At 39.7% G+C, this 576,716-nt stretch overlaps 2 protein-coding genes across 2 annotated transcripts in view; one reads left to right on the forward strand and one right to left on the reverse strand.

Moving 5' to 3' along the window:
* FOCAD (focadhesin) overlaps nucleotides 1-9,921 on the reverse strand; it is a 294,818-nt gene extending 284,897 nt beyond the window's left edge. The window contains exon 1 of the mRNA XM_040238382.1: nucleotides 9,866-9,921. The gene's annotated coding sequence lies outside the window, so the exon portion shown is untranslated. The remainder of the gene's footprint in view (nucleotides 1-9,865) is intronic.
* Nucleotides 9,922-73,814: 63,893 nt separating this feature from the next.
* On the forward strand, nucleotides 73,815-358,080 carry MLLT3 (MLLT3 super elongation complex subunit). The gene is made up of 11 exons (XM_040238388.1): nucleotides 73,815-74,118; nucleotides 75,526-75,706; nucleotides 230,299-230,381; nucleotides 241,616-241,759; nucleotides 283,289-283,996; nucleotides 333,968-334,037; nucleotides 335,833-335,962; nucleotides 339,088-339,187; nucleotides 344,490-344,561; nucleotides 345,710-345,781; nucleotides 353,751-358,080. Exons 1-11 carry the CDS (start codon nucleotides 74,107-74,109, stop codon nucleotides 353,880-353,882), a joined length of 1,704 nt encoding a protein of 567 aa, XP_040094322.1. The 5' UTR covers nucleotides 73,815-74,106; the 3' UTR covers nucleotides 353,883-358,080.
* The last annotated feature ends 218,636 nt before the right edge of the window (nucleotides 358,081-576,716 follow it).

Below are 576,716 nucleotides of genomic sequence, written 5' to 3' on the forward strand. Positions count from 1 at the left end.
CTGAGCATTTGGCCTTAACGTTTGGCACTTCTTGGCAATACCCCAAAGTGTGCCACATGTGCTTCAAATTCTAGCCACCTCCCAATTCAAAAGTATAAGACTCCAAAAGGCTTTAAATTGGCATCTTTTTATTTATTTTTTAAGTGAAGGATAATTGCTTTACAGAATTTTGTTGTTTTCCGTCAAACCTCAACATGAATCAGCCATAGGTATACATATGTCCACTCCCTTTTGAACTTCCCTCCTATCTCCCTCCCCAGCCCACCCTCTATGTTGATACAGAGCCCCTGTTTGAGTTTCCTGAGACGTACAGCAAATTCCCATTGTAAAGCCAGCCTCTTTTGTGCAAAGTCATTCATTGATTGCTCTAAAAGGTAAGCTAAGGAATATGTAGATAAAGTATTGATTAGTAATGTGAAATAGTTACAAAGAGTTTTAATAATATATAGATAGGCTTATGGCAGAGTAAAAAAAACTGAGAGAAACCTTTATACACATTCATGAACACAACCAAGTTTAAACTAAAGATATAAAGACAAGACTAAGGGAAAAAAGTGAATATGCAAAAATGTTAAGTTCATTTCTAGTTAACAAGTTGATGACTGATTACATACTATTCCTCTTCTGATATTTGCTACATTTAACTTTCCCCTCCTACAATGGGCATACATTAGTTTTGTACATTAATACAAATTATCACTTCTCTTCAAATAAAAAATCAATATTTTTAGTCTCAATTTTAAAAAAAAGTAGTAATCTTACTTATTCACTTGGAACCATGGTCTTTTATCACTGTCTAAAGAGGCAGTTTCACCACAGCACACACCAAGATAAAAAGCCTCACTTGATCCAATTACACCACTTATTAAGAGCTATTTAATGAGAAAGTCACACCTTGGAGTTATTAGATGCTATAATGGTCCTGCAGTGTTCCAAACAACTAAGCTAACGGAATTACCTTTGATTCTAAACCATTTGCCAGGAGATTAATCCATCTGGTCCCTGAAAAAAATTAAGTGTTCCTCCAGTGTGTTCAACTTCCTCCAATCTCGTTTTAATCAAGGATGTCGGCCTCTGTTGTCAGGTATTTTTTAATAGATTTACTGAAGTATAATGGATATACAAAGAAATCACATATTTAACGTGTGCAATTTGATGACTCCGGACATGTGCAAACACCTGTGATCCATCACCACAATCAAGGTAGCAGACATAAGCAACACCTTCCAAAGCTCCCTTGTGTCCTTTTCTTTTTCATTTTTTGGGGTACACAATATTGTACTTTAACAACTGGCATCAGGCTGTACAGCAGATCTTCAAAACTTATTTATCTAGCATAACTGAAACTTTATAAAGGATAGCTATTTTTAATTTCTTAAATTACAGTACAAAGAGTTTGATTTTTCCTTTAATTTTCCCAAAATGCAGATAGCATATAATACCTATAAAAATTGTTGTCATCAATAGATACATTTTCAGGAGGTCTTTACATGTTTTGGCATCTGCCAAAGAATCAAGAAATGTCTTTCTGACATAGTGACATTTGGAAAAAGACCTAGAGGAAACAATGAGCATTCCAGACAAAAGGAATGCTACGGGCAACAACCCTGAGACGGAAGCAGCTGCTGCTGCTGCTTCTGCTGCTGCTGCTGCTGCTAAGTCGCTTCAGTGGTGTCCAACTCTGTGCGACCCCATAGACGGCAGCCCACCAGGCTCCTCCGTCCCTGGGATTCTCCAGGCAAGAACACTGGAGTGGGATGCCATTTCCTTCTCCAGTGCATGAAAGTGAAAAGTGAAAGTGAAGTCGCTCAGTCATGTCCGACTCTTCGCGACCCCATGGACTGTGCCTACCAGGCTCCTCCACCCATGGGATTTTCCAGGCAAGAGCACTGGAGTGGGGAGATGGAAGCATGTGTGGCAAATTCAGGGAAGACCAAGGACACCAGTATGGTTGATGCAAATGTGCAAGCTGGGAAGTGAGAAATGACAGAGTGGAGCAGGAGCCAGATGACAGAAGCCCCTACAGATACTGTGGGCTCTGGATGTTTCTGAGTGGGATAGATAGCCCTAGAGGCTTTGGGGCAGGGAGATGGCACACTTGACTGTCATCTTTAAAAGGTCATCTGACTCCTCTAGAGAACAGACCATAAGTGAGCAAGGATAAAAAAGGGAGACCAGTTAGGAGGTTATGGCAATAATCCAGGAAAGAAACCATATTGCCATGGACAAAAAGAAGAGCAGTGGAGACGGTAAGAAGAGGTCAGACTTCACACTTATTTTGACAGAATTTGCTAAGGGATTGGATGTGGAATGTAAGAACAGTGAAAGATGACTCCAAGATTTCTGGTTCAGACAAGTGGAAGAAAGACGCAGTCACACAGTGAGATGCTGAAGACTGGAAGAGTCATTTGTTCATTTTTGGCCACATGGCATCTAAGATCTAGTTCCCCTACCTGGGATCAAATCCATGCCCCCTGCATCGGAAGCATGGAGCCCCAACCATTGGACTGCCTGGGACATTCCATTCCTTTTTGAAACAGGGCAACAATGCACAAGTATCCTCAATCCATGGAGTGCAAAAAGAGAAGGGGGCAACAGAGGATGAAGTGGTGTGATGGCATCACCGACTTAATGGACATGAGTCTGAGCAAGCTCTGGGAGTTGGTGATGGACAGAGACAGCACTGATGTGCTGCAGTCCATGGGGTCGCAAAGAGTTGGACACGACTTAGCAACTGAACAACAAATGTCTGGAAGGAGAGGCTACAGGACAAAAGGGTGTAGAGTGAAGAGAATACAAGCTTCATCTTTTTCTCAACTTTATTTGAAGCCAATCTTCACTATAATACAATTAATGTTCAATTTTGTATGCTTAGTTCTAGCTTCCGTGGTGGCTCAGAAGGTAAAGAATTCGCCTGCAATGCAAGAAACCTGGGTTGGATCCCTGGGTTGGGAAGATCCCCTGGAGAAGGGAATGGCAACCCACTTCAGGATTCTTGCCCGGAGAATCTCCATAGACAGAGGAGCCTGGCAGGCTACAGTCTGTAGGGTCACAAAGAGTTGGACACGACTGAGCGACTAAGCACACAGCACAGCCTTAGACTGAATTTGCATTTGATTCACACCCAATTCCAACGCTGCTGTCAGCACTTGCCCCACTTTCCAAGCTCCATAAGGACTCAGTGGCCACCCTAACTGTTCTACACAGCTTAAAATCTCATAAACTGAAAAGAGAGAGAACGGAAGGAGGGGAAACAGGTAAATTAGTAGGTGGGTGGGTAGATAATCCTTACTATCCTGTTCCCCCAGCCTTCATCATCCATTCCATTTCATATCTCCTTCCAAGCATTCTGTTAAATGTTCCATACATTCCACAGGCACTGTGAACAGGAACAAATTTAGGATTCAGGGAGGGAAAAAGGGGTCAACTGGTTGTGAAGTGATACTGTAAACAGAAACGTGAAGAAAAGTCCAAAGTATTTATTTATTTAAAAAAAAAAAACCTTTAAAGATATGAAGTCACTCTGTGAATATTCAATTGATTTGTGAAAGCACCACTGTCAAAGTTGTTGTGACAATATGGTAGGAGATCAAGGGAAAACAGACTAGTTAGAAGGCTATCATGCTGTCACTTCAATCATGTCCAACTGAAGTGGACAAAGTTGGAAACCCAACTTTATGACCCCATGGACTGTAGTCTGCCAGGCTTCTCTGTCCACGGCATCCTCCGGGCAAGAATACTGGAGTGGCTTGCCATGCCCTCCTCCAGGGGATCTTCCTGACACACGTATCAAACCCACGTCTCCTGTGTCTCCTACACTGCCAGTAGATTCTTGACCACTGAGCCACCGGGGAAGCCCTTAGAAAGCTATGGTAGATCACAAAAAAATGGCTCCAGATTCTTCCCAACTTGGTATGCGCATTTCTTTACAAAGTGACTCTGTTGCTCCTAAGTAGGCGACTTCTCCATCCCCTTGGCTTTGGGCTGTCTTTGTGACCACTTTGAGCAACAGTGGGAGAAGTAAAGTGGGAATTCTTAGTCTACCTCTCAGAAGGCCATGTAGCTTCCTCTTGCTCTCTTGGCTCTATTAGACCAAACATGGGACAGGTTACTGGACCAGATGTAGCAGAGATAAGCCATTCCAGCTGATGCCTCCAAACCTACGGTTGCCATTTGCTACTTGAGTGAACCCACCAGCAAAAAGAGCTCCCCCCACACCTGGCCACCCCAAGCCTAATCCAAATTGCCAACCCCAGAATCATAAACTAATAAAAGATTGTTGCTTTAAGCCACCAAATTCTGACAGTGAGTAGTAATAAGTAACTGATACAGAGACTATCACAACATCAAGAATATACACAATGGATGCTTAGACTAGGGTGGGAGCAGTGGATGGTGAAAAGTACTCAGATTCTAGCCATATTTTGAAGGGACAGACAATAGGCTTTCCTAGTAGTTTACAAGTAGATTGTGAGAAAGAGAAGAATCAGAGCTGACATCCAAGTTTCTGGCCCAAGTAATGGAAAAGATAAAATTTCCATGATCTGAGATGAGGAAGACCACAGGTGATGTAGGTGTAAGAAGAAAATCAGGAGCTGTATTTGAGATTTCTATTTAGTCATCCAAGTAGAAATGCTAAGTAGGCATCTAGATACACGGGGTCTAGAGTTCCAAAGAAGAGGTGTACAGAACTTCCCTGTGGTCTGATGGTTAAAAATCCACCTGCCAATGCAGGAGACACAGGTTCGATCCCTAGTCTGGGAAGATTCCACATTCTGTGTAGCAATTAAGCCCGAAGACCACAACCACTGAAGCCCATATGCCTGGAGCCTGTGCTCCGCAACACAAGGAGCCACTGCAATGAAAAGCCTGCACACTGCAATTACAGAGTAGCCCCTACTCGCTGCAACTAGAGAAAGCCTGCACACAGACCCAGAACATTCAAAAATAGAATTTTAAAAATATCAAGTGTCAATTTGTAAAATCCCATCTATGTAAATCATTTTAAAAGAATCATATATATACATATATATATATATGTATACACACACACATATACATATATAAATTGGGAATTAATAGTTATTGCATGTGAGCATGCATGCTCAGTCACTTCAGTCATGTCCGACCCTATGAACTGTAGCCCACCAGGCTCCTCTGTCCATAGGATTCTCCAGGCAAGAATACTGGAATGGGTTACCATGCCCTCCTCCAGGGGATCTACCCAACCCAGGGATCAAACCTGAGTCTTCAGCATCTCCTGCATTGCAGGTGGATTCTTTACTGCTAGGCCATGGGGAGAAGCCTAATAGGGTATTATTAGTATGTAAAGACTGAATGGGGGACAGGGCATATTTTTCAAAAGAAAACAAATGAAAAAAAAGACAATAATATGGTTAAAGGACTGTGAGGACTGAGCCGAGGAGCTCTCCTATTTGAGAGGTGAGGGCAATAAGAAAGAACCAATAAAGGAGTTGAAAAGGCACAGAGGGGCAGGAGGAAAACCAGGAATTGTAGCATCTTTGATAATAAAGGAAGAGAATGTTTCAAGAAGCAGAAAGTGATCAACTATGGGACTAAGTGACAGGAAATGGTAACTATGTGACAGGATACAGGGGGTGGCTCATGCTATGGTACAAATCATTTTACAGTTTCTAAATGTATCAAATCAACCTGCTGTACCTTAAACTTACACAATGTTATGTGTCAATCATATGTCAATAAAGTTGGGGGCGAAATGATGATCAGTCATGTAAAAGATGTGAATTAAAAACAGACCTTTGGACATAGCACAATAAAAGTCATTAGTGACTGAGGAAAGCAATTTTTTTTTATAGTAGTATTCACTCATTTGAAAAGACCCTGATGCTGGGAAAGATTGAAGGCAGGAGGAGAAGGGAACGACAGAGGACGAGATGGTTGGATGGCATCACCGACTCAATGGACATGAGTTTGAGTAAACTCCAGGAGTTGGTGATAGGGAGGCCTGGCGTGCTGCAGTCCATGGGGTCACAAAGAGTCGGACACGACTGATTGAACTGAACTGAGGGAGAAACTCAGATGAAAGTGAGTTTAATAAAGAATGGGGGGAAGTAATTGGACACATGAGTGTAAGTCTTGCCATAAAGGAAAACAGTGTGGTGGCATAAGGAGGAAATGGGGTCAAGAAAGAGTAATTATTTTAAGGTAGGAGAAGGAACAGCATATTTAGACACTGAAGGGAACAATCCAATAATGAAGGAAAATGTGATCTTGCAGGAGAGAGATGCTGGAGCCAAATCTTGGAGTAGGAGAAAGGAACCTTCATGCAGGGGTGCAGAGTTCTCCTTAGACACACAACCTTATTCCCCAAGACTCTCAGTCCCAAAATAACTGGAGGGAAATCAGAGGTAAATGCAGGTACGCCCACCTCTCACACCCATGGCAACTGTCATTAGTATCAAGGCATTTTTCATACCTCCCAGACTAGAGTCAACCTAAAAATGCTCAACATAACCTTCCAGGCATTCCAATAAAATGAGAGTTGTCACATGTGATGAAAAGTGCAGCTGACTCTTGAACAGCCGGGGGGTTAGGGGTGCTGACCCTCCTTGCAGTGAAAAACTCACACATGACTCTGCAGTGGGTCCTCCCTAGCTACAGTTCTGCATCCACGGATCCAACCAACCAGAAAACCTTCTGACAGAACTATAGCTCAACATTCACAATTACAACATTTGTGGAACACACTTACCAGCCAAATTAGCAGTTACTTATCTGACCCCAAAGATTAGAGGATATACTCTAATACGCTGGAAAGAACTGAATTCTTCAGTTTAGAAGGTTGAATGAAACACTGGTTCACAGTAAGTGAAATTATGGATTTTAAAATAAATAATAACAAACTATCTATGCAATTTGAATTCTCAGCTTCCTTGGGTCTTAAGAAATATTTTCCCTTCATGAACAATGGAAAATGTTACAGTATTTAATGTCACAGCTTTTGAAATATTTTCAAAATATATAAAACTAAAGTAACTCAGGCTGAATGGAATCCAATATAAATTAACAAAAATTTTAAATCCTAAATGCAGTATTATTACTTCCAATGTGGCTTAGAATAGGTTAAAAAAATTATGAGGCCAGAAGTACTTGGGAGACCCAACTTATAAAAACAATATTCAATCTATTGTTTGAAAAGTGGATGAGGTCTTCTGCATTGCTTGAAAACTCTGTTTCAAATAATTGAAATGGGAAAAAAGTGACAAGTATCCCTTGTTCTATTAGCTTAGCAAATTTGTATCCTATCCTGTGGAAACAGTACACACAACTTCCATCCAATTTATCACTAATTGTGAATCTAAGATTTACATTATACTTATAAAACTATACCATATTTTATATTATTCATCTTTAGATTTTTAAGAAATATAATACTTACAGATTTCACATTTCCTAAAGAAATATCTATTGCCAATTTGATCAAAGTTTAAATTATCACCCTAGGTTTCTTTTTTGAGATAACTGAGCTCATTGTTATAAACCAAGAAATATTAAGACCAGGTTTTGCCACAGATCCAAAAATAATCCTGACACTACTATTTCCTTACATTTCTTCCAAATATAATTTCATTTTTTCACTGTTTTTCTCCCCAAATTTTAATTTTTTTTCCTTCACACAGATATTTTAATATATAATCTGAATCCCTGAGTCTCCCCAAATTTTAAACCAGAAGACTCCACTTGGATTTTTTTCCTCAGCTCCTGCATTTCTCCCCAGTCTTCCCATCTTGATCTGCTCCATTTCTAGAACTAGGAAATTTTTTTAAAGTTCTGTTTTTTTAAATTTTCCCAACCCCTAGTAGTGATATAGGGGTTTAATTTAATTCACTTAATGGTTTGTGAATAACAGTCAAAAAGTATCACAAGGCTATGAATGTGTGTGTTAAGTCACTTTAGTCCCTGTCCAACTCTTTGTGACACTATGGACCATAGCCCGCCAGCCTCGTTTGTCCATGGGATTCTCCAGGCAAGAACACTGGAGTGGGCTGCCGTGTCCTTCTCCAAGGCTATGAATATTATGTCTCAAAAAAACTATTCTAGAAATTTTACACCTGCAGGAAGACCAGATGGATTACTTAGTAAGTACCATCAATAAATCAACAAACCAAAAACTATTTGTTACATCTCTATGAGCATCTTTACTCTCAAACTGATGATGTGCTTACCTTTTGGTTATTAATTCTCAACTGTAAAGCAGCAATCAATTAAAATCCAATAAATTTTAGGTGGATAAAATAAATGTTAACATAGACAGGATATTGAAAGACATTAACCAGGTGATGATAACTACCAAATATTAACCAAGTAAGCAAATAACCAAGGCAGTTTTAGTTACCACTAAGCTACTAAAGCAAGTAAAAATTCTTTGAAAATTGCATTCTTATCCAATGTTTTTATATCATACTTTTAAATGTAACATTTAAAATCTCCTGATGATTACATTTTAAAATTTAGATGAGTCATAGTGCTTTGAGTGCAGGAATTATATGTGAATCAAAATTGTAAACATGCACTTGCTTGCTAGTCAAAAAGTCAATTGGACAGATTCAGGAAGAGTAAAACATATGATTTTAAAATATATCCAGGGTTTTGTAAATGGTCACTTCTCAAATATTAACACAGTTCAGTAAACGTGCAATCTGCCCATCCTGTCCTTGAATATCTCAACATTACTAAATATTTCTAACCCCATCCCCTCACTTTTCAAATAGGTGCCTGAGACCTAGGTCTTTAGTGATACTTAGCAGGACTATGCCTCAGAGCTATAACGGTCTGAGGCTTACAGGAGGTAAAAGTAAGGAAAACTGAATGAGGTCCCAGAAGAGCTATATAGCTTATGATACAGGATCATAAGCTTCTGTGCCTAAATCTAGAACCTAAAATTGAATCATCAAATCTAGACGATAAAACTGGCTGATAAACTGGAAGAAAAAGACAGGAAATGACTGTTTTACTTTATGGCATAAGACCCTGACCACCCTAACCCACTGAAAAAGTGCTGAACAGGTGAATGACTGATTGCAATGATACTTGATAGCATGACTTCATTGATTTCAGAAGCTTCAAATTCAGAAACTAAATTAAAGATATCATGCTGAAACTAAAACTGATAGAGAGTAAGGGGCAACACAACGGGCAAGTCTCTGTAAATCTCTGCATAGCTGTTGCTGACATTTCGAAACATACGTTCATACGTGTATGTGATATATATACAGAGATACAGAAACATACTACTTCTTCAAGTAATTCCTGCAAGTGAGGACAGAGCCAGGAGATCTGAAAACAGGCCCTGCTCACCCACAAGCCCTTGCATTAAAGTAGACAGGATCTGAGTGAGTCACCGGGAATTAGGAGGAGACAGTCACTCCAGGACAAGGAGGGGAGGGCTAGAGTCCCCTGTGCTGCCTTGAGACTAGGGAAAAGTGGGATGACTGCAACCTGATGCAGGAAGGTATGCAAGGACCGCGCCGACCTGTTTCCAAATCAGGATCCCGCTGAGCCCCACCGCAGTCACCAGAGCCGGCCCCACCCAGGCATCCGGGAGCTCTCTAACGACGAAGGCCTACTCCTTCGGGAATTCAGAACCCCAGCAGGACAGGACGAGGGCAATCGACAAGACCTGTCCCCTTCCCGGCCACCCAAACCACGACGCGGCCCTGCCACCACATGCTCTATTACCCCATCTCCCACTAAAGCTCCAGGCCCACAGGGCCTCAGCCTCCCTCCCAGCAAGCTGAGTCAGGCCATAGGCGAGTGCCATCGGGCGACCTCTGTGCAGGAGGCAGAGGCCCGCAGCCCGCTGCCTAACACCCGCAAAGCTTACCTCCCTTCTGCCACAAGCTCAGCCCCACGCCGGCTGCCTGACGTGGCCCGCCCCGCCGTCTCGAACGCCTGGGGGCGGTGACTATGGGGAGACAGCCAATGGCCTGCAGACCTCAAGGGCTTGCCCCGCCTTCTCCAACTTCGACCCGCCCGCCCCTGCTTAGGCGCACGCGCGTTCAAAGCCAAGGCCGCGCACTGCGGCTGGAAGGCGGCGTGGGCGGCCAAGCGCTCAGCAGCAGTCCCTGAGCTGGAAGGGTGGTGCGCGCAAGTGCTGGCTGTGGGACTGCGCCGCAGTGGGGAGTTAGCCTAGGGAGAGGCGGATTAAAGGAACCCGCCTGGACACCACTGCAGCGTGTCCGGATGGTCCTATTGGCAGCCTGCCCCTATGCAGCTTTTGGTGGTGCAAAAGCAGCTTCTTGGTATTGGGAGATTTTGTTGCCCGGGGGAGGGGGCAAAAAACAGTATTGATAACTGTAGGATTCAAAATTTTTAATGCAGACAGCAGACTTGCGGTTTCGTTTTTGGTAGTCGCTGCTTGGTTATCTTTACTTCACTTGGCCAGCACAGAACATTGAGGTTCTTGGTGCTAGTCTGGTATATCCACCTGTTGAGTAGTCGTACACGTCATCCTGTTGATTTAATCTGGAGAAAACTGGCGTCAGTAATTGTTACTTTTATTTTTTTTATTTTTGCCTAATACCTATTGACTGTCTACCCGTGCATGAACAGGCATTTTCATAAGAAGACTGTAAGGCACCTGGCACAATGGAACAGAAACTAAAAGAAGGAGCAGGAGAAAAATGAAAAGGTTATGACAAAATGGAATTCTGATTGTGGGTGACAAAAGTGGGAGTTATATACAAGATGGAATAGTTAAGACAAGTTGCGCCTCAGAACCTGCCTTATCCAACAGTTTCTAAACCCTGGCTCACCTTTACAAGAATTTGGAGAGCCTGTATTTTTAAATACCACTGCCTGGGCCCCTTTTCTAGAAAGTCTGCTTTAATAGCTCTGCTGAGGAGCCTTGGCATTGGTATTTTTCTAAGATCCAAAGTTTTTGTAATGTGCTGACAAGAAGCTCTACTCTTTTATAAGAAGGATTTGGTTTTCTACTTCAGAAAAGTATATACCACCAACCGTCTTCCATTCTCTCACTAATCTATTATACATTCATTCTGTAAGAATGTATCTAAATTAATTTTGAAACTACTTATATATTCAGTCTCTGTATGTAACCCTTTGAGAGAAAGGAGCATTATAAGGTTTATAATTGCTTTTATTACTTTATAGACTTTGATGATATTCCCCTTCAATCTTAATAATTCCAAATAGTGATACATCAACTCTTCTTTTAGGACTAGTTTAATTATTTTTAAAAATTCTTCCTCTGTTCCCTTAATTCTTGAGATACATTAGTCAATATTACAGTTGAACATTTAATTATGTAAACAGCACCTTTAAATGTATGTCAACTCATTTAATCCAACTGTATGAAGCAGGTACTATTATGACCCACATTTCATAAATAAGGAAACTTAGGCACAAGGAGTAAACATCTTAATCAAGAGGCAAAATTTGAATCCAGGCACTCTGGCTCTCAATAAGTAAATGTACTGCCTCTGTTACATAAAGATTTGCTTTAGGTGTGTGGGAGGAAATGCCCATTTAAAGAATGATAATGAGTCTGTGGTTTTTCACTTTTGACACTTCCCCTGGATTCTAGGCAAGACTGAAGGACTTTGGCTGTTAAACCAAGAACCCAGAATTGACTTGACAACTTGTGACAGATCTTGGGCTAGACTGGAAGCCCAAGGGCTCACCCTCTTCTGGGATATACTCACCCTGCCTCTGGGTTTGACTCCTTCCATACATGACTGTAGTTCAGCAAGGATTGTTCTGTCTTTTAATTTATTTAATTTATTGCTATACCTGGCACTGTGCTAGACATGAGAGATACCAAGATGAAATACACAGTCCAGAGACACAAGGAGCCAGCTCATCCTGGAGATTCATTTGGACAAGATGAGAGGTGTAGACTTTTAGAACCAGAAAGGATGTTAGAAGTTGCCTGTCTATGACAAGTTTTCACTGACAAGTGCGGAAATGAAGAATAAGTAAATAAATGACAGTGTATCAAGTTTTCATAAAAATAAATTTATTCAGTGTAAAGGACTGTTCTTTTTGAGATTGTGTTTTGATTTTTTTTCTCATAAAAATGTTCTCTCATAATAATTAGTAGGTTAAGTTGTTGAGAATTTTGTTTACTTGAACGACCTTGAAGTCCTGTCTTGATTCTCAAAAATTTTTGACGTTTTACTGATTTAGTTTGACTATCAGCTGATGGCGAGGGAAATTGAATAAGATTGCAGAGGGACAAAATGCAGTTCTCTTTCTACTGCATGCCCACTGGAATACCCCATTTCAGGAGCAGGGTTAGAAATGTTTAAAAATAGTCACGTCAATAACAAATTTAAGAAGAAATTAAGGTCAAGGTTAGACAACAAAGATTAGAACTGATTCTGATAGGCCAGCTGGTTGTTAGCCAGGAAGAGCAGTCTTCAGTCTGCTTAATTAATCAGATTATCTTGGTTTCCTTCTGAGCTGAAAGCAAAGAATGGGGCCTAAGGGAATACAGCTACTCTATGAAGTGACATTTTGATTGGGGTAAGACCTAGGAAAGATCAGCTTGACTGAGAGGGAACACGCATGTCTGATATAGATATGTGGAGTCTATATTCCCCAAGAGTCAGCCTGGGGAGAATTTTTGAGAATCAACAGGGAGAGAGTGGACCCCTTCGAGTACCATGGGAGGAGAATCAATTTCATTCATGCAACCTGCAGAGGGTGATCTAGACCTAATACCAGAAGCCCCAGCACAGATGGAAATTTCAATTGAAGGATTAAAACAGACTTCAAATCTGTATATTATTTTCTGGATAGGCTTAGATTATATATACAAATGAACTCTCTGCTTTTTAAATATTCAAGACAAACCACCATCTTGCAAAAGTAAGCAAGCAGACAGCGTTTCTCTGTTAAACTCCTTGTATTATGACCCCTGAAGTGCTGATACGTAAGCAGTTAGTTCTCTATTGTACCAGACCCTTTAGATAAGTATCCTTTTTGAAGTCAGTATGGAAGGGCCTATTGACTTTAGCAACAACAAAAAAAGAAAGAGAGTAAGAAAAATCTGTCCACTCCCAAATCATTAACTCAACTGAAAAGAATATGCTAACAAAAAAAGACACTGTAGTCTGAATCCTGTACTGTAAGAGAAGGTCATGTCCCCCACAGCATCAGGAGAGACACATAGCCTTGAACTCAGGTCCAAGCATGCTGGGCTAGTGCAACACGCCCACGCATCCATCAGCAGGCAGGGAAATGGGAGGAGAAATTCAGAACTGAGTCACAGGGCTCCACTGTTGACACATAACAGAAAGTAGTCTTATTAGATTTAGTTAGATGTGAGGAGATGGCTTCAGTGGTTCCGCATTTCTTTTAGAGTAGAAGCCAAAGTCCCACAAAGGTCAACGAACTATACATGGTTTGCCTCCCTAAATGATGCACGTCCATCCCCAACACATACACACACACACACACACACACATACACACACGCACACACACACACACCCTGTTAATCTTTGCCTTCTACACTCACTCCAACCCACTCCACTCCAGTCACCCTGCCCCCTTGCTGCTACAGGATCTTGGCACTTACCCTCTCATATTTTCATGACTCATTCCATTGAATCATTCAAACCTTTGCTAAGAGGTTGGTTACCTTTTGGATAAGGACTCCTCTCTTAGTCAAGGTCTCAGCAGGAAACAGATGGCACAATCAAATTAGGAAAATGGAGTAGCATTTAATAGAGGGCCCATAAACAGAGGTGTGGGCATGGAATAAAGAGATCACAAGGGAGACTCAGAAACATTCAGGCCCCCAAAATCACCTCTGAGCCTAAATTAGGGCCAGAAGAAGGAGTAGCTACTAAACACGGAGAAGGCTGTGTACATAGGAGACTACCTGACAGGAGCTGGGACCTTTGATCAAGGAACACAGCCAGTCCACAGTGACCAAGCAGGGAGAGGGCTCAGGAGTTACTACCGTGACCATCATCATTCTCCTCTCTTTCTGATTTCTGAAGCCAGGGAAGCCAGTGTTGCAGTTCTTATGAGCCCATCTCCTGTGGTACAGGAAAGGGGCAAAAAGAAGGTATCTCAGGACTTCCCTGGTGATCCATGCTTCCTCTGCAGGGGGCAAGGGGTCAATCCCTGGTCAGGGAACTAAAATCCCACATGCTGCATGCAAAACAAGAAGAAGCTATCTTGCACATTTACCTTGATCACCTGCAGTTCAGTTCAGTACAGTCACTCAGTCGTGTCCGACTCTTTGCAACCCCATGAACTGCAGCATGCCAGGTCTCCCCGTCCATCACCAACTCCCGGAGTCCACCCAAACCCATGTCCATGGAGTCGGTAATGCCATCCAACCATCTCATCCTCTGTCGTCCCCTTCTCCTCCTGCCCTCAATCTTTCCCAGCATCAGGGTCTTTTCCAATGAGTCAGCTTTTCACATCAGGTGGCCAAAGTATTGGAGTTTCAGCTTCAGCATCAGTCCTTCCAATGAATATTCAGGACTGATCACCTTTAGGATGGACTGATTGGATCTCCTTGCAGTCTAAGGGCCTCTCAAGAGTCTTCTCCAACACCACAGTTCAAAAGCATCAATTCTTCGGCACTCAGCTTTCTTCACAGTCCAACTCTCACATCCATACATGACCACTGGAAAAACCGTAGCCTTTACTAGACGGACCTTTGTTGACAAAGTAATGTCTCTGCTTTTCAATATGTTGTCTAGGCTGGTCATAACTTTCCTTCCAAGGAGTAAGCATCTTTTAATTTCATGGCTGCAGTCACCATCTGCAGTGATTTTGGAGCCCCCCAAAATAAAATCAGCCACTGTTTCCACTGTTTCCCCATCTATTTGCCATGAAGTGATGGGATCAGATGCCATGATCTATCATAGTTTTCTGAATGTTGAGCTTTAAGCCAACTTTTTCACTCTCCACTTTCACTTTCATCAAGAGGCTCTTTAGTTCTTCTTCACTTTCTGCCATAAGGGTGGTATCATCTGCATGTCTGAGGTTATTGATATTCTCCTGGCAATCTTGATTCCAGTTTGTGCTTCCTCCAGCCCAGTATTTCTCATAATGTACTCTGCATATAAGTTAAATAAGCAGGGTGACAATATACAGCCTTGATGTACTCCTTTTCCTATTTGATCACCTACAACACTTAGCATTTGCTGTATTAACAAACTACCTTAGAACTCAGCAGCTTGAAATCAGGAGTGTTTAGATTGCAAAGCAATCATGTCTAGTCATGGTAAGAGTGGAAAAGGCTCGAGAAGGAAGGGGACAAGCACCATGGAAAGCTGTTGCACAATAACCATGGTCAGGCAGTTGGCCGTTCAGTGCCTGGTCTAGTACCAGGGGCTTTAAGCCCATCTCTAGCCCCTTCCATGCAGAAACCAGCAGGGTGATGTCATTCTGAAGTCACCTACACAGAGTATGCCAAGCCCAAAACAGGCACAACCATGGCGATCTGCAAGCTCAAACTTGCAGGGATGTACTACAGGATTTGGCGACCAAGAATGTAGGATCTGCCATACCTCAGCGTTGAAAAAATGGGCCCTTTCCAGGGCCTCCCGGGAAGTCACCGAAAGGGCTGTTATGCCCTGCAAAATTGTTAAATCTGTGTAGATAATATCAAACAGCAGTTTGCATAAGGCTGCTGAAAGGTAGATGTATTATTATTTTGCAAAGCAATTGCATAACTTAATCCTGGAGCATTTTGTCACAGTAAGGTGCTGGGAATTTTTTGTTTTTAACAAAGGAAAAGAAGTAGGCCTTTAAAAAGGGGGTACAAGCAAATGGTGCTGATAAAAAGACTGTCTACAAAACACACACACAAACACACACACACACCCAGAAACACGTATTCATTTTCGGGTTACCTAGACAATTCTTCTGATACAGGCTGGCTCTTGCTGGTTCCCCCTGAGTCTGCTTACATGTCTACGGTCATGTCAAGTCAACTGGAAGCTTGGCTGGTCTAGAATAGCCTCATTCACATGTCTGGTGGCTTGCTCAATGTCAGCTGGAGCAATAGGGATGAAGTGGCCATATATCTGTATTAACTGTAACCAATTTCTTTTCTTATTTGTGTGGCACCATCAGATCCTTGCTACTAATAATATCAAGATACATTATTTTGATGGAATTCCCATGTGAAAGCAATACCAGAGCTTCTCTAATGGCTCTGTGATAAAGAATCCGCCTGCCGATGAAGAAGACACAGGTTCGATCCCTGAACCAGGAGGATCCCACATGCCTCAGAGCAACTATGCCTGCGTGCCACAACTATTGAGCTTGTGTTCCAGATCCCCGGGGGCCACAACTACTGAAGCTCAAGCACCCTAGAATCCTGGCTCCACAACAAAAGAAGCTACCAGAATGGGAAGCCCATGCAGCACTGGACAGTAGCCGTCGCTCACTGCAACCAGAGAAAAGCCCTCGCAGCAACAAAGACCCAGCACAGCCAAAAATAAATAAGTAAATAAAATTATTTTTTTTTTAAAGGGGCTAGAACAGGATTGATCAAAACCAATGTTAGTCTCTCAGTCGCGTCCAACTCTTTTGCAACCCCATTGACTGTAGCCCTCCAGGCTCCTCTGTCCATGGGATTTTCCAGGCAAGAATACTGGAGTGCGTTGCCATTTCCTTCAAACCCAGAGATCAACAAATTTTTTCTATAATGAACCCAGAAAGTAAATATTCTAGGTTTATGAACCGAGGCAAAATTGAGTACATTATAGAAAAAGTTAACTAAAAAGAGAGAAAGAAAAGGCAAATTTCCATAAAATTTTTATTGACGAAATTCAAAGTGCAATAATTGAGTACAATCATTTATAATTCAGGTCTACTAATAAGAAGAATGGAATTCTTTGTTAGAAGATAATAGTTCATTTAATAGGGATTCAAAGTTAGTATTCTCTGTTAATCAAAGTCAATTCCAAATATTCATCTGTTAATGTTGATTTATAATGAGATTTTATCTATTTCATCTTTGAAAGTATCCTTTACATAGATCGATATGGCAAAATACTGATATCAGCCTATGGGCATATAATTTTAATTGAGCATATTTATCACTTGGAAGTAATTTACAGAATTCTATTAGGTTCTTCTCTTGATATTTGCCAATTACCATGCCATGATATTGCAGATTAATCACTTCCAATTAAAGGCTAGGTGGAAGATACTCATTTGGAAAGTTAAATGGATTTTGAAATATGGAAATTTCCTTTCCACATGCATTGAGATCCAAAAATGCTGTTGGAACTGTAGCTTGAGCTTAGAAAATATATCTACTGCAAATTTTTGTGGGAATGAAGATCTTGCTTCTTTTTAAAACTTTGACAGCACAGGAAGTGTATCAAACAGCTTGACATTACTTGTGATTCAAAGAACATCAGTTATTCTTAAAATGACTTTCTCACAGCGTTACATTTACATATAAGCACTGTTTACTTTGTAATTTTATATTGAGAAATATGACCAAGTCTTCAGCAAAAGAGAATTTTCAAAACCAGTGTTCAATAAAACTGATTGAGGGAAGTTCTCATTTCAAAAAAATCAGTCTCAGGCCTGAGCTCCGAAATTGCAATAAAACTAAACTATGGCTAAGCCATCGACTGCTGTGTGGTAGAGCAAGGCAAAAATATTCAGTCTCTATTTTTGACAAAAGTCCACAGAACTGATAGTTGTTAAATCCACCAGAGTAAATGAAGTTTAACGTGGAGGCTACTGGTTCAAAAGCACAAGAAATTGAAAAACTTTGTGCCAATGACCCACGGATGAATAATACAGTGATTAACCACAAGCTTTATAAATTTGTTCAAATAAGTCTTCTCCACATGTATTTTTATCACCATCAGCTGGAACTTATCTCAGCAGATTCCACTTAGGGTTGTACTGAGTTAAATTTTTCTCAATTTCTTTGAAAATATCCTCACCTTTAGTTGTTCCAATGCAGACAGTTTATAGAGACTGATTCTTCAGTTGCTTCAAACTCAGCATTGACTCCTTGAATAAACAATGTATTGAACAGTATTAGTAACATCTGTCAGCTCATCAAGAGCTGAGGAAAACCTGTGGGTATCATTGACTTTGATTTTTAATTAACTATTGATGCTGCTCCCTGTGTCCTCAACTCTTCAAGTAACTGTTTTCAATGAAAAGCTCCTGGTCTTAAGTTTATTTTCTCCAGAAATATTTCTTTAGCTGCTGCCATTAAACATGACTTAATTAACTCACTATCAGTAAACAGCTTTCCTGGCTCAGCTAACAAAATGAGCCACTCAGAAATTTACTTTCATTGAAACTTTTTCATTTTTATTTTTGTGAAAAAATCTTGCTGTGATGAGATGTTGTGTTTTAAATTTTCGTATTTTTCTGATCACTGTTTTCTTGTGAGTTGGGACTGTTGTATTGAATCTGGGAATGTCAATATTGTAATCTTTTCACACAGGTATAATGTCACTGCACAATAAACACGTACTTTGTCATTTATTTTGAAAATAAAACAATCCATATCCATTGTGCCTTTAAAAGTATGACCTAAAATGTGAGTGATATCACCAAAATGGTGCATTAGGAGACCTCAGCCTTAACAGTTAGACAGCTATCCCAGGAAAGGCAGCTCTGGGAGCACTCTTGGGTCCACTTAAGAAACTCCAGCAACAGAGAATCCCCTGGTGGTCCAGTGACTAGCGGACTTCCCCAGTGGCTCAGCAGTGAAGAATCTACCTGCAATGTAGGATCCGCAGAAGACACGGGTTCCATCTCTGGGTCAGGAAGATCCCTTGGAGGAGGGCATGCAATCCACAGCAGAATTCTTGCCTGGAGAATCCCATGGACAGAGAAGCCTGGCAGGCTACAGTCCATGGGGTTGCAAAGAGCTGGACACGACTGAAGCAACTTAACACGCCTGCCTGCACCAGTGATTAGGACTCTGTGCTTTCACTGCTGTGGGCCCAGGTTTAATCCCTGGAGGGGGAACTAAGATCCTACAAGCTGCACAGTACAGCCAAAAAAAAAAAAAAGACAAACTTCAGTAATGCAGTGGAACAAAAACCTGAGAACAGCTACAGGAAAAAGAGGGAAGAGAGCTTAACTGTGCATGATTACCCCAACCCCTAAGCCAGCATGGCTGAGCGCCAAGAGGAACCTTCCCAACTAGAAAGAATTTCCTTCCCATGAAAGGAAGAACAAGGTGAATAACTAGCTCTGCCAGCCTTTTGGGACATTGCACAAACCCACTTCTGACTCACCCAACTCAGACCTGAAAAGATGAGACATATAGAGATGGCTAGAAACAAGGAAGAGAAGCAAGGGCTCCCAGTAGCTGCCATGCACTTAGAACAATTACAGTTCCAAGTGACCAGCTTTGGATTTTGCCACTGAAGGAACCAATGGCCCAAATAGTCACTAAGGAGCCCTGAAGATGTCATCGGCTTTCACCCCACAGATACTCATGTTCACTGACTGACACCAGCCACCTGAGTCCCTCCCTGCTCCCTCTCCCACCCTTCACCCTAACAGAGCTGGGGGGTTTCACTAGCAACCAGCCCAGGCCTTTGCAGCTGTGCAAATGCAACACATCAGCCTAGACCCGTGAGTTGAACCTCATCACTATATATACATATACTATGCTTCTCTGGTGGCTCAGTGGGTAAAGAAACTGCCTTCAATGCAGGAGACCTGGGTTCAATTCCTGGGTCAGGAAGAGCCCCTGGAGCAGGAAATAGCAACCCACTCCAGTATTCTTGCCTAGGAAATCCCATAGACAGAGAAGCCTGGCGGGCTACAATCCATGGAGTCACAACAATCAGACACAATTCAGTCCATTTAACCACTTAGTCCACTAAACCATCACTACCATACATACACTCAGGGTTAGCCCTTCTAAGTGTGCACTTGCACGCCATTGGCCTGATGCCTGTCACTGGACTCCACTGTAGAATGTACACCCAGGCGGAGAACAGCCACAGAAGAGCACATCAATGACCAGGGCCCATGCAGCTGCTTTTGGGACCAGACTGGGCCTTGTCTTCTGTCACTGGCCTGTGCCATTGCTCTCACCTGCAACTAAGCCCCTCCAGCTAGGCATCTGCTTGCCCCTGGCTCAGCCGCTGTGACTGTCCTTCACTGCCATGCACCCACGGAAGGCCCAGCAGCCATGGTAGTGCACAACAACAGCCAGGGCCCCAGAGCTGCCAATGAGTCCGAAATTGACCCCAGCCCTTGCTGACTGCCCTGACCCCCATCACTACATTTTTACCTGCAACTGACCCTCGCCACTATGTAGATACCTACAGCTGGCCCTCTGTAGTCAGCACTGACTCTGGTCACAATCACTGCCTGCCCTAGTGGGCAGAAATAAATATATTAAAACTAACGGGATGGAGCAAAAGCATTTCTAAGAGGGATGTTTGTAGCAATAAACTGGAAAAAGAAGAACAAACTAAACTTTAGCAGAAGGAAAAAGGAAAGTAGAGACCAGAAAAAACAGTATAAAAAGTTAATAAAACCAAAAAAATTTTTTAAGATAAACAAAGTTGAAAAATCTTTGGCTAGACAAGAAAAATTAAGAGTTAAATAAATAAAACAAGAACTCAAAGAAGAGACACGGTAACTGATACCACAGAAATACAAAGATCATAAGAGACTGCTATGAACAATTATACACCAACAAATTGGATAATTCTAAGAAATAGAAAAAATCCTAGAAAGAAACCCACTGTCTGCTGAATCATGAAGATAATCTGAATAGACCAGAGAGTAAAGAGACTGAATCAGTAATCAAAAACCTCCCAACAAAAAGCCTGGGACCAGCTGACTTTACTAGTAAATTCTCCCAAACATTTAAAGAAAAATTAGTGCCAATTTTCTCAAACTTTTCCAAAAAAATTAAAAAGGAAGGAACACTAATAAGCACTCTTTATGAGTCCAGTATTATCCTGATAGCAAAACCAGATAAGTAAGAATACTATTAATACCAGAAAACTACAGACCAATATCCTTAATGAATATAGATGTAAAAATTCTCAACAAAATATTAGCAAACCACATAAAAAGATTTTACACCACAATCTATCAATCAGGATTTATCCTTGAGATGTAAGGATAGTTCAACTTATACAAGTCAATAAATGTGAATTCACCACATTAATGGAAAGAAGATAAAAATCATATGATCAGCCCAATAGATGTAGGAAAAAGAAGTGACAAAATACAACAAACTCTCATGATAATAAATGCTCAACACTATAACAACCTAGAAAGGTGGGATGGGGAGGGAGGTGGGCGGGAGATTCAAGAGGGAGGGGCCATATACACACCTATGGCTGCTTCATGTTGGTGTATGGCAGAAACCAACACAATATTGTAAAGCAATTATCCTTCAATTAAAAATAAATAATTTTTAAAAATGCTCAGCAAATCAGGTATGCAAGAAACATACCTCAACATCATGAACAGAGGAACGTGGTGGAATACAGCCCATGGGGCCACAAAGAGTCAGACACGACTGAGTGACTGAGCAGAGCACAGCACACGGCAAACCTGCAGATAGCATTACGGCAAAACATTAAAAGCTTTCCCTCTATAATCGGGGCTAAGTCAGGGATGCGCACTCTCACTTGTATTCAGCATCGTACTGGAAGTCCTAGCCAGAGCAATCAGGCAATTAAAGGAAATAAAAGGCATCCAACTCAAAAAGGAAGATGCAAAATTCTGAGGGTTTTTGCAAATAATATGATGTGTAGAAAATCTTAATGACTCCACCAAAAAAATGGTTAGAACTAATCAATGAATTCAGTAAAACTGCACAATACAAAATCAATATACAGAATCAGCTGTGCTTCTAAAAACAAGAGCCAAAAGAGAAACAAGGAAAACAACCCCATTCACAATAACATCAAAAACAATAAGGTATTTAGGAATAAATTTAACCAAAAAAGTGAAAGATCTGTACTGAAAACTATAAGACTCTGATGAAAGAATTTGAAAAAGACCCAAACAAATGGAAAGATATGCCATACTCATGGATCAGAAGAATTAATATTGTTGAAATGTCCATACTCTTCAAAGCCATCTTTATTCAATGAAATCCCTATCAAAATTTCAATTGCCTTTTTCAAGGAAGTAGAAAAAAATTTTACTATTTGTAGGGAACCACCAAAGATCCCATATATCCAAAGCAATCCTGAGAAAAGAGAACAAAGCTGGAGACATCAGTTTCTGATGTCAAACTGTTTGGCAAAGCTATAGTAATCAAAAGAGAAACATACTGGGAGAAAAAATGAGCACATAGACCAATGCAACAGAATGAAGTGCCCAGGCATAAATGTTTGAATATATAGTCAACTAATATCTGACAAGGGAACCAAGAAAATTTAGTGGGGAAAGGATATTTCTTCAATAACTCAGTTCAGTTCAGTTCAGTTCAGTTGCTCAGTACTGTCCGACTCTTTGCGACCCATGGACTGCAGCACGCCAGGCCCCCCTGTCCATCACCAACTCCCAGAGTTTACTCAGACTCATGTCTATTGAGTTGGTGATGCCATCCAACCATCTCATCCTCTGTCGTCCCCTTCTCCTCCTGCCTTCAATCTTTCCCAGCATCAGGGTCTTTTCCAATGAGTCAGCTCTTCGCATCAGGTGGCCAAAGTATTGGAGTTTCAGCTTCAGCATCAGTCCTTCCAACGAATATTCAGGACTGACCACATTTAGGATGGACTGGTTGGACTCCTTGCAGTCCAAAGACCTCTCAAGGGTCTTCTCCAACACCACAGTTCAAAAGCATCAATTCTTCAGCACTCAGCTTTCTTTATAGTCCAACTCTCACATCCATACATGACTACTGGAAAAACCATAACCTTAACTAGACGGACCTTAGTTGGCAAAGTAATGTCTCTGCTTTTGAATATACTATCTAGGTTGGTCACAACTTTCCTTTCAAGGAGTCTTTTAATTTCATGGCTGCAGTCACCATCTGCAATGATTTTGGAGCCCCCAGAAATAAAGTCTGCCACTGTTTCCCCATCTGTTTGCCATGAAGTGATGGGGCCAGATGCTATGATCTTAGTTTTCTGAATGTTGAGCTTTAAGCCAACTTTTTCACTCTCCTCTTTCACTTTCATCAAGCTTCAATAAATAATGCTAGGGAAACTGGATAACTACATGCATAAGAATAAAATTGGACCCCTATCTTATATCACTTAAAAGAATTTACTCAAAATGGATTAAAAACTTAAAGATAAGAAATGAAATTGTAAAACTTCAAGAAGAAACCATACAAGAAAATCTCCTCAGCATTGGTCTTGGCAATGATTTTTTAGATATGATACCAGAAACACAGCAACAAAAGCAAAAATTAACAAGTGGAATTACATCAAACTGAAAATCTTCTGCAGAGCAGAAAAGGAAAAGGCAACATATGGAATGGGAAAATACATTTGAAAATCTGATAAGGGGTTAAGATTCAAATTATGTAAAGGACTCACATAACTCAATAGCAAAACAAATGGCTATCATCAAAAAGACAAGTGATAAGTATTAGTGAGGGTGTGGGAAAAAGGGGAACATTTGTGCAATTGTTGGTAGGAATGCAAATGGTACAGGCACTATGGAAAATAGAATGGATGATGCTCAAAAAATTCAAAATCGAGCCACCGAATGATCCAGAAATCCCGCTTCTGGGTATGTATACACAGAAATTGAAAACAGAGTCTTGAAGAGATACCTGCTGCCCAAGTTCATTGCAACACTATTTTCAATAGCCAAGATATGGAAACAATCTAAGTTTCTGTCAAGAATGAATGGATAAAGAAGTTGTGTATGTGTAAACACAATGGAATATTACTTAACCATGAGAAAGCAGGAAATCCTGAGAACATGCATGAATTTTGAGGGAATTATGTTAAGTGAAAGAAACCAGACAGAGAAAGACCAATACTGTATGATCTCACTTTTATGTGGGCTCTAAACAGAAGGCAACCACCAATTTAGATGGTTACTGGGAACTGGGTGGGGGGAGAAGGAGGGATTGGGAAATACTGATTAGAGGGCACAAATTTCCAGTTATAAAATGAATTGGTTCTAGAAAACTAATATACAAGATGGTTATTCTAGCTAATAATATTATATAACTGAAAGTTGCTAAGAGAGTGTCTTAGTCTCACCAAAAAAAGAAATAGTAATTATTAATATTTAATGTGACAGATATTAGCTATCTCTGGTCTAATCATTTTATAATATATAAATGTATCATATAAATGCATTGTAAACCTTAAACTTACACAGTGTTATATGTCAATCATATATGTCAATCAATAAAGTTGGGGGGGAAAAGCATGACATAGAAAGCTTAATTTTCTTAAGTTGGAATTTATTAAAGAGAAGTACATTATTTTATATTCATCTTCAGGTTAAATGCAGTATGATTGAATCATACCCTCTCTTTTAGCCTTTTATTAAACTGGTACCTGGGGCTTCTCTGGTGGTCAGTGGTCAAGAATCTGCCTGCAATGAGGGAGGCCTGGCTTCAATCCCTGGGTTGGAAAGATTCCCTGGAGAAGGGGATGGCAACCCACTCTGGTATTCTTGTCTGGAGAATTCTATGGACAGAGGAGCCTGGCGGGCTACAGTCCATGGGGTTCCAAAGAGTTGGACACAACTGAGCAACTAACACACACATACACACAAACAGATACCTCTTGGGTGGGGGTAGCTTTTTTCCCCTTTATTTTGGCTTTGCTGTGTCTTTGTTGCTATGTAGGGGCTTCTCTTGTTGCAGAGCATAGTTGCCCCGAAGTATGTCAGGGATCTTAGTTCCCTGACCAGGGATCAAACCCATGTCCCCTGCATTAGAAGGAGGCTTCTTAACCATTAGACCACCAGATAAGTCCTTTACTTTTCTTACTTTGACATGATGGATCTGTACTGGTATTTTTTAAAGTAAAAATTACCCTTAGCTTGCAGGCTCTACAAAAACAGGTGACGGTCTAGATTTGACCTCCACATTGTATATTGATACTTAGCGTATCCCAAGCGCATTATGGCTATTGTGTTCCCCTTTGCCAGAAACTTGTCCAGACTCCATTATAGCAAGGTGTGGTCATGTGATTCAATTCTATCTTATGAGACATACAGAACTATAAGATTTCTAGAGGATTATCTTTAACCAGAAAAAGAGGCCATTACAAGGAAGAAGTCATTTGCCCTCGTTCCTGACTTTTGAATTGATTTTTGTGGAGAATGCATACAAAAGTAGCAATTGGTTCTTTTTCTGCTTTTTAGCTATGGTTGTTCCCATCCCACCCCATCCCACCCCGGATTCTGACATAACTCCTCACCTAAGTGCTTATTTAACTCCAGAGAACTCCCTAGCCTCCTTGGGCCATGTGAGGATAAGAAGATAAGTCTGAAGCCTGGAAATGGCCTTACCCTCTCCCAACAATGCTGATCTCTTGCATTTCAGCTTCCAGAACAGTGAAAAATTAAATTTCTGTTATTTAACTTGCAGGAGATTTGGATTGACATATAAACATTTTTGATACTATGGCTATGATAAGTAACTGATGAGAACCTACTGTATAGCACAACGACCTCTATTCAGTGCTCTGTGGTGAACTAAATGGGAAGGGAATCCAAAATAGAGGGGATATATGTCAACACAGAGCTGATTAACTTTGCGGGACAGCAGAAACCAACACAACATTGTAAAGGAACTATGCTCCAATAAAAATTAATAAAAAATAAATAAAAGTCACCTAGTCTGAGATATTTTGTCATAACAGCCCAAACAGACTAAAATTGAAAGAGGGAAAAAAATGTAGTGTGTGTTGACTTCTTCAGTTGTAAATACTCTATTTTTGATTTCAAACAATGTAAGTAATGGCAGTGAACATGTAGTTAGGAAGAGTTGTGCTCACAGGAACCCATACAAGCTGGGTGTTGGACTCGTAGTGAGCACTATGGTTCAGATGCCTGTTCCTTGGATCAGTTTTGAGGGGAAGGGATGACACTTGAGGCCCATCACACCTTGAAGAGTTACTGTACTGGCGAGCAATGCAAGCAGTTCTTTGCCTCTTTTTACCCTTGTAGGAAGCACAGCTGTTCTCTCCAGCATCTGTTTGATACCACATTTTCTCTCTTTTCTCTGTTTTTTGTTTTCTTTTAATCTCTCCTATTTTTAATTTTTATTACCTGCTAATGCACTGATCTACTTTTGTGAGAGAATGGTGCCTCCTTGGCAAGAATGGCCAATAGCTGGTAACCAGTCAGCATACACTGAAGTTCAGAGGCTTGCTCTCCTCTGTGCACATTGAGGTGCTCAGAAAAAGTTGCATCCACCTGAGAGAAAAGATGTCCCGGGCTGCCTCCAAATTTGGAGACTGTTGGGGACCAGCGTGAGGAACTCCGCCCATGGCAAAGGTCATGAGGAAGGAGGCTTGGCATACGCAAAGGCGTGATCAAGCCTCAGGAAACCCCCTGTTCCTGAGCATCTACCCCCAAACCAGAGTCTGTTTTATGCTCTCGCCTACACCTCTGACTTTACGGGGGGCTCTCCCCCATAACTGTTTCTCTTGGAGAAGGAGTAAACGTGCAGCTCCAAGGCAATAAAAATTCCTGGGCGTGACAAGAGTGTTTCAGCTTATGGACTCCTCTGAAGGTTATCTAGGCCACCTGTATAGGTTCGTCTGGCCACTTGTGATTGTTTACAGCCTCCCAATCTGAGAGGCATGAGATGTTTTAGACTTACAAAAGGCAAATTCTTTTGGGGAGTTAGAAATTATCAGTATAGTGGGTTGGTTAGGAATTATATGGGTGAAGGGTTTTTCATTTGTTGTGTCAATGATTGCTGCTAATTCCCTGCTCTGGGTGGGACAAGGATGTCTCAGGTCAAACCTCTCTGCTGACAGACTAGCTTGTGTGACAGGATTATCCATACTCCTGCCACATGATTGTTTACTACCTCTTAACCACAAACAGCACAGAGAGTTTTGGAGTATTTTGAGAGTCTTAATTAGCATAGGGCTTATCCTTAGGCACCTAGGAATATATTAATCAATGTATTTGGAATATAGAAAAGGAAATATAGTAGTTTTTAAGGTTAGCAATACTAGACTTTTGAGTTAATGGATTTTCTCTTTTGTAATAGATCACTGTGTCCTTGTTATGTAAAAATGTAACTTTATCGCTATCTTAAGACTAAATAGATCTTAAAGGGAGCATTGATGAAAGGATTTTCATTTGTTGGCTGATGTTTGCTGCTAAATCTCCATATTCTCTGCCTGTATAATGAATATAACTAACATATAGGAGAAATAAGTATTAACCTTTAAACATATAGGAGAAATAAGTATTAACCTTTAAGATTAATCCTGTTAACCTTGGGTTAAATAAATTCCTTTCTTGATTGTAACTCACTACACCCTCACCCTATAGGAATGCAACTTTATCTGGAGGGTGGTGCCTGGTTTAAGAAAAAACACCCTTGGAAGAAATAAGGTTTTTGGTTATCAGAAAGAAAGGATCATAGAATGTCAGCAGGTCTCACTCATGGCCAGAAGATGATGTAATATCCCTAAGACCCCCGCGTGACTCTGTATTCATCCCTATGTGTAACAAAAGGTATATAAGCAAACCCAAAAATCAAGAAATCGGATCAGTTTCCGGAAAGACTGATTCCACCATGTCGCTTCTTTCTTGTTCCCGTTTCTCTGGCTGAATTCAGCCTCTTTTCTCCACTAATTCTCCTACTACACTATCCGTTTCTAATCTCTTTATATATCTGTAATTAAATATGTATTTTTCCAAAGATGCCGACGCCGTCCCCCCGCCTTCGAATCACCCTGGATCCACTGGGGCTGGACCCCGGCAGGAGACAGTCCTATAGCCTGTGGATTTCAGAAGACTGGTACTAGATAAGAGGGTCTTGCATACAAAGAAGTGTAGATTTGCTTTCACCAGTATCAACATATACATTCCATTCTTAAGGACTTTTTCTTCTTTAAGGCTTTTACTCCTTGAAATTGGTCACTAAGAGTGCAGATGTGTAGCTTTTCTGTATCTATGTAATTTTATTCACATGAATATTTCTTGATGACTATTGAGTTCTAATTAGCATGGTAAATTTGTAAGATTATAGGTATCCATGATATAATACATCATATATTATATCCATGATATAGTGATTTCATTGCCCTATGACAGAAGATTAGGAAGGTAATAAAAAAATGTCTGAGAATATATCTGTCTAACGAGAGCAGTCCTATACATGATCAGAGTCTCTTGTACGGTTAGTATTTACTAGTTGTAATTTCTAAAGTTTTTAATAATTATTATATTTCTCTGGTGTCAAATTTGTTAACTGTTAAAGAGATATGACCCAGTTAATGCCAAAAGATAATACCAAAAGGAATTAAAAAACCAAGCAATCATTCAAAGTGCTTAGCACAGGCAGAATGGTTGTGTTTAAATTTTGCAATCAGAGGAATTGGGTGCCAATCCCACACGTTAACCTAGGTGACCTTGGGCAAATTACTTTTAACTCTCCAAGCATCATTTTGCTTATCTATAAAATGGGGATAATACTAATATTTACCTCCTGAGGTTGCTTAAGTATTAAATGAGCTCGTTTATATAAAACTCTTAGCCAGTTTCTGAATTTCTCTTATCCATCCATTCCTTCAATGAATATGAGTACGTACCATGTAGCAGGCCTTGAGATCATAATAAGATCTCAGTGAATATTAGTTCTCACTTTGTGTTTAATAAATACCTGTACCAAAAAGATGCATAAGAAACTCATGCTACTGTCACAGGTCTTTCAAGATTTTTAAATGACTTATAGTTTAATTTTTTCATGCTTCTCCAATTCTACACAATTCCTCAAAGATCAACCATTTCATTTGCAAATATCCCAGAAGAGCTGACTTCCTGGGTGTGTGACCTCACACTCAGAAAGTCCCCAGATATTGGTTTAGTGTTCTGCTATTGCTTTCTAGAAGTTATGGATAACTTTTCAATGAAGGCCCTACATTTTCTTTTTCCCTTTCTTTCATTAGCTGTTGCAAGTTATGTAGCCTGTCCTGCCCAGAATGTAATGCTTCCGGGTCCTAGAATCCAGATTTCATTTAGAACAACCAGGTATTCTCCAGCTACTTCTCAGGCTTCTGTTCCCTCACTATTTTGGTCTGTGCTGCCTTGATTATAAGGAACAGAATCCCCTCAATAAAAGGAAAGATAAATGTAAGGAATTAGTTATCAAATTTGAATCCCATGGACAAAGGAGCCTGGCAGGCTGCAGTCTATAAGGCGGCAAAGAGTTGGACGTGGCTGAGAGACTAACACTTCACTTTCTGGTGCCAGCCCCACCCTCGCATAGTCCTGAGACCGAGTGTCCCCTTGAATTTCATACCCAAGATCTCACTTGCCTCATCCTCATCTGTCCCTGCTGTGGTCCTTGGGGGAGCACATGGCCCAAGAAGAAAACACCAAGGAACAAAATATCCAAGAGCAGGGAAATGAAAAGTCTCTCTTCCTCCCTCCAGGCCCCACTAGGACCTGCCATGGGCTGAATCCAAATGGAAGTCAGAGGGCAAGGAATTTCTTTTAATGAAGACCACAGAGGTCAGGCCAGCTGAGTGGCTCTGAGAAAGTAAACTACCCAGCACACGTTGGTAACAGGACAGACAGACAGACAATAATAAAGCTTTTCTAGTGTCATCACCACTACGTATGCTATGTGCTTTAGTTCAGCCCAGAAACACTAAATTACTTTTCAGCTTTGCTACTTCATTTCTATTAAGTTGAGAAAAGAAAGGGTTTTTAAGGTTTGTCCAGATGCATCAGGATTCAACATCCTGACAAGGCTAACACTTGGTATAGGGCAACTCATATGTGGAAGGTGACCTCCTCGGAGACACTCATTTAACTAGCTCCTGACAGCTACAATTATGACTAATGGATCTATTCAGTGACCATCATGCCCTGCATCCACACCAGTTAAGATTTTTACGACCTTTATAGCCCAGAATGTAATACTGATTTCTCTCTTTTTCCTCCCCATATATATATATATTTAATATAGATGTTGCTCTATATCAGAACATAAAAAATAAAAATATGAGAACAATAGTTAGCTGTTCGTAATTGCTTATCACTGGGAGTATTTTCTTGTACAGCATAATAACACTGAAAGATAATGCAACTTTGTTTATATCAATACACATTTATAGAATGTTTCCTCTTGATTTACATTTCCATCTGAGTAGAATGGAATGTCCTAATAGGATGTCCTTCAACTTGCTTCTCTTTTTGTATCTAGTTGTCAAAATGAAGTCATTAAAAATCAGATAATTCTTGGGTCATTTTTCCCCTTTATGATGAAATAAGTATTCAGTAATGAGCCCTCAAAGAAAGGAAAACTAAGAGAACTTTGTTATTACAATTTAATACCTCATTCTAAAAATACTAAAAAGAGATGCAAATAAAAATGGATTTCTTCACTATTATATTAAACAAGAAAATGCATTTATATACAGGAAACTATGCAACTAAATCACATTTCACTAAGAAATTATTAGAAATACTTGGCTTTCCAGGGAAGAGTAACAGGTAAAAAAAGTGCATGCCTTCTTCCCTGTCTAAATGCAGTTAAACTTTTTCTAGTGACATTTATAAACAACTGAAAAAAATAATGAATAATTTGGCTCCGTTGCTGTTATCTACATCAGAATGATCTTTGTAAATACAATGGAGAAAGAACCCCTTCTCTATTAGGAAAATGAATAGTCTGGTTTTTATTTTGGTTTGATGTTTTGTTTTTGTTTTGAAGGGGGTTTCTGATTTCTTTATTCTTCGTAAATCCAAGGTTTTCCACACATAATCTTGCCATAGGCCAACCCTGAAGCTTCCCTTATCAAAAGAGTAACCATGTACAAAAGATCTTCAGCTATCAGTTCTAAATCACCTAAAACGTAATCGGAATTTCTGTAGTGGTTTCCTTGGTGATTCTTTTTTGTCTCCTCAGGGATGTTCCTGGACCCCAGGCTAACATTATAGAATTAGAATGAAAGATTCCATTGTCAGAGATGTAGCCAAAAGGATGGGATTGATTTTGGATAAGGTTAAAACACAGAAGTTGAGACATTTATTGAATATTTTTTCCTTTACAGTTTAAATTCTCAATTATAAATTATATAGCACATATATCATCTCTTTCTTCTGGATTAATACATCTGTAGACTTTCCTTTAAGAGCTTGTCAACCAGTTATACCAGACAATTTCAATCTCGAATGAGTGAATGATTTTTAACTTTTCGTAAAGTGTATAGCCTAAGATGACTTATCAGAATATTTTGAGTGGTGTGAAAGATTAAATTTTTAATTAATTAAGATGATAATATGAGACATAACACAACATATACATTTCACACAAGCATGTTTTCAATAACTATACAGGATAAACAAAGTAACAAAAGCTAGTTAGTGGTAGATTAAGTTGATTCACATGTAATCACTAGCAGCTTCAGAAAACAATGCTGGAAGCAACTACCAAATTTTCCTAAATATAAAGTGACCTCAAATTTAAATCAGTCCCTTATTTTCCTAATAAGAAGATGCAAAAATAGTGAGGTATTGGGTTTGTTTTGCCCTATGAGAATATGTAATATTTTAGAAACTTTGAAGACATAGTAAAAAATCATTTAATAATTTACATATGCATGTATACTTACTTGGGCTTCCTCGGTGACGCAGCAGTAAAGAATCCACCTGCAGTGCACGAGCTGCAAGAGACACGGATTCGATCCCTGGGTGGGAAGATTTCCCCCAGAGGAGAACATGACAATCCACTCCAGTATTCTTGCCTGGAGAGTCCCATGGGCAGAGGAGCTTGGCAGGCTACAGTCCATAGGGTTGCAAAGAATGGGACACGACTGAAGTGACTTAGCACCACACACCCACCCAAGAAACGTAGGTTCAATCTCTGGGTTGGGAAGTTCCCTTGGAGTAGGAAATGGCAAGCTACCCCAGTATTCTTGCCTGGAAAATTCCATGAACAGAGGAGTCCATGGGACTGTAAAGAGTCTGACATGACTCTGAGCATGCACATATACAAATTTACAATACCACATTACCTAGTATTATTTTCAGATGTTTTCCTACTTATATACATTCATTAAACAATTTTATTCAAACTTTCCCTGGGCATAACCATAATCAGTATTTTTGTTACCAAGAGAGCCACATTTTAAACCATCATAATTTTCTAGCACACCATCTTCACTTCCATCTAAGTTGCTTAAGACTAAGCATTTATTGAATCTGTATGTGAGCCATAACTGGAAATTTTATTCTAAGTCACCAGTTCAGTTCAGTCACTCAGTCGTGTCTGATTCTTTGAGACACCATGAATTGCAGCAGGCCAGGCCTCCCTGTCCATCACCATCTCCCGGAGTTTACTCAAACTCATGTCCATTGAGTCAGTGATGCCATCCAGCCATCTCATCCTCGGTCGTCCCCTTCTCCTCCTGCCCCCAATCCCTTCCAGCATCAGAGTCTTTTCCAATGAGTCAACTCTTCACATGAGGTGGCCAAAGTACTGGAGTTTCAGCTTCAGCATCATTCCTTCCAAAGAACACCCAGGGCTGATCTCCTCTAGAATGGACTGGTTGGATCTCCTTGCAGTCCAAGGGACTCTCAAGAGTCTTCTCCAACACCACAGTGCAAAAGCATCAATTCTTCGGCGCTCAGCCTTCTTCACAGTCCAACTCTCGCATCCATACATGACCACAGGAAAAACGGTAGCCTTGACTAGACGGGCCTTTGTTGGCAAAGTAATGTCTCTGCTTTTGAATATGCTATCTAGGTTGGTCATAACTTTTCTTCCAAGGACTAAGGGTCTTTTAACTTCATGGGTGCAGTCACCATCTGCAGTGATTTTGGAGTCCCAAAAAATAAAGTCTGACACTGTTTCCACTGTTTCCCCATCTATTTGCCATGAAGTGATGGGACCAGATGCCATGATCTTCGTTTTCTAAATGTTGAGCTTTAAGCCAAATTTTTCCACTCTCCTCTTTCACTTTCCTCAAGAGGATTTTTAGTTCCTCTTCACTTTCTGCCATAAGGGTGGTGTCATGCATATCTGAGGTTATTGAGAGTTCTCCCGGCAATCTTGATCCCAGCTTGTGCTTCTTCCAGCCCAGCGTTTCTCATGATGTACTCTGCATAGAAGTTAAATAATCAGGGTGACAATATACAGCCTTGACGTACTCCTTTTCCTATTTGGAACCAGTCTGTTGTTCCATGTCCAGTTCTAACTGTTGCTTCCTGACCTGCATATAGGTTTCTCAAGAGGCAGGTCAGGTGGTCTGGTATTTCCATCTCTTTCAAAATTTTCCACAGTTTATTGTGGTCCACACAGTCAAAGGCTTTGACATAGTCAATAAAGCAGAAATAGATGTTTTTCTGGAACTCCTTTGCTTTTTTGATGATCCAACAGATGTTGGCAATTTGATCTCTGGCTCCTCTGCCTTTTCTAAATCTAGCTTGAACATCTGGAATTTCACGGTTCACGTATTGCTGAAGCCTGGCTTGGAGAATTTTGAGTGTTACTTTACTAGCATGTGAGATGAGTGCAATTGTGCAGTAGTTTGAGCATTCTTTGGCATTGCCTTTCTTTGGGATTGGAATGAAAACTGACCTTTTCCAGTCCTGTGGCCACTGGTGAGTTTTCCAAATTTGCTGGCATATTGAGTGCAGCACTTTCACAGCATCATCTTTCAGGATTTGAAATAGCTCAACTGGAATTTAATCACCTCCACTAGCTTTGTTCATAGTGATGCTTCCTAAGGCCCACTTGACTTCACATTCCAGGATGTCTGGCTCTAGGTGAGTGATCATACCATCATGATTATCTGGGCCATGAAGATCTTTTTTGTACAGTTCTTCTGTGTATTCTTGCCCCCTCTTCTTAATATCTTCTGCTTCTGTTAGGTCCATACCATTTCTGTTCTTTATTGAGCCCATCTTTGCATGAAATTTTCCCTTGGTATCTCTAATTTTCTTGACAGAATGTGGTCCACTGGAGAAGGGAATGGCAAACCACTTCAGTATTCTTGCCTTGAGAACCCCATGAACAGTATAAAAAGGCAAAATTAATGGACACTGAAAGAGGAACTCCCCAGGTCAGTAGGTACCCAATATGCTCCTGGAGATCAGTGGAGAAATAACTCCAGAAAGAATGAAGAGATGGAGCCAAAGCAAAAACAATACCCAGTTGTGGATGTGACTGGTGATAGAAGCAAGGTCCGAAGGTGTAAAGAGCAATATTGCATAGGAACCTGGAATGTTAGGTCCATGAATCAAGGCAAATTGGAAGTGGTCAAACAGGTGATGGCAAGAGTGAATGTCAACATTCTAAGAATCAGCGAACTAAAATGGACTGGAATGGGTGAATTTAACTCAGATGACCATTATATCTACTACTACAGGCAGGAATCCCTCAGAAGAAATGGAATAGCCATCATGGTCAACAAAAGAGTCTGAAATGCAGTACTTGGATGCAATCTCAAAAACGACAGAATGATCTCTGTTCGTTTCCAAGGCAAACCATTCAATATTACAGTAATCCAAGTCTATGCCCCAACCAGTAATGCTGAAGAAGCTGAAGTTGAATGGTTATATGAAGACCTACAAGACCTTTTAGAACTAACACCCCCCAAAAGATGTCCTTTTCATTATAGGGGACTGGAAAGCAAAAGTAGGAAGTCAAGAAACACCTGGAATAACAGGCAAATTTGGCCTTGGAATACGGAATGAAGCAGGGCAAAGGCTAATAGAATTTTGCCAAGAGAATGCACTGGTCATAGCAAACACCCTTTTCCAACAACACAAGACAAGACTCTACACATGGATATCACCAGATGGTCAACACCGAAATCAGATTGATTATATTCTTTGCAGCCAAAGATGGAGAAGCTCTATACAGTCAGAAAAACAAGACCGGGAGCTGACTGTGGCTCAAATCATAAGCTCCTTATTGCCAAATTCAGACTTAAATTGAAGAAAGTAGGGAAAACCACTAGACCATTCAGGTATGACCTAAATCAAATCTCTTATGATTATACAGTGGAAGTGAGAAATAGATTTAAGGGACTAGATCTGATCGATAGAGTGCCTGATGAACTACGGACTGAGGTTCATGACATTGTATAGGAGACAGGGATCAAGACCATCCCCATGGAAAAGAAATGCAAAAAAGCAAAATGGCTGTCTGGGGAGGCCTTACAAATAGCTGTGAAAAAAAGAGAAGCAAAAAGCAAAGGAGAAAAGGAAAGATATATCCATCTGAATGCAGAATTTCAAAGACTAGCAAGAAGAGATAAGAAAGCCTTCCTCAGCGATCAATGCAAAGAAATAGAGGAAAACAACAGAATGGGAAAGACTAGAGATTCTAAGTCATAAGTACCTATTTACACAATGGAGTATTACTCAGCCATTAAAAAGAATACATTTGAATCAGTTCTAATGAGGTGGATAAAACTGGAGCCGATTATACAGAATGAAGTAAGCCAGAAAGAAAAACACCAATACAGTATACTAACACATATATATGGAATTTAGAAAGATGGTAATGATAACCCTGTATGTGAGACAGCAAAAGAGACACAGATGTATAGAACAGACTTTTGGATTCTGTGGGAGAGGGCGAGGGTGGGATGATTTGGGAGAATGGCATTGAAACATGTATACTATCATGTAAGAAACAAATCACCAGTCTAGGTTCCATGCAAGATACAGGATGCTTGGGGCTGGTGCACTGGGATGACCCAGAGAGATGATATGGGGAGGGTGGTGAGAAGGGGGTTCAGGATTGGGAACTCACGTAACCCGTGGTAGATTCATGTCAATGTATGGCAAAACCAATACAGTATTGTAAAGTAAAAAAATAAAATAAAAAATAAAAAAATTTAAAAAAGGAAGATTAAGACAGTTATTTTCATTCATACTATATGTACTATTCATGATATTCACCAAGTAACCATTTAATAGAATGCTTAATAGTATGGGTAAATAAACAACCAGAGAGTGTTAGAGTACTTTTAAGTACAACAGCAATAACAAAAACCAGAAGTCTTCTGATCTCTCCTCCTCACCCCTGACTCCAGATTTCTAGTGGCCACTACTTTCAAGCCAGTTAGGGTTTTTTTTGTTTGTTTGTTTTTTCTCTCAGTATTCACCTTCCTATTTTCAAGTGGGTTATTCAAGTATTTCTTGATTTTTTCAAAAAAGTTTTAGATAATATCTATTGACTTCCTACTTTGAAAGATGAGGGTTTAATCTCTCCTATATTAAACTATGTCTCCCTCTGCAAACTCTCTCTCTCTCCATCTTTTTAATGTAGTATCACAATTTGGAGTTAAGTCAATACTCAGTGTTTACATTATGATGCCTGTGTTAAGAGTGACAACTGAACCACCTTGTGTGCTATAATAACATTTCCATTATTGTATGATATTTTTGTTTTTCTTTCCTCTCACACCAGGAATAATGACTATGGTAAACCTGGTTAAATTTCTTGGTCTGTTCTTTAAAATCTATATATAAAATATATTTAAAATATGTAAAATATAAAAAATGATATATTATATATAAAATATAATATATATTTTATATAAGACACACACATATATATTTATTTATTTGTCTTTGGCTGTGCTGGGTCTTCATTGCTGAGAGGCTTTTCTCTAGTTTTGGCGAGCATGGGGCTACTCTCTAGCTGCGGTGTATGGGTTTCTCACTGTGGTGACTTCTCTTGTTCTGGAGCGTGGGCTCTAGAGCGTTTGGGCTCTAGTTATCATAGGTGGGCTTAGTTGTTGCAGCTCCCGGACTCTAGAGCACAGGTTCAGTAGTTGTGGCGTACTGATTCAGTTGCTCCATGGCACATAGGAGTTTCCCCCATTAGGGATCCAACGAACCAGTGTCTCCTGTATTAGAAGGAGGATTCTTTCCCACTGAGTCACCAGGGAAGGCCTGCTCTATTTTTTTCTTTTTAAGTTTATTCCATTACTTAAACATCCAAAACTGTCATTTACTGAGGTCGCTTCAAGCCAATGGATCTTCAAAAATATAACTTTATAATTCAAATAACATGATTGAGAAATTATGTAATATGAGAAACTTTAGAGATGGTTGGATGGCATCACTGACTCAATAGACATGAGCCTGAGTAAACTCTGGGAGTTGGTGATGGACAGGGAGGCCTGGCATGCTAAAGTTCATGGGGTCACAAAGAGTCGGACACGACTGAGTGACTGAACTGAACTGAACGTAATACAGGGAGATCCATTATAATCCATGTGAGATTTGGGTGAAAATTTTCATCTTATTGGGAAATATATTCTATTTTGAAACAATATATTTTATTATATTCTAGATAATGAGAGCCTAAAACCTGGGAAAAGCAAATAAAGAAATTCTTTTCCTTCAAGAACAACTTTGTATTCTTTTCTCCTACTTTGATTTGTGTTTTCACACTTTTTGCCAACATACTCGCTCATTTCTTCCTTTTACTTTCATATTTATGGAGTCAATTAATTGTGTGAACATAGCATAAGCATAAACACACTTAATCTGCTCCTGACATAACACAGATCACATATAGAAGGAAGTGACTGTACTGTATCACTACTCATAATTCTCTAATTAGATAAAGAGGTGACTTAGAGTTGATTCTATCTTGAAAAAGATACAGAATTGGGCTTTATTGACTGGAGCCAACGTAAATCAATCCAATATTAATCATAACCTCCCATATAGAAATGTAAGTTAGGAGGTGTTTTAATTTTTCGCTATCATACTCTGTCATCATGATCATTCTCTTTTGTAAGATTAGGAAGTGGTCTTCTCTGGTGGTACAGTGGTAGAGATGCTGTACTTCTATGGCAGGCAACACAGGTTTGATCTCTGGTTGGGAAAGTTCCACATTCCTTGAGGTGCTGCCAAAGAAAAAAGGTTTTTTTTTTTTTTTTTTTAAAAAGAGGGACTTCTTGGCGAGTAAAAAAAGTAAAAAAAAAAATAAAAATAAAAAAATAAAAAGAGGGACTTCACTGGTGATCCAACAGTTAAGACTTTGCTTTCCAGTGCAGGGAGTGCAGGTTTGATCCCTGGTTGGGGAGCCGAGATCCCACATGCCTTGTAGCCAAAAAACTAAAACATAAAGCAGAAGCAATAATGGCATCTGGTCCGATCTCTTCATGGGAAATAGACGGGAAACAGTGGAAACAGTGTCAGACTTTAATTTTTGGGGGGCTCCAAAATCACTGCAGATGGTGACTGCAGCAATGAAATTAAAAGACGCTTACTCCTTGGAAGAAAAGTTATGACCAACCTAGAGAGCCTATACAAAAGCAGAGACATTACTTTGCTGACTAAGGTCCGTCTAGTCAAGGCTGTGGTTTTTCTTGTGGTCATGTATGGATGTGAGAGTTGGACCATAAAGAAGGCTGAGCGCCGAAGAATTGATGCTTTTGAACTGTGGTGTTGGAGAAGGCTCTTGAGAGTCCCTTGGACTGCAAGGAGATCCAACCAGTCCATTCTGAAGGAGATCAGTCCTGGGATTTCTTTGGAAGGAATGATGCTAAAGCTACTTTGGCCACCTCATGCGAAGAGTTGACTCATTGGAAAAGACTCTGATGCTGGGAGGGATTGGGGTCAGGAGGAGAAGGGGACGACCGAGGATGAGATGGCTGGATGGGGAGGCCTGGCATGCTGCAATTCATGGGGTCGCATAGAGTTGCACACAACTGAGCGACTGAACTGAACTGAACTGAACTGAATACTATAACAGATTCAATAAGGACTTTAAAAATGGTCCACATCAAAAAAGAAATCTTTTTAAAAAAAGAAAGAAAAATCAAATTTGCAAACCAGAAGAAAAAAAACTAGGAGAACTATGTAATTATCCCAGGCTCTTGGACCTCTTGGGAATCATTCTTAGTCTTAATAAAACTTCAAGTGTAGTTTTTCTTTTTTTCTTTAACAGTCTCTAAGCCAGTAACTCTAGGTCTATAAAACCTTTAACTATCACAATACTTAACAAATCTAGCAGAACACCTTATCCTGAAGTACTTTTGGGGCTTATGACTTTCCTTTTCTAATTCAGTCTACTAACATTGTCACCAGTTTATTTATAAAACAGAATGCCAATTTTATAATTTATCTGCTTTAAAACTGTAGTTTTTATTATGCATAATATTGTATAAAATCTTCTTACATTGTTATTGTTAACAGTAGCTTTATTGAGGTAGATTTGACATGCAGCAAACTGTATATTTAAAGTGTGCAATTTAATAAGCTTTGGCATAGGTATGTTCTCTTGAACCCATCACCAGAATTAAGGTGTTACCCTAGAGTTTGAAGTTGAGATGATTTCATCTTTACAGGATTTGTCTCTTACTGCTTTTATTGCTTTTATGATTCCTGAATGTATTATGAACTCTTCAGAAAGACAGAGGATGTCTTACTCATCTTTGGAACAATCACATGCTTAATAAAAACATGGGCTCAAAAAGAATAGCTATTTTTACTAATTGAGGCCTAATCTTGTGAGTCTTGAAAGAGAACTAGCTCTAATTGAAATATATTACCCATAAGCTCCTTTAATAAAGAAGATATTTCTATGGCCATGCACATGGGCTTCGTGCTAAGTAGCTTCAGTTATGTCTGACTCCTTGAGACCCTATGGACTCTAGCCCGCTAGGATCCTCTGCCCATGGGGTTCTCCAGACAAGAATACTAGAGTGGGTTGCCATCCTTCCTCCAGGGGATCTTCCCAACCCAGGGATTAAACCAGCAGCTCTTATGTCTCCTGCATAGTCAGGTAGGTTCTTTACCACGAGTGCCACCCGGGAAGCCCTTCCATGGTCAGGCTAGATGTCACATCACTGTCTCTATTATATAGCAAATAGATGAATTTAATGCTATAAATTCTTCTCTTATGAAGACTTTCAGGAAAAAGCATACTTATGCAGTACTTCAATTACATTGGAAAAAACATACTTATGCAGTACTTCAATTACATTTTCTGCAGAATCTTGAAGAGGAAAACAAGACTTATTATCTTATTTCATTAATAATAATAAAAACAGCAATAAAGAAATTTTTACTTCACTGTTTCAAAAGTGCTTTGAAATTTACTTTCTCACCTGTTCTCATTAAGACAAAATAACAATACAAAATAGGTTACTGGGAAATGTTTTAAAAGACCATCCATTTATGACATTAATGAAAATTTGAAAGGTATTTAATCCTTACATGTTTATTTTCTAGTATGAGAGTGAGGGGGAAATACCATAGGATGTATATTTTGCAAGGATATTTGATATAACTTTTATCATAAAAAGTGTTTTAGGAAAATGGAAAATATAGAAGCTTCAAAGGAAAATATTTTCAGAAAATCTTGATACCTGAAGCAGCCTCGGGTTTGAGGTTACACATTGGTCTTCTCAAACCACAATTTTAAAAGCTTTCTCATAACATTATTCAAGCACCAACTAAATTATAAGTCCTTTGGAAATAGAACCTTTCCTAGAATAGTTTCTGATACATAGCATTTAATATATGTTTATTAAGTGATAAAAGGCAGACGATGGATAGATGGTCCCTTGTGCCAAAAAGGTTGGGAACCACTGGCTTAAACAATAGAGATTTGTTTCCTCACAGTTCTCAAGGCTAGAGGTCTAGGATCAAGGTGCTGTCCGGCCTGGTTTCTCCTGAGGCTTCTCTCTTAATTTGAGCATGATCTTTGCCCTACGCATGCACATCCCTGATGTCCTTTTGTGGGTGTGTCTAAATTTCTTCTTTCTATAAGTTAATCACCTCTTTAAAGGCCCTAACTTCAAATACAGTCACCCTCTGAAGTACTGGGGGTAAGACTTGCAACATATTAATTTTGAGGGACAAAATTTAGCCCCCATAAAAATCACATACACTTAAGGGTGGAGTTAGTCATTATAGCATGTAAATTACTTATAATCTGGCCCTTTAAACTTTCCAATTTCATCCCTTGCTATTTCTCTGCCACTTTATAGTCCAGAGATTCCAGATTGGACACAGTTTCCCCAAACACCCCATTTGTCTGGTTCCTCTGTTTCACCCACTCCTTTTGACTAGACTGCCACCACTCCCATCCTTGTCCCTGGTAAACTTTCTCCTTCAGACCTTATGCTGAGAATTTTCTGACATTCCCAAATCCATCTATTAGCAAGTGATTTATTATGTTATTGTGTTGGTCTGGTGGAATTTCACTACATTTTCCAGTGTAAAGATAGAACTCAGAGCATATCCTTTTTGCTCTGTATTAGTGAACCTATAGACAAAAGAAGCAATCACAAAATATAAACTCTTGCCCAGGACCTAGGAAAAGAGGACATTCAGCACAGGAAAAGTAAAGGACTGCCCCTCTCAGCACTCCAGGCAGGGTGAGGGTGAAACCCTGAGTGGACCTGGTCCCTGCACACCTTGCCTCCTGGCAGAAACTGGGTTTAGCTTTGTCCATTCAAGAGAAGTCCATTTCTCCAGCACAAGAGAATTTATTTTTCTAACTTTGAATACATCAGGGATGATCACAGTCATCTTGTGAGGCATCTCTTCCCTTCCCTCATCTCACAGACAGTGTCATTGAGTGATGACTTCCTCCTCTCCTTGTGATGCTGTCTAAAGCCCTGTTCCCTTCCCCGAGGAGGCAGTCAGATGGCACTTGCTCCAGGGATGAGTGCCAGGGACTGCAGACCCAGAAGGAGACCTTCATGGAATACCCCCACCAGTGTGACTCGATTCCCATGCTTCTCTGCCTCTAGACACCAGCTATACTGCTTTCTTCTTTAGAGGCATATAAAACAAAAGTTTTTTAAGTATCTTTCTGGAGATAAATCATACATGCAAAGCTAATTTACACTTAATTCTTCCTCATTTTTACACGTAAGAGAGCATATTATACACTCTATAGCTTGCTTTTTCTGAACAATATTAGACGGTGGAGCTCATTCATATCACATAGAGGGTGTCTTCATAGGGATGTATCATCATGTAACCCTGCTATATTGCAATATAGGGATGTATCCTCATGTAACCCTCTCCTGAAGAACTCTTTAGGCATTACAAATAATGCTGTAATGAGTAATCTATTCCATACATTGTTATATACATGAGTGAAGAAAGCCTGAGATAAATTCCAGAAGAAGACCTGTTGGGTTAAATTGTTAATTCTGTGAGACAGTGCCTGATTTACATTCAATTTATGTACATCATATACAATTTATGTACATCTCATACATCAACCAATGATGTATGAGAGCAAAAAATCCAGTCTAACCTTTAGATCTTTGCTACTATGATAATTTAGAAGTAACCTCCCAGTTTGTTTTAATTTGTATTTCTGTTTCTGTAAGCAAGATTAAGCATCTTTTTATATGTTTATGGATCACTTGTATTTTCTTTTATAAGAAGAGTCCATTGGTCTTTTCTGGGCTTCCCTGGGGGCTCAAAGGTTAAAGTGTCTGCCTGCAATGTGGGAGACCTGGGTTTGATCCCTGGGTTGGGAAGATCCCCTGGAGGAGGAAATGGCACCCCACTCCAGTATTCTTGCCTGGAGCATCCCATGGTTGGAGGAGCCTGGTGGGCTACAGTCCATGGGGTCGCAAAGAGTCAGACATGACTGAGCGACTTCACTTATTGGTCTTTTCATTGATTTATAAAAGCTCTCTCTATATTAGAAATTTTTACACCTGCTGGTGGTATAAGTAGCAAATACTTTTCCCAGTTTGTCATTTGTCTTTTGATATTTTTGTTTATTGTCTTACAAAATCTTATTTTTATTTTTATGTGGTTATTTATTAATCTTATCTTTTATGGCTTGAGTGTTGTGACATATGTAGAAATTACTTTCCCACTCACGTGTTTTTTTTAAAAGGGAATTTTCAATGATTTCTTCTAGTTCCCTTGCAGTTTCATTTTTTACATGTAAGTATTTGACCCAACTGGGATTTGTTTTAATGAAAGTTATGAGGTACAGACCCAAATTTATTTTTCCTTATTTTTTCTAGATGTCTATCAGTAGGCTAAACATAAATCATCTTTCCCATTGATTAGAAATGCTGCTTTTATAATTACTAAATTCTATTTCTCAATGTTCTCATTTGATCCATTGATTCTTTTCAACATATAAAAGGATGAGACTATCCCATATTCAAGGACTGATGTTGAAATTCCAGTACTTTGGCCACCTGATGTGAAGAGCTGACTCATTTGAAAAGACCCTGGTGGTGGGAAAGATTGTGGGCAGGAGGAGAAGGGGGCTACAGAAGATGAGATGGCTGGATGGCATCACCGACTCAATGGACACGAGTTTGGGTAAACTCCAGGAGTTGGTGATGGACAGGGAGGCCTGGTGTGCTGCGGTTTGTAGGGTCGCAGAGTCAGACACAACTGAGTGACTGAACTGAACTGATCCCACATTCTACACTTTTCCTACATTTTCTTCGATACTGTTGCTTGTTTCTTTTAAAAATAAATTTTAGAATCAGATTAGCTAAGATAAAGTCCTCTTTATATTTTTACTGAACTGATCTCTGCTGGATTCTGAGTGATCCTATTCAAGAACATGGTATGTCTCTGCATCTGTCTAGGGTTTTGAGGGGGCTTCAGCTGCAGTTTAAACGTTTTTTTTTTCAAGTAGATTTTGCACATTTCTTGTTATTTTCAACATGTTTCTCTTTTTGTGTTTTTTTACATAAGATCTTTTTGTCCAATATATCTTTTAATTAGCTAGTTGATATATGTAAATAAACTTGCTGTTCATTTCAGAATGATAATTTCGTACTCAGCCGGCTTAGTGAACTGTCTTATCATCTATAGTAGCTTTTCAAATGCCTCGAGGATTTTAAGAATGCAACAGCAACACTGAGGAATAATTATAATTTTCCTCCTCCCTTTCCATTTTTTATATTTCTCAATTCTGTCACCTTTCTAGCTGTGATGGCTTCCATATACAGGAATGTTGAATAGCAGTGACAGTACATATTCTCATCTAGCTCCTGATTTTAATGGGATGTCTTCAGCTGTTTCCCATTAATATGATTCCAGGTTTGGGGATTAAATAGGTACATTTCATTAAATTAAGGAATTATCCATCCATTACTATCTTAATGAGAGTTTTTTTAAAAAACAAGTATTTATGTTATACTTTATAAAATACCACTCTATGGAGATGCTATGATTTTCATGTTATGATCTATTAATATAATCAGTATATTAACAATTTTCCAATATTAAACATCTTGCATTATTGGAATTAACTCTTCATAATAATGTAGTATTCTAATGAGTTTCTAGGGTTTATATATATATATATAGAGAGAGAGAAAGAGAATGAGAGATTAAATATAGTCAGTATGTCATTTTTTCTATCCTTGTCTTCTTATGGTATTGATATAATCCTCTCTTAAAAAAATTTTGTGAGATTTGTTTCCTACGTTCTACAAGGTTTTATATAACAATAGAGATGTTTTTTCTTCAAGAATTTGGCAGAATTCCCTTGTGCAAACATCTCAGCCTTGTTATTTGCAAGGGGCTAGGAACAGCTGATAATTTTTGCAAGTATTTTTTTCTATTCATGGTAATTTGCATAGATTTTAAAAATCTTTTCTAGGCTTAGATTTAGTAAATTATATTTTCCTATGAAGTTATTCATTTCATCCAGATTATTAAATATATTCCCCTGGCAGACTGTTACATTAATGGCCCCACTGAATCTGCCTTCTGGTATCCATGAATTTGGTTAGGTGGTTGATTTGGAGTTGATTTTTGAGACACAGTTTTGTTAACTACTTCACACCAGGGCTTGCCTCTTGGAATACTGCCTCTAGCATGTGAGAAAACTCGGTGAGTCTTCTTAAGGAGCAAAGACATCATAGAAAGTGTGTGTGTGTGTGTGTGTCCGTGCACACACACACTCAGTCATGTCCGAGTCTTTGTGGCCCCATGACTGTAGCCCACTAGACTCTTCTGTGCACAGAATTTTCCAGGCAAAAATACTGCAGTGGGTGGACATCCCCTCCTCCAGGGAACATTCTCGATTCAGGGATTGAACCCATGTTTCTTTTGCCTCCTGCACTGGCAGACATATTCTTTACCACTGAGCCATTTGGGAATCCCATAGAAGGAGAGGTCCCAACATCCCAGCTTTCGCAGGTGCTCCGAGCTCCCTGCTGATTCTCAAAATGCTGCTGCATGGGTGAGCCCAGTCATAACTAGAAACCAAAAATCCGCTAGCAAACCCACAGAATGTGATAAACAGTCATTATTTTAAACCGCTAAATTTTGGGGTGGTATGTTATGCAGCCATAGATAACTGGAATACCTCCATAATTTTAAAAACCTGATGTACTCTGATTGCCCACTGTGTAAGGGTTTCCCTGGTGGTTCAGATAGTAAGGGACCTGCCTGAAATGCCAGAGACCAGGTTCAGGAAGATCCCCTGGTTTAGGAAGATCCCCTGGAGAACGGAAAGGCACCGACTCTAGTATTCTTGCCTGGAAAATTGCACGGACAGAGGAGCCTGGAGGGCTAGAGTCCATGGGATTGCGAAGAGTTGGACAGGACTAAGAGACTAACACCACTTAAATTTAAATAAGTAATGTAGTCATTACTTATTTAAATGTAACGACTATATAATGTAATCATTACTGGCCCAACCCCTGGACACACCACAACCATCACCCCATATTAGAGAGCAGCTTGCCCCCCTCTCAGGGAGCAAGCAAGCAAGGGAACCTGTTGTTTGTTCTTGCTCCCCTCCTGCTGCAGCAGGGACCCCAGTAAAGCCTTGCCTGAATTACTCTTCCAGCCTCTGATCAATTTATATTGATTAAGGAGGCCAAGAACCCTGGTCGGTAACAAAGATGGGCTGGACTCGGTAGGTAAGTGAGGTGTGTTTAGGACATTTTCAGCTTGGGATGGGTGTGTCAGGAGGGAGCCCCATGTAAATCCAGGAAGATCTGCAGTGAGCCATCGGATCCTGAGAATAATAGGGTAAACACTGTTTTCTTTTGATTATTTTGATAACCCAAGCTATGGGGCAGTTTGGGGAATCTGGAATCCATAGTTGCTGCTTTCACATTCTTTGGGGGGAAAAAGTGGAGAATCTGAGTGATTTAGTTTAGTACTTTGCTTTCTGTTTATTTTCCTATTTGAACAATTCCTAAAAGTATTAAAAACTATTGGCACAAAGATTCAAGACTAAAAATATTTCAGAATACAAGTCTACAGATATTGATTCTAGCACTTTTCTAATTATTATGCCATGTTCTGGCCTCTATTTTATTCTTATAGGTGAAGTATAAATAGCAGGAAAATGTTTTACTTTGGAAACACAATAAATAGGTCAAGAATGGAATAAACTCTCATGGGACAGTAGATATTTTCTAGAATATTCACACTTCATGTTCACTGTCTCCTGCAGCCAACAGTTTAATCTACCATTCTTCCTTAGAGTTACAGCACTGAGTTCCTTATCTCTGCAGCTGAGTCTGGAAATGTAAAGTGAGATCTGGCCTGGAGGAATGGATTTGGGAATCATCATGTGATAATCAAAAACACAGGATTAGATGAGATAATCCAGAAACATGTGCTCTAGTAAGAGAATATAAATAAACCAAGGATGAGTATCTGGATAAAATCAGTTAGAAGGGTAGTTGGAAGAAAAAAGTCTAAAACAGAAAATGAAAAGAAATAGCAAGAATGAAAAGAAAACCATAAGAAAAATGTGTTCTTGGGACTTCCCTGGCATTCCAGTGGTTAAGACCCTGCGCTTCCAGTGTAGGGGGTGTGGGTTCAAGCCCTGGTTGGGGAACTGAGATTCCACATGCTGCTTGGTATGGCGAAAGAGAGAGAGAGAAAAAATAAAAGAAAAAGAAAAATGTGCTCTTGAAACACAGGGAGGCAAGAATCTCGAGATTGTTAACATCAAAATCTCCAGAGAGGAAATTAAAGATTTGACCAGAACAGTGTCATTGGATGTAGGGTCTATTATGTGCCAAGTAGGATATCCCCCGCTTCATCTGGCCACAAATCTGCTTCCCTATCCCCAGGGTCAGGCACGCGACTTGGACTGTGCCCATCACAGTAGCTCATCACAAGTTCAATAGTAAACATATGACCTACTGGGCCAATCTGAACCTTTGCCTGGGGTCTCACTATCTGGCACTGAATCTGTCTACATTGCAGGAGACCTGGGTTCCATCCCTGGGTCAGGAAAATCCCTTGGAGAAGGGAATGGCAACCCACTCCAATATTCTTGCCTGGAGAATTCCAGGGACAGAGGAGCCTGGTGGCCTCCTTTCATCCATGGGGTCACAAAGAGTTGGAAACAACTATGCACTTTATACTTTACTATCTGGTACCAGTGAGGAAGGCACTCTTTTTTCTCCTGGATAATAAAAATATTAGAATGAAGTAAAAATACAGAGATATGTAGAGATGAGATATGGGCAACATGAAAGACTCATCTGTGTTTCATTCAATGGATCCAGTCATCCCTGATGCCAGACCTGTCTCATTCTCCTGAAACTTAATTCTCGTAATTCTATGAGCTTCCTCAATGTCCTTCTAATAACTTCAGGTGCTTCCCTCTGTTTTTTTAGTAACAAAAGAATTAAGATTAATAGGTAGAAGTCAGATTGTAATTGGTTTAAAAATGAATCATATAAAATAGCTCAGAAAAACCATAATAAGAAATGGACAGGAACGATATAAATAAAACTACAAAATTTTACTGAAGAACATAAAAGAAGACTTGAATAAATGGAAAGTCCTACCATGTTCCTGGGTAACAAAGACTATTATAAAGGTGTCAGTTCTTCCAAAATTAATTTATAGGTTTAATGTAACTCTAATCAAAATCCAAATAGGATATCTTTTGGAGCTTGAAATGGTGATTTTAAAGTTGATTAGCTAGAAAAAATAGAGATGAGCCAAGAAATTTTGGAAAAAGACAACTGATGAAGTGAACAGTGAACACCTACTGGGTGCCCTATATGATTTAAAGAATTCAATGGGGTGCCTCTGTAATTGTCTTTCCTGTTCAAAGTCATCTTTCTCTCTGGACACAGTCGATTGGTTTGTAGATATTCTCTCTCTTCCTTAAAGCAACTTTAATGAATTTTTGTTACTTGTAACAACAACAAAAAGGCTTATTACAAGGACTTTACCCATGATATATTAAAAATGTATTAAAACAGTACTTAAGGATTTCTCTGGCAATTCAGTGGTTAAGACTCTGTGCTTCTATTGCAGAGGGGCATGGGTTTAATCCCTGGTTGGGGAACTAAGTTCAACATGCCACAGGGTACAGTCAAAAAACCCTCAAAAAGCAAAATCAAACAATGCCAAAATAGTACGTAACACAGGGTACTACTAGCATAAATGTCTATAAGCATATTTTTTGAACAGAAGAAATCAGTTCAATCACTCATTCGTGTCCAGCTCTGCAGCCCCATGGACTGCAGCACAGCAGGCTTCCCTGTCCATCACCAACTCCCAAAGCTTGCACAAACTCATGTCCATCCAGTTGGTGATGCCATCCAACCATCTCATCCTTTGTCGTCCCCTTCTCTTCCTGCCTTCAATCTTTCCCAGTGTCAAGGTCTTTTCAAATGAGTCAGTTCTTTGAATCAGGAGGCCAAAATAATGGAGTTTCAGCTTCAGCATCAGTTCAGTTCAGTTGAGTTCAGTCGCTCAGTTGTGTCCGACTCTTTGTGACTCCATTGACTGCAGCACACCAGGCCACCCTGTCCATCACCAACTCCTGAAGTTTACTCAAACTCATGTCCATTGAGTCGTTGATGCCATCCAACCATCTCATCCTCTGTCGTTCCCTTCTTCTCCTGCCTTCAATCTTTCTCAGCATCAGGGTCTTTTCAAATGAGTCAGCTGTTCACATCAGGTGGTCAAAGTATTGGAGTTTCAGCTTCAACAACAATCCTTCCAGTGAACATTCAGGATGGATCACCTTTAGGATGGACTTGTTGTATCTCCTCGCAGTCCAGAGGACTCTCAAGAGTCCTCTCCAACATCACAGTTCAAAAGCATCAATTCTTTGGTGTTCAGCTTTCTTTATAGTCCAGCTCTCACATCCATACATGACTACTGGAAAAAGCCTTGACTAGACGGACATTTGATGGCAAAGTAGTGTCTCTGGTTTTTAATATGCTGTCTAGGTTGGTTACAACTTTCATTCCAGGAGTAAGCATCTTTTAATTTCATGGCTGCAATCACCATCTGCAGTGATTTGAAGCCCCCAAAAATCAAGTCTGCCACTGACTTCACTGTACCCCATCTATTTGCCATGAAGTGATGGGGCTGGATGCCATGATCTTAGTTTTCTGAATGTTGAGCTTTAAGCCAACTTTTTCACTCTCCTCTTTCATTTTCATCAAGAGGCTCATTAGTTTTTCTTCACTTTCTGCCATAAGGGTGGTGTCATCTGCATATCTGAGGTTATTGATATTTCTCCCAGCAATCGTGATTCCAGCTTATGTTTCTTCCAGCCCAGCATTTCTCATGATGTACTCTGCATAGAAGTTAAATAAGCAGGGTGACAATATATAGCCTTGACGTACTCCTTTTCCTATTTGGAACCAGTCTGTTGTTACATGTCAGTTCTAACTGTTGCTTCCTGACCTGCATACAGATTTCTCAGGAGGCAGGTCAGGTGGTCTGGTATTCCCAACTCTTTCAGAATTTCTCACAGTTTATTGTGATCCACACAGTCAAAAGTCTTTGACATAGTAAATAAAGCAGAAGTAGATGTTCTTCTGGAATTCTCTTGCTTTTTTGATGATCCAACAGATGTTGGCAATTTGATCTCTGGCTCCTCTGCCTTTTCTAAATCCAGCTTGAACATCCGGAAGTTCATGGTTCACGTGTTGTTGAAGCCTGGCTTGGAGAATTTTCAGCATTACTTTACTAGCATGTGAGATGAGTACAATTGTGCAGTAGTTTGAACATTCTTTGGCATTGCCTTTTTTGGGATTGGAATGAAAACTGACCTTTTCCAGTCCTGTGGCCACAGCTGAGTTTTCCAAATTTGCTGACAATTGAGTGCAGCACTTTCACAGCATCATCTTTCAGGATTTGAAATAGCTCAACTGGAATTCCATCACCTCCACTAGCTTTGTTCATAGTGATACTTTCTAAGGCCCACTTGACTTCACATTCCAGGATGTCTGGCTTTAGGTGAGTGATCACACCACTGTGATTATCTGGGCCGTGAAGATCTTTTTTGTACAGTTCTGTGTATTCTTGCCCCCTCTTCTTAATATCTTCTGCTTCTGTTAGGTCCATACCATTTCTGTCCTTTATTGAGCCCATCTTTGCATGAAATGTTCCCTTGGTATCTCTAATTTCTTCAAGAGATCTCTAGTCTTTCCCATTCTATTGTTTCCCTCTATTTCTTTGCACTGATCACTGAGGAAGGCTTTCTTATCTCTCCTTGCTATTTTTTGGAACTCTGCATTCAAATGGGTATATCTTTCCTTTTCTCCTTTGCTTTTGGCTTCTCTTCTTTTCACAGCTATTTGTAAGGCCTCCTCAGACAGCCATTTTGCTTTTTTGCATTTCTTTTACTGGGGATGGTCTTGATTCCTGTCTCCTGTACAATGTCATGAACTTCGGTCCATAGATCATCAGGCACTCTATCAGATCCAGTCCCTTAAATCTATTTCTCACTTCCACCGTATAATCATAGGAATTTGATTTAGGTCATACCTGAATGGTCTAGTGGTTTTCCCTACTTTCTCCAGTTTAAGTCTGAATTTGGCAATAAGGAGTTCATGATCTGAGCTACAGTCAGCTTCCAGTCTTGATTCTGCTGACTGTATAGAGCTTCTCTATATTTAGCTGCAAAGAATATAATCAATCTGATTTTGGTGTTGACCATTTGGTGATGTCCATGTGTAGAGTCTTCTCTTGTGTTGTTGGAAGAGGGTGTTTGCTATGACCAGCAAGTTCTCTTGGCAAAACTCTATTAGCCTTTGCCCTGCTTCATTCTGTACTCCAAGACCAACTTTCTTTATAGTCCAACTCTCACATCCATACATGACTACTGGAAAAACCATTGCTTTGATTAGATGGACATTTGTTGGCAATGTAATGTCTCTGCTTTTTAATATGCTGTCTAGCTTGGTCATAGTTTTTCTTCCAAGGAGCAAACGTCTCTTAATTTCATGGGTGCAGTCACCATCTATAGTGATTTTGGAGCCCCCCAAAATAAAGCCTGTCACTGTTTCCATTATTTCCCCATCTATTTGCCACAGGACCAGATGCCATGATCTTACTTTTATGAATGTTGAGTTTTAAGCCAACTTTTTCACTCTCCTCTTTCCCTTTCATCAGGAGGTCCTTTAGTTCCTCTTCACTTTCTGCCATTAGGGTGGTGTCATCTGCATATCTGAGGTTATTGATATTTCTCCCAGCAATCTTGATTCCAGCTTGGGCTTCATCCAGCCCAGCATTTCACATGAGGTACTCTGCATAATTTAGATAAGCAAGGTGACAATATACAGTCTTGACGTACTCCTTTCCCTTTTTGGAACCAGTCTGTTATTCCATATCCAGTTCTAACTGTTGTTTCCTGACCTGCATACATATTTCTCAGGAGGCAGGTCAGGTGGTCTGGTATTCCTAGTTTTTTAGAATTTTCCACAGTTTGTCATGAGCCACACAGTTAAAGGCTTTGGCATAGTCAATAAAGCAGAAGTAGATATTTTTTCTGGAACTCTTTGCTTTTTTCTATGATCCATATTTCTTGAACAGAATAAATAGCCACCAATAAATACTATTACTTATAAAAATGATGTAAATAATAAAGTTATCACTTTATAATGGGCAAAAGAGAAACTATTCTATAAATTAGCTAGATATGGAAGTTAAATTGTCAGCTTACAAAATAAAATAAATTCCAGATGTTAAATGTAAAAAGTGTTAAATATAAAGTAAACAAATAGAGAAATATTAAAGCACGTACCTGAAATATAACTCATGTGTGCCAAAGTCTGGTTTGAAAGCTAAAAGAATGTTTCAGTTCAGTTCAGTTCAGTCGCTCAGTCATGTCCGACTCTTTGCAACCCCATCAATCACAGCACGCCAGGCCTCCCTGTCCCTCACCATCTCCCAGAGTTCATTCAAACTCACGTCCATCGAGTCAGTGATGCCATCCAGCCATCTCATCCTCGGTTGTCCCCTTCTCCTCCTGCCCCCAATCCCTCCCAGCATCAGAGTCTTTTCCAATGAGTCAATACTTCGCATGAGGTGGCCAAAGTACTGGAGTTTCAGCTTCAGCATCATTCCTTCCAAAGAATACCCAGGGTTGATCTCCTTCAGAATGGACTGGTTGGATCTCCCTGCAGTCCAAGGGACTCTCAAGAGTCTTCTCCAACACCACAGTTCAAAAGCATCAATTCTTCGGCGCTTAGCTTTCTTCACAGTCCAACTCTCACATCCATACATGACCACAGGAAAAATCATAGCGTTGACTAGACAGACCTTTGTTGGCAAAGTAATGTCTCTGCTTTTCAATATGCTATCTAGGTTGGTCATAACTTTCCTTCCAGAACTAAGTGTCTTTTAATTTCATGGCTGCAGTCACCATCTGGGGTGATTTTGGAGTCCCCAAAAATAAAGTCTGACACTGTTTCCACTGTTTCCCCATCTATTTGCCATGAAGTGATGGGACCAGATGCCATGATCTTCGTTTTCTAAATGTTGAGCTTTAAGAAGCCAACTTTTTCCACTCTCCTCTTTCACTTTCCTCAAGAGGCTTTTTAGTTCCTCTTCACTTTCTGCCATAAGGGTGATGTCATCTGCATATCTGAAGTTATTGAGAGTTCTCCTGGCAATCTTGATTCCAGCTTGTGCTTCTTCCAGCCCAGCATTTCTCATGATGTACTCTGCATATAAGTTAAATAAGCAGGGTGACAATATACAGCCTTGATGTACTCCTTTTCCTATTTGGAACCAGTCTGTTGTTCCATGTCCAGTTCTAACTGTTGCTTCCTGACCTGCATATAGGTTTCTCAAGAGGCAGGTCAGGTGGTCTGGTATTTCCATCTCTTTCAGAATTTTCCAGTTTATTGTGATCCATACAATCAAAGTCTTTGGCATAGTTAATAAAGCAGAAATAGATATTTTAGGGAACTATTTAAAATATTTGCTTGTCCTAGAGATGAATGAGGAATTGTCTAAGCATAAAATCAATGGGCTAAATCACAAAGGAATCAAAAACAAAGGTTTGACTACATGAAAAAATTGAAAGAAACCATCAAAAACTGAGAAGTAAATTACAAAGGAAAAATATCTGACAAAAATGATTAGCAGTTTAAATCAGGAAAACACTGAAACTTCAATGGAAAAAGGTACAACAACAAATGTGTAGACAAATCTCAGACACAGAAACATAAATGACCAATATTATGTGAAATTATTCGCAGTTAGTAGTTACAAAGTAAAATATCAGCAACATATACTTTTATTTTACTGAAAAACAAAAACTCTAAAATTTATAAAAGTTATGGCTGATGAGGTTGTTTCAAAATAAGCATAGTCATACCATTTTATTGACAGCCTAAGTTGATTATAAGGTATTTTTGGAGGAAAATAATTGGCATCATATCAATAATTTTATAAAGGGTCTATGGTCCTTTTCCCAAATTTTCTTTCTAGGAACCTAAACTAGTGTAATTGTTAAAAGCACAAATTGTAGCTCCTGTCCTCAAAGCATAAATATGTGTGAAAACGTAACACTGACAACCAGAGGAAAAGGGCATGGAGGAAGTGGGGATAGCATTAAGTCCCTGGCTCTAGTCCTGGAGTTTCCTAGGATAGCCTGGGTTCCTTGGGACTCTTCCAATGAGTCCTTCCCTCACTTTCCTCAGTTCCTGTCCCTTGCACAAGAAGACTATTAACTAACAGCCACTCTGGCCTGAAATGCCTATCATTTCTTTCTGCTAGATTAATATACCATATAATTTTTGGTAAGAGGTACACAACTTAGTGGGAGCTTCCCCAGTGGCTCAGCATAAAGAATCCACCTGCAGTGCAGGAGCTGTATGAGAGGTGGGTTTGATCCCTGAGTCAGAAAGATGCCCTGAAGGAGGGCATGGCAACCCTCTCCAGTACTCTTGCCTGGAGAATCCCATGGACAGAGGAGCCTGGTGGGCTACAGTCCACGGGGTCGCACAGAGTTGGACACGACTGAAGCGACTTGTCAGGCACACAACTTAGTGACTGAACAAAACAACTAATCGCCTGGAGTTGGTTCCAGTCCAGGCTTAATTAATTTAGAATCAAAATGGATCCAATACTGGTACCTTCCAGGGTGTCTACTGAAACACAATATTAGATTGCTAAAATCCTTCATGGATAAGAATCATTGGTGAGGTTTTTAACAAAGACAAAGCAGTGTTTACTAGACCAAGTAGAAGAGAAATAAAAATGAGAAGACATTGACTGTACTTAGTCATAATTAATGAGATAAAATTAGTTCATGTGGTGCTGAGTGTGATTTCATATCACTGAACAAAACAGTGAAATTCAACATCCTGAGGGGATGCTATTGAATCTTTTCCTTTCTTGATGGATCAAAGTCTTTGACACAGTGGACCATTCCTTTCTTGTCTTTTTCCTCAGCCTTTACAATTCCATACACTCTGATACGTCTCATTTTTCACCTTTTCCCCTGGCTTTAAATAACAGTTGGATTAGCTCAGATAGAGAATAGAATGATGTACAAAAGACAAAAAATACTTAAACAGATAATTCTCATGTAATATTTTATGTATATGGTCCATGAATAATAGGGTAGCCCAATGATTTAGAGAACTCATGATCTGTTTAAGTTACATCTGTTTGGTACTAACATGCATAGGGCTGAAGTTACTTCATTACCATACCTGTATTCAAGTCCATAGAAGATGGGAACTATGCTTCTTTCCTATAAAGGACATGACTTAGAAATTGTGAACACTGTTTCTGATAAATCCCACAGGTCAGAACCCAGGCATGTGACCACAATTAGCTACAATAGCAGGCTGGGAAATATAAATCTCTATTGAGGAGCCTGGTACCTAGCTAAACCTTTATCTTATAGAAAAATAGCACTCTCTAAACCCTTTATATATACACTCATGTTTACTAAATATATTTCTTTAGCCCAGATTTCTCTTCTGAAATTCAGAACTATTTATTCAACCATTTACTGAGCATTATTTATTCAACAAAAATTTAACTGAGCAGCTGTGTTACCAGTCACAGGAAAATAGTCTTCTTCCATTTAGAGGTTAGCCAGAACTACACCGTGTTCAAAATCGGCCTTGTCGTATTACCCAAATCCTCATCTTTGCTACTTCAGTCATCTTTGCCATCATCCAGCCAGCTGCCCAAGTCAGAAATGAGGGTACCTCTTCCTTACATTCTTGGTCTAACTCACCCAGTCATCAGGCATAATCAAATTTACCACCTAAATATATTTTCATTCAAGCCACTTTTTTCCATACCTCTTAACTCTGTGTCTAAAGCTCAGTCCCTCTGTCTCTACCTCTATCTCTATCTCATATCTTTTATTTCTTTTTTTTTCCTCTCTTTTAAAGTGAGGTATAACATAGCTGTAGTAACATATTTAAAGCATATTAATACACATGTAAACCTTAATGAATTTTACATATGCACACACCCACCATCCAGATCTAGATACCCTTCAAAGTTCTCTGTGACCTTTCCCTGTCAAACATTATTTCTTTTAGTTAGGTAATTGTACTAGCCTTTCCAGTGATTGAGTGTATTGCAATTAACTCACTGATCATCTTTCAATTTTTTTTCTCTGTCTCTCTGTCTCTGTTTCTGTCTCCTTCTCTCTCTATATATATATATATATATTTTTTTTTTTTTTTCTTTGCTTCTGGGACTTCACTTCACCCCTCTTCTCCCTTCTCCCTTTTCTCCTGGCTAATCCTGCTGTGTTTCAGATGCAAGTTTAGACATCCCTTTTTGTCAAGAAGCCCTGTTATTAATAGTTGCTGGTATGAGGCTTTGTTTAGTTTTGTTATGGTTATCTTAGCTTGGGAAAAAGGAGAAAGAAAATTCCTGTTGAACATGATTTGATTTGGAATATACTGTTTTGGGTAAGTGAATTAGAGATAATATTTTACTGGTCAGCAAGACCTGGTCACAAAAATATTTTCATTCCTAACATTAAATATTGCTACTGTAAGTTAGCTATCACAGCAAATCAGTAATATTTAAGCCCTAGTTTCTCTGAGTGTGTCTCAGGATTAAGTAACCAATTGAAAAGTAAGTTCATATTTATTTTTAGTTATCTAATTTTAAAATAAATTACATATAGTCAAGTGCATACATCTTAGAGCAGTATACAGTTTATGAATTTTGACAATTGTGAATACCTGGGGAACTAACATCTCAATTTTGATGTAGAATTTTTCCATTATTCCAGATAGTTCCTCTGTGACTTTTTAATCAATCCCTCCATGAGGCAGTTGCTATTCTGATTTCTGTCACAGTCCATTAGTTTCACAGGTTCTTGAATGTCAAAGAAATAGAATCATGTAGTACACACTCTTAAATGTTTGGCTACTTTTGCTCAAACTGTGATTTTGAGATTCATCCATGTTGCTGCATATATGAGTGGTTTATCCGGTTTTCTTACCAGTTTTCCAGTATAGTGTATATACAACTTGTTTATCCATTTTTAATCAACTCTCTTGTTGTTTGAGTTATAGAACCATTATAAACATTCCCTGATAAGTCTTTTTGTAAATATATGTTTCAAATTTAATTGAAAACCTAGAAGTTGTACGGCTGGATCATAGAAGAGGTATATTTTTATCTTTGTTGGAAACTACTAAACAGTTTCCCAAAGTGTTGGTACCATTTTACACTCTAACTAGAAATGTATTCAAGTTCTAGTTACTCCACATCCACACCAAAATCTGATGTTGTTTTTCTTTTTAACTTTTGCCATTTTAGATGTATGAAATGGTATCTCATTGCACTTTTAATTTGCATCGTTCTGAAGACTAAGGATGTTAAGCACCTTTTCTATGTTTCTGTTCTGGAATTCTTAGGATGTGGTCTTCAATCTCATTCTTATAAAATGGTTGCCAGAGTTCACTCTGAGTTGTAGGCAAAAGAAAGAACAAAGGATCCAGGTCCTGAAGTCCTGAATCAGTTGAGTCCTTCCCAGAAGACTACTTACATCTCATTAGTCAGAATCATGTCACAGGGTCACTCTAATTTGCAAGGAAGGCTGGGAAATGTAGTTTTAAAAGTTGGTGTTCTGGGTGTCTATTGCTATGCAACAAACCAACTCAAAACTTACTGGATTAAAAAGAAAACACATGCTTTTCTCACAAATATGCCATTTAAGCAAAACTCAACAGAAATGTCCTGTCTCTCTTCTACTTGGCATCAACACTTAACAGCAGTTGTTGCTGGCTTCCAGCCAAGCAGACTCACACAGTTGGAACTGTGGTTAGCATACCTACACATGACCTTTTCATGTGGGTGCTTGGCTTCCCACACCATAATGGCTGAGCCCCAAGGGTAAGGGTCCCAAGAGAGACTGAGATGGAAACCATATTGCCTTTTATGACTTAGGCTTGGAAGTCACACGGCGTCACTTGTGCTATACTCTATTCATCGTGGCAAATACAAAAGACCGCCCAGGTTAAACAGGAGGGGAGATAGATTTTACCTCTAAATGTAGGGGTGGCAGGTTCTGGAAGAGAATGTAGGATCAAAATATTGGTGTGGCCACTTGGGAAAAATACAATCTGTTACAGCCCAACCAAACTGGGGTTCTCTTAACAGGAAACATGTGGTAAATAGATATTGGGTAAGCAAAGTCAGTTTCTATCATGTTCTTTACACATCACATTATAGGGTTTTTTTTTTTTTTTTTTTTTCCACTAGCCTATATTCTCCGTGAGGGAGTAGCCAGATTTGTCTATCTTGCCAATTATTGGTTCTTTGTGGCCTAAGAAGGAAATGTATTCAGGAAATATTTGTTAATGAATAAGTGTTAAACCAAATAAAAATATAGAGATTATCTGTTTTAGAAAATAAACTGTGAGGCATACATTAGGAAAGGATAAAATGTTTGACATTTTAAAAGTTAATAACATACAAAAACTGAAATAAACATATATGCTAAGGATTAAAACAAATTTTCTCCTTCCAACTTTTAAAATAGATCACAAAGCAAAATGTTACCTTCTCAATTAGAAATCTGTGCATGTGGAAAGAAGTATTTCTTAAAAAAAGATAAAGCATGCTTCAGGGAGGTGATAAGAACTTCTAGTCAGTCACCATGATTTTCGTTTATGTTTTTTCCAATTGATTTAGAATACCCAACCATTGACCACTATTTGCTACCGCTGGGGATGGGTTAGAAACTGCAACCTCCCTAACCCTTCCTCAGTCAGTATTGAGGTCAAGAACTTGTTCCTTTACTAAACTTTCTCTTCTTCATCCTTAAATACACTGTTAGTTCAAGTGGCTTAAAATATTTTCTGACTTATTTTCTTTGATATGTTTAAATCTTTTTATCACTTTTATATTCCCTTTCCAGGAGATTGTCAAAGTTCTTTTTAAATTTTTTCTGGTCCATTTAATAACTAGGTTACCATTAACTGTGTTTTTGCATGGCACATTCCTTAGGACACTGTTTGACAAACATTCTCCTACTGCAATCTTTTTAACATGCAAATCTAATCATATTAGTCCTCTGCTCGGATCATTTCAGCGGCATCCTACCAGCACAGAAAAATTTAAATTTCTTAGCACGCCACACAAAGCTCTTCAGGAGTGGGCTGCTCACCTCCCACTGCTGTTCTTCCCTCTGACTACTGAGAACACCGTGCTCTCTCCTGCCTGCGCCTCTTCACCCCACCGCTGCCTAGTGTCTCTCCAGGCTGAGGGAAGAATATCTGCTCAGTGTTTCCTTCAATTCCCTGCGCCTCCCTTCCCTTACCCACCCTCCCCACCAACCCTCCGCAACCTGCCAATCCCTGGGAAAACCCTCCACCCTTCAGAATGCCCCTGCCGATACAGGAGACGCAGGTTCAGTCCCTGGGTCGGGGAAGACCCCGTGGAGGAGGGAATGGCAACCAGTCCAGTGTTCTTGCCGGGAGAATTCCACGAGCAGAGCAGCCTGGCAGGCTGCAGTCCGTGGGGTCTCAAAGGGTCAGACACGACTGGGCAACTGAACACACACAGGCAGGCTGCAATGGTCAGGTCTGCTCTCCAGCTGCAAGCAACTGATGCAAATTAACTTCAGCACATTCTGGAGTGTTTACTGGGAGATTAGGTGAGCTGAAGGTGCATTTTTCCAGTAGACCCATCATGTAACAGCCAAGCTTTCATGTCTGCTTTAGTTTGGCCCATTTCTATGCATGGTGTTTCCACATTCATTAGGGTTGCTGCTGCTGCGGCTAAGTCGCTTCAGTCGTGTCCAACTCTGTGCGACCCCATAGACGGCAGCCCACAGGCTCCCCAGTCCCTGGAATTCTCCAGGCAAGAATACTGGAGTGGGTTGCCATTATTAGGGTTATCACTGCATTATTGCGAGGGACACAACACATTAGTAGCATGGAGTCTGGAGTCACATTGCCAAGGTTTGAATTTTAGAGTGACCACTTATCCTGGTTTTCCCAGGATCAAAGAGTTTAATGAGGATGCAGGCTTGTCAATGGACATTCTGGGCAAACCAGACAGTGATCACCCCAGTGGGTCACAACTAGCTGTGTGAACAAACTATTCTCTTAGGACCTCAGATTGCTCAGGCCTAGAATGGGGGTACTAATAATATCCTAACATTATGGAAGTATTAGGTCAAAAAGCTAACATTTGTAAAGTGCTTATAAGAGGTTTAGGCATATGTAAGTATTTTTTACATTAAAAAATTAAGAAAGACATAGTTTTCCTCTGGGCAAGAGCTCAGTGTTCACACGTGGATTGTATTTTCTGCCGTTATTTTGGGGATTCACAACAGTGAGTTTCTTATTTCTCTATGTATTTACATACACACATAGAAACATTCTGACTAATCACGTTTTTATGGTCTGATTTTCACACACAACAATTCATTCTCAAAAACATTTTCTTAATAATGTTGAATGATAAAATGGTGCTATGTAATGTGAATAAGAAGGACCACTGATTGTGAAGAACCTCCTCCAAACCCCTGACCCTCTTTCCTTTCTCTTTCTTGCTATTTTGAACAAAGCACCATTATAATAATTACCGTATTGTATTAGAATTGTTCGAGTCTATTACCGCGGGAGAGAGGATATCCAAGGGGTAGGGTGAGCACAGAGGGAGAGCCTGCACTGCAGCTGACAGCAGGGAGGGAAAGGACAGCATGGGCCAGGAGCTGTTAACACCAGAAATGAGAGACCCCAGGATTGGCAGACCCCACCCGTCAGTTTAGCAACTATCATCGGAGGTCTCAAAGAGTCAGACCCAACTGAAGGGACAGCACACAGGCAGAGCATTCAAAATTACATATGAGGCCCACATCTCATTTTTATTGGACAGCATAGTTTCAGATACGGGTCAGAAAACTATTTTGGTAAAGGGCCAGACAGAAACGATTTAAGGCTTTGTGGTCCATGTAGTCACTGTCACAACCACTCCATTCTGCCCTTGTAGCACAAAAGCAGACATAGATAACATATACGAAAAGCGGTATGTTTCAAATAAAACTTTACTTATGGACGCTGAGATTTGAATCTCAGTTTTCACATGTCATGAAATATTCTTTAACACTTCTGTTTGACTATTTAAAAATATAATTTTTTTTTTAGGCTTAAAAGGCTTGAAGCCTGATCAGTCCTGCTAGACATAGCTTGCCCACCATAGATTAACCACATCTGTTCTAAATCAATAGTGGGATGCTAGGGATAAGATTATCTTCACTAACACAGGAAAGGTCTGAAGGACTAGGCCAGTTGAACAAATGAGTGAAATGCAGAAAGCAGTACTGTAGGTAACCAGAGGAGGACAACCTAGTCTAATGAGGCAGCCTACATTCAATGGCAACTGAGTTCCCATTCAAATAAGTGAGCCTTGGATGACCAGATGTTCTGACTTTTTTTCCCCAGGAGAAGCAGGGGATTGAAATTTTATGTAAAAATTTCCAATTACTAATTGCTTTTCCCCTCCCCACTTCTGATATAATTCTCCAATCACGATTTTATTTTTTGAGAAAATATATGCTTTCCTGAAAAATGGATTTTAAGTGACTAGTAGATGATAATTATCATGATTCAAACAAGATCTAATTTTTATTTTAGTTTTACTGTGATTGTTTCACAGAATGAATACTTAGAAAACTGTGTTCACTGAAAGAAAAAAAAAACATGAAAATGTACTTGGGTTCAAAAAAAATACTGCTTTCCCCTTGGTTTAACAATTGTCTGGGGGCCATCTTTATTTCTAGTTTAAACGAATTTTATACTATTAGTAATCAAAAGTTATTCTGAAATTTTTTTCTATTACTACAATAGAATAAGATGTCTCAAGTTTGTTATTTTTGGAAAGTCTGCCAATTGGAGGCAACTTCTTAATGTCAAAGAACTTTATTTTTTGAGAAATGTTCAGTTCAGTCTAGTCGCTCAGTTGTGTCTGACTCTTTGTGACCCTATGGACTGCAGCATGCCAGGCCTACCTGTCCATCACCAACTCTTGGAGTTTAGTCAGACTCATGTCCCTTGAGTCTGTGATGCCATCCAACTATCTCATCCTCTATCATTCCCTTCTCCGCCCACCTTCAATCTTTCCCACCATCAGGGTCTTTTCCAATGAGGCAGTTCTTCGCATCAGGTGGCCAAAGTATTGGAGTTTCAGCATCAGCATCAGTTCTTCCAATGAATATTCAGGACTGATCACCTTTAAGATAGACTGGTTGGATCTCCTTGCAGTCCAAGGGACTCTCAAGAGTCTTCTCCAACACCACAGTTCAAAAGCATCAATTCTTTGGCACTCAGCTTTCTTTATGGTCCAACTCTCACATCCATATATGACTACTGGAAAAACCATAGCTTTGACTATACAGAACTTTGTTGGCAAAGTAATGTCTCTGCTTTTTGATATGCTATCTAGGTTTCTCAAAGCTTTTCTTCCAACGAGTAAAAGTTTTTTAATTTCATGGCTGCAGTCAGCATCTGCAGTGATTTTGGAGCCCCCCAAAATAAAACCTGTCAGTTTCCATTGTATCCTCATCTGTTTGCCATGAAGTGATGGGGCCGGATGCCATGATCTTAGTTTTCTGAATGTTGAGCTTTAAGCCAACTTTTTCACTCTCCTCTTCCACTTTCATCAAGAGGCTCTTTAGTTCTTCATTTTCTGCCATAAGTGTGTTGTCATCTGCATATCTGAGGTTTTTGATATTTCTCCCGGCAATCTTGATTCTAGGTTGTGCTTCATCTAGTCCAGTGTTTCTCATGATGTACTCTGCATATGAGTTAAATAAGCAGGGTGACAACATACAGCCTTGATGTACTCCTTTTCCTATTTGGAACCAGTCTGTTGCTCCATGTCCGGTTCTAACTGTTGGTTCTCGACCTGCATACAGATTTCTCAAGAGGCACGTCAGGTGGTCTGGTATTCCCATCTCTTGAAGAACTTTCCACAGTGTGTTGTGATCCACACAGTCAAAGGCTTTGGCGTAGTCAATAAAGCAGAAGTAGATGTTTTTCTGGAACTCTCTTGCTTTTTCAATGATCTAACGGATGATCAATGGATCTGTACTTGGCTCAGAATTACTTATGCCCCCAGTTTTGCCAAGTGGGCTTGCTTATACCCAAGAATTAAACCACTCTATCTTTGACATTCAGTTCAGTTCAGTCGCTCAGTCGTGTCTGACTCTTTGCGACCCCATGAATTGCAGCACGCCAGGCCTCCCTGTCCATCACCAACTCCCGGAGTTCACTCAGACTCATGTCACATCCATTGAGTCCTTTGACATTAGGGAGCAGTTTAGCCAACTAACATTTAGGTCAAAGAAAAAAAATCTGCTAAGATTTATTTAATTCTGCTTTATAGAATTTTCCATGTATATTTACATGAGTTCAGTGACGTCTTGACTCCGAACATGTAAAATGAAACAACAAAACCTTTGCAATTACCTTCAGACCTGCTTTTTCAAGGTGTCAACCCATGAAACACTAAGTACCTTTTGAATACGACCAATTTTATCAAATACTAGAGTAGCAAGGGAAAGAGTGCAGTTAAAAATGCTGCTATAATAAAACCAGGACCAAGACGTTTTAATTTATTCCAGTAGTAAAAATGAAGTTTGGTGTACGTCAGCCTTGATGGCATTTTTTCATAAAGACAGAATCCTGTATAGGGATTCTGGAGAAGATTTGCTTCTCCATCCCCAAGCTTTTTCAAATTTGAACTGTGCCCATGGTATGTTATTCATACTGTTTCTTATTTTTTAACAAGTTGATTTAGTCCAGGAAATATATCATCTTGAAGAATTAAAAAATTAAATACTTGTAAATTTTTCAACATTGCCTTTTGGCAGATTTTCTTATTTATTTGCTTGTTTCCAAGTATTTCTATCCTGTACCTTCTCTTTTTTCTCCTCTCTCCTTTAACCAACATTACTCCACCAAATTGCCTTCCTGATTAAATTCTGTTTTAAAATTATGTATTTATTTATTTTTGGTTGCACTGGGTCTTCGTTGCTGCATGGGCTGTTTCCAGTTGCAGTGTGCAGGCTTCTCACTGCTGTGGCCTCTCTTGTTGCAGAGCAAGGACTCTAGAGCACTTGGCCTTAAGTAGTTGTGGTACTCAGATTTAGTTCCCTGGGGCATGTGGGATCTTCTGGGACCAGGGATTAAACATGTGTCCCTGTATTGCCAGGTGTATTCTTAACCACTGGATGATCAGGGAAGCCCTTTCCGATTGAATTCTATTCTAAAACTGCAAACCTTAATTCTGCATGTGCTTTGTGTATAATAGGGAAAGTAAAGGTGTAAGTCGCTCAATTGTGTCTGACTCTTTGCTACCTCATGGACTACAGCTCGCCAGGCTTCTCTGCCCACGGAATTCTCCACGCAGGAATACTGGAGTGGGTAGTCATTCCCTTCTCCAGGGGAATCTTCTCCATCCAGGGACTGAACACCAGGTTTCCTGAATTACAGGCAGGTTCTTTGATGTCTGAGCCACCAGAAAAGCCTTTGCATATAAGACATATACAACAAATATCTGTTTAAAAGAAGCTGTTAGGGAAACATTTTTCTAATAGAGCCCATCAACAGTTTTACAGATTGGTGGATCTAGGAGCAGAAGCAATATCCACTTGTATGGTGACTGTCACTTATAATAGGGGCTTCCCAGGTGGCGCTAGTGGTAAAGAACCCCCCTGCCAATGCAGAAGACATTAAGAGCCATGGGTTCCATCCTTGGGTTGGGAAGATCCCCTGGAGGAGGGCATGGCAACCCACTCCAGTATTCTTGCCTGGAGAATCCGATGGATAGAGGAGCCTGGCAGGCTACACAGTCTGTAGGATGGCAAAGAATCAGCATGACTGAAGCGACCTAGCCCACATCACGCACTTTTAATACAGATTAGAGGAGTCATAATTTCTTCCCAAGATAAAACAACAAAAATCAAAACCTTGGGTCTCTGACAGTGAAAACATTTGTATGAAGCTGGTGAGTCAAGGAAAACAAAGTGATCTGAGATATTTTGTACCGTGGCCTGGAAACTTTACATCGTTTACCTGCTAAGTGCAAATGATCTCAGCCTTCAAGCCCTATGGAAGTTTTTGACTTGTAGGCCAATGTGTTGATCTTTAATCAAAATGTCTGGGGTATGGCAGGATCAGTACACAGCTGTATGCATTTGTATAAGATAATTAAAAGTCTTAACTGAAGGAAAAGTTAAGAGGTATGACATCTCTGAAGGACAATCTTGTGCCTTTTGTCTACAGAGAAACCACAGTTTGGATAAGACCCACAGAATAACAACTATTTAATTGAGAAATTATATGGACTATATTATATGCAGTCATAGCTACTATATTGGGGTTACCAAATCAAAGTCAAAATCCATCTCTAAAATCTTTACCCTCAGAGTAAATAAATTTTTTTACAGTAAATTTATCTTATTTATAATACCCATACATTTTGTTTTGTGGTTTAGCTTGTTTTTTTGTTTTTTGTTTTTTCCCTTAAAGTGATTTGGATTTATCTTGTTTATGTGTCTTTTATTTGGAGTCTGATTTTTTTTTTTCTCCACTTATTTCTCTTGATGACCTTCTTTGCTCCTGACTGACATTTTGAGGAAAGAGTGGTGTCTTTGTGTACCCTACTCTCTCTGAAGTTTGGAATGGAAACATAAAGGTCTCTACCTTGCTTCTATTTTGTCTAATCTTACCCATTCCTCTCTCTGGTACATGGTTAACAATGACAACAAAAAAATCCTCACTCGGATCCTGGCCGTAAGAATGAGAGCCTGAAGAGTAATTTATTAATCTGCTATTTGTTCAAAACTGCTGTCTAGTCTTTAGACACTGCATAGCCTGTAAATGGATCAAGAGACGGTCCTATTCCTGATTCTGAGAAGTGCAAACCTGACAGGTGTCAGAGGTAGGTGACCTTTAAAGAAAATATTAACAGAGAACAAAAGTATTAGATGGTTTCTAAATGAGCCAAGGCTACTCACCCAGCTGCCCTTGAGCAATAAAAAAGGAAAGTCAGGGCATTATACACCGGGTCAGTGATAAAAGCCATGAAAAAAAAAAATCTTTCTAAGTTAGACAATGCTGATATTGGCAGTCCTTGAATGCTATTAAACACACACACACTTCTTTTAGAGAAATGCTTAATGGTGCACAATTAAGCGATCTGTAGAACTGAATGACCTTTAAATTGCTGTAATCTCATGAAGGAAACCTTTCACATACAGCATCTACTTTTGAAAGAACCTTCACACGAAAATATTGCCACTAATTCGGTAGGGCATGCCAGACTCATGTCCTGCATCTTGCTCCCTTTTGGAACCTTTCATTACTGGAGAAAAGCGAAGATCACCAAAGATGCTTACCTTAAACATGTTAGTCAACCAAAAGCCATCACACTTTTATAATTCAAAAACAAATTTGGTAGTGAGCACAAAAGAAAGATTATGAAGGATCGAGTGCCTGCCCCCACCAAATCTGATCTTCTATCTTTTCTTTCAAACAAAATCCTTTTGATTACAATATTTTCTCTCTATTTCCCCTACTTTTGTTCATTTTTTTTTTTTAAGGAAACAAAAGACACGCTATTGAAAACCCTTATACTGAAATCAGAAATTAGTTTTGAATTTTGAGGATCATTTTTCCCCTAAAACTTATACTTTAAGAAAAAAAAAACCTACAGAAAATGTAGTGCAATGATCACTTCATTTGTGTTCTCTCTTGTTCTCAATTTATAATTGTGTATAACAGTGGATTTATTATTTTCATTAATCTACTTGAGATTAAGTTATAAGTTAGACGTCAGAATACTTTCCTAAACACTTCGGCACATAGTTCCTAAGAACTAGGAGAGTCTTCTGTATAACCACAAAGTCATTAGCACATCCACTTAATTAACCTGATACCATATGTGTGTGTGTGTGTTAGTAGTTCAGTCGTGTCCAACTCTTTGCAACCTCAGGGACTGTAGCCTGCCAGGCTCCTCTGTCCATGGGGATTCTCCAGGTAACAGTACTGGAGTGGGTTGCCATTCTCTTCTCCATGGGATCTTCCCAACCTAGGGATTGAACCCAGGTATTCTGCATTGTAGGCAGATTCTTTACCATCTGAGCTAACAGGGAGGCCCTGCTACAATATATATATATAGTACATATTCAAATTTCCCCAGTCGTTTCAGGAATTTCCTTAAACTGTTTTTTTTTTGCTTATATGTTTGCTTTTGGATCTAGAATCTAGTTAACTATCAGGTATTGTACTTAGTTGTCACGTTTCTTTCGTTGCCTTTAGTCTGAAACATTTCCTCACTTTTTAAGGAGAGACGTCAGCTATGATATTGATTTCTGAAGACTCCAGGCCAGTTATCTTGTAAAATATCCCACATGACCTGGATTTGTCTGATTTCTTCCTCACACATGCAAACATTTTTGACAGGAATATGACATAGGTGATGCTGTATGCTTTTTATTAATCATATCAAGAGGGACATGTCAGATCATCTTACCATTGGTTATGGTCACTTGGTTAAGTGATCTCCACCAGATTTTTCCATTGTAAAGACTCTATTCTTCTTTTATAATTAATATGCAATCTGTGGAATGATGCAATGAGGCATGGTATCATTGTGAATAATACGTTCTCCAAAAATCTTTCACTCTTTATTTTCAACATATATTGATGAGTTTTGACTAAGTCTATTACTGCATTGGTTGCTGCAAAATAATGATCTTTCAAAGTCTATCATTCCTTTTACATACATTAATTAGCTAGTATTTTTCTATGAGGAGATATTTTTCTTTTTATCTGCTTGCTAGTTTTCTCAAAGTATCATTACAGACCCATAGATTCTTTTTTGAGACTCAAATTGTCCCAAATGGACCGATTGTAGGCTTAAAAATGAAATTTTGATTTGGAAGTACACTCGGTACCTGTTTGTGACCTTAGTAAATAATTTCAACCATGTTTTCTTTCTTCCTTTTTCTTTGTAAGGATTATTGCCAATGTCATGGCTAAATCTTTCTTTCTTATAGAGATATAAGTGAATAACAAAGATTTATTGTTAAGTGCTTAATAACATCTTTTATTATTTGTAACAACTTATCAACTCTAAGGCAACAATTATAAATGACTTAAAATAAATGATGGTGTTAAAGGTATCCTATACTTGTAGCCTGATTTTTCAAAGGACCAAGAACAGTGGCTGACCTTCAATGGACAGCCAATAAAAGTTAATTGAATGCATTGAATTAATAATAAAATCAAAATGTCAAAGTCATGAAGCAGAAGCCAAAAGATTGAAATAATATATATTAAGGGTATAATTGTATAGAAATAAGTAAAGTCCTTTTTTATTCCTCAGTCACTTTTAACTCCTTGTTGAAACTTGAAATTTCCACCACATTGCTACCACTACAGTTCAGAAGATAGTCCTTCCCAGAGAAAGACAAATATTGTATGTTATCACTTACATGTGGAATCAAAAGAATAGAATGAATGAATATAACAAAAGCAGACTCAACTATAGAAAACAAACTAGCAGTTACCAGTAAGGAGAGGAGTGGGGAAGGGGCAATACAGGGGTAGGAGATTAAAGAGCAAAGACTACTATACGTAAAATAAATAAGATACAAGAATATATTGCATGGTATAGAAAATATAGCTAATATTTTATAATAACTTTAAATGCAGTTTAACCTATAAAAACATTGAACACTATGTTGTACACCTGAAACCAATATAATATTGTAAATAAATGATCTTTTATTTTTTTAAAAAAAGATCATCCTTCCCTATCTTTCCCTTATTTGATTTCATGAAGAATACATACTAGAACTATATAAATAATAATAGTCCCTAGGAGTTCTTTTGATTCACCACACTGGTAAATGAGTAGCGTTTCTTTGCTATCGATTTCTGTTGCTTCTCAGACCAACAAGGCATAAAATAAAATAAAATAGACTTATTTTGCCAAATAAGTCTATCTCTGGGATAACAAGTTGCTTATAAAAATTAGGAAGTGGGGTCCAAAAGAGGTCTTTGGACTTTGGACAAAGCGCTAAAGATAGGAAATATGGACTTCTCTATGAGAAAACTATGAATGGAAACTGACAAATAGAGGCAGTCTTGCATGTTTTGTACAATTAAAAAAAAATGACTCTAACATAAATTTACATTAACAAAAACCTCACACACATAAATTGTGTCACTGTAGATTACCTACAAAGTGGATAATATGCTCATGGATTATTCAGAGCTGACTGTAAATAGTTTAACTCAACCAGGATACTTGATCCTACCAGAAAGTAGTAAATCACTCACTTCTCAGAGGCTTAATATTATTTTCAAACCACTCTCAAGTCATTTAATACAAGGAAGGGAGTAATTTCTTCTTCCTAAATTTCTTTTGCACTTTTGATTGAAGTTTTACCTGCTGACATTAGTTCATAGGCCCAATATTTTTCCATTTTATCAACTAAGGCCAAATACAGTTTATGATTTTAGGTTGCTTTAACAACTCCATTCCTATTGTAATATATGAATGGGAGAGGTGAAATCATATATGAAAACAGAATTTGCACTGAAAATCAAGGAGGTTAAATCATTCTTTAAAGAAAGATAGGAAATTGTGCAGTGGCCTTTGAAAAGATGCCAGAGATACGTACAGTAAAATGGTCTGCTTTTTAGATAGCTTGTTTTATAGCAAGCAGATTCAATTTAACAAGTATTTTACCTATAAATATTCCACTGGGATCCTTGTATATATTAGGAAGACATTTTCAATCACACTATCAACTGCCCTCCAATATTTATCTTGTTTCATTTGTTGGTCTTATATAACATCTTTGATTAATTTTCAGGCCTTGAGGTGCTATTTATTAAATTAGGGACACAGCCCACTAAATTAATAAATTATTATTGCGGAGGCACTCTTGTATTCTGAATGTATAAGTACATTGCTTAAATTACTCTCAGGGAATAATTTACACATGAAGAGGCTCTGGTGGCTAAAATGGCTTTGTGTGTTTCTTATCTCGGGACTAGGTGCTTAAGTGGGTATCAAAGCAATTGTTTTTTCAAAGTGGTAATGATTTGTACTATTCAGGGGTTCCCAATACACTATTCTAGAATTGTGAATTAAATGTAATGTTAAAAAATAACATTTTGACCAAAATTTTCCATAAAAAATGGAGATTGTTTTAAATGAGAAAATATGCTCATGATCTTGAAAGGCTTTGTAAGCTTTCTTTGACTGTGAGTTTTTTTTTTCCTTAAAAGAGCTGCAATAAGGTGAACATAGAAAACACTTCAGATCAAAGAAAAAGAAATCAACTTGGCTGCTGTTGCAAAAAAGATGCTATTCCCCTTCTACCTTATTGAAAGGTGGAATAAGAACAATGCTCCTGGGATTCTAATCTTGTTTCACTCTTTTTCCTATCCTTGGGATGTTTCAGTCAAATTTGCTTGCTTATGTGTGACACATGTCTCTATCCCAAATTTAGGCATTATAAAATTTAAAACAGAGATAAGGTTTTGATAAAGTATCTCCCTTGGGTCATAGACTCTGAGAGAGCAGGAATCTTGTCATTCTTATATTCTTAGAGCCTAGCTCTGTGCCTGGCACATGAAATAGGAGAAATATCATTTTGGTGAATGAAAATACGGGTGAAGTATATAGAAAAAGTACACTATTATGGAAAAAATCCCTAATTATTCTGAATCTAATATTTGCAAGATGTTTGGTTGTGTGTATCTCATCATCTATTTTTACCCCATGCATTATTCTTCCCCCACCCCCCCCCCCAATAGAGGCAGCAAAGAATGAGCAGGGGTTAATTTTAATTGATCTAATTATTGGAGTTTATATATCAATAATCTTTCACAAGTAAGTAAAATTGTATTAAAAAGCAACACCCTAATTACTCTTTAAAGGAGTTATGTGGTGCTAGAACATCCAAACTGGCCTCAGCTTCTAAACGAAACAAATCAATTACAAATAAAAGGACTGGAACCAGAAGATGATGCACAGTAGTAGCCACGATGGTAGCAGTGATCAGTAGTGAAGATCCATCCTGGACATATTCCTCTTGTATTCTCCATCAAGTATTGATGATGTCAATTGCTTTTCTTTTCTGCTCCTCAAAAACTAACTCTATGGTGGTTTACACTCTGCCAAGCACTGCAGTATGAATTTTGGTAAGATAACTGTTTTTTGGATAAATAAATGGTTTTATCCCTCATCAGTTCCGTTTAATTTTTTTTTTTTTGGGGGGGTGGTATTTAGAACTGAAAAAATTGGTTGAAAAACTTATTTGCAAAATACTTTCTATAATTACATTGTCAAGTACCCAAAGGGTTGTTTCACATTTGTACCTCACTTGAAGTGCAAAGAGCTTCAGATACGCTGAATACAAAATTAACCTGTTAATTCTGTTTAGAATCCTTTTAATTAATAGAGTTTCTAGAATAGGCTATAAGTAATATATTGGCATAAATTGAAAGACTGGCATAAATTCCTTTGCCCAAAAGTAGAATCTGGAGTATTCAGGGTTGTATTTTCTTTTCCCCCATCCTGAGTTTTTTGTTGTTGCAAAGAGGTCACATAAGGACGTCCGTGGAAGGGCTCCGTGCGCCATCTACTGACGGAATCTATATTTCCAGGGTCCGGAGAAAGAAAGAATTACCCTTAAGGTTTTTAAAGCATTCTTTGAGAAAGGAGAAATAATGGTAAAAGATCCTCTCTGACTCTATGGCTTAGATGATTCCTGGAATAAATCTGAATTCGGCAAGCACGTAATTCAGAAAGGAGACATCAGTCCCTCAGCGCAGTATGAATCATAGACTCCCAAGACAGCCCTGATGGCTTTGGAAGAAGTTAGCCAAACCCTGAAGTCAACTCAAGCGAAGAATGGATCATTATTTTTCACCCGTGTGCTAAGCTAGACTCGCTGCCTAATGGCTGTGCTTTATAGGAAATGGCTTTATTAATGGCACACCCAGATAGCCATCAGTTTTCTATCTTATTATTCCAAAGGACTTCGTTCCAATTTGATTATTTTATTTAAAACTTTAACAATGCATAGCAAGTAGGTCCATCCTTCACTTAGATCCTAACACAGTTTGTTTGGGTGCCTGTCAACTTAGTTCTTATATACAAAAACAGACACAACCACACATATGCCTGCAAGATGACATGCATCAATGTACACGTGGGTCAGTTGAGAATCTAAATTCTTGGACTTGGATTAAAATGTTTCTATCCGCAACCGTTCTCTCCATTATTTTATTTTACTAGGTCCAGTAAAAGGGTGGGAGGAATTGGGATGCACCGGTAAAAGCTTTCTTGGTTGTAAGTGGGAGAGAGCAGAGTATCAGTTTTAGGGGTTCAAACCACTCAAGTTGGAGGCTTGCAGTGGAAATTAAAATTGGCCCAAAGCGGTCCGATCTAATTCTGGTTATCTTCATGTGAGCAGCTGGAAGGACTGACAAATTAACATCGAGGATCCCTGATGTCCCAGCTAACTCCTTTCCTCTATATCGCTCTCTTTAATCCAAGGGCCCAGACAACTTGCTTTCGCGGTTTTAAGAAAGAAAAAAATGAAAAGAAGAAAGCAATATAGTTGAGCCAAAAACATAAAAGAGAGGCAAGTAAAGAGAGAAGACAGGGAGAAGAGAATGAAACCAGGGGAAAGATTCAGAAAGAAGTTGGGAGGTAGGAAAAAGGGGAGAAAAGAAAGAAGATAAAGGGAGCAAAAAAAGGAATGAGAGCTAGGAAGATGCAAGGATCCTTCTATAACGAACCAAAGTTACACCCATCTTTCACTTTCAAATCAATCGTCTAGATCTTATCCGTTTCCTTTGTAAAGGTTGTCTGTGTTGCTAAAGGAAGCTAGTCAGTCCTCCTACCCCGCCCCACGCGTGTCTGCACTATTCTACCTCGGCCACCGAGACCAAGTAAAATCCGAGTGGTAAACCTTTGTAGAAGCGCGACTCTGGGAACACTCCTGCGCCTGGTTATCACCCGGGAGCCTAACAGGATTAATACCCAGAGATGGATTACGTTGGCTGTCACCAATACGCCTAAAGATTATAATCCAATTTATGCACATTACAGTCAGTATTAACTTTATCTGCTATTTTAAGACTCCCAGTTGCTCCCCGCGTCCTTAGAGGACAATTTTTCACGTTCTGATGCAACCCGGCAGGCTGTCAGGAGTGGGAACCTCCCCCAAAACACAACTCCCCGCCTGGTCCCGGAAGGTCTGAGCTCAGCACCCCCAGGTATCTCGCAGTTCACCTGGGCACCGCTTTGTGGTGCCTCCCAGTTGTGGATTACCAACGTGGGAGGCGTTCCCTGGGAAATAGCCTTCTTATTTCTTGCTCTTGTTCATTTCATTTTAAAATTTTCGGTAGCGGTAGCAGAAGGGCGGGGCGAGTGGATGGGAAAGGGGGCCAGGGAATCATTGCCGGTTATAAAACTGAGTGATGGCTTTTAGATGCTGTTTGAAAGGGTGGCATTTCTCTCGCTCTGTCTTTAAATAAGTTTGTTTGGGTGTGAGTTCTTGCCTTTTCAGCACAAAACCGTAAAAAAGACGTGGTGGAAAGTAAAAGAAATCCCCTCCCTTCCCAGAGCGTGCTAACTAACGCCAAAGACTTAATTTAACACCCTTTCTCCGGCGGCTGGGGGCTCTAAGCAGTGGCTACATTCCAGCAGTTTTAATCCGTTTTTTATTGTAGGGAGAGAGCAGTTTACACAGAGACTGGGATGGCTCCCCAGCTGGCCGCTCTCCCCAGTCCAGCGCCCCCTCCCCGCCCCCCTCCCCACCCCCCAGCAGGAACCTGTTACTTTAAGCAAGGCGTTCCAGTGTGGCGGTGCTGGCGGCCCGGGTTTCGGAAGGTGGCCGGTGATTGGCTCCTTCGAGCTCCCCCTGGCTCGCTCGCTCGGCCTCCCCGCGCGCTCCGCCCCGCCCGCGCGCCCTCCCTCCGCCCCGTGAGGCTCGGAGCCCCGGTGTCAGGCGCCACGGCGCATGCTCCGGAATCTCATCCTCTGGCCCTGGAGCTGCTGCTGCTGCTGCTGCTGCTTTTGCTTTTGGGGCTGAGTTTAATAAGCGAGCGAGCTAGCGAGCAAGCGATCGCGGGGGGAAAAAGGCAGAGAATGTCCGCCATCTACCCTCCGCTCCTGGTCGCGCTCTCATTCATAGCAGCCTCTTCATGAATTACAGCTGAGGGGGGCGGGGGAGGGGGGGTACCACACAACACCCCAGCAAACCTCCGGGCCCCCAGGCATGGCTAGCTCGGTAAGTACCTGCAAAAATAATAATAAAAGACCCCCCCCCGCCCCCGCCCCTTTCCTCCCTCGCCCTGCGCCGCCACCGCAGCCCAGACAGCGCCAGCGCTCAGCGGTTCCAATTAGAGAAAGGTTGGTACGGCTTGCAGGGAGCTGCTGCCTCTCTCTCAGTCTCCGTTCCCCTCCCTCTCACCCCCCTCCCCGGCGCGCGCGCACACACACACACACTCACACACTCACACACACTCGCCCCTCCACCCCCCGCGCCTCCCTCCCTCCTCGCCTCTTTGCAATCGCAAGAAGCGCACTCCCGCTCACACGCGCGCACTCACACACACACACACACACACACACACACACACGGTGGAAGGAGGCGAATAATAACTCAGCCATATTTCAGCCGCCGCCGCCGCCGGGAGCCGCGGGCACAGTCGGGAGACGCGGCGAGCAGCCTCGCCGGCCGCTACGATGGTGCGTTCTCCGCGGCGCGCGAGTGTGAGCCGGAGTGAGCGGGCTGACAGCCGCGGGGCCGCACGCAACTTTGCCCCCGCGCCGGGCTGTGCGCAGTTGGGGCTCCGCGGCTGTGCACCCGCCGCCCTGCCTTTCTGAATTTCATTTTTTGGGGGAGGTGGGAGGTACTTTGGGGCCACTTTGGCTCTTGGAAGTGTGTTGCGGGGGCTTTCTTAGGCTGGCCTCGCCGATCGCGTGGGGCTTTTCGCTGGGGGGTGCGGGGTGCATTAAGTTATGGACGCCTCGGCGTGTTTTCCTGCGGGCGTGTGTGTGTGTGACGACGTCTCATTTTTGTTGTGCACAAACCCCGTGGTAAGAACATGGGAGTTTGTGCCCATCGGCAGAGGCTGCTCGTAGTTTCCATTCCGCCTGGCACAGCGCTCCACACGCACGCACACACACACGTACACAAAGACTTCCTCGGCGTGTGTCTGTCGCCGCAGCACTTTCGGGGTGGGGGCTTGCGAGAACCCCCTTCGGGTGTCCCAGCTACCTCCCCTCCCACGCCGGGCAGCCGCCCGGGCATCGCCTCCTAATTGTCTCTAATTTGTTTCCGATGCATTCGTTGTCGTGCTTGTAGTGGCTGAGTGTGCTGGCTCCTCTTAACCCTCCTCCCCGCCCCGACCACCGGACCCCCTTCCCGATCGGGGGTAACATTCCGTTACAATCCCGGCCTGTATGGATGCGGGCCCGGGGGTGCCGGGGGACGGGCAGGCCGGGTAGGCTGCATTTGGGGGGTGTGGGGTGTGCGCGCCCACGCGCGTGAAACGTGGATGCAGAGGGCACTGCCGTTTCCTTTTATGTGCGTTTCAAGAAGGAGGAAAAAAAAAATGTCAGGCGCAATGTTCAGTGTCGAACGGTCGCCTTCCTGTTGTTCACGGCTGTCTCTCCTCCCCCCTGCCCGCAGTGTGCCGTGCAGGTGAAGCTGGAGCTGGGGCACCGCGCCCAGGTGAGGAAAAAACCCACCGTGGAGGGCTTCACCCACGACTGGATGGTGTTCGTGCGCGGCCCGGAGCACAGTAACATACAGCACTTTGTGGAGAAAGTCGTCTTCCACTTGCACGAAAGCTTTCCTAGGCCAAAAAGAGGTAGGGCTCGAATACAAAAGGAGCTTGATAAAAAATGTCTTTGCTGGCGGTGGAAACAATCGCTTGGTCCAGGCGGTCCCCCTGCCCCTCTCCCCGCCCCCCGCGTCGCGCTCGCCGGCGTAGCTCGGGACCGGGGTGCGCGGCGCCGCGCTGGCCAGGTCCCCGCTCCCGCCCGCGCGCGCGCCACTTCGGCTCCTTGAAAGTCACCGCAGAGAAAGGACCGTCAGGTGTCGAGTGTTTATTCATCCCAAGCCAGCTCTCACCGGTCCTCTGGGGTTAGCCGCGGGTTCTGCGGGGAAACTGCAATTAGTTGCTGGGTTTGGAGGCGTGGGGAGTGGGGCTGGAGGGAATAAACAGCTTGCGCTTTTTTTTTTTTCAACCTAGAGAAATTGAGATTTACCTGTGTTGTTAGCAGAGGATGCATGGGATGTAGTTATTGTTCCGTCTTGAGAAGTCACCTGTCTTTAGGACCCTCTCTGCCTTCCTCCTTGTGTGAGGCGTTATGTGCCAGCTGTCACAGACTTTTCTTTTTTGTGGGTTATCCATCCCGACCTCCCACCGTCAGGATTTTATGTTCAGTTGGGAGTGGGGGTAGCGGGGCGCCTTAGCCCCCCAATGGCACTTGATTGCTCATTCGATTTTGAGCCACGTTCATAAGTGTTTGCCCGATGTGATCTGCAGGGGAGAGGGTCCCAGCCAGAGGTCGAAGCTAAGTTTCAGAGAAATGGCTTGTCTTACCTTCTTCAGTCTTCCCTCTCCTTGGTTTTTAGCAGCCTTGGTGTCTGGTTTGCATAATTCTGCTCAGCCTCTGAGGTCTCAAAACATTTTCCATAAAGGACAGTTTTGGAGAAAAGGAACGGAGTGTTATTTTACAAGACATTTAAAGAGGGTTTGAGAAATCCCAATTTCTGGTCCCTTCAGCCTCTGGAAAGCTACCGTCTTGTTGTTTTAGTTGGATTAGTGGAGGTAACAGCACAGGTACAGTAAGGTGCTTTGTTTGTGATCAGGTTTATTTATCTAAGTGGACACAATGGTTAGCAGTTATCTTCCATTTGATCCGTAATCTTTATTGGCATCTAGAACTCCTGCAGTTTCTTAGCTTAACATCATAATAAATCCATTCTGCTTAGGGCTACGGTGGAAATTATTGAACATTCAAGGGCTTGAATAAAGAAAGGAGAAATGTTGTGTGCCTTAGAGGTGGCAGAGGTTTGTGTTGACGCTTGTTTTTGTTTCCAGGGCTCCTGTAATGGGTCTTAGGATTGTATGTTTTGCCTGTAATGGTTTGTTTTATAGCTGCTCTTGAAGACTCGAACAGTTGAATTTGATGGGCTTTGCTGGTTGGTTAATAAATGAATCCGGCTTCTCACAGAGGGGTAGGGATATGCATGGCCTATTGGAAATAACATTTAGATTTTGTTAGCACTTTGTATCAGAAGATAGCCAGAGATAGTATACTTAATTTTTCTTCTGAACTGTGATGAAGATGAGTATTGTCAAGTTTCTGTCCCTCTGTGAGGTTGAGTCTGATGCTTCTTGGGATCTTGTTTTTCACTTTCCATCTGTCCATAGAGCCAGAGCAGAGGAGTTTAAACAAAAGAAACCACCTTCTAAGATCCTTGGTTGGTACACGCTGTTAGGACTACTTGGCTCTCTGTTTACTTCCAGGTGAAACACCCTTAACAACAACAAAGCAATATTTATCGTATTAGGAAAACTAAGCCAGTTGGCTGAAGATGTAGCTCTTAAGATAACTTTGTTTAGACTCCTTAACAATCCACAAATTGGCATTATGAAATTAGAGGTGATCAACCTCTCCACATTTCACCACTGTTTCTCTGCTTCAGTGGGTGTGTGTGGTGATGTCTCCTTTTATTTCCCATACTTAATGATTTTCTGTCCGCCTGAGGGGACATGAGAGTGCTGCCTGCATAGCCCACACCTGGGAGTTTTGTTGCTAGGTGTGGTAAGTGGTTTGGTAACACCAAGGTCTTCTCAGACCTCTCTAGTGAGAGATGTCTGCTTGTTGGTAGGGTTCTTCAATTTTTATTCTCAATTGTGGAGTTTCTTGATGTAGTCTATAAGCCATTGTTTCAAAATGTTTATTTTTGGAATTTTATTTGTATGTGTGCTTCCCATGATGTGACAAGTCCTGGGAAAAATGCCAGCTTACATAGCCCAGGAGAGACCTTGTCATACTGTAATTACACATGATTCAGATTGCAAGAGAAGTTTCTCTGTTCATTGGGAATAGTTAGTTGTAAATTCAAGTAACACCAAACATGCCACTTAATCCTGGGGACTTATTTTTTGGCTTATGAGGTCTTTTGAAATGATAAGAATAAATCCAGAATAAGAATGCCAGGCAGTTCTAAGTCTACTTCTGTACCTTTTAAAGTGTTATATTGTTAATATTATAGATCTATAAATAAGGGGATTGAAAATGGAAGAAACTGCAAATGTCTTTGTGAGAAATCTGAATTACAAGAAGTGCATGCTGTAAACTGTAAATGGCTATTAATAATACCAGTTTAAGTCACTTTCAAAATGTATGGTAGTTGATAAACAGAAGTGGACTTAGATCTGAGAATGAACTGCTCAAGCCATTAAGATGGATGAGTTCTTAGTTTCACAAATCTTAGGTTTGGAAAAGCAAATTGATTTTCATGTTGATTTCCTTTATTCTATAGTAATATTATGGGAACTTATAGGGGAAAAAAATTACAGTAAATTCAACTTGCTGCCCATTGAGAATTACGTATGCCATTTCAAAACTGAACTAATTGGACTTGAATTGATAAGGTTTTACTCTGTCCTAAAGACAGTTTCATTTAAAACTACTAGCACAAAATCCTAGAAAGGAGATTTTGATGAAATAGTGCAGCCTGGAATATCCATTAGCCATTACAGAATAGGCATGTCAAACTATAATGCATTTTAAAACTATCTGCTTGCAAAAAAGACTATATCTTATTTATTACTATCACAGATTTATAATAGTCTGATATGACTGAAATGAATAGTCACATTCAAAACATTTCATTTAAAATATTAATGTTTTCATTTTCAGTATGATGTGAATTTGAGTGAACTTTCTTTTCAATTACTGCCATCCTTACTATTGCAATCTGTTCCATTGACATTTACGATATGAAATCTGTTGCTTATTATTTTATGTAAGCTAATTTGGCCACTGGTATGATTTGATAGCTTATTATTTGCAGCCTTAGTCCTTTGAGTGGGCAGATAAAGCGCAGTAAATCTGTACTTGTAACTTTCCTTTAAGTGTTTGAGCCCAGTTTTACTGTGTAGTTCTGATTTGTGTTAGTCTTCCGAAATAGTTTGAATAACTTTTTATCAGGGTATCTAAAATTTAAGGGCTTACTAGTTGAAAATATTGTGTGCACCTGGTGCATTTTGTCTCCTGAGATATTTAAAAGGTTTATAGAAGAAAAAAAAAAAAGGTGAGTGACTATACTGATACAGTCAGTGAGTGTTACGAGATTTGTGTAGCATTCTGTACGGAATTAAGATGACCAGTGAGAACAGTTTTACAGCTTGACATTTTGAAGCAACACAAAGTATAATTTACCAAAGCGCACTTAAAAAGCTGGATTGCTAGAGGAAATCTCATGTGCTGTTAGTAAGAATGTAAATTGGGCATGGACATTTTGGAGGACATTTGGCAAAATCTATTAAGATTTTAAATGTTTCTGCACATCGACCCAGCAATTTTACTTCTAGGAATTTTCCAACAGATATGGCTTCACAACTCCACAGAGTTACAGCATTTTTTTGGACTGTATTTTGATAGCAAACATTTGGAAGCGATCTATAGAAGGGACCTCAGTGGGGTACAGTTAGATCTTGGTGATCTATTTTAAAAAGAGGCTAAATCTATTTGTAGATGCAGGAAGATCTTCAAGAGATGTTAGGTGAAATAAGGTAATCAATGTAATCCCATTTTAAAAATGTGCTTATACAGATAAAAAGTATATGTATGTTTGTGGGTAAAATAAATTCTGGATGAATGAACGTCAAACTCTTACTAATAGTTTTCTTAAGTGGATGCTATGGTACTGGTGGTGATGAGAGGTTTTTTTTGGTAATGTTTGATTTTTTTTAAAGATAAATGTTAATTCTTTACATTTAAAGCCTTCAAATGAGCACCCATTACTTTTTAAGACAAAACAATGAAGGTAAAGGCCCAGTGTATGCTACTGCCTTTTGGCCATGGATTACCATGTAGTTCTCTAAAAGTGCTCTTGAACTTTCTTGGCTAGGTGTTGTTGACCAGTGGTGAGGAGGAATTAGATTTAGGAATTTTAATGTAAATTGTATGCATTAATATTGCCTGTATTTGGAATTAACCAGAAATAGTTTAAACAAATTACTTACTAATGTAAGAATAACAATCATTAGCCCATTAGGTGAGTGTATAGATACTATTTTAATGAAAAATTATCTTCTAAAACAAAAAGAAAAGTGAGAAGAGTAGCATCATTTTATTTGTGTTTGTATGCAGTCTCTTTAATGTTTTGCTTAATAGAAGACAACTGGATCTGCTTATGTCTTCTGTATTTGGTCTGTTGTGTTACCAGTCATCATGTAGCTTTTGGAAAACTCTGCTGTACACTTAATGAGAGAACAAGGGTGAAATGGCAAATAACGTCTTAGAGTTGTTATAAAAATAGTTTTAATTTTGCCACTTCCTGGGAAAGGTTATGGGCACCCTGGGATCCGCAGACTTATACTCAGTGAACCTCTGATATAAAATAATCACAATACTACCTGACACAGATAAACAGCTCTGTTAAGATGTGGAAGGTGATTTTCTTTATAACCACTATTATTGTTGCTAATAAAAATACTTATTTAGTGGAAAGAGAAAGGGTAAATTTTCCAAGGTATTTGCACGGTTAAATTCCAGTGTAACAATTATCTAACACTTTTTTTTTCTGCAAAGGAAAATCCAAATTTGGTTTTACTGGCTATATTTTATAGTTAACATTTCTGTCCGTTTTACGAAGCAGAAGCCTTTTATATCTATTATTTTGGGTAACCCTCTGTAGAAGTACCTTTGGGAGGTAGACAGAGCTGGGAGATCAGTCAGTTTTATCATTTTTCTTTAAAGATTTTTTTGTTCCTTCTCTTGGCTCTTTGAAGTTTCCTTCTAATGGTCTTCCATGGACCAACCTGAGCCCTTTGGGTCTTTTCCTGATCATCTAACACAGTAATACCCAGTACTTAACACAGCTTTCACAGTTCTAAGATGTGGAACATTTTTGGTGTCTTTTTTTTTTTTAATCTCTTAGTGACTTAAGTCTTCAAAAGAGAACTTGGAAAAGTTTAGATACTTGGAAACGGGGGAAATGTTAAACACAAATATAGCAGTTATGTAATTAAGCAAGGACTCAATATATTACTGGACAATATATTTGGACTCAACTTACTGGACTTTAATCTTTATTGGCTAGATTTCAGGATATTTTTGATCTCTAAAACAATGTTTCACACGGTCCCAATAGAAATAATACAGAATTTTGTAGTTTTTTTCCCCTCTGCTTTTGTGTTTTTACTCCTCAACGAAGCTACTAATATGTAGGAGAGATTCTCTTGTCTCAGTGACACAAGTTTATATTCTTTTAAAACATTTTGTGTGTCTGGCCAGAATCTCTTTACTTCATTCTCTTCCTCATAACAGATATTTTAATCCATTAATCTTGTTTTCTCTTATATTTTGTGGTTCTCATTATTTTGTAGTGCTATATTTGCTTTTGGGAATGTGATTTATCTGAAAAGAGTTGTTGGGTAAATAAATTCCCAGAGATGATATGACAGGTAATTGATAAGTTTTTGTTATGTTATCATAGAAACTGAGACATTACAGTGCACAATTTTACAGTTTAGCTTTCATGAAGAATGCATATATTATTTTTTATATACAAATTAAAATTTTCTAATTTATACATATATGTTCACTGTAGAAAAATCAAACCATAGAAGTATCAAGAAAGGAGTTACCTGAAAATTCTTCATAGATAACCATAATTAATATTTTGGTAGGCATCTTTTTATAATTATGTTTATATGTGTATACAGACAAAAATTAACTTTAAATTATAATTTATTCAGCAAGTGGTTTCTGGAGCTCTTATCATGTGCATAGAGTATTTCTAGAAGTTGGGGATAAATGAGGATTGAGAAGTGAGAAGTTGGGGACAGATGAGCATTCCTGCCCTCATGGTATGTGGTGGGATATCATTTTAAAGCTGAATTTGATGGTATCACATTAAATATAGATTTATTTATTTGAAAATTTATATTGTTCTCATTTCTAATTTGTTATAAATAATGCTCTGATGAAGATCCTTGACATTCATTTTTATGGTTTTTCCAATAATTTCCTTATGTATATAGATTTTACATTTTGACATTCATTACCAAACTTCCCTTCAAAAAGATTGTACCAGTTTTTACTTCCTTAGGAGTTGGGAGACTGCCCGTTTCCCCACATGGCTGCCAGTACTGGAGATTAAAAGGTTTTTTTAAATCTTTGCCAATCTGCTGCATGAACTGATACCTCATTTTTATTTGCATTTATTTGGTTAGTAATGCCACATATCTTTGTGTATACATATTTACCATTTGCTGTTGGTGATAATGCTTGTTTTGAACCCTTTTTGTATTCTCAGAAAAGGGAGGTATAGGAAAATACAAAGGAAAGAATAATATAATAAACATTCACATCCCTTTACTGAGAATGAACATATATTTACATTTTATCATATTTTTCTAACTTTTTATTTTATATTGGAGTATAGTTGATTAACAATGTTGTGATAGTTTCCGGTATATAGCAAAGTGATTCAGTTTTACATATATGTATATCTCTTCTTTACTGAATTCTTTTCGCACTTAGGTCTTTATATAATAGTGAGTAGAGTTCTCTGTGCTATATAGTAGGTCCTTTTTGGCTCATTTTTCTTATTTGATTCCTTGTTTGATTTGAGGGAATTAAGTATTATAGATATGGCTCAAGTTTTTAAATGATTCCCCATCTTTTTTTCCAAGTCTTCAATTTCTTCCCCATCTATTTATGTACATTTGCACATTTATACTGCTACAGGTGATAGTATATTGTCTTAAAATCTTCATGAAGTGTTTCATAATGGGTGAATCATTTTTTTCAATTGAGATATAATTCATATACCATAAAATTCACCTTTTTTAAAGTGGAAAATTTAGTGTTTTTAGTATATTTATAAGATTGTGCAAAAACTATTTAATTCAATGAGTAAATCATTTTGTGTCTTGCTCCCCCCACCTCTGTTGGCCTCAGCACATCTTGAACCTTTCCCCATTTTATCTTGAGAGACCCAATTCATTCCCTTTAATTTTTTCTGCTTAGTATTTTGTTTAGGAGTATGTTCTCTATTAACTTTTCTGTTCTATTAAGCAATATATGGGTCATTTTCTGTTCTGAGCAGTGAATATCTTTGTACTTGTTACCTTGTACAAATGAGCAAGATTTGGATATAGGTCTAGGATACCAGCTGTGGGTGTTTCCATTTGCAATAGACATTGTCAGATTGCTCCACAAAGTAGTTGTGACAGTTTATATTCTGTCAGGGAACGAGTATCATTTTCTCTACATCTTTGCCAACATTGAATATTTAAAAATTTCTCATTTTTATTATTAGTTGCAGTAGTGTCTTTTTGTTTTCAATTGCATTTCTCTGTTTCTGATGGGAGTAAGCATTTTCTATCTGCTTACTGACCATTTACATTCCCTCTTTTGGAAACAGAGGGAGATTGCCTATATTGATTTCTTTTTATATCCTCTGTCTTAAAAAAAAAAAGATTTGCCTTATCTGTGGGGTGTTAATTCTTTGTTATTTGTGTGGAAAACATCTTGTCCCATTTTTGTGTCTGCTTCTTGGTAGCCTAATGTATGGTATCTTTTTGCATACATAAGTTTTTAATTTTGTCAAATTGATTTTTATTTTGTTTTCCTGTCTGGTTTTGGGGTTTTGTGGAAGAATATAATTTGTGGGCATGATAATGTGCTTAACCAACAGGCTTTGTACATGCAGGATGCAGGGAAAGGACTGGGGGAGATGTAAATAACAGAAAGAGGAGGTCCCTGCCTTCAATGTGCTTGTGTCTTTTAGAGTTGGCAAGCACTCTTGAGAGTCTTCATCTTTGTTTACCCTCTCATTTTACTTTTAATCAGAAGCCTAGAAATGTGAAGTGATCTTGCATGTAGACACAATGAGTCACAAGTGTGCTGGTGCAAAGATAACTAGTAATAAATGGTGGTGAATGTTTACTTATAAAACACTGAGTAATTATTCACTTATATTAGCAGACAAATGTTCAGCCATAACTGCTTTTGTAGACATGATCTAGGACTTAATTAAGTGGTGGTAACCATGGTAGATGCCGTTTAAAATAAAGAGGTTCTCTATAGCCACTTTTGGGTAAAATCAAATTCATTTTATGGATTAATTTAAGGTTTTCCTTTGAAATTAAATCATTAGGAAAAATTGCTTCTGAATGGTAGGTATTCCCTGATATTTTCCACCCCCACCACCTCCATGGTAAGATTCCAGCTCCGTGAAGGATATAGAACATTGTTTTAAGAAATAAAACCTAATCCTTTTAATTTAAGTGTGTCAAGTTTGTAGTAATCAAGGCCCAAAGAGTCTAGCATCTGGGTGTGATTTAGTTGGTATGTCAGTAGTTAACAGTTACCTTTTTTGGATAAAGTCAATGCATCGTTTTTTAGGAAAGAAAATTATGGCTTATACTGAGCTTAATTCTGAGGTCCATTTATTTGAAATAATGTTCATAAGTGATTATAAAGATGATCAGTTGAATGTAATTAGTTATGACCCATGTTAGAAGATTGATATTTTCAGAGCAAATACATTTTAATATATTTAATTTTGCCAAATATGAATGTTTTTCTTTGTTCATTTCCAGCAGAAATCATTAGTTATTTTCCCATCAATACTAGGCCAAATGCTATGTATAAGTATTGATTTTTAAGAGCAAAATATACATGAACAATTTCCTAAAATATTAATACAATAATAGTGGCCTAGACAGTGGAGAGATTTACTTTCTTTTACTGTTTCTGGATATAAATTTAATCTGCATGATGCCTTTAATGTTTGCAGATAGGTTTTGTAGTCTTCTTCCCTTCCTCCCAGGGTAGTATTGGGGAAGATTAAGATCAGATGATTCCATGTGTCTGTTTATTTTGATAAGCATTTATAACATTTGGAATGTTTAAAAACAAAGTTCATTTACATAGAACCATGAAAAAAAAAAAAAAAAAAACAAACGAAGGTTCATTGTAGACTTTGTGTCATCCATACCTTCTACCCGAAGTACTCCATTGATATGAGCTGCTGAATAATGAAAGCTTCCTTTGTGTTGAAGAAATATTCTTCTATTTTGCGAAATGTTTTTCTTCACTTGGGTTCTTTCCTTGTTCCTATAATATAAGCAGCTGTTTTGTACTGACTTTTATGGAAAAACAGAGTTCAGGCCACTGGGATTTGGTTGCTCTTATTAGTAGTGGGATATGTGTGTGTGTGTTGCTCAGTTGTGCCTGACTTTTCGCGACCCCATGGACTGTGCCCTGCCAGGCTTCTCTGTCTATGGAATTTTCCAGGCAAGAACAGTGGCGTGGGTTGTCATTTCCTACTGCAGGGGGATCTTCCCAGCCTAGGGATTGAAACTGTATCTTCTGTGTCTCCTGCGTTGGCAGGCAGATTATTTGCCACTGAGCCACCTGGGAAGCCCTTTGGTAGGATAAGTTATGTAAAATCTTGACATAGCTCCAGATTGTCTAATCAGAGATGCTCGTTTTATGACTTTTCCTACTTATGCCCAGAAGGAGTACAGGGAAGTGGGGAGCTACCTTCTTCACCACAGGGAACACAAAGCATGCATTACATGTTTCCGCTAGTCCAGTGCTCATTTCTCCTTGTTGTATCTGTTGTTTCGTTTGTGCTGCCTTACAGTTACACATCCAAGGAGCTGGGACCAATATTATCACTATGGTTAGTACTTATACCTTTAATCAATGTAGTCTAGACGCGGGCAACAGTTTAACATCAAAGCGGTTATCGCAAGTCAGGAAGAGTTAGAATCCTGTTAAGCGTCCCCTCCTCTAAGTGGTAAATTATTACTCAGTCTTCTGAAACTTATTTCCTCTGTACCTCTAATAACTGACTTCTTGTAAACAGAACCACCACTTGAATTTAGCAAAAAACATTGTGTTGGCCCAGAATCACATTTTCTAGAATTGTTTTAGCTTAGTAGTTATAGGCAAAAGTGAATTTTTCTCCTTTTCTCTCTTTTCTTTCTTACCTACTTCAAGTGCTTATTTAAAAACTGGACACAAATTTGAGCAACTTGGCCAGGTCCGTCTTTTTTTTTTTTTTTTTTTTATTACTTAATCCGTGAAATAGAACTAGCCTTTTAGCTTAAAAATAGGAGTCAGATGTATTCCAGTAACTGGTAGGAGCAGTATTTAGCAATGCAGCAGAAAAGACTCTGGCTGGGGGAAGTAAAAGGGATGTGTTTGGACTGAGAAAACTCTGTGGGCTTTTCCAGCTCTAAAATATTATTTTTCCTTGGCTTTTAAAAAAGGATACATTCTGAGTATGTCATTGATTTACCTTGTATTTTTTTATGATGATGATATACCTACCACTTATTACATTTCAGCTGTATATTGGTTATCATGCTAGACCATAGACATGTATTGATGTGTTTAATTTCTCACTTTTCATAAGTGTAGCAGTTTGGAGAATGACTAAAAAGAAAAAAAAGACCAAATGTTGACATGAACTTCAGTATATTGGAATATTACACTACTTAAATGGTATGTGAACAGTGGAATGGGTAAAAGACTTGTTGAATATCAGGGAAGTAGACAATAATGTGGATAATTCACCAAGTAGGTGGTTAAGTTTTGGTTATGAAGTTACTTTCTGACTATATTGGTGCCATTTATACCTACTATCAACTACTTGTAGGTTGGAGCAGTTCAGGAACTCATGAGACTGTTTATTTGAAACTTCTCCCTCTAATATGGCTCTTGACCAGGTCATTAGATCTTTGGGTTTTTTCATGAAAGCTGACTGATAATTAAAAAAAAAAAATTTTTATATAACATAAGCCAGACCTTGAAATTTTGTCACTTGTTTTGCTTTTCGAAAGTATCATGTTTCAGGTAACTATTTATATATCTATTATCAATTGAGTAATAAGTGGGGGCTTGGACTTATATTATCAGGTGAACAGGTTAGTAGAAAGTATGTCAGATCTTTGATCACTCAACATATTTGCAGGACTTTCTGTTTAAGAATGCAGATGCTTAATTGAAGTTGCCTTGAAAAGCAAGTACCCTTTCAGTCTTCACTTGCAACATGCTGCATAACTTTTAGGTTAAAGAAAAATAATTCTAGTTATCACTCCAGCTTGTTAATGGGAATTGTTGAGTGACCGACTAGAGCCAAGAATTTAATTATACACCCGTGGAGGATTCATGTCAATGTATGGCAAAACCAATACAGAATTGTAAAGTAAAATAAAAAATAAATAAATAAAAGAAAAGGAAAAAAAATACACAAATGCAGATATTTTAAAGAGAGTAGCAAATGAATGAGAATTTTCTTACTTGTAAAGGCTACAAAAATTTCCAGTGGCATGTAGTTAATGCTACTTGGTTTAGTATCTTTCTGTGGAGTCTTTTTTTTTTTTGGATTTATCATGATCATTGATTTTAGTATGATTGTTTATTTTTCTTTATGAACTAAAAATTTATGGCGAATGGCCAGAATTGTTCATCTTTATCCACATTTGGAGAATTGTATGACAGATAAAAATACATCAGTGAAAAGATGGGAAGAAAATACTTCACACAGTGTTAGTGAAAGTTATCTCTGAGAGGTGGGATATCAGGAAATTCTTGTCACCAGTAAAAGTTGTTGGATTTTTCAAGTTTTCTTGAATGATACATACTACTTATGTGAAAGTTAAACTAGATACTTAAATGTACATAAGGATATGTTTACAATAAGCTTTTTAGTTTTTTTAAAAAGTAATCTCACTTGAAGCATTAACAGAAATGCCTTCCCCAAAGAACATTTTCATATTTTGTTATTTGAATTTTAAACACCTTGTCATTCTGAGTGTTTTCTTTTAATATTACTATGAATATATGTATAAATGTTTCATAAGTTGATTGTAACCTTTAAAGAGACACATGTAAATCATATTCTTACCTTTCTTAACAATTAATTACGTTAAGGTATAAAACTAATAAATTAACTAGATATATAAGTACTTGATATATTTATAAATTTTTCTTTGTAACAGACAACTGTGTTTATTATTTCAGTAGAACATACACTTTTGGAGTACTTAGGAATGTTTTGAGAAGTTTGACCTTTTTTAACCTGTAGAATTTTGATAAATATAACTTTATTGATTAATATGTTCATCTTGATGTATAGTGGTAGAAAAATTTCCAGAGTCTACATCTGACTTTAAAATTGTCTGCAAATGAAAGAACTGTCATTATGCTTAGATATATGGTGGTGTGTTAGGAATAAATGGGATCTATAGTTGGAAATTCTTATTTGTGAGTCCCTCGGAGGAGGGCATGGCAACCCACTCCAGTATCCATGCCTGGAGAATCCCATGGACAGAGAGCCTGGCAGGCTACAGTTCATAGGGTCACACAGAGTTGGACACGACGAAGTAACTTAGCATGCGTGCATGTATATAATTTGGAAGTTAAACATTAAATTATGAGAAATAAAAGGTACAAAAACAACTGCCAAAACTAAGGCAAAAGTAGTGTTTGGGGCAGGGAAATAAGTAGTCCTTTTTGGATGGAGAATTGATGCATAATTGCATAAACACAAACAGTATTTAGCATTAAAAGGTGTTTCAATACTGTTCAATATATAGGCTTAAACAATAACTAGAAGTTAAAAGAAAATAAAATATAATTTCATGTTTTATAGATAATGCAGATAGATTGATATGAATATTCCTAAATAAAGGAATTTCTGCAGAATGAGGGAGTTGATTTTAGTTGTCTTAAAAGATCTCTTAGCAGTCTTGGTTTATCTGATTAAGTCCACAATATTATGATTAATGGGAAAACATCTCTGCGTTTTTAACATTAAAAAATCACTATTACAAGTATATTATACTCAAATGCATAGCAAAACTGTATGTCAAATAAAAACAAAACTGTTTTCCCTTTAGGGTTAGATGCATTTATAAAAATCATAAATTATATTCAGTAGGTAGCCAGATTAATTCTACCTTAGAATGTAAAATATAAAAATTGATGTTGGTGATTTGAGTGTTTCTTTATTAGCTCCTTGAATAAGATTGCCACTTTAAGTTCTATGGGGTAGCATTTGGAATAACAGTATATTTCACAGAGCTTTAATTTAGTTCTGCTGATAAATTTTTATTTAACTATTCCTGGTCTTTTTGAGAGAATCCTAAATGGGATTCAGAGCGGCCTGGATTCCTTTCTTCAAGATTAAGGTGTGTATGAAAATGAGGAAAATCCACTCTTTGGCACCGTGATTACCATGTTTGCTTCCTATTGTTCTAATTAAATTAATTTATGTAGATGTCTTAATTGCAGATATAGAAAATAAAGTGCCTGTTTTGAAACTGTTTTGAAAACTTTAAAAGAACACTTAGGGGACCAGACTGAAGACTTGAAAGTTTCAGCAGTACGAAGACTTGGTTTGAATATTGCAGACTGTAAGAAGAGCTTCCCAATTTGGCATAAATTAAATAAATATACTCATAGAATTTTATTATAGGACAGACAAAGCTGTGATCGACCAAGAAAATGTGTGACTGGCTCTTATTTGGAGCATATAGAGTGGGAGCAGGTTTTGCAGTGAAAGGGAGACTAAAGGACAAGGTGTTCTCTACTTGTAAAGACCTCAGAGTTTTCTTTATGTTATTGTAGAAAGACATTATTTTTGCTTTGGCGTGCTTAAAACTAAAGGGCAAATGATCCAAAAGAATAATCTTGAAACTCAATAGCAAGAAAACTACTTGACATTGTGGGCCGGAGGCCAGCAAACGTGTTGCTTTCATTGAATGCGTGGGAAATGGGGCAGGCCTGGAATTTAAAGAGACAGGGTGCAGTACCCTAGAAAAGAAAAGCCCTCCTGTATGATTTGCTTACTTGGAGGAAAAAAATAGACTTAAAGTTTCCTCTAAAGGATCTTTATTGGATCAACTCTTGAAGGCATTGAAAGACACTGAGTGAATTTTTCCTAATGCCACCTCCATCTCCCTACTCATCTTCTCTTGTCTGAAATTGGTGCACAGTAAAACTGTTTGTAACAGAGGAGAAGCTGCTTTACAAATAAAAGTACTTTGTAGCCTGTTCAAATGGAGTATAATGTAATTCTCTGAAATTGAGCACTTATTAGTTTGTTTACCTAGTTGTTTAAAAGGAGGGGCGTGGGATAAGGAAGGGGGATGCCATAGGAACCTCTGCTTTAGAAATTGGTGTTTTTTTTCTGTGTCTGAGTTTTTCTCCCCCATCCACTCATGAATCCCCCTTCTCCCCCTCCCCCACCTTCCACAATCCCTCAATAAAATAGTATTTAAAAGACTTGAATAACTAGTCCTATGTACCCGCTTCTTGCTGGAGGCAATAATGTCGTACTATTTTCAATGGGTGGTCTTGAATCTCCATGGGAGATTTTTACAGGCAGTGGGCTCCAAGACCCACTAAATGTATTATATTGAACATAACTGGTTAAATTCCCAAGCCATAGAGAATATACAGAGGTAGTTTTACACTATTGAAGTCCCATCGTTAATTACTGGCAAACCAATTTATTTGAATTTTATTGGAAGAATTTATGGCTTAAATCCCTAAAAATGACACATATTAACTCAAGTGTTTGAGTTCTACTTTTTAAAACAAGTAAGACATTTGTATATATGTCAATTCAGTAATACTCATTTGTGTGTATATTTTAGTTCATAGGTGTCTTTTATTTTGTTTTAGTTCTCCTTTAGGAAACCAACACCTAGTGGTCATTTCCAAATGTTTATTAATTGAAGCCTTATTTCTCCTTATGGAGATAGTGTAAAATGATAGGATCTGTTATAATCAGAAAGGGTATCAGGTATTTTTATAAGCATTACCTCTTAGCTGTGGCAAGTAGCATAAATGTATTCTACCCTTGGGCCAAACCTTTGTAGAAACACACAGGATTGGAATGATACATTAAACACTGGATTAAAATTGCTTCTTAGAAAAAAATTCTTTTTACTTAAATGTGAATAAAACAATACATGTACTTATGCTCTGTAAATATGGAAATGGGGAATGTTGCACTCATGCCTATTCCTACATAATTTAGTTTAAAATTACTTTGGAATATCTAGTGTAAGTTTGTCATTAGTGATAACGTAACTTTATTGGGTTATTGATTTGATTACTTTGTTTTCCTTATTCACATTCTCCACAAAATTAATTTATGGAGAATATTGAATTTCTATTTAAAATAAATATAAGTCCTGATTAGTTTGAAGTCTGACCTATTTTTCCATAGGCTGAGTAGAGAATTTAGGAGTAGGCATCTCAGATATATTGATAAATAAATGAATGATGATATATGATGAGAGAGCGTTTTTGTTCGTTTTAAACAATGTCAGTAGTTTTAGGTGGAAAATTGTAATTTTTAAAGAATTTGTTTCTTTTACAAAAATTAGTGTACATTTGCTTCAGGTCATATGAAAATGGTATGAATTCTGTAGTTTTCTTCACTGATAGACTCAAAGCTCTGTGGCTCAGCAGCTTACAGCAATGACTAAATGTTTGCCTTTTCTTTTTTAGCTCAGTACTAGTCCTTGAATAGCTAAAAAGTTTTCCAGTAGTTTTTACAAGTGGGTTTAAAGAAGTGATAGCCATCTGAAGTTTATGTTGTGTAGCCAGTATTTAAAAGTTATTAAGGTTGTCTACACACAAAAAAGAAACAGGTCTTCTGGCTATATATGTGAATAAAAGTTAAAGGTTGGTGAAAATTAGCTTGTCAAGTAAAATTACTGACTGAGGAATAATTTTCTTTTCATTATCCAGTCCCCTGGCTGAAAATGAAATAGAAACGATCTGGTTACTAAAGACCAGCGCTGTATTGGATCACTTCCTTGAGCTTTTGCTATGATCGTTAAAGGCAAAGTTAGACAGCTGCTGTAGATTTTGCCTGTGGTCTCACAAAAGAAATTGTTTAACCCTGTTGGTTTCAGACGCTATCATTTCTACTTTGCAGATAGGTTTTCTTTCTTCAATATGAGTGATACTTGTGTTAGATATGAATCTCTGTGATTATAATTTGAACTTCTAATTTATGGGAAGGCAGTATAGCAGAAAATGAGTAATTTTAGCACTCTACTACAATAGTTTCATGTCTTGAATATGACTGAGCTCAACATTTTTGCTTATATTCAGACAGATTAAAAAACTTCAGCTTTTACCTTTCAAAGTTAGACTTTGCATTTGTATCTGAAGACCTTTAGGGAATTCTAAAAATTGTGAAAGTTGAGTGTGACTTATAATATATTATAACTGGATGTTTAAATACCCTTTTTGGGGCCCAAAATTCAGAGAAAATACTAAGTCCTCGACTTTAATATCTCGTTTTGGATAAGTGTAAAATTAGAACAATGCCATCTACTCCTGAAATTGATGTCATAATGTTGAAAATCCCAATGATGTTGGGTTCCTTTTGTATAATGTGTTTGCATTATTGCTAGAGGTTTAAAGGGCAGGGAAATACTTTATTGTTCAGGCTAAAGAGGGCAAGATTTGGAAACCTACCGCTATGTGATTAAATCAGTGTGTTTGCCCTGAGGCTTGAGCCATTCAATCTGAATTCATAGTTTAAAATTTTGGATTTCTCTTCTGTTTGAAAAATAATACTTCTTGAAAATGTTAAGACTGCTCTTGCTTGCTCACATGAAAACTATTGAGGCAAGTGATCAGGGTTAAGAATTTCTTGCAATTAAGACTGCAGGTACATTTCAATGTTTTAAAGAGAAAGTTCACAGCCATTTTACATAAAATTTTACTGGGCTTTTCATTAATCTAAAATAACTGGTCTATAAGTACTTTATCAGTGAAAACTGCTCAGCATGTAAAACGAGGAGTAGAAGAGCACAAAGGCTTCCTGCAAATTAAGGGCACAATGAGTACTAACGGACTTTCCAGCCATCTCCAGCTGTGAGATTATTATAGTTTTTGCAAACCCTTTTCTCTCAAAACTAAATCAAGAATGGTAGAGACCTGATAAAAAAGAAGTGTAGAAAAGCCTAACTAATCCTTAGATGAGTTACTTCAAACGTGCCAAAATAGAATAAAATCAGTTAATAGCATGGATTAAAGGTTACTTTTAATGCATTTTTATCATTCATGTTGAGAATTTTATTGTATGTTAATGCACTTGGCCTAGGTTAAAAAAAAATCCAGAGGGGAAAAAACATAATTAAATGTGAGAGATTACATAATCATATCGTTATGAGGAAATTTAGTACCAATGTTAGGTGCCAGATTTGACCTGTGAGATAAAAGCTATGTACTTGAGATCAGAGCTGTAAACAGGTGGCTCTAATTTTGAGTGGTAAGTTTTCCAGTTATAATGAGGGAGGCTCATCTATGTACTACTAAGAGTTGATTTATTATGTAGATTTAAAAAACAACATGGCTTTCTATCTTTGGAAAAATATCTACAAGTGGTTCCCTGGATAAGGTCGTGGAAGGGTGCTGAAATCCAATCTGTATTAATATTTTTAAAGTGTTTGGTTTTTTTCAGGTAGGGAAGAGAAATAAGAGGCAGGTTTGGGGCACGAAGGTAGTTTTTACTATTTATGCAGTGTCTGAAATTATCTCTCTTCATATTACAAGGATACTATCATTTATACTTCTGATTCAGAATCATGCTTGCCAGCTACTTAATCTGTGAAATACTTTTTCCACCTAACTGGCATATGATAGAGCTGCCAAAAATATTGGGTTAAAGGAAAACTGATTTGGCATGCTGCTGTTGGTAGGAAGAATTAAAAAAAAAAAGTGATGTCTTTTTGGGTGCATATTGTATAGGTATAGATAGAAGCATGTATGTATGTGTGTTTCTATCAACCTTGATAAAGTTTTATTATATGAACCTGGGTAGTGGGAGATTTTATAATCATATCATTATTTGTCACTCTTCTAAGATGCCCAATTAGAAGTTTCTCTAATGGAACTTAGCATTTATTTCCTTGTAATAGACATGTATATTGATTTTGCTGTGGCTTAATAGGAAATAGGCTGACTGGCACTCTGAGCACATGCGTGTGCTACGTATATTAGGTATTTGTATGTGCCATCCCATTTAACTACAAGTAGTGATTTTTCATAAGTCATGTGGTAATAAAGTCCTGTTAATAGGCAAAATGTACAGTCACCCATAAATTTCCTCTACGTGATATTCTGACCAGATTCAACCTTATACAAAGAACTCCTAGCTTGAATGCATTTTGCAACGTTGCACAAATACTGTGATATACAGTTATTTATGTGCTTAAGAAGCTGAACTTTCGTTCAAGCCCAGTCTGTTCCCATGGAATATGTTATTCTAGTGAATCAGAAAATTTCTTTGAAAGCAAAGTAATTCTTAATTTTTGGTGGCTTGAAAATGGGGATATGCCCCTATGCATGAGGGGGAAAAAGTCTAGTTGGCTCCCATCGCTGAAAAATAATTCAGAGTACTTGGCCATCTTACGTTCCTTTGCAGGGAAGAAACTACACCACAATGCTGCTGAATTATTTTACTTCTGTAGTTATGTCTTTGTGTGTTTATAGGAGTGGGAACATTTTATCTTCTCTGTTTCTGTTGAGGTTGTTTCTCTGCAGTGCCCCAAGAAAAGTCCTGGAGACTAGCTTTGAAGCCCTGTGGACAAGCTGGATATCAAAGAACCAGAGGAATTCGGCAGTAATTGTTTTATGGCTGGCCAGAAATCAGACCTATTTGTATAGGTAGCACACAAAATAGCTGTGATTTGACAATTTGGTGCTATTTATACCTGCCATAAAAAGAGAAAAGAAAAAGTTAAAGGGGTATTTTGGAAACAGGAACTAAGCTGTAAATGCAAATTGCTTCACCATTTTCTCAAAGGAACAAAAAAGGAAAGGGTTTAGGAAGTTTTTACTGAAGCTACGTTATTGAGGAACTGTCTGCTTTTAGGACGTTTAATATTGTACTCGCACTGAAACTATATTTCTTTCTGTTGGCAGTTTTTTTTTTTTTCACCCCATTCCCATCTGATTAAAGTTATTTTTGTGGAGCAAAAGAAACTCTCTAGAGGAGGGACAGTGAAAATCTCAGAGCTTTCCATTCTCTCTTAACAGACCTTTACTATTTCATTTTACTATTGTTATTTAGCTCGGGTTAAGTGCCATTTGCCGCTGCTACAGCGAATTTTTTCTTTCCAAATAAAAATTATATTTTCAACAAGCAGTCATAGGTTGTTTACTGTAGTAGTGGGTGAGGAGGACTTGCCAGGTAAATTTTCCTGGCTTTTAGGAAACATGCAGGAAAACTTTTGAATGGCTGTTCTTAATCTGTCAGCTCATAGAAGTCTTTTTGAATACACTGGGACTCTCACCTCGAGTATGTGCCAAGCTCAAGGTGGGCAGTGTATCATGATGTGACTGTAAGTCAGTGAACAGCCCAAAGCGAAGTTTGTTTTACCAGAATGTCATTCAGACCTTTTGAGCTTGTCAAATGCTTCATTGTTTTGCCTTGAAACCTCCCAGTCCCGAGAGCAGTCTGAGTCTGGGGGCAACTGTGCAAAGAAAAAGCAAACATGCCTGTGATTGACTACAGTTTTTTTTTTTTTTTTTTTTAAGAAACCCTAGAAATGTCTTAGAGACCCATGGGGCTTTGTTACAATTTAAAACCGTTTTACCACTGGAGCCATTTAGGGCTGTCAAATTGAGAGTGTATTAATTTGCTTTTAATTTTCTTCATCGGATCCTGATCCTCCAATAATAAGGAGAATGGTCTTTGTCAAGTGTACCTTAATTTCTGGGGGAAGGCCCTGTAGTTTTGATTGGACAAAGAGAGTTCACGGAGGGTAGGGAAAAAGTGTGGGAACCCATAGAGATAAATCTGGTATTGGGACAGTCAGGTTTGTTTTTACTTGAATGAAGAGTTACAATTTAGTAATCTGTGTGAAGGATCAGGAGCATCTGAATAAAGATTTAAAATGGGAATTTTCTAAAAGGTTTCTAAAATTAAGGTTTTCTAAAAATCTTGATTGGATTTCAAGATGGATTCCCCTATGGAAGTAGGTGAAACCACTCTATAGAGAAGAAACAGTCTGGGTTGCTGGTACTCCTCAGGAATATGAAAACTCAGGTAGGGAAAGATAAGGACATAGGGAGTTACCGATCACCTTTATGGGTTGAGGATGTACTGTGAGGTTAGGGCTGGCTAGTGAAGAGCTGTGTTTCTAAAGTAGTCATCATTTATTCAGCCAACTCTGACTACCTACTATGTGACAGGAACTTCTTCAAACATTGAAGATAACAATAGGAACTGAAACAGTTCTCATCTACTCAGGGTACTTAGTCTGGCATCAGGCATGATCCGCCCTACCCACTGCTGACTCCTGCCAAAAAAAAAAAAGAATGCTTTTATGAAGTTACAAAAAGCAAAGCTGTGGAAACAAAATTTTGAGAGATTAGTTCTACTAATCAGAGATATCAGAATTTGAATTAAGCTAAAAAAATTGCAAATGAAAAGTCTAATAAAAATTACATGGATTAAAAAATTATCCAGTATCTCTCACATGATTGGTGTTTCTGTGTGATGTCTTCATTTTCCGAACTCTGGGTTAGCATGGTAGAATATAGGGTTATATAGCTGAACAGGAGTAGGAAGGCAATTTATAGTTACTGAAGTTTTAATTCTGTACCCTGTTATTCACATTTTACAGATGTGGGTCCAAGACTCAATATTAATAAGCTGTTCAAGGTCTGTATGGCTTGAATACAGTGTGACATTGTGTCCTGTTGGCTGGGGATAGTCCCAGTTTTTGCCTGTTGTCATGTGTCACTCTTAGAACTGGAGCTTTTTCAATAATTTGTTGTTGTTAAGTCGCTCAGTCGTGGTCGACTCTGTGATCCCATGGACTGTAGCATTCCAGACTTCCCCATCCTTCGCTGTCTCCCAGAGTTTGCTCAAACTCATGTCCATCTTGTTGGTGATACAGTCCAACCATCTCACCCTCTGTCATCCCATTGTCCTCCTGCCTTCAGTCTTTCTCAGCATCAGGGTCTTTTCCATCGGCTCTTCACATGAGTTGGCCAGAGAATTAGAGAGCTTCAGCATCAGTCCTTCCAGTGAATATTCAGGGCTGATTTCCTTTAGGATTGACAGGTTTGGTCTCCTTGCTGTCCAAGGGACTCTCAAGAGTCTTCTCCAGTACCACAGTTCAAAAAGCATCAATTCTTCGGCACTTAGCCTTCTATATAGGCTGTATGATTACTCTGTTTTTGAGTGGCGTTAAACTAAGATTTTTGGTAAAGCTTCTGCCTGCAGTGCGGGAGACCCAGGTTCGATTCCTGGGTCGGGAAGATCCCCTGGAGAAGGAAATGGCAATCCACTCCAGCACTCTTGCCTGGAAAATCCCATGGATGGAGGAGCCTGATAGTCTACAGTCTACGGGGTCGCAAAGAGTCGGACACAACTGAATGGCTTCACTTCACTTCACTTCAAACTAAGATTTAAACTCCAAATCTCAGGCTCACCACTGTTACACCCTGTTTCTTCTGTGGTTCTAGGACATGACTCTAATTCCATGGTTGGTCTGATGAGAAGGATGCTGAGACAGATCTGGCTCAGGGCAGTACTCAGTACTTGGTTGGCGGTGCTTATCATGGGTGAAGGGGAAAAACATAGTAGCTTTCATGCTTCCTTCCTTCCTCTCTCCTTCTTTCTAAACATCCTGTTACCAAAATGTTTTAGAATGTGATTTAATTTTCCCTCAGAAATTTCAAAGGAAATTTAGGCATTAAAGGAACTTCAAGTCTTGGGAACATATCTGTAAATATCAGTCATCATTGCATGGTACTAATCAAGAAAATTCTGGTGACTTGTGTCTTCTGGATAAATGGAAATTTGTGGCATCTCTTGATCACTGAACATGCTGCTTTTTCCTTTAATTTTTGTTCCTTTCCCCCATATAATCAGAAGCTTAGAGCAGCAGAAGAGTGCTTGAAGAAAGTAACTCTAATTTGGAAAAGAAAATAGGAAACTGATGTTCTGATTTGCACAGATGGGTCAGCTTTTCCACCAGCTTTGCCGGATGAATACTGAGAATGTCACCTTTATTGGGTCCCATGCGGGCTGCCATCTATGGGGTCGCACAGAGTCGGACACGACTGAAGCGACTTAGCAGCAGCAGCAGCAGCAGCAGAAGGCTCAGCACTTAAGCAGGGTGAAGTTTTAGATGTGTACTATCTATCAGGTAGGTTAGCTTAAACCTAAATAGATTGATTTTACTAATAATTAGTTCTGGTAATTAAAGAACTTTTGTGTCGCTTCTTTTACACGCTGTGACACTTCATCAGTAGACAGTGTGATCTGAGCTGTACCTCGCTGAGGCTGTAGTCTTCTTCACTTGAAGGAGGACTCGTGTCAGCTTTCTGTTAGCCTTTGAATCACATAGGGGGGTAGAAGCAAAATAAAGCCATTTCCAAAAACTTCTGGGATAGGTCAGGTTAGGGTGGGATGGAAATGCCCTGAGTTGCTCTCATCCTACTTCTGGGCCACATCTGAAATTCTGCGCAGTTATATGACTTCGCTGCCCTTGAAAAGCTCAGAAGCTTGTGGGGAGAAGTGTAGGTCGACTTGTAAGCAGAAACTGCGATACATTTCAGTGTAAGTTAAGAATTATAGTTGATGTCAGAATAGAGTTTTGTGGGCGCACAAATGGGCAAGTTGAGATTGAAGATGAGCACAGAGGTTTCCATTTATGTAACACATGTTTCAACCTGAGTCTCTTTTCATCTTTTGTACCATTTTTGGTTTATAAAGCATTTTATGTTTTTTTTGCATTGTTTTTTTTTTCCCCGCAGTGACAGTTTATGACCCAGCTTGAACAATACAATGAAATTCTTCTTTACCTCTAGCTGTTGTGGAGCCAAAGATAGGTCTGGGCTGAGACTGGACTTCATGGCATGAATTTTGGTTTGTAGGTTGTGGCTGTTATTGTTCCAACAGATAGCTGTAACTTAAAAGTTATTTAGAAAGAAGTAAAGCAAATGTTGCTGAGACAAAAGGGGGCCTGGCTGATTTATAAATGGTGCTAAAGCAGGTGTCTCAGCTTAAAGGGCTGTTTGGAATGAAATTGTTTTAGAGAAAAAATACTAGTAAACCTCTGTGGGATCGTAGGATTGGAGACTGAAGTCCTGGCGGATCCTTACCTGTTGCAATCACCCTACTCGCCCTCTTCCCTGCCTCCCCATTTCTGTTTCCCTTTACTGGAAATTCAAAAGATGAAATAGATTTCAGAAAATGAAAAGTACAGTGATACTAATTGCAAGACACTACAACTTTCCTGTCATACTGGTCAAGGGCAGTGTAGGAGCATTGCTCTGCAACCATACTGTGTTCCTAAGAAGTATGGAAGAGTCTGGTCAGAGGCATTGAAAGGGTGTGCGTGCGTGAAGGAAAAGGAGGGCTAAACCTGGTGGTTCAAAGTAATAGCTTTACTTTGCATGGTTCAAAGTAATAGCTTCCTTCACCTCTTCAAGAGTGTTTGAAGGCAAATTTGTTGCAAAAGATAGCTTATCTGAACTTTTATTGTGGTATCTGTACAAATCACTTGAGGGACAGGTAGGATCTATTTCTGCTCTTAGACTGGTAGTTCATTAAGGATAGGATTTTTTTCTTTTTTTTAATCACTGTATCACTCACACTTTTGCACATGGGAAGTGTTGAATAAACATTTTATAGTAAGATACTTTTGTAAAGTACTTAATATATAAAAGGACTTTAGTAGTAATAGCTGGTATTTAACACATACTGCTGCTGCTGCTGCTGCTGCTGCTAAGTCGCTTCAGTCGTGTCCGACTCCGTGCGACCCCATAGATGGCAGCCCACCAGGCTCCCCCGTCCCTGGGATTCTCCAGGCAAGAACACTGGAGTGGGTTGCCATTTCCTTCTCCAATGTATGAAAGTGAAAAGTGAAAGTGAAGTCACTCAGTCATGTCTGACTCTTAGCGACCCCATGGACTGCAGCCTACCAGGCTTCTCCGTCCATGGGATTTTCCAGGCAAGAGTACTGGAGTAGCCTAAAAGAATTACCTCATTAGTCTAATGGTACCCTATGAATTGGAACATTACTAGTACTACCCTCATGATAAATGAGTTAATCCAGGTTGTAGGATTCAAGATCAGTATCCAAATGTCAGTAGTATTTCGATACACTTGCTGAATATTCAAAGAATGAAATAAACAATTCTGTTTATGATAGCATCAAAAGAATGAAATACTTAAGAATACATTTAACAAAAGAAGCATAAAACTTATACTTTGAAACTATAAAACAGTTTTGAAAGAAATTGAATATATAAGTGAAAAATAACCCATGTTCATCAATTGAGAGTCCAGAACTAAACCTATGTGTCTCAGATTAACAAGGGTGCCAAGACCATTCAATAGGGAAAGAATAATCTTTTTGATATATGGTGCTGGGCAAACTGGATATCCACATGCAAAATAATGAAGTTGTATCCTTACCTTATACTATACATAAAACTTAGTTCAAAATGGATCAAAAATATGAGCTATAACTATAAAACTCTTAGAAGAATGCATAGGAATTAATCTTTGTCAAGGAATAGCCTTGAGTTTGGCAGGGAATGCATTCTTAAATATGATACCAAAAGTATAAGCAACAAAAGAAAAACTAGATAAATTGGATTTTATAAAAATTAAGAGTTTTTCTATTTCAATGGACACTTTCAAGAACATGAAAAGACTGCCCATGGAATGAGAGAAGATGTTTTCAAATTGTCTATATGATAATGGCTTGTATTTAGAATACATACCCAGCTCAGTAATATGACAACCCAGTTAAAAATGGGCAAAGAATCTGAATAGACATTTCTTCAAAGAAGAAGAATAAATGGCCAATAAGCATGTGAAAATATTCTCAGTGTTATTAATTAACAAGGAAATACAAATCAAAAGCACATTGAGATACCATTTTCTATCTCCTGGGATGGGTATTATAAAAAATCAGTAACAAGTACTGGTGAGGATGTGGAGAAATCAGAACCCTTCACACACGGCTGCAGGAAAGGTGAAATGATGCACCTGCTTTGGAAAACAGCCTGGCAGTTCCTCAAAGAGTTAAACATAGAGTTACTATATGACCCAACAGTTTGACCCCTTGGCATCTGCTTAAGAGAAATGAAAACATATGTCCACACAAAATCTTGCATGTCAGTTTTTGTAGCGGCGTTACTCACGGTAGCCAAAAGCTGGAAGCAGCCCACATGCCCGTGAAATAAGGAATGGATAAGTAATCTGTGGTAAATTAATACGATGGGAATATTATTCGGCCATATACAAGAATGAAATACTGATGCACGCTACAACATGGATGTGTGTGTACTTGGTTGCTCAGTCATGTCCGACTCTCCGTGACCCCATGGACGGTAGCCCACCAGGCTCCTCTGTCCATGGGATTCTCCAGGCAAGAATACTGGAGTGGGTTGCCATGCCCTCCTCCAGGGGATCTTCCCAATCCAGGGATCAAACCCAGGTCTCCTGTGTTGCAGGCAGATTTGTTATCGTCTGAGCCACTAGGGAAGTCCACAATGTGGATAAACCTTGAGAACATTGTGCTAATTGAAAAAAAAAGTCACAATCCACATATTGTATAATTCTATTTCTATTAAAGGCTTAGAATTGGAAAATCTATAAAGGCAGATAGAAGATTAGTGGTTGCTTTGGGCTGGGGACTTTGAGGGGAAAGAGAAGATGACAGCTGAAGAATACAGGATTTCTTTTTTTGAAATAATGAGAATATCGTGGAATTGTAATGGTTGTACATATCTGAATATACTAAAACCATTGAATTGCATGTTTAAAAAGGTGACTATATAGTGTGTGAATTCTATCTCAATAAGCCTATTATTTTATTAGTAAAAATGCTGACACAAGCAATATCTTTAGTTATACATTGAAATGAAAGTTGCTCAGTTATGTCTGATACAGTCCCTGGAATTCTCCAGGCCAGAATACTGGAGTGGGTAGCCTTTCCTTTCTCCAGAGGATCTTCCCAATCCAGAGATCGAACCCCAGTCTCCCACATTACAGGCAGATTCTTTACCAGCTGAGTGAGCCACAAGGGAAACCCAAGAATACTGAAGTGTGTAGCCTCTCCCTTCTCCAGTGGATCCTTTGACCCAGGAATCGAACCGAGATCTCCTGCATTGCAGGCAGATTCTTTACCAACTAAGCTATCAGTGAAAGTGAAGTCGCTCAGTCGTGTCCGACACTTTGTGACCCCATGGACTGTAGCCTACCAGGCTCCTCTGCCTATGGGATTTTCCAGGCAATAGTACTGGAGTGGATTGCCACTTCCTTCTCCGGGGGATCATCCCGACCCAGGAATCGAACCCGGGTCTCCCACATTGTAGACAGACGCTTTACCATCTGAGCCACCAGGGAAGTCCAAGCTATCAGGGAAGCCCTTATTAGAGAAACAAATCTTGATGGGATATCTTTTCTCTTGATAGGCACATGTCATCATTTCAGGGTTGTTGGTTGCCCCAGGATGGTTTATTAAAAGAGCTTTGCTTCCTGGGTTGAACAAGACCTAATTAAAAGTGTATATCTGGCTGCTTTGGTGATTTTACTCTAAGTTACTTTATATGTATGTTTGCTTTGTTTCCATTCATAAAAAATTCAAGTTCTTAGTTGATAGGAAATGGTAACAAGTGTTCACTTACCATGTGTAGAGATACTTTTCTGTGTGATTTTTAATGTGTTATCCAGTACATCTCACAATAATTCTACAAAGTAAATATAGTAATTCTGGGTTTAATGATGGGGAAACTGAGGCACAGGATTTAGATAACTTACTTAAAATCAAATAATAGGAAAGTGACAGAATATGGTACTAGGTAGCAGCAATGTGTTGTATTATTCTGGGCCAGGCTTATTTTACCTTATACGATAGATGTTTCTGGCAGTGTGTGTTTAAAATAACTTTTTGTAAGTGAAACCATATTTTTAGTGTGCTAAAGGAGCCTATTATTTTAAATGAAACCTGCAAATAAATCAGTTCTTTTTTATCAGTCTTGACAATTGTGACATCTTAAATCAGGGCACTCCTATACATTTGATTGAGTGCAGTAATTTCTCTGGTAATTCTATTGATTTGGGGTAGGTTTAAAGCTTTATTAGTTTCATTCTGCAAACTTTTATTGAGGACCTATTTTTTGTAGTAAAGAAAAAGTGCTGTAAGAAAGTCCAAAAGAGGCAATTCCCGATTTAGAATTAGCTGGTGATAAAAGCTTATAAAATACTTTTCCCTGAAACCTGTCCTTAATTTAAGCTTGTAAATTATATTGCCGTTCATGCCTATATTTTGGTACATATGCTGCAGCTGCACTATCTAAAACAATAGCCACTAGACATGTGTGTCTATTTAAATGTAAATTAATTAGTATTAAATAAAATGCAAAATTCTGTTCCTTAATCACTAGCCACATTCTAAATGTTTGATAGTTGTGTGTAGCCAGTGGCTGCCATATTGGGCAGAACAGGACTAGAGAAATGGTAACATCCACTCTTTTTACAGGAATTAAGGTGGCCCATGTGCTTCTGTGGGGAAGGAAAAGTGGAGGAAAAGGATCTGATGGGACTTTTTATTTAAAAGTATACATTACACTTTCTTTTTTCGACAGGATGAAAGCATATAAATAAGTTTTATGTAACATGGGAGCCTTCATAAGGAAATGAAGAGCCAAAGAAACAGAGCTGTGTACTTTTATGCAAGGTTTAATAAAGGGTGCCTAGAAAATCCCATGGATGGAGGAGCCTGGTGGGCTGCAGTCCACGGGGTCACTAAGAGTCCGACACGACTGTGCGACTTCACTTTGACTTTTCACTTTCATGCATTGGAGAAGGAAATGGCAACCCACTCCAGTGTTCTTGCCTGGAGAATCCCAGGGACGGGGGAGCCTGGTGGGCTACCGTCTGTGGGGTCGCAGAGAGTCGGACACGACTGTCGTGACTTAGCAGCAGCATGCTGCTTTTTAAATGGAATTTTGTGTTATTAAAAAGTTCCCCCTGTATGCTCCTAAGAATTTAGTAAGCTATTCATGGCTTTGGTCATATATACTTTTTTAACATTTAATGAGGATGAAAAGAAAACATATGTTGAGAGAATAATGGCTTAAATGTTCATATGCCACTATTCATTAACATACAACCATATCATATTTGGTTGTGTGTGTATCACTTAAAAGTGAGTTGCAGTCACCATACTTGAGTCTTTAATACTTAGTGCACACATCCCCTAAGACCCAGAATGTTATCCTGGGTAACAATATTATCATCATCACTCAAGAAATAAATGATAAATTTGTTCGTAATACCATATAATGCCAGGCCTACTTAAACATCCAGTTGTCTCCTAAATTTCTCATTTCCCAAATCAGGGTGCCATCAAGTTTTATGCAAATCTGTAGTTTTGAGCATCCCTATAACTTTAATTTTTTACCATCATGAAATTATAGCCTCCTCAACTTTATTTTGAAAAATTTGAAACCTACAATAAGGTTGAAAAGTAGTAAGTACAAGGAATGTCCACATTCATCAATTATTAATGCTTTTCTTCATGTACTTTATCTCTTTGTTTATATTTATTCCTTTCAGTCATTTGAAATTAAATTACAGATATCATGGCCTCTTAACCCTAAGTCCTTAACAGTGTATCTCCTAAGAACAATAATTTTCTCCAGTGAACCACAAAGCCATTGATCACATGTAAGACATCAGGAGGCACTTAGTGTTGATTATCCCAGTATTAGTGATACAGAGCTTTATCACTTGGTGGAAGTGGCAGAAGGTATTGAAAAGATACATTTTTCCTCTTATAATTACAAAGTGGCCATGTGATGATACTTTCTTTCTTTCCCATGTCCTATTATACAACCCAGGAATGGAACCAGAGTCTCCTTCATTGCAGGCAGATTCTTTACCAACTAAGCTATGAGGGAAGCCCAGGTTACACATTAGTCTTGGTGTAATGTTTTAGCATCTACTGATGATCCTTTGTGGTGAGCATGGTTAGCTTTTTCACTGGGATTGCATATTGGTTATTTTCTTAGTTTTGTGGTACTTATGTTTAAGAGCATAAGGATTTATCCCGTCACCCATTTTTATCCATGCTATATAGTTTTTGAAACAGTTTTTATCTTGGCAGATGCTTTCTGTCTGACTATATGGTTTAGAGAAATATGTGATAATATAAAGTTTTCTGTGTACTCTAATTTCTCCAATAATTTTTAAATGTTGAGATCTGATGAAGGTGAGTCTAGGGGGAAGAGACTAATTCTAGTCTGTGGTCATTTTAATTTACAGTCTTGAAGCCCTTGTTTCTTGCTTTTAAATATGCTGTGGCTTCTGAAGAGTTATGCTGTTTCAGAACAAATCTGTGCCTCTGTAGATTTAGCTACAGTTTAGGAAAATTTTGTGAGCTCTTATTAAGTTCTGGGCATGGATATCAAGAATGCCATCATACTCTTAACAGCTTTGGAAGCAAGTGTTGGAATGTAACTATGTAAACTTTTTTTCCCCCCTTTTTCCTTCTCTTTCACTGCTTCTTTGGTTTTATCACCAGGGATGGGTGTGAAAGCAACTTGTCTGAAAGTTTGTTGCCCTTAGGGAGTGACTTAAAATTCCCAAGATAGTTTTAGAGCTGATTCTTGATCTTGGAATGATGGAACAGACCTCTTGGTAATCCTCTTCCTGAAGTGAACATGGATTCTAAGAGGGATCTGAAGAGTCCTGAGTGTAATGGTTTTCTTGTTGTTTGTTTGTCTTTCATTTTCTTTTGCTGATGAGCTTTATTAAGGGAATTTTCAAACTTTCTGAAGTAATGTTTATTTTAAATGAAAAAAATATATATAGCTAGCAATAGTGTTATTGTCTGAATTGTGTCCTTCCTCCTGCCATATTTTTACATTGAAGGTACAACCCCTACACCTCAGAATATAACTACTTGAAGACAGAGCCCTTACAGAGGTAATTAAGATTAAATGAGGTCATTAGGATGGATTCCAATCCAGTATCCTGTCCTTCTAGAAGAGGAGACTCGGAAACAGGCCTAAAGAGAAAAGACCCCATGAAGACACAGAGAAAAGATGGCCATCTACTAGCCAAAGAGGAGGAGAAATCAGTGCGGCTGATACCCTGATCTTGGATTTTTGGCCTTCAGAAATGTGGCAGAATGAGTCTGTTATTTAAGTCATCTTGTCTGTGATATTCTGGTATGGCAGCCTGTGCAGACTAATACCATATGATCCAGCAATTAGTGCTGTATATTAATGCATATATATTCCATTTAATTTATCAAAAATTATTTGTGTATTAAAATGAAATGTATAATTATTCTGGTTTGTATCTAAAGCTACTTACAAAGCAGGGTAGGGGCAGTATAGGTTAGAAATAACCAAAGGCTAAAGTGAAGATGGATTGTGAGCTTTAAAATCCAGTTTCTCATCTTCCAGTTGGCGTTACTGAGATATGTGATTAGAATAGCTAAAATGTCCATCTGTGAACTCACCCTGTTTTCTCTCTGATACAGGTCTTCATTGGTTTCACTCGGGAGTAGAAATATGGTAATAGGATTGGTAGCTCACCAGTTTCCATTCATTCTGTTTCTGTAGTATCTCTTTAAAAAATACTCTTCCTTTCTGTTCTATTGGAGAAGTCATTTTCCTGCTCTCAGCTTAATCTTCCTTAGAAACTGTCCTTCACATTTAATATACATCCAGTCAGTCACTTCCTTGCTTAAACACCTATGTCTTAAAAACCTTTTTCTGTGAACAATTTTACAGGGCAAGATACTCCTCAGAGGCTGAGTCCACTGTTTGGACATCGGTTAATTTTCAGATGATTCTTTGTTCCCCAGGCCTTTCAGAACTTCATTCCTTTGTGTAAGTAAATTGTGCCCCTTAATTTGGAATGCCCTTGGTGCCTCACCTGGAGTCAGTTTCCTTTTTATAGCCTTCAGTACTCTCAGGTTGTTTTAAAATGTCTGTGTATAAGTTTGTCCTGTGGGCCAGGGTGAGTCCTTTTGTGGCAGCATCTGCTGGACACACTTGTCAGGTCACCACCTACACTGGAATCATCTTAAAATGTTGCTTCCTGGACACTCTCCCAGTCACGTTGACTTGACTTAGAACCTTTTCGAGTGCAGTCTGGGAGCTGCATTTTAAGCAAGCTCCTTGGTGATTCTGAATTGGAGCGCCTGCACTGTGGAGTAGGGGACCACTTCACTCATCTTCAGAGCCCTGCCCTGGTAAGTTAGGAAAAAAAACTCAATAAATTAGGAAGAACAATACACCAGATTTGAGAAAGAGGCCCAACAAGTTGAAAAGTGCCACTACAGTCACTAAAGTGCCAACATTATTTGAAAGTAATATGGATTTATGAACCCCTTGAAACTCAAGTCTTTGAATGTTGATATTATTTTGTGTTTCACTATAATAGATATATTTTGGGTGTGGGGGTGGTGATGGTTAATGTAATTAAATGTCTCCTGTATTCTTCTTCATCTTTTTTAGTGTCAGGATAGCAAAAAAGTGTAGGGACTGTCCTTACTTAGCACTAATGTAAAAGGGGATTTGAAATTCCTAGGACATAACTGTCATTTTTGCTATCCTGCCTTCTTGGGTGTTTAGAAGTTTGAAGGGAGTTTTTGTTGCCCATTGAAATGGATGTAGCAGCTGTGGAGGCTTATTAGGTTAGGATGCTTGGTGAAAAGAAAGGGAGACAGAGATTTGCCAGCTTCTAACAACTGGCATAGATGACTCTGCAAACAGGCTGTTCATTACCTGCGGGATGTCTTGTGCTGGCAGATAACTTGCAATATAGAGGGCTGCCTAGAAATCATCGGTTAACACCATGGTCTGAAATATTAGTGCTATTAATATTACAGAGGGAATTTGAGGGATACAAAGCTTATGAGGACAATCTACAAATTCTTTTTTAAAAAAGATTTCCCAATATACTCTAAAATTACACGATGGCTTTTTTCTTTGTGTCTTATAATTTAAACATTATCGTAGTATTGCAAAATGGAAAGAGTAGGGGGCTTCTTTGTCTTGGAGATGGAGTTCTGGGTTTGAATTCTGGCTTCACTGTGTGCTCAAAGCTATGTACTGAGAAAGCTTCCCTAATCTCCAAGAGACTGCTTTCTTTTATGTAGAATGAGGATAGGCAGATCCGCTTTCTCCACTTCACTCAGAATAGTGATAATAGGATCGAGTAAAAAAGAAATTGTGTATAAGAATGTGTTGTAAATGGTAAAATGCGAATAAATCATTGATGTCAAGAAATTTATTTCTATTTGCCATTACCAAAAGAATATTTGGAGTAAATAGTCTGATTTATAGTTGATTATAGCTTAGTGTTTTGGCCATGAAAGAAAATCATTTTAATCTATTTTGTGTCTTACTGGTTTTTTAAATAAGTTTTCTTTGTAGATACAAACCTATTGGGAAATAATTTTTCCCCAGTTGCTTATCTATTGCAAATGTGCAGTAATTACCAACTTTTACTGTTGAGATTAAAAGATAGTAAGTAAATTTTCAACTATAAATAAAAGAGTCAACTTTTGTTTAAAATATTTAAGAGAAATTAGTATATTATTACTGGAAACTTCAAAATCATGGCTTTTATTTTATACTTGACGTTTTATTGAAGAAGCATCTGGCTACTACCTAGAAAGTTTGGAGAAAATTAATTAATCAGATTTACTACTCAGGAAAGAATCATGCTTTTGGTTTAAAAACAGATTGGAGGTTTCATTTCAAACTTAAAAATCTAAATAAAGGATGTAGAATATCGATAAGGAGAGAATATTATGCTAGCAATAGTTTTTATTCTTACATTTTTGCTTTTTTTTTTTTCTGTTCCGCACCCCCATCTCTTAAAAAAGGGGCAACTGTTTCTTTTCCTGTCCTCACCAGTAAGGCCCACTGCTTCACTACTTTTTCTCCCTTCCTTCCTCTCCTTCCTTGGAAGGAAAGAAGTAAAAAACAAAACCCAAAACTCTTTGAGGCTTATTAGGGGCTTTAAAAATGAGTTTGATTTGTGACCTGTCATAGTTTGAATAATTTGCTTCCATGGTATTTTGCTTATCTCAGCTTCCCAGCTGCCTGCCCAGCTTCTGCCTCTTTTCTTTCTTGGCAGGGTAGTTTAGCTTATTTTGAAGGAGTAAAACCAGTTGTCTCCCCCCACCTCACCCTACCACCCCTCACCCTGCTTCCAGTGATTTTCCTGGGGGATTGAGGTCAAACAACTCAATTCCTATTCTGACCCCCCTTTTTTCATCACTGAGTAACCTTGACTTCCTGATCATGGCAGAATACCCATCCATATTATATTTATTCTTTTTGAAAGAATTCGTCAGCTTCCAGTGAGGAAAAGATAAGGATGCAGGTCTCTTAACAAGTCAGTCCAGTAAGAGTGAGGCTACCCATTGATGATTCTTAATAAGTGTCCTCTCCTGTCTCCCACTGTGTATCTGTCCCTTTAACATTTCTCTCTTGAATGTATTAAGAAAATCATTGTTTAGTCGCTAAGTCGTGTCCAACTCTTTTGAGACCCCATGGACTGTAGCCTGCCAGGCTTCTCTGTCCATGGGATATACCAGGTAAGAATACTGAAGTGAGTTGCCATTTCCTCGTCCAGGGGATCTTTCTGACCCAGGGCTTGAACCCAAGTCTCCTGAGTTGGCAGGTGGATTCTTTACCACTGAGCTACCAGGGAAACCCAAGAAGAGTCTGTATGTTAGTGTTGGATGGGGCCCAAGCTTCTTCATCTCTTGCAGGCTGCCCAGGTGATCCCACTCTAGAAGTGAAAGTTGCTCAGTTGTGTCCAACTCTTTGCGACACCATGGACTGTATAGTCCATGGAATTCTCCAGGCCAGAATACTGGAGTGGGTAGCCGTGCCCTCCTCGAGAGGATCTTCCCAACCCAGGGATTGAACCCAGGTCTCCCACATTGTAGGCAGATTCTTTACCAGCTGAGCCACCAGGGGAGCTCTAAGGTACCTGTAGGATCACACTTTGGAAAACATACATTTAAAATAGTGAATAGAATGTGTTGCAGACACCTCAACAAAGAAAATATACAGATGGCAAATAAGCATATGAAATGAGTCTCCAACGTCATGTATTATTAGAACATTTCAAATTAAAACAACATGAAACACTACTTCACACCTATTAGAATGGCTAAGATCTAAAACTCTGACAACACCAAATGCGAACAAGGATGTGGAGCAATAGGAACTCTTATCAATTGCTGGTATAAAATGTTACAGACACTTTGAAAGTCAATTTGGAAATTTCTTACAAAGCTAAATGTACTCTTAACATGTGTTATGGACTGAATGTTTGAATCCCCTTCAGGTTTGTATATCAAAACCTCAATGTGACTGCATTTGGAGGTAGAACCTTTATGGAGGTAATTAAGGTTAAATTAAGCAAGAGAGTTCCAGAAAAACATCTGTTTCTGCTTTATTGACTATGCCAAAGCCTTTGACTCTGTGGATCACAATAAACTGTGGAAAATTCTGAAAGAGATGGGAATACCGGACCACCTGACCTGCCTCTTGAGAAATCTGTATGCAGGTCAGGAAGCAACAGTTAGAACTGGACATGGAACAACAGACTGGTTCCAAATATGAGAAGGAGTACGTCAAGGCTGTATATTGTCACCCTGCTTATTTAACTTCTATGCAGAATACATCATGAGAAACGCTGGACTGGAAGAAACACAAGCTGGAATCAAGATTGCTGGGAGAAATCTCAATAACCTCAGATATGCAGATGACACCACCCTTATGGCAGAAAGTGAAGAGGAACTAAAAAGCCTCTTGATGAAAGTGAAAGAGGAGAGTGAAAAAGTTGGCTAAGCTCAACATTCAGAAAACTATGATCAGAGCATCTGGTCCCATCACTTCATGGGAAATAGATAGGGAAACAGTGGAAACAGTGTCAGACTTTATTTTTTCTGGCTCCAAAATCACTGCAGATGGTGATTGCAGCCATGAAATTAAAAGACGCTTACTCCTTGGAAGGAAAGTTATGACCAACCTAGATAGCATATTGAAAAGCAAGAGACATTACTTTGCCGACTAAGGTCCGTCTAGTCAAGGCTATGGTTTTTCCTGTGGTCATGTATGGATGTGAGAGTTGGACTGTGAAGAAAGCTGAGCACCAAAGAATTGATGCTTCTGAACTGTGGTGTTGGAGAAGACTCTTGAGAGTCCCATGGACTGCAAGGAGATCCAATCAGTCCATTCTAAAGGAGATCAGTCCTGGGTATTCATTGGAAGGACTGATGCTAAAGCTGAAACTCAAATACTTTGGCCACCTCATGCGAAGAGTTGACTCATTGGAAAAGACCCTGATGCTGGGAGGGATTGGGATCAGGAGGAGAAGGGGACGACAGAGGATGAGATGGCTGGATGGCATCACCAACTTGATGGACATGAGTTTGAATGAACTCCGGGAGTTGGTGATGGACAGGGAGGCCTGGTGTGCTGCAGTTCATGGGGTCACAAAGAGTTGGACACAACTGAGCGACTGAACTGAACTGAACTGAAGGTTAAATGAGATAGTAAGTGTGAGACCCTGATCTGATGGCATTAGTATCCTTATAAGGAGAGATTAGAGCTCTCCTCCCCAACCTTCCACACCTCGGTCATATGAGGATATAGTAGCTATCTACCAGCCAGGAAGAGAGCTCTCAGTAGAAATTTAATGAGCTGGCACCTTGATCTTGGACATTTTAGCCTCCATAACTGTGAGAAGTAAATCTCCATTGTTTAAGTCACCCAGTCCATAGTATTTTGTTATGGCAGCCCAAGCAGACTAATAATACAGCAATACACTATACCCTTCAGCAATTGTGTTCCTAAGTTTTTACTCAGATGAGTTGAAAACTTAGGTCCACACAGAAAAACCTACATATGGATGTTTATAACAGCCTTTATTCATAATTGCCCCAAATTGGAAGCAGCCAAGATATTCTTCAATAGGTGAATGGGTAAACAAACGGGTCCATTCATACATTGAAATGTTATTCAGTAATAAAACAAATGAACTATCAAGCCACAAAAAAATATGGAAGAATCTTGAATGCATATTACTAAGTGAAAGAAGTCAGTCTGAAGAGCTTACATATTGTTTCTTTCCAACTCTGTGACCTTCTGGAAAAGGCAGAGCTTTGGAGGCAGTGAAAAGATCAGTGGTTGCCAGGGGTTCTGTGGGGAGGGAGGGGATGATGAATAAGTGGAACAGGGAATTTTTAGGACAGTAAATGGTTCTGTATGATACTGTAATGGTGGATACAAAACATTAGGCATTTGTCAAAACCAATTGAATTATCACACACAGAGTGACCACTAACATAAACGATAACCTTTAGTTTTGGTGCAGTTTGTAGCAACGAATGTCTCACACCAGTGCAAGATATTTAAAATAGGAATGTAGTGGGGTGAAGTGAGATGGAATAAGGGAATATACGGGAACTCTGTATTTTCTGCTCATTTTAAAATTATAAACCTAAAACTGCTCTAAAATGAACAGTTAATATTATAGAGGACTGAAATTAAGGTAATTAAAAACATTCAAAAAATTTTCTTCACCAATTGAGTATCAGATAAAAGACTCTGTTCTGTTGCTTTAAAAGTGAGAGGAAAACAAAAGAGAAAAATTGAGGTATCTTCCAACTGGAAGGGATTGACTGTCTTTCACCAGCTCATCGGCATTTGTCAAAAGCGTTTCTGTTGTTGTTTATCATTTAGAGAAAGAACCAAAGGTGATAGTATTTCTCTTACCAAACTGAAGGGTTAGATCTGTGAAGAAATGTTGGATGTGAAATGTTTTCCTGGTACTTGATAGAATTGTGTAGTATTTCCCAGTCTTTGAGTGGGTAGTAGATCAGGTTAAGGAGTTTCATGGACTGAGTATCTCTTAGCCAGGGCTCTAAGAGCTTGTTCATTTTAATCAGTGGTCCTTGTTCCTGAACCTTGGTTTGAGACTTGCCTGTTAGAATAGAGCCAACCACCCCAAGAGTTAAAGGTGAATTGCATAGCCTCTTTTTGTTGAAAAATAATTTTTTTTTCTCCAAGAGAATTTTTAGTGTGAGTTAGAGGAGAATTCTTCAGGCTGCTCTTTTAATCATTAAAGTGGCCTCTTAGAACTCTTGATTTGATGAACCGATAAAAATGTTTTGTAATTAGCAGATCAAAGCTCTACTGTGGCTGCTGTTTACATTGTGAGTATGTAAATGGAACTTCTAAAGGGAATGAAAAGAATTTGTTTAACACCTCTTTAATTTTGTTTATGTAATTCTTTTGCTTAAAAATCTCCCCCACTACCACTTCACGTTGATACTGCTAAGGTAAACATTAACTTCTCCGTCTCACTTTAATATCAAAGAACTTGAGAAACAGCAGCGTCTGAATTGTCGAGGTTTACAACATTTAAGTCAGGGATTGAGTTCAACCATCCTCTGAAATGAAACATCATCTTGAAAGGTTTGTCCATCAACCCTAAGTCATAAATGAATTTATTGATAACTTGAATTTAAAAAGCACCAAAAAGTATTGGGTGTTGTCTCTGATAATCTTGAATTGAAATTTGGCACTGTCCTCTCCTGTGAATAAACAAATGCAGCGTAGCATAGCTTGTTTGGAATAGAGTGTATATTTAAAAATAAAGTCTGGTGACAGAAGCTTTTCTCTTTAGGTGGTTAGGCAGGCTGGCCCTGTGTTAGTTGTTGTGAAAGTGAAAATGAAGTCACCCTGGCGCGTCCGACTCTTTGCGACTCTACGGACTGTAACCTGTTCGGTTCCTCTGTCCATGGGATTTTCCAGGCAAGAGTACTGGAGTGGGGTGCCGTTAGCTGTTGTAGGTCTAGTCTAATCCCTCAAACAAGAGGGTGGGGTACTGTCTCTTTCAGCACTCTGATATGATATGATTAGAATGCTATGTCTGATATGGAAGCTAATTTAAATAAAAATGAGCATTGACGCTTTATTTCCGGGTGCTACCTGGGCATGTTTGGGGAGGGGTTGCAAAAGGGAAACATTGGTAAGGCTCGCCTGTGTGAAAGGAAAACTACAGTTGACCCATGAACAATATGGGGATTAGTCCACAAATACTTTATAGTTGGTTCCTCAGCATCATGGGTTCAGCCAACCACAGATTGTGATATTGAAAAAATATCTGTCATAAATCGGGCACACAGTTCAAATCTGCATCATTCAGGGGTCAGCTGGTACAAGGTATTTCAAGTCATTCCATCCATGATTGCATTTGATTGAAACCTTGGTCTCCTCTCGGACTTATTATATACTGTGTTTCTGGATAAAACTGCTGAAACTAAGTGGATTAAAAAGCTGTCCTCAGAGAGCCTAAGAACTTATCTTAAAAGTTTGTAGCTTACCAGTGGTGGGTCCCAATCTGAATTTATTCAGGACTGAAAAGAGTGCCAGTGTGTCTGTGGAACGGTATTTGTCAAGAGATTGGTTTAATAAGACTTTTTTTTTTTTTTTCCCAGTTCAACATGAAAAAAATAAATCTTACTAACTCAAGGCAAGGTGTTAGATGTAACTCTTGTCTCTGTCTAGTTATGCAATGGATTTACTTTGGTTAACTTCCATCAATGGAGAGAAGAGATGTGACCTTTCTGTTTGTTTTAAGGACTTACTAAATGTTCACAGGGAAGAACGAGAGCGAAGAAGGAGGTGGGTGGCATTGTGTGCCCGTCCATGACTGAGATGGGTAGTCTCTTTCTATTGTGAGACTGTGGTCGCTAAGCCAGAGCACTTGGGTCTCACTAAGGTGACAACAAGCAAGGGCTTGCTTTTTTGGGGCCTCATTAGTATGACTGAGGCCCGCTTTGCTCCCTATTTACCTCACACAAGTCTGGTGAGATTTAATTAGTTGTACTTAGAGAAAGCTGCCTGGGGCCTGCTTGTAAGGTGGATCCACCTGATACCTGCTCCTTGCCTGAAGAAAATAAAGCCACTGGCCTGTCCTTCTCCCTCCCTACGTGTCCCACACTGACCTCTATAGGTCAGCAGGCAGGAGGTCCGCTTCACACTTATGGTATTACCGTGTCCTGCCTGGTCTTCCCTCTGTGTCCCTAGCTTGATTTTGGTCTTAGTCTTAGGTAAAAAGGGTTAGAAGACAGAGCTCTTTCACTCTAACCACAAGTCTACATTTCCTCATACCTTTCATACTTTGCTATTTTGTGGAATATTAACTTTGTGTACCCCCATAATGGCTCTTACCAGCTTCCTGCTAAATTAAAAAAAAAAAAAAAAAGATTTATATATGTTAATGCATAGGTCAGAATTCTTGTGAGTAAATTACTAGGATACCTAGAAGTTTAATTTGGAGTGATTTTTTTTTGTTTTTCAGTTTTTAAAAATTTCATTTGTATTAAAAATTTTTTTTTGTATTTTCCTTTTTTGGAGAGATGCTTTTTAAGTCTCGTCATGGCTCTTTATAAAAGCATGTTTCCCTTGTTTCTTTGTGATGCCGATTTGATGTATCCTTATTCTTAACCCTGTTTTCAAAAACTGTTAAATGTTTTACAACCCTTAAGGTAGCACTGTCCAGTAGAAATAGAAGACAAGCCATGGTTGTAATTTTAAGTTTTCTAGTTATCATATTAAAAAAAATAGAAACAAGTAAAGTTAATTTTAACAATGTAATATGTTTAAGAACCAGAGATCAAATTACCAACATCTGTTGGATCATCAAAAAAGCAAGAGAGTTCCAGAAAAAAAATCTACTTCTGCTTTATTGACTACGCCAAAGCCTTTGACTGTGTGGATCACAACAACTGTGGAAAAATCTGAAAGAGATGGGAATACCAGACCACCTGAGCTACCTCCTGAGAAATTTATATGTAGGTCAAGAAGCAACAGTTAGAACTGGACATGGAACAACAGACTGGTTCCAAATCAGGAAAGGAGTATGTCAAGGCTGTATATTGTCACCCTGCTTATTTAACATATATGCAGAGTACATCATGTGAAATGATGAGCTGGATGAAGCACAAGCTGGAATCAAGATTGCCAGGAGAAATATCAATAATCTCAGATATGCAGATGACACCACCCTTATGGCAGAAAGTGAAGAAGAACTAAAAAGCCTCTTGATGAAAGTGAAAGAGGAGAGTAGAAAAGTTGGCTTAAAACTCAACTTTCAGGAAACTAAGATCATGGCATCTGGTCCCATCACTTCATGGCAAATAGATGGGGAAACAGTGGAAACAGTGTCAGACTTCCTTTTCTTGGGCTCCAAAATCACTGCAGATGGTGATTGCAGCCATGAAATTAAAAGACACTTGCTCCTTTGAAGAAAAGCTATGACCAACCTAGACAAGCATATTAAAAGCAGAGACATTACTTTGCCAACAAAGGTCCGTCTAGTCAAAGCTATGGTTTTTCAATAGTTATGTATGGATGTGAGAACTGGACCATAAAGAAAGCTGAGCCCTGAAGAATTGATGCTTTTGAACTGTGGTGTTGAAAAAGACTCTTGAGAGTCCCTTGGACAGCAAGGAGATCCAACCAGTCAATCCTATAGGAAATCAGTCCTGAATATTCATTGGAAGAACTGATGCTGAAGCTGAAGCTCCAATACTTTGGCCACCTGATGTGAAGAACTGACTCATTGGAAAAGACCCTGATGCTGGGACGGATTGAAGGCAGGAGGGGAAGGGGACAGCAGAGGATGAGATGGTTGGATGGCATCACCAACTTGATGGACACGAGTTTGAGCAAGCTCCGGGAGTTGGTGATGGACAGGGAAGCCTGGTGTGCTGCAGTCCATGGGGTCGCAAAGAGTCAGACATGACTGAGTGTCTAAACTGAACTGAATATATCCAAAATGTTATCATTCAATATGTAATCAATATAAACAATCACTAAGGTGTTTTACGTTTTTTCGTACTGAGTCTTCAAAGTCTGGCTTGTGTTTAGATTTCGTAAAATATGCAGTTGAAAAGGTAGATTCTTGATACTGGGGGGTCCAATGGCTGAGATTCCATACTCCCAGTGCAGGGGGTTCAGGTTTGATTCCTGATTGGGGAACTAGGTTGCACATTCCACAACTAAAGATCCCGCATATTGTAACTAAGACACAGCACTGCCAAATAAATAAGTAAATACTTTTTTTTTAAAAAGCAGATTCATATACTTGAATTGTTCCAAATATTTTCAAATTTTCTGGTTATTGATCAGTTATATTTAAAAAATTTAATTAAGAAGTAAAATAAAAATGCAGTTCCTCCTTTGTACTTAGTCACAATGCTAATGGCCACATGTGGCTGGTGGCTGCTGTATTGATTGCCATTTTCTTCTCCAGGGGATCTTCCTGACCCAAGGATTGAACCCGGGTCTCCCACATTGTAGACAGACGCTTAACCATCTGAGCCACCATTAAGTTGCCATTGAATAGCATAATTTTCTTTATCTGTCATTCTCTCTTTGATAGGTTTCCCATTTTCAGGTAATGAATCAGATTGTTAATCAATCACCTCTTTTTCATTATGCTCTTATAATATTCAGAACACATACTGAGGGAAGGAGTGATTTACCTAGATTTATTTTTAATCCATTTAGCAGTTCTTAAATTCCTACTTAGTGAAGATCAGTGCCAGCGTCTGGGGTAGAATCCAGATCTTCCAGAGTGCTGTCCGTCTCTTCCCTTGTGCTAAATTCTACTCATTCCCCTTGCTATGGAGCATTTCCTTTCACAGGTGATAAGAAGTTAAAAGGAATCCATTTCTGTTTAGTGGCATTGACCTGTTGAAACCTGTTGAAATCATACACTCCAACCGGTTCAGCAGGGAGGGGTTTAGTATAGGATATTAGGTCCTTCTTGAATCTTGGAGGAGCTGGAAGAGCAGGCTCTGGGTTGAATTTCTAAGAAAGACTCTCAGAATAACATTGTAAGACTGGCTAGCCAGGGAAACTGCCACCTGGGCTGTAATAAAAAAGCTGAGCAGGCAAGGAGCCTCCCATATTACAGTAGCTGCAGTCAGGACCTCATAAGCTAAGCTGGCAAAATGGTGTGGGTGTTGGCCGTTGGCTTTGCAACTGGGGTCTGAACACCAGGACCTCAGCCCTGCCTGATAGTGCTCCCTCTTCCTTTCAGATCTGTCTCGCTGTGTATGGCAGAAGCTCTGGCAGTGTGGTCTTCTCTTCTATGTTGTGCAATCCAGGGGCTAGAATAAGGTGAATGAACAAGTGTGTAGTAGTTGCCCAAGTGGTTATTAACTTATTGATACAGAAGTCAAAGATGGACCAATGGAAGTCTCCACTGAACCTGGGGCTATTTGTCTTGCAGAGATAATTTCACTGAGTAAAACTGAAGTGTAGTTAATTTACAATGTTGTGTTAGTTTCAAGTGTACAGCAAAATGATTCAGTTGCATACACACACACACACACACACATATACTTTTTCAGATTCTTTTCCATTATAGGTTATTTTAAGATATTGAGTTATATATGTATTTTTTTCTTGAGATCATTTCTCCATGTCCATAACTTCTGGAGTTATGGATAAGTGGTAATAGTCCTGGACCAAACTTGATTATTCTGTAATTTGAAAATCTGGGAGTTCGATTCTACATAAATATATCAGTGTCATCTAAATATTTATGTTAGTATTCTATCTTACTTTGTGATGTTTTTTGTGTGTCTGAACATTCAAGATCTTTAAAATATGAAAGAGGAGAGGGTACATAGAAATTTTTGCCCTACTATTGTTCTAACTGGGATTATTAGATATATCAAATATGGGGATAAATCACTATAAGGAGCAGAATGTAATTTTGGAACAGACAAGTAGAAAGAGTTATGTTTCCATGGGATTATTGTGGGTCAAGATAATAGACATTGGGCCATGTTACAGAATTAATCCTGGTTGAAAATACCATACCTTATACTATAGCAACTTCTCACAGAACACTTGTTGTTCAAAATGTGTATAAATCAAATAATTTGAAAATTCAGACACTGGAATTAGGTTCAGTTATACCCAATTTATCATTCTTTTATTGCGTCTCTGGGCTCCCCTGATAGCTCAGTTGGTAAAGAATCTGCCTGCAATGCAGGAGGCCCCGGTTCAATTCCTGGGTCAGGAAAATCTGCTGGAGAAGGGATAGGCTACCCACTCCAGTATTCTTGGGCTTCCTTTGTGGCTCAGCTGGTAAAGAAGGCGCCTGTAACGCCAGAGACCTGCGTTTGATCCCTGGGTTGGGAAGATCCCCTGGAAAAGGGAAAGGCTACCCACTCCAGTATTCTGGCCTGGAGAATTCCATGGGCTATACAGTCTATGAGGTCACAAAGAGTTGGACGCAACTTTCACTTTCACTTACTGCATCTCTAAATATTGAGTGTATCTCATTGTGACTAGTATAAGCAGTGGGTCTCTATATGAGATCTCCAGCAGCAGATCACCTGGGAACTTGTTAGAAGTGCAAATTCTTGGGCTTCACCTCAAACCTGTTGAATCTTAGACCCTGGGGGTGGTGCTCAGCACAGGGAAATCTGTGTTTTAACAAACGCTCCAGGTGATTTTGATTTTCACTTTAAGAACACAGACATTAAATGAATCCATATTCTTTAAAGGGATTGCCAGTCACCAGTTCTTCCTACCCATCAGTTCTCTCTAAATAAAAAAGTAAAAGGCAAAAAATTTTGTCCTTTGGCCTCTGTATCTTAGTTTTCTCTCCTGTGAAATGAGAAAACATATAGTTCGATGTTTTGGGGGAGGATTAAACGAGATAGATGATTGATATCGTGCATAGAATAGTTCAATAAATACTACTATGATTATTGCTACTATAGCTCATTTTTCAAAAATACTTTGGATGTAGCAACTTGATTCTGGAGGAGGGCATGGCAGTCCATTCCTATATTCTTGCCTGGAGAATCCCCATGGATGGAGGAGCCTGGCAGGCTGCAGTCTATGGGGTCTCATGGAGTCGGACACGACTGAGTGACTAAGCACAGCACAGCAACTTGATTCCGGGTTACCAAGGGGACGCAGGATGGAAATATACCTAACCTGCTTGGTTTAGCCCTCTTAAATTGTATCAGAGTGTATAATTTATATTTCAGTTAGCACAGCTTATTGCAACTTTGTATCCAGTTTAAAAATTTTAAGTTATTTGAATTTCTTCTAGCTTCTTTTCTAGGCCTTTTTCTGTTTCCATTTTAGTGGTGTTATGTGTATCGTATTTCTGTAGTTTTTAAAAAATCCTTTTTGACTCTGACCTAGTTTTCAAACTTGTGGGCAACATGAAAAGATCAACAGGAGAACAAACCAAAAGCTTTCTTTAGACAGCAGCCTGGAGGTACTTCTTTTTGTATGTAAGTGTATACTTTTTAAAAAGAGAGATGGTATCTATTCATGGAGAAAACACTTTGAGCAGGAAGAGGTTTTCTTATTTTAATTTTCTTTCAGATAATAAAGAAGTAGGTCAGAAATTTTCTTTGTTTCTGAAGCCAGCAAGTTGAATGAGAAATCTAGAAGTTGTAAGCTCACCTGAGTTCATAAGACTTAAATAAAACATTCCTTTACAAAGTTAAATGGCACTGTATGAAAATACGTCTTTGTTGGTTAAGGGGTGATGTGTATGTGTGTATGAGTGGCGGTCCTGGTTTTGTTTGTGCAACTGAGCGTGTTTCTGTACTACAAAGGCATGTAGTTCTATTTTCAGTGAGTAGTTTTCCTCGCAGCTTCTTTGTATGTAATACAGTCTAGCAATTGTGTAGTTAGTTTACAAAGTCTCTGTATGACTCATCTTCAGGCTATGGCTTTTTCAAGTTACACTTAAAGGTCAGAGTCTGTTTAGTCCTTAACCCTGCCTTTTCTAACTGGGAAGTGAGAGTCGAAAGAATTAAAAAGTATGGAATTTGTTGAGTCTGGATTTAGACCAGTAGGTTTTTTTGGGGAAGGGGTTGTTCTTTGAAGGAGAACAGTCTGTATTGTGAGGAATTCCCAGAATTGTCAACTAATTTGAGACTTAATCTTTTTTTTTTTTTTAAGTGTTGTTCATTAAAGCAGGCCTTTGGATTTAAATTTTTATTTAAATATTTAATTTCTGTATCACATTGACAAAAACAACAAACTAAGAAAGAGATTCAGAATTCCTTTTGCCCTCATGTCATAAATATGCATACATCTAAATCTGATTTGTTGTCATAGACATTCCAGAAATCTTAAACAAAAGTAGTTTGAAGTAATTAGCTTGAAATATTGTTAAAACAGTAATAGATGTAGGAGAGATCCTTTTTATATGTTTGTTTGAAAATGCAGTGGTTAGCCTTATTAATGTTACTCTAATTTATATTAAGCATTAGGTTAACAAAATACAAAATTTAAAAAGCAAAATACTCTGAGTGTGAGTACTCTGTAGCTTTTTTTATGACTACCAAGCTAATAAGGCAGAATTAGCTAGTAAGGAAGAAAATTAAGATTCTATGACTTGATTCTTTGGAATTCTGACTGTTGTCACTGTATAAACAAATAAAACAATCTCTGGCTGCTCACAGAGTTTTTGTCCCTTGGACAGATATAATGTCCTGGCATTTTTCATATTCTATTATTAAAGCCAAGGTCTAGAATTTTAAGTGGGAAGTTGGCTCTGAAATAATCAAATGCCAAACAAAGCTCATCTGAAAGTCCAATAAAGTAAAATTATAGTATTGCAAAATAAGAGAGTTACTGAACTAAATCCCCACAATTTGCGGATCTTTGCTATAAAGATGTTATTGTGTTATGAGAGGGGAGGGGCGGTAGTTTGGGCCAGCTGGGGGTATTACTTTGATCCACAAACGGGGAGCTGAGGTTCATTTTCCCCTTGGGGTTACTGAGGAGGAAGAATGCTGGCTGGTATCGGCCACAGTGCTTTATGTGGGGATGAAGCCTTTACTGAGCGTCTGCTCAGTGTTTAGAGCCAAGCCCTGCGTTAGGCGCTTTACATATAAATAGGTATTGTTATCGCTGCTAATAGGGACCTAAAGTGAGATTGGTAGTGGCTAAATGATGACATGCCTAGGGTCATGGAGCTTGTAAACTGTGAAGCTGGGATTTGAAATTGTCTCCCTACTCCAAATCTCTTTCTGAAACTGGGTGTTCTGAATACCAAGGACGCCACTGGTGTTTCCCATGGCACCAATCTGCTAAAGTTTTATTATAGGTTGTTATCATCAGCTTGTGTATCTTTCATAAGATCCAAGTTTTAAATAGGTTGTAGGAAATCTACTCTATAATCTTCCTAACATCTTTAAACTTTGAAAAGCCTTAAGGTATCTTGGTAACCATTTTGTTTGGGTGTTAATTTGGGAGCATAGATGCTTGCTTTGCAGGGTGGACTTATGACTTGCATTGAGTGAGTGAGCCTATTTTTCAAGGATCATCATTGTGTTTTGATGCATGCGATATCCAGCTCCTGGGGACTTTGGGGATCTAAAAGACAGTTTTTGCTTATTAGCGGTTATTTTGAGCAAGTTACCTGGCTTTCTTGAGGTTCACTTTTAGTAAAATGGGAATGACATTGGTTTCTTTAGAAGGGGTGGTGAGTAACACAGCGCTAGGCGCATAAACATTCCATAAATGCTAGCTGCTGTGATTGACCATTACATATAAATACCATATAAATAGGTCTTGCTGATACCACTAATAGGGACCAAAAGTGAGAGCAGAAGTGACTAAATGATGACATGCCTAGGGTCATAGAGCTTATAAACTGCGAAGCTGGGATTTGAAACTGTCTCTTTACTGCAAATCTCTCTCTGTAACTGGGTGTTCTGAACACTGAGGGCATCCCTGAGTTTGTGTGCATCCTCAGTCGTGTCTGACTCTTTGCCACACCAGGGACTGCAGCCTGCCAGGCTCCTCTATCCATGGAATTTTCCAGGCAAGAATACTGGAGTGGGTTGCCATTTCCTACGCCAGAGGATCTTCCTGACCCAGGGGTCGAACCTACATCTCCTGCGTCTGCTACATTGCAGACAGATTCTTTATCAGTGAGCTACCAGATATTGGAGTTTTATTATAGGTAGTAAGTGTCAGCTTGTGAATTAGTTTATGAAACTTTTAATTCTTCTTGATATATTCCTTTTACACTCACTTTCTTCCCTTGGTCTTGAGGATGGACAGAAGGAATGTAAATGCTAACAGGGTCCAGTTCTGGGTTATTTACTTTGGGAATTTTTTGAAGTAGATTAATTTCTCTCTATCCACCTGGGACTTTCCTCTCCTATTTTTCTCTCAGACATCCTGAAGACAAAGATGTGATCACATTCTTGGTTGGAATCCCTGCTCCCAACTCCACTCTGTTTAAACTCTCTGAATCTCAGTTTCTTCATTTCTGAAAAGGATGTAATACTCGAACTTCCTCTCAGGGTTATTATGAGGATTAGGTGAAAGTACAGTCAAGTTATTTGTACCTAGCAAGGGCTCAATCAACTTTAGCTGAAAAGGAAAAATAAGCCTTCTTAAAAGATGATATTGCCCTTCAGGAAAAGGAATTAATTTGTTTTACTTTCTGTTGGGATATTTTTGTCAGATTCTTTTCATTCTGTACTTGTTACATCCTTGCTTGAAACTTTTTTTATGTGGATTTCTGGGTGTGTGTGCCTCAGGGCACAATGGTTTTCTCTTAAATTTGAATCTTGCTACAACCTGGTTTACCGTGACAGGAGTGGCTTCTAAAGGCATCTAGATAAGAGCATCATTCTTCACCAGAAATATTTTAGCAATCATCATCAAGCTAACAGTAAATATTTACTTTCTGAACACAAAAGTGATATTTTTGTCGAAAAGCTCATAGAAGAAAATAAAATAATCCTGAATCTCTCCACTGAGGGGTCGTTAGTATTAGTGTTTGACCATGTGTATATACATACTTTCATGCCCCACTCTCTTGCTTTTTATTTTGGAAATTTAAAGATTTTCAGAAAAGCAGAGTAGTATAATAACAGTATTCACTGTTTGTGTATATGTGTATGTGTGTGTTGCTCAGTGATGTCTGACTCTTACGACTCCATAGACTGTAGCTTCCTAGGCTCCTCTGTCCATGGGATCTTCCAGGCAAGAATCCTGGAGTGGGTTGCCATTCCCTTCTGCAGGGGATTTTCCCGGCCCAGAGATCAAACCTGAGTCTCCCGCGTCTCCTGCATTGGAAGGTGGATTCTTTACCACTGAGCCACCTGGGAAGCCTAATTAATCTCAACAGTTGTTAATTCACAGACAGTCTAGTGTTACCAGTACCATCACCCAGCGTCTTTCCCTCCCTCTCTCTAAATGGATTTATTTTGAGTTCGGTCCTAGACATCTCATCATTTAACCCATAAATATCTCAGTGACATATACTTTTAAAATGTGATCTGTCATGGTTTCTACTCTCCCTCCATCCCGCGTACCTCTTATACTTTAGAGTATATTCAGGTAGCTATTTCTGGTCACTGTATTTAATTTTTTGTAGCTTAGTGATTCTGGTAGTTGATTTTTCTCATTAATTTGCAATTGTTGAGTAGTTTTGGAACCAGGATTCCAAGTCAACATCTTATTTGTCTCTGAAGGCAGCTCTGGGTGGAGAATGGAGGTAGGAGATTTTCCTGGGTGTGTAGTCTATAAGATGTGACAGATAAAAACTGACAAACAGGTACATGTTTAAGTATAGACACTGGCCTGGAAGGATACATATCAAATGGTTGGCAGGGGTTGGAAGGAGGAGAGAGTGGACCTGTTTTTACTGTAGATGTCTAGGTAATGTTTGAATTGGTTAGAAGCATATACTGTTCAGGCAATTAAAATAAAAAGATATGTTGTGATAGATACAAGAGACATATAAAAATAGAGTGGGAAAGTGATTAGCTCCATGGAGAGCAGAGGCCAAGGCATATTTTTTGAAAGATTTTTCTCCTCCCTGAGTAGGAGGGGGAAGTGCAGAGAAAGGGAGAAAGCTTTTCATGCAGGAGAGACTAGAATGTGCCCAAGACTGATGGAGCCCCTTGTTTTGTTTGGAGTTTCAGTAGCTCTTGGAGCACTGCAGCTTTTCCTTCCTGGAGAGTGGAGAGGTAACTTGCAATCGTATTTTCTTGGGGGACTTGGAACATATTTGCTTAAATATACTTCAAATATATTCAGTATTCTTGAAAAGGTGCCGTAATTGGTGAGTAGACATGATTAGAAGTGAACAGTTAAACTGGACTGTGCTTAGCTTTGTTTCAGTAGGAATATTGGAGAAGGCAATGGCAACCCACTCCAGTATTCTTGCCTGGCAAATCTCATGGATGGAGGAGCCTGGTGGGCTGCAGTCCATGGGGTTGCGAAGAGTCAGACACGCCTGAAGCGACTTAGCAGCAGCAGCAGCAGAAGCATAACGTTAAGTTGAAGGTTACATTGTAGTACGTATTAGATTGGGAGGGTGGCAGGGTGGTCTTTAGGGCACTTGTCCCATAAAGAAAGGGAACAGTTAAGTTCTTGGGTCAACTGGGGCACTTTGGAAGCTTTCCCTTTTGGGCTATGAATTGGTAAGTAAATTCTCAGGTCTTCTGCCCCACCAAGGGCACAGTTGCCTAACAACTCACAGTGGTTTTTTTGTTTTTAAACTCATCTCTCCCAGCTCCTCAGCCCTAGTTTTTTTTTTTTTTTTTTTAAGTGTAGCTGATAACTCAACAGAACCTAAACTTGACCATTGTGCAATTTGACCAACAGCACACTTTCTGATGTGAAAAGCACCCAATACGAAGAGCCGACTCGTTGGAAAAGACCCTGATGCTGGGAAGGATTGAAGGCCAAAGGATAAGAGGGTTACAAAATGGTTAGACAGCATCACCGACTCAACAGACATGAATTTGAGCAAACTCTGGGAGATAGTGAGGGACAGGGAAGCCTTGGATGCTGCAGTCCATGGGGTCGCAAAGAGTCAGGCAGGACTTAGTGACCGAACAACAGCAATAACACTTGCAGGAGATAATCTTGTGAGTTGGAAACACTGTCAAGGGGGCGTCCTTTTATTTTTCGAATTGATGAAAGAAAGTTACATACCCAGAAAAAAACACATGGTCAGTCAATACCACTGAGATTTTACCTAATTTATGTGGAATAAAGCACTTAGTTATTTGATTCTCTGTTCATGTCAATATTGTAGTGATATCACTTCTGGAAGTTTCCAGAGTGTTTTCATTCTTTAACCATAGATAAATGGTAGGTATGTGAGCTGAGTTGAGTGTAGAAAGCAGTCATATGAAGTGCCTACACGTACTGTGTGGTATTTCTTCCCCTTCCTACAAAACATTTGCCTTTTGGAAGAATGGATGGCTCAAGGGATTAGTGATGGGGAAGTGGAGGCTTTCACATTGGTTCAGATTTGACCTTGGTCAGTGATGCTTGAAAATCAGCACTATTTAATAGGCATTAAGAGAGTCCACTTTTTGATCCACTTCCAGTGGATAAATATCCATAGTTCTTTAATGCCATAGTTGCGGAACTAATTGGCAGAATTAAATGATTTAAGAACTTTACTCCCCTTTTGCCCTCAGAAAATAGTTGGTCTTTGTTTAAATCAGAATCTTGGAGACGGCATGAGTCATTTCTGAGTCCTGAAGGCTGTGGTTCGCTTTGCAGCTCTTACTGTATTTGGAAGCTTATATGCTCTAACATTGCTCTTAGTAGGGAGGTTTGGAGTGGGGGAGTGGGCTGTTTTTCCTTTCAGTTTGCAGTTTTCCCAAAATTGGGGCTCATCCTAACTTGGACCCACTTAAAAAAAATACTGGAGTCATTCATCATCCGAGACCCTTTCTTCTTTTCTCCATGATTAAATAAAGGGGGTGTCTCCTTATTTTCCCTCTCCTGGAAGAATTTCAATGCACAAAACTTTCCCTAACACCCTCCTTTTGATGGATACTCTGAAATTTTGCTTTGTGACTCCAGTGAAGTTAGTAGTATTTTAAGTTTTAAGCTCACTAACTGCCAGTCATGATCACTCTGTATTTATAGAGCTTCCAGGGAAGGGTGAGCAGTCCGTGATAATTACCTGCTAATTTGTTTGCTGAAAGATGGGCCCATATATTTAGAATGATGACAGATCAGAATATTTGGCTGAGTGTATCAGTCAGTGTCTCATTTATCAAAACAGGAAAACACCAACATGCAACTAAAAAAAAAATGCGCATTGTGTTTCCTTGTTCAGTGAATTTCTGTCCTCACTAGATTTACTTATTTGAGAAGTCACCATTTTTTTTGTTTTGTTATATCCTAAACTGGGTAACAAAGAACTTCAGGCTGTTTTTTCTTTTCCTTCTTTTGTAGGTTCTGTTTGTCATTCCTGCAACTCAGGAAATGCAATTTTGGACACTAACATCTTTACCCCATAAAGAAGGTCAAGTACAGAAATCTATAGGCCTGACTACCCTTTGTTCTCTCTGTCTGTAGCCAAGAGGTGTAGACAAGGCCTTCACTAAAGGGAAAAGTGAACAAAACAATGAGCTTTCTAATCCAGCCAAGAAGCTTTAGGTTGTGGGAGGAGTTAGAAGGGCCACTGGGAAGGCAGAAAAGCCATGGTTATTCTTGAGTAGGTAGAGATGTTGCATATTCTGGATGTCCCTGTGGACATTTATGGGCTGTTTCTCTCCTCCACACTGAAACAATCCAGAAATGTATTTAGAACCGCTTATCTGAATAAACTGTCAACCAAGAGAAAAGAAAAGGAAAAGGCAGTCTTCAACTATGCGCTGCCCCACCTCAGTAGGGACCTGGTTTGGGGACAGCAAGATTAGATAGTGAATGGTTAAAAGGTGTTCTCCATTGTAGTTCACCTCTGTATAGAAAGTGATCTTTTTTTTTAAAAAAGTGTAAGAATATTCAGAGATGAGCAGATCGAATTCCAGGTAAACCCATTAATGCCTTTACCCAGTGATGTGTTACTGATTTTCCCAGGACTGTACGTGTAATCTGTATGATGTAAAGGTATTTCAACTTGGAGGTGATCATAGCAGAAGAGATATGGTTCCTCCCTTGAATCCTGCCTAGTTTGCCTCTTGGGAATGTTCCCCAGCCTGCCGGACAGTTCTGATAGGCTGTCATGCTCCTCTGTCCCAGGTCTCTGGATCCCTCCGGGTGTCTCAAGCCAGCTGTGGTTTGGTGGCGGTGGGATGCAGTGTTGCTGGAAGGTGGTGTTGGATTGGGTGCAGTATGAGTAAAATGAAGACAAAATGCCAGGAATGCTTCTGTGACCCAGGGTTTTTTGCTATTCCACAACTCTCAATAGTTATGACTCAAAGCCAGGCCTTCCCTGGAGGTCCTACTGCATCACCTGCTCCATCACATCAAGCGATTCAGTTCAGTTCAGTCGCTCAGTCGTGTCCGACTCTTTGCGACCCCATGAATCGCAGCACGCCAGGCCTCCCTGTCCATCACCAACTCCCAGAGTTCACCCAAACTCATGTTCATCGAGTCGGTGATGCCATCCAGCCATAGGGAAACGCTTTCACAAACCCAGTGCCTGCAAGTGGAAAGAGGGGCAGGGCTGCAAGGCTGTTCTTCTTAAGAGTAGTGTCTTCCTTAGGAAATGCAAATTATACCCCTATATATACACTCCTTAAATGCACATTCTATGTAAAATCATATGTGTATCCATGAGAGGTGAGCCCACCACCTCTAAGAATATTCAGCCCTTTTTTGTTGTCACTCTTCACTTGCATTTTCTTTTGTTACATTTCTGGATCTGTTTAACGAAATTGTCTCTGAAATTGTCTTTGTTGGTGCTAAGAGTCAGCTGGTGCTAAACAGTTGGTTAGCTGTTTATATTTATGATAGTTTCTTAAATCCTGTTAGTGTCAGATCAGATTTTAAATCCCTTTGCTCACTACTTTAGAGATAGAAAGAGATGCATTTTGCTTTTGGAAGTTTAAATTATTTTTAAGCTTTTATTTTGTAAATAATAGTGGCGGAGGGGGAGGCTAGTGGCAGGAATGGAAGCAGGGACAGCAAGTTTTAACCACATTTTAAATTGCTTAATTTCATTTGCCAGGCTGTATTTTTGCTGTTGTTTCTGTGTCGTTGCTGAGTGGGGAATTACATGGATTGTGAAACTGGTTTTATTCTGGAAATGACAGAGTATAATAAACGACATAGGCTTTTTACCAGCACAACTCTCTGCCCTGCATTGTAAATATTGACATGTGTGGCTTTGTCTATTTCCTCAGTAATAAATGTGATTAAATAAAGCACAAAAGTGTTACCTATAAAATATTTGTAGAAAGAGAATATGGAAATTCTTGTGTCTGAGGTTACTGTTATGCTCTCCCTGTCTCCCAGTGGTGATCTACCTTCCTTTTTGCCTCTGATCACCCACTCCCCTCCTCCAGTAGACAAACAGAATCCAAACTCTCAATTCTTCAAAAGGATCAGAGAGAGTTAAATTACAGTGATATATAGCAAGTAGGACAATTGTAGCTGTTGGTCTGTCCCAAAGCCTACAGAAGGTTCTTATTTCATAAGCAGAGATAATTTGTTTTTCTCTGTGTGCCATATGGTTTTGCAACTGCAGAGATCAAACAGATTTGTGGATGTAAACTTCAGTTCTGTACTTGAAAACTTTTTGAGTGGTGTGGAGATTTTCATAATGTGCTTGAATCATTGATGCCAACCAGGTCTTTTGGAGTAAAGGAGTCCTCGTCAGTTCTGTAAGCAACCATGTATCGTGGTTTCTGTTTGCCTTGAACTTTAAAGACAACTTTTTGAAAGGAAACTTGGAACATGGATTGTCAACTGGAATGCAGTGATTATTTGTTTTTCATAAAGATGATGATTAAAACCAGGAATCATTAACATAGAAGAATACTGGTTCTGAGGCTGCCCAGGTGGTCTCTGGAAGGGACTGGAGTTTTCTCTTAATCAGAAAACTTTTAATTATACTAATTTATTTTGAGATTAATTGTTTTGAGGATAGTCTTCAGGATTAAGAGTTTGAGTTTTTTGATTATTTTTCAAAGGACAAAAGGAAAATATGTGTGCCAATGATTCCCCCCCCCAACTTTTTTTAAGATTAATTTTTATTGGAATATAGTTGCTTTACAATGTTGTGTTAGTTTCTGCTGTCCAGCAAAATGAATCAGCCATGCATATACATATATCGTCTTTTTGGACTTCCTTGCCATTCAAGTCACCACAGTGCATTACTAGACTTTCCTGTGCTATACAATAGGTTCTCATTAATTATCTATTTTATACACAGTGTATATATATATATATGTCAATCCCAGTCTCCCAATTCATCCCACTCCCCGCTTCCCCCTTGGTATCCATACATTTATTCTCTGCATCTGTGTCTCTATTTCTGCTTTGCAGATAAGATCATTCATACCATTTTTCTCGATGCCACATATATGTGTTAATATTTGCTATTTCTTTTTCTCTTTCTGACTTACACCATTCTGTATGATGGTCTCTACGTCCATCCATGTCTCTCCAAATGATCCAATTTCATTCTTCCCTCTGATTTTAGTGACTGTATATATGCTCCATCATGGTCACAATGAGTATAACCAATCAGAGGTTAAAGCGTCTGCCTCCAATGCAGGATACCAGGGTTCAATCCCTGGGTCGGGAAGATCCCCTGGAGAAGGAAATGGTAACCCACTCCAGTATTCTTGCCTGGAGAATCCCATGGACGAAGAAGCCTGGTAGGCTACAGTCCACAGGGTTGCAAAGAGTTGGACACGACTGAGCGACTTCACTCACTTTTGTTTATTTAAAGTAGCTGCATATTCCCTGATCCCTTTATTTTCAAGTTCAGCAGTGCATCTAAATTGTCTAAACAGTCTCCATTTATAGACCTTTTTTTTTTTTTTTTAAATAATAAAGTAGCTTTCATAGGTAGGGTTAAATCTGGAGGGCAGAACAGGAATTGAAACTTGGCCCTATAGACATAAAATTTGATCGAGTCCAAGGTTATTCCCTTGTGTTTGGAATGTTCTTTCCTGTTAGCATGTGATATCTCCACAATCCCTCACATCTTAGATAAATTATTATTCCCTGGGGAAAGTCTTCAGGGCTCTCAGACCCAGCTTCTTACACTATTAGATTTTCTGGGCACACCCTTTACATTCTTCTCTGGTGCAGTGGCCGCCGCTTTTGTAATAATTAATTCTTTAATTTTTATTAACCTGGCTTTCCTGCTATTTATCTGGCTCCAGAAAACAGTTTCTGTCTTGTTTTCTGCTCTAGCCCCAGTTCTTGGCTTGTAATGTGTAGTCAGTAAATATTTGTTGAGTAAGTGATAGTATAGTTGATGTAAATCGTGCTTCCTTAGTATGTATAAATATATCACTTTTTCCCTTTTGTTAATTTTCATATAGAGTATCTTCCAAAATAGCAGTTGTGGTTTTTTAGTTTGTTAAATGACTGCATACCTTCTGGTTGTGCATATTCGAAAAGGTTTGCTGCCTGGGTATCCAGATGTTCTCCTTTTTTTTTTTTTTTTCTCCCAGCTTGTGCATGGCAGCTATTCTTTTGCTCTTTCCCAGGCTTATAATTCCAGAACCCACAGCAGGAGTAAGGAGGCAGTAATGAATTTGTACCTAAATCATACAATATTCTTTATCTTTGTTGGTACAAATAGCAACAACACCTGAGACTTCTTGAAAAGAACAGGGTCATGAAGTGAGAGCTCAGACCTAATGTCTCCTGACTCCCTCATCTATTTTTCTTTTCATTTGCTTATCCACTTTATTCAGAAAGCATTGACTAAGCCTGTCCTGACTATCAGGCACTGGACTGGGGATGATGATGTTGTGTCCAGCTCTTTGTGACCCCATGGACTGCAGCACACCAGGCTTCTCTGTCCCTCACCATCTCCCGTCCATTGCATCAGTGATGCAATCTGGCTATCTCATCCTATGACGCCCTCTTCTCCTTCAGCCCTCAAACTTTTCAGCATCAGGGACTTTTCCAGTGTTTAAAAATTATAGGACACAGCCCTGGGAGGTTACATTCGCCACATCCGAGGAACGCTCAGTCTACCGAGTCGACTCTTCGAAGATGATGGCAATCCAGGTCACATTATGACTCCATGGTACTTTTGCGCGCGCGCGCGTGTGTGTGTGCGCGCACTCAGTTGTGTCCGATTCTTTGTGGCCCCATGGACTGTAGTCTGCCCAGCTCCTCTGTCCATGATCACATTATGACTCCACAGTACTTTTGCCTGTGTGTGTGTGTGTGTGTGTGTGTGTGTGTGTGCACTCAGTTGTGTCCGATTCTTTGTGGCCCCATGGACTGTAGTCTGCCCAGCTCCTCTGTCCATGGAACTTTCCAGGCAAGAATATTGGAGGGGGTTGCCATTTCCTTCTCCATCTCTCTCATTTTGTATCTGATGAACCCAAGCACACAAGGAGGTTACTTGTCTTTCCCCAAAACAAAATGACTGGTTAACTTGGTTAGTATATGAGTAGGGTTAAGAACCCCGTCACCTGAGTCCACATTGGTCCTCTTGGTGCAACAAAACCTTCGTATTTGGCAGAAAGTCAGTTTTTCTCTGCATCACAACTTCTTGAGGAAGTTAGTGGTGTCAAGCATTCATGAATGACTGCCCCATAAATATTTGTTTTACACTCCTCAGGTAGTGGTCATAACAGATATCCAACATTTGATAGTACGAAGTACTTTATCCTACATAAATCAGGTGGAGGTGTCACTCAAATTGGAGAACACAATGTGTCTCATTTCAAAGGTGCGAAGTGATTTGGCCAAAGGTTCCATAACAGTAAGGTTTCTTTTGGCTGGGCCTGTCACGATGCCCCTGTGCTGCCCGACTGAGAGACTTTGAAACAGATATCCCTCATCAGATAAACCCAGCAATTTATTTGGAGGGGCGAGTCAGTAAGTTAAGACGGATTACCAAAATGAAGAGGGTTTTCAGCCTACCAGAGCATGTCTTCCTGTCCCCCATTCTGATGTAGAAACCCCCTCTGAGGCTTCTTTTTCCCTCATAAAAGCAGCTTGGAAACTGGAATGTTAACTTGAACACCACGTGCTTCAACCAGTTAGCTAAAGCTTGGTTTAAGTCACTTTTTCATAACAGAAGTTAAAAGAGTCTCTCTCATCTTTTAAAAGTACTCAAACATCCATCTTTAAGGAGTAAGAACCAGCGTCCTTTACTGCTTGTTTTAGGAACACCCATATTCCAGAATACTTGCATTTATATCAGAATTTTAAAATGGAGTCATATTATAAAGTATAATAGTTTAATATTTTTATATAAACCTGTAGACACAAATGAGGGAAACTGCCTCAATAGGAGTGATTCTCCAGGGGCCACATTTGCAGGGAGCCCCCTTTCCCTGGTCTTCCCAGGTGGCACTAGTGGTAAAGTGCCCACCTGCCAATGTAGGAGACATAAGAGACTCAGGCTTGATTCCTGGGTCAGAAAGGTCCCCTGGAGGAGGGAAATGGCAGCCCACTCCAGTATTCTTGCCTGGAGAATTCCATGGACAGAGGAGCCTGGTGGACTACAGTCCATGGGGTCTCAAAGAGTCAGACACGACTGGGGCAACTTAGCACGCATATGCACCCTTTTCCTGCTATGGGGATCTTGGCCAGCAGTGGACTCAGGACAGGACACACCAAACTCAGTGTCTCTGTCCACCGTCCCCCATCTAATAGGAAGACAGCAGTGTGGTCTCATCATCCAAGCCAGACCAACTGGGATTTTATGCCAGGATTGGGCTGCCTGAAGCTGTGGGAACGATGCTCTCCCCTTCCTCTGCTTGCCAGCATGGGACGTTTCCAACCCAGAGCAGTTTGCAGTCCTGGTTCCAGCCTTGTGGAGCCAGAGCTCGCTGATGAAAAGGACACCAGCACATCTGAGTTTCTCCAAGTGGGCAAAGTGAATATGAGTTGCATTTACTGCCTGATATTCCAGGGATGTCCTCCAGGCAGTGGTTGTAAAATTATAGTGGATATACTCAGGAGTTCTCTGAGAGTTTGTGTAACAAGTCAGATTCTTGCTTCTCTGGTGGCTCAGATGGTCAGGAATCTGCCTGCAGTGGAGGAGACCTGGGTTCGATCCCTGGGTTGGGAAGATCCCTTGGAGAAGGGAATGGCTACACACTCCATTGTTCTGCGTGGGGAATTCCATGGACATATGAGCCTGGCAGGCTGCAGTCCATGGGGTCACAAAGAGTCGGACACAACTGAGGGACTCACAGTTTCAGTTCACCACAGACTGAACCAGCTGGCTGGGGAATTTAGGAAGCTGTGTTTCAGACAAACAGTCCAGGTGATTCTAATACTCCTGTGTGCTACTGAATTGATGAGAGCCTATTCTTCCACCTGGGATGCGAAGATGTTGTTTACTTTAGGTGCAAGTTATGTTTAAGTTTATTGCTGTTAATAAGTGAGGTTTATGGCAGTTTGGTTTAGAAGGATGCTTCATCAGGGTCAAATATAGGCTCATACTTACTATGGCAAATTATTTATTTTTTAAAAAACTGCTTTCCTCTAAAGATGTGATTTGGAGGGAATGTTGGTGGAAGGGGTTGTTGTAGTCAGTGAGATCGGCTCTTCTGTAGCCATACACCTGCCAGCTCATGTGCTCCAGGGCTGCTCTTGTGGTCTTCTTGGCTTCCTTCCTGCACTTCTCTTTTTACAGCCAGCTCTAAGCCACAGTGGAGAAGGCAATGGCAACCCACTCCAGCATTCCTGCCTGGAAAATCCCATGGACAGAGGAGCCTGGTAGGCTGCAGTCCATGGCGTGCGAAGAGTTGGACACGACTGAACGACTTCACTTCCATTTTTCACTTTCATGCATTGGAGAAGGAAATGGCAACCCACTCCAGTGTTCTTGCCTGGAGAATCCCAGGGACAGGGGAGCTTGGTGGGCTGCTGTCTACGGGTCGCACAGAGTCGGACACGACTGAAGCGACTTAGAGCAGCAGCAGCTAAGCCACAGTGATTGGAGGGCAGCAGGCAGTGGTATCCATATCAGTTTTTAAAGTTTATTTATTTATTATTATTATTTGGTTGCTCTGGGTCTTCGTTGCTGTGTGCAGATTTTCTCTAGTTGCGGAGGGTGGGGCTATTTTTTGTTGCAGTGCATGGACTTCTGATAGTGGTGCTTCTCTTGCTGTGGAGCACAGGTTCTAGGAGGCAGGCTTCAGTAGTTGTAGCTCGTGGGCTCAGTAGCTGTGGCACATGGGCTTCGTTGCTCCAGGGCATGTGGCATCTTCCTGGACCAGGGATTGAACCCATGTCCTCTGCATTGGCATGCGGGTTCTCATCCACTGTACCAGCATATCAGTTTGAAGAGTGAGTCCATACAGTTCTAATTTTGGTTTTTCTTGGTCATGGATAGAGATTTTCCCTCTGCCTCAATTGTTTTGCACTTAATTGTCTCTTGATACAAGATAAGGAATAGAAAGAAGCCCCGAGGATGGAAAGGGTGACTTTTCTCACGTGTTTGTTCTTAGGGCTCTTTCTCTGTATTTCTTGCTACTAGATTTTTCCATTTTTGGAACACAAGGGTAAGACCCTGAGAAAAGGCCCGGGTAGAATTTTTTGTTAATTATAATATCCTTGCTAATATTCCTCTCTCTTAACATGAGTTATCTGTGTAGAGTTTTTCTGGACCCAGTTATGCTTTCACTAGCCGTCTTTCTCCAGGAGGGAACAAATGTGGTGGATAGATGTTCTTGTCTGTTCCTTCCAGCTAAATGGTGGCCTGACATAGGGTGTGATTATAGTAGTTGTAGTAATAATTCTGGGCTTCCCAAGTGGCTCAGTGGTAAAGAACCCACCTGCCAATACAGAGGAGACGCTGGAGATGCAGGTTTGCTCCCAGGGTGGGGAAGATCCCCTGGAGGAGGAAATGGCAAGCCACTCTAGTATTCTTGCCAGGAGAATCCCATGGACAGAGGAGCCTGGTGGGCTACAGAGTAGGACTAAGAGTTTCTTGCAAAGAGTTGGACACGACTGAGCAACTGAGCATGCAGGCAGTAATAACTGTGGTTGGTGGTGCTATTACTGATGATAATGTAGCAAAAACTATGTGTCAAGTAGTCCTGAGAGTTTTAATGAATTAGCTCGTTCAGTTTTTACACAACCCTGAACAGGCAGTGTTGGTTGTAAACCCCATTTGATGGATGAGGATACTGGACCATAGAGAGATTAAGTAACTGGTTTAAATTAGTGAGTGGCAGAGCCAGCATTTGAGATGATGCCACCTGTCACCTTATTCCACGCTGTCAATCCCACTATGTTATTTGATCCTCTTACCAACTTATTAGGTCACAGCGCCTGAGCAGAAGAAGCTGGTCTTTCAAGGGAGAAAGGTAGAATTTGAAAGAGGGCGGGGTCTGTCTTTCTGGCAGTCGGCAGTCTGGACAAGGATGAGGGGGCGAGAAAATACAAAGGTTTGTGGAGGAAATGGTGTTCCTTAGACTCCAAGTTCAATAGAGGCCAGAAAGGTAGCTGGGGCATTCCTCTCAATGAGAGTCCATGATGCCAACAGGCTCTACTTCTGTGCCTCTATGGTCTTCAGATTTGTACTGATATCTCAACTTTCACCACAGGTTCAGTTTGTATCGAAAGATAATTTCAGGCATATTATAAAAATTTACTTTAAAAAATAAACCTTTTTAGTTATGCTCTTTACATGATGCTCTTAAGTGTAGTTGCTGAATAAATCTAACATTTTCATACCAGCCACCATTCATTAAAACAAAAACAGATTTTTTAATTGGAAACTTATCTATCCCCCTTAACCTTGAATTGTTTTTTATCCTATTCTCTCCTCCAGCATTTATTCAAATGTAATACATGTTCATGTTTCAGAGTCTTTTGTTGATTTTCATGTCATAGTTATAAAAATGTATAAAAACTTAAAAAATGTTTTGTATCTATGAGTTACTCAATCTAGAAGTAGTTGATTAAACATTTCAATAGTTAGTAGAACAGAGTTGATGAAAATAGCATGATTAGACTACAAATTCTGATATATGATAAATAAAAATAAAAAGTGAAAATGTGTCTTTCTTAAAATTTCTCTCTTAGAAGTTATTCATATTTCAGTAGCTGATAAAAGACTAGTCATCACTTATTTTCTTTTTTTTCCTCGCCTTCCTTCCTCTCTCTCTTTCTTTTTAATATATGCAGGGACTAAAAGAACTTGTTCCCAAAAATGAAAATGGGAGGAGTATTATGTCAAAGATAGCCAATCCTTTGGACACTCTCTGATGTTACATGGCAAAACTCACACAATGATCTGTCATCAAAAATTAGGTTTAATAATTGGCTGAAGACTCAAAGCTTGGATCCTCATGTTTTGTTTGAAGCAATCTGACTTGAAGAAGTATTTGCTTTCTTGTCTGTAGACGCTGCTATGTCTTACATAATTCTTTGCACTCCGACCAGTTTGTATCAAGTGGCTCTCCTCTCGGGTGCCCTGAAAGTTTTGTATCCCTGGTGAGATGTCTGAGAAGTGTCCTTACTTGAGCAAGTGAGGAAAGGGCAGTTTAGGAAAGAAATGGTGACATTTCCAGCCATGTCATTTTTGGGACAGAGGATTCGAAGCGGTTGAAGATGGAGAAATTGATTCCTTTCCTCTGGCACAGTTTCCATGTACCCTAAAGGGTAAACATAGCCCAGTTTGAAGACTTGTTGTAGGATGTAGTGTATCAGTGAGGTTTAAATTTATTCGCTCAGCTCTGTGTGTTCAAGAATTCAGTTTTAGCTTCTAGAAGTGTCATTTGGGTGCTTGTATACATTTAGACTTACATGGAAGACTGGTTTTTACACCAAAATGCTATTTCCAGCATGAAAATCAACTGGAGAATCCAGTTTAAGTTTAGATTGAGAAGATGATTTGTGGGGTCCATTACGTGACCTTCAGGAGGAGTGTTGGCGGAAGACTGGGCTGGCCACAGTGGGGAGGGTGGTTGGTGATGTGGCCACCATATCATTGTTCTGTTCCCTGAAACCCTTAGTTTGCTATGAGTCTATCTATCTATTACTGGGCCAAGCTCTAGTTAGTTAGGAATAATTGAGATATATACATTTATCTTAGGCATTTTAACTGAAAACATAAATATACCCTATTCTCCAATATCCTGAGGAATGATCATTTAAAAAAAATGAGTGTCTGTATATATATCTCCACTGATTGGGGTTGAGTGGTTTTTCTGTGTGGTTTTTCTTGGGTTAACCACACACTTATACATCATTCATTTAAAAAATGAAGCAAGAATTTGAAGTTCTGTAATCTGAGGTTAGAATCTTTGCAGAATAAAATTATTCTTTTACTTCTAGTCTCAAATTCTCTTCCCAAAGTTGTTGGAAAGTGAAAGTGAAAGTCACTCAGTTGTGTCCGACTCTTTGAGATCCTATGGATTTTGCAGCCCTTGGAATTCTCCAGGCCTGAATCCTGAAGTGGGTAGTCTTTCCCTTCTCCAGGGGATCTTCCCAACCCAGGGATCAAACCCAGGTATCCTGCATTGCAGGCGAATTCTTTACCAGCTGAGCCAAAGTTGTTGGGGCCAATATTAATTTAGATGCTCCCCTTCATTGAGTATTTGCAAAAGCATTTGCTTCTTTTTTTTTTTTTAAATAATGCTTTTCACCCTTATTTCATTCTTTAAAGGTAGTACTTTTCACTTTTATTTCATTATGATTACAAATGCAAATAGTTACCACCCCCGCCGCGGCGCCCGCCCCCCGGCCCCGGAGAACCCAACAAAACCAAACCGGGTTTGGGAATAAACAAAATGCTTCTGGTAAGAATATTGTTATGCAAGAGGTATTCAGTAGCTTTAAGCATTTGTTATATGGAGGCCATCACCTGTGTATATTAAAGAGGGAAAGTAGGTGCCCTTGTCAGAGTTTTGCCCAATAAATAAGAATCTTTCTCATTGATTTTCTTTCCAATTGCATGTAATGTTGTCTGTTGTAATGTTCTATGAACATATTTTATTCCTATCATCTATCTTTGGTGTTTAGTAATTTATAAAAGAGTTTTAAGGAAATATGGTTGTTTGAACGTGGGACCGGTTTTATAAGTGTACTAGCAGCTTTCCTCTGTCAGAGAGTGGTAACAGAACTTGTAACAACTTGTATTCATTTATATTCAGCCAGGCTATGAATTTTGTTAAATAGAAAACAGAGGTCTTTAAAAAATTGTGAAACTAGATTTTTTTTTCCAAAGGTGAAATGAAAGCAATACTGTACAGGAAATTAAATTTTGGGCTAAGGAAGTGAAATTGGTCTGATTGAAATCATTAATGTCTCCTTAATGAGGAGTTGTATGAAAAATGTTAGGCAGAGAGTGTGATGCTAGTTAAAAATCATAGATGTGAAATTTATTTAGTTTGAAAAAGCAGTGTTTGGAATTGAACAGAGAAGAAAAGGAAAATTTTTATAGGAAAGGTATCGTCATTTTCAAGGATATAGAAAGCTACTGGGCTTTTATAATTGATTTGCTTTTGTTTAGAGAGAAATACTTGATTCAAAGATTTGTGATAACAGTTTTTAAAAATTCATATAACTTAGTTATTTAGTATTCTAGAGACATTTTCCTTGCTAGAAGTGTTGTGAATGTCTATTTGCATTTTGTAAATTTAAAAAATATATACTGTTTCCTGCCTTTGAGAAGTTAGGAAAGCATCTAATGTAGTTCTGAAAACTTAGTTACACATTCAGGCTCCAGTTTGTTTCCTGTGTTCTAGATCTGTAAGATAAGAGTGTTTAAAAGTTCAAGTAATTTGACCAGCTTCATTGAGAAAGCCCCAGTGAATACTGACATTAATATTTGGAGTTGAATATTCAATCATAGGTGAGGGATGAAACCTGTTCTAAGACTGAGGCAAGAAAATGAGCAATATTCTATGCTAAGTCACTTCAGTCGTGTCTGACTCTGTGTGACCCCATAGATGGCAGCCTACCAGGCTCCCCCGTCCGTGGGATTCTCCAGGCAAGAACACTGGAGTGGGTTGCCATTTCCTTCTCCAATGCATGAAAGTGAAAAGTGAAAGGGAAGTCTCTCAGTCGTGTCCGACTCTTCGCGACCCCATGGACTGCAGCCTACCAGGCTCCTCTGTCCATGGGATTTTCCAGGCAAGAGTACTGGAGTGGGGTGCCATCGCCTTCTCCGAATATTCTATATGTATAGGCAAAATGTTGATGCAAAGCATAGAAGCTGACCTAGTAGGCATTCAGTATTTGTTGAGTGTTAGGGATGAGTTGAGACCAGCTGGCATTGGTGGACCTCAGGAGTATGGATGAAGATTTTGATTTAGTGTGTTCAAGGCACCTAAAACCATGCCCAGTATATGGCACTCCTCTGTCCTTTGTTGTGAATGAGGTATGTACAAGGACAAGGACTGCAGCCTCTTTGTGGATATGAATGTAAGTGCCTATAATTATTTTGGAAGAAGAAATAACCAAAGTGAGAGCCTCCTGTCTCTTTTTCCTTGATGAACCTATTTTCTACAGATTTATACGTAGTGTGGGAATTGAGGGCTTTTTTGTTTGAAGCTACATTTAAAACTTCTCTGAGATTCATCCATGGAGTTAAAGTATAAAAGTGTGACCATAAAGCAAGGACTTCCTTCTGGATTCTGACCTCTGGTGGTGAAGAATAAGCACCCATTACTCATAATAAAAAGTCAGATTCTCAGATTTTCTCTGATAGTTTCTGGATATCTAATGCAAAGAATATCCTTATTAGAAAAAGTGTTTTAGTGTGTGTTTTTCAATTTTTGTGTTAAAAAAAAACCTTTATTTTTTGGCATAGGCTTTTTAATAAACCTATAGTAACATTTAGGATGTACTCTTATGAGGCTCATGACTAAAACTGGTTTGTCTTTGGAATCTTGCCAGAGGAGAAAAAGATTCTATGTGATTTTTTTTTTAAACTAAATACTGCAGTCTTGAATTTGGCTTCTTAAACTTTCTATTAAAATTATTTTTCAAGTAAATTAAGGCTTTTTGGGATAACAAATTGCAGTATTGCCCGGTGTATACATTAATATATTACTTGTGAAGAGTGCCACAGTAGAGTGTTTGGGGGCCTTAAAAACAACAGTTGATCAGCAAATCAAAGCTTATCCTTGATGTCGTACCAGTTATTGACCTTCTAGGTTCTATTCTCATCCCCTTCACTCTCAAAATCTCTATTTGTTCCCCTTTTAACACCCAGACAAACTCATCAGGGAGATGTCTTACCAACTAGAGTCTTAGCTGGTAGTGGTGCCAGAGGTAATAAGGTGGTTATAATGATAAAGGTTACTGTCTCTCATGTGAGTGATGTCAGCCATAATAAAAAATAAATTAAAATTTTGGTAGCTTAGGAAATTAAAAGGATAATTATTTTAAAGGTGGCGCTTGCTACCTGGTATCTGCACTCTACCTTGGATCTGTTGGGTGGCCTTCTGCAACTTGCTTAACCTTATTTTTTCTGCGTTAAATAGAATTAAGAATGCTGCCTTTTCTAGAGTGTTGTAAGAAGGCTCTGATATGACTGTAAAGTTCTTCGCAAACAAGCCTCCAAGTAATAAAGAAAAGTCTTAAAACGTCTTTGTTTCTGTTGCTTACTATCCTCCCCCAATAAACTACTGAGAATTGATCAGAGTTCTATAAAAGGAAAGTGGTTACAGTGTGTCGGGAAAAAAGCATGAGAAATAAGTAATCCATAAACTTTACAGTCATGAGGGTACCCAGGTGGGTGGATCTGATGACTCGGCAATTGAGAAAGGGAAGCAGGTGTAATTGTTGATTTTATCAGAGCAGGTGTGTGTGTGTGTGTGTGCGCGTGCGTGCGTGTGCGTGTGTACATATGGGGATGGGGATTGAGTATAGACATAACAATTAACATTAATTTCAAGAGGTTATAAAAATCTACTCTATATAAATCTCAGGCAATATTACTGTTTTCATAGGGTATGTTATTAATGCTCAATAAAAATGATATCAAATTCTGTTAACATAGAGCTTGTAATATGTGGCTTGCTTCCTTTCATAGAATTTGTATTTGGGGGCCTCCAGGTAAATAGTTTGTATATATTATCACTGGGAGTTTATGAAAAGTTGATTTTAGTATAACTAACTCCGTTTTGAATACTGAACTCAGAAACAGTACCATCTTGGTCACTAAGCAAGTTGTTTTCTGATTCTGGAATTTCAGCACTTTTTAGCTTTGAAGGTTGCTTTGGGTTTGTTTTTGAATTGAAAATGTCACAGGGAAGGATGGTTGTTAAATTCATGACCAATCAGGAGAATTTATAGGGCTCAGAATGTTTGGTAAATTCCTTTAATTAGAACATATTTCCTCTGGACTCTTCCCAAGGAATGCAGTTCCAAGTAATAATTTACCGAAAGGGAATCGAAAAAGGGAAATATCACCTTTGGGGCAGGAGGCTGAGGGGGGTGGTTGAGTAGAGTACTTTAAAATCAGTCTTTCCTTTGTAGAATACTTTAAAGAGTTGCATAGGCTGTAAGAAGAAGCTCATTCAGTTATCAAGTATGGGAGTACCTTAGAAGTTAGACCAGGTATGGTATTATTCTTGGAGGGCCCAAGAATAAATTCAAGAATTGGGGGTGTTGTACTTTACCTTCATGTCTGTTGGCTGCAAAGACCATTTGGAAATTTTAGCCAAGATGTTGGTTTATGTTTCTTTACCTATTAAATTTTCATAGTACTTTTTTCCTCACTAGAATTAGTCATTTAAAGAAGACTTAAATATATTAAACAAGCTTTAACATAGTAAAGAAATCCCATGTGTATGTGTGTACATGTGTATATATACACATACACACATATACATATGTATGATTTCTTTATATATATTACATATATTATATATTTGTATAGATATAGATACATACCAGTGGCACTAAGGAAGAAATCTAAATGGAGGAAAAAGGTAAGTTATATATTGCATTGACCAAAAAGTTTCTTCTATGACCAAAAAGTTTTTTCTGTAAGATGGTTAAGGGAAAAACTCAAATGAACTTTTTGGCCAAATGAAAAACCCAAACGAACTCAATAGGAACACGCAGAGTAGAAAGCCATGGTTAAATACCTGTTTCTGATTTAGGACGGGCTGCATATCTAGGTTCTTTTTTCTCCTCTTTCTTCCACTTGGGTGTCTCCTTATTATTTATAAGCCACCTCCCTCATAAAGTGCTTTGAGCACTTAGGGCAAATAAGAGGAGAGAGACTTGAAACAGTTTGCAATTCATTATCAGCCCTATATATATAACAGCACGGGATTGGAAATGTTGTCTAAAGTGGGATTGTGAGTTTTCACATTGTAGGTAAGATTTCAGTGCATGCTTCATGCACCCGTAACTCAAAGTGGTTTGGGGTTTGTGATATTGGGAGCAAGGACCCGGTTCACAGGCTCCTGTCTATCACTGGTAAGCCACAGGATTTCTGTTGGGATCAACATTCAGCTGTATGAAATCCCTGGGGTTGGAGAGGGCAGAGGGGGTAGAAATTCCCTAAGGTGATTGTATTTAGGGCAGAGGGGGTAGAAATTCCCTAATGTGATTATATTGACAATGTTCTGGAACCAGATTTCCTACCTATGTATGCTAAGAAAAGAGAGATCACAGTGGAAAGATCACTGGGCATCTTTGGGCGGCGAGGTTGGGAGAAGTATCATCTATCAGGTTGGGGTTTGAGGGTCTGGGTAGTTAGTGGTCTTACGTTCTTCTCAAACCAGCCGTGGTGAATGCTCCAGTCTTGGCTGTATGTTGTAGTGGTTACGGTCATGTCCTGTGGAGTCAGACTGTTGGGGTTCAAATCTCAGGTGTGGTTCTGCCAATCACTTGTGTGACCTCTGTTCATTTAACTGCACTTTCCTTACTTTCCTCATCTTCGAAGTAGGGGTTATAAAATATTTATAGAGTCAGAGTGCAGATTCAACAATATATGTGGAATATGTAATGTAGGCGTAGAGCAGTTCCTGGCACAGAGTGACACACATGTGTTAGCTATTGTTGTTATTACTATTATCATTACTCTTACAGAGTTAGTTGTTGCTGCTATAAACCATGTTTTTATCATGGTAACGGAAATGCTGTTTCTTGGTAGAGAAAGCAAAGCCTGTTTCAGTTTTATCTTTCAGTGCAGTGTTTGTATCAACACACATTATAACTTGTTGCCTTTTCTCTTTTGGGTAGCTTCCAAGGAGGCTCTCATCATTTATTGGTGATTTGAGTCATTTATGCCTTGTCCAAGGAAGGCTGTATTTGTAACACCTTGTTTAATTTTTATCATTTTTGTTAATGTCTTTGAGTGAAATGGGTGTGTTGGTCAGTCTGAGCAGGTTGAGGTTCCCAACAAAGAATACTGTTCATGAGTAACTTTCAAAGACATTCACGTGAATAGTTTTCTCCTTTGTAGCTCTTTGCTGCCCTTTAATCACCCTGCTGCCCAGAATTCCCAGGAAAGATTATACCTGAGACAGAGGATGACTTCTTTTTATTAAAAAAAAAAAATTGAAATGTTAATTTACAATGGTGTGTTAGTTTCATGTGTATGGCACAGTGATTCAAAATTAAAAGATGCTTACTCCTTGGAAGGAAAGTTATGACCAACCTAGACAGCATATTGTAAAGCAGAGACATTACTTTGCAGACTAAGGTCCGTCTAGTCAAGGCTGTGGTTTTTCCTGTGGTCATGTATGGATGTGAGAGTTAGACTGTAAAGAAAGCTAGGCGCCGAAGAATTGATCCTTTTAAACTGTGGTGTTGGAGAAGACTCTTGAGAGTCCCTTGGACTGCAAGGAGATCCAACCAGTCTATTCTAAGAGATCAGCCCTGAGTGTTCTTTGGAAGGAATGATGCTAAAGCTGAAACTCCAGTACTTTGGCCACTTCATGCGAAGAGTTGACTCCTTGGAAAAGACTCTGATGCTGGGAGGGATTGGGGACAGGAGGAGAAGGGGATGACGGAGGATGAGATGGCTGGATGGCATCACCGACTTGATGGACGTGAGTCTGAACTCCGGGAGTTGGTGATGGACAGGGAGGCCTGGCGTGCTGCGATTCACGGGGTCGCAAAGAGTCAGACATGACTGAGCGACTGAACTGAACTGCTATTCTTTTTCAGATTCTTTTCTATATAGATTATTGCAAGATATTGACTATTACTCCCTGTGCTATATCCAGTAGGTCCTTGTTGTTCGTCTCTTTTACAAATAGTAGCATGTATCTGTTAATTCTAAACTTGTAATTTATCCTCCTCTATCTTTCCTCTTTGGTAACTGTCAGTTTATTTTCTATGTCTGTGACTCTTATTTCTGTTTTGTAAATAAGTTAATTTGTGTCATTTTTTAAAATTCCACATATAAGTGATAGGATGTTTGTCTTTCTCTGGCTGACTTATTTCAGTGAGTATGACCATCTCTAGGTCCATCCAGGTTGCTGCAAATGGCATTATTTCATTCTTTTTTTTTAAGGCTGAGTAACATTCCATTGTGTGTGTATCCGTTCTTTGTGCATTCATATGTTGATGGACATTTAGGTTGCTTCCATGTCTTGGCTAGTGTAGTGTTACCATGAATATTGGGGTACATGTTTCTTTTCGAGTTAAAGAGTATTTGTCTTTTCCAGGTATATGTCCAGGAGTGAGATTGCAGGACCATATGGTAACTCTATTCTTAGTTTTTTAAAGAATCTCCATACTGTTTTCCATAGTGGCTGTACCAATTTACATTCTCAGCGACAGTGTAGAAGGGTTCCCTTTTTAGGGGGTGGCTTCTTTTGGCTCTCGCTCTTACAAGGACCATCCCAAATGGATATCAGGGCAATTTCACATAGTTAGGGCAAGCATATTTTACCTCTGGTGTTTCCAACAATTAATTATTACAATGAAAATTCATTTACTGTAAGCACACCAATGGGATGTAAAATCTAATCTGCATTTAGCACTCGCCCTGGACTGAAGCGACTTAGCAGCAGCAGCAGCAGCTGGGTGACTTACACTTTTTTCGTTTCCTATTTTTCAAGCATCAAATGCTGACTACCTTCCAGAAAAACAAAAACAGCTTCCTTGGGGAGAAGGAACTTCTTGGCTAATCTGGGACTGCACCAATTAGATACTTTGAGAGTCATCATAAATGAATGTTGTAGGACTAAAGGAGAGTGAAAACAGAAGAAACTGATGCCTTTTCAAGTTCCTGTTAGAAACACTTGCCATGCAGTTTGGTAGTCACTAACTCCTGGTGTTTGTTGAGCCCCTGAAATGTGTCTCAGGCTGAAAAATGGAGTTTTAAATTTTATTGAATTTTAATTAAATTACAATTTAAATCATTTGATTCCAATTTTTAGAAAACTGTAAGTATGTTTAAAACAACTTGAGTATGTGAATTTACTTTTTCAGCTGTAAATTTTTTGAAACCTAGATACTTGTCAAGTAGATGCCAGTGAACATTTAGCATCTGAATTGAGATATGCTATAAGTGTAAAACATACACTAGATTCTAAAGACTTAGTATGAATGAAAGGATGTAAAATGCCACAATAATTTTTAATATTAATTTCAAAAATATCTTTACTTTAAAAAATAATGTGGCTACTAGAGAATGTTCAATTGTGTGTGTTATTCATGTTCTTTTTCTATTGGGCAGTGCTGTAGTAGGTTGTTTCCCCGTATCTGTGTTTTTGGAAACTTTTTAACATACTCAGATGTTCCTGTGTTTTGGGAGATCATGTTCTGGAAGAGTTCATGAGAAATAAAAATCATCTGGAAATAAAATGATGAGGTTAATGTTTATTGAATATGAAAAACAATCTCAACCCTGAACCCTTCTATGATTTCAAATGAGTGTCTTACAAGTAGAATTGCTGCTGCGGTTGATTTAAATCTAATAGGGTTAAAGAGGCATGACTAAAATATGAGGTCGTTAAATAAGATTTTAGGTATAAGTAATATATTCCTGCTTTTGGCCACAAAAATATATATAACAAAATACGCCCTCCCAACCATTTCCAATTTACAGTGAAATATTGTCAACCACATGTATGTACACTGTGCAGCAAATCTCCAGAACCTGCCCCCCATTCCTGCATGACCAAAGTTCTACACTCACCTGAGGACTTCCCCCCTTCCCCCTCCCCCCAACCCATGGCAAGCACCATTCAGCTTTGTTTCCCTGAGCAGATGTGACTACTCACGTAACTCCCTCATACAAGTGTAATCATGGAGTATTTGTCTTCCTATGATTAGCTTATTTCACTTCTAGTGTGCTGGAGCTTCATCCATGCTGTAGCATATGCCAGGGTTTCTTTCTTTTTTTAAAGCTGAATACTCTTCTCATGTATGAATACACTCTGCTTTCTGTATCCATTCACCATCCATGTACACTCATGTTGCTCCGTGTGCTTAGTCGCTCGGTTGTGTATGACTCTTTGGGATGCCATGGACTGTAGCCCACCAGGCTCCTCTGGCCATGGAGATTCTCCAGGCAAGAATACTGGAGTGGGTTGCCATGCCCTCCTCCCGGGAATCTTCCTAACCCAGGGTTCGAACCCAGGTCTCCCACATTGCAGGTGGATTCTTTACCATCTGAGCCATCAGGGAAGCCCTACTTAGTTATCAGTAATGCTGGAAGTCACACAGGTATGCAAATATCTCTTCAAGATCCTTTTTTCAGTTCTTTTAGATATATACCCCAGAGAAGGCAATGGCACCCCACTCCAGTACTCTTGCCTGGAAAATCCCATGGATGGAGGAGCCTGGTGGGCTGCAGTCCATGGGGTCACTAAGAGTCAGACTCGACTGAGTGACTTCACTTTCACTTTTCATTTTCCTCCACTGGAGAAGGAAATGGCAACCCACTCCAGTATTCTTGCCTGGAGAATCCCAGGGACGGGGGAGCCTGGTGGGCTGCCATCTGTGGGGTGGCCCAGAGTTGGACACGACTGAAGCGACTTAGCAGCAGCAGCAGCAGCAGATATATACCCAAAGTGGGACACTAGCATACAGAAGTTCTATTTTTTTTTTTTTGAGGAACACCTATACTGTTCTCTATAGTGGCCGAACCAATTTCTATTCCCATCAATAGTGTATACAAGGGTTCCAATTTCTCCTCATCTTCATCAATATTTATTACTTTCTTTGTTTCTGATAGTGGCCATTCTGACAGGTATAAGATGATGTCTCGTGGTTTTGATATACATTTCTCTGGTGATTAGTGATGTTGACCATCTTGTCATATGTTTCTTGGTAATTTATATATCTTTTTGGAAAAATGTCTATTCAAACCCTTTATCCATTTTTGAATCGGGATATTTGTTATCGAGCTGTTGGAGTTCTTTGTATATTCTAGATATTAACTCCTTATCAGATGCATGGTTTGCAAATATTTTTTCCCATTTCATAGATTGCCTTTTCACTCTTTTGATTGTTTCCTTTGTTGTGCAGAAGTTTTAAGATTTGATATAGTGCATGTGTGTCTTTTCCTCTTGTGTTGCCTGTGCTTTCTTGGTGTCATATTTAAGAAATCCTTGTCAAATTCAGTATCATGAGGCTTCGCCCCTGCCCATGTTTTCTTTTAGCAGTTTTATACTTTCAGGTATTACATTTACGTCTTTAATTCATTGTGAGTTAATTTTCATGTAGGATGTAAGTTAAGGGTCCAACTTCTTTCTTTTGCATATGGATATCTAGTTTTCCCAACACCATTTGTTGCAGAGTCTTTTTCTCATTGAGTAGTCTTTGCTCCTTGTCAAAGATTATTTGACCCGTGTACCCATTCCATTGGTCTGTATGTCTGTCATTATGCCAGTACCATATTGTTTTGATTATCTCATTAGAGTAATTTTTAAAAAGCATTGAGTTTTTTTTCATATTTTTAAGGATCTCAGTAGGACTGTTTAGAAAACTCTATTGATAATACCTTCTCTAATTCTTTATAATTTATAACTTGCTGCATTTTTTGTATCCAGTATCTCTTTCCCAGAAGAATACGGGAATTTGTATTTTCTCTTTTTCCCTTTTACCTCAAGCATGTTTGGAATAATGTAAGTATGTGAATCTATTTATCCAAAGGGATGGCAGATGGTGTAAATTTAGTTAGGAATGCTTGCCTTCTCAGGTATTCCTGATCTTCAGATGGAGTTGGGAAGACAGGGAGGATGGTTGGGGTTGTTTAATATGCTGTATGGTAGAAATGTGGTAAAAAAGATTAAGACTTTGGAGCTAGCTTGCCCAGGCTTGAATTTTAGCTGTAAATTTTGGGCAAATAATTGTTTTTTTGCGTATTTGTTTTAGTTTCCTCATCTATAAAATGAAGTTAATGTTAGAAGCTCTGAACAGAAATGTTCAGAAATTCTCACAGGAACATTCAGAGGGCAAAGTGAATTAAATACAGTGCCTGGCACATACTAAGTGCTGTATAAGTGTGTGTTTTATTACTCTGAATGTTAAAAACTAGAACACTTGCTAAATTTGTGGGTTTGGAGGTGACCAACCTTTCTAGTTCCATCAGAAATAATGAACAAATCGGGCACACATTATTTCTATCATTAAAAACTCTTAACACCCAGATGGTGTAACAGGAGATTATACAGTCTTATATCAGGAGGTTTCCAAATCTTTTAATGATTATATGAACATTACATTTATATTAAGGGATATTACAAACGTTGCTGTGTAGTTTATCATTTGTCTTTGGGCTTGGAATTAGTTTTTTTAATGTATGTGTAAAATCTAGGGTAAGATGAAGATTAATTTATTTGAACAGCATAAACCATGGAGATGCTTTGATATTGGAGTGCTTGCAATATGCCATGTCTGTCAAATAAATTTTGCAACTTAGACTTTATTTTCACACGGCAGTAAATCATCTGAAGGATCTTAAGTTTTAAAACTTAATGGTAGTGCTTTTAAATTTCATTTTCTTGGTGTTTTAATTACATGGAACTTTTATAGCTTGTGTTGCTTTATTTGAATTATTCCAAAATTTGAAAAATAAACAGATGAAAGTTCATATTGGAACCAAGGACTTGTTTGCAATATATATATATCAAGGGGCAGGACTCCTTTACCCTCCCTCGTTCCCCCCCGCCCCCTGCTTTTTTTTTTAAAGCTGTAAGTGAATGAAAAGTCTTAAGTGTTCATTTATTAAGAAAATCTTGGACTAGAGCTTATAATTCAAGATGTTCATGAATGGGGAGATGATCATCTCTAGGGAAGTAAAAGCATTCTTTGAATAAGAAAGTGAATCTAAGATTTCTTGCACAAAAGGAATGTTACACATATCTTTCTCTACATTTTACATTTCTCTGGTGTATTAAAAATCACATCACCCCTTCCATTAGACAAATGGAATATTTTCACTTTTGTAGTATACATGTCTGGCATCAAAGGCGGCACACCTGTGTAGAGAACTAGTCCTCTGTAGTATTGTTATTTAGTTGCTAAGTCATGTCCGATTCTTGGTAACCCCATGGACTGTAGCCCTCCAGGTTCCTCTGTCCATGGGATTTCCCAGGCAAGAAGACTGGAGTGGGTTGCCATTGCCTTCTCCAAATCCTCTATGGTAGTATACATTGATTGAATTGTAGCAGTTTCTTGCCCAGCTGTAATAACATTGAATACTTGTCTGTTTTCTCCAAGCCATTTTGGAATGTGTAACATTTTTTAATATCTGCCATTAACTGAAACTAAGTGTCCGTGAATGCTTATGTTGAATACCTCCTATATGGCCTTAAGTGATTGGCTACTTAATGGCTTCCCATTGATAGCTTGACAGTGGGCAGGACAGACACTAGGTTTCATGCTCCTGGATGTTTGTGTGGCTGAGAAACCCTGGTCATAAGTGAAAAACCAGATGGTTGTTCTTCACTTGGGCTGCTGATCTTAGATGCTCTACAAAGCTGCTCCTGTCTACAAATGTAGCACTTATATTTTCTGCACAGTATGTGCCTGTTGGCAGTGTTTTTGTTTTTTTAGTTAAACAGCCACTACCTACAGGAGGAGTCACATACCAGAGCCGAGAAGAAATAGCCTTGGCTATCTTATGAAATAATTTTGTAATTCAAAAAAATTGCACGTGGTAGATTTTATTAAAACAGTTCTGTATACAAAAGATCACACTTCAGGAATACTCATCAGCATTCAAGAACAAATTTAAATTGGAGGGACTCTGATTAAAGTGTTGTGTAACCAAGATGTAGGGTCTCTTTGCCTTGCCAATGGTTGTACCCTCTCCTTTACTCAATTTTTTCTTCTAGGTCAATTATAGCTCATTAGACTGGTAACGGAAGAACCATAGGGATATAGCATATTAAATTTACCACCTAGCATAGCATAGTGGTTGGATGGTATCACTGACTCAATGGACATGAGTTTGAGCAAGCTCCGGGAGATGGTGAAGGACAAGGAACCCTGGTGTGCTGCAGTCCAAGGGGTCACAAAGAGTGAGAGCTGACTGAGCGACTGAACACAACAACAATGGTGGTTTTTATGAAATTCTCACCTTAAGGGGGTTGAGGGAAGAATTTGGATAAATGCAGTGTATTCTTTCTGCCTGAATGATAGTCATCAAAATCTAGAGTCAGAAACAATTTTTTCATGATAACATGCTTTCTTCTTTTATCTTTACACGTGCCCCTGAAACTTGGGACACTTGCTCAGGCCTGAGGACATGGTGTGAAGCAGAAGTATGAGCTCTGTTTCAGTTGTAGGGTAAATATTACAAAGGCATTGTCCACTTCCTGTTCTGTTATCCATTTATCCACTGCTGTCCAGTTAAAAAACAAACAAGAATGCCTGTAGTAGTGCTTTTTGCATGACTGAGTTAATGACAAAGCATAGCTTTCTCTCTCTTTGATTTTTCTAATGGATTGATTGGCTTTTTGCCTGCTTGACTACATTAAGGAAAAAAAATCCCCTTTTAAGAATTACAGTCAGAAATATACCTGTGATGGACTTTTAAAAGCTTTTTTATATTTAATAAGTGCAGGAGGTCTTTGTAAGTTGGAGGCATTCTCCCCTGAATTACTACAACCTCCTGTTTAGTAATAGAATCACAGAGCCCTGTCTGCCTCTTGATGGATTCAAAGACAACCTCATTGGGCCAAATTTCTGCCTTGCATGAATATTTCTAGCTGAGTTATGTCTGGATTGGCATCCTCCCATTTCTGTCTGTTTTTAACATTTGCCAGTATCGGACGGGTTTTGAACATGTGGTGGTGTCTTTGGGATGTGGAGCAGGTGGGGGTTGAGATGATCAGCTCCTCAGGTCTCTTGGATGTTCCTTAATTGTGGGGAACATCTCCTCCCAGACCTTGCCACTTCAGCACTGTCCCATAGTACCTATTGGAACCTTGAATGTGTTCCTTGCAGTCTGTTTCTGCTGAGCGAATGCAGTTTTCTTTCAGTAACTCTTAGTCTCTCATTACTTGAATATTTTCTGATTGATTTTTTCGGATATACATTCCCTTCCTTCCTCTTGGTTTCTATTAAAAGTCCATCATGTCTAAAAAAGCATCACAGGCTCTGGCCTCTTTGGCACCAGAGCTCCCAGGGGTTAGACCTGATGAACTGTTGCTGAGTATCTTTCCTAATGTTTACATGCCTGTGGAAGACTTAGTATTTGCATTTTGGAATGCTCCTTCTTGTTTGTGTAGATCATGGTTAGTGCTGGCTTTAAACAATTATTTTTTTTTCTAGTTTTGTGAGTGCTTGTGGGTTTTGTGTGCTTATTGAGAGGGCTCTGCAGAAAGCAGCATATTTTAAATTTTTATTTCAAACTCATTTTCCATGCATCCAGGTAGGACAAGGTTGGGTAAAAATGAAGGGCAGTGTCCCTGAAGCTCAGAACTTTTCCATGATTCTGTCAATTCATAACTAATTTTAAACTTAAAGTTGTTTGGTTGTATATACATAGGTCTGAAGCAGAATCATAGGATCAGTGTTTCAGTTGGATCTTTCCCCAACTATTTTAGCCATGGAAGACTCTAAACAAGGATCTGTAATGAAGATTTTTTTTTTCCGTCATTGCCATTGCTGTTTATCTTATTTGCTTTTTAAGAGTTGCAATAATTCCTCTCCAGAGGAGCTTTCCGAAAACGTGTCTTACAAAATTTCACAAATAAATAAATTCACTAAATATTTCTCCTTTGAAAAACTGCATTTGTGTAGTAACTTAAATTTTCTGGAAGTAGATGTCAGCCACTAAGATGCTGTTTTTTTTTTAGGTATTCTAGTGACGGAGGACAGAGTTCATGATATAAGTTGAAAAAGTAGGCCCAAATTATATACCATGTGATGCAACTGTATTACTTTTTCACATTTATGAACACATATCACGTTGGTGTCTTTTTCTAGTTTGTAAATGTTATCATTGGTTCATCCTGGTTGTTAGGTTTATGAATGATTTTAACTTTTATATAGATTTCTACATTTACTAGGTTTTCCATACTGTGTGTCTGCAACAATAACAGCAACAAAAAACTCTCTAAAGTGCTGCTGGTGAATCTTTTTAAAGGGTCGAGCAATATTTTCTCGATTATTGCAGAGACTTCATCATATGCTTGAATATCTTAATTTTACAGATTAAACAAAGGCTATAAGGTTTAATCTTTTGCTTGAAATCATGTAGGGCCCAAATCTGCAATTTAATGCAGCTATGAAAACAACTTTGAGATTAATTTAATTTGGTCATTTTTGTGGGATATGGAGTACTGCTGCCTATCACTGTATTAACAAATAGTGGATGATTTGTAAATATTTTAGTTATTTTGTATAAACTAAAATTGAGGTTTTTTTTTTTTTTTTTTTTAGCTTTACTGTAAATCAGTAGTTTACACAGATTGTTAAAAGAGATAAGATTGAGAGGCCTTACTGGAACTGAGAGGAGACATCAAGCCATCCTTTTCCTCAAAGATTTTTAAAATCTGTTTTTAACTGGTTTTGTAGTTTTTATATTTTGGAAATGACATGGAATCAACAGTTTCTTAGTCTAATATAAAATGCAGTGACACATTTCATGTCATACTTCCTGTCTTAGAAATTGATTGTAATTAAAATTGCTAGTGAAAGTGAGAAAAAAGAAAAAAGTTTAGGGGAAGATAAATGAGAAGCAAAACTTGCTTCTCAATGAGGAGTCTATAGAATTAGAGTGGCCGCCACCAAGATGAAATCCTAATTAAGTACGTGACAAAGAATTAAAATAAAGACAAGCAGTGCTTTAAAAAAGATAAAAAGAAAACAAAATGAATACAGAGTTGAAAGGAAAATGTATTTGAAAAAGCAACTGTGCAATGGACAGAGAGGAGAAAACAATGATTGCTCTGTCATGGTGAAAGCCAACTGCAAAACTAGGCTATTCTTGGATTTTTCTTTTTGAGGGGAAAGCAAGAGGTATCAAAGAATATAAGTAGGTTATTAAAATAAATTTGGATACAAAGAAGTATGTTGTAAATGAAAGAGATAATCCATATTCATCTAAAATGTATAAGCAGTTTACAAAAGACTTTCAGATTGTGGCAGACTGAATACCAGTTTATATTCAGTAATTGTTTTTGTGAAGATACTTACCAGGAAACAGAATGTGAAAAATAGGTGTGATTTTCTGAAGAACATTTTTCAGATTTTGAAAGTTGTTGGATAAATTCCCCTTTATGTCAGCTAGGAACTACACCTTAACCTCTATATCTTGGCTGGTTTAAGCTCTGGAAAATTTGACAGGTGAGTTGGGTAGAATATTTCCTAAGGGAGTTTGAAGTGCTTTTTCATTGTGTAAAAATGAAATGCATATCTCAATTCAAAAGTGTAGTGACTCTTTCTTACAGTTTGCATATTAAAACATGTATGTTCTCATCTTAGTAATTTTTAATTCACATAATGGCAAATAGGAGTAACGGTAGAAATTCAGCCTTTTTATTGCTTCCTGATCTGATTCTCCTATATTTGTGAACTCAGTATATTGAGGTACTGTTTTTTTTTTTTTTTTTTTTGCTGGCTTTATAGTTACTTATCATATTGATCAACCAAATAAAGATATTTCTAAGCAGAGTTAACAAACAGTAACGTTGTTTGTCCAACCTTTGCCATATATAGGTTTCCCTTTTTCTAATAAGCATTTTAAAAAATATACATTTAGAAATAGAATCAACTGACTTTTGAGTTTCCTTTGCTTTCTCTGTCATTAAGGTGCAGAAAAGCCCCTAGGTAGCTGGATAAAAGAGCAGTTGCAGAAAGAAGAGGAGTCAGAGATATGAATATAAAATCCTCAGTTTGGATAATTAACCTGGGTGATAGAAAATTTGATTTATCTTCTTTGAGTTTTGACTGTCATTTCCCATGCCTTGGTAATGGTTTTCTATATAAAAATAAAATCATGTAACAGTAGGCATAATTCTAAAATAACCTCAATGTAACATGAATATTTCCATGAGTTGCTTGCTGTAGGCTAGCAGTGCTTAATACTGTTAAGGGTTAATTGCTCTGTCATGTCTGGCTCTTTGCTGCCCCATGGACTGTGACTGCCAGGCTCCTATGTCCATGGAATTCTCCAGGCAAGAGTACTGGAGTGGGTAGTCATTCCCTTCTCCAGGAGACCTTTCTGACCTAGAGCAGGAACCCGAGTCTCCTGCATTACAGGCAGACTCTTTACCTTCAGAGCTTGTTAAAGCTATGTCAATTAAATGAACAAACTTGAGATTCCTTGTAATGAAACTTTGTAGTTTCTTGGTTGGCCATCCTGTTCACATATTCTAATTTGGCTAAAATAGTTACAGATCTAAGTTTTTAGAACTTAAGATCTCAACATATTTTCAAATTAAATTAAGAATATGATTATTAAAGATACTCTTTTTCCCTAAGGAGAAAATGTGGCGCCATTAAATTCATTGTAAAAACAAATCTTTCCCTGTGTAATTAAGTTTTTCCATCTTATTTGTTTTTTTCTGCTGGAGATGGTGGTTTTTCAATCTTGGCTGCACATGCAAATCACCTGAGTTTAAAAAAAGAGCAAGGAAACAAAAATCCCCAAATCTGGGCTGTACATCCAGATTCTAATTTTAGTGATCTTAGGTGGGGCCCTAGCATCAGTAATTGTAAAATCAGTAATTGTAAATGATCCCCAGTGATTTAATACATAGCCAGAGTTGATAACCTTGTGCCAGGCACTTATTTGTAATGGATATTTATAGTATGACACTGGCCGTCTGATTTTTCTGGACATCGTATTTCACTGCACCCTGAACTTTCAGGCAGTATGGATTGAAATTCCCTGCATTACCCTTTCCTACAGTTTGGATGTTGACATACAAATGATAAGTACTTTAAACAACCCTACAGCAGGGTGCTGTAATAGGCCTGAATGTGGTCTGGAGATTTGTCTGAGTCCTAGTCCCTAGCATCTATAAATCTTACCTTATTATGGAAAAGAAGTATTTTGTAAATTTGATTAAGATCTTAAGATGAGGAAAAAAGAGGGAAATTGCCAGACTCACTGAGGAGACAATGTGAAGATGAAGGCAAGGGTGGGGAGTGGTGGGGCCACGAGTCAGGGAATGCCTGCAACCACCAGAATCTGGAAGAGGTGAGGAACAGACGCTCCCGTGGCGTCTCTGGAGAGAGTGCAACCTGAGTGATGCCTAATTTATTCTCAGAGAAACTGCTACTGGAATTTTGGCCTCTAGAACTGTGAGAGATTAAGCCACCAAGTTTGTGGTTAGTTGTTACAGCAGTCGGCAGCGTAAACTAACATAGCTGCTTTCATATAGCAGTTGGGTTTTGGTGGCCTGCTCTCTTTCTACACAGCAGTATATATTTGTGTAATCCATTAAATCCTTAATTGCATTACCCCATTTTATAAAAATAAGTTGAAATCACAGAAAGGTTTGTGTGTTTGTGAACACATAAGTGTTTGTGTTTATATATACACATACACAGTAGTGTAGCCTATAATCTTAATGTTTTTGAAATAAAGATGGAAATCATTAGGATAGGTCTTTAACCTCAATTAGATGCTCATTAGATTTAAGCTGTGTTTAATGATGAAGTAAGAGAACACAATTAATGAACACGTACTGAAAGCTGAAACTGTTTGGTTGAAGATTATTTCTAAAAATGTGAGTGATAATTAGGGATTTTAATAAACTTCTGTTGCACTGGGAATAGATCATTTCTTATGACATTTACTCTGCTTCTTTGATTCTAAGGTGTACCACTTGTCTCTTTTATCAAATTCAGATCTTACAATGTGTTCCTTTACAGATGTGTTCATTTAATGTCTTTTTTCCTCACCCAAAGATGTTCCAAAATGATGTCTTTCTGAATTAAAGGTGTTGTAGAATTGTGACACTTCAACAGGTCTGTTGTTGGACTTTTCAGATTCAACTCTTGGATATTCAGTTTGAGCACATTTTCTGAAATGCATTATGTTAGAAGGCGAGCAGTACCTATACGAAGTTCTGAAACTTCCAGTGTTCTAATCTAATTACTGTTTTTCAAGAGCTACAATGGTGGAGACTAAATCTTACAGTAACTTTGGTTGTTGAGATGTAGGATCTTTAGTGAAAAAGTCATAGACTTTAGAAGTAGGTAGAGAAGGCGATGGCACCCCACTCCAGTACTCTTGCCTGGAAAATCCCATAGACAGAGGAGCCTGGTAGGCTGCGGTCCATGAGGTCGCAAAGAGTCAGACATGACTGAGTGACTTCACTTTCACTTTTCACTTTCATGCATTGGAGAAGGAAATGGCAACCCACTCCAGTGTTCTTGCCTGGAAAATCCCAGGGACGGGGGAGCCTGGTGGGCTGCCGTCTATGGGGTCACACAGAGTCGGACACGACTGAACTGACTTAGCAGCAGCAGCAGACCTTTTTCATGTGTATATATCATATTTGTGTCAAATAGATTACAAACTTCTGCCCAAGCACTTGTATCTAGAATATATAAAGGACTCGGCCAAATCAAAATACAGAAAAGGCAGCTAACCCAGTAGTAAAAGTGGATAGAAGACCTAAACTAACACTCCATTGAGTGTCCAGTATGTACAACAAACATATGAAAGTTGCCTAATCTCATTAGTCCTTAGAGAAATGCAAATTAAACCACAATGTAATTCCTCTACACATTCACCAGAATGGCTAAAATTAAGAAAGACAATAAAGTGTTGACAGGTATGTAGAACAATTAAAACTCTAACTCTGCTTGTAGGAATGTAAACTGGTGCAAGCACTTTGGAAAACTGTCAGTAAAGTTAAACATAGACGTATTCAATGATCCAGATTTTCTCCTTCTAGGAATGTGTGTATGTATGTGTGTGTACATGTACAAGACATGCACAAGGATATTCATACCAGATCTACTTGTAATAACTTAAAACTATCAGCTTTAGAATGGATACATACATTGTTGAATGTTTCTACACTGGAAAAATATAATTTTGTACATTGGAGAAATGAACCAACTACTGCTGTGCTCAACAGTATGAATGCATTTTACAGACATAACATTTGTTTAAGAGGCCAGACACAAAAGAATATGTATTCCACAGTTCTGTGTTAGAAAGTTCAAAAGAGGAACCATGCTCCAGTACTTTGGTGACCTGAAGCGAAGAGCCAACTCATTGGAAAAGACCCTGATGCTGGGAAATACTGAGGGCAAGAGGAGAAGAGAGGGGCAAAGGATGAGATGGTTGAATGGCATCACTGACACAATAGACATGGGTCGGAACAAACTGCGGGAGAAAGTGAAGGACAGGGAAGCCTGTGTGCTGCAGTCCAGGGGGTCACACAGAGTGAGAGAAGACTGAGCAACTGAACAACCACCACCTTTGGATAGGCTGAGTTTGGAGGAGCAGACTTCTGAGAAGCTTATAATGTATTTCTTGAACTGGGTGGTGGTTATTCTGGATTGTTGATTTGCTGAGAAGTATATCAAGCTGTATTCTTAGGATTTGCTTCATTTTTCTGTATGCGTGTATACTGAACTTCAATAAGTTTACTTTACAAAAAGTTAATCATCGTCAGCGAAGTGCTTGGCAGTTCACGGGTGCCTAATTGCCTAATAAACATTTGTTGGTTTTACTTGATTCTTATATTTCTAGAACCTTATGGAAATTTTCATACGAGATTCTACTGCTTTCTAATCTTAAACACGCATATCTTCTCTACAGCAACCCTACCCATTCTCCATTCCCTCCAACCTTGTCGACCTCCAAATCTTCCTTAGCCATGGCCAAAATTACAAAAGATATTTCTTATTTGGTCTCAGTACAAATACCCTTGCCATGATTTTTAATAAATGCCTTCAAAGAATGTCACAACATGTAAATTTAGAGGGTCAGACTTCAAGCTAAACTACTATGGGTCTTGTGAGACCAGTTATGAGTAATAGTTTGATGAAAGGTATTAAAAGCCTGAACTGACACATTAAAAGAGCTAAAAAAAAAATTGTACAGCAAAGACGTTGTATCCCAAACCTATTAAACAGAGAAGCATGTGTGCCCAGTGACCTTGAGACTGACTAGACCTGCATTTGAGAGTTGACAGGAATGGTTTACAAATGAATGAAATAAGAAGCATGTGTAGTGGGGATACTGTTACATTTGATAGGAGGAACAAAAACAAGAGCTTTAAATTTCATTTAAAAACCTTGGCCCTTAAAAAAAAAAAAAAAGACTCAAAAACTGATTTTTGTCTTCCTGTTGCTAGAACTTATTTATGTTAAGGAACCAAGTGCTTTTTCCACTGCTCCTTTTTGTCCAGTCCTGCTCCTTTAGTTCTTCCGTTTCTCGTTCAGGCCCGCTTCCCTGTCCTCTGTGTCTTTATCCTGTGCATCCCTCCCCCCCATGCCCCTTCCTAGGGAGTAGGTGGTCTTCCAGACTGTTGAGGCTGCCTTGGCTCCCACACAAGGGTCTTTCATTTGTTGTGTTCCTTTGGAAGGAAGAGTTTTAATTTCTTGTCTCCCTTTGGGATACATCTAAAAAACTAAGCAGGGATGGGGGAGCTGTGTAGTTTGGGAAGCATCAGTGACCATCTGGAGCCTCACTCAGAGGTGGGCTGGATTCGTTGCAATGAGAGGGGAAGCATGCTCATGTGTGGTAATCATTCCTGGGGCCGTTGATAAAGCTTGTGGTGGACCATTCATGACAGCTACCGACCCTGCATCCCAGTCGTGTTCTTCAGTATTTTTATTTTAAAATGTTCTTTCTAGTTAGTCAGTCATTCTGTTCCTCTACTTTGGAAAGTTAAGATGAAAATTTTTATTTTATGTAGTAAATTTTATTCTGGCAGAAATATTTTATCATGCCGTTGTACTGTGAGATAGTTTCATAGATGTTTTCATGGAGATTGTCATGTAAGAACCAGGATAAGGATACTATTAATTCTGGTCTTGATACAAATAGTATTTTAAGAGACAGAATACTTATTTTTTATTTATTTTTATTTTCTTCCTTATGCTACACATGCTGAGCAGGAACTTCCCTGGATATTTGAAACAAGAGGGAATAAATGTTACATATGACTTTGAAATTTGATATAAGACAAACAGAGCCACCTTTAAGTGTAACTCCACTAGTGGGCAATAATTCTGTCTTCTAAAGAGTAATGACTTCAGTACTGGGATCCAAAAAGAGTCTATCAATATTTCAGAGAGGTAAAGCTAATTTTAAAATGTCCCATTGTTTTCCTCCAAATAATGTTTAATCATCCAGTTTATCTACGTCTAAGTACAGTCAGTCAGTTCAGTCCCTCAGTCTTATCCGACTCTGCAACCCCATGGACTGCAGCACTCCAGGTCACCCTGTCCATCACCAACTCCTGGAATTTACTCAGACTCGTGTCCATTGAGTTGGTGATGCCATCCAACCATCTCATCCTCTGTCGTCTCCTTCTCTTCCCGCCGTCAGTCTTTCCCAGCATCAGGTTCTTTTCCAATGCGTCAGTTCTTCGCCTAAGTATCAGGTGGCCAGAGTTTTCAGCTTCAGCATCAGTCTTTCCAATGAATATTCAGAACTGATTTCCTTTAGGATGGACTGATTGGACCTCCTTGCAGTCCAAGGAACTCTCAAGAGTCTTCTCATTTACCACAGTTCAAAAGCATCAGTTCTTTGGTGCTCAGCTTTCTTTATAGTCCAACTCTCACATCTGTACATGACTACTGGAAAAACCAGAGCCTTGACTAGATGGACCTTTGCAAAGTAACATCTCTGCTTTTTAATATGCTGTCTAGGTTGGTCATAACTTTCCTTCTAAGGACTCTTAATTTCACAGCTGTAGTAACCATCTGCAGGGATTTTGAAGCACCCTCCCACCCAAAAAAATAAAGTCTGCCACTGATTCCACTGTTTCCCCATCTATTTCCCATGAAGTGATGGGACCAGATACCATGATCTTAGTTTTCTGAATGTTGAGTTTTAAGCCAACTTTTTCACTCTTCTCTTTCACTTTCATCAAGAGGCTCTTTAGTTCTTCATTTTCTGCCATTAGGGTGGTGCCATCTGCATATCTGAGGTTATTGATATTTCTCCCAGCAAAATTGATTCCAACTTGTGCTTCATACAGCCCAGCGTTTCTCATGATGTACTCTGCATATAAGTTAAATAAGCAGGGTGACGATATACAGCCTTGATGTACTCCTTTCCCTATTTGGAACCAGTCTGTTGTTCCATGTCCAGTTCTAACGGTTGCTTCCTGACCTGCATACAGGTTTCTCAAGAGGCAGGTCAGGTGGTCTGGTATTCCCATCTCTTGAAGAATTTTCCACAGTTTGTTTTGATCCACACAGTCAAAGGCTTCAGCCTAGTCAATAAAGCAGAAGTAGAATACAGGTCTAAGAACAGTAAGTACAGTACAGGTTTACTTTAATTTTTTAAACTAATGCTTTCTTTGGTGGTTTTCAAAGCTGAAAGAGGTGACTTTGGTGGTCTTATTTGAAGTGTGAATTATCAAAAGGATTTCTGTGTAAAGCTTGTTCCTCTACTTCAGTGGTAATTTAAAAAACATTAATAGTTTGGTGATAACAAGAGAGTCTTTATTTCTTCCTAAATTTTTTTTGTATCAAAACTTGATTCTGGGTTCTAGGAATAAATTTGCTTTACATTTTTACATTTAGTTTATGAGGAAACTCCTCACAATATGTTTTCAAGAATATTAAGAAACTGACAATTAAAGGATAAGTCCCCTTTACTATCAAATGATGTCTTTCTCTCTTTGCTTCGTATGCATTCATTTTTTACATCTCCTGTTTTAGATTGCCGTTGATCTTGAATACCAGGCTGCACTGGATAAATAGAATGAGCATACTATGGCTATTTTTCTAGCAATTAATGAGTTCTAGCTGGTCTTAATTGCTTATGGCATCATGGACAATAAGAGATTTCTCTTCATTAAGTCAAGGATTCAGTTCTGATTTAAAGAACAGAAAGCACTGTCATCTTTTTCATACGGTGTTTGAGAACACATTTTCCTACTGGTTTCTTCCTGTCTAGAGCATGTACACTTAAAATTCTTTGCAGTTTAAATGTTCCTTTTATGGTAGAGTTACAGTAATATGGTTTTGAACCAAGAGTCTCTGTAGAGACTTGGATTTGTGTTACAATTAAATACCCCTCTCCTATCAATCTTTTGTTAAATGTTAACTCATTTGAGATCCATTGTCTCCCTTTTACACACACACCCACAAACACCCACTACTGCTTCTGTGGCTTTTTGTGTAGTTGTTGTACTGTGGCCATGGGTCAGCATTCTCTCTTAACATTTTGCCACTTTCAAATGTGCCTTGAATTCTCCTGTCCTTGTGCCTTTGAGGCATTCTCTCTCCTTCTCCAGGTGTCCAGTCTTCATTCCAGACTGGTTCCACAATCACCTCTAGGAAACTGTCTGTTCTGTCTACTAGGTAATCAGTCACCCTTCCTTCTGTGTCCCTAACTCTTCTATGGTTTCACTCTGGTAGTCTTCTCTTTATTCTCTAATTATTTTCTTGTATTAGTCTTTACATGATCCTCCAATTATTTACATGCCTTTCTATTTTACTAGATTCATGTTACATGAAAGAAATTGGAATTCAGAGCACTTGGAATGGGACGTGGTTGGTACAAACTAAACTCAAAATAAGTACTTTTTAACTGATAAGTTTTGTGAGTCAATATATGATTGTAGCTCAGCTTATTCCATTTGAGACAATGAATTCTGTGAGTTCAACCATGTGTATCATGAGTTATGTATGTATGTCAGTCAGTCAGTTCAGTCACTCAGTCGTGTCTAATTCTTTGCGACTCCATGGACTGCAGCTTGCCAGGCTTCCCTGTCCATCACCAGCTCCCGGAACTTACTTAAACTCATGTCCATCAGGTCAATGATGCCATCCAACCATCTCATCCTCTGTTATCCCCTTATCCTCCCACCTTCAATCTTTCCCAGCATCAAGGTTTTTTCAGTGAGTCAGTTTTTCACATCAGATCGCCAAAGTATTGGAGTTTCAGCTTCAGCATCAGTCCTTCCAATGAACACCCAGGACTGATCTCCTTTAGGACGGACTTGTTGGATCTCCTTGCAGTCCAAGGGACTCTCAAGAGTCTTCTCCAACACCACAGTTCAAAAGCATCAATTCTTTGGGGCTCAACTTTGTTTATAGTCCAACTCTCACATCCATACGTGACCACTGGAAAAACCATAGCCTTGACTAGATGGACCTTTTTGACAAAGTAATGTCTGCTTTTGAATATGCTGTCTAGGTTGGTCATAACTTTTCTTCCAAGGAGTAAGCGTTTTTTAATTTTATGGCTGCAGTCACCATCTGCAGTGATTTTGGAGCCCAAGAAAATAAAGTCTCTCACTTTCATTGTTTCCCCGTTTATTTACCATGATGTGATGGGACCAGATGCCATGATCTTAGTTTTCTGAATGTTGAGTTTTAAGCCAACTTTTTCATTCTCCTCTTTCATTTTCATCAAGAGGCTCTTTAGTTCTTTGCTTTCTGCCATAAGGGTGGTGTCATCTGCATATCTGAGGTTATTGAGATTTCTCCTGGCAATCTTGTTTCCAGCTTATGCGTCATCCGGCCCAGCGTTTCTCATGATGTACTCTGCATATAAGTTAAATAAGCAGGGTGACAATATACAGCCTTGATGTACACTTTCCTGATTTGGAACCAGTTGTTCCATGTCCAGCTCTAACTGTTGCTTCTTGACCTGCATACAGATTTCTCAGGAGGCAGGTCAGGTGGTCTGGTATTCCCATCTCTTAAATTTTCCGCAGTTTGTTGTTATCCACATGGTCAAAGGCTTTGGCATAGTCAATAAAGCAGAAATAGATGTTTTTCTGGAATTCTCTTGCTTTTTTGATGATCCAATGGATATTGGCAATTTGATCTCTGGTTCCTCTGCCTTTTCTAAATCCAGCTTGAACATCTGGAAGTTCATGGTTCACATACTGTTGAAGCCTGGCTTGGAGAATTTTGAGCATTACTTTGCTAGTGTGTGAGATGAGTGCAATTATGCAGTAGTTCTTTGGCATTGCCTTTCTTTGGGATTGGAATGAATGTATGTATGTACATGTGTGAAAAAAAATCTGCCATATAATCAAGTAAACCAATATGGTTTAATAAAATGACATGCTCCAATGCAGGAAGCATTTTGTACAACTGAAAATTATAAGACATGTATTTTAATAAACTTTTTATTTTGAAATGAATGAAGTTTTCAGAAGAATTGAAAATACAGTACAAAAAATTCTTGTGTAGCTATTACCCACTTTCCCTGTTGTTAAGGTTTTACATTACCATGATATTTTTGTAAAAACTAAGAAACTAATGTTGGTGCATCACTGTTAAATAAACTCCAGACTTTATTCAGACTTCTTTAGTTTTTATACTAATATCCTTTTTGTGTTTCAAATCCAGTCTAGACACCACATTAGAAGTGTTTGGAGAACTGTTAGAAGTCTTAATTGAAATACTTACATAAATTTCTTCTGTTTAATAAGTATTTCTATAGTTTTCCTTTTTTTTTTTTTTAAGTTTTGGAAGACTATTTAACTTTTATTTCTCTTTTTTCATCCTTAATTTTGATTCTTTGTAACATTTACATATCTCAATTCACCGATTTAATTATTTAAAAGCGTCGTTTTTTCTTTCATCTTTGTCATAAAGGAAGATCTTTGTCATGTAGGAAGATTTAACTCACTGTTAGTTAACTGAACCATTAAGTTTTTAAAAAGTATTACAGGACCAGCAAAATGAAAATAGTCCCTGCCCCTTTTAAATTCAAAATAGTGATCCATCTTAACCTTTATTGAGAACTGTTAGCCTTTTTTTATCCTGTGATTTTAGTGTATTTTCCCCTACTCCTGCCTTCTTTTTTATGTCCTATAAAATTTTATAATGTTCTCTATAATTATTTTGTGGTTTTTGTCAGGTTTATAGCTAGTAATTTTTTGCTGATGGTGCAGTTGGTTTATTTTTTTCTGGTGTGCTTTCCACAGCTTTTATTTTGAGATAATTTTAGACTTAATGAAGATTTGCAAAAATAGGAAAAAGAATTTCTGTCCATGCTTCACCTAGCTCCTTTTATGTTAACATTTTAAGTAAACATAAAACAGTTGTGGTACAATATAGAGTTTATTTTCACTCTATCGCTTCTACTAGCGTTCTTTTTTTTTTCTGTTGCAGAATCCAGTTTCATACCCCACATCACAGTTGGCAGGTTTCTTTGGTTTCCAGTCTGTGGCAGTTCTCAGTCTTTCCTTGTCTTTCCTGACCTTGATATTTTTGAAGAGTCCTGGCCAGGTGGTCTGTGGACTATCGGTGAATTTGGGGTTCGTCGGATGTTTTCTCATGATTAGACTGTGGTTAGGTGGTGCTGGGAAGAACAGCACAGCCTTGCTGAGCCCTTCTCAGTGCATCATCTCAGTGGCTGCATGTTATCAATATTTGTTACTTTGTTGCCTTTGTTCCCTTTGTTTAAGTGGTATCTACCAGGATACTCCACTGTAAAGTTACTATTTTTCTCTTTGTGATTATTAAATATTTTGGGAAAGATACTTTTGCGACTTCATGATATTTTGTTTCTGCCTAAACTTTTGCCCACCTGTTTTGGCATTCATCCATGAATTTTCCTGCAGGAGTTCTAAATAAGTTTTACTTATTTCTTCTCGTTTATTAACTGGAATTCTCCCAGAAAGAAAATTTATCACTTCTCCCTGATTGTTTGTTTATCTCAGTATGCCACATGGATATTTTTTTCCATGTTACTATTGTTGTGTATTTTGTTATTTAAGTTTCCCCAACTTTGCCCAGTGGGAATTCCTACAGGTTGCTTACTGGGGCTTTAAGATGTGTTTCCATTGCCACCCCCAGAACCGCCCTGTTTTCAAATTTTCTGACTCCTCTCAGTGGATAGTGCTATGATTTAAGTGTGTGAGATTCTATTTTGATGTTATTTGTATTGCCCTCTACTATTAGCCCACCAAAAAATTCCTGGTATAGACTTTAGCACCATTTTATGTCTCTAAGGTTATATGTTCAGAATTCTAATGACACTGGTATTCAATAAGCATTATGAAACGTTAGACTTTGAACTCTTTAAAGTCTGAAAAAAACCCTATATTACCACGCGGGCAGTAAGTACATGTTCATTAACAAATTGAATTAAACTAGTTAAAAAAATAGAGATACCATATTAAGTATAATTATTTCTTATAGTTAATAAAGTGGAACATATATCCTTAAACTGGCCAGCGATTTCCAGCAAATTACTGAAAATTTAGTAGGTACTTAAAATGTGTGAGTCAAGTTTATTAGAACACATTTTTAATGATCTCATGATAGTGTAAAAATAATATACCTAGGAAAGATTTTACCTTTTAGTCTTCTATTGAACCTGCTAAGATAGTTGGAAACTTGAAATATGTTGCCTATTCAAGATTACCACGTAATCTTTTTACATCATTGCAACTATTGGTACCCTTTTAGGAGAAAAACAGATTTTTTTTTTTTTAGTTCAAGTGTATCTGGAAATCACCTACACACTCTGTAGGTGATAGAGCATTATAATACGTTTCGACAAAAGAGAAATAGATGTTTCTGCTCAGCATCACAAATAAAGTTTTATGTAGTATGTGCCTTTTGGCATGATAATTATTTAATAAAATAACATTCCATAGACACGGAAAGTGAGGAACAACAGGGGGACCTTATAGGTAATGAAAGTTTTGGAGATAAGCCAAAGAATGAGAACAGTAAGACTGTTGAAGTTCTCTGATTAACTGTAATTTAAAGTATTTGGCTGCATATGTATTTAGAATTTTATGCTTTTCTATTTATTTTTGTAAGGGTACCTATCAGATTGGACTGTGATTTTTAAAAAAATTACAATGTTAACTAGACTTATGGTGATCATTTTGCAGTATTTACAGACACTGAATCATAATGTTATATGTCAGTTCTACATCAGTTTTGTAAAGTTGCTATAGCTTTTCAGTACACATATGTAAAGCCTCATTGTGATCAGGAGAGCCACTTCGTGTTAACATTGTTTCCAGGCTTTTATGATGGAGCTGCTTCCTCCCTCATGTACATCACAGGTGGGGTTGGTGAAGTCTTGTGGGAGTCAGGGGAGCACATCTGAAGCAGGGCTAATGATCAATGTCACAGCTGTAAAGACCTGGAGCTGGGTCTGGGGTTTATGGCTAACATCTTCTGGATGCCTTTCTTAGTGGCTTTGCTTTCATTTTGTATTTCTTTGTCATTATGCATTATATTCCCGTGGTACATAATATAACACATCTACTGACATTTGCTTGTGCGTCATTTGTTGCGTGAAAACCTTCACAGAATCCATGTTGTTCTGATGCAGAATGTACATCACTTTTTTTCAGACATAAGCTTGATCACAAAACATTTCTATCAGGGAGTCTGTGCATGAACTTGGTGTGTGGGGCGCAAGCCTTTTGAAATGGTATAGAAATTTTTTACGTGTGAAAAAATTTTTTTGCACATGTACTTTTGAGTGGATTGTCTGAGGTTACATCAGGGTTTCAGAAACAGTTCAGAACGACTGCGGTCTCAGGGCTCACTGAGGCACAACTGTACGGAGGGCCATCAAACTGAAATCCCTGTGAATGGCATTATGACTCAGCACCAGATACAGTAGCTTGTTCCCTAGCAAATCATGCCACACCCTCTCTCATGTCTTCCCTCTACTTTGCTTGGGGTTTGGGCTTAAGGGGCTGACAATCTTTTCTACTACTGCGCTCCTACAACTTCTGGTTTCTCTCTGATACCCTCTATAGAGGGGAACACCTCTCTGCAGCCTCTTCTGTCTTGTATTCAGTTCAGTTCAGTTCAGTCGCTCAGTCGTGTCCGACTCTGCGACCCCATGAATCACAGCTCGCCAGGCCTCCCTGTCCATCACCAACTCCCGGAGTTCACTCAGATTCACGTTCATCGAGTCAGTGATGCCATCCAGCCATCTCATCCTCTGTTGTCCCCTTCTCCTCCTGCCCCCAATCCCTCCCAGCATCAGAGTCTTTTCCAATGAGTCAACACTTCGCATGAGGTGGCCAAAGTACTGGAGTTTCAGCTTCAGCATCATTCCTTCCAAAGAATACCCAGGGTTGATCTCCTTCAGAATGGACTGGTTGTATCTCCTTGCAGTCCAAGGGACTCTCAAGAGTCTTCTCCAACACCACAGTTCAAACGCATCAATTCTTCGGCACTCAGCCTTCTTCACAGTCCAACTCTCACATCCATACATGACCACAGGAAAAACCATAGCCTTGACTAGACGGACCTTAGTCTGCAAAGTAATGTCTCTGCTTTTGAATATGCTATCTAGGTTGGTCATAACTTTTCTTCCAAGGAGTAAGCGTCTTTTAATTTCATGGCTGCAGTCACCATCTGCAGTGATTCTGGAGCCCCAAAAAATAAAGTCTGACACTGTTTCCACTGTTTTCCCATCTATTTCCCATGAAGTGGTGGGACCAGATGCCATGATCTTCGTTTTCTGAATGTTGAGCTTTAGGCCAACTTTTTCACTCTCCTCTTTCACTTTCCTCAAGAGGCTTTTTAGCTCCTCTTCACTTTCTGCCATAAGGGTGGTGTCATCTGTATATCTGAGGTTATTGAGATTTCTCCCGGCAATCTTGATTCCAGCTTGTGTTTCTTCCAGTCCAGCGTTTCTCATGATGTACTCTGCATATTACCAAATTCAGACTCAAATTGAAGAAAGTAGGGAAAATCGCTAGACCATTCAGGTATGACCTCAATCACATCCCTTATGATTATACAGTGGAAGTGAGAAATAGATTTAAGGGCCTAGATCTGATAGATAGAGTGCCTGATGAACTATGGAATGAGGTTCGTGACATTGTACAGGAGACAGGGATCAAGGCCATCCCCATGGAAAAGAAATGCAAAAAAGCAAAATGGCTGTCTGAGGAGGCCTTACAAATAGCTGTGAAAAGGAGAGAGGCAAAAAGCAAAGGAGAAAAGGAAAGATATAAGCATCTGAATGCAGAGTTCCAAAGAATAGCAAGAAGAGATAAGAAAGCCTTCTTCGGCAATCAGTGCAAAGAAATCGAGGAAAACAACAGAATGGGAAAGACTAGAGATCTCTTCCAGAAAATTAGAGATACCAAGGGAACATTTCATTCAAAGATGGGCTCGGTAAAGGACAGAAATGGTATGGACCTAACAGAAGCAGAAGATATTAAGAAGAGGTGGCAAGAATACACAGAAGAACGATACAAAGAAGATCTTCATGACCCAGATAATCATGATGATGTGATCATTAATCTAGAGCCAGACATCTTGGAATGTGAAGTCAAGTGGGCCTTAGAAAGCATCACTATGAACAAAGCTAGTGGAGGTGATGGAATTCCAGTTGAGCTGTTTCAAGTCCTGAGGGATGATGCTGTGAAAGTGCTGCACTCAATATGCCAGCACATTTGGAAAACTCAGCAGTGGCCACAGGACTGGAAAAGGTCAGTTTTCATTCCAATCCCAAAGAAAGGCAATGCCAAAGAATGCTCAAACTACCGCACAATTGCACTCATCTCACATGCTAGTAAAGTAATGCTCAAAATTCTCCAAGCCAGGCTTCAGCAATACGTGAACCATGAACTCCCTGATGTTCAAGCTGGCTTTAGAAAAGGCAGAGGAACCAGAGATCAAATTGCCAACATCAGCTGGATCATGGAAAAAGCAAGAGAGTTCCAGAAAAACATCTCTTTCTGCTTTGACTATGTCAAAGCCTTTGACTATGTCAAAGCCTTTGACTGTGTGGATCACAATAAACTGTGGAAAATTCTGAAAGAGATGGGAATACCAGACCACCTAACCTGCCTCTTGAGAAATCTGTATGCAGGTCAGGAAGCAACAGTTAGAACTGGACATGGAACAACAGACTGGTTCCAAATAGGAAAAGGAGTACATCAAGGCTGTATATTGTCTGTTTTGTATACCACTTAGTATATAAGGATTTAGATAGTCGAAGAGTCAAACTATGCCAGGCGGCTATAACAAAGAGACCTAAGAATACAGTGGCTTCAATAGCAAAGATGTTTTTCTCATTTATGTAAGTCTTGATAGGCATGATCCAGATTGAGGGACCTGTGTTTATTCAGAGATCCAGATTCCTTTCAAGTCTCTTTGTTCCCATCCCATGACACATTGTTGTCATTTGTGTGATTGAAGCCCTGTGGCTACCAGGTTTTCTGGGGACAGGACAGAAGGAGAAACATATTTGATGGTTTAAAGCCTAAGATGTCTAATGTCATATATCACTTTTCACCTTCTATTAGTAAGAGCTGTTCGTACAACCACTCTACTGCAAAGGAAGCCGGGAAATATTGTGAAGCACGGAAGGGGGAAGAGCAGATTTTGGTGGAAATCTGGGAATCTCTGCCATATTTGGCGTGGTATTCTCCAGCTGGTTTGTAAATTCGCTGAAGTCAGGGCCTTCCATGCTGTTCTTCATATGGTGTCTTATGTATAGTAGATGTTAGATCATCTGTGTTTGTTGAATTGTCCTGTACAGTGGGGTATGGATTTATACATTTAGTAAAGTCATTTTTACAGCTGGTGATGCAAAAAAAGGCAAGTACCATAAACAGCAGGCGTTCCAGCCAAAAGGCAGGCTCTGCAAACTGTATCCTTAGTATGGGGAGGGATTGGTCATGTATTTTGCTTTGTCAGTGGCGGTGAGGTTAGAGGCAGTTCTAGTGATTGCCATAGCTATTTTAGTAACCTCAGTTAGTGACTTCTAGGAACAGAGTTTCTTGAAAAAAAATTAGCTACATTAAAAAAAAAAAAAAAAAACCCAAGTAACAAATGAAATTTACTTAATGATGTTGTTACATGTTAGGCTGCTACTGAAATAGTATTACTGCTGTTAAACTTTGCAGACCTGCAGGATAAAAACACCTACAGATATTGATGATGTTTTCACACAGGTAGTTTGACGCAGTGGTTCTGAAACTTTAGTGGTTATCAGAATCAGAACAAACTGGAAAGCTGGGTGAAAAATGAACTGGTTTCCTCCCCTGAAGTTTCTGATTCATTTGTTTTAGGGTGAGGTCTGATCATTTTTGCATTTCCAGTAAGTTCCAAGGTGGTATTGATGCTGCTAGTCTTGAGGTCACAATTTGATAACTGCTGGTTAAAGGTAAGGAGGACCTATCACAATGGGCAAGTGTCTGATATTACCAATTCATGCTGGTATGCTGTTGCCATATGAAATTAAGAAAGATGTATTTTGGAATGAAAACATGTTTGTTAATGGAATTTCATACCAGCCACCAGATGGGGAGGGATCTATTGTTCCACAGTCCCTAAAACTACACCATTGTAGCCTTTCTTGGAGACAGATCAAGAATGAGAATTTTAGTAGCTTTTATTGAAAGAAGACTTTTGAAGACTTGCTCTTGAACTGCTTAGGTAGCAAGGAGTAGGCAAGGGTGTGCATCTCATCATTGGTTCAGATTTGGAAACCTTTTTCCTCCTGCAAAGACAGCTAGGCTATCTGCCTTTCTGAGCCAGGGAAGGTAGATGGGTTTCTCCTGCTTTTCAGTTCTGAGACTGGAATTCTCAGCTCCATATCGATGAACACATGATTGATTATTAATGTCTGCTGTGACTACTCTTGCCATCCGCTACCCTCAACCTCAGCAGCAGGCACCTGTCTTCTCACTTTTGCTTCTCCTTCCCTTCAGTGACAGAGTAATGTGTGTGTATGTGTATGTGTGAGCACTTGTGGTATCTATGCATCTATAAATAATGTGTTTAATGATGTTTCATAGCTTACTTTTTCTACTTCTGTTATTTTTACTTCTGGTAGCAGTTTGGGACAAGGAGTGATGAGATAGAATATTGTAAAGTATTCAGTGTAGAACTCATTGTATTATACTTTGATTGTCTTGGTAGATTTCTTTTTTCCTATTTGAAAGAATTTATGGAATATTGATTATTTTTAATTGCATATTTATATGTATTCTTTCTAATATTGGGCACAATCAGTTTCTTTTCATCTTATTTTCTCTTGAAAATTTTTTAAATTATAAAATGTAATACATTTAATTTTCATAAGTCAGTCACTCCAGAAATGAATAAATATCCCTGCATACACATATTCAAATAAACACAATCAGCCCCACTAGTATCAACTTTTTGTGATGACCAGTATTAACATTATGGTATATTTCTCCCACATCTTTCTCATATGGCTAATAAAATAGACATGTAAAAACTTAACTAGATAATGCCATATACATGATTCTCCAACTTGAACTTTTCAGTTCAACATACATGTACCTTGGACATATTTCAAGATCAACAGATGCAGACATAGAATTCATTATTTTTAATGGATAAATATTCTATAGAGAGAATCAACTGTGATTTATTCAGCTTTTCTGCTATTGATGGAAACTGCAGTTCTAGCTTTTGTTCTTCTAAACAGTAATGAAGATATCCCTGAATATATATCTTAAATACTGGTGCTTTAAGTTCAGTTGAATAAATACAAAAAATGGGGTTCCTTAATTGAAGGATGTTTTTTTTGTTGTTTAGTTGCTAAGTCATGTCTAACTCTTTTATGACCCCATGGAGTGCAACCTGTCAGGTTCCTTTGTCCGTGGGATTTCCCAGGCAAGCATACTGGAGTGGGTTGCCATTCCTTCTCCAGGGGATCTTCCCAACCAAGGGATCGAACCCATGTCTCCTACTTGGCAGGTGGATTCTTTACCACTGAGCTACCTAGGAAGCCCATAATTCAAGGATATATAACTTTTAAAGTTTAAATAATGTATGTATCTTTCTGGAAGACTGTAGACTTTCATACTATCCCCCCTTCCTCCAAAAAGGCAGTGTATGAGAATGCCAGTTTTTAGCAAACTTGAACTTTTATTTGCATTTCTCTGCCTACCAGTGAGGTTGAACATCTTTCTGTATATTTTTTAATTTATTTGCATTTTTTCTATTTCTTGATCATCTTTTTTTTCTCCTGGGTTCTTTCACTTACCAAATTTTTGGAGTTCTTTAGAGGTATTGGCAGATGTGTTGAAAATATTTTATTTTTAGTTTATCACTTGTCTTTTGCCATACAGAAATAGTAAATTCTTATGTAATTCAGCCCATCAGTTCTTTTTGTATAGGATTTTTAGGATATATAAAACATTTTCACATTTGATCCTCTCGATATTCCTGAAATAAATAGGGTATAATGTTGATATTCTCATCTTTAGATGAGGACTCCGATTTTCAGAGAAGCCAAGTGGCCTGCCCAGGTTTGTAAGTGCTGCCTACCAGATTCAAATTAACTTGTTTTAAAAATACTGTACCCTGGCCGTTGCATTGTGCTCTGATTGATAGTTCTTCTTACAATAAAAGTTACTGAAGTCACTTTGCAGAATATAAAACAAAAATCTGTGGTATTAATGAAACAGTTGTAATCTGTTTTAAAGATACATGTGATAGAAGGTATAAGTTATTTTGTTAGTGAAAGATGCATTGATATATACATAACAAAAACAATTTGAACTGTGTATAATTAGTTTTGCAGAGGTGAGCTGTTTTTAATATGGTGTATCGCTCAGTATTTCAGTTACTTATGCTTAAAAACAAACTCAAACCTCAAGTGCAGATAGTTAATGAGTACTTGTCTCGGGAGAAGAAGCAAGGTAGAAAAGAAACAATCCTCCAACAAGGATGTTTTAATGACTCAGACCAGGCACTACTAGAGAGTAATAACCGCTTTTATCTGAAGATAAAGAAGAATTACAAAGAATATAGTAAACATTTCTTCCCATATATTCATCTGAAATTTGAACCAAGTAAATATACCTTTCAGGACACATTTTAATGAGCATACTGCCGATAGTGAACATACTCAAAAAAATAGATCACCAGCTTAGGTAGCCAGTTATTGCACTACCAGAATGTGAAGGGCCCCCAGTCTGGACTCTGAAAGGAGAGAATTTGAGGAGCCCAAGTTGACCTGGTGTTCATTTAGATCTTCACAAAATGTTAACTGTGGGCATTGTGCATGCTTAAAAAAACACGGTGCCTACCACAATAGGGATCTCTTTTGCATGAAAAGAGCAGAGCCCTACTTCTTCTAATTCCCACTGGCTTATTTTGGCTTGTAATTCCTTGTCATGTCCTCACCACCTTCTCCAAACACAGAATAACTTGACTTCTAAAATGGAATGATTTAAAATGAAATCATGTATTATGCTCTTTTGGTTCCTAGTTCCTTGAGGCCATAGAGAGGACAGGTGTATAAATTAGTGATACCATAAAATAGAAATGGTTTGACTACAGTAAAATTTGGGATTCTCAGCCATACTTTTTTTTTTCAGTTGGGTTGATGGAGTCTTTATACTTATTTTAGTGAATATGGCAAATATAGTTTGCCATCTGGGTTTAAAACATTTTTTAAAAACTGTCCTCCTTTTTGTTTAGTTCTTTTTAATTCAAGAGGCTAGTTTCTATAGACTTGAATTGTTTGGAGTCTGACTTTCTAAAGCAGTTTCTGCTTATCTGTCTAATCCTTTCCTATAGCCTGAATCTTTAGCTATGTTTTGTCTTCATTCTTTACCTCTAAGATTTACTTTCAGTTCCTCACTAAAGCTATGACTGGGGTTTTGTGGACTAGAATTTCTTCTCTTTAGGTCTCTAGATCCTAGGAAGATAGTGTTGGCTCAGGGGTGGTGTCCTCCCCTATCTCTTTCTACCATCTGTAAACACTTTCATTCTGCCTTTAGTGGATGGGTCTCTGGAGGATACATGAAGCAGAGTGTTTGTGAAAGGAAACTGATAAGACTGAAGAGATTTTTTTTTTTTTTTTTTCATAAAAGAGCAAGGGTGGAATGTGGGGGAAAGGTAAGGAAATAGATCTGTTGTCCTCATTATGCATTTCAAGCATTCTGTGGGTTTTGCATTTACCTTGGATTTTCTGGGGCCAATACAAATGGATTTTATGAGAGGAAAGTTGCAATGTTTTAAATTTAGAGCAGTCTCAGAAGCAATGGTACTGTTTGTGATTCTGGTCAATAGTGGACCCTAAAATATTTTATTGTGATAACCCTGAAATAGAACCTCCCTTTTTGTATTAAGCAGCAGGGAATGTAAAATTCTATATCTTAATATTCCTTATTTTCACATTTAGTATGCCTGCTTCAACCCCTGTATAAGCTGTTTTCTTTTATTCTTTTTTAATGTGTTATATTTTGACACTTAACCTAGAGGCTAACCAAATGAACTTAACTTCATTTGGATTGATGATATAGTCTTATTGTAACATGCACTTTTTGTTTACATTTTATTTTATTTGGTCTTAACATTTAAAATGTTGATTTATCTATTATCCTGATTTGACTTCTTTTTTCCATTTTAGAAATAGGCTGCATGAAATTGTGTGATTGATTGATGTTCTTCTAATACTGAGGCTCTGCCTTTGAAGAAGACAGTGAACTTGCTATAGTTAGTAAGCAAAATCTTGCATGCATGGGCAGGAGGAAATTGAGTAATCCTGAGAAATCATATGCTAGCTTTGAACATGGGATTAATTTTGGTTTTGATTACAGTGTTATCCCAGAGGTTTGGGAGGGAAGAATAAGGGTCTGACTTTTAAAGCAGGCTTTAGAAAGGTTATATAAAATTTGATCATACCATAAATATCTTTTATGATAATACTATTGTCATCTTTAGAAAATGATAAAAGTTTTGACCTTAGGCCCTGGTCACTTAGAGCAGGCAATTTTAGAAAATTAAGAAAAATTTAAGAAAACTTAGGAGTTCTCTCAGCTTTTCATTGGATGGTGATATTCTTTTAGTAGGAAGTAGATTGCTCTGGATGCACAGCTAACAGATTCTGTGAGTTTGTAGATGGTATGTCAGCATGAAAATCTGGAGTTAGATATGGGTGGAAAACTTGACCTGGGTTCCACTTATCCCCTTCTGTCTTAAAAGATCAATTAGCTCTTCAAGTGATGTTTTAAGGAACAGGGTTCTTTGCCAAAAGTAGATTTCATTTTTAAAATTTACTGCTCACTTTAACATTAAGCCAGGGCTGACCCACTGAAGATTTTAGGAGTGCCTTGGCAACTCTTGCTGTTGCCAATTGAACAGTAAGTGTTGATTTGGAACAAAGAGAATTAATTTTGTGTGTTTGAGAAGGATTCATTTTTTAGTGATACCCATTCCCCCCTAATAGCTAGTGATTAACTACTACTTTAATTTTCAATTAATCAAATTAAATTTCTACTGGTAGATTTTGATTACATGCAGTTCTAACAGCTTCCAGATACACTTCTTTTTCCCATATGTTTACCATATGCTGAGTAAAACCAATGTAGAATAAATTAGTGTAAAAGTAGGAACATTTAGTTCTTTTGTAGAGTTCATTTTGAATGACAGAAGACAGCTCAGAATCATTTTAGCTACGAGGCACCTTTTGAAAAGTGATATGGAAAAATAACCCATTTATGTGTGCCAAGGTCTGTTTTCATAAATGTAAATTTGAAAGTTCATTAAAATTTTGGCATGTGATTTGGAATGCATAATAACTGGATGTGATTCAAAGCCAGAAATCTGTATCCTTATACCAACAACATGTTTCACTGAAGACTGGCTTTGTATGGGTGTTTAATATTTAAAAGGTAAAAAAAAATAGTATTTACTTGATGGTTATGGCTCTGGAAGCTGTTCAGGATGGAGAGGCTGCAGTGGCAACGGAAAGCCAGCAGTGCCCCCACAGTGCTCACCAGCCTCTCCTCTTGGACAAGTTGGGTAGGGGACCCCTGTCAGTGACCACTGTCACTTATTTTTCAGAGATGACAAAACAGAAATGCATATTTTCCTTGCTGTCTTTGGGAATGTGAAGATGGATCATGAAAGACATTTCAGCTTACATTTAAAACAGTGAGGGACTTCCCAGTGGCTATGACTCAATGTTCCCAATGCAGGAGGCCCAGGTTTGATTCCTGGTCAGGGAACTAGATCCCACATGCTGCAACTAAAAATTCTGCATGTCACTACCAAGACCTGGTGCAGCCAAATGAATAAATAAATATTAAAACAAAACAAAAAAACAGCAGAAAAATGGCAGAGTTGGATCAGGCAGAAGTGGTATCTAATGCTTGTAGCTAATACGAACAGTTAGCGCTTGGAGATATTCTAATGTTATGTGCCAGACCTACTGCTCACCTATAATATAAACCTCTCAAGGAGAGGATAGAGAAGCAAAGGGGAAGAGAAAAAAACCCACCTGTTGAAAGGTGCAACTATAAGCTCATTTCTTGTCTGTAATAAGAGACATGCTTGCTACCAGGGGGCCTTTCAGACATCTTCAAGTGAGGCATGGGAAGAAGGGCTACAGCCAAAGTAAGAATGGATGAGGAATTACTCCTATAGGAACATTTTTATTTGAGAGCTTACAGGCTATCCTCTTACAATTTTCATCCTCTGCCAGTTGTTATTTTTGCTGTTATATATGTGTACTTTGTACAGATTCCATTTTGATTCTGTTATTCCTCTTTATGACTTTGTTTTTAAAGTTTCTTGTTCCCTGACATCTCAGGGCCTCTGGTTTCTACCTTCTAGTTTTGTGGTAGGAGAGAAACATGGTTTCTAAGGCGAGTAAGACGATCACCAGGGTGAAAAGTTACTCTCCTTGAGTTTGTGATTATGTACTTAGCTCATAGTCTGTCACTTAAGGTGTCGTTTAGTGATGTTGTTCTATAATTAACCAAGCTTCCTGCAGAAAGTAAGTTTAAAATCACTGTCGTCTTGGTTTATTTCCTCTCTTAGCCTTTTGATCTGTTTGACTTTGACACATGATTCTCTCCAACTTCTGTAGATTCTTATTCTGACAGGATGCTTTTATCGCCCGCCTCCCCTCCAGCCCTGGTTCAAGGTATCTGTCACCAGATTGGATGGTCTTGTATTTGCTTTGTTCATTCCATTCCTGGGCCCCTTTTTCCTTTTGCCTGAACTTAGTAGTTTTTCCTACTTCCAGGCTCTTTTCCCACAAACCATTTCCCACGTAGTGGCCAATTGTCATCCTGAAAACTTGGGTCTCCTTAAGTCTTTTCACCTCTTAAAAGTGTTTAGTTGCTGTCTGTTGCCTGTAGAATTCAACTCCTCATGATATTGTGTAAGGAATAACATAGACTAGCTCTTGCCTACCTTTCTAGCCTCATGGTTGGTCATAAAGAGTCAAGGACCTGGAGTATATCTGTAAGAGGAACCTTTAAGTTCACTGGTGCTTCCTTATCCAGCTATGTCTTCTTTATATTCTGGGCTCTTATGTTTTCTTTTTGCCTACCTGGGTAATCTCTTTTATTTACAGTTTTAAACAAGTCGCTTAAGCCTTAGTCATATCTTGTTTGTGGTGAAGTTGTGTAGTGGTTGCTGGTGAATTCGCCTCTCATGTTGGAAGCTTAGCTCCATAAAGGGAAGGAGACTGGGCCTTACTTCTCTCTGTGGCCCGGCACATGGCAGACGGCCTGGCATGCAGTCAGGGTTCCATAAATATTTATTGTATGAAATTTAGTTTATTTTCCATTGTATTTTATAGAAAAGAAGGGAATCTTAAAGGAAGTGCCTAAAAATGGTGTAGTTCAATGAAGATTTATCATGATTTATGGAAGTAGAAACGATCATAGGACATTTCCCTGGCACTCAGACTAATGAATAGCTATCATGAACCATAATTGATGAATGACCCAAAAGACATTCACATTTGACTGAAGAAGGTGTTGGCGTGTGTGTGTGTGTGTGTGTGTCTTACAGTGAGAAATTAACTTCAAGCCCATGAAAGAATGATTTGAAACTGAATTATAGATAGTTCTGAATAAGTTTTGGTAGGGCTAGAGTGGAACCTTGGTTTCTGGGCCTTCATCATGAGGAGAAGGGTGGAATGGAGGGAGTTGCTAATTACAGAGAGTTAAGTGGTTGCCATTAGTTTCTCTGTATGACTTTGAGTAAAGAATTCTGGATCCCGTTTATAACACAGAACACCCATAGGGCGTGAATCACTAGTGTATGCTAGACCGTAGGAGTTAAGATGGAGGACAGTATCGGCAGAAACAAGAATGGGGGATATATTGAGTGTTAGGAATTTGAGTATATACCTTGAACTTGGCATTTAATGTAAATGGAGCAGAGCCCCAGGGAGACATAGGATATGTTCTGCAGCAAATTTTGCTTTCTAGAGATTTCCACAGTGTTATCTCCCATCTGACATGTTCATCTCCCAATTTGATCTTGACACGTTTATCAAGAGAGAGGTCTGTGTTTTCCTCTTTGAAACTAAGTGGGTTTTTATGACTGTATCAGCTGACAGAGTCCTGCAGAAATGATCGTTTGTGATTTCTGAAGTGAGATCATAAGAGGCAGTGCTGCTTCCTCTTTTTTTGTTTTCTTGGAAAGCAAGACTTGATTGTGAAACCTGTAGCCGCCATGGGAGCAGTCCAACTGTCCTGAGGCCATCGTGTTTTGAGGCGAGACCACAGGAAAGGGCCCTCAGCCTCCCAAGAGCCCTGTCGCTCCAGCTCCAGCCACCGTCTGACTGCCGCCAAGTGAGAAATGAGAAACTCTGAGTCAGGACTGCCCAGCCAGATCTTCCCAACGTCCTGAGGGAAAGATAGTTAATGGCTGTTATTATTTTTAAACTAAGTTTAGGGTGCTTTATTATGTAACAGTTGATAATTAAAACGTATTTCTTTGGAGAAGCAATTTGTATTTTCTTCTAGGTGATGCTGAAGGAAGACAGGTCTGTGATTAGACGCATCTCTTAGATTTAGCTTTGTCACTGACTTTCCTGGTGGCTCAGTAGGTAAAGAATCCGCTTGAAGAGCAGGAGTCCCTGGGTCAGGAAGATCTCCTGGACAAGGGCATGGCAACCCACTCCAGTATTCTTGCCTGGAAAATTCCATGGACAGAGAAGCCTGCGGGCTATAGTCCATGGGGTCGCAGAGAGTCAGACACAACTGAGCAACTAATACGGACTAATTAACTGTAACTAACCCTGTTCCCCTCCAAATTTAGTACCCTAGTTGGGGGAAGACCAAGGGGGAGAGATCATAAAAGATAAAATCATGGCAACTTTTTTTTTTCTTTCTTCATGTTCATTTACCTAATAGTTGGTACAGACAAACGAACCAAGGACAGAAGCTTAAACTGAACTGATTCTTGCAAGAAATCCAGCTGTTTTGAGGAAGTAAGACCATGGGCAAGACATTCTGCAAATGTGCTTGGGGATATCTCTATGGGAACAGTGAAAGAGGCAAAAACAGACTGTTGTCAAGGAGGCTAGAACTCATGTTGAATAACTTATCATTCAGTGTGCTTTTTTAAAAATATTAAAATCTGTGCACCTTCTGTGTATTGAATTTTGTACCCCGCCCCCCACAAAACATAGGATGAAAGTCTAACCCCCTCACCTGTGAATGTGGTATTATTTACAAATAGGTTTTTTTGCAGATGTAATCAAGTTAAGATTGTAAAGCATTAAGTGTGGGCTCTAAAGCCAATGACTGGTGTCTTTATGAGGAGGCAGTGTGAAGATACAGACACACAGAGACACACAGTGAAGAATGCTAAGCGAAGACAGCACAGAGATTGGAATTATGCTACCACAGCTAAGGAGTTCCACAGATTGCCAGTAACCACCAGAAGCTAGAAGAGTCAGGGAAGGATTCTACCCTAGAGCTTTCAGCAGGAGCATCACCCTGCTGACACTTTGGTCACCTTGATTTCAGACTTCCAGGATCAAAGATGTTTTAGTGCTTTAGTAAGACAGACTTTGTGCCTAAGGTTGGGAAAAATGAAACAAGTTCTGCTTTTTAAAAGTTATGAAAATGAAAAGCCACAGGCTGGGAGAAAATATCTGCTAAGCATATGTCTGAGGAAGGAATTGAATCTAGATTATTTAAAGGGTTTATGATTCAGTGAAATTAAAAGACATTTGCTGCCTGGAAGAAAAGCTGTGACGAACCTAGATAGCCTTTAAGAAGCAGAGACATCACTTTGCTGACAAAGGTCCATATAGTCAAAGCTGTGGGCGTTTCCAGCAGTCATGTACAGATGAGAGAGTTGGACCATAAAGAAGACGGAGCACTGAAAAACTGATGCTTCTGAACTTTGGTGCTGGAGAAGACTCTTGAGAGTCCTTTGGACAGCAAGGAGATCAAACCAGTCAATCCTAAAGGAAATCAACCCTGAATATTCATTGGAAGGACTGATGCTGAAGCTGAAACTCCAGTACTGATGGAAAGAGCTGATTCATTGGAAAAGACCCTGATGCTAGGAAAGATTGAAGGCAGGAGGAGAAGGGGACGACAGAGGATGAGATAGTTGGATGGAATCATTGACTCAGTGGACATGAGTTTTAGCAAATTCTGGGAGACAGTGGGGAATAGGGAAGCCTGGCATGCTGCAGTCCATGAGGTCTCAAAGAATTGGATATGACTTAGTGACTACTTAGTGACTACTTAGAACAACAAAACAACTATTCAGTAATAAGAAAGCAATCCAGTAAAAAAATTAGCAAAATATTTGGACAGACACTTCAACAGAGGAAATACACAATGTCAAGTAAGCCCATGAAATGATGCTCAGTATCATGTGTCATTAGGAAAATGCAGATTGAAACTACCGTGAGATATCATTATACCACCATTTTAACCATTAGAATGGGTAAATTTAAAAAGACTGACGATACCAAATGTTGATGAGGTTATGGAGCAACCAGAACTCTCATACATTGCTGATCGATACTTGAAAAGGTTTAATCACTTTGGAAAATAGTCTTTCAGTGTCTTAAAACATTAGCATATACCTTCCTAGTTCTAATCATAGGTACTTAATCAACAGACTTGAAAGTATGTGTCCATGCAAAGACTTTTACACAAATGTGCTTGAGACCTTTATTTGTAATAGCTCCAAACTAGAAGCAACTCAAATGTCCACCAATAAGTGAATGTATAAATAAACTGTTAGAGATCTTCATAGTGAAACATTACTAAATAATAAAAAGGAGCTATTAATGTACACAGCAACATGAATGAATCTGAAAGAAGTCAGATAACCCCTGCTCACCCCCCAAAAGAGTACATATTGTGTGATTCCATGTGTATATATAATTCTGGAAGATGTAAAATAATTCTAGTGATAGAACGTAGATCAGTGGTGCCTAGAGATGGGAGATATGGGGCAAGGCAGACAGGGGAAAAATTTTAAAGAGAGGTGAGAAGAATTTTGGGGTTGATAGATATGTACATTTTATTAACTGTGATGAAAACATATCAAATTATGTACTTTAAATATGAGCTTCTTGTATGTCAATTATGTCTCAATGAAGCCAGAACAAAAAGAAAAAAGTTATATAGGAAAAAGGTAGGGTTTAGTGCTAGGCTTAAACCTTAGGCCATATATTAGCACAGCTGAGCATCAGCAAGCGAAGTTTGTTGTGCCATTTACTATTGAATATGCCATGTCATTAATGGCAAAAGACCATTAAATGCAGAGCTAACAGGTAAACCAAGCCTTTCAAATCAGTTGGGGTTTAATCATGGAAGAAGACTACAATTGATTATTGAGTAAGAGTTTTATTATAGAAATTATTCCTTATACATTTATGAAAGGTGCTTGGGAATTGAAGGTTCAGGAGGCAAGTCACAGTGTCAGTGAAGTCTCCAGTTAGTTAGCCTGAGGCTGTGCCTCCATGGAGTTACTGAGTCTGTCGGTAGGCCTGGAGTCACTATTGACCTGACGGACCGGCTTGGAAATTGGACAGTGATCTGAGAAGAGCAAAGATAAGCTTGAACCCGCCTACACAGCCATGCCTGGTCACTGTACTAACCATGACAACCTTCAGAGAACATTGGTTGCCATAACCATGCAGATCCTTCCTTCCAAGTCTAGGCCAGTTCTACTTCTGGTTAACTTTAACCTGGAACTACACAGAGAATTTTCCAGGAAATGTAATTTCCACTTAATGAAGTTGACAATAGTACAAACCACCACAGCTTGCTCATTAATGAGGCTGGTAATTGTAGTCCTGATTATGAACCTAAACTCCCTTGTTCACAAGAGATGAGTTGATCTTGCTAAACAAATACAGAATATCTTTGAGAGTGATCTAATTGGGACAGAATGGAGGAAGAATGAGTCCAGGCATGAGGAATCAGGGTAGATCTTTTCAGAATAAGGCTGATTATAATGTAAACAATGGGGAAACTCTGCATACCCTCTTACAAGGAAGGTGTTTATAGCAACATAAACACCTTTTCAACACAGTAACATAAACAGTTTCTCAAGGAAACATTCTCTGGCATCCAGGAAATGTTTCTTTCTTTACAAACAAAAAGTGTGTTTTTCTAAAGATTTAATTTACTTAAGGGCTCTGTTTAGAACAAGACTACGATTGTAGGGGGATAAAGTTATTCCCAAAACACTTTTGTGGTGGCTATATTTGAAGTCCTTATAGAAGCAGCTTGTTTAAAGATCTGTAGACTAATAGAGCATGGGTCAGTACAGGTGTACCATGTTACATATTGGATACACATTTGGAAAGTTGTGTAAATTACACTTCTGTGAGTTACATTGTATTGTAAATTCCCAGAAGCCTGCCATTTGATATTTTCTTATGAAAGTTATTCTTGAAAGTGTGAGGACCTTTGTTACAGATACCTCCTTGTGAGACCTACTGTGAGACCACAGACTATGATAAGGGCTATATATTTGATTTAAATATGTGTACTTCATTCATTTATAAGGTGAATTACATTGGTTCCTAAAACTGATCAATTAGGATTTTTCTATTAAGGTTCCTTGACTCATTTTTAACTTGGAACAATTAAAAATAGATTTCACTCACAAGATCCATTTTAGGTTTGAGCAGAAGAGGGAAAATCTTTTAGCAAGATTTCTATTAGAGAATGGAGAACAGATGTACATATTTTCAGCTTGCTATTAAAAAATATCTAGTTCTGGTAGTGCAGTGAAAATCCTGTTAATAGGCACAAAGCATCAGTCACTTGCATGTTTTTTATCTTTGTAGAAAGACTTGATCTAATTAAAAGATTTATTAACAGTCTCTAGGAATGATTTATTTGTTGCTGACTATAGATTTTCTGCAGCTTTTCACAACAGCTTAGCACGTACAAGCAGGAGACAGTTTACCGTGCTGCCTTCTACCTTAACTTCTAGACTAGTGCTTCTTAAGCTTCAGAGTGCAGACAAATGACCTGGGCATTTTGGTAAATTTAGATTGTGATTCAGTAGGTCTGGGGTGGAGTCTGAGATTTTTAGTTCTGACAAGTTCTCGGGTGATGATGTTACTGATTTGTGAACCACACTCTTGAGAAGCAAGGGAGTAGGCGTTTCTGAGTATCATTTTTGGTGTGGTTGAGCATAGCATTCAACACTGTGCAGCAAGTGTGGTGGAAATAGAGAGAAACGGCTGTCTTCACAATCCCCAGTTTTTCCTTGAAGGCGAAAAGATAGTGGTGAACTCCCTTTAATTAAGTAGCTTGCTTATGGTTCAGCAGAAATGAGGCACAAGCATTTCCCATTCAACTAACTATAAATTTATTACCTTTATTAAATTTTATTAAATTTATTGCCTATTAAGTGTATGAAAGTAGACTAGTTTAAAAGAAAACCTCTCATCAAGATGCAAATTTCCCTGTGAGGGGGGAAAAATCATTTTGTATATATGTACAGTACAACTGTGGGATTACTTCTTTCCCCTGGAAATATCCCTTTGGTATCTATAAAACCAATAAAATAATTATATCATTGAATGTCAATGTATATAAAATAAAAATGAGTGTGTGGTAGGTATTAAACTCAGGGCCAACTTGACTGGTTATGAAGAATAGTTTAGTAATGAGGAAATGTTCATGGTGGGGAAACTTGTCTGTTTGAAAAATGAAAATGGGAGACTAATTTGAAAATACTTTTTAACTGTCTTTTTTTTTTTTGAGCCCCTAAAGAAGGGCAGCCTGTAAAATGTTGGTAAATTTGCCCTCAGTGCTATTAAAATGTATTGGTTTTGAATATTTTCAAAGAGAACTTCAAGCAGCTGGATTTATCTGGGACATATCATTGAAATGTGAATTTGGGATGAAGAAAAAAATGTTCAGAGGGAGATGAGATCAACTACTTCAAGGAATTATTTGCTTATTTCTTAAAGTAGCCTAGTTTTTCTTAAATTTAGGTCAAACCCTTGTAGTGTAATTGAAGATTAAATGATCATCTTTAAAGCTTTCTGGGTTGCTGCATAAATCTGATCTACCTTGAAGAATGGGGGAATGATGTGTCGCTATATAGAAATCATTCAACAACAGTGAAAGTTCATTAGGATCCTGACGCGTGTGGGAAAAAGAATCCCCAGGGATCCTGAAAGTCAAATTGTGTTTATCTTCTATAATAATAATTGATAGCCCAATTATTTTTAACTATGATAGTTTAATAGTCTTCAGATAATACACACCCAAGTGTGTCCTCTGAAAGACAGAGGCTATTAGTTTCTATCTGAAAATTTTTCATCTGTGTTTCAGATGATTGAATGTGTTCGAAGTATGCATTCTGGGAGAGTGAGCAAGGAGGTTTTGCTAGCTACATGCCATAAAATGTGAGCAGAAGGACTGTAGCTATGGTGTTACTAAAAAAATTGTATATGTACATTGTATATACCTTTTGGGAAAAAACAATAAAAAATACCCTGTATCCTTTCTAATATTTTTCAATGTGGTTTTCAAAAATTGCAATTGTCCTTTTCTTCACACTTCCTGTAACATAAGCTGTTTCTCATGTAATTGCACATTTTTAGCAGGGACCCTGATTTTTTATGGCTATGTCATATTCCATTTATAAAAGGTATACCACTTAGGTAGCCATTCCTTCTTATCAGAATTTAAGTGGATTTCTATGTTTTTCTCAGATGGATAATATCAGGCTTCCCTAGTGGCTCAGCAGTAAGGATCTGCCTGCAGTGCAGCTGATGCACAAGATTCACGTTCGATCCTTGGGTCAGAAGATCCCGTGGAGGAGGACATGGCAACTCACTCTAGTGTTCTTGCCTGGAGAATCCCATGGACTGAGGAGCCTGGAGGGCTACAGTCTATAGTCACAAAGAGTCAGACACGACTTGAGCGACTGAGCATGCATGCAGGTGAACTATAATGAACATCATCAGAGTATGATGCTGTTCTTTGATAAGAATTTTCTGCTTAGGACAGATTGCCAGAACTGAAATTAATATTCTTAAGTCTTATAGAAAACCTTTCCTTAAAAGCTCATCTGTGATGTCGAGGGACTGTTTACAAAGAAATACTAAGCCTTCCTGGGTTTTAAAAAATAAGGACGTTATGCAAGTGCTCAGTTATTCTGACTCTTTGCGACCCTTTGGACTGTAGCCTGCCAGGCTACTCTATCCATGGTATTCTCCAGGCAAGAATACTGGAGTGGATTGCCATGCCCTCCTCCAGATCTTCCTGACCCAGGGATTGAAGCTGCATCTCCTGTATCTCCTGCATTCCAGACGAATTCTTCACTGCTTAGCCACTGTATCCCATAAGGATGTTATGACAAGGTGTTAGAAGCTAAGCTGGAGTTGGATAGGTCAGAATAACCTGGTTCTATCTTTGACACTTGTGTTTAACACTTGTTGAAGTGGGGGGAAAGGCCAGAAACTTGTCCTTTGGTAAGTTTTGAGAGGTAAGATGTTTTCTAAAGAAATGAATTGTTTACATGGCAAATGCCTTAAAAAAAATTCTGCTAATAAATAAGAATAAGAGAGTTCTTGACAATAAACTTTGTAATAATAAGAACAAGTTTGTAATGTTTAATGCCTGACTCTCTGGAATTTAACTTAGGGTAAAAGTATTGAGATAGTTGGGATTCACTAAGCAAATTTTAAAAAGGAGACAAGAATAATAGCTGTAGTAGAAAAAAAACAGAAACCAGATTATAATTCAGACTGAAGACTGATTTGTAATACTCTTTCATAGCCAGTTTTCTAGAGGTAAGGTAATCAACTAGATACTCCATCCTGTCAACTGGATCCATCCTTTTTACTCCATAAAGTTAAAAACAACCCAGACTTCTGGCTTATCAGCAATAGGTTGGTTACCCTATAGTCTTCCATAAAGGATTTATAGCCAGAACTAAAGGTTTTCAAAACCAGATCTATAAGCTGTAGTTTCTATATATAGTTTACTAAAGTTCTTAATTTAGTTTAGAAATTTTGGTTTTTAAGTGGATTTACATTTTTCTGGATTGTAACTATTTTGTGCTCTTCTGTATAGTTAAAGTTTGGTAAAGGATTTTTTTTTTCTATAAATTCCAAGGTATTCGTGTCTATATGTATATAGGAAGTCATGAAATACAATATTCATAATTTTATTTTTATGTTTGTGACTATACTTTGAAGAAACTGTGCCACCAGTTAATTTTAATCTATGTAGCACATAGTACATATAGGACAACATAGGTAATGTGTAAGTGACAAAGCAAGATTATCCAATGGACATCCATGAATTTACCATCCAATTTAAGAACTAGAACATGACCAAATTACCTCTAAGTTCCTTTCTTAGCCTGTAGGAAAGGTACAGGTTGGAAAGATCTTGCCACATTCTTTTCTTAAATTATAATTAGTATGCTGCTGCTGCTGCTGCTAAGTAGCTTCAGTCGTGTCCGACTCTATGCGACCCCATAGACGGCAGCCCGCCAGGCCCCCCTGTCCCTGGGATTCTCCAGGCAAGAATACTGGAGTGGGTTGCCATTTCCTTCTCCAGTGCATGAAAGTGAAAAGTGAAAGTGAAGTCGCTCAGTCGTGTCCGACTCTTAGCGACCCCATGGACTGCAGCCCACCAGGCTCCTCCATCCATGGGATTTTCCAGGCAAGAGTACTGGAGTGGGGTGCCATTGCCTTCTCCAATTAGTATGCTAGTAGCCTTAAAAAAATCTAAATAGGTATATGCAGTTTATGTTAGAAGCATCTGCAAATTAATGATGGATATCAATGCATGTACAAATTCATAATAACAAAGACATTTAAAAATAGGACATTAGCACTGAAAATTTTAACTACGGCCAGATATAAAATTTTTCCTATAAATTTCTTAAACTGGAAATTGTGTCTCTGTTTTTTCTAAATAGGCTATTTAAAAAATCTTTTATTACTGAATCTGAAACAACACAAGTACACTGTTCATACATAAAAGACCAAGTAGATGTTCATTTAATGACTTAAATTCCCATTACATGTTGGAAATTCAAGGTTGGTTTATTTGAGAGGAAATTTTGTATTTTATCAGCCAAGGACCTTCTGTGATCTGAGATTTTTGCCTCCAACTCTAGGAATCAAGAGTTCAAGGTTAAAAGTCCAACAAGAAAACATCATTGCTAGAAGAAAGTACTATTAATTTAGTAAAGTTCAAGGTCTATATATGACTGTTTAAAGGTTTCTGCATATTTCCTCTCAAAATATTTGTACTTTTGTTAATTACTGTTTTAGAATGTAACAGTTGTTGATACCTGAATTTTGACTGAATCTCAAAGAAAAGAAACCCAAATTCTTGAAAATATTTTGTCTTTAGCAATAACACTTTGAATGTTAGAAAATAAATTTCATTCCTCTCATTATAGACATTTTAGTGATTGATTGTGTCTGTCAGTCTTTCCCATAAACTAAATAATATGTTTCATTTTTAGCTTGTTTTCCCCCCCCCCCCGATTTTCTTTCTGTATTATCAATGCCTTTAGTATATGTAAGCCACTCTGATCATTAGTGATTCCAGTTTTTAAGTAAGCTGGTTATTTAACCTTTCTATTCTCAGTTTCCTTATCTGTAAAATGGAGAGGGATAACTTTTCAGGGTTGTTATGAGAATTAAATGAGTTACTGTGTCCTAGCACTTTCATGTAAGTGCTCGTATTAATTATCTATTGCTCCCAGAAGAAATTAACACAAATTTAGCTGCTTAAAACAACACATATTCGTTATCTCATGGTTCTGTGGAAGCTAGGATTGGCTTACCTGGTTTCCCTGTTCAGAGTTTTGTGAGCCTGAAATCCAGGTGTTGTCAGCTGGCCTGTTACTGGAAGACTTGGAAGAATCTGCTCGCAGCCTCATTCAGACTGTGGGCAGAATCTAGTTCCTTTTGGTTGTAGGGCGGAGGTCTCTGTTTCTTTGAGAACGGTCGGTGAGTCCAGCCCTTAGCTCCTAGAGGCTTCTCTCTAGTTCCTGCTCATGGACCCTACATTTAGAGGCAGCAAGGGCACGGCACAGCTTTCTCAGTTAGGAAGCCTCTCTTCTGCTACCGCGTCTCTTCTTCCTCTTGTACCACATTGCTCTCTTTACAGCTGGAGAAAGCGCCCCACTTTGTGGTCTCTGTGATCAGCTTGAGACTGTCTGGATAATCCAGGATGATCTCCATAGCCTGTGGTCAGCTGATTAATAACCTTAATTACATTTACAGAATCTCTTCACAGCAGTACCTAGATTAGTGTTTGATTGACTAACCAGAGGACAGGAATCTTGAGGGACAGCTTTGAAATTCTCCCCATCCTGGTGCTCAGAAATGGTGGTGAATTGCCTTGGAGGTGACCAACAGTGACGAAAGAAATCGTATCTTCATCAGAGGAGCATAGAGTAAATTGTAAATTCCTTGTAGGTAGGCACTTACTTTTTTCATATCCATAGGACCTTGGAGTTTGTCATATAGCTATTTAAATACCTGCCATTGGTTGATAACTTGAATGTAATTTATCTTTTGATTCTATTCATTTTCTGTCTCTGAATCATTACCAGTAGTGTGAAAGTTTTAATATCTCTTGTGCCTCCTTGGAAAGATGAATTATAACATTGAGTTTCCCCTTTTTTCCTGCTTTTGATTGTCATCAAATCACAAAGATAAAATGGCATGGGTGCAAGGGTACAGGAAGCTGTCACAACTGACCTTGTATCATTGGAGCACATGTTTTGAATCTCTTTGCCTTATGCTTTTTTAGCATTTGTTGGACTTGTATGTATTCTTACCCGAGTCTTCTGTAACTTGTATTTGGAGATACGTTGTGAGTATAGAACACTGTTGATAGCTGAGTGTAAAGGTGACCACCTGCTCCAGCAGAAACAGGTATCCTATTGGCCTCTTCAAGGTGGTATCCTTAACTATTGAACCTATGACTACACACATCTGCAAGCTGATAATCAGCCACTGTTCCTCTTACCATTTTTGGATTTTCCCTGATAAACAAATTTCAGTCTTCATTTGATAATTTTGATTTTATTAGATGTATTGGAGACCTGGCAAGAAAAAAAGGGTAGCAGTTCTTACCTTTAAGATGGCAAGATTTTTGAAAAAATGGTTAAAGCCATCTAATGATACTATATTTAGGATATTTCCATAGACCTTTCTCTGTAGATATGAACACCTGTTTGTCTCAGGGACTCTACTCATTAAAATGAAACAAATTTTTTTTTTCTTTTACTCTTTTCATTAAATTGACTTCCTCAGCCCTCCACTCACTACAACCTTTACTCCTATAATCCTGTGTTATATCAGGAGAAATGAGTTTGTTTAATATCCTTTTGTGGAATAGTATTTACTTTGTTCCTTTCATTCATAAATGATGTCTTCTAATCTTTCTTGCTTTTTCTGACACTTAGATGTTGTCTCTTCTCTCCACCTAAAAAGGTGCAAAACGTAAAGTAACTCTTTTGTACCAGAAAATTTAAGCACCTTTTGCCAAAGTTCCTTGTTTACCTTGCTGCCTTTGAATTTCATCACAAGGGCTGGGTGAACTTTCAATATGGTTGGTTAGTCCTTTCAGAAATGCCTTTCTCTCTAAATCTAGGATCAACAGTGTCTATTCACTGTTTCTTTGATCTTTCTATATGTTTTGCAGTTTCATCTGGCAGTCTAGTTTCTCTCATGGAAAACTGGGCATTCGCTCTTTTCCTTTAACTATTTTTAAAATGAATTTGAGTTTTTTTAAAAAACCAAATTTTCTTTCAGGAGAAAGCTTTTAGAATCTCTTTGAAAGAGCCACATTTTCTGTATTGCTTATTCTGGACTATTTTTGAAAAGCTATCCTGTTACCAGAATAAATTTAGAAGTGTGTTTGTTTAGTTTGTTGAGGAATTTGCGATTCTTTCTGAACTTATTAGCTTATAATCAGGCGAGTGATTAGTACTCCGTTTAAAGTTTTCTGAAGTATTGACAATTTTTCAGTCTTTTTTAAAATTGATGTACCTCGTTCAACTTTTATGGGTCAACTTATCCGATTACTACTTTTTTAAAGATGTGGCTAATATACATAAAATTTACCATTTTCACCATTTTGAAGTATATGCTTCAGTGACATTAAGAACAATCACACTGTTCAGTTGTTACCCTTCTCCATCTCTGGAACTGTTTCATCATCCCAAAGTGAAGGTCTGTACCCATTAAACAATAACTCTTCATCCTTTTCTTCCCCTGTCTCTTGGCAACCACCATTTTCCTTTCTGTCTCTATGAATTTGATTTAATTGGTTTGTTTTTGTAATGTTCACCTTAAGAATTTATCCTTCAAAGCCTGAGTAGGGTGGGTCCAGGGTCCAGGGACAAGGAGGAAGACTTGATTTATAGGCATCTGTTTAATTTACTGCCTAAGGAATTAATAAGTAACCTTTACCTGCCTTGTATATTTTGAATCCTTTTCATCTGCAGGATTTCAACACTAGGAATATATGACTATATAACTTGTCTTTAAAATAGAGTGTCTTTGAAAAAAGTAAAGCTTTGAAGTTTGAGTTATGGGTTTTACTGATATTCCTATCTTTCAAATATATATTTTTTCAATTTAGATTTTCTTCGGGTTATTTGACTTTCCATCTTGAATGTTTAGTCTGTGCTACTAGTATTTAATGGTAATAATTCCTTGTTTTCTAAGACAGCTAATGCCTTGATTTTTGACAGCAGTATGTCTCATATGCCACAGGTTGTTTGAAATTAGCTTGATAAGAATGCACTATTGATAAATTATACCATTTGGATTGTAGATACTTTGCCTGATAACTAAGGAGTTTTCTGAATAGTACTGATTAAGGTATATGAGCCAATTTTCTGATTTTTGGCATGGGAAAGCAAGGCTTGAATTAAAAAATGGCTTAGGTTGTCTTCTGGGTAGTGTCTGTAAGCTTCTCCCAGTGGAGGATTATAATCACATTCGTTCTTTTTGTAGACAGTTGAGTGATCTGTTGAATGTAAATAGAATTGCATTCTAGTAGTTAAGGTCCTGTGATTTTGCCAGGTAGCAGCAAGATTTTGACCTTGAATAGTCAGAATTACAGGTAAACAGGAGGCTAGTGGTGAAAAGCCTGCCTGCAATGCAGTAGGAGATGTGGGTTTGATCCCTGGGTCAGGAGGATCCCTTTGAGAAGGGAATAGCAACCCACTCCAGTATTCTTGCCTGGAGAATTCCATGGACAGAGGAGCCTGGCGGGCTGCTGTCCATTGGGTCACAAAGAGTCAGACACGACTGAAGCGACTTAGCATGCACACATAGGTAAACAGAAACCATGGCTTCACAAAGAGTCTTTTTACCGTTTTCTCCTCCTTAACACCTAGTAGACTGGGAGAACACATGAAGATGAGATGAGAAACCTTTTAGTATTGACTACTTCTGTCTTGGGTTTCCCTGATGGCTCAGACGGTAAAGCATCTGTCTGAAGGAGACCTGGGTTCGATCCCTGGGTTGGGAAGATCCCCTGGAGGAGGAAATGGCAGCCCACTCCAATATTCTTGCCTGGAAAATCCCATGAACGGCGGAGCCTGGTAAGCTACCGGCCATGGGGTTGCAAAGAGTCTGACATGACTGAGCAACTTCACTTTCACTTTCTGTCTTGCAACTTTTCTGTACCAGTTTCAGAACATTTTCATTGATGTTCTTTGTGTTATAATTTTAGGTGATGAACATAGCTGATTATGTATGTAAACAATTTATTTTTTACAAAGTTATTCTGTTTTAGAATCTTGACAACCAACAATTGATAATCATTAGTGCATTTCTATAACATTCTAAAGTGGTTTTGTTGTTACAGTGTCATGGATAGTTAAATGGCTCTTTATTTCCTTCCGGATTCCTGTCTATTGCAATTTTTTATTAATCAACAAATGCTGATAAAGACTAAAATGTATATGCCTTACCTTTGCAGAGTAAACCAGTTCATGGGTGCTTCTAGACATTTACTGAAAAGAGCAAGCATACAAGACTCGGGGGGCACTGTGGGAGCACCTTTGCCAAAAAGTTTAAACTTTCATAAAGGCAAACCATGAGCTGAACCTTGAAGAATAGGTAGAAAGATTTATTGCGATGTGTCTGATACTGATTTGTGTTGTATAAGTTGACCTTATCTTATTTTAAGCTCTTTGCCAATCTTTTAGAAAAATTGTCTTTGGCATTTTTGATCCCAGAGAGGTGGAATAGTCTTTCATATATTTACTGGCGGCTCTTTTCTTTGGAGGATTGCCAACTAGTGTGCTTTCCCCATTTCTCTCATTAATCATCAAGACCACTTTATGTTAATGTTGGCCTATAGGAGACAGGATGTTTGTTGGAACTGTGTTAAAGGTATGGATTGATTTATGGGAAATTAATCTTTTTGTGATATTTCATCTTCCTTGTCTAAGAGTATGTCATCTCTTTTCACTTATTCAGGTCTTATATTTTTATTTCTTTCACTAAAGTTATATAGCTGTAATTATAGGTAATCTGTATTTCTTAAGTTCATTAAGTTTTTGTTGCTTTTATAAATGGAGACTTCTGTTCCACTGTATTTCAGAAGTAGTTATTCCAGAATGTAGTTATTGAGGCCATGAAGGAAATCAATATATTATTGTATATTACCTTATTTCTGGAAATCCTTTTGATACTAATACTTTTTCAATAAACTTTCTTTTTGAAAAAACTATTTTATTTATTTCTTTGACTGCATCAGGTCTTAGCTGTGGCAAGTGGGATCTAGTTCCCTGACCAGAGATCCATTTTTCTGAATAGACAGTAATTTTCTGTAAGTAAATATGTATGGCTTTTGGTTGTTTTTTTAAATCTTTATTATATTCACTAGGATTTTCAAAATAATTTTGAATTATGGTGCTATTAGTGGTCATTCCTGTTGAAGACATACAAGAGTTCAATGATACCATTCTGGCAAACACAAAAAGCAGAGCTCAGCACTTGAGTATAGCTGATGACAGACAAAAGTACATTTTAGGAAATGTATGACTTGACCATAACTTGGCATGTGAAGGAAGTGTTACTTTATGGCTGAAAATAATATGATCTGTCCATCTGTGTGCAGAATCCTTTCTTACAATTTTATCATCATTTTGACAACTGATGAATTTTAGGCCAAGTAAAATTTGTTTGTTCGCCTTATTGCAGTTAATGGCATTGATTTATTTATCATTTTAAGATTATAAAAATCTCTCCTTATTTTCCATTCCCACTCGAAGGGGCATATCACTGTTAAGTTTGCTTTGTAGCTTTCCAGTGTTTTCTATATGTATTAAATTACTCTACACACACACACACGTGTGTATATTTTTTCATGAATATGGGATAATTTAAAGCAGAAAGTATAGCAGTTTTGTTTTTTAAAAACTTATTAATTAAATATATCATATGTCTCTTTCTAGTGTCATTTTAAAAGTCTTTGCTTAGTGTTCTGTACATTGTTATTATTATGTCGGTGACATTTCATAGTTTTTTTTATGTTTAGGGCATATATATGAGAAATAAACAAGTTAATGTATATCACAGTAAATGTCTTCTTTGAAAATAAAATAAATTGTTTAGATTTTCAAACATATAGAAATCAGTTTTCCTAGGAGCCAGTTAGTGAAAACTGCCTTAAAATCATGTGTGGGATTTATATTTCCCTGGTGGCTCAGATGGTAAAGCGTCTGTCTACAATGTGGGAGACCCGGGTTTGATCCCTGGGTCGGGAAGATCCCCTGGAGAAGGAAATGGCAATCCACTCTAGTACTATTGCCTGGAAAATCCCATGGACAGAGGAGCTTGGTAGGCTACAGTCCATGGGGTCGTAAAGAGTTGGACATGACTGAGCGACTTCACTCACTCATTCAAAAGAATTTCACCAATCAAAATAAATTTAAATATAACAGGTATTTTTTTATGTAAAAAGCAAGCTGTTAACTGAGACTTGAATATGCTGTGGCTTTAAAGATCTGATTAAGAAAAATAACTATAGATTTTTATAGCAGGGAATTTGTATAAGTTTGATTCGTTTGTTCAAAAACCTTTGCCACAGTCCTTAACTACATCCAAGATGTGGGTACGAATATATAGCTATTGTTCTCTGGGTCACAGTGTTCTTATGTTCAAAATCTTAGTATTTTATCAACTGTTTTGAATACTTCAAGTTAAGCACCATACTAGGTCCTGGTAATGTCAAGCAAAATAAAAGGAGAAAGAATAGTTCTTTTGGCAGATTTCGTGAAGAAAGCTGAGTGCCGAAGAATTGATGCTTTTGAACTGTGGTGTTGGAGAAGACTCTTGAGAGTCCCTTGGACTGTAAGGAGATCCAACCAGTCCATTCTAAAGGAGATCAGCCCTGGGATTTCTTTGGAAGGAATGATGCTAAAGCTGAAACTCCAGTACTTTGGCCACCTCATGCGAAGAGTTGACTCACTGGAAAAGACTCTGATGCTGGGAGGGATTGGGGGCAGGAGGAGAAGGGGACGACCGAGGATGAGATGGCTGGATGGCATCACTGACTCGATGGACGTGAGTCTGAGTGAACTCTGGGAGTTGGTGATGGACAGGGAGGCCTGGCGTGCTGCGATTCATGGGGTCGCAAAGAGTCGGACACGACTGAACGACTGAACTGAACTGAACTGATAGGTTACAGATAGTAGCAGGGATGGAGAAGCAAATTTCAAGTTCAGTAAAATGAGGATAAGTATTTAGATGCCAGAGAGGAAATTGGTAATTTGGGGGAATTTAAGAGGAAGATGTCAGAAAAGCCAATGAGGAAGGTGGGGAAAACAAGTAATTTTGGGGTTGAGATTTAAAAGATGAGTAGTACTTTTCCAGGTGGGTAGGTAGTAGGGAGACCTAGATAGCATATTAAAAAACAGAGACATTACTGACAAAGGTCTGTTTAGTCAAAGCTGTAGTTTTTCCAGTAGTCATGTATGGATGTGAGAACTGGACTATAAAGAAAGCTGAGCACCAAAGAATTGATGCTTTTAAATTGTGGTCCTGGCCAAGACTCTTGAGAGTCCCTTGGACAGCAAGGAGATCAAACCAGTCAAACCTATAGGAAATCAACCCTGAATATTCATTGGAAGGACTGATGCTGAAGCTGAAACTTCTGTACTCTGGCCACCTGATGTGAAGAATTGACTCATTTGAAAAGACCCTGATGCTGGCAAAGATTGAGGGCAGGAGGAGAAGGGGACGACAGAGGATGAGATGGCTCGATGGTATCACCAACTCAATGGACAGGAGTTTGAGCAAGCTCTGGGAGTTGGTGATGGACAGGAAAGCCTGGAATGCTGCAGTCCATGGGGTTGCATGGATTTGGAGACTACTGAGTGACTGAACTGAGTCTGATAGGAGAACCATTTTCCCCAAAGTTTCAAATAGGCCTAAATGGAAAATATAGTGATACCAGAAGGAAAACAAATTTAATTTGATGATACTTCACCCCCTGATCAACTTTTCTGGATTACCCCTTTGAGCACATTTTCTTTAACCAAATCTCTTATAATATGCTCAGGTTTTCAAGTTTCAAGTTGCTCGCTCAGTCGTGTCCGACTCTTTGCGACCCCGTGGACTGTAGCCCACCAGGTTCCTCAGTCCATGGGATTCTCCAGGCAAGAATACTGGAGTGGGTTGCCATTTCCTTCTCCAGGAGATCTTCCCGACCCAAGGATTGAACCTGGGTCTGTGCTCATGTACCCACAAATAGTCAAGTGTAATTATATCACTACTATATTTCATAGATTTTAAGATCTACATTTTAACATCTCTGAATGTCCTTTATGTCTACTATTCAGCACTAAGTTAGAGTTTTCCTGGCTATGTTTTCTTCTAGTGTACCATAAAGTAGTGTTACATCTGTTTACTGTCAGTGGCATCTTAAACTTGAAATACGATGCTAATGTTTTCTTGGTCTGTAATTAAAATATATATATATATTTTACTTTAAAAAGTTGTAATTATTTTCAGTGATGTTTTGAGTTCCAGTGATGGTATGCCATGGAGTATTTCTGATCAATTGCCTTGGTAAGGGTTACTGGGTATGGGGTTGCCATTTCCCTTAAGGATTCTGAAATGATTCATAGTTGTCGACCTCTAGCTGTCCTTTTCTTTTTCACAACATTTTTGCACCTGAAGATGCCAGAGTCACTTGTCATTTGTCAGTTCCAGTTCTTAGCATCTGAAGAGTTAAGTACAGTTCTAAGATCAGCAAAGAAAATTGGAGATGGGGTGAGTTAAGAGGTGGAAGACCCGTTTTTAGGATATAAACAGTCACCCGACAGCATATGGGATAATGTGTCAAACTTATGATTTTTACAAGAAAAACAATAGGTATATATAAATGGAAAGAATAGATGTGTGGGTGTCCCCTGTCACGAAAGGGGTTCATCACCTGAGAAGTAAATGTATACTCACTCACTTGAACTTTTCTTTGATCAAAAAATAGTGATAATAAAATGAAACCAATCCTTTAAAACCTCTTACATTATCTGAGTCACTAATGCATTCTTGTCTTTGGGGCTTATTAGGACTTGTATTTTTATGATAATCTATTGTTCAGCCTTCTGACTGATAATGGGGACTCCTAATAGTGTATGGTATCATATCTTTATGAGACAGCACCATTTAGAAATTTAAATTCAGGTGTGACTAAGAAAAATAGAGGATGTGATGGTGAAAAGTCTGGTTGCTAGCAGACTTTCTTGGATTGACAGATATCTAAACAGCACTGAGTTTAGAGCACATTTCTTCAGGTTGGAGGTTTCAGATGTCAGGTGGACTGTGTATTGAGACTGTGAAGATTTATGAACAGGAAGGTAGGTACAAGACCTCTGGGTGTCAGAGGATTTAGCTTCAGGAGAAATGGGGAATTACCTACTCTCAGTGGTAAAGCATTAGGAGAGGCTCATGGGCCTGGCATACTAACAAGATAAAATTAGAATATGAACTTTAAAAAGGCAGTGTTTACAAAAATCTTTCTTACTGAACAATGTCCTCTCTGTGTATATTAAGAAAGTTGGTTTCTCATTTGCATGCTAAAGTGGAGAGCTAATAGTGAGAACTTATCTAATTCAAAGTTAGCTTAAATTTCTAAGAGAAAAAAATGTCTAAAATAGTAATAGATTGTATATTGCCAAAAACTACAGGAAAAATGAAATGTAATGCCTTGATTTGGAGATGACAAGAGCTTGAAACACATACTTTAAGATTGTAGAAAACGTAACTTGGAATGATGAAATAAGAAATGATGAAATAAGAATTAAACTACAGCAGGAGAGACTTTGGTGAGAAGTCAATAAATATTTTCTGAAATACCAAGCATGATAAATGCATGCGAGTCAAGTTAGACATTTAAAATGCCTGCTCTGCACAATTTTTAGAAGCTGTTGCGTTTTTATTTATTTGAGGATGGCTTTCAGGTTCGGTCATCTTGAATTGCAGGTGTTTTGAATGACCTCTCTGTTCCTTCTGGCCCTGGAATTTAATATTCGTTTGAAAGACAATTTGCCAGTTTGGTTCTAGTGGTGAAATCATAGGAAAGTTAACCAGATGAGGCTGTGGTTGAAAAAACATGTAGTGAGGATTTGGCCCACCACAGTTATTTTAGCGGACAGCCAACTCTTTCCCCATTCCATTTGCTCTGCAGTATCCATAATGTCTTTTTTAAAATCATGTCCTCCCATGGGTAATAGACCCTTTAAATCATTGACTTTTGTGTTTATGTGCTCTGACTGAATAGGAAACCACCCACCACCCTGACAGTGGCAGGAAGAAGTTAAAACTTTTTTCTCTGAAGTTGTAGTTGGCTCAAGTTACCATTAGGGTGATTTTGGCCCAAATCAATGGCATTGCTTATTTTGTAGTGCTACGGAAGGAACTTTTCTTTTGTTTGACTTTTAGAAAAATGCTGTTTTAACTTTTCACAGTCTTGACTTTGATAAGCAGCTTGTAACCTCTTCCAAGTGTGCGTGAAGTAATTACATTTTTTCCCAAAGCTCCATGACTAAGAAGTACAAGGCATTGTTAACCCATGATACATTCTTGAGAGGAAGACCTAGATGGCAGGGGGTGGGTATAAGGTGGGTGTGAGTTGGGGTGGGTGGATATAGAGCAATTTGATTCCTAATTCCTGGTAGCTACCTCAAAGTGACATCAGGTATGATAAAATCAGATAATTGTAGAATTTGAGGCTACCCATTTAGGTGTCTCTTAAATCGTTCTTGGGGCTTCCCCAGCGGCTCCTTGGTAAGGGTTTTTAATATAATTTTTATTGAAGTAGAGTTGAATTATAGTGTTGTGTTAGTTACTGGTGTCTAGCAAGGTGACTCAGTTTTTATGCATTCTTTTTCATATTCTTTTCCGTTGTGATTTATTACAGGATATGTAATATAGTTCCCTGTGCTATATATCCCTTGTTGTTCATCCATTCTGTGTATACCAATTTGCGTCTAATCCCGAGTATCAATCCTACCCTCGCTCTTGGCAACCACCATTCTGTCTTCTATGTCCCTGATTTTGTTTCTCTTTCACAGACAGGCTCATTTGTTTCATATTTTAGATTCTACATATGGGTATGATATTTGTCTTTGTCTTTCTGACTTACTTCGTTTAGTATGATAATCACTAGTTGCATCTGTGTTGCTGCAGATGGCATTATTTCATTCTTTTTATGGCTTTGTATTATTCCACTGTATGTGGGTACATATCCATTCATCTGCTGATAGACACTTAGGTTATTTTCATGTCTTGGCTATTGTGACTAGTGCTGGGAACATAGGGATGCATGTATCTTTTTGAATTATAGTTTTTTTCTGGATATATGCCCAAGGGTGGGCTTGCTGGATCACATGGTAATTCTACTTTTTGTTTTCTGAGGAACCTCAATAGTGTTTTCCATAGTGGCTGCACCAATTTACATTCCCACCGACAGTGGAGGAGGCTTCTCTTTTTTTCCACACCCTGGGACAGGGAAGCCTGACGTGAGGCAGTCTATGGGGTCACAAAGAGTCGGACACAACTTAGTGACTGAAGAACAGCACTTTTTAGTGATGGCAATTCTGACTGGCTTGAGGTGGTACCTCATTGTAGTTTTGATTTAAGAATTGGCCAAGAATCTGAATGAGAGATTTAATAACTCTTAGCTTTCTGGCTGAAACATACAGGTTCATCATTAGGAAATGTATATGAATATTCCAGCTGCCCCAAACTTAGAGAGTTCATTAAGGAAAGCTTAACTTCAGTAGGGTGGACTGGCAATAGTTTTCTCACTCTCATTCTCTCTGCTTACTTCAGGTTGTTGAATCATAAGTAAGTTTTTACCGACAATACTTATTTTTCAAGGCTTAGCTTTAGGAATCTCTCTCTCTCTCTTTTTTTTTTTTAGTCATATCTCTTAAATACTTCCTATGGAACCGTTTCTGACCCTTACCTTGCTGTTACTTCTAAAACTGCAATTCTGACATTATAATAGTTTATTTCTACAGGTTTGTCTTTTATTCTCCTTTACACAGGGTCTTTCTGCTCCAGTGATCTTTATGTGTGTAGCATCTAGTACTTAACTGGTGGTCAGTAGAGAACCAGTTGAGTATCCACTGTGTACTCATCATGACCTGAGGAACTCTGAGATTTTAAAATGAATGGATTCTTAATGAATGGCTTTTCTTCTGAAAGTGTAAGAAGACTTGTTTAAGTGAGTTAGTACATGAGTGTTTTGTGAATTAATTGGGTTATGATTTGATTCTGCTGGGTTGTTCAGAAACACATTTGTGTCTTGAAGAGCACAGTTGCTCTGAGTGGCCACCAGAAGAGCAAGGCTGTTTCTCCAACGTATGGAGGGAAAGGAGTCCTGACCCTCTTTGCAGAGAGAGGTGCCTTTGGTGTAGGCCAGCAGTGCGCTGGCTCCACCTGAATCTGTCAGTTCACCATCATTGAGTTTCCATGTGGCAATTTGTCATCGCTCTGCTGGGACAATTCAGGTATATCTGTTTACATGAAAGGAAGCGTCTAGCTCTAGAAGCCTCCGTATGAAATACCAGGAGCTGGGAGTGGAAGCACTGAAGGCCTAGTCCCAGGAGCCAGTGGAGGAGCTGTGTCACATGCATACTGATTTCTAGGCCCCCTTGTTTGGGGAAGGCCACAGGAAGGATTGAAATGGAAAGGCCCCAGGTTTGTGGCCTGTAGTTTGGCTCTCAGGGATATAGCATCAATTCTTTCTGCTAATTTTTTATTTTATTTACATTCCTGTGGGCTTCCCTGATGGCTCAGGTGGTAAAGAATCTGCCTGCAATGTGGGAGACCAAGGTTCGATCCCTGGGTTGGGAAGATCCCCTGGCGAAGGGAATGGATACCCACTCTAGTATTCTGGCCTGGAGAATCCCATGGACAGAGGAGCCTGGCAGGCTCTACAGTCCATGGGGTCACGAAGAGTTGGACACGACTGAGTAACTAAATTTCCTGTGTTTTACCTTTGCATTTTGCTTTGTTGCCTTAAACCCACTTTCCAAAGGCCAGGTTGGTAGGAAAAAGGATACAGGGTGTGGCAGTGGAAGGGGGCAGATAATATACCTCTTGTATTTGCGGAAAGGACGGTACCTTGTTATGGGCTATGATATTTTCACCTTTTACACTGTTGGGCTGGTTCAGAGCATAGGCTTTAGGAAATTTCTACGCATACCTGGGCATGAGTCAGCCTGTTGTGTAATATATACCCCAGCGTTGTTATAAGTTATGGAAATTAAACCATGTTGTGCATGATTGCCCTGAAAATATTTCACAGTCTTTATTCAAATTTGGTTCTACCCACAGATAAGTACTGTTATCTCTGTGACATTTCACATGTTGATTTTCATACCCTCTATTTCTAGAATACTTTTATTTTTTTAAAAAGGTTTTTCACAACATCCCAAGAAAGTGAAGACAGATACTGCCACTTGTGTCTGATTAAGGAAATTGAGTCACAGGGAAATTTTGTCTTACCTTGACTCTTATAGTTAATGTAGTTAGTGGCGATCCAGATGAACCACAGTACCTGCTTTCTCTAAGTCTTATTCTTTTCTCCTGTCTAAATTGCTTGCTTTGAGTTAAATAAGTTAACTCCTCCAAGCACAAGGTCTCAGCTTAGAAGTGGGCACTAATTTGAAAAACTTCTGTCTTTTTTTTAAAGAATTTGTTTGCGGTAGAGACATGGAATCACCTATGTTCTTCTTTAAAAAAGAAAAAAATGCCGTAAGAAAGAAGGCAAATAGTTTGCTCCAGATGTAAAGAATGGCCAACAACAATAAAAACATAATAAGCAAGTTAATTAGAGAAATTGTCCTATTGTTTAAAGAGCACCTCTCACAGTAATCACCTTGGGGCTTTAGTGCAAAGTTAAAAACTTTTTTGAGAAACCTGATAGCATCAAAAGAGCCAGCACTATCCCCCACCCCGGCACCCCCCAAAATAAAAAAATAAAAAACCAAACGGGCCAGCAGGATTATGTCATACTAGGACATTAGACATATAAAGGAAACCATTTTAAGCAGTGCCTTCCAAATTATTCCTCCTCCTCAGTAATGAAAGAGATCCATCATGTTAGGAATAACACAGGGGGGAAACGAGTTCAGGCCCTGCCAGAGGAGGGCAGGCCAGGATCTCTTTAATTGAGAGCCTTCACATTCAAACTGTCATCAGGTCCCGTCAATCTCTTTCTTCATAGCCTCTCAAGTGCATTCCCACAGCTGCTATTCTACTCCGGCCGCTGTGGAAAATTCCGTTCCGAGTTCCTAGAAGTGGAACTTCCCCTTGCTGGAGCCAGCGCCTCCTCCCTCTCTTCTCCTTTCTCTCCACACCTCCCTCCGCTCCTCCCTGTCCCCGCCTCCCCACTTCCTTTCTTCCCTCCCTCCCTCCAGGTGCTTTCACAGACCTGGCCTCCTTTCTAAATACAACTAGACTGTGAAGTAAGTAGTATTCCCTTGTTACACTGGAGGAGAGCTGAGAGGTTAAAATGACTTGCCCCAGGTCATAGCTATTAAGTGGCAGATTTAGAATTTAAAACCAGGTCATCTTATTCCCAGACCTGAGCTCTTCTCACCTTGCCATAGCTGTCCCTTCCGTCTTAAGTGCTTCGATCATTTGCAGGGGAAGAGATGTTTAATTCATCTTGGAGCCTTTATAAGACCACGATCAGTAGTTTGAGTTGTCCCTGCATAGGGTTTAGTATCCCCCTCTGCTGTTCCCCAGCTGGAATTCTGGGTCACATTTCTGGTGAACTTTCAAGAGGTCTGTCTGTCCCATCAACTGGTGTAGGGTTATCAGGCATCTGTTCTGTGCCAGGTATTGTGCTAGGCACAGGGGGACAGAACAAGGCTTAACAACTCTGCACAGATCTTGCATCCCCTTCTCCTCTGGTTACCTCTCCATGGAGAGCCAGCAGTGTTTATAGAGACCTCTCAACATTGGGAAGTATGCCATGTTAACTTCAGTATTTAACATGCAGAGGTCGAGGACAGGATGTTGCTCCTGTCAGTTTAATAGGAATCCCAGGTCATGGATGGGTGGCAGAGGACCTCCTCATCCCTCATACACTCAGCCCTAGGGCAAGGTTTAGGGCATTTTGTATGTGAAGGAGGCTGTGTTTTTCTTGACCTAGCCCAGACAATGATTGTGCTTCTACTTTTGCACTTGTGAATAGGGGGTGGAGTTGGCAAAGGCTTTGCATTGCAGTTAAAAACAAAACAAAACCTCACATACTTAAATGCTTTACTGGTTTGTAATCTGAAACATACAGTCATAGAAACTGGTTTTTTTTTTTTTTCTCTTTGAAATTTTCTCTGTTACTTTTATGTCCCAGTGATTGAGCATCCCGTGTTCAGGTAGATGTTAGCTTGCAAACTTAATTCAGACCTTAATGGACTGCTTCTTCTCAGTGTCTCTTCGGAATGGAAGGCCCATAGAGCCTGAAAGGACACTGTCTTTATCCCTCATTTTGTGGAAGAAATGGAGTCTCAGGGAGAAGTTGTGTGTGTGACTGAATCTGGGCCTAGGCCTCACGGACCCCAGAGCAGGTAGGAGAGGAAGGCATCATTGAGTTTTTTTTCTGGCCAGTTTTATCATCCTCTGGTCATAGGGTAACGGTCCGCTTCAGTGTTGGGTTTGTTTTCATTTTTGGAGGTCTACTTTCAAAGATTTTAAATTGTAGATGCAAGTGCAACTGCAACAGGGTTTGCTAGCCAAATGCAGTTATAAACCAGAGCCTCTGTTTCACTTTTCTAAAAGTCTATTTCAAAAAAAGCAAAGACCATAAGCAACTTGTTGAGTTTATTGCCTTAAAAAGGAAAGAAAAAAAAAAGTCTTGAAATTTCCTATCATAACTGATGGAACAAACCTTGAAGTCAACACATTAGACTTTTTCATTTTTGTTCCAGTTTTCTCCTGGCAAGTAGGAGAATTTAATAAGAAAGGGACCCGTGGTTCCAAAACAAATAGGGTCTAAGTCCAAGACATCTAAAGCTTGTGTGGAATCCCTCTGGCATTTATCCCACTGGGCCCCAGGGAAGGGAGGAGACAAAAGTCCACATCCCTGTTGTAGCCAGGGTTGGTTCAGTTGAAGGTGAAGCTGTCTGTCAGACTATTTACAGCATGTTTATAGCATGATGGAAAAAACAAAAGACCGTAGGTTTTAGAGCCTGGCTTTTATTCACAGATGATAAAGACTGTTTTGTTTTGCTTTAAAGAATAGATTCCTTAACATGCTCCATAGTAATTGACATGAATTTAAACCATGGCATTTTAGCCAACTGATGATTTTTATCATCTTCATTATCAACAATTAGTGTTTGAGGTTGAGAAATCAATAAAATATCAGTCTTTAGGATGAAGATGCCACTTATTTTTAGATGGGCATAGCGGGGTTTCAATATGACACTGTCTTAGAAAGTAAAGCGTTGTTCATTTAAAATTTTTAGAAGATTGGGTTTCATTGGCGTTTCCAAGGAATTTCAACCAGGTATGATATGATTAATAGAGTTCCAGTATAATTTGGAAAACTTTTGTTTCATTTTGGTTTATAATTATGTTACCATTTATTCCATGGACAGAGGAGCCTTGTTGGCTACAGTCCATGGGGTCGCAAAGAGTCGGGACATGACTGAGCAACTTCACTTCACCATTTATTCAAACATCTATTTCTCCATGATGTTTGAATTAAGATGTCATTTCTTTTTTGTCTTAAAGGTGTAAATCGTTGACTTTTTTTTTTTTTTGGTACTGTTTCACAAGTGACTGCTGTAACATATTTGCATAATATAAAGAAGGAATGTGTGGGTGAGGCATGCTGGAGTATACGGGGAACCTTTGCTAGATGACATATTTGACTCTGGGATATATTCATCAAAGTAAAGTTGCTGTCTCAGGACTCTATTGTAAAGTATTTCTCTGATTTGGGTCTTCTGTGAGATGGCTGGATGGCATCACTGATTCAATGGATGTGAGTCTGAGTGAATTCCGGGAGTTGGTGATGGACAGGGAGGCCTGGCGTGCTGCGATTCATGGGGTCGCAAAGAGTCGGACACGACTGAGTGACTGAACTGAACTAGCTTGTTTAGAGAACCAACCTACTGACTTGCCCCTTCAGTCCTTGTAGAGGAAATGGCATAAAATTGAAAGAGTGTGTACATTGCTCAAGTATTGTATTAGTTTTCCCGTGTTTTGTTAGCTTTATTTATCATAAGACATTTTATCCAGAAATGTCTTCACCAAATAGAAGGATTGATGTTTGGACCATCATTTGCTACCTGGTTTTGGATCAAGTAAATTTGGAACAGTTGAGAAAAGTTTCAGGTAGCATTCTCATATTTGATATTTAGCAAATATGCCTTAGTGAAATGTATGGTTTGCCCAGGTGGGACAGTTTTGTTGCTAAATAGCACCCTGACTGATATGCTACGTTCAACACTCACAATGTCTGTATTTTGAAGGAGGACTCAACTTTGGTGGATCAGTGGCCCTCATATGTAGAATATGTCAATTTTCTGGAAAAGGTAGGTAATGTAAATAAAAGCAGTGGAAGTCAAATGTGATTTTTCCATACAACCCATGCGGGCCCGCATTCCTGACCCAGGGACTTTGGGCCAGTCCCAGTGAGCTAAGCACCATTTCCCATCAGCTGTAAATGGTACATTTCTGATGCTGTTGGATTGCCTTTAATATCTGCAGGACTTACTTAATTCAATACCTTAGCCTAATTGTAGCAAATTGTATGAACCCGTTTAATAAATGTTCACACATTCTTACATATTTCTTCACTGAAGGTGATTTGTGCCTTAGTTTTAATGCAGCAGATCAGAATTTGAAAATTATATCAAGTGAGTAGAGTGCAGGATGGCTTCTTGGAAGGGGAGATTTGATGGTTATCTTTGAGAAAATTTGTTAAGACTTAGGGGTATTAATGTGCCTTTTTTAGATGAATTATTGAGGGATATCTGTTTAGCTGCCCTCTTTCACATTATAAAAATTTACTGTAGAAAGCACGGCCATTAACAATCAAGTGGTTGGCATTTCTGCTGTGTTTGAATTTCTGCTTTCTAGACTGCCTTCCCATCAGCACAAATAACTTCACTTTGAGCCTTAAGGTTGTGTAAATCATACCGACCTTTAAAATGCAGGAATCAAATTGTAAGACAAAGGATTTTTCTTTCTCTCTTTTCTTTTTCTCTTGCAATTGCTTTGTAATGTCCGGTGACCTCAAAGCTTTGGGTTGATGAGTGGTTTGTAGCCAGTTCATAGAATCAAATTATTCTAGTTCTTCCATGAGCTTTGGATATTGACTTATGACAGTAAAGTCCTTGGTCAGTTAGAACACTGTTTCTTGTACCTATCAACCATTTAAAGATATTTGATGTTTATTTGACAAGTATTTGATGGGCTTTAGGCTAGAAATATTTAGAACATATCCCTGCAAATGAGTATATTTATTTAAAGTGCTTTTCGTGGATATTGTCTTCAGAATTACTTTTAGAACTGTGGGAGAAAGCTGCTCTCATTAAATTACAGTCATAGGATACATCTTTGGTCTGCTTCTTTATCCTTTTTGGTTAGACTGCCTGTAGGGCACCGTCTTCTTGAACTAACAGCTAGATCAGAGAGGGAACTGTATGTAGGGTGAAATCAGATCAGGATGGGATGCAAGCTAAGGTGTATAGGATGCTCATGGTCTATGCTGAATGAGGCAGAGGCTTTTGTGTTCAGACTGAGGCTTGTAATATATGAGTAAGTGGATTCATGTATAGGAGCAGACTGACAAGGTAGGGTTAGTTCATTTATCAGCAATAACTTGAAAGTAATTGACTTAGTATAGTGAATATTGATTGTGGGCCAGCTAGTCACTGAAAATGAAAGTACTCTCAGCTGCATTTGAACATTTATGTATCTGCCCAAACCTCATTATCAAGGTGTTTAGTCTTCTGAGTTTAGCCAGCGTTTAGATAATAACTCCAAACTTTCTCTTCCAGTTTACACAACTCATTCATTTAAATAGGTTATTATAAAAGTTTCTGTGTGGTCTTGAGCTGAAGTCACCAAAGAACCTTTGGTTTCAAATCAGTCCAGTAATTAGAGTTATAGAAATAATGTAGGATCCTCAGAATGACATATTACAAGTTTAGGAGCCAAGAGACAGAAAAAGATACTCCCAGCTGACATTCACAAATCAGAAGCAGCTGCAGCAAGGTCAGGGCCCCCGTGTGTTAAGGGACTGGTTATTTTATCAGTTAAGGGAGTCGACATTATTTCTTGTCTCTAGGCATTTGAGTAGAGACAAATTTGATGCTCCTGCTTCTATTGGGCATCATCTCTAGCCTTCTAGGAACAGACATCAAGCAAGAGTGTGGTACAATAAATTCTATCTGTGCAATGACTAGAAAGTGCAGTAAGAATTTGCAAGTTGCACAATAATTATTTATGTATTGTGTTCCATTGTTGTACATGGGCCAGGCTTTGAGTCCATCACTGTTAAACAGCCTGCAACTACTTTGCTCTGAGTTTATTAGCACAGTTGGATTTTTTGGTTGTTGTCGTCTTTTCCTTCTTTTTTCTTTATAGGATTATGGTTTTCATAGTAGTGATATTATGGGATTACTTTGTTCTTGACATTTTTTATGGGAAAAGTTTGCACATTATCTGGTGGATTAAGCGTGGCTATTGGACCTAGTTCTACTCCTACTCAACAAATGAAAAGCAACTGTTATTTAGCCTCTGATGTTTTGAAAGTTCCTTCCATGACCATGTCTGTGTCTTCCTGGTAGGCACTGCTTGGGCAGTGAATAGACATACCTCTTGTGTTATCATCACATTATGAATCCTAAGGGTACTCTGAGCATTTTGTTTTGTTGTTGTTTATTCTCTCTCTTTTTAGACAAATTACAGTGGGAGAAATTGAATGTTATAACAGTTTTCCTATTATTAAGTAGTGTTAGAAAAGAAAACTGTAGGGGATGATTGTACACAATCCTTTGGTCCTTTCAAAATTAATCATGTATTAGAAAGTGATATAGTTTATCAGGAAGGAAGTAACTGCACCCAGTTGGTGGAGGAAAAAACAGCCATGTAACTGAAGCAGTGAGAAAAAGTGATTCACAGAAAGAGAGACTTTCTGCTCTGACTAGGCTGAGTATGTGAGAGAAGGTCTCAAGGGCAGAGTTTCTCACACTTGCACAGGCATCAGAATCATGTGGAAAACTTGGGGCAGTAGATTGCCAGAGGCTTCCCTAGAGTTTCTGATGCAAGAGGTCTGGGGTGAGGACCAAGAATTGGTTGCATGTTGCACAGTTTCCTCAGGTGATGGTCATGTTGTTGATCCAGAGGCCACTGCTGTAGTGGTCTAATGAAGTCTAAACTAATGGAGTCCTAGCTAAGAAACTTTTTTAAGTGTAGTGCTGGTAACACCACAGAAAATGGAAAGAATGGCAGTTGAAGTCTGTTCGAGAGGGTGACTGACTCTAGGTTGACTAGGAGAGGATCGAATTATAATTAAGTGGCTGAACTAATATGATTAACAAAATCATATGGTTTAGAACTTAATTTGTTTCTAAACTGGGTTAAAGAGCTGTTATATTAAAATATGCATTTGCTTACATACGTAGTTTCAAACCGTCCTGAAGTTTGTTCTGTCTGGAATGTTCAACTATTGCTACTAGAGGCCTGGCACTTGTATTCATTTAATAATGCAGCCCAGAAAAGGAGAGAAGGGAGTTAATTGAATTTCTTAATTTGGATCTAAAATGTCTGTATAGAAAATGCCTAGCTTATGATTTCTTCAAGGATAAATTCTCATTTTTTTTCATGCTTGCATTTTTAGTCATGGTATGTGATGTGTACAGTGTTTATGAAAGGAATGAATGGCCAGTAGCACATTTGTTGGAAATAATTAGACCATGGTGGTAATGGTGGGACCCACCCCAGATAACTCACATAGGAAATCTACTGATGGTTTGAAGAACTTGCATATTAGCTTATTAATGGACTTCCCAGGTGGCGCTAATGATAAAGAATCAGCCTGCCAATGCAGGAGACGTAAGAGATGCAGGTTTGATCCCTGGGTTGGGAAGATACCCTGGAGGAGAGCATGGCAACCCACTCTAGTATCCTTGCCTAGAGAATCCCATGGACAGAGGAGCCTGGTGGCCTACAGTTCACGAGGTTGCAAAGAGTTGGCCACAACTAACACACACAGACTTAGCACAGTACACAGCTTATTAATATAATTTCTGTTATCTCAACAAATTTAGGCAAACTGAAAATCCTAGTAGAGTTAAATGATATCTGAATTTTTAACATCAAAACAAATCTCAAGAAAACATTATTTTTGACAGGCATACACGTTATCTAAATGAAACCAGGGTTAAAGCCATGGAGATATAATGAAAGCATTTCATAAAATATGAAGTCCAAATAAGCTATATTGGTAAAGGAATTAAACTTCTAAATTTAGATCATTCATATCATTAATCATTAATTAAACTTCCAAATTAATCATGAAATTAATTAAGAAACTTCCAAATTTATATCATTCATTTTAATAGTTTAACAGAATCATGTTATCCTAATCTATTAATTTTTAAAGGTCTTTATCTTCCCTGCTACATTGTTGGCAGGGGCATAATATCCAGATTCTACTAGAGACCGAAAGCATGAAATGATGGGAGATATTCATAAGTGCAGACAGAGGCTGTGTTGTAATATCTCTAACACCAAACTCTTGGTTTGTCAGAAATTTTGTCTAAATGGCACCTTTCCTTTGTTCCTACTTAGTGAAAATATGCATAACTGTTGGCAAAATTGTGGGAATTTAGCAGTTATAAGATGATTTTCTCATAACCGCCTACATATTACTTTGGATCTACACAGTGATACTTTAAAACATTTTTATGGATAGAAGAATCTGAGGTAGAAAGAAGTAACTTGCCTAAAATTAATTATTCCAGCTAGGAAATGTCAGAGCGAGACAAAGAATACAGATTTGCTAGCTCTAAATTAGGTTTCTCTATAAAATTCAACTACTGGTATATTGCATTTTTTTTTCATAGGAAAAGATATATGTTGGAAGGGACACACAGATGGGAGACTTTGATGTCACTTTTTCTTACTTTCCAAATGTTTCATATTCCAGATACCTTGTTCTTCTCCACATTCATTCAGCATCTCATTATTATTGTTGTTTTAAACATTTTTCTTTTATTGTGCAAGACTTTTTTTGTAGAAAAATGAGAAGCTGCAAATAAGCAAAAAGAAGATAATACTTTTCATCCAAGCGTTCAGCACATTGTGCTGGGCATAGAAGCCATTAATACATATCTATTGATTGAATGCCAGGAATTAGCTCCCTGACCTCTGGGTAAATTGCTTAAGTTGTCATATTCCATCTGTAAAAAGGGGTGGCTGGCAGGGCTCTTGTGCTACTTATTTCCTTACGTTATAGATTTATTTGACATCAGCCATCTTTCAGGGACTTGGTGAAAGGTGTTAAATAAATCGTACCTTTATTATTATCTCTGAGGAAGAAATTATTTGAAATTTGCTGTCTCTGAATATCTTACTGCTGTTTGTCACAAGAAAGAAAATGACTTATTTGCAATATAAGGTATGTGTTTATTTGGGTGGGAGTATGTGTGAGAACAAATGTATTTATTTATACATAAATCATCATTATAAAATATTAAAAACTTCTTCCTATGATATTTTCAGTTCTGTTGTTTAGTTTCCACCCTCCCTGAGCCCAGACTATAGTTGGATGGATTTAGATTTTATCTACCAGCATTTCTTCATGAAAACAGAATAACAGGGAAAAGAAATTGATAGAGTCAGGAAAGCTTATTTGATTTCTTGGTATTCTGTCTTATTGATTGTATTTACTTCATGGGTATTATAGGGGTATATGAATATTAATTCATGTAATTTACTTAGTTGATTAGTGATACCAGTGACATTGTCCAAAAATATGGTTAGATAGTGAGTTTTCAAAATAGGGTATGACAGTGTATGTAGAGAATGATTTTTAAAAAACACAAATGTACCTATTTTCCCATGATAAATTTCAATGTAGTAAGCTTTTCTCCAGATGGGATTACAATGCCTTCAAAATATTTACTAGCTTGAAAAGCAACTTTTCTTTTTTCCTATTGTTTTAGCACTATTTTATACTTCCCAGATTTTCTTAAGGCTGGGCTTGTGTTTCCATTCTGTAGCTAGTGTGTCTACATAGACATATGTTCATCCATTTAAATCTCCTGTTAAAATGGGTTGGGACTGCTGCTGTTGCTAAGTCACTCCAGTTGTGTCCGACTCTGTGCGACCCCGGAGACTGCAGCCCACCAGGCTCCCCCGTCCCTGGGATTCTCCAGTCAAGAACACTGGCGTGGGTTGCCATTTCCTTCTCCAATGCATGAAAGTGAAAAGTGAAAGGGAAGTCGCTAGTGGTGGGAAAATCAAGTCAACAAACAAACAAAAAAAACCCTGGAAACATAAACTGCTGGTTTACTCTTTATAAACTTTCTTTTTATATAAATGAATTGGCTTATAATAAAGTTTTACAAAAGAATCAAAAGGTTCTTAGCAAAATTCTTATTTCTATTAATATTTGATACTTAATAAATCTAGAATAAATTTTTAAAGTACAATGTGACACTAGGGAATTTTGCATTTAAGGTGCAATAGTTCCATAATAGGAGTGGTTTCCTCTAAAGGTTATTTTGGGACTTAGTTCACCTTCATTCATTCAATTTTATAATGGATCTCTGAAGCCGACTCAGTAAAAATTTTTATAGTCCCACTTTAAGAGGAGGAATTTTTCTTCTGATTTACACTGAATGAGTGAATGTTAGCTAGCTCTTCAAGCTAGGGTCTTAATTATTCTCTTGTTTGACCTTTGCCTGTAACATTTGGTTTGAGTTGTGTTCTTCTCTTTGACTTTAACATTCAGTCATTGGCAGGAGCCTTATTTAATCTTGCTATTGAGCTGTTTCATCTCCTTGAATAGGACATAAACCTATTCATCAGCCTGTCTTTCATATGGGCATGTTGTTCTGGAATACTGTTAATATTGAGTGCATTGTGGCAGGGTGCATTCTATTTAAAAAGCAATGTAATATGTTTCAGTGTGATCAAGAACAAGGGTGTTACAAGTGCAGTATATAGTAAAATCATAACACTCAAGGTTTTTTTTTTTTTTAACATAATGTGTTACACCTAATGTGCAAACAGTTGATTTAATTTTTGACTTCAGCTTTTTAAAAGCATGATGCTTCTCATAAATGCTGCCAGTATGTTCTAATGTTTCATCCCTTAATACTTGAGTTGATCTGCTGCTATTGCTCAATTGTGTTAAGTTCCCGAGGAATTGAATTTCTAGTTTGATTTATGCAGGTAAAACAGGCTCTCACTCAGTAGATTTAGTCTGACTTCATAATCAAAATGGAAAGTAGAAAATGAAAAATTAATTTATAGAATTTTTTTCCTCTATTAAAAAAATCCAGTATTTATTTACTTATTGGTCTAATAAAAATTCTCTTCTGAAAAGCACTTACCATGACACTGTTTTAATAATTCAAGTGATTCTGAATCTCTTTTGTTTCTGTATTGTTTTGTCCCAATTTCCTGGCTGTGTTATAGGAGATATATGGTATTTAGCTGATAGATGCTTTATGCTTAAAGGAAGATACTAAAAGGTAAAATACATTTGCCTTCAAGTTAGAACAGAAGTTACATATATGACTTGTCTTTGGAATAACAGAATTGTAGATCTAGAAGCTGCCTGGCTCTTTATACCACAGAAGAGTTCCAGTGTGCATGGCGAAAGAAACTCTCCAAAGGTCAGATGGCAAATCTGTGGTAGAAATGAAGCCAGAACCGCGTCTCTTGATTTCTGGCTAGTTTACCTGTATTACACCACAGGACTCAAATTTGGATTACGCTTCTCTTTTCTGTTGCTTTGTTTTAGTACCGTATTCTAGTGTTACTGTTTATAACACATAACCTTGGTTAGGTGGTTTAGTCACTAAGTCATGTCCGACTCTTTGCAGCCCCATGGACTGTAGCATGCCAGGCTCCTCTGTCCATGGGATTTTCCAGGCGAGAATATCAGAGTGGGTTGCCATTTCCTTCTCCAGCGGATCAGGTCTCCTGCATTGCAGGCGGATTCTTTACCAACTGAGCTACCAGGGAAGCCCATACATAACCTTAGAAGCTGTATGGCTTTTTCACAATCTGTGTTAGTTTAGGCTTCATGAGTCTGAAGGTGGGCTGACTCTGTGAACTTCCTGTGAGGACTTTTAGTGGTGAGTTGAGTCGAAAGAATTCCAAAGTGAAGAATATTTTCCTCTTTCATCTATCCCTGTCAAGAATCCCTAAGGCTCAAAATAAAACCAGAATGTTTAATTAAACTGATGGTAAGTATGTAAATTTAAATCTGCTTTTCGGAAAGATCTTGGGGAAAGTTCAAAAGAAGTTCTCTAATGTTTATGGTTTGTGTTTGACTACCGTTAGGTTACTGGATGGTTTCTAGTTTCCAGAAAGTGTTGTAAAGCTTTGTAGGGATTATCTCATTAATGCCTTTAGCATGGATGATCTCTTAAAGCTTCAAGAGCGGGATGATGTAGGTAAATAGCATTGACTACATTTTATAACTGAGAGAACACAATGTATTATATGAGTGTCAAAGGTGGGATCTGAACCACAGAGTTCTCAAAAGCTCTGGCTCTTGACCATAAACTCTTCTACCTCCATGTTACATATAATTTCCTCTGCCACAAAATGCCACCCACTGATAAAAGTTTTCAAGGGGCTCTGCTTTAGGTTAGCTAACATTTTTACAATTCCTTCAGTAAGCTTTGGCTATATGCTTGAGAATTCTCTCACTTTTATTAGGGATACAGTAGTTTTCTAGGACCATCTTAACTTGCAGCCTCTTTTTCCTCCTCCTTCTTCATGTTCAGTCTTAATTTTCTGCACTTCTCCCTTTTCTTGGCTCATTTGGAGCAACAACTCAGGGTGCATTGGGCTTAATTTGCATACCTTCATGTCTATTTTCAAAAAAGCTTTAAGTGATTCTCTGTTATTCCCAAATAAGATTAAAGCAGCTAGCCACTGGCTCCTTAATTCTTTTCTAATATCCTGTTTTTTCACCTTCCTCTTAGGGAACTTATTTCCTTAGTATCTCAAGATTGAAAAGAAACATGAAGAAATCCCTAATAAAGTTACCCATCCACTGGAATGTTTCTCCCACACTCCAGCTGGACTATAATCTTTTCCTACTAAGCTTTTTCTAGAATAATTACCACTCATTAAAATTTTTTTCCTCCTTTTGGCAGTATCATACCTGCTTTCTTTAAATACACAAAATGAAACCCAGTGACTGACTCCCTCTTTGTTTCTCTCTAGTTTCTTCCCAAGATTTTCTTTTGCTGGTCCCTACCTATAATGTTTTAGGATTTGAAATAGATCAGCTGGAATTCCATCACCTCCACTAGCTTCGTTCGTAGTGATGCACCCTAAGGTCCATTTGACTTCACTTCCAGTATGTCTAGCTCTAGATGAGGGATCACACCATCATGATTATCTGGGTCATGAAGATCTTTTTTGTACAGTTCCTCTGTGTATTCTTGCCACCTCTTCTTAATATCTTCTGCTGCTGTTACGTACATACCATTTCTGTCCTTTATCGAGCCCATCTTTGCATGAAATGTTCCCTTGATATCTCTCATTTTCTTGAAGAGATCTCTAGTCTTTCCCATTCTATTGTTTTCCTTTATTTCTTTGCATTGATCACCGAGGAAGGCTTTCTTATCTCTCCTTGCTATTCTTTGGAACTCTGCATTCAAATGGGTATATCTTTCCTTTTCTCCTTTGCCTTTCACTTCTCTTCTTTTCTCAACTATTTGTAAGGCCTCCTCTGACAACCATTTTGCCTTTTTGCATTTCTTTTTCTTGGGGATGGTCTTGATCCCTGTCTCCTGTACAATGTCACAAACCTCTGTCCATAGTTCTTCAGGCTATCAGATCCAACCCCTTGAATATATTTGTCACTTCCACTGTATAATTGTAAGGGATTTGATTTAGGTCATACCTGAATAGTCTAGTGGTTTTCCCTACTTTCTTCAATTTAAGCCTGAATTTTGCAAGAAGTAGTTTACAATCTGAGCCACAGTCAGCTCCTGGTCTTATTTTTGTTGATTATTTAGAGCTTTTCCATCTTTGGCTTCAAAGAATATAATCAATCTGATTTTGGTATTGACCATCTGGTGCCGTCCATGTGTAGAGGCTTCTTTTGTGTTGTTGGAAGAAGGTGTTTGCTATGATCAGTGAGTTCACTTGGCAAAACTCTGTTAGCCTTAGCCCTGCTTCATTTTGTACTCTGAGGCCAAATTTGCCTGTTACTCCAAGTGTCTCTTGACTTCAGTATACCAGCAAGTTTGGAGAACTCAGCAGGACTGGAAGAGGTAAATTTTCATTCTAATCCCAAAGAAGGGCAATATCAAAAATGTTCAAACTACTACACAGTTGCACGCATCTCACATGCTAGCAAAGTAATGTTCAAAATTCTCCAAGCCAAGCTTCAGCAGTATGTGAACCATGAATTTCCAGATGTTCAAGCTGGATTTAGAAAAGGCAGAGGAATCAGAGATCAAATTGCCAACATCTGTTGGGTCATAGAAAAAGCAAGGGAATTCCAGAAAAAAAATCTACTTCTGCTTTATTGATTACACCAAAGCCTTTGACTGTATAGATCACCACAAACTGTGGAGAATTCTTCAAGAGACAGGAATACCAGACCAGCTGACTTGCCTCCTGAGAAACCTGTATGCAGGTCAAGAAGCAAGAGTTAGAAGTGGACATGGACCAATAGACTGGTTCGAAATTGGGAAAGGAGTATGTCAAGGCTGTATATTGTTACCCTGCTTATTTAATTTTGATGCAGAGTATTTCATATGAAATGCCAGGCTGGATGAAGCACAAGCTGGAATCAAGATTGCCAGGATAAATATCAATATCCTGGAGTAACAGGCAAATTTGGCCTTGGAGTACAGAATGAAGCAGGGCAAAGGCTAATAGAGTTTTGCCAAGAGAACGCACTGGTCATAGCAAACACCCTCTTCCAACAACACAAGAGAAGACTCTACACATGGACCACACTAGATGGTCAGCACTGAAATCAGATTGATTATATTCTTTGCAGCCAAAGGTGGAGAAGCTCTATATAGTCAACAAAAACAAGACCAGGAGCTGACTGTGGCTCAGATCATGAACTCTTTATTGCCAAATTCAGACTTAAATGGAAGAAACTAGGGAAAACCACTAGACCATTCAGGTATGACCTAAATCAAATCCCTTCTGATTGTACAGTGGATGTGAGAAATAGATTTAAGGAACTAGGTCTGATCGACAGAGTACCTGATGAACTATGGTCAAAGGTTGGTGACATTGTATAGGAGACAGGGATCAAGACCTTCCCCAAGAAAAAGAAATGCAAAAAGGCAAAATGGCTGTCTGAGGAGGCCTTGCAAATAGCTGTGATAGGAAGAGAAGCGAAAACCAAAGGAGAAAAGGAAAGATATACTCATTTGAATGCAGAGTTCCAAAGAATAGCAAGGAGAGATAAGAAAGCCTTCCTCAGTGATCAATGCAAAGAAATAAAGCAAAACAACAGAATGGGAAAGACTAAAGATCTCTTCAAGAAAATGAGAGATACCAAGGGAACATTTCATGCAAAGATGGGCTCGATAAAGGACAGAAATGGTATGTACGTAACAGCAGCAGAAGATATTAAGAAGAGGTGGCAAGAATACACAGAGGAACTGTACAAAAAAGATCTTCATGACCCAGATAATCACGATGATGTGAACATTCACCTAGAGCCAGATGTCCTGGAATGTGAAGTCAAGTGGGCCTTAGAAAGCATCACTATGAACAAAGGTAGTGGAGGTGATGGAATTCCAGTTGAGCTATTTCAAGTCCTAAAAGATGATGCTGTGAAAGTGCTGCACTCAATATGCCAGCAAATTTGGGGGACTCAGCAGTGGCCACAGGACTGGAAAAGGTCAGTTTTCATTCCAATCCCAAGGAAAGGCAATGCCAAAGAATGCTCAAACTACCACACAATTGCACTCATCTCACATGCTAGTAAAGTAATGCTCCAAATTCTCCAAGCCAGGCTTCAGCAATACGTGAACTGTGAACTTCCAGATATTCAAGCTGGATTTAGAAAAGGCAGAGGAACCAGAGATCAAATTTCCAACCTCTGCTGGATCATCGAAAAAGCAAGAGAGTTCCAGAAAAACATCTCTTTCTGCTTTATTGACTATGCCAAAGCCTTTGACTGTGTGGATCACAATAAACTATGGAAAATTCTGAAAGAGATGGGAATACCAGACCACCTGACCTACCTCTTGAGAAACCTATATGCAGGTCAGGAAGCAACAGTTAGAACTGGACATGGACTGGTTCCAAATAGGAAAAGGAGTACGTCCAGGCTGTATATTGTCACCCTACTTATTTAACTTATATGCAGAGTACATCATCAGAATTCCTGGGCTGGAAGAAGCACAACTAGAATCAAGATTGCTGGGAGAAATATCAATAACCTCAGATATGCAGATGACACCACCCTTACGGCAGAAAGTGCATAAGTACTAAAGAGCCTCTTGATAAAAGTGAAAGAGGAGAGTGAAAAAGTTGGTTTAAAGCTCAACATTCAGAAAACGAAGATCATGGCATCTGGTCCGTCACTTCATGGTAAACAGATGGGGAAACAGTGGAAACAGAGACTTCATTTTGTTGGGCTCCAAAATCACTGCACATGGTGACTGCAGCCATAAAATTAAAAGATATTTATTCCTTGAAATAAAAGCTGTGACCAACCTAGACAGCATATTAAAAAGCAGAGACATTAGTTTGCTGTCAAAAGTCTGTCTAATCAAAGCTATAGTTTTTCCATTAGTCACATATGGATGTGAGAGTTGGACTGTTAAGAAAGCTGATTGATTGCTGGAGAATAGATGCTTTTGAACTGTAGTGCTGGAGAAGATCTCTGAGAGTCCCTTGGACTGCATCCAGTCCCTTAGACTGGATATCCAACCAGTCTATCCTAAAGGAAATCAGTCCTGAATATTCATTGGAAGGACTGGTGCTGAAGCTGAAACTCTAATACTTTGGCCACCTGATGTGAAGAACTCATTGGACAAGGTCCTGATGGTGGGAAAGATTGAAGGCAGGAGGAGAAGGGAATGACAGAGGATGAGATGGTTGGTTGGCATCACTCACTCAATGGACATGAGTTTGAGCAAGCTCCTGGAGTTGGTACAGACAGGGAAGCCTGGCATGCTACAATCCATGGGGTTGCAGAGTCGGACACAACTGAGCGACTGAACTGAACTGACCTATAATGTTGACTATTAGTGGGTTTTGTGTTGATTCTGATTTCTCTTTTATGTTTGTACTATTTCCCCCATTAAATCCTGAAATTCAGAGACCATGAGAAGTACCTTACAACTAGTACTGCATTTGATAATAAGAAGGTATTTTATAAAATTTGACCCTTTCAAGAAGAGTAGAAGCTGGTTTTCTCTTCTTAGTATGTATCTCTTTTTAGTCAAAGACATGTCAGAACTGCAAATCTCACTGAGAAATAAGTGTAGCTCACTTTTATAGTCAGGACAGACAGAAAATACCAAATCACTACTGTGTTTAGTAGGAGCAAGGAAAAAAATCATAACTTTAATGATATGGTTAAATTTTTATAATGTATATTTGAGGAGTGATATCAAATGTTATTTTAGCAGTGCCTTACTTCTTCTTCTTTTTTTTTTTCCACATAAAAACGACCCTAATTCTGTATCTAAAACCCAGGATTGGTCCTTTGGCTATTTCAATTTTCATTGTTTGGGGCTAGTGCTCTATTGCTTTTGTGAAAGCAATCCTTACACTGGAGTGTAGGGTTTTCTGGAATCAGTTTTAAAACTCTTGTTTTACGAGAGTGGAGCTACAGTATTTTCCTTGGTTTATTTGGGAAGGTTGAAATATCGTCAGGCGTAACAGGAACCACATTCTTGGATGCATGATGTATGAACAGTTGCCATCATATGAGCGTTGCCCCATTCTGTCTTCATTTGTAATAGCTGCTGCTGCTGCTGCTGCTGCTAAGTCGCTTCAGCCGTGTCCGAGTCTGTGCGACCCCGTAGACGGCAGCCCACCAGGCTCCCCCATCCCTGGGATTCTCTAGGCAAGAACACTGGAGTGGATTGCCACTTCCTTCTCCAATGCATGAAAGCGAAAAGTGAAAGTGAAGTCTCTCAGTTGTGTCCAACTCTTCGAGACCCCATGGACTGCAGCCTACCAGGCTCCTCCATCCATGGATTTTCCAGGCAAGAGTACTGGAGTGGGGGGCCATTGTAATATCTACTACTACTACTACTACTAAGTCACTTCAGTCGTGTCCGAGTCTGTGCGACCCCATAGACGGCAGCCCACCAGGCTCCCCCGTCCCTGGGATTCTCCAGGCAAGAACACTGGAGTGGGTTGCCATTTCCTTCTCCAATGCATGAAAGTGAAAAGTGAAAGTGAAATCACTCAGTCGTGTCCGACCCTCAGCGACCCCATGGACTGCAGCCTACCAGGCTCCTCCGTCCATGGGATTTTCCAGGCGAGAGTACTGGAGTGGGGTGCCATTGCCTTCTCCGATTGTAATATCTAATGGAGCTTAAATCAATTAGTGTACCTAGGATAGGCTATCTCTATGCGAAATGCCGAACAGAAAAACAAAGTAGAATCCACAAGATGCTGAAAAGGAATTTTGTTTTTAGTTCTTTCTCTAATGTTAGGACAATTTGGATTGCTTTCCTGGAAGTTTTTTTTTTTTTTTCTACTTAAAAGGGAATAAAGCAAAAATAAGAGAAAATCTGGATCATTGACCTTTTGGGGATGATTATCTTTTGGACTTTCTGTGAAGTTAGGTTGTAGTGATCTTTTAGGCAGTTGTATATTTTTTTAAAACAGAAAATGAGTGTTAACTTTAATTGACTACATTTGTTTATTTTTATAACACACTGCCACTTCTGTCACCCTAATGCAGTCGATATCTGTCTTGTGTATAACGTCACTTCATCATCCTTTGCATTGAATACTTAAAGGGCAAGTATTAAGAATTGCATGCTCTACATGAAAAGATGGATGTACCACATTTAAAAGTGGCTCTTACACACTGTGCACTTATTAAAAGAAAAAAATTAAGTTGAAAAATATCCCTTTAATAGGAAAGGGAGGAAATCGTAACTTCTGTATTCTAATATTTCGAGTGTCATCACTTCGGTATTCTTCCTTTGTTTCTTGATCCATGCGGTTTTTTTCCCCTTGCAGCATTGTTTCCTTCCCCTTGAGTAGGTAGCTTTATACTTATGATCTTTCTTTTTCTCAGATTGCACTTAAAATCCACTCCTTTTTCTGTGCTTGGCGTTTATTCTAGATGCTCCCTTCTGTACTGTGTTTAGGAGCTCTATTTCAAGGGACAGACTTAAACAAACAGACAACTCTTACTTCAGATTATACAATTCCCAAGAATTCTATCTCCCTAAAGAAACCTTCATGATGAAGGATCTTCCTGAAGATTTTGTAAGTAGATGTTTTGTTTTCTTGGGAGTTCATAGCATTGGGAGAATTTAAGATTTGAGAAATCAAACTGTGAGATTGTGAGAGCCAAACTTTGTGAGTGTTAACTGGTGAATACAGAATGGGAGAGAATGTTCAGGAAGGAGGAAGTAGCCTTCACCTCAGTTGAAGAGGAAAATCCGGGTAAGCAGCCCTGGAGGCAGGTGTAAAGACAGGCCTTCTTTAGGCTGTTTACACATCTGTCTCTGTAAGCAACATAAATAGGGCTTTTTTTCCCTGCCTGGCTAACACATACCCTGCTCCTTTTTTCTTAGAGGTTTCAGCTTAAATGCCACTTTCTCAGGGAGGGAAATGTTCATCTAAAATAAGGAGGAACTCCCATTTTTCTTCGCATCAGCCTGCTGTATTTTCACTGAAGTCCCTATTATCCAACACTCTCTCAGTATTTTCTTGTACGTGTATTTTTTCTTCTCTCCTGTTTGCCCTCCCTGCCTCCCAGCAGTGGACATAAGGTTACTAAGTGTGGGGGGCCGTGTAGCTGTGTTTATCGCTCTATTTCCAGTCCCTAGAATAGAACCTGCACTTAGCAGACAGTGTCTTTGGCTAGACTGTCATCTGCCTGAGAGCAGGATTCTGCCTTATCTCTGTGTGTCTGCTCAGTCGTGCCCAACTCTTTGGGACCCCATGGACTGTAGCTCTCCAGGCTCCTCTGTGCATGGAAATATCCCAGCCAGAATGGTAGGGTGGTTTGCTGTTTCTTCTCCAGGGGATCTTCCGAACCCAGGGATAAAACCCACATGTCCTGTGGCTCCTGCATTGGCCAGTGGATTCTTTATCACTGAGGCATTTGGGAAGCCAGCCTTATCTTTGTAGCCCTATGATTATATAGTGCCCCTTGAACTGAATTATTTAGGCTAACATAATGGAAAAAAGTGAGAAGGTAGGATAACTTTATTAATGAAGACATACCATTTCTTTTTTCCCTCTAAATAAGAAGCGGTATCAGTCTCAGTGATAGAGGGACCAAGTATAAAACCTGGGATAAAAAACTGGGTAAAACTTTGATGCTGAAGGACTGTCCCAAGGATTGGTGACTTAAACGCTATTCCAGAAATCATGAGGTGATTATTTTAGGAAGTGAGATTCTTCAATGGCTCTTAATATATTTGATTAAATAATGAAAAGCAATATTATATTTAGTTTCAGATGTGCAATATAATGATTCAAAATTTTTATAGCTTATATTTCATTTAAACTTATTATAAAATATTGGCTGTATTTCCTGTGCTGTACAATATATCCTTGTAGCTTTTATGAGTACATTTATTTTATACATAATAGTTTGGACCTCTTAATCCCCTACCCATATCAAGCTCCTTCCTCTTTTTTTTTCTTTTTAATCCCCAGTGGTAGCCACTAGTTTGTTCTGTATGTCTGTGAGTCTATTTCTGTTTTGTTATATTCATTGATTTGTCTTACTTTATTTTTTAGATTCTGGGTATAAGTGATAACATATTTGTTTTCTGACTTACTTCACCAAGTGTGATACCCTCCAGGTTCATCCATGTTGTTGTAATGGCAAAGTTTCATTATTTTTTATGGCTGAGTGCTCTTTCACGTGGTATATGTACACATATCTTGGTACATATCGTGGTATATCGTGTACATATCTTTATCCTTTCATCTGTTGATGGACACTTAGGTTGCCTCTATATTTTGGCTGTGGTAAATAATGCTACTATGAACATTGGTATGCATGTATCTTTTCCAATTAATGTTTTTGTTTTCTTTGAGTATATACTTGGGGGTGGAATTTCTGGATCATATGGTAGTTCTGTTTTTAGTTTTTTGAGGAAACTGCCGTACTGTTTTTCATAGTGGCTCTGAAAACTTAGATTTCTGCTAACGGTTCTAATGACCAGGTTTTTTTTTTTAATGTGGTAGCATGCATTGAAATGAAGATGCACCTACCACATATTGTCAGGCTCTTTGTTACTTCTCTAGTTTCCCTAAGAGATCATTTTCCATGTAGCTGTCCCTGATGGACCTTCTGCAATATGGTATTCTGAAAAATATTTTGCCCGAGGTTTAACTTTAAAAGTGATAGTCTCTTTAAGATAGATCTCATGATTTAATAATTCTCAATAAAACAATTCGGTCTGTCTCCAGGTTGAGCTTTCTCTGAAGATTTAGTTTTGCTCTTTCTTATCATATTAGCTGGGATATATGTTTCCACTGGGCCAGTCATCTGAAGCAGTGCTATATACTGAGTTATACTGAAGGAACTTGGGACAAACTGGTGTCTGTGCTATCAACTTTAGTGAAAGATATAAGCTTGAAGACTTATATTTAATATTTCCTAACATTTCTTAATGATATGTTGTTTTAGGCAATCTTTGTATTTTGTTGGCTTGTTTTTTCCCTCCAGTTTTATTGAGATATACTTGACATATAACATTATGTAAGTTTAAGGTGTCTAGCATGTTGATTGGATACATTTATATATGGCAGAATGATTCCCACCATAGCATCAGCTAACGCCGTCATTCCATCACATAGTTTTCATTTCTTTTTTGTGATGAGGACATTTAAAATCCAGCCTTTTGCAACTTTGAAGTATATGATGTAGTGTTTTGGTGAATTTTGCACCGAGATAACTGACATCTTAAGACATGGCAAGAATTCCCTGCAGTCTAGTGGTTAGGACTTTGTGCTTTCACAGCTGTGTTCTGGGATTTAGGGAACTAAAATCCTGCAATCTGTGTGTGTGTGCATGCATGCTCGTTTGTCTTCTGACTCTTCATGACTCCATGGACGGTGTAGCCTGCCAGGCTCTTCTGTCCATGAGATTTTCCAGGCAAGAATATTGGAGTGGGTTGCCATTTTCTACTCCTTTGCTGGCTTGTTATATGATCCTTGAAGAAATGATTATGAAGGAGGTCTTATTTTAATAAGGTGGTTATATCTTCTCCAAATGAAATGTATTGATTTAACCTCAGCTAGATGGGCTAGTGATATAACTCCTCTGAAAGCTGAAAATGAACATACATTTTTAAAAATCGTCTATTTTCTCCCCCTTCTGGAGAGAGCCATGGATCTTCTGAGTCTATACATAAAGATTCCAAGTTACTAAACAATGAAGCTGTTTTTATGTATCATCATTAAGATTTTTTCAACATAGCCAATTTGGAGTCCTGAACTCTTACTCCAAGTCTAGGAGTTTTGTGTAACATTCAAAATTAACAATGCCTTTTTTATATGTGTTATCCATTTTACCCTTCCTGGGTTTGGATGTGAATTTCTAAGTGTGTTTGGTGTGAATTCTCTATGGAAGTATATAAGCTTCTTCCATATTACCTGTTTTTGTCTTCATCATCTTCAGTGTTTCTTCTTATACTGACTGTTCTGTTATGCTGTTACTTTCCTGATGCAAAACTCAGGCTCATACTTTCTGTTTGTCACCCAGGCATTTCTTCTCAACTTCCAGGCTTGCTCCATCTCTTCCTTTGAGGTCATACTAAAGTTACATTTTATTAATTCTACTGCATTTCATAAAGAGTAGGCTGGGTTCAGAGATGAAAAGAGGCCTGAGACACAACCTTAGCCATTGGAAAGCACAGAATTAATCTAGTGTGAGGGTGGGGCTTGATCATAGCTTGTATATTAGGATTAGCTAATGGGATCAATGAGAAAAAAAGGCTGAACCCAGAAGAGGGACAGGGCCGTTTTTGTTGTGGAGTATTGGCTGAAGGTTTTCCAGCCGAAGTCTGTTTGAGTTGGTCCTGGAGTGGTGAATCCTGAGGAGGGAGCCATGTGTTTCACATCTGCCCAGCTAGCTAACTATATCTAGCTTGCGTCTTTATAACTTTGTGAAAGTTTTTTGGGCAATTATCTGGTGTGGCCACTGTTCTCTATTGCATAGAAAACAATTAGATTTTCACAAATGCATTTGAATTTGGAAAAAAAAGTCAACAAGGTAAAAACAACTCAACAATACAATTCATGAATTGCCTGATGTTATCTTTAATATATTTTCAGGGAAATAAGGAAGTGACACAAAGTGGGAAAACATTTTTTTTTAAATTTGGAAATGCCTGTCTTGAAATGGGCTGAGTAGAAGCAATGGCAGAATCTGTGTGTGTGTGTGTGCGTGCACACATGCATGCATGTGCTTATGAAAACAAAATCCAGCTGTTGATTCTTGTTCTTTTCAAAATGTCGGGAATGTAAAGTCTTGGCCATGTCCAGTGGCAGGGCGATGCCCATCCTAGATGTCAATCCTAGATGCACAGAACAGTTGAGGACAGCAAGATGGCCATATAGTACCTGCTTCACTTTTCTTAGGGGTTCTCATGTGGTACCACGGAAGCAGGAAGAGAAGGAGTCCAACTAGGAAGGGACATTGGGCCCAAAGCCATGGTAATACCCAGTCTCTACATAAACCCGAGAGAGTTTAGTATGTTTCCTTTCTAGAGGGCTTAGCACAATGAATAAAGTAAAAGCAATAATTATCGATGGGCAGCTGGGGCAAGTCCTTAACAAAAGTTAGAACCAGTTCCACGTTAGATGCTCAACTTTCAAGAGAAGACCTCTCTGTGGCAACACTTTTTATCACTTCTACCATTTTTATAATACTATGTTGATTGTAGGGAGTTTGGAGAGGAATTTGACTGGTTAATATCAGTTCATTGCTGCTTGTGGAGTTGCAGCTTCTTTAGCAATGGTAGATCAGCAGAGTGTCACGAGTCTTTTTTTTTTAATTGAAATGTAGTTGGTTCATAATGTTGTGTTAATTTCCTTTGTACAGCAGAGTGATTCGGTTACACATATACATACATTCTTTTTTGTATTCTTTTCTATTGCGGTTTATCACAACATATTGAATATAGTTCCCTGTGCTATACTATACAGTAGGAACTTGTTTATCTGTTCTACATATACCAGTTTGCATTGACTAACCCCAAAATCAAGAGTGGCGTGAATCTTTAAGAAATTCAATTCAATAGTTTATTGAGCACCTATTATTTGGTGCTCAAATAATAATGGTGGTGCTGCTGACCTTACGTTGCTTAGTCTAGTGAGGAGTCTGAGAGGTGAATGAATATTATCAGCCTGCCTCATAAGTGCAGCAGGAGAAGCTTGGAAGAAAAACAGGAAGACATTCTGAAAGAGCTAACATCTAGGCTAGATTTCAACAGGAATAAGAGTTCCCAGTGATTTCTACTCAATTAATGCATATAATTTAAAAGTGAATATGAATCTCTCATTTTATTGTCACCTAAAAAAATTTGATGGCTTTCTAAAGATGGGTATACCCTCAATAACTTATGACATTTGGCATCTTATTACATAGATCTTAATAGATTCTTAGGGTTAGAGACTCATGTTAATGATTCTGATTATAAAACAGTTGAATAAATAAACCAAACTACTTCCCTCAATTTGACTTTTTTTTCAGATTAGAACCGTAAATTTGTATTTGCACTGCTACTGATTTTCTGTCCTGTTTACTGTGAATAAAACATTTCTGTTGTTTGCTTCTAATTAAGAACTCAGGGTATTCAACAGACATTGTTCATTTTGATGAAAACTACTGCATTTAAAAATAATTGAGGTATGAGTTGGTAAACAGTTTCTTATAAAACCAGACTTCTATGGAATAGTAATACATAACAGATCATTTCCTTTAGAGGGTGGGGAAAAAAGAAAACTAAGACCGTCAACTATAAGATGTGCTCATTAACAGCTGTTTTCTATAATAGGAGCAATTTGCATGCAGAATAGAGAAAATGAATTATACAAAAGGGTGTATAGAGGAACAGCTATAACTTCTCTGGCATGTACAGCAGCCCATGGAATAAACTTCCTTCAAATGACATTGGCATGATTAAATCCCAAGCAACCTGGCCAGTGAAACTGCTGTTCTGAAAAGGAGCTCTGCAGCCTGGAAATGTCATGGGTGTAATACTAGCTTTCTGGGTGGGGAGGGATGGGGGTGCCCATGCATTTACGACATCCCGCCCCCACTCAGCATTCAGGGTATTTGATAATTCATGATAGATTGGCAGGTGGTCAGTGGATGATGGGCTGAAGCCACTCTGAGTCCTTTTGCTTTTTTCATTTTTTATTAGAGAAACTTGTAAGGTCAGGTGAGATGCCTCATTCATCATTTACTTCTTCTGATGTCAGTTTGGAAAAATTTTCCTAAAGTAGGCTACAGGAGATAGCCTAATGTTAAAATCCTGTTTTCAGTATAACTGTTTGTAATCGTATTTGTATTCATGGAATGTCTAACCAATTTTTAAGTACATCATCCTTATCTTCTGCATTAAAAATGCCTTAGACTTGTATTTCCCCACATATATAATCTTCTTGAGTCTTGACAGCCGTGCTTACAATGTACACATGGTGTTCTTTCTCTCTTTTAAAAATTATTTAACTCATGTTCCCTTTCTTTTTTTTTTTTACATTAAACTTTTACTTTATATTGGAGTATAGCTGATTAATAGTGTTTCAGGTGGACTGCCAAGGGACTCAGCCATTCATATACATGTATCCATTTTCCCCCAAACTCCCCTCCCATCCAGGCTGTCTCGTAACATTAAGCAGTTGCCTGCGCTATACAGTAGATCCTTGTTGGTTATCCATTTTAAATATAGCACTGTGTACCTGTCCCTCCCTTTTAAAAGGAATGGAGCTGTAGCTGTGTAGAGAATCCTTAGTCCAGGGCCCTGGAATTCAGTCTTCTTATCCAAATCCAGGGCTTTGTACTTGTTTTCTTTTTTCCGTTTTCATCGGAGAAAGTTACGTTAACATTGGGTGTTGTGCAGGTTAGAGCTCCTGCCTCGCTTCTGTCACATCTTGAGAACTTGTATGTGCCAGGACCTGCGCTGGGTCTTCCACATACATCATCCTGTTTGACCCTTACATGGTCCAGATGAGGCACCTGAGGCTCAGACCACTGGTGTAACTTTGCAAAGGTGGCCTGGCTAATTCGAGATGGATCCCAGATTGGCATCCAGGTGTACCCGAGCCCTGGACACTCTTCATGTTCCTGAGCAAATGTTTCTGTCCTTAAGGAGTGAAAGGGAATTAGAGATGAGGCCCCTGAATATATGATAAAAAGGAAGTCTGTTAAGTGTCAAATCAGTGCTTCAGACAGTTAATACTTCAGGAAGGTAAAGAGAGAAGAGATGATAGTACCTTGTGGACTGGAAAGGCTTTGTGAGGAAACTGGGATTGAAACTAGCAGAAAATAAGAGTAGCATCAAAGGATGAGAGACAGGAAGAGGACCAATCATAGGTGGGAAAAACTGGGCCTGTTGGTGGTGAATCAGTGCCGTTGGATGCAGCATAAGAGGTTTGGTGGGTAACAAAAGGAGGAAGGTTGAAAAGGTAGATTGGAGCCCTGCAGAACTGGGCTATGTGCTATACGATCTTGATGTACAACGTGTACATTCCCACTTCTTTGTGATATTGACTACCAGTATTGCAGCCTTAGCTAGAATAGTTTCAGTTGGCTTGTGATTGATTTTGAATGAATGGAAATTTTAGTGGGGTGAATCATATTTAACTCATAGGACATATCTTATTTCCCAAGTCTAAATAAGTCTTTCTTCGTAAGAATACAAAAACCTTATTGTTTCTTATGTTTTCTTATGATATAAATAGATTTGAAGTGTTTATATGTATCACAATATTTCAGTAAATATTCTTTGGTGGAGGTAATGGAGAATAGTGAGTCTTAATGACGTTGGGAGATACTGGGTGTGGAAGGAGGGTGGTCCTGCCACTTTTTGATATGAAAATTAGGATATCTCGGAGAACTGAGAGGTTTGGGGTAGAGTGATATACATCACAGACTAGACATAGATAGTATGTTTGTTAGGAAACTGATAGTTGTATTCAAGCTTTGGGTCACAAGGAGCTGTCCTCAATTTCCCTAAAGCGTTAGGGCAGGGTTTAACAACTGAGGTCAAGTCATTCATTACCATGGCTGACACTGATGCTCTAGCCCTTATCAAGACTTGAATAAATAACTAACGTATTTGATTTATATAGGAATATTATTATTGTAGGTTCTAAACAAGAAATAAGGAATAACTCAGAGAGTTAGCTGGGGCTTGGCAAGGGCCCATGAAAATTGAGAACGATGTAGGTGGAAGGATGGGATTTATTATTTTTTTTTTCTTGTTTTTAAAGGAAAGAAGAATGTCTTTTTGCCTATAACTCTCATCTCACATATTCTTTTTTTTTTTTTTTTTAATGTTTCAGTGTGCAAAGATCCACCTTACAAAGTAGAAGAATCTGGGTATGCTGGTTTCATTTTGCCAATTGAGGTTTATTTTAAAAACAAGGTATGTAATCTTTACTCATTAATCTTTCAATAGAAGATCTTACATTAACCAAACAATGTTTAAAATAGTTTTGATTTATAAGCACTTTGATCACTAGATGGTTTTAAAATAAAAGTTAAATTTGTCTTCTAGGAATTTTGGCTATTGTTGTCCTTAAATAAAGAGGAAGTGGCTAGAGAAAGATAATTTCAGTTCTGAGGAGTCAGATTATGTGAAATTCATTAAATGTCTCTTTTAAGAGATGAGTGATTATCATTTTGAAAAAGAAGATTAATATATGTTTGTAAAATAGAAAAGAGAAATTATGGCTTTTCAGTGAAATGATCTTTTTCTTATTTTCATACTTCTAGAATTTTGGGACTTTCAAAGAATTGTCTTTTATTTTTCTTTATCTGATCTTTATCTGATACACACATACAACACAAATATATACAGTTATATCAGCTGCTGCTGCTAAGCCGCTTCAGTTGTGTCCGACTCTTAGTGACCCCATGGACTGCAGCCTACCAGGCTCCTCCATTCATGGGATTTTCCAGGAGAGAGTTTTGGAGTGGGTTGCCATTGCCTTCTCCGGTTATATCAGCAAGTGGATATTATGGATTCTACTGGATTTTAAAATTTTCAGCAGTGCATATATGGCAAAACACACAGACTATATAATATTGGACAAATTGCTCAACCTCTGTGGGGCTGACTGTCCTTATTTATAAAATGGGGATAGAATAAGAGTACCTACCTTATAAAGTGGCTACGAGGAATTGATCAAATAAAGCAATGTAGAGTATTTAGAATGATGCTTCATATGTAAGTAAGAACTTAGTAAATACTAGCTGTTATTTTTAATCACCCTGTTTCTTTCTTTTCATTCCTTTCCTGATTACTAAGGTAATCATAGTTCCTAAAACCTGCCCTAAAGTGAGATAATTTCCTTTTTTTAAAAAAAAAGAATTGAGCTATTAGAATATTGTGTCATCTAAGCTAGTGTTTCACAAAGTCTGGTGCTTGGACCAGCAGCATTGGCATCACCCAAGAGCTGGTTGGAAATGAGATTCTCAGGTTCTCACGCAGATCTGTTGAATCAGAATCTCTGGGATGGGGCCTGGAAATCTGCATGTTTACTGGCCTTCCAGGTAAACAAACAGCAGTAAGTATGAGAACCCTGATAAGCCACTCCTGGAATACTGTCTCACCAACTTTTTCTTTTTCGTTTTAATTGAAGTATAGTTGATTGCAATATTGTGTTCCATTGGCTTTTTTTTTTTTTTCTTCAAGTCTTTGTTGTGTTTGTTACAATATTGCTTCTGTTTCATGGTTTGGTTTTTTGATGGAGAGGCATGTGGGATCTTAACTCCCTGACCAGGGATTGAACTCGTATCCCCTGCATTGGAAAGTGAAGTGTTAACCACTGGACCACCATGAAAGTCCCTCCACTGACTTTTTCAATGTATAGAAGGTCCAGCCTTTGATTCAATAAAAGCCTCTTTGTGATTAAGGGATAATTTGCTTTTAAATAAGCTCTAATGAAACTATCCTGAAAAGTTGGAATGTGTAGAAAACAGGGGTAGATTTTATTTTCCATATTTAAAAATTTTTTTCAAAAGCCAGTTTCCTCATGTGCCACATTGCTGCTCCATGACCCTCCTACACGTTACCCTTTTAAATTGTTTTTCTTTATGTTTGTATTTTGGGAACATTATCTGGTGGTATTACACAGTATTACACATAATCTATTTCTGTGTAAATATTTGAGTATTTACTTTGTCCATGGAAGTTTGCTAAACCTTATACATATGTTACTTTATTCAGCAGGTTTATAAGAACGTTTGAGAGGTTATTATTCCTACTCTACAGGAAAGGAAACTGAGTCATGGAAAAATGACATGGCTTGTCCAAGGCCACACACAGTTGGAAAGTGTTAAAATCAGATTCTTAATCTAGGTCTTTCTCTCCATTGGCAGTTCTCTTAACTTCTGTTCCTTAGCAGAAGTCACTCTTTGCCAGAATAATTACCTTCCTCAGTAGCAATACCACTGAAATGTTCACATGTTTTTCATCAAATTAGAATTTGGTGAGATGTGCTTATGTCTGTTCATATGACATGCTTTCACGCTGAAGTATGGATTTATTTTTTTCTCATTTCAAGATTTCCCTTAAGAAATTAGTTTTTAGCTTTCTTTTTTTCCTTCATTAAAAAATTGAGATATAACTTACACATCATAAAATTCATCCTTTAAAAGTGTACAGCTCTGTGGGTTTTAATACACTGTACAAACATCACCAGTGTGTAATTCTAGGACATTTTCATCACCTCATGAGAAAACCCTGCATCCATCAGCAACTGCTTCTCATTTCTTCCTCTCCCAACTCCTGGGATTAATTTGTTTCCTTTAAACCATTCATCTACTTCCTTTCTCTATTTAATATCCTATTCTGGTCAGTTCCTATAAATGGAAGCATACAGTGTGTGGCCTTTTGTGTCTGGCTTATTTCATGTAGTGTATTTTCAAGGTTTATTCATGTTATAGGATGTACCCATAGTTGGTCCTTTTTATAACTCAATACTGTTCCATTGTATAATGTATCCCACTGTATATGCCACATTTTATTTATATTCGTATTCATAATTTGATGGACATTTGACTTGTTTCCATCTTTGCCCTATGAATACTGCTGCTATGAACATTCCTATGCAAGTTTTTGCGTGGATATACGTTTTCAAGTCTCCTGGGCATATACCTAGGTGGAGTTGTTGGGTCATGTGGTAACTCTGTGTTTAAATTAACTTTTTCAAGAACTGCCAAACTGTTTTCCAAAATGACCGTACTATTTTACATTTCCACCGGCAGTGTATGAAAGGTACATTGAAAGCTTTAGTTTGAAAATAATGCTGCAATGAAGTATCTTCCCTCCTACTTTGTTTTTAACTTCTCTGGTCACTTTTACAAGCTCTCATTTCTTCAGAGAAGTATATTTTCTCAACTGCCAAGTTCCCTTCTTTACAGAAATAATTGGAATCTCCTCATCCACCTGATTTAAAAAGAAAATAAATGCAAGATGAAGAGGCAGCAAGTAATGTGTATAACACGTGGGCACACACAAATGCAGCCTTCTTGGAAATTTGGGGAGCAACTCTTGTAACTGAAAGACATATTATTTATTCACTTGTGAGGAAGTTTCAATTTCTTAAAATATGAAAGAAGAAAGATGCACTTATAATGGAAAATAGTTATTCCTTGGGAGCCAGTGTGAAATAGACATGTTGGCTGACCACTGTTTAGTAGGTATTCTATTTAGTGTCCAGATCAGTTGATTTCTATTTTCTAGTTTGAGATTTTCTTTAAGATTTTATACTTAATAATTGCCATTTCCCCTCCCCCCACCCCAGGTGCACAATGAAAAGTATTTCAATGTTTATAATATGAAAAAGTACACACACACATACATACATACATGTGCTCAGTCGTGCCCAACTCTTTGCAACCCCATGGACTATAGCCCACCAAGCTCCTCTTGTCATGAAATTTTCCCAGCAAGAATACTGTAGTGAGTTGCCATTTCCTCCTCCAGGGGATCTTCCTGACTCAGGAATGGAACCCACATCCCTTGGGTCTCCTGAATTGGCAGACGAATTCTTCACCACTGTGCCAGGATATCGGAGAAGGCAATGGCACCCCACTCCAGTACTCTTGCCTGGAAAATCCCATGGGTGGAGGAGCCTGGTAGGCTGCAGTCCATGGGGTCGCTAGGAGTCGGACATGACTGAGTGACTTCACTTTTACTTTTCACTTTCATGCCTTGGAGAAGGAAATGGCAACCCACTCCAGTGTTCTTGCCTAGAGAATCCCAGGGACAGGGGAGCCTGGTGGGCTGCCGTCTCTGGGGTCGCACAGAGTCGGACACGACTGAAGTGACTTAGCAGTAGCAGCGGTACCAGGATATACCTAATTGTAGAGATGGGAGTTAATTACTGATGGGTTAATAATGCACACACTGCTATCTAGCAATTAATGTAGCAAGATGGACATGTCTATAAAACAAAAATGATGACTTAAATGTTACGAAGTCATTGTATATGGTTACAAATCACTTATGTATGCAGCCATCACTTATGTATGAAGCCAAGAATAAATGAGGTCACAGAGACACACATATGTAATACAAGAGCCTGAGTAGAAAGGACAGCACAGGAACCAAAGGGCATGGCTTACTGGGGGAAGAGGGATGGAAAGGCCTGTATTTATAAAACTTTATTTCTTTAGAGAAAATGGCAAACTTAACATGGTGAAAGTGTTATCATCTGCTTAAACTGAGTGGAAAATGCATGGATGTAGTATTTTAAGTGCTTTTCTGTATGTTATTGATTCTTTAATTAAAATTATTGCTGTGTCATCTCTTTTAATTTATCTTAGAGTATCTTAGAAACCAAAATTTTGCTGTCTTTTATTCTGGATCTCCAAGCTGGATATATTTCTTATTTTTCTTCCTACTAAAATGACCCATGGGTGAAAATTTAGTAGGTCTGGGCCATTTCTCCAGAATGTTCATTTCATTTCTTTTGAGTGTATATCATTGTATTTATCCCTGGAGTTTACTTAACTCTGTCTTGTAGAAAGAACATCCATTATAATAATGGTTTATAAAAAAGTATTATTTCAAGTTTTCATAGGGGATGAGAGAAAGCAGCAAAAGACCTCCACTTGGTGTTGGAAGGGGCCTGCCACCGCATGTCCAGTATATATGATCCCGTCCTTGGTCCCATCTCCATCCTAGTACTTTTCCTGCTTACAATAAGCTTGTCTTCGGTTTTGCTCACTTATTCGAGAGGTCAGAGTCAAGAGGGGTGGTGGAGTGTCAGTGCTTGTTTTGAGTTCTTTCTGTTTATTCTCTTATTTTGTGGTCGTATGCGATGAAACAAGCCTATCTGTGAGAATCGTGTGTGTTTCAGAAACTAAACCAACAGGCCCACTGAAACATAATTGGCTGTAGCACTTCGGGTTTGAAAAGATCCCATGCTTCTCTCTCTCACTCTGTCCTCAGAAAAGTACACAAGGAAATGTCAAGGACTGAAGCGGACTGAGAGGAATAATTTAATGTTGCCAAAACCAGATTTCCAACCTCTAGGAAATGTATTCATGTTATATGGAGAATAAATACGTGCTTCCTTGTTTGAACTTTGAAGAAAAATCTTTTCTATGGAGCATAGATTGACGTTAGATTGATGTCAGCCCTCTGAGAAAGATACTCTGTTGGTCAGAGCACAAATTTATGGGTACTTTTTACTTACTATAAAAAAGTTTTTTAAAAATTGCCCTGAGGATTCATGCAAAGATAGCCACTTTCTGTGGTCATTTAGCCTTAGTTTTACTGAAAAGTGATTTTTTTTTCTTCTTTTTTCTCTTGGTTTTAAACTAATGTGAACTGTAAAGTGATGTTACTACCTCACTCTTTTTCTTCTGGTAATTTTTATATTCATCAGTGTGTTTTTTTTTTTTTTCTTCCTTTAAAAAGTGTGCAGGAATATACTGCTAGTAAAAGTGAATGGAATAAAACTTAGGTGTTATTCCTTTCGCTTCATTTGATCATTGTTAACTATTTGCTATGGCCTTTCCAGTTTTCTCCCCATGCATTTGCATAGATAAAAAAGCATGTTGGTGTAGAGCTTGGCAAGAGCACAATATATCACATTTTAATATTTTCCTGTGACTTGCCTTTAATTCCCCTAGTGATATGCCTTTCCAAGTTTTTGGAAATATCTGCATGGTATTCCATGGTAATGATATCATGCAGATTATCCATATTTTTGTCTATTATAAACAATGCTACCTCAAACATTTTATTTTACATCTATATCTACATTTATGTAGCTTTGCACACATATTTGAGTATTTCTGTGGAGGAGATTCTTAGAAGCGGAATTACTGAGTTAAACATTGTATGCATGTAGTATGTTGATAGATATTGCTAGTGTGTCTTCTCAAAGGCTTTACCAATTTGCATTCCCAATTGTAAGATAGAAAATGGCCCTTCTTATTTTTCAAATGAATTCTATAGTTATAATGACTATTTTCAATTCAGAGAAAAGGCAGATAAGCTAAAAAAAATGATTATGGTAATTACATTAGTAAAGGAATGCTCTAACAGGGATGTCTAATTCAGATGGGTTGGGAGGGTTTGGGAGACTTTTCACAGGAGTTCTTGCTTCAGTTAGGTCTTGAATGATGAGTCTGTTTGCTGGGAGGGGAAACATTTTTGACAATGGGGAAGACTATATGTGAAAGACAAATTGACTGAGATAGTAGGAAATGCTGGGGTACAGCAAGTGCTTCACCTTTGTGAAAGGACAGAGCATAGTAAGAGCACAAAGGAAATGCAGCAAAGGTATTCAAAGACTGTAATGGTTATTACCAGGAAGTGGGATTTTATCCTGTAGAAAATGATGAGCCATTAAAGGCTTTTATGTCAATGGGAAGAAGTAATCTTACATTTTGTGTTAGAAAGATCCTGTCTTGTCATTGTGGGTGGTAGAAAGGGGTAAGTTTAAAAACAGGCAACCAGATGAGGAATGATCAAGGTCCAAGCTAAGGTAGTGGTTAGGGTGCCTAGAGCACAGGGCATAGATTTGAGAGCTCCTTCTTTGGAGGGAATGATGCTGAAGCTGAAACTCCAGCACTTTGGCCACCTGATGTGAAGAGTTGACTCGTTGGAAGAGACTCTGATGCTGGGAGGGATTGGGGGCAGGAGGAGAAGGGGACAACAGAGGATAAGATGGCTGGATGGCGTCACTGACTCGATGGATGAGTCTGAGTGAACTCCCGGAGTTGGTGATGGACAGGGAGGCCTGGCGTGCTGCGATTCATGGGGTCACAAAGAGTCGGACACGACTGAGCAACTGAACTGAAGGAGAAATACTTTTATTCCTGGTTTTAGAACCAGAGATCAAATTGCCAGCATCCACTGGATCATGGAAAAAGGAAGAGAGTTCCAGAAAAACATCTACTTCTGCTTTACTGACTATGCCAAAGCCTTTAACTGTGTAGATCACAATAAACTGTGGAAAATTCTTAAAGAGATGGGAATACCAGACCACCTGACCTGCCTCTTGAGAAACCTATACACAGGTCAGGAAGCAACAGTTAGAACTGGACATGGAACAACAGACTGGTTCCACATAGGAAAAGGAGTACCTCATGGCTGTATATTGTCACCCTGCTTATTTAACTTATATGCAAAGTACATCATGAGAAACACTGGGCTGGAAGAAGCACAAGCTGGAATAAAGATTGCGGGAGAAATCTCAATAACCTCAGATATGCAGATGACACCACCCTTATGGCAGAAAGTGAAGAGGAACTAAAAAGCCTCTTGATGAAAGTGAAAGAGCAGGGTGAAAAAGTCGGCTTAGAGCTCAACATTCAGAAAACGAAGATCATGGCATCTGGTCCCATCACTTCATGGGAAATAGATGGGGAAACAGTGGAGACAGTGTCAGACTTTATTTTGGGGGGCTTCAAAATCACTGCAGATGGTGATTGCAGCCATGAAATTAAAAGACCTTTACTCCATGGAAGGAAAGTTATGACCAACCTAGATAGCATATTCAAAAGCAGAGACATTACTTTGCCAACAAAGGTCGTCTAGTCAAGGCTATGGTTTTTCCAGTGGTCATGTATGGATGTGAGAGTTGGACTGTGAAGAAAGCTGAGTGCTGAAGAATTGATGCTTATGAACTGTGGTGTTGGAGAAGACTCTTGAGAGTCCCTTGGACTGCAAGGAGATCCAACCAGTCCATCCTAAAGGAGACCAATCCTGGGTGTTCATTGGAAGGACTGATGCTAAAGCTGAAACTCCAGTACTTTGGCCACCTCATGGGAAGAGTTGACTCCTTGGAAAAGACTCTGATGCTGGGAGGGATTGGGGGCAGGAGGAGAAGGGGACGACAGAGGATGAGATGGCTGGATAGCATCACCAACTCGATGGATGTGAGTTTGAGTGAACTCCGAGAGTTGATGGACAGGGAGGCCTGGTGTGCTGCGGTTCATGGGGTCGCAAAGTCAGACATGACTGAGTGAGTGAACTGAACTGAAGGAGGAATGAATACTGAATAGATCTCAGGAACAGTTTGACTGTGATGAGTAAGGGAGAAGGAAGTGTTAGGGATGATTTTTGTGAATGTTAGCCTTGGTAAGTGGTCAGATTTCTGTTTGCCATCATATAGAGTATAGGGGAAAGGACACATGAAGATAACTTCAGTTTAGGATAATGCATGACTTTGCTGTTGCTATGTTTCATCCCAGTGGAGTGTGGTTAGACTGGAACACACACAAATGGAGTCAGTTGCTGGGCTGGAGGTAAAGAGAGGGGAGTCAGGGTCATGTGGGAGGAACTAACTTCCTGTAAGTGGGTGTTGTCTCCCTGGGGAACTTTTTGAAAAGATAAAGGGCATTTAAGAGACAGTGAAAAAGGAAACACAGAAGCTTATGATGAAACCTAAGAAGGAATGCCAGTAAGTGTGAGGAAAAGGGCACTCTGAGAGAGAATGGCATTCTGATCAAGGAAAGGCAGCAAGGTTTCTGCCAGATGCGTAATAGAAGTGAGAGATAGTGAGTGAATGAGTAGAGACTATGATTTAGGTAAGTTTGAATGAAGAGATGAGACCCATGAATATGTAGTAGGTAATGCCTACATTCTGACAGTTTCAGTTGCTAAGACTTTTTAGTCAAAAGAACTGGGTTCAAATCACTTTGTTATATTACACGTGAGTAATATAACGAACTCTTTTTTGAAAAAAGAAAAACATTGTTTATTTGACTGTGTAATTTTAGAAAATACTGTATTTAAAAAAACACACAAATTCCTCATGTTGCTGGTGAGATTTTTAAATGGTGCAGTCACCCTGGAAAACAGTAAGGTCGTTCCTAAAAAACGTACAACATAGAGTTACCTTATGACCTAGAAATTGCACTCCTAGGTGTATACCCAGGAGAAATTCAGCAGCATTGTTCATAATGGCCAGAAATGGAAACAATCCACATTTCTATTTACCAACAAATGAATAACCAAAACCAAGAATACCCATATGATGTGTAAAAAGGAACTGACAGATGCTACAACATGGATCAACCTCAAAAACATCATGCTGAGAGTGAGAAGCCGGTCACAAAAGATCACATATTGTGTACACATTTTATGTATGTTCATGTATTTATGCAAAATGTCTGGAATAAGCAACTCCATAGAAACAGAAATAGATTAGTGATGCCAGGGGATGCAGGATCTGGGGGAATGGGTAATGACTACCAATGAGTTTGAGATATCTTTCTGGAGTGATGAAAATCTGAAATTAGAAGGTGGTGATAATTTCATAACTCTGTGAATGTACTAAAACCCAGTAAGTATTACACTCCTAATGGGTAAATTTTATGATATGTGAATTATTTCTCAATAAAGCTATTATTAAAAAAACATAAATAGCTGTTATTAAAAAAGTAAAATGGCAAAACTAATGACAAATGGAAAAAATGTAACATTTCACAGAGATGGTTAATATCTATAATACACAAGGACTTTTATATAAAGTAATAAATTCTAAGTGCTTTAATTTCCTCATCTGTGAAACAGAGCTGACAACTGACCCTAAGGAGAGCTATGAGAATTAAATGAGATAAATGTTAAAGAACATATTATTGTTATTATTATTCTGAGTATTCATTTCCCTGTGGATGCCTGAGAATCTGACAGTAGAAAGGTTTAGATGTTTAGCTAGCTAAAGTACTGGCTGGAGAGTAGAACCTTGAGTTTCATGGAATTATAATTATTGTGTTCTCTTGGATACGGTGCTGTTTTGTCCTCCAGGAAAATGCCACATGTTCATCCATTTCACAGGCATTATTGCATTTTTATGATGCACAGGGCACTAAGCTAGTTGTTGAGGGTACAATGATGACCCAGCCATTATTCCTACTTTCAAAGATCTCATGATCCAGCAGAGAAAAGCTAGATAGTAAGAAGAGAGTTATTCTAAGATGTGGCGAGGATAAGAGAGAGAGGCACACAGAACAGAGGAGAGGCAGTTAGGATTGGAGTTCAAGGAAGCCTTCCCAATAAAACCTGAAGAGAGAGAGATGAGTAGAAGTTACCCATGTAAAGCAGAAGGTGGAGAAATGGAGGTAGATAATGACCATAGAAATGTAAAGCAAGAGTGAAACCCAGAGTTAACTGAGAATGAATAAAATCTGGGAGCAACCAACTACAGCATGTGGTTAGACCATCAGATGGGTGGAAAGGCTATGGTGAGACTTGGAACCAAGAGTAGATGTTGAAAATCCTAAGTGGCATGTGCTGCCGCTGCTAAGTCGCTTAAGTCATGTCTGACTGTGTGCAACCCCACCCTGGTGGACGGCAGCCCACCAGGTTCCCCCGTCCCTGGGATTCTCCAGGCAAGAATACTGGAGTGGGTTGCCATTTCCTTCTCCAATGCATGAAAGTGAAAAGTCAAAGTGAAGTCGCTCAGTCGTGTCCGACACTTAGTGACCTCATGGACTGCAGCCCACCAGGCTCCTCCATCCATGGGACTTTCCAGGCAAGAGTACTGGAGTGGGGTGCCATTGCCTTCTCCTAAGTGGGATATAGGTGAGCTCAGATTGTTATTCTGATGGCACTGGGAACTTGTGAAATTTTAATCAAGGAGTGAAAATGGCTAGGTTTTTGTTTCATATGGATAATTTGGAGGCCTGAATGAAGAAGGAATTGATAATCTATCCTGAAGTAGGAAGACCTGTTAGAGGAAGGATTTTATAGTAGTTTGGGCAATGTGTAAGAGCATGCCAGGTATGAGTTAGAGGGCTTTTTCAGGAAATATTTTAAAAGAGAACATGGCAGCTCTTGATGATGGGTGTAGGGTGGTAGAGTCAGGGGAGGAAGAGTGGCTTCAGGGATGTCTTAGGGTTCCAGTTGAGTGACTGTGTTAGTGGTGTTATACTCTTGAGAGATTGCAATAAAGGTGATGAATTTATTCTTTTCAGTTTTCCTCGAAGAAAAACTAATTTTTCAGATGTTTCCATTTTGCTTTGTAGATAGTTCCATGATGATTTTTTTCCCCCAGTACTTCTTTGACACTATAGCTGTTAGACCTCTGGGTCTTTTCTGATCCTTATCAGGAGTAAACTTTTGCTTTCTAAATCTCTATTTATGCCTAACTCTCTGTGTTCTTATTTATTTATATTTTTAACTTTTAGGAAGAACCTAAGAAAGTTCGCTTTGATTATGACTTATTCCTGCATCTTGAAGGCCATCCACCAGTGAATCACCTCCGCTGTGAAAAACTGACTTTCAACAATCCCACAGAGGAGTTCAGAAGAAAGTTGCTGAAGGCAGGAGGGGTAAGTGATATTGTCTTCTTGTGAAAAGCCTTCCCATAAAAAGCTAGTTCCTAATGTGTCAAGGGAGAAGGCAATGGCACCCCACTCCAGTACTCTCACCTGGAAAATCCCATGGGTGGAGGAGCCTGGTAGCCTACAGTCCATGGGGTCGCTAAGAGTCAGACACGACTGAATGACTTCACTTTCACTTTTCACTTTCATGCACTGGAAAAGGAAATGGCAACCCACTCCAGTATTCTTGCCTGGAGAATCCCAGGGACAGGGGAGCCTGGTGGGCTGCTGTCTTTGGGGTCTCACAGAGTCAGACACGACTGAAGTGACTTAGCAGCAGCAGCAGCAGTGTGTCAAGAAGTATGATAGTGTTTTGAGAGAGGTAAAAGAAATGAAGCACCTTAATGACCTCACTGTGTACTCATGGTTTGAAAAGAAGAGGTAAGCAAACAATATTTTAAGTAGGTATGAGTCTGAAATTACGTTGTTGGTTAGAACAGCCTTATAGTCTTACTTGGGCTTCCCTGCTAGCTCGGCCATAAAGAATCCACCTGCAGTGCAGGAGACAATGCAAGAGACTCTGGTTTGGCACCTGGGTCAGAAAGATCCCCTGGAGGAGGGCATGGCAATCTACTCTAGTACTGCCTGGAGAATCCCATGGACAGAGGAGTCTGATGGGCTACAGTCCATAGGGTCACAAAGAGTCAGACACTATTGAAGCGAATTAGCATGCACGTGTAGTCTACACAGTTCAGATTTATTTCAACAACAATCCAAACCCAAACTATTTTCAGTTGAGAACAGTGCCTTAATTTTATTTTGATGTATTGAAGGTTACATTAAAAACTATATTGTCCAAATTTTAAGGTCAAAATTAATAGAAAAGATGTACTCATTCAAATTACGTATTTTTCATTTAAAAGCATATTTTTGTTTGCTTGAATTGTGTGTAGGTAATAGATGGATTTTTCTTTTTAAGATAATGATAATTAGCATGGTAAGTTTTTGCCCATGTGAATTGGCTAGGATAGGGAAAGACTTTTAAGTGGAATTTCTCATAAACATGGAATGTTTGCTTGCAGCGAAGTCAGGTGCACAGACAAACATTATTGATGGGTCGAAATCTACTTAACATTGAGTGCTCCTGGGACCATCAGCTTCTACTTTAGCTGAACTTCTTTGTGTCATATTATGTAGGCAGTTCAAACCCCATGACATTTGCGGTGTGTTGTTTTCTTTTTTTATTATATATTTTTTCCCTTTTTTTTTTTCCAGTGCATTCTTTAGGATTTCCTTCCTTTAGTTTTACTGAAATGTTTTTGAAGTTTTGCATTCATGAGCTTATTATATGAAGGGTATGTAGATGGTAACTTCTCAAAATGCCTCCTTTCACTGATAAATTCTACCTGAGAGCTTTGTAGGAAAGAATTGGATTTTATACAGGCCAACATTCATCTGAAATTCTACAAGAACTTCTACCACAATTCATTCCACACTGTACTGCATGTCAGTAGATTATGGGTTAAATAGATATTGATGGGTCAGCTTTGGAAATGAATGACTATTTATAGTACTTCATGGGGAAATGCATCTTGGTAAAGAAATGGGCTTTTGTCATTCAACTTATTTAAAGTTAGGGATTTATTATATATTTATTCAGGAATGTTTTTTAAACAAACCCTATTTGATTCTTTTTAGTTATCTAGAGCACAGTGTTGATGCTACTTATCTGTGACTATGCCCTTCAAAATGAGCCTGTCCATTTTAAATCCTAATCATTCCCATTATTTTTCTTTTTAAGACGGTGGCATTTTACGCCTCTGGTTATCCCTCTCGGGTATGTAGTTAGGTAGGTAATTGGAGTGTGTGAATTATGGACCTTGAGTACATCAGGCTTCTGATAAGGGTCGTCGGAAAAAGTAAATATGACACAAGAACTTTTTAAAACATCCACTTAGTCCTGGAGTACTCAAGGGTTGTTTGTGAGCTGGAGAAGAGGTTACAGGTCAGTGATAATGCGGCAGAGTGCAGCACTGCACCCTGATAAGGTCTCTCGTTGATTTCTGTCTTTCTCTCCACTCAGCTTTTATCTCAGAATTATCCTCCTTGACTTCTAACTTCCCTTCTTTGTATTTCTTTAAGTGCTCTTCGAAGCCTGCCTGTTTTTCCCCATTAGATTTACATTGTATCTTGACAACTCTAAAATGTGAAGTTCTCAAGCACACCCATTATTCGACATAAGTTCTTTAAGTGACTGACTTGAGTAAATATTGTAGTAAAATTAACATTTAAAAATTCATTTCAAATACTAGTAATCTCATAGATTCTATCCATTTCACATGGGAGGGTTAAAATAGTCTTTGATGGAAATGAGAGAATCTGAACTACTTAACTGTCTTACTGAGATTTTTGTATCCCTTGTATTTTGTTCACCTGACACTAATTTGTATCATTGTTGTTGTTCAGTTGCTAAGTAGTGTCCAACTCTTTACTACTAATGCAGCCTGTCATGGTGTCAGCTGTTTTATGAGCCATTTTGATTTGATTGGAGATCTTTCTCCAGCTTCATGGAGTATAACTTAAGGTTATAGCATGTTGATTTGATACACTTGTGTATTGCAGAATCATTATCACCATGGCATTAGCTAACACCTGCAGCACATCAGGTAATTACCATTTCTCTATCATTTGACTTACTCTTAGCAAATTTCACATATGTAATTTAGTTATTAACTATAACCATCATGCTGCGCATCAGATCCCTAGAACTTATTCATCTTATAACTAGGAGTTTGTGCTCTTTGATCCATACCTTCCCTTCTCTCACACCTCCCCTCTCCCAGCCCTTGGTAAGTACCATTCTGGCCTCTGTTTGTATGAGTTTAACTTTTTTCAGATTGTACGTATAAGCGATATCATACAGTTTGTCTGGCTCATTTCACTTAGCCTAATGTCCTCAGGGTTCATCCATGCTGTTGTAAATGGGAGGATGTCCTTCCTTACCATGGCTGAATAATATTCTGTTGTGTACACGCGTGCACATACACAAATCTCCACATCGTCTTTGTCCATTCATCTGTTGATGGACACTTTGGTTATTTTCATATCTTAGCTATTGTGAAAAATGCTGCAGTGAACATGGGAGGACAGATATATTATATCTTCAGTATCCTGTTTTAATGGGTATATACCCAGAAGTATGATTGCTGGATCATACGTAGTTCTATTTTTCATTTTTTGAGGAAGGTTCATATTGTTTTCCATAGTGACTGCGCTGTAGGATTTACAGTCTTGACAACAGTACACGAGGGTTCCCTTTTCTGCACATTCTTGTCAACACTTACCATCTCTTGTCTTCTTGATGAGAGCCATTGTTACTGGTATGAGGTAATAGCTTATTTTGATTTGAAATTTTCTGATGATGTCAAGTAACTTTTCATGTACCTGTTGGTCATATGTATATTTTCTTTGGAAAAACATCTATTTGGATTCTCTGATATTTAAAAATCATACTGTTTGATTTTTTTTTTTTTTTGCCATTGAGTTGTATGAGTTCTTTATATATATCGGATATTAATCTCTTATCAGATATATGATTTGCAAGTATTTTCTCCCATTTGTTTTCATTTTTTTGATGGTTTCCTTTGCTGGGCAGAAGCTTTTTAGTTTGATGTAGTTCTACTTGTTTGTTTTTGCTTTTGTTGCTTTTGCTTTTGATGTCTATTAGAAAATCTTAAGCTCATGACTGTCTCTTTGTATAAACGTTTTTGTTAACTGGAGCCTGGGGTGAAAGGGGGTGCTGTTTTTCCTCATATTTAAATATTGCATATGTACCATGGAGGTATATGTTGTTTTTAAAGGAAAAAAATTGATCCCTTCTTCATATGTACTATGTGAAATCATATATAGCTTGAGGCATGAGTAGAGTAAACTTACCATTTGGCTGTAGTTCCTTCCTTTCACTTTTTTCTTTGAAAACAAAAGTACATAGCACTATTAAAAGTAGAACTTGGCTTTTCAAGGGATCAGAAAGGTTGTTTTTAGAGCTGGCAACACCTTAGAAAATGCTTTTCAGCTTTCAGAAGAAAATGATTCCAAAGAACATTTTGCCAGAAGAATCTTGAAAAATGGCAGATTTTCATAATCTATAAACCTTTAAGCTATATGACAACTGTTTTTTTGGTGGGGGGGGAGGTCAGTGAGATTTTCTTCTTTTTAACTCTTTTTTTTTTTCTTAAAAACAAGTTGTAATTCTTTTCTAAATAGTGTCAAAGAAATCTTGGTGTGCTTCCCCCTTGGAAGAAACTTACATTGTCTGTGTTCTTCTCTTTAACAGCTATCTAAAATTAAGGAATCATTGCTTTCAAAGAAAAGAGAAAAAAATGTGTGGAAAGGACATCTTTGGATTTAAGCATCACTTTCAGAGAATACAGAAATACAAAATGATTTTATTTACATGCAGGTATTTTTCCCTAAAGGAGAGATGTCATTGGAGCTTATAGGGAAATTGTAGATTTGGTTTACGAGCTAGCCTCTCTGGGGCCTGTGTAAGAAAAAGACAGAAGATAGGGGTCAGAAAGGGGCTTCCCTTGTGGCTAAGTTGGTAAAGAATTTGTCAGCAATGCAGGAGATACAGGTTCGATCCCTGGATCAGGAAGGTCCCCCGGAGAAGGAAACGGCAACCTATTCCAGTATACTTGCCTAGGAAATCCCATGGACAGAGGAGCCTGGCAGGCTACAGTCCATGGGGCTGCAAGAGTCGAACACAACTTAGTAACTAAACCAGGCCAGAGGTTAAAAATGGACAATAATAATCTAAAAACTTCTGGAAGGAGATTGCCTTCATTTTGAGATCTTATTTTCTTTTTTGGTTGGTAGGAGAGATAGAGCACAGTAAGCTGTAAACTTCTGAGGGCCAGACTTGATGTCATCTATTTATACTTGAGTTATAAGCAAAAGGATCAAATGTACCCCATTGGGCAGCAACTCTCACTTTCACTGAGACACTTTTTTTTTTTTCCATGAACTGATGAATCCATGTGGAAGGATTTTCAAATATGCTCTTTACGATGTCAGGATTTTTTTTTTAAGGAGTTACAATCACGATGGATGGGTTTCTCTCTGTTTACTTGATCACCTTCTTACTAGCTGGAATTCAGTCACACTGAAAAACGCAGAAGGATTTGACATCCATCACTTTTGATTGAGAGAGGATGCGTTTTTATGTGGGTGTTGGCAAAGCAATGATACAGTGTTTGTCATATAACTGAAACTTGTCATTTTATTAACTTATCTCTCTGAATTTTCTTTTGGGAGGAAGTATGAGACAATTGGAGACATTTTGAAATCAGGCAGATTTAAATTAAAACCTCATCTCTGTCATCTTTTAGCTGAATGACCCTTGGAAAATTATTACGTGTTTTTGAATCTCAGTTCATCATCTGTATAGTGGTCAAGACAGTGTTTCCTTCATTGAGAATGGGTAACCATGTTGTGCGGCTCAATAGTCGATAACAGTCCCTGGATTCCTTTTCCTTTGATTGCTGGCCTAGAAAATTAGAGCTTTATCCATTTTATATCAAGCACTTAAAGGTACAGTGGGAAAAGTTCGTTATTTAGTGTAAGATACCCTAGCTTTATTCATAAGAATATGTGTTTTATCACCAGCAAGTGTGCACAACCCATTGGGTTTAAAGGGAATTAGCCCTTTGTATCTTTCTTCAAGGAATTTATATTCTGGCTGTTTGTATTTTGCTTGTATAAATTGAAACAGAGGTCTGTTGGCAATATCATTTTTTAAGATGTCCATTTTCATTAGAAAAATGATCATTGTTCTTAATTCTAAATTTCCAGAAGATTAAAAGTTTCTCAAAACCCTTAGATTTCCTAAGTAGTGTGTTCAGCGAGTATGTATATACATCTTGTGCTTCTATGAAGAAGGCACAAAAGGGGCAATCATCTTAAGAGAGTTGAGTTTGTTTTACAGCTGCTCCGTTTTTTTTTTTTTTTTTGGCCTAGAAATCAAGTGGTCTGCTTTGGTTCTGTTGTTTTTTATGGGATGGTGGTAGGGTGTTGGTGGGCTTTTTTTTTTTTTTCCCTTTCTTTCTTTCCTCAATTAAACAGAGCAAGGTCTAAACATGTTGTTCAGTCTATTTCTGAATCACTGGCAAGCAGTTAATTCTGAGGACTGAAAATTAAAACTAACCACAGCAGTTGTTAAAACTAGGGTTTCTATAGGCAGAAATCCAATTCTGTTCAGACACCACCTGTTTCAATAGGACGTTTCAGACGCCCATTTGGCAGGATTTGCTGGAGAAGACATGGGGAACATGCTTTCAGTCTGTGTTAAGTCTGCAGCATAATGCAGTCCTGTTTCTCAGAGTGACAGTCTCATTTATATCTGATATGTTTTTGCAAGGAATAAATTGGAATATTTTGAAGCACTACTTATTGTGCAGTAGAAATCAGACCCACAGTGGACTCCCAACAAAGGGTTTTGGTTACTAAAGGGCCAACGGGATCTTATGATAAGGAGCTTTCACTAATGCAGCCGTGTCAAGCCATCTGAACATAGCATTTGATCTCAGGGTTCTGGAATGAATCTTGTGTAGGATGGTTTAGTATTTCCTTTTGTAGGGGAGTTCAGAACACTTTGAATTTCTAAACAGTACAGATCACATTCTCTTCCCCTCAAATTTTAATTTTTTTTAGTAGGTAAATACACATCCAATACAAAATAACATATAATGAGTCTTCCTCCAGGCCACCAACGATGCTGTAGTGAGTAACCTTTTCTGTAGTTGTTTGTGCACATGGATGAGTGTATCTGTAGGATAAATTCTTGGGAGTAAAATCGTGGCTCCAAGGCAAAGTGGAATTTAGATTTTGATAGACATTTACAAATTGCCTGCCAAGGATGTTATACTACTCTATGCTTGCATCAACAATGTGTAAGAGTGCCTATTTTGCCATCCAGTGATTCATTAAACATTTTCCCCCTCAATATGATGAGTGAAAAATGATATTTCATTTTTAATTCACATTTCTCTTACAAGTGGTGATGAGCGTCTTTTCATATGTTTAAAGCCATTTTCATTTCCTTCAAAGACCACATTTTAATGTGTTCTAAATTGGGGATATTCTAAATGTTTCGGCTTAAATTTATGAGTATTCTTCCCACATACTTACTTTTGGAAAGGTTACAAAAAGATACGGAAGCCTCTTTAACCAAGGTCTGTGTTTTCAGGCATTCTTCAACGTGTAACAAATTATGTTCCTCGGAACTGATTTGTCAAGACTTTGGCTTCTAAAAATATAAGTGGCTTTTGTGGCAAACTTGTCTTAACAGTGCCCAGAGAGGGATAGCTGGCTGCTTATTTTTTTAAATAACTCAAAGGAAATAATACATAGAAAATTATTTTAGTTGCTGTTACTGGACAGCTTCATTGAATTTTTGGATATTTGTTTTGGGACTAGTGTGCCTTTATGTAATTTTTCAATATATATCATCCTGTAAACGTCTGCCTCAAGAGATCAAAGGATGCTGCTGTTTTTCACCAGCACTGATAAAAGGTGATATATTTAAATGAATGTAAGATCAAGCAGGCAGCCTCATCTATTTGGTTGTTTCTCAGAACTGGGGTCAATTTTATGTCATATTTAGTGCTTTTTCCTTTCCATTTCTTTGACTCCCACCCCCCTGGCCCTCACCAAAAGTCTGGAGAAGTAAATCATGAAAGTAGAACAGATACATACATGATATCTAGAATGTCCAAGTTGTGAAATCAATTGGAAAGTATGGTTATGATGGTAGAAAAGTTATTTATGTCACTCAGCATACTTCATGGTTAATTTATAGTTTAACATCTTCTGAAAATCACATATGTTGTTTGAAGGACAGTTGAAGACTTGAAAATAGGCACCAAAAAAGCATCTGTGGTATAGATCTTCCTGCCTTCGTTTGTTCCTTTCTTCTAGGTTACCTGTTTACCTGTTCAGTAAGGAGGGAAAAATATAGAGGCACACTTTTCACTGAGTCCAAAGTTCAGATACTTTTCCTGCTTAAGTTGAGCAAAGGCTAAGCTGAGGAAGAAACAGGCAGATATTCCTGGAGTGTGGAACCAGAAAAGCCGTGACGAGCGTTTGAATTGTTAGTGCTGGATGCTGTGCCATGCTGCTTTCGGCTGGCCATTCAGGAGCAGCAGTTCAGCTGACCCTGCGTAGGAACCTTAGTTTAGTCTTGAAAGGAAATGCTGTAATATCTGAAAGAAAACCATCACATAGCCCTGCCCCTAGCTCCTGTCTCCAATGCGCACACACCAAAAAAGCCAAGAAAAGAAGAAATTGGAGAATTTCAAGTTAAGAAATGAATAGTTCTTTCTCTTTTTAAATACAAAAATACTATAGTTGAAAACTATTGGTTCACTTTCTTTCTCCCTTCTTGGCTCAGGGGGTTCTTTATGCCCTAGTTTCAAAGCTGCACAGAAAGTTTATCTAATATATCTGAATCCGTGCCCAGACTCCTAGGATGGTAAAGGAATTTTTGTGTTGATCGTCACCCCTGGATATTTTTTGGGTTCATACTCTATAATATTACAAGAAAAACAGTTTGGGAGGAGGGAGTAGAAAAGGGAAAGGGAAACAGAGATTAACATTCTATTTTCTAAATTTTTCTTTTCCTGTAAGTTATAAGAAAACTTGACAGTGATTAGGATCTGTAATAGCAGTTTAGGAAATAAATGTCTGAGACTTTTAAAATAGATATTCGTTTTATTTTTGAGGAGTAAGGACAAATGGTAGGTAGTTTAATATAATATCCTTTATTCCACAAAGGACGCAGCCATGGTGTGTGGTATAAAGAATGTTTGATTTGAAATCTAAAGGCCCAAATTCAATTCTTGAATCTGCTACTAATTTACCTTGGGCTGTAGATTGGTATAAATCTGAATTATCCCCTTCCTTCCGAGATTATTAAATAAAATGTGGTACATAGTTAAGCAGTCAGAATATAATTATTTTATTCATTGACTCAGCCTCTTTTTTCTATAGGTTTTTTTTTATTATGTTTTGGTTTAAACCACATTGTTTATTACCTAGAAAGGTGAAAATGAAAGATTTCCATTTCAGGACTGACATAATGATGGTTTTCTGCTAAGAAAGAACATGCTTTAGCCTCAAGAAGGAATCTGGGGTGTTTTGTTTTTTTTAAAAACAGATTTTAAAATAAATGTATGCTAACTTTAGAACAATGTAGACTTTCTAGAAAAGCAAAAAGAAGAATCATTTATAATCCCTCTAGTGATCATAATATGTATTTTACATTGCATTTTTCATGTAGATAGGATTGTACAAAATGTTTGTGTTTTGCACTTAATATATTAAACATGAATTTCATAGATTTTAGACTACATGACTTACTTTATTTTTGTTCTTTATAAAAACATGTTCTCAAACTTAAGAGTATTGATGTAAAATTTTTGGTTGTTTGTTAAGTTACTGGTAATGTGTTCTATGTTTTTGTTTGTTATTATTTTATCCTTATGCTCTCAGCTTCTCAAAATTAAAGTCACTGGCTTAAGGCCTAAATACTATAGATGAAATTAGAGACAAAAGAACTTTGTAAAAATTTGTTTTTCACAAATTTGAGGTTGTTTCTTAATGGCTCTGACAATACAGAAGAATGATAGTCTAGTTTATTGTTGTTGCAGTGGGATGGGCCAAATTAGGTCTGTTATTTGGAAAAATTTATATTTTAATATAGATTATTATAGGTGTAGATTTGGTAGCTTGTCTTTGTAAATGCTGTTTTTGCCTTTCTGCCCTTTATAGGGTGGATTGGAGACCTGTGGGTAATATGAAATGGTTACATCACTCAATTGTGTCCAGCTCTTTGTGACCTCATGGACTATAGCCCACCAGGCTCCTCCGTCCATGGAATTCTCCAGGCAAGAATACTGGAGTGGGTTGCCATTCCTTTGTCCTGGGGATCTTCCCTACCCAGGGATCAAACCCATGTCTCCTCCGTTGCAGGCAGATTCTTTACTGTCTGAGCCGCCAGGGGAGCCCTAAGTATAAAAAGACATTAATGGAAACATTGAGTAAAATAAGAACAGCCTTATCCATAAAACAAACTAGTCCATCCAACTATGGTTTGAGTAAAAAGGAAATATAATAAAAATTTGGTTAACCTTGCAAATTTTAGTCTTCACATGAACTCTGGGTGACTGAAGAGATGGATTTGAGTGGGTTATACTGGGTTATACCGGCAGAAGTCTGCTTACACTGTGTCCGTGGCGTCTTTGGGCAAATTAGAAATAAGCGCTTCCTCCTCTGCCTCATGACACCCTAGACCGAGGAACGTGGCATGGCTAGGATGAGCACGGCTGGACCTCACCTAGTCCGTATCCCATCGGCCAGGCAGCCTTGTGCATCTGGACAGTCATTTAGGGTCACGGCACTATTTATGGGTCCAGGCCAAAAAAGTGATTTTGATGTTAAAACTGTCTTGCCTGAGATAGTCTAGGCAGGAGTGATTTATTATTTCTAGGGAAATAATAAATAAAACTTTCTTGAAAATTTGTTCTCCAGTTTTGAATGGCCATGTCCTTTCAAGGTTTAGCCTGGCTGCTTATTCTGCCCCTCTGCTTTGTGGTTTTCACCTTATGATACTGTTATTTATCATCCACAGATCACTATAAAGATCTGGTTTAAGCACAGGGAGCAAGAAGGCTGTTGATCAGACTATTGTGCTAAACCAGGCTAACACTTTGAAAGGACATGGCTACAAAAACTAGAAGACCAGCTGAGTAATATAGCCTTTGCTATTGGGAATTTCACACAGTGGGTGGTGATTTATTATTATTTTTTATGTAATGATGAAATAAAGTGGACATTTCCTTTTTGATAATTTTGAGCTCTAAATGCTATGGTAAAGAGAGCATCAATGTGCTCCAGATTAGGGTTACTCTAGGGCTTAACAGTGACCGTTCTTGCTTAAGAATGCCTTCCACTTTGTTCCAAATTTAAGATGCACTTTATCTGATCTGACTCCTGACACGGTAAAGAGCCTGCCTGCTATGTGGGAGACCTGGGTTCAATGTCTGGGTTGGGAAGATCCCCTGGAGAAGGAAATGGCAACTTACTCCAGTATTCTTGCCTGGAGAATTCCATGGATGGAGGAGTCTAGCGGGCTATGGTCCCTGGGGTTGCAAAAAGTTGTATACGACTGAGCGACTAGCACTTTAACTTTCATAGTTCTTTTGTGCTTCCCAGGTGGTGCTAAGGGTAAAAGCACCAGCCTGCCAATGAGGGAGACATAAGAGACACAGGTTCAATCCTCAGGTTGGGAAGATGCCCTGGAGGAGGGCATGGCAACCCACTGCAGTTTTCTTGCCTGGCAAGTCCCATGGGCAGAGGAGCCTGGTGGACTGCAGTCCATAGAGTAGCAGAGAGTCAGACAGAACTGAAGTCACTGAGCATAGCACATGGATAGTTCCCCGGGCTAGGGCTGGAACCAGTTCATGAGTCTTCTTTCCCTTATGTCCCTTCTGTATTTTTTCCCTAGATTCCTCTTCCTTCTCTTGATGAAGAAGGGCTCCATTTCTTTTGTCCATCGTGCTCCTTGCCAGGGTCAGGTTTCTTGGGCTTCTCTTCTTCTCCATCTATAATGTCCCCTGTGGTCATCTTGTATGAATCTTCTTTTCTATTCTTTTCCTGAAAGGATTTTTGTGGTTTGTATACATACTCCTGATTTTGGCTTCAGTTCTTTTTTTCTTTTTAATTGGAAAAACATGTTATAATTAAATATTTATTCTGATTTACCTTCCTTAAAAGAAAATGCATGGAGGTTAAAGATGTATGAGTCTCTGACCTGCAGAGCAACACAGGGGTGAATGTCTCACAGGCACAAAGATCTTCCTTGATTAATCAGCCCTGAAGGTGATTATACAACCTATATTGATTATTGTGATAGGTGGTCACTTTCTCACAGTTTTGTGTTCTGAACACCTTATTCTGATGTCTTTTGATAAAAAAACATAGCACAGCGGTGGAAAGAGTAGAATTCTCTAGAAAACAGACTCCCCACCCCCCCACCCCCGCCCAGATGCTAGCATCGGCACTTAGTAACTGTGTAACTTTGGACAAATTACTGATCTCCATCCTTCTGTTTCCTCATTTGTAAAAGGAGAAAAACATGCATTTACATGTAGTTTTATAGTTGAAGAGATTCTCTGATATAATAGGTCAAACTTCCTGCCTTGTAAATGCATAAGTGGTCAAATACTGAAATGATTGGCCAACCAAGGCATAGTGGAGTCAGTGTTGTTGTTCACTGTTCTGGCATATTCTTTCTATCATAACGTAGAGGAACGTTAGTTTTCTTTTAAAAATGCAATTAGAAGCGACAAAGTATTAAAAATAAATCTCCAGGGACACTTCCTTTAGTTGCCTTCAGGCCACTAGGACAAGCTTATTATACACAAGTCCCCTCCTGAAAGTGTTAGTGGCCTAGTCGTGTCTGACTCTTTGTGACCTCCTAAACTGTAGCCCGCCAGGCTTCTTTGTCCATGGGATTCTCCAGGCAAGAATACTGGAGTGGGTTGCCATGCCCTCTTCCAGGGGATCTTCCCAACCCAGGGATTAAACCTGAAGCCCTTAATAGATAAATTGCTAGAGTAGAGCCATGCGTTTGCTGCTGGTAGCCAACTTTATCCTTTTGTTTCTTGCTTTGTAGACTGAAGTTCTCTGTATCTTGTGTCTGAAAATCCAATTTCTGTAAAGAAAATGATAATTAGGAAGTTGTTCTCCCACCACCCAAATTGTCTTAAGCCAACATCAGCTTATCTGTGGGGACGGGTTGCATTTTCATTTTCCATGAATTAGAGACAAGCATAATTTTTGGAGTCTTTTTTCTCAGTTGAATAGCAAGGGTATGCATGACTTTAGAAGTGGTTTTTCTTGGCATTAACCAGCATGTGAAAAAGGCTGTAATAAAGTCAACAAATAAGTTTGTAATCTCCCAGGTTTTTCAAAGTAGAGATGCAAATAAGTCATGGGGTAGGAGTGATTTTGAGTGCTTAGATATTAAAAGATTTTTCTCCTCAGGGTTGGAAAGTTGGCTGGTAATATGCTTTATTAGAATCAGCTTACTGAGGCTGGCTTGCCACTTCTTTGGGAAGCTGCTTTTAACTTCTTGGGATTCTCTCTCTCCCTCGCCCTTCTCTCTCTTTCTCTCTCTCTTTCTCACGCACACACAGGCATGCACACATGCACCAAGATCAGGATACTTGACCTGAAAATGGTTCAGAATATTTGAATCTGGGTCAGGTAGGACAGGCTCAAGATGCCTTTGGCTCAAATCCAAGATGCCTTTAAAATCCTACAATATTTCTGGCAGGAGATTTTTACCCTTTTGTTTTTTGCTTCATATATTGAAATTCCCTGAACAAAACTGATTTTTCTTTCTTCTGAAAATCAAGTTTGAGAGGACATTCTTAAGTGTTGATAAGTCTTGTCCTATCCCTTGTCTTCAGGTACCAATCTGTGTGTGTGTGTGTTTGTATTTTTTTAAGCTTAGCACTTGCCTTATCCTTAGAAAAGCATAAGTACTTTTAAAATATTTGAGGGCCTGCTATGGGCCATACTTAATGCCAGGTGCTAGGTATACAGTAAATGAACACTGGGTTTTTCTTTCTTTTTATCAACTCTGCTCTTTGTCAGTTTCAAGGGAAAATACATTCTCATCTTCTCAGAAAACTAAAATAACCCATATCGGTTTCTTTAAAAAAAGAAAAAGGAACAGAAAGAAGAACGAAAGAAAGACAAATGTCTACCTGTTCATCCAGGCTGCCTGGGTGTGCTTTTAGGAGAAAAAGCTGTAGTACTTTGAGTCATTCACTGCTTTTTCTGGGGGACCAGACACTTTCTCACTGGACCCCATTGCTCTCATACCCCAAGCAGATTCTGCGGGCTTCTGAAGACCAAGGATGGCAAAAACAACAACGTTTTCTCCTTTGGTCTTTTGTGTATACCCGTTAGATGATTATAATGAATGTATATAAAATTGTTTTGTTTCTACAACAGAGTCTACCAAGTGGAACAGATTTTCCCAAATAAGCAATAGATAAGTTGTTTCCAAGTACATCTTGAAATTGTATAACAAGTTTATTGTCTTTTACTTCAACAGAAACAATTGGTTTTAATGGAGAGGAAATGAACTAGAGCCCCAGATCAGATGTGTTTGTTTTTATGTATGGTCTAAAAATGCAACTTCATTTGGCATTTTTGAGATCAAACCACTGTTTTTTCTTATATTAGGAAAGCCTCAAGTTAGTTGACAAATATAACTTATTAGAAAGCTTTAGGTTTTTTTGGAATGGTGTTTAGATTCCACTCAGAGGAAATATGGTGCAGTTTAGCTCTTCTTAACATGATATGGGTCCTTGGAGAGAGAACCAAGGGAGCAAATTAAACAGACTGAGGCTGCTTCTTGAGCATCCTCTGATTTTGATGTCCCTCCCAGGGTTCCTTAGTCCACTGGGCACAGATTAAGACATGGGGTTCTTCTAAATCCTTTATATACTTAAAAATTTTTTTTTATTATTATTTTGAGATAGTCTCAAGCTTATAGGAAGGTTATTAGTACAAAGAGATTTTCTTTCCTGAACCATTTGAGAATTAGTTGCCAACACAATGTTCCATCATCCCTGAATAAGTTATTTTCTGCAAACAAGGACATTCTCTTATATAATCATGTTAATGTTATCAAAGGCAGGACTTAGCACTGAAGCACTGATACATTACCAGACTCTGCTTCTCAGATTCCATTCAAGTTTTAGATTGTTGCACTGATATCCTTTGTTTTTATACCAGAAGTATCCTGTCTAACTGGTCCCATCACTTCATGGGAAATAGATGGGGAAACAGTGTCAGACTTTATTTTTTGGGGCTCCAAGATCACTGCAGATGATGACTGCAGCCATGAAATTAAAAGATGCTTACTCCTTGGAAGGAAAGTTATGACCAACCTAGGCAGCATATTGAAAAGCAGAGACATTACTTTGCCAACAAAGGTCCGTCTAGTCAAGGCTATGGTTTTTCCTGTGGTCATGTATGGATGTGAGAATTGGATTGTGAAGAAAGCTGAGTGCCAAAGAATTGATGCTTTTGAACTGTGGTGTTGGAGAAGACTCTTGACAGTCCCTTGGACTGCAAGGAGATCCAACCAGTCCATTCTAGAGGAGATCAGCCCTGGGTGTTCTTTGGAAGGAATGATGCTAAAGCTGAAACTTCAATACTTTGACCATCTCATGCAAAGAGTTGACTCATTGAAAAGACCCTGATGCTGGGAGGGATTGGGGGCCGGAGGAGAAGGGGATGACAGAGGATGAGATGGCTGGATGGCATCACGGACTCGATGGACATGAGTTTGAATGAACTCTGGGAGTTGGTGATGGACAGGGAGGCCTGGCACGCTGCAATTCATGGGGTTGCAAAGAGTCAGACACGACTGAGCGACTGAACTGAACTGAACTGAATCCTGCCTAAAATCATATGTAGCATTTGGTTATTATGTCTCTTTGGTCTCTATCATCTGAGAAGAGTTCCTTGGTCTTTTCTTGACTTCTTTGAATTATTTCAGGCTGATTACTTAGTAGTTGGCCCTCAATCTGGGTTTGTATGACATTTCCTCATGACCAGATTCAGTCTGTGCATCTCTGGCAGGAATATTACAGAAGTGATACTGGGTTCCTCTCATTGTTTCCAATCATATGATCATGATTTCCAGTGTACACTACCATTACTACTGCAATATTACTCTGAACACTTGATTCAGATGGTGTCAGCCAGCTTCTCCACTGCAAATTACTTTTTTTTCCATCTTTGTAATTAGTCAGTGTTTCATTGACAGATACTTAGAAAAAATATAAATATCCTGTTCCTCCTTAAATTTAAGTCTGTTCTTATATTTATTATACATCAACATGGACACACACACGCATATATGTGTGTGTATATATAAAGATGTCCTTTTCATTATAGGGGACTGGAATGCAAAAGTAGGAAGTCAAGAAACACCTGGAGTAACAGGCAAATTTGGCCTTGGAATGCAGAATGAAGCAGGGCAAAGACTAATAGAGGTTTGCCAAGAAAATGCACTGGTCATAGCAAACACCCTCTTCCAACAACACAAGACAAGACTCTACACATGGACATCACCAGATGGTCAACACTGAAATCAGATTGATTATATTCTATGCAGCCAAAGATGGAGAAGCTCTATACAGTCAATAAAAACAAGACCAGGAGCTGACTGTGGCTCAGATCATGAACTCCTTATTACCAAATTCAGACTTAAATTGAAGAAAGTAGGGAAAACCGCTAGACCATTCAGGTATGAACTAAATCAAATCCCTTTTGATTATACAGTGGAAGTGAGAAATAGATTTAACACCTAGATCTGATAGATAGAGTGCCTGATGAACTATGGAATGAAGTTCGTGATGTACAGGAGACAGGGATCAAGACCATCCCCATGGAAAAAAAATGTAAAAAAGCAAAATGGCTGTCTGGGGAGGCCTTAGAAATAGCTGTGAAGAGAAGAGAGGTGAAAAGCAAAGGAGAAAAGGAAAGATATAGGCATCTAAATGCAGAATTCCAAGGAATAGCAAGAAGAGATAAGAAACCTTTCTTCAGCAATCAGTGCAAAGAAATAGAGGAAAACAACAATATGGGAAAGACTAGAGAGCTCTTCAAGAAAATGAGAGATACCAAGGGAACATTTCATGCAAAGATGGGCTCGATAAAGGACAGAAATGGTATGGACCTAACAGAAGCAGAAGATATTAAGAAGAGGTGGCAAGTATACACAGAAGAACTGTACAAAAAAGATCTTCATGACCCAGATAATCATGATGATGTGATCACTAATCTAGAGCCAGACATCTTGGAATGTGAAGTCAAGTGGGCCTTAGAAAGCATCACTACGAACAAAGCTAGTGGAGGTGGTGGAATTCCAATTGAGCTGTTTCAAATCCTGAAAGATGATGCTGTGAAAGTGCTGCACTCAATAGGCCAGCACATTTGGAAAACTCAGTGGTGGCCAGAGGACTGGAAAAGGTCAGTTTTCATTCCAATTACAAAGAAAGCCAAAGAACGTTCAAACTACCGCACAGTTGCACTCATCTCACATGCTAGTAAAGTAATGCTCAAAATTCTCCAAGCCAGGCTTCAGCAATACGTGAACCGTGAACTCCCTGACATTCAAGCTGGTTTTAGAAAAGGCAGAGGAACCAGAGATCGAATTGCCAACATCCTCTGGATCATGGAAAAAGCAAGAGAGTTCCAGAAAAACATCTATTTCTGCTTTATTGATTATGCCAAAGCCTTTGACTGTGTGGATCACAATAAACTGTGGAAAATTCTGAGAGAGATGGGAATACCAGACCACCTAACCTGCCTCTTGAGAAATCTGTATGCAGGTCAGGAAGCACCAGTTCGAACTGGACATGGAACAACAGACTGGTTCCAAATAGGAAAAGGAGTACGTCAAGGCTGTATATTGTCACCCAGCTTATTTAATTTATATGCAGAGTACATCATGAGAAACGCTGGACTGGAAGAAACACAAGCTGGAATCAAGATTGCCGGGAGAAATATCAATAACCTCAGATATGCAGATGACACCACCCTTATGGCAGAAAGTGAAGAGGAGCTAAAAAGCCTCTTGAGGAAAGTGAAAGAGGAAAGCGAAAAAGTTGGCCTAAAGCTCAACATTCAGAAAACGAAGATCATGGCATCCGGTCCCATCACTTCATGGGAAATAGATGGGGAAACAGTAGAAACAGTGACAGACTTTATTTTTTTGGGCTCCAGAATCACTGCAGATGGTGACTGCAGCCATGAAATTAAAAGACGCTTACTCCTTGGAAGAAAAGTTATGACCAACCTAGATAGCATATTCAAAAGCAGAGACATTACTTTGCTGACTAAGGTCTGTCTAGTCAAGGCTATGGTTTTTCATGTGGTCATGTATGGATGTGAGAGTTGGACTGTGAAGAAGGCTGAGCGCCGAAGAACTGATGCTTTTGAACTGTGGTGTTGGAGAAGACTGTTGAGAGTCCCTTGAACTGCAAGGAGATCCAACCAGTCCATTCTGAAGGAGATCAACCCTGGGATTTCTTTGGAAGGAATGACGCTAAAGCTGAAACTCCAGCACTTTGGCCACCTCATGGGAAGAGTTGACTCATTGGAAAAAACTCTGATGCTGGGAGGGATAGGGGGCCGGAGGAGAAGGGACGACTGAGGATGAGATGGCTGGATGGCATCACCAATTCGATGGACGTGAGTCTAAGTGAACTCCGGGAGATGGTGATGAAGAGGGAGGCCTGGCGTGCTGCGATTCATGGGGTCGCGAAGAGTCGGACACGACTGAGTGACTGAACTGAACTGAACTGATAACACTTTTGATCTGGCATCCCCGAGTGCCTATTATAAATACTCAATAAGTTTGTAAGTTCGTTCAAAGACAAATACTTAATTCTGTGTCTGTTAGTGGTTGGCCATTATTCCATGTTCTGGAGGCGGTGGTGCTGAGGGGGAACACAACAATGAACTAAGTTTGAAAAACATGATACATACATTTGTGGGAGCCCTGTAAAGGGAAATAGTTCTTTGTGAAGGATGGAAATAATTTTGTGAGGCAGCCATTTACAGTGTGTTCATTTATATTAATGTGTATTCAATGAAAAAAGGATTTGACTTTGCACTTTTTAAAGTGTAGTTCTTATTAAAGTGCATAGACTAAATATGTCATAGATTTTTTTTTTAGCCTTGGTAATTTATTTTCTTGTGTCATTATAGCTCTGCTCTTCCTTACCCTGAGGAGAACTGGTGCCTTGCTAACTCGGCTTTTATGTGCAAAATGGAAATCCTAGTAATATAGAAATGTTATATTAGTTAGCTCTACCCTGTAGTTTGTTAATTTTTTTCTTACCTTTAACCGGAGAAAATTCCAACAAGAAAAGTGATTTTTCTCATTATACATTTGGCAATAAGTATTAGACTGTAGAAACAATAAGAATAGAGCATAACTTCCTTTCTATTAATAGAGTTAATCATCTCTTATTTCATTCAACTCCTATGGGTAGGATCATAATACACAGCATATAATCAAACTCTCTTTTTGAATTATAAAATTATTTGGGCATTTATTCACTCAAAATATATTTGATTGCCTATTCTTTGCCAAGTACCTGCCTCTCAGGACTCTTAAAGGATTCAATGAGACAATGTGTATGCTTTGATCAAAGCAGCTAATAGATAAGTGTCCATTGAATCTAAATGTGTTATTTACCTTACTAAACTCGAGGATTCTGACATCAGGTATTACGAGTTTTTCTTAAAATAAAAATGTTGTGCTATAATTGATATATGTGACAGTTAAGTGTATTTTATGTATAAATTATAAAAAGAACACCATGAGTCCACCATTCAACTTAAGAATGAGAGAACATTAGTGCTATTCAGATTACCTGTATACAGCTCTACAGTCCACTGTTTTGTGTCCTCCCAGATGTAACTGTGCTCCTAAATTTTCCTGAGCTTTTAAATGTAGTTTTACCTCAATTGTATGTGTTCTTATATTTGTTCAGCTTTGCTTATTTTTGGTCTTTGTGAAAATAGTGTGATACTGTATGTAATTTTCTGTGATTTGCTTTATTTACTCAGCACTGTGTAAGATTAGCCATTGTTATTGCATATTATTGATTTCTCTGTACAGTATGATTGGTATATCTATTCTCTTGTTATCTAGATGTCTAGACTTCTTCTTTTTATTGTGTTTTATTTTGAATGATGAAACTGTAGACTTTTTAGGCTGTGTCTCCAGTACACATATACAAAAGTTTTTCTAGGGTGGTGGATTTCAAACTTTTATGACTGTGACTCATAGTACGAAATATGTTTTCTGTAATAAAGTAAATACCCACTCACAGAAGAATACGTAGAGAAATGAGACAAAACTTTTACAAATCAATACTTACCTTTACTACAAGGGACTCAATCTACTTTATTTTACACAGGTTGACTTCTAAATAACAATGTAATCCACTCTTGCTTTCCAGTCTCACTAACAAGTTCTGTTTGAATAGCATTGCTCTAAACAAGTGGTTCAAACATGAGAATCACCAGGAAAGTCAGTATATGTGAGAATTCCTGCTCTTTGCTGCATAGAGTCATATTTGCTAGGTCTGGGATGGAGCTTAAAAATCTGTTTCTAATAGGTATCCAGGTAATAGTGATGTTGCTGGCCTACTGACACGTTTGAGAAATATTTCTATAGAGTATATACTCATGAATGAAATTGTGAAGTCATAGTGTTGCAGAAAGAAAATGGGGGCTAGAGGATGGTCACGCGTGTCCCAGGTCTCAGGCCTATCCCAGGGATGGGGCACCAAGTGTGGGTTCTTGGCTTTGTGCAGAAAAGCCTTCAAGAGCAAGCTGTAGTAAAGTGAAAGAAGATTTATTAAGGTAGATCCATACTCCATAAACAGATTGAGGGCCCTCTCAGAAGACAAGAGTGTATGGAAGAAACACACTCCACAAAGAAAGTATGAACTATCTCAGAAGGTGAGAGGTTCCAGGGTACTAGGTTGTCAGTTTTTATAGGGGAGGGTAATTTCATAGGCTAATGAATGGGAGGGGTATTCCAACTATTTTGGGGAGGGGACAGGGATTTCCAGAAATTGGGCCACCACCTACTTTTTGGCCTTTTATGATTGGCCTTGGAACTGTCATGGCACCTGTGAATGTGTCATTAGCTAATGTAGTAACAGTGAGCATATAATGAGGCTCAAGGTCCACTGGAAGTTGACTCATCCACCATTTTGGACCTGGTTGGTTCTAACCAGTTTATGTCGAGTCTTCAACAACTGTGTCATTCTTTTAAAGGTTGTGCTCTGCACCTCTCCTGTCTCAATAGGATATTCACGTATTTAACTTTTTATTATTTTATATAGTAGTTGCCACAATTTAGAATTCTATATCTGCAATGAGTAAAGAAGTACCATTGCTCTCTTTTCTAGTTAAACTTGTTCGTCAATGCTCATTATAGAGTGTTTAAATAATATCTCACTGTTACTTTATATTTAACTGATTAGTAATAAGGCTGAGCATACATTTTAGTGGCTGTTCATGTTTCTTTCTCTCTGAAAATTTTGTTCATGTCTTCTGCTTATTTTTCTATTTATTTGTTGAAGATCTTTTTTTAATTCTGGAAATATGAATGCATTGTTAGTTATACTTGTTATAGATATCTTTTCCTACTTTGCCTATTTAGTGGCTTTTTAATTTTCTTTATATCTTTTGATAGCAATTCTTAATTGTAATGTGGTCAGCTAGTTCTTTTTGTGTCCTGTTAATATGCTTTCTACTCCGTAGTCATATAGATGATCTACTGTATTTTTTTTCCTCAACACATTTGAGAAAAGTTTTGCCTAACATTTAAATATTTTCAAACATCTGGAGTTGATTTTATGTATGGTATGAGGTAAGAGTCTAATTTAAATTTTTTCCTATATAGAAAGTCAGTCCCAGAGCAATTTATTGAGTTGTCTCTAGTGCCTACCCTGTCAAATTTCAGATTTTCAAATATTTGTGAAACTGTTGGAGGGATGTGATTCAACTCTGTTCCCTCGGTCAGTTCATTGATCTCTGCAGCAATACCACAGTGTTGTAGTTACTATAGTTTTATAATTGCTATATGGCATGACAAGTTCTATTACATTTTCTTTTTTAGGTTTAGTTTAAGTTCTTTGAAAAACTCTGTTGGGATTTCGATTGCAATTTCATTGAATTTGTAGATAATGAGTATTTTTATCCATGCAGCTAATCTCTCTATGAGTTTATTTAGGCATTCTTTAGTGTTGTTGAAGTGTTAAGATATTTCTGATAAAAGTTTACATAGTTTGTTTATTCCTAGGAACTTCATATTTTTTATTGCTATTATAAATAGCATATTGAATGTTCCCTGTTTTTTTTGTTGATGTGCAAACATGCAGTTTACCTTTGCATATTTCTATCTTACTAAACTTACTGGTTCTAATAATTTTTCCATAAAGCTCCTTTTGTTTTTCATTGTAGGCAGTCATATCATATGAATAATGACATATGTCTCTCATTTTCAGTTTTCTTTTTTCCCCTGCCTTTTGTGGTCCTGTGTTAATACAATGTTAGGTATAAATATTCCTGATTTTAAAAAGAATAATTCTAACAAATGACCATTTAGAGTAGTGTTTGGATGGGAATTCAGTAGCTGTCTATCTTCGCATTAAGGAATTTATCTCCTAAAACTAGTTGGTTAAGAGTGCTGATAAAGCCAATTTGATCTAGTCCTATTAGGGTCCCTCCTCCATTGGACTAATTATGTTAATATTTTATTTAAAATTTTTGCATTTATATTCTTTAGGTTAGTTTGGATATTTCTTTCTCTTACTCTTCTTGGCAAGTTTTGTGCTTGATAATATTCACTGCAGGAAGTGAGAAATATTATCTCCTTTTAATCTTTTGGAAGAGTTTCTGTAAGTTTAATATTGTCTTTTCCTAGAACTTGCTTATAAAATCTTTTGGGCTTGATACCTTCTTTGTAGGAAGATTTTAAACTACATACTTGACTTATATGAAGGACTATTCTTGATGTTTACTTCTTTTAGGGTCAGTTTTAGTGAGAAGACTGGTTTTTATTGTGCATGCATGCTCAGTTGCTCAGTTGTGGCTGACTCTGTATGACCATATGGACTGTAGCCTGCCAGGGTCCTCTGTCCATGGGATTTTCCAGGCAAGAATACTGGAGTGGATTGCCATTTCCTCCTTCAGGGATCTTCCTGAACCAGAGTTCCATCACAAGTCTCCTGCAATGCAGGCAGATTCTTTAGCGCAAAGCACTTTTCTTATGTTGTTGAATTTTTTAGTTAAAAAAAAATATTTATAGTCTGCTTTTGCTTGAGTTATTATGTAAAATTCTCTATCAGTCATTTTTTTCAAATGTAAGCATTAAAGCTAAAATTTTTTCTCTTAATTACTGCTTTAACCATTTATATCCCACAAGTATTAATATGTAGTATTTTCTTAGTTCCATATGGTAAATTTGAAATTTTCCATTTTAATTTCTTCTTTTACCTGTGAATTATTTAGAAATATATTTTTACAATTCCAAATGTGTGGAAATTTTTAAAATACAAATAATTTGTTTGATTTTTAGCTTAGTTATATTATCATAATTTCTTCTTGAATGTATTTTCCTTCTTCCTGAATTAAATCCTATTGAAGTTCTTTTAGTGATGTTTTCTTTTAGTGAATTCTCAATTTTGTTAACTGTACAAATTTTGCTTGTTGTTCGTCTTATGAAAAGTAGTTTTGCTGATTATTCAGTTCTAGATTGATGTTTACTTTCAATGCTTTGAAAATATTTCTTTTGTTTTTTTTGAAGATTGTTATCTGTTTAAATCAGGGTTATACCCCTAGAGATATAGCATCTCCCTCTCTGGAGGAAACATTCCTGAGTTTTAGTGTTTGCTTATTTCTGTGGTGTAAATACTCTATTACCATGTATGTCAATAATTGTACAGTTGAAAATAGGCATGCAGTAGCATGTAATTGTGAAGTATTTCCACCATCCTGATACAATAAACATCAATAATAACCTCAAGAACACAGATAATAGTAAATGTAGTAAACTAGTGAGTGATGAATTTTGATTATCTGTTACCTCTGTTTTTAATACTTTTTTTCTTATAATTTTTTTTTAATCATTTAACACTTAGTAATAGCCTTGTTTGGGGCTTCCCAGGGGGCACAGTGTTAAAGAATCCACTTGCCAGTGCTGGAGACCCAGGAGACAGGGAGTTTGCCCCTGGGCCAGGAAGATCCCCTGAAGTAGAAAATGACAAGCCACTCCAGTATTCTTGCCTGGAAAATTCCATGGTATGAGCCTGGCAGGCTACATACAGTCCATGGAGTTGCAAGAGTCAGCCATGACTGAGCAACTGAGCACATATACACAAAAGCCTTGTTTAAAAACTGTTGACAAAACTCCTGAAAATTTAACAATAGACTCTTGTGAGCCTAGAAATATCAACAACCTCAGATATGCAGATGATACCACTTTAATGGCAGAAAGTGAAGAGGAACTATAGAACCTCTTGATGATGGTGAAAGAGGAGAGTGAAAAAGCTGGCATAAAACTCAACATTCAAAAAATGAAGATCATGGCATCTGGTCCTATCACTTCATGGCAAATAGATGGGGAAAAATTTGAAACAGTGTAAGATTTCATTTTCTTAGGCTCCAAAATCAATGCGAATGGTGACTGCAGCTATGAAATTAAAAGGCACTTGCTCCTTGAAAGAATAGCCATGACAGACCTAGACAGCATATTAAAAAGCAGAGACATCAATTTGCCGATAGAGGTTCATATAGTCAAAGCTGTGTTTTTTCCAGTGGTTTTGTACAGATGTGACAGCTGGACAATAAAAAAGGCTGAGTGCTGACAAACTGATGGCTTCAAACTGTGGTGCTGGAGAAGACTCTTGCAAATCCCTTGGACTGCAAGGAGATCAAACCAGTCAGTTCTAAAGGAAATCGGTCCTGATTATTCATTGGAAAGACTGATGCTGAAGCTTCAATACTTTTGCCACCTGATGCAAAGAGCCAACTCATTGGAAAAGAATGTGATTCTGGGAAAGATTGAAGGCAGGAGAAGAAGGGGACAACAGAGGATGAGATGGTTGGATGGCATCACCAACTCAGTGGACATGAGTTTGAGCAAACTCATCTCTTATTGCTTTGGATTCTAACATTTTCCCTTTCCATAACTTGTATGTCATTATTTTATATTCTGTATCTGATGATTCCAGTATCTGAAACCCTTAAGACCCTTTTAGAGACTCTCAGATCATAGTGGTTTATTTCTTTGTGTTTAGGGATATTTTAAAATCATGAGTTCTATTTGATTTAGTTGAACTCTGGCAATCCTGAGGTCTGAATTCAGAGTGCTTTTCCCCAGTGGCAGATTTGTCAAGGCTTCTCCTGGATTTCTGAGAGTCTGAAGTTCACATCTCCAAATATGCTGTTGGCCCCAAGTTTCAGTTCGGTTCAGTCGCTCAGTCATGTCTCTTTGTGAGCCCAAGGACTGCAGCACGCCAGGCCTCCCTGTCCATCACCAACTCCCGGAGTTTACTCAAACTCATGCCTATTGAGTTAGGCCCCAAGTTTGGTCTTTAGAAACTCATGAGAATGTGGACCTATGATGCCCTTTAAGCATCCTCATCTCTCATGCCTGACTGTAGCTCACAGTTTACTTTTTAACTTTTCCCTTCTCTTTTCTCTTTCCTTCTCCATCTCTTTTATATGCTCATCACTCTTGGAATTTTCTTTCTTTCTTTTTTTTTTTTTTAATAAGCTCCACAGTGAAGAGTTTTTAATTATCCAGTATCTAATTGTATTCCCAAAGAGTCTACTATATCGCCCAATTAAAAGGATTCCCCCCCCCCAAACCATGGTATGTCTAGCAGTTTCAGCATTATACTTCGCATTGTTAGAGACTCAATAAATATGAATTGAAGAACTATTGAGAGAAGGTGGCAAGACAGCCTAACCCTGATTATATTTTCCCCTTGTTTAATTGTATCTCTCTTTGGGCTTTTTATTTTTACAGTAGATTTATTGAATTTTTAAATATTGGGCACCATTTTTCATCTTATGCCTCCAGCCACTCTATTGTGATTAGTATTATACATTAAACATTGAAGATTTGACTATTCTTTGCGAGTAACAATTACTTATCAAGGCTCAGTGTCAGAATTCCAGCTAGAACTGAAAGAGACCAAATGATCTGGCCAATATGTTTTAGAGCTTGTACAAAGAAATTGTACAAAGTTAAGTATATATATCTAGAAAGAGAAGTTATATAATTATTACTTTGAGTTTCTAACTTAAAACCACAAATGTAAACAAGTTTGCTTGAAACTGCAAAGTGTTCTAAATATAACTTACTTTAACAGTACTTAATTATAATTTAGACTTAAAGCCGTAGCAAGTGAGGGAGTAGTATATAAAATGGATCATTTTATTTATTTATTTTTTCATTTTATTGCTTCTATTTTAATTTTTTTTTTTTTTTACTTTTTAATACTGTATTGGTTTTGCCATACATTGACATAAATCCACTACGGGTGTACATGAGTTCCCAATCCTGAACCCCCCTCCCACCTCTCTGCCCATATCATCTCTCTGGGTCATCCCAGTGCACCAGCCCCCAGCATCCTGTATCCTGTATCGAACCTAGACTGGTGATTCGTTTCTTACGTGATAGTATACATGTTTCAATGCCATTCCCCCCAAAATGGATCATTTTAAATGAGATTGAATTGTGAAACAAAAGTATTTTTTAGTACATAGAATATAGCTAAAACTAATCATTTGAGAAAGGAAGACATTTGGAAATGTCTTTTGTAAAATATTGAATATTCTTGCAAATGATACTTTACAGTTAAATTTCGTATTTACATGCACATATAGTACTTCAATATATTTTTAATTTTGAAGACATATTTTAGGTTTACTGTTAAGCCTTTGAACAGAAGGCTAGGGAAATGAAAATTTAACTATTAATTCTGTTCTCTTTAGAACTGAAAGAAATTATTTTCAGTTTCCATTTCTCAATTGTGAATATGATTTATAGGTTTTATTTTCTTCATCTTTTAATGATCTTAGTGTAGTGAATAAAATTCAAAATGCAATCTAAGTTTCCAAGCTAAATTTGTAGCTTAGAGATTGATTGTAGTTTGCTTTGAAAAAAAAAAAAAGAGAGAGAGAGAGATAACATTGAAACCACATGAACAGAAAGTTTAAAATTCTTAAAGAGATGGGAATACCAGACCATCTTACCTGCCTCCTAAGAAACCTGTATGCAGGTCAAGAAGCAACAGAATTGGACATGGAACAACAGGACATGGACTGGTTCCAAATTGGGAAAAAAGTACATCAAGGCTATATATTGTCACCGTGCTTATTTAACTTATATGCAGAGTACATCATGCAGAGTGCCAGGCTGGATGAAATTCAGGCTGAAATCAAGATTGCTGGGAGAAATGTCAATAACATCAGATATGCAAATGACACCACCCTTATGGCAGAAAGCAAAGAGGAACTAAAGAGCCTCTTGATGAAAGTGAAAGAGGAGAGTGAAAAAATTGGCTTAAAACTCAGCATTCAGAAAATGAGGATCATGGCATCTGGTCCCGTCATTTCATGGCAAATAGGTGGGGAAACAGTAGAAACAGTGACCAACTTTATTTTCTTGGGCTCCAAAATCACTGCATATGGTGACTGCAGCCATGAAGTTAAAAGACACTTGCTCCTCAGAAGAATAGCTATGACAAACCTAGACAGCATATTAAAAAGCAGAAACATTAGTTTGCTGACAAAGGTCCATCTAGTCAGAGCTATGGTTTTTCCAGTAGTCATGTATGGATGTGAGAGTTGAACCATAAGGAAGGCTGAGTGCTGAAGAATCAATGCTTTCGAACTGTGCTCCCAGACAAGACTTTGATCTCAAGGAGATCAAACCAGTCAATCCTAAAGGAAATCAACCCTGAACATTTATTGGAAGCACTGATGCTGAAGCTCTAATAATTTGGCCACCTGATGCGAGGAGCCAACTCATTAGAAAAGACCCTGATGCTGGGAAAGATTGAAGGCAAGAGAAGAAGGGTATGACAGAGGATGAGATGGTTGGATGGCATTACCGATTCAATGGACAATGAGTTTGAGCAGACTCTGGGAGATGGTGAAGGACAGGGAAACCTGGCATGCTGCAGCCCACGGGGTCTTTAAGAGTTGGATGGACCCAACTGAGTGACTAAACAACCACATAGCAGTGATGTAGTTGAACAGCTTCTCTTTTTATTTTTCAAACACAAAGTTTATTTCACAAAATCTCTGAAGTGTAAATGGGTGCATGAAGAGGAGAGAATGCAAAGTACACTTGGGAGGTTAAGACATGTATTTTCTGCCAAAATAGTTCACTTACATAGTTTAAAAGAATTAGCAAAGGATGGTATTAAGAAAATCCAGAAGTCCTATGTAGTGTTCTTCCCCAATTTTCTTTCCATTTCCTAGAAAGAAGTGCTTTAACTTTCTTTCTTACTCTTTTATTATTATTTTTTAAGTTCTAGGTTTACTGCCTGTTTTTTTAAGTTTCCAAACTATGTGCTTATGCTTCTATTTCTGTGCGAGAACTCAATCTGTTTGCTCTATCTTTTTTCCTCCCAGTATGATACCATTTTTAATTCTTACCTTATATATAGCTTTCTGCATGTTTATTTCTTGTTCCACTGATCATGGATTTTGTTTCCTGATTGTAAACTTTGTAGCCTCAGAGTATACTAGAGTTTCTTTCCCTTCTCTATTTATATATCTACCTTTCATGTTTATCACCTAACACTTGCTTTTGCATTGTCACAGGAGATAACAGTGCCTTATATAATAGAAATTTTACATTTTCTGTGCTTGTCTGTAGCAGTAGTAGTAATAATAATTCAGTTCAGTTCAGTTCAGTTCAGTCTCTTAGTCGTGTCCAACTCTTTGAGATCCCATGGGCTGCAGCATGCCAGGCTTCCCTGTCCACCACCACCTCCAGGAGCTTGTTCAGACTCATGTCCATCAGGTTGGTGATGCCATCCAACCATCTCATCTTCTGTCATCTCCTTTTCTCCTCCTGCTTTCAGTCATTTCCAGCATCAGGGTCTTTTCAGATGACTTGGTTCTTTGCATCAGTTGGCCCAGGTACTGGAGTTTCAGCTTTAGCATCAGTCCTTCCAGTGAATATTCAGGACTGATTTCCTTTGACTGGTGATCTCCTTGCAGTCCAAGGGACTCTCAAGAGTCTTCTCCAACACCACAGTTCAAAAGCATCAATTCTTTGGTGCTCAGTTTTCTTTATAGTCCAACTCTCACATCCGTACATGACTACTAGAAAAACCATAGCTTTGACTAGACGGACCTTTGTTGGCAAAGTAATGTCTCTGCTTTTGAATATGCTATCTAGGTTGGTCATAGCTTTTCTTCCAAGGAGCAAGCATCTTTTAATTTCATGGCTGCTAGTGGAGGTAATTGAAAGTACTTGATAGTTCCGGCTATGTGCCAAGCACTTTGCATGTATTATATATAAATATTTATATTATTTTATAATACATACATGTATACACACACAGGTATTTTACATATATTAAACCTACTTAATCATCTAGTTGACCTTGACGGTATAGGTGATATTATAGTCTCCAGTTTACTGACAAAGAAATTTAATTCACTTAGGAAGTGGTAGAGCTGAGCAGGTTAAAATGTAGAAATAGAAAATCAGTAAATGTTGTTTACGGCTGTGACTGTAAAAGTTGCCACTGTTAAGATATATACTATTATCATGTTTCCTTTCTTATATAGCATTTATTTTGTGATTTTAAAAATTATTGTTTTTCTTTATTGCCTCCTGTTTTTGTGCTAAAATTCCCGTTTCCTCTCTTTCCAAATACGGAGGCTTTTATAAAATCTCTGCAGTTTTCTGATTCAGTGATCTCCTCAACTCACCTTTTTTGGAGGTGAGCATTTATTTCATTTGAGCACTATAAATTTTTGTTATTTTGAATGATATAATGTGGCAGATTTTTTACATTGATTTTGAAAACTGAATTATGAGAGAAATGTTTCCTATAATTTTGTGATACTCTTTAAAATGATTAAAGATAACATGTTCTGAAAGAATATTATAGGAAAGGTTGATGTTCTAATACCAAACACACCCTCTGAACACAACTTTTATTTTTAACTTTTTACTTTGTATTGGAGTATCACTGATTAACAATGTTGTGATAGTTTCAGGTAAACAGCGAAGGGACTCAGCTCTACATGTACGTGTATCTAGTCTCCCCCCAAACTCCCCTGCCATCCAAGCTGCCACATAACATTGAGCCGAGTTCCCTGTGCTATACAGGAGGTCCTTGTTACCCATTTAAGTATAGCAATGTGCATCCCAAATGCAGTAACTATCCCCTTTCCCCATCCGTCCTCCTTGGTGACCATATGTTCATTCTCTAAGACAGAACACAACTATTTTAATGTCTGTCAAGTTTGAAATATTTATTTAGTAACAAAAGACTTGAAGTCTAAGTCGCTTGAAACATACAGGAAGAGCCTCTGGTTTCAGAATATGTTATTTGCTCTTAATACCTACCCCAAAGTAATATATCATACCCCCTCTGCTGGAACTAAATAGAACTTCCTTATATAGTTATGCCTAGACCGCAGGCATGTTCACTGTTTTCTTTTAAAGACATTGATTCCTTCCCTGTTTCTTCCCATCCTTCTTTCATTTAGAGCTCAGGTTATGAAGAGTTGGTTTGGATACCAACTCTCCTTCTGGGAGTCAATAGAAGCATAGTGATTGATAGTATGGGCATTTGAAGGCAGACTGCTGGAGCTTAAATCTCAATTCTAGCGCTAAATTATGGATGTGTCTGGACATTTTGGGTTCTGTGCCTCAGTCTCTTCACTTGGAAAATGGGCAAATAGAAGTTGGTTCGTAAGATAATGGTAAAACTCCTACATCAGTGTGTGGACTGTGTGTCAGTGAGCTGTTAATTTGCTCTCACCACTATCACTGTCACACATCCCATAGTACAGTGGTTCCTTAAGTAGCCTTCCTTTTTCACCCTCTGCCTGTTCCAGCCTCTCTCCCACATTGCTCCTGAATGATCCTCCTTAGCTGAATAGTTGTTAATATTGACATTTTCTTTAAAAGTCCTCAAATGGGTCTCCTTTGCTTCCTAGATGTAACTGCTCTTTGTACCTGTTATTAAAGCCAGTCTTTCTTTATAAAGAATTGGCAGGACTCCTAGCCAGGTATGGCTGATTATGTCTGTTACTCTTGTTCAGATTCTCTCTTGGAATGATCAACATCATCTTTTGATGCTCTTTCATGTTACTTGTTGGTTCATGCTTAACTGATAGAACGACTGCTGCGTCTTCTGTCATTTGTGCAAAATCTACACTTACCTGTATCTCTATAGGAGAGGGAAATGGCACTCACTCCAGTATTCTTGCCTAGAGAATCCTGTGGATGGAGGAGCCTGGTGGGCTGCTGTCCATAGGGTCGCACAGAGTCGGACAGGACTGAAGTGACTTAGCACGCATGCGTGCATTGGAGAAGGAAATGGCAACCCACTCCAGTGTGCTTGCCTGGAGAATCCCAGGGACAGAGGAGCCTGGTGGGCAGCTGTCTATGGGGTCGCACAGAGTCGGACACGACTGAAGCGACTTAGCAGCAGCAGCAGCTATAGGTGTAGTTCTATCTTTATTTGTTGTCTTTTATTTAGATCCAGGCAAGTTGAGGAATTGAGGATGAGTCTTCATTTCCTCAAACTGTCTGTTGCCCCTCCCTGGACAGATCTTGAAATGGTTTTCTTTTCTTTCTCTCTCTCTCTGTGCTGAGGGGGTGTACTATAGAGTTCTCTCAAATTCCTGGTGGAGTGTCACCTTCAAGAACAGTACAATGTTATTAAAAAATCAAAACAAGTAAAACATTCCAAAGCATTGTGTCCTTTAATGGCACACTTTTCTTCTTCCTTGTTATAGTCTAAATATTTCATGTTCTTTTTATGCACAGACCATTTAGATTGTTATTGAATGAAAGACCCTTGTTACTATTCTCAAATGCCATTTCTTTTCCATTTGTATAATGTTCTTTCAGTTCCCTATCGATTGACTGATACATGTTAAATCTGGGGCCTTGTTGCCTCTCTTTAGCCTTGATGTTTAAGTAAGTTTTGATTCATTTTTTAAAATTAGTCCTATCATTTGTTGTCGAAATGTTTTCTGCTTCACCATCTCATTGTGTTATAATATTTATTTTTAATGAAACATTTATAGCATAAAACTCAAATGGTGCTAAAAGCCTATAAAAATCATCAGCGGTCTACTTTGCTCCATCCTTTCCCTGGGCTCTTTCTCTTTCAACCATTTTGAACTGTTTGATTCTATCTTCTGGCATTTGCCTACCTATTTTGAGATACTGATATCTATAAATTGCTCTCCTGTCACTGATTTTATTCCTTTCATGGAACATCATGATTTTTACATGTAAGACATTTTAAATTAAAGAAACTTGACCTCTCTTTGTTGTTTTTAGTTCTTAAGTCATGTCTGACTATTTGTGACCCATGGACTGTAGCCCCCCAAGCTCCTCTGTCCATGGGATAACCTCTTTTAGTAGATTTTAAAAAAGCAGATTATAGTCTCCTTTAAATCAGAATTAACTTGTTAAATTTCTCTTTAGAATTTGATTCCTACATATACATTAAACACTATTATTTTAGAGCAGAAATGTTGTGAAATTTGTTTCATTACTTGATTGTATTTGGTATTATATCTGTGGACCTTTTTCTAAAAGTTTCTTAGAGTGAGTAGTAAGTGTATTTTTAGGCCTAGTTTCTCTCCTCTTCTGCTTTTAGAAATAAAAAATGCAATAAAAACAATACATTTTCTTTAGAGCAAATGTTTTCCTGTGCCCCTATATTTTTTATATGAAACGATCTTTTCATTATTTCCTTTTGACTGATTTTCTTTTGTTTTTAGTTTTTTAGCTTTCTAATTTATTAGAGTATGATCTACCATACAATCTATTCAGATATTTTTAAAGAATTATTTTAAAATTCATTTTATGATACCTTTATGATTAATTTTTGTCAGTGTTTCATAGGCATATATAAAACTATAAGCTTTGTTTAAGAGAAAGGAAGTTTTCTGTATAGTTATTAAGTTTGTGGATTGTATTAATTTCACTATTTCTGTATTCATTTCACTTTATTTTGTCTATCTGTGTATTTCTGACAAAAATGTACTGATGTCTTATTTCACTGAAATAAGTTTTTTTTTTTGTATATTCAATACCCTTTGCTTTATATAATTTAACTTTTAAATTGTTTATGCTGTTTAGTCAGCTTAACCTTGAATTTCATATTGTGTGATATTAATATAACACTCATGCTTTCTTTGGGGGACACTTTAGCTGATATTTCTTGGCTCTTTCCTTTATTTTAAACTTTTCCTAGTCATTTAGTTTTAAATGTTTCTTATAAACAGCATGTATATGACCTTTGTCTTTTTAACTCATCTAACAGTCTATCTTTTAGTGGGAGAATTCAGCTTTCTTTTGAATTCTAGTGTGTGATGTTTTTCCTTTTTTCCCTTGTTACTTATTTATGTTTGTGACTTTTTCATTTTTCTTAATTTAGCATATATTTTCAAGTTTATATTTATTTCCCAGTTTCCCCTTATTTATGTGTCAGTTATTCTGTATTTTTCCATTTCATTATTGGCCACCTTCCCTTTCGATTGTTCATAAATCCAATTTTTCCCTTTGTTTTAACATGAAAGATGATACTAACATTTTCCCTCGCCTTCACACACTAATCCTCTCCTTTAATGTTCCTAAATTTCTTTGGAGATAATTTAATTTTTAGGTCCAGATTTCTGTTAGACGTTTCTGTGTTAAAAATTCATATTGAACAGTTATTATGTATTATGTATATTTTATTATTCATTTAGTTAATTCTGTATAGAAAGTAAAATAATTATATTCTTTGTTGGTTACATGAATGGTTTTATTTCTGATTCAGTTATTCATCCATTAGAATCCTTTCTGAAGTTCTTTCATTAACTGGGGCAGTAGTTGATATGATCTTTGAATCTTTAATTTTGGAAACCATTTCTCTCCCACTGAAGGATTTAGTTTGTACTGCCTTTTTCCTAGCAATCTAGATGTTACTGTTTTTTCTTGTCAATTCCAGCATTACAAATGAGAGGTTCAATGTTAATTTGATTATTTTTTAGTATTAAGTAATTATTCTTTCTGGTAACTTGTAAGATTTTCTTTTTATCCTTAAAGTTTAGGAATTTTAGTGTGATATTCTTGAAGGTGTACCTTTTTCTTCTTTAGTCCTGCCTGGATCTTGGAATGCCCTGTAAGGTTGCAATTCAATCTTTTCTTTAATTCACGGAAATTTTCTTTCATATTACTTTAGCTGTTGCCTCTCTTCTATTATCTTTTTTTCTTCCCCCTTCTAAAGACTCTTTGGGAACTCTTCCTGTGGTTGGTATGTTAGTTAGGTTGCTTTGATCTGTTCTTCAAGGCCTTGTTCTTTTTCCTTTATGATTTTCACCTCTTCATATTTTCAGTTCATAATTTGAGATTTCTTCCAGTTGATCCTTTAGTCACTGTTAGTCACCATTTACAGTCCATCTTCTCTTTTAATTTATCTACTGAATTATTCAGCTTTAAAATTTTCACTTAATTTATTTTATTTTCTTAAAATCTGTAGAAATTACTTTTTGCTCTCTACTCGACTCTTCTTAAGTAGTCACACCATTTTTGACCTCACTGTTTTGTCCCTGTCCTTCGGGAAATCTGTTAGGTCTGTTCTCTCCTTCTCTCTCCTTTCATTGGGTATGTGGTTCACATGTGCATTGGGGTTCAGGTCGAGCTGTTAGCGAACCTTAAGGTGTTTTAATCCTATAAAAAACCCTCAGCCTGCACTGTAGCAGCAGGCATGTTGTATATTTCATGTATACTTGGAGGATGCTGTGCCTTCCTTCTAATCTTCTTGCATTCCCAGCCTCAGGAGGAAAAGGGGCTCCTTCTCCTCTTGAGTGCCCCCTGAGCACACACTTGTGCAGTTATGTATGTGTAGAACTCTTCTGGGTCTTGCTTGGAGCCCAGAGCAGAACAAGTCCTATACCAGTCCTCTTTCAAGATGCTTATAATCCATGGCCACATTCTTCAGGCCCTGCTCACTACCTGCTGCTCTCTATATCACCAGCTGGCTCAAGAGAGGCAAATGGGTTGGATTTGGGATTGAAGTGGCGAAGGTAAGTCAAATCCAAGGTTCTTTTTCTCCCCAGAGTCTTGAATTTTTATGCTTTATTCATATCCTTGCTTGGTATTTCATCCCTCTGTGCCTTTATCATCTGTTTAGTGGCATTACAGAAGAAATTTCTGTTTGACTGTCATGATTTTCTCCAACCCATATGCATAACCTCTTGGACTTTACTAGAAAGTGGACTGTACTATACTTGGACTAGTCTAGGAAATGCCCTTTTAAGATGCGCTTTGGACAAATAAACTCCTTTTGGAGAGTTTCTTGGTTTTAGATACACTTCTGAGACAGTTTATTTGTTCCTATGCAAATTTTATTAAACAAGATATGAGTGATCTGAATATCTTTATGCAACACAGAAGCCAGTTACACCAGGATAGGGACCAAAAATAAGAGGATAGATAGATGAAGAAATAGGAGCTGGAGGAAGAATCAGCTTTGTGTTATCAGTAGTGCTAGAAAAAGGATGTAATAACATGGACATTGAAAGTCATGTATAATCAGAAAACCTTTTTCTGGCCAATAGTCATAATCTGTTCTTTTCATAAACCATCTACTGGACTTGCCAACAAGTAGTATTAGAAGAGATTATGAATTAAAGGGACCCATTCTGTTCCAGAAAATTAAAACAAGGAAGCATTCAGTTGAATCTCAGTGGATGAAAGAAAATACTGTACCCTATATTCATATGTTGTAAAGTTAGTACAAACGTATGTATATTTATGTTTAAACATTGGCCTTAAATATTTGAGATTTGAATTATGCACACATGTTCTCCCTAATATTGATATTCAGTTTGTGCTAATCAGCCTCAGGCAAAGAGAATTTAAATTATACAACATGTGTAAACTTCACATTGAGTGGTAATTAGTCTGTGCAGCTTAGTGGCACTTAATATTGAGGTTAATAGTTCAGTAAAAAATTTTAAAAGTCAGTGACTTGATCCCCAATTTATATGGGATCGATAAACTGAGAATTAGTGAAAGCTTCTATTCGGTGTCAGTAAGAATTTACTTCCTGATGTTATATCTAAGTCTCTGTTTATATTTATTATATGTATGAATAAGGAGGCAGGTGACTACATGTGAACTTTGCCATTTATCACAGGCCCAGGCCAAAGAAAATGTAACCTTCTGGAATAGAAACTGTTCTCTCACCTTTTTGTTATTTTCTAAATTTTTGTCTGGGGTGTTATTATGAAATATGTTTCCCTTCTTTTTTTCTTTTCTTTTCTTTTTTTTTTTTATGTTTCCCTTCTTAACTTTGAGTTGCTTTAGCTTAAAGAAAGCTTTTTGATAAAGTGGAAGGAGCAAGAATAATTGGTTACTTGCTTATATTAAGATTTGTTGGGTGGGTGAAAAGGTGACAGTAGGCATTTAATACCTAGACCAACATGGGGAGTAAAGTTATAAAACTTCTTGAGTTTTGTACTTAACATCATATGTATGTAATTAAGACAAGAACTTGAACTTTCTATGACACAAGAACCTGTGTTGTTACCACTGTGTACTGTGCCTTAAGAATTCAGTTTGTCCTACAAAAGGATTTTGCAAATAAATCATGGAAGGACCCCTATAGAAGTCCTTTTTTTCCCTTGGTACAGAAATGTTATTATTTTTAAATTCTTAACTCTAGAAAATATGTTGGTAGGTTAAAATTTGTGTATTTATAAAACTGTATGTAATACTCCATGAAGACTGAATATTAAACAGCAGTGCTTGGGTGTCCTAGAGCCATAATTAGAATACTGTTTGCAAATTGCCAAAATTCAATGGGTTAACAAACCAATTTAAAAAAAAAAAGCCTCAAGGATATTAGATTTCAAAATGTTCTTCCTTAATTTAGTTTGTCCATTATACTTTGTATTTGTATTTATTATTCATAGTATTGCTTAACATGCCAGGAAATGTCTTATAATAGAATTTATAAAATAACGTCCTTTCAGTAATATGAATATGTACTGTCTTTAGTGTTCTGCTTTTAAATCTCAGATTAAAATATTTTATAAGGAATTATCTACTTTAATGGATAAAACCATGTCTTTGCTTAGTAACTTCATTCATTTTATAATTTTTAAATCAAATGCTCACTTGAGAATAATAAATGGAATGATTGGTATATGTCATTTTGTTGTTGAGCAAATAAGATACAACTTTTTGTAATAAGAAAAATATATATTCCACTATCATAAAACAATAATTTTTCATTTGGGATATGGCTTTATGAAGCTGATCTATATATATTTGTGTAGTCTGTTTTTGTTTTTGTGTTTTTTGTTTTTTTTTTCTTGTATAGACCCAATTGGTAGATTGTTCATTTTCATGAAAAGCATAAGTCTTTGACTACTGGTCTTTCCTGGGTCCTGCTAGATATTTAAGGAATATAAGACTGGTTTACATATCATTAGACTTCAGTGGGTAAGTTACAGGTGAAAGATAATAACAGGTTCTAGTTGAAAACCTGGGCATTTAATTGCCTGTGGTTCTGTTAGGAGGTGGACGTAAGCAGGAAAGAGCTTGTCTTTTAGTATTGGTCTGGATTTTTGCATGTCCAGATGCAAAAATCTACTTTATCTTCTTCTGTTTCTTCTTCTTACTATTCATGATAGAAGTTCAGAAACTGGTAAGTATGAACTTAGATTGTGTTCCTAGATAGAAAGCTTATTTATAGGTTTTACATTCTGAGGTATTTATATGAGTAAAAATATTGGTAACACATTTAAAATGAAATAGAGATTAATTCTTTCCTCATGATTATACAGTAGTAATTGCTGGAAAATTTTCAGTCCATTTGATGACCATTAGGTGAAATCTTTGTTCTTTTATTTATTATTTTGCTTGGAAGTATAGTTGACTTACAGTGTTTCAGGTGTACAGCAAGATTGATTCAGTTATACATATACACATATATTATTTTTCATTATAGGTTATTGAGATATTGACTATAGTTCACTGTGTTACACAGTAAACCTTTGTTGCTTGTTGCATATCTATTTTTTAAATTAGAAATCTAGCATTGTATTCATACTAAGTCAAACAAATGGAATCAAAATGTCATAAATTTTTAGTTAGGTGAAAAAGTTCATAGGTTTTCTAAAATATATATATTAATCATATTACTTATATATATGTATAGAAAAGCTTTTCTACAATGCTGATAAAGGCTTGAGAAAGAATATCAAAAAAGAAAAAAAAGGAAGAGATGGAGAAATTGGAAAACATAAACTAAATTAAATGGGAGCACTGAATATGAACTAAAAAAAGTGAGACAAACTAGATAAAAGTAAAAGATCATCATATAGTCCAGTTATTTTTAAACATGGCTGCTCATTAGAAACATCTGGAGCTTTGGAGAAAAAAAGCAATACATGGACATTTGTATTTTTCAGATTTTCCAAGATAATTCTGATATGCATCTGGATTTTAAAAAGCGATTACAGGTTTTCTAGTAAATGGTAGTTTTGATGAAATAGAATTCTATTATTTTTCCATTGACCAATCACGATGCAGTGGTATTAAATGAGTAATAGTTACATAATCACAATGGTAAAAGATGTTTATCAGTTTTCACAATCAATAGTCAGACCAAAAAAATGGTAATTACATTTGTCAACCATGATGGGAACGATTAGCCTAACAATATAAAATAGTTACATATGATTTGGGGGGTCAAGCAGAGTGATGTGGTAAGTAGAAGTGCAGAAATATACATGTTTTCATTTCCACAGCCAAGTCTGTGTCTTTTGGTTGGTGCAGTTAATCCATTTATATTTAAGGTAATTATTGATATGTATGATCCTATTACCATTTTCTTAATTGTTCTGGGTTTATTTCCTGTTGGTCTCTTCCTTGTCTTGTGTTTCCTGCTTAGAGAAGTTCCTTTAGCATTCATTGTAAAACGTTTAATGGTGCTGAATTTTCTTAACTTTTGCTTGGCTGGAAAGCTTTGGATTTCTCCATCAAATAAGAAGGAGAGTCTTGCTGGGTAGAGTATTCTTGGTTGTAGTTTTTTCCCTTTCATCACTTTAAATATATCATGCCGTTCCCTTCTGGTTTGTAGAGTTTCTACAAATCAGAAATCAGCTGATAACCTGATGAGAATTCCCTTGTATGTCATTTGTCATTTTTGCCTTGTTGCTTTTAATAATTTATCTTTGTCTTTAATTTTTGTCAGTTTGATTACTGTGTGTCTTGGTGTGTTCCTTCTTGGGTTTATCCTGCTGGGACTCTCTGTGCTTGCTGGACTTGGTTGACTGTTTCCTTTCCCATGTTAGGGAAGTTTTCAGATATTATCTCTTCAAATATTTTCTCAGGTCCTTACTCTTTCTCTTCCTTCTGGAACCCCTATAATGTGAATATTGGTGCATTTAATGTTGTCTCAGAGGTCTCTTAGGCTATTTCATTTTTTTGTTTGTTTTTCTCTTTGTCTATATTTTGTCCTGTAGCGGTGATTTCCCCATTCCGTCCTCCAAGTCACTTATCTGTTCTTCTGCCTCAGTTATTCTGTTGTGGATTCCTTCTGGTGTATTATTCGTCTCTTTTTGTTCTTTAGTTCTTGCAGGTCTTTGTTAAACATTTCTTGAATCCTTTCCATTGTTTTCCCAAGATCCTGAAATGTCTTCACTATCCCTAAATCACTTTAGTGATATCCTGAATCACTTCATTGTTCATTATTCTGAGTTATTTTTCTGGAAGGTTGCCTATCTCCAGTTCATTTAGTTGTTTTTCTGGAGTTTGATCTTGTCCCTTTATCTGGGACATAACTATCTGCTTTTTCATTCTGATTAACTTTCTGTAATGCGTTTTTTGTTCTAGCTGCTGTGGGATTGTGGTTCTTGTTTCTTCTGTCTGCCCTCTGATGGAGGAGACTAAGAGGCTTGTGTAAGCATCTGGATGAGAGGGATTGATGATGAGAAAAACTGGGTCTTGCTCTGGTGGGCAGGATCTTTCTCAGTAAAGCTGTAATCCAGTTATCTGTTGATGGATGGGATTGTGCTGTTCAGTCTGGGGCAACCCAGCCCTGGGGTTTGTGGGCTGTATGGTAGGGTTAACTGTGAACTCCAAGAGGGTCTACACCAAGGGGGACTTTCCAGGACTGCTGCTGCCAGGGCCCCTGTCTTTGTGGTGAACCCCGGCCAATCACACCTCCACTAGAGACCCTCCAACAGGTAGTTTTGGTTCAGTCTCCTGTGGGGGCTCTGCTCCTTTCCTCTGGGTCCTGGTGTGCACAAGATTTTGTTTGGGCCCTCCGAGACTGGAATCTCTGTTTCCTCCAGTCTTCTGGAAGTCCTATAATCAAATCCCTCTGACCTGCAAGGGCAGATTCCCTAGGGATTCCCAGTCTCTTTGTAGGATCCCTAGTCTGGGAAGCCAGATGTGGGGTTCAGAACCTTCACAACAGTGGGAGAACTTCCTTGGTATTATTGTTCTCCAGTTTGTGGGTCACCCACCCGGCAGATTTGGGATTTGATTTTATCATCATTGTGCCCCTTCTACCACCTCATTGTAGCTTCTTTGTCTTTGGATGTGGGGTATCTTTTCTTGGTGAGTTCCAGCATTCTCCTGTCGATGGTTATTCAACAGCTAGTTGTGATTTTGGTGCTCTCACAGGAGGTGATGAGTACATGTCTTTCTACTCCTCCATCCTGAACAAGAAGCCCGAAATCTTTGTTCTTTTAGATTTTTATTTCCTTTCCTTTTATTTCCCCCCCCCCTTTTTTTTTGTTTTTGTTTTTGGTTTTGTTGTTGTTGCTAAGTGGGTGGGAGACATATTCCTTAACTGAAGAAGTTTGGTTAGAAAAAAATTGCTCTTTATCTAAAATTGAGAATTATTTTATTTCTTTTTGAGGTCTTGTGATTCTTCATATTAAAAAGTTATTAAAAGTTAATATTATCTACCTCAGTATGTGACCCTTGGCTGTTTTTTCCTACTTCCTTTTCAATCTTTGCTGTAGTTGCATGTCAGTCCCTAAATATAATCTAGGGAGTTTTAGTTGATTATAATCCACAGTCTCCATGTACCTTTTCATTCTTATATTTCTAGAAATTACCTGCTTATCCTTGAAGACCTAACTGAGGTGTTGATTCTCCACAAATCTCTGAATTATTATTCTCTCCATCCCCCAACAGAATTAACTCCCTCTCTTCTTTTTGCCATCATAGCCCTTTATAGGTAGCTCCAAAACAGCTAGCTATTCATCATAGATGTGTCATGGTTATTAAGAGTGGGGGCCATGTGTTACCCAGCTTTGTCTCTTCTAGGACAAGCATCGAGCGAACATTTGTTGAATTGAAATATTCAGAACGCCATGCTTGTCATGATTGAGAAAACAACTTGCCTCATTAAATTCCTCGATCACGGTTGCCCGCACTCACTGTTGCTTGCATACCCTACTCCCCACCTGTTCTATGGTGCTTGTCGGGTTCTATTAAAATGCACTTGGGAGCACTCAACAGAGGATCATTTTGACGAGCTGGAGTGCAAGGGGACTGGCGTTTAAGCCTTCATTGACGTTTCATTTTGAGAGTTTGCTTTTCTTCCCACCTTTCTGCAGGATCCTAACAGGAGTATCCATACCAGCAGCAGCAGCAGCAGCAGCAGTTGTAGCAGCAGCAGCAGCAGCAGCAGTAGCAGCAGCAGCAGCAGCAGTAGCAGCAGCAGCAGCAGCAGCAGCAGCAGCAGTAGCAGCAGCAGCAGCAGCAGCACCAGTTTTTCCAAGCCTCACAAATTAATGAAGGAGCACAAGGAAAAACCTTCTAAAGACTCCAGAGAACATAAAAGTGCCTTCAAAGAACCTTCCAGGGATCACAACAAATCTTCCAAAGAATCCTCTAAGAAACCCAAAGAAAATAAACCACTGAAAGAAGAAAAAATCGTTCCTAAGATGGCCTTCAAGGAACCGAAACCCATGTCAAAAGAGCCAAAACCTGACAGTAACTTACTCACGATCACCAGTGGACAGCAAGATAAGAAGGCTCCTAGTAAAAGACCCCCTATTTCAGATTCTGAAGAACTCTCAGCCAAAAAAAGGAAAAAGAGTAGCTCAGAGGCTTTATTTAAAAGTTTTTCTAGCGCACCACCACTGATACTCACTTGTTCTGCTGATAAAAAACAGATAAAAGATAAATCTCATGTCAAGATGGGAAAGGTCAAAATTGAAAGTGAGACATCAGAGAAGAAGAAATCAACTTTACCACCATTTGATGATATTGTGGATCCCAATGATTCTGACGTGGAAGAGAATATGTCCTCTAAGTCTGATGTGAGTAGTCTGCTTGTTTTTTCTCCTTTCCCTTGTTAATTTTTCAATAGCTTCAGGATAAAGATGGAGGAAGAAAAATGACAGTTGCACCATAAAATGATAGCAAGAAAAGAGACATGGCCTAGAAATGAATTTACTTGACCAATGGAAAGAAGGAAATGAAATCATTAAGGAATCTGCAGATGTGTAGGCTATGATTTAAGTTGTTTAAGGCAAGATATATTCCATAGTTTAATAATGGGTCATTTGAATAGCAGCTGAAAAATCTAGATGCTCATCAGAACTTAGTTGCTGTGCTTTTCAGTGACTGCAGATTTGGGAAAGTGAGAAGAATGCAATGAAACTAGAATACATCAGAAAGTAAATTTTAAAAATAAACAAAATATTAGGGTACAGTTACAGTGTTGATCTTTTTGTTGTAGAATTATGTAGTTTGTTTACATAGACTAAAAATTGGCAATAGTATTTTTTTAGTACTTTTATTGAGGCACAATTTTTATAACAATATATTTTAAATGTGTGATTTGATACATTTTGATGTATATGTGTGTCATGAAACCAGATAATAGTATTTTGAAAATGAAATATTTAATTTTTCCTCCCATAATATAACTGCCCATTTGGAAAGGGGAAGAGTGTATAATCTTCATTACAATGTTTGCTGACGGGTAGTAGTATCTTTTGTGTGTTACTTAAAGAACATCTGGCTGTCTAATAATCCCCCCAAATATTGTTTGATGTTAAGACTTAAACTTACAATTACAGATTTCTTAGAGTTGGAAAGGAATTTCAGGTTACCTATTCTCACCTCCTTCCAATGTAGGAGATCCTACATTTCTAGTGACAGTACTATTAGTTATTCCTTTCTATTTCTGGAGAATGAACATTATTTACTATGAAGTTATCTCTTCCTCACTTCCCATTTTTCTCTAACTTTGGTCCTCTGCTGTTACAGTCATGATTGGTCCCACTAATCTCTGGAGTTGTCAGTATTTCTAAACAATGGTCAGGGAAGACTTCTGGCTAAAAATCACCCATCATTTTAGAATACTTCTCTTTCTGTTACATAGAGAGGCTATGCTAAAGTTCCTAGCTCAAAGGCTGACAAGGGCTAGGAGGCCTTAGCAGATTCTCCATTTGCACTGGTCTGGTAGAAAGGCAGCCAGGCTTAGGACATGGCATCAAATCAAGAGACCACCTCCTTCCTCCCTACTTTCTGTAGAGTATTTTGAGCTCCTGTCAAAATTTTAAATAAGATTATGGGCAGAGCAGCATATAAACACTGGAGATGGGGTAATCTGTTCCAGTGTTTGGTAAAGGCCTTAAAGTGATCATTTGTGAAGTGGAGATGAAAGCAATGGATTTCACAAGCATTTATTTTTCCTCCTTTGCTTTATTCCTCTCCTCTTAATTCAAAACTTGCTCTCAGTACAGAACTTTTTTGGTATGTTTGACTTTTATTTCAAGTCACTCTGAAATGTTCATTGATGCTGTTGGGGTGTGACCAGTCTATCAAGATCGTCAAGTTTAGCAACTTTGTCTCCCCGTATTCTGTCCTGTTATAGTTCTTCTGGAACAGAGGTTTTCCAGTTGTGGTTTGTGATTTACTAGTGAGCCATGAAATCAATTTAGCATGTCATCACCAGCATTAAAAAAGGAAATAAGAATATATTGTAACTAGTATGGGTAAGTAATGGTTTGTGAAAATTTTATTTTAGGGACTGTGTGTATATTTCTTACAGTAGTAGGTCATCATCAAAATTTTGAAATGCACCTTTCTTGAATATTTGCTGATTTGCGAGAAGACCAAATAACATTAATAAAACACTATTTTTAAAAAATCCTGTGTTATTTGGTTGCATTGAATCGTGGTTGTGGCTCTCCGGCTTCAGTAGTTGCAGCTTTCGGGCTTAAGAGCACAGGCTCAATAGTTGCCACTTGGGCTTAGTTGCCCTGCAGGATGTGGGTGTTTAGTCTCCTGCCAGGGATTGTGCCTATGTCCCCTGCATTGGAAGGCAGATCTTAACCACTGGACCACCAGGGAAGTCCCTGCACCGTTGAATGAGTTTTCTACATGAAGTTTTCACAAATGATCTTCCTCTTTAGCTAACTCTGTGTATTCTTCGTTTTGTTTGATTCTTGCTCCCCCCACCTTTCATACGTAATTTTTAAGATACAACTTTTCCTAAATTTCATGTTCAACTTGATAAATTTATCCAAAGCAATATCTTGAAAAACCTTCTGGAATGAAGAGTTCGAGTGGTAATTCTGTTTGGTAGATAGGAAATTTTTAAGATGGTTCATGACATATTAGAGCCACCTATCCAGCAATCGTAACAGGGGTTTTTGTAGTAGTTTGCATATCATACAAGGAAAACCTTAAAGATGTTTGGGTATTCAGTTGAGTTGCTCAGTTGTGTCCAACTTTTTGCAGGCCCAAGGACTGCAACATGCCAGACTTCCTTGTCCATCACCAACTCCCAGAGTTTGCTCAAACTCATGTCCATTCAGTCGGTGATGCCATCCAACCATCTCATTCTCTGTTATCCCCTTCTCCTCCTGCCTTCAATCTTTCCCAGCATCAGGTTCTTTTCCAGTGAGTCAGTTCTTTGCATCAGGTGGCCAAAGTATTGGAGTTTCAGCTTCAGCATCGGTCCTTCCAATGAATATTCAGAACTGATTTCCTTAAGGATTGACTGGTTTGATCTCCTTGCAGTCCAAGGGACTCTCAAGAGTCTTCCCCAACAACCCAGTTAAAAGGATCAATTCTTCCATGCTCAGGTTTTTCTGTGGTCCAGCTCTCACATCCATACATGACTACTGGAAAAGCCATAGCTTTAACTACAGGGACCTTTGTTGGCAAAGTAATGTCTCTGCTTTTTAATATCTGCCTAGGTTTGTCATAGCTATTCTTCCAAGGAACAAGCATCTTTTAATTTCATGGCTGCAGTCACCATCTGCAGTGATTTTGGAGCCCAAGGAAATGAAATCGGTCACTGTTTCCATTGTTTACCCACCTATTTGCCATGAAGTGATGGGACCAGAGGCCATGATCCTCGTTCTCTGAAAGTTGAGTTTTAAGCCAACATTTTCACTCTCCTCTTTCACTTTCATCAAGAGGCTCTTTAGTTCCTCTTTGCTTTCTGCCATAAGGGTGGTGTCATCTGGTGCTCGCTTTGGCAGCATGTATACTAAAAATAGAGTGGTTTCATCTGCATATCTGAGGTTATTGATATTTCTCTCGGCAATATTGATTCCAGCTTGTGCTTCATCCAGCTTGGCATTTTACATGATGTACTCTGCATATAAGTTAAATAAGCAGGGTGACAATATATAGCTTTGACATACTCCTTTCCCAATTTGGAACCAGTCCATTGTTCCATGTCCAGTTCTAACTGTTGCTTCTTGACCTACATACAGATTTCTCAGAAGGCAGGTTAAGGTAGTCTGGTATTCCCATCTCAGAATTTTCCACAGTTTGTTGCGATTCACACAGTCAAAGATTTTGGCATAGTCAATAAAGCAGTAGATGTTTTTCTGGAACTCTCTTGCTTGCTTGAAATGTTCCCTTGGTGTGTCTAATTTTCTTGAAGAGTTCTCTAGTCTTTCCCATTCTATTGTTTCCCTCTATTTCTATGCATTGATCACCTAGGAAGGCTTTGTTATCTCTCCTTGCTATTCTTTGGAACTCTGCATTCAGATGGATATATCTTTCCTTTCTCCTTTGCCTTTCACTTCTCTTCTTTTCTCAGCTATTTGTAAGGCCTCCTCAGACAGCCATTTTGTGTTTTTGCATTTCTTTTTCTTGGGGATGGTTTTGATCACTTCCTCCTGCACAATGTTACGAACCTCTGTCCATAGTTCTTCAGGTACTGTGTCTATCAGATCTAATCCCTTGAATCTGTCACTTCTGCTGTATAATTGAAGGGATTTGATTTAGGTCATACCTGAATGGTCTAGTGGTTTTCCCTAATTTCGTCAATTGAAGTTTGAATTTTGCAATAAGGAGTTCATGATCTGAGCCACGGTCAGCTCCCAGTCTTGTTTTTGCTGACTGTATAGAGCTTCTCCATCCTCAGCTGTAAAGAATATAATCTGATTTTGGTATTGGCCAATTTGTGATGTCCATGTGTAGAGTTGTCTCTTGTATTGTTGGAAGATGGTGTTTGCTATGACCAGTATGCTCTCTTGGCAAAACTCTGCTAGCCTTTGCTGTGCTTCATTTTGGCGTTATTTGGTTGTAAAATCAACAACTGTACTTTCCTTATTGGTTTTCTAGTAGTGCTTTTATCATTGCTGCTCTTGGTTTAATATTCTACATATAGGTGGTAGAACAGAAAAGAATTGACTAAAAGTTGTTTCAAGTAAGCCAGGGTCCAAAAGACTATGTTTTCAAAGGAGGATAAAAGAGGGCTGAAATTCCCTTTCTCCACTGGTTAAGGTAGCTTGTGTTTGGCCTTTCTGCTACCTGGTGACCCATCTGTGGTTAAGACCAAAGGAACAGGAAGCAATTGTAATGGAGAGCACTAAGCTACCCCCAGCCTCCCTTGGCAAGCAATTGATTGGATAGCTTGGGACAGACCCACCTTCAAGGACACCATTCCCATTGTCCTGGTGGTGAGCCTGTCTGCATCTGAGTAAGTAGGATCAGATGACCTGATCTGTCTGAGGACCTTTCCAGCTTCATTATTTGAACATAAGTCAGATTTATGATCATTGGTGGAGGGACGGGTAGAGGGTAATTTTACACATGGCAGGCAGAGATCATGGACTTTGGGAACAGTAGAAGGACACAAAAAGAAATTGAACCAAGTGTGAAGAATTGGGAAGGGCCGGGGAAAAAGATTATTCACCTGGTATGTCTGTAAAGAAAGTATATTGTCTTGGCACAGGATAGTTAGGATTAAAAGGAAGAATTCTTTTAAAAAAAGCTTTTCCATAATTAAGTTAGATTTGGGTTTTATATAAAAAATAAAAATCAATGCTGTTAAGATGGATTAGGTACCTTAGATTGTTGATTCGTATGTTTCTTCATTTGATTCTCTTTGTATGTTTCTTGGTTATGATTTTTATATACTTTGGTTTTTTAAAAATATTTACTTATTTATTTATTTGGCTGTATTTATTTGTCTTAGCTGCGACACATGAGGTCTTCTGTTGCAGAGCACAGGCTCTCCACTTGTGGCATGCACTCAGAAGTTTGCATTTTGTGGGCTTAGTTGCTCTATGGCATGTGGGATCTTAGTTCCCCTACCAGAGATTGAACGCATGTCCCCTGCATTACAAGGCGGACTCTTAACCAGTAGACCACCAGAAAAGTCCCTGATTTTTATATACTTTATATATGAGTAGAGAAAAAAGAAGTGCATCCTTAGTTTATATGCCTGTATGATTTTTGAGGAACCATTTATTTGTTGATGTGCATGTGGGTAGGGAGGCAGTAATCAAGTACTTAAGAGTCTGTACTCTGGTGTCAGACAGACTGTTGTTTATTTAATAAACTTTTAATTTTGTATAGTAGGCTGCAGTCCATGGGGTCGCTAGGAGTCGGATACGACTGAGCGACTTCACTTTCACTTTTCACTTTCATGCATTGGAGACGGAAATGGCAACCCACTCCAGTGTTCTTGCCTGGAGAATCCCAGGGACGGGGGAGCCTGGTGGGCTGCTGTCTCTGGGGTCATACAGAGTCTGACACAACTGAAGTGACTTAGCAGGAGCAGCATAGCCAATTAACAATGTTGTGATAGTTTCAGGTAGATAGTAAAAGGGCTCAAGCCATATATGTATGTACACGTATCCATTCTCCTCCAAACTCCTCTCCACTAGGCTGCCACATAACATTGAGCAGAGTTCCCTGTGCCATACAGTAGGTCCTTGTTGGTTATTCATTTTAAATATAGGGGTGTGTACACATCCATCCCAAACTCCCTAACTATCCCTCCCCACTATTCTTCCCTTCTGGCAGCTGTGAGTTTGTTCTCTAAATCTGTGCGTCAAATAAGCTGTGTTTTGAATCCCAGCTCTACCAGTAATCTTGGGCAAATAATTTGACCTTCAATTTTCTTTTCTTTCGTTTTTATTTTTGTGAAATAGAGATATTGCCTTTACTTTTCAGGATTATTGTGAAAATAGTCAATTTAGGTAAGGCACTTAACACACTAACCGAAAAATGTTATGAGCTATTGTTCCATGATTTGGCTTCTGGCAGTCCTTATCACCTACAGCTTTGAAGGAGATTTTTTTATATTCAGAAATACTTTAGAATTCTAGTGTACTTTTTCAAGTGTGGGTTAAATGTTTTAAAGGGGAAAAAGCACTTGAAATATATGTCACTTTGCCCTGGATTTTGCGTTGAGGAGGTATATGGCCTTGATAGTGATATGCACGTGTAATATGGTAACTGGAAAAACACAGGACAGGAAATCTCAGTATTAAATCAAAAGTTAAGCCAAAGTTTCCCAGGATCTTTTTAGCTTTTTAATTAAATGAAATAAAGGGCTGGGGCTTACCTAGTACTGCATTGGTAGGCACTTGGTAGATTTTTTTTTTTTTTTTTTGCTATTACTATTAAAAGAAGACATCCTAAGACATGATTTATCTTTGGATTACTATTAATATGACTGAAAGAGTAATTTTTAAATAGGATTTGAAATTCCTGAAATGCTTCTCATTTTATAAAGAAACCTAATATTGTCACGTAAAAGTCCATCAATAATTTTCCTTTACAGAATTTGGGAGGTGGAAGCTGGGAGGGTGGGGAGGGAGGCAGAAGGACTGTTTTTATAGTGGGTGAACATTTAGCAAAGACTGAAAACAAGATAAGGCCCTGTTTTTGTTGTGTATGTAAATGTCAGCATTAAGAATATTTTGCATTTAAGAACTTAGGTAATTCCATTAGAGTAAAGCTGTTCTTGGTTGAAGAATTCATCTTTTTGTAGCCATAATGGTCACTTGTGACAAGTGATTGTTCTTACTAGTAACTGGCACTAACTAGCAGCAAGAAACGGTAAGGATCCGAGTGTATCTGAGTCAACTAAAGTTTGTAATTCTGTTTTTCATTAACCTGTTGAAACTTTAATTTAGAATAAAAACAAATCCTTTAACTGTAGTTCCCTAATTTTTCTTTTTCATGTAACTCTGCTTCTAACGGAGAAGGCAATGGCACCCCACTCCAGTACTCTTACCTGGAAAATCCCATGGACAGAGGAGCCTGGTAGGCTGCAGTCCATGGGGTCTCGAAGAGTCGGACACGACTGAGCGACTTCACTTTCCCTTTTCACTTTCATGCATTGAGAAGGAAATGGCAACCCACTGCAGTGTTCTTGCCTGGAGAATCCCAGGGACGGGGGAGCCTGGTGGGCTGCCGTCTATGGGGTCTCACAGAGTGGGACACAACTGAAGTGACTTAGCAGCTGCTTCTAAAGGGAAGTTTATTGAGTTGATGTTGTTTTGTGATATGAGGAAGTTTGGTATTCATAGCAGAAAAGAGGGAAAAACAGTAAAAGAAAATAGAAATAACCATTTATGATCAGATTCAGTTATGGTAGTAATTTCCATATCATTGACTTCACTTTTTTTTTAATCTCGCTTTGTAGAAATTTAATCGTAATTTAAAAGTACAGAAGTTAAAAGTTTTCATTATGTTTCCTTGTAAGTGGGCAGACTACATTTGGCAGTGTGAGAAATGAAATTTTAATCATATCTTGATAGTTTGGCTTACCAGTGTTTTCTTAGATAAAATCTTGACAAAGAACAATGAAATCTCATCAGATGGAGTGGGTTTTCCTGAGAGTGGTTGGTGGTTCAGATACAGAGTAAAGACTTCAAACCAGCTTAGCAGAAAGTTTCTTTGGAAAGAAAAAAAGGAAGGAAAAAGAAACTCCTCCCTGCACTGCCCGCATCCCCACCCCCACGCCCCCCCGCCCCGCTTTTGTGGTGCCTCATTTCCTCTGGCCCCGCCCTGTCCCCTGCCCTGCTTACACTGTCTGGAGCTGGCAGTAAATGTCCTGCTGTTGAAGCACTGGCCTCAGGTTTTTATGTGATGGAACGCTGTGGCAGTCAGAGAAGAAGGTCTTTATTGTGCTTTCAAAGTGGCTTTTTAATGACTTGTAATTCCAGCACATGCAAGAGCTGTAAAGTCTGTAAGGATGGTGAGTGAGCAGCTGGAGAGGCCATTCATTAAAGGGCTGCCCTGACCCTCTGGGGAGGGGGGTGCTCTCTTGTTCTGGACTCCTATTCTCTGCATATTATAACTGGAAGTAAACAGTACCTGAAGGCGTGTACTTCTCTGTAGATGTAGCCCTGGGGTAGAACATTCTTTCACATCTTTGGCAGAAAGGTAACTTTGTCAGATGCCAGGAGACATTGCACCTGATCTGTTTCCTAATGCTTGGTTGGTTGTTGTCTGCTGTCTGTGCTCAACGTGATCAGATGGAGGAGGCGCAGCCTAGCCAGTCCACTGGTCCTTTGTTCAGCTACATTCCTCACTTATTCCAAAAAGGATTTGAAACAATTAAACCAGATATATTAAAACAAAAAACTAAGAGGCTCTTTCTCTTCCTTGTTTGGGTTCTAATACCATGCCCGAATGGTTTTTCAGTTTTTAAGTTAAATTATTCCTTAGAAGCCCTTAGGTAGCTGAGGGTCTTGAACAGACAGGGGGCCCTATCATTGAAGAGTTGGTTGTCATCAAGAATTGCCAGCCCTCACCATTTTCACTTGCTTGTATTGGATTTTCTCTCTCCCAGTAAATTTCGTGAGCCTCCTTCAAGGAAGCTGCTTTGCCTTTTCAGTGCATTCTTGTTTCTTATCCTAGGGCCCGTGATTTTTATGTCATTGTCCCATCTGTCATCTAGACACAAAGTCAAGGATGTGTCTCAATGTGGTATTTGCACAACTAGCTTTACCATGTCATCAGGATGCCTGATATTTGTAGCTAAACTTTCCTTCAGTGCTTTCTATGTGCCAGTCACCCTTCTAAGTACTTCACTTGTTTTAACTCACTTAACTCTCAAAACAATTCTGTGAAAGACTCATTATTCCCATCTTACAGATGGGGAAACTGAGGCCCAAAGATTAAGAAACTTGCCCAACATCACCGTGTTTAAAGTAGAGCCAGAATTTGATCCTACTTGGTAGAGGATGCACTCAAGAGGATTCAGGGGTGAGGCAAATCTTACTGTTCCAGGAATTCATATTGTGACTACAGAGATGTGCTTCATGAAATTGGTATCATTGCTGTGAAAGCCTTTTGTGTTTACTTCTGTGTTGGTGAACTCTGGTTGGCATGGGTGATTTTAGTTCCCCAATCGGGGATCCCTCCTGCCGTGGAAGTACAGAATCTTAACCACTGCACCACCAGGGAAGTCTCGTGTGTGTGTGTGTGTTTCGATGAAAGCCTTTGATACCGTATTTCTTATTCCATTTATGAATCCTGTTTCTTTGACCTATTCATTTGTTTGGGCTCTACCAACAGCCTTCAGGAGGTGACAGGTTGTCTTCATGGGTGGGTTTGGCATGCACAGTCAGAACTGAGGGATGTGCAATGAAACATCCAGGGACCTCTCACTTCATACATATATTCACTTAAAATAAAACCAACCCTCGTAGTTCTGAATTTTAACATTATTGTAATGTATCATCAGCACTGGTTCCCAGCTCTCAGAAGTTTCCCCACCTTGCTTCTGTGTGAGAATTTATGTTTAACAGAGCTGAGCTGTAATTTTGAGCTTTCCCAGAAGGTGCCACCAAATAACAAATGCTGTCCTCCAGTTTGAAGATTCTTTTTGAATCTTCTAGTTCCATTTTGTAACTTCATGTTACAATGCCTCTAAGGTATTCAAAACATTGCCTGGGCTTTCTTTGAATTAGGAGACAAGATAATGCAGTGGATTTAGGTAGAGGGTGGTTTTCTTTTGGTGTCTATGTAATTATTTAACCAAGTTTGAGAAATTGTTCTCAGTGGGTAACAATTTATGACTGTAAACTTTCAAGGCAGTGTCAAGGTCCACAAAGAAAAATTACCCCTAAGAGGCTTCTTTAGGTCACTAAAGGTGACTGCACAGTGAGATGTTCCCAGATAAAGTCAAAGATCCTTCTATTAGGTGAAAGAAAATGGAAAAGCATTTACTGAAGTGTGTGGAGACAACAGGCTTTGCCTTTGAATTCTGAAGATGTGGGGGATGGGGATGGTGGGGGCTTGGGATAGGGAGAAATTGTCAGAGTCGGTGACACAGAGAAAAGGAAATTTCCTTGCCTTGCTTGGTCATGAGAAGAAAATATATGCGTGGGGTCCTCATATGTTACTTAAGTAAATAAGTAAGGTAATTACTAGAGTGCCCTGGTTTAGGACCTCAGTGTTTAGAATCACAGGACTGTTTTTTGAAAATTAAATTGTTGACCCTTGCTTTATTTTCTGACTCTTGTTTTTGCTTTAAATATGATAAAATTATCATGTCCCTTTGAGTAACTACAAACATTTCCTTCTAAACATGTTTGGTTTCAGTGTTCTTTGATTACATTTGTCTTATTTAATGACACTTGAAAATATTTATGTGGTAGGTACTCCTATATACAAACACGGTATTAGGTGGTACTGATGGTACAACATGGGAATTTAGGCTCAGTTTTGAAGGAAGGGAGGCATGCATTAGTGGGGTTCAGGGGTAGGTGGGCAGGAGAAGGCGTTCTTTTTTCTTCTTTTCCTTTTTTGGCTCCACTGGGTCTTCGTTGCTGTGTGTAGACTTCCTCTACACGCTGAGCGGAGGCGGCTGTCTAGTTGCAGCACATGGCCTTCTCACCATGGCGGCTTCTCTTCTTGCTGAGCGTGGGCTCGTGGGTTCCAGTAGTTGTGGCTCATGGGCTTAGTTGCCCTGTGGCATGTGGGGTCTTCCCAGACCAGGGCTTGAACCTGCATCCCCTGTGTTGGCAGATGAATCCCTAACCACTGCACCACCAGGGAAGTCTGCAGAAGACAGTTTATGATTGGAGGAACAGATGTAGACAAATCTGTGCAGACCTGCCTGGAAATGAAGAGAGCTCTTACGTACGAATCCCTGCAGTTAATTTATCAAACTGGTTTGTCAGGAATCAAGGAAACCTTAATTGAACTCGACTTCGTGAGGCATGTCCTAGTCACATTTCACTCTGCAGCCTCTTATTTATTCTGTATAATATGTGAGATAGATTTTATCCCCCCTCATGTTACTTATGTGAAAGCAGCAGGACTAGAATTTGAATCCAGGTCTGAACCATGCCAAAGCCTAGGTACTGTACCATCGATTACACCTTGTTGAGAAAGAAAGAAATTGCATCAAATTAAAACCACTGTGGGACTGATTAAATCTTTTCAAGAAAAAAGTCTAATTAGTAGCATTAACTCTCTGACTTTCTGGCTTCCTCTGACCCCCTGACAGTGGTACCACAGTTCAGTGAAAGGCAGGGAATAAGAAGTAAGATGTATTAGTCATGTACTCATCGGAAAAGACCCTGATGCTGGGAAAGATTGAAGGCAAAGGGAGAAGGGGGCAGCAGGGGATAAAATGGTTGGATGACATCACTGACTCAATGGACATGAATTTGAGCAACCTCCAGGAAATAGTGGAGGATGGAGGAGCCTGGTGTACTACAGTCCATGGGGTCAAAAAGAATCAGACATGGCTTAGTGACTAAACAACCACAAAGCCATGTACTTGGCTTCTTGGCTATGAATAATGGGTGCAGTGAGCTGGCTTTGATTTCCACAGTGCTGATCAACTCATGCTTTATATCATTTTCAAAGCAGTAGAATTGCAGAATATATTAAGAAGTGATGGTTCTTCAGAGTCTTTCCAAGGGTACTTACTGATGTACTGATTTACTAGCTTTTTTCTTACACATTATACCAGAGGCTACACGGCCAGTGTGACTGTGTGAGCTCCTGTCTACCACATTGTATTGTCTTAAGGTTGTACTTATAGTCAAAGGCTTTAGCATAGTCAGTGAAGCAGAAGTAGATGTTTTTCTAGAATTCTTTTGCTTTTTCTATGATCCAACAGGTGTTGGCGATTTGATCTCTGGTTAGTTCCTCTGCCTCTTCTAAGTCCAGCTTGTATATCTGGAAATTCTCCGATCACATACAGCTGAAGCCTAGCTTGAAGGATTTTGAGCATTACCTTGCCAGCATGTGAAATGAGCACAATTGTATGATAGTTTGAACATTCTTTGGCATTGGAATGAAAACTAACCTTTTTCAGTCCTGTGGCCACTGCTGAGTTTTCCAAATTTGCTGGCATTTTGAGTGAAGCACTTTAACAGCATTATCTTTTAGGATTTGAAATAGATCAACTGGAATTCCATCACCTCCACTCGCTTTGTTCATAGTGATATTTCCTAAGGCCCACTTGACTTCACACTCCAGGATGTCTGGTTCTAGGTGAGTGACCACACCATCATGGTTATCTGGGTCATTAAGACCTTTTTTGTATAGTTCTGTGTATTCTTGCCACCTCTTCTTAGTATCTTCTGCTTCTGTTAGGTCCATACTATTTTTGTCCTGTATTGTGCCCACCTTTGTGTGAAATGTTCCCTTGGTATCTCCAATTTTCTTAACGAGATCTCTGGTCTTTCCCATTCTATTGTTTTCCTCTATTTCTTTGCATTGTTTACTTAAGAAGGCTTTCTTATCTCTCCTTGCTATATTCTCTACAACTCTGCATTTAAATGGGTATATCTTTCTTTTTCTCCTTTGCCTTTTTCTTCTCATATTTTCTCAGCTATTTGTAAAGACTCCTTTGACAACCACTTTGCTTTCTTGCATTTCTTTTTCTTGGGATGGTTTTGGTCACCACCTCCTGTACAATGTTATGAACCTCCATCTATAGTTCTTTAGGCACTCTGTCTACCAGATCTAATCCTTTGAAACTATTACAAATGTAGAGTTCCCTTGTCCTAGAACATGGCCATCCCTGGGCCCACATCCTGGGCCAAGGAGAGGCATGGCCCTCCAGCATCAACTTGGAATCTAAAGATGAAACCAGATCAACTTTCTAGTGGTAGGCTGTAAAATGTGGATTTTAATGATAATGATGAGATTATGAATGCAAACTTCCACTCAGGTATTAATTCATACAAAAATTTTAAATATGTCATAGACAAAGACTAACGATTTTGTTTAGTAATTTACTAATAGTGTTCTGTGAAGACCCTGTGTTGGTAGGTGTTCTTGTAAAGAGTAAGAGGCAAAGCTGCGGTCTAGGAATTTAGTGATTTATAATCCACGGTCATCATGTATTTTTAATTTCAGTACTGTTACTAAGGTGTCACTTTCCACTTGGCCTAACCTTAGATCATGTTGTGAATCAAAGCAGAGTGTTGCTGAAAGTCCACCCTGGATTAAAATGTTTAGTATCTGACAGATTCTACGTGAGGTAATCTGACACATTTTCAGAGTTGTAAAGTGCTCACTCTATCTTCACGTTTCCTCTTCTTTCTCATTATTCTCTGGGGTTATTTTAATTAAAGGTGAATATCAAACTTGTTGCTGATCTTTTGATGGATTATTTTTTTTATTTTTTGGCCACATTTCACACAGCGTGTGGGATCTTAGTTCCCCTCCCAGGGATCGAACCCTCACCCCCTACATTGGAATCACAGAGTCTTAATCACTGGATGGCCAAGGAAGTCCCATGATGGGTTATTTTAAAGTGCTAGGTTATCTGATAACCTTAGGTGAGAGTCATGCCTTACACTTGCTTATGAAGCTTGCCTTCACTGTCCAGCAACTAACTTTCAGAAACGTGCAACAAGTCACCTCTCCACTTCTATGTTTTTATTTTTTCATACTTAAAACAGTATTTGTTTATTTGGCTGTACCAGGTCTTAGTTGTGGTATGTGAGATCTTTTTTAGTCACAGCATGCAAATTCTTAGTTGTGACATATGGCATCTAGTTCCCTGACCAGGGATTGAACCTGGGCCCCCTGCACTGGGAGTGCTGAGTGTTAGTCACTGGACCATCAGTCAGAGAAGTCCCTCCTCTCCATTTTTAAAGATAAGCCATGCACAGTCCTCCTTGGATTGTACAATAGACCAGTGAGTCTCAGATCCCTCTCCCAAAACTAAGGTTTAAAGGAAGGTGGTGATATATTCCACGTTGCCTGTCTTTTTATCTTCATCTTATTAATAGCTTTGTTGTCTCTCTTCTCCTTTTAGAAAAGCCTCCACAGCTTACTATGTACTCTTTTAAAGATACAAGACCAAATTTGGAAAGCATGAACATCTATTTTTAATACAGCATTTATTTCACCCTTTAGAAAGGGTGCTTTAGAAAGCAGGAAGACTTTGGAAATTTCCTTGTACAACTTGTCTTTTGCAGAGGAGACCTTGAGACCAGGTTTTATAACCTGCCCCAGATCAGGGTGCTCTCATTGCCCCCCAGAAAGGCCCTCAGGAGGTAGGCGCCTAGTTGATGCGCTGCTGTCGTGTCCAGCTGCAACGGTTTATAACCCTTCACACCTCCTTTTCTCAAACCCTTCTCCACTTGAACATTTTTATCTGCTTCCTAATTGAGTGCAAGGAGATCCAACCAGTCCGTTCTGAAGGAGATCAGCCCTGGGATTTCTTTGGAGGGAATGATGCGAAAGCTGAAACTCCAGTACTTTGGCCACCTCATGCGAAGAGTTGACTCATTGGAAAAGACCCTGATGCTGGGAGGGATTGGGGGCCGGAGGAGAAGGGGACGACCGAGGATGAGATGGCTGGATGGCATCACCGACTCGATGGATGTGAGTTCGAGTGAACTCTGGGAGTTGTTGATGGACAGGGAGGCCTGGTGTGCTACAGTTCATGGGGTTGCAAAGAGTCAGACACGACTGAGCAACTGAACTGAACTGAATGAGTGGTTTTACCCACTAGGCGTGAGACCTCCTGGTCCTGCATCTCACTCTATGTCTCTTTGTTGAATGAATGGCCCTTACATTTCATATCCTCAGCAGAATCTCCTTGAAAAGCCTCATGTCTTATCTAAGTGAGGATAGGGTGTTAGTCTTGGTGGGTATTACAGAGATTAGTTGGTGGAAGATTTGATAGACCTATTCCCTGGTCATCCTTGAATTGTCACAGGGAAGACACCAACCAGAGTAATCATGGCTTGGTATATTACAGGGGAAAAAAAATAAATCATGATATGGACAAAACAGAAAATGGCACATTTAGATATCTGACAAAGGGGTCGCAACGAGTCGGACACAACTGAGCGACTGAACTGAACTGAACTGAATATTGTTTAATAATAAAGACATGGAAAGAGCTTTAAAAACCTCCAGCATAAATGAAGCCTTTCCTTGGACAAGCTGATATTCTTACCAGGTAGAATTTGAGTTGGGTCCTACTCCCTCCTACCCTCCAGTATCTTCTGTATCTGCCTCTGTGTCCTGTTCCCCTTAGTCTCTTCTACAAGAGTGACGAATAGAGTACAGCATCTTTCACACCAACCAGCCTCTCATACAGCCTCCAGCTCTCCAGTTAACCCTGATGCTCTTCACGCTATAATCTCTTCACTTCCTTTCCTGCTGACAGACATCTCAAAAGCTCATTCCTCAACCCATTGTGATTTGGCTTTTAGAAAATATCCTTAAAGCTGCCACTGGTAAAGGTCGCCAGTGCCTTCCGGATTCTTATGTAGAAACATCTTCTAAGCATTGGATTTTACCTTTCTGGCATCTTTGACTTGCTTTCCTGTTCTATTCCTTGGCCCTGTTATGTCTGCCCTGACCCTTCTAACCATTCTCTGTGAGTCTCTTCCAACAACTGATCTTCCTCTGAGTGAAGTCGCTCAGTCGTGTCCAACTCTTTGCGACCCCATGGACTGTAACTTACCAGCCTCTTCTGTCCATGGGATTTTCCAGGCAAGAATACTGGAGTGGGTTGCCATTTCCTTCTCCAGGGGATCTTCCTGACCCAGGGATTGAACCTGGGTCTCCTTGCAGGCAAACGCTTTAACCTTTGCCATCTCCAGTTTCCTTTCTATTCTATAATCTCTCCCTGGACAATCACTGCTTACTTGTCTCTTTCTATTCTCAGACCCTTCTCTATATAACTATCTAAAACATTGATAGATTCTGAAAGGAGATATGTGAAAGAATCTAAAACAACTAGTTAAAAAGGTACTATGGGTCATTTTCAAAATACCTTTAATATCACTATTTTTAAAGAGTATCTCATTATTTCAAAATCTCAGATCCTATGTATGCTAAATACTAAGTTCTCTCTTTTCTTTTTGTCATCTTTTATTATGGAGAATTTCAAATATATACAAAATATGCAGAATAGTATAATGAACCTCCCTGTTCATTCATCTCTCAGATTCAGCAGTTATTAACAGCCGACCATTCTTGTTTCAACTGTAGTATCATCTACTTTAGCCCAGTATAATTTTTAATAAAATCCTAGATGTCATATTGATTCACTCATAGATATTTCAGTGTGACTCTCTAAAAGATAAGAACTTTTAAAAAACAGAACTAAAAATCCTATCACATCTGAGCAAATTAATAATTTATAATATCAAATATCTAGCCATTGGACAAATTTGCAATAGAATCAAAATTCATAAATTTTCTTTTTGTTGTTACAGTTTGTTTGAATGAGGACCCAAGTAAGGCTCACATTTTGTAATTTGTAAAAATGTCTTTTAGGTCACTTTTAATCTATAGCTTCTCTAGGCAACATGGCATGCTACAGTCCATGGTGTCACAAAGAACTGGACAAGACTTAGTGACTGAACAACAACAAATCTGTAGATCCTCTCATCTCTCTTTTTTCTGTAAAAGTGCAAGAAAAAAAAATGGATTGTTTGCCTTATAAAATTTCTCAGTTTGAATTTTGCTGAGAGTATTTTTGTGGCGTATTTTCTGTAAATTAGGGGTATGGCCAGATTTAAGTTAGGTCTTTGGTTTTGAGGGAAGACTATTTCATGGACAGAGCTGTTTTCTTTCATTGGGAGGCCTATAAAGTGACTTTCTCTCTTTTTTCGTGAGGTTAGTACCCACTGATGCTTGGACCCTGGATGCGTTAGGCCATTATGGGTTGTGAATCAGTGGTATTTTTATCCCGTCATTCTTTCTTCATGGATAGTATCAGCCAGAACTCATCTATCAAGAGAAACTCTTCTTCTCCTACCTTTTGTTTAACCAGGAGTTAGTTTGTATAGGGAAAGTCAAACATGGCGCTTGATTCTTTTCCCTTTAAAAAAAAAACAAAACAGTTTTCAAAGGGGTGGGTTTGGCTTCCTGGCATCTTTTAACAATAGCTAGCTTTTTAAGCATTGCTTTTAAGACTTCTTCAATGTGTCCTATCCACCCTCATCTTTCTTATACTTTAGTGATCCTAATATATTAGCCATCTTGAATTTCCTGATCATCCCATGCTATTTAATGTCCTCATGAAATACCCTTGGTCCTTTATGACCTGATTAATACTCACCTTTTCTCTGAAACTTTTCTAAATAATCTGTCCCACTTTAATGAACCCCTCCCTCCTGTGTGCTCCCTCCATTAACAGTTTATCTATATTTTGATTATAGTTGTTACTGTCTCATATTAAAGTGTTTTTCTCCTGATCAGTAAGGTGTTTGGAGGGAAGATACAGATGCTTAACTATCTGATTTCTCAGCACTTCAGACTGTGCCTGGTACTTAATTGGTGCTCAAGAAATTTTGAGTTAAAAAGTGCAAAGATTTGTTTATATATTTGTAACTGACTTCTGTTAACTGATTTATGTATTCATAGTTGCAGTGTCTTAACTGCAAATACATCCAGATGATCTGGAAATGTGATACTTGGCTCCTCCCCTTAATGGTGGTAGAGTAGACAGGCCACAGAGAATGGGAGACTCCCTGGTAGACCAGTCTTGGGCCTCTTAGATGACCACAGTTCAGGGACTAACCCACCCTTGTACAAATAAGGTTATACAACAGAATCCTGGGATCAGCTGGGGACCAAGCAGTCTTTGTAGCCTTTGCCCCCGTGTTGGAGGACAGAAACTAACCAAGGAGTATGGAGCTCTTGAAATTGCCCATGAAAAGACCCAAGATTGTTTTTTGGTAACTGATTCTATCATGAGGAGTATTAAACCACAAAAATAACAAAAGGGGAGGCAAGGACCACAAATTAATCTTTTATTGAGACAACAGAGGGATGTCAGAGTGTATAATCCCAAAACATTTGCTTCTGTATTTTGAAAAAGCAAATAGTTTTCAGAGAAATTTCAATAACAGGATGTTGAAGTGAAAGAAATTTCTGCCTCCCTGTTTCCTATAGGGACTGTGTGAAGGCGTGATAACATGAAAGCTATACGACCACCTTGTTTTTGCTGTCTTTGTGATCATGAAATATGGTTATATTCTCTCTAATGTTTATGTGTATTCTTGAAATGAACTGGTAAAAAACCACTTGTATAAAAGGAACTATTTTTCCCCCTTCTGTTTCCTCAGGTTGCATAATGACCGTGACAGATGAGTTTAAATTAATAATGTTAATTTGGTTGTTAAATAATTATTAAACCATCACACTTGTGTATGTGCAACTGTCCAATTAAATGCTTATTGTATATGTGGAAGAATGAATGAAACCATACTCACAAACAATGTAAGTTCCTAACCACAAGGGGCAAGCATTGCTAGAAAAACAAAAGAGAGAGAGTTCTACTGAACAATGACATGCTGAGAGAAGCAAGACATGGGGGATTCATTTAGTTTCCCTAAAGAATTATCATCTTAGTTTTCAAATATATGTTTAATTATACTCAAATATATATTTAATTATAGTCCTCAGAGACTGTTAGCCTTTCTAAGGGTGGTTTTAAGAGAGTCATCATTCTACTATAAAACTAAAATCATAACCAGTATAATTTATCACTGTGGGAGGTTGAATCTATTAGAAGAAAAAATGGACCAAACACAGCAGCCATCATTTTGGAGAGGAAAATGTTACCACATCCATCTTCTCATATCTTAAGGAATGACATTGCCCCAGCATATGTACTTTGAAACCTTACTAAGGTATCCTAAAATTCACACATGCGTAACTATTTTTATTGTGCTTCACAGATATTGTGGGGTTTTTTGTTTGTTTTTACAAATTGAAGGTTTGTGGAAAGTCTCCTTTGAGCAAGTCTATCAGCACCATTTTTTTTCACAAGCATTTGCTCACTCCATGTCTCTGTCTTATTTGGTAATGTTTGGAATATTTCAAACCCTTCACCAACCAAAAGATTATGGCTCAGATGATAATTAGAAATTTTTTTTTGAAGATTTTTTTTTTTTTTTTTTTGATGAGGACCATTTTAAAGTCTATGAATTTGTTACAGTATTGCTTCTATTTTATGTTTTACTCTTTTGGACATGGGATGTGTGGGGTATTAGCTCCCTGACCAGGGATCGAATACACATCTGCTGTGTTGGAAGGCAAGCCACTGGACCACCAGGGGAGTCCCAGCAATATATTTTTTTCAAATTAAAATATATACATTTTTTTAGGCATGATGCTATTGCACACTTAATAGATAGTCATTGGGAAACCAAAATGTCTGTGGCACTAGCTTTATTGCAATATTTATTTGTTACGGTGGTCTAAAACAGAATCTGCAGTGTCTTCAAGATGTGTTCCCTTCTATCTCCAGTTCTGGGCCTCTCCTAAGTTGGAACTTATGTGTTAGTGTGCCCTAAACTGCAGCCCCTCTACCCAGCTGTTAAGTGACCCTGCATGGTCTGCACCCAGAAGCTCCCCTGATGGGCCTGCGCTCTTAACAGGGCTCTCCATTTGCCTATGAAACATCCTTGTTGTTGCTTATCGCTGGGGGGTGCTTTCTTCTACTGTACACTCCTGCTTCCATAGATTGAATGGTAAACTCACCAAGAAGCCATGTAGTTGTTCTCAAACATGTATGAGTTTTCCACTTGTGATTGCATTAATTAGTTGTCTTATATAAACCAGTAACGTACACAAAAAGTGATTGTTTCTGCAAAAAACGAAATTGAAACGTGAAGTGAAGGTTTTACACTGAGGGAAGGAAAAAATCTTAAGCGTCTAGAAGGACTTTTTCCTTTTCAATAACTGTTCAAGTCTCTGGACTCTTGCTTGTAGGTGGTAATCACTGATAATGTATTGAAGGTGGTTTATTTAACAAGCACTTTTTCACTCAAAGTAAACTTCTTGATCTTACATCAGAAAATTGGTTGGTTAATGCCGCTGCTGCTGCTAAATCGCCTCAGTCATGTCCGACTCTGCAACCCCAGAGATAGCAGCCCACCAGGCTCCCCTGTCCCTGGGATTCTCCAGGCAAGAACACTGGAGTGGGTTGCCATTCCTTCTCCAGTGCATGAAAGTGAAAAGTCAAAGTGAAGTCACTCAGTCGAGTCCAACTCCTAGCAACCCCATGCACTGCAGCCTACCAGGCTCCTCCGTCCATGGGATTTGCCAGGCAAGAGTACTGGAGTGGGTTGGTTAATATGTATCAATAATATATATAATCATTAACATATATACTATATGACTGTTAACATATAATATCATATAATATTATATAGTATATTATAGTGAATAATATATAGTAATATTTATAAGCTTTTAAAGTAAAATATTTAAGGGATGTGAGTTAATTTTTTAACTAGTTCTAGACTATTTCAGATGTTCATCTGACACACGTCCACTAGCCAGAAATCTTGACTGCCCTTCACCGATGATTCTGGTACTTTTTCTTTGAACCTTGAGTTAAGGTGAGACTGCATCAACATCCATGTCTTTCCTCTGCTTTCCCTTGTTACTCCATTTTGTGAACGATGATCTCCTTCTTATCTGACCTCTTACATAGAGTGCTTCCCAAATGAGTTTATGGGATTAGTGAGTTTGGCAGCATCTACTTCCACCTTTTCCTTAAGCATCAGTGTGCTTATGTAATGCACTGTGGACCCAGGCATCTGCTTGTGACCATAGTGTGTCAGGCCCAGAAAGCAGGTTGTCCATATTTTGGTGAGGAAGACAGACCGTCCATTTTTATAAACCAAGTGAAAACGATATCCCAGAAAAAGTCTTGAGGACTAGGAAAAAGCTCCAGGTCTGACAGTTATGCTAGCTTTGTGATCTGAGGCAAAATAACCTCTTTGAATCTTAATTTCATAATTTCTGAAATGTGATTAAAGAGCTCCCTCAATTGCATGAACCAGATGACACAGCATTGCTAGTTTGTAGTAGAATCTGAATATTTCTCAACTTGTTCCCCCCCTTCCTTCTTACTGTTAATAAAATGGGGATTCTAATAACACCCACCTCATGGATTATTAGGATTCTTTGTATAAAGGATTTCTCAAATTTTAAATTGCTGCTCAAAAGATTTTAAAGAGATGACTTTATCTAAATGCCTAGCTGAAAACACGATCTATACTAAGTGTTTTATTCTTCTAGTTGACACATTTTGTTTTGCTTAATGTAAAATTGCTGCTGTGGATGCTTTGTTCATACGTGTTAGGTAACTGTTGCCCAGTATATTTCCTTTTGTCTCACAACTGAGCTTGTGAATTATGAAGGTGGGGACGCTGCTTGCTCAGAAAACAAGCCCAGGTCTGTCCTGACTTCAGGGTCAGAAGATCCCAAAGTAGATCTTACAGTGGTTTTCCTTCACCGTGTTTACCTGCTGCTCAAGCTGTCACTAATTGTGATGGCTTTTTAGCAGACCTGAAACCTGTAAAAATGCAGACTTGGATAGCATGTCTTAATCCACCTAAGAGCGTATAATGTACCGCACAGGAAAGATTTATTTTGCCTTCATTGTGTGTGGTTGTGAACCGTGTCAGTAAGTCAAAGGAAAAGCTTTTAATTGTTACAGAGAGAATAGTTGAAAGGTGTTTAACCTAAATTTCTTTCCTGAATGCCAGATATCTTTCCAGGAAAGAAATATGCCAAACCTTTTCTGATTAGTTAGTTATAGGACAGTGAGCATACAGCCAAGATCAAAAGGCAACAAGCTTGTAGTTTAGATTCATGGCTGCATGTTCTAAAGTAGTTTTAAAAGTTATTCCATTAGTACCTTTTAAAGCTATCCATAAAATGCCACTTTACATCTGGCATCAGATCTATTAATTTGACTATTATGAATATGTAGGAATATTTTGAAAACTCCCATGGTCTTGTAAAGCCTCCAGGCCCTTATTAGCAGAAAAATCTTGCCTTCTGCCAAGGCAGGGAGCCAAGGTAAGATCTTTAAGTAGATAACATTTAGCATTTGAAATAATAATAATGAAAGGGAAGTCCACATGGAGCTTTCACGTTGTTGCCCATTTGAAATATCCAGTGTGAAGTTGGAGTCTGAGGAAGAAGATTAAGCAGATGTCAGGCTCTTGTCGCAGGATGCACTGATGAACTGCCTTCCCTCCAAAGTGCTGTATGCCTGGTGTCCTGGGAAGGGCTCTGACTAATTCATTTGATCCATCTGCTGCTTTGAGAGACACTATGGGTTGGTTCTCCAAATACAGTATGAGCTTCACAGGTGGTGACCGATGAACTTGGGGAGATTATGGCCTTCGTGACTCTTGTGGGGCCTTTCTTTTAGCTGCCCTTCTCTCACATGGGTCACCTTGCACCGAAATTCCTCCCCACCTGCCAACACAATATCAGGACACAGCTTCTTTAATAGATCCATTAAAAAGTAAAAAGATAAAATAGGCCAGGACTTTCTGTTTTTCTCTGGACGCTTTATTTCCCCCAAGCTTTTTTGTTTCTATTACTCTGTTCCTTCTTTTTCCTGTCTTATTTGAGGAAAAAGTTAAGAATACTTTCTGTGATTTTTACAAGTATATCTTACAGCCTGTGTAAATAAAGATAACCCCTGGACAAGGTGATCTCTCAAAGACAGATGGAGGAAAGTTACAACTCTGTCTTCGAGTAGGGCAATTCTCTCTTCTCTTGTCTTGGTGGAATTGATGTCTTCATGGAGTTGATGTCTTTGTGAACCCCAACTTTTCCTACTGGGGTATTGAGTTAAATTATTGCTATTTAATTCCCCTCCTTACACAACTCTACCCAATCCCCCCACCCCTGATTAAGGCTTTCTGGTAGACTTGAACTGTTAATTCTCTAATCAGGGCCAGGTTACCAATTGGCTCATTGTCTAGGTAGGTGGATGGAGAAGGCAATAGCACCTCACTCCAGTACTCTTGCCTGGAAAATCCCATGGACGGAGGAGCCTGGTAGGCTGCAGTCCATGGGGTTGCTAAGAGTCAGACACTACTGAGCGACTTCACTTTGACTTTTCACTTTCATGCATTGGAGAAGGAAACGGCAACCCACTCCAGTGTTCTTGCCTGGAGAATCCCAGGGATGAGGGAGTCTGGTGGGCTGCTCTCTCTGGGGTCGCACAGAGTCGGACACGACTGAAATGACTTAGCAGCAGCAGCAGCTAGGTAGGTGGAACCACAGTCAGATGTCTTAAAACTGCTCACCATCCACCTGTTTGGCACAGCTAGCATCTTATTCTGTGTTCAGGTTGGGAGGAGCTTCTCTAGTCCCCCTGCCTCCCTCTGAAAACTCAATTCTGAGTCTGGAAGAGGTCCTCTCCTCTTTCTGGGGAGTCAGGTCCTCTGTGTTGAGTCTCTTAGTCTGCAGCCTGTAGCCTATATAGTAATCCAGCCAGCTCTTTGTGGAGGAGTTGGTGAAAATTCTACAAAGTGTTTAAGAGTCATTTTCCTCACCTGGCTTGAAGCAGGGATGGTGGCACTGAGATTTGATTGTGATGTTGTAAAGGATAATTAAAATGGCTCTGAATCTTTTTTCATTAGATGTGAAGCTTTGTGGGAATGATAGCTCTTATTAATCAATGATGAAATGCTTTCAAGTAAAGCATCAAATAATCAGAACCAGTTTATTATATATGTTTAAAAATCGATGATGACAGTAACAAGTATTAAAACATCTCAAGTTAGGGTTATCACTTTTTCTTATTACTCCAGTTGTCTGTGGTCTTATAGCAGTTTCTATTAAGTGATCGGTACTTTTAAAAAACATGATTAATTATTACATAGGACCAATAATGACTTTCCCCCCCTCTCAATTAGCACTACTTTTGCTAGGCAATTAAACATAGTTATGCCAGGCATAGCTTTTGGGTTAAAGAAAGAAGGCATTGGACTTCTCTGGTGGTCCAGTGGCTAAGACTCTGTGCTCCTAAGTGCAGGGGGCCTGGGTTCAATCCCTGCTCAGGGAGCTAGATCCATATGCTGCAGCTAAAGATCCCATGTGCTGCAACTAAGACCTGGTACAGCCAAATAAATATTTAAAAAAAAAAAAAAAGAGGCACTGCACATTTACAACTTTCAGACATTGGCCTTTTCTTATCAAACAACCCAAACCGTCACTGAATAGTTTTGAAATTGATGGGAAATCTTTATAGCAAGTCCACTGAAGGTAATATAACATGCTGCTGCTGCTGCTGAGTCACTTCAGTCGTATCCGACTCTGTGCGACCCCATAGATGGCAGCCCACCAGGCTCCCCCGTCCCTGGGATCCTCCAGGGAAGAACACTGAAGTGGGTTGCCATTTCCTTCTCCAATGCATGAAAGTGAAAAGTGAAAGCGAAGCCACTCAGTCGTGTCTGACTCCCAGCGACCCCAGGGACTGCAACCTACGAGGCTCCTCTAGCCTTGGAACTGCAACAGTCAACAAACAGTGATAAAGTAAACATGATCTCCTATGAGCAGACCTCACAATTCCTTCTATTCTAGAAACTGAATTGGTAAGTCCTATATTATTTCCTAATAAAACTCTAGAATTGAATTTGAAATATATAGTCAAGGAGCATTTGCAAAAGACTGTGGCTGTCACTAGGTTCTAATAGCTTATTGTACTTAAGGAATCTAATATTCTAATTATAAGGTTGACTGGAGAATACAGTGACTCATCAGTCTTTTAATGATACATTAAGATCGGGTGGAGGAGATATGAAAGCTACATGGTTCTTGAGACAGGTGAATTTGTGCCTCCTGAACAGTGTCCTTAAAAAAATCTATGTCAGCCTGTCAAGAGATCCCCTGTGGAGAGCTCTTGCAGAGCTTTGCATTTTTGCTGTCCTGTTTGTTATTTTTATAGTGAGTTTCCTAAAAATATGGAAAGCATGCTCACCAGTGACCTAAAAATGGGAAGGATCATATATACCATATTGTTTGAGAATTAAGATTTGAAAGTCTTATCAAATAGAAATGTTGGGCTAAACCCAAGACAGTGAAATTTACCAGAGATAAATGTAAGCTCCTTCATTTAAAAGCAAGTAATTGTTTTGATTAGTAAAGGATAAGGGACATTGACCTTAGAGACAGTTTTTAAGGGTGGGGAGGGGTGGGATGATGATCCTGGTCACAGTGGTTCAACAGTGCTCTGTGAGCTCGTTTAATCTGAGACTGTATTCATAGAAACACTGTGTGTCAGTCATGGAAAATTACAGCTCCATTACCTGCTGCCCCCATCAGACCACAACTGAGTCACGTGTTTGGTGCCACATTTTAAAGATGCTGACAAAGTAGAAATAGAGTTCTTAGAGCAATTTGCGAACTCTTGATGGGTCTAGGAACCACCAGTCATGGTTTAAGGAAGCAAGATTGGGAAAAGAGACATAATAATTCTCTTAATTTTTTGAAATAGTATTCTTGGAAGTAACTCAGTGCTCTGATCAACAGGATTTGGCTTCTTGGCAACTCAGGGAGCTGAGGCAGGATAAAGCAGCTCAGGAGAAGCCTAAGATGAGCAAGTTTTACGGTATTTATCCAGGGAGGGTCTCTCTTACCCACCCGCTGTGCTGATTTTTGTGGTAAGCCACTATTAATAGGCCCCTTCTTACTCCCTCTACTGAATTCCGTATAGTTTTGTCTTTTTCTTTAGTTGTTTTCAGTCTTGAAGCTTCTGCAGCACCTGGGCTGTAGTGCAATAAGATGGAAGAAATATCAGTAGATACATACTAAAACCTTAACTTTCCCAAACTTGCATAATTTCTAGCTATTCATTAGACACCTGTCACATCCTCGGCTTCCTCCAGTTAACTTCAACATTAGAAAGTGATGTTTGGTAATGACCTATCTTTTTGCCCTACCTTGTTGTAGAAAAAAATAGTGTAGCTCATAGAAATAATGCTTAGATGCAACAGCGTGTGGTTAAATTTAAAAGAGGTAGATACGGGAAGTGGGTCAGGAGACAGATAAGCCCAGGGTCTTTTTCACAGGCTGGAATATTTTCTAATGAAAATGTTAAATAAGTATATAGATGGATGGCTATATGTATGCCTGTGTACTTAGTCATTCAGTCATTTCCAACTCTTTGTGACCCTTTGGACCATAGCCCGCCAGGCTTCTCTTGTCCATGGGATTTTTCAGGCAAGAATACTAGAGTGGGTTGCCATTTCCTCCTCCAGGGGATCTTCCCAGCCCAGGGATTGAACCCACATCTCCTGTGTCTCTGCATTACAGGTGGGTTCTTTAGCTGCTGAGCTGTCAGGGAAGCCCAGATGGATGGGTAGATGGGATGAAACAATTATCCACGTGCTTCAGGTTGCTCTTTGATTCTCCTAGGCTGCTGTCAAATCTAGCTTTGATGTCTTTGGTTCCATGCCTTATAGTAACTATTTCCTCCCACTACCTACTTTCCCTGCAAAATAAACGTGAGGAAAATCAACAGAATTCCTCCCATGCGAAGTCACTCTTACTGACCACTTATATTTGCCCATCCTGCAGGAAGCCATTCTGCTTCCTTTATCCCATCTTTCTCCCTTTGCTAGAAATGAGCTAGTATTTTCTATGTGAAGACAACTAGTCATCTAGATGTGGTTTTATTTCCTCAGAATGATTGACTAATATCAGTTGGTTTTCCTTTTACAAAATGTTCTGTCCAGTGTCCTAGGAGAGCTGCTGGGAGCCAGGAAGCAATCTAGTATCAACACTATAGTAGCAAACTATAATCATTATCAGGAGAACTACTCTGCACCTTGACCTGTGGTGTCTACATGGGTGTATACCTATGTAAGAATTAATTAAACTATATATCCAGATTTGTGTATTTTACTGCATGTAAGTTACACCTCAGTTGAACCCATGAAATATCTAATTCGTCCTGCCATTAAAGGAAGGAAGTGATTTATCTGACTGTTAATCTGTACTTCTAGCTTTGATATTAAATGTTGAAATAAAAGCAGCCAATTTGTTAGAGTTCTTTGTAAAAGTGAAGCAAAAGGTAGTTTAACGTTAAATCATAAGCTAGACTGAAAGCCTGTGGGTCAGGAATCATATCTGGATTGCCTAGCACTATTTTCCCAGGGTGCTAATACATTGCCAGACACACATACAAGAACATATAAGGCACATAAGAACAAGTCAGTAAAAGACAATTTTTGACGTACAAAATTTTCTGACATGCTTTACTCAGAGGAATTAATTTATGATTATTTTGTGATCTGATTTTTATCTGATTTTTTTATCTTTCATCTGATTTTTATCTGATTTTTATTTTTGTCTGTATACTTACATCTCTGTTTTCATTTTACCTTAATGCTGCTTTTTCTTTGTCAGTGAGTATATCTTTGTCTGTGTAATAAGGTTTAAGTTTTATTTTCAAAGCCCTGCCTATATTTACAATCTTGGAGAAAAATTAATATCCCACTTTTCAGTTTTCCATTTAAACTTAACCACCTTTTATCTCCAAATATCTCAACATATTTTTCTAATTTATATCCTTCTTAATGTAACACTATCAAATCTACTACTATTTTCTTTGGCTAATATTTTACATTGTATCTGTAGTTCATTGGAAACTTTACTGCCAAATTCACCATTAATGTCTCTTGGTTGAGTCTCATAACATTTCCATTTTAAAAACTGCCATAATAATCTGATGTACTAAATATCCCCAAAGTATACATAACTTAATTATGTTTTAATCTTTAAAAAACATAGGGTTTGAATCAAATTGCCTCACTGGACAGAATAAGAAAAAGGAAAACAATTGAATGAACAAGTATCAGTATATATTCATTATAGTTTTTTCCAAACAACTTTAATGAGATATAATTCCCATACCTGGAATTAACCCATTTAAAGTGTACAATTCAGTGGTTTTTAGTATATTCAAAGGTGTGCAAACATTGCCACAGTTAATTTTAAAACATTTTTATTGTCCCCCACCCCCCACAAATAAACGTTTTGCTCTTTAGTTATCAGCTCCCAATTCCTTCATCTCCCCCAGCCCTAGTGCATCTACTTCCTGTCTTTATAGATTTGTCTCTTCTGGACAATTCATGCTGATGGGATCATGTGATATATGGTCTTTTGTAATTGGCTTCTTTCGCTTAGCATGATATTTTCAAGGCTCATCTGTTCTGTAGTATGTAGCAGAACTTCATTTTTTATGGCTGAATAATATGCCATTAAATGTCTATTCAATATTTGGCTTATCTATTCATCAGTTGATAAGAGATTTTGATTGATTTCATCTTTTGGCCACTGTGAATACTGCTATTTTTACATAATGAGTTACTGATGAAATACTATGTTCTGATCTGACAACAGCATTCAGAATCCCTGACATTCTTATTGATATAACTTTTCTGTTTCTTCTTACCTCTGAGCATCTTGAGAAAGTTTAGAGAATTTTGATAATTGTTCAGGGAGATGGGTTATTTTTCTCCCCATGGAATGTCCCTCTGGGTCAGTCTTTTAGGTATCCTCAGGACAATATGCCCCCACCCACAGCTTTATTATTTGTAGTTGCATATATAGTTATGCAACTATTTAGAAAAACATGGATATTTTAGAAGTTGGCAGTTTGTTTTTGACAATTACATTTTTGTTCTTTAATAGGAGATTGTTTGCGGGGGGGAATAGTTTGTTGTTTTTTTTTTCTTTTTTTAAGGTAAATTTTACCATCTTCATCAACCTTTGGTTTTTCTTTTTAGTTGATCAGTTTTACTGTTTTTGAGAACAAAATAAATATTCAAAAGAAAACAATCAAGTACAAGTTTTTCTCCTCATCCAGTGCTTGATCTGCTTGCTTTGTTTTGAGATTTACACAGCAATCAGTGTGGTTAAAGATTCTACTGTGGTAAGTTTCTTCTAGATAAGAATCAAAACATTGATCTTCTAAATGTTAATTTGAACTTAAAGTACAAAAGTCTATTTGATTAGATATTATTTTGGGTGATTGTGACGTTACAAACTCCCCCCACCCCCACCACAAGCCTGTCTTATATTTTTGTTTACAGAAATTGACCCTGCAGATACTTAAAACTTGTTGTTCAGTAGCTAAATCTTGTCCGACTGTTTGCAACCCCATGGACTGCAGCACGCCAGGCTTCCCTGTCCATCACTATCTCCTAGAGTTGGCTCAAACACAAGTCCAATTTAGTCAGTGATGCTATCTACCCATCTCATGCTCTGTTGCCCTCTTCTGCCTTCAATATTTCCCAGCATCAGGGGCTTTCCCAGTGAGTCAGCTCTTTGCATCAGGTGGCCAAAGTATTGGAGCTTCAGCTTCACCATCAGCTTTTCCAGTGAATATTGAGTTGATTTCTTTTAGGATTGACTGGTTTAATTTCATTACAGTCCAAGGGATTCTCAAGAGTCTTCTCCAGCACCACAACTTAGCCACTTTAAATACTTTTGAACTTTTAAAAGTTCATAATTGCACTTGATAAATGAGTAACCATTGGATAGCTTTCCTGTAGGTGTTTGCAGTGACTCTAGAATCCTGTTTGTAACTGTTTTCTAGCTGCCTTTCCAAGGCTCTGCTTTGTTAGAGGAATTGCTGTTTATCTGATAAAGAGTAATTTATTTAATTGATGAGATTTTCATTTGTATACAATCAACAATATGTGTGCATGTATGCTAAGTTGCTTCAGTTGTATCCAACTCTTTGCAACCCTATGGACTGTAGCCCACTAGGCTCCTCTGTCCGTGGGACTTCCCAGGCAAGAATACTGGAGTGGATTGCCATTTCCTTCTCCAGGAGACCTTCCCAACTCAGGGATTGAACATGCGTCTCTTATGTCTGCTGCATTGGCAGGCAGATTCTTTACCACTGAGCCACCTGGGAAGTCCAATCAATAGTATGATTAGTTTGAAAACTCACTTTTCAGCATAATAAAAACAGTTATGTCTCTGTAGTAACGGTGAGAAACTTGGACAACACATTCAGAACACTGCTCTTTTATGGGATAAAATTTAGTTGCCAGAGGAGAGTGTCTTAAAGGAGTTGTAAGCCACATAGCTAGTGACTGAGATCATTAAGCTGCTTTTTTTTTTTTTTTCAAAATAAAACCACAATGTATGTTGTATATATAAACAGAAATGGAGCAGGAGAAATAATATGGTAAATTAAATCAGAGAAATTTGGTTTAACCCACTGTAAGTATGAAGTTATGTTGAGTACTTATAAGTTAGAGATCAGCAAACTATATTTCTTGGACCAAATCTGGCATGCTGCTTGTTTTTGTAAATAAAGTTTTCTTGGCACACAGCCATATTCATTTGTTTATGTATTGTCTGTGGCTGCTTTCACGCTCCAAGGCCAAAGTTGAATAGTTCTGACAAAGAATGTATAGAAGTGAAGTCTAAAACTTTACTGTTGGACTCTTTCAGGGAAAAAGTTATCAACCTTTCCTATAAAGAATGCTAAGTAAGATGGACTTTATAGCCTCACCCTCCTTTCCTGGTAGCTCAGTTGGTAAAGAATCTGCCTGCAATGCAGGAGATACTAGTTTGATTCTTGAGTCAGGAAGATCCACTGGAGAAGGGATGGGCTCCCCACTCCAGCATTCTTGGGCTTCCCTGGTGGCTCAGCTGGTAAAGAATCCACCTGCAATGCGGGAGGCCTGGGTTCAGTCCCGGGGTTGGGAAGATTACCTGGAGAAGGGAACAGCTACCCACTCCAGTATTCTGGCTTGGAGAATCCCATGGACTATATAGTCCATGGGTTTGCAAAGAGTCAAACACAACTAAGCAACTTTCACTTTCACTTATAGCTTCACCCTCATCCTTATGTAGCAGTTAGTATCAATATTCAGATAATTCATACACAGAGCAAAATGTAGAACAGCAGAGTTAATCAGTGATGAAAAGGGTATAAAAGGCATCTTCCCTAAGAAGCAGAATTTGTATGTAGATGAATAATGGATATCAGAGAAAAACAGCCATAGTTGGACTATAATTCATTATCTAGGTTCAGTTCAGAACAGTGTGGAGTTTTACACACACACACACACACACATCTATCCAGAAAGTAACATGGCTATCACCATTGGAACAGATTGCCTGATACGAATAGCCCTAAAAGGCAGTCGGCATTCCTTACCGGGAATTCTCTGAGGTCTGGAATAATCAGTACAGTCATGTATGCCTTGGGCTGTATCATTCCAGCACATCTTTAACATAGAAGCTTGGGGCATCTGTGGAATGGGCTCCTGTCACCTCCAGTGATGTCTGTGGCAGCTGAAAGCTTCTATTAATAGGCTTTGTCCACTCCTGCAAGGTTCATCTGTCCAGCTTTTGGGCCTCCAAACAAATCTCGATGACAGAAACCAGACTAGTTCTTTCTTGGTGTTTCTTTAGCGAAGCTATAGCCGAGAAGGAGAAAACCCCCGATTTCAGAGGCTAACTTGACAGACTTTGGGGTTATTGGCTTCTTAGGGAGTAGTAGTCTTGGGACCCCTGACCAGAGAGTTGCTTGAATGATCCTTCTCCCCACTCTGTGACATACTGTGCCTTGGAAGCTATTCTGTAAACATTGTTTTGTGTCACTTCAAGCTCAGAACAAGCTTTCTCTAAATGTAAACTGATTCATAATACCACTCTTGTAGCCACCAGTTCTAACTGGAAGCCCTTTCTCGCTTCAGATAACATTATGTATGCAGTCTCACAAAGTGCTTTCTGGACACTGTTTACCAAATGGCATGCATCTGTCCTCGTTCTGCGTGTGGAATACAAACACGGCAGTACCAACTGGAAATGGGAATTTGATTTCAGTCTAAGAGACGGTGATGGATTCAACCCAGAACTAAAGTGGCGTGAAGTGATAGGCCGGAATACTAAAGGGAGAGATTGAATGCAAGTAGCGCAGAAGGAAGAGATTCTAGTTTTTTCCAAAATGCATGTTTGCATAAAGACCAGAGAGAGCCCATTGAAATGGATCTTGTCAGACCAAAGGTGTCATTTCCTGGAGATCTCAGAATTAGAACTTTATTAAAATGAAATGCCATGCCAATTCATGGTACATGAGTCTATGAAACTCCTGTAGTTGGCTTGTAAAGAAAATATTAGTCTAGAGAAGTGGTTCTCAAACTAGGTGACTTTCCTTCTCCTACCCTGTGACATTTGGTAACGTTTGGAGGCTTTTTAAAGAATATATTGATTATAACTTTAAAAATTATTTTATTGAAGTATAGTTGATTTATAGTGTTTCAGGCATATAGCAAAGTGATTCAGTTATATATGTATATAATATATGTATGTATATATGCATATACATATCTAGTCTTTTACAGGTTCTTTTTCCATAGGTTATTACAGGATATTGAATATAGTTCCCTGTGCTGCAGAGAAGGTCTTTCCTGTTTGGAGGCATTTTTGTCATCACCTGGGTGTGGGGGAGGGGATCTAGTGGGTAGAAGCCAGAGATGCTTCTGAATCTTCTTCAGTGCACAGGCCAGCCCTTACAACAAAGGATTTTTGAGTTTTACATAACAATGCAAATGTTGAAGAACTCTGGATAGTGGTCAAAAATGTTTAGCTGAGATTTCTGCTTATTGGGACAAATTATTAAACCTTTCTAAAATCCTTTTGGGCCTGAAAAGGGAGTATTTCTTACTGCTTTAAGGTAGTTTCATTAGCCAAAGAAATAAATTTTGTTATTTGTTTGTATGTTTTCAATATAGTTATGTAAAAAACTTTGAAAGCTACAAGCTGGTTTTATAGAGAAAAAAATTAGACACAACCTGATTCCATCACTCATTTGTGTATTTCTTTCAAGATTGGAAATGTTAAGAAAGATAATGGTTTCTCTATCAGGATATTCTCTTTAGAGAAAGCAACTGAAAGATAGTGGAATTTTTTCTGGGCTTTCATCCTGCTTCTATTATCTTTTCCTAGCCTCTTCTGTTTTAAATAACACCACAGTCACACACAGTTTAGGTTCAGTTTATCAGAAAGTGATTATTTAGACTATAAATACCTCTGTAGAATTTCCAACATCAGGAATTCTTATTGGTATTTGAGAGACAAATTTTGTGAGATATCTTGGTATTTTTAGTGTGTATATGTTCATCATAACTTAGAAGTTTTTATTTAGTACCTTCATTTGTGTCTGGTCTTGTTAATAAGTCGAAGTATTTTGTAACTTTTCAGTCTGAACCTAGGGGTAGCGTTTTACTTTTTGGATGAGTTTTCAGTTGGTTGTGAGATGCAGAAAAGAACAGAAGAGGAAAAGACCAGATATCCTAGACCACACAATAGTATCCCTGAACTTCAAAAGTCCCAGGAGGGTGCAGCTGGGGAGTGCTATATTTTCTGTACTCTTGGTAAGCTAAATTTGGTTTGGCAGAGAATTTTTAGGAGTAGATAAGGCTCTGTGAGTAAAACTTTGCAGTTTTAGCCAAAGAAAACAGACTGTAGATTTGATGACTCTGTTTGATTTATTAGTGCCATATGCAAGGCCTTTTGATCTTCAGGATTCAGTAAGCCAAGCAATTGATATTAATCAGAACTCCCATCACATGGGAAGAAATCTTAATTTGCCTGTAGTGTTGATCCTAATATAATTAGCTGACACCTGCATTCTATTGATGATAACTGTGTTAGGTTATATTACATTTTAATGATAGATACAGATGAATATTAAAAACAAGTTTTTGGATAGTATTAACATTGGGAATAATCTTATTTCTCAAGTACATCAAATTTGCTTGCTTGACTATATAACAAAACTTCTTAACGAGAAGTGCAGGAACTACATGCAGTGACTGTGGTTTTAAAGAAAAAAGGGAAATTAACTTGACGTTGATGTTACCACATGAGCAGATGTTATATAATAAAGACTACTTACAATCTTAACTTGTCAGACACTGTAAAGGAGTTTCAATTACGTTTGAGGTTTCACCCCACTTCTGAATTCCTTAGTAATACTTTCATAAAGCAACAGACCACAGGACAATATTTCTGCCATTAAACCATCAGAATCCATCTGTTTTTGTCTTTTTAATACTAAGACAAATTTACCTATGACAGAAGTGTATATATCTGTAAAACTGAGATGAAATATCAAGAACTTATCATGATATTTATTTCCTTTAAATGGATCTTTTTACTGATATTCTTAGGGTCCCCCATTTTTCTGTAGGAGGATAAACTTCTGGATCTCAGTCAGTGGAAGGCCCTAAATGAGTTTCACTTTCATTTTTCTGCAAATTCTTAATTATTACTTGACCAATAAGTTACTTGACCAGTAATTATTTATTACTTTCCAGTAGGTGATTTGTATTTAGATTAATGGCCATGTTTTCATTCTCGTCTTTGTTCTATGGAAGTACTTTCTAGGATGTCTTTTGTATACTAGGCATTTAATGAGGCATTTGGCCAGCTAGCTCCCTGCTCTAAGAGAAGTTTGAGGGAAAATAAATTTGGGGTCAGTTGAAGGAGATTGCCTTATTTCTGAAAGTGTCCAATATATTTCAGGGAAGATTGTCATAGGGTGAGAGGTAGACAAGCCAAATGGACTCAGACGTGACTTTTCTCATATCAGACTTTCACGGTTCTTCTTGGTGATAGTAGTAGTTAATTATTTAGTCATCCCGTGCATGTGTGTGTGCACGCTAAGTCCCTTCAGTCGCGTCTGACTCTGTGACCCTATGGACTATAGCCCTCTGTCCATGGGTTCTCCAGACAAGAATACTGGAATGGGTATCCATGCCCTCCTCCAGGGGATCTTCCCGACCCAAGGATCAAACCTGTGTCTCTTATATCTCCTGCATTGGCAGGTGGGTTCACTACCACCAGCGCCACCTGGGAAGCCCCATTTATCCCATGCTCTCTCCTAAATGCTTTGCTTGCATTAACTATATTCTCATGCTGTCTATATGAACTAGTACCATTATTAATTCAATTTCCTCACTTGGAGATGAAGAAGCTGAGACCTGGAGAAGGCATATGACTTGGCTTAGGTCACACAGCAAGAAAGTGGTGGAATTGGGATTCACACCAGATCTGAGTTTCCAGAACCTGAGCCCCAAATCGTTTTATTATCCTACCCTTTTCACCTTCACACTCATATTAATCTTGAGTTTTTGGAGTATTTGACATTAGATTTAAGTGCAAAATTGTTTGCCATTTCTTCTCACTTGTTCCTCTATCACAGAGCATTTGACTTTTTGCATCTCATTTACTAACACATCTTAATATTTATTAATCTGTGCTGAGCTTAGTCGCTCAGTTGTGTCTGACTTTGTGACCCCATGGACTGTAGCCCACCAGGCTCCTCTAGCCATGGGGATTCTCCAGGCAAGAATACTGGAGTGGGTTTCCATACCCTCCTCTAGGGGATCTTCCCAACCCAGGTCTCCCGTGTGGTAGGCAGATTCTTTACCATCTGAGCCACCAGGGAAGTCCATGAATACTGAAGTGGATAGCCTATGCCTTCATAGTCCATGGAATTCTCCTGGCAGAATACTGGAGTGGGCAGCCATTCCCTTCTCCAGAGGATCTTCCCAACCCAAGGATCGAACCCAGGTGTCCTGCATTGCAGGTGGATTCTTTACCAGCTGAGCCAGCAGGGAAGCCCAGAATACTGGAGTGGGTAGCCTGTCCCTTCTCCAGAGGATCTTTCCAACTCAGGAATCAAACAGGGGTCTCCTGCATTGCAGGTGGATTCTTTACCAGCTGAGCTACTGGGGAATCCCTTTATGAATCTAACACATCTTAATATTTATGAATCTCAATATTTGTACATATATACAACACAGTGTAATATGAACATGTATAGCACAGCAGTGTTGTAGGTGTAGTTCATAGCTGCTTCCAAATAGTGCCTTCTGTGTTTTCTTTTGTTTCCTTTATATACTGGAAAATGTTATTGGAACCCCAGTAATGAATAGGAGCTTAAAGTCCGTGTTCAGTATCTCTACCTTTTAACTCTGCTACTCTTGATTTGCACAAGCAAATGTGATCCTCTGTAGTGACTTTGCCCTGTTTACAGAATAGGAGTGTGTGCCATTACTGATAGGATGGGCAGGTCTTACAGTTAAAATACTCTTAAGACAAATAGATCCTGGACCCTTCCCATGGCCACTTCTTGACTGTGTACTTCATAACACTCTGCAGGTTAGACAGAGCAGGCAGTTTACTCAAGCGACTTAAGTTGATAAGTCAGACTTTAGAGAAATGTCCTGGAAAACTCAAGCAATGTGATTCAAGATCCGGGTAGACTAGGAGAGATTGTTCAGTGTTTGACACCTGACCTCTCCAGCAGAAAGTATGCTTACCACACATACGGCTGTATCAGATGGAAGAAGCCCGTTTCTAAAACAGCTCGGGGTGGATGTTTGCTTCTGATTAGCCTGTGTGTGTGTGTTGGACGAGTGAGCAATTGGGAAGTCATGACCATGTGTTTGCTGTCATTTAAACTGCCAATCTAATCTAAATATACATGTGGGTGCCTAAGGAGACTTCTTTCTTTTCAAGAGGATCATTCTTAACAGCTCTCAAGTCCTTGCCGACACACATGAACTTTGGGGCACTTCTGTTTTCCTGAGGGCTACTCTGTTTTCTTTTAAAAGAGGTGAGGGTGATTTCTTTGCTTGCTGTAATTCTGATTTTTAAAGGCCATCCGTATGTTAAGTTTATTTACCATGAGCAGTAACTTCATAGGAAAGATAGCTTCTAGGATGTTCTACAAGGTAATAAAAGAAAGGGTGAGGGGGTGAGGGTGGTCAAATGAGGAAAAGACCTACAGGTTTTGGTTTATAGAATTTCAGTTTTAGATCACTGATTTGTACCTAGCATGCTATAATCTAAAAAAAATTAGATTAAAAAATTAAAGTATTTATAGAATGAGGTATAATTTTTATGATAACTCATTTTATAGTGGAGCCCTGGTGTGATTTAAGGTAGGAATAATAAAAGATGCCCCTCTCCTATGCCTTTGAAGTATTTACATGTATTTTATCTACCTAGGAATTATTAAAATGCATATTAAAGAAATTGAAGTTTTTCTATTCATGATTATTGTATTATAGACTTATTTTGTTAGAGAAGCTACTAGACATAAATATCTTACTAATCTGTAATGAATCTTTTCCTTTAAAAAAGAATAATACTGTTCTTCCTTTTTTTATAATTATATAGCTTATCATATTTTACAAAACCATGCACACAAAGTGGTTTTCTTTTCCCATTCACATATTTTTAGATGTAAAAGCAAGCCATGTATTGTCTTTAACTTATGGAAAAAAATAACAGGACACTCCTTGTCATGTAACCACTAGAGTATTTGTTACAGATTAGCTATCATTTAATTGCACATTAAAATGCTGTTTTCTTAATATCATTTTGATAATCCTAGATATACTAACTCATTTTCTTAAAATTTATGAGTATGTAAATTCTTATACAAGTATTTAATTTTCTAACTTCTTTAACAGTTATACTGTAGGACAGTTTGAATGGAATTAGGCTTACACATTAATATATGTGACAAATATAAATTAAGAGAAGAAGTACAAAATTTAAAGAACATAGCACTCATTCAGACTTAGGCAAAATTTCCTATAGAAATAGAGTTATATTCTTTTATATTTGGAATGTCAGAAAGCATGCACATTCATTGGCAGAAATAAATTTCTTGGAACCATATTCAAGAATTTACCATATGGGTCTCTATAAATTAAATGCAGTCACTCGATGTCCAAATAGTTAATGTTATATATAAATGGGCAAAGTAATTTCATGTAAATACTAAGCTCAATAAGTTAAAACTGTTTTTCCAACAGGGTAGAACATATTGTTTTTACCCAGACATGGAAATATCTAAAGACTAAAGAAAAAAAATTTTTTTTTTTTTTTTTTACAAAATAACATTTCCTTTTTAAATGTTTCATTCCAGCATAATTTCAGAAAAAACAGAAGCTGGTCGTAATAATCCCTTTCATTCCAGGAAGAGTCATATTTGGTGAATCGTGTTGTAGAGCAGTAAGGGGAGCTTTGCTGCTCCTCAGAGCTAGTTCCCTCTCCTCCTTCCCCACTCCCTTCTCACCCCGTTGCTTAGCACACACTCAAGAAATTGTGCCTCTGCTCAGTTCATCCAGAAGTTTAGGAGAGTAATAATATCAGTATTTTTAGTTTTCTTTCAGATTTTTAGTTTATACAAATACACTGCTTTCCAGAGTGATTTGACTTTAAAGCCTCTAGCAGCCAGCTGGTAGAGGACATAATCTATTACACATTTCACATTGTTCATAAGATAAAACCCAAGCTCTTAGGAGATGTTTTAAGTCAAATGCAATTAAGTGGAAAGAAGCGTCTGTGTTTTCTACTTGCTTTTCAGCACTTGGCTCTTTTAAGTGTAGTGGATAAAACGGTATTAAGTAGCCTTTATTGTCTAGGGAGAAGTTGGAGTACCATGTTGTAAAATGTGCCGAAGTTTTAAAATACAATGTATATATTTGAAACATCTATGCATGCTTGTGTATAGTAAGGTTTGTAGAATTTGTCGCTCTATAAAGACTGTATGTATAATAAGGTTTGTAGCTTTTCCTGAATAATGATTCTACAAGTTTCATGAAGATTAAAAATAAATTTAGGTCTTTAAATCATCCTTGACTTATTGAAATTGAATGAGTTTCTGAGAATCAATTCACAAATGTTTCAAAACTGTCCTCTAAGAATGCTGTAAATCATTTGTGCTGTTGCTCTAATTGAACAGCGTGGATCTGAACCCTCATTAACTTGTCTGTAAGGAAGAGAAAATTGAGGAAAGCAAGAAGAGGCTGAGAAGACCTTTAGCCGGTACTGTCCGGAGCTGCCATTGTCAAAGGACATCCTTTGAGCTAATTTCAGTCCCATAAAAAAAAAAATCTATTTAGTGATTAGTAACTAGTGGATAAGAGCAGAAAGCCCAAGTGAATAAAGGCCATAAATACTGAAGTCCTTGGGATAACAGCCTGTAAAACTGTCAGAAAGCATTGCTTAAGTGACAAAAGATAGCCCAAAGTAACAAGAAGTGTTAGCTCACTAGGCAATACTCCATATTCATGGACAGAAGACATAATTTAGTTTTCTTCAAAAAAAGAGGTTCTTCCTTGAATCCAATACCTGCCTCACTTTATTTATTTGTTTTGGATAGTGTCTATTTGCTGTTAATTTATGGCTGATTGCATTTGCTCATAGAAATCATGGTGCCTTGTTTAAAGATAGCTGTGTTTCCAAAAGTATAGCTATGTTACTGAAACTTCTGTTTAGATCCATCAAAATCTACTTACTTACTAAGAATGTTTAGCCTAACTAGAGTGAGCGGTAAGTACATGTCTGTGTATTTTTAAAAGGCAGGTGGTTAAGCATTAGATGCTGACAAGTGTCTTTCTCTTGTTTTTAAAGTTCACAATTCTTAAATATTTCTCCCTAAGGGAAGAATAAATTAAATAAATACAAACAGAAGAGTATACATCTATATTATAAACTATTTTGTTATTACTGCACAAAATATTGAGATGACAAATGGTTAGTCTTACTGCCCAGCACTTTAGAATTTTTTTCAATGTTAGAGAAAATTCAAGATGATGGGCTCAGAGGTCTTTATTCTAAACTCCTATTGTTCTAACTATGATGATGATTTCATGGCATTTGAATTACAATGTTAGCAATCAAAATGATACATTTTACTGTTTTTTACAGTATAACCCTCAAATCCCAAACTTGTGTTTTAGAGATGTGTGTATCTTCAGTGGATTTCAAGTGTTATGCTTGTTCAGGTTAGAAAATTTTATCAACTTATGGGTATTTGCTTTTCAACATTCCGGCTGTGAGAACTGGAGGTGTCATTCACTTGAAGGGAGCAGATGTTAAAGGTTCTTGCCCCTGCCTCCCTAATCCCAAACACCCTTGAAGAAGAGAAACGTTCTATGACCCAAATAGGCATCTTTCTGATGGTGAGAAAAGGCGGTAAAAGGCAGTAAATCTGCCTTCTCATTATGAAGTGCAACAATAGATTGATTTATGAAGAAAAGCAACTGTTAGGCCTATATAAGATGTATGCATGGAAATGTAGGTTCCTTTACAGCCTTATAAGCAGCAACATTCCTCCTATTCTTGATAAGAATCTAATATTACTAATAGAGAATCTGTTGATTCTAAATACCATGTTTTTTAAGGGAGTACATTGAGAACAAAAAGTTCACCTCCTAATGTTTTCACGTGAGAACAATCTTTTAAATGTTCTCTGTTTTTGCTATTTTAGTTCATTTTTTTTTTGATAGAAGGGAATTTTAAAAAACAGCTTTATTTTTTAAAATGTTAGTACTTAATATTTTAAGAGAAGTGAACACAAGTATAAAATATTTAGATATTAGGCTGTTTAAAAAAAATTTTCAGTTTCACTTAATGTTGTGTAATTTTCAGCCAACACTATAAAATGAGAGCTTCAAATAGAGCCACAGTGAAGGTAATTTCATATTTTGGGGAGAAGGAGGTCATGTAGAGTATTTTTTCATTGGACTTTTATTTTAAGAAGACATATGTCCAGTTTAAAATCTTTTATAGGTTTGTGTTACCTCTTATTTGTTAAGGAACTCTGTTGAAATACTTTTGTTTAACTTAAAAATTAAACGTTTAAGCTCTAAGTCAATTTTGAGCACAAAATACAAAAATCTGGACAATCCCTGAGTAAATTGTAATGATGGTGCCTTATAAGTTTAGCACATGTCACCCCAGAATTTGAAATCTGTCATGTAATTAAGATTTGAGCAGGTAAATTACAGAATTAAAACTGACAATTATCTATAGAGTTGATATTAAAACTCTTCTCTTAATAGACATGTGTCCCCAAGTATATGTATATTTCCAAATTATACATATAGTAATAGCCATATTAACATGTATAGGACAACACATACAAAAAATTGAAAATTTAAAAGGTAAAGACAGAAAATAAACATGAATAAAGGTCCTGTTTTCTCTTACCCCTATGGATTAAATTACACACATCTTTGGAAACACATGTGCATATCCATATCCAAGGAACTTTGAGATGCTGTCATCCAGAAGAAAGGGTTCCAGTAACATAACCTGAAAAATACACTATTACTCTGATTAGGAAGATACAGGTTTGTAAAGAAACAGTTCTTGCAACTGTTAACAATCTTTGTTGTGTAGACTAACCATGAGAAGTGTTGCGTTTTTAACCTGATGCTGATTGGTTAATTTTAAATCAGTACTTTTTTCCCCAGTGAGTTTTGGCTGTTTTTGGAAGTCCAAATACCATGGATATAAGCATTTAGTGAATAAAATGAACTCTTAATGCTGCGGCTATGGTGGTAAATCTAAGCTTCACATTTAATGGGGAAAATTCTCTAAGATAGCTGAAAGATTAAAATTAATAAAATGTCCTGACATTTGTGTAGGCCTATAAAGATTCTACACAAATGTCAATCAAATACTCTATGACCATTTTTAAGTAAGCCATGTTTTAAGGGTCTAAAATTCACAAGGAAATGCAGGTAAATGTCTTGTCAAGATGATCTCTTTAGATATAGCTCTGTTTTACTTGATTTCAGTTATTTACCGTGTTTATGATACTCTGAATTCATTCTATTTAATTTACTTTTATATTTAAAATGTTGTAATCCAAAACTGAGAGTTATAACCACATAAAATGTACTTTTAGTATTTTATTCATTTGGGCCCTGCCCTTATACAAAGAATCCACCGATACTTTTTCATTATTTCAAGTGTCTCGTGCACTACACAGGTGGGTTATTTCACAAGCAACTGAATAGTAGTTCTGACAACAGTTAAATGATCTTATTGTTAGCTGATGAGCAGTGGTTGGTCCATCCTTGGTCAGCTTCAATAACAGTTAATTATGGGGCAATTCTATCAGGAAACTGTTTTTTTCCTGTTTCTCTTTTGTGAGGCATTATAGCTCTAAACTCTCTTGTAACTTTTTCTTCCTCTACCTTTAAAATGTATGAAAGAGAAAAAAAAAGACTAGTGAAAAGATGTCTCTAACATTACAACTAGGTGGTATAATTAATGGCCAGTTGTGAAACTCAGCTTCTGTGTGCAGTCTTTACTCAGGGAATGCTTACATGCTTAGAGGTGGCACAACTGTACGTGGTCTTTTCCAGATGATTTCTCATTCCTAAAGCTCTTAACAAGTGAGCGATTTTCAGAACACACCTGGTGCATGCACCATCTTGCAACAACTGGATTTTTTTTTTTTTTTGAAAGATCACATGTTCTGTCCACAATAGTCAGTAACAGCCTTCAAAGTACAACTGGTGATGAGAGATAAAAGACTTGAAGCTCCTCTGTTTAAAAGAGAAGAAGCTGAAAGAAAATTATAGCCATCCCCAAGTGTGGAAAAGGGTCTTATGGAAAGATTTATAGACCCTTGTTCCCCAAGGCCAGTTCGTTTTCTAATGGGATTTTGTGTTCTTAGACAGGGAGGGATGGTGATAAATGTTGACAGCGTTTAATAATAATAGTGAAGATGGCAATAATAATGAAGAAAACAAATGCAGTTGTAAAAACAGAGGCACCTCAATGTAAAGCCAATTATCTTGGCCCCAGAATGACTTTGTCTGTAAGTTGAAAATATAATAGAAATAAAGAACTTTTATGTTTTGCTAACCATAGGGAAGGTAGTTCTTAGGATCTTCCTCTATTACCAGCACATGGTGGACATACCAACAGCTTTTGCTAATACAAGGGTCCAAGAGACTAAATACAATTATAATTTAACATCAGATTCACTCAAGTTGTCATAATACTTACAAATGGAGAGGGTTTGCCCAAGAGAGATGTGGTTTCTTCTGTGTGCTCACAGACCTGAGTAATTGGCAATAAGGGTTCCAGCTTCCTACTCCAGTGTTCTTTCTCCAGTTAAACCTTGGTTTCAAAGAAAGATTGTCAACAGATTATTTAAAGCATTAAATCTATTTTTTTAAACCCTGGATTTCATGGGAATTGTATAGAAGGCTTGGGGAAAGCGATAGTTCATCCTTGAAGGCAAATAAAATAAGTGATTGTAGTGTGTTGCCTGATGTGTTTGCCAGTCTTCTTGATCAATGCCAGTGCCAAGAGGATCAGGATAGTTCAGAAGGGAAACTTACTTGCTTTTTGAAAAAAAGAAAAAAAACTTACTGTACTAGTGACGTGAGTAGCCAGGATCTAATGTGGTATTGATTGGACGAATGTTAGAAGCAGTTGATACAGACATACAGCCCCAGGGGTGAAGTGTTTTTACCATTCATTTGCTTTGGATGCTGCTCACAAGCTGTCCCTTAGAGGGATATTCAGTTTCCCAGTGACATAGAAAACTTTGTTCCTTGACACTAGTATTATAAAATGGTGTTAGTAGGTTCAGAACTCTGCTTTAAACTGATAGATCTTCTTCAATGTTAATAGGGGTAGTATAAAGAGGGCTAGATTAGAAGTCACAAAACTTGGTTGTAATCCACCTAAATATTAGCCATGCTTAAACTCAGTCACTTCACTCATGTCTGACTCTTTGCAACCCCATGGACTGACTGTAGCCCTCCAGGTTCTCTGTCCATAGGATTCTCCAGGCAAGAACACTGCAGTGGGTTGCCATGCCCTCCTCCAGGGAATCTTCCCAACCCAGCAATCGAACCCATATCTCCTGCCTTGCAGGCAGGTTCTTTACCCGTTCAGCCACCTGGAAAGTCCAGAGTCACCCAGTGGTCACTTCATTTCCTTGTGCCTCAGTTTCATCACCAGTAAATGGAGATGAAAAATGTGTTCTGCTATTTTAGTCAACTCTGGTTACCATAATAATATACCATAGACTGTGTAGCTTCAACAACAGAAAAATTTTTTTATATATTTATGGAAGCTGGGAAGTCCAAGATCAAGGTGCTGGTCAGTTTGGCTTCTCTGTGAGGGTTGTTTTCTTAGCTTGCAGCTGGTCACCCTCTCACTGTGTCTTGACATAGGAGAAGCGAGGGAGGAAGCAAGTTCTCTGGTGTCTTGTCTAAATCAGGGCACTAATCCCATCCTGAGAGCCCCACCCTCATGACCTCATCTAACCTGATTACTCCCAAAGACTATCTCCAAATACCATCGCATGGGAGTTAGGACTTCAACATAGAATTTTTTTTTTGGGGGGGGAACACATTTAGTCCATAGCACTACTTGCCTTTCTCATGGCAGAACAAATGAAATAAAGACCATGATAGATACACAAAGATCCATTAAGAGGCTAGAGTTATTGACTGATTCCTCCAATATTATTTTCATATACCTTTCTGTATAATAAGGTTTTGTTCTTTTAGCATGTTTATTTTGAAAAAGTTAGTAATGTAAAACCAAATGAAGATTAAAACCCTGTTGTTTTTAGCCTTTTGACAATTCACTGTTGCATTAACCTTGTTAAATTTAAGTGTTATTTTGTAACTTTTAGTACTTATTTCCTAGCTTAACTTCTACCTTACCTTTTACTGACATAGCTCTCACAATATATTACCTATTAATGGGAATTGATAAGAGTGTGTTCATAGGATGAAGAACATTGTCTAGAATGGATGTTGAATGTCAATTTTCTTTAAAATCCAATGTTTATTTGAAAGTTGAGTTTGATTATCTTTAGTTTCTTATAGTAGAGAAACTAAATGAGGTAGTTTTTTTTCTCGGTTTTGTTGAGATATAATTGTTATAAAACATATCAGTTTACGGTTCATAACAAGGTGATTTGATATATGTATATATTGTGAAATGATTGCTATGATAAATTTAGTTAATATCCATCATGAATGATGTAGTCTTTTAAAAGTGTATTACATATGCGTTTTCTTCTTTGATTAGTACTCATCCTTGACACAGTCTGATTATTTGTGCAAAGAAAAGATAATCTTTATTGCAGAGTATGTGTTTTTTTCCTAAACAAAATAGAAAATTTGTGGAAATAAAGTAGCAATATGTCTAGAACATGTCTAAAATAATTTAGTTATACCATATTCTCTTCCTTTCTCCTGAAGAAAGGTGTATATAATTCTCCCACCTTTTATTTTTATTGTTTTAAAGATCAAGTTGAAATTTTGTTCAAAAATATAGTTGCCCATTAGAAAAGGTGAAAATTCTGCGCTCTGATTACCTAAGGAGGAAATCTGCTCCAAGTATAAGGAACAATGGCAGATTTTACAAGTCCTGTTATGTGACCTACATTGACAGGTGTTCTTGTTTGAAGCAACAATACTTCTAGGACTTAACTTCTAGGAGTTGTAAACATGCGGTTTTTCTTACTTGTCTTGGACAAGAATAATCCTCCATAGAAAATCCATTACAAAATGGTTTTGCATAGCCATTTAACGTTGAAGATTGCATAGCAAATCTTGGTAGGCTCATTGTTTTGGTAGTAAAGATATATCTTGTTTGAGGCAATAGAGGAGTTTGTGATCTGTTGTAAAAAAAAAAATAGTAGCAACTAAGTATTGATTAGCTGCCATTATAACAGCCATGGGCTAGGATTTTTTATTTTATTATATCAACTTAACATTATCACTTCTACATGAGGTTCAGTGTCCTCACTCTCTGAGGAAACTAATGCTTAAGTAATCTTCCTAAAAACATACTAGTGAGCAGTAGAATTTGAGATTCTTAAGCCTATACTTTTGTCACTGTGGAACAGACTATTTAAAGAAACTTTATGTCTAGTGTGCATTGCTTAGTACATCAGCTAAACATGTGCTTAGGGCATAAGCAAGAAGAACCACATAAAAAAATTTTTTTTAGTGAAAATTTTGATGTTCAAAAATAAGTCTTAAGGGGGACGTCAGAACCTCATTGTAATTCCCTGCAGTTAGTTTTTGGCACACCTAGGGAGGGAAAAGGAGGATACATAATCTCTCCAATCCTTGGGACCTAGTTAAGATCTTAATCTAGCCCTGTTTATGGTGAAAATTTTTTGTAACACACACATCCTTACCTAGTTTTATATAGTCATCTTTGACTTGTGTTTTTGGTGGGTAAATCTGATTTTAAAACAAACAAGCTTAAGGTGACCTCCAGCTTGGTTTTGTTGGACTGGATAAAATCTAAGGCTGGATCAGCCTCATCTAGTAGCAGAATGGCTTTTTGAGTAGTTAACATCTAGTTGAATTTTGTCCATCCACCAAAACACAATTTTACATGCTTCATGAACATTTATATTCACTGGTAGCCATGTCCTGTCAGGGGGCTTTTTTGCCAAATACTTTGAAGATTATGCCGGGTTGTTACCTCTGGATAGATCAATAAGTTTATATTTTTTCTCATGATGCAAACTCTTATGCTTTCTTCAAGTTAAGATTCTTATAACAACATATTTTTGCATGTATAAAAAGAGAGGGCTTCCCCGATTTGGCCCTGCAAAATATATTGGATCAGAGTCTCCTTGTGTGTAGAATCCACTTAGCTGATTCTGATGAATATTCACAGCTGTGAATCTCTGAGTCTTTGGCCAGTGGTTCTCAAAAGTCTGATTGGCCCTCAGAACAGCAACTTGTAAGAAATCTAGGTTCTTACCACTATCCCTGACTTAGACACCCTGGGTGGGGCCTGTGAAGTCGCTCAGTCGTGTCTGACTCTTTGTAACCCCGTGGACTGTAGCCTATCAGGCTTCTCCGTCCATGGGATTCTCCAGGCAAGAATACTGGAGTGGGTTACCATTTCCTTCTCCAGGGGATCTTCCTGACCCAGGGATCGAACCCGGGTCTCCCGCATTGGAAACAGATGCTTTAACCTCTGCGCTACCAGGGAAGGGAAGGATGGGGCCTAGGAGTCTGCATTTCACCAGATCTCCCAGTTGGTTCTCTACTGCTCATGGAAGTATGACAATCACTCCTTTTGATGATTCAAAGGTCTCCTTAGCGCTCACATTCTACAAGTCCTTGTCCTGATTGCAAAAAACTTTCTGGACATGGGAATTTTCTGCCCACCATTCAACATTTTTATCCTTCTCCATCCACCTCCATTGCTTTCAACCATGAGAAGTTTCCATATTATAGTTTCAATATTCTCACTGAATGACTGTGTCTTCTACTGTAAACCCCTTCAAATGCTTGGTGAAAGAGCCAGGGTGTTAATGATAAACATTGAATAGAAAGCCTTTTGCTCTGGTTGTATTATGTTCTTTACCGTGTGCCAGTTTTCTGATGGTTAGCAACTGTGGCATTATTAACCTTGCTTGTGGTTAGGAAACTAAAAGAAGGCTGCCTCCAGGTTTGGTTCCGGCATTGGCAAGATGCTTGAGACAGATGGGTCACATTTAGCATGGGGTAGTTGGAGAGACGGCCACTGTCCTCTTGATCCTAATTAATGTCACTCACAGCAAACAGCTCTGGCAGAACATCTCCTCGAAGTCCAGCATAGCGGGTACTGGCCAGGCAGGGTGGGGATTGCAGCTCTCTCTAAGGAAACCTCTTTTTTGGCTCCAAAATGGTTTCCAGAACTATCAAAATATTACCATTTGCAGACACTTTTCATGGCTGAAGAGAGCAGCTTGGAGAGGAAAGAGAGTGCTCCGTGGACCCCGGGAGAAATGTTTGCGGCTGGGCATTGTGCTCATCCCCTTTCAGTTGTGTGACTCACCGCAGGGTCTGGGAAGTGGAAGACGCTGGACAGAGTGAAGGGTACCTCCCACAGGCCTCTGTACTTGTCCACCGGCTCTTCTTTGTGGGTCACGAATAGCAATGTGGACCTCGTGCTGCAAATTTCAAGGAAATCTTGCAGGGGTGGTGGGTTGGGGGGCCACCTGCTGCTAATTAGAGGTCCCGTCTGGCTCTTTTCCTGAAGGGTGAGTGGTAGATTGCTGACACCTGTTTTCCCATCCAGCCTCGGGATATGAAGTATGCATTAGGAATGCCTGAAAGTGCTTCCTTGTGTCTGAGTCTGTGGAACTTGGTGCTGCTTGGAGGGGAGGGAGTCGTGGATTCAGTGAAGGGAGGGGAGCTGAGAAGATCAAGGGGGAGAAAGTGCAGTGTGAATGGAACTGAGATTCTCGTCCTCATGGAGTGGCTTTTGATTGTGCTCCAGGTTGTCCTCCATGTGGCCGTGATAAACGTAGTCACCCACTGAGCAACGAAGATGTGTCCTGACCTTCAGAAGACCTCAGAAGTTTCTCAAGTGACATGAGCATGTAGTTTAAACTATATCAGAAACGGAAGAAAAATAATGCCCTCTTCCAACCAAATTGATCAACATTAAGTTATTTAAAACTAATGACAACCCTATGGTCTATATCCCACCAGGCTCCTCTGTCCATGGGATTCTCCAGGCAAGAACACTGGAGTGGGTTACCCTTCCCTCCTCCAGGGGATCTTCCCGACCCAGGGATCGAACCTGGGTTTTCTGCATTGCAGGCAGATTCGTTCCCATCTGAGCCATCAGAGAAGCCCAAACTGGGCCTTAAATGTTTACAATTCAAGTGTCTGGATGGCATGATCACTTTCTCTGCACAGTTCTGTCCATCTGTTTTCTCCTCCCATTGTTACCTACCAGAAAGTCTCATAAAAACAGATAGCACTGAAACATGTGTATTATCATATGTGAAATAGATCGCCAGTCCAGGTTCAATGCATGAGACAGGGTGCTCAGGGCCAGTGCCCTGGGATGACCCTGAGAGATGGGATGGGGAGGGAGGTGGGAATGGGGTTCACGATGGGGAACACATGTACAGCCATGGCCGATTCATGTCCATGTATGGCAAAAACCACTACAATATTGTAAAGTAATTAGCCTCCAATTAAAATAAATAAATTTAAAATGAAAAAAAAAAAACCCAGATGGTGGACCAGAGGGCCTAATGTCACAGAGAAAGAGCGCCTGTTGTATGCAGTGCATGTTGCTGAGTATGAGGGCATAACAAGAAGCCCAAGGCGGAGGCTCCAATCCCAGCTTTTTCAAGTGCTGGCGGGTTACTGGAAAGAAAAAACATCCACATCAGAGGTAGCATGATTCCATAGCAGATCTTCTAAGCAAACAGATGATCCACAGTTTCAGTGGGTTTGGGAAAGGAAGAGAATTGAGTTGATAGGTCAAGGAGTATGTAGAACTTGTTCTGGATACTAAGGAATGAAGAGAATGTATTGAGAGTGGGGTGTGTACATGATGCTCTTTCCCTGCATCACTCTACTGTGGAATTAAAGGGTGTTTTTTGTTTTAAGTGGTGGGAACATTTTCCCCTGACTCATTTGTGGGACTTGGCCAGGTCTCCTTGCAATCTTTGGCCTCCATTTGTGAACTGTGGATGAACGGGGTTAGGGTTGGGTCATGGCCTTGGACCAGAGTAAAATTAACTGGCTCATAATGTGATTGAACTAATGACCTTGGCCTCATTACCACTATGTTTTAACCAGTTGAGTCAATCAAACGTTGCAGAAAGGGTAATCAAGGTATCTTTCAGAAAGCAATGCAGATGACAGTAAACACAGGAGTGGAATCAAAGCCAGGTTTCTTGCCTTATCAGCTGTGTCCCTCTTTATCCTTGAGGTTTTACACTTGTTTCTGCATCTAATGAAAATATTGTGGGCAAAACGAAAAGGACACTGACTTTCCTGTGTTAGCATTTTTGACATGAGGCAATTTGTAGTCATTTTCTTGCACAGTGTCAGACTGTTTTTGTAGGGCAAAATCTGTTTGAGCAACAGTGGTGTTTCTAATTTTAGGTGTAGCGTCCTATGCATTTACTGATGGTGCCTTTCTCTTCTTATTTCAAGTCTGAACAACCCAGTCCTGCCAGCTCCAGCTCCAGCTCCAGCTTCACACCATCCCAGACCAGGCAACAAGGTATCCACATCTCCCAGGCCAGCTCGGAAACATCTTTCTCATAAAACATCTTAATGACTTGATTTATGGCCTATTTTCTACTGTTTTATTATTTGAATGATAACTTGGCTTTTATGCAGTTGTATTTATTTCCCCTAGGAATGCACTTGAGTATTGTTCTGATGTATGAGGCCAGCCTCTAGAAATTCCCCTTTTTCCAGTCCCTGCCATCAGAGTCCCATTTTACAAAAGGATTATAGACACAGCCCATTCCAGGGAGTTCCCAAAGGAAATACAATAGCGAAAGCTAGACTTGAGAGGCTTTGACAGAAAGAAATAGGTTTTTAGTCCCCCTCCTGGACATCTTTCATTTTATTATTTTTCTACAGATTAATAGACTTTTTTCTGTGGTGAGTGTTAATTTGCTGTCTTTAGAATATATTTTCTTCTACTCAAACTCAAAATAAATTAGTAAAAAAATTTAAATTGAAGCATTAACTAAATATATGTTCCATTTTTCATGTGTGGAAACTCTACAAACACAGGCCCGTTTTTCAATTTTTTTTTTTTTTTAAACAGGGAAACTGAGATTATATCAAGAGATAATCTGTTTCTGGGCATCACATTGCACATTACCTTTTTTGATTGACCACATTGAATTCCTGATGGCCTTGCATGTTTTGAAAAGGATTAAATTGTTGTGTGCATTTAGGCTAAGGCTAAGCTTCCAGGAAAAAATAAAAGACACTGTTCATTTTGGCTGTTTAGAGTTCTTGTTCCACTGACTTCCCAAGATAAAAGCCCATGACAAAAGCAGAGAAATTTGGAGTTTGCAGAATGTGAGATTACACAGAGTCAACACTTATTTTAGAAGTAAGGCAATGATAGCTCAGATAGTCCTATCACAGATTAGCCTTTAGGAATTGGCTAATCTAGGATGAAAGTGCCTCTCTCACTCTCTCCATTGTCCTCACAATCTCTTCTGTTAAGATTAGAAAAATCTATTTTGATTTCATTACATTTTTAGTAGTATGATGAAAATAAGCCACATTAATGCATTTTTCTGTGAATTTAATTTTTTCACATTCTAGAATAAAATTAGTTCTGCCTTGACGTTTCTCTCCAATCTAATACTGGATACTGTTTTGAATCTTCTGGGCACTGATTTATTACATGGTCTTATTTAGGTAAATTCATGCCAATATTTTGCCAGGAAATTCTTAAAAAGTAAAATAAAATTGGCTACACAAAATTATTACAAAAAGACCTTGTGTCCAAGATCAATATGAAGATCAGAAATAGGACATTGCACCATGGAATTGAAATACTTTATAATCTGAACTTGACTGAAATGCTTGCTTGACCTGAAATTGACCTTGAAATAAAAGGAACAGCTAAACCTTAATAGATCAAAAACTACCACACAAAGGCCGCCTTGCTAAGAACAAGTTACAACCATGGTGATTTATTAGTCTCAACTTTTCAATACATGGATTAACCTAACAAAACATTCAATTTACTAACAGATCTTTCTGTTTCTTTTTAGGTGTGATTTTTCTTAGGGAAGAAAAATGCATAGGAAAAAAATTCCTAGGAAATAGAGATTTTCTAAAGAACATTTTGGGGCATGTATTATGAAAGCAGTAGTGTTTTGGCAGAGGTTGCATTCCAGAAACTACTAGATTTATCATGTAAATTGTATAACTGTATCTGATGATGGTAATTTTTAAGCATTGTTCTCTGCTGGTGAGCTATCCACCTGTGTCAGCTATGGCTAAGTGTATTTGATTGCCTGTGGTTCATTCTCATTGCTCAGGTCCTTTAAGGTCTATAATGAAAGATCTGCATTCTGATGACAATGAGGAGGAATCAGATGAAGCAGAGGATAATGACAATGACTCCGAAATGGAGAGACCTGTAAATAGAGGGGGCAGCCGAAGTCGCAGGTGAGTGTCTTGGTAGAGATGAGGTTCCCTGGGATGGAATCATACCTTTTCACTGGATCTAAGAGTATAACCACAGCAAAAATGTGAAACACCAAAAACGATGGCAAGTAATCACATTCACTTTTTTTTAAGTATTTTGAATTTGTTTTATTTATTTTTATTAAAGTATAGTTGACTTACTATATTATGTTAGTTTCAGGTGTACAGCATAGTAATTCGATAGTAATTATACATTAGTGTATGTATTTTTTAACTGAAGGGTGCTTGCTTTGTACTGTTGTGTTAGTTTCTGCTATACAACAACACAAATTAACCATAACACACACACACACACACACTCTCTCTCTCTCTCACATATACATAGGTCCCTTTTGAACCTCGATCCCACCCACCTCTCATCCCACCCCTCTCAGTCATCAAAGAGTGCCAGACTGGGCTTCCGGTGTTATGTAGAAGCTTCCCACTAACTCTTTAACACCCCCTGCTGTGTCCACCCGTCGGTTTACTACGTCTGCATCTTTATTCATGCCCTGCACATAGGTTCATCAGTACCATCTTTCTGGATTCCATTTATAGATGTCAATACACATATTTGTATAGAATATATACTATTTTTATAGATTATACGCCATACAAAGTTGGGGCACCTTGGCATGCTTACACTCACTGTTCCCCAGGGAACTATTTTATCCCTTGTTCTCAGAAAGGAGAGGTTTTTCCTCCATAAATTTTACAGAGAAAAAGTCCTATTGCAAGCTTTTGCCCTTCAAAGTAAATGCCACGGTGGCTGGACTGGCTGCTGGAATGAACTCCGCTTTCATTTGAAGAATTTGTGTAGCTTCGTTGCTGTAGGTATTCATAACTCAGAATTTGAGGAAATGTGTTCGCTGTTTGTAGTTAGAAATGCATGATTGATTTCAATGAATTATGTGTGACCTAATTAAAACTAGGATCACCTGTGTGTTTTCCAGAAACTAAATTCCTTTTAAGTGTGCTGACTGTTACTTAAGTAGCTTTAATGCGGCGAGGCATACTTCTGCATTGGAAAGATGCTAATTCATGTCACTTATAATTAATAGACAACTTGAAATTGCCTCGAGGATTTTATTTATCATGAGCAAAACGAATAGCTGTGCTTACTTTAATGGGTTTTGAGTAGGAAAAAATATGAATCTATTTGAACTTAAAATCCAATTACATTGATAATATATTGCATTAAGTCTTTTCCCATTATCCATTACTGGGTAGCAGGCCCTAAAATTCCCCAAAATGATGTGATCTTAATCCAAACTGGACAGACCATATGTTTGCTAATTGGTAATTCCTTCGTGTCCTTGGAGAAGAGTCTCCTTAGAATATATGCCCTGTCCTATATCTCAGTGGTTTTTCCTTATGGCTGTACTCAATTCCTTTTTCTCTACTCATCTCCCAAAATCACCCATCTGTATTCCTTTTAAATAAGAGAGACATAAGGAACCTTGTGGTCTTGGCCTTATAATGTTTCCCTTTACAAGTCTTTAATCTGACAAGAAGGAAACTGATGGGGCAAAAAAAACACCTAAAAATAAACTGACACTTGTAGGTGAGGAGCAAACATCTTTATAACAATCGAAATCCTGACTACTGAGTGCTTTTACATTTAGCTGGTGAAAAAATGCATAGCCAGTTTGGACATCTCCCAACTTACTATTAGTTTGTAGAAGATCTAGATACTCTGTGATGGGCTGTGGCCTGTCGCCTCTTTGCCTTGGCCCCTGAGTCAATATGGGTCAGATCATACATGTTTGTGAGTTAGTTGACTGATGTGTGATGCATGTTATTTGCAAGGCTCTCCCTCCCTCCTGACATATGCTGTTGGCACAGCCCCCGCCTGGGTAACATTTGATCTTCATTGCACTTGTGAAGTCTCAACTGTTTAATCAGTTTAAATACTCAGCCTTCCACTTCAGTCAAGAAGCATTTTAAAGCAGCGCTTCAACTGAACACTTCATTAATGTAATTTAGTTAAGAAAAACAAGTTCCGTCAGTTTTTTTCCTAAAAGGATGTCCCAGTGTATCCTTTTCATTTCCTATCTCGTTTCTTGTCTATCTGAATGTATTATAGGGCTGGAATGTGATTGCCTATTCAGAACAACAGAAAAACTATCCTGATTTCTAAGGCATTTTCTGTTTCTGAGAAGAATATTGTATTAGGTTACTGTACAACCGAAGAGAGGGAGCAAACACTAAAGGACATTTCTAAAAGAGTGCATACATTCAGCAGAGTAAACAAAGAAATATCTCCTATTTGCACTGAAAGAAAATTCCATTTTTAATAGAAAGGAAAAAAAAATGAGGAGGTGATATTTTTATTGTTTTTCCTTGTTGAAAGACACTGTATTTTTCTAAAGCAGTTTTCCCAAACACACTGTCTTTTCCTGTTCTGTGGTGTATTTCCAGGGAATTGCATCAGAACTAGAGTCAACTTTGCATCATGACACAGTGGAAATGATTGGTGATGGGTCTGTCATGTTGAGCTTCACACCTCCCACCCTCAGATGTCACCCTGAACTGTCAGTCCTCCAGGGCTGTGGTCCAAATTCTTCTTAGCAGTTACTTCCATTCCTGCACCCTGTATTTTAGCCGTACTTGTAAAATGTTCACCTGTAACAAATAGGCAGAGGGAAAGGAAGGGGGAAAAGGGTAGTAACCTGTGAACTGTCCGATTTTGCTGAACGTCCAGCTTGGGTGACATGCTTATGACAGTAGGTGGATGGATCTGGAATAGGGAGATAAATGAATAAATGAAGGCAGCAAAATATACTGGCTGAGTACTAGGGCTGAGTCACATTGCTTGGATTTGAATCCTAGAACCATCACTTTTACCTCCGTGACCCTATGTGAGTGATCCAGTTTGTCTCAGTTTCCTTATCTATGAAATGGAGATTATTGAATGAGAAGGAGCAAGTCAAACATTTAACCCCTTTCTGGATACAAAGTAAACGCCGGCACGTAGTAGCGATTGTATGAGCTAAAGCAAGTTCTTGAAGATTAATGCTTGGATGCCTTGCTCTCTACCCGTAATTCTTTGGATATTTCAAGAATTGTCTGTAACGCTGCGACTGACTTCTCTTGTTTCTTTTCAGAGTTAGCTTAAGTGATGGCAGTGATAGTGAAAGCAGTTCTGCTTCCTCACCCCTACATCATGAACCCCCGCCACCCTTATTAAAAACCAACAACAACCAGGTAAGCTTCTAGGGCTGCACTTCTCATGGTTCTGCAGAACTCAAAGTATGCCAGGCATTTTACCCCTTAAATTTTAAACAAAGTCCCTCTTGACAGCAAATAACTGGGAATCTACAACCTTAGGACTAAACACATAGGGTAAAAGTACTTAAGTTGTCACAAAAGTATGACCTAGGATGAGTTAGTTAAATGTTAATAGATGCAGGACAGGATGGTGACAAAAAGTGTTGCCCATTTACTCCTGATTTCTGTATATTTCCCCCCTGTCAATTGGGAAGAATATGACTTTTGGAGCTAGTATAAAGCCTGGTTCTCTGTTTTATTGATTTATAGTAGTTTATTTGTACAAACATTTTTTTAATTTAGCCTCAGTTTTCTCATCTGTAAATGAGGATATTAATGTCTACCTTACTGGCTACTGGGGAGGTGACAAAAAAGTATGTGTAAAGAGCATGAAGCATGGTTCGTACCTCTTGGCAAACAGTTGATGATATATGGTTAGTATAGGTGCTCTGCCTCTGTGCTTACCCGGGGAAAAAAGGATTATCACTTGGGATTATAAGGAATCATTTATAAAATATAGAGTAGACAATGGTCATAATTACTGTTGTTATAAATCCAGCCTAAGGAAAGCTTATTAATTTGATAATCAGAGTAAAGAATATAGTTATTTGGATAGGTCTAGGCAGAGCTTGCAAAGCTGTGATGAAGAACTTTTGTTAAATGAATGATTATTTTAAACACTTGCTAAAATAAGCTGTTTTCAAGTATTGTAAAAAAAACCTCATTATGCATTGGGTTGATTATTACCATGTTATTCTTTTTTCCTTATTTAGACAGATTCCATGAGACCTCACAATAATTGCTTAATTCAAGTTACCATATGAATGTTAAGTTGAAAATGTGGTTTGTAAAATTATTGTTTCACAGGTGTCCTACCTATTTTTTTAAATGGCCTTGTCCTTGAAATTGGTGATCTTTCTTTAATGGGGAAGATGTGATTTTTATAGCTGAAGACTTTTTCATTTCAAATTTCATATAAAGCAAAAATCTCTTAAAATTTAAAATTCCTCATTTAATTGATCTACAACTTAAAGCCTCCATTATTAAGTAGGAATAATATCAGTGTTCTTGACCTCACCAGTTATAGTTCATCTGCAGTTTCTTTGTGTCCTGCATGTGACAGCAGGCCCCACCTCGTCATCCATTACAGGCTGGCCTGCAGGGAGTTGTACTTTCTTTTTCCTTATCCTAACTCCCCACAGTCCACGGGTCTCCCCACCTCCAGGGCCAGCCATAGCCATGACCCAGCCAGCCGTCACCTCGAGTGTGGCTGCCCAGTACTCCCAAGTCAAGCATGTCAGGGGAAAGTGAGGACCATGGGCATAGCCATCGTTGCCAGTCAGTTGAGAAGGGCCCTAGGTTGGCTGACTAGATAACTTGGAGGATTCTTTGATAATTGTGTGCTTCAGTATGAGCTGTCAATAGAATAGCATTTGGACCTTGAATATATTTTTATATTCAATTTCAACCTATGTAGGCCTGATTTCTGCTTCCAGTGGGTGGTGTATTGGAATTAGGATTCTTCCTGGGCGGTGATGGTGGCCTTGGCAGGGCCAGGAGTGCAGGGCATTATAGGAGGTGCTTTTGTGCCCTACAATAGTCTCCTTCAGCATTGTTCCCAGGTGGAGTGAAAACTATGCTTGCTAAATAAATGCAACTTCAACAAGCCACCGTCTTGCCTTGCAGACAGAACTGCGCTAGTCTCTTCCTGGACCTGCTGCAGTCTTGACTTGGCCCTGGTTTCAGGGAAAGGTTTAGATTCTTTGTCAGACTTTTTTTTTTTTTTTTATTGACTGTCTGGCAGAATGAAAAAAAGCAAAACAAAATTGAAATGGTACCATCTATCTAGAAAGGGTAAAAAATTACTTTAGCCGATTAAATAGCATACCACTGGTTTCTTGGCATATGTTTATTTGACAAATGTAGCTTCACACATGTGAATCATCAATCTGTCAGGAATACTCAGTTATATGTCACTTTCTCCATACACCTATAAGGATAATAAGGAGGTCCATATGCTTTCACTTTTCACTAGTTTAGGGTAGGAAATATATGTAGTTTAGGGTAGGAAATATAGGTATATGTACATATATTTACCCCAAGGATGCTTTCCTCTTTGGACCTGTGTCTTAGAACTGGAGTGTGTTTAGTCGTGTGTGTGTGTGTGTGTGAGTGTGATAGTGATGATGATGAGATGATCTGAAATTTCACGTGAAATAAGCGAAAACATACCAGGAAGGCCAAACTGTGAAATGGGCAGACTCTTGAGTCTTCTTCTTTCATAACTCTTCACTATTCTCTCTCTCTCTGTAGGTTGATAATAGTCTCAAAGTTTTCTAAATTACCAGGCAAAGCTATGGTTTCCTTACCTTTTCTCAATTTTCTAGGAACTGGGGCAGAGAGAAAGTGCTCATTGAGTCAGACATTTTTAATTCTTAGGAAAAAAAGTGAACAGAGAGAGAGCCATATGTCAACAAATCAAGTAATTAACCTGAGTATTGTTGGGAGCTACTAGTGATCGTTAACATCAAAGACCCAGCGGTAGAGAATCCATCTGCTGAGTAATTGAGTTGTCAGTCCTCACAAAAGAATACAGAAAAATAATAATCTTGAAAATCTGATTCTCAAGCCAGATCCTCAGATTAAGGATAGAAGTGCAACTCATCATAGTTCTATTTTCAGAGACTATCACGTGCATACTTGGTGCCTCTCAGCAGTCTGGGTGGCTGTTTCTTCTCCCTACAGCTTAATAGAGAGGAATAATGCTGTGCCATTTTAACTAAAGGTTTTTTTTTTTTTTTTTTTAACTTCAAACTTCTTTATGTGAATTTCAAACAAAATCAAAATTCTAGATCCTTTTTGGCTGAAACTATTGAAGGGGAGGGAGGAGAGGGAGGGGCCTCAAAGGAAGGAAGCGATCCATCGGACCCAAGTTAATATTCACAATATCATAAATCACCTATCAGCCTGCGAGGCGTGTTGAATGAAATCAAAGAGTCCATCCAGTTAAACTGGTTTGAAATCGGCCTGTGGAAGACAAGGTGCCATATTTTTCTATTCTGGAGTCGTTTCCTTAAAGATAAGAAATGATCATAAATAAAACAATTGTCTTCAGCATGGATCAGCTCTCAGAATGAGGTTTTGACAAAGCTGTTTATTTTGGAGCAGGGAGAGATCAAAGCAGGAAGATTAACTGAGCCCTCTCTGGGCAGCCACTCAGTAACTCGAGGCGGATCACTGACACCCGGGGCTTTTGTTCCTGCCTCTGCAGCTTCAGAAGAAAGAAACCAGGATTTCAGTGTCATTGGGCCTCCTGTGCCGCAGCCCTTATGGAATGTGTAGGATGGGATTTCAGCGCCCTGCGTGTTCTGTTTTCTGCTTTGAAGAGAAGGTGGTGGAACTCTCTCAACCTAGTTCACAACTCTGTGTGCCCCACAGAGAGTTCTCGGTCACTTGGTCCCCAGAGAACAATGACGTGGGGCAGGAATGGTGGGGTACTCAGGAGAAGGATATGATGGGAACAAAATTCCGTTTTCTAAAGCACAAGGCAGGCGAGACAGGGGCTGTATTTTTCCTCTGGCCTGCCTTCACAGCAGATCGGCTCTGCTTGGCCCAGCCCTGTATCTGAGTTGGCGAGGAGTGCCATCTACTGACCTACTTAATCCTAGGTCTCAGTGCGAACGAACATTCCCTCGAGGTCCCATTTCCAGCCAAAATAGAGAAGGGAGTTCTGAATGTAGTGGGGGTGTTTGGTTTCCTTTACTAAAAGCTATTGCTTTGCCTCTGCGATTAAGTAATTTCCTTGTGTTGCCAGAAGTATTATGTTTGAAATTAGCCCGGTCACGTTGGTCATCTGGTATCTTAATCTTAAAAACGAAGGAATAAAGGCGATTCTCAGGCAAGATGCTGTTAGGAGCTCACTTCTTATACATTTTCCTAAATTCAAATGAATATGTATTCCTTTTGAGAAATATTTGGTCTTTTCTAGAGTGTCATCCTCAGCAAGTAAAGTGCTTATTAGCAGTAGAAAATTTCATGGCTAAATGGGAACCTGGATGCTCCCTTGCTCCTAGCTCTCATTTTATTTGTCTCATTTTTGTCAAAGTTCAAAAAACACTGAATTGATAGGGCTGGTACCTGAACTTGGGTTTCTGAGCCCAATCAATGCTCTCTCTGCAAGTTATATTACAAAGTAAATGTGGACTCATTTTTAAAATCTTCTGTGCATTTTGGAAGTGGTAGACCTTTGAACAGAACCGTGAGGCTTGTGTGTGTGTGTGTGCTAAAGCAGAGTAAACTTCTTCAATATCTTCTTTTTTGGCATTTTCTTCCTCAATATTAGCTTCAGATTATAATTCACTTGATAATGAGAATATAATGAAAAAGACAAATTACCTTTGCCTTTATGTTTTTATATGTCTGTAAACACTCATCAGTAATTTCAATGGTTCTCACCATTTTAAGCATAATTCTCAATTTTAAAAATTCTAATTAATCAACTGTGTTTATTAAGTAATAATGTATTTCTCCTTTTTATTAATTAGAAATGTAACTCCCCACCGTCTGAACAGTATGCAAAACTGCTGTTCATAACCTAAGCTATAATTGGTTCAGATCAAAGGAAAGGCACCAGGGATTTTATCATGGGTAAACACATTATTTCTTAGAATACAGAAAATGGTCCTGGCTCTTTTATTTCTTGAGTAGGAGGATTCCAAGTTGGGAGCAGCCAGTGTGGCAGGCACCTTCACTTCCAAACTTTGCTCAATTTAGTAGACAGGAGTACTTTTTAGAATCCAAGAGGCAGGTACTAGAAAGGGTATTTGAGTGTTTGTCTTATCCTTACTGCACTGAACACGGGTAGTCATGTGAAACAACAGGATGAATAAGAAACATTTCTTGCCAGAGGGGACTGTAATCTACTACAACTCAGCTGCTGTGCATATGTGTGAGAGTGTTGTCACTAAAGAGAAGCAGCCTTGGAAGCTTAGATCAATTTCCTTATCCTCACTTTTTTTTTTTTTTAAGTTCTATTGCCCTGACTCAGCATTTCAGATATAAGTAGTTTATTTTCCCAGAGAAAGTCAGATTAGAGGAGAAGAAATAAAATGTGAGGAGGACAAATGCCCTTTGGAAAGTGATGTTATTATACATTTCATTCATAGTGCCTCTGTTTATGTGGCAGGTTAGCCAAGCAGTGCTAGCAATCAAATTTAACTGTGTTCTCTTTGATCCCTAGATTCTTGAAGTGAAAAGTCCAATAAAGCAAAGCAAATCAGATAAGCAAATAAAGAATGGCGAATGTGACAAGGTAGGTTTCTAGTCTGTTACTGTGAGTAAGGTAGCACTGACACTCTTGTTTCTTTGTGTTTCCCTTGATCATTCTTGCTGGTTCTCGTTTCATTTTCTTCATCAGAAGGGCCTGAAATCCCCAAATGACAGGCGCTTCTTCCCAGTGCTTTGTAGTTTATTTTCCAAGTCTTGTTTACATCTCCAGTAAACAAGGTAAACTTGGCCTTTTGCTATCCATGATTGCCAAGGGGTTTCAGGCACATGGAGTTAGGAGGCGAGAGGGCTGTGGTGGAGGTGGAGGGTTCAGGAACCTCAGACTTAAGTGAGCAGGACATCTGATCCCAGCGCAGTGTGGTTTCCCCTCACGTGCAGTCACGCATCCAAAATCTGACTTCCAGAGTTGTTGGGGGTTTGTGTCCTGTTGTAAGCAGGGTCCTCACATGCTTTTCAGGATTGGGGTAGTCCTGGATAATGCTTCACAAACCTTTATTTGCTTTCATTGAAAATGGCACAAAGAATACCCAGGCGTTTATGCTAACAAAGACACGAGTCTGAGCACATGAAGGTGTACCTCTGCCTTTCTCAGGGGAACTCTTGACAAGCCAGATGCTAATTTGGATAGTGACCTCTATTTTTCGTAAGACATTTCGTAAGACATTACTTGCTGTTCAGTGGCTATGTTAGATATGACCAGGAGAGGTTCCCCACCCTCCCTCCAATTTGCCCTAATTACATAATTAGTAATGTGCATTGATACTTCCATGTTCAAACTTAGAAACATTATAACTAAGAGAAAAAAGCCTAAGATGGAAGATTAATTGAAAAAAAGAATATGTACTATGATAATATGCTTAAGCTCACATTTTTTTCATTGAATTCCTTTTCTCTCTTTAGAGGCATTGTTGGGAGAGGGTTAATCCTGTTTACTTGGGAGCAAATAAGTTTACAAATTGCCCTTTTTTGTAAAAAAGCTGCCTTGAAAAAGTACTAGTTGGCTAAAGGAGAATTGGTCTGCAAAGGCCTTGGGCAGTGCATCCACACAGCTTAGGGTAGAAGGTAGAATGTGCAACCTCTAACCACCTCTGGTATGTTCTTACTTTGTTGATCCTTTTATTTTTGAACTGCTTCCTAAATGCTTGTCATTGAGGGCATACCATTGTCTTTCAGGCATACCTCGATGAACTGGTAGAGCTTCACAGAAGGCTGATGACGTTGAGGGAAAGACACATTCTGCAGCAGGTGAGGAAGGCTTCTGAACACCACCCTTTCCAGAAGCCTTGAGGTCTGGTTTGTCCTGCGCTGGTGTGACAGCACCTGGAGGCCACACTGGCCTCACGCTCTCTGGGCCAGTGCCACTTGCAGAGTATTTGGGGAGGAGGGGCTTCCTTGGTGCCACAGACAGTGAAAACGGGGCACTTGGGGAAGTGACGATGCTGCAATATACTGATCTCAAGGCGTCTGATGCTGTCATGTGGGCTGACGGAGGGGATGGGAGGAATGCAGAAACCTTTGGGGCCAGGCTTCTGGTTTCATGGGAAAACAGTGATAAGAACTGCAGTCAAGTGCTGTAAACATTTGTGATTCAATTTAGTAACCTTTGCCAATGCTATTCTAAGGAAAATAAATATTTTCCTCTTTTGTCTTATCTTGTTTAACATACATTCTATTATTATGAACTCAACTGTGGAATACTTTAGAGTGGGGACACTTCCATTAGTACAATTTGATGTTTTGAGAAGGAGGGTGGTTTTTAGTTTTCATACAGTTACAGTATATGTGCCCATTGCATCAAAAATTAGAGATAAAATAATTTTTCTTTAATACTCAAAGTGAAGGTTGTGTTCTAAATTCCAGGGTAGCTTTGTAGATTATTTTGCTGCTTGAATTTTTTTTTAAAGACTGCTTTCAAGTAACTTGATGTTAGTACTTAATCTACCCCAGCTGTGTGTATATGTGTGTGTGTGTTTAATATTTAATGGCTGATGGTCACATTTATATTCTGTGTACATTTTTGGTTAAATCTATAAATACATACTCTCAAACTTTGCAAGTTCCCTGATTGGTGTGATAAGCTTTTTAAACCTTCTAGAGTTTCAGACTTGAACAGAAGACTACAGACCTATAATTCTTAATTGAGGATAAGTTGCATTTCTTGCATGTCTATCTAAGTGTGTAATAGATCAGGGAGCAGGATCTGAGTGGCTTGCTCTAAGACATATCCTAGTATATCAAGAGTATTTTCTTCAGTTTTTTCTGTACAACTGAAAACTAGTCAGTTAGCCTGCCACTTGGCAATTATTTGGGGCCCATTGCCTGAATGGTTATGGTAAATCTATTTAGCTGATTTTCCCATTTTCCCCTGAGCACCAGCTCTGAACCACTGTGGAAAAGCTGTCTAATAAAGCTATTATTGAACAAACTGGACCTAAATAGTGTCTCACAGGAGAGCAAGATAGATGTTTGAGCAGCATTGGGACCCCCTTCTCACAGAAAGCTAGCCAGGGAATCGAGGATACTATGCCATTGGGCAGGGTCTTACCATGGGGTGTCATTGGCATCCCAATCTCACATTGCCCTTTATTTTGACCTTTGAAAGCATTGTGAGGGAAGGTGGCTTAACAGGAGAGTTTCATGGAAGTGGATTATTTTAGCATTCTAGAGGGAGAAAGTGATATCTATGAATTTTTAACCTGGCATAAAGGCACTCCCGGGCCCACAGCGTTTCAGCCTAATTGCATTCCCAGGCCGGTTGAAAGCTCCTGGTCTTTGGCCTTTTGCCTTGTAATGCAGCCGAGGCTTGTGATTATGATGCCATGGTGCGTGTCCTGTCATGATTTGCTGCTTAATTAATTCCTATTGTAAAGCATAGCACTACTGAGCACTGATGTTATTCCCCACCTCGAGCGCTGCTCATCCTGTGGACTGCATTCCACAGAGTCTACGTCTTCTCTGCCACGCAGACCACAGCACCTGAGACAGGATTTCTAGTGACCCCAGGATCCCATCCCAGTTCTTTCCCTATGAAAGGCATCCTCTCAGAAAATCTGGCCTGACATTTTTATTTGGCCCACAAAAAGCGGTTTATCTCTTTTTTACTCTGGGGTCACGCAGTGCTGGCACCCGGCACCTAGGTTAATGAACAGAAAGCATTGGATCAAGAGAGGCTGTGTTCTTAAGGCCCTTTTCCATCAGGTAACAATGTAGTACAGTGGACACAGTCAAAACCAGAGATGTCAGTACCTTGGACTGACTAATAATTTCATTCTTCTTTAAACCACATGTTTAACATTTATTTGGAAAGGGAGATTGAACACTTCTAAACTCTCTTGCAGTTCCAGCTCTGAGTCTGGGCTTGCATCCTCCTCAGGAGGAAAAAAATAACCTCTGAGGAAAACCAGGGCTTCCTTAGAGACTGGTTCAACAGTTTAGGTAACAGCTATTATACTCAGAATTTTCTTTAGGGCGATGGGGAATAAATGGTATGGCAGAGTGTTATAACAACGTGGAGAACTCTCCCTGAGAAGTGTTTTGCCGAAAGTGATCTTCTCCACCCTGGAGAATCTCCTGTTGTATTTTAGAATTCCTTGAAGACTGGAGCCTGATGGCCCACTTCCTAACCTCAATAGAGCACATGTTGTCACAGCCATAGAGGGGGCTTCCCTGCCCGCACAGCAGGGACCATTCTGCAGGAAGACCTAGCTCACCCCAGCCCTGACTCCCTCCAGACAGAAGCAAAACTTGTTCATGACTTCTTACTCAGTGAAGAGGCTGTTTGGGTAAAAAGAATCCTTTAAAAAATATATATGTGTGTGTGTATGTGTGTGTTCAGTCGCTCAATTGTGTCTGACTTTTTGGGACTTTCTGGACTGTAGACCCTGTCCATGGGATTTTCCAGGCAAGAATACTGGAGTGGGTTACCATTCTCTTCTCCAGGAGATCTTCCCAGCCCAGGGATCAAACTCGCGTCTCCTGCTTTGCAGGCAGATTCTTTACCGCTGAGCCATCAGGGAAGCCTATATACATACATACATATATCTACAACTGCATACATATATGCAAATATATGTAAAACCAGACTACAAATAATTTATTACCTTTTTATAATTTTTTATGACTTTTATAACCAGGGTTGGGGGAAGAAGCCATAGACTTAAACAAGTGGATCTTTCCCCTTAAAAAAAAAAAAACAAACAAACCTGCATCGTACCCCGTCCAAAGCTGATGTGGCAGGAAATAATCCATCACAAATATTTTCACAACTGCCGTCATCTGAAGAATGGGCTCAGCCATTTACATGCTGTTCCTCTTTCACTACTATAACATACTGTGTGCCCTTGCCTGCTTTCCTCCTCTGCAGTCACTCTGTCTTTTATCACTACTACTATTTTGGAGTTAGATTCATCATTGCAGTATGATGCAAGGTAACGACACCAGGGTGGCTCCTGGTGCATTTGCAGATCGGGGAATCCTATGGTACGGCAGCAGGGCGTCCTTCAGGGACCAGCGGGGTGGTGTCTGTGGGCTGTGTGGCTTGTGTCATTACCATGAAGCATGTTAATGCTCTGTTTCTGATGTTCTAACTATCAGGATTCCTGGAAAGAAACCCACATTTATTTTTCTTTATGAAGTCTTTACTTAATTGAGGGTGTAGATTCATGCTCTAATAATTCAAGTCATTAATGCTGTTCCCATTGGCAAACAGTCCTGAACACCCCATCTGTTGGAACTGCTACTGTTCTAAGGCTGTCTTTGCCTCTACCTTGATGCATTCTTACAAGCTCCTATAAAAAATGCAGGGCTCATTTAGTGAGATTGATCAGATCCCCTTCGTTTCTTTGTGTGTTTGTGGCTGCAGGCAGGGTGGGGTGTGCTGTTTATGGAGGAGGCAGGAGAGCTGTAATCAAAGCCCCGGAACCTACAAGATAGTACAGTGCCCGTGAGGGGAGGGGGTTGAATATCCTAGTGAGTAAATGTGTTTATTTGCTTTAAAACCAAGTGGTCTTTTCTAGAAGGTATTTTTATTATTCTGTCTTCTATTTATTGTTTAGTAATTAGTGAGCAACTAGATTGAGTCACAGAATTTTATTTTCTTACAATGGTGAGTTGCCTGTCATTTTCAAGAGAAAATGTAGGACTGTGCCTCTTTACCTCCACATTATGGTTTTAGTTTGTCATTTAAAAAAGATATGTTTGTTTTTGATGTGGACCATTTTTAACATCTTTTTTGGATTTACTACAATATTTCTTCTGTTTAATGTTTTGATTTCTTGGCCATGAGTCATGTGGGATCTTAGCTCCTCGACCAGGGATTGAACCCACACTGCTTGCAGTGGAAGGCAAAATCTTAACCACTGACCCTCCAGGGAAATCCCTTGTTATTTCAACTACTTTCCTTCAGCTGCTATTCTCCCTGTTTTCTTTCCTCCCTCCTACAAACTTTTTTTAAACTTTTTTTTTTTTTTTTAATTTCAAGGAGATCTTTTCTGACTTTTAGCTTCTGGCATTTTCCCTGCTTCATTTGTTTTAGTGCTGATGAAATGGCCAACAGTCAATGAGGGGCAGAGGAAAAAGCACTGGGTGTGAAAACTCATGCACTGTCTGGTTACCTCCTGGATAATTGAGGATAAGTTTATGTCTACATGGTAGTCATAATCATGTTGCCCTCATCTGTGCAGCAATTTTCAGCTTATAAAGAAGCTTCGTGTTCTGTATATTATTTGATCCTCTAAACAACATTGCATGATAGGTAGAATGGGTGGCATTGTCCCCATTTTACAGATGAGGAAATTGAGGCTCAGAGGTTCTGATGTTCTGTCCAATGTCATTCAAAGAGCAGAGTCAGGATCAGTTCAGTTCAGTTGCTCAGTCATGTCTGACTGTTTGCGACTGCCAGGCTTTCCTGTCCATCACCAACTCCTGGAGCTTGCTCAAACTCATGTCCATCAAATTGGTGATGCCATCCAACCATCTCATCCTCTGTCATCCCCTTCTCCTCCTGCCTTCAGTCTTTCCCAGCATCAGGTTCTTTTCCAGTGAGTCAGTTCTTCGCATCAGGTGGCCAGAGTACTGGAACTTCAGCCTCAGCATCAGTCCTTCCAATGAATATTGAGGACTGATATCTTTAGGATTGACTGGTTGGATCTCCTTGTAGTCCAAGGGACTCTCAAGAGTCTTCTTTAACACCACAGTTCAAAAGCATTAATTCTTTGGCACTCAGCTTTCTTCATAGTCCAACTCTCACAACCATTCATGACTACTGGAAAAACCATAGCTTTGTCTAAATGGACCTTTGTCAGCAAAGTAATGTCTCTCTGCTTTTTGATATGCTGTCTAGGTTGGTCATAGTTTTTCTTCCAAGGAGCAAGTGTCTTTTAATTTCATGGCTGCAGTCACCATCTGCAGTGATTTTGGAGCCCCCCAAAATAAAGTCTGTCACTGTTTCCATTGTTTCCCCATCTATTTGCCATGAAGTGATGGGACCGGATGCCATGATCTGGAGAAGGGAATGGCAAACCACATCACTATTCTTGCCTTGAGGACCCCATGAACAGTATGAAAAGAGACAGGATTCAATATGCCAAATTCAGGATTCTCTGTTCTGAATGTTTGGGCATTTACCTGCTGGCCAGCTCACTGAGAAGAGGAGCCACACTCTGGGATAATTGTCATTTGCTTCTATTGCATAAATTGAAAGGCTATTTGTTTCCATCCTCAAAGAGCTCTCTGAAGGGGCTGTTTGTTGCTGTACTGAAGTTTACACATTTTCAGTTGGTCTTTAGTATTTCTAATCAATGCAGCAAAAAAGATAATTTACTCTGGAAAGTACTGTTAATTCAATTAATGTTAAATATATAGTAAGTATTGGATTGCCTTGAAAGGCTTGTATTTGTGGACATAGCTGTGTGTGCGTCTTTCTCTATGCACATAGATGTATGGGGGTGACTTATCCTGTAACTATTAACTAATAAAGCCAACGAGAGTTCATTTTAGATCTTTGGTGTTAATAAGATCTAGCTTGATAAATTCTTACTTTATCGTACTTTAACCATAATCAGAAACACGCCTTCAGATAATCTCTTGATGCATATAATTGAACTCTGAGTCTAGTGGGTTAAGCAAGTAAGGCTCCCTCTCTACCCCTGCATCCTGCCTCCCTGCCATCCCATATAATAATAGGCCTGGAGGTAAGTGATTCATGGTTGGTGTGGTGGCTTAAAAGATGCAACTGAGGACATAGACTCATTGCCATCCTGCTCTGCCATCTTTCATATCATTGATTTATCCACATGAGGGGAAGACAGCTGCTGCACTTCCAGAGTTGCATCTTCTTTCCAGACAGGAAGGGAGCAGAGGGCAGAAGCCACCTGCCCATAGTCCATACCTTTCTGAAACTTTTCCTAAAAGCCCACTGACTTTTGACAAACCGTGAATAGCAGTGTCTGCCTAGTGCTGCAGATGGGTCTGGGAGGCCAGTGTTTTAGCTGGGTGTATGGCCACTCCCAGAAAGTCAAGCTTCTGCTAGGAAAGAAGAAAGAACACATGAATAGGAGGTAGGCAGTCTGCTGTGACTGTCATGATTTTGCAAGGGGAGTACCTGGTTTTGTTATTAAACCCATAGTTATATCTGTAAAAAAAAAAAAAAAAAACAAGTTCCAGAAGTTGAATAAGGCAATAACAGCTCAGTCTGGAGTTGTGCAATTAATTGGATTGAGGTTCACTGTGCCTTTTATGTTTCTGTGGCAGTCAAATATGTCAGGAATGGGGAGCGCATTTTCTATTGAGAGCCACTGACCCATAGGGAACCATTCGCAAATTTACTGTTTTTTGAAGAAAACTAATTGTAAGAAGAGAAGGTCAAAAGTTTCCATTCTGCTGTTTTCAACTCCAGATTAGGTAATCTAAAACTTCATTGAATAAATAATAGACTGAATAATTAAAATTACTCCTCTTAGGATGATTGAAAAAGAACAGAAGCAAGTGATAGAGGATAACAGACAACTACAAATAAGCCAACAGACAACTACAAATAAGCCAAATGGGTTGCCAGTTGGTTTCTCTGCACAGATAGTTTTTCTTTCATCTTGGTGGTGATTTTCCTCTTTCCTTCACAAAGCTTTCTAAAATTAATCTCCCTCCATTCCAATTTACTCACAACAAACATACCTAAAACCCACACTACCCAGGCACAGTATCTATTTCTGATAATATTATTTGTAAAATAGGAATAGAATGACACATAACAGGATAACCGACATCATTGTTAGTGTTGAAACCTTAGAAAGTGTCCTCCTGAAAACGAGGCAAAACCAACAGTGCCTCTGTCACCGCTTTGTTGATCATATTTCTGGAAGTTGGAGCCAATTCAAGGAATGAGGTAGAGCTATTCCAAATGGGGAGACAAAGGCATCCTTTCTTTCTGTAGATAATACCTATTACCTCCAAATACTCAAGGCCATCCACTGAACATGACTGATGGAATGAATATAGATTTTTATTTATTTTTTGTGGAAGCATAACAAAATGTGTAGCTAGATCAATTTTAACAAAGTGAACACATCTTTTGTCACCAGTACTCAAACCAAGTAGTGAAACAGTCCTAGCACCCCAGAAGTCTTCCTGGAGCCCATCTATAGTCACTGCCCATATCTTTAGGGAGGTGGAAATGGAAATGGTTTCTTTTTTTTTTTTTGGTGGGTTTATTGCATTTTCTAAACTTTCAACAATAAGGTAATCAGAAAGAAAAATGATCATTATATTGATATGTGTTCTGCATGTACATATTTTTATAAGGAGTTTTGTTATTCCTAGGCTGTAATTTCCTTTCATCTGTTAAGTACAGCCACTGTCCTTTGGGTCAGTAACTAATTTTTAAAAGGGTCTTGAAATTGTATTTCCCACTAACTACCCATTCTCACTCCCACCCCTATAGTAAAATAGTCTGTTGATGACTTAAAAGTTAGGAATCAGTTTAAAAAATATGAATGATGAGAACAGGTAATCTGCTCTCATTGAGAAGTTCAAAGGGTTAATATTCCTTTGACCTACCAAATTGGCTAAGAGGTAGTTTGGTGCCATCAATAATATGGGACCTTCTTTCTATAAATGAGTCTCTTAACCCCTTGGGTTCCATATTTGACTCTCTCCCTCTCTTTTTGCATTTTGATGCCTATTGCTTATTGCCTAAACTTTCTGTTCTTCATTCCTCTAGATTGTGAACCTTATAGAAGAAACTGGACACTTTCATATCACAAACACAACATTTGATTTTGACCTTTGCTCGCTGGACAAAACCACAGTTCGTAAACTACAGAGTTACCTGGAAACATCTGGAACATCTTGAGGATACAACAACTGGATGCATCAAAAACTATTGGTTTTTTTTTTTTTTGGTTGTGATTTTTTTTTCCTTGTTTGTTTATATGAAAACACTCAGAATGATGCAACCAAAAGGGAAAAAAATAAAAAGCAAACAACCTTCAGCTTTATTTTTCTTTAAAGCCAGTCATCATCTCTTGATAAAGGAGAGGTTCAGCAAACCAGCCTCAGTGGACCACTCTTCTCTCCAAGGAAATCCCTGGGAAGAGTTAGCCTGGATAGCCTTGAAAACAAACAGATCAAACACAACACGAGAAAACTTAAAGAATGTGTATGGTATCACGTGTCTCTCTCTGTGGTGGTTCATTCCACAGGACGAATGCATATTCAACACACTGCCTTATTACATAACTGATCTATTTATTAATCGCATACTATAGAGTCGTTGAGGGAATGACACCACAAGACATTCTAATCTCGGTCCCGTGGATGCTCTTTTAATGCAGCGCCCTTGCCATCCCAAGCCCAGTGACCTTACTCCGTATACCGTGCCACTCTCCAGCAACTTTTCCCAAGTCCCTTAACTCGTTGCAGTCTGTATTTTCCACCTTTTTTTCCAGTTCCAGGACACAAATGATCAACTGGGGGGACCAAATAGCCACCCTGATTTTCTCCTTTGTGGTCTTTTTTTCCTGAAAGTTACAGTCCTTGGCTGTATCCATATAATGAATGATCTTGGACCATGGTAGTGAATGCACCAAATAGGATCATATGAATTGCTGTCTAGCCTTAGTCAATAAACCTGTAGGACTTTTAAACAAACGTGTACCTGTAAACGTCCTGCATCCTACATTGTTGAGCTGTCATCAACATCCTTGTGTCTGTTTCACTGTTATGATATTAGATGAATATGGAAGTGAATGCATTCCACAGGATCATCATTTAAAAAAAAACAAAAGGAATTCTGATTCTGTTTTCTAAAGAAATGTTGTAGAAATTCTTAATTTGGATCTATTTATTAGTAAGAGTTTCAGCTTTCTTCAGCTGCCAGTGTGTTACCCATCTTTACCGTCAAACCTGGAGTAAGAGATTTTTGTTTGTTCTCATATGATCCTCTTAGACTCTTTTATATTTGAAAAATTAAAATCTTTCTTTGGGGGAAAACTCTTGATTATTCTGCCATAACAGATTGTGTATTAACTTGTAGATTCAGTGGTTTGATACCTATTTAGTCACTTGCTTATGTTTCCAGAAGGATTTCTTGTATTGGTGACAATAAAGATGGTTGACAATAAAGATGGTTGGGGAGGGGGGATATCTTTGTTCTTGATGTACCCTGTTTTGAAACTAGAAATCTGTCCTGTGGCATGCAAAAGAAAGCAAATTATTTTTAAAAGAAAAAAAAAAAACCCAAAGTACTTTTGGTGTCATTATTCCATCTTCTCCATAAATGGAGACATGCAAAATACGAACAGTTCAGCACCAAGTTTTTGTGCTAGGAATTCAACTGAAAAGAAAAGAAAACGAAGAAATACTTCTGGATCCAAAGGTTCGTTCACTGGATCAGCCTTAAGAAAGTCTCTATGTGTGCTAATAGACCAGTATCTCCCTTGTTGATTCCCACGCCAGATGCTGTCTTTTCATACAGAGATTAACTAGGGTCTGTACAGAAAATGGTCTTTCCAGACCCATTCTTTTGGGCAGGAATGTAAATGCAGATTGATAATGGAGTTATTTCTGCATTTTAAAAAGGGGATTTTTTTTTTACATTGTTTTTTTCTATCCAAAGACACTATTTTTTTCCTTTAAAAAAATTATAATACAGCCATGCTCCTTGTAAATTACTTCTCAAAAGCATCCTCTCTGAGGACAAATGTACTTTTTCAATAATGTTATGACTTTTGTGATTGGCAGGACCATCCTTGAAGCATTTGTTTCGTAGTCCACTTCTCACTGTTTAATTACAGAGGAACTTCGAGTTATTTTGAACATCAGGTGACTGATGAATTGCGTGATTTTAGCTGTGTTTTGTTTCTTTTTTAACTTTACAGGTGAAGGGGGCGGACAATGCTTATATGGAATTGTTTGCAACATTTAAAACTCTTGAAATTTTTCTAAATGTTAATTCACACATTCTAATTAAGCCAGAAATGTATGTAGCTTAACTAAAATATCTGTGCAGTTTAACTAGAAATGTATATATGTAGTATGGGCCATTTTTATTTTTGTGTCTAAATTGTGTGACCAAAACTGTGATTTGGCAATGTAAAGGTGTTTTTGTTCCCTAGGTTACTGACCAAGAAACTGGTTAACATAAGACGTAAGCAGACAAAAAGGATAGTAAGAAGGGAAGCTATTACAGTGATAAACTTTAGGCCTAAAATTTAGGTAATAAAGCAAATGTCTTCAGAATATTGACTGGAATGGATAAAATTCAGGAAAATTTAACCCTTCACGGAGACAGAAAAATGAGTTTTCCATGAAATTCCAATAGAATAAGAGTCATTAATGTTTTTTTTAGAAGTTGAACTCTTGCTCTCATCTGATTTTTAAATGCAGAAATGATAAACCCCCTTTCAATTCAATTCTAAAAGTTGAACTTAGAAACCCACTGAGTTCTGCCAAGCTTATGTACACTCACCTTTGAAACCTGTTAAGATATTTTTGACATGTGTGTTTTAACAGTGGCTTCAGTTTTTTTTTAAGCATGAAGGGAAAATGGCAAGGTTTAATTTCTTTTGTGTGTGTGTGTGTATATATATATATAGATAGATAGATAGATAGATGTTTCCAATAAAATTAATTGGGTGAGTGTGAATATGGTTTAAGCCAACCAGAGTATAATAAACTTTAAATTTTCCCTCAGCAATTCAAAGGAAAAAAAAATTTATGTACAGAACTTCCTCACCTCCCCTTATCAATTAGCATTTGCCTCTGGTTTTGCAGCTGGATATTTAGAAAAAGATATGCTTAGTTTATAGCAGGCATGTTAGCAACAAAAATGCGTGCAGCTATTTTGTTTCTTCACTATATTCCACATCTCTTTATGTAGACAAATAGATATGTCTATATATGCTTGCATATTGTGTCAAAGTAGGGAAGAACATAAAAACTTAAAATCAGGAGACAAAATCTCTAGGAGAAAAAATTCCTAGGAGAGTGTCCCAAACATTTTTAAATTGCAAAGCAAATTGCTGTAATCTGAATAATTACCCACCTGTTTTGTGGGAAGAACCAATAAAATTGGTTTTCTTCCACTAAACACGTCTTCTACCAAAAATGTTTCTGCTGGTAACTTTTACAGACTCAGCTACTCTTTAAAAAAAAAAAGTTTCAGCTTGCATACCATCCCACATACTGTTTAGAGCCCCACACGTGTGAATAAGTTGACATACTTCTATTTGAGAGAGACTTTATTCTTAAAATGTTTTAGGTGTCCCTAGGTAACAGAGTTGGATGTTTTGTGTTGGAAATGGCCCGTGTTGCTATTGGATGGTGTGTGTTCATTTTTCTCCCTGGAGGTGATCTGCTCTGGAGAAGTTTGCTGTGTGCTTGTTACTTTCCACCCTTAGCACTTTTGTGTACTAATGCTGTGTACTCCATATGTACACATATCTTAAAATCTTGCTTTGGACTATTGCTCTAAAGCTATGAGTATAATGTACGGACTACTACAACCGCAGTGAATGTTGAGGAGTCGATTCCCATGGTTTAGTCTAATCTTGGACTGGAAGTCTACATCTTTTGACCTCTTTTGTTTTCTATGATGCTTTTTTATTATGTAGGCACTGCCATCCTTGAGTATCCCTTGTAAAGATGCATTGAAGAAGTCAAAGGAAGACAAAGCCACCACTGTCTGTAAACTGTAAATATGTATTTTGGCACTTGTACTCCAGTATTCTGAAAGTAGAGTTATGATGGAAATGCTGACAGATCCATAACGGTGGCTAGAGCTACCATGCAGTGCAAAAATAAATTAAGTAATTGTATTCTTGAAATTAACAGTGCAAGGCCAGTACGTTTTATAAATCTGTCAGTATCTTTTTTTAATGGAGTGTGTATGTGTAGTAATGTTGAAAGATACACTGTGTATGTGTGTGTAGATGCTACTATGTGAACTACAAGGCATTCGTTAAGATGTATTTCCCATCTCTAAAACCCATGTTGAAATGTAAGTACAGATGGACAGAAATAGGTGTTTTACTTAAATTCATATCAAATTTGTTGTGGCTCCATTTTCTTTTCAGCGTACAGTCTTCCTGATTTGTTAAGAGTCATTTGACCAAGATTTGGTTTCCCTTTGCATACAAGAAAAATGAGCCCCCAGCCTTTCTCAACAAGTGATGCTGGTCTTAAGGAAGAATGAATGGTGAGATGAGAAACAGCTGGGGGCATTCATTTTGCTGCATGCATCTTTGAGTCCCCAGGGTCTAGCACCATATTCTGTGTCCTAAAGCCAGTACATTTTTTAAGCTCTGCAAAGATTGGGCAAGAAATGATAGGGTACATTCTTGGAATAAACCAAGTTACTTGTGCATGGTATTTTTTTTCTTTTTCCCCTTTTTTCTCTGGGAGGTTCTGTTTACAACTTAACAAAGGTCTTGGATTTACTCTAGCGGCAAGAAATGCTACCTTGTTTAGACAGGAAGGAGAAAGACTACATCAACAGAGAGCAGAGAATGCTTTTGGTTTGGCAAGGAACCAAGGGATTGGCTGTAATGCTCTATGTAATGCTGCTTAAGAGTAGAGAGAGGTCAGATTTGAGAAACCTTATCTTTAGGTGACAAGCCCTTGAGGGGACGATAGTGGACTGCTTTGTATCTTATCAACCAGCAACTGGTTTTAGGTGTGGAAGCCTCAGTCCCAGATGGGCTCATCTGACAGCTAAGCTTTCTAATGACCATGCTTGAATTGGGCTATCTTTTCCCTTTGTTTCAGCCTAGATATTCATTTGTTTATTTTAAAATAATGGCCTTGCATTTTCTCCAACATGGAGAAAGTCAGGGTAAGCATCCTGGGCTTGCTGAAGACAGGATGTTGTCTCCCAAGTGCTCTCATATGGGAAGTGCACTGAACCTCAGTCTCCCCCCAGACTTCCGCACCCCCCTCCACCGCCCCATGCCGTGCAGAATCGCATTCCCACTGGATACCCAGGGAGTCCTGGAGAGAGAGATGGCAGCTGAAGTGAGGCCTGACGCCCAGACCTCTCTGCTTGGGAATTTGGGGATGCGGTGTCCAAAACAAATGGACTCATTTGTTCTGATTAGTGGAGCAACTAAGGGTATTTTATGGGTTCCCTTGCTCAGAGTACCACCCAACTAGAAAAGCCTGAGCACATTTCAATGCTTCTGCTTTCTCCACCCGGTAATAGTATCCACACCTTCCTGTTTATGTGGCCTCTTCCTCTTGGAGGCATTTCCAGTCTTTTCCAGAGGTTGTTAACTTGCCCTGGGCTGTCGGTGCAGCCTCTTGGTCTTAATTTCCCCTTAATTAGAGAAGGGCAACCAGTGTGGTTCCCAAGCGCTAGGGAGAGACATACAAGGCACAAACGAGAAAACACTCCATTAATTATAACTGGGCCCTATAGCTGTACAAAAATAATCTACTGCTGGAATGAGAAGGCTCCTGAGTCCACATTGATAATAACTCAGGGCATTGGGATCATGTGCACAGAAGACGTGGCCACAGGGAACAGGGAGATGGTGGTGCACGAAGGCAAAGCAATTTGCTCCTTCTGCCTGGTAACGTGTCTCCCAGCACATGTAGCCCCCACTGCGGAGCTCTGAAGTTTCAAAAGGGTAGAAAAGGATAAATCCAGGCCATTAAAAGAAAATAATCAAAGCTATTGAAAAGATAAAACAAATGAGTCGCACTAAAAGGGCCGTCTGTGCAAGTAATAAGGCTGAAATACTGATACCGATTTCCTAGCCGAACAGCATTCCTCACACATGTGGTTTGTGTATCCGTGTCTGGGTGGGTGGTCTGGGGAGAAGTGCTAAATGCAGCAAGCTGGCTTAGTTTTTGAGCAGCGGAGGGAAGCTTTGGGACAGGCTCAGCCCCTGGCATCTATAGCCCCTGCAACATAAAGAGGCTTTCCTCTTGCTTTGTTCCAGGAGGGAAAGTTTTAACTTAGCTTATTCATTTAAATATGAGTCTCTGTTCTGCACAGAATCAAAGGGTAGGAGGTTTGTGTGTGTGTGTGTGTGTGTGTGTGTGTGTGTGTGCGGGTGTTTTAAAGCACCTCCTTGTCCCGTGTCCCAGCTCTAGGGGATGGGATGTATGGCATGGAGTGTAGTAACTCTCCATTTGTTCTAATTTATCCCCTGAGTGCTAGGCAACTATACACATTTCTTTGGAAAGGGATGCTATTTTAAATAATACCTCAGTCTCGATAGGACACGAAAGAGTATTAAAAGCACATGTTATGAATCTAGTCCACGAACAAAAGCCAAAGGCAGACGGACTCCCCCCAAAGGCACATATATATTAATGACGAAGGAAGTACACTCAGTTCAAAGGGGGAGACTTGTTATGGGAGACTTCTGCTCAGAAAATAAGGTGCCCCTCAATTCATGGCTTTTGACAGACAACGGATCTTTGTCTGAAGACAGGTTGCTTCGTGAATATTCCTCAGAGTGGATGACTGTTGTGGTCTTTATTTTGAATATCCATCACTGAGGGAATAGATCATTGATTTCCACATTATAATGTATGCTTGTTTACAGGTTTATTTCCTATCCACCCCTCCCCCCACCAACTGAAATGAAAGCCTGATGAAGACAAAGGCTTTGTCTTGTTACACTGCTGAGAACAATTCCTGGACAAACTAGGTACCTATATTTGTTGAGTGAAAATGTGGGAGTATTTTGTAAAACATTGACCTCTTTTGACATTTTATGAAAAAAGCTTTTGTGTTAAAGTGAGTTTGGGAAAACTGCCCAGTATCTGACCCTCTTGGAAATTCATCACTCACTCCTCTAGTAAATCTCTGGGAAGCCATATATTCTGCCAACAACCACCAAACTGGTTTCACTTGAACACTATTTCTTATGCTGTATGTAACAACAGCAGTTGCAGAAGACAGTAACAGATGTTTTGCTTTAAAGTTCCTTAATCAACATAATTTTACACTATATTTCATTCAAGGCTTACAACCTAAAGTTGGGATGCTGCAGGTTCACAGAAGGACAGTAGAGCTGTTAATATCCCCAGAAATTGTTTTCTGGGTTAGGTGACCACTTACCATCCAAACTGGAACATTGAAGAATTATCCCAGGACAATGTGAGTACAGTGGGTTGTCTTTGGCAAACTGGGACATGTGGCAGGGCATCGTATTTCCAAGGAATGCACTATTGGACGTGGAGAACTGAAAATTTACTCTCAGATTTCTGCTTCTACCCTGATTTCTGCCTGTACATGATTAACAGTGGTTGGGTTATATATGGTAATAAGAGCATCCTCCTCCAGGTAGGGGCAGGCCCTTAGGATCCATGTTGGAAAGGGCATTTTCAAAGTTGCTGAAGATCTACGGGTGTTGAAGTGGCCTCTGGGCCATCCCTCATCATCAACCGCTGCCCCCCGACCCACCCCACACCGGAGCCTATCATTTGAATAGGTGAATAGGCTGTAGCTGATCAGTCCTTTCTACAATACATGCACCATGCAGGTATGTGTATGGACCCAACATGTTGGGTCCCTGGCCCTGTTCCCAGAGCCTATTGCATGTTGAGGTTGTGGGGTTCTTCCACACAGGATATCTACCACCTTTGCACCAAATGTCACCTCTTCATTGCTACCTGCTGAGTCACTGCCTCCTGCTGCTGCTTCCTGGGGGTTGGCACCCTCTCCCTGCTCATTGTTGGAGTGTGTTCTGGAATTTTGCTGCTCTCTACTCTGCCTCCATGCCCTGCCATGTGATATCCTTTGATGTTTTAGTGGCTCTAGGTTGCACAGGTATAATTCCTAGTAGAGACAGAACAAAGACTCCAAAAATGTTGAATGAATGAATGAATGACTGTAAATAAACCTCTTGGCTTGCAAGGGGGTTGCTACATTGTCACTCTCTACTGCCTCTTTCTCCAAAATTCCCTTATTCTGCTACTGTATTAAATGTAGTGTATTATGGGGACAAAACCCACAGATGCTGGAGTCAGAAAGGCTTGGTTTTGAATCCCAGAGCTGCCACTCCTAGTCCTTAAACCCTTAACCTTTCTTGTCACTTGGTTTTCTCATCTGTGAGATGAGAATAAAAATGTACTTCTGTTTTAAGGTTGTTACAGAGATGACATACTTCTAATAGCACTTCACATGCAACGGAGTGATTTTTACTGTGATTCTGCTGTTGGGGTCTGATGAGAGCCTCCGATTCACTCTCGTGGTTGAGAATTTTGCCAACACATAGCAGGACCTTGTTGCTGTTTGCTGTTCAGCCTCAAGTGTCTTTATTCTAGTTGGCCACCTGTTGTGATGTGCCCATGGTTCAAACAGCCATGAGCATTGGCCATCCTCACATGCACTTTCTTGCAAAACAGTTATCAGTTACACAACTGACTGCTGCTTTGGCAGCTGTTTTCAGCCCTTGGAAAAGAAAAGCAGGCAGAGGTAATGGGATACAGTGTTCAGGTTTCTTGTTGGCCTCAGGGCTGGGTCACCTTAAACTGAATTGAACATATTTTCTCTTGGTGAGCTTGTTTGGTGGAGATAATATTGGTGAAGCTGAGGTCATAAGTTCAACCCCTTTCTGAAAACATTTGGTTTTCCCCCCTTGTATGGCTAACTTTCCAGTCTTTGGAAGTCCAGGGTCTTAGAAGGACAGAGAGAGAGCCTATCCTTTCAAACATGACTTCATAACATCTTCTGAAGGGGGATTATTGTACATTGTTATCATCATTGCCATCTTAAGGCACCCATGGCTTACTATTTTGGTAAAGGGTGTTTGGTTGGGTGACCATCCTCCCAATAACATTGGCAGTTTCACCTGGAATAAACCAAGGTTGTGACCTTGGTTAGACAGACATTCTACTCAGTTATCATATAGACCTTGCTGCTGAGTCGCTTCAGTCGTGTCCGACTCTGTGCGACCCCATAGACGGCAGCCCACCAGGCTCCCCTATCCCTGGGATTCTCCAGGCAAAAACAGTGGAGTGGGTTGCCATTTCCTTCTCCAATGCATGAAAGTGAAAAGTCAAAGTGAAATCACTCAGTGGTGTCCGACTCTTCGCTATCCCATGGACTGCAGCCTACCAGGCTCCTCCATCCATGTGATTTTCCAGGCAAAAGTACTGGAGTGGGGTGCCACTGCCTTCCCTGCATATAGACCTTAGGATGATATTACTCCTTTGTTTTTGAAAGCAGATATGTATACTATGTTGAACTGTTATCTTATAATCCTGTGATCTGATTTATAGCAAGTATCTCCGTAACTCTTATTTCAGTATTGTACTCTTAAAAGCCATACCACAGTTTTGATGGGATGTGGTTGGCCATATCGCTTTGTAGAGGACCCCCATATAGACCTTTGCTATAGAAATGCCCACTTCAATGACTACTGCTCCCTATATTCTTTTTTCTCTTAATTATGTGATGTATTAGTTTTCTATTGCTGCTATAATAAATTATGACAAACGTAGTTGCTTAAAACAATGCACGTTTAGAATCTGTGTGCAGTGCAGGAGACGTAGGAGATGTGGGTTCGTTCCCTGGGTTGGGAAGATCCCCTGGAGAGGAGGAAATGGCAACCCACTCCAGTATTCTTGCCTGGAGAATCCCATGGACACAGGAGCCTGATGGCCTATGGTCCAAGAGGCTGCAAAGAGTCAGATATAACTGAAGCCACTGAGCACAGACTAAGCTCAGAATGTCAGCAGGGCTGCACAAAGTCTTTCAGAGACTCCAGGGGAGCATCAGTTTCCCTGCCTTTCTCCAGTTTCTAGAGACTGCCTGCATTTCTTGGCTCACCGTCCCTTCCTCCATCTTCAACGTCAGCAGTGTAGCTTTATAAAACATCTCCCTGACTTTTACCTTCTGCCTCCTCCTTCCATCTTTTACGAACTCTTGTAATTACCTTTGGACAATCCAGAGAATCCAGGATAATTTCCCCATCTCAAGATTCTTTACTAATCATAATCAGACTTGCCCCTTCACCATGTAAGGTAATATATTCACAGGTTTTAGGTATTAGGATATGGTCATCTTTGGGGGGCAATTACTGTGTCCACCACAGTGGGAAGATGCCAGTATTGAAATCCCCATCCTTCTGGAAGTTTAAGGAAATAAACTTCTACTTAGGTAACTAAGTAGAATTTGTCCATCCCACATTAAAAATGAAAGTAATTTTGCCTCCAGTTCTAATAGTTCATGGCATCATACTTTGTGATGATGACTGTGGTAGCAATTTTTGAAAAATCCACAGTGAACCATCTTGAAAGGTTATTTAAGGTTCTGGCTGTGGTGATGGAAATTCAGTCTGTCATTCAACATATATTTATTGAGTATCTACCATGTGCCAACCAGTCTCCTGAGGAGCTAGTGAAAATGTAGCCGTGATGGCTACAGAATTTCCCTCCCACTTTCCTGGGACAGAGACTCTTCCCTCCTGAGCTACAATGTCATCATGTGGTTAGGACTTGTTTGAAGCAATATGGAAATTCTTAACTGGCAGACAGACCAAATAGCCTCTCTGGGCTCCCAGCCTTCTCACTCCCATTGCTGATGGCAAACTTCTTAATCTGATCTGAGTTTCACAACCTTTTTAAAGAATGGCCTAAAGTAAATTTGTTGTTGTTCAGTCGCTAAGTTGTGTCTAACTCTGCGACCCCATGGACTGCAGCACACCAGACTTCTCTGTCCTTCACTGTCTTCCGGAGTCTGCTCAAACTCATGTCCATTGCGTCAGTGATGCCATCCAACCATCTCATCAAGTGTTACCCCCTTCTCCTCGTGCCCTCACTCTTTCCCAGCATCAGAATAAATAGTTCAAACAGTGCACAGGGAGCAGTCTGGGGCCCTGATAGGACAAAGGAATCAGCCCTGCAGTGCTGCCACCCACTCAGTGTGTAGTTACCCCTCGCTGCTCTGTTTTGTTTAATAAAGACGAAAACCCGATGACATCAGCATTATCCTACACCATCTACCCCAGTGATTCCCATATGCTGAGCTGTGGTCTGGTTTTATCAGCATCACCCAGGGAGGTTTTACAAGCCATTCCTTTTCCAGAGGCTCTGATTTAATTCATTTGTGCAAAGCCTTGGATATTGGTAATTTCAAATGCTCCCTAGATTATTCTAACGTGCAGCCAGGATAGGAGTATAAAAAATTAAAGTCCTGGTTCCCATTGCCAGAGATTGTGATTTAATAAGCCTAGATCGTTAAAGATCGTTAAAGATCAGATCCTGATCGTTAAAGTTTCTAACAGGTCGCCAGGTTTGGAGGCTACAGTCCTAGCAACAATCTTCTGGCGCCTTCAGCTATCAGGATTCTGTTTCCCAGGGATCCGCAGTGCTCATCAGGGACTTGTTCCGGGTACAGATTTCTGGAATACGTGTCTACCCCAGCCTTCCTGATCCAGACTCTGGGGGCTGCAGCTAAAAAGCTATGGGTTTAACAAGTTCTCTAGGTGACTCTTACCTGGAAATTGTAGGAAACACTGTAGAGCTACTTAGGATCCTGAGGCCAAGAACTTAAAGTTTTGCCTTTACTTCCACTGATTTATAATCTAGCCCACAAATCCAGTCTCTGTTCCCTGCATTTGGCTGATTTGCCCTTGTGGCCAGTATTCCTGGTCTTGGTTTGGTGGCATACCATGGACGGGGCATTGCCCGAGTAGCATGGGCCCGTTTGCTTAACTGATTCTCCTTGGATTTTCTGCTCTGTTGATGGCTGTCTGGACAGTGATGTATCATTTCCTTGTTAGGTCATCTGATCGGTTCAAGCAAGAAAGAAGGAGGGATGTCCTATGGTAGGGATCCCCAGCCTCTGGGGTCTAATGCCCGATGATCTGAGGTGGAGCTGATGTAATAATAATAGAAATAATAATATAAATAAAACATTAATATAAATGTTGTAAAAATAATAGAAATAAAGTGCACAGTGAATGTAACGCACTTGAATCATCCCTAAACCATCCCTCTCCCACCCACCCTGGTCTGTAGAAAAACTGTCTTCTGTAAAAGCAGTCCCTGGTGCCAAAAAGTTTGGAGACCACCACATTAAAGTACCACGCATAGGAAGGAGGCAAATAATATCTGGGTGTAAATAAAACAGAGGTACTTAAGGAGGCACCAGTCAGATTTCCTCTGGTGGAGACAATGTGTTGGCCCTGAAATATTGAATGTTTCCTGATTGTTTTCCTCCACCAGGTAGACATTTTTAGTTTCTTTTATACGATCCAATTTGTTAGCAATTCTAGCATAAGAAGGTCGCTGTTTATTCTTGTTTTAGTTGTGCCTTTCAGTAAATGGATTATTTCCTCATGTCTTTAACTCGGTAACCAAGGTGGAAAAATTGTTTCCCTGAAATTATGCAGCTTTCTCCTTTGTAACTATGTTAGCCTCAATAGGATCTACGGTATGGATGTTCAGGCTCCAGAATTTTTGTACAGAATCATCCAGTCCTCCTCAAAGGTGGTTTTCCAGCACCATAGTTGAATCCCCAGCCTACTGATGGTGTCCTCATACCTCACCAACTTATGTGTTAAGTGTTAGTTGCTCAGTCATACCCGACTCTTTGCGACCCCATGAACTGCAGCCGACCAGGCTCCGCTGTCCATGAGATTTTCTAGGCCAAGGATACTGGAGTGGGTTGCCATTTCCTTCTCCAGGGGATCTTCTCAACCCAGGGATTGAACCTGGGTCTCCTGCACTGCAGGCAGATTCTTTACCGACTGAGCTACAAGGGACTCAAAAGTCACTTGCCATGTGGAATCTCCACAGATTTGACTAGTGTTGACTTATGACCTAAAGTAACAGAGATGTCAACTTAGGTTTTGGATATTTTCTGTGGACCAAAGATGATGGTAATTCCCAGTAAGTTGACTGAGGAGGAGTAGTATTTTTTTTTTCCCCAGGTCATCCTACTTTCATAGAATTCAAAGTTTTTTCTCCAAGGGTCATTATTGGTCATTATTGATCTTGCTTTGAAATCCCTCAGGACAATAAGGTTATTTGTATGGAAGCAAAATTTTTGACAAACTAAGTCATCAATTTTTCTCTTTCTTCAAAATGGAAGCATCCACAAGATAAGATGCCACTGATTTAAAGGAGTCAGATATCTGTATTCAGTAGCAGGATAGAAATTATAATTTAGCCAATAAATAACTGTTCATTTTCCTAGAAGGTCCACCCCATGGTTATTTCATTGGCTGCTGACTGAGGGATTTTCCAGGCTTTGAGTAACTTGGAGGATACCAGCTCAAAGAAGAGGCTCAGGGCTTAGAGCTAGATGGAATACCAGGCAAGAAAAACAGAAGTTGCAGGCAGGCCAATGTGTGGTATGAGGGAGTCACCGTAGGGCCAGGTATGGGGGTTTGCATGGAGCTGCACAGAGAAGCCAGGAGGCATGTAACACCTGGTACAGGAAGTCATTCCAGGAAGAAAGCCCAGTATGGACAAAGGGGAAACTACTGAGGACAATGACATCGAATTCAATTTGACTCGACGATAGGCTACAGATAGGGGGAAAGCAAGAGATAAAACTGGAAAAGTAGGCAAAGGCCACAGGATGGCCATCCTTGTTGCCAGACTAACAAACTTGGGTTTTACCCACCAGATAAATGGGCAGCTGTAGTGGGTAGGAGTAGCAAAGCCAGCTTTGCATTAGTAGGTAGGGTCCCCTACGCTTCCCCTCCACAGTATACTTAACAGTGTACTATTAAGTATCCTCTGACCCCAAACTTCTACGTTCTCTTGGTACCCTTAACATGAACCTCTCCAACATGCATCTGTAATAATACCCTTGTATTAGTTATCTGTTGCCACATAACAAATTACCCCTACATTTAGCAGCTTAAAACACTACATATTTTTAAATCTCACAGTTACTGTGGAGTCTAGGCCTGGTTTGGTTGGGTTCTCTGGCTCAGGGCCTCTCAATGAGCTGCAGTAAAGCTGCTGGCTGGCTAGGCTATAGTCATCTCAAGGCTCCAGTTTGGTATGATGTGCTTCCAAGTTCGTTTAGTGGCTGTTGGCAGGATTCAACAATTCCTCACAGGCTGTTGGACTGCGGGCCTCAGTTCCTTGTTGGCTGTTGGCTAGAGGACACTCTCAGTTTCTTGCTGTGTGAACCTCTCCAGCTGACAGCTTGCAGAGAGAAGCCAGCAAGCCGAGAGTCTGCTAGCAAGATGGAAGGCATAGTTTTATAATCTAATCATGGAAGTGACACCCATTACCTTTTTCTATATTCTGTTCATGAGAAGCAAGTCACTAGGTCCAGTTGACACTTAAGGAGAGATTCCTTCTGTTGTCATGTCAATAAAAGGAATCTGGAGCTGCCAGCTGGGTGGGTCCTCATTTGGGGCAGTAATCCTCCTCTCAGATGGAGCTTGGTAGTGGGTAAGGAGCAATGTTATTTCTTGACCCGAATGAGCTGTGAACTTGAAGGCACTTCCTGACATCCCAGACCCCTGGACAGACTCAAGGAAACAGAGAAGGAATTTTTGTTCCTTAGCTGGTCTCCATCCTCCTCCCCTGAGAGGAAATGTGGCAAAACTCTGAAGCCTGCACAAGGGTAACAGAGAAAGAAAAGATATATATATTAGAAGGTGTCAGCTTGGATTTCCGTAGACTGCCTGTTTATGCTTCACCAACTCAACTTTCTGCTTTCTAAGTCACGGCCATTTGTCTTTCTTGCTGGAATGTTTTTAGGAGTTGGAAAGCAGCCCACCTCCCAGCTTGACTTGTGGAATTCACATCCCATCCCTGTGTATTCCTGGGCAGAACTAACATGACAGATTCTGCTCCAGGTTTCTCTCTTGTTATCAAGGAGGTTCCATTCTACTAGTTCTATATTTTGTTTTTCAAACTTTCCATTAGGATTATGACTTTCTTCTCAAATGTGATTAACTTCTATGGCCCCCAACCAAATTTCTCAAATGGTCACCATTATTTTCACGGAGGTAGATATAATTGGCTGGCCTGGACAAGACGACCAGTATCCGATATTTTCCTAGGAAAATCTAAAATTTCTTTTCCAGTGACATTAATTTGTTTACTAAACATCTATCGAATGTCAACAAAGATCCATCTAGTCAAGGCTATGGTTTTTCCAGTAGTCATGAATGGATGTGAGAGTTGGACTATAAAGAAAGCTGAGTGCCAAAGAATTGCTGCTTTTGAACTGTGGTGTTGGAGAAGACTCTTGAGAGTCCCTTGGACTGCAAGGAGAACCAACCAGTCCATCCTAAAGGAAATCAGTCCTGGATGTTCACTGGAAGGACTGATGTTGAAGCTGAAACTCCAATACTTTGGGTACCTGATGTGAAGAGCTGACTCATTTGAAAAGACCCTGATGCTGGAAAAGATTGAGAACAGGAGGAGAAGGGGATTACAGAGGATGAGATGGTTGGATGGCATCACCAACTCAATGGACAGGAGTTTGGGGAGAGTCTGGGAGTTGGTGATGGACAGGGAGGCCTGGTGTGCTGCAGTTCATGGGGTCGCAAACAGTCAGACACGACTAGAGTGACTGAACTGGACTGAACCCCCAGTTGAGTGATCCTGGTAAAAATGTTTCCCACAGAGGCATGTTGAGCTTGGGGAGGGAGGCTGATAGCCCTACTCCTATTGTGTAGCTCTGTCATGCATTGGCTCAATGACCTGACAAGTTGAAATCAGTCACCCTAAACTCTTTCTCACCTCAACTGTAAAATGGAGGGAATAATAATATCTTTATTTATTTATTCAGGAATGTTTCATTCAGAACACTGTTCTAGACTGTGAGGGTTCAGAAGGAAATAAAAAATTCTCCTCTCTTGCAGCTACATTCTAGTTGAATGATTTTTTACTGAGAAGCAGCAACTTAGAGCTTGCTCAAGAGGTTTGCTGAGAATAAGTGCTTCTCAATGGATTAGCCTGTAACCAGAAATGCAAAGTGAATCCACAGAAAGAATGGAAATCTGAGAAGGGCACCCTCGCTGCTCACCTCTGGTCTGAGTGGCAATCCTGGGGATCTGGGGAAGAGAAGATTCCACTTTGCTCTGTGAGTGGCTTTTACAAGCAGGGACTGAAGGATGTCTTGGGAGCTCCGTCCTGTTGTCAGTGAATACCCTGAGGTGGTCATTAAAGTGAATTGAAAGCTCTGTAACAGAGGGAGCCCAGCATGGTGCTCTGTGATGACCTAGAGGGGTGGCATGGGAGCAGGAGGGAGGCTCAAGAGAGAGAGGACCTATATATAATTATGACTGATTCATGTTTTTGTATGGTGGAAACCAACACAACATTGTAAAACAATTATCCTCCAATTAAAACAAAAAACTGTGGTCCCAAACACCACAATGTGCCCTGATGGAGGCACTTGTCTGAAATCTAGGAAGGTGGGTAATGGGGCGCTTTTTCTCTGTGCAGAGAGTGAAAAGGATCCATAAGGCAGACAGTTGAGTTCTTTCCAGGCCATTTTGCCTTTTGACATCAGAGCAGATTGGGCTAACTTGGGTGTTTTACCCGCAAGTGTGGTGCCTTAATGTCAAAGAGAGCAAGCCTAGGCTCTCCTGGGCTTCCCCTGTTCATTTCTGCCTTCCTGGCCTCATGTCTGTATTCCTTGGATTTCCCTCACATCTATTCTTGCAGCTCTCTCTTCCCTCTTACTCACCGTTTTGAGTGAGTGCAAAACAGTGAGTACTTTCTTTCCACACATTGGTAGTTGCTGTAGTATTACTTCAGCCTGAGGGCAGAGAAGTGTAGGAGGCTTTGTGTGTCTGTCCTGGAGAAGGAGTGCAGTCTCCTAAAGGGGTCTGAGTGTGGAGCAAGAGGTTGATAGTAATTTAGGAAGTCGGAATTTGCCTTCAAAGCTTTGGGAAGGTTGAGAGCGGGCTATTTATAATCCATCAGGGGATTAAAAAGAAAATAGGCAGGTTTGGGGATATTGCTATAGATCACCTAGACAAGATGAAAAGATACAGCAGCTCAGGAAATGTGTTTACAGATAAGAGGCAAGTTTAAAAAGCTGGGCCACAATCATGGGGACTTTGACTGATTGCCCCTACTAAATAATGTATAAATGAATGTTATTCAACAACTAATGATATTGATTGGCAAAACAACAGTGGACAAATGGAGGCAAAAGCAGAAGACTTAGCAATAAATCTCTGCAGTCCAGGCCCTACTAGGGCACCCGCGGTCCTGACCTTTCTCTCTTGTCCTCCAACTAGACCACTTTCAGCCACCTTTGGGGGGAACTGACTCTTCATTTGTTGGGTCATTCTTTATGGCCACACATTTGAGTACTTCCTGTGTCAGGAGGGATATATTTAGAAGAAAAGATGCAGCCTCAGCTCTGAAGGACCTCATGGGAGAGAGACAGGAAACAAATCCAGCTAATCAAACCATGATAATGAATTTTGTAGCAACGCAGACAAAATGTGGTGAAAATTCAGGAGGCACAGCAGTCTGAAAAGTATCTCAGAACCAGGACCTGGTGTTTTGACTGGGTTGAAAGAGCCTTGAGAAATTCCTGCAGGGTGGAGAACTCACCCCACTGCTTTCATAATGAGGATTAAACATATGTATCAAGAGGTGACATATATTTGAAGTTCCCTGAGAAACTACAAGGGAGCCTAAAGTGAATTCAGTCCTCACCATTTCTTTCCCCAACCCTTAACATAAGCATTTTCTTAAAAATTCCTCAAGATTAGATTCAAGTGGGTCAGTCTTGTTTGTTCTTTTATTTGTAAGATGGAGAGAAATGGGGCAGAATTTGGGAGTAGATTTTTCTGCAGTTGATAAAAACATTCTTAATGAAGACTGTTGGATTGAGAATGCAGGTTGCCTCGATGTCAGTACTTTTAAGGCCATTAAATACAAAGATAGTAGGAAGAGGTTTGGAAGATGGCAAGGAGAACTCTATTCCACAAACATACCCTCCTGCTGTGAGCGTCAATAAACTACACTACCAACCTTCAATGTTATGGGGAATTCTTAGAAACCTCTTAGGATAAATTCACCAAGAAGAGTTGGTATATTTTAGTTTCATTAAAAATATCAGGCTTCCAGTGAGCCAAGAAGGTCCCTGTAATCTTTAGATTTCCACTTAGGAAACTGGAGATGGCTAATTGCTGAACAGTGTCAAGGAGGAAATATAGGTGCTTCAGGGAGGCTGGTTATAAGTGCCCACTCACTAAAAACAATGGGCAGAAGTTGGCTGAAATATTAAGAAGCCTGCTGCGGCTAAGTCGCTTTAGTTGTGTCTGACTCTGTGCAACCCCATGGATGGCAGTACACCAGGCTCCCCCGTCCCTGGGATTCTCCAGGCAAGAACACTGGAGTGGGTTGCCATTTCCTTCTCCAATGCATGGAAGTGAAAAGGGGAAGTGAAGTCGCTCAGTTGTGTCCGAGTCTTCGCGACCCCATGGCCTGCAGCCTACCAGGCTCCTCCGTCTATGGGAGTTCCAGGCAAGAGTACTGGAGTGGGGCGCCATTGCCTTCTCCATAAGAAGGCTAGCAAAGCTTTAAAAAAAAAAAAATACTATCATCGTTGTCCCACGTCAGCACGATTATATCAGAATCTTGAGTGGTGGGGCACCGGGCACTAACCTTTTTTCAAGCTTCTCAGATGATTCTAATATGCATCTAAGACTCAGTTCTGGGCCCTGAACCTGGAGAGAGAATACGGGACCTAGTAACAGAGACCCAACATGATATATTAAGGGAATAGTTTTAAAAATGGGATCGGTTACTCTAAAGTTGTTAGAGCAAGACATCCCAAATGTCATGGACCATCCTTGGGCCAGTAGTGTGACTGGGTTAAGCAAACAGGTGGTCGTGGCCAGAGTTGCAGTGGAGTGCCAATGGTCACGGGTAACTTAGCCAGGTAGACAGGCATCATCTAATCCACTGAGGACCCAAACAGAACAGAAAGTCATAAGAAAGCCAAATTCTCTTTCTTAGAGCTGAGTCATTTCTCTTCTTCCCAGAAACACTGGCGCTCTTGGGGGGGTCTCAGGTCTTTAGACCCCGTCTGAATTAGACCACTGGCTTTCCTGCTTTTCCGGGTTGCAGACACTAGCTGGTAGCATATCTTGGCCTTCAGTGTCATAGCTGATGCCCATGATAAATCTCCTCTTATGTCTGTAGGTATCCCATTGGTTCTGTTTCTTTGGAAAACCATAATTCAGGGACTGATTCATGTGGGTTTTCCAGAGTGGCTTAGAGTTTTAACCTTCTTATCACTGAATTGTATCAATGTCAAATGTTTTGAAACCCTAGGACCTGATGCCCAGGAAGTATACACATATTTTGCTGATCTAAAACCCACATCCCCTTCCAAGTTGCCTCTCGTATACAGAACCTAACTATAGCTGCTGAAGACCTTAAGTACCCAGGGATGCAGGTCCATGCTTATGGCCATCCCACTGGGTGTGCAATGTGGAAGTTGACTTCCTTCTGTCTATAAACCATCACTGCCTTCCCCTGCTGACAGCCCTGCTCTGTGTCCCCTTTAACACTGCCTGGGTTTCCTTTCGGGGCTCCTCACCCTATCTCATAGTAAAGATCTCCCTTTAGCTCTTCCCTTTTGATCACTTTAGGGCACTGACTTCTGCTTTGGGAGTTACACGTCTGGCTCCTGGCACCACTGTGTTCCTACCCCACAGCCATCCTTCTCCAGCTGTCTTGTCACCAACCCTGGGGGAGACAGAAAGACCTTGCCAAAGCACTTACTTGTATTATTTGTCAGGAAGACAGGGTGTATTATTTGCCCACATATTTTGGTCAAGAAAAGCAGTTGCTTTCTTAAATATTTTATTATTTGGCTGCACTGGGTCTTAGTTATGGCACATGGGACCTTCAATCATCACAGCAGCATGCAGGATCTTTCAGTTCTGGCATATAAACTCTTAGCTGTGGCATGTGGGATCTAGTGCCCCGATCAGGGATGGAACCCAGGCCCTCTGCATTGGGAGTGTGAAGTCTTAGCCACTGGACCACCAGGAATGTCCCAAGACAGCTGTTTTAATGTAAGTCACTGGTTCTCAGTCCTGGAGAGAACCCAAGGCCCCACACCTAGAGATTTAGTTCGGCTTTAACTAAACTCTCTGTGGTTATGGCAGCTTAAGTCTCTGTCTTGAAATCACGTAAGGAGTGTCTATGCCTTTCAGGTGGAGTTATTAGCTCATACGAAGGTTATCAGGGACAGAGTTATGCAACTTATGGAAGGCAAGGGTGGAGAGTTGCTCCCCACAGGGCTGTGGCTGGTGACACGGTGTGCCCCTTGGAGAGAGACTCAGACACTCAGACCCACAGGGGGCTGGGGTAAGGAGCCCTGGTTCAAAGGTTCTGCTCTATTTTCATAGGAATCTATCCTGGACATAAGGGTACTCTGCTGGTAGTTTAGATTCTCAGTTAAGGCAAAGGAATCAGTTCAACCAAGCAAAGTCAATTTCTGGGAGAAGAAATGATTGTCAGCACAGAAACAGCTGCTGTTGCTCTTTTGTTTTTCTAAGTTTTGAAAGTGTGGCATAGACAGTTAACGCCTTCCACCATTTAATTCACTTCTATCCTGTTTCATTTCACAAATGTTTCAAGGCAGCTAAACTCCCAAGTAATTTTATATCTGAACTATAAGTAGGACATCACACAAGGATGAATAAGTAGCCTTCCCCTACGGCCCCCGCCTCATTAAGATACAAGGCTGACTCTTTTAGCCTGGGTTACAGCTCTCTGGTGTTTTGACATCTCTTCCCGTGGCTCAGACATCTGTATGGAACATCCTGGCCAGTGAAAGTCAACTGAAAATGCACCAGTACCTTGTTAAGACAATCCTGTTAACCTGTCGTTACCTGCCAATTACCTTGTTCCTTGTTTTAGAAATCCAGTTGAAAGAGACACACTAAGAACTCCATGAGGAGTAGCCAGTTTGGGTTTTTGTAAGTATGGGTAGGAATCTGCCTCCAGCAAGTAATGCCAGTGCCAGCATGCCCAGGGAATTCCAACTGGAGGTGGGAATAGGTGGCACTTGGCAAAGGGGTCCTCCTGTCCTAATTGTCTAGCCTTGATTTTAAAGTATATTGTGTATAGTTTTCTGGGAGACATTATGGTTAGTCTTTTGAAGATAGTTTCTACCGAGAGTTCTCTTCTTCAGCTGGAATTTCTCAGGGGTAGACATTACCATTAGATGAGAGCTCTAGTGGCGGGGCTACAGGGGAATACTTGACCTCTCTGGGGCCAAGAAGTCTTCAACATGGGGCCACCTGCTGGCTTTTTAGACTCAAATCACCTTGTCCTTAGCCACAATCCAGCCAGTGCTCTTTCTCTGCCTTTTGGTATGAGTTAGTGTGAGATGAGAAATAGGAAGCATAAAGCACATGGAAGTTTTCCCTCATCATGCAGGGGAAAAATTGTTAGATCAGAGAAATCCACTCCTATTCCCTTTACTAGGAAGCTAGGGTAAAAAATTTTTAAGAAAAGAAAAAGGAGGATTTCTGGGACATAAATTCCTAATATTCCAGTTGAGAGAAGGAGAGTGAGGACGAGGAAGATACTCAGTAGATTCTAAGCTGGGTGAGGGCAGCTAGCAGGCAAATCTTGTGTGCACTTGAATCCAAACTCCAAATACTTTTTGAATTAATAATTGATCTCAATATTGAATTTCCCCTTTGTTCACAGTTGTCAAACTCCTAAATGTCTTAAGAAGTTTCAGAGCCCTGCATGAATAGCAGTTGCCCTAAAGGAAACAAACAAGAATGGCATTGCTTTGAAAGATCTGTTTAGCACCTTAGTTACAAGTACTCATTAGGGTGTTCTTTCTCTAAGGTGTGCATTTGGCTGAGAGCATGTAAGAGGGTTCTAAGCCTAGCCAAATGCCTTTTCTCTTCTATACTTGAAACTCTATTCTCCCAAGCCAAAGAGTGGATGACTACAGGGAAAATGTGACTCATAGCAAGTGCTGTTATTAAATCACCTTGAAGTGTCTCTTGTAAAAGATAACTCCCTGCATTGTAGAAACGTCTTTGACAAGAGAGGATTAGGGTGAAATTGCAATTAACTTGACATAAAGGAATGAATTAACTTTCCAACTTGCATTTTTGCTAGGCACAGATTCAAGCTGCTTGGAATATAAACATAGAATGCATTCACAATAGCTTGGGGCACTTGAAAATTCAAAAGATGGGCATGAAGCCCCGAGATGCGAGGCAGCTTCAGAGGTATTGCTCACCAGGAAGGGATGCTTGCCTAGACAGAAACCACCAAGGCCGTTTTGCAGCATCTGCTCTGCGGCAACCAGCTTTAGAGGACAGTGAGCGCATAGGCTTCGTGGAGCTAATGCCCGCTCTTCCAAGATTTGCCTTCCAAGATTGCTCATTCGCTCAATTCAGCAAATATTGACAGGCACTTAGTCTGCACTGGGCCGTAAGCTAAGGCTGACTGTCTTGGCTGTCAGGGACTTAGGGAAGTCTGACATGAAACAAATCGAGTGGCTGAGAACGTCAGTCCACAATTCATGTGTGAAAATGCACACTTATTTATTTTCTTAAAATCAAAGCTGACTCTAAGCTCTCCTCCTGCCAGAACAGCAGGAAATTCCAACTCCTGGGTTTGCTCTGGAAGGCCAGGGCTTTCGTGAGTATTCTGAACACACGGTGAGAGCCTCCAGCCCCTGCTCCAGGGACATCCTATTTTGCCTAAGTTGTTAGATGGGAGAGGAGGCCCAAGATGGCAGCCTCAGCGGTATTCCTCTGCCTCCAGTCCAGTTGTGGGCACGTGAGTCTTTGGAGGAGCTGGGAAGGCCACGGGCAGGCCCTGGCTCTCCCCACGATTGATCCTCTGTTACTATCAAGAGGTTGAGATTTACTGTTTTCACTGCCTGTATTGGTTTGGATGTTTTCATTGAAAAAAACAAAACAGAAAATAGAAATCAAGTTAACCTAGCCTAAGGGGGTAAAAAGGCACAAAATTTAAGAACCCAGATGAAAAACAAGTACTAATATAATTGTGCTTCTGGAAGGGATTGGAACCAGAAACTGGAAACCCTCTGTTGTGAAAAGTAAAAGACCTCCTTTTTCCTCAGGGAGGACAGATATTTTCTGCTGCTCTGATCCACAACTCCCACCTGTACAGATTATACTCTTAGCCTCACAGGGAAGATAAATTGACTCTCCTTTGGTTCAAGTTCCGTATTCCCAAAGAAGGAAATCTGATTGGCTTGGCTTAGGTCAGGTGTCCATACCTTATTGTGCTCAAGAGGTGGGCACTTGCCCCGTTTGGTTGGGAGAGTTTCAAGTGCTAAGGGATGGACAGGTGTTTACTGCAAGGTCTATTTGCCTAAGAAGAAAGGTGTGTTCTGGGCTGATGTCCTCTGGGCTGATACTTGGGTAACAGATGTGGCTCCAGGCCAAGCGCAAGCTCTCACCTCACAGTCAGGCTCTCGGGACTCACAGCTGGCTCTCACCAGACTCCACCATCTGCAACACAGGGTAACAGGAGAATTCACTCTACTCTAGTTAAACCTGCAACATCAAACCTCCCACCTCACTAAATGATGTGTGATTCTGTTATGTAATCTGTGGGTAATAATTGCTAATGTTTATTGGACACCTAAAATGGGCCAGGCACTTTGCTAAGTGCTAAGAACATTCTAATGTTCAAAATTCCACAAGATCCATTTTGTTATTCAGTTTCATCTCTGTTGCTCCCACCGCAAAATGTAATCTCAAAGCGCAAGGTAAAATGACTATGATCTTCATCTTTCTGCTGCCTAATTGGTTTTTAAGCACATGCACATGGTTCCAGAGATCCAAATGTGAAAATTTAAGTCCTTCCCATCTCTATATCTCAACCATCCTGTTCCCCTCCCTAAAGGCAATCACTGGTACTGGTCTCTTACACACACATGCACAAATACATGCATTTTTTGTTTGTTTGTTTGATTTTGCAGAAATGGTAGATTAGAGATTTAGAATAATAAATTGTAAAATTTTCACATTATTCTAAAACTTTGAAACACTATCTTGATAGTAATTCCATATTTATACGGATAGAGCATATCGTCTCTGAATGGCTTCTGTTGAAACATTGTAAGGAAATGCTGTAATCTATTAGGCCAGTCCTTTATTGATTATCACCTAGGTTATTTCCTTTGCTAATATAAACAATGCTGCAAGAACAGCTTTGAGGCTATATCTTTTTGCACATGTGCCAGTAGGATAAATTCTCAGAAGTGGAATAGCAGGGTTGAAGGATATACGTGTTATGGTTTCTATGGAAATATTCAACTTACCTTGCCTTGAGGTTGCGTCAATTTACAGTCCCAGCAATAACACAGTGAGGACTGTTTCCTCATACTGTCTCCAAGAGGGCTGCATTCAGGGGTTTAATATTTACCAGTTTGAAATGTGAGAAATCTGGTTTATTTGCTTTCCCTTAATCGTTTTTAGGAATTCTAAATCTATTTGTAGTAGATGTGTGTTAGCATTCGTGTGTGTTGTTTGAGTGTCTGATCAGCTCCTTTGTCCATTTTTCTATTGTGTTTTGGTCTTTTTCTATAAAATTGATTTATAGTGTTTGTATGTGTTTAGAGAATTGGTCCTTTGATACATGTGTTATGAAAACTTTCCTAGATCTCTTGCCATTGTCTTTCAACTTTCTTCTGTTTGTGATGCAACTTTAAGTTTCTATGCATTTGAGTTTATCAATTTTATTCTTTTCTTGAGTCTCAGATTTACCCCCATACTTAGGCTTCTCCTTCTCTAAGATTATAAAATAAGTCTAGTATTTTTTTAATGATTTCCCCCTAACCAGAATTTACTTTGATCTGATAATAAATTTAATAATCCAACTTTTTTTTTTTCTAAATGGCTTCCTAGTTGTCTCAGTATCATTTGCTGAATTGTGTTTTTCAAACACTGATATGAAATGCCACCTTTGTCATATTAGACATTCTCATATGTTTTAGAGTTTATTTCTGGATTTTATTTTCTTAATCAGTCCCATGATGTTTTAATTACTCTAACTTTATGTAACACCAGCTGGTAGGACCAGTCTGCCTTTCTTTTCTTTTTCAGAATTTTCTAGATATTCTTGTTACTATGCATTTTTCATATACATTTTAAAATTAGTTTGTTTAGTGAGATAAAGTTCTGTCAGTATTTTCTTTGAAATCAAATTTTAGGTCTATTTCTAGTTAGTCTATTCTTTGGGGTGCCATAAATAGGACCTTTTCTTCTACTATATTTTCCAGTTCATTATTGTTCCCATATTTAGAGCTATTGATTTCTTAGTACTAACTTTGTTTATAATGACCTTTTTGAATTTTCATATTCATTTTAATTGTTTTGCTATTTTTATTTTTTCCCCTTAGGTTTGTGATCATATCATCTACACATACTGAGAATTTAACCTGCTGGCAAGTTTTAAACTCATTAGTTTCTTAACTTCTCTGATTGTATTGACAGATCAGTGTTGAAAGGTAGTAGTGAAAATGGAAAACTTTGCCTTGTTGCTGATTTTAATGGGAATGTTTTTCTTGTCTCTGCATTAAGCATAGCTCCAGCTTTTAACATGGGAAATACAGATATATGTTTTGTTTGTTTCATGGAACTTTACCAATATGGCCTGCCTCATGCTTTGCACATGCTCTTTTCCTCTGCTTTACTTGAGAAACCTATACATAGATTTGTTGCTGTTGTTCAGTCACAGAGTTGGGTCTGACTCTTTGCAACCCCATGGATTATAGCCCACCAGGCTCCTCTGTCCATGGAATTTTCCAGGCAAGAATCCTGGAGAGGGTTGCCATTTCCTTCTCTAGAGGATCTTCCCAGATCAGGGATCGAATCCACGTCTCCTGCATTGGCAGGCCAATTCTTTACCGCTGAGCCACCAGGGAAGCCCATACTTAAATTAGCTCTTTTCAAATACCTTCTTTAGCATGGCATCTTCTTCTTCTCTGCCTTCCCACAATACTCAGCTCATCTTTTAACATCATGTAACACATAATACTCTGATTTGTAACTACCTGCCGTCTTTCCTTATGCACTGAGCTCCCTTAGAGAGCAAGCAACTTGTTTGGAGCTTGGTAAGTAGTGAACGCACCAAACAGCTTCCAGGAACACCTATGTGATGAAGGACACTAATGCATCACTGCACTTAACCTCTGTCTGCGCTTTTATCTTGGTCCCATGGCTTTAAATACTGTCTACAGGGAATGATCCCAAAATAATCATCTCTTTCGCTGACCCGTCCACTGAGCAATTGCAACCAACTGCCAACTTGATGTATACAAATCCAGGCCATACCACTGTATGTATATGTCTGAAGCAGAACTCTTGATTCTTTATGCAACAGCCCCCTCCTCCCGCCCCACCACATTGCCCCATCTCAGCCAGTGATTCTGGAATTGCCCTTGATTCCTTTCCCACACCTTAAACAGTGCAATATCAGTAAATCCACAAAGCTCCACCTCCAAAACATCTCCTGATTTCAGCTACTTCTCATCACATCCCCTGGACAATCATAATCATAGTCCAAGTTGCCCTTATTTTTGGCTTAGACTCTTGCAACAGTGCCTAAGCATTCATCTCATTTCTACTCCTTTCCCCACCAAAATCCTCCTTTCCCCACCATAATCCATTCTCCATACAGTAACTGAATAATCTCTTAAAAGAGTGAATTGGATCATGTCACTCCCTTTATTAAACCCCTTAATGGTTTCCCTTTAGTGTTTAGGATAAAATCTAATCTCCTTATCATAGCCTGTGAGGTCTGGGTCCCTTCTCCGCTTCTCTTTCCCTAGCTCTTACCCCTGGATCACTCTGCTGCTGCACCACTAGCCTTCTGTCTGTTCCTCCTGCCACGAGCTCAGCCCGGCCTTTCCCTCTGCTGTTGTCTCTGCCTGGACTGCTTTCCCTCAGGGTTTTGCTTGGGCAGATCCTCCTCCCTAGTCACATCTCAGCTCAATTACAAATAAAAACCTAAATCTGCTCTCCATTCCACAGTCACAGAGTATCTGTTGAGCTCTTAAATACCCAGCACTTTTGCTTTTTATCATATCTCTCTGTTTTACGTACAGCATAGAACCTATCACTACCTGAAATTTGTAGATTTCAGTGTTTATTATTTCATCCCACACCCTTACTAAAATTCAAACTCGATATGAACAGGGTCATTGTCTGAGCTGTTCTTTGGAGCAGGCTCAGTATTTGGGATCTTCTAGGCTCCAGTACTCTTGCCTGGAAAATCCCATGGACGGAGGAGCCTGGTGGGCTGCAGTCCATGGGGTCGCTAAGAGTCGGACACGGCTGAGCGACTTCACTTTCACTTTTCATTTTCATGCATTGGAGAAGGAAATGGCAACCCACTCCAGTACTCTTGCCTGGAGAATCCCAGGAATGGAGGAGCCTGGTAGGCTGCCGTCTATGGGGTCGCACAGAGTCAGACATGACTGAAGTGACTTAGCAGCAGCAGCAGGCACATAATAAATATTTGTTGAATAAATGAAAAAAAAATGTGTGCATAGTGCCAATGAACTCAGGTATATGACAAAATGTGAGTTAATTTCTCTCCTGCTATAGTAGATATCATCCTGGAATGGAAAGACAGTATCTCTTTCCAGGGTCCACCTAAGTTTGCTGAGAGTTTTTGTGACGCACACATGTAATTTTCACAGTGAACCAATGGCCACACTACCCAGGGGAGAGTGGCCTGCAGTGGCAGCCATAATTCTGAAACCACATAATGCTGGTAGGGGACTATTTATTGGCAATGGATGAATTATTTTCTTGCTTGAATTCAAAACTCTTCAATGTATCCCTCTGCCTAAGAGGCAGTCTGGTTTGTAAAACTGGGGGAAAAAAAACCCAAACTCTAGAAAATGGTCAATTTTTAAAGAATATTTTATTTTAGCCAGTGGAGATCAAGTAAGTGAATTTACTGCTACATACAATGATTGTTAAATCATTTTCTCCCCATCCTCACTAAGTAAATATCTAACAAATACCTAAAGAATATTCATTAAAAGTGGCATCAAATAATAAGACTGCTCAGGATCCTCCAATACTGGCCTATCTTGAGTTACCTAACCATCTTTGTCTTCCCCATGTCACCACCCAGAGCTCTTAATAAAGGCTGATGCTCAGTAAAGGTTTGGAAATGAAAGAGGCAGGTGTGTGTCTTGAATTTTTCCAAAGAGCTGGGATACTTTTACTCTTAATACCAAGTTTCCAAGGGGAGCCATCCAATGAGGAAGGCATACTCTGTTCCTTATGGGCCCTTCAAGGGTTTATAGCAGGAAGAAGCAGATACACAGAGCCCTGCCTTGTGTTTATATTACCCCAGACCAACAGAACAATGTGGCCAGACTCCATTACAGCCTTTTTTTCCCCCCCAAAGCTTGAAATCTTCAAAACCTCTCTCTGGGTGTTTAGGAAATCTCCATGTAGATGCATTTACCGTAATTAGATTCAGCCAGCCACGGTAACTCCGGAATGTGTGATGTAATTAGCAAAGGAACTAGTTGAATGCATTTGTGCAGCCTCTGAGGCATTCTTCAAAGCAAATGGCCCCATTTGGGAGGAGGTGGGATGCTGCACACTGCACAGAGACCGTACAGCTATAAACACTGTCTAGGCTGACTGTCAGAGGCAAGCACGTTCTCATGAAGACTGTGAAATGGCTCCCCCTTCTCCAGCCGAAATGCTCTGAGTGCATTTTTCCCCTGAAACTGAATCTTGCAGGTTTGGTTTGCACTCAAAGTGGAATTTAGTTTTTCTCTATGGAGAGGTGAGGGAGGGACTGTTCTTCCTTCTGATGTAGGAAGGGTTTTTTGTTTGTTTGTTTGTTTTTTTTAAAGAAATCAAGCCAATCAGGTTTACAGAATTAAAGATTCTTAATGATGAAATCACCCCAAACTAGAAACACCTGGCTGAGTGTTTGGAGATGCGAAGGTGAAGATGAGAGTGGTGAATTCTCAAGAGTGGCAGTAAATCTTCCACAGTTGAAAAGCTATTGCCAAGTAATGGCAGCTCGGGGGGATATTGCCTGCGGTCAGCTAAATAGTCAGCCCCCTCCGAAAACAGTCCATATTCCCAGAGACAGGCGTATGTTAGGTTACATGGCAAAGGGAAATGAAAATGCTGATTTAATAGTTATTTTATTTACTTGGCAGCACCAGGTCCTGGTGGTGGCACACAGGATCTTCTATCTCCATTGCAGCAAGCAGGATCTATTAGTTGCATGTGGGGTTTAGTTTCCTGACCGGGGATTGAACCTGAGTTCCCTGCATTAGGAGCTCAGCATCTTAGCCACTGCACCATGAGGGAAGTCCCTAAGGTGCTGATTTTAAACTAGGGAGATTATCCTGGATTATGCTTTGGACAAAAATAGAGATAGCAAGGAGAGGATAAACCAAAGTTAGCAATGACAATAGTGGGAAGGGCCAGGAGGACGTTGGAACAGTGGAGGGGGTGGGGGAGGGAGACGTTCTTGTTCGTGAAGTTTGTGAAGACATGGGTATGCCACCTATGGTGATGCCTCATCCACTTCACAAGCCACTGGTCAGGGGCCAGAAGATCTGCTTTTGAGTCCTGGTGATGCCTCCAGATTGTTCTGAACAGGGACAGGGGAGACTTCCTCTGCCTCCAGGGTTGTTAGGATCAAGTGAGGAGCAGCAACTATTATTGGTGAACTGTGATTCTGGATCTATAACATGGTGTCATGTGAGATGTAAGCCTCTGAGGCAAGCTACTTGTTTGCCCTTTTGCCCCAAATTTCCCTGAATTCTGGCTCACACAATTGAGGCAACCTTGAACTGTCAGGTCTGGCTCAGAGCTAACACCCTGAATTTGGTGAAAACTCCAAATCTGATCTTGTTGGTGGCTTTGGGAATGCTTTTCACACTATTTGACATCTGTGTTGGCTTATCTGTGAAATTAGCAGAAAATCATCCCACCCCAGAGATGTCCATCCACTCCGTCTAGCCAAAGCCCAAGGGGCTATATTCCTGGGAGGGTCTCACTCTCCCTTCTAAAGTGCTTGGGGGTGGTCTGCATTTTTCTCTCCATTAAGAACACAGGCAGATACATCCCTGTGAAGCCAGACATTGGAACAAGGAGCTCTCTTGGTCTGCAAGCCTCTCTTCCTTCTGTCTTGCCAGTGAACATGAGTGACTTTCAGAGTAGAGCTGATGGGCAGGTGTGGGTGATCACAAAGCTGAAGGATGAGCCCATGGAGCGATCGTCATGGTGATAGAAATGAAGCCAGCTATCTCTGCAGCCTCATCTCCTAACACCTCCACACCAGCCAGCCTGACCTTTCTCTTCCTCTTCTGCACCAAGCTTGTCCCAGCTCTGCCCGTGGTACCCTCTGTCCAGAAGGCTCTGCCTTCACATCTCCGCCTGGCTGCCCCTTTCCTTCATTTGGATCTTGGCTGGAATGTCATTTCCTCAGACCTGCCATGCCTGACCACCCTGGTGCCAAGTCCCGTTCCTGTTTCTCTCTCATGGGATTTGTTTTGTTCTGGGTCCTTATCACTACTGAAAATCTTATCTTATTTTTCTAGCCCCTTGAGTGGAAGCACCCCGAGAGCAGGATCCTCTCTGTCCTGTTCAGTGCTGTAGCCCCAGGGCCTGGAGAAGAGGCTGGACACCTCACGCTCCATGCCTATGTGCTGCATGAGCGCCCTGGGTCGCTGGGGGAAGAGCTGGGCAGGGCTTCTCACAGATTCCTCCCACTCCTTTCATGGACCGTTACTCTGGGATGTAGATCTTGTCTTTCTTGTTTTACAGGGAAACCGACAGAGGCCCAGGCTTCCCAGGTGGTGCTAGTGGTAAAGAACTTGCCTGCCAGTGCAGGAGATTTAAGAGATGTGAGTTCGATCCCTGGGTTGGGAAGATCCCCTGGAAGAGGGCATGGCAACCCACTCCAGTATTCTTGCCTGGAGAACCCCGTGGACAGCAGAGCCCTGGCGGGCCACAGTCCACAGGGCCACACAGAGTCAGATGCGACTGAAGTGACTTAACATGTGCATATGCACAACAAAGGCCCAGAAAGGCTGAGTAACTTGTTCAAGAGCCCCTAGCTGGTAAGAAAGAGACCCTGGGTGAGATCCATGCTTATCCTTGTTGTAACATTCAGAGCAGTGGCTCCTAGCTCTGGGCCTGGGGGTCACACAGCTGAATGATCCATGGCCTGAGTCCAGGATGACCTCTTGACTGCCATCTTTTAAAGCAATGCTTCTCAAATCACCCAGAGACTTGGTTAAGCTGGAGATTCTGAATCCATTGACCTGTGTGATAGGGAGGGCGGTGGGGAGGGTGGAACGCTGAGCATTTCTGACAAGCTCCCAGGTGACACTTTAAGAGCCAAGATTTAGCGGTCCTCTGACTTGAGAACTGGGATAGCTATTTGTAAAACAAAGGCAGGGAAGGAAAGACCTGGTAAATCTTGTGGTCAAATTAATTGCTGCAGCTGAGCAAAGAGAAGAGAGAGCGGTCCCTCCTTTCCTGGGATAAGCGGACACTGTCCCCACACCCTCCACAGCCTGGTCAGACAAGGTCCCGGAAGCTTGGGTCTAGCATGTGTGTGTATGAACCTAGGTTTGGTTTCCAGTTGTGTAGCACTTGGCTCGAGACCAGCAGAGGGGCTGAGCCAACTATAGAAAGTCATCTCTTCAGCCGTAAGTGTTTCCTGCCATCCCCTCCTCCCCAGGTCTGGATTGCATTCCTGGCCCCGCCCCGCCCCCCCCCCCCAACAGTTGCCCAACTCTCAACTCTAATTAAGAGGCTTGCCTGGGGTTTAGGAGGCTCTAAGAGTGCCTACAATTTGCTGGAATTTTCTCCACTTAGAAAACAAGGGTAAAATATATCTGCTCTGCTTATGTGAGAGGGTTGTCATGAGAGTGCTTTGAAAAATAGAAAGCAGCATTTCCCAGATGTGAGTGGAATTGATTTTAGGTAGGACAGAGACCCAGAGAACATCGATCATCGGGTAAGAGCTATTCTCGTTTTAAGTTTATTTCCAACTTTCCAACTAATTTCAAAGAAAATCTCACTTTAATACTAAAATGTCTCAAACACTTCTTTTAAACATTTCCTCATATCCTTTCTCCCCCAGACAAAGCCCCCTTATAAACAGATAGAGTTGCTCATAGAGTTGCTCACTGCCTCTATCTAGTTAGAAATTAATAGCATATGTTGTTTTCTTGTACTTTTTTGTGGGTACCTTTTATCTGTAGCAGAACATATAGGTTTTTCATTTAAGACAATTCTATAAATCTTCCTTTTGAAGAGAAATTTAGATAAAACATGTAAGATGATTTCCAAAAAAGTAAATATAGGTTGAAAGAGGGAGGTGGTATATGTATACATATAGCTGATTCATGGTGTACAGCAGAAACTAATCCCACATTGTAGAGCAGTTGTACACAAAAAAATATCATAGGTTGAATATAGGCATGGTAAAAATTATAAAGGTAATAGTCAAGTGAGTCCATCTGGGATGAGAACATAAGGGAATGTAAAGGGGTATGGCTGTATTATTCATGAAGGGAAACAAAGGCACCTGACCCAGCCATCTGGCCATGCCCTGCTCTACCTGTGGGCACTCCATATGGCTAGATCTGGGCTGGTAACTCTGCCTGAGCATCTCTAGACAGGATGTGGATATGTCTTGATCCCAGCCAAGAATGTGCACCTAAGTCCTATCCATGGCTAAGCAGATGTCTTCAGGTTTTCTTGTATATGTGGAGCCTTTGGGGGAAAATGAGCAATCTGGCTGCATAAAGGCTCACCATCTTGCATTTATGTACTGTACAGACAAGTCAGTTGCTGTGCTTTGGGCCTCAAGTTTCTTTGCTCAGTATGGTTAAAAGAGTATAGTGATGATAAATATAAACAGATATTGTCAATTTTGTCCTTCCCTAAATCAGTTTGAAACTGGCCAAAGGTGTTAAAGAATCTTTCTGAATTCCAAAGCAACATGAGGCAACAGAAACAATACCAGCTTCCAACATCATAGATTTGGATCAGAATCTTGGCTCAGCTATCTATTATGCACTGAATTGCCACCCCCCACTCATCTAGAGCCAGACATCCTGGAATGTGAAGTCAAGTGGGCCTTAGAAATCATCACTACGAACAAAGCTAGTGGAGGTGATGGAATTCCAGTTCAGCTATTTCAAATCCTGAAAGATGATGCTGTGAAAGTGCTACACTCAATATGCCAGCAAATTTGGAAAACTCAGTGGCCACAGGACTGGAAAAGGTCAGTTTTCATCCCAATCCCTAAGAAAGGCAATGCCAAAGAATGCTCAAACTACCGCACAATTGCACTCATCTCACACGCTAGTAAAGTAATGCTCAAAATTCTCCAAGCCAGGCTTCAACAATATGTGAACCGTGAACTTCCTGATGTTCAAGCTGGTTTTAGAAAAGGCAGAGGAACCAGAGATCAAATTGCCAACATTCACTGGATCATTGAAAAAGCAAGAGAGTTCCAAAAAAAACATCTCTTTCTGCTTTATTGACTATGGCAAAGCCTTTGACTGTGTGGATCGCAATAAACTGTGGAAAATTCTGAAAGAGATGGGAATACCAGACCACCTGACCTGCCTCTTGAGAAATCTGTATGCAGGTCAGGAAGCAACAATTAGAACTGGATATGGAACAACAGACTGGTTCCAAATAGGAAAAGGAGTGCATCAAGGCTGTATATTGTCACCCTGCTTATTTAACTTATATGCAGAGTACATCATGAGAAACACTGGACTGGAAGAAACACAAGCTGGAATCAAGATTGCCGGGAGAAATATCAATAACCTCAGATATGCAGATGACACCATCCTTATGGCAGAAAGTGAAGAGGAGCTAAAAAGCCTCTTGATGAAAGTGAAAGAGGAGAGTGAAAACGTTGGCTTAAAGCTCAGCATTCAGAAAATGAAGATCATGGCATCTGGTCCCATCACTTCATGGGAAATAGATGGGGAAACAGTGGAAACAGTGTCAGACTTTATTTTTGGGGACTCCAAAATGACTGCAGATGGTGACTGCAGCCATGAAATTAAAAGACACTTACTCCTTGGAAGAAAAGTTATGACCAACCTAGATAGCATATTCAAAAGCAGAGACATTACTTTGCCGACTAAGGTCTGTCTAGTCAAGGCTATGGTTTTTCCTGTGGTCATGTATGGATGTGAGAGTTGGACTGTGAAGAAGGCTGAGTGCTGTAGAATTGATGCTTTTGAATTGTGGTGTTGGAGAAGACTCTTGAGAGTCCCTTGGACTGCAAGGAGATGCAACCAGTCCATTCTGAAGGAGATCAGCCCTGGGATTTCTTTGGAAGGAATGATGCTGAAGCTGAAACTCCAGTACTTTGGCCACCTCATGCAAAAAGTTGACTCATTGGAAAACACTCTGATGCTGGGAGGGATTGGGAGCAGGAGGAGAAGGGAACGACAGAGGATGAGATGGTTGGATGGCATCACCAACTAGATGGATGTGAGTCTGAGTGAACTCTGGGTGTTGGTGATGGACAGGGAGGCCTGGCGTGCTGAGATTCATGGGGTCGCAAAGAGTCGGACACAACTGAGCGACTGAATTGAACTGAACTGAACTGAACCTCCCCAGTTCATATGTTGAAGTCCTAACCCCATACCTGAGAATCTGAGTATATTTGGAAACAGAGTCTTTAAAGGGGTAGGTAATTTAAAATGAGGTCATTAGGGTGGGCCTTAATTCAATAGGGCTTTCCTGGTGGCTCAGATAGTAAGAATGTTCTTGCATTGCAGGAGATTCAGGTTCAGTCCCTGGGTCAGGAAGATCCCCTGGAGATGGGAGTGGTTACCTACTCCAGTATTCTTGCCTGAGAAGCCTGGTGGGCTACAATCCATGGCATTGCAAAGAGTCAGACATGACTGAACAAAACTAACCCTAATTCAGTAGGATTAGTGAGTTTGTAAGAAGAGAGATGACATAGAAACACACAGAGGGACAGCCATATGAAGACCCAGGGAGAAGGCAGCCTTCTACAAGTCAAGGAGAGAGGTCTCAGAAGAAACCAGCCCTGCCAGCACCTGGATCTCAGATTACCAGCCTCCAGGACTATGAGAAAATAAATGCTCACTGTTTGAGCCACTCAGTCTGTGGTACTTTGTTACGGGAGCCTTAGCAAACTAGCCCTAACTCCGTTTTACCACTGGGTGGCCTTGGATAGGTGGTACAGCCTCCTTGAGTCTCAATGTCCTCATGTATATATTGGGATGATAGTTTTTACTTCAGAGTTACGTGCTTAAATATGCTGATACATGTAAAACACTTGGCAAAATGCCCACTGCACTGTAGATACTGCAAACAATTGGTAACTATTTCATTTTTATTTGCTTAGATCAATCTCCCTTTCCCTCCCATTTCAAAAGCGGTGTAAGGCAAGAAAAAAAAAAAAAACACAAAAAATGAAAACAAACACCACCACCCCCATATACACACAACCAACTATTACTGCCAACTCTTGACCTAAATCTTAATAAGAGGTAAATAGCCATTATCTTACAGCCCTTTACAGGAAGAGTTAGTCACCTACACTTACTCTTTTGTAACTACTAAAATGGGTATCACCCTGCTTGGTAGAGTCCATTCTCTTTAAAAAGCATGTCTCAAAATGGTATTTCCCATACCCAGTCTGTTCCCCAGTGAGGGCATATGAAGTGGAGAGACATTAAGCGACTTGAGTAGGGACATGGGTTGGTGGATGCTAGATCTGGCAGCAGAAATGCTGGTCTGTTATCCGATGACCCAGGTGAACTGTAAGGAGCTGGGATGTATGGTCCAGTGACTCTGGACAGACATCCTTGCTCTGTTGCCTAGTATCTCTGAGACTTTAGCAAGTTATTTTTTTTCTCTCTCTTTACCTTATTTGCCTCCTCTATAAGACAGAATGATGAAAATAGTGCAAGGCTGTTTCATTTTATGTAAGGATTGTACTCTTAGTATTATTCAAACTGTGCATAATTAAATAGGAAAAATATATTATGAGTTTTATATTTATTCTGATGGGTAAAGTAGACTTTGCCTTTTCACACTTTTAACTTTGTACCTTTCTAAATAACCTAAACTTTCTAAACTTACAGATGTGTTTTATGTAAAACAACCATAGGGATTATTTGGCTGATGAATGGTTTTATTTATTTATTTATTTTTAATTCTTTGTAATTTTTAAAACTTTAAAACAAATTTTAAATGTGTTCAGTACAATGAACTCGTTCTCAATATCTTCTTTTCCTTTGGAAAAGGAGAACTCAGGTCAGATGGTCAGTTTTCCCCTGAGCCTGGTAAGCCTTTGCAGAATGGATGCCTAGGGCTGTGGACTGGGAGTTAGGGGGATGTGGGATGGAGCTGGTATGCAGCAGTGAAATAGTTAACCTGCCTGCCTGCCTGTCACTTAAGTGGGTAGACCCAGGTTGCGACTGTGTAGGGGCAGCAACAAATCCCAGCCAGGCCTTCAGAGGGCAAACGGAAGCTAGCCTCACAGTCACTTGGCATAAAACCGGAAACTAACAGATCCATACCTGCGATGGCTTTATAGCCCCATCATGAGATGTAACCTAACTGAGACCCTCAGTGGGCTTGGGGACATCTTGTGTGGTCACTGTTGGTTAGGGATGATAAGGCTAAAAGTACTTCCCAAGTCTCACCTATCCAAACCCTCAGAGCCTAGAATACTCAGCACACACTGAGCTGAGCGCCCACCTCCATGTCTCCGTGTTAACTTCGAACAGGATGCAAAGACCCGGAACACTGTGAGGTTACACCAAGAGGTTCTGCCAACCCAAGAAAAGCATCACTTGCAACTCTAAGAGGACAACAATGGAATCTTCTGACAGCAAAGCTCAGTTAAATGTCAAGCTCTGGCTACAATCAGGTGGAGGAAACTCTGGTAGGAAGGAATAATAGGTAGGTAAGTGCTAGAAGATCTCCAAGGCTTTGGTGCAGATGTCCTTTTGCTTGATTGTGTTAGCAAACGTCCAGTTATTTGAACCACCCCTGGCTCTACGGAGGCTGGGGGCTATCATCTTCTGTGGCCCCCAGACAGGGCTGTCAGAACGTGGGAACTAGATTACTCATTCTGCTCCTGGGAAAGGGAACAGACTTGTGGGATTTTAAACGAATGCATTAAATTTGTTGATTTTCAAAGGGAGAAGTAGAGAAAAATAAACAAACTCTTCGAAGATCTTGGCTGCAGTACAAGGGCCGAAGTTTAAATCCCTGCTCGCAACCATGTTAGACGTTGCAAAAACCCTCAGTGTTCCCTGGTAATTCATTCAGATGGAAGGAGGGGTGCACCCTTCTTTTAGGGGGCCCAGAACTCCGTTTTGTATAAATGGAAGGGCCAGCAGAGAGGGGTAACTGTGCTGTTATGATACATGAAAAAGGGCAATAGCCTCCTGGTGGTTTTCTGCTTTGAAAAATATAGCTATCTATATATCTTAGTAATTAAAAAATAATTTTAAAGTGTAGTGAGATATATGTTTTCACATGTAAGCAATACAGTGGTATAGCATTTTGAGAGATAAATTTAGCAAAAGACATCAATACTTTCAAATTATTCCTAGTCTTTGATTTAGCCATACCCTTTTGGGGGAGTCTGTCTGAAGGAGATAATCCAAAAAATGGACCAAGACTGATGTAGCAAGATGCTATCATTGCACTGATTACAGTAGGGAAAAATTCAAAGAACCTCCATGTTTATCACAAGGAAATGGTGGGTTATAGTCTTGGTGGGCCAGCCTACAGTGGTTTCCTCCTTGGTGATGAAAAAGAAATGACAGAGGGAAGTGCTCAGTGAGGAACAGTAAGACAAGAGGCAGGAAACGGAGTGGAAATCTATGGGATCGTCATGTGAAACGGTGCACAGAGAAGAAGTGAAATGTATCCTGAGGCTTCCCAGGTGGTGCAGTGGTAAAGAAGCTGTCTGCCAATGCAGGAGATGCCTGTTCGATCCCTGGGTGGCGAAGATCCCCTGGAGAAGATGACAGCCCACTCCAGTATTTTTGCCTGGAATATCCTACGGACAGAGGAGCCTGGTGGGCTACAGTCCAAGGGGTCAGACGCAACCGACTGAGCCTGCATGCACATCTCTAGGTGGTGGGATTAAGATTAATTTTTATTTCCTATTTTCCTGTTTGTTCCAAAATTTTCAAAATTGAGCTTACACTGTTTTATAACAACAAGGCCAACAACCTCTCTAACACCAAAAAGTATAAAGAAGCATTTGCCAGTTTCTGGCTGGGGAGACAAATGTGGGCAGAGGGTGGGCCTGCCTCTGGCAAGGGCAGACTGTTAGCCCAGGCTCCTCTCACCTGCCCAAGGCTGAGAAGCCCAGAAGATGCTGGGGGTGACTCTAGAGCACAGCGAGTGCCTCCAGGTTGGCTCTTGTTTGCTTGGGGAGCAGAATGAGTTTGTAGCCTCTTCACTGGGGAGCCGAGGTAAAGGCAGCGCTCATCCAAGTTTTTAATCCCTTCGGCTAATCACCAGCCCTTTCTTGTGGTTTTACCAGGACTCCTTTTACTAAGTGGGTGGATTTCCACTGTTTTTGTTTGTGTGTGGTACTTGGATTATGCTTTAATGTGTCACTCTGATGACAAAAGGGGTTTGCAGCAGTGGGCAGACCAGCCTCTCTGCTCTTAATAGAAAGCACGCTCCAGTACTTTATCTGCAACACATAGAGCTGCTTAGAACTAAGAGCTGCCCCTAAGACATGGTCCCCAAGAGTCTTTAATATGGACCAGACCGCTGTGAGGGTATTAATTAAATATTTTAGGCAGGATGGCTTTAGTTGGTTGAGGCATTTTTATAAGGAGAGGGAATATATTGAAAACCTTGGCTGTTTCTGTAACAGGAACCTGTTTTGAAGGAAAGGTTCTTGGGTGGGACATAATGGGTACCAGGCTGTTAAACCTCCAGGCCAACTTGATGTCAAAAACAGACGCCTCGCATGTTTTCAACAGTGTTTGAGTTGGGTCCTTGCTGTGAAATTTGGATGCAATTCTAGGGCAACTTTAAGACAGAGAAGAATAGCGAGAGTCTATGAGTACCCCAGGCATTGTTAAAGACTGTGTTCTTACAAGAATCCTGTGAGAGAGGGTTTGACAGGGTCATTTTACAGAAAAACAAAACTGTTTTTCAAGATCACCAAGTCTGATGGAGGAGCTAAGACCAAAGCTTAATTTAAAGTCTGTCTATCATTCCATCATCTATCCGTTATCTATCATCTATCAATCATCTATCTCTATTTCAAAATACTGTATTTTATACACACACACACACACACACACACACACTCTCTCTCTCTCTCTGAGAAAGTACTAGATATAAAGATAAGCTTATATTGTGGATCTTGATCTAACTGATAGGCATTTTTTCTGAATTCAAAGTAATCAGAATTATTGAACATGATGTTTGCTACAGAAGCACAGAGTTGGCTGATGTTTCTGGAAGGCAGCATGGCATGTTGAGAACGTGGAGCATGAGGTCTAAGGTTTGGATCCTGGCTCTGCCACTTACGATTTCTGTGACTGGGCATGCCCCTTCCCTGAGCAAGTTTCCTTGTCTTCAAAATTAGACCCACGTTTAGCACTGGGCCTAGCAGATGCTTAGTGAAGATGATTAAAAGCTGAATTTGGTGCTGGTCTTGGGGTGGGGAGTAGAGAAGCTTGTTCTCCAATCCCCTGTGGACTCTTCTAGGTCTTCAGGAATACAGCAGTTCAGTGAGTTTGTTGGGAGCCATGCCTTCCTGTCCCGTGATAGCCGAAATTACCAAAGAAGTAGAGAAACACCCAACTGAGAGACTGGACACCTCTCAAGGAAGGATCGTGTTCCAGGGAGCAGGCGGAGTGTGGCTGGACGTGACTGACGCTGGGGTAGCTTCTACCATCACTCACTTGATCCATTCCAGAGCCCATCAGTCTTCTTTCAGGCATGGCCGGCTCCTCTTGGGACCACCCTCCATGTATTCCCACCTGCTCAATATCCTTTCCCAAGTTTCCATGCTCCTTCTCCCTATGTCATCTTGCCTTATACACTGAATATTTGAGTCTCTGCTAAATAAAATATTGAGTCTGTGGAGGTCCTCTGTGACCCAGGATGAAGGGCTGGCCACAGGGAAGCACTAGTCTTTATTGTTCCTTTGCCCGTCCTGCCCTGCCTCATCCTGCACACGCCCATGGTCTTTAGAAACTTCCAAGTTTTCCGATATACATTTTTGCCTCTTTAGCTCAGGACCTCCCCAGCCCACCTTTTCTTTCTCTGCTTTCCTCAGAGAGCAATTTTATGAGGCTGATATGTATATATAGACATGCATATCTATATATACATACATATTATTTGTTGTTGTTTTAGTTGTTAAGCTGTGTCCATCTCTTTTTTGTGACCTCATGGACTGTAGCCCACCAGACTCCTCAGCCCATAGGATTTCCCAGGCAAGAATATTGGAGTGGGTTGTTATTTCTTTCTCCAGGGGATCTTTCCAACCTAGGGATCAAACTGCATTGATAGGTGTACTCTTTATGGCTGAGCCACCAGGGAAGCCCAACACACACACACACACACACATATCTCAACCACCAAAACATCTCTCAGACACTCCATGGCTGCCCATCCCCTTGGATCCTTCCACCTCTAGCAAGGGTCTGTGGAGGACCTAATAAGGATTTAAAATCACATGAGTCTCAGTCTGCCCAGATTCGCTGAGTAGCCTCTGCCAGGAGGAGTCAAGGAAATGAGGACTGCAGGGGGTGGGTGGCTCACCGCCTTCTTCGTCATCCTTTCCTGCCTGCTGAGCTCTTTGTGCTGGAGTCTTATCTCTAAACAGATCATAATCCTTATCTTCCTCAGTGCTTTTGGGAAGGATTAAATAACTTAATACATATGAAGCACTCAACACAGGCTGTAGCCCCCAAGCTGCTGCTATTCTTATGACTGCTAATAAAAATAATTGATTTGAGATGTTGTCTATGAGAAAGAACATATTCAGTTTTGAATCTGAGCTCTTTCATTCACATGAGCGTTTGCGCAGATCAGCCTCCCTGAGCCTGTTTCCTCATCCTTGTAGTAGACGTGCTCCACGCTTGCTCACAGGGCTGTGGGGATCTCAAGCTTCTAGGGCAACACTGGCACGGGCTCTGCATCCGGGGTCTTGGTCAGCCAGCTTTGTGGCTGCCTTGCCTGCTGTGGCTGACTGTGGCTGAGAGTAGGGAACTTCTGCTTTGTGGAGTCGGCTTCCATCTGCACTTAGAGTGGGAGGTATGTGGGGCAAGCAGATGGGGGTTAAAGTCAGGGAATACTGTGTACTTGAACTGACAGTGATTCACGACACATCTGCGCAGCTTGCTAAGAGTCCAGCCATTTGCCAAAGGGAGGGAGGTGGTGAGTGGGGGTGGGGCATGGGCTACGAGCAAAGGATGTTCTGTCCTGGGGAGTATAAACACAGCATCGTCTGTGACCTAAAAAGGCTTGGTCAGGAGGACCATTGAAGCCTGTGGTCCATTATTTGGACTGTGCTTGGCCTCTCCAAGGGAGCACCCCAGGCAGCTACCTGTGTTGTATCTGAGAGCTGTCACAGGCCAGACCCAGCTCTGCCTGACTCTGCATGGGACTCCTGGCAGCTGCCTGCGTGGGGCCTGCTTTGGCTCTTTCTTGGGTAAGTGCTCTATTTGCTGCAGAGGGATATGTGCCAGGGAGGTGCCAGCTGCCTGGAAGGCCCAGTGAGAATTTGTTGAGTCTTCTGGGTCTTTTCCAGACCTTCACTGTCCTTTAGGCATGCAGGCCCACCAATGACTGATTAGAAGCCCAGACACCCCTGCTTCACTCACAGTCCGTGTGTCCAACCCTTCCCCAGGTTCAGCTTCGATTGCCCTCCTCCCTCAAGGTTTCAGAACCCCTGGTCTCCAAGCTGCAGCCTGATTTCCTATTGACAGCCTCACCCTCGCCCCTGGATACAGCTACCTTGGTCTCCTCGTGTGGTTCTCTCCTCCATCAGAATTAATGTAAAAGTGCTGATTTGGTCTCTTGGAGCCCAGTCTGGACCTTGGGGCTCATTCTAGAACCTTACCCTAGATTGTGTTTGGAATGCAAGAGACCTAGGTTTGAATCCTTGTTCTGCCATTTATTGAGTCAATTGCTTGTCAACCCCCGGCTTGCTCACTGGTAAAAAAGAGGAAATTATGGACCTTCTCCTCAGAGTCAATGTAAGGATTAAATGAGATAATCCAAATACATGGATTAAATAAAAGAATGATGTGAAACATAAATGAAATGCTTGGCACATGATAAGCACTTGAGGATGACTATTTTTTTTTTCTTATCCTCACTAAGGATAAAATGCCTTTGCTTCCTCGATGTGACTTTTCTGTGCTATTTGACATTCTCAGCTGACCTCAACTTAGATTGGGGCATGGGATGACTGTGATAAAGTTTTTTTTTTTCCTCTCTCTTTTTTAAAATTAATTTATTTATTTTGCTTTACAATATTGTATTGGTTTTGCCATACATTGACTTGAATCCACCATGGGTGTACATGTGTTCCCCATCTTGAACCCCCCTCCCACCTCCCTCCCCATCCCATCCCTCTGGGTAATCCCAGTGCACCAGCCCCGAGCACCCTGTATCATGAATTGAACCTGGACTGCCAATTCATTTCACATGTGATAATTTATATGTTTCAATGCCATTCTCCCATGTCATCCCGCCCTCGCCCTCTCCCACAGAGTCCAAAAGACTGTTCTATACATCTGTGTCTCTTTTGCTGTCTCGCATACAGGGTTATCGTTACCATCTTTCTAAATTCCATATATATGCATTAGTATACTGTATCAGAGAAGGCAATGGCACTCCACTCCAGTACTCTTGCCTGGAAAATCCCATGGACGGAGGAGCCTGGTAGGCTGCAGTCCATGGAGTCGCTAAGAGTCAGGCACGACTGAGCGACTTCACTTTCACTTTTCATTTTCATGCATTGGAGAAGGAAATGGCAACCCACTCCAGTGTTCTTGCCTGGAGAATCCCAGAGATAGAGGAGCCTAGTGGGTTGCCGTCTATGGGGTCGCACAGAGATGGACATGACTGAAGTGACTTAGCAGCAGCAGCAGTATACTGTATTGGTGTTTTTCTTTCTGGCTTACTTCACTCTGTATAATAGGCTCCAGTTTCATCCACCTCATTAGAACTGATTCAAATGCATTCTTTTTAATAGCTGAGTAATATTCCATTATGTATATGTACCTCAGCTTTCTTATCCATTCATATGCTGATGGACATCAAGGTTGCTTCCATGTCCTGGCTATTATAAACAGTGCTGCAATGAACTTTGGGGTATACATGTCTCTTTCAATTCTGGTTTCCTCAGTGTGTATGCCCAGCAGTGGGATTGCTGGGTCAGATGGCAGTTCTATTTCCAGTTTTTTAAGGAATCTCCACACTGTTCTCCATAGTGGCTATACTAGTTTGTATTCCCACCAACAGTGTAAGAGGATTCCCTTTTCTCCACACCCTCTCCAGCATTTATTGCTTGTAGACTTTTGGATCGCAGCCATTCTGACTGGCATGAAATGGTACCTCATTGTGGTTTTGATTTGCATTTCTCTGATAATGAGTGATGTTGAGCATCTTTTCATGTGTTTGTTAGCCATCTGTATGTCTTCTTTGGAGAAATGTCTGTTTAGTTCTTTGGCCCACGTTTTGATTGGGTCTTTTATTTTTCTGGAATTGAGCTGCAGGAGTTGCTTGTATATTTTTGAGATTAATTCTTTGTCCGTTGCTTCATTTGCTATTATTTTCTCCCATTCTGAAGGCTGTCTTTTCACCTTGCTTATAGTTTCCTTTGTTGTGCAGAAGCTTTTAATTTTAATTAGGTCCCATTTGTTTATTTTTGCTTTTATTTCCTATATTCTGAGAGGTGGGTCCTAGAGGATCCTGCTGTGGTTTATGTCAGAGAGTGTTTTGCCTGTGTTTTCCTCTAGGAGCTTAATAGTTTCTGTTCTTATGTTTAGATCTTTAATCCATTTTGAGTTTATTTTTGTGTATGGTGTTAGAAAGTGTTCTAGTTTCATTCTTTTACAAGTGGTTGACCAGTTTTCCCAGCACCACTTGTTAAAGAGATTGTCTTTTCTCCATTGTATATTCTTGCCTCCTCTGTCAAAGATAAGGTGTCCATAGGTGTGTGGATTTACCTCTGGGCTTTATATTTTGTTCCATTGATCTATATTTCTGTCTTTGTGCCAGTACCATACTATCTTGATGACTGTGGCTTTGTAGTAGAGCCTGAGATCAGGCAGGTTGATTCCTCCAGTTCCATTCTTATTTCTCAAGATTGGTTTGGCTATTTGAGGTTTTTCTGTATTTCCATACACATTGTGAAATTATTTGTTCTAGTTGGGGGAGCCTGGTCGGCTGCTGTCTGTGGGGTTGCACAGAGTCGGACACGACTGAAGCAACTTAGCAGCAGCAGCAGCAATAGCAGCAGCAGCAGCAGCAGCAGCAGCAGCAGCAGCAGCAGTTCTCTGAAAAATACCGTTGGTAGCTTGATAGGGATTGAATTGAATGTATAGATTGCTTTGGGTAGTAAGCAATTTCACTATATTGATTCTTCTGATCCATGAACATGGTATATTTCTCCATCTATTTGTGTCCTCTTTGATTTCTTTCGCTAGTGTTTTATAGTTTTCTATATATAGGTCTTTTGTTTCTTTGGGTAGATATATTCCTAAGTATTTTATTCTTTTCATTGCAATGGTGAATAGAACTGTTTCCTTAATTTCTCTTTCTGTTTTCTCATTGTTAGTGTATAGGAATGCAAGGGATTTCTCAGTGTTAATTTTATATTCTGCAACTTTACTATATTCATTGATTAGCTCTAGTAATTTTCTGGTGGAGTCTTTAGGGTTTTCTATGTAGAGGATCATGTCATCTGCAAATGGTGAGAGTTTTACTTCTTTTCCAATCTGGATGCCTTTTATTTCTTTTTCTGCTCTGATTCCTGTGGCCAAACTTCCAAAACTATGTTGAATAGCAGTGGTGAGAGTGGGCACCCTTGTCTTGTTCCTGACTTTAGGGGAAATGCTTTCAATTTTTCACCATTGAGGATAATGTTTGCTGTGGGTTTGTCATATATACCTTTTATTATGTTGAGGTATGTTCCTTCTATTCCTGCTTTCTGGAGGGTTTTTTTTTATCATAAATGGATGTTGAATTTTGTCAAAGGCTTTCTCTGCATCTATTGAGATAATCATATGGTTTTTATTTTTCAATTTGTTAATGTCTCTTTCAATTCTGGTTTCCTCAGTGTGTATGCCCAGCAGTGGGATTGCTGGGTCAGATGGCAGTTCTATTTCCAGTTTTTTAAGGAATCTCCACACTGTTCTCTTACTTTGATTGATTTGCAGATATTGAAGACTCCTTGCATGCCTGGGATAAAGCCCACTTGGTCATGATATATGATCTTTTTAATATGTTGGATTCTGTTTGCTAGAATTTTGTTAAGGATTTTTACATCTATGTTCATCAGTGATATTGGCCTGTAGTTTTCTTTTTTTGTGGCATCTTTGTCAGGTTTTGGTATTAGGGTGATGGTGGCCTCATAGAATGAGTTTGGAAGTTTACCATCCTCTGCAATTTTCTGGAAGAGTTGAGTAGGATAGGTGTTAGTTCTCTAAATTTTTGGTAGAATTCAGCTGTGAAGCCGTCTGGTCCTGGGCTTTTGTTTATTGAAAGATTTCTGATTACAGTTTCAATTTCCGTGCCTGTAATGGATCTGTTAAGATTTTCTATTTCTTCTTGGTTCAATTTTGGAAAAGTGTATTTTTCTAAGAATTTGTCCATTTCTTCCAAGTTGTCCATTTTATTTGCATATAGTTGCTGATAACAGTCTCATGATCCTTTGTATTTCTGTGTTGTCTGTTGTGATCTCTCCATTTTCATTTCCAATTTTATTGATTTGATTTTTCTCCCTTTGTTCCTTGATGAGTCTGGCTAATGGTTTGTCAATTTTATTTATTTTCTCAAAGAACCAGCTTTTGGTTTTGTAGATTTTTGCTATGGTGTCTTTTGTGTTTTTTTGCATTTATTTCTGCCCTAATTTTTAAGATTTCTTTCCTTCTACTAACCCTGGGTTTCATAATTTCTTCCTTTTCAAGTTGTTTTAGGTGTAGAGTTAGGTTATTTGACTTTTTTCCTTGTTTCCTGAGGTAAGCCTGTATTGCTATGAACCTTTTCCTTAGCACTGCTTTTACAGTGTCCCATAGGTTTTGGGTTGTGGTGTTTTCATTTTCTTTCATTTCTATGCATATTTTGATTTCTTTTTTTATTTCTTCTGTGATTTGTTGGTTATTCAGCAGCGTGTTGTTCAACCTCCATATGTTGGAATTTTTAATAGTTTTTCTCCTGTAATTGACATCTAATCTCATTGCATTGTGGTCAGAAAAGATTTTTGGAATGATTTCAATTTTTTTGAATTTACCAAGGCTAGATTTATGGCCCAGGATGTGATCTATCCTGGAGAAGGTTCCATGTGCACTTGAGAAAAAGGTAAAATTCATTGTTTTAGGGTGAAATGTCCTATAGATATCAATTAGGTCTAACTGGTCTATTATATCATAAAGTTGGTTTTATTTTTGATGCCCACTTGGTGTTTTTTTTTTTTTTTAATGCATACACACACTGTATTTGTATAGGTCTATGTGTATTATACATACGCACTCACACAGATGTATCTGTGTTTATCTGATTATTTTACACCTGATCTAAAGTTGGTGTTGTTACTAGCTGACAACTGAAATTTTGTAGTTATCTTAGAGTGGTACAGATGTGATCTGAAGTTTAGGGGAAGGAAGAACTTGGGTTTGAAGGAATGTGACTTTCTGACATTGTCCCCTGGTGTCCTGTGGCCTTGCATGTGGTACTTCCGTCACCACCAGACACTCCTTGACATCAGAATGTCTTATTTTTCTTGCATCCTTCCTGCCTGAAATGTAGTATTTGTCCAGCAAATGCTTACTGAATTAAACTGTAGCTCTCATATAATGGCCAGCTTTTTTCAATTCATATTTTTTCTTTAAGAAAATCAATACGTAACTTCTGATATCTTTGATAGAACTCAGGGGGTTATGCTCAGTTAGGTTTTTCTCTTAATCCAGAGCTGTTGTTTTCTGCATTTAGCTTGTGATAGTACTGGTTCATCAAACCTAAAAAACAGGGGCTTTGAGGAAAAATTTGAATTGTTTTAGAGACAAGAAAATGCCCCAGCCCAGGTTTTGCCCAGAATAGAAAACAATAGCCCTGCCCAGGTTGGTCAGCTGGGTGGAGCAAGTTATGATGCTTCGTTTCATACGGATGTAAAGCAACAATCAGTCCTTTAGAAAGAATTCCCCTGGATGTGACTGGTGTCCTTATAAGCCCTAGGATGATGGAGGCCCATGGGGAAATGCCTGTGACATCTGAAGCAGAGATTGACATGCATCTACAAGTCGAGGAATGCCAGAGCTGGCTGGCAAACCACCAGAAGCTAAGAAGACATTTCAACTTCTTTGAATCCACTTGCTATTGTTTTGCTATTTCTCTCCTGGCTCTTCTTTTTGACTCCCTTGTATTTTCCACATTCATATGCTAGCTTTATTCCTGTTGGTCACTTGAGGGCAGGTATTTTTCCCCCCATCTTGTCTCCCTGCTTCAGTTGGTGATTTTCTCAGGTAACCTTTGACCTCTTCTTCTCTCCAGAGCTGGTGGGTATGGTTGCACAGGTGGTTCACTGCACAAGGACTCCTGGTCAAAGGGACAAACAGGGCAACAATCCTATGCTTGCCTGGTATGTATCCTGGCTCAAGGCCACACTCCTACAGGGGGCGCATTTAAAATTTTTTTCATGAAGATGCTGGCCAGCCTGGTTCTTATCCCAAAATTAGCTGCCCTCTGCCTTTTCTGTGCCCTTGGGTCTCAAGGTCTCCAATGGCCTCTGTGGATCCCCCTTCCCTCACCCAGTAGAACCCCATCTGTCTCTGCTGCTCTGCCTCTCCCCAGGATCCTCAACCTTCAGGATCTCACTGGATTTCAAGAGCTTTCAGAATCTGTTCCTATGGTAGCTCTTTCTGTGGTAGCTGGTAGGCTGCTCAGGGCAGCTCCCTTTAGCATCCAAAATGCTGCATCCCTGTTCTTTCCTCTCACCCCACAGCCTAAGCCGGCAGGAGCCGCAGGTGGTGGCGTCACCACAGCTTAGGATCCAAGAGATTCATCCCAGCCGCCACAGCGCTAAGCTTTCCCTGTGATCACACATTTTTGCACAAGCCAGGGCTCACACATTCCTCCACAGACCCGCGGCCAGAGGCATGTGGATATCAGCGACTGCTTAGAGAAGCTGGCCAGGGCCAGCCGACGAGAGAGGGAGGGCCTGGAGACTGTACAAGATGAGATGCTTTTGCCACAACTGACAAGAAACTGTACGTCGTCGGAAATTAGAACAGCTGTGGGCTCCTCAACGCAGCAGATGGGTATGAAGGGAATGCTATGCAGCTTTAATCACATTTAACACGCCTGTCAGAGAATTGGGTCCATCTCAGTATTAATTCGGGTTTTCTGCATTGTTTGTTTGACAGAGTTCAGCCTTACCCTGCATGCTGCACTCAGCATGGCTAGAAAGAAAATGATTTCCCTCCCTGGGTTTCAGCAGAGAGCAGCGAGCACAGTTCTGCTGGGCTGGGGAAGTGGCAGGGTTCAAGGAGGGGTTGGGAACAGGGTGAAGGGAGCCCTGTCTGCTCTTTTCCTGGCAGAGCTCAGCTGAGGTTGGGGCAGTAGAGCTCAAGAAGTTGGCATCCCAGCCCTGATTATGACCACTGTGTGATGGCACCTGTGTGTGTGTGTGTGTGTGTGTGAGAGAGAGAGAGAGAGAGAGAGAGAGAGAGAGAGAGAGACCTGTGGTTACATTCTGAATTTTTAAGCATGTCTATGAATCCACCATTCCAATATGTCCATTCTGGGTCAAGCCAGCTCATAGTTTCTGGCTAGAAAAGGCAACTCTGCTGATGCCCAGCCCTCAGTGTCAGTGTGATGCAACAGGAAGAGGGGGTTTGGCATCAGTAGACCACAGGTCAGTGTCTGCTGTTGCTTCCTTTGTTCATTCATTCATCTCTAATCATCCATGGAGCACCAGCTCTGTCAAAGGCACTTTATCTACACAAGTTGCACATAAGTAAAAACAACCCTTCATTTGGTCACATCATCATGGCTTGGGTACCAACCACATGAAGACATGAAGAGCCACCTTGGGTCAGTGTCCTGAGGATAAAGGAAGGAATGTATGAATAGCATGTAGCACCTGCAGGACTAAGGGGCTCCATACATAAAATTGTTTTCTCTTCCTTCCCAGGAAGAGGACACTTTTAGCTTGTTTCCTTAAGAGGTTCCCACACGGTCTGCATCTTAGAATATGGTATGTCATCATCTGCTCATCCTGTAAGTCCTGGCCCATGATCTGGGTCTTCTGGCCTGTTGGTAATAAAAACCCATAGGTACTCCTTGGGCTATAAAGTTCTAAAACTGCTAGTGAAATTAAGTTTTTGCTTGTTTGAATTGCACAGGCATAATAAAAAATAGCTAGCCCCCAAATAATACCACTGCAGATGTTATGTCCCTAGAACTCCCTGTAAGGCATGAGAAACGGAAACCAAATGGCTGTAAACATACGCATGCCATCCTCAGGAAAAACAATCCTTTGTCACTATTTGATGAGACCAGAGTCAGTGGAGGGGGTTGAGCTCAGAGAGGCTGAGCAGCCCACCCAGCTGTACTTCCCCTCTGTCCCTCGAAGGCCAGCACTAGATGGCATGTTATTTTGCTTGGCTTTCTAGGTGTAGCTTTCATAGCTTTTACAGTATTTTTTTTAACACTTCAAAATAAAAATTTTACCTTACTGTTTTTAAGATCTCTTGGCACAGAGGCTAAATTCACAGTGGCTGCCTACCCTGGACCACTGAAATTGTTTTGTGGCTTATTCACACGGCCAGGTTTGAATAATTACATTCAACAAGTCTCTCTGCAACTATTAATATACCTGAAAGCACATTTCACATGATGTAGATGAGCAAGAGCATCCTGTGAGGATTATTACTTCTCATGGAATGAGGACTTGGCTATTGGCTTGTGGCTCCTAGGGACAGACTTGGCAGAGGTAGGATGGAGGAAGATGGTGGTTATCAAAGTCTAGAAGCATATGAACTGATAGCCAAGCACTAACTGAATCAGACTCCCCTCTCAGGCCACCACCTAAGGTCTGATCAAGCCTGGTTTGAAACTCAGGAATCTGCCTATTCCCTGTGCACCTCAGCATTCTAACAGGTAATCCAGAATTACCGGACCATATCCTGAGAAACCAGAGAAGGCAATGGCACCCCACTCCAGCACTCTTGCCTGGAAAATCCCATGGACGGGGGAGCCTGGTGGGCTGCAGTCCATGGGGTTGCTAAGAGTCAGACACGACTGAGCGACTTCACTTTCACTTTTCACTTTCATGCATTGGAGAAGGAAATGGCAACCCACTCCAGTGTTCTTGCCTGGAGAATCCCAGGGACGGGGGAGCCTCATGGGCTGCCATCTATGGGGTCGCACAGAGTCAGACACGACTGAAGCAACTTAGCAGCAGCAGCAGCATCCTGAGAAAGAGAGGTGTCCCAAAGGGAAAATACACGTGGCCTATAAGTAAATGTCCAACATCACTATTAAAGAAATATAAATTTACATGATTTAAACCTATCCAATTGGTTAAGTATTTTTCTAAGTGATAAAACCCAACACAGGCAAAGACAAAGCGGTGGCCACTCTCTCAGACAGTGGGGAGTGGGGACAGTGACCCATCACAAGGGTGTGGGGCATCAGGTGTAGATATATTAAAGAGCCTTCACATACATCTATTCCTTTAACTCGGGAGAATATTTTGAGGGATTTATCATAAAGGAGAAATTATAAGTGTATGCAAAGTTGTAATGATACAAATGCCTATGTAGTTCATTGCAGAGTTATCAATTCAATGAAAAACAAATAATTTAAGGGTTCATCATATGTGAAATAGATCGCCAGTCCAGTTTCGATGCATGAGGCAGGGTGCTCAGGGCTAGTGCACTGGGATGACCCTGAGGGATGGGATGGGGAGGGAGATGGGAGCGGGGTTCAGGATGGGGAACACATGTACACCCACGTGTCAATGTATAGCAAAAACCACTACAGTATTGTAAAGTAGGTAGCCTCCAAATAAAATAAATTAATAAAAAAATAACCCACACACAAAAAATTTAAGGGTCCAGCATGAAAGATAGTTGGTTAAAAAAATATGCTGGATTTAACTGATAAAAAATTATATATACATTAGAATGATGTCAGAAGGATATGTAAAATTATAAGGTAGTTACCATGAAACAATATTAACTGAAAAGTATGTATTTATAAAAACCAGTTTTCCATACTTTATATTTTTCAGAGTTTCTATAATGAACATTCCCTTAATAGTTGAAAAGATACTAATTAATATACTTTTAAAAGAGGAGGAAATTACCTTTGGCATCTGTCAGACCTGGATTTGCATTTCTATCACTGATGCAGTGTGATTTGGGGCATTAATCTCTCTGTGTTTCAGATTCCTCAACTGTAAAATCGAGTAAATGCTAACGCGTATGGGTTTATCATGAGAATTAAGAGATAATTATGTAAATGTGCTTGACACATAATAGAGTATATAAATGTTGGATTTTGTCTCCCTTTTCAAATTTTTGAAATCAGAGAAAGTACTAAACTCTAACCAAAGATCAAGAGAATTAATCTATTTCACATAAACCACAGAATTTCAACTTGTTTCTTTTGGGTACTTTTCTGGAAAAGGGTTTCTTAGGGCTTATTAGATACCATTGATGATGAAAGCTGGAAGTTGTCACTGATGACTGAAATGGACTAATTGCAACCTCTGATCCTATTTGTTTTCCCCTTTGCCAGCTTTAACAGTTTGGGATAATTTTCCTCCTACAATTTTAATTAAAGGAAATCTTACATTCCTTGTCTAGAGAGGCAATAAAGCTCAAGCTATTGAACATTTCCATCTCCTTAAAATCCCAGTCAGTCAGTCACTTCAGTCATGTCCAGTTCTTTGCGACTCCTTGGACTGTAGCCTGTCAGGCTCCTCTGTCCATGGGATTCTCCAGGCAAGAATACTGGAGTGGGTTGCCATTTCCTCCTCCAGGGGATCTCCCCAACCTAGGGATCGAACCTTCATCTCTTAGGTCTCCTGCATTGGCAGGTGAGTTCTTTACCACGAAAACCACCTGGGAAGCCCCTTAAAGTCCTACAGAGTCCCAGTACCATTTACAATAGCATCAAAAATGTATTAATAAAACACTAGGAGTAAATCTAAGAGAAGATGTTGACAGACTTCAAAGAAAAGTATAAAACATTGTTGAAAGATTATTTTAAAACAACTAAATAAAAGGAATGATGTACCACGTTCATGTTCTAGAAGATTTAAGGCTATAGGGAGGTCAGTTTCCCCAGATTAATCCATTATGTACGCTTTGTTGTTGCTGTTGTTTAGTCACGCAGTCATGTCGGACTCTGTGACCCCATGGACTGTAGCCTGCCAGGCTCCTCTGTCAATGCAATTCTCCAGGCAAGAATACTGAAGTGGGTTACCATTTCCTTCTCCAAGAGATCTTCCTGACCCAGAGATCGAACACATGTCTCCTGCATTGGCAGGTGGTTTCTTTATCATTAAGGCACCTGGGAAGCCCATAAGCATGTTTGCTGAAATATATAAACTAGAATGTTTATAGTAGCACCATTTGTAATAGCCAACAATTGGCAACAACCCAACTATTCATCATTAGTAAAACAGAGAGATCAGCTATGGTATAGTCCCGATATGGAAATGTTATACAGCAATGATAACATGCAATCTACCCTTAGAGATAAAATGGGTGAGTCTCATCAACATTACATGGCACAAAAGGAGATATGCACAAAAGACACATGTGGTTCCATTTATATGAAGTTCAAAAACAGGCAAAATTCATCAGCATCATGGTTTCCCTTGTGGTGGATTAGTGATTGGAAAGGACAACAAGTGAAATTTCTGGGAGAGGGGAAGCTGGTAATGTTCTGTGTCTCGGTCTAGATGCTGGTTACATGATTGTGCTCAGTTTGTGGAAATTCAAACTCTCTACTAATAATATGGATATATTTGATCCTCCAATAGGCTATCATTGAAGTTATGCTTTATTGAAAATTTTCTGTTTGGCCTTATTTTGATCTTTGGGAGCAGAGCGACATCATACATCTGTGAGAGGAGAGGTGCTAAGGTTCTATGGTTACAGTGTTAGGGTTGCCACAGTGGAAAGGCAGAGTGAGAACCGACGTCATACAGCTTCGTTTAGGGCCAGTATAGGCAGAAGAGAGATGAGAAAGTAAAGTTCATTGAACATCTATTATGTGTCAATTCTTGAGTGCCCATGTGCTTTTTTCCCCCCTCAAACAAAATTATGAGATTCTTTATCCTTTTTTACATATTAGGAAGCTGAGGCTCTGAGTAGTTAACTTGAAAAACACCAGGCAGATAAAAGATTTTTATTAATTTCATGAGGCTGTTGTAATAAACCACCATAAACTGGGTAGCTTAAGGCAACTGAAGTTTATCCCTTGGCGGTTCTGGAGGCTAAAGTCCAAAATCAAGGTTTTCTTAGGGCTGCACCCCCTCCAAAGGCTCTAGGGAACAAATTCCACTCTCTGTCTCTTCCAGCTTCTGGAGGCACTATCTAGGCATTCTTTGGCTGTAGATTGCATGGCTCTGATCTCTGTCTTCATCCTCACATGTCTATCTCTGTGTTTGTGTTTTCTCTTCTGTCTCTTGTAAAGACACTTGTTTTTGGATTTAGAACTCAGTTCATCCTGAGATCCTTAATTATATTAGCAAAGACTCCCCCCAACACACTTTCTTCAAGTAAGGTTACATTGACAGCTTCTAGGATTTAGGACATGGGTATGTCTTTTGAGGAAGACCACCATTCAGCCCACGATAGGGGCCCAGGTTTAAAATGAAAACAAAGACAAAATCAAAACCATCAATCTAAAATCTGACATTGCTCCAGTACTAGAGATTTCTTCTTTGGTAACAGTGGTCACAGTTGATGTTTATACAGTCATTCAGGACAACTTCTCAGGTGCCCCAAAGTGTCTTCTGTCCTGTGCAGAGACAGAATGCGTCGGGAATTTGCACCCTATCTTTTCTTGCTGCTTATAGAGGATGAGTGGGTGACTGGCCCAGACCTTCCTCACCAGGTGGATCCACCCTGTCCTCCAGTGCTCTATTGGCTCCTAGCAACTCACAGTTGCTATCTTCGCAGAGTTGCCCTTGGTCACATGGAGGCTGTCTCCATTGGGAGGTTATGCATACATATCCCACCTCCCACCAGAGGCTGATGACTGACAAGGGGTAGAAGGTAATCCTTCCTGAACATAAGATCAACTTTGCGGTACAATTTATGTCCCAGAGCTCCCGATGGGACCACACTGAAGCCATCTAAGCCATATCCTTCATTTATTTTCTCTTCAGCCCTATTCTCATTTTCTTGCTCTTTTCCTCCTGAGCACACTCCCCTAATACATTGCCTTCTTAAGAATCCCCATCTCAGACTTTGCTTCTTGGAGATCCAAACTAAGACAATGACTGCCATTGGCAACAGCCTACCTTTCCTGCCAGACCCTACTGCTTCGGGCACGCACAGGTGAAGATCCCAAGGATGGGAATCTCAATTTTGACCTTGGATGTTTCTACTGGAAAATTTTATAAATCTTAGCTTGACAGATCAAAATAATTAATGCCATGAGAGCAAGTCCCTGAGGCCAGGACTTGTGACCAGCCCCACAAGCCAATGGAAGAGGACTTATTTTTATGGTGGGGATGAAATGGTCAGTTCATTAATCTGAGAAAAGATTTTTCTGTCTCCTAAAATGTGATCTTATCTTTCCAATTATACTTTAAACAAGATAGTAAAAAATCTAGAACTTCCCAGCATTTAATTCTATGAGCCAAGTGAGCTATTAGTCTGGCAGGAGGATTGTCCAGACATCTAGTTAGAAATGGATCAATAAGTTGCTGATGGACTTAAACAAAATCAACATTAGTTCTTTTAAAGGCAGACTTGGAGGGAGGTCAAGGCGGCAAAAGTAGGAAGATACTGAGTTCACCTCCTCCCACAGACACATCAAAATTACAGCTACTGTCCAGCCTCCAGTAAGGAGTGTTGGGAAAACTGGACCGCTACATGCAAAAGGAAATGGGCTTTCCCATGCCATATGCAAAAATAAACTCAAAACTGATTAAAGACTTTTATAGTGTCAGGTCTTAAATTTACCCCCCAGAAGAAAAACATAGGCAGAACACTCAAATAAATTTTAGCAATGTATTTTTGGTTATGTCTCCTCAGGCAAATGAAACAAATGCAAAAACAAGGAAATGGGACTACAAAGGAAGAAACGTTTGTACAGCAAAGGAAATTATCAACAAAACGAAAAGGCTACCTACAGAATGGAAGAAAATATTTGCAAATGATACATCTGATAAGGGGTTAATATAAAAAATGTACAACAAAACTGACATGACTCTACATTAGAAAAAACCAAATAACCTATTTAAAAAACAGACAGAGAATCTGAATAGACATTTCCCAAGGAAGACATACAGATGGCCAACAGACACATAAGATGTTCAACATTACTAATCAGGGCACTGCAAATCAGAACCACAATGCGATATCACCCCACACCTGTATGAAAGGTTATTACCAAAAAGACAAGAAGTAAGTGTCGGCAGAGATGAGGAGAAAAGGCAGCCATCGTGCACTGTAGGTGGGAATGTAAATTGGTGCAGCCACTATGGAAACCAGTATGCAGTTCTACTAAAACAGCTATGATACGATCACCCCATGCCTGAGGTCAGGGGCGGCAGCCGAAAGGAGGAACCCCACGTCCAAGCAACGGTTGCTGCATGGGTGCAGGAGGCCTGAGAGGAGCTACTCCGCGTTCAAGATCAGGAGGGGCGGCTGTGAGGAGACACCCCTCATCCAAGGTAAGGAGCAGCGGCTGCACTTTGCTGGAGCAGCCGTGAAGAGATACCACCTGTCCAAGGTAAGAGAAACCCAAGTAAGATGGTAGGTGTTGCAAGAGGGCATCAGAGGGCAGACACACTGAAACCATACTCACAGAAAACTAGTCAATCTAATCACACTAGGACCACAGCCTTGTCTAACTCAATGAAACTAAGCCATGCCCGCGGGGCAACCCAAGACAGGCGGGTCATGGTGGAGAGGTCTGAGAGAATGTGGTCCACTGGAGAAGGGAATGGCAAACCACTTCAGTATTCTTGCCTTGAGAACCCCCAAAGGCAAAATGATAGGATACTGAAAGAGGAACTCCCCAGGTTGGTAGGTGCCCAATAAGCTACAGCAGATCAGTGGAGAAATAACTCCAGAAAGAAGGAAGGGATGGAGCCAAAGCAAAAACAATACCCAGCTGTGGATATGACTGGTGAGAGAAGCAAGGTCTGATGCTGTAAAGAGCAATATTGCACAGGAACCTGGAATGTCAGGTCCATGAATCAAGGCAAATTGAAGTAGTCAAACAGGAGATGGCAAGAGTGAACATCGACATTCTAGGAATCAGCAAACTTAAATGGACTGGAATGGGTGAATTTAACTCAGATGACCATTATATCTACTACTGCAGGCAGGAATCCCTTAGAAGAAATGGAGTAGCCATAACTGTCAACAAAAGAGTCTGAAATGCAGTACTTGGATGCAATCTCAAAAACGACAGAATGATCTCTGTTCATTTCCAAGGCAAACCATTCAGTATCATAGTAATCCAAGTCTATGCCCCAACCAGTAACATTGAAGAAGCTGAAGTTGAACGGTTCTATGAAGACCTACAAGACCATTTAGAACTAACACCCCAAAAAAGATGTCCTTTTCATTATAGGGGACTGGAATGCAAAAGTAGGAAGTCAAGAAATACCTGGGGTAACAGGCAAATTTGACCTTGGAATACGGAATGAAGCAGGGCAAAGGCTAATAGAGTTTTGCCAAGAAAATGCACAGGTCATAGCAAACACCCTCTTCCAACAACACAAGAGAAGACTCTACACATGGACATCACCAGATGGTCAACACCAAAATCAGATTGATTATATTCTTTGCAGCCAAAGATGGAGAAGCTCTATACAGTCAGCAAAAAATGAGACCAGGAGCTGACTGTGGCCCAGATCATGAAATCCTTATTGCCAAATTCAGACTTAAATTGAAGAAAGTGGGGAAACCACTAGACCATTCAGGTATGACCTAAATCAAATTCCTTATGATTATACAGTGGAAGTGAGAAATAGATTTAAGGGCCTAGATCTGATAGATAGAGTGCGTGATGAACTATGGATGGAGGTTCGTGACATTGTACAGGAGACAGGGATCAAGACCATCCCCATGGAAAAGAAATGCAAAAAAGCAAAATGGCTGTCTGGGGAGGCCTTACAAATAGCTGTGAAAAGAAGAGAAGTGAAAAGCAAAGGAGAAAAGGAAAGATATAAGCATCTGAATGCAGAGTTCCAAAGAATAGCAAGGAGAGATAAGAAAGCTTTCCTTAGCAATCAATGCAAAGAAATAGAGGAAAACAGAATGGGAAAGACTAGAGATCTCTTCAAGAAAATTAGAGATACCAAGGGAACATTTCATGCAAAGATGGGCTCAATAAAGGACAGAAATGGTATGGACCTAACAGAAGCAGAAGATATTAAGAAGAGGTGGCAAGAATACACAAAAGAGCTGTACAAAAAAGATCTTCACAACCAAGATAATCGCGATTATGTGATCACTCACCTAGAGCCAGACATCCCGGAATGTGAAGTCAAGTGGGCCTTAGAAAGTATCACTACGAACAAAGCTAGTCGAGGTGATGGAATTCCAGTTGAGCTATTTCAAATCCTGGAAGATGATGCTGTGAAAGTGCTGCACTCAATATGCCAGCAAATTTGGAAAACTTAGCAGTGGCCACAGGACTGGAAAAGGTCAGTTTTCATTCCAATCCCAAAGAATGCTCAAACTACCACACAATTACACTCATCTCACATGCTAGTAAAGTAATGCTCAAAATTCTCCAAGCCAGGCTTCAGCAATACGTGAACCATGAACTTCCAGATGTTCAAGCTGGTTTTAGAAAAGGCAGAGGAACCAGAGATCAAATTGCCAACATCCGCTGGATCGTGGAAAAAGGAAGAGAGTTTCAGAAAAACATCTATTTCTGCTTATTGACTATGCCAAAGCCTTTGACTGTGTGGATTACAAGAAACTGTGGAAAATTCTGAAAGAGATGGGAATACCAGACCACCTGACCTGCCTCTTGAGAAACCTTTATGCAGGTCAGGAAGCAACAGTTAGAACCGGACATGGAACAACAGACTGGTTCCAAATAGGAAAAGGAGTTCGTCAAACTGTATATTATCATCCTCTTATTTAACTTCTATGCAGAGTACATCATGAGAAACGCTGGGCTGGAAGAAGCACAAGCAGGAATCAAGATTGCCAGGAGAAATCTCAATAACCTCAGATATGCAGATGACACCACCCTTATGGCAGAAAGTGAAGAGGAACTAAAAAGCCTCTTGATAGTGAAAGAGGAGAGTGAAGAAGTTGGCTTAAAGCTCAACATTCAGAAAACGAAGATCTGGTCCCATCTGGTCCCATCACTTCATGGGAAGTAGATGGGCAAACAGTGGAAACAAGTGTCAGACTTTATTTTTGGGGGCTCCAAAATCACTGCAGATGGTGACTGCAGCCATGAAATTAAAAGACGCTTACTCCTTGGAAGGAAAGGTATGACCAACCTAGACAGCATATTCAAAAGCAGAGACATTACTTTGCCAACAAAGGTCCATCTAGTCAAGGCTATGGTTTTTCCAGTGGTCATGTATGGATGTGAAAGCTGGACTGTGAAGAAACCTGAGCACCAAAGAATTGATGCTTTTGAACTGTGGTGTTGGAGAAGACTCTTGAGAGCCCCTTGGACTGCAAGGAGATCCAACCAGTCCATTCTGAAGGAGATCAGTCCTGGGTGTTCTTTGGAAGGAGTGATGCTAAAGCTGAAACTCCACTTTGGCCATCTCATGCGAAGAGTTGACTTATTGGAAAAGACTCTGATTCTGGGAGGGATTGGGGGCAGGAGGAGAAGGGGATGGCAGAGGATGAGATGGCTTGATAGCATTACCGACTCAATGCACATGAGTTTGGGTGAACTCCGGGAGTTGGTGATGGAAAGGGAGGCCTGGCGTGCTGCAATTCTTGGGGTCACAAAGAGTCAGCCACGACTGAGCGACTGAACTGAATGGATCCATGATCTAGCAATTCTGTCTCTGGGTGCTTTTCCCATGAAAATACTAATTTGAAAGGATATCTATACCCCTATGTTCACTGCAGCATTGTTTACAATAGCCAAGATGTGCAAGCAACCTCTGTGTGTGCCAATAGATAAAAAAGATGTTACCTGTACACAGATGATGGGATATTGCCCAGCCATAAAAAATAACAAGACCTTGCCATTTGGGTCAACATGGATGAATGTAGAGAGTATTATACTAGATGAAACAAGTCAATCAGAGAAAGAATACTGTGTGATCTCAGTTATATGAAGGGGTGGTTCTAAGGAGAATGTGTGATATTATCTTGGGTGTGTTCCTATGGAGACCGGCTAAGCAGAGGTGGGTACTTTATGGCTTGGACCTTCAGAAGTAGATGCTACTGTACATATACCCATTTTCAGGAAAAGCAGCACCGCTGGTCTCAGGGCAAGGTGACTCAAGGGAGTTTGAACAAAGATGGTTCGTGATTCTCCTTGTGAGTGCTCCGGCATGAGTGCGACCCAGCCTTTCCTGTGACTCTTACGGGAACCACAGTACTCACGGCCTTTGTGCTTTCCTCTGTACATGTGCTCCTTCACCACGTGTTTGCCATAAGCCTTAACCCAGCTCTACATCTATATTCACTTTTAGCTCCAGAAACCACTGCTGAGAACCTCTTTTTATTGCTATTTCTTAATTCAGATTCCAGAGAGGGATTCTGATTGGCCATTCTTGTCTTTTTTGTGCCAGGCTGCGTCGTCTCAATGTGCCTGGCCAGCCTTCAGATTCCACGGCTCAGATCAAGAGTCCAGCCTGACCCTATCGTCCGGAGTCAGGCTGGGGTGAAGGTTGAGGGAGTCACGTGTCACAACATGTAGTTGCATAAAGACTGCCTCTTTCACGTGGATGGTGACTGAAGCAGGAAAAGGGACTGTGGTGTCTAGTGCTGCCAGTCGAGCTTCTATTCCTTTCCCAGTGTGGGGGAGAGGCCTGAGAAGGAGAGTCTCTTCATCCCCAGCGTGTAAGCCATGCTCCATCATCCTTGGGCAAAAAAGAAAGACACCAAGCTTCCTCTATGGTCATTGCAGCTTGGTGAAAACAGCCCAGGGCCAAGTGAGGAGGCTTGGTTCTCCCCTCAGCCCTGACAGTAAAGCACAGTGGACCCTTCACATTCCTGAGTTTCAGTACAGTTTTGTCTGGAACCTCGCTGGGGTCCCCTTTGCCCGTAAACTCTTCACTCCACAGTCATAGGGCAGTGGTCAGGAGAGGGACCTAGGGGTGAACTGGCCTCCCCCTTGCACCTGAAAAGCTGATCCTTAACCCAGAAGATTGATGGATCCTGTTCAAACAGTAGTTCAATCCAGCCACTCTTCTGATCAAATTCTCTAAGGGCTTCTCAGCTCACTTAAGGTTAAAGCCCACGTCCCCAACATGGCCTAGAGCGCACTGCATCGTCTCCCCACCACTGCCTGTCTAGTCTCACCATCCACCTCACTCCAGCCACAGGCCCCTTGCTGGTCTGTAAACACAGCAAGTGTACTCCTGATTCAGGCATTACACGTGCTGTCCGTTTGGCTGGAGATTTTCCTCCCTCAGATACCTGCATGACCCCCCATCCATATGACATGACACCCCCATCCAGTCTATGTAGAATCGCAGCCCCCAGCTCTTCTAACCCCACTTTTTGTTATACCCAGAGTCCTTGAGGCCATAACACATGGGGTCTTAGTTTGTTCCTTACCTACGCCACCACCCACCCACACATTAGAATATAATGAGAGCAGAAACTCTGGTCTCCTCACTCACACCCTTGGTGCTCAGAATAGTGTCAAGCACACACTTGTTGTTTGCGCGGAGATGTAAATCAGGTGTTGGGGCCCAGTGTCACACTGCAGCTGTGTGCATGCTCTGTTGTGTGTGGTAGTAGCTGGACACACAGCCTTCCTCCCTCTGTCGAATTTGCTGAGGGTGGATGCGGATGCTCTTTATCTGCACCCTGGCAGCCAAGTGTAACCTAGGCTTGGCCAATCAGATCCCAGCCTGGGATTTTGGATCAGGACTGAGTGACAAGCCCTGAGGGCTCTTCATCTGCGGTAGCTGCACCATACCAAGGGCATTACTGCTGGGCTCCGTGGAGAATCTCCTATTGATGTTTCACTTGGCTCTGGCTTCCTACACATACCATGGGTCACTGATAATCTTCCAACAAATTTCTTTTCTGCCGAAGGGAGCCAGAATAAATTTCTAGAGCTTGCACCAAGTACCCTGACCAGAACAAAACAGACTTCTCAGAGGTTGCTGCCATAGTTTTTCTTCATTGTTTTGAGTTGCCTGATCAGTCTTATTGGTTTATTTCAAAGACTGGTTTATATGTTTATCAGGAGAGATTAAGTGAGACAGTTTGGGGTTTTATTTGGTCAATTTCCTAACTTGCTTTTGAAGGGATTGTGGCCTTGTTAGAAGATCAGTTCCTTGAGATAGAGATGGGGTCTATAACCCTCAGGGGTACCAGGGCAGGGTCTAGAACAGAACCTGGCACTCATTTCACACATTCGTGGGACAGATTTATCAGGCTGAATGTCTCCATTAAGGGCCACGTCAAACCATGAAACCCCTCAATAGCAATTCTCCCTGGATGATGTTAGGAATGGTGACAGAAATCTCCTCCTTATATCTGTTAGAGGTGCTTGATGTTGTCTGTTACACCGCTGAATCCCTATTAGGTCTCAGAAGGGTATGGTCTTCTGGTCTCAGTGCTTCTCCTGAATTACTAGTTTGAATTTTTGGCTTTTAGACGTGATGAATCATAAAAGTCAGTCATTCTCAAAGGTGTGTGATTGGCATTTTGGATGGGAAAACCCTGCTATGGAGGGTTATGTACTGCAGGATACTTACGCTTACTGACCCCACACACTAGATGTATAGAATATTCTCAAGTCATTGTGAAAAAATAAACGTGCCCTAATAGGACCTCCTTCCTCTCTCCAGATGGGCTTCATGTGAAGCTGTGTTTTCCTCTTTGCTTTGGCCATTAGGAAGCTCAGAGCCAAAGCTAGTCAGTGCCTTCAAAGATCTACAAAGACTCTCATAACAGGCAAGTTATATACAATTCTTGCAAAAGGATATTTTCATTTTTCTTTCCTTATTTTTTTAACTGAATTTCCCTACTGTTTTTTAAAAATCTTTAGTATTGGAGTACAGCCAATTAACAAGACTGTGATAGTTTCAGATGAACCCGTATATACACATGTATCCATTCTCCCCCAAACTCCTCTCCCATCCAGGCTGCCACATAGCATTGAGTTATCTGTGCTATACAGTATATCCTTGTTGATTATCTGTCCATTTTAAATATGGCAGTGTGTACCTATCCATCCCCAACCCCCTTTCCTCTATCTACCCCCCTGTCCCCCACTAGTATCTGTAAGTTCATTCTCTAAGTCTGTGAGTCTCTGCTTTGTAAATAAGTTCATTTGTATCATATCCTTCTAGATTTTGCATATAAGGGATGTCATATGATATTTCTGCTTCTGACTTACTTCACTCAGAATGACAATCTCAAGGTCCATCCATGTGGCTGCATCCTGCTTTTTGTTGGGTTTTACGTATTATAATATTAGATATGCACTTTTGTAAGCCTCCTCAAATTTTTTAAACTTTATTTTTAACTGAAGTATACGTACAATATTCTGCTGGTTTCTGCCGTACATCAACATGGATCAGCACAGTAAACATATGTCCCCTCCCTCTAGAGCCTCCCTCCCCAATTTTTCTTTTAACAAGATGGAGTCCAGGTAAATAATAAAAGTCGAGAATCATTTGGGTAGTGCATGTTGCTAGATGCTTTTCTTTTATCTGTGACATCTGCACCGGTCTCCTGCTGGAGCTTTTCTTTCCTGAGCTGTCATAGGAATAGAGGCACTTGTAGAAACCCATCTAAGGCCTCTTGTCTGTTGCACCTAGTAGTCCTGTGACAGAGGCCTTCCATGTCCTGATGATCTCAGCCAGTTGTAAAGTGACTTTCCAAAGATGATCTGTTGGGTATGAGCTGGAGAAACTAAAAAGGAAATCCCATAAAAGAAACAGCAGCACATGTCTGGTGAAACCCACTAGCCCAGGAGGAGAGGAAGAATAAAGATGCACAGTCTAACTCTTAAAACTGCAGGAGAGCATATTCCGGGTAGAATGTAACTCCCCAGACATCTGTTGGTGATATCTACAGTCAGACATGCATCATTGGCGGGATCGGTAAATTATATGGGGACGGTTTAATGACCTACAAAGCAGCACATCCCGCCAGCACAGATAACATCTTCAAAATAGGGCAAGAGAATTAATTTAGGTGGGAGAAGAAAGCGTGGTGAGGTAGATGAGTGGGCAACAGGGCTCAGTGGGAAGGAGCCCTTGGATATAATAACCTTGAAGGCAGGGGTGAGATGGAGTCGGGGTAGGGTGGGAAGTGCAGTTTTGCATATCTCAGAGAGGGGTAAGCAGGAAATAGGAGGTGGTTAGCACAGCCTAAGAGAATAGAGGAGGAAATAGTCCTTTCAAAGAGGAGGAAAGTAAAAAAGGAAACTGGATCCCCCCAAACAGGAGCCAGTTCCTTCCATTTAAAAGGAATAAATAGGAAAATTAGCAACCTGCTATGGTTGACTCTAAATGTTTTCTTAAAGATTCTAAGACATCAACTTTCAAGCTTTTATTGTGTTGAAACCTTTTTATTTCCCAAATGAGGGTTTGCAGAGTTCCCTAGAATGTAATCTCGATGAGGACAGGGATTATTGCCTTGCTGTTTACTCTTGTATCCCCAGACTCTCACCTAGTAGGCACTCAATAAATATTTACTAATTAGGCTAATGAATGAATGAGTAGGATGAAAGTTTAGGCTGAGAAAGAAAAAGTATCTACTGGTTTTCCAGCAGATACCAGAGTTGCTTAGAGAAAGAGCCTTATTTTAGAGGAATTCCTTGATAAATCACTTAGGGGAAAAAGGCAACCAAGAGACAACTAAAGGTTTTGTTTAAATAATAAAACTGAACTTGTTGGTGGTCGGGGTGGGAGGGGAGGGAGGAGGTGCTGTGAAGTTGGGTAGCAGAGAGAGATGGAGAGGATAAGTGACAGGGCTTGTTATGAATAGTCATGATAATGCTCTTTAATTACAGGCTGTACAGTACTGTGTAGAAACACCCTACCATCACCCCCAACCTCCTGTAAAAATACAGTCTTCCATGTGAGTGAGACTGGGAAGTACATTAAGACATTAAGAGGAAGGGGCTGAGTTCTTTGTCTGGGTCAATACCAAGAAGAGGATTTTTTTTTAAAAAGCAACAGTAAATGCCTAGATGACCCTGATTGACAAATTCAGGAAAAACCAAGTATGAGATAGAGGTAACTAGGGAAAGGCACACTTCTGAGAAGCTGAAGAAATCTTGAGGGGAGCTTATATTTCTCCCTGGTTGTAGAAGGGGATTTCAGGCTGATTTTGTCTGGATGTTAAAGGATCGCTGATGTCAGGGAGACAAAGAAAGCAGAGCAAACAGATGTTGGGGATGGAAAGAAACATCCAGAACTCTGCTCTCTCCCCATATTCCCCTTCTCACTGTACCCCTCCTCCTTCAGAACTTAAGAGCTGAGAACATATGAATGAGAAGGGAGTTTGGGAAATTAAGGAGTGGGAGGGAAAGACGAGCTGAGAAATGGCCACTGGGCTTTGGATCCAGAATCACCAAACGTGTGGGTATTCCTGAGTGGCTTGTTGCTGTTGTTTAGTCACTAAGTCATGTCTGACTCTTTGCGACCCCATGAGCTACAGCATGCCAGCCTTCCCTGTCCTTCACTCTCTCCTGCAGTTTGCTCAAGCTCATGTCCATTGAATCGGTGATGCCACACAACCATCTCATCCTCTGTAGTTTCCTCCTCCTCCTGCCTTCAGTCTTTGCCAGGATCAGGGTCTTTTCCAATGAGTTGGCTCTTCCCAACAGGTGGCTGAAGTATTGGAGCTTCAGCTTTAGCATCAGTCCTTCCAATTAATTTGGAGAAGGGCATGGTAACCCACTCCAGTATTCTGGCCTGGAGAATCCCATGGACAGAGGAGCCTGGCGGGCTATAGTCCATGGGGTCGCAAAGAGTCAGACACAACTGAAGTGACTTAGCATGTACGCATGCACTTTCAATTAATTGGACTTCCCTGGTGGCTCAGCTGGTAAAGAATCCGCCTGCAATACGGGAGACCTGGGTTCAATCCCTGGTTTGGGAAGATCCCCTGGAGAAGGGAACAGCTACCCACTCCAGTATTCTGGCCTGGAGAAGTCCATGTGGTTGTAAAGAGTCGGACATGACTGAACGACTTTCACTTCACTTTTTCCTCCTGAGAGGATTATATCCATAATTCCCCAAATCAAATGGGCATTGCATCACATATGTATCTCATTTCTTTATCTATACAACTGGTATAATAACAGCTACCCTACCAGGGAAAGAGAAAGTTTCATACACATTTGTATTAAGTGAGCCACAAAACTGATGAGGTTTAGGTGACATGTAGGACCCGGCTAGGACTCCCTCCCTCACACCAGCCTGGATTCTTGGATGTTGAAATTCATGCCTCAGGCACAGTGACATAGGACTCTGCTCCCCAGTGGTCCATTGGAGTCACTTGCAAAATGTCATAGCAGCAAATTTTAAATCTTTAGCTGCAAAATTGTGCCTGAAAAAAAATCCCTAGCTGCCAAGTGTCCACAGTGAGTGCTGCTCCTGTGGCTCCTTTTTGGAGATGATGTCCCAGAATGGCAGGTCCTTAGTGTCCTGGAAGGGCACCCCTCTGAAAGCCCGCTTGCTTGTTCCTCCCCCAACACAGCACTTATTTCTGCTCAGAGACTACCTACTATGAGCAGTGGGCAGATGGGAAAGGTCTTAACTGAAGTCTTCAGATGGGCCCTGGAAGAGTGCTTGTGTCCTGTGAGAGCAGAGAGCTCAGCCTGAAGAGGTGGGACTAGAGGCCTGATGCAAAGGAAGAGCTTGGGGCTCATGGCCAGTGACTGGGTCGGGGTGGGGGTAGGGGTGGGGGTAGGGGTGGGGTGGGGGAGCTCCCTCCTTGGTGCTTCCCAATCCCCCTTCTCCCATCTTCCTAACTGTCCTCCATCAACCTCAACATCCTTTCTCCCTCCCCACTTCCTGGCTCCTCCTGCATGTCCAGTTTTCCAGAGTGACCTCCAGCAAAGCGCTGTGAACCAACTCTGAGAGTGAGGGAGCTGATCCCTAAGTCTTGGTTCCCAGTCAGTGCAAACCTCCTCACGCATGTGTGGCTAGAGGGGTTGCTTCTCCTTAGGCCAGTCCTGTCTCTCTCTCCCTCCGTCCAGCACAGGAACCAAGTAGCAGCGAACCCAGCTGAGGAGGAGGAAGTGGAAAGGGGAAGAAGAGAAAATAGAGAGAGGGCTGGGTGCTCCACCTCCAATTCTTGGCACCCATAAGGCGGGCCCAAGAAGCTCAAGGTCATTCACCCAGTCACCCCCTTGTTGGTTAAGTCTCCAAGCTGGGTCCAGTGTGGACCCTGGACATACAAAACTAAGAGGATGTGTATTTTCCCTTACAGGTTTCACAGTCCAGAGGCAAAGATTCTCCCGTATATGGAAGAGCATGATGTCCTGCAATGTGAAAAAGTGATTCATTCATTGATAGTTGATCACCCACTGTGTGGCAGACTCTGCTCTAGGCTCTGGGAACGTGCCTTCAGAGGGTGTATGGGAGCTCCCGGAAGGGTGGGACATCTAACTCCCCACCCTGGGGTCTCCCCTGACTGACTACCCAACACCCCTTTAAAGGTTAGAACCCCTGTAGTCAGAATGCTGTCTTTCCCCTACCACTGATGAGGATCACTGCTACCCAAGCTCCCCCGCCTCCCAACCCCAAGGGAAATGCAGCTGTAGGGGAGGCGGGCCTGGCCCTGCAGTGGGCTTAAGAGGCCATATTAACCGTGAGACTGAGTTCTAAGTGGGATATGAGCAAGCAGTTGCCATATGCTTATTCCAAAGTTAACATGATACCTGAGATGGGTAGGGATGGGAGTGTGGGTGGGGGATAGTGATGGTGAAAACTATTTGCAACATAGTGAAAATACCATTATTTGTGGTGAAAAGAGGACATTTAATCTCCATTTAAAATTATAGGATGGACTTTCTTGGTGGCTCAGTGGATAGCAATCTGGCTGCCAATTCAGGAGACACTGGTTCGATCCCTGGTTCAGGAAAGTTCCACATGCCACAAAGCAACTAAGCTTGTGCACCACAACTGCTGAGCCTGTGCTCTAGAGCCCTTGAGCTTCAGCTACTGAAGCCCTTGCGCCTGGAGCCTGTTCTCCGCAACAGGAGAAGCCCCTGCAATGAAACGCCCACACAGAGCAACTACAAAGTACCCTGCTCGCTGCAACTAGTGAAAGCCCTTGCAGCAGTGAAGACCCAGTACAGCCAAAAATATTTTAAAAATTAAAACTTTTAAAAAATTAGAGCATGGCAGTTTCCAAATTCGGTCTGAAGAACATTTGCTTCTCATTTTTTAAAAAAAGTCTTGGGTTTTACATTAATTTTTGACCTGTCAATTAAATAAGATCAAATTAGCTTTCTTTTCATCACTCAGTGCCTTGGCTGTGATGAAGTGCACTGTAAATCTCCAAGGATGCAGAAATTTTCAAACTCAATGTGTGGGACCTATTGAATTTGGAGAGCCTCTTGGTGTTAAGAATATAGGTTGTGAAATGTAGCTCTCATGTTTCAGGAAGTTTTGGAACACTGTGACTTATGGTGATGTGTATTTCCTGAATTGCCTTAGAAAGAAACATGTATTAGGTGCTTATTGTTTAATCACTCAGTCGTGTCTGACTCTTGGTGACCCCATGGACTATATAGCCTGCCAGACTCCTCTGTCCATGGGATTCTCCAGGCAAGAATATGGACAGGTTGCCATTTCCTTCTTCAGGGGATCTTCCCAATCCAGAGTTCAAACTTGTGTCTCCTGCACTGGCAGGCGGATCTTTACTGCCAAGCCACCAGGGAAGCTAATTAGGTGCTTAGCCGACGTGCACGACAAGGAAAACTGGGCCTTTGTGAAACCTTGAAAAGCAGTTATCTGAAGGCAGGGATGGGATGACTTTTCTTCAGCTCCATTCTTTTTCTTTTAAATTTATTTATTAATTGAAGGATCATTGCTTTACAGACTTTTGTTGTTTTCTGTCAAACCTCAACATTAATCAGTCATAGGTATATAGGGTATATATCCCCTCCCTCTTGAACCTCCCTCCCATCTCTCTCCCCACCCCACCCCTCTAGGTTGATACAGAGCCCGTTTGAGTTTCTTGAGCCATACAGCAAATTCCTGTTGGCTATCTATTTTACATACCATAATGTAAGTTTCCCTGTTACTCTCTCCATACATCTCACCATCTCCTCCCCTTTTCCCATATCAATAAGTATATTCTCTGTCTGTTTCTCCATTGCTGCCCCGCAAATAAATTCTTCAGTACCATCTCTCTAGATTCCGTACGTATGCCTTAGTATTCGATACTTTTCTCTTTCTGACTTAACTTCATTCTGTATAACAGGCTCTAGGTTCATCCACCTAACCAGAACTGACTCAGATGTGCTTCTTTCTAATGACTGAGTAATATTTCGTTGTGTATATGTATCACAACTTTATCCATTCATCTGTTGATGGACATCTACGTTGCTTCCATGTTCTGCTGCTGCTGCTAAGTTGCTTCAGTCGTGTCCGACCCTGTGCAACCCCATAGACGGCAGCCCACCAGGCTCCCCCATCCCTGGGATTCTCCAGGCAAGAACACTGGAGTGGGTTGCCATTTCCTTCTCCAATGCAGGAAAGGAAAAAGTCAAAGTGAAGTCGTTCAGTCGTGTCCAGCTTTTAGCAACCCCATGGACCGAAGCCCACCAGGCTCCTCCATCCATGGGATTTTCCAGGCAAGAGTACTGGACTGGGTTGCCATTCCATGTTCTAGCTATTTAAATAGTTTCGGCTCCCTTTTATCATCATCATCACTTAGGGACACTTAAATCTCTGCCTTTGCCCAGAATCCACACAGGATGGCAGTGCCTGTCCAGTGCTCTGCCAGCAGCCACACCTCTCCTCTTTGCTGTGATGCTCATGTGACTGGAGAGATCTCAGCAGTATGGATAATCATTTACATGGATGCCCTGCTGTGGGTGCTGTAAGAGCAGGGACATGCTCCAGACATTTGCAGGGTGCTGCTTCTCTGATGGGCCTGGAAATATTCTTCAAAAGTAACAGTGCCATGCAGATGGACCCAAGGTCCGGATCTTGGTCTGAGTCCTGGACTCAGTGGTCTACTTCAGTGCTCACTCATCAGGAAGATGTTGTAACAGTGGTGACTCCGTGCATCAGCTGTAGCTCAGAGACTTACATGTTTTAGCATGGAGAGCCCCTCAGAGGCCTTTTATATCAATCCATTTTATAGGCATGCCCATTCATAGAGGGGCTTCCTTGGTGGTGCTAGTGGTAAAGAACCCGCCTGCTAATGCAAGAGATGTAAGAGATGCAGGTTCGATCCCTGGGTTGGGAAGATCCCCTGGCAACCCACTCCAGAAGGGCATGGCAACCCGCTCCAGTATTCTTGCCTGGAAAATCCTATGGACAGAGGAGCCTACGGCTACAGTCCATGGGATTGCACCAAGCCTGACATGACTGAAGTGACTTAACATGCAAACATGACATTCACAGATATTAAGTGACTTGCCTAACCCTTTAAACATCAGTTAAAAAAAAATTATTGTTTGTTTATTTGGCTGCACCGGGCCTTAGTTGTGGCACATAAGCCCCCTTCATTGGGAATGTGGAGTCTTAGCCACTGGACCACAAAGGAAGTCCCTAAATCTCAGTTTTCTATAAAATGGAAACTTTAGGAATGGGAGGAACTAATACTAACATTTTGTCCCAGAGGGTCTTCCATATTATCTCACTTAATCTTTGCAATGACCAACTGATGTAGATATGATTCATTGCTCCTATCTTCAGAGGAGGAACCCGGACCTGAGACTGCCCTTTGCCCTGAATTCTGGTGAGTGAGTGATGGAACCAATTGTTTTAAATGCTTTAGCTCAACTCTTTTTGCCATTCCATGGAGGAAAGATTTATTTTAGAAATTCTTTGACTTGATGTTTTCCTAAGAAAAAAATCTTTGAGGAAGGACAAGGTTCAGCTGTAGTATGTGAACCAAGGTCGACTGATCTGACTTTCAGCTCTTTGCTGGTCCTGCCCAGACTGAAGGAGATAAACTGAGTAATCTGAGAAAGAATAGCCCACAATTACTGATCTAGGGCTGAATAGGTGCCAGCTTTGTTCAGACACCTGAATAGGAACTCTAATTCCCTCAACTACTCTGTAAAGTAGGTATCATGATCCTAACCTTATACATGTAGAAACTGAGGCTCAGAGTGGTTTGTGGAATTTACCCAGTCAGTGGCTCAGCTTGGTCAGAGCTGTCTGAATGGGGGCATAGTAACCTCAGTGCCCCTGTTCTCCACAGCCTTTGTTATACATCCGCTTCTCCCGATCTCTTGCATTATTTAGTGAGTGCTGACAGTTTGTCTGGTATTGCTGGAGATGGGGGCCCTCAGGGCTGACAGTGATAGAAGTCAGATTGGCAGGAGGAAGTGGCTTCTGGGTCTCTTGTCAAAATTTAGTCATTCCAGACACCTGGCCAGCCCAGAGGTGCAGAGCAAGAATGAGACCAGTAAGAGCCCGGGGCGAGAGAGGAGATGTGTATCTCTGTCAGGTATGAGATTGACTCAGAGCCTTAATTGTGTGGGGCTTGAAGGAGAATACCAGGAGGGCCCAAGGGAAGTGGATAAGCTGGTTTCCTCCCTACAAGCATGGAAGTGTTTAGGGCTGGCTTTATTCCAACAGCATCAAGAAATATTGCAAAATTCTTCCCAAAGGGACACACATTATAGGGTGAAACTAGCACTGGACTATAACTGTCCCAGAGGGCATCATTCACATAAGAAGAGCTCACTGTGATGCAGGGACCATCATTCACTTGTAGTCAGTGGAAAGTGTGCCCTTGGAATTTTACAAGCTTCCTAGTTTCTCACCAGAAAGCACGTGGTGACCTGAGCTGTAAACAATTCTCCCCTGATGATTCGCCTGCCCAGGTCTTGGTGAACCTTGCTGGTCAATACCTCCCCCAGTTAACCTCAGAACAAATCAGTAGTGAAGAGAGGAAAAAGTGCACGTTCATTGCTCATGATCTGGAAAATGGCTTGGATCTTGGGTTACGGAAAGCACGCTGTTTATCCACCCTTTTACTCAACTCTGATTCATTTACTCAGCAAACGTTTATTGACATTTACTAAGTGCTGCTCTGCTAGGTACAGGGGGTAGGGGGGTGAAGGTAAAACTCCTATTCAAGAAAAAACATTACAACTAACTGCAGATTAGAAAGAGACATGTGGTAGTAGAAAAATGTACCAACTCCAGGGTAGATGTCAGGAGAACATGATGAGAATGGGGAGAATGAGGGAGAACATTCCCGCAGAGGAAGTCTGTTCAGGGGAGCCAGAGTGATGCCTCCAGATGGGGGGCACTCTAGAACGATAGCTTCCATTTTATACAGGCTGCTGCCCAAATATGAAGTGAGAGGGTGCCTGTGAGAGCACACATAGTGGAAAAGAGCCATTTTTCCAGTTTTAGTGTGCTAGGTCGCTTCTGTCGTGTCTGATTCTTTGTGACCCCATGGACTGTAGCCCACCAGGCTCCTCTGTCCATGGGATTCTCCAGGCAAGAATACTGGAGTGGGTTGCCATGCCCTCCTCCAGGGGATCTACCCGACTCAGGGAGCTAACCTGCATCTCCTCTGTTTCCTGCATTGGCAGGCAAGTTCTTTACCACTGGCAAGACCTAATTATTTCTGGGCTATGCTGAGGTGAAGGCCCGTTTCTGGCAGCCAAGTTGCAGATGGCTCAGACTCCTGTGGCTGGCAAATCTGTTAGGAGTCCCTCAAGAATCCAGTTCACAGATTCATTAAAAGTTAATTTGGGGCCAACAGTGACCACTTCCCTTTGCTAAGCACTGTGCTAGAAGCTTTACATATATTATCTCCAACCCTCACAAAAGCCCAGGAGGCAGTCCTGATGATTCTCATTTACAGATGAAGAAACTGAGGCAGCTGCAGGTAATGGATTTGCCAGGGTTGCACAGGTAGGAAAAACCCAAAACCAAGATTCAAACTATGTGCGTCTGACCCCAGTGGAACACTATGCCTTTGGGAGGGTCAGTTTTATTGCCTCAAAAGTAAAATTCTGAGTAATCTGGGTAGCCAGGAATAATGTACTACAGGGTTATTTCTCCTTTTTCTATCAGTTCTGGGGAAATAAAATGCAAACAGTGCTATCTTTTGTCAATGGTGTGATTAAAAAAATAATAATAATTTGGTGTTTTCCATGCTTTCCAAAGACCAGGCTTTACCAATAAAAAAAATAGCAAATTTTACATGAAAAAAATACAGTTATGACATTGTTCTTCAATTTGGTTAACAACTATAAAGAGGCAGATTTTAATCTTAGGACCTTTACATTTCTAAAGCTTAGGTTAGAGTTTTCTTTTATTTTGGCAGCCTGTCTGGAAATCTCTAATTGTTAAATTCAAAATTTTTTACCGAGTATTTATCACTAATTGTAATTAGCATCAAATCAGTCTGGTAGTCTACCAAGAGACTTGGGAGAGTTCCTAGACATTGTGGATAAGCTGAAATAATATACCTTGGAAAACTCACAACCAATTTTAAAACCAGGTTGATAGTGCTTCTCATTTAGAGTACCTTAGTACCTTAGGGTGCTGAATCCTCTGATTATATGAAGTGATTAAGCTGTCAGTGAAAGTGAAGTCTTTCAGTTGTGTCCAACTCTTTGCGAGTCCATGGACGGTAGCCTAACAGGCTCCGCGGTCCATGGGATTTTCCAAGCAAGAATACTGGAGTGGGCTGCCATTTCCTCCTCCAGGGGATCTTCCCAACCCAGGGATTGAACCCAGGTCTCCTGCATTGCAGACAGACGCTTTACCATCTGAGCCACTAGGGAAGCCCATAAAGCTTTCAGTAACCAAAGGCAAATAGAAGAATTTTTTTGTTCTAAAAAGAATAATAGAATTGTCAGTGCACATTCGTTCACCTTAGGGAAGATTATGCATGTTAGTTTTCTGTTTTGTTTCCTTTCTTTCTTTGGGAGCCACTTCGTGCTCAATGGGCATGGCAGGAGCAAATAAAAATTTAAAAAAAGAGCCACAAACTTGCTTAGAATTTATTAACTCCAAAGATGGCTTCTACTACCTGGGGGAGGTAGGAGAACCTTCTCCCTTCCCTGGGCTCATCAGAAAACCTTTGCTGAATGCACAGCTCTAGAAACCACGAGCCCATCCCCTCCCCTGCACAGAAGTTGACACCTAGATTTGGAAAGCCACAGCCTTTATAATGCTATGACAGAGCCTGGAAGAGTGGGACAAGAGAAGCTTTGGGACAATCACCCCAAGACGTAGAGGCTGGGCAAAAGACACAATGGGGAAAGTGGAGGCCTCAGTTGGTAAAGAGAGAGAGAGAGAGGAAAACATTATGAAGTACAGATAGCCCACTTCCTGGAACAATTGGCAAAGGCTTGGCAGCGCTCTGCCTTCACAAAGGACTAAACCTTTGAAGTTCTTGAGAGGGTACAGGAGAGCAGAGGCTTACCAGGAAGGACATCAGAGAGAGCAGCACAGAACCGATTGCAAGGATACTTCTCACATTTGAAACCATTTTGCCCAAGTCATCAGTCTTGAGCTCCCCACCCCACCACTTTTATGATAAACTCAACCAACAATTGAAGCTTAGACTCAACTTGCTTCACAAAATAGAAAATTTTGGCTGAAGAAAGCTGGCCACAACTTTGCTGAAGCTTTTTCTACTCTTTTTAACCTGAGCAGGCTCTGTGACCACTTTGACAAACAGGATACGGCAGAAGGGATGTTCAGTCAGTGTCAAGGACCAGGTTGTAAGATACCAGAAGTTTTATTTACTGTCTCTGGGAAGCCAGCCACAATGCTGTGAGGAAACCCAAGCTGCCCCTTAAAGAGGCTCATGTGTAAAGGAACCAAGGCCCCTGGAGGGTAGCCCCATCTGAGCTCCCAGCCAATAGGCAGGACCAGTGTTCTAGCTGTGTGAATGAGCCATCTTAGAAGGAGATCTTCTGCCCTAATCTATGACCAGCTGTTTCCTGTGAGTTTCACCTACATTGCAGACTGATGAGGAAAATAAGCTGCTATCTTGGGAATGGTTTGTTGTGCAGCAATAGATAATAAAGGAGATGGGGCTGAGAGAGGGATGCAAATTATACGGTTTAATGCGACACCATGGCAGACATTATCTATCAGTCACCAAACTTTTTGCCTCTGAGCTCAGAAACTGTATCAGCAGTACTCTGAGCAGTCATTACCAATTGATCAGGGATGGCAAGCAGTTTGTCCTCTCTGGGCTAAGCGGCAAATGGCTAGCAAGGATGGTATAGATATTAAATGAGCTAAACCCTGAACTTGGGAGTTCTTTTGGTCACATTCCATTCTAGAAAGAGAGGGACATTCTCCATGCAGGACCCTGCTTGGAACCTGATTGCATCAGGAAATGGAAAGTTGTCACCTCTGCCTCTTTCCTGGCTCACTAGGTGGTCACTCTCGTCACTCTGGGTACCCCTGCAGTCAAGGATAAATGGCATCTACCACGTTCCTCCCTTCATCACTGGATGTCTGATGGGTTACACTCAAGTGACCCTACAAGTAGTTGCCTGCATTCTTGTCAGTTTCTAGGGTTTCAACCCCTAGCACCTCACAGGGTGCCTGGCAAGCTGTTGATCCTGAACATATTTATTGAATGGATGTGGCCAAGGGATGGGATCAGTCCTTTTTATCTATTCCTACTACCCAGCTCTTAGCACACAGCCTGGCACATGATGGGTGCTCAACAAATGCTCGTTAAGTGGATTTTGACAGCATTATTTCCAAAATAGTTGCTTGATGAACAAGTGGAGTCTCTCCCTCCCTAAAAAATATCAACTCCAAACAGAAGCATAATAGAGCTGGAGCTCAAAGCAAAATTATTCACAAATTCCAAGTGCCTCAATCCATGGGTTTTAATGAAAGTCATTCTGCAGTTGAGAATGTTGTAGTAATTACAGGCAAGCTAATATCTCTGCCATATGGTTTGAAAGCAGGTCTGAATTCTGAAAGCCATTATCAGCAGTTTTATTTTCTGCTGCTGCTTTTCTGCACCCCACCCCCTGCCTGTCTTTGTCTCTTTTTTTTTTCTTTTTGCTTTTCTCTCTTTCTTTCAACCTCATATTCCCTTTCTCCAACATGATTCTTCCTCACTGCCCTCCCTCTTCCAAGCCCCTGTCAATTTTTAAAACCTTTGACATGAAACCTCCAGTAGTTCTGAGGAGTAAGTGCAACGCCCAGAGTGGGTCATGATGGAGCACTGCCCATGCTGACCCACTTGCTGAGAAAGAAAACCAAGGGTGCCCTGAGCCCTTGTGAGTTGACCGTGTCACTCTGTCCCTCAAGTGTGGTTGCATGATTGATGGAAGAAGACTCCAATTAATCTCTATGCTGCTGACTTACCCTGGGGCAGGGGTTCTCAACCCTGTGTGCAGAGAATCACCTGAGGGGCTATTAAGAGAGTACTGATGTCTGGGTCCTACTGCCTCAGAAATTAGGTTCTGAATTAATTGGTTCAGGACATTACGGTCTATAAACCTCCCCCAGATGATGCTAATATAGAGCCTAGGCTGAGAACCCTGCCCTAGAAACTTAGCCTACCATAAATAGCAGTGGGATCTGTCTTTCTCCTGTTGTTCACCTGGTAACCCTCAGAAGTGAGACAATGCAAACAATGATTATCGAAGTCATGAATTCAAGCATCTAAGGCCCTAAATGCAACTCCTTAATAGCTACCCATCTGTTTAGCTCAAGACTCATTCACAAATGACTTGATAATATCTTATAAAAGCCCTAGGAAGACGGCTGGGCTGAAGTTAGTATCTCTGTTTTATAAATGGGAACTGAGATATTAATCGTAAGATCATATAGTAGATGGGTTTCCCAGGTGACACTAGTGGTAGAGAATTTGCCTGCAAATTCAGGAGACATAGGAGATGCGGCTTCAGTCCCTGGGTCGGGAAGATCCCCTGGAGGAGGGCCTGGCAACCCACTCCAGTATTCTTGCCTGGAGAATCCCATGGACAGAGGAGCCTGGCGGGCTACAGACCATAGGGCTGCAAAGAGTCGAACACAGCTCAAGCGACTTAGCACACATGCATGCGTATAGTAGACATGTCTTTTCTAAGATCAGGCCTCTCTCTGGGCGGCATCACACTGTTCCCTTTCCCCTCCTTTAGGATAATTACGGGAATGCTGCCTACCCACCTAAGGTCTAAGCGCCAAGCCTTCCCTCTAGCCTGCCCACAAATAAACTCTACAGAGATAATTGCCCTGAGGCAGACTAAAAAGATGGGTGCCCTCTTTCTAGAATTCCACTGTTATTCTCCCCTAGAAGGCCAAGAGCCTAGTGTCTTTCCTCAGCAAATTAGTTGATAAGATTAACTAACGATCCCATTGCAAGGTCAGAGAGCCTTGAGGCAACAATGAAAGGGGAGACGGCAGGAGCTCAGAGCAGCAGAGCACCAGCTGCTTAGTCAGGCAGAACGGAAGACTCATAGGGGAGCCTGGAGCCAGAAGGGGCTCTAGAGTGTGACAATTTGGAGTGGGTGTCTTACAGTTTTTGGAGACCTTCTTGCTAATTTGGGACCAGGTGTTGAGACAGCTGGGGGTATAGAAGAAGGAAAAAAATTCCAGAAGAGTGAGGGCATATCTGGGAAACCTCGTTGGGAGAAAGTACCACAGAGAGCAAGACATTCAGGAAGAGACAGAATTGCAAATTCTCAGACAATATGTGACCTTTGAGATTTTCCCAAACATTGGTCAGACCCCTCTCTCCGGTTTCTCTTGCCAGTGTTAAGGAAAACAGGCCTTTCCTTTTCCACTGTCTTCTTGTTCGCTGGGAGCCACGCTGGGCAGAGACTAGCCCTGACCCTTCTGTCTGGAGGAGGCAAACACTGGAACCAGCTGGTGCCTTGCATATATGAGTGGCTTGTCCAGATGCATCTTAGGGATCTCATTAATCGAGGTGAGAGCTGTGCTTCCAGGAAATCAAGTCATGAAACTTACCCAGATGCTCAGAATTCAGAGAATGGCAAGGATTACAGACTTGGCTTATAGCAGAGGTTACAAAATGATGGCCTCTGAGCTGTGTGTGACCCAAATGTGCATTTTGTTTCGGCTGCACAGTGTCAAAAAACTGAGATTTTGAGATACATGCTCACATGCTCAGGTTTTTACTAAAAAATATGAAGATAAAGCAATGTTGAACATGCACTTCAACATGGGAAGACAATAGCTGGAGCGACTTGGCTGCCCCTTCATCCAGGACAGATGCTTCATTCAGCACTCTCTCATGAAGTGTCCCTGGGGACTGACATCCCACCCATTTTATTTGCATGATCAGCCTAGTCCCTGTTGGAGGGATTTGAGTTTTCATTCTTTAAGGCCTGGTGCCTGGGTGAAACAGAAGTTTCACTTCACTTGCCAGGTTGAACTGTGTGATATTGGCTCCTGAATGGCTGTGCTGGAAAAAGATTCTTGTGTTCTAGAAAAGAACCACTATTGATTGATGATGTCTGCCACAGGCATTAGGTGGGAGGCTCATTATTACCTGTGATCTAAATATCAACCAGCCTTGACACACTCCTTTCCCAGTTTTGAAGCTGGTCTGTGGCTCTACTGAGCAGCTTCTAGAAGGAGAGGGAGAGAGAGAGCAGGGGCAGGAAGAACCATAAGCAAACCTCTGGAGGAAACGGCTGGCTAATGGATACTTTATTGTCTGTGAAGACCCTACAGGAGCTCTGCCATGTAGGTGCCTCAGAAAAAGAAATGCCAGAGATATAGTTGTGCATAGGATTGCAGTTGGGTAGTTATTTTATTCCCGATAAGAGAGGGAAATGAAGTCTTAGAGTTCTGCTGGTGAGGCAGAGCTGGAGAAAAGTTCTTTCTTTGGGGGTATTTTTCTTCAACCACTCTTAAGTCCCTGAGGCAAGAAACCTTCCTGAGCTGTCTGATACCCATTGTGGACCAGGAGGAGCTCCTACCAGGGCCCATTGTATTCACCACTGGCCCCCAGCTGCAGTTACTTCCCCCAAAGCCCCTGTGAGAATAATCCATTCCACCTCAGGAAGCAGAAGTTGAGTCCCTGAGAACGTGACTTTATCAAAAGAAAGCTCACCTACCCGTACCATCCCTCTGGGTCAAAACCAATACAATATTGTAAAGTAATTAACCTCCAATTAAAATAAATAAATTTATATTTAAAAAAAAGAAAACTCACCTGGTAGGTGGGAGACCTGCATCTAGAATTCAGGTCCTCTGACATCCGCTTCCTGGCTCTTTGCTTTATGCACACGGACAGGTGGATCTAATCTACCACTACATAGGGAGGACTCACCACCTGCCAGCTTTGTCTACTCACCACCTGCCAGCTTTGTCCACTCACCACCTGCCAGCTTTGTCCACTCACCACCTACCATATTTGTCCACTCACCACCTGCCAGCTTTGTCCAAACACTTTGTATGTTATAACAACTCTCTTGAGCATATTAAGAAGGACTGTGATTATTCCCATTTTACAGATGAAGACACTGAATTTTACAGATATTAGAAAACTTGCCCAAGTTCACACAGTAAATGAGCTTGATTTCAAGCCTACGCTGTTAACCGTTCAGTTCAGTTGCTCAGTCATGTCCGACTCTTTGTGACCCCATGAATCTCAGCACACCAGGCCTCCCTGTCCATCACCAACTCCTGGATTTCACTCAAACTCACATCCATCGAGTCAGTGATGCCATCCAGCCATCTCATCCTCTGTCGTCCCCTTCTCCTCCTGCCCCCAATCCCTCCCAGCATCAGAGTCTTTTCCAACGAGTCAACTCTTCGCATGAGGTGGCCAAAGTACTGGAGTTTCAGCTTTAGCATCAGTCCTTCCAAAGAACACCAGGGCTGATCTCCTTTAGTATGGACTGGTTGGATCTCCTTTAGTATGGACTGGTTGGATCTCTTTTCAGTCCAAGGGACTCTCAAGAGTCTTTTCCAACACCATAGTTCAAAAGCATCAATTCTTTGGCACTCAGCTTTCTTCACAGTCCAACTCTCACATCCATACATGACCACTGGAAAAACCATAGCCTTGACTAGACCGTTAAATTCTGTTAAGTCTTGGGGGTTTGTGTGTGTGTGTGAGTCTTCTGAAAAGCCTCTGAACTGAAAACAGTTGGTGGTGAGAAGTATGGAGGTCGGTGAGAGAGGCAAGATGTACTGTATGAGAGGGTCCACTGCTGCCCAAGTGAGAGTTGGACCACCATGGGATTTGCTTAAGAAAATGATCTGCTGATTCCCCAGTGGAAGAATAAATGAATACCTGCTCTCAACCAGGACATGCATTCATGGAAATGCCTTTGCGCTCCAAGCCACTGCATAAAAATATTTCCAGTACAGAAACCTGTGAAGATTTCATAAGATAGTATCTGAGAGTCAGTTGAGGTCCTTAGCAGAGGGGGGCTAAGTGAACAAGACATAAACGGTCTCAATGTTTTTCTGTGAAAGGAATCTCATGTTATAATGCAGTACATTGCATAATGGTCATTTGGCACCGAGAAAAAATACAGGATAGCAGTGTTCTCTGGAACTAGATAAGGGTCCTGGTGCCCCAGCCCCTTAAAGCTGAAGCCAGAGAGCAGATTTCACACAACAGCTGTGTTTGGGGTGGGGGTGGGGGGCTCTAGTTGGGGGTGGTATGAACGCAAAAGAATCTACATGGGCAATCCTGGCAGGCCACAAAAATCTAAGTAGTATTCAATGTTTGTGAACGGTGTGGTCGGTGATTGTGTGGACTGTACAGCTAAGGCCAAGGGTCTGGGGTTGCTCCCTTCCTCCCCGTGATCTTCAATTTCATGATTGACTTTCTTCTCTCTTTTCTGGAGAGAGGTCTGCATTCCATTTACCTATGAGGAACTCTTCACTACTGTGGGCTACCTATGAAGTTCTATCAACATAAGTGATGGAGACATATTTTATTTCCCCAGCCCAACACATGTGCTAAGTGGTTTATAAAATTAAAATGAACGCTTTGTTCCTAACTGCATTTTTACACATTTATGAGGTATTTTGTTTTAATTGAAAACCAGTAGGCATCATTCCAAAGTTATATGAACAGGTACTAAAAGGGATGAATTATTTTATAGAAGGATCTATCTTTGAGTTGTTTTAGGGTATGTGTTCAGCTCTGTGTTGAAAATTATTTGCTTGACTAAAACTCAATATTTGTTTAGTTGTTAAATCATGTATGACTCTTGTGTGACGCCCATGGACTGTAGCCTGCCAGGCTCCTCTGTCCATGTGATTTCCTAGGCAAGAATATTAGAGTGGTTTCCATTCCCTTCTCCAGGGGAATCTTCCTGACCCAGGGATGGAATCCATGTCTCCTGCATTAGCAGACAGATTCTTTTATCACAGAGCTTCCAGGGAACAGGGTAAAAAAATATGATATACTCTACCAAAAAAAAAAAAAAAAAAAAGGGATGGGGAATTCCCTGGCAGTCTAGTGGTTAGGACTCTGCACTTTGACTGCTGAGGGCATAGGTTCAGTCCCTAGTTGGGGAACTATGATCCTTCAAGCCACGCCATGTGGCCAAAAATAACAAAATCTGGTATACAGGTACTTTTCATTGTGGGTACTAACTATTTTGATGATGTCATAACTCCAACTCTGACACAGAGCTGGGTATGCTGAATGAATCTTTCTCCACGTGCCAGGCCTATTTTTCCAACCATTTATTGGACACCTGTCTTGATTTGCTGTTGTTCAGTTGCTCAGTTGTATCCGACTCTTTGCAACCCCATAGACTGTAGCACACCAGGCTTCCCTGCCCTCATTATCTCCTGGAGTTTGCCCAAGTTCATGTTCATTGAATTGGCAATGCCATCCAACCATCTCATCCTTTGCTGCCCTCTTCTGTTTGATATCCTGCAGCAACTTCAAAATTTACATTCATACATGATCTCACTTCTTTCCCTTTAAATACTATGTCTTCTTCTCCATGAGCAATATGTGTAGTAAGTGTCCAGGGGGCTGAATTCCCCTCATTTAAATTCTGGCTGCCTCACTGAGTCATCTGTAATCTTAGCTCTTTACTAAGCCTCTCTTTGCCTCATTTTCAGTTCAGTTCAGTCACTCAGTTGTGTCCGACTCTTTGCGACCCCATGAATTGCAACATGCCAGGCCACCCTGTCCATCACCAATACTCATCTGTAAAATGGGTATAATAATAGCTCCTGCCCTAGATGTTTGTTGTGAGAATTAAACTAGCATGGATCTGGCACATACCAACCTATGGTAGGTGTTAAATGTTACTTAGCACTTCCTATTTTAGCCAACCACTTTTTGTGTTAGGAACTTGATTCTCAGGCTCACCTTTCCTTTCACCAGATCCAGTCTGACTTCACCTTTCCCTGTTTCAGTCCACCCTAACACTGCCATAGTACAAATGCTGCTTGTTTTTGAAAGACCCCTTTCTCTTCCAGCACAGCTTCTAAAGACCAGGGGGTTCTTTCTAAACTGACTTCCTTCCCCTATTTCTTAGCAGCCGCCTTCCTTTGCACAGCAGTCTAAGCCTTTGATGAACTGCCTTCCGGCTGCACGTCCACATTCCCAGCCCAGCTCCAACCATTCCAGTCTCGCCCTGTCTCCACATTCCAGCCACACTGGACTCCTTTCTGCTTCCAGAAAAAGTCAGACTGCCATTCCTCTTGGCCTTTATTATTTGTCTCTGATTACCTTGCCTTTCTGCTTTCACCAGTATCATGGAGGGGTGGTTTTCTTTGGTAGTCATCCTACGGAGAGACTTGTTCCTTCAGGTATGTCATCACCTGACTCGGTTGTAACACTCATCATTTGGCTCCTCTTCACCTGCCTTTCTTCCTCTATTGGACACAAGCTCTTCTAGGGCAGAAATAGGCCATGAGATCTTTTAACCATTTTTGTGTTAGTAGGGCCTGGTACAGGATTTCTGCTAAATTAATTTTGTTTTTCCTATTATAAAATTAAAATGTTCTCATCAGAAAAGAAAATCTTTATAGGAATAAATGATTTAAGATGTGAAAGTTCCCTATAATCTGCACCCAACGCTATCTCCTGCCAAGGCTTATGGACATAATTTCTGACATCTGCCTTGCAAACACAATGTTTTAAAATGGAATAGGAGTAAATAATCATGATGATTCCCTATAAAAAACAATTTTTTTTTTGTATTAGATACACTGGTACTATGGTAGACTTTAAAGCAAATTGTGTTCCTCTGTTTTAAAGAAAATATGGAAACATCTGCTTTTATAAAGGAGCAGTACTGTTATTCTGTAATACCTTCTATTTTTATAGGATGCCTCTTATCATAATTTCTCCTCTCTGCTTGAGAAAGGGAAATATAAATGCACAGAGAAATGAGAGGGATATTAATTTCTCTTTTGAACCTAAGGGGGAAGCACATGTTTCTCCCAAACTTCCATTAGGCTTTGAAGGCAGAACGATTTTTCATTTGGAACCCAAGCAGAATTTCAAAGATGCTCAGCGCTGGTGCCCTCTCTCCTCTTCAGTCCCCGCTGAAGGCGGGTGTAAGGCCAGCAGGATCTGGGGGCACACGTTTCACAAGAGGGCTGTGTGTGGGGTGGGGGGCTCCTCTGGCTGGCCTGGGGGTGAGGTCCGTCTGCTCATCCTCCCCCACTGCTGGCCTGGGGGCCCCCTTTCTGATCCTCCTCCCTCCTTCTGCTGTTTCCAACGCTGAAATCATCTGGTTCTTCGGCTTGTTCTCAGTTCCTTTAATTGTCTCCTTGGAAGCTTATAAAGACTCATTTTGGTGTCTGGCCCATAGCTATTTAAAGGCACGTATTTTAACCTGATAGTTTTATCTTTTCTTTTTTAATTTTCCCTTGAGTTCATCATTCTTCGAAACCACCTTGGCCAGACAGCTCGAGTCAGGAGTGCTCCTCCAGGTTTGGAGCCTCTCAAAGGGATCAGTCTGGCTGCCCAGACTCACTGGATTAATTGAAGCCCTCCCGCCTGGGCAGTGAGCCTGGCCGTGTGAGCACAACTTCGCGGGCTGGGGCGGCAGCAGGACACGCCGCTTTGAGTTGAGAAATTCCCGCTTGATCTCCTCTCCCTTCCATTCCCGGTTGCTCACTGTCCCTCCTCCCGTCCACCAATAAAACAAAGAAACCTGAGAAATAATCTCTGAAAGAAGAGACTGCGCCAGCCTTGATTGTCACACTGGCCTCGAGCCAAGCCTGAGCCTGCCTCAAAAAATGAACCCAGGAGGGGAGCTACTGGAAGGCAGTCAAAACCCTTGAAAGTGAGGTCGTGAACACCCCCTCATCAACAAACTCTCACTTGCTCTGCCTTCCTTTTCTTTTAAAGGTAGAATGAAGTCTTCTAAGACAAACTCCAGAATGCCTTGTTCATATAAGATATATATAAAACGAAATTGAGAATGTGTGTGTACATGTAATAGTGTGTGTGTATAAATGTGTTTACAACCTGGCTAGAGAAAAGTATCCTGGGTGGAAGGTCTCCTCAATTGCTGAAAGTGATGTTTGTCATTTTCAAGCATGTCCGAATATTTGTACTACTTGTATACATGTATTCACTAACAGTATTATATACTGTTTAGTATGCTATGAAGTTTTATAATATCTCATATTTATAAAATATTTGCTATACGCAATCACAAAAAATGATGGAGCCAGGAGGTCAGTATTCTGCTTATATGCTTTTATGATAACAATAGTTTCATGAACAGGTGATTTTAATGAATTCTCACTTGAAATGCAGCAGATGTCAACTATGGGGGAATGAAGGTGCTAATTTATAGTTTTTAAAAAACTTGTGCACAGAAAGTTAAGAATGTAAGTGCAAGCTTAGCAATAAAAGGAGAAGTGAAAACACGCCAAATGGGGGCTTGGGGGGCCCTTTCATCTGTAACTGAGGTGGTCTGCAAGAAACCACGGAAGCTTCTGCTAATTTGAAATTCCACCAGCAGAGAAAGAAAAAACTCTGCTGGGTTATTGAAGAAAGATCTTGGCACCTTATGCCTGGGAAATGAAACTTTTCATTTTGCAATTGGCTTGTAGGTTGGTTACAACGCCCTCCCTCCCATCTTTCAAAGACTGAGGAGCCGACTGGAGTTAGAGATGTGGTTTGCATGCGCTGCCTAGTTGACAGCAGCAGATCGACAGAGAAAGGCTATTTAACTAAATGAAGGCAGCAAAGAAGTGAGGTTTTGGCAAATGACAAAGCCATTCATTGAGCGATGTTTACTTCTACTTGAGCTTAAGTTCTGTTTTTAATTAGCCTCAGGATGTTTTTCTTGCAGCCAGTTAGAAGGAGGTTCTTTCCCTTGTCAGGTGTTGCATCCTAGAGTCGGATGTGGTGAGGGGAGGAAAACCCCAACACATTCAACGTGAGCCAGAATCACCAGCCGTCTCTTCCAAAGTCCCTTCCCCTTCCTGTGCTAGAGCCTTAGAGGTTGGGACCCTCCTGCGGGAGACCTGACATCTCCTGTTGGATGAACTGCGGTTAGTCGTTAACTTGGGGGATAATTCTTAACACATACAGGTCCATCTTGCTGGAGTCTGAGCTGAGCTTCCAGTTGGATTTCCTTGCCTCCAGTTGATCTGTAAGCAGCATTCTTGGATATGATCAAGCCAGCCCACCAACCCAGTGAACTGAGTCAGATACCATTCCTTTTTTTGCTACTTATTTGTCTTTTTAAAAAATTTGGCCTTATTTTATAGTTTATTTATTTTGGCTGTTCTGGATCTTTGTTGCTGCTCAAGTTTTTTTCTAGTTGCAGAGTCGGGGCTACTACCATAGACACAGTGTACCAGCTTCTCTTGTTGTGGCTCCTGGGACCTAGAGCACAAGCTCAATAGTTGTGGTGCACGGGCTTAGTTGCTGCAGGACATGTGGGATCCTTCAGGACCAGAGATGGAACCCGTGTCTCCTGCGATGGCAAGTGGATTCTTTACCACTGAGCCACCAATAGTGCCACTATTGGGAAGCCCATTTCTAAGTGGGTTTTTTTTCCACTCCATTTTGTGAGACTTTGTAGGCTTGTGCAGCTTACCAGGCTCCTTTTATCTAGGTAGCTAGAGTACATGTGTCTATTTATGAACAGGAACACTGAGGCAAAGTAGTATTTTAGCCAAGCTCATGTGGAAATTGTGGAGAAGACGGACAGAGTGTCAAATCTCCTGGAGCTTGGCTGAGAACTGGGCCAGAACTACTGAGTGGGGATGCTAAGTTAGTACATAGAATGGGGAATGGTGGATAGGATGCTCAGGGCAGAAGATGTGTTTGGTGAACAAGGTTGCTGGTGGTGTTTACTCACTAAGTCATGTCTGACTCTTGTGACCTCCTGGACTGAAGCCTGCCCGTTACCTTTGTCCAGGCAAGAAACAGAATGGGTTGCCCTTTTCTTCTCCAGAGGATTTTCCCTACTCAAGGATCAAAGCTGCAGTCTCCTGCATTGCAGGCAAATTCTTTACCACTGAGCCCCTAGGGAACAAGGTTGGGAGGTCATTAAAATTTAGAGGAAAATGTCAAGGAGAATGAAGGGGTAAGCTTTAGGAGTAGGGGCAACTAATTTGATTTAGAAGAGACCAGGTATTTGTCGAAATAGACAATAAATACGGTGACTGTGTTTTTTAGAAGTCATGATGGTATGACTTAGCTCTGCTCTTTTTGTCCCTTCAACCTGTTCCGTGCAGGCTAGTAAACTCTCAAGGCCTGGCTTGGCCCCCCAAACTCCTCTCCACCCATCCCTGTGTGGAGTTTAGCAGCTCATGGACCCCTGTGATAATTTTATGTGTCAGTTCAACTGGGCTAAAGGATGCCCAGATAGTTGGTAAAACATAATTGCTGGGTATATGTGTGATAGTGTTTTGTTTGTGTGTGTGTGTGTGAGAGAGAGTGTTTTATTTGAATAGGTAGACTGGCAAAGAGGATCACCTTCACCAGTGTGGGTGGGTGGTATCCTATCTGCCAGATAGAATGAAAAGATGGAGAAAGAGGGAATTTGCTCTCTGCTTGAGCTGGGGCATTTGCAATCGCCTTTGGACACTGGTGCTCCTGTTCTTGGACTTTCAGACTTGGTCTGGATCTTGCACTATTGGCTTCTACATTTCTTGGGCCCTCGGACTCTGACCAGAACTTACACACCACCAGTTGCCCAGGTTCTCAAGCCTTCAGATTTGGACTTGAACCACACCACTGGCTTTCCCAGGCCTTCCTTCAGCTTGCAGATAGAAGATGGGACTTCTTAGCCTCTCTGATGGCATTAACTAGTCCTCATTAAAAAAATCTTCCCTCTGTCTGTATATCCGGTTAGCTATGTTTCTTTGAAGAATCCTGATTAATATACTCACTGAGCACAGTAGTATGTCCTTTTCCAGGAGAGGTGGCAATTTTCTGCCTTTATTCTCACTCAGGGTAGTAAGCTCCTTAAAAGACAGAAACCACATGATTATCTTTATTCCTTGACCAGTCACTAGTGCCAGGCACTGTGATGGCTGCTTAACACACATGATTTCAATGATTCCTCACAACAACCCAATGAAGCAGTGTTTTCGTAATTCATATTGTAAGGGAGCTGGGCTTGAAGGGATTAAAGTAACTTGCTCAAGGTCACACAACTAGTAGGTGGTGGAGTCAGGATTCGCTCTTGATCGTGTTACCCACTGCCAGAGCGGTCAAAATATTTGCTAAATTGCATTGGCAATTTGCCAAAATAATTGGCAACTTATTTTATTACTTGTAGTTGGTGCTTAATTATTTGATTTCAAAACTCAGTCAATCTGAAAAGCCATTTGTTGTTGTTGTTCAGCCCTAAATTGTGTCCAGTGCTTTGTGACCTCATGGACAGCAGCATGCCAGGCTTCTGTCCTTCACCATCTCCTGGAGTTTGCTTAAATTCATGTCCACTGAGTTGGTGATGCTATCCATCACCATCCTTTGTTGCCCTCTTCTCTTCCTGCCTGAAAAGCCATGTATTTGTCTAAACAGTCACTCTTATAGACACTAACATGAATAGAGGGAAAAAAAACCCTCAGCATTATTATCAGGTGAGCAAAGTGGTTATGTGTCCTTACAGGTGGTGGTGGGGGTTCTAAAGACATATGGTTTTTATTAGCTAAGATATCTGCACTTTATTATTTCATTTATATTTTCTTTATTACTGTAACAAAATTGAAGGAAGAGTCCTTTTTCTGGGAGAAGGGTGGATCTGAAAGGAGGAGAGGAAGGAGGGAAAAGCAGCTTCACTTCTTATGAAGACGCATGAATGTACCTGGATGTGGCAGAGAGGCCATCTGTGCAATGGTCTTTCAGGGACAAAGGCTCTACGTCTGGTTACATGAGACCCTCAGAGATGCAGAAGGGGCTGGAGAAGTGTTATCGCCTCAACTGACAGATCTCCATCTGAACTCTGGGTAATGCTTCTTCCTGGGAACCCCCACCCCAACTCCCTGCACCATCTCATCTGCTTGCACCAAAATATAGAACCACAATGGTCCTAGGGACAGTCCAAGCCCCTAAACGAGGTCATTTCAGCCCCTAGTCAACTTAAACTCTTGTAATCTGCAAAAGAAAGAAACCTGGATGCCTTAAAGTTCAAAAACATTCTACTCCCATTAAATCACCCAAGTTAAAAAGGAAGCTGATCATTTTGACTCTGAGCCACCTTGCCCTTACCACCTTCACCCCTTACTTCTTACTCTGGACTTTTAAACAGAAAGATACCCTGAGTCAGATTCATTCCATGGGGTGGTGGTTAGGAATGAGACTGAAATTAAAAAAGAGTCTTAGCTTTCATGATGGTCCAAGTTCATTTACTTCTCTCCTCAAACACTGAGCACTTTGCCTGGGGGTGAGCTTGCTTGGGCTCCATTTGTGTGCAGCCCTGCAGCCCTGAGTTACAAGGATGGGGCTTAAATTCTCATAGAAGGCTGGCTGGCTCCACCCAAGACAGAAGACAAGTCTGTGAGCTAAGTGAGTAACTACTTCATGCACCTCAGGCCAGGCAAGCTGTCTGCTCTGTTCCTTGCCTTCCCGCTCCCCTTGGAAAGGGCAGTGCCTCACCTACTTACCAGTCCAGATATAGGTGTTGGGGAACAGTGAGGGCAGGTGGGGAACGGAATAAGCCCTCAGCTCTCCTGGAAAACTTAGCACCAGTCTCTCTTTGAGCTTCATCGGCTGCTATATTGAGCAGAGAGTGATTGTTCCTAATCCAGGTATAAGCAGTGGAAACATTGATATGATACCTTTTCCCAGCTCAGCTGAGGTCAATCAACTCAACAGCAAGAAAGCAAGAAGCAGAAAAACTCACAGCACTCTTCTAGCATTGATCTCCCTTTACAAACGTGTCGTTGCTTAGTCGTGTCCGACTCTTTGTGACCCCCATGGACTGTAGCTGCTTCTCTGTCTACGAGATTTTCCAGGCAAGAGTACTGGAGTAGGTTGCCATTCCCTTCTCGGATCTTCCCTACTCAGGGATTGAGCCCGGGTCTCCAACATTGCAGGCAGACGCTTTACCCTCTAAGCCACCAGGGATCTCCCTTTAAGGTGATAATAAAAGCTCCTAGTATTGAGACCTACTAAGTGTTCAGCACAGGCTACGTTTCTGACAAATAGGAATCCAGGAAAGCCTCCATTCTACACACAGTTCAGATAACTGAGGCTCAGAGAAAACGTGATTTTGCCCAGGGCTCATGGTGGAGCCCAGTCTCTTTGTTTCACAGCTGCAGGCCTTTCCCTCCCACGTGCTGGCTTTCCAAGCTTCCTTCAACCAGAGTGCTCTTAGATCTGGGCACCAGGAGTCCCTACCCCAGGCTCCAGGCTTTAGAGGGCCCCTCCTGGGAGGCAAAAAGTCTGGGAAACTGGATAATTCTGCCTACCCAGAGACCCCTTGCTGCCGCCTGCCCCCCTTACATTTCAGACTATACACTGGATGCCTAGTCTCCTGGAACTCCCTCACCAAGGGGTCCTAGCTGGAGTTGCCAGAGATAGCAAATAATACAGGCTGACCAGTTAAATTTGAATTTTAGATACAGCAAATTTTTTTAGTATAGTTATGTCCCATGAAATATTTAGAACATGTGGAATGCTAAAAAGTTATTTATCTAAATTCCAGTTCGACTGCCTCTTGTATGTTTTCTGCCAACCCTAGCCCCAGCCCACTTCCCGGATTTGGCTGTTTGGGTGGCGCTTGCACAGAGCTTGGATGTGCACAGTTGAGTGTCCAAAGGTAGGCAGGCAAGGGCCCCCTCAGAGCCAGGAGCCTGAGGAGAGAGAATAGGGGGCCAACTGGGGCCCTCCATTTGTATCCTTGTTAGGAATGCACTTGTTCCCCAGACCATACCTAAAGCATAGACTGCTTTATCATCTAACTAGCTTAGTTTTCATTTGTGCTTTCCATAGTCGTGAGTTTCCAGATCATGACCCCTTTCGTCAACCTCACCTCCAGCTGGATCTGGGGTGAGGGGCTGGAGCAAGGTACTCAGAAGTCCAGTGGGGATGTTTCCATGTGGATACAGATGACTTAAAGGGGCTCCCAGTCTGTAAAAAGGACAAGCTGCTGGATGTGGGGTCTGTGTTTTCAACTTTTCTGTGTAGAGGGTGCCTGGCCATGAATGAGATGCTACACTTCTTGAGTTCGTTTTTTTCCCCTATTCATAACATATGAGAAATATCCCAGCCTCCTGGAGTGAGTGTGAGGGTGAAGTGAATTAACATGTGAAAATATCCAAGCACTAGACAGGTGTCGAAGCTCATAAATGCACTTGGGTCTGCATAGTCAGGAGCAGGCCTCTTTTTTTGTTGTTGTTGTTTTTAAGCTGGACCACCCACACTTCCATTTCCAGCCTGGGGCCCTTGGATCTTCCATGAGGCCAAGATGGCTCCTGAGTCATGGAGAAGCGAAGTCACCTTCATCCAGGCCTTCTGGAGTATTTTGATCAATGAACCTTAGGAGCATGACCTTCCAGAACCATCTAACTCTTACATCTGCAACTCAAAATTACACTATACCATGGGACCTATGAGATGACTTCTGTCTGGGGGACAAGGAGGATCCTCCTCACCAGGATAGGGCTAAGTCACTCATCAGAACAAAGGTCTGGATTATTCCCCAGAACTATGGGAAGGCTACTAAGATCAAGTCTTACTAAGAATTATTGAATAAAAGCCCGACTTCTTTTCAGTTGGGAATGATTTTCAAAGCAAATCATTCCCAACACAGGGTTTCTCTGGTCTTCACTAGTTGATGTTCTCACATCTTCCTAATTCATCCCTCCCTCTTCTTCCCCTCCTCCCAACAAATTAGCTTCTCGCCATCAGCTAGAAATCCTCAGAAAAACCTTTAAGAGGAAGGTGGTGCATTGTGAAGCAGGAAACAAGGACTCTGATGTCAGAAAGACTTGGGTCCCAGCTCTGCCACCTCTGCATCACCATAGGGAAGCTACTGAACCTTTCTGCGTCTCAGTTTCTCTTGTAACAGTGATAATACAACTTACTTTCATTTAGCACAGTGCCTGGCACCTAGAAGGTGCTTGTTAAATGGGGGCCATCATTATTGTGGAAGATAATGCCCAATATATATAAGATTATACTTTATGCTCAATAAAGCATAAATACATGAGTGAATGAATGAACCACTTCCGGAAAGGCTGCCTTTTCAAATTTTTCAGGATCACAAAAGCAGAAGTCAGCCAAAGGCATAACTTGGAGGTTCCCTCCAACCCTGAGTCCCCAGATTGGAGGGCTCCTTTGAGCCTCTGGCTTTTGTGATTCAGTCTCCAGCTTTGCCTGACAATGTGAGGCACGCCTCACTCTGCTGGCTCACTGTGGTTGTCTGTCCCCACCTCCTCTATCCTTCATTGATCTGGCTCACGTTTCCCCATAACCATCCTTGATTACCTGCAGGACTAAACAAGCAGGCAGCCATCATTAAGAAATCGCAGGCGCATACCTTTCAGATAGCATAATCGCCCCACCGGCTGGTACCAGTGCCCCAACAAGCTTCCTGCTGTGACCCACTATGCAAACAGTTCCACCCACCGGAGGTGAAAACAATTCCACTTTTCAGGGCTGGAGAAGACTGATTTTATGCAGCAGAATCCTTTCAATTATTCAGGATGCTGCTGTCTTTTTTTAGTTCAATTATTCAGGGGTTTCTGAGTACACGATTGTAAATTCAGCATTTGCTGGCTGGAAAGCCCAGACTTGATTGGTTGAGATTCAACTTGGCTCTGTGTTTCTCAAATGTGACAGTGAATCTGGACAAGAGAAGTGGCCATCCTTTTGGCAGAGAAATAAGTGCAGAGAAAAATTTATCTTTGAAAATTTTTGATTCACAACCTGTGGTTTATGCAGAGTGCTTACTTTCATGATCCTTTCCCTTTCAACACACTGGCAGAAAGATTTTTGAAAATCAATAAACAGCCATCCATGTATAATGAGGACACTTATTTCAGATACATTCTCCTCTGTCTCCTACTAAAATGGTATCCATGTATCCTCTCTTGAATATTTAAATTGAGGGTAAGCTACCTGCTTGGCTACCAAGATGCCACATTTCCTGGTTTCAGATGAGGAACTAACTTGAAGATGAGGTGGCAGGGTTTCCATGTTATCTTTCAGAGAAATGACTTATATAGTACAGAGAAGCATGTGGTTTACTCTCAGGAAGCGCATCATCACTGCTGGTGGTAAGATATTTAACACTTACCACCTGTCTCTGTCGCTGTGCTGAGTTTTAGTGAGAACTTCTGGAAAATGATAATTCCTCCTCTTGGCTCATTTATTCACTCAGACCTTCACTGAGCATCTCATATGTGATTTTGGGTTGGACAGTGGGGATACAGCAATAGACAGATCCCAGATCCTGCCCTTGGGAAGCCTATAGTGTATGCTGCTGCTGCTGCTAAGTCGCTTCAGTCGTGTCCGACTCTGTGCGACCCCAGAGATGGAAGCCCACCAGGCTCCCCCGTCCCTGGGATTCTCCAGGCAAGAACACTGGAGTGGGTTGCCATTTCCTTCTCCAATGCATGAAAGTTAAAAGTGAAAGAAGTTGCTTAGTCGTGTCTGACTCTTTGCAACCCCATGGACTGCAGTCTACCAGGCTCCTCCGTCCATGGGATTTTCCAGGCAAGAGTACTGGAGTCGGGTGTCATTGCCTAAGTGACCAATATTAAAGAAAAATCATGAAAAATCCAAGTTTATTCACTGTGATATTTTATTGCAAAAATAGTTTTTAAAACGGGAAGAAAAAGAGCATAAGATTAGGAAATTAAGATGGTAAACTGTTGCAGGAAGATGTTGACAAATCATGAATTGCATAGCACAATTATTCTTTTATCTCTAGACGCTTGCCCAGGGCCTGACATTTTCAGTCTATTGTGTGAATGAAGTTTCTTTTATAAGGCCCTTTTTACTCAAGGGGCTCCAATTTTAACAAGTAAAAACTTGTACATAGTGTTTATGGAGTGTCTAACATGGGCCAGACACTATTTGAGTTCTTTATGTCTATTAGTCTGTTCATCCTTCCCCTAAAGTTCTGAGGTGGGTATGAGCACTGTGCCTTCAATTATTTAAATAAGAATTAAAAGAAAAAAAATCAATGCACAAAGAAGCTGAGGCAATTCATCAAGGTCATATAATACACAAGTTATTGAGTGGCAGAGTCTGGATTTGAACCTTGGTCATCAATCTCTAACCACTGCGCAACACTACTTCTAGTCAAGTTAAGAAGCTTTGCATAGACTCAAGGCACGTGAAGAGCTATGGTGATGTAAAAGAAATAAATGTCAATAGCATGTCTTCCTCCAGGGAAGACATGGTGGGGGTTACAAAGAACAAGGAGAGAAATAACATAGCTTATAACAACTTGCCCTTTATCACCTGCCTCCAGGTTCTTCAGGTTTGCTAAATTCCTTTCTTTGGCCTAAAGCAGGCATCTTACTCCTCGACTCCATGGAAATTTGCATTCTCAGGGATGACTGGCTCTGGCTGGTGGCCTTGGGGCCTTCTGGAAGAGTCCACATGCTATAGCCACTACGGTGCCTCATCCTGCATGGGCTAGCAGCTGCCCCTTCCCCAGAGTGAGCAGCCTCAGCCTTACCATCATCTCTCCTTGCTCTGAAGGAGGTCTCTCTTCTGTGTGCTTCCAGCTCCACATGGGGTTGGTGGGCAAACAAGAGTTTGGGGCTTGGGTGCCACACTGGATTGAATCCATCTTAGAGCCATCACAATCTGCTTGTAGTCTAGGCTTCAATCCCTTCCTGGATCAGGGAGGATGAGATTCTCTCTCCTTCCCTCTCGGGGCTATAGTAGGGAGCATCTGAGGAAATCATCACTTCTGGTGCCCATCCTCCTGCAAACCAGCCTACCCCTTCCACTTGAGTCAGACTTTAATCATGTCTGACTCTTTGTGACCCTGTGGACCATAGCCTGCCAGGCTCCTCTGTCCATGGAATTCTCTAGGCCAGAATACCGGAGTGGATTGCCATACTCTCCCTCCAGGGGATCTTCCTGACCCAGGGATTGAACCCACATCTCTTATGTCTCCTGCATTGGCAGGTGGTTTTACCACTTGCACACCTGGGAAGATTGAGTTATCTTGTCCTCTTTGTTCTCCACACTAACGTTTCCCCTCTTGTTTTTCTTTTGATTGTGTACTCCCGTAATTGGGAATTCACACTTCACCATCAATATTCCTGCTCTGGGTGCTTATGTACATGAAACTGGGTAAACTGTAGGTACAGCTGATGCATTTGTGACCCTTCTACCAGAGCTGGTGCTCTGTACCTGAGAGCAAGAGCTGGAGAAAAGCTAGTATCTGGCAGAAGAGAAGAAAAGGAAATCTGAGGCCTTTGACTTCAAGCCGTAAGGTCTGATCTTTGGGAAACACAGTTCAGCATATCTTCCAGTTGTGGAGACACTAGGTCAAAGCAGTTGCAAATTCCTTTTGTTCAAGAGCTGTGACTAAAAGAATTTGTGCATAATGTTTGAAAATTTGTGAACTTAGAATATATAAGTGAAGGATTTTGTCATGTCGAAGCTTCTTGCATTTCTTTGTGCGACAAGAGGTGAAAATGTGGGGGAAATGATAACCTGTTTTTATGGGAGACTGACTTCCTTGGCCCTTAGATTTTGTAAAGGGAATGGGCCTGCATGCTTAGTCATGTCCTACTCTTTGTGACTGTAGTCTACCAGGCTCCTCCGTCCATGGGATTTTTCAGGCAAGAACACTGGCATAGGTTGCCATGCCCTCCTCCAGGAGAATTTTCTGACCCCGGGATTGAACTCATGTCTCTTGCATTGACAGGTAGATTCTTTACTGCTTGAGCCATTGCGGAAGCCCATTTGTAGAGGGAAGTGAAGGTCCCATTTGGAAAAGATTCTAGACTTGAATTCCAAATAGCTAAAATGGCACAGGTTGTTTTCATGGTGGATGAGGTGCAATTTTTGAGACTAGTTTTAGGAAAAAACACACACTGCATACCACACAATCCCCCGAGTGTTAGTTGTTGGGCCACGAGTGTGAGACATGGTTGAAGCAGTTATCCTGATAGAGATATGGGAAAACTTCAGGCAATCACGTTAAGAGATCAAGTCTTTGGGCCTGAGCTCAGGTGATTATTGAACATAATTGGCTGCCTAGATTGTTCTGGAATGCCCTAAGGCTATGCTGATGGCTATGCTTGGAAGGGTGTAGCAGACACTATTTTTGTTACAGTGCATTACAGAAACATAGTTGACTTCTGCAGCAGTCATCTTTAATTCATTCTGCTCAGGCTATTTCTTCAAAATGTGTAAGCTTGCAAAAGATTATGTATTAGTTCACGAGACCTTCAACTCAAGGGGTTGAGCTGTCATTAAATATTTTCATGGCTGAATGGTTATTAAAACACCAGAAAGATGATGCAAATAGGTATGGACCACTTTGCCAGGTTACTACAGCATCTCAAGCCTGAAGAAGAGTGAGGTTACACATCATCACATACCAAAGATACCATAAACTAACCAAAGATTTTCATTGGCAAAGTGCAGCTAAAATATTTAATTGACTCCAGCAGCAGAGTCAACATACCATATTTATATTTTAAAGCAATTGACTGTGTCATAGCATATATGAAAACCTGACCATTTGCAAAGAGGCAACATTTCAGGCCATTCAGAACCAACTAAAGTCAAACAGTCTAAAAGGGACTCACTATATTACAATGCTAAGATGAAGTTACTGTGGATGTTGGATTTATAGAATGAACAATAAAATTCATTGATTAGAAAAGATTTGGGAAATTTGCTTCTGATACAAGAATAAGAAAGACCACTATTCAAGTAGGGCCCCTACTCCTGTTAATTCAAAATTAGAACAAATACTCTAGTCTTAAATTATTTCCCTGATGTCAGATCCCACCTCCCTGGCTAGATATACCTATTTGCAGATGGTCAGGTTTCCCCATAGGAGCTGTAAGACACACACATGGTTGAGAGAGATTACAAAAATTGCATAGGTCCATGAAATATATAAACATGTATCTGTAATGTATTTAAAATAAAGACAGATGGAAGAACGTGCCCACAAAATGACGAGACAGGAATATGTATATGTATTGGTCCAAGTCTTTATCAGCATTGCTCCAGCTCCACTCCAGGTATATATTATGGCCTAGAGACCATGTGTATGCGTACACCCAAGGGAACCTCAAAGAAAGGAAATTGCAGTAGGCACACAATTCATCTCTAGCTGCCCACCTGCCAAAAGTTGGCAGACTCCTCCGGGTCACAACCCACATGTTGTGAACCACGCTTCTACCTCCCTGGGTAGCATGTGGTTTTGAAGGCAAAGGCTGTGAGTTTATATTCCCGGATGCCATATGTATGCAGTTAGCAGACAACTATGGTCTCTTTATATGTACATGGCCACAAATCATTCCAGATTGATGCCTGGCTGATGGACTCAATCTCCTGCAAATTTCCCATATGTCTCACCAGACTCCAAAATGAGCTGGAAGAAAATATGCAATTATTGGGAGCTTCTACATATAAAAATGGGAAGCCTCTACTCCTCGTGGAACTGCGGCATGAGAAGCTACAATGGTAAGGGGAGGGAATGTCAGGTTTTCCTTGATTTCCTTAGGCATTCAAAAAGCAAAATCAAAAAAGGAAGTCACCTGCAGTCAAAAATATAGTTGACCACAAGGGCTTTCTCCCAAGTGGTCCTGATTCACCCTTAGAAACTGCAAGGAAACAAACCATTCCCATGTTAAACCATGACTTTTCACTGAAATTGTGAGATTCACAGTTTCTTTTGCCTTCTCACTTGACTTTTTCCTTCCAACTCTCCTTCCCACCTTCCTACAAATTTTTCTTCCTTCATGAAAGACTTGAGTAAACAAGAACAATTAAGCAATAACCCCAGCCCCATGGCAATTGAGAGTACCAGCTGATTGTAAAGACCAGGAGTTTATTATTATTGAGACTCCATATAACTTAGTTCTCCTGTGTATCCTTAGAATAAAGAACAAGAGAAACTTAACTTACATAATTTATCAAAGAGTGGGAAACACATTGCTTCCTCATTTATCCGTGGGGGTGTATAAGGGAAGGTGTGTGGGCAAGTGAGTGAGGATTAAGGCCTTTATCTTGCTCATTAAATGTTTCAAATAAAGAGAGAAGTGTAGAAAAGAGAAGCATAAAAAATATCAGAACCACCCAGTGCCCCACCGCCCCCCCACCCCCACCTCCAGTAAAGGCTGAAATTTCCCAAGTTTCCTCAACCTTAGTCCTTCGTGGACTAAGGCGAACATGAGCAAGGGGTTTGTTATTTTCACACACATGTTATCTGTGCTCTTACTGGGAGAAGATTACACTAGAGTTTTCACAACAGACACTCTTATCCCTATCTCTTTGTGCATGAACATTTACAAGATTCTGGAGCAGAAGCACTCAAACCTTTAAAACCCTATTTTACATCATGACCTTTCTCACCTACATGTGTGTGTGCTCAGTTGCCTTTGCAGCCTTATGGACTACAGCCCGCCAAGCTCCTCTGTCCATGGAATTTTCCGGGCAAGAATACTGGGGTGGATTGCCATGCCCCCCTCCAAGGGATCTTCTCAATCCAGGGATCCAACCCACGTCTCCTGTGTTTTCTGCATTGCAGGGGGATTCATTACCTACTGGGACACTCAGACCTCACCTACACACCCTACACACACCCTTAAAAGCACTTACCACCCCACCCCCCCGTTTTAGGCCTTAGGTCAGGTTCCCGAACAGCAGAGCTTGAGACAGTATCGCTGGTGTGAAGAAGACAAGAGAGAGGACGAAGCAGCTTAGGAAAGATGCGGTTTCTGCTAAAAACTAGCCTCCGTTTCAGTTCAGTCGCTCAGTTGTGTCCGACTCTGCGACCCCATGAATCACAGCACGCCAGGCCTCCCTGTCCATCACCAACTCCCGGAGTTCACTCAGACTCACGTCCATCGAGTCAGTGATGCCATCCAGCCATCTCATCCTCTGTCGTCCCCTTCTCCTCCTGCCCCCAATCCCTCCCAGCATCAGAGTCTTTTCCAATGAGTCAACTCTTCGCATGAGGTGGCCAGAGTACTGGAGTTTCAGCTTTAGCATCTTTCCTTCCAAAGAAATCCCCAACGTAAAAACCTGAGCTACAAATGGCACCGCAAGTTTGCTTAACCGTGCCAGGGGCGAGTCTGGCTTTTATACTCCTCATGCGTCAGCCATTGGCTGCTGGCCACCTGGGGGGCGTGGGGATGGGGCGGGGCAACTGCCCAGGCTTCTCCAGGTAAAGAGGCTCCCCTCAGCTTACTGGCAAGTCGCGGTAAGAGTGCAGGTGTGAGGAGTTTAGCAGCTAATAGAGCAGGTGGGGTGAGTGTGCTCGCCCAGTGAAGGGGATCTGGGCAGGGCACCGCTAGCTAGTACTGACTGCACCTACCAACCTGTGATATATTCTGATGTTTCCCCTCTCCTCTCCCCTCCCCTCACCTTGCGTCTACCCTTTCTCTTTCTTCCCCCTCCCCCTGCCCCTTCCTTCTGTTCATTCCCACTAAATTGATTTCATTAATTTACTGAATTAGTGGGGACAAGATAGATTATTCAATAAATGGTGCTGGAATAATTGGCTGTTTATGTAGAAAATAAAGCAAAATTATATCCTTCATCTACACACACACACATACACACATTCATGGATGAGCCAAAGTCTAAATGTGTTTACTCTAGCCTCTCCTCTCTTCTTCCTCCCCCTCCATTCTGTTCATTGCCTACTAAAATTGATCTCATTATCTGTTAATGGGTCAAAACCTCAAGTTTTAGAAACACCATTCTGGGATTTGCTTAGAAGAGGAATTGCACAGGATCTACATTGGAAGATACTACCTGGCTTTGCAAAGCAGTTTTTACTGATTTATTTTTCTGCCAGGTATGGTTTTATCACCCGCCATGAATGGGGATACTTATTATTGTTTTCAGATGTTAATTTCTATTAAATTTATGGTTGAGAAATGGTTATATCATTAGTGTTGTAAACTGAATTGCTCTGATTATGACTCAAATTGAGCAACTCCTCATGTGTGTGAATCTGTAATGTTTTCCTTTTGTAACTTGACCATTCCTAATGCATTGCCTTTTGTTCTTCTTGGTGACTTCTAGGAATATAATTAAACAGGGCCCTATGGGGCCTTCTGGTGCACAGACCACCCCCTCCCCACTCCTATGACCTCCCCATGCCTCTTGTTTGTAGAAAAACTTTAGCTTCCTAGGTCTTTCCTGAGTTCTGAAGCACAGATTTAATCAGAAAAATGAGAAAAGGCAGAAACAAAGGAAAACAGTCAAGCAAGACAAATATTAGTAGTTTATCCTTTAAACAAAATCAAGGACCTTTAGTTCCTCCCTAAGGAGTAGAGACAATATTCTGAGCCACATCCTTGAGTTATTTTACAGCTACTGATAGCCCCACAAGGTGGAAGAAGTTAACTCTATGCTGCCCACAAGCCCCAGGACAGGTGGATCCAGGTTGATGATGCCAACTCCACATTGTCTCGCTCCTTGGTTGGCCTTTGCAATAAACTTGGACTTTCCTTCACCACAGCGTGGTGTCAGTAGATCGGCTTTACTGAGCAGGTGAGCAGACTGGTTCGGTAACAGGAGTTCTTTATGTATTTTGGGAATATATGGGTTTTTTTCCTTTTGTTTTGGGTTCATTTTGCTCATACCTTCTCCCTGTATAGGACTTGACTTTTTACTTTGTGGTGTCTCTTCATGTGCAAAAGTTTAAGGTTTTTATACAGTCAAATTTATCTATATTTCCCTTTAGGTTTTGTACTTTTTAGGGGTACAGTTATTATGAAATTCTTCTCTAGCTTGGAAATATAAAAACAGTCTATTTTCTTCTAAAAAAATTTAAGCTTTTATTTTTCACACTTAGATCTTTATCCACCCATAGTATTTTTCTTTTAGGATGTAGCTTAGGGATATAATTTTATTTTGTACATAAATAGCCAATTATCACAGCACTATTTATTAAATAATCCATCTTATCCCACTAATTGTAAGGTGTCCATTTTCATCCCATACACAGATCTGTTTTTAGTTCTTGCTATCCTAGCCCATTGATCTATTTGTCTATTCACTTGCACAAATATCATGATTACTTATGTGCTATATATAGCTTTATGATAAATCTTGGTATTTGATAGGGTCCAACTCAATAACCTCAGATATACAGATGACACCACCCTTTTGGCAGAAAGTGAAGAGAAACTAAAAAGCCTCTTGATGAAAGTGAAAGAGGAGAGTGAAAAAGTTGGCTTAAAGCTCAACATTCAGAAAATGAAGATCATGGCAACTGGTCCCATCACTTCATGGGAAATAGATGGGGAAACAGTGTCAGACTTTATCTTTTGGGACTCCAAAATCACTGCAGATGGTGACTGCAGCCATGAAATTAAAAGAAGCTTACTCCTTGGAAGAAAAGTTATGACCAACCTAGATAGCATATTGAAAAGGAGAGACATTACTTTGCCAACAAAGGTCCGTTTAGTCAAGGCTATGGCACCTCACTCCAGTACTCTTGCCTGGAAAATCCCATGGACAGAGGAGCCTGGTAGGCTGCAGTCCATGGGGTAACTAGGAGTCGGACACGACTGAGCGACTTTCCTTTCACTTTTCACTTTCATGCATTGGAGAAGGAAATGGCAACCCACTCCAGTGTTCTTGCCTGGAGAATCTCAGGGACAGGGGAGCCTGGTGGGCTTCCATCTATGGGGTCGCACAGAGTTGGACACAACTGAAGCGACTTAGCAATGGTTTTTCCTGTGGTCATGTATGATGTGAGAGTTGGACTGTGAAGGAAGCTGAGTGCCGAAGAATTGATGCTTTTGAACTGTGGTGTTAGAGAAGACTCTTGAGAGTCCCTTGGACTGCAAGGAGATCCAACCAGTCTATTCTAAAGGAGATCAGCCCTGGGTGTTCTTTGGAAGGAATGATGCTAAAGCTGAAACTCCAATACTTTGGCCACCTCATGTGAAGAGTTGACTGATTGGAAAAGACTCTGATGCTGGGAGGGATTGGGGACAGGAGGAAAAGGGGACGACAGAGGATGAGATGGCTGGATGGCATCACCAACTCGATGGACATGAGTTTAAGTGAACTCCGGGAGATGGTGATAGACAGGGAGGCCTGGCGTGCTGTGATTCATGGGGTTGCAAAGAGTCGGACACAACTGAGTGACTGAACTGAACTGAACGGAAACACTCATATTTTTTTTCAAAATTTTCCAGGTGATTTTTGTCCTTTTTTCTTCCGTATAAATTTTAGGATTAACTTTTTAAAATTTCTTGGAAGTTTCTGATAGATTTTGTTTGGAATTGAATTGACACATCAATTTGAGAAGACTTGATATCTCTATGCTATTAAAACTTTCCATCAGTGAACATGGTATATCACTGAATTTATTCAGGTCTCTTTCTGAGTCCTTCAATGCTATTTTGAAGTCTTCCCCATAAAATTATAGCATATCTTTTCTTAGATGTATCATGAGATTAAAAAACATATTCAATTGATATTTTGAGTGTAACTTTATTCTATTACATTTCTCTCTGGTTATTACTAGTTCATAGGAACATGGCAGATGTTTGTATAAACTCTTCCTGAGCTCTCTTACTGATTCTAACTTTGTAGACTCTTATTTTCTTTAGGCAATCACATCACCTATAAATAAGAAGAGGTTTGAGGTTTCCTTCTCAAGTTTGATGCTTCTTATTTTCATTTTTTATTAGGTAAGTTAAAATACTTAACATTGCTTATGTTCTGACCTATTTGGGTTTACTTCTACCTTTTTTATTTTAGGTCTTCTGATTGCCCTCTTCATTCTTGCTTATTTTCTTTTACTTCATTTCTTCTAGTAGACTAATAAGATACCTACATTCTCCCATCCAAGTACTAACCAGGCCCAACCCTGCTTAGCTTCCGAGATCGGAGGAGACTGGGTGTGTTCAGGGTGGTATGGCCATAGACAGATACCCACATTCTTTTCTTCTTTCTGCTGTTTTATAAACTAGATTGTTTTCCTGCCATTTTATTTATTACTCTTAAATGTTTACCAGAATATTTAACCATACATTTTTCTACCAACCTTTAGCTATGTAGTAATTCTGTTACCTGTCAAACATTACAAGATCCATTAGCCTGCTTCTACTACCAAGGAACAGTGCCTCCACCCCATCTTTTTATTGAGTTCAGAGCTTCTATTGTACTTTTAAAAATTCAAAATAAATAGTTATTTTTATGTGTGCATGTTTGTGTGTGCTGTTTTGTTTCTTCCTTCTGGGTTCATTTTCCTTCTTGAGGTAAATCATTTAATAGTTGCCTTTGTGAGGAATCAGTAAGTGGTAAATACTCCAAGTTTTTGAATGGTGAAAATGACTTCATTTTTGTCTTACAACTGAAAGGTTGTTAGGGCATAAAATTGCAGATTGACAGTTATTTCCGGTGAGCCCTGAAGATAGTATTGTTATTTTTTGGCATTGATTGCAGCTAAGGAAAAGCCTGCTATCTGAGAGCTTTAAAAGTCTTATTTTCTTTGATGTTCTGCAGGTTCATTATAGTGGCGACATGTGGATTTATTTTTATATATTCAGTTTAAGACTTTGTACTTCCGGTCTGAGGACTTATGTCTTTTTTCAATTTTAGAAAACAATTATTTCTTATGATTTCAGATCTTTTTTTCCCTACACTGTTTCTTCCTAAATCACTATTTCATAACTTCTCTTTCTTTAAATATCTATCACCTCTGCTACCCTCGTCATCTGAAACAAATCCTTCACCTTCTTCCCCAAGTTAGTTTCTCTCATGTTAACTTTCTTTTCTTTCTCTCACATTCAGTCTGTTAACAATCCTGTTGGTTCTAATTTAAAAATAAACCCAGAAAGTGACCACTTCTCACCACGTTACTGTCACCATCCTATCCTGCTGCTGCTGCTGCTGCTAAGTCACTTCAGTCGTGTCCGACTCTGTGTGACCCCATAGACAGCAGCCCACCAGGCTCCCCCGTCCCTGGGATTTTCCAGGCAAGAACACTGGAGTGGGTTGCCATTTCCTTCTCCAATGCATGAAAGTGAAAAGTGAAAGGAAAGTCGCTCAGTCGTGTCCGACCATCAGCCACCCCAGGGACTGCAGCCTTCTAGGCTCCTCCGTTCATGGGATTTTCCAGGCAAGAGTACTGGAGTGGGGTGCCATTGCCTTCTCCTATCCTAAGCCACCACTATCTCTCGGCTTCTCCTTTGTTCCCCATAGTCTAGTCTTAGCACTTAAAATTTTGAATTGCATCCTCTCCTGGCTTCCTCCTTGTCCTCTCCATTTTTCTCCATGGAACTTACACAATTAAAAAAAATATACACACACTCATATGGTCCCTTCTCTATTCTTTTTTCTCCTCCTCTTTCTCCTTCTTCCCCTCCTCTTCCTCTTCCTCCCCTCTCCCTTCTCATTCTTATTCTTTTCACTGTTTCTCTTTCTCACTAATATATAAGTTCTGGGAAGATAAGAATGAATGTTTACAAGGATAAGGATTTTCATCTATTTTGTTAACTCTGTATGCTAAGCACCTGGAACAGTGTGACACAAAGTAAGATTTCATTCCATATTTGTTAAATACATATATTTAAAGGAAGATTTATCTTGACCATTTCCTTTGGGGATGAAATTTATTCAAATTAGACATTTTCCAGTTAGGTAAATGAGAGCCAAAAAATTTAAAAATAAATGATAAGAAGTAAAAGAACATGGCATTATTTCAGAGAATCAGCAGTTCATCCCAGATCTTAGCATTCATGTATTTTTTAAAAGGAAGGGCATCATGACTGCATTCTAAGTTAAAGGACGATGGGGCAGGCAGAAAAAACAGAAATAGGAAACTCTGCAACCAACTGCCCAAGTGAAAGCTAAATAAACAAACAAACTAACCAACTGTCTTTCTGGGCTTATGACAGAGGTGCTGGAAATCACAGGAGACTTGCTTGGGACATGTGTTGTGTAACAAATCCTGACAAATACATGGATCATCAAAGAGATTTCTATTTTATATACTGAGAAGCTTTATGATCCAGGAAGTGGTCAGGCCATCTGGGATCTCCTGCTTACCCATCTGGAGCTCTGATTGAATATGTGAGAATAGGAGGAAAGCTCAATTTTAGTGAACATGAGCTGTTTGGAGTCAGCATGGGGGTGCATCAAAGGTACTGGTGAAACAAAGGGATTACTTTTCCACCAGGCCCTGGTAAGGGAGGACAGAGGGGACTCAGTTGGAAATAGCAGAAGGAATGACAATGGAGGAAAGGATGACCTCCATTTTGCCCAGTGATGATGTTATAGGATGCTGTCACTGACCTTAAGAGCCAGGCATTTTCTTGGATGGAGAATCACTGAGAAATACATGGAAGCATCATGTTGTCAGGAAAACAAATTATTTTCATCTATAGGAAGCAGCAGGTTTTGTTTACTAAATGCAATAATAAATTGTGTTTATATAGTATGTTATACTTTTTCAAAGCATATAAACCGCCCCATTTAGTATTTTCAACCCTGTTAGTTAGGGAAACAGACTGTTTAAAAGCAGGAAGTGAGCCATATTTCTTTAACCCTCCTGGCCCCACAAAGATCTAGTATAGTGCTGGATGCCTCCATTGCTTTTAATCACTATTCTATTAGTTCCCATTTTACAGTTGGAATTGAGGAAATTGTGAAGTTGTCAGTTTCCAAACATCACACAGCTAGTCATGGCACAACTGGACCCAGGAGCAAGCTTAGTAACTGTTAAGTCTTATGCACTCCGTATTCTATCATGTACCCTACTAAACATGCCAATGTCCAAAGACCACACAGATGCAAGAACAAGAAATACAAGTGTTCTTGGCAATTATCCTGTGCTAAGGGTCATTGATCTTCTTGATGAAGAGCTACTGTTGATTTACCTAAAGTTTAATAATCTACCAATGAAGGCACTATTAAGAATTGCTTAACATAAGCACTACTTGCCAGTTAGGAGAGGCTTGGCACAGACAATGTATTGGCTAGAATGTTCAAATCCATCCAATTCAGGAAATTTTATCAAAATCTCCAAGACTGGCCTAGTGTCAAGGCAGCATGCCAAAGAGGCTCAAAAAGAACAAAACAATGTTTCTTCTAGCTCTAGGTGACTTACTCAAAAATCCCTACTCTTTTTTCCCTCACTTTTTTTTCTGGTTCTTTTTTCTCTCAACATCAGTGTCCTGCTCCAACACTGGCAGAGGTAATAGACCTGCTTGCTGCAGGCTCCCAGTGGTCTTCCCATGGCTGCCTGGAAACCCACTCTGCACTGTGGGCATCCACATGCTAATAGGAGGCTGTCCCTTGGTTCACTTCACCAGCAACTATACATAGTCTTCTCTTGCCATCCATGTTTACAATGTGTCTGCAAAATGGTCCGCTAATGGGAACGTCCTGGGGTTTACAAACCCCCTTCAGTCAGTTCAGTCTGTTCAGTGGCTCAGCCGTGTCCGACTCTGTGCAACCCCATGGACTGCAGGATGCCAGCCTTCCCTGTCCATCAGCAAATCCCAGAGCCTACTCAAACTCATGTTCATCACGTCAGTGGTGCCATCCAACCATCTCATCCTCTGTTGTCCCCTTCTCCTCCTGCCTTCAATCTTTCCAGGCACCAGGGTCTTTTCCAATGAGTCAGTTCTTCACATCATGTGGCCAAAGTATTGGAGTTTCAGCTTCAGCATCAGTCCTTCCAATGAATATTTAGGACTGATTTCCTTTAGGATGGACTGGTTGGATCTCCTTGCTGTCCAAAGGATTCTCAAGAGTCTTCTCCAACACCACAGTTCAAAAGTATCAATTCTTCAGCGTTCAGTTTTCTTTATAGTCCAACTCTCACATCCATCCATGACTACTGGAAAAACCATAGCTTTGACTAGACGGGCCTTTGTTGGCAAAGTAATGTCTCTGCTCTTTTATATGCTGTCTAGGTTGGTAATTCCATGGCTGTAGTCACCATCTGCAGTGATTTTGGAGCCCCCCAAAATAAAGTCTCTGACTGTTTCCATTGTTTCTCCATCTATTTGCCATGAAGTGATGGGACCAGATGCCATGATTGTAGTTTTCTGAATGTTGAGCTTTAAGCCAACTTTTTCACTCTCCTCTTTTACTTTCATCAAGAGGCTCTTTAGTTCTTCATTTTCTGCCATAAGGGTGTTGCCATCTGCATATCTGAGGTTATTGATATTTCTCCCAGCAATCTTGATTCCAGCTTGTGCTTCTTCCAGCCCAGTGTTTCCTCATGATGTACCCTGCATATAAGTTAAATAACCAGGGTGACAATATACAACCCTGACGTACTCCTTTCCCTATTTGGAACAAGTCTGTTTTTCCATGTTCTGTTCTAACTGTTGCCTCTTGACCTGCATACAGATGTCTCAGGAGGCAGGTCAGGTGGTCTGGTATTCCCATCTCTTTCAGAAGTTTCCACAGTTTGTTGTGATCCACACTGTCAAAGGCTTTGGCATAGTCAATAAAGCAAAAGTAGATGTTTTCTGGAACTTTCTTGCTTCTTCGATGATCCAGCGGATGTTGGCAATTCGATCTCTGGTTCCTCTGCCTTTTCTAAATACAGCTGGAACATCTGGAAGTTCATGGTTCACGTACTGTTGAAGCCTGGCTTGGAGAATTTTGAGCATTACATTGCTAGCGTGTGAGATGAGTGCAATTGTGCGGTAGTTTGAGCATTCTTTGGCATTGCCTTTCTTTGGGATTGGAATGAAAACTGACCTTTTCCAGTCCTGTGGCCACTGCTGAGTTTTCCAAATTTGCTGGCATATTGAGTGTAGCACTTTCACAGCATCATCTTTCAGGATTTGAAATAACTCAACTGGAATTCCATCACCTTCACTAGCTTTGTTCATAGTGATGCTTCCAAAGGCCCACTTGACTTTGCATTCCAAGATGTCTGGCTCTAGGTGAGTGATAACATCATCATGATTATCTTGGTCATGAAGATCTTTTTTGTACAGTTCTGTGTATTCTTGACATTTCTTTGTAATATCTTCTGCTTCTGTTAGATCCATACCATTTCTGTCCTTTATTGTGCTCATCTTTGCATGAAATATTCCCATGTAATTTTCTTGAAGAGATCTCTAATCTTTCCCATTCTATTGTTTTCCTTTGTTTCTTTCCATTGATCACTGAGGAAGGCTTTCTTATCTCTTGTTGCTATTCTTTGGAACTCTGTATTCGAATGGGTATATCTTTCCTTTTCTCCTTTGCCTTTAGCTTCTGTTCTTTTCATAGCTATTTGTAAGGCCATGTCAGACAACCATTTTGCCTTTTTGCACTTCTTTTTCTTGGGGATGGTCTTGATTACCACCTCCTGTATAATGTCATGAACCTCCATCCAAAGTTCTTCAGGCACTACATCTATCATATCTAATCCCTTGAATCTATTTGTCACTTCCACTGTATAATCATAAGGGATTTGATTTAGGTCATACCTGAATGGTCTAGTAGTTTTCCCTACTTTCTTTGATTTAAGTCTGAATTGGCAATAAGGAGTTCATAATCTGAGCCACAGTCAGTTCCCAGTCTTGTTTTTGCTGACTGTATAGAACTTTTCAATCTTTGGCTGCAAAGAATATAATCAACTTGATTTTGGTATTGACCATCTAGTGATTTCCATGTGTAAAGTCTTCTCTTGTATTGTTGTAAGAGGGTGTTATGACCAGCATGTTCTCCTGGCAAAACTCTGTTAACCTTTGTCCTGCTTCATTTTGTACTCCAAGGCCAGATTTGCCTGTTACTCCAGGTAGCTCTTGACTTCCTACTTTTGCATTCTAGTCCCCTATAAGTGAAGTGAAGTTGTTCAGTCGTGTCCGACTCTCTGTGACCCCCATGGACTGTAGCCTACCTGGCTCCTCCGTCCATGGAATTTTCCAGGCAAGAGTACTGGAGTGGGTTGCCATTTTCTTCTCCAGTCCCCCATAATGAAGAGGATATCCTTTTGGGGTGTTGGTTCTAGAAGGTCTTGTGGGTCTTCATAGAACCATTCAGCTTCTTCAGCATTACTGGTTGGGGCATAGACTTGGATTACCATGATATTGAATGGTTTGCCTTGGAAATGAACAGAGATCATTCTGTCATTTTTGAGATTGCATCTAAGTACTGCATTTTGGACTCTTTTATTGACTATGATGGCTACTCCATTTCTTCTAAGGGATTCTTGCCCACAGTAGTAGATATAATGGTCATCTGAGTTAAATTCACCCATTCCAGTCCATTTTGGTTCACTGATTCCTAAAATGTCAAGGTTTACTCTTGCCATATCCTGTTTGACCACTTCCAATTTGCCTTGATTCATGGACCTAACTTTCTAGGTTCCTGGGCGATATTGCTGTTTACAGCATTGGACTTTACTTCCATCACTTGTCACATCCACGACTGGTTGTTCCTTTTGCTTTGGCTCCCTCTCTTCATTCTTTCTAGAGTTATTTCTCCACTCTTCTCCAATAGCACATTGGGCACTGACCTGGGGAGTTCATCTTTCAGTGTCATAACTTTTTGCCTTTTCATACTGTTCATGGGGCTCTCAAGGCAAGAATACTGAAGTGGACAAAACCGCATTGAGTAACTCAAAATTGGAGGTCTTTATCTCTGTGCTGTTGTGCTTAGTCGCTCAGTCATGTCCAATTCTTTGCAACCCCATGGACTGTAGCCTGCCAGGCTCCTCTGTCCATGGGGATTCTCCAGGCCAGAATAGTGGAATGGGTTGCCATGTCCTCCCCTCCAGGAGATCTTCCCAACCCAGGGATTGAACCCAGGTCTCCCGCATTGCTGGTGGATTCTATACCATCTGAGTCCCCAGGGAAGTACTGGAGTGGGTAGCCTCTCCCTTCTCCAGGGGAACTTTCTGACCCAGGAATCTAAGTGGGATTGTCTGCATTGCAGGTGGATTCTTTACCAGCTGAGCTACCTGGGAAGTCTTGGTCTCTACCTCCCTCACCCTCAATAACATAGGTACTCTTTCATTAACACTTCTCCTTTCTCAATTCCTAACTTTCTCATTTTTTAAATGTGAATTAAGCCACCAACACTTCATCACTGGGGTCCCCTCATACACAAAATCATTTTCCTTGAGTACCAAATGAGTTTGGGTCACCTTGGTGCCATTAAACCTCTAAATGGCTAAGGGCTGTTGTTTCTCATTTACCCCACATTGGCCTAATAAGATCTAGGGTCCTTTGTATCTCCCCATCCTTTCCTTTTTCTATCCTGTTCTGGAGGGATCTGTACCTCACCATGTGCCATTTAGGGACTCTGAGCAGCTGAAGCGCTTGGTGATGACTCTATCTCCCTAAGAGGAGTAAAGAAGGGACAGACTTGGGACTAATTTGTCTCACAAAAGTGAGAATTCTAGATTAACTGTTTTACCCCATTGCTTCATTTCAATGTCTAATTAATATCAAAGTGTTACTTGCTTAGTCATGTCCAACTCTTTGTGACCCAGTGGATGGTAGCCTGCCAGGTTCGTCTGTTTACAGAATTCTCCAGGCAAGAATACTGGAGTGAGTTACCATTTCCTCCTCCAGGGCATCTTCCCAACCCAGGGTTTGAACCCAGGTCTTTTGCATTGCAGGTGGATTCTTTACCCTATGAGCCATAAAGATATATTTTAAATGAGAGGGCAATGATTGGCAGGAGAGATATATTTAGAAAGTTACAAAATATTTTTAGGTTTTTGCCTTTGCATCATACTGAAGTTCCAGAATGAAAATATTGAGTTTTCTTTTTTGAAATTTTTTATATTTTACAAAAGGAAGGTGAAGTTGCCTGCAACAAAAGATGCATCAGCTGCTTAATGAAATAAATATAAAATGTAGATCCCAGCACTGCTTTTCATACCAGAGTAAACCTGTCAGAAGGAATAGCATATCCATAGTGGCAGGAACTCAAAGTAATAGAAACATGATTGAGGTTTCTAAGGCATCAAGGAGGGACTGTTAACTGTACATTAACCAATAATTCAAAGAAGAGATGTTGAAAAAACCAGAAGCATACCATGCCTGGAAGATGCCAGAGGTCTATTTTTTGATAATGCCAGTTTCTTTGTAAAGAGGTGCCCTGAAATGTGAAAGGAGATGTGCGGGTCAAACCGGCACTGCTTCTGTGATCCAGCTACCAATTTGGCCCAGTTTCCTAGCTTTCAGGGAAAAGGGGCCAGATGGTCAGTAATATTGCTGTTCAAAGCAGAATGGATGAAGCTTCATAGGTCCTTAGGATAACATGTTTTTTATTTTGGCAGAGATAATATCTCTCTTTCCAGCTTTAAGATTAACAAGGTGAGTACAGAGAAGAATATCAAAGTCTAATTACAGATCAGTGACATAGAAAGTGTTCCATTTCCAAGAGTCAAATGGGAAACACCAATGACTGAGTGGACAAACAGGAAAGGCAGAATCCTTGGAGACTACGATGTGACAACCAACAGGAGCATCTGAATGGATGGATTTGGAGATACAGGTTCTAATGATGGTGGCACACAGCTCATTGTTTAAAATTAATTTTCCCCTGCATATCTTTTGAAAGCTCCAGGTTCATCATTATGGGAACCTCCTTCCCACAGAAAATTCTCTGATGGAGAGCCAAGAAAATCTTCACCTCAATCTATAGATCATACCCAGAAAAGGCAAATTGCTAACCTAAAACCGCATAGCATCATCTCAGGAAATAAATCTGGGACTTCTGATTCCCAGATCACTGTTTTCTTTGAGATCATTGAAAGACAGATATAATTGATTTAACAAAATGCATGAATGATGCAAAATGGAAGGTGTTGAAAGTTCCAATGAATATAGCAAAGCAATACAAAAGCAGCCTGAGATCAGGAATATAGGCAGGAAATAGCCAGATGTGATTCAGATTGGAGAAAGAGAACCCAAAACATCAGGGGGACAATAATTTGAAACATACTCTTCTGGAGAAAGAGATCTGGAAAGCAGTGGTAGGGTGAGAGCCTTAGTGGGTAGTGGGGTAACACAGTTAAGACAAATGGGGTCTCTAATGTTTGTGCAGTGGTCAAACCTGGCTAATTGAATTTGGAAGCCACAGAAGGTCAATGGATACAAAGACAGGATGCGATTATTAGGGTCTAAGTGTCTCTGATGCCATGTTCCTCCAGTCCTTCCTGGCTGTGCACTCAGATCTCTCTGACTAGAAGGGAAAATCATAGATTCCCTGCTAATGAAGACAAAGCAGGGTTCTGAAAAAAATTGCTCCTCTCAGTGCCCAGGGAAGCCGGAGCCCCTGGGCCAGTTCTTCATGCTATACCCAATCTCTCTTTTCACTCTAAAGTGCGTTCAAATATTATCATTGTCTCTGAGTGCCATACATTTAAAAAGGTTAGGACCTACAGGCCTAGAAGACACACCCTCTGCTTTTTCCTCTTTCTAAATATTATCAGTAAACATTTTAACATCAAATATTGTACACATATGAGAAGAGTCCAAATAATAGATTTCCAGCTTTATGAACTATATAAACTGAACATACCTGTTTAACCAGCCCCCAGATTAAGATGTTGAACATCGCCAGAACTCTAGAAGTGCTTCCCCTCCTGGACTATGGTAATATCTTCTTCTGATCGCTACTCACCTGCCAACAGCATGGATCAGTTTTGCCTGATCTTGGTGATTTTTACACCTGGCTTCTTTCATTCAACATTATGTTTGTGAGTTTCATGTATGTTGTTGAGTTTCATGTATGTTGTTGCATTGTTATACATTTCCTATTTTCATTATAGTGTAGTATTCCATTGGTATTATTATTAGTATATTTATATTATATATAGATAGAAATATATAAATATTAGTATTATTATTAGTAGTAGTAGCAGTAGTATATAGTATTCCATAGTATAGTATAGTATTCCTTTGTATGAATATATTCAGTTTGGATCTGTCATGAAGATTTATGTTCTTCTGGTGAGCATATATACACATTTATTTTAACCAGCTTTTAAGAGTCTTTCAAGATAACCTGCTTGGATTTCCTTTATGTGTCTGAGGTTTCAGGGGCTCAAAACACATTTAATTACTTTTCCTCTCTCTCTTTCTTGAAAAAAGATGAAAACAGCCAATAATGACTATTAATTATTATTCTCAACTGGGGCCAAAATCTTTATGTACTTGATCAGAAGCATTATTATAGAGGCTTATTTATAACCATATTGGAGAAACCTTTGTTCCAAAATTGAACCAGTTTTCTGCTCAGTGGTGCTACTGAAAAACACAGGATACCTGTCCATTGAAGCTATTACAGATGAGGCATGGTGATCATCATTGCCCCATGAGAGACAATGATGAGGGGTCAGAAACAAGCGTTGTTAGCTGGATTGTCTTTTGGGAACCCCACAACTAACTTCAAAGATGGTGACCAACCTGTTTTTTTTCACCCCAAGTTCAGTTCAGTCACTCAGTTGTGTCCGACTCTTTGCAACCCCATGAATCGCAGCACGCCAGGCCTCCCTGTCCATCACCAGCTCCCGGAGTCCATCACCAGCTCCCGGAGTTCATCACTACAAACAAAGCTAGTGGAGGTGATGGAATTCCAGTTGAGCTATTTCAAATCCTGAAAGATGATGCTGTGAAAGTGCTACACTCAATATGCCAGCAAATTTGGAAAACTCAGCAGTGGCCACAGGACTGGAAAAGGTCAGTTTTCATTCCAATCCCAAAGAAAGGCAATGCCAAAGAATGTTCAAACTACTGCACAATTGCACTCATCGCACATGCTAGTAAAATAATGCTCAAAATTCTCCAAGCCAGGCTTCAGCAATACGTGAACCGTGAACTTCCAGATGTTCAAGCTGGTTTTAGAAAAGGCAGAGAAACCAGAGATCAAATTGCCAACATCAGCTGGATCATGGAAAAAGCAAGAGAGTTCCAGAAAAACATCTCTTTCTGCTTTATTGACTATGCCAAAGCCTTTGACTGTGTGGATCACAATAAACTGTGGAAACTTCAAGAGATGGGAATAACAGACCACCTGACCTGCCTCTTGAGAAACCTATATGCAGGTCAGGAAGCAACAGTTAAAACTGGACATGGAACAACAGACTGGTTCCAAATAGGAAAAGGAGTACGTCAAACTGTATATTGACACCCCGCTTATTTAACTTATATGCAGAGTACATCATGAGAAACGCTGGACTGGAAGAAACACAAGCTGGAATCAAGATTACTGGGAGAAATATCCATAACCTCAGATATGCAGATGACACCATCCTTATGGCAGAAAGTGAAGAGGAACTAAAAAGCCTCTTGATGAAACTGAAAGAGGAGAGTGAAAAAGTTGGCTTAAAGCTCAACATTCAGAAAACGAAGATCATGGCATCCGGTCCCATCACTTCATGGGAAATAGATGGGGAAACAGTGGAAAGAGTGTCAGACTTTATTTTTGGAGGCTCCAAAATCACTGCAGATGGTGACTGCAGCCATGAAATTAAAAGACACTTACTCCTTGGAAGAAAAGTTATGACCAAACTAGATAGCATATTCAAAAGCAGAGACATTACTTTGCCGACTAAGGTCCATCTAGTCAAGGCTATGGTTTTTCCTGTGGTCATGTATGGATGTGAGAGTTGGACTGTGAAGAAAGCTGAGTGCCAAAGAATTGATGCTTTCGAACTGTGGTGTTGGAGAAGACTCTTGAGAGTCCCTTGGACTGCAAGGAGATCCAACCAGTCCATTCTGAAGGAGATCAGCCCTGGGATTTCTTTGGAAGGAATGATGCTGAGGCTGAAACTCCAGTACTTTGGCCACCTCATGTGAAGAGTTGACTCATTGGAAAAGACTCTGATGCTGGGAGGGATTGGGGCAGGAGGAGAAGGGGACGACAGAGGATGAGATGGTGTATACCATAATATGAAAAAGAAGTGTTTCTTTTTTGACACTTTAACCAGAACAGTTGATAATTCTCTTTTCCCTGATAAAGATAAGATTTGCTGTTCAATCACTCAGTCGTATCTGGCCCCATGGACTGCAGCACGCTAGGCTTCCCTGTCCTGCACCATCTTCTGGAGTTTGCTCAAACTCATGTCTATTGAGTTGATGATGCCATCCAGTCATCTCATCCTCAGTCTCCCGCTTCAGCTCCTGCCCTCAATCTTTCCCAGATTCAGGGTCTTTCCAATGAGTTGGTGCTTTGCATCAGGTGGCCAAAGTATTGGAATTTCAGCTTCAGCATCAGTCTTTCTAATATTCATTGGAATGGGTTGATTTCCTTTAGGATTGATTGGTTTGATCTTGTTGTTCAGGGACTCTCAAGGTTTTTCTCCAGAACCACAGTTCAAAAGCATCATTTCTTCAGTGCTCAGCCTTCTTTATGTCCAACTCACAACTGTAGAAGTTTATTACCTCTGAAGGCCAAGATTTGTATAAGTCTCTAAAATATGCTTATTCCTAGACTCCATCCCCTCACTTCTTCCTTAGAAGAAATTCATTTTCCAAGGAAGACTAAGGCTGTTCTATTTCCTCTTTGAGAGAGGAGATAGAGAAAGAAAACAAAATCAAGCTTAATTTATTGACAGGTCATCCTGTTCTTCTAGGGACTGTGTGTCTCTCACAGCACACATTTTCCTGAGGCAAACTGGGATACAACATGATGCATTATTTAGGAAACACATTTGCACTGGACTAACTGCCCAAGGCACTAGCTGATATCAGGTATTAACACCACAATGGAAATAGAAGGAAAAATCCTCCTGTTTTGTTTGAACGGCTTTAGGATTTATCATTAAAAAATAAGCCTATCAATTAAGGTGTTTTTCCCTCCCTTGTAAGTAACAGAAATGGACTCATGCTAATCTGAACCACAGCCAACACTACAAAAGAATTTATTGGGAGGATACTGAGAAAATCGAAGGCTTGAAGTAATGGCTGAACAGCAAGACCTCAAGGCCAGGAACAAGTGTGAGGAACAGGCATGCTTTCTCTCTAGGGTTAAAAGGTCCACCTATTTTGGATTAGTGCTCATTTCTTGGGTCATTCACTGTGGCTGAGACAGTCTCAGGGGACCAGCCTAGGTCTACCTCAGGGGCAGAAAATGGTTGGAAACACCAGGCTTGGACTACCCAGGTGGCGCCAGTGGTAAAGAACCCTCCTGCCAATGCAGGAGACATAAGAGACCCTGGTTTGATCCCTGGGTTGGGAAAATCCCCTAGAGGAGGAAATGGCAACCCACTCCAGTATTCTCGCCTGGAGAATCCCAGGGACAGAGGAGCCTGGCGGGCTACCGTCTATGGAGTCGCCAAGAGCCAGACATGACTGAAGTGACTTAGCCCACAACACAGCACAGCACTCTAAGGATGATAGCTGAAGTCATCAGCCTACCAATAGAAACAGTACAAGAAGAAAGGGAAAGTGGTCTGATAAAGGTGAAAACATTAGTAAGCGGTATAAGGGCCTGGGCTAATGACAGCACAGGGAGATATAGAAAAGGCTTGACTTAAGCATACATCATACTCAAAGGATGGGTTTGCTTGGTGTAGGTTTGCTGTAGTTACACATTTTTTTCTATTAAAAATTATTCAACTTTCTGTAGGAAAGCATCTTTGTTATTGTGTGTCTTTCCCTTCACCCCACTGAAAGAATTTTTTAATAAAACATTTCTCAATAATATGAGGTTTCTTAGGAACGCAACTTTTACATTACAGTTGAAGACACACACACATATGTTGGGTAGGGTTTTCACATTCATATACGTAAGTGAGTGCACACCTGCATGCTAAGTCGCTTCTGTCATGTCTGACTCTGCAGTGCTATGGATTGTAGTCTGCCAGGCTCCTCTGTCCATGGGATTCTCCAAGCAAGACTACTGGAGCAGGTTGCCATGCCCTCTTCCAGGGGATCTTCCCAGCTCAGGGATTGAATCCACATCTCAATATGTCTCCTGCTTTGGCAGGCGGGTTCTTTACCACTAGCACCACCAGGGAGCCCACATTAGTGAGACTGGACTGCAGTTTTCCATACTATAGTATACTACACTGCACTATAAACACCCTATATGAGTCCCCAGTGTTCTCATTCTTTTAATAGTTTGTTGAGTTACCCTTATGTCTCAGGCTTTATGTGAATGTGGGTGCTGGGATTATAGGGGCTGCTCATGGTGGACTGAGCCTGGTGGAGTTTAGTAGAGAAAAAGGATGACAACAGCAGAATGTAATGAGTTTTTTGGTAAGAGAAATACAGAGTGATATGGAATCAGAGCAATGTGTATAATAATACCTACGTTTCTGGGTTGTTATATCAGGGGTAGTGAATAAAGTACCTGATCTAAGGCAAAGCACATAGTAAGCACTCAAAAAATATTATTGCTATTATTTGACAGCTTTTTCAAATGTTTTGAGTTGGATTATTAGTTTATACACTTTTTTAAAGTTCCAGAGCCAAGTTTGATAATGTCTATTTTTTGAGAATGTTGTTGTCCACTTTATCATTAGCATAGAAGTATACAGAATATAATCTTATAATTTAAAAATCTTCATGTCTATGGTTATTCACACCTTTTTCTTCCTATTTTTCTCTTTTTTTAGATTTAAGGAAAGGCAGTTGGGAAATTATGTTAACTTTTTAAAGTATTTTTATGCTTGAATATATTTATTTATTTATTTTTTACTTTTAAGTTAATTATTTATGTTCTCTTCCTCCATACCTTCTGCCTATTTTTCTTACAAATGTGTTGCTTTTTGGCCTCTTAAATTTAATGCTTAGCTTATTATATTTAGTCCTTCTTAACAATCAAAACATTTAAGACTGAAGTTTTATCTGATATAAACTTGCCTTCATCCTAGAGGTTATGATATTTATTTAATTACTTTATGAGTCATATATAATTCCAGCTTTACTTTTTATTTTAATAAAGAGTTACTTAAAGGAACATCTTAAAACTTTCAAATGGCTGATGCTTATTTCGACTTTTAAAATGAAGGATATTTAACAGTATGGTCAATTTTATAAGAGATTGATAAAATTTCTGTTTTTCTTAAAAACATATCTTCTCTATAAATGTTTATCTTTTATATACATTTTATTGTGAATATTTATAAATATATATATTTACCTACATTTTATACATGTATACAACACTCTCTGGTTTTGTTAATGTATCATGGGAGCCAAAAAAGTGTCATCTGTAGGCTGCAATGTTTGAGATGGATATCTATAGATATCTGTGGAATGATTTAATAAATCATTCCTATCAATAGCTATTATTCAGCTCCTCCATGTCCCAGGTACTTTGGCATTAGAGAGCCATCTAAAACTGAGAGGGTTCTTTTCATTGGTCAGTTCTATTTTTTTTCTGTCACTTTCCCCTACTTTAAATATTTTTCCTTTATACATTTGTATGTAATGAGTTTGGCACACAAAATAGGCTGACTCATATCTTCATTATGAATTGAACCACCTATCCACATGAAATTATAATTGTGTCTCATGTTTATTGCCATGAACTTTCATTTTTATTGTACTAGTATTGTGACACCTATATTTTTTCCAGGGGACAGGAAAGGAAATACAGTTAATATTTTTAAATCTTTTTTAATTTATGGTTTAATAAACCTTAATAAAATTTTCACTTTTAATAAACTGTCATTGAGTTTAAAATTTTATTTTGAAGTTCTTTGTATTTTAATGACTTCATTTTATTTATTGATATAGCTATTTTGATTTTACTTCTAATGTCATACTTTAATTTTTCTCTGTAGGGGTCTTTGTTTTCCCCCATGTAGCCTGTAACTTACTTACTTTTATTTTTTGCAGTGCTTAGAAGGCTCATTTTCCACCTCAGTTCTATTTCTTTCTAAGTTAAAAAATTGTTCTTTGATGGCTTGGATGGGAGAGGAGTTTAGGGGAGAATGGACACTTGTATATATATATGGCTGAGTCCTTTCACTGTTCACCTGAAACTGTCACAACATTGTTAATCAGCTATATCCCAATACAAAAAAAGTGAAAAAAATTGTCCTTTGACCAATATCTTCTTAGTTATTAGTAAAAAAAATAAACATGAATCTTTGGAAATCCTGTATTTTAGACAAAGAATTTAATATTCTTATATTTTTTCATGTTTTATTCCAGCTTTATATTTCCCAACTTTTGAAAGCATAACTTGAGTAGTTAACATGAAATTATTTTATTCAATTATTGCTATAATTATTATTTTTTATATTTTATGCCTAATCTTTTAAGAATAATTTATAGACAACACTTACCTTTGCAGGCATATTAGTGAAATTGTTTAGACTGACATCCATTTGTAACTGACTTCAATATTCATTCTGAGTTTCTTAGCTGTACAATTATTTGTATTGTTTTATAACCAATGTAAATCCCAGTATGTATTATTTTATAAACATAAAAGAGGGCTTTTTTTAAAGGTAGAAAAGACAAGTGCCCATACCTATCAGAATAGCAAATGCTTGCTAAAACTTTGTACAATGTTTTCTTACCTTGAGCACCAGCAGCTTTTTTGAGGGAGGTCCTGGAATCAGATATACATATGTCTTAATGGCCATAATATAATGATTTTTTTTCTTCTTCCTAATGCCAAAGTCAAGTTTCTCCTCATAAAACCTAAAAAACCATAAACCTTACAAAACCTCTGCCTGTTCCAGGACCCATTCGAGAGCTGAAGGATATATGTTGACTGTCCAGACTGAAGTAGAAAAGAATTCAGCAGTGTGACTGCAATGATCACCTCATTTCAGATTTCTCTTCCCCTCTTGTTACTCACAAACCCTATCACTCAGCACCCTTCACATGTACAAGAACCTTCAGCATGGTGATTCTGCCCATTTTTTTTTCTTCATTAAATGCTGTTTAGCCAAATGCCTGTCTTTTATCCCTGCTTTCTATCACCCCACAGATTTTTGTTTTTTAAAGAGCCATTTGTCTATTGTCAAAAATTACTTTTCTGGTTCCCAGGCTTTGTTTTAAATTGTGTGAGTGATGTTAGTATTCCTCTAACCATGGGAGGCCACCTGCCTCTCTGCCACCTTGCCAGAAACTGGGTCTGGATGTGTGTGTACCAGTGTTAACCCTGTCCCTCAAAGAAAACCACATCAGGTATTTTGTCCTTTTTAATGCTGTGGTGGGCTTGTTCATCCTGTGTGAATGTAAACTTCAGAGCACTCGGTTCTTGGAATTCAGGAAGAAATAACACTTGCTAGAAACTCCTGACAACGAACTGTTCACAAGACCCTTCACATTAAGCTGTCCGCAGGTTTTAAAAAGTATTTCAAGGTTCTAAGTACTTTCTTTCATTTGAGGGCCTGAGATATTCCAATGAAAGGCCCTATGCAAAGGTCAGAGAAGCATGTTACTCTAGTTATTTAATATTTCAGAAATGCTTAAGCCAAATGTATACTTTTGAAAGTCTTTCTCACTTCTCACCAAGCACAATCTTGATGTGGTTTCTGCTGATGCTTGTTCCACTGTGGGTTAGGTAAGAGAGAGTCACTTTTCTCATACAGACACATTGGACCTTGAGGGGGCTTGAGGGTGGAAAAATATCAAAATCTGTGATTACTTCATGTTTTGCCCAGTCTTGGGTGAATGTGGCGGGCATTTGGTTTCAGGATGTTGGTGGGTGTCAAGTGAAGGCTCGTGAAAGTGCTCTGGTCTGAGTGGGGACTTGGGTGCCCCCATGCTGGGAGGGTAGGTGAGGGACAGGGGAGGGGGCTGTTCTTCTCAAGGCAGCAGCATCTGTTCAGAACTGTAAAGGAAGCAGTTAGCAAATTCTGCGAAGAAAGGGCTCTTTTAGAACCATGTTTTAGATTTTAATAGAGAACTTTCTTAGAATATTTTTTACAGGGTATAGAAGTTACAGCAACAAGGAAGGGGTTAAAATCTCACAAGGCTGGTTGGCTAGGATTTCATGAAATGAGTGCTATCTACACAAAGACTAAAAACGGGGTGATTTCTTACAATAACTATGTCCTTCAGATGCCAAATGAGGGTTACAGATGAGGGGTGAAGCAGCTAGGCTGGTCTTGAGGCCTGGCACATTGAGCCTTGGAAACCCTCCTTGCTGACTTATTGAGGCTGGGGAGTCATGGTAAGAACAGATGACCTGTAGTGAATGCTGTGCTAAGCATGGATTTCCATTATCTCAGTTAACACCTGTTACTGGTATTATTTCATTTTACAGAGGAACATGAGTGACAGGTAGGTTAAACAACCGAGGTCACAGGGCAAGTTCATGGTTAAGCTGGGGTTTACCCTTAAGATGTGTGCATGCTCAGTTGCTCAGTCATGTCCAATTCTTTGCCACCCCATGGACTGTATTATAGTCCACCAGGTTTTTCTGTTCATGGGATTTCCCAGGCAAGAGTACTGGAGTGGGTTGCCATTTCTTTCTCCAGGGGATCTTCCTAGCCCAGGGATCAAACCCACATATCCTGCTTTGGCAGGCACTGAGCCACTTAGGCAGTGGACCTTAATTACTCAACAGGACGTAGGTTGCTCATTGGTCAGCCCTGGTTTCTCCTTCTCTATTTTTTTAGCAAACCAGCTGAAAAAACTATGGAGCCTTGCTAGTGAATTCCTCCCATTGGAGGGGCCAACCCTTAAGTAAGAGTTGGTCCCAGCCCCAGGATGGATGTTCCCATAATATCACCACGACTCTCTTGAGCTATTTTTCGGCTTCTGGGCAGTAGCCCGAGTAGGGGTCTATCTAGTTGTTCTGGAAACAACCACAGCTGCACTATTTTTCCTTTATTTATGGTTTGTGATCACTGCCAGCAAATTTGTTTGAGGAGTGCATTTAAATATGCTTCATTTGTATTACTGTACACGTATTCTGGGTGAAACATTTATGATAAATCAAGTTTTTAGGTGCCCTATGGGGAAGTGCCAATGGAAAAATACATAAGACAACTTTTCTCTTAGCAGTAGTTACTTGAGGAAACAGGCTCTATTTATCTTGTAAGGGCTTATGTGAGATGAATACAGACCACCCAGAATCGCGGTTCAGCCTATCACAAGAGGAACACGGAGGTATCCAAACTTGGCCCTAGGCTTCTTCAGGCCTGGGTGCTGCACCATATTCATCCCTCCCTTCCTCCTCCAGCTCTCCAGCCCAGCAAACCTGGCGAGTGCTGCCATTCATGGCAAGCCTTCTGCCCCAGCCAATGACCCAGCCTTCTCACCACTTTCCTCATCGTGCACCCACCCACCTGCACATTCAGGGAGCTTTCTCAGAAACACCTAATCTGATCTGTTTTCCCTCCCCAGTCAAAACTGATCCCTGACGATAGTATCTTTTTATGATCTTTCTTTCCCAGTCCTGCTCACTCTTTGTATTACGCATCTCATTTGTGTGACGTTTGTTTAATGCCTGTCTCCTTCACAAGACTTTGCATTCACTGAGGGCACATGTTTCCATGAGGGTCTTACACAAGCGTCTTGCCACAAGGAAGGTGTTCTAGGTATCTGCTGAAGGACTATGCTTCTCTTGAGCTCTGTAGAAACACGTGTATATAGCTTGCTTATTGTAGTCTGCCATTTCAAGTCTCTCTCTTTCACTGGACTGTAAGGTCGCTGATTTAAATATTTATAATCCCGAATGCTCACCACAGTCGTTGTTACATGTAACTGTTCAATAAAAGGAAGTGAAATTGAGTGGGGCTTGGATAACTTATACCTAAGCTTTATCATGAAAAGGAAGCATTTCAGTGTAATTAATTCTTATTAAGTACCTATTAGGTGTCAGAGTCTTATGTATGGTACTGAGGATATAAGAAGGTGTGAACTGATAGTTGGGAAAGGAAGACATACACACAAAGAGGCAATTATAGGCAAAGTATTGCATGTGTGATGAGAAAATGAAGCATAGAGTATTATGGTAGCACAGAGAATAGGGAGATGCCTTGAGTCCAAGCCTGATCTGAACCTTCAAAGTTCAGGGTTAGAACTGTGACGTGTGTGTGTGTGTGTGTGTGTGTGTGTAGATTGTGGAGGCTGGGGGCGATAATCAAGCATGTGACTAGCAGTTTGATGCTGCTGAAATATAAAGTCTCAGGCAGGGAGTGGTGGAGGCGAGGTTAGAGGGGATGTCATGGAGGATCTTGGAAGGCATGTGAAAGAATGTGTGATCTTTATGTTTTTCTTCACAACCTGGGCATTGTGATGGCAGTTTTTCTTGGTCAGTGAGGCCAAGAACAGCATTATAGAATGCAGGAAAATTTCAGACACTCAAGTTGAATCACTGATGCATTCATTCCTATAGTGACTGTTCACTTAGTATTTACTAAATACCAGGCATGGAGGATAGTAACAGATTCAAACAGGATACAGTGCATATTCTTGAGCAGCCCAATGTAGTGATGGAGACAGACTAAGATACAATGAAATAATTTCACAGCTCTCAAGTATTTTGGCTTTCAGTTCAGTTCAGTTCAGTCACTCCGTCATGTCCGACTCTTTGCGACCCCATGAACCGCAGCATGCCAGGCCTCCCTGTCCATCACCAACTCCCGGAGTTTACCCAAACTCATGTCCAGTGAGTTGGTGATGCTGTCTAACCACCTCATCCTCTAACGTCCCCTTCTCCTCCTGCCTTCAATCTTTCTCAACATCAGGGTCTTTTCAAATGAGTCAGCTCTTCACATCAGGTGGCCAAAATATTGGAGTTTCAGCTTCAACATCAGTCCTTACAATGAACACCCAGGACTGATTTCCCTTAGAATGGACTGGTTGGATCTCCTTGCAGTCCAAGGGACTCTCAAGAGTCTTCTCCAACACCACAGTTCAAAAGCATCAATTCTTCTGCGCTTTAGGGCTTCTTTATTCTCCTGAATATCATTGAATATCTCCCCAAACTTTTATGAGGGCTATATATATATTATTAGAAATTAAAACAAAGTTGTAAAAGATGAATTAAATGACTCTCTTAAAGAAATTACATGCTAGCATAAATATTTTCAAAGTAACTATATCTTACCGCTCTTTTTCTTTCACAAAAATTTACTGAAAAGAGTACAATATGTTATTTTGGTTGAAGAACATGAAGAAAACCCAGCCTCACGCAGTTGTGTAGGTGGAAAAGGGGGAAGTGTTTCAATAACTTTTTCAGACGATTGTGGAAATTCTTTGACCAAAACTTGACAAAGTGGTAGTTTCCTAAAAGTTAACTGAAATGTAGAATCTGAAACTAATCCATAACCTTTTGTTTATTCTGTCACACAAAAATTTATTGGTCCACTTTGTATTTTGAATGGATCTTTTAACCAGGCAGGATTTTGTAACATCAGGTATTAGTTATTTGGAAAATATTGGTTCACTGAGTGAACCACAGATGTGTTTTCCTTATAAAACATCAAATCATAATATAAACGAAATATGTAATAACATAATAAAATATCACAAACATAAGACATTACAAAATTCATAAACATCACTGTTGATGTCATCAGAAGAGAACACAAGTATCAGGAAACCATAAAGTTCATGGTGACAAGTTTACCAAAATTTGCAGTTTTGTTTGAAAGTTCCGCTTTCATCACTGGCAGCGAATAGTATCAGCTGTTTTCTTTAAAGCTATAGGTTTACTTAGGTCATTTTGTAGAAAACATCAGCCAAATACCCAGCTTGAAATAGTCTCAGTTTTTATATGTCATTCTTTCAAGTAAAAATGCCTTTCCATGGAAAAAGTAATTCAGTTTGCAACTGAAGCACGTAAGTGCTTTTCTTCAATATGTTCATAGAAGTATATCATTATATCTCAATGTGCAGAAGTGCTTTGAGTCTACATCCCATTTTGTTACAGAATTTTTAAATGTGGGCTGAAGGGTCAAGTTTAATAAAAAGTAATTTTCTTATTGCTTCATCAAGCATCACCTTAAGTGTAAAAAGCATTTGTTTTTACTTTTGGTATGTAAAGAATACAGTAACTCCTGGAACACTTCGGTGCCGTCACTGTGATTTGTGCCAAGATGCAAGCAGCTTTTTTCAATTGTTTATAATTTGGGGGGTATTATTTGCTTTCATATCTTATGATCGTATTGTTCTAAGTATTTCAAAGGTCTTTTCTGTATACTGAGATGTAACCTACATTTTGTCATTTGTCTTGTCACAAAGTCATGTTCCACTCTTTCGCCACCCCATGGACTGTAGCCCTCCAGGCTCCCCTGTCCATGAGATTTCTAGGCAAGAATACAGGAGCAGGTTGCCACGCCATTTCCTTCTCCAGGGGATCTTCCCAAACCAGGGATCTAACTTATATCTCCTGCATTGGCTGGAGGATTCTTTACTGCAGAACCACCAGGGAAGCCCTATGTGAACAGTTTTATCCACCGTTATTTTGTAACATCAACACAGGGTCAATGTGGTTTTTCCAAAATTAATCAAAAGATTTTTTAGAAAATGTATGGGACATTATTTCAGCACTACTCATGCTTGTTATCAGGCATTCAAATAATGGATAATCTTCTTTAATGATTTGTTGGTGCTGATATTGGACAAATATCAATACAACCAAAATTGTTGTTTGTAGATTCTTCCATTTGTAGGGCAAAAGTACAATTCAACAGAAAAAAAGGCAACTCAGTCTTCATGTTTCCAGCTAAACCTTTAATTCAAAAAGTTACTGTAGTATTGGAATGTGATGGTGCTTGAATTCTTTTTACTGACTTTTCATATAGCAGGTAATTAGCAATTCAACTATAGAAGGCTTTATTGTCTCAGCTACTGTATATGCTTTTCCAGCCAATGCAATTTGATGGTTTACCCTGTAAGATGCCTCTGGGGCATCTTCATTTCTAGTTCAAAGGATGTAAGCAATAATTTTTGGCTTTTAAGTCTTCACTACATCTATACTTAAAATATTTTTGAGTCCTTTAACTTCAAACTCTGAAACTACTTCTTAATAAACTTTTGTTGAGTTTTCTTTTGTATGTTGAGTTTATTTCAGCCAAAGAATGAGTCATGTGAATCTGTTCCTGAACACACTCTTTTGTTGTTGTTCTAGAAGGAGAGTTTCTGTCCATAAATAAATGTTGAATAAATACTCAGTAATGTTGATTTGAAAGGGTTCCTTTTCACACATTGCTGCTGCTGCTGCTGCTAAGTCACTTCAGTCACACATTAGGTATCTGCTAATGCATACACATTGTGGGGCTTTCCAAGTGGCTCAGTGGTAAAAAAAAAAAAAAAAAATCTACCTGCCAATTCAGGAGACTCAGAAGAGGTAGATTTGATCCCTGGGTTGGGAAGATCCCCTGGAGGAGGAAAATGGCATCCCATTCCAGTATTCTTGCCTGGAAATCCCTTGGACAGAGAAGCCTGGTGGCCTATGGTCCATGGGGTCATGAGTTGGACACAACTGAGTGACTGAGCATGCAGTGTGTATATACTTCAAGTTATCTCAAAAATCAGGAATGATGAAGTGCCCCTGCACTAGAGTTTGGGTTGAGATGTATGTTTTTCTAGTTAGTGATAATGTGTTTTCCCATTTTACCCTGGGCCCCAAGTCCAGGATTGTAGGTGTTCATTCAGAGTGTGAGGGACAGCTTCTGGCTCCAGGACAGAGCAAATTTCCCCATGTCATATGCCGACCACCTCTCTCTACCTGAAAGACCCTGTCATGGGACTACAGTGAAGCACAATTAATGCCCAGTGTGATGCTGTCAGCCTAAAGATGAGGTTTTAATTGTAATTTAATTGTAATAATAGCAGCATGAACGGTTCTCACTGAAGGGAATTCTGAAGCCATCTAGACCATGGATACATAGAATTGAAGAGACCTTAAGTGACTTGCCTGAGTTCACCTGCTAATCCACAGTAGCACTGATGGAGCCAACAGTAAATGCTCTGATACAGTGGAGCTGAGTTAGGAGCAGATTTACACGCAACTTCAGGGACAGCTCCCTGCCATAAAAGGGAGCTATGTCATCTAGCTTAACTGTCACAACAACAAAAGGATCATGTCCTGTATTAGGTAATGGGGCTCCACACTGAAAGGACTGGGAGTAAATGCTCTTGCCAAGTCCCAGAGAGGGCTCTACTCTCACCCACATCACAGCTGGACTGGACGGTGCTGGGAAGGATAACGGACAAGCTGACCGACTCTTTTTGTTTGTTTGTTTATCCCTTTAGGTCAGTGCTTCTTCAGCTTTAGTGTTATGTAATTAATGTGAGATTTAAGGATATTAAAGCCAATTTGGCTAAAAAGCAATATTTGCCAATCTTGAAACCTAACTCTGGGTTAATGGAAATCCACTTCACTTTGATGCATTAGAGATTCAAAACGCAATTGAGTTGTTTTCCAAATTAAAATTTTTGAGTATAAATTTCAAAAAGTGAAATTGGAAGAAGCATTTTGGGGAAACCCTGAAAACTACTGCTTTCCATGCTGGTACCTTCTAAACCCATTCCTGGTCTCAATGCCAGTTACTAAGGGATTCTATATATTACATACATTTCTACCCTTCCCTCCCACTTCTTTTTCTGTAATCCAGTAATACATCCCACTTGCCTCTCTCCCCTTTTCTTCTCTGTCCCCAAACAGTCTTTTTTTGAGCATTCAAATCCCAGAGGAGGACTGTGAACTCTGACTCCCCCCAAATCCAAGCCAACTTTTACAGTGTCTTATTCTGCATTTTTAAACACAAGCAATGCCTCCCCATCCTTCCTCTGCCCCCAACCCACCCTGTCCCGTCTGGTCCAACTATCACAATGTTTTCCCACCTGGCAAATAGCCTCACTGAATTCTGGGTGGCAGGCATTGACCAGACTTCAATACAAATGCTCCTGTTGAAAATGGCACCAACTTAGGTGAAGAACAAAGACTCTCTGGCTTCAAAGCGGAAACTCGTTCCTGCACAGAAGGGGTTTCACACAACCCCGGTTAACAACAACAACCACCTCAGGGGAAGAAAAGGGCCGGACTACAAAGAAATGCCAAGCAAGCAGCCATCGGCGCTCCCTTTCTTTTTCTGGTGTGTTTAGCACAAAACCTGATCAGGAGAGCAGTTCTTTGATAATTGTGTGGACCATGACTGCCACTAGTAGTACTTCTTATGCCTCATGTATCCCAGCAATTCATGGAGAGTTGAATGTTCTGTGCTCACTCAGGCTTAGAGATGTGCAGTGCACACACACACACACCCGTGCACATGCCCCGTGGAATGGAATTGGCTTGTTAGCCAAGGATTCTGGCAACTACCCAAAGATTATAGGTCAGTTCATGTTTTTCCTTTCCTTTCCTTTAATTTTTTGTGTGTGATTCTCTCTTTTTCTCCTCATTCTAGTTAACTGCTGAAGTATACCCTGTTTTTGAGGAAAAGAAGTTTAAGTGGGAAAGTAGAGGCTGATGACATAGGGAGAGAGAAAGAATAAAGCTGAAATGACAAGTCATTTTTAACCGTTACCTTTCCCCCCCCTATAAACCCAAAGAAGAGCACGAAAAGGATAGTTTTCAGCTTGGTCTGGCTCTAACTCAGAAGAAAAGGGGTGGGGGTGGGGGATCAGTCTTTTATGGAATGTGGCAGGCAATTAGTAAATAAATAAATCAGACAAAATATTCTTAGGTTTTAATTCTTTTCCTGTTGCAGTGTTTTTTTCCAGCTTCTAACATGATGCCTCCCTTTCACCCCTCAATCCCTCACTTCCATTTTTCCCTTTCTGTCCTCCCCGACATGGTCTCTGTTATCAGCAAGGTGGACAAGAGCCAGGCTTAACCGTGGTTCTTTGCTCTGCCACTAGCTACACCAGTTGTTGATGAAAATCTGGCACTGAGAGATGAGACCATCTGTGGTGAAGTTTAAACCTATTTACCTCTCTGGCAAGCTGGTTGAAGCCTCTCTTTCTCTGTATTCAGTGAGGCTGAAGATGACAAATGCAGTGGGATTAAAGCCATGGGATGAAGTTTGGGCACAACAAAACCCTTCCCCAAAGACAGCTCCTGAGAGCTGTTAGCTGTAAGGATAAGCAAATCCCCCATGTCTGCTGTGTGCGGCCAAGGGGCACCCCAGCACTGGGTTCTGCTTTCTGTGTACTTGAAGGAACAGGACAGCTGGCCGAGTTACAGGCTGACTCTGGGTCTTGAGGGATGCGAGTACTCTGTTGAATGATCTTGGAATGATCCTGGGCTGTATTTTTTGGTTTGCAGGGCCAATCCCTGTTTCAGAGAACTGTTCTCAGATATAGTTAATGAGCAACAGAAGAAAACCCTTTGCCTTTAAAAGGGGACTCCACAGCCTGACCAATTACCTGAACCCCATGACATTTGAGTCCAAAAGACTTTGGTTGTTTCCCAAAGTCCAATCAACCCATAAAGCTACCAGCAAAACTATTCAGACAAGCATGAAGTAAGCTCTGAAGTCAATGCCAAAAGCTGTGGACAATGGCAGGATCCCTGGGCAGAGGCCAATTTACCATGAAGCTAATAAAGCTTAAGCTTCTGGGCCCCTTTTGAGGCCCTGAGAGGGATCCTAGCAATGTGTTCACATGTTTGTAGCAAAAATAAGGTATTTTTAAGTCCAATGAGTTGACTGCTGTTTCGGTTTCGACTTCTGCTGTATTTCCCCCATTTTGTGAAGTTGGAGTGATACAAAGCAGTTGAGTTGGAGATTCATTCAGTTTGGGCTTTAATGAGTTAGATTTCTGAGGATCAAAGTCACTTCTTTGTACAGTTACTTTATTGCTGTCCATCTTGGTATAAGAATGGCTTCCAGGTACATACCTTCAGACTGGCAATGTGACACAAAGAGGCAGGGCACAAGGAGAAGATAACCCTCCATAAGAACATGTCCCTGGTGCTTGGCACTGAAAATATGTACTTAATTAAAGAGGAGAAAATGGGTTTGAAATGTATGGAATCAGAAGCTAATCTGTTAAATGGGGATAAAATATATTGTCAGGTTATTATGAAGATTAAACAAAATGAGGTGTGTGGCAGTGTTAACCAGCATCTAGTATAAATGGAAGGGAAATAAACGTGCTTTTCTTCTTTTCTTTCCTTTTAAACACAGGCTTTTGAAAAGTTACTAATGTATTATTTTGGCTGTGCTGGTCTTAGCTGCTGGGCAGGCTTTTCTTTAGTTATAGCAAGTAGGGCCTGCTCTTCCTTGTGATGTGCGGGCTTCCCACTGTGGGCGCTTTTGTTGTTGCAGAGCACAGGCTCCAGGCTTTCTAGCTTCAGTAGTTGCAGTGCATGAGCTCAGTTGTTATGGCCTTTGAGCTTAGTTGCCCCGAGGCATGTGGGATCTTACCGGGCCAGGGATCGAACCCACGTCTCCTACCTTGGCAGGCAGATTCTTTACCGCTGGGCCACCGGGGAAGCCCTAGCTCTTTTCTTTCTTACTTGAAGCATTTCAGTATCTTCGCTATAAAAACTGGATATCAGAAAGCTTGGGAGATGGTGACAGTCTTTGAAACACACTATTTTTTCTTAATGTCTGATGTTACTTCCCCCTCCCTCCTTTTTTTTTGCCTGCTTACTGTCAAAGTGGATTGTTGGAGATAATATTGAGGAGAATGGTTATTTAGATTCTAGATAATTAGAAGTACTCTCATACTAAATAATTAAAAATGTAAAACCTCTTCAAGATGCTTCATAGAGACATTAATGGTAAGAATTAAGACCTCCCAAATGCCAATGGGAAGAAGCAAAGTCCATCTGAAGCTACCAAGCAGCCCTCTGTTTTATTGATTGCTAGATTCTCTGAGAATAGGAGGAACATTTGGGGGCTTAATAACACGGCGGCTGTTCCGTGACATCCGTGTTCAACAGTGACTATTACACCTCTCTCTTCTTTTGATTGGTTCAAGGCACATGGCCTCTATTCAGTCTGAATTTTAAAAAGATCAAACTGAAATGGACCACTTATTCTCCATTTGGTATCATTTCTAAAATAATGGCTGAAATCATCTCTAACTGGAGAGAGAGAAAATGAGATGACACCTGAAACATTCTTGTCACTTAGTAAGCAATTGGCTCACTAGAAATGAGCTTTTTTTTTTCTGCAGAGGAAAAAAAAAGGCCTTGTGTCCCTGTCTCCTGCCTAGGCTACCTTCTGTCTCACTCCTCTCTGCTTTCTTTTCCCCGCACCCTCCAAAAGAAAAGAGGTGCCTCATTGTACTGCAAGCAAGTTTCTCCACATCAGAGAACCAGCTCTCCATCCCTTTTAGCCCCGGCATCACCTTGGTGAAACTTCAAGAATGTGCCCAGACACAAAAGAGAATTTGCTTCTCCTTCTGGGAAACTGCTCTCTCAGGGCCCCATTAGGTTTGTCAGAGCCAGCTGAAAGTTCAGCAGTCTTAACTGTGCTTCAGGAGGTCAGACCCAGTGAGGTCCCAGCTACTAGGTGTCAGCACCTCGAGGTGAAGGGTGAGAGGGAGGGAGAGATGCAAGGGGACCCCGGTGTGTCCCCCAAAGTACCTCTCTCCAGCACCCAGCCACCAGGAGTGTAGGAAATAATTCCTCCTTTGTCTGCCAGCTGGCTTTCAAAGTGATTGGGATGAGTCCGCAGGACCTGTCTGGGAAGCTTGTTAAACTGCATGGAGTAAGTCAGGGAGAGGGAGGGGTGGGGAAAAGATGAAAGGGCGAACACAATCTGTGTGGGGCAGTGGCCCTGACTCTAAAGAAGCAGACGGTCTAAGGGAAGGAAGAGCTCCCCTTCAAAACCGGAGAGGACATGCAATGCAAATGACCCTGCATGCAGCTGCCTCTGGCAGGCAGCCACCCGCCTCCCAGAGAATAAAGTCAGAGCAACAATTCCCTCCTGAACCCTGAAGCTTAGTGACTTCAAACAAGAAAAAAGAAAAGTGACATTTTTTTTTTTCCTTTCCCGAGTGAACTCATCCATTCCCCAAACTGTGCTGATGACCTCATCACCTGCAGCTGTGCACGCCAAGCTCTTCCCCTCACCTCAGCTCCCAGGGATCACATCTGGTACAGAGCCTTGGTACTTGGGGCTGACACATCTGGAGGGAACTGCCTTTGAAAGTGGATCGCTTTGTAACTCCTCTCACTCTTGTTGATGCAGCCAAGTGGCAGGAAAGTCCTCAGCAAACTTGTGCCTTTGAGATGGCCCTCTGGAAAGCATTTGTGGGGAAAGTAAAGGAGGTCATGGTGACTGTTTCTCAAACCTTTTCATTTTCCACCTTTTATGCACGTGGGCAAGTGTGCAGATCTGACCTTGGAAATGATATTCGTCTCTTTGGTTCAGTTCTGTTTGGGTTCATTCTGGAGTCTGGTAAGACTCTGATTGACGAAAGTTATTTAGGTGTTAACTGATATAGATAATGACCCCGATCAACAGAGTTAAACTGACTTTAGAAGCAATCACAGAGGATGTGGCCCCCAAACTATCTGTATCATGGAGAAAACATACAAACTTAAGAACGGGCCTGTTCTGTACTATGAGAATACAAATTGATCCAACTAACTTCTAGGAAAGCAATTTGGCAATCCTCTCTATATCAAGGACCTTAAAAATGCTCATATGCTTTGATCCAGAAGATCCATTTCTGGAAATCCCTCTTACAGATATTACAAAAAGAAAGTCATTAAACTGTAGTAAAAGATCTTCATTATAGCATTATATATTACCCCCCAAAATAAAAAAACCAAAAGACCCCTCCTCCCACAAAACACAAAGAATCTAATTAATGTCCAACTTTAGAAGAATAACTATGGTACATCTGTACCATGGAATACTACACAGTTATCAAAATGATGCAATATTGCTGTCATTGCAATGCCTTGGACATGCAAGTCTGGAAAATAGCAGAATACAAAGCATAATTTCAAGTTATATACACACAAATTCCACCAGAGTTATCTTTAGGAAGGATCAGATTACTGACATTTATTTTTTATGCATTTCTATCCTTCTAACTTTTCTATAGTGGTTATGCCTTACTTTTATAATTAGGAGAAAGAAGTTATCTAAAAAGTGGGTGTATCAAATCTTTGATAGCTCAATGGCCCTGGCAAGATGTAATGAATTATTAGCCTAATTACTATTATACCTAACACTTAAAACACAGATATTAGGCGGGTAATATACACAAGTGGACCAGGAATGGTATAAGAAACTGTCAAACTATAGAGGAAATTATCTCCAGTTTCAGCTGATTGTTATCATGTGGAGATATAGAGAGCTCAGAGTTGCTGGTTTTTCTAGAGAAGTCCTAATGCAATGCTTGAAGTGAAATCTACTAATTTTTAAATGAAGACAATAAACTTACATTTAAAAAGTTGACTACAAGTGTTGGACAAACAAAAAAAACCCAGCTATTGGTCATTCTTCTGAAATATACTCATAGATAATGCAGGCTGAATCCTCCAGGACATGTCATCCTGCGAAACCATCCACTAGCTTGGGGGTCTTCTGAGCATGTCATTTCTCTTCATTACTAGTAATAATCCTGCAGTGAAGAGGCTCCCATGTCTGTCTTTTCATATCTAGGCAATTATATACTTAAGGTGAACTTAATGAAGGTAGGTTTTAGATTCAAATGGTATGGGCATGGTTTTATCTTTAATCAGTTCAGTCGCTCAGTCACGTCCGACTCTTTGCAACCCCATGAATCGCAGCACGCCAGGCCTCCCTGTCCATCACCAACTCCCGGAGTTCACTCAGACTCACGTCCATTGAGTCAGTGATGCCATCCAGCCATCTCATCCTCTGTCGTCTTCTTCTCCTCCTGCTCCAATCCTTCCCAGCATCAGAGTCTTTTCCAATGAGTCAACTCTTCCCATGAGGTGGCCAAAGTATTGAAGTTTCGGCTTCAGCATCAGTCCTTCCAATGAACACCCAGGACTATCTCCTTCAGAATGGACTGGTTGGATCTCCTTGCAGTCCAAGGAACTCTCAAGAGTCTTCTCCAACACCACACTTCAAAAGCATCAATTCTTTGGCACGCAGCTTTCTTCACAGTCCAACTCTCACATCCATACACAACCACTGGAAAAACCATAGCCTTAACTAGATGGACCTTTGTTGGCAAAGTCATGTCTCTGCTTTTGAATATGCTATCTAGGTTGGTCATAACTTTCCTTCCAAGGAGTAAGTGCCTTTGAATTTCATGGCTGCAGTCACCATCTGCAGTGATTTTGGAGCCCCCAAAACTAAAGTTTGACACTGCTTCCACTGTTTCTCCGTCTATTTACCATGAAGTGATGGGACCAGATGCCACGATCTTAGTTTTCTGAATGTTGAGCTTTAAGCCAACTTTTTCACTCTCCTCTTTTACTTTCATCAAGAGGCTTTTTAGATCCTCTTCACTTTCTGCCATAAGGGTGGTGTCATCTGCATATCTGAGGTTATGGATATTTCTCCCGGCCATCTTGATTCCAGCTTGTGTTTCTTCCAGCCCAGCGTTTCTCATGATGTACTCTGCATAGACGTTAAATAAGCAGGGTGATAATATACAGCCTTGACATACTCCTTTTCCTATTTGGAACCAGTCTGTTGTTCGATGTCCAGTTCGAAATGTTGCTTCCTGACCTGCATATAGGTTTCTCAAGAGGCAGGTCAGGTGGTCTGATATTCCCATCTCTTTCAGAATTTTCCACAGTTTATTGTGATCCACACAGTCAAAGGCTTTGGCATAGTTAGTAATTTATCTTTAATGCATAATGTCAAAGTTTTCCACCAAATTCAAACAAATTTATATTTATATTTACTGTTTACAAGAGTATTCATTTTTCACACTCTCACCAGCATGGAGGTTAGTGTAACTTTTTCATATCATTGATTTATAGATGAATATTTATATCAAATTATATTTACTTATATTTCTTTAATTAATGGTATTAAGCAGACATGTGTTTATTGACCTTTGGTAAATATTTTTCATTCTTTATATTGCCTGTTCATATTTTTACCCATTTAAAAATTGTCTGTTGACTTTTTCTTATGGCTTAGGACTTCTCTGTATACTCAGAATGACACAACATTGTAAAGCAATGATACTGCAATTAAAAAAAAATTAAAAAACACTACTCATTTGTCTCATAACCTTGTATAGTGAGATAAAATTTTTTATCATTTTAGCACCTGCCAGGACAGTATTTGAATTGGAAATTTAATTTTTCTAAAGAGAATGCATTAATTAGTAATTTAGGTCATAAACATGAGGGTTCAGTTTATATGAAAACAGTGAAGCACAGAGACAGCTAAACACAGTGGAGTGCTGGGAGATGTTAAACAAAAGATGCAATAAAATAGAGAAAAGTGGGAGATTTTCCCAGCACATATAATTGACATGTATTAGTATTCAGTATACATAAAGAACTCCTATAGTTCAGTTCAGTCACTCAGTCATGTCTGACTCTTTGTGACCCCATGGAGTGCAGCACACCAGGCTTCCCTGTCCATCACCAACTTCTGGATCTTGCTCAGACTCATGTCCATCGAGTTGGTGATGCCATCCGACCATCTTATCCTCTGTCATCCCCTTTTCCTCCAGCCTTCAATCTTTCCCAGCATCAGGCTTTTTTTCCAGTGAGTCAGCTCTTCACATCAGGTGGCCAGAGTACTGGAACTTCAGCCTCAACATCAGTCCTCCCAATGAATATTCAGGACTGAATTCCTTTCAGATTGACTGGTTTGATACCCTTGCAGTCCAAGGGACTCTCAAGAGTCTTCCCCAACACCACAGTTCAAAAGCATCAATTCTTTGGCACTCAGTTTTCTTTATAGACCAACTCTCACAGCTTTCTTTATAGACCAACTCTCACGTCCATACATGACTACTGGAAAAAACATAGCTTTTACTAGATAGATCTTTGTTGACAAACTAATGTCTCTGCTTTTTAATATGTTGTCTAAGTTGGTCATAGCTTTTATTCCAAGGAGCAAGTATGTTTTAATTTCATGGTTGAAGTCACCATCTGCAGTGATTTTGGAACCCAAAATAATAAAGTCTGTCACTGTTTCCATTGTTTCCCCATCTATCTGCCACGAAGTGATGGGACCGGATAACATGATCTTAGTTTTTTGAATGCTGAGTTTTAAGCCAACTCCTTTTTTTTTTTTTAAAGCCAACAAAGCCAACTTCTAAAGAGCTCCTACAAATTGAGAGAAAAAAGAAGACAACCAGTTTAAAACATGAACAAAATATTTGAATATAGTGGAGCTTGTCTTCACAAAAGAAGACATCCAAAAACCAATAAATACATGGAAAATTTCTAAAACATAATTAATAATCAGATAAATGTAAATTAAAACATAAAGAAAAGCAAATCTATCAGATGTTTACTGCCATTAAATGTTTTTGAGAATATGGAATATCAGGGATTCTTCAAAATTGCTGGTGGGAGTAGAAAACATTTAGGAAAAGTTCCCAATGTAGATACAAATATCCCATGACCAAGAGAGATGGAGATATATATACATATATAAATTTCTACAAATATGCATGCTTTTTATATCAAGATATGTTTATCTATATGTGTATGTATATCTATCTATCTCTATAGATAGATATATATATATACACATACACACACAATAATGTTCACTGAAGCCTTGTTTATAATTTCCTCAAACTGGAAAGAACTCAAATAGCCATTAGCACAGAATAGATAAATTGTGGTATGGAAAACTATACAACTGTGAACACAAATACATTAAAGCTACATGCTCCAGCATGGATAAATCTTACTAACATGGATTGGGAGAAAGAAAAGAGAGGCATAAAGAACACAGCAGGTGTTATTCTTTGTATACAAAGGTAAAAAAGAGACTAAATTATATAGTTTAGGGATGTATGCTCAGGTAGCAAAACTACAAAGAAAAACAAGGACATGATTACTAATTATTTTAAAAATTAAGGGCACAAATAATAATCTGACCCTGGAGAAGGAAATGGTAAACCACTCCAATATTCTTGCTTGGAGAATCCCATGGATAGAGGAGTCTGGTGGGCTACAGTCCCTAGAATCGCCAAGAATTGGACAGGACTGAAGCAGCTTAGAATGCACAATAATTAAAATATTGGCTGTTTCTAGGAGTGGTGGTTGTGATGGGGAAGAGTATTTTTGTATATGTGTGGTTTTCTTTTGAGAAGTGTCTTAGAGTTTCAATGATCTCTTTCTTGATGTAGGTGTTTGCTATTTAACTTTTAAACTTTTCTGATGTATTTTACATTTAGCAATAAAATAGAGATTTCAGAAGTTCGAAAAATGCAGAGAAGTGAGGATACAGGAAGTAAAAAGAAATACTGGGAGAAAAGGAGCTAGATGACATAGCAGGGGGCTAAAGCCTGCAGAAAAACACTGTTAATGATTTCTTTCTATCAGTGGAGTGTATGAAGTAGTTTTTAGGACAAAATTATTCAATATTCAATTTGCTATTGCTGTACATGTTTCCTCACTGTAGACATTCAATAAATTTCGTTAAATATGTAAATATTTTGTCTGAGATTTCGAAGAAATCAAAGAAAAGTAACCAAATTGGTTCATTTCTCCCTTCAAAGAGAGGGAGATGTATGTAGAGTTGGATCAAGGGTTCTTTGAGAAAGCTGAGTAGTGACTGTGAGCATATGAGCGCAGGGTGTATACAGAAATCTTGGGGAGGAAGCAGAGGGCCTCGCAGAATCTGGAGTCAGGGCTTAAGCCTCCAAAGAGTACTGCCTATCTGAAGCCCATAACTACTGGTTGATGACAGGATTTTCTCTTCTTCTTCCTTCTACTTCTTTATTCTGCACACAAATTTAAGATTTACAGATAATCAAGTTTATTAGTCTTTACTTTTTGACTTTTGGATTTCATAATATGCTTGAAAGACTCTTCTTCATTTTTAAACATTTAAAGTCCTTGATTTGCTTAGAATCCTACCCAGGGTAAAAACAGAGGGAGAGCTCAATTTTGTTTTCCCAGAGAGCCAGCTCAGTCCTTTTCTCTGATAATTTAAAGTGCCTCATTTGATCACATATTAAATTTCATATTTACATACTCTCCATTCTACTGGTTCTAGTCCTCTATTATTCCTATATTTTTATTACTATTGTTCTAAGATACATTTTAAAATCTGATAAGAAAAAATCTTTCTTGCCAGTATTTTCTTGCCACTTCTTCTTGGATGATTGCATCAAATACATCTTAAAATCATTTTGCCACGTTTTAAAGCAAAATAAGATAAAATAAAAATAAAACCCCATTGGGGCTTTGATAGAGAAGTCATTGAATTCACAGATTACTTTCAGTAGCAATATAGCATTTTCTTATTCAAGAACCTTCTGTTTCCAATTATTCAATTATTTTTGTATGTTTCTCTGTTGTGTTTTCTATTTTTCTTTATTATCATCTTAAATATTTCTCATCTCTAAACAAACTATCCTGTTTATGGTTTTCAGTACCCAGTATTAATTTTAGAATCTCATTTAATAGATATTTATTTTTTCATTAAAGGATTAGCTGCATTTCATTAGAGGATATCAGTGAGGTTTTAAAAAATACATTCTATTTCCTTCTGTTTAATATTTGGCAAGTCTTCCCAGATTCTGGCTCTGAGTTGACAGTCTTTGTTTTGGGGTGATTTGAGTTTTCAAGTTTCCTTGTTTTTCTGTGTCTCCATAGATGATATTTTAGTGAGAAACTGGGAGGATACAGGAGGAAACTCCAGCCAGGCACCATTTTAAATCAGAAGCCTGTTCACTGACTGAAAAACAATAGAATCCCAAGGTATAATTTATGTATCTTAGTGCTGCTCAAGGTTGCAGATCTAGCCTGTTGCTTTCTTTATTTCAAAACCATTCCTGTCACTTTAAATGATGTTTGTATCTCATATCTGTGTATGTCTGAGTTTTAAATGTATGTGAATTCAAGGTGCACTTACTATACAAAGTATGTGGCCATATTCTACCACCTGGTATTGTTTCTTTTCATCAGCCCAAACCAGAGCAAGGATCTTGCTACTTTTATTTAATTCCAACTTTAGTCCTTTTATGATAATCAAATGTCAATTGTCCAGAACCAGGGATGGAAAAGCACTATACTGGGTGCCTGGGGGTTCTTGAAATAAAAGGTTGGGTAATTTATATTTTTAATATAAGTGATTTAGAGCCTGCGGCTTTGATCCAATTAAGTAGAGAATCAAATTAGCTGGAGATTAAATGAAGATGGAATAAAGAGAAGTCTTGCTGGCTCCTGAGTTTTCTAAAGAAGGCTTGTTGGAGTGCAGGTTGTTCTCAGTCTGGGCTGCACATTAGAATTGCTTATGAAATTTTAAAATATACTGATGCCCAGACCCTACCCCAGAGATTTCAATTTAATTGGTCTGATGAGTTGCCTGGGTATCAAGAATTTAAAAAATTTCCCAACTGATTTCTTGTATGCTGCCATGGTTGAAAATGACATAGTTCTTAATTCTCAATGAGCTAAGAGTCACCTGGGAGATAGTTTAAAAATATATAGATTCCAGGGCTCTACTTAGACACCTTTGGGTACAGCGAACTGAAATAGGGTCTAGGAATCTGCATTTATAACAAATGTCCACATGATGGTGATCTAAATTATTTCTGCTCTACCCACTGTAGTCTATGCTCTCCTTATCTACTTTTAACTTGACTCGCAGAATATCTTTTCTTAAATATGTACATTTCCCCAAATTTAAAACATTCCCTGGTTGCCCAATGTATTGAAAATGTAGTCTTTATAGTGGCTTTGAAGGCCTTCACCTCCAATTTTTATCCATCTCCTTGACCTTCTCAGCATCTCTATTCCAACCCCTCTCTGATATGCATGCTGGATCCTTTTCTGGAATTAACTTCTTCTTTCAGAGCCTTTGTTTATGTCTCTGCCTTCAAAAGCCTGTCCCCCTCGGCCCGTGGAAATCCTGCTCTTGAGCTACTAGAATGCCATGGCTTCCTTGAAGCTTTGTTTCCTCTTTTCAAATTTGGGTTATTAATGCTTTTCTGTTCATGCCTAGAGCAACTGACCTGCATCTCTCTCATATTTTGTTTTCTTTGGTTGGATTTGAGCTATGGAAAGCTAAGTTCATCCTGCCCCCAACCCCCAGCACAGCATATTATCTTCATTGGTCAATGCAAGCCCCTTTAATATGTTTGGACAGTATCCATAAATGTGTGCATACCCTCAAAAATAAGTCTTCTTGTCTCCTGTGTAGATGCTTCTAATTGACCTATATTTTTTTTGCTAGAAACCTCACTCTTTTTTCCCACCCTAGATTTTTAAATGATCTGAATGTTGCTGAAATTAAGTCGAATTTATTACTTTTACCTGCTGCATAGTAATCCTCAGGGGACATTCATCACAACATTCTACCTGTCAACACAACTATATTTTCTCAACAGGGCCACTCCTTGAGAGGCCCGGATGGATCTATGTGAGAATTTCTCTGAAATCGCAGCTAAAGAATGGGATTACCTAGTCATAGGTGATTTCTCGGCTTCACCAGATACTCCCAGAATGCTCCCCATCTGTCTGTGTAGTTGCCTTTCTTCTAGTCTGAGGCAGCCACCCCCTCATATGTGCACTTTTTCTTGGTGAGGATTTAGTCCCTGTTAACCATCATGGCAAGGGAGGGCACCACTTATGAACTTAAGACCTTATAGGAAAAAAAATGAGTCAGGATCTTGAAGTTGTGATTCTACAAAAATTCTTTGAGATATTTTTATGTCTACTAAAACAATGACTATAAAAAACTTGACATTCACTAAGGAGATCATCAAGGATACTTTACAAACTAAAAGCAATAATGGATATTTTCATGAGTGGAAGTGAGAAATCTAAAAGTCTGTCCCAAGAAAAAGTGGTCTAGAAAACATGGTGGCTACAGCTTGATCAGGCCAATTTTATGACCTTGAGTGACTCGAGATCACTCAATCTGAGATTTTTGCTATTGGAGAAATAATCTTCAAAAGTCAAGTCACAGATATTAATTTTAGAAGAGTGAAAGTATATTGGTGAAGGAATACCATTAGAAGATAAGTCTCTTGAGAATAGCATGAAAAAAATAATCATGTATAGTTAATATTTTTTGAGAACTTTTTGTGTACCTAATACTGTTCTAAACAACACATAAACATTATCTCATTGAACCCTCATTAATCCTTTGAAATAGATTTTATTTTTATCATCCCCCTTTTGAAGAAGAAAACACTAAGATTTAAAGAATTGAAGTTATTGGGTCAAAGTCATATAATTACTAAATAGCAAAACCAAGATTTGAACCTAGGTTTTTTGTTTTGTTTTTCATTCCAGATTTCAAGCTCATAATTAGTACAGAAAAAGGCCAGGCTTGGAATGAGAGAGAATCAGCTTAAATTCTTGCTTTGTGCACAATTTACTAGTTGTATGATGTTGGGTACAGTATTTGACTTTTCTGAGCCTTGCTTTCCTCATCTGAAAAAAGAAGGCCATGAAGTTGTAAGGATAAAAGAGCACACGATGTGGTATGTGGCAGATGCTCATTAAATGTCATTTTCCTTATTAACCTGTTCTTTCTAGTTTCTGGCACAGAGTAGATATTTATATGCTTATTAAATGTATATAACAGGCAATTACATTTTTCATATATTACCTGTCTCAACTGGATTCATTTGACAGGGCATAGATCTGAGAGGAGTAGGAAGATGTCTGTAAGAGGAAGGGGCCCTGAAAGGATTCCTTTAAGAAGCCAGATACAAACCTAGTCTATTTCCCCTGAGGACTGTGCTGCCCGTTGCACTTTCCACATAGAGGCAGTGAGTTACCTGGCTCTCTTGAGAGATGGAGAAACAAAGACCCAGTGAGCAACAAGGTAGTTTTGCCTACTTCCCCAGGTCTCCTGCAGGGAGTACTGTGGGTTCATACATCTAGGAACCAATGGAAACTCTCCCAAGGAACTGGTGGAGAGGAAGTTAATTAACCTCTGCCTCAGCTTCCCGGTGGGGAACTGGGAATGAAGCTGTCATTCCTCTTGGATTCGCGGCTCAGGCCCCTGTCGGTGGCTGTCAGAGACCCTGAAAGACAGCCCATCTCCCCTCCCCTCCCTGCTGCCCTTGGACCGAGAACAACACTGATCTAAGCAGGTGAGATGGGCGTTCCCCCTTTGGAAGCAACATCCTGCGGCGGTCACTGCCACTTGTTTGTAGGGTTGGAAACTCAGGAGAAACCTCCTCTACGGGGGCTCAGAATCAGTTACCCGTAGCTAAAGTAATGCGATTTGCAGAGATCTTGAGAGAGTCACTTTAGCTGTGGACACCAAGGAAACTGTTCAGTGTTTGGGATTCTTCGGCACCTAGATCATTGTTAGCTCTCCCAAGGGAGGCTCAAGCCATGTGAAATTCAAAGCTGCGGAGAGAGCTGCACTCTTAATGAGATCTTTCAAAGAGAAGAGCTCAAATGGCCCATAAGAATCATAATGTCATGTGGATTTCATGGTCAAGACAGATCTGAAATTGCCCGCTCCTTTTTTTTTTCTTTAAGGTTTCTCCATAAACCAACAGTCATAAAAATTTTTTAACGTTCTTCTGGGAAAGGATTGATTTATTAATAGAAGCTACTGGTTTTCTGCCTTGATGGTCCCCAGGCTTTTCACTCCATGGTTGTGATGACTAACTTTCCCCATCAAGACTCCAGAGCTCTCAGTGGTCGATTTATCAATGCAGGATGACAAATTCATCGTTGTTATCTGGAAGCTTCGGCTCTCGAGAACTGCTTAGGGTGTTAGGCTAGGAATATGCCTTTGGGAGAACATTCTTGCACGGAGTAGTAAATCTGCTCAAAAAATGCTTCTGAAACTAAGATAGAACCAGGCCCTTGTTCCCTTCCCACTTCCAACCCACCCAAGGGAGTAGGTTTCTTTCTAGAGCTTTCCAAGAGCCAATCAGCTGGAAATATAACCAGTTTCTGGCAGACCAGGACTGTTGGAGCTTAGCTTGAGTATCCCAGATGTTACTTCATGCCCCAGCTTGTCTAAACAGAGAAATTCATATTAATAAGAATAACTCAGCTTTCCTACTTATACCAGCTTTCCAATGCTACTGTAACAAATTACCACACATCTGGAGACTTAACACAGCACACATTTATTCTGCTTATAGTTCTATAGGACCGATGTCTAAAACATGGATCTCACTGGGCTAAAATCAAGGTTTGAGCAGGGCTGGTTTCTACAGTAAGCTCTAGGGGAGAAATTGTTTCCTTGCTTTCCCTGTTTCCAGAGGCTGTCCTCATCCCTTAGATCCCCGGCCTCATCCCTTTTCTCCTCATCCCTTTCTTCCATCATTCCAACCTCTGCTTCTGCTGTCATCTCTCTTACTCCTCCAACTGATTCCTCTTGCATCCCTCTTGTAAGGACCATTGTGATCCTGGTCAGGCCCCAGAGTTGGGGCTCTATGTTGTCACGTGGGCCCCATAAAACATTGCTTGTGTTAGGAGTCCTACAAAAGCCTCTCTTAAAAACAGATTTTGCTCAACTCCTCTCTCAACAGGGATACAAAGCCAAATCGGGAGGCCAGGTGGGGCTCAGGTACAGGCATGGTGCCAAAAAGCCCCTATGATGTGCTAAGTACTATTATAGTGTATGTACTGGGAATTCAGAGTTGAAAGACAAGTTCTACTCCTGAGGCTTCTCCCAAGTTTGTCTTAAATTAGGGAAGCCTTCTCATACTTCAGCGAGCCTAGGAATCATCTGCAGATCTTGCTAAAACAAAAATTCTGATTCAGCGACTCTGAGATGGACCTAGATTCTGCATTTCTAATACTTCGAGTGGCAAAGGTGTAGGTGAGACTGACCATCAACCCATGCTTCATTATGATAAAGTCTAATAAGTGCTTTGCCACCAAATCCACAAATGTTTTGAGCATGAAGATGCACCTAGCCAAGGCTGGGCGGGCAGGGGATGGGATAGTTTCTAGAGGAAATGACAAGTCTGAATGGAAGTTTTCCAGGCAAAGAACTGGGGGAAAGGATGCAAAAAGAACAGCACGTACCAAAAAAAAAAAAAAAAAAAGAACAGCACGTACAAATAGAGGGAGACAGAGTTCTAGAACTGCAAGAATTTCAGAACGACAGCAGCAAAAGGCTTAAGAATGGAAATGTGGCAGGAGATGAGGCTGTTGAGGCAAGCAACGTGCATCTGATCATATAGGCCCTTGTGCCCTAGGCTAAGAAGTACGGACTTCATCAAGTAAGGGATGGAGAGAAGATATTTAACCTAAGAGAAAGAAGAACATGTAGGCAGAGAATTATCCCTGTTACTATCTGTTCTTGGAAATGTTAGCCTTGTTTTGATTGGCAAATTATAGGGCAATTAAATGAAGGACAGGAAATTTGCCTTCAAAACAACTGAACTTATTTAGAACCCATGAACTTATCAGGATGATGCCATATTTGTGGTCAGCCAAGCTCCGTTTTGTGGCAGAGTGGTGGCAGGGTTTGAAATGGTGCTGACATCATTGGAAACAAGCCTGGGTACATGGGTGGGATGGGGAGTAGGGGAGAGCAGGACCTGCTCTGTGGGTTGGTTGAGGGACACTATCTTGATGTTTTGTTTTCACACTGCTTCCTCTCATGGCTTTTCATCTTAGCCTTGATGGTGGACTAGTCACATATCATCTTCTGAAAGTTGTATAGGTGCCACTTTTGCAGAGTGTACATGGAGCCAGGACTCAGAAAACAGCCCCCATCCCTGGAAGTTGTGGAAACAGGTATGGAGGTAGGTGCTAAAAGAAAATTACAACCTGGAAGGCAAAGATGCCCAAGATGAATAAAATGCCTCTCATTGATTGAACACTTGCTATGTGCCGGGCTTTGCACTAGGAGCTTAAAATGTACCATCATGTTTCATTCTTGATGGTCTGGAATGGCATTATTATTACCCATCCCCCTTTTTCAGTTTGAAACTATGGTTCAGAGAAATAATTCTATTTCCTCAGGTCACATGGCTAAAAAATGTAGGAACTAAGATTTGGACTTAGGACTGACCCCAAAGCTGATTCTACAAAACCACCTGGATCAACAGCAAAAGTCGACTGTAGTTTGGGTAGGTGGTCGGCAAAGAAAGGGTTCAGCATGAAGGAGTAGTGAGGTAGTCCAGGCACAGCGACTGGGAGTCTACATGTGAACACATGTGAGGCTCCAGGCAGGGAGATGGAAAGGAGGCAGCCTGCACCAGAGAGGTCAGTCTGTTAGCTAGCAGGAGCTCAGCTATAATGCTCCAGTGAGAAAGGCAAGAATGCAGAGGCAGTGCAGAGAAGATGCAGGGGGCCAGAAGTAGGTGGGTAAACAGAAGAGAGGCACAAAGCAGTGGACTGGGGCAGAAATTCACTTACCTGAATGGGGGAGAGTATGTGGCGATGGGTTTCGAGAATGATGCAGAAGCCAAAATTTCAGAACTCGTCAAGTGGCCAGAGGCAGACACAGTAAATGTGTCACAATTGATCATTGGATGTAATTTACTCCATGACTGGGGTTTTCCAGTCACAACCCGCAAGGTGGACCCAGCGCCTCGGGTAGGTCTTGGCATACAGCAAGTACTCAATACACATTAGATGAATGAAAGCATGAGTGTGGGGATTCAGCTTTTTCCATTGAACCTCATTTTCCTGTCAAATCTCTTTTTCCTTCTCTAGCCTGGCTTTCACTCTCTATAAACTTTAGAGTACTTAAGAATCACTTGGGCTGCTATTATAAAATGCAAATTTCCAAGACCCACCTTTGGTAGAACTGAGGTTGAGGCTGAAGAGTTTACAACAAACACCTCAGAAAATTCAGGTGCAGGTGGTCCACATGCATGTTTTGTAAACCACTGTTCAACACCCCTCTGATCCTTACATCAGGATCACTTGACTTCCTTCACTCTCTCCAGGCCTGCTTCCAGCTCTCAGTATCAATCTGGACCCTAGTTATGATGTCTTGAGTCTGTGCATTCAGTTCCATAGGATTCTTTCCATCCTCCATCCTCTGCCCATCAAAAAAGTGATCCATTCTTCAAGGCTCAGCATGAGTGCAGTTCAGTTCAGTTCAGTTGCTCACTTGTGTCCAGCTCTTTGAGGCCCCATGGACTGCAGCACACCAGGCCTCCCTATCCATCACCAACTCTCAGAGCCTACTCAAACTCATGTCCATTGAGTCAATGATGCCATCCAACTATCTCATTTTCTGTCATCCCCTTTTCCTCCAGCCTTCAATTTTTCCCAGCATCAGGGTCTTTTCCAATGAACTGGCTCTTCGCATCGAGTGGCCAAAGTATTGGAGTTTCAGCTACAGCATCAGTCCTTCCAATGAATATTCAGGACTGATTTCCTTTATGATGGACTGACTGGATCTCCTTGCAGTCTAAGGGACTCTCAAGAGTCTTCTCTAATGCCACACTTCAAAAACATCAGTTCTTCAGTGCTCAGCTTTCTTTATAGTCCAACTCTCACATCCATACATGACAACTGGAAAAACCATAGCTTTGACTAGACAGGCCTTTGTTGGCAAAGTAATGTCTTTGCTTTCTAATATGCTATCTAGATTGGTCATAAATTTCTTCCAAGGAGCAATTGTCTCTTAATTTCATGGCTGCAGTCACCATCTGCAGTGATTCTGGAGCCCAGAAAAATAAAGTCTGCCAGTTTCCACTGTTTCCCCATCTATTTGCCATGAAGTGATGGGGCTGGATACCATGATCTTCATTTTCTGAAAAAATGTTTGAAGCCAACTTTTTCTCTCTCCTCTTTCACTTTCATCAAGAGTCTCTTTAGTTCTTCTTCACTTTCTGCCATAAGTGTGGTGTCATCTGCATATCTGGGGTTATTGATATTTCTCCTGGCAATCTTGATTCCAGCTTGTGCTTCATCCAGTCCAACATTTCTCATGATGTAGCCTTCATATAAGTTAAATAAGCAGAGTGACAATATGCAGCCTTGACATAATCCTTTCCTGATTTGGAACCAGTCTGTTGTTCCATGTCCAGTTCTAACTGTTGCTTCTTGATCTGCATACAAATTTCTCAGGAGGCAGGTCAGGTAGTCTGGTATTCCCATCTCTTGAAGAACTTTCCACAGCATATCCTACATAAATCTGTTTCTGGCAAACATTAGCTCTGAGGTTGGGCAACTCTGCAAGATACTAAAGGTATTCCATGAGAAAAGAGCTCCTATTGTCAAATACATTTGGGAAATGATAGTATTAATAGTTATTCAAAGTTAAATGACTCCCTTTACTGTAGACATCTCAGAACCTTAAATATACTAACAAATGTATGACTGTTCTTGAGAGAGATCCCTTATGTGTCTGTAGAGAACACATGGAGACATTTTGCTCCCATTCATGCTCATCTTCCTATTCTCTGAACTTCTTTCTTATATTTATGTTTCATAACATGAAATAGGACACATTTTTATTGCAGTTAATTAGAAAAAAAATGCTTCTTGAAATCAGGAATTAGGTATTATACTCAGTCTCCCCCCCCAGCTATCTGAGGACTGAGCACATAATAAGAACTCAATGCATGCTCAAATGAAAATAAAATTTCTTTTCCCATGTCCCGTTATGAGTCACTAAGTTGGATCTCAATTTTAGGGTCAGTTGAACATTGTCTTCTCTCCAGGAAGTGTTTCTTCTAAGTAACTTTTAAAAATAAGACAGTTTAAAAAAGAAAAAAAAAAAACAAACTTCTCTCTTATCATCATTCTAGGGAGCACTGGACTATTAAATAGTTTTTATAAAACAATTTTAAAAGTAATTCTTGCCTCTTAAAGAGATATTAGAACATTCAGACAAGTAGAAGATCAGATTATTGCTCAAATATTTCAATTGTTAAGATTTTGGTTATTTACTTTAAATTGCTTCCTCACCTTGGTACTTATGTACTGACATGAACTTGTTCTTTTTCTCCTGAGTTTCTTCATGTGCCCCCAGGACAAGGTGACTCAGTGATGCTGGAAACTTGTCGGGCTGGATTGGCCTTGCCAGTGGTCACCAACGGGGCTTCCAGGCAGTATCGCTCATGATCCCAGGCTCTGGATGGGTACCTGGAGCTGTTTCAAATGCCAAGAACCTTCCTGCATAGGCTCTCTCTGAAGACAGTTTCTACTGACATGAGCATGTGCCGAAGCTAGCAGGAAGGGCTCATAACCAAAGAGAATAATTCCCGCAAAGACCGTCAGTGTGAGGAAGTCTAGTGCCCCGGGGTGAGCTGAGGTTAGTTCAGGGCAAGGAAGAGAAATAAATGGGAAGGAAAAGTCTCTTGTCCTCAACACATTATGCAATGTTACAAGTGAATGAAGAAAAGCAGAGCTCTGAACTTCTCGCTTGTCCCCTCTCCTCTATTAAGGAAGAGTTACCTTCAAACTGGAGAGAAGCAAACCAATACGGCTAAGAGGTTTGTGCATTTCACTTGATGTAGGGAAAGAAAAACAGGTTAACTGAGAAGCAAAAAGGATGGTGAAAATTATGCCCAAGTCTCTAAGGTTCTGATTGTTAATATCTCCAGAAACATAAGAACTGTGGATGTGATCATTGAACCGTGCCAATAACCTCCATGGAATCAAGGGGAGCTGGAAAGAGGCCAAAAGAGTCCTTGTTTCCGAGAAGTAGACATACTCAGTCTCCTGAGTATGAAAGGACAAAGGATTTCTGAAATGGTCCTTGGCAAAATGTTTGGATTTTTGGAATTTTTAAAATGGATGGCTTATAAGCACTTAGAAAGTTAAATAGAGATCACTGGGAGCCAACATGGGTTTAATACAAAGACATACCTAAATCAACCATTTCTTTCTAAAATAATGAGTTTTAAGTAGAACTCACCCATATAACAAGAGGTAACAACTGACATCTATATGGTGATTCATATTTACTACTTATGTGACTCAGTTGATGCTCATATCTTCATAACAAATCTTTGAGTCAGGTACTATTGCTGAATTTGACCCTCATTTAACAGATAATAAAACTTTTAAAATGGAATCTTAGAAAAGTTAAGCAATTTACAGAATCTTCCTCAGCTAGTAAATTACAGGATTCAAGAGATTTTCTAACTCCAATGCCAACACTTATTTATTATGTTATACTTTATGTAAATATTGTGTATCTTGATTTCATCCAGGCAATGACCAACTCTTTATTGATATCTTCATGGAAAGTATGGGACATAAAGACTGTAAATATATTGCTTTGTGATTAGTTGAACCAATGTAATCAATGGATATTGACATATAGATTGATGTCATTTTAGAAACAATTCTTTAGTCACGTTCCAAGCACTCTCCTTTGTCCAATTTTGTTCAGTAATTTTAAGCAATAGATAAAAGCATAAAGAACATGTCTATCAGGTAGTATTAGCATACTCTGCAAATCAAAGGTACCAAAATGTAATTTTTTCTTTTGTATATTTGAATTCAACTTTTAAGTCCTAGAGCACACAATCTATTGTATACCATTTTGTGATGCTATTTTTTTCCTAGTCAATTTACATGTTATTGTTTCAGTCTTAATCCATTCACTTTGGCATAAAGCACAGTCTTTCAGGAATTCTTTCCCCTCCCCTCTCCTTTTTTGTTTCTTCCAGAAGACATCTGTGCACAGAGGGAAGCTTTCAGAAATAACAACATGGCCACAGGAGGAGGGCTCTCTGGCCTCTGTGTCCTTTTCCAGTTTCTGTTGGTGGTCAAAGGGACCCCAATCTGGCCTCTGGGCTTGGACCAGCATCTGCTGGTGTTTGACAATCTTACCTGGCTCTCAGCTGTGATGATGTCATAGTCTGGCTCTCCTGTAGGTACCCCTGACCACGTCTTTCGTTCCCTTTGTCCTCTCAACATCTCACATGCTCTGATCAAGCTGGAGGGAATGGGGAACACTACCTCAGAACCATTGTCCTGATGACATTCCACTGCTCTGCACCACAGGGCGATCTATGAGTAATCACTCTCCAGGAGAGCAAGGCATAAACCTTGTGTGTGCCAAGAGTCTTGCCCCACCTACTCAGGATTTCTAAGACCTCCTCTCTCTTCCAGCTGCCCCCAAACTTTAAGCATCTAAATTGTGATATTCGGAAACCTGGTAGCAGATTAGGGAAGAGGTGGTCACAATAATTCAGTTCACCTAGATGAAGGTCAGCCATATGGAAAGAAACTTTTCCAACTGAAGGAATCTCCCCAAGTGATAGAAATATGACTTTAGATACAAGTCTGTCCAACCTGAAAGCTGGTCTTTCAGTATCATAGGACTGTGTTGATAGTTCGACCTTGAGGATAATTAAGAAAATATATACAATATACCTATGGCTGATTCATATTGATGTTTGGCAGAAAAACAACACAATTCTGTAAGGCAATTATCCTTCCAGGTCTCCCACATTTCAGGCAGATTCTTTGCTGTCTGAGCCACCAAGGAGGCCCTCAATTAAAAAATAAATACATTTAAAATTTTAAAAAGCTTAAATCACAGATTAAAAAAAAATACACAAAATAACTGCCATGTAACTAATCCTCAATAAATGGTCATTATTCTGAGCATCCTCCTAGGTATTTGGGCTGACTCAACCAAGTTTCCTTAAGAAACCACTAATCTATCAACTTGCTTAAGAATCTGAGCCACACACAGTTCCCAGAACATATCCTAGCATTTCTATTACATCAGAGTCCTGGAAGCATCAGCTGTTGCTCTCTCACAAGTCACTGGATGTTGACATCCCTGAATGTCAGAAGCAGGTCTGGTTGCCAGTACTGAAGAGATGAAGGCAGGGGACAGTGTCAGATGTGGTGGGAAAGCTCTGCTAAGTTTACCCTCTGGGCATGAGTCTACTCCTCCTTATCAGTGGTTTGTCGTGTTGAATTTGCCATTTTGCCAAAGACCGCAGCAGAAAGTGAGTTTCTGAGAGGTAAGGTGGTAGAAGAATACGGAGCAGGAAACCCACAGCTAGCATTTGTCTCATTAAAATCTGTCAAAGCCAGAGGAACAGAAGGCAGCAAAGAGCTAAAATCAGATGTCACTAGCTCTCAGAATATGTTGACATGTGGAAGAGCAAACTGTAGCGACAATGTGCCCTTCAGCTGCTGTGGCTCTCGGCTGGTAATAATAAGGCCCTTTGCAGGCTGCAGTGGGGAGGCAGACAGCAGTCTCACGCTTGAGGACAGTTACAGCTGATGGGCTGCAGGACCCTTGCAATGACTTATTGCCTTTCAAGAAACATTTTGTCTCGCCAAGATCAGCTTAGGAAAACCAGTGTGATTTTGTTTGTGGATATAGATTCATCATGATGTGTTCAAATCATCACCTTTTTACCTGTACATGTAAGACTGAAAATATTTAAGCTTATATTAAAGGAATAAATAGAAACTTATCAATCCAAATTCTTGCATATTGGATGCTATCAATGGTAGAGTAATTCTTAGAACGGATGAAGTAGAATAACGGTTTGCTCAAAGGTAGTGTGATAGAGTGGGAAAAGCAGGGACTCTGGAGGCCTACAGATATGGGTTCAAATTCTGGCTCTTCACTTACTGAGGATGTCTGCTTGGGCAATTTATGTAATTTCCTTGCAACTCAGCTTCCCTCATCTTCAAAGGAGGGGTGCTTATTTCTTGCTTTTAGAGTTATTCTGAGTATTTGTTGAAATCACACATAGTATACCATATTTGGCATAATGCACGCATGCTTGGTGGTATCCAACTCTTTGTGACCCTGTGCACTGTAGCCTGCCAGGCTCCTCTGTCCACACGATTTTCAGGCAAGAATAGTGGAGTGGGTTGTCATGTACTCCTCCAGGGGATAGTCCCAGCCCAGGGATCGAACTTGTGTCTCCTGCATGGGCAGGCAGATTCTTTACCACTGAGGTACCTGGGAAGCCCATATGGCATAATGGGCACTCAAACTAGTTTTCTCGTCTTGCATATTTTACTTTTATTTTAGAATATACTTAATTAATTTATTATTCACTTGAGCTACTACAGGTTAGAATTTGGTTCCCTAGCCTTATGCGGTAGGTTCCAAACACACCACACACTTCCTCTCAAGCCTGGATTAGATTGCATAACCAGCGTGGACACCTCTTCCTGAAGTCCTGCTCCTCAGGAAAAAGGGTCATTTGTACCTCTTTATCTGCTCTGATCTGAGTCTTTAGAGTAGGTATTGTTCTGTTGCTTCAGAGAAGACAAAGTAGCTCCTTGGGGAGAAATAATTTATAGAAAGGAAATGAATATTTCCTTCTAAAGACTGTGAGCAGAGAAATAGGTGAAGTAAATACAGTACCAGCAGAACTTTTGGTGACTATTTTAGGAGCCAGGAAATAAAGTTTGATAAGGTATTTTTTTACATTTATATAAAAAGTCTTATGAAAATATAAAACAAATTGACACATATATTTGACAAAAGGCCTATATTATGAAGAATAAGTGAAAAAACTAAAGCACTTCAAAGAAATGAGTAAAAATAAATACCAGTTCATCTAATATTTTCTATGGAGACATACGGTCAAAATAACTATGCTCAAAACTATAAATTTTTGTGAATCAATGAATTTTTTAACTAGTAAATTTATTTCTTTAAAGTGACTATACATTTTTCTTTGTTCTCTGGAGCTACTGCATGAAATTCTTTTAGCACCAAAAGTTGAAATTCTTGGCCCTTAGAGCAAAAATATCAAAATGCTTCCCTTTCCCCTTAATAAATATGCTTTATTGTTGCCACATGCAATAACCAGATCAAACTGCTAAGTCGCTTCAGTCGTGTCCGACTCGATGCAGCCCCATAGATGGCAGCCCACCAGGCTCCCCTGTCCCTGGGATTCTCCAGGCAAGAACACTGGAGTGGGTTGCCATTTTCTTCTCCAATGCATGAAAGTGAAAAGTGAAAGTGAAGTTGCTCAGTCGTGTCCAGCTCTTAGTGACCCCGTGGACTGTAGCCCACCAGGCTCCTCCGTCCATGGGATTTTCTAGGCAAGAGTACTGGAGTGGGGTGCCATTGCCTTCTCCAGATCAAACTATTAGAGGCAAAAGCATTTAAAACCCAGGTCAAAATTGCGTATACAAGAAAGGGAATGTAAGGTTGATGGGAGGTCTTTCGGGAGTGACAGAGGAGCGGAACAGGCAGGCTATGGCAGGGTAGACCTGCCCCTTGGCCTCGGGGACCACAGTAGCTGAAGATGTAGGCAATCCCTGTCTGAAGCTCTCCGTCTCCGATGCTTCTCTGTTTTCTCGCTGCCTTGTTTCTCACTTACTGTGTGTCCACCAAAGGATGTGAAACATGGCTGCTCCAGCCCTTCGGAGCCTGATAGCCCATGGCTCCCACCACCGAATGGGGATCTCTACGCTCCTCCACGTCTAGCTGAAGAAATTCAGAAGGGCAATTCTGATTGGACAGCTTGAGTCACCAGCCCTACCCATTCTGGCCCTGCTGCTGCTGCTGCTAAGTCACTTCAGTCGTGTCCGACTCTGTGCGACCTCATAAACGGCAGCCCACCAGGCTCCCCCGTCCCTGGGATTCTCAAGGCAAGAATACAGGAGTGGGTTGCCATTTCCTTCTCCAATTAGGCTCAGGCAATTGTGATGAGACCAAGAAATTCAACAGCAACTCCTACATGTGTGATAATGGTTCTGGGCAGGAGGACTCACAAATTTATGGTCCAGATAGCAATAGTTCCTTATAAGTGTCATACTGCTTACATGAGTTGTAATTTTGCTTCTTTTCTGAGTATCCTATTGTTGGGTGCTTGAAGGTACAGTACAGTAGAGCAATTCTACCTGTGTTTGAATCTTAGCTCTTTGACATACCAGGGGTGTGACCTTGGACAAGTTGCTAATCTTGGTCCTCAGTTTTCCTATTTACAAAATGGGGATAATGATAGTCCCTACTTCATGAGGTTTAGGTGAGTATTATATGAGTTAATGCATCTAATGTCCACTTAGAAGAGTGCCTAGCACATAGTGTTAGTTGCTCGGTCATGTCCAACACTTTGCAACCGCATGGACTGTAGCCCGACAGGCTCCTCTGTCCTTGGGATTCTCCAGGCAAGGATACTGCAGTGGGTTGCCATTTCCTTCTCCAGGAGATCTTCCCAACCCAGGGATTGAACTCCGTGTTGTAGGTGGATTCTTTACTGTCTGAGCCACCAGGGAAACCCACCTAGTACATACCAGTGTTGGTAAATAATTGCTACTCTTAAAGCACACAAGGAGGAAAAAAAACACATGAGGAACAATAAATAGTAGGGACGTTCTCTCTAATTTTCCCTGCTTCACCATCCTCCCCACACACCTCCCACTGTAAGTAACTATTAAAAGTTTACTGTATATTTTCCAGAACTTTAAGTGTTACATTATTAAGTGTGTATTTACAGATTTTGCAACTTACTTTCTCATCTTTCAATTTCCATATGTTATAGATCAAGACTAGCCATTTTCTCAAACTAGCGAGAGAAGAATAGGCATGGAGATGGATGTTTATATTCAAAGTAGCCCTAAGACTCATAGTCATCAATATCAACTAACTCCCTCCTTTGTATCCCTGGCTGAATTCCTGGAAATAAAATTTATGCATGTCCAACAGTGTCTATGGCTGGCATTTCTCATCTGCAAGATAGTACACTGTGTTCCCAAGACATTGCTGTTTCCAGATCCTTCCAGAGTTTATTTCTAGTGGGGGAGATTACACGAAGTTATTTTAATGACTATGTTCTTGCAAGAGCTTTCTTACTACTCTCCCAAACCTTTGCTGACCTCTCTTTTTATACTTGAAATTTCAGTTAGAATGGTCTCTGATTGATCCTCAGGCTCTTGGTTCTTTCTCTGCGGTTTGATTTACCATCTGACTCATCTAACTAAAATTGCAGCTAGAAGTTTTTAAATCATAAATCACTTAACTTAAAATTAATTAAATCAGAAGACATCACTTTACTCAGAAAAATGGCTTATTTGGGGAAGAATAGAAGGCTCATTGGAGGCTTCCCTGGTGGCTCAGATGATAAAGAATTTGCCTGCAGTACAGGAGACCCAGGTTCGATCCTGTGTAGGAATGATCCCATGGAGAAGGGAAGGGCTACTCACTCCAGTATTCTTGTCTGGAGAATTGATGAACAGAAGAGCCTGGTGGGCTACAGTCTATGGGACAGCAAAGAGTCAGACACAACTGAGTGAGTAACACAGAAGGCTCCGTACTCCATTTTTAAGCTGCTTATTTGATCACCTGACCCACTTGAGCTTCACTGAGGCTTTACTCTAGAAGGAAAAGATTTTACTGAAGTGCCTTTAAGGTAAGAACAAAAACATCCTAGTGCCATGTTGCTTCATGGAAGCATGCCACTTGTCAAGTCCTCTCTGCTTTTCATGCTCAATGGGCCCTCACTTTCTGCCCTTCCAAATCCTCCATGTCCTCCTAGCTCAGATCAAATCCCCTTTAGGATTGCTTTATAATGTTGTGTAGCCATCACTCTGCATATAAGTTAAATAAGCAGGGTGACAATATGCAGTGTTGACATACTCCTTTCACAATTTGGAACCAGTTTGTCTTTCCATGTCCAGTTCTAACTATTGCTTCTTGATCTGCATGCAGATTTTGCAGGAGGGAGGTCAGGTAGTCTGGTATTCCCATCTCTTTAAGAATTTTCCACAATTTGTTGTGATCCACACAGTCAAAGGCTTTGGTGTAGTCAATAAAGCAGTTCAGTTCAGTTGCTCAGTCGTGTCCAACTCTTTGCGACCCCATGGACTGCAGCATGCCAGGCTTCCCTGTCCATCACCAACTCCCGGAGTTCACTCAAACTTATGTCCTTTGAGTCAGTGATGCCATCCAACCATTTCATTCTCTGTCACCCCCTCTCCTCCAGCCTTCAAACTTTCCCAGGATCAGGGTCTTTTCCAATGAACTGGCTGTTCGCATCGGGTGGCCAAAGTATTGGAGTTTCAGCTTCAGCATCAGTCCTTCCAGTGAATATTCAGGACTGATTTCCTTTAGGATGGACTGGTTGGATCTCCTTGCAGTCCAAGGGACTCTCAAGAGTCTTCTCCAACACCGCACTTCAAAAGCATCAATTCTTCGGTGCTCAGCTTTCTTTATGGTCCAACTCACATCCATACATGACTACTGGAAAAACCATAGCTTTGACTAGACAGACCTTTGTTGACAAAGTAATGTCTCTGCTTTTTAATATGCTGTCTGGGTTATTCATAGCTTTCCTTCCAAGGAACAAGTGTCTTTTAATTTCATGGCTGAAGTCACCATCTGCAGTGATTTTGGAGCCCCCAAAAATAAAGTCTGCCACTGTTTCCACTGTTTCCCCATCTATTTGCCATGAAGTGATGGGGCTGGAGACCATGATCTTAGTTTTCTGAACATTGAGTTTTAAGCCAACTTTTTCACTCTCCTCTTTCACTTTCATCAAGAGTCTCTTTAGTTCTTCTTCGCTTTCTGCCATAAGGGTGAGGTCATCTGTGTATCTGAGGTTATTGATATTTCTCCCAGCAATCTTGATCCCAGCTTGTGCTTCTTCCAGCCCAGTAGATGTTTTTCTGGAACTCTCTTGCTTTTTCGATGATCTAACAGATGTTGGAAATTTGATCTCTGTGAAATACCAGGCTAGATGAAGCACAAGCTGGAATCAAGATTGCCAGGAGAAATATCAGTAACCTCAGATATAACCAAAATCTGGACAGGGAGGCCTGGCGTGCTGTGGTTCACGGAGTCGCAAAGAGCTGGACACCACTGAGCAACTGAACTGAACTGATAACCAAAATACAGTTCTCAAATTCAGGAAGATTGACACTCAAACAGTGCTTTATTCTATTGAACATATGCCAATTTTGTTCCAGTGCTGTCCTTCATAGTGTTTTTTTCTCCTCCAGTCTGGAATCTCATATGTGGTTTATAAATATATATTCCTTATTCTTTTATTCTCTGGCTTGCCTGTATTAAATAGATATCTGTCAACATCAACCTCTCACCTACACAGTTATAAATTGATCTTATTTGACTTTACCATTTCTCTTTCCTTTTTCATTTTCCTTTTTTTGGTGGGAGGTGGTTAATATTCTTTATACTTTGTCAGAATACAAGATGTTTAAATACTATTTTTCAACCCATGTCCCTACCATTTACTTTAGTTCTAACTCTACAATGAAATACATGCTTCATCAGTACTTTTCCAGAGTTTTTCATTTACCACCGAATTAAAGAATAGTTTGTTCTTCAGTACATCCAAGAGAGTAAAAGTTGGTTCTTGGGGCTCGGGTGAAAATTTCTTAGATATATAATCTTGAAAAAAAAATAGTACATAAACAGATATACAGTGTATGTGAGACATTACTATTTCATGATTGTGGGTGTGTGTGTGCAGGCATAACTTAAGACTCCTTAGGGGGCAATAATGGGAAAATAAAAAGTTAAGAAACATTGCTCTAGTAGATTCTTTAGAAATGACTCATATGTATATTTCCTGAGTTACTGATGTTCAAAATTTTTTTTCTATAATTTTTACTTGAAGCAAACCTTGGATAGGCATAAAATTCTTGACTTGCACTTCCTCCTTGGAATTTCTTGAAAATTCACCTTCGCTATGGATGTATTTTTAAAATAGATCTTGTAAACTCTGGTATCAGATTAAGGACTTTTTGGTCCTTATAGGTAATTTGTTCATTTGCCTGAAGTTCCTGGTGATTTTTTTTCTTTGTTTTTTTAAAGGTAATAGTTTAATAGGTTAGGTCTAGTGGTTGGTCAGAATAGTTCTATCTCAATTTTTCCCAACATAAGGTAGGCCATATAGAGTCAAATGTTCTTTTATTTCTGGAACATTTTACTTGGTTATAGTTTAAATATTCACTTCCATGATACAGCATTTTTTCCAGTGTTTTTCCTTAAAGTATACTTGATGTATATTATATGTTACAGTTGTACAATATATTGATTTACAATTTTAAAGGTTATACTCCATTTATAATTATTACAAAATATTGACTATTCTCCCTGTATTTTACAGTATATATTAATCCTCTGCCCCATATTGCCCCTCCCCTCTTCAATCTGCCGTCTCCCCACTGGTAACCACTAGTTTATTCTCCATATCCATGAATCTGCTTGTTTTGTTATATTCACTAGGTTTTTTTCTTTTCTTTTGTATTTTTTAGATTTCACAAACAAACAATATCATACAGTATTTGTCTTTCTCTGTCTGACTCATTTTACTTGGAGGGCATAATACCCTCCCAGACCACCCAGCTGCAAATGACAAAATTTCACTCTTTTTTCTGTCTGAGTAGTATCCCATTGTGTGTGTGTTGTGTGTGTGTATTCACATTTTATCCATTAATCTGTTGATGGACACAAGTTGCTTTCATAACTTGGCAATTGTAAGTAATGCTGCTAAGAACATTGGGGTGCATGTGTCTTTTTGAGTTAATGTTTTTGATTTTATCAGATGTAAATCCAGGAGTAAAATTGCTGGCTCATATGGTAGTTCTATTTTAAGTTTTGGAGAAACCTCCATGGTATTTTCCAAAGTGGCTGCACCAGTTTATATTCCCACTAACTGTGTATAAACGTGTCATAATTTTGTTTTCCAGTTACATATATGTTGGAATTTTTTTTGCCTTCTTTACTCTTGTCATTGTTCCTTCTTTTCTCATTTTCATTCTCTTACTTGTTTCCCTAACTTTCATTAAATTTTCATTTAAATCTAGTCTCCCTTGTGCAACTAGTAATTTATTCAGTGTTTCATAATTGTTTTTTTCTTAAATTTCTTTCCTGAGTTCCATCAATTCACTAGTTTTAGTTTTTGAATTTCTGATTCTAGGCATTAAAACATCTCCCTAAATGATTTTTCATTTCAAGGATTTTTCATTTACTTTGAGGGTTATTGTTTTTTCTTCCTATGTTTCATGGGACAGAATTTTCAACTGAAAATTGGTTTTTGTTTTCTTATGTTATCCTGGAGGATCTTTGCATTAATCTGGATTGCTTTTTAGATTTCATTTCTAGGTATTTTGTGGTCATGTTTTCTAATTCCAAAAGTGCCCTCCTTAGTATTGTGTAGTGAAATTTCTGTAATGTGTGATGCTGATGGTGGTTAGGGTAGGAAGAATGAATACAGTATCTTATTTATCTAATTTCTGTAGAATATCAATTTTTAATTCTCCTTTCTATTTCTTTCTCTTCATTGTTACATCTCCAAAGGTCACCTTATTTTCTATATTTATCTGACTCTCCCTTTGAAGCAATGCTTCTCTGAAGTTGCCCTGCCCAACAGCTTTTTCTTTCAAGTCCCCTTCACATAGTTGTGAGATATCATGACACATCTTTTAGCAATTAATGATAATTTTATCTTTTTGAGAGTGATTGTTTTTCTGTGTTTCATCCCAGGTACTCTACTCTCTTCACCCCTTCTCATGGAGTCTCTCAAGCCACCTCATTCTATTTTCTGTATTCATAAATATATAGTAAAAGTGGAGCTCCGAGGAAATTTGAAAATTGGTATTATTTATTATGGGTAATTTGAAGTATGTAGCATTTTCAGATAATGATAAATGTAGATTATGTGAAGTTTTATTTATTCTGTCTTGTTGATCTTGTAGTTTTGTATGGAGATTTGATTCCATTGGTAATAATTCTCCTGAATAGAAAATATTTTCAGTTTAACAAAATTATTGTGTTTTCTATTTTTCCTAGGTCTTGACCTTAGTTATTTATCAAAATAATGAGGACTTAGTTGATGCCCAACAAATGAATTGACCTAAGAAAATTATAATAATGTTTAAAAATCATTTTTATTGTCTTATTGCTTTGGATACAAGTGATAGTGGCTTTAGCAGACACCCTAGTCTCAGAACCAAACTTCTCATGACAGCTGCTCTTAATTGGAAAAGCAATTGCATTTTTGATTTTGATGAATCAAAACATTTCCCTCCTTTACCTTGGTCTTGGATCTTTGTGCTATTGACTTCAGGAACTGTTGGTTGATATGCTGCAATGCTGAACAATAGTTACCTTTAAAAATAAATAATTTTCTTGTTTTGAGTACTAAGAGAATAGTACAAGGGTGCAAGACTTTAACACAAGGTAAACTCTGGACATTGGTGGAGCAATTAGTAGATAGAAGAGCAAAGGAAGGATTCAATATGAACAGGAAAGGGAAAGAAAACTTTATGATGTCACTATCTAGCAAAAGGAAGTTTCCTTTCTTCTGAATTACTGGAGAGAATTCAGCAACATATGTGCCTTGAGTGGAGTACTGATGAGAGAAAGATCTCTTATGGTCTACGGCTTCCAAGAAGACAGTAAGAGAGACATCATAGAGAGGAGCCAGTAGGGAAGTGGGATTGGCTCTAGTGGATTAGAGAGATAAGGACTTCACTGAAAAGGAGCTGAAGGGAATTCTCCTGGGTCATTTCATAGATTCATTGTGTGATATGGAGTCTTGGGAAGCTGGGTGGTTAAGAGATGCTTAACAGAATCAGATGCTTTCCAAGGTTTTTTGTGTCTTCTCTGGTGAAGGTTTACAGTGTCAAGGTTTGTGAGATAAATTTGGTTTGGTTAATTAGGTCATCTAGAAATACTTAGGGTCTCTGCATTTTGCCCAAGTAATGTTTGACATGGATATCGTACAATATTTTCTGTTAATTACATTTCACAATATAACACTGTGGTAAGAGTTCTTGTATTTTATAAAATCTCAGGAGTAATGAAGAGGGAGGATGTGCCATGCAGCAGTATTTCATGAAGCTAATTACCTTAGGGAATTCAGGAATATTTGTGCAGATGAATGCACTATACAGGTAATAAGCTCTTATAAAAGATGAAGTGCTCTAATTACAAAGCAATTATTATAATGCATGACAATTTTAAATTGCTCTTCCTATTTTGTGTTGCATTTAGTTTTTATTTTAAAGTAAAACAAAATGGATAAAAATTTATTGCCTATTTTTAGTTTCACTGTTTAATTATTCTTAACCCCTTCTTGACAGACAGCTTTTGATTTCAAATAATATGCAGAAATCATTTTTATTTGTTTAAAAACTAAACTGTTGTGAATGTATACACCTTTGGTGGTTGAAATTATGTTCATGGCATCTGAGTAAGTTAACAGAAGCTACTATAATATGCACTATATTTTTGTCTAACTTCTATTTTTGCTTAGTTTTCTTTCAGTGCTTGATGAATAAATGTTCATCATTTTGTGTGGGATTTCAAAAGTGTTTGTGAAATATTGCTTTCAAACTTTGCAGAAAAAATGGTAAACAGTCATAGAAACCACATATTCTTGGCTTCTGGGGGTTTTGTTGTTGTTATCACAATTCCTGTAATAGCATCTGAAACCAAAAAGGAAAGTCCACAAAAATCCAAAGGACAAGAAATAAACACTATCTTTTGTCATTGTAAGATTATCTTATTCTGTAATTTCAGCCAAGGAACAAATATTTTGGAAAGAGCAAGGAGAAAAATAAATAGAGACGAGTATTAGGAGTGTTTGCTGTGTGTGTGTGCGCACATGTGTGTATGTGGTGGGGGCGTAGTATGGAGTCCAAGTACTTTTATTTTAAGAAATATCTGCTAAAGTAACCCCATTGAATCACTTGCTGAAATAGCGAATCTTCTGCAGGAATAGAGAACTTGAAAGTAAATTAACAGAAGGGACGTGTTTTATTTTATAAACGGTAGTTGTAATGCCTACTGTTGATTCTCTACACAACAGCTAACTGCTACCCTGCTTTTTCCGTGCAGGTAGAGACCACAGCCCACATCAGAAATGGAAAATGCAGATACTTGCTCTCCTACCTTCCTTGATGGAGGTGGCCATTTACCCAGTGGTGACCATTGAATATACCGTGGAGTTTGTTGGGGGAATTTCTGTGAAATACCTTTCTCTCTGATAAAGATGGAGAGACATATGGGGAGAAATCCTTTGCTACTCTGGCTTTCCTTGCCCACCTCCATTATGACTCTTTCCTACTTTCTAGGAGGTTGTACAGGGCTTCCCTGGTGGCTCAGAAGGGAAAGAATCTGCGTGCAATGCAGGAGACCTGGGTTCAATCCCTGGGTCAGGAAGATCCCCTGGAGAGGGGAATGGCTACCCACTCCTGTATTCTTGCCTGGAGAATCCCATGGACAGAGGAGCCTGGTGGGCTATAGTCCATGGAGTCTGCAAAGAGTCAGAGGTTGTATAGGGATATGATATTTGGAATAGTCACAGTCATATTGCAGCTATGCAGGGAGTCGTGGCACTCAGGAGGTGGTAGAGAGAAACCTACCTGTAAGAGTCTGGATCTTTGATGTTACTGAGTCATTAACCTTGAGACCACTTTACCTCTAGGCTTCTGTTATTCAAATCACTTTTAGTGACACATTCTATTATATACAGCCAAACACATTTTGATTAAGTAGGGGATCCAATTTTTCACATTAAACAACACTAACGGCAAAAAAAGTTAACATGATTTTAGCTGCACCATAGGTAACTTTGTTATCTAACAGTGCCTAATCTAATCTATCTAATACTGTGCCTAATCTAATCTATCTAATACTGGGGATCACACCTCTTTTGTTTTGGGCTGAAGATACGTGCATTTCTCTACAGTCATCCTAATTCCAGGATCTTGTTCCCAATCCCCCTTCTCTGCTGCATTCCTTTCATCCTCAGTGTAAAGTCTTTAATCATTTCTAATTTGTTTTTCACCTACCCTGGATTCTCTGCTCCTTTGCAGTCTCTTCCGCCAACGTGAAGTACTCCATGGGAACTGGAGTTCTCTGTCTAAAAACACACTGTGCTGTCTGTATTTAGTATAACTTCCTCACTTACCACTTTCCAATGTGCTCACTTTCTGCTTAGGCATCACATAGTTTGATTTATAATATGCACACAGAACTTTTTTAGGATCTAAATTTTCAGATAGGTGGGACTGTGTGTGTTTTCCCTAATGTGTTACAGCATTTGGTATATAGAGTAACCATATACACTGGAGCAGATCAAGCACGTGGAATGGAATAGCCACACTTAGAACTCTCCCATAAAACCTGGAGAGTAGGTTTGCATGGTTTATGTCTAACAACCTGCAAATGGCTGCTTAATAAACTAGTCTACTGATCACTCTGTGTTTGCTAATTCTTCACTCTTTCCTTTCTGGTCAAAAGTATTTATTAAAATGTTTAATATATGCTTACATAGGAAATTTGGAAACTGCAGACAAAGAGGAAAACCCAAAAACCAGCCAACTCCCTACAATCCAAAATGATGTTCACTTTTTGGTGTTTTGCTTTCCAATAATTTTTTTTCTTCATATAGATTCCAGTGGGATTTTGCTTGTTGGTTTGTGTGCAGCCATTGGCCAGGCAAATGAAGGTGGTAGGAGAATCTGAAGGGATGTCTGTTATTAGGAAAGACTCCCTGAAAATTTCTCCTGAGTCCCTATTCATCACAGATGAGTAAGTACAATTTTGATTGCTGATTATATCCAAGATATCCTTTAGTTCTCAAAATTTAACAAAATTATGAAGCAATGTTATAATTCATAATTTAAGGATGAGGTGCCTAGGTCAGGGAAATTAAGGCATTTGCCTGAGGTAAAGCAGCTTGCCTAGTCCTAAAGCTGGGAATGAAGCCCGTGTCTGATTTGACTTCCAGGCAGGTGTTCTTTTTTTTACCCTGCTACCCATGGACAGAGGAGCCTGATAGGCTGCAGTCTGTGGGGTCACTAAGAATCAGACACAACTGAGCGACTTCACTTTTCCTTTTCACTTTCATGCACTGGAGAAGGAAATGGCAACCCACTCCAGTGTTCTTGCCTGGAGAATCTCAGGGACGGGGGGGATTTGTGGGCTGCCGTCTATGGGGTCGCACAAAGTTGGACACGACTGAAGCGACTTAGCAGCAGCAGCACCAAACATCAGAAACAGCAGGCAGTTGTTTGTTGTTTGGTTCCAATTCTTTCATTTTGTAAAGGAGGAGGCTATTAAGCAGAATGGTCTAGAAACGAGTACTCTTGTTCGCTCTTTCTGGGTTCTTGTTAAGCTCTTTTGGTTAGTCTTTGTTCTCTTTTGGCCCCTTTCTACCATATCATCCATGTGTGTTTGTTGAGCCCGGATTCAAATGAGCAGGGCCAAGCATAATACTTGGCACCATACCAATCACTCCAAATGGTGGACACCAACCATTGCTGAGATTCTAAATTCTAACAGGCACATTCCTTGATGAAAGATTGTCTCTGATTTGTTTCCCCAACTCAGGTGCCATCTCAAACAGCAAGACCGCGCTTGGCATCCCATCCACCTTTTAAAGAGGGTTAATTTTTCAGGGCAGAGCAAAGAGGGGAGATTCTAGAGCCTAAAGCTGACAGAGGACAGCCAAGATCAGTTTCGTTTGGTGTGTGTTTGTTTTCTTAAGCCCGAACCGTAGTCAAAACTGGACACAGCTGTCCTTTCTCAAGGAGATTTCACTCCCAGACTGAGTGTTTGGATTTCAGCTCATTGTTTAATAGTTCTAGAATTCAAATGGTCACCTTGAGGCAGGAAGGTTAGCACTCCATTAAGATGGATGGGGAAGGTTCACACCTCTCACTTTTATTTTATTTCTTTGCTTTTCTTTCCGTTTGCCTGCAAACTCAGCAAAGCTGAAGCCCATTCACTACACAGGCTGTTTTTATACCCACTGAGCTGAAAAGTTGATTTACAGAAGAATTTGGATTTTCCAGGAAAAGGAAAAATCCACAGAGGGTTTTAAAATCTGCAAAATACGACAGGATTATCAGAGGAATAAGAAATCTTATGCTAGATCCTTTGGTTCTTAAATCAATCCCCAACGAGGGTTTAAAGCCCATGCGCTTCTTGGATGGTTCTTCTGGACCTTCCTATAAATGTTCTTCATATAATATCTGCTAAGAGGGAGAGCTAAAACCCACAGCATTAATCTGAAGTGCTGGTCAGTGCATTTTTGTTCCGTTAGCTTTCGCAGATGTTGATTGAAAGGCAAAGGAAGGGAGTTAACGTTTGCTGAGAGCCCATAGTGGGAAAGCACCAGAGCACCTTCCCTCTGATGGAATACAAGTCAGTCTCTGAGAAGGGTTGTAGCAGAAATTCATGCAACAGAACCATGGAGAAAGGTTCAAGTTCATTCTGATTGGAGCAATTTAGAAAAGCTCCTCAGAGGTCAGATTCAAAACCAATTTGGAATCTGGCAGGAAAAGCTTGACTGTGTAGAGGCGTCCTTTTAGTAAAGAACTGGAGCTGAAGCAGAGTATGTATTATCGAGAACTGAGAGCAGACAGTTCCTCGCAGTTGCCTGCAGTGAACATGGCAGAAACAGCCTGGATGTTTCCCAACCTCCTTCCCTCTTCCTGAACGTACAAGGAGACTACATTCCCAGCCTCCCCTGTGGTCACATGGGGTTACGCGATTGTCCTCTGACAATGGAATGAAGGTAGTGTGTATGCCATTCCCTCCTAACTAGCTCTCTTTGCCTTATGGCCAGCTGAATGCAGTGGATCCATCATGGAAGCCCTGGAAGATGGTGGACCCATGGAATGGCAGAAACTGGATGCTGGCATTATTAGACAGAGGCTGCCCCCAAATACTTGATCAGACTGTAAAGGGAGCAGGAAATACATTAAGTCACTGAGCTTTGTTGTTACAGTGTGCATGCATGCTCAGCTGCCCAGTCATGTCCAACTCTGCACAGCCCTATGGACTGTAGCCTGCCAGGCTCCTCTGTCTTGCCTGGGGATCAAAAAGTTGGAAAAATTGTAAAAGATCTTGATGTATAGGAAAGTGGCTTTCCAGAAAGGTTCCAGAAGTTTATTTTCCAAGCAGCAGATTATGAAATGACTTATCTTATAATACTTTCATCTACATTGAACACTATCACTTAAAATTATCTATACTTTTCATGGTTTTCTCTGCAGTCAAAAAGACTCAAGGATAATAAATTCATGATGTATTTGGTAGCTGATTTTTAGTCGGCAAAGTGACTGGCTCCTGCTGAAATGGGCTTAAATGTTTCATTTTAAGAAGCCATAGGTGTTCTCTGATCGTAATGTACAACAAGCTGATTTCATTTAGTACAGACTGGGCTAAACCATGATAATAAATCACCATCAAATCTCAGTGGCTTAATACAACAGAACTTTACTTCTTTTTCTAAGGGTCAGTAGTTGGTACTTTGCCATTTATAACTGCTTTAAACTTGATAAGGGAATCTGATAAGTCATGTATTTGCTCTTTTATTTTTCACCTGGGGGGCACCTGTCACTTGCTCTCATAGCTCCTTGGCCAGATTAAGCCATGTGACCACACTGACTACAGAGGTGTGGGAAAGGATGATGTTATCATCTTTGTGCCCAGGTACAGATCAGGGAATAGTTCATGGACAATAATACTGACTATCATACCTAGTTGACCTTAATCTTTGAGGAAGGGGTTGCATCTTTTAATAACTCCTGGAAGTATCCTTTGGCACTCTCTTCCGAGGTTCTCAGACAGGGGGCAGCAAGGTTTGGGCCTTGGACCAAATGTGTCATGTTTTTGCACGGTCTGTAAGTTAAAAATTCCCGTTATATTTTTACATGGTTGGAAAAAAGCCAAAGAAAAATAATATTGTTTAACACGTGAAGATTATATGAAATTCAAATACAAGTCTAAATAAAGTTTTATTGAAACACAGCCCTACTTGTTGATATACTGTTTATGACTGCTTTTGTATTATGGTGGCAAAATTGAGGAGTTGTAACAGAAACTTTTTACTATCTGGCCTTTTACAGAAAAAGTTGGCCAATCTCTGATCTTAGACATGGCACTAAAGAAAACAATGGTCATTTCAAGATGAAAAAAATCACCTCTTGGAAAGTGATTATTTGCTAACTGTTCAAATTCAGGTCATTGAATTCAAAACCAACAAACAAAAATATTAAATCTCTTCATGGTTGATGTGCATATTTACTGTGTATGTGGCTGAGCCCTGAATAGAAGCTTGATGAAAATTGAGACCCAACAGCCAAGTTGGACTGGAATTAGAGAGGAAAGCTCTTGGAATTACCAGGAAGTCATCTGAATTAGATACTGTGGTTACAAGTTAGACAAGATGAGTTTCTCATCAGGATCTTTTACCTCCTGAGGATTTGTTATATAAATCCACTCAATGTTTTAGAATCAACCTGGATACAAACACAAGCCCTCATTGCCTCCCATTAAAATAAATAACTTAAAGATAAAGGAAGAAAAGATTGGCTTCCCAAGTGGAAGAAGAAACCCCAGTTTTGCCATTCACTTTCCCAGTTTGTTGCTGCTGGAAGACTGTGTTTCACTTTTGATGTGACTTAAAAAAAAAAAAAGTTTTGGATTTCCCCTTAGAGGTTCCATAAGCATTTATATAGAATTGGCTTTCTGGGTGATTTACCAGCTGCACTGTGTGAGGTTTTCAGAAAGCACACGCTCCATCCATTGTCAACATATTCCTTGTGTTAAAACTGGGATTTCTAAAATAACATGTTGATCCAGTGACGGAATGCCATTTCTCTTCATTTACTTTCCAAGTTGTAATGCACCAGTTAGTGATGTTAAGAATGAGAGGGGAGACACATCACATATATATTCCAACTGAGGTCAAGATCTATTCTTTTTAAATGTCAAAAATGACATTCCTAATACCCATGTATATAGATTCCATTTATTTGTGCACTTAAATTAACTCCTTTCTAAATCCAGCTTCCACAGCTGCCAAAGACTTCCTGCGAAAGGCATTTTCTTCTAATCTAGTCATAATTCACATTCAACTCTCACTGGAAAAATGTCTCTCATGGCTTTGCGCCATCATCAAAGGTACAGGCAGATAGTTTTTTCTAATTTCAAGGGTAAGTTGTACCTGGTTTGAAAACAGATTCCTCTGATAGCTCTTTGTACCTTTCCTCTCTTGAGATAGTTCTATTTTGCCTTCTCTTTCTTTTTGTGCTTGGCCGGTTTTCTTTTAAAAGCCTTTCCAACAAATTTGTGTTGGTTTCTGCCATACAACAGTGCTAACAGTTGAAAGTATATATCCCCTCCTTCTTGAGCCTCCCTCCCACCCCTGCCACGCTACCCCTCTAGGTAGTCACAGAGTGCTGGACTAAGCTCCCTACGTTATACAGCAGCTTCCTGCTAGCTATTTATTTTATACAATGGTAGTGAATATATGAAAATGCTACTTTCGGAAGTTCATCCCACCCTCTCCTTTGCCCCTCGTTAACTGCACTCTTTTGTGACGATATCTGCTCAAGTCTGATAAAATAGGTCCTGAACACAGGCTGTCCTCCGAAACTGGTAGGTAAATTTTTCCATTAGAAAGAAATCATTAGCTCTGATTAAGGGCTTGAATCTTGGAGTTTCGTTCTGTTTGATCACCTATTTACTGCACATCTATATTGGACACTTGCTGAACTCAGAATTAGCTCCTTTCTCCAGCTTCGGCCCAGTTTTTATTTCTTCTAAAATAAGATATAAAGCAGAAAACTCCAGACATCAAGAGATCTAGAAACCAGTCAAGTTGATATGATGTGGCCCATTTCTTTTTGTGTCAAAGATTTATTGCACAAAATAGGCTGCCATGTAGGTTTTCAATGCTCCAGGAAATTTTTTTACCTTTTTCATAAGTATAGCAGATCTGGGTATCTCAGCTTTGGAGGTGTGGGTATTCAGAGAACTGGACATCCAATTCAAAGGAGAGAGGTGTTCTGGATCTTTTTATAACTTTCTTGGGGGCAGAACTGATTGGCAGCAAAGGTTCAGTTCAGTTCAGTTCAGTTCAGTCGCTCAGTCGTGTCCGACTCTTTGCGACCCCATGAATCCGCAGCTCGCCAGGCCGCCCTGTTCATCACCAGCTCCCGGAGTTCACTCAGACTCATGTCCATCGAGTCCGTGATGCCATCCACCCATCTCATCCTCCGTCGTCCCTTTCTCCTCCTGCCCCCAATCCCTTCCAGCATCAGAGTCTTTTCCAATGAGTCAACTCTTCGCATGAGGTGGCCAAAGTACTGCAGTTTCAGCTTTAGCATCATTCCTTCCAAAGAAATCCCAGGGCTGATCTCCTTCAGAATTGACTAGTTGGATCTCCTTGCAGTCCAAGGGACTCTCAAAAGTCTTCTCCAACACCACAGTTCAAAAGCATCAATTCTTCAGCGCTCAGCCTTCTTCACAGTCCAACTCTCACATCCATACATGACCACTGGAAAAACCATAGCCTTGACTAGATGGACCTTTGTTGGCAAAGTAATGTCTCTGCTTTTGAATATGCTCTCTAGGTTGGTCATAACTTTTCTTCCAAAGAGTAAGCGTCTTTTAATTTCATGGCTGCAATCACCATCTGCAGTGATTTTGGAGTCCCCAAAAATAAAGTCTGACACTGTTTCCACTGTTGCCCCGTCTATTTCCCATGAAGTGATGGGAATGGATGCCATGATCTTCATTTTCTGAATGTTGAGCTTTAAGCCAAATTTTTCGCTCTCCTCTTTCACTTTCATCAAGAGGCTTTTTAGCTCCTCTTCACTTTCTGCCATAAGGGTGGTGTCATCTGCATATCTGAGGTTATTGATATTTCTCCCAGCAATCTTGATTCCCGCTTGTGCTTCTTCCAGCCCAGCGTTTCTCATGATGTACTCTGCATAGAAGTTGAACAAGCAGGGTGACAATATACAGCCTTGATGCACTCCTTTTCCTATTTGGAACCAGTCTGTTGTTCCATGTCCAGTTCTAACTGTTGCTTCCTGACCTGCATATAGGTTTCTCAAGAGGCAGGTTAGGTGGTCTGGTATTCCCATCTCTTTCAGAATTTTCCACAGTTTATTGTGATCCACACAGTCAAAGGCTTTGGCATAGTCAATAAAGCAGAAAGAGATGTTTTTCTGGAACTCTCTTGCTTTTTCCATGATCCAGCGGATGTTGGCAATTTGATCTCTGGTTCCTCTGCCTTTTCTGAAACCAGCTTGAACATCAGGGAGTTCACAGTTCACATACTGCTGAAGCCTGGCTTGAAGAATTTTGAGCATTACTTTACTAGCATGTGAGATGAGTGCAATTGTGTGGTAGTTTGAGCATTCTTTGGCATTGCCTTTCTTTGGGATTGGAATGAAAACTGACCTTTTCCAGTCCTGTGGCCACTGCTGAGTTTTCCAAATTTGCTGGCATATTGAGTGCAGCACTTTCACAGCATCATCCCTCAGGACTTGAAACAGTTCAACTGGAATTCCATCACCTCCACTAGCTTTGTTCGTAGTGATGCTTTCTAAGGCTCACTTGACTTCACATTCCAAGATGTCTGGCTCTAGATTAATGATCATGATTATCTGGGTCATGAAGATCTTTTTTGTATAGTTCTTCTGTGTATTCTTGCCACCTCTTCTTAATATCTTCTGCTTCTGTTAGGTCCATACCATTTCTGTCCTTTATTGAGCCCATCTTTGCATGAAATGTTCCCTTGGTGTCTCTAATTTTCTTGAAGAGATCTCTAGTCTTTCCCATTCTGTTGTTTTCCTCGATTTCTTTGCATTGATTGCTGAAGAAGGCTTTCTTATCTCTCCTTGCTATTCTTTGGAACTCTGCATTCAGATGCTTATATCTTTCCTTTTCTCCTTTGCTTTTCGCCTCTCTCCTTTTCACAGCTATTTGTAAGGCCTCCCCAGACAGCCATTTTGCTTTTTTGCATTTCTTTTCCATGGGGATGGTCTTGATCCCTGTCTCCTGTACAATGTCACGAACCTCATTCCATATTTCATCAGGCACTCTATCAGATCTAGGCCCTTAAGTCTATTTCTTACTTCCACTGTATAATCATAAGGGATTTGATTTAGGTCATACCTGAATGGTCTAGCGATTTTCCCTACTTTCTTCAATTTGAGTGTGAATTTGGTAATAAGGAGTTCGTGATCTGAGCCACAGTCAGCTCCTGGTCTTGTTTTTGTTGATTGTATAGAGCTTTTCCATCTTTGGCTGCAAAGAATATAATCAATCTGATTTTGGTGTTGGCCATCTGGTGATGTCCATGTGTAGAGTCTTCTCTTGTGTTGTTCTGACAGAACGTGGTCCACTGGAGAAGGGAATGGCAAGCCACTTCAGTATTCTTGCCTTGAGAACCCCATGAACAGTATGAAAAGGCAAAATGATAGGATACCAAAAGAGGAACTCCCCAGGTCAGTAGGTGCCCAATATGCTACTGGAGATCATTGGAGAAATAACTCCAGAAAGAATGAAGCAATGGAGCCAAAACAAAAACAATACCCAGTTGTGCATGTGACTAGTGATAGAAGCAAGATCTGATGCTGTGAAGAGCAATATTGCATAGGAACCTGGAATGTCAGGTCCATGAATCAAGGCAAATTGGAAGTGGTCAAACAAGAGATGGCAAGGGTGAAGGTTGACATCCTAGGAATCAGCGAACTAAAATGGACTGGAATGGGTGAATTTAACTCAGATGACCATTATATCTACTACTGCGGGCAGGAATCCCTCAGAAGAAATGGAGTAGCCATCATGGTCAACAAAAGAGTCTGAAATGCAGTACTTGGATGCAATCTCAAAAACGACAGAATGATCTCTGTTCGTCTCCAAGGCAAACCATTCAATATCACAGTAATCCAAGTCCATGCCCCAACCAGTAATGCTGAAGAAGCTGAAGTGGAATGGTTTTATGAAGACCTACAAGACCTTTTAGAACTAACACCCAAAAAAGATGTCCTTTTCATTATAGGGGACTGGAATGCAAAAGTAGGAAGTCAAGAAACACCTGGAGAACATGCAAATTTGGCCTCAGAATGCAGAATGAAGCAGGGCAAAGACTAATAGAGTTTTGCCAAGAAAACGCACTGGCAGCAAAGGTATCCAACCTTAAGTCTGAACTTCATTTGAGATGGGTTCATGGTTGGGTCTCTCTCTGTTGTTTACAGCAATGTAAACAGCAAGTCAGGGTAACTTTTAGGAAAGATTTATCCTTGAAACTTGGAAAACATTACATAATACAATATATTATTATGTTAACAATATAATATTATGTATAATAATATATATTATATTATTTTACATATTATATAAAATAATATATAATAATATATAATATTATATATTACATAATATACATAAAACATTACACAATATTATATATATAATATATATTATATATTATTCTATTAATATAATATATTATTACTATTATATATAATATATATAATATATAATACATTATTATATACACATAATATAATAAAATGAAATAAGAATCCTTCTGAATAAAGTGTTCTAGATCTTGAATTGCCTTATAGAATAATATTTAATGACTTGTTAAAAAATCTCTATGTTTTTCTCAAGAAAATAAATGTCAAACTTATAACGAGTATTAACATGAATCTGACCAACTTGGCCAAATTGTTCCTAAAACAACTTCAAAAGTGATTGCTTGGTGGCGGTGTCAATGAACCAAGTTCCAAAAGAAAATAAGCATCATGTTGGTTGAGCTTAGAAAGTTTTCTTCCCCCTCATTGAATAATTCACTTTTTATTCAGTCCCAAGGGACAGTATCATGTTAATCTAACAAATAAAGATTTAATGTCTGTTTCACAGCTTTTCTACCTTGGCCACCCAGGAAAGGTTGAGATAAAATGCCAGTTTTACCTTTATAAAAATAATACACAACAATGACTATTTATGAAAATATTTTTTAATTATTAAAAGACCTTATTCTTTGGTTAGCCACCATAACTCAAATAGAAAAACCAGGGATGGGAGGGAGGGAGCTAGGACTCTGGTTTGTCCCAAACTCTTCTCCCTCCCTACACAAGTCTCCAACCTTGTCAGACCTTCACATCTCCACAGAAGTTCCCACCCTTCAGTAAGATTTTTTACAAATACAGTTTGTGTGTCTCAATGACAGGGTGGTGGGAATGCAAGTGTCTTTCGAGTGGAAAGACTAGTAGAAGCAGAGACCTGGAAATGGGAATAAAAGAGTGTGTGGTGTAGTGAGAAATTGGACCACTAAGTTAAGATGGACTCAGGTTTTAAATGCCAGCTCCTAGGGGATTGTACTTTATTTTATAAACAATAGGATGCTCTTTAAGAGCGCTTTTGAGGAGAGTGAGACTGAAGACAGTAGAGTCAGCTGCAGGCAGTATTGATGTCATGGCTGACAGCCTGAGCCAGGAAGATCCCAGTGCGAAGATGCTGAGAAACTGACTTAGCAGTCAGCGCCCCCTCTGCCACTGTTCTCTAGCTTTAGGACTGACAAACTCAAACCACTGTGGCTCTTGCCTTCTAAAAGCTTGCCATCATCTACCCAAGCATGTAACTGAAGATATAGCATGGGGGCAAGTTGTTGGCCCCATTAATGACAAGATGGCTTTCAAATGGCCCACAGGACAGTAATTCTGTACGTTCAAGGCATGCTGGGAGGATCTGTGTCTCAAGGGAGGAGTTACACAAACCCAAAAGACAGACTTGGCAGAGAATGTCTCTTAGTGAGAATAGAATCTGAATAAGTTATAGGAATTAGGTGCTATTAAATTTACCTAATAATCATTAGGATGAAAATGACCACCTAAGAGAGCTGGAAGCACTGCTCGCTCAGAGATCCTTTCCCAATGAGACCAGACACCAGAAGTTAGAGACTCAGGCTTCCTTTTTTCCCAACAGCATGTGAATAGGCCCTGCTGACGTTTGTCTTCCAGACCTCTGTGCTTATGTTGCTGGTGATCTCTTCCCCTACCATCTCAAATTCCTTCTTATGAGACATGAATAACTAAAGACAAGCCCCAGTTGTCAGCATCACTATTTCTAGGAAGATGTTAATATCTTTCAGAGACAGTAACTAAAATCAGTGAAAAAATACATTTTTTGTTGTTCAGTTGCTAAGTCATGTCCAACTCTTTGTGACCCCATGGACTGTAGCACACCAGGCTCCCCTGTCCTCACTGTCTCCCTGAGTTTGCTCAGATTCAGGTCCGTTGAGTTGGTGATGCTATCTAACCATCTCATCCTCCCTGGTGGCTCAGTGGTAAGGAATCTGCCTGCCAATGCAGGAGACATGAGTTCAACCTTTGGGTCAAGAAGATCCCTTGGGGAAGAAAATGGCAACCCACTTCAATAATCTTGCCTGAAGAATCCTATGGACAGAGGAGCCCAGTGGGCTACAGTCCATGGGGTTTCAAAAGAGTCAGACACGACTTAGCAACTAAACAACAAACAACAACCACCACCACCATGAAAAAATACACATAATGATGTTAATTTCAGCCTTGTTTGTCAAATCAAAAGTTGGCAATGAGTTTCATGTTCATCCAGCTGGAGAATTAGTTAAATAAAAGATGGTATATTTATTCAAACGTATACTATGCAACTATTAGAAAGAATGCATAGAACAATATGTACTTCATTAGAGATACAGATAGTACAATGGTATTATAAAAACAAATCGTATATTAATAGATATAGTAGATTCCATCTTTGTGGAAAAGAAGTACATATGTGGCTGTTTGTGTAATATATGTATAAACCTATAGAGCAGATTTAAGCACCAGAACAAAATCTAGGAAAGTAACGCCTTTAAATACTAGTGTGATTAATCCTGGGGGAGGGGTGGGATTGTTTGTTAGAGATAATCTGAGACTGTCACTTCTTCCTTTATATGCACATATGTGCATGTGGGCACACAGACATACATGAGCACACACACATGTAATGGAATTATGGGTGAAATTTACTTTTTTTTCTTTTTAAGAATCTCTTTCTTTCATTCTCTTACCCAACAGTCCTTGACAACCTCACAGTTTTAAGGAAATCACTATGTTCTAGGATAAATTACTATTCACTGTAGAAACTGATGAACACTATAAAAGAAGTATAAATTGAGTCTTTGGGCTTGTAGGAAACTGAGAGATTGCTTCCAACTATACAAGGCTGGGAGCCAAGAGACAGTGCAGAGATGAAGAAATTTTATCCTAAGCCATGCTTTTGCAGAACAAGCAGCCCACTTTTAAACAGTCTTTAACATGGCTCCCCTAAGTCATCAAAATGCCTATTAATTCCAATACTTTAGGCACCCACACTTCATTGTCTGGACCGCCTCTTGAGTTGGAACCTGCCACAGTTATTTCATGCAACTCTGAATTCCATTTTTTTGTTCCCAAAATATGTTCACTTTACCCATAGATCAGGTCCAGCACTTTGAATGTAATAGTTGCTTGATAAACAGTTGCTGCTTCATGGATTATCAGTCACATTGAAGAAAAATACTACTACTTGATGATGATTTTTGAATTCAACAGTCTATTATCTTTCCTCTTTAGTGGGACATGATGATTGCTTGCAGCCTCTTCAAGCCCTCTGATCAAAGCCACCAGAATGAAATATAAAGTGCCACTGAAAGTTCTTTTTCTTACACATTAGCAAGGAGCATGAAAAAAATGTTTCATGAGTGAATGCAGACTACAAGACTACATGAAGCAAAACCCTTCCTGAGGATGGACAGAGGGTTAAACCCAAGCACACGTGATGGAATGACCCCAGTTGCAAACCTTGCACCCCATTACAAACAAACGGGACCAGGAATGTGGTCTTCTTGCACTTGTCCGGAGTTGCCTGCACCCACTGCCTCCCACAATCCATTTCCTCCTTCCCTGGCTTGTGTGTGTTTTTGTTAAACAGTGGATCTTGCTATGCTTTTCAGAAAACTAACAAGAAGCAAGCTGAAAATTAAAAATGGGTGCCAAGAGGCTTTACAGGAGTCTAAATAAACAGCCCGACAGGAAAGACGTGTGGCAGGCTGAGGTTTCAGGCTAGTGGTCCAAGCGAGTTAACAGACGTCTGTATAACAGAAGGGCTGTGTTTGTTTTCCCTGTCCCTGCTCTAGCAAATTTATTGGGTTATCTGTCTTCTTTTGACACTTGGGTGTTTAAGGTTTCTGTTCTAGGTGTCTGAAGACAGAAAAAAATTATTGTACAGTTTACATTCTTGGCGGAGGCTTTGACACGTGCTAGCTGAAAAGTTCCTATCTGCCAATAATTTTGCAGAAAAAGCCTTGCAGAACTGGATTTTCAGAGAAGGTCCAAGAATCTTTGGTGAAAAGCGTCAAGAACAAAAGTTTTCTTATTTTCTGATCATGTCATTCTAACATCTAGTGAAATGCTGCCACCAAGCCACTTTTTTTTCATTGTACTCTTCCAACTTAGCAGGTAACATATAAAGAATATCAGTGTCTGTAGACAGAGAGTTTTTCCCATCCGTAGGGCTTGCACTCAATTTAGATCCACAAGATATAGTTTGATTTGCTTCTGAGGTCAGGAATGCATGGAAGTGTTGAATGAACACTAGGTGTTGTGATAATGCACTATCAAAATATTACAGTCATATGTGTAAAAATATTGACATGTTGATGACTGATGTACTCAGCCACCCACAAGCAATGTTGATATATTTCTTCTTTTCAGAATACACATTTTGAAAGCATTTTACTTGTAAATGTCTTGTTCCGGACTATAGCCTGCCAGGCTCCTCTGTCCATGGATTTCCCAGGCAAGAATACTGGAGTGGGTTGCAATTCCCTTCTCCAGGGGATCTTCCCGACCAAGGAATCAAACCTGGGTCTCCCACATTGCAGGCAGATTCTTTACCATCTAAGCCACTAGGGAAGCCCCCATACATATTGAGGCTGCCAAAACTAATGAAGGGGTTGGTAGGGAATTTAAATAGTTCTCTTATATAAACCTATTTCATTCATTCACTCATTCATTCAAGTAGCATTCAATGAATGTTCAAGAATTTAATTGTTAGGAAGTGGGGAACACACACGGGAGAAAAGAGTAAAATGCAGTTAGTGGCTCTAATGGAAGCTTACAGTTTCTTCTTTCATCATCTTCTGCAGCAGATAACCTACTTGGCATAGTCAAGTCAAATTTTTGTTATACCAGATAATCAGCATGAAGACAAGGAGAGAAAAATGGCTTGCAGTTGATTTTTTCCTAGAGCAAATAGCTTTGCAGGAGTTGAGGCAATTTGAGCACATTATTGGATTTTTTTTCTTTGTTTTGGCTTCCTTCATTTTGGTTCTTCATGGTAGGACTGGATTTAGCACCTGGTACCTACAGTTCCTGCTCCTCCCACTACTTTTGGCAAAGATAATCACCCAGGCCAAATGGTTTTCTTTTCTTGGGTGGCCTCCCTTTTCATCACCTGCATTGGCATGTTACTATTGTTTGCCTCTATTGGTAAAGGCTTCCGTTTTGTGCAAAGAATAAAGATTTTTAGAACCAGCATTTCTGAATTTGAATAAAGTGTCACTTAATTGGTGGGTGACACTGAGCCTTGGTTTATCGTTGGTAAAATTGTGTATAATCATGTCTGTTTCATAAACTTGTAAATTATACATACCATTGTGTACTTGAACAGAATCAGCTTGACTTCTGGCTCTAGGAGGTAATTTTAAAAAGTCTGTTCATCCTCCCTTTGAGTCACATAGGATATTGAGAAATGAGCCATTTGGGAGAGTTAAGAAAATATTTGTGTCATAGAGACTCTATAGTTCATCGCCTTCCTATTCATTTCAGACAAATGTGGTATAAAACTTTTTTTAAATAAGAAAAAGTCATGCTTATATTAGCGATGGGAAGCAACCTAGAAATCCAGTTGATATTGGTCACACACTACCTCTAGGTCCTAGAACAGGCTTGGAAAGGGCTGCAAACAAATATAGGGCCCCAAATACTTATTTTAGTAGCTTAAAAACAACTTGAAACAAGACTTGTTTACTAAAAAGTCAAATAGTAATTAAAATATTTTGTAGATTTTACTGTGCAATAGGTAATTACTTATTGAATAAGTTTTCTTTCCTGAAGAGCTCTTCATGTTGTTGTTAAGTTGCTAAGTTGTGTCCAACTCTTTTGAGACCCCATGGACTGCCAGGCTCCTCTCTCCATGGGATTTCCCAGGCAAGAATACTGGAGTGGTTTGCAATTTCCTTCTCCAGGGTTTCTTCCCAACCCAGGGATCTAACCTGAGTCTCCTGCACTGCAGGCAGTTTCTTTAGCACTGAGTCACCTGGGAAAACCCAGAGCTCCTCAGAACCATTAGTATCACAATACACATTAAGACTCTCTAAAGAGGGAATAGTAAGCAAAGTTTCCTGAACTTTCTTTCAACAGAAGACTCTATTTTAATTTTGTCTTTATGGAAATATCAGGTGTAGGAAGATAAAGTGGGGTCGTGGAGAGTGAATGCTAAAGTAAAGACTCAGAATTTTACTCTTTAAAGGCACTGAAATTTCTAGAAAGGAAAGTGTCATGATTCAAGGATGTAAGTAATGTTTTTGGAAGGGTGGGTCACTGGTGATAAACTAGGTTATTGAAAAGAATCAAGAGAAAGGGCATTTTCAAATAGGATAAAATCTAGTAGAATTTATAACCTAGATTATAGTTAATTGAGATTGTAGGCTGTGACATGGAGTTAGCATGTAGCTGAACACTCTTAACAATCATTTTGGAAGTGAAAGTATGAAAATTAAAAGTGGGTGCCAAGAGGCTTTACAGGAGTCTATTTAAATAAACAGCCCGACAGGAAAGACATGTGGCAGGATGTGTGTACTAAGCCAAGATAGTTGAACTTGAGTAGATTTTGTTCAAATGGGGAAGATCAGAGTATGTTAGATGATTAAGGGGTAAACCACAAAAAAGAGAGGACCATGAACAGTTTGGGGGGAGGAAGGATAATTGTGATGGCAAGTCCATAAAATGATGGAAGGGAACAAAGTAAAGAGCAGAGGTATGGGAAGCAGCAAAGGCATGTAGCAGATGGAGAAAACCTGAAGTATAATTGATTTCATAATGTGGTAAAATTGGGTGTACTGAGCAGGTTCATCACGTGTTGTATTAATTCTTAATTATCACAATAGTTAAGTGCCATAGAAATAATGATCATCAATTTGCAGACACAGAAACTTGCTCAAGGTCACATAGCTACTAAATAGCCCACCAGGCATTTGAAAAGCATAAAATCACTAATAATAATCTTGTTTGGACACTGACTTCCTGAATGTGGGAAATCCAGGAGATAATAAAGCCTTTGACAGGGCCAGAGATGGGGCAGAAGGCAGCCACCAGCTGACTATAGGGATAGGAAAATTAAGTCCAAAGATTAGTCCCAACCTAGGATAGGGCCAGCATGGATTCATTACTTCAGCCTACAGTTTTATGTTACTATGCTAGAGCTTGCTGGGTCCCTCAAGTAGGAATAAAGGAAATTGATTTTTTTCCCCTACAACTGTGCTTGAACACTACAGGTTTGAATTGCATCAGTCTACTCATACTGGCTTTTTTTCAATAAATATGCATTATAGAACTATGCCATACACATTTGGTTGAATCCACGTATGTAGAATCACACATACATACTGGGGGGCTGCTGTGAAGTTATCAGTGAATTTTCAAAGACTCAAAGGTTGGTACCCCTAACCTATGTTATTTAAGAGTCAACTGTACATATTAATGAATATACTCATTCAGGCTCTCTCGCTACCCAATTTTCTGAGGCCACCACTACACTTCTCCCACGTGACTATGTTGGATTCATCTCTTCTTATGAAGATTGTACTATCTAGTATAACCATAGTAAATGAGAATTTCTGCTTGTCTACCTTCCTCTCTAATTCATCCAAGGTTTCAAACTTCTCACTGGCTAAACCCCATCCAAGCGAGTTGAATCCTGGGTGAGTCAGTGTCTTCCCATTTCTGATCTCCTTCCTTTTCTTCTCTTTGAATTCCCCCTTTTTGCTGAAGGATTGCTATTCCTCTTTCTTGTTGGGTGGGGTTTTTCATCAATTTTAGCTTCTCTGTCACTTATTCGAGCTCCATGACAGCCATAACAGCAAAGAAACATGTAGAAATATTTGTTGCAGATATCACTTATAAAAAGCATTGATTTATGAACATCTACCTTCAATGTGCAAAGGTTGAAGATTACCAGTACTGTCAAGTGATAATTTGGTTGCTCAGTCCAAATTAATCAAACAAAACACATGTACAATGGCAAAAAAGCAAAAGAATAGGCTTGAGATGAATAAAAACATAGTTACTACATTCAGAGGGTCATAACCTTGCAGAGGAGATAATTTAGACAAAGGAAACACCAAAAGGTTTAAGGAGGTAAAAAGCTTATGAGAAAAGAGCTGTGGGAATTCATAGGTGGGAGAATTCAAATCTGGCTGAGACCATCAAGAAGAGCATCTTGAAGGAAATGGCTTAGAAAGGAGCCTGGAAGGATGACCTCTATGGGCACACACTGCTGCTGCTGCTAAGTCGCTTCAGCCATGTTCGACTCTGTGCAACCCCATAGACAGCAGCCCACCAGGCTCCACCATCCCTGGGATTCTCCAGGCAAGAACACTGGAGTGGGTTGCCATTTCCTTCTCCAATGCATGAAAATGAAAAGTGAAAGTGAAGTCGCTCACTATAACTGCAATAATTAATTCAAGACTTCTCTCAAGTCCTGTGGGACAAGCTCAGAAATGGAGCATTTCCTACAGATGGTTAGAGTGATTGGGCATGTGGATTACCATTTGGGTATGGAAGCATCTGAAAGGGATGAATGAGTAAAGGCCACCTAAATATGGCTAACCTCAGAGCCCAGGTTAAGCCAGGAGGTCAAGTGCAGCCAGAAGCCAGCCAATGGACAGCTGAGGTAGGGAGTGAGCAAAGGAGCAGGAGAGGAATCACCTGAGCCAGACAGGGACATGGGAGAGAGGGAAGGTGTGGATAGAGAGGAGGAACACCATGTCCTCGGAGATGGAATATGACCATGGGTGGCTCAGCTTGGTAAGGAGAGCAGCTAGTGTGGAAGGAGATGCACAGATATGCAGAGCAAGAAGGTGAAAATTTCTATGGTCAGGATTTCAGGTGGCTGGAAATAAGGTGGCTGAGGGCTGGAAGTAAGGGGCTCATATTTTCTCATTTTTATCCTGCTGTTGGAACTGCATCCAACAGCTATAAATACACTGGGCTGTATTTTCCAGTGGGCCTTCATCTTTATAACGGTGTAGAGAGGTCACCCCTGGAAGATGCCAAATCTAATCCTCATCCAGCTGTGCCCAGCTGTGAGTCCAGCAGTTGCTGCAGGCACCACAGTCTACCGTGTCACTTGATCAGCATGTTTTCCCCCGACACGGGTGCTTTTCAACATGGGCAGAAGCAAGTTTTGAAAGAAATGTATTCCACTCTTTGCTGCAAACCTGGGGGTTGGGGGTGGGAGGCAGGGTGGGGAGGAAGACAAAACCTCGAGAACACCTGAGTCAGCTTCAGTAGCTTAGAAGTGTAGCAGTTTGACACCAAATAAAAGCCGGTCCAATGGCTGGTGCATCAAATTAAATTCTGAACAAACAACTCTCCGGCCACATCTCAGTCAGTTTTAGAATCAGTGCAGGTGATTTATGGTTCCTGAGGGTTGTATTGTCTCCTCAATGTGCAGGGATTTCCACACGCAGCTCCCATTTACCACTAATGAGCAGCACACACAGGTCCCTGGGCACCGGAGGGGAACGCATCACTTCGTCTCCTTCAGCAGTGTGGGCTCGTCACATGCAAAAGGGGCTTCTTAGCTGGGTCAGGAGCCTGGGTCTATCAAGTGAATGATGTTAATACAAAGTGCTGATGTTATCTAGCCTTTTTCTCTCAGAAGCATCCATGCTTCTTTTCATTTAATGAGTCTCTGGTATAGGCGAACCTTTGGGAGAAATTGGGTCCTCCAGCCTCAGCATGTTACATCAGACAGAAGCTGGGGACAGGCTGAATGGAGTAGTGGGTTTTCTCTGTTACCATTTGATGAAAGTGAATCTTGAGTCTGTATTTTTAGGGGAACAAAATAATACACCAACGCTTAACAGAGTGTGCCACCTAGCTAGATATCTGTGGAATAAATGGCAAGTAGACACACACATGGAGTGTACATCTCCTGAAACAAATCTTTGGGGATTCTCAGAAGGGTGTTGCTGGCTGACAGGGCAAAACTAGTCAGAAGGGAGAAAGATCCTGGTAACACCGGTGTGTTTTGAATGCCTGGCTCTATGCCTGTTTAATTTCATTCATTACTCAGAGCAATCCCTTTATTCGGTACTGTTGTCATCTCCATTTGACATATGGGAAACTGAGGCACAGAGGGACTGAAGTGACTGAGCTCTCACAGCTAGGATGTGGCAGAGTTGGGATTTTAACACGGGCAGTCAGCTTTGGAGACCCTATAGTTTAATAGTTTAATAGTTTTATAGTTTAATCATGATGTAATAGGGAATTCTCTCAGGCCTCTTCCATTTGGGTAGTAGAGTTTTCTTTTTTTTCCTCAAAGCAGTTAAGAGACTAGCTCTTCTTTTTAAAATGGCAAGGGAAAACAAAGCCGCGTTTGCAGCCTCTGAGTTCTCAGCTTCCCCAGCAATTAGCAATGTAGAAGTCAATGCATTTACACAGCTGTTTTCAGACCAAAGAAAGTGGAGGGTGACCGTGACGCAGGGGAACATGGGGGTGAGCACAGATTTCTGTTCTGTTCTTGGGGCAGATTTTATCTTTCTGAAGATTAAAGTTGGAAAGAGGAGGAAATAAGGCAGAGCTTCTGAATTGGCATCATGAAGGAGGCCTTTGCCTGCAAGCGAAACAACTTCTCTGAGGTTAAAATTTGAGCCACATCCATTGGGGGAGGATTCTTCTTGCTGCAACAGACCTGTCACTTCATGTCTGCATGATGTGAGTCAACCTTCCAGGGCAGCAGCATAATTAGAACCCTAAAAAAAGTAATTTTCTAAATGAAACCTTAGTTCCCTGGGAAAATACAGTCAACACACATGGAAGGAAATTTAGGATCTTTCCATTAGCTCCTGGGATGCCTGCTCCTAAAACAAGTTGTGCGATGGGATCTAACTAATATTGCTTGCATTCTTTGGTTGCCCTTCTTCCCTTTAAAGAGATTTTAAGCTCCATACAAAGCTGAGATGACTTACCCACTGAAATGGGTCTCAGAGCAAGTGGTCTACAAACAAAATACAAGCCTCAACATTTGGAATCACTTTTCAAACCCAACCTAAAATTTCAGGATCCAGATTTCATAAGAAAAAGAGAGCCTCCTGTTTTGAAATCTGATTTAAAAATAGTTTCTAGAAAAGTATTAAGTAAGCCCCAGTATCTCCTGGGAAAACAAGTGGCTCTTAAAATATCTTAAACTGCATTGTAGAGATTTTTATGAATGAGCAACATATGGATTAAATTACCCATACTTGAAAAACAAAATCAAATGACAAAGCACAGTTGGCAGTTTTATTGAGCCTGAATTATTTGGAAAACAGACCCATGATACTGTAGAAATCCCCAAAGGAACCCAGTTTACCAACCGCCTTTTAAAAATGAAATATAGCCATTCATATAAAAAGGGCTATCTCTGCTAGAGTGTGTAGAGGTTAAGATTCAAGTTAGCTGGTTTTCTTAAGTTCTGAGGGATCCACAGATCAGGGGACCTGAGACAGTGATGATCATACCCATAACTTTCTGGAATTCTTCGGGCACAGCCAGTGAAGCCAAGGTTGATCTCCTTCTCTCCCTCTGTCTCCATCTCCCTCTTTTTTCCCCCCTCCCTCTTAGTATCAATTTGGCAGATAGGTTAACGCTTCGTTGTTTGCTCTGTTCCCTAATTTTTGAACGCAGTCATTGTCTATCCTGAATGAGACTTGCTTTCTGAAAAATAACTTGTGGTCAACTTATCATACACGTGATTCCTGTGGCTGTTTTCCATTCCATATATAAAGTGGGGAAACCTCTTTAATTCTCTTTAAAGATTGTGTTATATTTTTAAAAACAGTCCATTCTAAAAATAGTCTAAACATTTATTAAGCAGTAAATAAGAGAATGAGTGAAGGTACTTAAGGGAAATAAAAAGATTCTTGATTAGTTCTGATTCCTAAGCACAGAAAGGGGTAGAAGTCATGGGTTCCTGGCTGAGCTGCCCAGTGCTCTTTCATATCCACGTCTGGTGCATGGGGCCAACACATCAAATGTCAAATAGAAACGTGAACGTTTACTGTCTTGGAAAAATACTACAAAAGGCTTTGACACCAAAGGATTTATAAACCCTTAGGACCTTTGTGTCAATAAGTGACCGAGGCCGGACTTGATTCCAGGTCTTCAGATTCCAAGTCCAGTGCTTTTTCTGCTGGAATTAGTCCGTAGGCCTACAAAGATCTTAAATTCCTGGACTAACATTACATATTGAACAGGGATTTATAAAGTATAGACCCATCATAGGTTGTTTTTAAATTCAACTCTCCAAGTGCTCATCTAAATAATTTACATAAAAATGGCTTAAATGTTATTTTGCATATGTGCCACTTACTATAGGCTTTTATTACTATAGGCCTTATACATTTATATACACACAATACTGAAGAACAGGGTTGTCAACATAAAATATACACATTATTCTTTGTGGGTGGCTTATAAGATATTGAAGAGTACTTTTGACCACACTCATTGTGTCTTATTTCTAACTGGTAAAACTAAACCCTGTGCGAGATGTGACTCCATTTATTATATTTTCAAGAAACATGCCCTTTTGGCCAGTTGTTCTCAATTTACCCATTCCTACCTCTTATCTTTAATGCAATTGAAAAGTTCATGATTGGAGGTGAAAGGCACTAAAGGAAAAGTACACAGATGCATTTTGGGTAAATGTTCAGTGCTTTGGGTTCCTCCAGTGGAGTTGATCATCTGCCAGATTAACATAGCCAAGAAAACCAATGTATTAGTTGATGCTCTGCCTCCTTGCTCTTCTGAATCATTGCTTTGTTCTGTATTTCATAGAGAAAGGCCAACATCAAGGAGCAAAAGTGGTGAAATATTTGGGGGGTAATTTCAGAGTTAAGTCTTCCTTTCTTGTCTTGTGAGAATATCTGGTAATTGAGAAAATTGGTTTGAATTCATCTGAAGAACAATTGCAGAGAATATAATGTAAGTGTGAAGTGCAGAATGATTGCTTTTGGCTGTCCATGATCAATCATGCTGTTTCCTTGCCTTTGCATATACTTTTCTTTCTTCTTGGCATGACTCTTCTGCTTTTTTTTTTTTATCTCACTACTTCTCATCATCCTAAAGACTAGGCTTAAGCACAACCTCAGAAAGCCCTCTCTAACCAACCAGTCTGGTTTAGGTGCCTCTCCTCCAGGCTCCCATAGTAGCACTGGATGTAATTCTGTGATAGGATTTACTTGTCCTGTAATAATAGATTTATTTGTCTGTAAATACCAGAAATAGACCCCTTGAAGACAAGATGCCCTTGAGGACAAAAATTTCATTTTCAGAATGAAACCATGGGCCAGTATCTAGCCCATGGTAGATCTTCAATAAATGTTTATTGAGTGGCTAAGAATTGCATAGCTAATGTAGTGAGGCTGAGCATCCAAGCCTGAGGGTACATGGATACCAAGAAATATTGCTCTTTCCTTATTATGTGTCAAAATGTGTCTTGTCTTTGGAAAAAGAAAAAGCATTACATTCCCCAACACAATGAAATATATGGGGCTCAAAGTTTCATCTACAGAACAACACTGTAGGAAATTAAAATTAAAAAAAAATAAAAACAGTCCAAAAAGTACATGTTTTTTCAGCCTCACTTGCATGTGTAGGTGTAGGGCTTCCCAGGTGGCACAGTGTTGAAGAATCCACCTGCCAAGCAGAGAGGCGGGTTCGATCCCTGTGTCAGGAAGATCCCCTGGAGAAGAAAATGACAACTCACACCAGTATTCTTGCCTGAGGAATCCCACGGACAGAGGAGCCTAGTGGGCTAGAGTCCATGGCATCACAAAGAGTTGGACACAACTTAGCGACAAAACAACAACATGTAATGCAACCTTTCTGTGGTTCAGAGGAGACATTATTGTTTATTAAGCATTTTCATGTCCCAGACACAATGATAAACTCTACATGTCTCGGTTAATTACGATGACTTACAAGGACTCCAGGTGCTAGAATCCTCATTTTTATATTACCAATAGCACAATTCCAGGAAGCTAAGTCATAGTCTTATAAATGGCAGAAACAGGATTTGAACTGACATCTGGCTGACTAAAGTTATTCAACACAAAAATTTTCAAATAAGTTGAAATTAATTAAAAATTAAATTAAGAGTCAAAGGTTTTAAATTATTTCATTTGGTCAAATTTCTGGGCATGGATTTACTGAGTTGGGTGAAATTTCTATTCCTTTTAATAGCTGTGGCTAAATTAATTTCCAAAATGACTAGAGGAATCAATTCACAATCTTCCTCACTAGCCGGCAAATTTCTGAGTTTGTGTCTTATCTCTCTAATCTTAGAACCTAAGCCCAGTGCTGGGCGTGTGGTAACTTCTTCACAGATGTTTGCTGAATAACTTACTAAATAAATGGACACTATCACCAGTGTTATAGATTTTCTTTGAAACCTACATAATGTGTTGCCTTGAGAAGTATATCTACAATAGGTTTCTAGTCCCCAAATAAAAGAACAGAGATGACCCAGTGTAAAGCAGATTGGCTTTGTTGGAAAAAGCAACTGATAAATCTGTACTTTTTTCAGCAACAGAAAGTATTCTTCTCTATTTCTGCATCCAAGAATTAAGTGAATCACTTTCCAAAATATATGATCTGAATAAATCCCAGGCTGCCTAGTGGCCTGGACTTAGGCTGCTGTTGTAGTTAGATGTATAGTCCAGCCAAAAAAAAGTCTTTAAAATGTAGTTCAGGACTTTATTTGAAAAGGAAATTAAAGGGAATCTAATAACATTCTGGAAAATTTTTCTCTCTCTTTCCAATTTTCTTACATCTTTAGCTACTCTCACGCCTCAGTTCAGTTCAGTTCAGTCGCTCAGTCGTGTCCAACTCTGTGACCCCATGGACTGCAGCACGCCAGTCCTCCCTGTCAATCACCAGCTCCCGAGGTTTACTCAAACTCATGTTCATTGAGTCGGTGATGCCATCCAACAATCTCATCCTCTTGTCCCCTTCTCCTCCTGCCTTCAATCTTTCCCAGCATCAGGGTCTTTTCAAATGAGTCAGTTCTTCACATCATGTGGCCAAAGTATTGGAGTTTCAGCTTCAGCATCAGTCCTTCCCATGAATATTCAGGACTGATCTTTAGGACAGACTGGTTGGATCTCCTTGCAGTCCAAGGGACTCTCAAGAGTCTTCTCTAACACTACAGTTCAACAACATCGATTCTTCAGTGCTCAGCTTTCTTTATAGTCCAACTCTCACATCCATACATGACTACTGGAAAAACCGTAGCTTAGACGGACCTTTATTGGTAAACTAAAGACTCTCACTCCTACCAATCTCTAAATCCACATTCTTAAAACTTTATGCAAAATTCTCTTTAGATCCTTTAACCCAAGGCTTTTGTTGTTGTTTTTGCTTCTTTTCTTGGGATCCCAGTGGCTTCACCTCTCCTGGAAGTGGCTTGGGGATCTGTGGTTCTCCTGGCCTCTGAGACTCCAGACCTCTCTTCCTCAGCCTTGGGAGTTAATTTCTTTTTCTGCTGGTTTTTCTTTTCCTTTCTTCCTCCCTTCCCTCCATTCCCTTTCACTTCATCTGACATAGTTCTTCTAAAGTTGAGGTATAGGTAGTGTTTACTTATTTATTTGGCTGGGCCAGGTCTTGGTTGCAGCATGCAGGATCTTTAGTTGCCGCATCTGGTTTCTTAGTTCTTTGACCAGGGATCAAACCTGCCCCCCTCCACACCCCCTGCATTGAAAGCATGCAGTCCCAACCACTGAACTACCAGGGAAGTCCTGATATAGGTAGGGTTTAGAATCAATACACTGACCTGAAGTATCGTTTCTCAAATTATACTAGAATTTTCCTGTGACCACACCAAGCTTTGCCGATTTTTCTACAGGAAGCTTTCTTAAATATTTCCCTTTCCCTCCATTTGTACAGCATCGGCTCAGTGTTATAGTTGTCATGAAGGTTATAACAAATATTTGCCCTTCGTTGGATCAGTTCCCTAACTTGGGCCTCTCGTTTCTGCTCCTGTTTCCTTTCATTGACATCCCCTTCTCTTCATTTCAGACACCTCCAGCTTTTTGGAAGTTTTTCCTCTGTCAAAACAGGGAAGATTCAAATAGAATTTACCTTATTAGGTCAAACTGAAATTCATGTTCAGCTACTTCTCATAAGTATTTGTCTATAAAACTCTCTGACACATTTGTGAGATGAAGTTTTTTCAGCATATTTTAGGCTGGCTGAGATTACTGTTCAGTTGTTCGTACCATTTGCCTGAGTTATAAATTCTCTTACCCTGATTCAAGTCCAATTTTACTTTTATGATTTTTTAAAAAATTGGGTAAACAACATTGCAATTTTGGCAACTTATATAAATAAATGTAGATATAGGGGAATAAATTAAACCTATAGTTATTATACTTTGTGTTTTAAGAAAAAAGTTTTGATTATCATGATGATTGTATCAGTTATTTTAGGCATTTGAAACTTTGAGAAAATTTGACACTTCAAGAAGCTGGCATCTTTGCTTTGTGATTTTAATTTACAATGCTTAATTATTATTAGATTTGTGATTTTCTAAATTTGAAAAAAGTAAGAACATGATTAGCTTTGTAAACAGTTTTGGAAGCTTAAGAAAACCTGTTTTTTTTGGTGTTTTTTTTTTTTTTAATTTAACATTTCTTCTATTAGAATAATCAAAGTTTTGCTCATAGGGTTTATAAGTCAGCCCTGTCATCTATTCGAAGTTTGTGAGAGAATCAGCTTTACCAAGTTTGAAATGTGTATCAGTTAGAGTTCAATCTGAGAAGCAGATCCAGGAGAATGTATGATATGTGTGTGTGTGTGTGTGGTTTATCATAGGGAAATTGGCTTGTGTGATTATGGGCGCTGGCTAAGAGGTCTGGGGTTAGAAAGTCCTTAGGGGAGAAGACCATATGTAGCCTGGAACTCCATAAACATGGGCCAAAGCTTTGTCCACAGGAGGAGTTCCTTTTTTTTCTTCCTTCTGCGAAAGCCTCAGCTCTGCCTTTAAGGCTTTTGAACTAAGTCAGGCTCACACAGAATAATCTCCCTTGCTTAAAGTGAATTGAGTAAGGGTGCTAATTACATCTGCAAAATCCCTTCACAGCAGCACCTAGATTAATGTTTGGTTAATTAACCAGGAAACTGTAGCCTAGCCAAGTTGACACATCAAAACCCCATCATAAAGTGTTTAACATGTTTTAATTAATTTGTAAATGGGTTGGATTCTTCGGGCTTACCAATTGCTCAGATGGTAAAAAATCTGACTGCAATGCAGGAGACACAGTTTCGATCCTGGATCAGAAAGATCCCCTGGAGAAGGGAATGGCTACCCACTCCAGTATTGTTGCCTGGAGAATTCCATGGACAGAGGAGCCTAGTGGGCTATAGTCCATGGGGTTGCAAAGAATTGGACACGACTGAGTGACAAACACTTTTACTGGATCCTTTCAGTTCAGTTCAGTTGCTCAGTCGTGTCCGACTCTTTGCGACCCCATGAATTGCAGCACGCCAGGCCTCCCTGTCCATCACCAACTCCCGGAGTTCACTCAGACTCACATCCATCGAGTCAGTGATGCCATCCAGCCATCTCATCCTCTGTCATCCCCTTCTCCTCCTTCCCCCTATCTCTCCCAGCATCAGAGTCTTTTCCAATGAGTCAACTCTTCACATGAGGTGGCCAAAGTACTGGAGTTTCAGCTTCAGCATCATTCCCTCCAAAGAAATCCCAGGGCTGATCTCCTTCAGAATGGACTAGTTGGATCTCCTTGCAGTCCAAGGGACTCTCAAGAGTCTTCTCCAACACCACAGTTCAAAAGCATCAATTCTTTGGCTCTCAGCTTTCTTCACAGTCCAACTCTCACATCCATACATGACCACCGGAAAAACCATAGCCTTGACTACATGGACCTTTGTTGGCAAAGTAATGTCTCTGCTTTTGAATATACTATTTTAGGTTGGTCATAACTGTTCTTCCAAGGAGTAAGCGTCTTTTAATTTCATGGCTGCAATCACCATCTGCAGTCATTTTGGAGCCCCAAAAAATAAAGTCTGACACTGCTTCCACTGTTTCCCCATCTATTTCCCATGAAGTGATGGGACCAGATGCCATGATCTTCATTTTCTGAATGTTGAGCTTTAAGCCAACTTTTTCACTCTCCACTTTCACTTTCATCAAGAGGCTTTTGAGTTCCTCTTCACTTTCTGCCATAAGAGTGGTGTCATCTGCATATCCGAGGTTATGGATATTTCCCCTGGCAATCTTGATTCCAGCTTGTGCTTCTTCCAGCCCAGCGTTTCTCATGATGTACTCTGCATATAAGTTAAATAAGCAGGGTTAAATATACAGCCTTGATGTACTCCTTTTCCTATTTGGAACCAGTCTGTTGTTCCATGTCCAGTTCTAACTGTTGCTTCCTGACCTGCATATAGGTTTCTCAAGAGGCAGGTTAGGTGGTCTAGTATTCCCATCTCTTTCAGAATTTTCCACAGTTTATTGTGATCCACACAGTCAAGGCTTTGACATAGTCAATAAAGCAGAAAGAGATGTTTTTCTGGAACTCTTTTGCTTTTTCCATGATCCAGTGGATGTTGGCAATTGGATCTCTGGTTCTTCTGCCTTTTCTGAAACCAGCTTGAACATCAGGGAGTTCATGGTTCATGTATTGCTGAAGCCTGGCTTGGAGAATTTTGAGCATTACTTTACTAGCGTGTGAGATGAGTGCAATTGTGCGGTAGTTTGAGCATTCTTTGGCATTGCCTTTCTTTGGGATTGGAATGAAAACTGACCTTTTCCAGTCCTGTGGCCACTGCTGAGTTTTCCAAATTTGCTGGCACATTGAGTGCAGCACTTTCACAGCATCATCTTTCAGGATTTGAAATAGCTCAACTGGAATTTCATCACCTCCACTAGCCTTGTTCATAGTGATGTTTTCTAAGGCCCACTTGACTTCATATTCCAGGATCTCTGGCTCTAGGTGAGTGATCACACCATTGTGATTATCTGGGTCATGAAGATCTTTTTTGTATAGTTCTGTGTATTCTTGCCACCTCTTCTTAATATCTTCTGCTTCTGTTAGGTCTATACCATTTCTGTCCTTTATCGAGCCCATCTTTGCATGAAATGTTCCCTTGGTGTCTCTAATTTTCTTGAAGAGATCTCCAGTCTTTCCCATAATGTTCTTTCCCTCTATTTCTTTGCATTGATTGCTGAAGAAGGCTTTCTTATCTCTTCTTGCTATTCTTTGGAACTCTGCATTCAGATGCTTATATCTTTCCTTTTCTCCTTTGCTTTTCACTTCTCTTCTTTCACAGCTATTTGTAAGGCCTCCTCAGACAGCCATTTTGCTTTTTTAAATTTCTTTTCCATGGGGATGGTCTTGATCCCTGTCTCCTGTACAATGTCATGAACCTCCATCCATAGTCCATCAGGCACTCTATCTATCAGATCTAGGCCCTTAGATCTATTTCTCACTTCCACTGTATAATCATAAGGGATTTGATTTAGGTCATATCTGAATGGTCTAGTGGTTTTCCCTACTTTCTTCAATTTAAGTCTGAATTTGGCAATAAGGAGTTCATGATCTGAGCCACAGTCAGCTCCTGGTCTTGTTTTTGTTGACTGTATAGAGCTTCTCCATCTTTGGCTGCAAAGAATATAATCCATCTGATTTCGGTGTTGACCATCTGATGATGCCCATGTGTAGAGTCTTCTCTTGTGTTGTTGGAAGAGGGTGTTTGCTATGACCAGTGCATTTTCTTGGCAAAACTCTATTAGCCTTTGCCCTGCTTCATTCCGCATTCCAAGGCCAAATTTGCCAGTTACTCCAGGTGTTTCTTGACTTCCTACTTTTGCATTCCAGTCCCCTATAATGAAAAGGACATCTTTTTTGGGTGTTAGTTCTAAAAGGTCTTATAGGTCTTCATAGAGCCATTCAACTTCAGCTTCTTCAGCGTTACTGGTTGGGGCATAGACTTGGATTACCGTGATATTGAATGGTTTGCCTTGGAGATGAACAGAGATCATTCTGTCATTTTTGAGATTGCATCCAAGTACTGCATTTCAGACTCTTTTGTTGACCATGATGGCTACTCCATTTCTTCTGAGGGATTCCTGCCCGCAGTAGTAGATATAATGGTCATCTGAGTTAAATTCACCCATTCCAGTCCATTTTAGTTCTCTGATTCCTAGAATGTCAATGTTCACCCTTGCCATCTCTTGTTTGACCACCTCCAGTTTGCCTTGATTCATGGACCTGACATTCCCTTTAGTGGCAGGGACAGTGGAGCCTGATGGGCTGCTATCTATGGGTTGCACAGAGTTGGACATGACTGAAGCGACTTAGAAAAAAAATCTGTTATAATTAAAATCAATACAAACTAAAAAAGTTATATTTTCTTTTGAGATAGAATTTCTAGTTTTATAAATAAAATGACACCATTTATAAACTGAACCTAAACACATGATATTCAACATTCAGAATTTAACATTCAAAAAACTCAACATTCAGAAAACTAAGATCATGGCATCCAGTCCCATCACTTCATGGCAAATAGATGGGGAAACAGTGGAAACAGTGACAGACTTTATTTTCTTGGGCTCCAAAATCACCGCAGATGGTGACAGCAACCATGAAATTAAAAGATGCTTTCTCCTTGGAAGAAAAGCTATGATGAACCTAGACAGCATATTAAAAAGCAGAGACATTACTTTGCCAACAAAGGTCCCTGTAGTCAAAGCTATGGTTTTTCCAGTAGTCATGTATAGATGTGAGAGGACTATAAAGAAAGCTAAGCTCTGAAGAATTGGTGCTGTTGAACTGTGGTGTTGGAGAAGACTCTTGAGAGTTCCTTGGACTGCAAGGAAATCAAACCAGCAAATCCTAAAGGAATTCAGTCCTGAATATTCATTGGAAAGACTGATGCTGAAGCTCCAATACTTTGGCCACCTAATGTGAAGAACTGACTTATTGGAAAAGACCCTGATGCTGGGAAAGATTGAAGGCAGGAGGAGAAGTGGACAACAGAGGATGAGATGATTGGATGGCATCACTGACTCAATGGACATGAGTTTGAGCAAGCTCTGGGAGTTGGTGATGGACAGGGAAGCCTAGCGTGCTGCAGTCCATGGGGGTCACAAAGAGTCAGACAGGACTAAGCGACTGAACTGAACTGAACTGAAAGACATGAGGAAATCTAGGTTTTAGTACTTATGGTTTCAGCAGTTATAATCAGCCAAATAGTTGTAAATAGTATTTTCTGTGCACAAGGCTTTCCACATATGAAAAAGAAAATCCTGGGTGAGAGAGACTGACAGAGGAGAATTGGATAGAACACAAGAGTCCTCAGCCTTGACATATAGTTTGGGAATGACAGAAAATAGAATTTAGATGATTATAGAGTAAGATCTGAGGTCTTTAAAAGATACTTGTGTCAGTGTTTGATAATGGCAATTGTTAAAACACTAAAAATGTCATCAACACCATCAAGATCCACGTGGTCCAGTTTCAAAGCTGTATCATGGTTAAAATATATATATATATATATATATATATATATATATATATCTAGCCATCAAAAGAAATTTCAAAATAACTTGAAGGTTTTATTTATATTTCTTGATGCAATAATACATCACTCAAAGAACCCTCTTTTTGTCTATCATCCAACTCCCTTCCCTTGCACCTCTACATTTTCCTCTGCAAATTTTTCGTTAATTTTTTAGTATCAGTTTTTCTTTTCTTCTTTCTCCTTCTGAACAGGAAAGTCCCAATAACTGTTAACCAAGAAGGAATCTCTCTGGAGGACAAAGGCTGTCTAAAGTATTTGAAGTAGGCAGAAGAGAGAAACTGAACATTCACAGCAATACATTAATTGGTTTGGGTCTTCCTTCCTTACAATATTAACACTGATAAGTGTTAATAATGATAAGTGTTAATATCAGGGAAAATCAGCCCTTCTAATAGCAGAATGGATGCGGAAAACTTAAAGTGAGAAAAGAAAAGCTAAAATGTGTTCAGTTATGTAAAGGTAAAACCAGTTACGCTTAATTATGTAAACTGTTTACCATTTATGCCTAATTACCCCAAAGCACAGTCATGATTATGCACTCCATTAGCTATATACGTTAGATTAAGCTGCCGGTAAATGCTATTCTATTACAATGCTAAATCTGTATGTTCAACCCACTTAGATTACTGCTTCTTTTACTCAATAGCCTGCACATGCTGTCTGGCTATCTGCTTATAAATTTAAGAAAATTTAGGGTGACCTTTGTCCCTCTGACTGCCATACTTCCGAACTTCTGCAAAAATCTATTGGAGCCCTCCAGCTTTCAGCCTCTCTTCCTTTTCACTTTTTTATTTTATTTTATTTTTACTAGTTGTATTTGATCAGATTTATTTATTTTTATTTATTTTTAATTTATTTTTTATTTTACTTTACAATTCTGTATTGGTTTTGCCATACATTGTATAATTGGAAGCCTCCTGTAGCCCCCAGCTCTCTCTCATCTTACTTTTTAGGCTGTTGACTTCTTGTTACACCAAAGTTATATTTTTCTTTAAACACAGGATCCATATGAGGCATCTTCCTTTAAAAACTTGGGCCTTCCCTAAGGAAGCTGAAGTATGAAGAAGTTTTGTTTACCAAGACGTATCTTGATGAATGTCATTTTCCCTTCCTTCAAATTCTCTAATTTGGGTTCCTTGTGTAGTTTACCTGCCTCTGGTTCAGTTTGAGAATGAGCAGAAAGAAAACTTGAGGTGACCAGAAGTTGGGCACCCAGTCTGCCCTCCCCATTGATAATGGGATAAATAAGCTGCTTTCCAAGTTGTGGTCTATGGGATTGCCCTCATGGAATCATGTCAGAGGCCAAGCCTCCTTTTAAGGCCTGCTCTGCTTTGAACTGCAGGATCTCCTTCTATAAACAGGAAGTGTCTGGACCAGTGTATTTGCAACAGAGCCCACATTCTGGAAAACAGAAGAAATCTTGGCTACTGTGCTTTCTTGTGTTTCTTGTTATTGTTGCTGTTCATGGATGTGCTCGGACCTCTGCCCCTCTCTGCCCTCACACAGAGACCAGGACAGGGTAGGTCATGCCGAGAAAGTGGGAGGAAAGTCTGATGAGGCAAGGCCCCAAGGCTGGGTTTGGCATTTGATGTCCAAAAGGCAGGAGTGGCAAAAAAAAAAAAAAAAGAGAGAGAGAGAGAGAGAAGGGGAGACAGGGCAAGGAGTCCTGGGTGATTTTTCTGTCTCTGCAACTCCCACCCAGCTGTGGCCACCACTGTCTCCCGTGTGAAATCTAACACAACTCTGTCCTACCTGGTCTCCACACTTCTACTCTGTATCCTAGAGCCTCTGCACAGCAGCCAGAGTGGCGGTCTTTTTAAATCATTAGTCGGATCATGGTTTCTTTCTCCTAAAACCTTCCCAGTGGCTTCCCAATAAACTTACAGGCTTTATAGGACCTGATGCACGCCTACACTTCTCATTTACTCGGCTTCAGCCACTGTAGCCTTTTCTGAACCAGTTGGAGCCTTTCCTGCCTTGGACTCTTGCACATGAGTTCCCTTTGCTTGGAAGGTTTCTCCTAATCAGCTCTTTTCTGCATTTAGAATCTCAGCTCAACTAGATTCCCCCTTCCCTATCTTTCTCCATCATGTCACTCTGTTTTATCATCCTCATAACACTGAGTGCTCATAAAATTATCTGTTTCATTTATCTACTTCCTGCCTGTCTTTTTCCTGTGATTTAAGTTCTTTGAGAGTAGATTTCTCATTTGTCTTGTTCACTGTGCCATCTCCAGTTTCTTATATAGAGGGTGTAACAGGAGTTTTTTAAATAATTAAGAAATAAATAAAATTTTCCTAGCACACAATTATCAGCTATTTTTGGAATTATACATGGGAGAATTGAGGTAAGGTGACAAAGGTGTTTGGCTGAGGACTGTTTTACAGTCGAAGAAAATCTCTTTACAGCAGCTTCAGGTTGGAGACTGGGAATGGTAGGCCAGAGAAACATTTTAGGAAATCTTGACTTTTTGTATTGTGGTAAATGACACATAAACTTTGCCATTAGTAATGTTTAGGAGATTCACAATGTTGTGCAATCATCGCCTCTTTGCAGAACAATTTCAGCACCTCCAAGGAAACCACACATCCATGAAGAAGTCACTCCATTCCCCTCTCTACCCCAAACCTCCAGAAATCACTCATCTACTTTCTATCTTTTGGGTTTTCCTATTTTGAATATTTCCGGTAAATGGAATCAAGCGACATATGGTATTCTGTTCTTGGCTTCTTTCAATTAGCACAATGCTTTCAAGGTTCCTGTGGTACTATATGTCAATACTCCATCCACTTTTATGACTGAATAATATCCAATTTTACGAATATACCACATTATGTTTACCTACTTATCAGCTGGTAGACATTTGAGTTGTTTCTACCTTTTGGTTCTTATGAATAGTGCTGTATGAATATTCTCGTACGAGTTTTCGTTTGAACACCTGTTTTCAATTCTTCTGAACTGTTGAGTCATACAGTAATTCTACATTAAACTTATTGTGATGGTTAACTTTGTGTGTCGACCTGACCGGATCACAGAGTGCCCAGATATTTATCTAAATATTATTTCTGAGTGGGTCTGGGAGGGTGTTTCTGGATTAAATTAGCGCTTGAATCAGTGGACTCAGTAAACTGGTTGCACTCCCCAATATGGGTGGTCATCATCCAATCCATTGAGGACTTGAATAGAGCAAAATGGTGGGAAAAGGAAGAACTCTGCTCCTCCAGCCTGATTGCTGAGCTGGCACATTGATCTGCTCTAGCGTTCTGTGCTCCAGGTTCTGCGGACTGGAATCTATACCAGCACCTCCCTTGGTTATCAGGCCTTTGGATTCAGACTAAATCACACCACAAGCTCTCTGTGGTCTTCAGCTTACAGATGGCAGATCATGGACTTCTCAGCCTCCATAATAGAGTAAGCCAAGTCCTTATAACAAATTTATTCATACGTCCATTGGTCCTGTTTCTATTCGGGAACCACCAATGGATTTCCACAGCAGCTGCACCATTTCACATTTCTACCATACTTCTACCAGTGTGAAGATTCCAGTCTCTTCACATCATCTTTCCCAACTCACGTGTTTAAAAATCAATTTTTGCTTGTTTTAAATTATAGCTCATCTTTGTGGGTATGAAATAGTATTTCATTATTATTTTGCTTTGCATTTCCCTAATGACTAAGGATTTATAAAATCTTTTCATGTGCTTCTTGGCCACTTGTATGTCCTGCCCATTTAAAAATTGGGCTTTGCTTTTTTTTTTTTTTTTGCCTCTTTTGTTGCTGAATTCTAAGAGTTGTTTAGATTCTAGAAATTAGATTTTTATTAGATAAGTGATTTGCAAGTATTTTCTCCATTTTATGGATTGTCTTTACTTTCTTAATAGTATCCTTTGATGCACAAAAGGTTTTAATTTTGATGAAATCCATTTAATCTATTTTAAATTTTGTTGTTCCTACTCTTGGTATCATAAGTAAGAATCTTTTGCCAAATCCAGGGTCATGAAGATTTATCCCCATATCTCTATTTTTTTTCAGAGTTTTATGTCTTTGATATACCATACCTTTTGTATATGGTGTGAGATAAGGGTCAGGGTTCATTTTTTTCTTGCATGTGTATATCCAGTGTGTCAGGATGATTTGTAGCAGATATTATTCTTTTCCCACTGAGTAGTTTTACCATCCTTGTTGAAAATCAATTGACTATAAATGTATAGATTAATTTCTGGACTCTCAGTTCTATAGAAAATCTTTTAAAAAATGGAGATACTACTAATACATTGTAAGATCCTGGGGGAAGGGGCCTTTGAAAACTCCATGTTCTCTTTTGAATGTTGTTCTGAATAATCTGGTTTTAACACATTATAGGAATGTAGGCTAATAGTCAAGTAAATTATAATTAATGTAGTTTGGGATCATACCTGCTGAGATGATATTAACACTATTATTAGTAGTAAAATACTAGGAATTCTAGGCAGTTCCTATTTACATGAACCTTTTAAGATATATGATCCAGTAACAAATATTAGGTTAACGTTACTTTCAGAGCATGAGTCGCTTATCTGGCCACATTTGAAGATGACATTTTTTCCCCCACACCAGTCCCTCCACAATTATAAAAACTGAAAAATGGACAGAGGGGAGAAGAAAAATTGTGTGGAATATAATATGTACTCATTTCTAAGTCATGTGAATCGCCTGTCTTTCCTACTCTTTCTTTTATCATGAAGACTCAAAGAGCCTACTGGAGCTGATAATATGGGTCCTGATTAAATCAATCTCTGATCACACTATTCCATTTTACATGGCTTATACTCTTGTTCCTAGAGTGGACATTTTTTATGGGTTCTCAGGCCCTGGGGTGGATTGTGGGATTGCAAGAATCTGAAAGATATTCATGTTTTTGAAGCATTTACTATTTGGTGAGAGACATAGATATATAAGCATAGAGCTATGGTATAAGGTGATAAAGGCATCAATCAAAGTCATGTACAAAGTATTTGGATAGCATGGGGAAGACAGTGATTAATCCTGCCCAGGGCTTCACAACTCCTCCATTAGACAGAGATCCTTGAGGGTAAGAACTCTCTCTTCATCTTCATACCCCATTGCTGAGAAGAATTTTTGAGCATTTATGTGCTCTACAAATGTTTGTTAAATAAATGGATAAGATAAGACCTGAATTACGGATAGGAATTTTCCATACAGAAAAGGAGAACAGGAGAATTCTAGGCTGGGGGGACAGCATTATACAAGCACAGAGTAATGAGTGTGATTCATTCACTGGATGGCAAATGCCGGGAAGAGTCTGAGGGTGTGTGGATGGCAGGAGGCGGGAATGAAAAGTTGCCAAGGGTTAATTTGTAGGGAGCCTCAAATGTAACATTAAAGAAATTTGGAAGATTATCTTTCAGGCTTTAGGGAACCATGGATCATATATAAGCCCGGTTGGTGACAGAAGTGGGAGATGCACACAGTTACATGAAAATTGATCTATGTTTTAGAAAGAATACTCAGGGAGCACAGTAGAAAGCAGAAAGTGGGTTTGGGGATGGGGAGATTATCAGGAAGACCATTTAAAAGACAATTACAGTCTAAGGAAAATTGAGCAAAGTCTGAATTAGGGCAATGTCTGTGTGAATACAAATATTTTGAAGGTAGAATTGGTTGTTAAGAGATAGAGACTGGGTTGTTGAGGAGTGAGGCCAAGTTTCTAGTTTGAGCTACCGGGTGGACTATGATGCAGAGAGTGGAGACAGAATAAAATGTGAAACGGGGCTGGCCACCTACCTGGGCAGAATGGGAATGAAGATGATGGATCCATGAAGACGTCCATAACCTTGAAGACTCCAAACTCCAGGTCACTCTCCATCCTTATTCATGGCAGGATCAAGAAAGAGAACTATTCAATAATCTGACTAAAAAGAAAGGCTCTATATCGTCTATACACATGACTTTCCCTGCCTGGGTTTTCCAATAGTAGTGAAGTCACCTGAGGCTTGTAGACAGATCCTGTCCATTTGAAGAATGATGTAAAATTACAGTATTTGAGTTTACACTTTTCTTCCCACTTCACAGTCTTCTAATCTTTGATTCCAATTCTGTTACTTATTAAATACTTAATACTAATCACAGCTAACATTACTCTTTTTCTGGGAATATGTTATCGTATGCTTTTTGTGTATCATTTCACAGTCATTTTAGGTAGAAGAAAGGGTTTGTTATGATTTCTGTTTGATACAGTCTGAATCTCAGAGAGGTAAAGTGACTTGTTTAAGCCCACACAGCTAAGTGACAGAGCCAAGTCTTGAATCTAGTCCTTTTATGTCTATAGTCCACATTTCATTACTACTCTGATATTTTTCAAACTATTTGAAACTCACTGGATTATGAAACTCATCAGTGGATTGTGAAATCATTTTAGTATGACTAGTGCTGACTAAATAATTAGAACCTTAAAATATCAACATGCATCATACATATTAAGGCTAAGTATTTTATAAGGTTTTTGTTTCACACACACACACACACACACACACACACACATACATGTGCAAATAGCTAGGACTGCAACATGTGTATGTTCAATATTGGTGTCAGTTTGGGTTGGTGGTGCTCCAAGAGAGGAAAATCCTTCAATTTGGGGTGGCAGAGGGAAGTTTCATGGAGGAGGTGATGATTTATTGAACCTTAAGGATGTTAAGATTTGAGCAGACAGAAGAACTGGGTCATTATGGGTGGTTGACTGTTGTATTTCACATGAAGTAGGTATATCTCTAGAATTTCCTCCTTGGAATTATATTTTAGAGAATTTAAGTAAAATCAAGACTGAGGGAATGAAATTAGGTCTAATAACCTGTGTAGACAGCGCTCATTGATTTTTGGCTATCAGGCACCCTCATTCCCTTCTAAAAAGCATCCCCATTTTCCTTGGGACATTAGCTGTCTGACTGGGGGAAAGGTTTGGCTGTTGATAGGGGGACCATTTCTCCTTCAGATAAGGAGCTGCCATGGGACTAGTAATGGTTTTAGCTGATTCATTTCCAAGCCTGCTGCCTGGAGTTACTGTAGCTGCTGATGTTCAGAGCTTCCCAGTTAATGCTCCTGGTGATATATGTTTCCTCATTTTCTATCCACCTCTTAGTCCCATCATCCTTCTAATTTCCTTCACTTTAAGTTATAACCATAATCACTTCTTGGCCTTTTGGCTAAGATCAAGTGTAAGTTATAACTCCAATTAGAACAATGAGAAAACATTTGCTTTTTATTCAGCTTATTGTAAATCTCCACAACATGCAAAAGTGAAAGTTAGTCAGTCAAGTCCAGCTCTTTGTGACCTCGTAGACTGTAGCCCACAAAGCTCCTCTGTCCATGGGATTCTCCTGGCAAGAACACTGGAGTGGGTTGCCATGCCCTCCTCTAGGGCATCTTCCCAACCAAGGGATCGAACCTGCATCTCTTATGTCTCCTGCATTGGCAGGTGGGTTCTTTACCACTAGCTCCACCTGGGAAGCTCTCCACAACATAGCTATGCATTAAATGTTTTATACAGAGGGAAACTGAGGCTCACAGGGAGGCCCTACCCTGGGAATAGAGAAAACTGGGTTTTGAACACAGGTTTTAATAAGGATAATGTTCTTTATTTTTTCCATCCTTGCAGGCTGTCTCTCCAGAGCTGGATAAGCTTTTGTGCTTTAGAAGTTTTTATGATTTTAAGGAGTTCTCATTTGTTGTTAAAATGACCCCAAATGTAAATGACTGCCTTAATATGAAAAGGATGTTTTCTTAAAAGAAGATGTTAGACTTAAACTGAAGTTTCCTGGTCTCAAAAAAGAAAAACCAAAAACATCAAAACCACTCAATCAACAAGCCTGAGCCCTCTCCCTCTTTCCAAATGTTTATTAGAGATTTGAGGCAGAGACTCATAGATAATTGAGAGGATTGCAATGAAGAAATGAAGGAGAGAAGAAAACGTTCCCTCAGGCAGAATGGAATGGGAAAATGTTTTCTTGAGAAAGCAGAAAATGTATGCAAAGCAAGATTATTTTTAAAGACATTAAGAGAAGAAGGGTTTGGGGTGGGGTAGAGAGAACTGGGGAGAAGACAAGGGAAATCACTGGAAGAAAAAACAAGATTTGGAATGATGTTTGGTCTGGTTTTAATTTATGTCAATTGGCAAATAAATCCATGAAAGCTGTTCTAGGCATGGATATCCCCTTTGTAACACAAGTAACTGAAACCAGTTCAGAATGCGTTTTTCCCTCCTCTTCCTAAAAATATGATACACCCTATAGACAGAGGCAACATCAATAAAGTTTCCTGCCTCTGGCTCCACATTCTCCCTGCCCTCCCCTGATACCTTCTGTTGCTGCTACAGTTCAGAGCTGGTATAATTAGGGGAATTAAGGCTACTCATGAATATAAAATATATGTATGTTTAATTGTGCTCTCAAACCAAAAATATAAAGAGGAACATTGAATTAACAAAATTCCTCAGCTAAGATTCTGTTGAAAACTTTTGATCCTTAGACTCATTCATTTCCGGCACTTTCCCTAGCTATGGGGCGAGAATGAAAGAAAAAATATGTTTAGTTGTTTTAATCGTGTTCAAGTGTCTTTTTAAAATTTTACCTGCCAGATTCTGAAAAGAATTCTGAGACAATTAGGAAAGCATGTATGGTGAAAGTTCCTATAGAAAGTTAACCTTATTGATTGATTTCCAGGAATAAACTAGTGGAAATGGGGAGATTAAAGGCAATTAACTGACAGTTTCATATCTAGACAAGAACTTCTACAAGTCTATAAGACGAACAACCTAGTTTTTGAAAGGTGAAAGCTGTCATCAGGGTTTCACAGAAAAAATACTCATGCTTTCAAAAACATACAAAGAGATGGGAAATCTAACCAATATATTGCAATTTGAAACCACAGAAAGATATGTTTTCATACCTACAAACCTGTCAAAAACTTGAACAGTACTAATGGTGGCAAGAATGTAGAACCACAGGAACCTTATACAGTGTCCAGAGAAGTATAAAAGGGTTCAATCACTTTGGGAAGGAGTTTGATAATTGCCTTGCTAGTAGTGCTGTCTACTTTATCCATTCAAGTCCTTAACATGGTAATCATTGTTCTCTCAAATTCTGGTCTGATAATCCAACATCTCTGTCATATCTGAGTCTAGCTCTGGTGTTTGCTCTATCTCTTCTCCCTTTTAGTATGCCTTGCAATTTTTCTTCATAGCTGTACATGATGCACGAGATAAAAGGAACTGCTATAACTAGGCTGTTAGTAATGTGGTGATGCCATGTGGGTGGAGGGTAAGCTTTGTATTAAGTCCTATGATTAGGTCTCAGTCTCTGAGTAAGTCTGTGCCTCTGGACTGTGAAATTTCACAAGTACTTCCCAGTTCCCTCTTAGGTGGGACAGGATGGCTAGAACGGGCTAGAGTTGGATATTCCCTTTCATCCATATGAAGTCTAGAGCCACCTGGTGTTGGTTCTTTCCCTTCCTCCAGGTCATTTAGGCTCTGATAAAAACCCTTACAGAAAAGCCTCTGGGTAGGATTTCTTTGGAAAGAATGATGCTAAAGCTGAAACTCCAGTACTTTAGCCACCTCATGCGAAGAGTTGACTCATTGAAAAAGACTCTGATGCTGGGAGGGATTGGGGGCAGAAGGAGATGGGGACGACAGAGGATGAGATGGCTGGATGGCATCACTGACTCGATGGACGTGAGTCTGAGTGAACTCTGGGAGGTGGTGATGGACAGGGAGGCCTGGCGTGCTGCGATTCATGGGGTCGCAAAGAGTCGGACACGACTGAGCGACTGAACTGAACTGAACTGAACTGAAAGTTTCTTCTGAGAGCAACCTTTTAAAGAAGAACACAGTGCTTTGCATATTTCAAAGTGGTTACTTTCCAATCCTCCAGTAGGAAGTAAGAGGGGTGAGCTTGTAGAGGTAAAAACTCATAAAAGTGTGGCTGCCCCCATCCCAGATGTCTGGGTACCCCTGGACTCTGACTTGTCCACACTGAGCCTGCAGCAATTCAGCAATTACAGTTCAGATATTTCTACCCTGGCACTTGTTCCCAAAGAGTTTCCTGCTCTGGTGAGTTGTGATTCTCTGTGTCTGTCTGTCTATCTGTCTGTCTACCCCTCACATTTGGGTGGTACTGGTTTGTTCCATGATACCACTTCTATTAGAATTGCTGATTTTTAAGTTTCTTCAGTTTCTTTTCCTTGTTATTAGGATAGACTTGCAGTGTTCGTGCCTGGAGAATCCCAGGGACGGCAGAGCCTGGTGGGCTGCCCTCTATGGGGTTGCACAGAGTCAGACATGACTGAAGTGACTTAGCAGCAGCAGCAGCAGCAGTTTCCAAGCTCCTTTCTTGCCAAACCAGAAACTGGAAGTCCCACAACCTTTCTTAAAAAAGAAAGTTTTATGACAATTCTACATGGACATCCTCACAATCAAAATGAGTCTGGTCAGAGTATTCATGCTGTTATCAGAAAATGTGGTTGAAAATAATGATGCTGCTATCTGGCATGTGTGACAACCGTACCTGGGTAAGACCCAGAGGGTCTGTATAGAGACTTAGAGGCCCTGATGACTCATCCTGCTGCCTGGCCACCTGATAAGGGTAGTAACTGTTCTAGAGGAAATTCCCTACTCTTTCAATTCTTGGCTCCTCTTTCTTAGGGTACAGTGAGGAAGTACATGGGCTACATGGAAGGATTAAGGCCCTGCGTATATGGTGGTGTGATTCTTTCCTGTTTGAGCCCTGATGAAAATCAGAACATTAATGGAGAGAAGTACAGCCTTTTCCATTTTTTGAAGCTCTCAGGATAAAAATAACAAAAATGGCAGAATAAAAACTTAGTACCTTTTAAATATTTAAATTGAACCACTGTAAGCCACCTTGCAGAACCAGTAGCAGGACTAGTTTTAAGTCATGTGATTGACGTTGTCACAGTGAATCTCTGTGAGTATATATATAATCTCATCTGAAAAACGGGGGGGGGGGGTCAAAGACCCAAATTCAAGGCCCTAAAATCTACTGCCTCAACTCCCAACCCTATTCTGTGATGGGTCACAGCCTAAATAGTAGAAAAAATTTCAAAATGGGACCTACAGTTTTGCTTGAGCAAGATGGTATTTTCTGGCATCCAAGGTTGAAGTGAAGATGAAAGTTAGTTGCTCAGCTGTGTCTGACTCTTTGCAACACCCTGGACTGCAATCCGCCAGGCTTCTCTGTCCACGGAATTCTCCAGGCAAGAATACTGGAGTGGGTTGCCATTTCCTTTTTCAGAGATCAAACCCAGAGATCTCCCACATTGCAGATGGACTCTTTACAGTCTGAGCCACCAGGGAACCCACAGTTTTGCTTGAGCAAGATGGTATTTTCTGGTATCCAGGGTTAGTCTTATAAATAGGGGTAAAAGCAAGCACCTTTGGTGTATTAGTATACATTTGGGCAGACAAAGGTTCAATTTCTAGCCTTGCAATTTCCTACCTATGTAAATTTGGTCAAATCTTTTCCCTTTCTCTGAGCCTTTGTTTCCTCACCTATAAAATGAGTCTATGGACCTGGGTCTTAATGAGTTTTTAAAATCAATATTCATGTTATTTTTATGTATGTCTTATTTATTCTCTTAGATAGTAAGCTCCCTGAGGACATGAATCATGTCTGATTCATTTTTAAAAATTTCACAGCACTTTTCACTAACTTAATCCTTTAAAGGAACTCTTATAGTCCAGGCATTTTATACTTGCATTTTTAAAAGCTCCATGGCAAGCTTATGAAGTTGGCCTTACCACTTTTCAGAGGTTCAGAGAAGTTAAGTTAGCTGCCTGTTAGTGAGCAGTTGGATTTAAATGTACATCTGTTTGTCCATGTTCTTTTTACTCTGCCATGATGCTGCCTCCAGTTGTATTGAGCACACATTTGTTGAATACATTCAATGGTCTCATCTCCACTGAATGGATCTTTCATTGGGCTACCTGAAATTCTTAGCCTCTGGTTTATCTTCTGAATATAGTAAGGCCTTCATGGAATATAGTTGCCAACCAAAAGCAGGTTCATTACCAGGTTAGCTTGCGCAGAGGGCTGAAGCCCTAAAGGAAGCCCAGTGCTTGCAAAACCTTTTAGAGAGTGAGAGGATTAGAGAAGTCTGGTGGACGGGGACCTTCTGGGAGGTCAGGTTTCAGTGCTTGACCATAGACACAAGGAGTGTGTGGGTGGTGGTAATAATGAAAGACAGCATGAAGACCTAGGTAAGTGACAAAGGAAGGAGGAAGGAAGGGCAGATGGGTACAGGCAAAGACTTGGTAATAAAGTCCTTAAAGAAAAGGCATCAGAATAAGATTGGCTTTGAGGGTAGAAACTTGGCCGACTTTTTCTTTGAAATTTTTCTAACTTCCTGTATTATCTGATTATTTTTGATAATAAGCAGGGTGTTTTTTGGTAATTAAAAAAAATGACACCTGGTAAGCTTAAATTTTTAAAATGACATATTTGCTCTCTCTACAGGTCTGCAGTACAAAATCACAGATTATTTTTGAGCTGGAGGAACCTGGAAAATCCTCTGGTCCCATTCTCTTTCCCTCACCCTTTCTCATCAAAAACTGTATCATAATAGGAGGTAACAAGGGCCAAGCATTCAAGGAATAGATAGAAAGTACTGGAGAAGCTGTCAACTCCTTTAAGTGCATTTATAGGACACTTTATATTCTTCTATGAGTTGAAGATACTTTTGGTGTTTTAAGCCTAATCATCAGGAATAGGGAAGAGAAGTCAAGGCCTTGAACACTTAGGTGTGTTATTTTCAAAATGCTAGTCAGGACTGTATTTTGATTTTCCCCAATATTTACCTCTAAAAGTTTCTTGTCCTAGCCTTAAGCTCAACTTTAAGGTAATTGATGCTTATTGCTTTTTCTTTAATCCAGGGGTTATCTAAAACAAGTGAGTGGAAATTTACCAATGCTATCTTCAGACAGAGAGTAAAAATTTGGCCCTTCTACTTACTAGGTGTGACTTTAATAATAAGCACTACTGTTTATGGTGTGCTTACCTTGTACTAAGCACTTTACTTATCTCAATCCATATGATAATCTTATGAGGTAGATATTATTCTTTCCATGGTATAATTACAGAAAATCTAGTTCATAGGAGTTTAGTAATTTTTCCAAGTCTCATGCGTATAACTGCAAACATGAGATTTGAACCTAGATGTGCCTGATTTCAAGTTTATGGTGTTAATTACTTCTCTGTACCCTCTTGGACAAATCATTTAACCTCTCTGAGCCTTGGGTTTGTCATTTGAAAAACAGAGAAAATATTTCCTTCTTTATAGTTTTATTGTGAGAGGGAAAATTAATATAAAGCATTTAGAGGGTGCTCAGTAGATACTGCTTTTTTTAAAGCTAAAAGCTGAAAGCTACAGGAATGGCATTTAGTGACTGGCTCTGGGTAAAAAAAGTGGAACTGAACTGAGTCCTTAACTCAGATTTTTAAGCTTTACGGAAATTGGTCAATAAAGAGAATTTGCAACTCTAAAAATATGTATGTTTGTTCAAAACAAGAACAGGAAGCGAGGGTGGTTCTGTCTCCAGTGAATTCTCTAGGAGTCAAGGTAGGGATAAATCAAAAATTTTAAACTAGGGTTTTTTTGTTTTCTTGTTTTTGTTTTCGACAAGGCCATTGGGATGGAAATACAATCAACTTCTTTACTTTGCCTTCCTGATTACCAGCAAGTAAACAGAGCCCTCTGGTCCTGGGAATCAAGGCTGGCTTCATGGACAAGTAAGCTGTGCAGTCAGAAAGGAATCAGTGCTTAGAAGGGCTCCGTGCTTGGATAAAAATACTCTACTATCACTGTCTCAAAATGCTTGATAATTTTTGAACGTGGCACCTCCATTTTCATTTTGCACCTGGCTGGGCAAATTACGCAGCCAGGCTTGTTTGGTGTCTCCTAGCTCACCTCACTGAAATGTCCTCAGTCCAATGAACACATTCTCAGGAGATGGCTTGGAATGCTGCTTTAGCAGATTTCCCCTTTTCTTTTTGTTTTTGTTAGCAAACGATCACCCACCCATTCTTTGAGGTTATGTATAATGCGTGCTATGTATAAAGCTCTAGGTGAATATGAAAGAAAGTAATACAGTAAAAAGGGGCCTGAGTGTTTTTTCTAAGAAGGAAGAATAACAGCACTATGGCCAAAATGAATGTGCTGAGGACAATAATACTTCAGAATGAGTTCTCTAGAGAGAAGGTTTGAATTTCTGCTTATGGGCAGCTTTGGGTGGGATATGGGTATCGGTGTTTTCTTAAAGCACCCCAGGTCTTTCTAATGTGTAACCATGATTGGGAACCACTGAGTTAAAAACTCACTGGACGAAGTAGATGGTTTTGATAAGCATTGATACAATGTCCCCAAAATATCTACTGGAGGATTTGTATGTGATCAACTTTGTGTTTTTGGGGTAACTAGAGTTTTGCAACTAGTAGGACTCAACCAACTTTTATTGACAGGTGCGACATCAAATATGATGTTAATTGTTTTGTTAAAGACATTGTAAATGCAATCTGCACCTAAGCTTTTTAACTTTAGTTAGTTTTTTTTTTTTTTTTTTTTTTTTTTGCTGGCCCCTGGACAAGCAGAGGTGAAATTACACTTAAAATTTCCACTTACAATAGCATCATATAAATCTAAAGTGTCTACACTGAAAACTATATATTTCCTAAAAGATTAAGGCCTTAAAAAATAAGAGCTATACAATGTTTACAGGTTAGAATACTACATATTGCTAATGTGTCAATTACTCCAAATTGATCTAAATAAATTCAATGTAGTTCCAACTGAAATACCAGCAGGCTTTTTGTGTGTGTGTGTGTGGAAATAATCAGAGTGATGCTAAAATGTACAAGGATATGCAAAGCATCGGGAACATCCAAAAGAATTTTGATAATACATTGAGAAAGAAAAACATAGTTGGAGGAGCCACACTACCTAATTTTAAGACTTACAATAAAACTTCAGTAATTGAGAACAAAGCTAGTGGAGGTGATGAAATTCCAGTCGAGCTATTTCAAATCCTAAAGATGATGTGGTGAAAGTGCTGCACTCAGTATGCCAGCAAATCTGGAAAACTCAGCAGTGGCCACAGGACTGGACAAGGTCAGTTTTCATTCTAATCCCAAAGGAAAGCAATGCCAAAGAATGTTTAAACTACCACACAATTACACTCATCTCACACACTAGGAAAGCAATGTCCAAAATCCTCTAAGCAAGGCTTCAACAGTAGGTGAACCATGAACTTCCAGATGTTTAAGCTGGATTTAGAAAAGGCAGAGGAACCAGAGATCAAATTGCCAACATCCGCTGGGCCATTATAGAAGCAGGAGAGTTCCAGAAAAGCATCTACTTCTGCTTTATTTAATACGCCAAGGCCTTTGACTGTGTGGATCTCAACAAACTGTGGAAAATTCTGAAAGTGAAGTCACTCAGTCGTGTCTGACTCTTTGCGACCCCACGGACTGTAGCCTACCAGGCTCCTCCCTCCATGGGATTCTCCAGGCAAGCGTACTGGAGTGGGTTGCCATTTCCTTCTCCAGGGGATCTTCCCGACCCAGGGATCGAACCCTGGTCTCCTGCATTCCAGGCAGACACTTTAATTCTGAAAAAGGTGGGAATACCAGTCCACCTGAGCTACCTATTGAGAAATCTGTATGCAGGGCAGGAAGCAACAGTTAGAACTGGACATGAAACAGCAGACTGGTTCCAAATTGGGAAAAGAGTATGTCAAGGCTGTATATTGTCACCCTGCTTATTTAACTTATATGCAGAGTACATCATGAAAAACGCTAGGCTTAATGAAGTACAAGCTGGAATTAAGACTGCCAGGAGAAATATCCATAACCTCAGATATGCAGATGGCACCACCCTTATGGCAGAAAGTGAAGAAAAACTAAAGAACCTCTTGATGAACGTGAAAGAGGAGAGTGAAAAAGTTGGCTTAAAACTCAACATTCAGAAAACTAACATCATGGCATCTGGTCCCATCACTTCATGGCAAATAGATTGGGAAACAATGGAAACAGTGACAGACTTTATTGTTTTGAGCTCCAAAATCACTGCAGATGGTGACTCAGCCACAAAATTAAAAGATACTTACTCCTTAGAAGAAAAGTTGTGACCAACCTACACAGCATATTAAAAAGCAGAGATATCACTTTGCCAACAAAGGTCCATCTAGTCAAAGCTATGGGTTTTCCAGTAGTCATGTATGGATGTAAGAGTTTGACTCTAAAGAAAGCTAAGCACCAAAGAATTGATGCTTTTGAACTGTAGTGTTGAAGACTCTTGAGAGTCTCTTAGACTGCAAGGAGATCCAACAAGTCCATCCTAAAGGAGATCAGTCCTGAATATTCATTGGAAGGACTGATGCTGAAGCTGAAACTCCAATAATTTGGCCACCTGATGTGAAGAACTAACTCATTGGAAAAGTCCCTGATGCTGGGAAAGATTGAAGACAGGTGGAGAAGGGGATAATACAGGATGAGATGGTTGGATGGCATCACCAACTCAATGGACATGAATTTGAGTTAACTCCAGGAGTTGGTGATGGACAGGGAGGCCTGCATGCTGCAGTCCATAGGGTCACAAAGAGTTGGACACAACTGCTTGACTGAACTGAACTGAATTGAGACAGTGTGATATTGGGTAAAAAATAGACAAATATATGAGGAGTAGAATAGTCTGCAAACAGGCCTACACATAATCAATTGACTTACAAGAAGGACACCAAGATAATTCAATGGAAAAAGGCTAATCTTTTCTACACATGATCTAAATCAGTTGGATAGCCAACTTGACCCCTTTCACACACAATACAAAAATTTTCATTTGAAATGGATCAGAAAATGATCATAGACCTGAATACAGAAGATAAAACTATAAACATTGTAGAACCTATGGAACTTAGAGTTAGCCAGAGATTCTTAAAAGGGCACAGGAAAGAGCTAACCATAAAAGAAAAATGTGTTATATGGGCCTAATCAAAATTTAACATATCTAGTCTTCAAAAGACACCACGAAGAAAACTAAAAGGTAAAATACTCGTGGAGAAAAGAAAATATTTGTATGCAAATAATGGTCAGAGAGATGCAATTATGCTAGCTTTGAAGACAGAGGAAGGGGATGACAAGCCAAGGAATGTAGGTGGTCTCTAGAAGGCGGAGAGTTGAGGAAGCAGGGTCTCCCTGAGAGCCTCCAGAAATAAACACAGCCTTGCCAACACTTGTGATTTCAGTCTTGTGGAAACTCATATACATCTAACCTATAGAACTGTGAGGATAATGAGTTTGTGTGGTTTAAGTCCACTAAGCTTGTGGCAATTGTTACAGCAGCAATAGGAAATTAATTCCTTAGGATTTTCTATGTAAGCAATCATGTTGTGTTTGCATTAAGACAACTTTACCTCTTGCTTTCTAATCTTTATGACTTTACTTCTTTGTTTTTCTTTATTGCACTGGACAGGAACTCCAGTACAATGTTGAACAGAAAAGGTCAGAGTAGACATCCTTGTCTTGTTCTTAATCTTTGGGGAAAGCATTCTGTTTTACACCATTTAATATGATGTTAGCTGTACGTCTGCCCTTTATCAAATTGAATAAGTATTTGTTCTTTTTCCCTAGTTCACTTAGGAATGTTTATTATGGAGGTATCAAATTCTGTCAAGTGCTTTTTCTGCACCTTTTAAGATATGATGCTACCTCATTTGCCATTTGTGACAAATTTTTTAATTGATTCTTGAATGTTGAACCAATTTCACAATTTTGAAATGTATTGATGAGCTTAATCTGTTAATATTTTCTTCACAATTTTCACATGCGTGTTATTGCTGCATAACAAGTTTTCTATGGGTTAGATAGTTGCAGTTTAGCTGGGTCCAAGCTTAAGGTCTTACACGGCTTCAGTTAAAGTGTTGGCCATGCTGTATTCTCACCTAAAGGCTCAGCTAGGGAGGAATATCCTACCAAGCCTTTTCAGGCTGTTGGCAGAATTCATTTCCTTGTGGTTGTACAGTTGAAGGCCTCAGTTGCTTGTTGGCTATTGTCTGAAGGCTGCTTTCAGTTCTTTGAGTGAACCCTCACTTTCTTGCCATTCGAGTCTCCCCACTAGCAAGACATATTACATAAATGTCATGCAGGGACATCTCATTGCTTTTGCCATATTCTGTTGATTAGAAACAAGCTGCAGTTCCCACAGCACTCAAATTAGAGGGACCAACCTAGATATCATATTGAAAAGCAGAGACATTACTTTGCCGACAAAGGTCCATCTAGTCAAGGCTATGGTTTTTCCAGTGGTCATCTATGGATGCAAGAGTTGGACTGTGAAGAAAGCTGAGTGCCAAAAAATTGATGCTTTTGAACTGTGGTGTTGGAGAAGACTCTTGAGAGTCCCTTGGACTGCAAAGAGATCCAACCAGTCCATTCTAAAGGAGATCAGTCCTGGGTGTTCTTTGGAAGGAATGATGCTGAAGCTGAAACTCCAGTACTTTGGCCACCTCATATGAAGAGTTGACTCATTGGAAAAGACTCTGATGCTGGGAGGGATTGGGGGCAGGAAGAGAAGGGGATGACAGAGGATGAGAAGGCTGGATGGTATCATCGACTCAATGGACGTGAGTCTGAGTGAATTCTGGGAGTTGGTGATGGACAGGGAGGCCTGGCGTGCTGCAGTTCATGGGGTTGCAAAGAGTCAGACACGACTAAGTGACTGAACTGAACTGAACTGATACAAGGGCAAGAACACTAGGAGCTCCCACAGATCTGTTCATCACAGCATGTATGTTCATGAGAGATATTGGTTTACCATCTTCTTGTCTTATAATGCCTTTGTCAAGTTTTGTTATTTGAGTTATGCAGATCAGTTTTGAAAATGCTTTTTATTCTCATGTTTTTCTTTCTCTCTTTCTCATTTTCAACTGATTTTCAGAAGCAAATACCATGTTGAATTGTTGATAGGAACATACGACTTAAAAGAATCATAGAATAGTAGAATATATTATTTAAAATGAAAGCAAAAACAAAACTATATTTGAGAACAACACTAATAGTTTTATTTTTTACAAAAGAGGAAGTCCACAGTGGCCACTAAAAATGTACTGATCATCATTCAAGCCTCAGTCAAAGGCCTATGAAAGCTTATTCATGTGTATATTTTGTCAGTCACCCTTCATAAGATCCCTAGCTGCTTGATAGGATGTTAGCAGGATTAAACTTAAACAGCTAAACGTATATAGTGAATTTCTTTCAACTTCTATTCAATAACTCATTGATCTGGATGTGTAAATTACCACTGTGTGAAGAAGGTATACACTGACAGTGGCAGGTAGGCAAATGAGTCTTACTATATAGGTCTCATGCATTAGATAACTTAGGAAAATGTGGGGTTTTTTTTCCTTTTCCTTTTCACCAGCTCTACACTGGGATCGAACTGGCCACATGTGTGTCACCAAATGGTGATTAGACCCTTGAATTCAGAAGGATGAACTTACTCTACAAGCTAAGGCAAAAACTGCGAACTAGATATTCCTTTTCTAACTGAGTAAGAATTTAATCTAAGGATGTGCTCATAGTCAAGCAGAGGGTGGGACCTGTAGCTCAAGTCAGTCAGACAATAGTTTAAACTGTGACACTTTAAACTGCCTCTTACTAGCTTTGTGACTTTAGGAAAGTTATTTAATTAAACTGTAAACTCACTTGCCTCATCTATAAAATCAATGACACTATAGTAGCTGATATTTCAAAGAGCTGTTTTGAGAGTTAAATGAGATAATTCACACATAATGCTCAGCACAGATTTTGACATGTGATAAGAATTTAGTAGATGCCGACTATTAATATTACTGTCACTATTCCTGTTGTTCTAAGGTGGAAAGAGCATGGGCTTTGGACTCAATAAGACCCAGGTTGTTGCTGTTGTTCAGTCGCTCAGTTCAGTTCAGTTCAGTCATTCAGTCGTGTACCACTCTTTGCGACCCCATGGACTGCAGCACACTAGGCTTCCCTGTCCATCATCAATTCCTGGAGCTTACTCAAACTCATGTCCATTGAGTTGGCGATGCCGTCCAACAATCTCGTCCTCTGTCAAACACTTCTCCTCCTGCCTTCAGTCTTTCCCAGCATCAGGGTCTTCTCCAATGAGTCAGTTCTTCACATCAGGTGGCCAAAGTATTGGAGCTTCAGCTTCAGCATCAGTCCTTCCAATGATTATTCAGGACTGATTTCCTTTGATTGACTGGTTGGATCTCTTTACAGTCCAAGGGACTCTCAAGAGTCTCCTTCAACACCACAGTTCAAAAGCATCAATTCTTCAGCTTTCTTTATAGCCCAACTCTCACATCCATACATGACTATTGGAAAAACCATAGCTTTGACTAGACGGACCTTCACGCAGTCACCATCTGCAGCGATTTTGGAGCCCAAGAAAATAAAGTCTGTCACTATTTCCATTGTTTTGCTATCTATTTGCCATGAAGGTGTGGGACTGAATGCCGTGATCCTGGTTTTCTGAATGCTGAGTTTTAACTCCGCTTTTTTCCTCTTTCCCCTTTATCAAGAGGCTCTTTAGTTGCCATGTGACCTTGTACCAGTAGGTGATTTCTCTGAACTTCAGTGTCCTCATTTTCTAAAAGGAGGACTATTCTAAGTGCTTTCTAGGATTGTCATAAAATATCTTTTCTCTAGTCCCCTCTTAGATGTATTATCCTACAGACGTAGGAACTAGATTCTTATTGCCTAAGGAACAAGTAGTAGTTAAGATATAGGTTAGGCCACTGTTACAAAAACCCAGAAATCATAAAATAACAAAATTATCTCCTTTCATGGAAGGGGCTGGTGTATAGCCTGTTATCAAGGATGCAGTCTCCTTCCATGCTGTTGCTCTGTCCTCCTCCACATTATAGCCTCTGGGAGACGGATAAAAAGGAGGGGAGAACATGCTTCCATCTTTTGTGGAAATTTTTCAGAAGTCATATGCTTCCCCTCTGCTCATACCTCACTGGCCAGAACCTAGTTACTCGACCACACCCAGCTGGTAGGAAAGGAGCTGTTACTTTTGGCTGGAAATGATAATGGGTGTACATGGGGCTACCAGTCTCTGCCAAAATACGTTTCTAGCCTAATCCTACCAAATGAAGTGAGAGGGACAGGCTTGATTTCCCTCTAAATTGGTGGAGGTGGGTTCTCTGGAGGATAAGAGTAGAAAAAAAGAGACAGTGTTCAATTGTACAAAAGATGGAGTCAAGTCTTACATAACTGATCTTATATATTTTGGGTATTAACAGGGCTTAACATGACTGTGAACATGATTATGGTTGCTTTTGTTTCTCATTCCTTTCCCTTAGTATAATGCATGCTTGCTAAGGACGATCTGAGTTACCTACCATCCTCAACTTTCATTAGGCACAGAGGAAAACAATCCTTCTTCTGCTCCCTTGTACCAGAATCAATGAATTGATCAGCAAGGAGTAATTGGGCTTCTAGAATTCAGTCATTTATGCATTCATTTATTTTCTCACTTGGCACTCATTCCTTGAGTATCCATTGCAGTAGTGTTCTGTACTATATTCTGGGAATGTTAATACATCCTAGCCATGATCTCAGGCCTCAAGGAACTCTTGGTTAGTGGTCGAGAGAGACCAGCATTGAAAAGACCATAACACAGTGCAGTAGGTACTGAGAAGGAAGTAAGCCTGGGACACTGTGAGGGCCCATTGGAGAATGCCAGTTAAGGAGGAGGTGGACTCTGAGTTGGATTCGTGCTATGATGGATGATTTGGCCTTCTCCTTCACAACAGTCCATAAACAATGTATGCTCTCTTTTGAAATCCACACCTCACTAAATGCTTATGGATCCTAAGATCTGCAGGCATTTAGAGAGAAGATACATGAGGGCTGGAGCAGACAGGAAAAGCTTTTGGATAAGGTAAGTCTCAACCTGTTTTGGATAGATTTAGAGTTGTGAGAATAGCAATCCATTGCGGGAGCAGTTTGAACAATAGTGGTCTGTGCTGAGTTTCTGAGGTGAGAGAATAGACTAGACATTACCACTAAGTTTCCTTACAATGGAACAAATATTTATTCTGCGGTCTTGAAAAAACTTGAATAGATCCTAGTAACTTCTGCTTTGTTCCGTGTGGCTTTTCACCAAACACAGGGCACAGAAATGGACAATGGCAGAGTTGTGTTTAAAGCTGCTAAGCTTTCCATTCCGAGTTGGCAGCTTCAGTATATAATTTTCTCAGATAGAAAATCTCCTGGCTTGGGATTTTGCCAGAAATTACTTTCCCCCAATTAGACTCTAGTTTGATGCAATCATTGCTTGAAAATTGTCTCAAATTGAAACCATCTAATAGACACTTTTGGAATGAAGAAGATGGGAGAGATTCAACACACCACAAACAGTCCATTCATTGAGCCCATGATCCAATAACAGGAGAAAAACAGAACTTTCAGTGTGTCCTGCCCCAGAGATTTGCATCAGCAAATTTCATGACAGGGTGGTCTCAACCAGCAGATCCTTGTGTGAGTTTAGTACAAATCAAGTCAAACATTCAGGGGAAGCAGTTTGGTCTTAGGAAATCAGGTTTGATATGTCCATCAGACACGTCTCACTCCCTTCATTTTATAGGTATATTCCAGAAAGGCTGGCCAGAGTGCAATGCAATTGGTCATGTCTTGGTTCCTAAAATAGTGACTGAGCACTCAGATGGTAAAGAATCTGCCTGCAATGCAGGAGACCCTGGGTTGGAAAGATCCTCTGGAGAAGGGAAAGGCTACCCCCTCCAGTATTCTTGCTTAGAGAATTCCACGGACAGAGGGACCTGGTAGGCTACAGTTTATGGGGACACAAAGAGTCAGACAGGACTGAGCGACTAACACTCACTTTCACCAGCTCTGTAAATGGCCTGACTCCACTATTTTATGCCACAGTGTATGGAGGCTCATGGTACATGGCAGGTGCTCCTTATATACTTGAATGAGTGAATGAACAGATGAATGGACATGGCTGGAGCAGAACATTGTCCATTCTCTACAGCAGTGTCGGCTTGCCTTCCTCCAGACGTTTCTCCCTAGGTGTAGTGTGGCACTTTTGTGATTATGTACCTCATTCCTCTGATTTCATCTATGAGAAAACACTAGCAAGTGATGCAGTTAAGTTCCTTGGAAAGCTTGTTCCTTCTGGTCTTTGCTTTTAGGCTTTATTAGGTGGGACCAGAGCAGTCTTTTTAGCCTACAGCTAATTTTACCCCACAACTGAGGTGATTCCCTTCTGAGTACTCTTCCTGATACTCCAGGTATTCTGAGGTTTTTGCATAAGGTTGGTGGGGACCTAGACTCTCCCTGGCTCTGTGTGAGTTGCATGTGTTATGCCAGCTGCTCCTTTGATGTGGTTCTTTCCCTGGTCTCAGAGAGTGTTTTCTCACACATGTACTGGGTGAGGGTGGGATTCCCACAACATTATTTGTAATAGCCAGTCTAATGTCCAGCTAGTAGATGCGGCTCTCTCCTCTTTAACACTCTGCCACCTGGACTTCTTGAACTCCCAACCCCATCTCTACAGCATAGTATAACCACTGTCTTCCACCTGGATTCGCGAAGTCAGGGATATGATCTGGAACCTCTTTTAAGGTAATAATCTAAATTGTAAGATTTATCTCATTTGTTTCTCCACTCCCAGGGATCACTGTCCTAAGTTGCCTGTTGTTCGATATCTGAAACCATTGTTTCATTTTGTCGTCGTTTTAGTCTCAATATGGGAATATTAAATCTGAGTTCTATTACTCCATCTTGACTGAAAGCAGAAGTCAGTGCATAAAAATGTATGCAGAAGAACATTCATCAAAGCATTATTGTTTATGAAGAGTAATTAGAAATAGACAAAAAAGCAGGATAAAAGTGGATAAAAATAGCAAACAGAACGGTGTAATTATGATATCCACATAATGTGTTTTATGGTATCAGTATAATGTGATATTGCACAGCCATTTCAAAATACATTTTCAAAGAATACTTACTGGCATGGGAATATATTTGTAATATCATGTTTGTTTTAAAAGGGTACATGTAAATTTATTTTTATGATTTCAGTTTTAATGAAAAACATGTTCAGAGAAGAAGATTTGAAAGCAAATCCATTAAAATGTTAACAGTGCTGCATTCTTCAAATTTTTATAATCAATAATTATCTAGTAAAAATATTAATAAAACTTTTCAAAAATGAGGATTTCAGTAAAGAAATGTCAAGCAAAGCTAAATTTTACCATAAGTCATGATGTTTATTGGAGAATCTATTTTAATGAACCTAATAATCATAACAATTCCAACAACACAAGAGAAGACTCTACACATGGACATCGCCAGATCATCAACACCAAAATCAAATTGATTTTATTATTTGCAGCTAAAGATGGAGAAGCTCTCTACAGTCAGCAATAACAAGACCAGGAGCTGACTGTGGCTCAGATTAGAAACTCCTTATTGCCAAATTCAGACTTAAATTGAAGAAAGTAGGGAAAACCACTAGACCATTCAGGTATGACCTAAATCAAATCCCTTATGATTATACAGTGGAAGTGAGAAATAGATTTAAGAGATTAGATCTGATGGATAGAGTGCCTGATAAACTATGGATGGAGATTTGTGACATTGTACAGGAGACAGGGATCAAGACCATCCCCATGGAAAAGAAATGCAAAAAAGCAAAATGGCTGTCTGAGAAGGCCTTACAAATAGCTGTGAACGAAGAGAAGTGAAAAGCAAAGGAGAAAAGGAAAGATATAAGCATCTGAATGCAGAGTTCCAAAGGATAGCAAGAAGAGATAAGAAAGCCTTCTTCAGTGATCAATGCAAAGAAATAGAGGAAAACAACAGAATGGGAAAGACTGGTGATCTCTTCAAGAAAATTAGAGACACCAAGGGAACATTTCATGCAAAGATGGGCTCGATAAAGGACAGAAATGGTATAGACCTAACAGAAGCAGAAGATATTAAGAAGAGGAGGCAAGAATACACAGAAGAAGTATACAAAAAAGATCTTCACGACCCAGATAATCACGATGGTGTGATCACTCACCTAGAGCCAGAGATCCTGGAATATGAAGTCAAGTGGGCCTTAGAAAGCATCACTACAAACAAAGCTAGTGGAGGTGATGGAATTCCAGTTGAGCTATTTCAAATCCCGAAAGATGATGCTGTGAAAGTGCTGCACTCAATATGCCAGCAAGTTTGGAAAACTCAGCAGTGGCCACAGGACTGGAAAAGGTCAGTTTTCATTCCAATCCCAAAGAAAGGCAATGCCAAAGAATGCTCAAACTACCACACAATTGCACTCATCTCACACGCTAGTAAAGTAATGCTCAAAATTCTCCAAGCGAGGCTTCAGCAATACGTGAACCGTGAACTTCCAGATGTTCAAGCTGGTTTTAGAAAAGGCAGAGATCAAATTGCCAACATCCTCTGGATCATGGAATAAGCAAGAGAGTTCCAGAAAAACATCTACTTCTGCTTTATTGACTATGCCAAAGCCTTTGACTGTGTGGACCACAATAAACTGTGGAAAATTCTGAAAGAGATGGGCATACCAGACCACCTGAACTGCCTCTTGAGGAACCTATATGCAGGTCAGGAAGCAACAGTTAGAACTGGACATGGAACAACAGACTGGTTCCAAATAGGAAAAGGAGTACGTCAAGGCTGTATATTGTCACCTTGCTTATTTAACTTCTATGCAAAGTACATCATGAGAAACGCTGGGCTGGAAGAAGCACAAGCTGGAATCAAGATTGCTGGGAGAAATATCAATAACCTCAGATATGCAGATGACACCACCCTTATGGCAGAAAGTGAAGAGGAACTAAAAAGCCTCTTGATGAAAGTAAAAGAGGAGAGTGAAAAAGTTAGCTTAAAGCTCAACATTCAGAAAACTAAGATCATGGAATCTCGTCCCATCACTTCCTGGGAAATAGATTGGGAAACAGTGTCAGACTTTATTTTGCGGGGCTCCAAAATGACTGCAGATGGTGATTGAAGCCATGAAATTAAAAGACGCTTACTCCTTGGAAGGAAAGTTATGACCAACCTAGATGGCATATTCAAAACCAGAGATATTACTTTGCCAACAAAGGTCGGTCTAGTCAAGGCTATGGTTTTTCCAGTGGTCATGTATGGATGTGAAAGTTGGATTGTGAAGAAAGCTGAGCACCAAAGAATTGATGCTTTTGAACTGTGGTGTTGGAGAAGACTCTTGACAGTCCCTTGGACTGCAAGGAGATCCAACCAGTCCATTCTAAAGGAGATCAGTCCTGGGTGTTCATTGTAAGGACTGATGCTAAAGCTGAAACTCCAGTGCTTTGGCCACCTCATGCGAAGAGTTGACTCATTGGAAAAGATTCTGATGCTGGGAGGGATTGGGGGTAGGAGGAGAAGGGGACGACAGAAGATGAGACAGCTGGATGGCATCACTGACTCGATGGACATGAGTTTGAGTGAACTCTGGGAGTTGGTGATGGACAGAGAGGCCTGGCATGCTGCAATTCATGGGGTCGCAAAGAGTCAGACACAACTGAGCGACTAAACTGAACTGAGTAATCATAAACATTGTAAAAGCCCACTTTTATTCAACAAGCACTGTTCTAAGTTATTTGTATGTGCTAATCATTGAATCCTTACAACAAGCCTTTAAAAGAGTAATAATTATGTCTTCATAGGGGAAACTGAGGCACAGAGCACGGAAGTCACTTTCCCCAGTTACTAAATGACAAAGTCAGGATCTGACCCTAGGCAGGCTAGACCAGAGTCTGTTCTTTGTCACCACACTATGCCTCTTTGCTACCTCGAACTATAAGGTAGAAAGGACTAAGGAAGCTTTCTTGACCAAGGCTGGGAAAGAGCCCTTCCAGGTGACTCCTGGAAGACCAAAGCATCAGCACTGAAACTGGAAGGTACTCGGTTGCAAGAGAAGGCTTTGTGTTAGAAAAATTCTGGGCATCAAACAGATTACTAGGTTGTCAACAGGGCCAAACAGCTAATGCAACGGAGCCATGAGGCGAACCTAGAGCTACCTGCTTCCCTTCTACTTTTCCCGCTGTAACCAGGTGCCTCCCAGCACATAACTGTGGCCTGTCATCTAGAGATTGAAGGCCACTACCACCTAGATAGAAGGAAGATGTTAAGGATGAAGGTGGGCATTGCATGAGGGTGGGGGAGGGGCTGTTCAAGAGTGACTCATGAAAAATGAGGTGATTCACCTTCAGCCAAGCCCCTTCCCAGAGCCCCAGAGGCCACACTTTCTGAGCAGGGAGAAAAAAGTGTGACCCAAACTCAACAGAACGTCCATCCAGGCAGGGCTCCTCGTTCAGTGAAACCCTGGGTCTATCATTGCTTCGGGTACATGAGATCACTCAGAATGGAACATCTCATTATAGGTTTAAACTCAAGTTATAAATCAAACATTTCTCCTTTAATGTAAGGAAGTTTTCAATTATTTTCAAGAACACCTAGTACAAAGTGAAGTAATCTTACATGGTAAGGAGAATGAGTAACGGTAACTGCACTCTCATAAATTTCTTGAACCTGGAAGGATGCCTTAAAAGCTACCTACATACATGGTATGTCTGATTTTTCCCTGAGTAATGTGCAGAGCATTTTAAACAGACCAGCAAATTTGCATGTTCTAAAACCTCCTGGGGATTCTGCCTTGCTTTCTACATCCAGACAAGTGTCAAAAATTACTGAGGATTGCTTTCTTAATTTGACTAAATGTTCTGTTCTTTTCTATCCAGAGAAATCTTGTTAACAATTATTTCTTCATTCTGCATCCCGACTTCCAGTTTGCAGAAGTAGAAAAATCAATGTGAATGGCTTAGTGCTGACAAACGAGGCTCCAATTACCAATACTTGCATGCAATTGGCAAACATTTTTGTCCAGTTAACTCTACTATTTTCTTATTTTAGTGGTGTTTGGCATAGACAGGCCAAGTTGTTGTTCATTACTATATCTGTAAGTACTGTTTCCCTCTCCTTTTTATTCCAAATTCTCCACTGAAATTAAAATTAAACTATTTTGAGATGAGAATCAACAACTTTTTACATAAGATTCTCTAGGATTGCCAAATAAGGACTTTTCACTTTAGATTTTGTATTTTCTTTTTGGTTCAAAGAATGGAGGAAGAGTTGGGAAAGCATACATCAACAGACAAATGAGGACCAGAAAATAGTCTCCGAATAAGCTGTTAACATTCTATGTTTTATTTGATTATATCCACTGATATGTTAAATGAGTGATTTTCAAGCTTTAATATACACACAAATCATCTGTGGATCCTGTTAAAATGAAGATTCCATTTCAGTAGGCCTGGGAGGAGCTGTCTGTGGCTCAGATCATGAACTCTTTATTGCAAAATTCAGACTTAAATTGAAGAAAGTAGGGAAAACCACTAGACCATTCAGGTATGACATAAATCAAATCCCTTACCATTATACAGTGAAAGTGACAAATAGATTCAAGGGATTAGATCTGATAGACAGAGTGCCTGAAGAACTATGGGTGGAAGTTCATGACTTTGTACAGGAGGCAGTGATCAAGACCATCCCCAAGAAACAGAAATGCAAAAAGGCAAAATGGTTGTCTGAGGAGGGTTACAAATAGCTGAGAAAAGAGAAGTGAAAGGTGAAGGAGAAAAGGAAAGATATACCCATTTGAATGCAGAATTCCAAAGAATAGCAAGGAGAGATTTAAAAAAAAGCCTTCCTCAGTGATCAATGCAAAGAAATAGAGGAAAACAGTAGAATGGGAAAGACTAGAGATCTCTTCAAGAAAATTAGAGATACTAAGAGAAAATTTCAGGCAAAGATGGGCATAATAAAGGACAGAAATGGTATGGACCTAAAAGAAGCAGAAGATATTAAGATGAGGTGGCAAGAATACACAGAAGAACTGTACAAAAAAGATATTCATGACCCAGATAATCACAATGGTGTGATCACTCACCTACAGCCAGACATCCTGGAATGCAAAGTCAAGTAGGCCTTAGGAAACATCACTACGAACAAAGCTAGTGGAGGTGATGGCATTCCAGTTCAGCTATTTCAAATCCTAAAAGATGATCCTGTGAAAGTGCTGCACTCAATATGCCAGCAAATTTGGAAAACTCAGCAGTGGCCACAGGACCGGAAAAGGTCAGTTTTCATTCCAATCTCAAAGAAAGGCAATGCCAAAGAATGCTCAAACTACCATACAATTGCACTCATCTCACACGCTAGCAAAGTAATGTTCAAAATCCTCCAAGCCAGGCTTCAAAGGACATGAACTGTGAACCTCCAGATGTTCAAGCTGGTTTTAGAAAAGGCAGAGGAACCAGAGATCAAATTGCCAACATCCGATGGATCATCAAAAGAGTTGTGGATCTCAACAAACTGTGGAAAATTCTTCAAGAGATGGGAATGCCAGACCACCTGACTTGCCTCCTGAGACATCTGTATGCAGATCAGGAAGCAACAGTTAGAAACAGACATGGAAAAACAGACTGGTTCCAAATCAGGAAAGGAGTATGTCAAGGCTATATATTGTCACCCTGCTTATTTAACTTATATGAAGACTACATCAAGAGAAACGCTGGGCTGAATGAAGCACAAGCTGGAATCAAGACTGCCAGGAGAAATATCCATAACCTCAGATATGCAGATAACATCACACTTATGGCAGAAAGCAAAGAACTAAAGGGCCTCTTGATGAACGTGAAAGAGGGGAGTGAAAAAGTTGGCTTAAAGCTCAACATTCAGAAAACTAAGATCATGGCATCTGGTCCTATCACTTCATGGCAAATAGATGGGGAAACAATGGAAACAGTGACAGACTTTATTGTCTTGAGCTCCAAAATCACTACAGATGGTGACTGCAGTCATG

This window comes from Oryx dammah, unplaced genomic scaffold (assembly GCF_014754425.2).
Source record: "Oryx dammah isolate SB20612 unplaced genomic scaffold, SCBI_Odam_1.1 HiC_scaffold_1, whole genome shotgun sequence".
Classification (NCBI taxonomy): domain Eukaryota; kingdom Metazoa; phylum Chordata; class Mammalia; order Artiodactyla; family Bovidae; genus Oryx; species Oryx dammah.

Coding starts and splice junctions, on each gene's coding strand:
- MLLT3 (XM_040238388.1), top strand. Junction 283,997..333,967: donor ATATGTCCTCTAAGTCTGAT/GTGAGTAGTCTG, acceptor TCTTATTTCAAG/TCTGAACAACCCAGTCCTGC. Junction 345,782..353,750: donor AAAGACACATTCTGCAGCAG/GTGAGGAAGGCT, acceptor TCATTCCTCTAG/ATTGTGAACCTTATAGAAGA.